Genomic DNA, 571,608 nt, shown 5'->3' on the forward strand with positions numbered 1-571,608 from the left:
AAATTACGAAACCTGAAATATGAACTTTTCCCTTATTAAATATTTCAACTGGAACCTAACTCGACGTTCAGTGATACTACTGCTTCAGTCTACTGATTTCAAACAAAATCCCACCCACGCATCTCTGTCCCCTTCTCTCCCGTTCGTCACTTTTCTGCCCCCGCCCCCCGCGGCCCCAGCCCGGGGACAGTAGTTTCCACTACGCTGAAGGGGGAGGTAGTAACGGACTCCTCTATCTACTTGCCTCGAGGAGGGGGGCATATGGGTCGCCACGTACCAGAGAACCGTAAGAGATCGGCCAAGAGACGCGGATCACGAGGACATCCTAGCCAAGGACGCGGCGTCGGTGCAGGCGGCGAGAGGGGAAGCCCGCAGCCGCCGTGGCGGCGCGCAGCTTTGCCCTCGACCGCGCCTCCCCGCGCATCCCCCCACCAGCCTTCGCGGGATGGCACCGGCGGGAGGGGGCGGGGCCGGGCGCGCGGCTGCCGCCTCTGCCGCCGCCGCCTCCGCTGCGGCCGGAAACAATAGTGGAGGAGCCCGAGCCGCGCGGAACTGCTTCTGCGGCGCGCGGAGCCGACGGTAAAGACCTCGCGCCCGGGTCCCCGACCGGCCCGCGCCTCGGCCCCGCTGTCCCGCGGTCCCGCCGCCTTCGCGCTCCGAGCCCCGCGGCCCTTCGCACTGTCCCGCGCGGGGTGCCCCGACGGACGGAGAGACGGACTCCCGGTCCGCGGCATCCTGCGCGGTGGGCGCGCGCCCCCAACGCCGGATGTGGAGTGGGGGCCTGGCTCCCCAAGGCGCTGAGTCCCGGGCTGACGGGCTGCCTTGGCCCTCGGACGCCTTCTTCCTGGGCTGGAGGAAGTCCGGGGCGAGGGGACCCCAAGGCACCTCCCGGCCCGGCTTGGACACCCCGGCTCCGACCGTGCCGGACCCGCACGGTGGAGCCTCTGCCCGGCCTTCCGTGCGGGTGCTTTAGACGCTGCCGGGACGTCCTCGGGTGTTCGCGCTTCCACGTGTATTTTCCTGCCGCGGATCTCCGATAGGAAGATAACTCGCTTCGTAGAGTTAGCGAAACGCATCTCAGGGTTCCCACAATGAAGTTAGCAAAGCAGTGTCCCGAACAGGTCGTTTTTCCTGTATTTACAGCGTTAAGTAGGTTGAAAGACGCCCCCGGCAGCGCTACTCAGCTCTCTGTGCCTGGGCCGGGGATGGGGCAGAGCAGAACCCCCGTAAACTGCTTTCCTTCAGATCCCCTCCTCAACCGAATGAAATACGGGATCAGAAAAAGGCATTTAGGCATAGTGACACCTATGACAAGGCTTTAAGTTTGACTAGCTTTGTGTCATTACACAGTAAGAGGGATACTGAAGCACAAGTATGGCGATGCTTGTTTGATGAGTCTGTTGCATTAGATAAAGAGCATCCTTCTCGTAGAAGTTCCTAATATTACCATACTGTCAGGTTCTTGAAATTGCATAACTTTCCCTTTCTGTTTCTTAACAGGGGCACTATGAACGAAGAGGAGCAGTTTGTAAACATTGATTTGAACGATGACAACATTTGCAGTGTTTGTAAACTGGGAACAGACAAAGAAACACTCTCCTTCTGCCACGTTTGTTTTGAGCTAAATATTGAGGGTAAGGACACAGTATAGATTGATTTTATGGCATGAACTTTACTTTTGCTGAACTGGTTATAAGGTAAAATAAAATTTCTTGAATGACTGGAAATTGTGCCAAGTATGATGTGTGAAGATCTGTTAAAGATAAGGATTTATGGAAACTGAAGCTGAAGTTCTCACAGCTGTGAACTTAAATCTTTACCTTTTTTTTTTTTTAACTCCCACAGTACTAACCCCATTTTTGCTAATATAAAAAACAAAGTATGAGTATTGGTTAGTAAACATGTTTTCTGGCTTGAGACTTTATTAAGTTGTCAAGTTTAATAGATCTGTGTGTATGCTTTTGTTCTTTAGTTGATGGGCAAATGTAATTTAATTCTTTTGGCCTTCCATGCTGGTACCTGACTGAGGTGAGCTAGAACTTTTCCCTAGTGCTGTCTTATCTGAAAAAACTTAAATTTTTAGATAACCTCTTTTCAGTAATCACACACACTTTCAATAGTTTTTAAAAATTAAAAAGGTTTTTTACATTTCTTAATAGTCTGAAAGCATATGAAAAAGAGTTCTCCAAATATTAAAAAAAAAATGTTATCATGTACTATTTGTTTGGATTGGTATACAGTTAATGTGTGTATAGACATTAATAGTTTGCCCTCAAGAAACATGAAGGATGTGTTTTTTTCTTTAATCTTGATGTTATGGACCCTGAGTTTTAAAAAATATTTTACTCAAACTAAAAAGAATCTTAATATTCTTAAAATAAAAAAGTATAATTATATGATATTCATTTAAGATCATATTGGTTATGATAGTTTTGCCATTTTACTCTGGAAGAATTACAGTTGCTGAACATGATAATTGATGGAAGATCTTGGATTTCTTGTGGGTAAATAGAATACCTGTAACTTTGTCTTTAATAAGTGTAGTCATTATAACTAATTTAAAAGGACTCACTTAAAAATATGGTTCTTGTATAGCATCTGAATTACCATGTCCTTAATAATACTACAGTGAAAGATCTAAATATATGTTCTTTGAAAATAAGAGTTGGCCCTATATGTATTCTTTTACATTGTAGATTTTTTTTTTTTTTTTTTAAGATTTTATTTATTTATTTGACAGAGACACAATGAGAGAGGGAACACAGGCAGGGGAAGTGGGAGAGGGAGAAGCAGCCTTCCTGTTGAGGAGGTTGCCTGATGCAGGGCTCTGTCCCAGGACCCTGGGATCATGACCTGAGCCGAAGGCAGATGCTTAACAACTGAGGCACTCATGCGCCTACATTGTAGATTTTAATTTTGGCTGGGCAAAGGCATTAGAAATGATCCAGCTCAAACCTGTATTTTACATTGAAGGAAACTGAGGGCCAAATAGGACCGTTCAAGGTTGCTCTAGTGGTGATGGCGTCCTGTTGTTAGGGCCAGACTTTGTACTAAGCACCTTACATGAGTTACCCTAGTTAACTCAGAATAGCTCTGGCATGGCTTCTGTTATCCATTTTAAAGGTAATGGAACCTAACCTTTGAGACCTAAGAAGTGCACTTCGAAGTCACACAGCAGTAATTGACATGCTAGTGTTTGAAGCCTGGTGATTGTTTCCAGTATATATGATCTTAATACCGTTGAGCTATTGTCAGTAGTTATTTTAGTTGATAGGGCTAATATTAGAAACCCATTTTCCTGAATCCTAATTAGCTATCCTTGCTACTCGGTCAGCCAACTTTTCCTAACCAGTGCTTCCTACTAAATCATCATTAGTGGGGATCGTGCTGTGATGGACTTTTTCCACAGAAACCTAAACTTCCATAAATTGCTTTTCTTGCCTTTTTAAAATAAGCCTTCTAACTGTTTTTTTGTCATTATATAGAGAATATACAAATACTCCTCAGGTACCACTTTTGTAAATGTTTCATTTCTGATAATATCTTTTTCTTTAAAAGATTTATTTATTTTAGAGAGAGAGCATGTGTTCTGAGAGCATGGGGGGGTGGAGGGCGGGAGAAGCAGAGGAAGAGGGAGAGAGAATCTCAAGCTGACTCCTCACTAAGCATGGGCTCTGTTTCAGGACCATGAGATCATGATCCGAGCCAAAATCGAGTCTGACACTTAACCAACTAAGCCACCCAGGTGCCCCGTGATAACATATTTTTTTTATTTTATTTTATTTTTAAGATTCTATTTGAGAGAGAGCATGAACAGTGGGGGAGGGGCAGTGGGAGAGGCAGACTCCCTGCTGAGCAGGGAGCCCAGTGTAGGGCGATACAGGGCTCCATCCCAGGACCATGAGATCATGACCTGAGCTAAAGGCATACACTTAACGGACTGAACCACCCAGGCGCCCCCGCCCCCTAATAGTATCTATCTTAATATATAAGTCATATGTTGTTGAAATAATAGTTATGTTTAATTTAAAAGACCATTCTCAATTTGAATTAGAACTGTTTCATTTTGTACTCTACATACACTCAGGATTTTATATTTTAAAATGTGAATTAAACCTTCATGAGGAAAAATTATTTTAGAATTAAACTTTTTTATCTCAATTTATTTGATATGAGTTCTCCCAAATATACAGATTTTTATATTTACTGCACTAGTCTATTATAACCATTTTAACTTAATGTCATAAGATTATTATAGGAGAAAACTCTGAATTCTGCAGAATTTTGGTTTTCATATCAGTATACAGGTTTTTAAAAGTCAATGAAAAAAAAAGGTGATAATAAAGTAATCACATACCTGAAAAATAACAAGGTATATTCTTGTCTATGTCAGTAAATCTGTTAAAGTGTTTTAAGGTTTAAAACACTTTAAGCTACAAAGCTGTTAGCACAATGCAAGTCAATGAATGTTAGAATGTAAGAAAAACTTGTAAAACATAACATTTACCTTTACTAGTTTCGTATAACTTTCTGTAGTATGGTAATGTTGATCTTACCTGGCTAGCTAAATTTGCTCTGAAGCATTCTGTTTTCTCTGCTAAGAGACCAGTTAAAAATTTTCTTAAGGAATAATAACAGTTTACCTAATTTTGACTCCACACATTTGTAGTAAACAAAAATATTTTATATGTCTTTGGGATTGCTCATTAGGTCAAATCAAAACTGGTCTAACCAAATGGCCTCTTGTTTAAAAGCTGTGTGCATGCATATATTTATAAAATGAAAATAAAAGAAGAAAAATAACAAAAGACAGTTAAATCTTGTCAGATTTCATATTCTGAGCATGGCTCTAAATTGCCTTTTTTCTGTGACTTTTTGGTAATTAAAAGGAAATAGTACCTACATTTTGTATACTTCCTTGTATACTTCAAGGACCTAAGAAGTGTACTTTGAGAATTCAACTCTTTTGAAATGCTCGTAAGATTGACTTTTCTTCGTACCTATAATTCACCATTAGAATAATTTGCTTATGGATTAGAACACAGATGCATAAACTTACTAATACTCGTGGCCTATATCCATGGCCCTAAAACACTATAAACTTTTTTGTGCATGTATGATCAGATACTCTAATATGCATCGTAGTTCATTATGCTAAAATCTCTACAGTTAGTGATGAAATTATTACCTTTCCCTAAGCTATTGAGGCTGGGAGGAAGTTAGCCCAGGGCAATCAAGAGCCAGTAATGAAACTCAGTTGTAAAAGGTCAGAGTCAGAAATGAAACTAGAGGGGACAAAGATCCAGGACTCTGATCTGTTACTTTATACTATCTGTTTCATTTTGTGCCAAAACACTGTGCAAATAATTCTTAGAGCATCCCTACCTTCCTCTAATAATTGACTTCCTTTCTTTTCTGTGAAAATAATTTTTTTTTCTAAGACTGTATCAGTTCCTCTTATGCCAAGCAAGGTTTTAGTCTAACTTGATGGTTGATTAGTAAGCATCACTAATGCTTACTAGTGCATCTCGGTCTTCTTTCTCCCCCTAATTTGTTGAACTTTCTAAGAACTTTTCTAGAAGCCAATCCAAATTCAGATCCTTGGTAATCTTCCTAGCAAGAAAAATCTATCGGTCTTTTCTCTTGGTTAAAGCACTGGTGAACCCAGTGCTTGCTTTTAATCTCGTTCTTCCTTGATTCTGTGTCTTTGACCAAAACACTGTTCACATGGTTAGTAGTCAGGGAGCAGTTTGAATCTCAATATTAAGTCCTGATTCGGTTTGGATGTCAAGACTGGTTACTTACTATTCAGAGTCTGTCAATAGCTCTTCCACTGTCCTGCTCCTGACATACTAGCATCTTCCCACTTAAGTAAAATGACCCACCCCTTGTGATAGGGAAACTGTATATACAGCTAACTGAATCTGGCATTAGCCTCTTTCTGTTGTTTCACATGATTGCAAACATCATACATTTGTATTAACTAAGAGAGCACTTTAAAATATAAAACTTAATGTAACTTTTGAACTTTAACTTAGTTATCTTTGATATACTTAGAAATACAGACACAAGGTTAATTTTTTTTTTCTTACCTGCCTTTTTGATGCCTTTAAAGTACCTGTGACACTTTAAATAAACTTGAATACTTTTTAAATGGCAGTAACAGTTAAACCTCATTATATGGACAGAAATAGGGAGGGATGGAAGTGGAAAGTGGGTTTGACTGGTGATAAGTTTAAATTCTAGGATATTTTTTAAAAAATAATTGAATCTAGGCTAACAACATCTAGTGAAGACTTGGGACTTAACTGGTAACCCATCTTTGAGGAGCCAGGTTCCACAGTCTTATCCCTGTCATGGTGGCTTCTTTTTAGTTACTCCCAACTTTCCCTCCCTTTTAACTTTGTTAAGTTTTCTAAATCTAAAGTCTAGGATGAATTTAAAACTTAGATTGTACCCAAATTTTGGTTGGGAAGATATATCCATTAAGAATGAGATCTGGCTGTATATAAGAGGATAATAATGGTGAAATAAAATAGAATGGGTATTTTATATCTCCCATATAAAAAGAAGTTGAATCTGGAGTTGGTATGGTAGCTCCATGATCAGAAGGTCTCAAGCTGCTTCTGTTTTTCTGTTCCACCTTCCTTACCACATACGTAACCGTCTTCAAGTTCATCTGTTAGTAATCTCCTGCATCTAAAAAGGAGTTTTTCCTGAATTTCCACCTAATAGTTTCTTACACATTTCATTGCCCTTGAAGAGAAGCTGCTCCAAATAAAATCAGTGTTTTTCAAAGAAAGGGACAAAGGATATTGAGTAGGCAACAAGCAAAATCAGCCACAGAGAGGCCTTTCTAGTAATTAAAGGTTATTCCACGTTGAGGAAAAACTATTTGAGCTCCAGCTAATACCAACAAGTAATGCTCTAATGATTCTTCTAATCCTGGAGTTAGAACTAGAAGGGATTTTAGCAGAATGAAGGTTTATATTCTGAGGATGGACATGCAGCCAGATCACATGTGGACTTGTTGCCAGACAGCTGTAAGAATTTTCAAGTTTCTGACCTGTCTCAGTATATAACATGTAATGATTAATGCTATTGCTCTTAAAGAGAAACCCTCCCCCCCAATATTTTACTCTGTTAGAAACTTGTGTGATGAAGCAAGTTAGAGATTATAATCTTGGAAAAACTCTTCCTACTTTCTCCCTGACTCTGTTCATGACAGACTAACGTGGTAGTTCCGCCTTCCTCATACCTTTACAAGGAAGATTGCTTTTCTACAGCTGGACACATCTGTCACTGCTCCACTTTTGCTCTGCTGATGAAGCATGTGCGCCCTGGACTCAGACCTGGCCTTGCATCTTGACCCTACCACATACTAGTTGGCTTTTCTTAGCAAGATCCCTAAGTTTCTGTGTCATACTGGTTCTCAAATGTAACCAATAAAAGCAGTTTCATATTTGTATTTCTTAATCTTGAAATTACTGTGCCAGAATCTATTTCAGAAGGCCGAACTCCAGTTGTTGCCGTTTGTTCCAAGAAGAGTACTTGGCAGAATAAGCAGTGGAGCTCAGATCTGTTTGTTCTTGATGCTCAGGATGGGGCTGCAGAGTAACCGAAGTGTAGTGATACTGTGCTCCAGAGGTCCAGAAACTCCCGGTTGGGCAGACATACCAGAGCCAGACTGTCGAGATTCAAATTCCCATTTACTAACTGAGAGAACTTGGGCAAGTTACTTATGGGTATTATTATTCTGTCAATTCAGCTAGAGGTATATGCCCATCTAAGTTTTAAATAGGGAAAGATTAATACTTATTTTCTCCCATTTATGACACAGTGTATAGCTAAAATGCCTGTAGAAATGACGAGGCAGGTGGGAAACCCTCATTTGCCACTGATTTTTAAGCAGAATCAAGCATTTATTATAGCTAACAGAGCTCTCCCATCAGGACTAAGAGATAAGTGGTAGTAGTTCATTTATATGTGGTGGAATGAAGGCCCTGAGGTCAAGTAAAGTTGCCTTAAAGTCACCTTGATAGTAAACGGCACAGAAGGGATTCAGATCAGGTCTCTCATGTCAGAGTTGTTGTACCACTGTGGGAAATGAACTTTTCTCTGTTTGACCTTTGTCATATTTTAAGTGCTTAAATTATAGACCAGCACTTGTATAATGATGCCATTCACTCAGTTGTTTTCCTAATGTTTCTGATTAGTCCTGATAATCTTTATAGGTTTTTGTTTTTCTGGTTTTTTACTGTTAGCATACTCTGTCCTAGCCTTTTTATCCTCACTCTTTGGGCTTTCATGACCTTTTATATAATGAAAACTAGCAAATTAACTCCTGCCTCCTTCCCATCTCCCCACCCTCCAAGCTACACATCAATATATGCAACTAATTTTTAGACATCTTTACTTTTATAACGCATAAGTACTTCAAATTACATGTCCAGATCAAAGCTATTATTCCTACCCTCTCCATATCTCTTTTCAGAATGAGTGAGTGAATAAATAAGCGAATTCCCCCTCCATCCCTTTAACTAAAAATACCAGGGTTGGAAGTCAGGTGTGGAGAAGGTATAGACTTATATGCCTAGCTAAAATACATGCAAGGTAGCTCCACAGAGAGAACCACCTGTATCTTAATTCTTAAAAAGTTACTTCTCAAAGCAGCCTTCCCTGCCTTTCACTGCCCCTTCCCCCCCTCCCCCCCCCCCCCCCGCCCCACTCCTCTCCTAATGTTCCTTTCCCCACAGCACCCTTTTCTTCATGGTACTTGTTAAAATAGTTTACTGCAGTTATTTGCTTGCGTGTTTGTTGGATGTGCTTCCCTCCCCCCATTTTTAATTCCGTAAGGGCATGGATTCCTTTTAGAGTCTCTTTTATTTGCTAGTATATAATCAGTAGTAGCACAAGGACTGGCAAGGAGTAATGAATAAATATTTGACTGATGAGTGAATCAATCTAAAGGAGACAAGAGTACTACTTTTCTTTACATGTCCTTTCCTTTAAACTTCCTCACAATGAAACTTTTCTGCTGTTTTTCTGCCCTTTTACAGAATTTCATGAGATCTTTCTGGAGTCTACTAGAGGTTTTATGAATCTTACTAATAGAACTTTGTATCATATTCAAAAAAATAAAATGTAGCCAATAATACTAACTGATAATTGGTTCCTTTTCAGTCAGGAGGATAAAAAACAGTACTTTTCTCCAAACACAGAGCAAGAACTTTTAACAGGGCTATGTTTAAAAAGGGTGTTTCTAGATTCATTTTATTCATTGCATTTCTCTTATTCTGGACACCCCAACAGAGTGATTTGTGCTCATAATGATGACCCCAAGGCATTTGATGATCCTGAGTCCTTTTTAAATCAGTGATAAAAACATATTCCTTAAATCAGTAATTTAAAGTTGAAAACAAGGAAGCAGAATATACAACCCAGAATATCTTAGTAATAGCATCATGATTTTATAATTATATAATTATTTTTATAAAAAGGATTTGTTAGAATATTTAAAAATGGCATTCTGGTTCAACTTCATAGTTATTTCATCCCATTGTGGACAAAGATGAAAAATGTTTTACGAGATACGGAAATAAGTCTAGATTGAAAATCTTTAATATGTAGGTCAAAATTATTCTCAGTAAAGGGATACAAGTTTTGTGATTAAAATAATTTAAAACTGTTACTGGGAAGTTGATAAAGAGAAATCAGCTACCCAGAAATAAAAGGGTAATTTTTCTGTTCCATGCAAAGTAATATTGGCCTGTGAAGAAAGAAGACAAAAGTAGGTTTCTCTGTTCTCTGGAAGAAGTGAAATACCACTCTCAAGTTGGGAGAAGCTAGTTCAACTGTCAGTAAATACTTAAGGCATTTACATTTTTAGATAAGAGACTTATCTAAATTATAGGTATTGTTTGTCAAGTATTATGCACCTTACATGCATTGTTTTTTTTTTTTTTTTTTTAAGATTTATTTATTTTGACAGAGAGACAGCGAGAGAGGGAACACAAGCAGGGGGAGTGGGAGAGAGAGAAGCAGGCTTCCCACCCAGCAGGCTTCCCACCGAGCAGTGGGGCTCGATCCCAGGATTCTGGGATCATGACCTGAGCCGAAGGCAGACCCTTAACAACTGAGCCACCCAGGCGCCTCGCATTGTTTTATTTCTTAATATAACTGTAAAGTACTGTGTTATCGCAATTTGATTAATAAGGAAAGTGAGCAGAGAGTCTAGGTAACTAGTCCAAAACTGCACAGCTTACAAGTCCAGACCCAAGGCCTCTGATTCTAAAAAACCAAGTGCCTAAATCATTTCTGCCTCCAAAGAAAACTACATGAACTATTAAAATTTAGGAGATATTAAGTAACTTTTAGGCAAAGTTAGAGATGAATTATACAAATGTGAATATTGAGGCAAGGAACAAAATCTGGGTCTCAAGAGAGATGTAATTTTTAAAAAATTATTTCTACCCATATTTAATTAATGCATGTTCAGTGGAATATCTGAAAATGTACATTTCTGATGACCTAAGAGAGTGGAATGATGCAGTCTCCATATAGATTGTAATCTCAACAATCTGTCAAGAAAATACAGTTTTTAGAACTCTTAAGTTGGACTGGTAATGATGAGGGAGAAGGGACACACACATGGGACTGTCTTGCCATTCCTGCCCAGAAAGGATAAGCTAGGTGAGAGTAGACTGACATTTGCTACAGAATCATGCAGGTGTCAGCTTGTAATGAGGTAATGGTTCTAACGCTGTTCTCTATCCTCCCAACCATCCAGGTAATGGGAGGCTAACATAGCCTGATCAGTCTTTCTCTCAAGAGGAAATAGGGTTTTGAGTAAGTGGAGGCAATCAGTGCAAACACAAGTGAAAATGTTAGCACCATTCCTGGAATTGCACACCGTGTTCCTTTTGCTCATCGGCCCCAATAAATGCCTGGGGTGCTTTGAGAAAGAGAGAAAGAGTAGTTTGAGGTGAGTTTTCTAGAAAGTTTGAGTTTAGAAGATAATGAGCATTGAACTTAACTACATCAGAACATTTTAGAAATATTTAGGACATATGTAGAAATATTGCACCTCTGTTGATGTTCTAATAAAACTTAAAATTTTCCAGTGTTTATTACTGAATCTAATATGAAGACAACATATCTTTATATTTGTATAGCACTTTGGAAATTGGAAGGTGCTTTTACAGCACCTTAAATTTAATATCCACATCATATAGGAAATTAACATTAAGTGTGAATTTCAAATATAGTAATATATGAAAAATGTGTAAGTGATTGAAACCAAAGTGGCTAACACTGAAAAATTGTCAAAATGTGGTATTAACTATAGTTCTAGTTAGAGTGGATTTAAATTATGCTAATACAATTTGGCACACCATCTGTTAGAATTTTGATAAGGGGAATAAACCCATTAAACACAGCCTTGGATTTATAGTTTGTGATAAGGGAACATTGTTTATTTACAAATAATTTTAAACTAGTGTATCTGTTTCTGGTAGCTTTTTTTTTTTTTTTAAGATTTTATTTATTTATTTGACAGAGGGAAACACAGCGAGAGAGGGAATACAAGCAGGGGGAGTGGGAGAGGGAGAAGCAGGCTTCCCGCCAAGCAGGGAAGCCCGATGCGGGGCCTGATCCCAGGACCATGACCCGAGTCGAAGGCAGACGCTTAATGACTGAGCCACCCAGGTGCTCCGATTTCTGGTAGCTTTTTGCCCTTACTGTCTTCAGTTGTATACCAGAAAGGCAGAATAATGATTTCTGTGTACCCATTAAAATCTAAATCTCATAATTAAAGCTATGTCATTGGGTCCCTAGCAATTTTTTTTAAGCCCAGTTATTCAGTAAAAATTAAGCAACTGCCAGAAATTCTAGTAGCTGAGGATAAGACATTGAACAAAACAAACATAAATCCCCACCATTGCAAAATTTACTTGAGAAGAGGTAAAAGACAATAGAATAAATGAATTACATAGCATGTTAGAAGAGGATACGGGATTATTTGCCTTTATGAAGTATAAATTCAGTCACCAATATATTTTTCCCTGTATTATCTTAAAATTCACACTTATTGTTCATTTCCTATGTAATAACGTGGAGATTAAATGTAATAGACAGTAAAAGCACCTTCCAATGTCTACAGTGTTCTACAAATATACTTAAATGACATTATTAATATCTAAAACTTAGAATAACTGGTGGAATAATACCTACAATGAATTTAAGAAACAAAAATTGCTAGTCTGATTTGAAAACAGCCCATATGTTGAGGAATTTTAGTGGCATTGGGGAGTATTTCAAAATTAACATAAAGTACGTAACGATCTTTAAGTATTGGGGACAGTGTAAAAAATTTTAAAGTTTTTGTGTTCTTTCTACTTCCTCATTAACTCTGTTAATATTTGCCCTGAGAACATTTCTGTTTGTTATTTTTAAAGTATCCTTTATAATCTTGACTTTGTTACTTTGGCTCCTCAGATTATTTTCAGGATATCATCAATTTTCAATTCAATGTCAAGCAACATTTTGGCTATATTTCTACTACAAAGTAGAATAAATACAATATAAATAAAATATAATTCCTACATACTGTATCAGAAAGTTCTCCGGAAAACTCAGTTTTAGGTTACCAGTGTATTTATTAACTGTGTCTGATAAATACCAGCCATAAGTGTCTTGAGAAAGAAATTAAGATCTTAATTAATCCAGTTAAGACTGGATATAGAAAAATTTCATGCTTTTTACGGACTGTCTTTTCTACCACCCACTCTTCTTAATTCATTTATTTACCCTCTCCTCAATTTGTTTTAACTTATGCTTACTCATCATCTTACCTGCCTACAGTTATCATCTCTGTATCCTGCCAGATTGACCAAAAGGTGATTAGAATGGCAGAAATGCTCATGTCTCCCATATTTAAAAGGAAAAATCAAGCAAAAACACTCTTTCCTTTAAACCATAGTTCTTGAAACAGTAGTGTTCATTCATGGTCTCCTCTGTCTGTCCTCCCATCTTACTCTTCAGCGCCCCTATAATTGGTCACCATTTTCAAAATCTGACATTTAATATTTCCCACTTCTTGAAATGGTTGACTCCCTGGGTTCCATGATAAAATACATGTCTTCTTATTTCTATCCAGGTTTCTGTCTTTCCAGGTTCATTGCCTGTTACAGGTCCCTGAAATACTAGTGTTTTCATTGAATTCTGTCCTTGCCTTCTCATATTGCACTCTTCTGTTTCTTTCACCGCAGTGTCTTCAACCATACCTCTGTACTTTACCATAGACACAGTGCCAGGCCAAACCAAATCTTTCTTCTAAGTGCCAGACCTGTATATTCACCTGCTTGCTAGACCCCTCCAGTTAGATATTCTATACATGTCTTGAATTCAAGTTTCTTGAACTAAATGTTATCTCTACTTCCATATACACATGCAATTTATATTTCATTCATCTTTTGTTCACATGAAACTCTGAGCTTCTTATGCAGAGATTTTGGTTCAATATGTCTAGAGTTGAGTCTAGAAATTTGCATGTGAACAAGAATCCCAGCTAATTCTTCAGCAGATGGTTCTCAGGAGCAAACTTTGAAAAAGCACCATTAGTGAATGAACGGTTCCAGGTTCTTCAGGACTTTCCATGTAGAGTTGTGTAGGTGCAGGGATATGTAGAGCAGAAATCTTACCTAGGCTCTGCTGTTCAAGCTGTATGCCCTGGCAGGGATAATTTTCTGATATACAAAGGCGAATTGGCCTATGAGTTAGCTGGTCCTATCTGCTACCCGACGCCTTCCACCCACCCTCTCTTTGCAGTCTGTCCCTGAGTCCTATTGATTCTCTCCCACTTGTTCCCTACTTTTCATTCCCGCTGCTGTACTTTTGTCCAGGCCCTTTTCCCTCCTTACCAATATTTCCTCAAGACCACTTAATCCATTTCATAGATTCAATCCCTTTATCCCCCTCACTGCCCTACACCCCCAGTTCTCCCTCAGTATCAAGAAAGGTCTTTAAAGTACAGCTCTCTTCCTGTCATTCATTGTCATAGAACTAACTGTCCACTGACTCCTTGCCATTTTCTTCAGGTTAAGTTATTAGCTCCCTAGCATGACATTTAAAATGTGTTCATCTGCCACTTTCATCTTCCATTAGTCTTCCAAAGGGGTGCCCCCTCCATCTCTGTCCTTCTCACTCCGGTTCCCTCCCTTTCTTTCTCACCTCCATGTCTTGGTTTGTCTAGGTTTCCTCTGCTCTAAACACCATTTACTTCTCCGTTCTCCTGGTATGCAACAGCTCAACTTTTGGGAGTACATTTAAATAGAGGTGATGATAAATAACATCGTTGCCTGTGTTCATGGGGCAGCTGTGAGGATCACACAGATAATGAATATAGAAGCCCTGTGGTAAATATAGTATGTGATGTGAATGTTAGTATTTAAATTCAAATATAGAAAGATTTTGTTTGCATTTCATCTCAAAAGATGAAATACTGAAAAGATTCCTGCAATTGGTTTGTATATTGAACAGCTTCTCCATTTAATGTTTTATGTACATTGAGGAGGCTTGAATTTATTCCAAGTTTACCTTCGGGGAGCCAGAGGGAGAGAGAAAATCTTAAGTAGGCTTCACGCCCAGCACGGAGCCCATTGGTGCGGCTCAATCTCACGACCCTGAGATACCTGAGCCAAAATCAAGAGTCGGATGCTTAACCTACTGAGCCACCATGGCACCCCTGAGTTTACCTTTCTGTGATTTGATTTCAGTAGGTTTTTCTGCTCTAGCTTTCATCATTTCCCTCATGTAGCAGCTGCTCAGAAAATCCTTTCACCACAGTTTGTTTTTTATCAACAATATAAAACTGTGTTCACTTGTGTCTTTTTCCCTTACTTCCTTTGGATCTTTGGGTCTTCACCGAGGATTGCCAGATAAAACTATAATGTGATTATGATTTTCTTTGGGGCAGGAGAACTGCTTTCATTTGAAGGTAAATATTTTTCCTTGCTCCATACATTGTTAGTCTAAGAAAATTCTCACAGTCTTGGTAAAACTTGAGAATTTTAGGCATGTGTGCCTTTTACCATTTCAGTATCTCAGTCTTTATTGTTTGTTTCACTTAGTCCATTGGAACATACAGTACAATACTTAAAGCATAATTTGTCTTGGACCAAGGAATGCTGTGTTCTTTCCCAAACCAAGATGTATTTCTTCACAAGCATTTTTTAAATGTTTTTCATTGAAAAAGCAAATTATGCCTGTTACAGAAAAATCAAAATACAGAAAGCAGTAAGAATATTAAGATTCAGGGGCGCCTGGGTGGCTCAGTTGTTACATCTGCCTTCGGCTCAGGTCATGATCCCAGAATCCTGGGATCGAGCCCCGCATCCGGCTCCCTGCTCTGCAGGAAGCCTGCTTCTCCCTCTCCCCCTGCTTGTGTTCCCTCTCTCACTGTGTCTCTCTCTGTCAAATAAATAAATAAAATCCTTAAAAAATATATATATATATTAAGATTCATAGTCCCACCTACCTATCTACCATCAATTTCTTGATACTTTTGGTATGTTCTTCTAAATTATTTTCTGCAGTAGATTATGTATGTGTATGTGCACGCACACATGTATAGTAAATTGTGTTTAAAAAATGAAATCAAACTGTATGTACCAACTAATAATCAGTCTTTTCATTTACTATATTAGGAACATCTTTTTCATGTTAGGTAAAATTCTACCACTTTTTCTTTAAGGTTGCATCCCATTGTACCCTAATTTATTTAGCCACTATCCCATTGATGAATGTTTAGCTTCCTTGCAATATACCAGTACTAAAACATCTTTATATGTACATCTTTTATGCATGTCTGATTAAATCCCCATTCCGTTGTAGCTTAAATTCCCAGGGGTAGACTTTTAGATCAGAGGCATGTCCCAATTTGCAGTCCTATCATTTGTTTTAATGGCTTCCATTACTGCTGAATTAATACCATGTAATCTTCCAATTAAAAAAAAAAAAACTATTTGTTTCATGATGGGAAAATTTTATTGTACGTCAGTTCTCCAACCCCTTTGTTTAGTTCTTTCTACTCTAGAATTACTATAATGCAATTTTAACACATAGTCACAATATTTTTTTATTTTAGCATTTTGCAGTATGATTCATCAATTATTACTGCTTTTTTTTAGCTTTAGTTTTTCTTATCAAATGGTTAGTGAATTGTAATGATTGTTTCCCATCAGCCTGAACTTTTACCATTTACTACCTATAGCAGTAAGTGAATTATGCATGCTTTCAAATTCACTAGCTAATATATCTCTACTAGATGGTGCCATTTAGCATTTATTTAAGGAATAGTCAACTAGAATTTCAGGAACTGTGATTCAAATACATGCAGAAGTTTGAAATGCAAAACTGAGGTTTTAAAATAGCTGTGGGGCAGCTTTTCATTTTGTTTTTCTTATTTGTAAGAAAATAAATCATTCAGAACCTTAACCAGGCAGACGGGGTTTCATGAGATAAATAAAGGGCAAAGAATTCATACACCTATCACATTTCTGACTTTTGAACCTGTAATTTTACTTTGTCATAATGATTTGTCCCCATTCATCTGGTGTTACTCTAAAGGTGGTTTTTTTCAGTCTTTCTTTTGTTTAAGTAACATGTATCTTTTTAACTTTATTTTTAGGAAAGTTGGGGGTTTTGGGTTTTTTTCTGCAAATTAGTGTCTCTTTGTGTCACATATAAGTAGATATTTAAAACTGGTAACTCAATCATACTACAGTAAATTTGTGTAGCTTTTTAGGAGTCTTTTATGACAGCTTCGTGTACAAAAACAATTTTAGAATAAACATCAGTACGCTCAGTTAAAGCTCTTTTGGAGAAAATGGAACAAGTAGAGGTTTACTTGGGTCAGTTGGATTATTGACTTAAAACTTTTTATAGTACAACTTCGTGCCACTTAAAAATTATAGTCTAAATTTGACATATTTTAATGTATTAGAAAAACAGATTTAGCTTTTTGTATTGTATGCTGCTGTGAGCTTAGTATCCCATATGAAATCATCAGTAAGAACATGGGTAGCTTCCATCCATGTTCTCATTCTGAGTACCCTTTTGCTTAATTACCTCTGGACAAACTGCCCCTGTCCAATTTGGTAGCCTGACCACAATGTGGTCATTAAACTTAATTAAAATTAGATAAGGTTAAAACTTTAGTTCCTTGGTCATATCAGCTACATTCAAATGCTTAATGGCTACAGGTGGCTGGTGGCTACCGTGTTGGATAGCACAGATAAAGAACCTGTCCATCATCACAGAAAGTTCTGTTGGACCTTGTTAGTTAAAAAACAGGTAGCTAAATTAGGGAATAGAATTGAGTGTGGATTGTTATTTTTTGTATGGTTAGTAATAAACAGTTGTTATGTAGGTGTGTTTCCCCAGTGTTCCAACTGTTAAAATGAAAAAGTAAAATTCACTGAGCGGTTCTCTTTTTAACAAGTCATTTGCAGTTTATATATCTCCTTTCAATACCAGACCTCAGTTCCTTGGTTATTGGAGATTGCAGTTTATCTTTGAACATTATCTCTCTGAACTCTTGCTCACTAAAATTTTCCCTTATAATTCATTTACTGGATTAAGCTGTTTAACTGCTTAATCCTTCTCTTAGCACACATAAAAACTTTAGAATGGAATAAACATCTCTAAGCTGCATTCTGCTGTCTAAAGACCACCTGTTGGCATATCTTTCTTTAGGGCAGTGATTCTCAAAATGTGGAAAAGCAAGTTGCTGAACCCATCTGTATATTGGCTTATTGTGGCTGCCAGCAGTTCCATCTGCTGAATGCAGAGATAAGCAATTACCTATTACTTTTAAACAGTATGTTTGGTACTTGAATAGGACACACTCTTAAGTGACTCCTCAGTTAGCTAAAGGCATGGGGTGGGGGGGAATAGGACACTGTTATAACCACAGTGCTCACTAAGGCACAGGACAACCAAGAAAAATAGAAGCCCAGCCTGTTGTGGGTGGGAGAGGAGGCAGGTGCTCCAGCTGTCTATCCTTGGCCTTTGGTCTGATTTCCTACCTTTAGTCCCATGACACAATAGACGATCTGAGCTTCCTCCACTGTTGAGTGGCTGTGATGGGCAGTAGATAGAGTAGTAATAACTCTTCTTGAATCCTAGCTTGGCTGCTCCTGCTAGCTCATCAGATGGAGAATAGCCTGGTCGAGTTTGGTGTCAAAGCATCACAGGGGAAAAAAAAAAGAAAAGCATCATTGGAACAAGCAGTTTTTATACCAAAGCAGTTCAGACCTTGTATCACTGCATAGTCTTGATGGGTGACAGGTGTCGCTAACCAACACGGCTGCACAGCTTGCTAGGTCACAGGTGCCCTACACACTCATGAAGGAAATGATAAGAATGGTTTTAAATTAAAGAGCACTTGTCCTCTTTTCAGATGTAGCTGCTTCTCATGACTAGCCGGTTGCTGCCAGATCTTCTGATTTGGTTTTTAAGAGAAACCAAATTATAAGTGGATATTTTTTTTTTTCTTTTCAAACACTTATAGGCTAAACAAAACTTGTCTGCAGTATGGTTGTGGGTGTGCTACCTCTGCTGATAGAGCTTTTCCTCTCTTCCTTTGGTCAGAAATGCCTCACAAAGAAGTAACCTCTTAATCCCTTTAGTCTTTCTTAGGACAACAAAAAGTTTAGCTCCCCTCCCGTTTTTACCATGAACACATAAGCTCAGGATTACTTCTTCAGATGCACAGCACATAAACGTGCAGGTACTTGTCCTCCCTCTCTTAGCAACCAAGAGAAGATCATCAAATAAAGAAAAACACCTGAACTCTCGGAAAATTCTTTAAACTGGGCAAAATGTGAGCCTCCATATAAAAGATTTTGAAGCAGTACTGCATGAATCGTTGCACAAATGTTGGTCATATTTGAAGGCAATATGTTTAAAATTTCTTCACAGCATGTTAACAGCCTGGAACTTAAATTCATAACTACATTTTCTTGCCTTATTTAAATATTAAGAAAGAACACGCAAACCCACAGTTTGGAAAACCAGTACTGCCAGTTCTCTGTTTTATGTTTGAAGTAACTGTTTTATGTTTGAAGTAACTCGTGGACGCTCTCTTAGGGCTGTCTAGTCTGCTACTGCTGTGTATTACAGCTTTACATCCAACTACAGGTTGTATTAGACGTGCCCTGCCTGGGGAGCATCAAATTATGGGAAGCCACTTCTTTGATTGGGAAATGAAATAATCAAATTCAAAATGAAGTCTAATTGACAGAGAGTAAGCACGCATAAGGCAGCCAGATGATAGGATTCAAGAATGTGTGAAGCATAAAGCCATGTAGCATCAGTGTAGTCGGCTGAGAAGCGTGCTATTTGACGGGACCAGCTGGTGGACCATTAAGAAAAGATTGCTTAGCTTACATCATTCCCACCAAATCACAGATAAGGTCTTCAAGAGGCTGGGGGTAAAATCCAAGGATGATGGGACATGTAATAGGAGTTGTTAAGCCTTTGGGTTTTGTGCCCATTTTGTAGTGCCATTTAGAGTATCATCTTATTAGGAAAAAAAAAAAGTTACTACAAAAGGCAGATTAAATATAAGCATGGAAGTAATCCTTACTTTAAAAGGGCCACTGTGGTAGGTAGACAAAAAAAAAAAATCTATATTTGAGTGGTTTTTGCTCTTCTGTGGGTTTAACCAAGTTTTCTTAAAAGTAAATTGATCTTAAAGAGGGACTTAAAGAATAGAAATGGGGATAGCATGCCAGATGGGTTAGTGGGAAGTTTTTCAAAGTATGTGAGAATGGTATAACAGAATCAGAGATGAAAGTGGGAAAAGATAAAAAAGAAAGAAAACTATTGAATAGGAACAGCTTAACTTTTTAAAATACCACTGTTCATATAGAAATATACTGCCTATATAAATTTCTAAATGGCCTCTATCCAGAAGAAACTAGTACTTTAATAAAAGCAATTATGGTTGCCAATTAAAGTCTTAGTTCTCTAATAATAATGACCTCATCACAAAAAAAATTTACAAGGACATTTTTGAAGTATGTTTTAAAGAAGTTTTCATAATAGTTAGGATGTCAATTACATTGGCCTTCACCTTCTTTATTAGTAAGGAAGTTGTAATGCAATTTTTGTTGACCTGGTTTGGAAACTCCTTATAACTCAGCTCCTCAAAAATATCAACTCATTTAATTACATTTAGATTCATTCCCGTTCAAAAGCTGCTGAGGAAACAAATTAGTGCTCAGAGCTGTTTATACTTGTAAGTGCAATTAAAATTGAAGTCAGTAGGGAAACTCACTGGGATCTCTGATAATAGCAATGGTTGTTTCTCTTATAATAATTCAAACTGATGAAGTGGAAGAAAACAAAATCGCTTCAAGAGTTTATAAAATGGCACGTATATTGCGGATACAAATTAAGTGGGCTACTCAACATTCTTTGCCAGACTAAAAAGTAATTTGTTCAGATATGTGAACTAGTCAGTGTATTATCCTTTTTGAATTTTTTGTTTCCTCTGCTACTGCGTGGGATATTTTAAACCACGTTTATAAAACATACATTTTCAAATTGAACCTTAAAACTCAGTGAAGTTTCAAATTGTTAGCTTAAAGAAATTAAAGGTATTAATGAGCTACAGTTTGCGTAAAATAGCCTTCTTACATATTCACTGCATGTAAATTCTATTAAAATTATACAACTGAGGAGAAGTTCATGATTTTGCCTGGCAGATTGAATGATGCCACAAGATTGCCATCTCTATATCCGTGCCACTCATGAGTTCTTCAGACTAATGGCCCATTAAACTAAATGCAGGAGTAACTTCACTGGAAGATGGCTTTCTTTCATTAACCTCTGAGTACCCTGGCAAAACTGCACAGCCTGGCTCCCTTGCCTAGGATGGGCAAAAGTTCATTGTAGTAGACCTTGAATGATAATTGGTAATAAGTTTTGTTAGGGTTGTTTTTTTTTTTAATATAATTTAAGTTTTTCCTTTATTCGTTTAACAACTTTTTCTTGAGTACTCACCATGTGCCAGGCATGATGCCAAGGATGCATGTAAAACAGATAACGGTCCCCTTCTCACAGAACTTACGGTCGGAGATAAAGACCAGTGAAGAGGCACTTGTGAAGTCTGGTCTGATCAACTAACCCGGGTATATTGGTTAAAAGAAGCTTCTCAGAGTAAGAACTAGATAGGAGATGGGAGTGACCCGACAGTGTTGGGGGGGGCGGTGATCCAAGGGTGAAGCAGGATTTGGGATACTGTACTGCTAGATTTTATGGCAGAAAAAAATTTTTAAAATGGACAGCAAAACATTTGGGATGGGTAAGGGGAGGAGTTGTCAAGGAGGACCCCTAGGTTTCTTCCTTGAGCACCTGGTGGTGCCAGACTCAGGAGGAGAAGCGGGTTTGGGGTTTGGGTACTGAGAGTGGAGGAAGAGGCATTTCGCTGAGGCAGGGTTTGTTTGAAGAGCCACTTTTTTTCATGTCTTTTATAGGTGACTTTTTCTCCTCTGAGTGTCTCAAAGAATCTGACATTTATGTTACATTTATGTATTTGCACAGCAAATTGAATATTGTAGTTCTCTGATGTGCTGTTTATCTCAAAAGATTATCTATATGCATGTAATCATGTTCTTATCTGGGTTCCTAGCATTCATTGGGGGATTTAAGTAAAAATTAAAAGAAAAATTATTTTTGAAGAAAGAAAAGTTATATTTCACAAATTACTATGAAGGAACATTGGATAAGAAAAATCTTTAACTTCAAAAAGCCCACGTTATTCTTCAAATAGACATCTGTTGACCTGCTGTTGGAGCTCTGGGTATATCACAAAATTCATCGTTTTGTATAATTTTTTATTTTTTATCAATACAGTTTTTGAAGTTTCTAAATAAATACCAAAGCCCACAAAATTAACAGCAAAAAAGTAATTTCTCTAGCATAATTTAGAACCCTTTTTTATATTCCAAAGAACTTCTTTCATATAGACAGAGGAGAAACTTAAAATTTACTACGTTTATTAGATTCAACTAAATCATTGCTCCATGGATTAGAGCTGTGGCAGTGGGCTAACGAGACCGTTGACTGTTTCAGGGATTGGCTGCGGCCATATGTTGGCAGTGAGACCGAAGGGAGGCTGCGGAGTAAGGCAGCTCTTTAACAGATCTTCCAGTTAGTAAAATAAGCAAATTCAAGTTCTCTCTGCCTACCTGTTTATCCAGAGCAGTAGTATTAGAATCAGACAGCAGATTGGAGCTATTTCTTTGGTCTGTAATTTGTACTAGCTACTTTTTATCTTACCTCTGGTCTAAAACATATATAATAAAACTTTAATGTTTTTATTCTAATAAGATTTGTAAACTTCCTTTTGTGTTAATTTACGCACACTATGTCATCAAGTAGAGCTTTGAGAGTTTGCACTTCAAGTACCTTAATTTTGCTCAGAATTTGACCTAATCAGACAATAACTGGTAAAAAACATACACACACACACACACACACACACACACAACTGCAGTACAAGTAGCAAAGGCATAAATAGAATGTGTATGAAAGTCAGTTTAAGTTCAGTTTTAGTGCTCAGTGGAAGACATAAGGCTGAGATATTGTGAGTTTACCTCAGGAGAGCAGCTGTTCCCATATGCTTATTACATTATCACTGCTCAGGAGGTGTACTCACATAGCTTACTTAGGAAGGAACCGATAGCCCATTTAGCACTGGTTTTGGCAAACTCAGCAGGTCCCACTGTTGGCTGATGTTACATCGTTTTAGAACAAATTAATACAAGCACTTTTATACCTGATTTAATACCATTAAAGTGCAAATACTTCATTATCTTACTATTAGGCCCAGATTTGGAGTTTGGTTAATAAAATTGTTAACAGCTTCAATTTTTAAAACAAAGGATGAATGCAGAATATAATTTTTTCTGAGGAGTCAGCTAATTTTTTTTTAACCTAGCACCTGAGTGGCTCTCCACTTACCCTGTTTTCAAAGCTAAGCAGATTTACACTGGTTAATTCTGGCAGGCATTAATTTTCAGCTCCCCATCCCTTATTCACCTTCAGTATAAAAGCACTGCTGTTTGACTTTAATAATACAGCTTGAATTTATGAAAATGTATGAATGTATTCTGTATTAAGAAATGTATTGTGTTTTTGAAAATGTGTTCTATAATCTGTATTTTAAAAAAAACAATTGAAATGACATACTTAAGCTCTGCTTAAAACTTGGGAGATAGAGGGGCGCCTGGGTGACTCAGTCATTTGGGCATCCGACTCTTGATTTTGGCTCAGGTTGTGATCTCAGGGTCATGAGATCGAGCCCTGTGTTGGGCTCTGCGCACAGCGTAGAGTCTGCCTGTCCCTCTCCCACTGCCCCTCTCCACGCTCACGTACTCTCTAAAATAAATAAAATAAATCTTTAAAAAAAAAAAAGTTGGGAGATAGAAAAGTGAAATAAGAATATTTCCGCTACTTGTGGTATATAATAAACATTTGTGAGTTAAAGAATTATACTGGTTATTGTATCTTAGCGGATTGAATTTACTGCTGTATGAAAAATAATTGTGTGTAATGTGTTTCTTCTAGAAGATAAAATTATCTTGATAAAGTTTTAGTAAGCTAAAACAGAAATGTGAAAACATGTTAGATGCTTTCATTTTCTTAATAAAATAAATCTAACCAGTTCATTGACTTTTTGAGGCTATTATTAATGTGTATTTTTCTGATTCTGGTGTATCTTTCCCCAGTGAAACATAACTAATAATTTAAGAACATGATTGACTATGTATTTATTGGGAAAAAAAATTGTCAAGCATTTCTCTTATTGAGCCTTATAATAGAAATTTTTGCAAGTGTGTACTTCAGGAGGATTAGTGAAGAAATCACTATACTGTAAAGGCCAACATTTTGTAAATGTAAATTGCTGGTTTGGTAGTACTTTTTTAAAATTGTATGCAATAACATGCCTCTGGACCAACGTCCTTGGAAAGGCCTTTATTATTTATAAGAACTTAGTTTTACTGAATATATAGTTCAATTAAAGCAGAAATTATTAGACTATATTTTAATATTATTAACACCAATATTCTTTAGCATTTTTCCTCTAATTTACAAACCACCACAGACTGACATCCGCATTTTACTAAGATTTTTGTATACTCTTACTGCAACTTTAAAAAAAAACAGTTTAAGTCTTCTGTTTCTTTTTTTTTTCCTATAGGAGTACCAAAATCGAATCTCTTGCACACCAAATCGTTAAGGGGCCATAAAGACTGCTTTGAAAAATACCATTTGATTGCAAACCAGGATTGTCCTCGATCAAAACTTTCAAAAAGTACTTATGAAGAAGTTAAAACCATTTTGAGTAAGAAGATAAACTGGATTGTGCAGTATGCACAAAATAAGGATCTGGATTCTGATTCCGAATGTTCTAAAAATCCCCAGCATCACTTGTTAAATTTCAGGCATAAGCCAGATAAAAAGTTACTGCCACAGTTTGACTCCCAGGTACCAAAGTATTCTGCAAAGTGGATAGATGGAAGTACAGGCGGTCTCTCGAACTGTTCACAAAGAATATTGGAGCAGAGGGGAAATACAGACTTTGGGCTTGCTATGTTGCAAGATTCAGGTGCCACTTTATGCCACAATAGTGTATTGTGGCCTCACAGTCACAACCAGCCACAGAAAAAAGAAGAGATAATCTCTAATCCAGAGGCTAATGTCCGGGTCCAGCATCCACGTTACAGCAGAGAGGAATGTAAGTAAAATGGGGAGAAAGGTAAAGATTGCAGTTTTGTTGGCTTTGGTTTTTTTACATTTTTTATATATGTGATATGTCAAGAATTTGGCTGTAGAATTATAGATTTTTATAGCACATTTAAACGACTGGATCACCCTAGCAAAAATGAGGTGTCTTGGGGCGCCTGGGTGGCGCAGTTGGTTAAGCATCTGACTCTTGATTTCAGCTCAGGTCATGATCTCAGGGTGTGAGATGGAACCCTGTGTCAGGCCCATGTTGGGCATGGAGCCTGCTTTAAGAGTCTGTCTCTCCATCCCACCCCCCCCCAAAAAGATTCTCTCCCTCTGCCCTTTCCCCTCCTCCCCCCCAAAAAATTTTCCATCAGTTCTCTGAAATACTCATTATGTCGTAAAGCATTCGAATTCTACAGTCCATCATATCTTTTGCCATTTTAAATTTATTAAACTAATGGAATTGACAAACAGAAGGAAGTTCAGAGTTCATATAGTTTAGAAGTACGTCTTCAAGCATTGGCTAACACACACTGTCCCATTGCTCATCCCTACAACACTGATTGACTGGGGGTGGCATTTCAAAAGCCAAAATCTGACATTTCACTAAAGGACAGAGGTAATGTGTGCACTTATTTTAAAGTTGGAAAAAGTGAGCCTTTCAGTTTGCATTTATTTCTGCAAAAACTCACAGAAGCTGAGATAATTTTAATTGACTCTAAGTCAAGTGATTTTAGAGCTCAAAGGGACTATGGGTGTATTTTTATACAACTTCTTGATTCTACATATGAATTATCTAAGGTTACATAACAAGGTAGACAAATCACTTTTTCAAATTATTTGCACAGTACTTTTGTGTCTTTCCCACTGTGCATCATGCACTATGTAGTGCTTAAGTATAATCAACTTAATGAGTAGTGACTTCTAGCACTTTTTAAAAACTGAAACAAAGGGAAATAAGAGAATCCAATGGATGTAATACTAAGTATTCTCTGGCAAAACTTTTGATTCAGGTGGAGGTGTACTGGAAGGTGTACTGGTGTAAAATGTTTCTTACTGTGGGTTGCGGTTAGGATTTGAAAATGTCCTCTACCCTGCAGGAGTTAATGAATGAGTCCTAGAATACTGGTGAATACTATATTGACAGATAAGTGCCAGTGTTTTTTTAAAAATAGAATATTGTTGGGCGCCTGGGTGGCTCAGATGGTTAAGCATCTGCCTTCGGCTCAGGTCATGATCTCAGGGTCCTGGGATCGAGTCCCGCATCGGGCTCCCTGCTCCTTGGGAGCCTGCTTCTCCCTCTGCCTCTCTCTCTCTCTCTGTCTCTCATGAATAAATAAATAAAATCTTTAAAAAAAAAAAAAATAGAATATTGTTTTAGTGATGTAGATGGTTTATTTTCCCATGTTATTGTGGTAATAATTAACATATTTTCACGTTTCAGTGAATTCGATGACTCTTGGTGAGGTAAAGCAACTGAAAGCAAAGCTCCGACAGGAAATACAGGGTAAAGAATCAGTGTCAATGTTTTATGCATGTGAAAATGTTGATATAGAAAATCCCCTGGGACAGGACACTATTAGCTTTATCTGCATTTAAATTTGGAAATGGGATTAGGACCTCTTGGAGTTTCCAGTGCAAAAAGAATAAGAAAACAACTTCTTTATGAAACCAAGAGGAAATAAGTTTTTCTTGTTTCAGTAAAAATGGAGACCTCTACCTCTGAGCTGAACCTCTACCTCATCCTAACAGTTTATTATGCCAGGCACCTGTGCATGCACTCCCTAACAGTTCCACAAGGTTGTATTAGCCCTGTTTTGTGGAGTTTTTTAAATTATAAACAATTTCAAACACAAAAGTAGTGAGAATAGTATAGTGAACCCCTTGACCCATCTTCACCAGCTTCAACTTATTATCAAAAGCATAGCTAATTTTCTCTCATCTCTACTTGCACCCATTCCTTTCACCTCACCCCCACCCCCAGCATGGATTATTCTGAAACAGATTCCAGACAACATATTGTTTGTCCACAAATACTTCAGGGTTTTCTCTAAAACATAACTTTTTTTTAAGGTAATCACAACCTCATTATCACACCTTAAAAAAAAGAAAAGAAAAACAGCTCGTAATTCTTCTGACATCATCAAATAGTATGCTAACACTAACAACAGTTAATGCTCAAATTCCCCAATTGTTTCCTTTTTTTTTTTTTTAAAGTACTTGATTCCCATTTAGGTGAGGAAACACTTCAGAGACATTAAGGTGCTTTCGGAGATCACGCATTCGGTTAATAACAGATTAAGGATTACATAACCCCTTCCTAATTCCACAGCCAGTGTAACAATAATAATAGTAATAGCAGCTTCTATTTATCAAGTGTTTATTCTGTGGAAAGTACTTTACAGGTATGATCTCATTTACTCCTCACAGTAGGCCTGTGAGGTGCTTACTGTCAATATCGAGGTTATACATAAGAGGAAATTAAAATGTAGTTTAAGTTACTTGCCTGAGACTCATAAAAGCGTAGGAACAAGAATTCAGAAATGAAGGTAGTCTGATTCCAAAGCCTCTTAGAGGGGTTTCCAGACCTAGATATTAATGGGCACTTACTGTCCATAAGCCATTGTAGATACTGATTGAACCCATTTATGTATTCAACTACCTTTTAAATCTTTACAGAAGTTTTTGAAGAGTTAACACACCAAGTGCAAGAAAAAGATTCTTTGGCCTCAGAGCTCCACGTCCGCCACGTTGCCATCGAACAGCTTCTCAAGAACTATTCCAAGTTACCATGTCTGCAAGTGGGGCGAACAGGAACGAAGTCACACCTACCCATAAACAATTAAACTAAACTTACACTTACGTCCTTTGCCCTCATGCCCCTACCATTTATTGGTCTGCCAGACATGCCAACTTTGAAGAAGTTGAAGAAAGTTGTGGTCCATTTTTTTATGGTCATTAAATTTGCAAAGCTGAAGGCAGGATCTAGCATCTTCGTCAAATAAAGCAGATCGTTACACTCTAGTCTTCTAGGATTAATCATTTTGGTTCATTTTGGGAATCTTTCTTCCCATAATTACTAAATGGCCCTCCCTAACTTACCACATGTGACTACTGTTCCAGTGTGATTTTATTAAACATATTTTAATGTAATTCACCTGTCAAAACAGTAGAAAATTTAAAAAAACTCCTTAGATTAGTCTGAACTACTAAAGATAATTTTAAGAGGGAAATGGAATTCATAATACACCTCTTATTTATTATGAGCAATATTTTAATATGAAAATTTTATATATAAAAATGCTATTTTAGGTACCTTTCCATTCTCTTTATAAATGTGTATTTGAATGCCTCTGTATATTATATTTACACTTTCCTGTGTGAATATGTTCATCCATATTTCAGATCCCTGCATTTTATTCTCTTAATATGCTCTTTTTACTATTATCTTGTTTTCCAAAGATAAATGTATTTTGGAGTAGATCTCTATCTAGTTGAATTGTTTTGACTTCTAATAACTCTTATGTGAAAGAGGAATTAATAACTTTTTAAAGCAAGTATCCAAGGAAAAAAAAGTACATTATTTTTTTCTAACAAAAGCAGTTCTGAGTTCAGAAAGAAAATGCTAATCTAGTTTTCATATGTCACCTTGTCTCCATAGAAGTAAAAGCCTCTTCTACTTCATTATTATTTTCATTCTAATGACTTTGATGTGTTAGAATTTGGACAGAGTAAGTCAAGCCTCACTTCCAAGTCAAACGTAATATCTGTCAAATTGAATGTGCTGCAAAATTGTTGTCCGATCTTTGAAAAAAGCTTCAAATTCTTCTGTTTGCCGCTTCAGATACTGGTTCAAGAATCCTTAAACTGTCCAAATTCTCTTAGCAGCATCACTGAAATTTGTACCCAAAGAAGGCATTGTGAGGTATTTTTCTAAACTTTAGAATTTAAAGGAGGAAAGAGAAGACTGCTTGACACAGAAAAGTAAGACTCTAGTTCAAAAAAATAAGCCCATTTCGAAAGGATATTCTTGGAAGTTGCCTGTGATGTTGCCAAAGAATTTTGAACTAGTGGGTCATCTCGAATAGCTAGATACGTTTTTTAACAGTGTATTATATAGTAAAATCTATAACCAGTGCAGAATTAAAATGGGCTCTAAATTCTGTTTTTAGTTGGTACTTAGAATGTATTTATGAGGTAAGATCCTTTGCTTGAAAGAATCTGCAGAAAAGCCCATTAGCTTGGCAGCTTCGTGCATAAAGATATGAATGACTTCTATCTTAAATCTGGCAGCCTGCCCCCGCATGGGTCAGATTTGAGTCTTGAACACAAACAGTATTTGACTAAGCAAAGAAATGCCTCTATCTAGTAGAAAACAACTTTTTGTAATGCTAAGATGTGTTAAATTTGCCTGAGAGTATTAATTGATACCGCAGTTGATTTGTTTTCTTTTAAGTATGACATAACTGGTTTTGGAGCTTTTGAAAAATGTTTTCAATTTCTGTCGATTTTTTGAGTCATCCAAAATGAATTTAAAATCCAGGGAGTGGGGATACATTGCCTTAGTTTTGATAAGCTTTAAACTGAATGTGTGCAATATCAAAATCTTTATAAATTTACTTTATAAGTTGAATAAAGACATTTCCTGATGATGCCAGTAAATATCTTAGTAAGTGCTTAGTTGTTAGGTCACATTTTTTAATTTGACTTTGCTCTTTTTTGGCATAATTCATCAAGAATATTACTAGCCAGTGTGTTTGCACACGTTTGTGCTTCTATTTAGATCACTTAGGGACAGTCATAAAAGTTTGGGATGTGTTGCATTTGATATCAGTAGTAGCATATTTCCAGAGTATGAGCCATATGGTGCAGTCCTAAATGCAACAGCGTTAATCCAAAGAAAAGTGTTTGCTTTGTTTCTGGCAAATATGTAGCTTTACTAATTGAGTTTGGAACAATTGGGTGGGATGGTGCATGTACTAAGGTCTTATAATTCGGGATTCTGATTTATTCCATTTAGATATTTCTGCCTAAGCTCTTTAAAGGAAAGGTGCTGTAAAAAAAAAATATCTGTGGTGCTGGTACTCACATTAGTACTTTATTTGGATGAATATTGTAGTAAAAGAATTTTTTCTTGAAGGATTTTGTTACTCTATTTGGTAAACTGATTCCTATGTTAGTTTTCTTGATTGAATATGCAATTATTGTATATGCTAAAATAAGAATAAGGGACAGAATTAAGTTCCATCTTGAGAGAAGATGAAATACTACAAATATTGGTTACCATACTTGGCTGTTCTTCTGTATAGTTGTTAGTACTTTTTGAGGAAGTTTAGAAGAAAATCTCATACATGCCATCAGTTTCAGAAACAGCAAAAGGGAGAAGACTGCCTGTCAGCTGTTACTAACATTTTCAGAGCTTATATGATTAAGGGGAGTGAAATAAGACTAATGTTTTTTCATGTTAGATTTCATAATTAGACAAATTGAGTTTAAAAAGATCAATTTGAAGTCAAAAGCAATTTTGATCACACGAGACTATTCACTTTCAAGATTAAAGTTTTCAAATTTGTTCAGACTTTTAATTAAGCTAAAAATCTATTCTAATTTGAGATTGTCCTCCTTTGATCGTAGCATTTAATATCCAAATTAGTCTTTTTTTTTTCTTTTAAGGAAAAAAATAAGGCATGCACTTAGGACCTAGTAACAGGTGATGCAGAGAGCAGAATAGTGGCGTTTTGTTCCATCATGTAGTTCCTTAGATATTGGAGCAAAGAAATGTTCTTAGTTCTTCAAATTTTATGCTCATTTCACCACAAAGTGCCCATTTTTGTATACACTTGAGAATTATTTTTAAAATAAGTTCATGTTGGAAAGTGATTTCAAAAATATAGTCAAAATATATTCTATTTTGTTGGGATCTCGACAGGCATCTTGAAATTTCTTGGGTTTTTCATCTGATCACATTCTTTACCACTGAAAATGGTTTTAAAGTACTTGTTTTGTTGATACATATTTTTACCTTGGTGTTTACACTGTTGAAGCTTGTCAGTTTTTGCTGGGTTTTTTTAAATTAATTTTTGAAGGTCTATTTGTGTGTGTTGATGTTTACCAGTTTTGGTTTTATTTTGGTTTGTTTTGTTTTAGAAGAAATCTCCTTGTGTTATTAAATATTGTAAAATGCAATTCAAAATGTATATGCTCTAAACTTAAGAACTTTTAAAGAATAAATTATTTGTGTAGCTTAGAAGGAGGTTCAGTTGGTGACCTTAAAATTAGGTTGTGACATGAAAATTTTCAAATGGTACAATGTAAAGTTCTTATAGTGTTTTTTTCTGATTTACTGAGATATTGCTTATGCTAAAGTAAGATATCTTGAGTATTTTTAAGTACTTAATAAAAAGTTTACTACTCTACGAACTTTTTAAAGATCTTTTGTTCAGATGCAGCTGTAAAGCAAGGGCAATTGATTTTCATTTCAGTGTTTAATTGTATTTTTAACTTTGGGTTGGTGGAAATAATTATTTGAGGAAATTTGTGGTGAGAATCAGTAAAAGATAAAACCTTCAACAGGTTATTCTTGCCACATTAAGTTTTGTGGTGGGGGGGTGGGAAAGAGTTTATTTAGCAGAGTAATAAGGTACTAGGGCTCTGGCACAAGCAAAGGGTCCTGGAGGAGGGTCCTCACACTGTGGAATAACGAGGTTTTGTCCTACACGTCGGCGTCTGCATTCACTTCCTCCCTTCCTAATTGCTCTTGTTATAATTTAATCTAACTCCTTTAGCAATTTGGTCACCTTGCTATGAACCAATCATAACAAGTCCCTAGCACTAAGATTTTTTTAGCACCTAGTTTGTAACGTATACATTCCCTATTCTTTTTAGTTTAAAAAGAGTCCAAATTACTAATGCATACTGAATTAGTACACAGTTTTAAGCTTACCAAAGTAAAACCAAAAAATCATGAAGATGAATATTGAGCCCTCACCCCCCAAAAAAGTGTTCGTTGAACATCCCTCAACTGCACACCCCTCCAAAGGAATTTTAGTTAAAGTGTTTTTCTTGAAACATGTAGAATATCTGTTTCCATTCTGCTGTCTCCAAAAGAGTTTAGAAAGTGTTCCATTGTGATTTCTGTTAAATGCCATCATCTCTACTTTTACGGTTTGTATGTGTGTGTTAACCTTGTTTTAAATCTGAGTAGCATATACTGTGGTCATTGAACTTGATCTCTCTTTGCTGTTAGAAATTTACTTTACAGAATTGTGCTAGGGTCTTTGGAAAAAGAAAATGAAAGTGCAGTGGTGAAAAACAAGTTGGTTTTAAAAGAGTTTTAGACATGACTTGGCAATTTTTTCTTTTAAAACTGCAATAATTTATATATTTGTATTCTGCCTTGGAACTGTAACTATGATGCTTGTCTACTATTTTTAATTTTACAACAATAAAATAAATATTTTGTTAGATCTGTTAGCTTCAGTGTATATTTTTAAATGTACTTTTTTTTTTTTTGACCTATAAGAAGCGTCTGGTTTTGCAGGCTTAGGGAAGCTATACTTAACCATCATTATCTAACAGTTTATCTTAATGTTTTGTGAAAGTCTCTCATTGATAGTTACTACCGCCTGTGTCCCAAGAGCCCAGAAACAGGAAATAAGATTCCTGTGGCTGACCAGATAACTGTGCAACTTTTTAAATTGGAGTGTACTTTCCATACAGTAAATACACAGATTTTAAGTGTGGTGTTTGAGTTTTAACAAATGTACATAACTGGCTAACCATCAACCTTTGTGTCCCTTGCCAGAGTCTGCACTCCCCATTTCCCTTCCACTGTTCTGATTTCTAGCCCTGTAACTTGCATTTGGCTGCTTCAGGACTTTACATAAATATTATCATAGAGGATATACTATAGTCACTTGCCTCTGGCTTTTTTCACTCTACTGGATGCTTTGAAATTCTTCCATAGTAACACAAAGATCACTAGTTTGTGCCCTCTTTTTTTTTCTGACGTGTTCATTTATTGTAGGAATGTATTAGAACTTGTTTATCCATTCACCTGTGATGGACATTTGAATTGTTTCCAGTTTGGGGCTAATATGAATAAAACTGTTGCAAATATGTTTAAATTGGCTCTGAAAAGAAAATTAAAAATAGAAGTTAAAGTATGCAAGGTCACTTGTGGTTAGCATCATGAATCCGACTATTTACATTACTATTTTTCCCCACAAATAATTTTTAAAGTAATGTATATGCTTTTGTGATAGCTTAAAACTAGGAAACAAGGACAGTTGTACAAAAGATAAGAGGCTGAATACAAAACAAGGGATGTTGGAGAACTGGAACATTTAATGGGTTGCTAAGAGAACAGTAATCATCCTTGAAGGTCTTTTGAATGTCTAACAGTCTAAGACCACTTTGTTTTCCAGAGGAGGCAATGAAGACCAAGAGAGTCTGGTTTGGAGAAAGTACGAAAGAGCACCAGACCACAAATAACATTGTTCTCCTGTCTAGCTTTAACTACTTTGTGATGTTAAGGGAAATTGGTCACTTCACTTTTCTAAGCCTGAATTCACCGAGCCAAAGCAAAGAGTGGGTAAAATGCAAGCCTACTGCTCCTTTATCACCTTTGTTCCTGCCCAGTTTCCAAGCCTTCATGGGAATTTTCAAACTACTTATAAAATGATTTGTTCTCCCTCATTTTTAAATGTCATTATAGGGGGACACCTGGGTGGCTCAGCCGTTAAGCATCTGCCTTCGGCTCAGGTCATGATCCCAGGGTCCTGGGATCAAGCCCCACGTCTGGCTCCCTGCTCCACGGGAAGCCTGCTTCTCCCTCTCCCCCTGCTTGTGTTCCCTCTCTCGCTGTGTCTCTGTCAAATAAATAAATAAAATCTTTAAAATAAATAAATAAATGTCCTTATAGGGCCTGGAATTCTTTGCAGGTTATCTTAGAGCCTAGCAAGTAGGTGTGCATGTGTAGGATAGAAAGGAGGGAGAGCAGCGTGCAGAATAATGTCCTTTTTATATCACATATATTGGTATTCTGAGTTATTCATAAAAGGTTTTACTTCTGGGATCTGATCTAGATGGCATCTTAAATCACTACGATCTTAAATTACACAACTTGCAAGTTTGTATTAGTGGTTTTCTCTTTTTTTTTTTTTTTTTTTGGTGCTCTGCATCTGAATTCCATTCCTGTGTTCAAATGGCACAAACCACCTTTACCTCTAGAAGCAAACACTTAATCCCAACCTCTCTTGCATCTGAGACACCCTACCTTGATCGGCAAAATAGAGAATCGGGGTAGGGGAGGATCCATCTTGAGAGCAGCGGTGTCCATCAATAGGAGAAACATCCAGTATCCAATATCGAGTAGGGGCAGCAGGTAAGCTCCTGGCACCTGGTATTGAGGAGCCATTGCTCTGTGTAAATCTGCCCATGAATCTTGTAGGTTTTGTTCCTGCTGGTTTTCAAGCCTTCTGGGTGCTGTCTGCCCATTGAATAAATTCCTTTTCAGCCTAAGTCAACTAGTTGCTTTCCCTGGTTTGTAACTGAGAACTCAGTTACTCCTCACTTCATCCACTGGGTCCATGTCCAATGCTCTCTTACTCTGAGATCTTAACAAAATTGGTTCCTAAAAGTGAACTGCTGAGAGCCCTTAGGACCACATGGTCTGCCTGTTGGGTCAACTGAAAATGGGAAAATTCTGAAAAGAAAATAAACCTTTTGGTAATGTGGATGTCTGTTTTCCTGTTGAAACATGTTCATTGTTCAGACTTGGGGTGACATCAGAGAACCTCTCACTGTTCTCCACTAATTACTGAAAGTGCTCACAGTTTGTATCTAGCGGGATCTTGGAAGAGATGATCTTATAGAAACAGTGAAGATCATAACTTTAGCTCAGGGCTTTTGCCCATGTGCTCCCTGTTAATACTAAATGACCTTCAGCCCAGTAAGCATCTGTTGAATGAATATGCGAATGAGACTTCAGAGGCAGCACTAGGATTGCATGTTCTCTAAGAGTAAATCAGTTGTTATCCAAAAAATGCCTAAGGCCTTCATCCAGTGATTGAATACATTTCTCCTGGTATCCCACTCTTCACAACACCTCCATGACCATTTCAGGCCTTTGATAACTCACACTTGTTCTGTTTCTTCTCCAAACCACTGGTTCTTCTGAATTTCATGAGACATAACATCATTTGGCCACACCTCCAGAGTTTCTGAATCAATAGGTCAGGGGTGGGACCTATAAACTTGTATCTAACAAATTCCCAGGTGATGCTGATGCTGATGCTGCTGGTCTACATAGCACTTCGCAAACCACTGCTCTAAACCATCCATTGCCCCAGAGTTTACTTCCCAAATGATGTGATAATATTACTTCCCTGCTCATACTTTTCTAGATGACCACTGTCCATAAAATGAAAATTAATTCTCAGACCTCAGTGTTAAAAGCCTTCACCATTTGGCTCCTATTTCCCATTTAAATTTTTTTTTTTTCATCAAATTGAGACTTGGTTAAGCGCCAGGAACTCTTACAAGCCCTGGAGGCTTTGGGCCAAGGGATACAAAAGCCAACAAGACTTTCTTGGGTCAACTGAAAAGGAGTCCACCCCATGGTTAAGTTAATAAGGGCTGAAAAATGTCCATTGGATTTAGCAACCAAAAATTCAATGAGAACAGTTTTAATGGACCTATAGGAGCAAAAGTAGATCAAAATGAATTGAAGTGTGGGTAAAGAGGATAGTGGACCTGGGGTGTGATCTCTAAGAATTTTAACCATACATGAAGTTGAAGTCTGGATGTGGACCCAAGGTTATGTTTTTAAGTCAAGAAGTACTTGATCATGCGTAAATACTAAGAGGACAGATCTAGTGGAAAGACTACACATGGAGAAGTAGTCATCATAAAAGGAGTAAAGTACTGAAGAGGCAGAACACAATAGCACATCTAGAATGGTTTGTCTTTGAAGAAGTTTAGGATCATCTCAGGCTTTCACATTGGAGAGAAGGCAAAACTGCAGATGAATGTGTTTAAGGGAGTAAGCTGAGAAAGCCCCCACCTGGCTGATTCTATTTTTTTGAGAGAAAAGGAAAAGATGATGGGGTGAGAGGCTCAGAAGTGGTGAAGTGCTAAATAGATGCTTTCTGAGGAGTGAGAGAGAGGTCCTGGCTGCAAGAGACAGGCCTGCCAGACTGTTTAGAAGAGACAGAGATTGGGGTCCATGACTTGCCATTGATTGAATTTCTCCATTTGCATTCAGATTTTGTTGCTGTAAATACAGAGTAGGACTGTTTTTGCAATTGGAGTAAACTAAACTGAAATCACTACTGAAAACCGAAATCTGAAACTCAGATAAATTTGTGGCTCAAAAAGGAAATTCACAAAAACTTTACCCAAGAGATAAAATTTCAAACACAGGAAAAATGAGAAATTTGAAGAGCTACTACAAATAGTGTGTTGCGGGAAAAAATGAATTCTGTAGCTTTAACTCAAGCAAAATTTTCGAGCAATTCTTTTCATTTGAAGAGTGGACTAAGACTGTTGTGAAGGCCAAGCCCTTCTAGGTCAGTTGGTTATCAAGCTTCAGCAGAGGGAAGTGGGACATGTCTAACCCACAAAAAAGCAGCTTATTAGAAGCTAGTCAGTATACAGAATGTGAAGCAAAGCCAAGGCGTAGCTACACACAGTTTCAGATCTGCAACTTCGAAGCAAAGAGAAGGCAATGTAAAAAGAGGGGGGCACTTCTAGGGAAAAGAGGCAACAGAATGGGAAGTGATGGAGGCAGAAGAGGAAGTTCTGAAGAAGAAGGCCATTGCTACACTGCATTCAAGAACTTGGGTTTTAACCCTCCTTGGTCACTGCTGGGCACTGCTCTACCTCTCTTCTCTTCCTCTGTGCTCTCATCTGTGAAGAGTGGCAATGAACTCGGTGCTCTTTAGGGGAACTGCCAGCCCATACCCTAAAAGGATCATAAATTTTAAGAAGCCTGCGAAGGAAAATCTCCCCAGCCCCCGGCATGAACAGCAGAAATGAGCTGAAAAGAACATAAAGGAAGTGTGGTTTCATTTAAGAAGAAACTGTGAGGTGATTTTACAGCAAGATATTTCTATGATCATCTGTGACAAAAAAGAAAAGACAGCAGAATCAACCTGGCTCATAAACAGCTATACGATTCTCTATGTACTGTCTGGAGAAAGGGAAAAAAAAAAAAGACTGTAAGTCTTGACACCTTATTACTCTCCCACAGACTTATATCAGGGAAAATTATTTCTCTTAGGAGTAACAGTGGGATGATTCTGCCACACAATCAGAAGTTGGGTTGCCTGCAGCTCAGGTCCTGATACCTGGCTCGGACATTTGCACCTGTGCATGGAAAATGAAAATGTCAAGCAGTGTGATAATCTGTGTAGTAGAACATCATGTATTCCATCAGCAGAACTGCCATGTATCCTGAGATTATAGCTTTCCTATAATGGGAGTGGAAAATTGTTCTTTCTTTCAAAATGTGATAGCGGCAGTAGATGGTAGTTTTTTTTTTTTATTTATTTGTTTAATTTTGAGTCCTTATTTGGTAAAAAATTAAAGCCACAATCTTATGTTGGTGATTAACTTAGTGTTCTCCAGAAAAACAAAACCAGTATGTTTAATATATATTGTATCTATTCATATTTGTATAAATATGTATATATGTATGTATGTGTATGAATATGTATTATGTATATATATGTACGTACACACACACACACACACAGAAAGGGAGATTGATTGATTTTAGGGAATTGGCTCACACAATTGTGGGTGCTGGCAAGTCCAAAATTTGTAGGGCAGGCTAGAAATTCCAGAAAGACTTAATGTTGCTGTCTTGAACCCAAAGGCAATCTGGAGGCAGAATCCCCTCCACTTCAGCGAACCTCAGTCTTTTCTCTCAAGGCCTTTAACTGATTGGATGAGGCCCACCTACACTATGGAGTCTGCTTTATTCAAAGTCTACTTATTTAAATATTAACCACATCAAAAAATACTTTCACAGCAACACCTAGACTGGTGTTGACCAAACAACTGGGCACCATAGCCTAGTCCAGTTGACACATAAATTCAACCATTGAACCATAGTTGGTCACTATTTTTCATTTTATTTTAATACTCCATGCATTTGATAAGTCTGAAAACCACGGATCTGACATTTACCTCATCCAGGCAGGTGCCGCTAAGCAGCAGTTCCCCCAAAACGGTCAGCTTAGATTGTGATCTCCAGAGAAGGAAATGCACTCAACAAGCTCTTCTATTGCGTATTCCCATGTGTTCTAAGAGGGATTAGAGGAACAACTTTTCATTATTTCTTAAATATCTTTTGAGTAACAAAGACAGTTATCTACCAATATATTTCCTCTTAATCTGGTGTTGGTCTTAAATTATTTGAAAACTGAGTGTTCTACAAAAAGTAAAAGATATATGTAGCCCCTAGTAGACTTAATACCCAATAATGTTAGGTAAATTGTTGAAGGTTTTAGAATATTGAATGTTGGTTTGTACATCTCTTACCATCTTTGCTCTCTCCTACCTCCACCACACAAATCATTCTCTAGACAGTTATTTTGTATCAGAGAAAGATACCACCAAATCTCAACCACCATTACTCCAAAGCAAACATTTTTGAAATAAATTTAGTTAGTCCTGAGGGTAGAAGAGCCCTAGTGCTCCCCACAATTAATGGGGTAAATCACTAAGTTTCTGGTGATCTCCCTGTGGGGAGCTTGTTCCTTTCTGTCCTGATCAGATAGCTCTGAGACTGGAAAATGCAGCATCTGGGCCCCCTGCTGAGTTGCTGCCACACTGCTTTTCAGAAAAGTACCAGGGAAAAATGTGGGGGCCTTGGGCACTGCTGCTGCCCTTCAGAGAGATCGGGGGAGTTTCCCTTAACAGAAAAGGAAATGCAGGGGGAGTAGAGCGACTGACATAGAAAACCATGCTTCCTTTGCTACCTCCCTCTCTTTTCATCTTCATACCTGTATGAACAAAGCGCCAGCAAATAGAAGTTCACATCCTGCTGGGCTACCCTGCTTTTTATCAAAGTATGGAGGGAATTTCGGTCTCGGACGGACACAGCCTGGTCTCATCCCCGGGAACAAAGTGACCCAGCCTGGGGGATACATAAATATCATAGGAAACCACTAAACATGTGGCACTAAGGGGGCCTTCAAGAGTCTCACAGCTTTGATTTGATTTGATTTCATTTTATTGTAGGAGAGCCCTTCAAAACAAAAAGATCCTTGAAGAACATAAATTGTAACATATGAACGTAGAGATGCTGCCACTGTTCTACGTGAAAGACAATGGAGATTCTTGGAGCAAAGCTTCCTTCACATCCTTGTCAGTGACTATGCCGCCGGTTCCCCCGAACTATCACCTGCACCAAAGCTGTAGGTCAGCTCTGACTGACTACAGCCCCGGGGTACCTACAAAGGGCTGTGAGAAACTGCTGATCTAGTCTCACCTCCTAAAGTGGCCTAAAGCACTTAAGAAACTTCCAAACATTCTACAGAGCTTATTAGCCACAAAGGCAAGGACCAAATCCCAAATCTCCTGATTCCATTTCCAGAGTCCTCACCTGTACCTGGGCTCCTAGTTTTTATTTCTATCACACAAGATCTTCTGTCAAGGATATTTCTGTAGGATATTTCTTCACTCTGATGGACCACAGAAAAAACCAGGAGAGGAAAACACAGGGAAAAGAAAAAAATAGGGCAAGTCTTCCCTGCTAAGTAAAGCAAGGTTTTGTCTGAACCAAGACAATGGCTAGTGAATCCAGAGAGTATCTTAGATGTCCTCATTCTGGAAGGCAACCAGGAGAGGCTCCAGGAACAGTTCCTATCAGAACCTGAAGACAGCAAGTGCATTCCTGACATCAAAAAGCCAGTTTCAGCAAAATTCATTCCGAGGAAAAACGAAAGCTTAGAAATTCACATTGCTATTACCTAGAAAAAAAAAAAAAAAAGGAAAACATACCCCATTGCTCCTAACTGGTTCTTCAAAACAGAAGTGCTGAAGTCATATATTACTGTAATAATTGTATGTTCAAGGGACTGTGCACAATGTGGGTGGAATTTCCTCTGTCAAAAGAAGGAAATGATAACAGCATGTCTAAAGTCCAAATGGCCCATATTCTATATATATTATATCATATTATATTAATCTCTTTTGTAGGAGTGACGTATTTCTGAACCACACCCTAGAACCAATGAGAAGGCGGCTAAGGTAGCTGGACCAGCAGATCTCATTAAGCCAAATTCCAATCCCATACCTAAGTGATTTTGAAATGGAAACCTAGTTAGATACAAAGAAACTTTAGAACAAGATCTGAAACTGTTAGGTAAGTCACCCTCTTCTTAATCATTACCACTAACTTAATGCTCATTAGAAGTAAAAGGAGGCCCTATCCAATTACCCACTGCTTGGTTTCCTGTTGTGCTAACGGACAGGAAGAGAAAGAGAGACTACTGCAAAGCATGAACTGGTGTCTGAATGCAGCCCGCAGTTGGCCACATGTCTGGGTGTGCTGAGTTATTCTGATCAGTCAATTTAGGTGAAATCTCATTACTGGAGATGCTAGAAATAGCACGAGCAAAATGCCCTAAGAAAATTCAGGAAGTTTGTGTTGCCTCTTTCCCTTTCCTTCTGGAACAATTTGGTGTAAGAACTACTAAGTGAGACAAATAAGTGAGGTGTCCAGAGGGGGCGGAGGGGGGCCTGATGGTGCGGGTATTAGAGCTGGAGGTGGGGGCTGCTGATGCCGGCTGACGGACCGCCAGAGAGGTAAGGAGGGCACCCACGGGGGCATCAGGAGAGATAAAGACCGGGCTATGGGGTGTCAGAGTCTCAGTGGGCTGAAGAGGGCATCTGGAGGAGGAAGAGCGAGAGATTGATCAAATACATAAATATATTAAGGATAATGGGAGCCTGGTTTCTCATTCCTGAAGAGTTACAAATTGGAAAGGGAGAATCCTAGACTGAACTCTGTGGGCTTGATTGGAATTGAAGATAATAAATTCATAATTTTCAAGGTAGATAATAAGTAGAGGAACAGAGGTGCGAACAGGTGTAAACGCATCTATATGTGCTTGTCCACTGAAAGGGTCTGGGACACTGAGCCTGGACAAAAGCAGCAAGTATTACCTAGAAACCTAGAACCAAACCTTAATTTCTACAAATCATTCTCTACTCAATCGGGCCCCTCGGGGAAATGACTGACTTTAGAGCTAGGGCAGGAAAAGAACATGATGAGTCCTTTTGTTCCAAAAAGTAGGAAAGTGCTCAAAAACTGACGTGGACATGTCAAAAGAACACAGAAGCTACATTAAAGGGACCCCACTGGCAAAATCAGAGACCATTTAAGTATCAAAACAATTTGTGAATCAATTGAGTAAGATGGGAAAATAGGTGTCCATGCTGATTTTAAAAAGTGAATAAATTGAGTTTGTCATGAGAGGTGGAAGAGTTACATAATCTCAAAACATCTCCCCCTAAATAATTATGATTTACAAAGTAGAAACGGGTAACTTTACAGCTTCGCCTTAAGTTAATCAAAGTGATGCTGGAGAGTGGGGGTGAAGGTGGGGCAGGAAGAGGCAAGGGACTATTTTCCATCAGAACATGCAATCTGAGGTTTTTTAAATGATACAAATGTAAAACTGATAAAAATAACAAATTGGAAAACATTTTCCAATTCTTGGCTATTATTCTTATGTCTGATTCACTGAAAGCTAGAAAATAAACAAATTTTATGAATTAAGGCTATCCCATGATAACAAAGCGCTTGAAACAAAAAATAAATGACAAGATTTTTACAAAGAAAAAAAAATCATATAATGGCTCTTCACACAAATCCTGACCCTCAGAATTTCAAATGTTACCAATCTGAAAGAATCAATTCAAAAATGTAGTGAATACTATTATTTGTTATAGCAGGTAATAAAATACTGACATGTAGTGTCTTCCTAAATAGCAAGTGTTGTTCTTCGTGCTTTCTACACCTTATGACATTTAACTTTCAAAATTTCTGTAAGAGGCAGGTATAATTATTACCCCCGCTCTACAGGTCAGAAAACCGAGGTACAGAGAATTTAAGAACCAAGACCCACATCACACAGAGTGAACTTAGGTGAATTTAATCATTACACAGGCAGTTTTAATCCTTAACTCTAACCCTTAGTTCTATCCCCCCTCACATTTAATCGGTCATCTAAGATCTATTAACATTGTGTAGGAGCTCTCTCTTGCCACCGTAACCATCTCAACCTTAATTCTAACCCTGCTATTTAATGCCTTGGTTATTAAGGGGCCTTCTAATTCTGTCATGCCCTCAATGTTGGTGTGCCTCCAGCATTCACGTGTTGAAGACTTAACCCCCAACGTGATGGTGTTAGGAGGTGAGGCCTTTGGGAGGTAATTAGGTTTAGGTGAGGTCATGAGGGAGGGGGCCCACAATGGGATTAGTGTCCTCCCAAGAAGAAAAGAGACTAGAGTGTTCTCCTGCGACACAGACACCCCCTTCCTCCTTCAGCCCCCTCAACCTTGTGAAGACATAGTGAGAAAGCAGACATCTAAAAGCCAGGAAAAGAGCCCTCACCAAGAACCAAATCACTCTCTATCTTGATCTTGGACTTCTCAGCCTCCAGAACCATGAGAAAAAAATATTTGTTGTTTAAACCACCCAGTGTGGTTTTTGTTATAGAGCCTGAGCTGACCAACCTACTTCCCCAATGCCCAGACTCTCCCCATCCTTATCCATAGCCCAGGCTATCTCCCAAGTCAGCTTTCAAAGACATTTATCCAAGTCACATTCTTCTTAAAAATGTGTGATGACATGTTGCCTTAGGGTGGGGTTTAAACCCATCAGGAGGGTATTCAAAACTGTATCGTTGGACCCAATTACTTTTACTAGCTTTATTTCTCACTACACTTTTCAATGAAATGTTCCCTCCAGCTAAGTCCCCAAGCACAGCCCATACAGCCCCTTCTCTCTGCCTCTATATATATATGCTCTCTGGCTGTTTCTGGAATGTCCTGCCCCTATTCTCTCTCCAGAAATTATTTTTACCTTTTGAGACCCACTTTAAGTGTTTAATCTTCTAAAAAGGTTTCTCCAAATTTCTGTGCTTCCTTAACACTTTGCTTACGGCTCTATTTTGGAAAGCATTTATTTAGGATCAGTTTCAGCCAAAGACTAAAAAATGCCCAAAGGGCAAGGACAGTATCTCCTTGTCTTTGTATCCTCAACCCTTGCAGAGACTGGTAGTAAATGCTCATTAAATTAATGTTGAGGGAATGAATTGGATCTATGAATACACTCTTTCCAAATTTTGATAGCCATTAACTTTGGCTGCAGTAGTAATTTTAGTAAGTAGAGGTTTATTTTAGAGATAATCTTGCTTATCTAATTTCCTAACATTGCAAATTTCCTGCAGTTCCACATCCAGTTCACTGATCAACTACCAAACTGAAAGACAGCTTGTCACTACATCTGCAGTGAGTCACTTGCCTGGGGACAAGCGCGTGTCACACATTTACATTTTGCCCTTCAGGTAAAAGCACTTTTTTGTTTTCAGAAATGAGCAAGAGTCTTGAGAACTATAACAGTAAATCCAATGCTGATTGTGGTCAGTGATGAAAACCTAGTATCATTTACAAAATGTACAGTTTTTGGAGGTATGTTCCTGGTTTTGCAACCACTGTGACTACTAATGAGTTGCCAACTCCCAAGTCCCACTCAGATGACTTGTACAAAGAGAGCCTGTAATAAGCTCTCTGGTCCAGACGTTTCTTTAAGAAGGTTTTTCAACTGCTAACTACAAGACTGATGACCTTAAACCTTCCACTAGAAGAAGAGCCTCCACAGCTGTATGAAAGGTCACTCTGGAGGAGGGCGGTGAGAGTGACGGCTAAGGACACATCACTTAGGAAGCTCTTACAATATTCTAGATGGCCTGTCTCCATGGAAGGAGACAGAACATTTCTTTCAAGTACCCTGCTGTACCACGACTGGAAGTATAGACTGCGCGGCGCCTGGGTGGCTCAGTCGGTTAAGCATCTGCCTTCAGCTGGGGTCATGATCCCAGGGTCCTGGGATTGAGCCCCGCACTGGGCTCCCTGCTCCGTGGGGGTCTGCTTCTCCCTCTTCCTCTGTGCTCTCTCTCTCTCAAATAAATAAAATCTTTAAAAAAATAAAAAACTAAGAGGGGGGTACTATGACCCAGTGGATGGGACACTGAGGCACAAGACTGAGTTGACCACATCATGAGGCTGTAAGTGGCGAAGCTGGGATGTGAGACCAGGCATTCCAGCTAACAGGGTCTGGGCTCAGGCGCTAGCTCCACCATTTAGTGATTCTAGCATCTGTGCACAAAATGTACTACTGCTCTTCTCGCTGGTTGTGATTCTTCCTACTTGTTTGGCTTTTTAAGCACCAGCAGATTTGCCTTGCAAACAGCCCTCATGCTGAAGAGTGCCTATGAAAAGGAGATATTATACATTCAATTATATTGTGATATTAATTCATGTGATGTGATATTAATTCAATGGACCAGATCATAGATGATCTTTTAGTTTAAAAACTAGGAGACAACTAATAAAAGATGCTGCTTCTCCAGCCGGCATTCAAATGTCTATTCATCAACTTATCCTGAGGTCATAAAAACTCCCATTTTGTAACAGACACATACACAGGCGTCTCCTATAATTCTACGACCTGCACCCCATCACATCCTGCACTCCCTTTAGCACCCACAAAGTGAAAAATGCTTCTCTTAAAAAAAAAAAAAGACCAGGTTGAAATCACTCTAGATTTAACCCCTCCGGCATGCAAGGGTGTTCTCTGTTTTGAAAAGCTCTGGAAGCACTATTCAGCTCTGTCATCGTTTACAATATTGCATCAGTTGATACTAACAATCAACACAAATAAACGTTCAGAAATGAAACCAAGTGAGAGCAGTGGAGTGTGCTGAATGAAACAGGCCCCCAGGGGGGTTGCAGTGTTTGAGTGTCTAGCAACCTGATCTCAGCAAAAATGTCCGGTAAACTTGATTTGTCTTATCATTTCACAGCTTCTCTGCCACCAAGACTAAACTTCAGGATTTCATCTCTTTACCCAGAGCGGGCACATATCCGACTGTAGCTCTTTCTCTGCCTGCAAGCTTTATGGGGGCAGTGAACTAGAGTATATTGTGTTATTAAACCCTAACCAGGCAGTAAATTACAGGGAGAAAAACAAAAGCGAATTCTGCTGAGGAGGATGGTTTTTGTTTTGCAAGTGAACAGCCCACTCTACCTTACTCTGAGTGAGCGAATTGTGAAACATTTCTTGGGAATTCGTCATCGTGCTTCACCTTTATTTTGTCTTTAGGTTAGCGGTGGAAGCAATATTTAAAAGAAAGTTTCCACACGGGGGAAGGGACGCTGAGGGAACACTCGTGCCCTAGCAGTTGTGACAGTTACCAAGTAAACCCTGTTTCGATAACTCTTAGGATTTTGCTTTTAAATCCATGGATAAATATGCAGGGGGTGCAGGGGAGAGAATCAAACCCGAATTATTTCAACCTTCTCAGCTGTCCTAAACCTGCTGAGTATGGGTAGCAGCATCTTTTGCTCATGGAGTTCAAATTTTGCAGGCAGAGGTGATGGGGAAGGAAGGGGACAGAGCAATGCCACAAAATAGACCAAAACCATTCTTTGCCCCAATTGTGTAAAGACTATGGGGGGCAGAAGGGTGCATGGCAGTTCCCTAGGAGGTTGAGAGTGTCGGCCTCCCATCAAACCTATTTCTCTGAGCTTTTTCAACCAACCCCCACTCCCATTTGGGAGATGAAGGGCGAGGTTATCTTTGCACCAGGGAAGCACAAAACTCAATAGTCTCTGTGCTGCCTTTAATAATCCCTTCTTCCTTCAATAATGACACAAGCACTCACCAAAAGACCCTTATTAAACACTCATGTGTGTCACACTATAAAAACAAATAAAACCCATACATGGGACATCCCCCACCTATCCATGCCCCCTACTCCCATTATTCAAAACAATGTTGAGGGAATAAAACTGAAGCAACATAATCATGCATCATGGAATGGGAGTTAACGCTTTAGTTTAGTAGATAGAGAACCTGAGGTTCTAAGAAGTTGCTGTACTTTTTATTCCCACAAAGCTTCAAAGGTTCCATTGTAGCCATTTTGAGAACACAGAATTGTTGTTCAAGGTTAAAACCGCCCATTGCAGGAACTCTGGGTCTTCAGGAGCCTCCTTTTTTTAAACAAGTTCTTAGACTATAAAGAATCAGAAGGATGAAACTTTATACCCTTTTTCTTTTAAAAAAGGGTCACACTAAAATGTTCCCCCAAATTAATGTAATCATAAAAGTCTTAAGTATTACATGGTTTCTCTGGAAACAGATTATCTTCCACCCTCCGGAGAGAGAGTTAAGCAGTCTGTTTGCATTACAAATGACTACCAGCAAAAAAATTTCATCAGAAGATAAGGGACTCTTACTGGAAATTGCAGAATTCAGAAATGTGTAAAGGTCTATGAGTTTCAAAGATGATTCACCTTTAATTTTGCTGAGAAAACTAATTAGCTCTTCCTCAAGAGGGTTCTGTAAAACAAGGCTTTTTCAAGGATCTTTTAAAAAAGAAAGTGGAGTGAAAAGAATAAAGCAGTATGCGAGGGCGGAGGGTGGTGAGGACAGAAATTATGCTCCTTAATAAAAATATTAAGGACAGTCTGCTCACCACAACAAACAGAGCCATGTGGTCAAAATAGTTCAGTCTTGGAATAGGAGCTAGCTGAGTGCCTGAGAGAAAAAAAGAGGGTCAGTGGAAGTATGTGCTGCTCCCAAACATTTTTAGGCCATCTTTTATGAGCTCTGCATGGAACTTTAGGGATTCTTCCATTTTGACCCACATACTTAGAAGAAGTTTGAGGCCATTTCTGGGGAGCCCATCCACCACTCCTGGAGATACTCCTCAGGTGTACCCTCTTTGTGAAATCTGTCTCAACTCCTTAGGCTGGGGCGGTGGGGGGGGGGGTACATGTCATAATCACACTGTTCTTTCTTTACATGTCCCTGAGCACCAATTGATAAGGTGAGAACTAGTACCTATGTGTATTTGTATGTGTGAAGATCCTCTGTGCTTAGCAAAGCCTGACTCAATAAATGGGTGTTAATTGATTACTCAATTAAAAGACAAATTAATGAATGTGAAAAAGAAGTCCCAGACTTATTAACTGGCTACCCAGATCACACAGTGACTTTGTGTCAAATTAAATCTCAAAGGTCTTAAATTTTTTTACACACATATTCTAGCAAAGGATTTTATTATAACAAGAAAAATTCCATAATAATACTAGCAAAACTTTAGCTCATTAACCAAATGTGTGCCTCAAATTAGCTATTTTCTTTTAAAATATTTAAAATATTTAAACAATGACATTGTGCTAGACACTATGGAGAATATTTGAAGTTTCAGAACAAATGTCAGAAAGAATTCTGTCCAATTTTTCAACATAATTGTACCTCACTTTGTCTGTGGGCCTAGTACTGTACTGGGAACAGGGAACCAAGACGCCTGGGACACGATCCTGGCTCCCAAGGAGCTTGCCAGCTGGTAGGCACTTAATGAAAACCTAGGGATCCTTTTTTTTTTTTTTTAATCAAATACAAGTTTTTGGGACACCTAGGTGGCTCAGTCGGTTAAGTGTCTGCCTTTGGCTCAGGTCATGATCCTGTGGTCCTGGGATTGAGTCCCACATGGGGCTCCCTTCTCAGTGGGGGGCCTGCTTCTCCCTCTCCTTCTGCCACCCCCCCTGCTTGTGCTCTCTCTCTCTCTCTCTCTCTCTGACAAATAAATAAAATCTTTTTTAAAATCCAAGTTTTTTCCAAGAAAAACCTTTTCCACAGAAAAATAATATATGTCATTTAAAAAAAAAAAAAAAAAGGAAGCCCCTGAAGAAAAAGATGCACTAAAGGGGGAGAATGGCATCAACTCTAAGTTCTGGTAGGTTCCTGGGGTGACCTGCTGCTACCAGGCAGCCTGGCACTTCTCAGACTCTTCCCTGCTCTGCGGGGGGGGGGGGGGGGGGGGCAGGTTGGTGGCATCCTTGGCATTCTTTCTTAACCCATCATGGCCCATATATCCCGAGGGACACGCCAACCTTTCACTGCTCTCTATTCTGGGGGTGCGGGGGTGGGGCAGGAGAAGCACAGTAACAAAGTGGAGAGAAAGAAGGGTCAAGAAAGTCAGCTCTAACTCCAGTCTCCTGCTCCCCATCTCCACAGGCGTCATGCAATTCCTCTGCCTCACCCTGTCTCTTCCCCGGGGCATCTGCTTTCTCTTCCAGAAATGGCTGGAAACCCTTGCATGACCACGGTCAGGACGAACTTCACGGACACGTGACCTAAGCAGTCACACCAGCTCTACAAGTGAGAAGGGCCTCGAATGTGCTTTATGCTCTGCTGTTGCCACCTGAAATTCTTCATAATTCTTTATCAAAAGACCCCTCATTTTTATTTTGTGCTAGGTCCCACAAATTATGTTCTTGTGACCCCATTCTTTTAAAAATTTAGGCATCAGGACCACACAGGCTCCGTGTCAGGACAGTGTCTTACCTCTTTGTGGTGTATCCCATCCCAAGCATTATCACAACAGGGCACCAAAGTTTAAATAGTGACTGACCTTCAAGTCTACGGTCCTTCCTCTGGGAGATAGGGGGTGTGGAAAAAGGATTTCTTTGGATTCCCTCACAGGCTCAAGGGAGCAACAATGTCCAAACAATGCCAGCCACGAAGCGTGGTCTGCTCATCAGTCACAGTCCACTGACACACTCACAGGCCAAACTGCTTCTGGAATCTATCAAACATCCTCCTGAGTAAACAGACCAGGGCTAATTGGACAAAAGGGACCGAGGAATAATTATGTCACTAAACTTACATAATTAATAACTTATTTCCGTCGGTCTCAACCTGCAGGTGCCTGAACCAGCCGCAGCAGCAACACCTGGGAATTTGTTAGAAATATCCAATCTCAAACCCACTGAATCAAATTCTGGGGATGGGGCCCAGCATCCTGAGTATTAATAAACTATGCAGGTGATCCTGATGGCATGGAGAACCACTGGTTAATTAGAAATGGAGGAAACGATATCTTCTGGTTGCGTCAATTATAATAAATGTCTTCCACCCATTCAACCTACAAGAAAAAAGTTACACTTTTTCATTCATTCATTTACTTCAATCATAATTGCTTTATGCATATGCTAAATACACTCCCGTGTGTGTGTGTGTGTTTAAACCGTTCAAGTGAGTCAGGCACTGCAATGGACATAAGGATGATGGTTTGTGCCATAAAAGGGCTTAAAATCCAATGCAGGGAAAGATGAGAGGCAAATTCATAAACATGAACAGCTCTGCCCAGAATGCCAGATGAGAAGTATGAGAAAGTGCAGCATGCATTTGGCCAAGAGAGAGATTCCACAGAGCTTGTTGGAGCAGGGTTAGGGAAAATTTAATGAATGCACAGTGCAGCTAGAATTTTGATGTGTCATGAATGGGGAAAAGAATCTTCCAGGCACAAGAAGAACATAAAGACATGAAGTGGAAAAGAATAGAGTATGTTACCAGATGAGCATGTACTTCTGTGTTGAATGAAGATTCCGTGAAAAGGATTAATCTGAGAATGAGTCAGAATAGTGTGAGATTGACTTTGGGAGGGAGAACCCTGAGTTCGGGGCAGAGTTCTGGCTTCTCATAGAGTGAAAAGAGAGGCCGGAGGCCTATAATGGAGGCAGGTAGCACAACCTTCTCCAAATCCTTGCTTTGTTGGCCACATCTCCACTGTAGGATCCCACTGCAAAGCAGGCAAGCTCTCGAGGAGTCTGTTTTCACAAGGAGAAAAGCATATTTGTCCTTTTATTCCACAGATAAAATGAGATGGGCAGAAGCGGGTGTAGAACCATTTGGAGCCAGAGCTACATTGCCAGGCCCAGCCCTGGGAAACTAGGTGTTTCTTCATGACTTCTGCCAACTAGTGCGCAGGACACTGTATATTGCTCTTTTTTTAAAAAAAAAAATTTTATTTATTTATTTGACAGAGAGAGACACAGCGAGAGAGGGAACACAAGCAGGGGGAGAGGAATAGGGAGAAGCAGGCTTCCCGTGGAGCAGGGAGCCTAATGCAGGGCTCGATCCCAGGAGCCTGGGACCACGACCTGAGCCAAAGGCAGACGCTTAACTGACTGAGCCACCCAGGCGCCCCTGTATATTGCTCTTTTATTCTTTCACATCAGAATCCTCCGTGGGAATGGTTTGGAGTTGTGTTTTTTTTTGTTTTTTTTTTTGTTTTTAAGTTAAGAGTAATTTGTAGTTTGGAAAGTTTCCTGAGCAAGGCTATGTTTAAGCGTCCACTTTTAGACACCAGACTTGCAGCTCATCTCTCCCCACCCTCATCTCCCGCAGCCACAGGTCTCTTTAAATCCAGAAGTGGGAGACGTCCAAGAAGTCATGATGGGCCCTGGGGCAAGGGAGGACTACTGTTTGTTAACTACCTTTCTAGCTGTTTCTGCCGGTTTCACATGCTCACTCTTCCCGACTTTTCTAAAGCGACAAAGAAATGTGGGCAAGTAAATTACAAAAAGCTGGACGGTCAATTAAAAAATATGTGCGTACTTAGAAAAAATCCATCTCTTTTGAATGCTAGTTTCTTAAGGGCAAAGACCATCTAAGGTTAATCCTGCACAGCACTTAAATGATTATCAAGTAATTTGATGCGTTGAGGGCCTCATTTAAGAAGTAATACAAAAATAGCTGGGGGAATGTAAATTAGTACCACTTCTATGGACAGCAAGTTGGCAATATCCCTCAAAACTTAAAATACATGTACAAAGTGAGCTGAAAGTTCTACTTCTAGGACTGTGTCTTACAGATCTACTCAAACAGGCAAACTGGTTCTGTACAAGGTTATCCAATAAAATATTGTTTGTACTAATAATTTTTTAAAAGATTAGAAACAACCAAAATGACCATGAATAGAGAAGTGGCTAAATAAAGTATAACCATAAGATCCTTGGCAACTGGAACAAAGAATGGGGAAGCATTCTATGCACGGGTATGGAGATACATCCGTGGTAATATATGCCATTTTTGACAAAAGAGGAAGGCAGCACAGTGTGAAGAGTATATTACCATAAAAAATCAGAAGAAAGAGTTTATATATATTTGTTTGCTTATACAAAAAATATACCCAAAAATATATAGTACAAAAGAAACATAACATTGGCAACTTCCAAGGGAAGGGAACTTGGGGACTGGGACACGGGTTGGGGGAGAGTTTTTATTCCATACTTGTTTGTTCCGTTTGCATTGAGAGCTGCATGGATGTATTAATCAATTTTTAAAAAATGAAGGAAAATAAGACTTCTAAGCATGTTTAAAAAATAAGTAAATTGTTAGCCTGAAAAATAAAGTAGAAATTCCAATTTTTCTTTAAAAAATCATTCTAAAAGACTATCAACTTTGAAGCTCATTCTCTTAAAAGCTCAAACTTCTCCACTCTAAAAAAAAAAAAAAAAGTGGTTTTGTTTGTTTTTTATCCTGCTAAGAAAAACAGGCTGAACCAACTAACCTTCTTTACCCTTAATCCAAAGACACAAAACCAAAGAGATGAGCCAAGGAGGAAAAAGTCACAGGAATAGAGATCATGAAAAAGGAGGACAATATATGGAAGTGTGAATCGGGAAGCGACAGTAAACCAAGGGCTTATTCTGATGTTCTTGTTTCAGATATAGATGTTATCAGACTTAGTAAACTATATGCCACACGAAAGTGCATAAAATAATCCATAATCCATCAAACAAACCAATTGCTCAATAAAAAGTAACCAGTCACTTACTCAATAAATGCAGTTTTGTACTGAAACTGAAGAGAAAACACCATGCCATGAAATGAATAACTGAGTCAACAATAGCTTTATAGTAATCATAATAACTTCACATAGCTATTATTTATAGTATCTTTAAATGTAGGCAGGAGTCATAACAACAAAACATAATTAAATAAAAGCCATGTACAAGGGACCAAAACAATGGAATTCACACAAACAGCCCTGAGAGGATCTGTTTAAGTTAAGGATGGATTGTAGATCATCTGAAGAAAGGAAGGACTGCATATTCTTCAAGCTGTCCTCCATAAATATTACTCTTCTCAGAGGGCTTTTGCTTCATACTAAGTGGCTGTGAATATAATGTTATACTTCCTGACAAATGCCTGGAGACATTCTCTAGTGTTGCCGTAGGACAGAATGATAGGTTTTAATCATCAGCAAAGCTAGAATTGAATTAACATCCTTTAACAAAAGCTGAAGACACTTCCAGTCCCATGTGGAAATAGATCTAGCTACCACTGCATAGAAGTGAGCCTACGAGAGGGTCAAGATTTCCCTTAAGAACATTATAGGCCCATTCCAATATATGCATTAATGGTGGACTGATGCTCAAAATGTGACCAATGTTTAATATTTTTACCTATAAAAGATAAAGGCATGTATTACCAAATAGTCATTTTTAAAAATATTTTATTTACTTATTTGTCAGAGAGAGAGCGTACAAGCAGGGGAAGCAGCAGGCAGAGGGAGAAGCAGGCTCCCCACTGAGCAAGGAGCCCCATGCAGGACTTGATCCCAGGGCCCTAGGATCATGACCTGAGCCGAAGGCAGACACCCAGCCAACTGAGCCACCCAGGCGTCCCCATCTTAGTCATTTTTTAAAGCCAGAAAGGCACCCAGAAGACATTTAAATTTGAACAAATGGCTTCATGGTAAAAGACCAAAAATAAACTGGTCACAAAATGCATGTCTTGGTGACTAAATCAGTTGACTTGCAGTACATGGGTGTAAGCAAAAAAACAGTTAAATGTTAAAGGATGCTTAAATAAGAAAGCTGATTTGGCTTTATTTTATCTGAAGTTATTCTTTCTGGCAGTGTATCAGTTAGAATAACTGATTCAGCCTCATATAACAGAACAACCAAAATAACAGTGGCTGAAACAAGAGCATTTTATTTCTCTCTCACATGAGAGGAATCTAGAGCTAGGCAACTGAGGGCTGGTATGGTGGCCCCATAGTCATCAGACTCCAAGTTTCTCCCTTTTTCCTCAACATCTTAGCCAGCATAAGGGGGGGTTCCATCTTCAAGGTCACCTGCACAGTCCAAGATGGCAGCTGCAGCTGAAGAAGGGGGAGGGGCACACAACTCCCAACTGAATGTGAGGAAATACAACTAAAAACAAAATCTTCTCCCAATCCAGAAATCCTCTCCACAAAGGTAGTAGAGAAAGAAAACAATTTTAATATCGAATAAGCATTAAACCAGAATGTGATACACATCCCAGGGAATCTGATAAGAGATTGCAAAGGCAGAGAGAAATCTCACCCTTCAGCCACATAGTCGGGCAGATACAACCCATTACGTACATGTTCTCAAGATAAACAGTAACTAGTCCTTAAGTCGTAAGACTTAACAGCACCATTTTATTTCACATAGTTCGTCCTAAATTTACCTGGCAATTGAAGTGCCCATCTGTGCTAGTTAACTGACAAAGGAAAAACAAACTTCTCAAATTTTTTTGGGACAGGAGGTAGTTTTACAACTGGGAGCCAGGTCAGCTAAAGTGAGGCTCCTGCCCTCCTACTGAAACTTGGAAATAGGGTGCTATCTTCCTTGGATGTTTACATGGAAAGGACATGGTTCCCAAGTTCTTGAGAAAGGCATTCCTGAGTTGAAAAGCTGACAAAAGGCCTATCTAGTTTCCATAAAAATTTATATGCAGTTCAAAGAGAAGAGAAAGCACTTCTAATTATAAGTTTCTAAAGGAAATGCTCTAAGAAAAAGAGGGGGAGGAAAATCTCTTCCCTTGTTTTCAACAGGGAGAATTAAACCTCTTACTTTTAGTTTGTGTTTGTCCATGTATGTGTCAACAGCTTTGAAGGGATGATCTCGTTTACAGTAGCAACAAAAATGTCAGAACACCTAAGAATTACTTAAGAAATGAACAAAAGCTAAAGGTAGAAAAATTAAAAACCCTCTGAAGAACACAAAAGAACTGATCAAAAGGAAAGGCATACTTTGTTTTAGTACGAGAAAAAACTCAATATTACATAAATGTCAATTATTCATAAGTCTTTTTATCCTTTCAATACAATAAATAAGAACGTTTTTTTAACTAGACAAGATAGTGCTGGTGTACATTTTTTAAAAGGACATAGGGAAAACAGCCAAGAAAAAGAACAATGAAGGGCAATGCAAGAGGATTGGAACTTCTAGATGTTGTCTATTATAAAGCCTTAACAGTTACAGTAGTCTTGTCTGGCTCATGAATAAACAGACCAAGTCACAGAATAAAATGTCTAAAAATAGATCAAAATACATAAGAGGATTAAGGACAGCAATTCAGATCAGTAGTGGAAAAGACAAGCTATTTAATATATGCTGCTGGGACAAGTAGGTAGCCATCGGGGGGGGGGGAGGGAATTAACATAGAACCCAAATTTCACAATGCACACCAGAAAAAATTCTTAATGAATCAAAAAATGAAATAAAAAAAAATAAAACCATAAATGTACAGAAGAAAACAAGGAAAGATCTTTCTGATGAAGACTCCAACATTCAGAAATTTTAAAAGAGGGCGCCTGGGTGGCTCAGTTGGTTAAGCGACTGCCTTCGGCTCAGGTCATGATCCTGGAGTCCCAGGATCGAGTCCCGCATCGGGCTCCCTGCTCAGCAGGGAGTCTGCTTCTCCCTCTGACCCTCCCCCCTCTCATGTGCTCTCTCTCGCTCTCTCTCTCTCTCAAATAAATAAATAAAATCTTTAAAAAAAAAAAAAAAAAAAGAAATTTTAAAAGAAAAACAAAATGGGGGCACCGGGGTGGCTCAGTCTGTTAAACATCTGCCTTCGGCTCAGGTCATGATCTTGGGGTCCTGGGATCGAGCCCTGCATCAGGCTCCCTGCTCAGTGGGGAGCCTGCTTCTCCCTCTCCGTTTGTCCTTCTGACCCCCACCCCCCTTGTGCTCTCTCACTCTGTTCTCTCTCTCAAATAAATAAATAAAATCTTTTAAAAAAAACCAAATTGATAAATTCAACCACATAGTCAAAACTTCTGTGATAAAAACCAGAGAATCAAAAACAGAAAGCCTATAAACAAAATCAAAACAAATGACAAATTAGTAAAGATATTTGAAATGTATTGTAGATAAAGACCTAATATTCCTAAAATATAAAGTGTGTTTCAACAAATAAGAAAAAAGGTAATACAAAATGGATAAAGGATATAAGTAGATAATTCACCAAAAAGGAAATATAAATGGGTCTCAAATATATGAAAATGACGTGCAATATTCCTCAGAATATAAGGAATACAGATTAAACTGTCATTTTTATCTGTTGGATGTATTAAAAAACCAAAAGTTTGATAATACACAGTGTTGATTAAACTGTGGAAAAAGGAGCACTCTCATAAACTGGTGGGACTATAACTTGGTACAACCCCTAATGGAATGTAACTGGACAACATCTACAAGAATAACAAATTCATAACATACTCTTGGAATTAACAACTCCAAATTCTAACTTTTTATTTTACAGAAATACCTGCACATTTGTAAAGTGGTATTTGTACACAGTTACACGCTGATGCAATTTTTTTAACAGCATAAAACTGGAAACAATCCAAAACAATATTGTGCAGCTATAAAAAGAATGAGGAAGCTATTTATGTACTCTTATATAATTATCTGCAAAATATATTAATAAATATGAAAAAAAGATGTAGAACAATTTGTATACTATGCTGCCTGCCATTTATATAAAAAGGGCAGAGAATAACATTTGTATTTACTTATATATCATAAAGTTAATTCTCATTTCTCTCCCTCCCTCTCTTCCCTACAAAAAGTGCAATAAAAATTTCAGGATTAATGAAATAAATGTGGTTACCTTATTGGAATGAGGGTGCCTACTGGGACAACAAGGGAGAATGGGATGGGAAGGATACTTCTCAGTGCACAGAATTTTATAGGTATTTTAATCAAGCAGATCTGTTATTTTTTTTTTCAAATTTTTATTTAAATTCTAGTTAATTAACATGCAGTGCATGTTATTATTTTTTAAATAACAATTAAAAATTTTAAATAGGATCTCTATTAAGCACATGCAAATTAGGCCATAATTAAGTCTGCTTTGAGTCAAAGCTGAAAAAAAGTAAATTAAAATCATAAGTGTCTATATTTTTCTAAAACATTTCTATACCTAATTAGGTAGAAGGCCAGGAGTAGAAGTCCTGGGTCTAAAGCCTTTTTATTTTTATTTTTTTTAAGATTTTTATTTATTTATTTATTTGACAGAGAGAGAGAGAGCGAGAGCAGGAACACAAGCAGGGGGAGTGGGAGAGGGAGAAGCAGGCTTCCTGCCAAGCAGGGAGCCTGATGTGGGACTCGATCCCAGGACCCTGGGATCATGACCTGAGCCGAAGGCAGACGCTTAACGACTGAGCCACCCAGGCGCCCTAAATCCTTTTTATTGAATGTTTATCTGGGAAGCTCAGATTTATAGTGTATCAGGAAGGGAACAGGCATGTGATTTAGATATTTCCATTTAGTTAACATATAATGTAGTAAAATAAATTACTTTCTCAATTCAGTCAGATGGAATTACATTGGTAAAACTGATTTTAAAAAGAAAAAAAAATTTAGTTGGCTAGGATTTGATCACGCCTACTTAGAATCTTCCCAGGGTACCTTCTTTGAGATTTTTAAATTATGTATAAAATACCAGGAAGCATACATGACACCCTGTTGGAAAGCCCTCAGCATCTACAAAGTTATGACGATTGATCTAATTATTATGTTTGGTAAAAGAGAGCCTTCTAAGAACTGAGGTTCTACAGCCTCACTCACATAATTTGTAACTCAGGTAAGTATTTCACAGAATTTGCCCAGATCACTAAATCTAATCATCTTTCCACATAAATTTTTTTAGACCTGAGTTTTTGTTTCCTGAGTCAATGAAAAGCTTCACATGAAAAATATGAATCCAAGGATGCCTGGGTGACTCAGTTGGTTGAGTGTCTGATGGGCTCAGGTCATAGTCCTGCGGTCTTGGGATGGAGCCCCAAGTTAGGCTCTGCACTCAGCAGGGAGTCTGCTTCTCCCTCTCCCTCTGTGCCTGCTCTCTCTCTCTCTCAAATAAATAAATAAATAAATAAATAAATAAATAAATAAATAAATCTTTTTTTAAAAAAATAAAAATAAATAAATAAAAATAAAAAGGAGGTTCTAGGCTTCTATTGAAAGGTAATTGGGTACTAAAGATGCTAATTGAACAGATAAGAGGATGTAGCCATCTGCCCCTAGTTTTGAGGCAGTGATGTGAGTTTGAAAATGTCCTGTGTGAACTTCTGAAATTTTGTTTTTTACATTAGCTTACTGACATCAGCTCACTCAGCTGACTGTGCTTCTTTGTTTCACAGGTAGTGACCAAGGGTCAAACTCAAATGGCTTCAGGTATGAGGCTGGTAAAACAATTGTGTCACAGAATAAGCAAGGCAAACTGAAGGGTGCACCTCCCTTCCAGGGACTCAAAATTCATTGCTTTTTAAAAATCTGAGCTGAGGGGCGCCTGAGTGGCTCAGTCGTTAAGCGACTGCCTTCGGCTCAGGTCATGATCCCAGGGTCCTGGGATCGAGCCCCGCATCGGGCTCCCTGCTCAGCGGGAAGCCTGCTTCTCCCTCTCCCACTCCCCCTGCTTGTGTTCCCTCTCTCGCTGTGTCTCTCTCTGTCAAATAAATAAAATCTTTAAAAAAAATAAAATAAAATAAATAAAAATCTGAGCTGATTAAGCCAAAGAGGGGAAAAAAAAAAGATCGTAAGTCTATAGGCCGAATTCAGCCTCTCAGCTAACACTTTGATACTCTACGACTCACTATACCTAGAACCTGTTTTAATTCATTCAGATCTGTTTCTGCTCCCCCCAAGTCACTATGGAAGACTTTTAAAGGTTCCTATAAAAAAGAGTCAACACTTCACTGAGCCACAACTCAGCTCCAAGTTCTAGGTCCTAAAGACCCAGAGGTGACTAAGACAAGTCCATTCCTCAAGGAAGTCCCAGACCCAGCTTGATATTGTCAGTGTATTAGTTCAGTTTCCTGTCTCCTGTCTCCTCCAATCATCAGGAATACTTCTCTGTAACATTATTGGATAAACCCAATTTATTTTCTTTAAAGCCAGCTTTTGGTGTAATATTTATAAGACTCATTTCTCTTATTGTAAATATTAGAAACCCATTCATAGCATTGCCTGCTCTTGTCTGCCCACATCTCACCTGCTCTGTTCTTCCTGTCAGTGAAGCCCCAGGACACCCACAAACCCAGATTTCAATTGAGTTCTGTTAGCCTGGAATTCTGGTTAATGTTCTTGATCTTCTTCTCTAGGAGTCTCTTAAAATGGACCTGAATCTTTGGACACCAAACCCATTAAACCCAGACCTAGTTTCCTGGACCCTGAACCTTGCCTTCTCTCTCATGTTAAAAGACAAAATTCCACTGAGTAAATTTAAGGATCAAATTGACTTTATTTACTGATTCATGAACGGGGCAGCATCCCATTTTAGCAGATCGGAAGGAGCTCCAAGGAGCTGGACAAAATGGAAGACTCTTAGAGGCAGAAGGAGTCAGAGCAAGGAAGTTACTCTGGCAAAGAGTGGATTGTTTCAGGCAAGGTTACCTCCCTTTGAAGGAAGGCAGGTGTCCATCAGGCAGATTACCTCACTAGTGCTGGCCAGATAATTCCAGACTGACCAGTTAAAGATTATATTCCTGGGAGAGGCTGTTGCAACTGCAATTAGGTCAAGTAGTTAAGTCTTGGTTTGCACACGTGGGGCTTAGTACAAGTGACTCCCTTTGGGGCCTGTTGTCTTTTTTTTTAACACTAGTTTGGCATGACATTTTGACTTTGATTTCCTTTCTGTAAGCAGGGTGCCCTTCACCACATTTTCTACCCCCATAACAGATGTTTTTATACTAAGATGCAATCTCCTTTTTGCACTCTTAGCTCCTCCAGCTCACAGTTTGTCCCGAGACTTCTCAGCCTGTCCCAACCTCTTGTTACTCATAATTCCCCTGATACTTTTGAAAGTATCTTTCTATAAAGCTGCCTTTAGAAAAGCAAAAAATTTATAGAGTGCAAAAATAAAATATTTAAAGATGTAACTCATATACTAGAGACCTCATCTTTAGAGAAAACTTCATTTCCACGATCCGTTAAAAAGGGTAACATCAATAGGAAGACTTTGGCTGAAGAAGAAAAGCCATTCATGTATCTAGCTTGTTTGCCCCACTCTGTTCCCCTATTAGTCCTCAAATTATCTATCTTACTTTCATCAAAGAAAATAACCATATAATTATACAATTATGTGATAGACCATTTTTGGCCACTTAATTCTTGTCTGAGAAGCTGCTCTCTCTTTCCTCTAAAGATTTATTTCCCATATGGTTTCCACTCCAAGTTTTTAATTTTAATTAATGAAATCCATCCCCATTCTTGTAGCCACAGGACCTTTCTAACCTGTACATTCAGCTTCATCAATACAAATACTTCTTTTCTTTCTCACCCATTTATTTCTCACTAATCCCCAAAGGGCACAGTGATTAAGGCTCAATAGACATTTCCTTTAGGAATAATTTTTTTTAAAAACATAAATAACCTAGAATTACTTTATCATACACCTGAAACTAATACAACACTGTATGCTAACATTAAACATTAAACAACATAACACTTCACATTAAAATTAAAAAAAAATTTTTTTTAAGATTTTTATTTATTTTTTGACAGAGAGAGAGACAGCAAGAGAGGGAACTCAAGCAGGGGGAGTAGGAGAGGGAGAAGAAGGCTTCCCTGCTGAGCAAGGAGCCCGATGTGCAGCTCGATCTCAGGACCCTGTGATCATGACCTGAGCCGAAGGCAGACGCTAAATGACTGAGCCACCCAGGCGCCCAAAATTTTTTTAAATAAAATAAAAACCTGTATCTTTAAAAAAAACAAAAAACCATAAATAGAGGCACCCCAATGTTCATAGCAAAAATGTCCACAATAGCCAAACTTGGAAAGAGCCAAGATACCCTTCAACAGACGAATGGATAAAGAAGATGTGGTCCATATATACAATGCAATATTACTCAGCCATTAGAAAGGATGAATACCGGGGTGCCTGGGTGGCTCAGTCAGTTAAGCGTCTGCCTTCAGCTCAGGTCATGATCCCAGGGTCCTGGGATCGAGTCCCGCATTGGGCTCCTTGCTCAGCAGGGAGCCTGCTTCTCCCTCTCCCTCTGCCTGCCACTCTGCCTACTTGTGTTCTCTATCTCTCTGTCAAATAAATAAAATCTTTAAAAAAAAAAAAAAAGAAAGGATGAATACCCAACTTTTACATCAACATGGATGGGACTGGAGGAGATTATGCTAAGTGAAATAAGTCAAGCAGAGAAAGTCAATTATCATATGGTTTCACTTATTTGTGGAACATAAGAAATAGCATGGAGGACATTAGGAGAAGGAGGGGAAAAATGAAGGGGGGGGAATCGGAGGGAGGAGACGAACCATGAGAAACTATGGATTCTGAGAAACAAACTGAAGGTTTTAGAGGGGAGGGGGGTGCGGGGATGGGTTAGCTCGGTGATGGGTATTAAGGAGGGCACGTACTGCATGGAGCACTGGGTGTTATACGAAAACAATGAATCGTGGATCACTACATCAAAAACTAAAGATGTATTGTATGGTGACTAACATAACATAATAAAATAAAATAAATTTTTTTTAAAAATTTTAAAAATTAAAAAAAAACATAAATAGAGGCACCTGGGTGGCTCAGGCAGTTAAATGTCTGACTCTTGATTTTGGCTCAGGTCATGATCTCAGGGTTGTGAGATCAAGCCCAGTATCAGGCTCCGAGCTGGGCATGGAACCTGCTTAAGATTCTCTCTCTTCCTCTCCCTCTCCCTCTCTATAAAACAAAACAAAACAAAACAAACAAACAAAAAAAACCCACACATAAATAACCTAATAAAACACCACATACTTCTAAATCTGCTTCTAAATATACATTAAGTTTTAGGGGCAGGAGTGGTGAAAAAGAAAAGTCAAACTGAAAATTATTCCCAGTCATCTTGATTTCACAGATTTCACATAGTTAATCTTTGTTGAAATTCTAGAATTACAACACTTTGTAAATATGTGATGAAGGCCAGACTCAGACGTCAGTCTTTTAAGCCTTGTTATTCACTTTTGATTTGATTGCTATACCATGCCTATAATAATATATAATAGTCTCCTCTGATTGTTTCAAAACTGCTATATTTCTTAAAATCACAATTCATTTTTTTAAATGCAAACTGCTTTTCTTTCTTTCCCTTTTCTTTCTTTCTTTCTTCCTTCCTTCTTTCCTTTTTCTTTCTTTCTTTCTTTCTTTCTTTCTTTCTTTCTTTCTTTCTTTCTTTCTTTCTTTCTTTTTCTTTCTCTTTCTCTCTCTCTTTCTTTCTTTCTTCTTTCTTGCAGGGAGGGCCAGAAAGACAAGGAAAGAATCTTAAGCAGGTTTCACAACCCTGAGATCATGACCTGAGCCAAAATCAAGAGTCAGACGCTTAACTGACTGAGCCACTGAGGCGCCCCAAATCACAATTCATTTTGATACTAAGTGAACATAAATAGTATAGGAATTTGAATAGTGCTAGAAGCCCAGGCAATTTCAGTTTTCCCCAAATCACCACCAGCCCCACTCCCAAGTCAGTTTTGGTTTTTGGGGGTTTTTTTTAGAGATTTTATTTATTTATTTGTCAGAGAGAGAGAGAGGAAACACAAGCAGGGGGAGTGGGAGAGGGAGAAGCAGACTCCCCACTGAGCAGGGAGCCCGACATGGGGCTCCATCCCAGAACCCTGGGATCATGACCTGAGCCGAAGGCAGACGCTTAACCGACTGAGCCACCCAGGTATACCCCCTAAGTCAGTTTTTAACATACTTTCTACACAACCATTATTATGTGATGATTTGGTCCCAAGGCTGAGGGGAAAACCTATTCAACCCTTTATGGAGGAATTCTACCATGTGAATTCCTAAAGGGAAACAAATTTAGAGTTCCAGTTGAGATTGTACCAAGTACATCATATTCCCAGAATTATGAAACTCAACTGTGCTCTGGCATCAAGAAGAGAGGTGTGACGAGATGGGTTAGTACTGGTAGTTGGGCTGGGAGCGGGGAGCTGGCAGGCGTGCAGGACTCATATGGGTATGAGTGGCCATAGGATTTTGTCAGCTGGAATAAGGAAGTCCCTGACAACAGGGAAAGAAGGGAACTCCATGGCAGCCACAAACCAGAAAGTGCGCATAAAGGATGTTTATAGAATGCATTTTCACAAGCAAGAGAATATATGTTTTATTTGACCTTAAGTGCTTCTTACGAAATACTTGGGAACTTTGCTAAGAAGAAAACTGTAATCACCTGTTATTGCTGGAAACTGCCTCACAGCCTGGCATCATGGGAATTTGCCTGGCGTTTTGTGGCTGCCGCCCAAAACTGGTAAACACTCAGTCAAGTGTAAGCTAAAATCAAATTACTTTCCTTCATTGTTTATGTATTTCTGCTGAATGAGGACATGTTAGCAATGATTTTATATTCATTAGGAGGATGGAATGTCACAGCAAGTCAATCATAGTCATAATGCAAATACCAAGACATTCCTGTATGTTTTCCCACAATCTACTATGTTCAGTTGGAATAAAATACAGAATCTTTAGTGACATAGCCCTATAAATAGATCTAAATGCACTTTTTCTCTCAATGTGAATACACAGAGGACAGAAATTTGTGAGTAGTGTTCAATAGCTTCCAAAGATCAACATCTTTCTAGCTACAAAAGCAAAATTTTCAGAATTAATTTAAAGCTGTTTTTTTATAACTAAAAACTGAAAACTATTCTTCTAGAAATAACCAAGGAAAAATATATATGTTTTCAAAGGGAAAAGAATAATGATCAAACATATCACATTTACCAAAATGGAGGGTGGGGAATATGTTACGTGTAGACATGTTAAAAGCTTGAACACAAGAGTGTTTAGAAGAGAAGAAGTAGATCAGTGATTATGAATCTTTTTAGAATTGCTACCTACAATCCACAATTACACTTTTTGTTTCATGATATATTTCATCGTCTAGAAGCATGCAACCCCTTCCACAGTTGCTATAGTTAACTGTATTTGGGTATCAGTTTAAGAATTTAACTATGTATGCAGACATGTAACAAAACCAAGGCTGTATCAGGTATAGCCAGTGATTTTTTGTGAGTAATCCCAGGCATGCTTAACTCCTTCCATTAAAGTTATAACATGTTCAACTATACTACCCAGTTCCTCCTACTGTGGGCTCTCACTTAGTATGAGAAAAGAGGGTAGAGAAAATTAAATTCTGAGCATACTATCAAGGAGAAATTTTCCCATAGGTTTAGAGTACAATGCAAAACAGTTGTCAATAATATTTATAGAGTAAAGGAAAACTTACACTAAGAAGAAAGAACAGGTATTAGACCCGCTACCATTTATTTGCCATAATTTTGCAAATCTGGTGAATCTTCTACTCCTCTATAATGTGGCCCATGAGGGGTTTGGAATGTATGCTTCTTTGAAATAGTTAAGAAACTTACTTATTTACAAAATATCTAACAAGCCCACAAACAATCACAAAAGAGGATGTTTTATTAAAGAAGTTGAGGGTGCTTTGGGGATGCATAGTAGAGAAACCCAACCTAAACTAGTAGAAGAGGAGGGTCAGGGAGATTCTCCTGCAGGTTGAATGGGGGCTTGGATCCTGAAGGATGAGAGAAAAGGGATGTGGAGAGTGAGTGAAGGTCTGGGGAAGAAAGGGAAAGAGCAGGGCAACTTTCAGGGACTGAAAGAAATGGCTGAAGCATCAACAGTGGGAAGAGATATGAGAAAGACAAGGGGTGATGAGGGGCACGTGGGTGACTCAGTCGGTTAAGCATCTGACTCTTGATTTCAGCTCAAATCTTGATCTCAAGGTTGTGAGTTCAAGCCCTGTGTTGGGCTGCATGCTGGGCGTGGAGCCTACTAAATAAATAAACAAACAAACAAACAAAAATTAAAAAGGAAGAAAAGGGAGGGAGAACAGGAGAGAAATGGGGAATAAGAACAACAAGGTGGAAATGTCAAATTTTGGGCTGGGAAAATATGGGTAGACCAGATCTATTATCAGTGTTTTTCAGGAATTTTGATTTTTTTCCTTGGGGTAGGAGAATGAAGCCACTTAAAAGCCACATGTGGAACTGATACAAAGAGAATCATGTCTCAGAAATATCACTCCAGACAGCTGCACTGGAGATTGTGCATTAGTCCAGAAGAAAAGTGGTAGTAGAAGGGCGCCCAGCTGGCTCAGTCCAAAGAGCATGCGACTCTTGATCTCAGGGCCATGAGTTAGAGCCCCAGGATGGGTGTAGAGATTACATACATACATACATACACAAGCTTTAAAAAAGAAAAAGAAAAGGGGTAGTGGAGTGTCACACCAGAAAACTAGTAGTGTCACACTCAGAGAAAGACATGGATGGAATTGAGATGCATTTAAGAAGCAGACTCAGCAGGATGTGGTAAAAACTGGGATGAGTTTGAAGGAGAAGAGAGTTAGGCAGAGGGGGTACATGGAGATATAGGGAAAAAGTGCTCAACAGGGAGACTAATGGTCAGAGGGAAGCCAGGTATCGACAGAGAAAAGCGGGTATTGACAAAGATCATATACGCCAAGTATTCTCTGAGGTGTTGCCTTTTGAGCCCAGACAAGATTTCCAGAGATGGATCTTAGATGAAAGATAACAGACAGAGCTATCTGTGGGTTGGATTTGATCACTCAGCCAAAAGAGCTTTTTGAAGAATGGACTCTGGAATTTAATCAAAATCAGAACCTTCCCAGTCATAGTTTTTTCTATTTAGATTTCTGAAGTATAGGTGTGTGTGTGTGTGTGTGTGTGTGTGTGTGTGTGTGTGTGTGCGCAAGCTCATGGGAATTTTGTATACTCAAGATTTTATATGCTCAGAAAAGAAGTTACATAGTAAACATTTTTAGGTAATTCTTTTTTTTTTAAGATTTTATTTATTTGTCAGAGAGAGAGAGCACGACCACAAGGAGCGGCAGGCAGAGGGAGAAGCAGGCTCCCCACTGAGCAGGGAGCCCGATGCAGGGCTCGATCCCAGGACCCTGGGATCATGACCTGAGCCGAAGACAGATGCTTAACTGACTGAGCCACCCAGGCAGGCGGCCCATTTTTAGGTAATTCTAATGCTATTCAAGATGGATACCTTTACTTAAAATATTAAAAACAATATTGCCTAGCAGACTCTTGCCCAGGACTTGATCAACTTGAAAAGTAAATACAAAATGAAATATGTAGGTTAATTCTGGTCCCAATAAAACTATTACTTTCTGGGGTACCTGGCTGGCTCAGTCAGAGAAGCATGGGACTCTTGATTTCAGGGTTGTGAGTTAGAGCCCCACATGGGATGTAGAGATTACTTTGAAAAAAAACTTCAAAATATTACTTTCCCTTTATTATGTCGGGGGAGTCAGCCTACAGATCAGCAACCATGGAAAGATTTCAGCCTCCCTGTTCATTGAGGCTTTTCTTCAAGATCCTAAATTCACCAAATTTCATCTTTTTTCTTACCTATAATTGATATTTGCCTTTGTAATGTTCTTCTCTCCCTCTCTTCCTCCACCCTATCCGCCTTCTCTCTCTCCAAAAAAAAAGAGAGAGAGAGAGAAGGCTTCTCAATGTGCTAAGGGTTTGCCAACTAGCTCACTGTGGCTTTGAAGCTGTCAGTGAACAGTTCTGATAAAAAAAAAAAAAAAAATTGACTATTTTCTGTTCCACTGGACAAGATGCCCACCCCACTGGAAACCTATCTGCCATCAAGTTCCAGACTCAAACCTAGTGCTGTTTAGATATTTTCCCAGAATAAATGGAAGGGGCAGTAAGTGGGCAACTTGGGCCAATTCAGAGGTATGAGAGAGAAGAAAGCTGGATACCTTCTTGCCATTCTCAAAGGTACCTTAATAGGCTAATGTACAAAATTCTATTGCGCCACAGGGGCATGCTAACTAGGACAGTAGTTAGAGCTAATTAAGCAATCAAATTTAAATAGAGTGGTTATTCTCAATTGTGTGCTCTCTCTTGGTCTCTCTCTCTCTCTCTTTTCTTTTCTTTTTTTTTTTTTACCCCTCATCTCTTTCTATCCTACAACACCTTTTTTATTAAAAATAAAATCCCCAAGCCATCACCACCATTAAATCATGAAAACAACATCAGAAAAACCCAAATAGGGGCGCCTGGGTGGCTCAGTCGTTAAGCGTCTGCCTTCGGCTCAGGTCGTGATCCCAGAGTCCTGGGATCCAGCCCTACAACTGGCTCCCTGTTCAGTGGGGAGCCTGCTTCTCCCTCTCCCACTCCCCCTGCTTGTGTTCCCTCTCTCGCTGTGTAGCTCTCTGTCAAATAAATAAATAAAATCTTTAAAAAAAGAAAAAGAAAAACCTAAATAGAGGAACCTTCCCCAGAATACCCAGCCAGTACCCCTTAAAACAGTCAGGGTCATAAAAAAGGCGGGGGCGGGGGGGGTGGTGGCCTGTCAAGGTCATGAAAAATAAGGAAAAACAGAAAATCTCCAGACCAGAGGGACCAAGAGATATGGCAACTAATGCAATGTTGTCTCATGGATGGGATCTTGGAAGGGGGAAAAAAAAAGATATTTAGTGGAAAAACTAGTGAAATCCAAATAAAGTCTGGATTTACAGTAATGGACCAATGCTGATTTTTTAGTCTTAAAAAATGTGCCATGGGAATGTAAAATGTTAACATCGGGGTACTGGCTAAGAGCAGACTAGAATTCTGCACGCACTTTGTTAATCTATACTTATTCCAAAATAAAAAGTTCATTTAAAAAAAATAAAAAATAAAACCTTCATTTCATCTTCTTCTCTCAACAGTGATTAACACCCAAACATAAATAATATTTTATATTATACAATGTAGTGTGCTCATCTCTGATTTACATGATTTAATTTAATACTCAGAGCAACTGCTTGCATGGCCAGGATTGGTATTATGGTCCCCACTTTATGGGGGAGGAAACGGAAGCTTTGGGAGGTGGTAACTTGCTCATAGTTCACTGTGTTGGTCAGGGTGCAAACTATTTTTACAAGCTGTTTTTGCAAGACTTCAAAAATATAGGGGCTCAAAAAAGCCTTTTTTTTTTTAATGGAGATATAATTGACATAGAAGTTTAGGATGTACATACTGATTTGGTACATTTTTTTTAAGATTTTATTTATCTGGATAGAGAGAGACACAGCAAGAGAGGGAACACGAGCAGGGGGAGTAGGAGAGGGAGAAGCAGGCTTCCCGCAGAGCCGGGAGCCAGACATGGGACTCGATCCCAGGACCCCGGGATCACGACCTGAGCCGAAGGCAGACGCTTAACGACTGAGCCACCCAGGTACCCCTGATTTGGTACATTTTTATATTGCAATATGATTACCATAATAGCATTAGCTAACACCTCTTAAAAAACAATTTTTTTTAATTATTTATTTCTCTCTCATGTCATAGTCTAGAGACAGCACGGAATTGTCTGAGGACCCAGGCTCCTTCTATCTTGTTGTTCCCTCGGCTTCTGCCCTAGCAGGTGGACACAGGCTCACTAATACTGCATTCTAGCTCAGGGGAAGGAAAGAAAAGGAAAGATGAAAGGGACAAGCAGACCTCTTCTTGAACATTGTAAGAACTGTATAAGGACATTATACAGAATTGCCCACATCATTCTTACCTGCAACCCACTGGCCAAAACTTACGGGAAGACTGGGGAATGTGGTCTAGCTGGGAGGTGATACCTGAGCAACAGGCACTAAACGGAAGAAAACGGGAGGGAATTATGGGGACAATTAACAGAATCTGCCATGATCACCAGGCTCCTTAGAAGTGGAACAGGGTCTCTAATCAAGGTTTTCTGTTTTCGAGTTTGGCACTATTCCTGTTGACTGCTAAATACACATTTGTACTCTCTATTCATCTCTATATAAAAGGAAAACAACCAATGAATTCAGTTAATACTTTGTTTTACCTTTTAACATTTTTTTTATAACTGAATTTACCACTTAATAAAATAATTGACTTATTAGTCATTTCCTTCTGGGTCACGTTCTTTTTTTAAAAAAAAAGATTGTATTTATTTATTTTGGAGAGAGAGCACACATGCACGGGGCGGGGGGCGGGGAGGCAGAGGGAGAGAAAGAATCTCAAGCAGACTCTGCGCCGAGTGCAGAGCCGGATACGGGGTCGATCCCACGACCCTGAGATCATGACCTGAGCCAAAATCAAGAGCCAGACGCTCAAATGACTAAGCAACCCAGGCGCCCCTAAGTCACATTCTTGTGATGTTTATGTTTTTTGTGACATCAATTTAAATGTGTGTGTGTGTCCTGATCACATATCCAAGGTAGTACTGTCTTTTCTCTTAAAGCTAGAGAGAGACCGAAGGAATAGACAGATCACTGAAGAGAACTCTGCTGCTCTGAGCCGTATGGCCTATTTTGTCAGTCGCCATGTGACCTCAGAAAAATTATCTGACCTTTTATGTCCAGGATCAAATCTAGGTTTTGTGGAACCTAAAGATTATATGTGATTTAGAGACCTACTTTAAGAAAAATACACAATTAGAATCTAAAATTAAATATGAAAGCACTTATACAAGAAATGAAATCATAACTGAAACAATTTTAAAGCTGACAAATACCACAAATTCACAAAATCCTGCTTATCAGATATTTTCATGCTGTCTCACATACTGCTGTAATACTTCTCCTCCTACATTTTCAGCTGCATACTCTGGCATAATCTTTTCATATGATGACAGTTTGTAATATTTTTTAAAAGAGAACACAAAGAATGATTAATTGAAATTTTTCTCTTATTGATAGTTGGCATCCACTTTTAAAAAGCAACTTCACATTTAGTTGTACTTGCTCTTTGTATTGGTTTTGCCTTACAAACACAGCAATTATAATAAATTCTGTTTTGTGGGATTTCCATTAAAAAGGAAGAAAAATCGTGTGCCTATAATTATATGTACCACATTATCAAGGATATTCCTGACCAGAAGGAATCTCCACTTTGACTAGGCTCCAAAAACAACTGAATCCTCTCTGCTTACATTTTTTTTTTTTTTTTTGGTAATTTTTGTATTTTTTACTGGGTTTCCAATTTTGTTAAGACATTTTTTTTTTTTAAGATTTTTATTTATTTGTCAGCGAGAAAGAGAGAGCGCACAAGCGGCAGGCAGAGGGAGAAGCAGGCTCTCCGCTGAGCAAGGAACCCTGTGTGAGACTCAATCCCAGGACCCTGAGATCATGACCAGAGCCGAAAGGCAGATGCTTAACCAACTGAGCCACCCAGGCACCCCTTGTTAAGACATTTTTTAGAGCAGTTTAAGATTACAAGAAAATTGAGAGGAAGAGACAGAGATTTACCATTTACCCCCACCCCTACACATACAGAGCTTCCCCTGTTACCAGCATCACTCATCAGAATGCTACATTCTTCATTTCATTTCAAAGATGAATCAACATTTCCACATTATAATCACCAAAAGACCACAGTTTACTTTAGGGTTCACTCTTGGTGGTGTACATTTTATGGGTTTGGACAAATGTATAATGACATCTATCCATCATTATAATATATAGAGTATTTTCACTGCCCTAAAAATCCTCTGTGCAGTCTGACTAATCACTTCTCCCCACTCCCTGCCATTCCCCCCCAACATACACAACCCCTAGGAACTACTGATCTTCTTACTGTCTTTTTACATTTTCCAGAATGTCCTACAGTTGGAATCATACAGTATGTAAACTTTTCAGACTGGCTTCTTTCACTTGGTAATACCCATTCAAGTTTCCCACATGTCTTTTCATGGTCTGCTTACAATCTCACACAACTGATAACTGGAAAACATCCCCCCAAACTAGCTTCTGACACCCTTCATTTCAAGCCTTCTTTCTACTCTACTGTCCACAGAGCCAAGGGCTATCAGAATTGGAGACTGAGTGGGAGCAGAAGGGCACCACAGGGTGTGTCTGGAAAGCTACTCCTACCTGGGAACAGCTAGCAGTAACTTACCCGTTCATGGAAATGACCTAAAAACCCCTAAATATATTCCACTACACCTCATCTAAAAGCATCCTCAACTCAACTTCCCTCAGCCAGTTGCCAAAAATGCTCCAAGGTTACCCAACAGGAGGTGACACATGATGGAGAAGTCAGAAAGGAAAAAGACAGCAGTAATCTGGACTGTGGCTCCTCTTGTAAAGTTTACAGAAATACATGAGCATGTAACCACATTGTTAGGGCCCCTCCTAGCACCTTGGAAGGAGCCTGTGCTAGTGAAGTGCCCAACACCTAAAGCTTTACCTGCTTCACAATAAACCTGCCTCCCTTTTCTCACACGTAAAACCGAGATCATATTGGCCTAGCTTATTGAAAGGACCGAGTGGGGAAGATATGCAGAAACCCTGAAAATGACAGGCTGCTGGGAAAGTAGATGCATGTACACTTGACACGGAAACTCTGTGGAGAATTTGCCTCCAAACCTATCCTCTCAGTGAATGTGACATGATTATCTTTCTGGCTTACTTCCATCTCAGTTTGCTTTCTTTTCCTTTTATCCTCACTTTTACATGTAATTCTGCTATCTCCTTCCCCAACTTTGCTTATATATTTTTCTTCTCCCATGTTTTATTTCCTGTTTTTTCTGCTCCATCTTTTCCCCCTTCAGCTGCTCTTCTCCCCCTCAGCCCACAATTCCTGTCATTTGTATCCACTTACGTAGCTGCTGAGCTGCTCCTTGAGCTTTTTCTAAGCTGCTTTCCATATCTTTAAAACCTACAGAGGCTGGGATAGCCATCAATCTAGAAGAGACAGGCAGCCGTATGATGCTCGACTCTCCAGATGGGGTTTCAGGGTGACCCTGTCTGATGATCAGGCTCAACTTATAAAATACAGCCACTGATGAAATTCATGGCAGGCAAACTCCCCGCACGATGTGGGGCAACAGCATGATGGATGGGCCTGTGATGATGGATAGCTCCTCTCTTACCCTCAGTCCATGAATTTTGGTTCATGAATTTCCTCCAGCAGGGACTGAGCTGTCCCAGGGATAAGATAACAACACTCAGCCAGGAGCTGGGCTCTGGGCTTATTACTTGCCTAGGGATATCACCCTCATTACTCAGTAAAGCAAATTATTACTGACAATATAAGGTTTCAGTCCCTGTTAGTGGTTTTTACATTAAACAGACAGCCTGGCATATGGATCAAGATTCCCAGCACTGTAAAAAATTCTTTTCAAAAGTATGGACAAAACGTGGAACTTAAGTAAAAGGGAAGATTTATATATAGGAGTTTAATAATCCTCCTTGTCATCTGTTCATTCTTTTGGGGAAATTACGATTACAGCTCACTATAATCTTAATCCTTCATAGTTTCTTTTTTTTTTTCCCTTAATACATGACCCTTTTTTTAGTATGAGGAAATGAATCAGAAGTCTGAATACAAAAAAAACTGGGTGACTTTAATATGCCTGCTAACATGATCTCATTAATCCTCATGGTGCTTCTGAAAGATATATGCAATGTATTTTTATCTCCATTTTACAGAATGTGAAACCTAGATATCCCAAAGCTCTTTAACATACTTCAGATCACAGAGGGGCTCAGTAATATAGTCAGAAATAAAAGCCAGCTTTTCTTACAAGAAGGTCTCTGACAATTAATCAGAATCACAGCAAGCCTGCTCTTTCTTTGATGACTAGAAGTTTCATCTGAAGCCGAATGCTGATTTAGCCATGAATAAAGTCATCACAGCTGGTAATTTTATATCTTTAGGAGATTTTCAGTCTAAAAAGACCTGTAATATAACATGTAGCCCCTGCTTAGATTTGGTACATCACAGCAAAGATATCTACTAAAAATTCTTAAAAGGGAGATCTTCTTCTCCCTTACTTCATTTTTTAAAATTCAGAAGACATTCCTCTGGAAAGCAGAATCCATAGCCCCAGTTGAAAAAGAAGTGGTGATGCAGAGTCAAGATTTTGTGCAGAGACAGTCGAGTGTCTTGGAAACTGGGCTCAGTTACCTCCTAGGGATTCTGGTTCCTGGTCCTGGAATGAACACTGTCAAGCATGAGCAACAACAATGGCCACGTCTACATGGAGCTGATGTGGCAAAAATTACCCCCTGGATCCCCAGTCCTTGCCTTAGCCGAATGAGCAAAGTATTTAATGCATAATTATCACCTACAAAGGGGAGGATATGTGAGTAATTGAGGATATTCACATGTACCACTATCACTCTGACCCAACGTATTTCTACCTGCAGACAATCCTAATGTTCCCGGAGTACTTCAAGTCCCTTCCATTACCTAACACTTCTCCAAACAAGGGATCTCTTCCATCAACCTTCCACAAAAAGCATTTCCCATCTCTATGATGTCCAAGATTTTACATTTGGACTGTCATCATGTCACTTTCATTGAACAAATAACAACCAATTCAATGGTGATTCCATTTTATTGAGCGTAATAATCACCTGGGGTGCAATGTTAAACATCCTCAGGGCTCCAGCAATGCTGATTCAGATAGGAGGGCAGGACTCAGCATTTAAACAAGAACCCCAAGGGATTTTGAAACAGGCATTCCAAGGACCACTCTTAGAAAAAAACAAAACAAAACAAAACAAAAAAACCCACCTCTCTATAATGGCCCTATTCCACAAATAAAGAAATGGAGACTCAGGAAAGTTTCTCACCCAAGACCATTCATTCATTCATTCAATCAGTCATTCAGTCAACAAATACTTACTGTGAATACAGATGTTCAGACACTATTGGTTTGTGCAGAACTAGAGCCTGGCCTGGTTCCCAATCCATGGCTATTTCTACTCTGGCTGCTGCCATATGCCATGGAAGTTCCAAATAATACATAAGACTGGCAGGAGGTGGTCAGGAAAGGCTTCGTGGAGCGGGTAGAATTTGGAATTAACTCATGGATAAAATTCCAGCTGTCAAGATGAGGAGAGGGTAACTGGCCCAGCAAAGTTATTAATAATGGTACAAGGGTTTGTGTCCAGCACTGCAGATGAGTGAGACAGAAATGAAAGAACAGTGATATATCTCAGGGCCCCCCACTTGGCATGTTTCAGGAGACCTCAAAGGCTTATCTCCTATATCTCTGGGCAGTGCTTAAAGCTACATTCAAGTTTGTTGGGGTTCCCACTGGAACCAGAGAATCCCACTAGCAGTGACCCGAGCCCTCCCTACCCGAGAACATTCCAGTTTCCAGTGTCAGCAGCCTTGTTCTGGGCACCTCTCTTCCTGTGGGAAAAACTTCTTCCTCACAAATAACTTACAGATTCAGGATAGGGAATGAGATGAAAAGGACTACATGTAAAAACCAGACAAGAAGTATAAGTATGACGTGAGATAAGTCCTCAGGATGCTGGGGCCTTGGGAGGGAGAGGAGAAACATTAATCAAGATGTGTAAGCATGGGGTGCCTTGGTGGTTCAATTGGTAGAGCATGTGACACTTGATCTTGGGGTCATGAGTTCGAGTTCCCGATTAGGTATAGAGCTTACTTTAAAAAAAAAAAAAAAAAGATGTGTAGGCATGGAGTGATTTCTCAGGGCACTTTGGTTCTCAGCCCACATTGCACCTAAGGAGCTTCTGAAAAAAATACCAATGCCTTGGACCCCTACAACCAATGGAATTAGGAGCTGAAGGGTAGATTCCAGGCATTGCTGCATTTTAAAAGCTCTCTGGGTCTTCTACTGTGCATCCTGGGTTGTGAACTACTGATCTAAAAAGGCAGAGATTACAGCATTATTTACAAGAGCCAAGACATGGGAAACACCTAAGCGCCCATTGATGGATGAATGGGTAAAGAAATTGTGATATATATATATGAATATTATTCAGCCATAAAAAAGGAAGAAATCTTTTGCCATTTGAGCCTTGCCATTGGACAGACCTTGAGGCCATTATGCTAAGTGAAATAAGTCAGAGAGAACAAATACTGTACGATCTCACTTAAATATGGAATCTAAAAAACAAGCAAACAAACAAACCAAAAACCCGAACTCATAGAAATAGAGATCAGATCTGTGATTACCAGAGGCAGAGGGTTGGGGTGGTGGGGACTGGATGAATGTCAATGAAAAGGTACAAACTTGTAGTTATAAAATATGTAAGTACTAGGGATGTCATATACAACAAGTGATTATGCTGTATACCTAAAACTCATATGGTGCTATATGTCAATTATACCTCATAAAATGAAAAAATTAAAACAAAATAGCAGAGCTTGAAGATTAAAAAATGCAATATAAATGTGCTAAATCCAATGATTTGAGCTGCAGGTAACTGAGAACAGAGTGATTTCAATCTGTGACTAAGAGATCGAGCAAGAGAGGCTTAAGTAATCCAAGGAACAAGTTAAAGGCATGAGCCAGCACCTGAGGGTGGCCCCTAGGGTTCTTGGCTGTGGAAAATCTAAGTAGTAAGTCAATGTGTGCCAGGCTAGATACACTGATTTTTTTTAATACATACATACATACATACATACATAAAACCTATTATTATCTCCACTTTTCAAATAAGGAAGCTGAGTCATGCAGGGGTAAGGTTGCCCAAAGATCTTAATAGGATGTTTGCTCAAAAATAAATAAATGAATATTAAATCAAACTGATTTTGATACAGGCAATAGAATACATTTGGTTGAATTAGAAAACACTGCCATTTTTGTAGGTTAACAATAGTTTGATACAGGTGATTTTACAGGGCTTATCCTAATACATTCCCATCCAGTCTTGTCTTTAGCTATGTTTCTTATTCAGTTGTTATTGCTCACCCGTTTATACAGAAAATCTAACTGTTTCTTGGCCTGATATTCCTCTGGAGCCTTCTTCTAAATACTATTTCCAACATACCAGAATTGTCTATATTCATATATCAACTTATCTATTTTTCTGTTTGCCTCAGATCAACAATCAGTCCCACTTGATAAAGAGTTTAAACCAAGGGAAGCAGAGTAAATAAATGATTCTCCCTGACAACAAAATCAGACTAATAAACCTTTTAAAAGCTATCAACCCTAGCAGGAAGAACTGAGATTTATGTAACTAGTCAGCTTCCAGGTTTCTGTGAGAACAGAAACAAAGCTGGCAGCAACATAACAGAAACAAAGCCTGTGAACTTAGTCTCTAACTGCTTTAATAAAAAGCCAGAAAGAAGAGCAAACACTTTTCCCCTTCGAAGGTTATCCTAGAGGAAACTATGCTGGCTCTAACATTTGGTTCAATAAGTAAGACTATGCTAAGGAAAGTTTAATATGATTGCCATCCTATGAACTCCCTTCTCTATCACAGGGTATTGTTTTTTATTCAGTCTCACCAGATTGCCTTGAATTTTCCATGAGGCCAAAACCACCTGTCTTATTCAGCTTTTGATTATCAGTGCCTGGCACAGTGCACAGCATGAGGTAAAGTCTGACAAGTATTTGGGGAAGAATAAGTTTATAAAAGGAGTTGATGTAGTCACAATACAAACAATGGCTGGTTTTCTAATCCCATCTTGCCAACAATTGGCTATGTGATATTGGACAAGTTATTTAAGTATTGGGGGAAGAATAAGCTTATAAAAGCAAGGAGTTGATGTAGTCACAATACAAATGTCTGGTTTTCTAATCCTATCTTGCCAACAACTGGCTATGTGATATTAGACAAGTTATTTGAATTCTCTGGGCCTCCTTTTCCTCCTGGGTAAAAGAGGGGATTGGGATTGAATCCCTCTTCAGCTCTGTAATTTCAATGCACAGAGGAGATTGTGATTGGGCCAGTCTTATGAACTAGTTAACTCTCTACAATCTTTCCTTAGTCTGTTCATCAGCCCTCTCTATATTTACCCAAAAGCACACCAGGGAAGGGCAGGAATGCAAAATTATGAACCAAATTACAAAGAATTCTCAGGAAGCTTCTTGAAGTATTTGAGTTTTCTTGGCCACAATAGATTTACAGTAGCAAGGTTCATAGGGACAAAGCCTCAGTATGCAGAAGTTAGGGTCTCTTTGTGCATTGTCTGATTCCATTTAGGAGTAATTTCAGAACCATATTTCCTTCCATGAAGTCGACATTTTCACTGCAATACAGTGAAGATTCTATTCTCTCTCCATTTAAAAACAATTGAAAATTTTCTGTGAAAAGCCAGTTTCTACCATGTGGAAGGAGACCAGATTAACAGCATCTTCTTAGTGAGGTCAAACTCCCGAAGTTCTCTGTTCTTGTGAAGAGACATATCTCCGAACTGGTAAATGGCATATGGTCCACTCCATTATGAAGGAAGAAAAGTGGCCCCAAATACCACCACTCTCAACCCTCTGTTTACCAACCTCTTCATATTCATTTCTACGAGGCTATAGGTGGCATCAAAAGGACTATAATATAAAGGAAAAAGAAAAGAATTGGGGGGAGAAAACAGAGAAAGACGTGGCACTCTCCATATCTACTAGGAAAGCCTTGAACTCTAAACTTACATCCCTATACATGTCTAGACAGGTAACAGAAAGAGGTCTTAGACTCTTAAGTCGCTAACAAAGTTTGAAGAACATATTTAAATTGTTAATAGTTTTTGGAACATTTCATTGTAACGTTTATGAAACAGCTATGATGCAATACCACTCCTGGTCAGAGGCTGAGAAAGCCGCATACCTGATGATCCTGTGATTTACTGCTGTGTAACAGAGCAATTCAAACTCAGGCAGCTCAAAGCAGTACTCATTTTATGATATATAGTGGATGTGGGTGAGCCACCCAGATCACCCTTGAAGACTAAGGCACCATTCCCCCGTCCGTTGGGAGTGTTGGTAACAGATGGAAGGTTCTCAGCTAAGTTCCTCCCCAGCAATCACACTACTCCAAAAAGAGCCACCTTGTCCAATGGGCAGCCCCCATGTAATTACTGGTCCTTCTCATGGGATTGGCTGGTGCCTTTTTGATGACTACAATGCAGTTCAAGCCTTCGTCTATGCAACCTGACCTCCTTTTCTTCCCCATAAGAATTGAGCTCAAGCGCACTCCCCAGTAAGTCTTTGCATACGAAGCTCTATCTCAGAGCTTGTTTCCCAGGAAACTCAATCAAAAATCTAACAGCAATGGGGGTGGCAACAATGGTGGAAGAAGTCTGTGTTTACTTTGGAAGCCCTGGGGGTGACCAGGTGAGACTGAATCAGCCACGTGGGGCACTTGTTAGTTACACTTGCTCCCATCAGGGAAGCCTCAGAATGGCAACCACACAGCCAAGGGAAATGGCTCTGAGTGCTTCCTGGGGTGAGCTTTGTTCTCTATTCCATTCAGCATTGTGCTGGAAAACTGGCTGGGGGGAGAGGGGGGAAGCTCTGATATATAGGCCTTATTGAAATCCATGAAATAGTTTGGCTAGTTTCAAACTATTGATGTTTAACAACTGGCCTCATCAAGTTCCTAAATATTTCACAGTAAGCTCTTGGGGACCAGTAAGAGCCATGTCCAGGGCACCACTGCAGGTGAGCACACAGTGCTGCTCAGACTTGTGGAGCAGCTTGAGCACGACACTTGGTATAAGCAGGAAAATGAGCAGAAAATCCAGTATAAGCCTGTCAGGGGCTTAGGCTTGTTGTGGCATGAGAATCAGAAGATGATCATAGTAACTAAGCACAGCAATCAAATGCTCTCTGTGTGAATCTGAATGCAGGGTATATAGAGAATATGAGCTGCTGACGGGAGAGTATCTACGAACGCAGATGCAGCGATGCTACAAGGACCGAGAAGCAGTGAAAACTATGAGTGAGCAGTTGGTAATGAAAGCTAACCAAATGGTGGCAAGATCAGAAAAGGAAAGATACTCCAAGTGATACAGAGACAGAGTCACTGAGCTGTCTTGGCGCCGGTGCCATCCGCTAGAGAGCAATTGACTTGCACCGTGGGCACGGTGCGTGGAGAGCTGCATTTCACCCCAGACAGCAGCGTGGAGCTGAGTGCGCCGCCTGTCCCGCTGCATCTCCATCTTCCTCATTTTCACATACGTCCTCACAATCAGCCCCTATTATTTGAAGCAATCAGAAAGAATCTCTGTTGCTTGCAAAGACACGAGTTTATTAACCCCAGGTCACTGAACTGAACAGCCACAAGGCAGAAACAAACTCAGTGTCCAAGCGTTGTTGACATCGTCAGAGGTGATCTAAACTAGAAGCAGCAACCAAGGGAGACACAAAGCCATTTTCTTCCGAGGGTTTAAATATCCATCGGGAGGGTGCCTGGGTGGCTCAGTTCGTTAAGCGTCTGCCTTCAGCTCAGGTCATGACCCCAGGGTCCTGGGATTGAGTCCCACATCGGGCTCCCGGCTCAGAGGGCAGCCTGCTTCTCCCTCTGCCCCTCTCCCCTCTCATGCTGTTTCTCTCTCTCGCTCTCTCTCAAATAAATAAGTAAATAAATAAAATCTTTAAAAAAAATAAAAATAAAAAATAAATATCCACCAGGAGCAACGGGATTACATCACTCCTTTACCCTGCTAGTGAAGGGAAGGACTGTTAGGGTCTTGAGTACGACTCAGTCATTCATTCAACAAATAGTGAATGAATGTCTATTCTAAAAGCCAACAGTATATGTTGGGGTCCGGGGGTACAACAGTAATCAGAAACAGACACAGACTCTCCATCATGGAGCCTAGAATTTAGTGGAAGAAATGAATTTTTTTTTTTAAGATTTTTATTTTATTTTATTTTTTTAAAGATTTTATTTATTTTTTTGTCAGAGAGAGAGAGCACAGGCAGGGGGAGCAGCAGGCAGAGCAGGTAGAGGGAGAAGCAGGCTCCCCGCCAAGCAAGGAGCCCGATGCGGGACTCGATCCCAGGACCCTGGGATCATGACCCGAGCTGAAGGCAGACGCTTAACAACTGAGCCACCCAGGCGTCCCGAAATGAATATTTTATAAAAAAAAAAAAAAAAAATACTGTCTGGAGAAAACATAGAACTTGTCTGTGCTAAGTTGCTAAGTGCTAAGAAGGAGAGTGAGAGTTAAATGGTTGGTGAGATTTCACAGTGAGGTTAAGGAAGACTGGCTTCGTTGGGGAGATCAGAGAATTCCCTAAGAGATAAGGTATTGAGATCTGAACAGCATGTTCCAGTGAATAAAGAGGAAGGAGTATTGAGGAAAACTGGAAACAAGGTGTGCCAAAGCATATGCAAAAGGAACATGGGGAATGGCTGACCTTTCGATTCAAAGCAGAGTCCCGGAACAGTGGTATCCATATCACCTGCAAGCTGATTAGAAATGCAGAAATTTCAGGTCCCATCCCAGATCTACCTCATCTACTTCATTCCGCATTTTAACAAGATTCCCAGGTGATCTGTATAAATTTTAGCATTTGGGAGACGAAAAGAAGACTGGTGTGGCTGCGTCTAAGAAAGTGAGGGGTGAGGCGTGGTATGAGCCAAGGCTGGACAGGCGACAGAAAACAAACACCCAGAGCCTCATTGGCCACATTGAGGAGTTTGGCTTTATCCTGAAAGTACTGGGAAGTTATGAAGTGTGGATGTGTTAGGGGGAAGTAGGAGGGAATCGAGCTGCAATGTAGAAGCTTATTAGACAGGAGCAGAATTAAATCTGATTTGCAATTAGACTATTACAATGGTCCAGGCAAGAGAATGTGAAAGTTCAAGCTCTGGAGATTGAGGTGGAGTTGGAAAGAAGTGAATGGATCTGAAAAATAGTCAGGAAATAAAGTTAACAAGACACAATGATGGTTTGGATTTGGGGAGGGGGAGTGATAAAATAGACATGCACAAATGATTTTCATGGGGTTTGCTGACTTTTACTATAATATTCACAGCACCAACAATTATGCCAACAGGGCCCCAATATTTGTTGAATAAATGAAGGACTGAACCGAAAAGAAAGTCTAAGGCATAGTTTTAGGGCGACGATCATAAGTTGGGCTTTGGGATTGTTGGGGGCTAACCTGTGTCCCCCAAAAAGATATGCTGAAGTCCTAACCCCCAGTACCTCTGAATGTGACCTTATTTGGAAATAGGGTCTTTGTAGATGGTAATCAAGTCAAAATGAGGTCATACGGGATTAGGGTGGGCCCTAAATCTAATGACTGGTGTCTTTATAAGGAGAGAGAGATTTGGAGACATGCAAACACACATGCGGAAAGACAGCCACTCAAAGACGGAGGCAAAAATTGAAGTGATGCTTCCACAAGCTATGCATGCTAATTGCAGGCAACCACCAAACCCTAGAAGAGAGGGGCATGGAATAGATTCTCCCTCAGAGCCTCCAGAAAGAACCGACCCTGCTGACACCTTGATTTCAGACTTCTGGGCTCCAGAACCGTGAGAGAATACATTTCTGTTGCCTTAAGCCTCCCAGTTTGTGGTATTTTGTTATAGTGGCCTTAGGAAACTAATACAGGAATGCATTTCTGATATCCAAGAAGAAATATTTTTTTATCAGTGGTTTGAAATTTGGATCTGAAACTGAGCAATTACCCTAATGAAGTCTCTTAGTCAGAATCTACTTTTATTAAGATAAACACCTTTGATTATATCCCTTTTAACCACTGTGCCCTAGGAAATACTGTACCCACCTTTGTTGTAAAGAATGGTCTTTGAGATCCCAAGTACCCCTTTGGCAATCTAAGGATTGAGACAAGAAAGATATAAAAGAAAAGGAAATGGTACAAAAGAAAACAAGATAAGGTAAAGAGCATCAAGACAGTTGTACGGGAGTGCTTCAACTTCTGCTTCAAGGGTCGGAAGATGCTTTTCTTCTGTTTGAGACTGCTGTGTTATCTAATGGCCTGGCTACAGTAGCTGCCCAGAAGGCTTTTGGAGATTTCCTCTAATTTAGTCATCACTTTATTTTTTTAAAGATTTTATTTATTTATTTGACAGAGAGAGACACAGAGAGAGAGGGAACACAAGCAGGGGGAATGGGAGAGGGAGAAGCAGGCTTCCTGAAAAGCAGGGAGCCTGATGCAGGGCTCGATCCCAGGACCCTGGGATCATGACCTGAGCCGAAGGCAGACGCTTAATGACTGAGCCACCCAGGTGCCCCTAGTCATCACTTTTTAAGAAGGGCTGGGAGATAACCTTTCTGGGCCTTTCCTAAGATGTAATCATTATCAATTCCCTCTAAGATTCTAAAGGTCATCCTTATTTATCATAGGCCAGTCTACTTCGCAGGTATCAGATCAAATTGTTGCAACAAGTTCATCATCCATGCTCTTCTATATCCAGCACAGCCTCCAACATAACTGTGCTTGAGTCCCAACTGACTGGGAATTTGGATTATCTGGGAATGGAGAACTCTTTATTCATCTTGCCTGGGTTTCTGTAGGTTTCTGTGCATGACAGGTAGTCCATTCCTCCTTTAGAGCTGGCCAAGAGAGATTACCCTAGGCTGCTCCTAAAGAGTGTATGGCTTTGAGCAGGGCTATGAATTAATATGAGCCACTAAAGGTCAACGAACAACAAAGACATTTCACATACATACAATTTCAAATGACACATGCTTCAAGAGTTCCCATCTAGTTCAGTCATCCAGGGCTTGAAAGCATATCTTCGTAGATAGAATGCATGAGTGGTGCTGAAGGATTCCAAGTTGGTCTACCTAATATAGCCAAACTCACTGAATGTGATTATATCTGATAAATGATTACTGTATGAAACTCTATCCAGAACTCTCTCTTGGAATTCCTGAAACATACAGACCTGACAACCAAATCAAAGGGGCCTCCCTCTTCTCCGCCTGGTCCTACCACTATACACCTGCCTCACAATCAGAAGTAAATATTTCCACAACTCTAAGCCAAATAAAAAAAAATCCTCTAGGCAATACACAGAAATGGATTTGTGCAGTAGACACCTAGAGGTAGTCAGGGAGAAATGGTTAAGGGATTTCTGGCCAGGCCTCTTTCTCCCATTGAAGTCTTACCTCTCCCCTGGGCTCCCCTTACTGCCAACTGCTTAACCAAATAAACCTCTGTGCTACATGGATCCTCTCTGTAGACCTAGCCACTAACCAAAACCTTGTTTTTCCCCTTCCCCAACAATAACAACAACAACCAAAACTAAAATAAAAGAAAGTACAAAAGCATGAGTAAATGCCACTGCCAGAGTTGCCCATGCATTGGGGAACAGACTGATGCTAATACCTAGGAAGCAACTGTCACTCATTTGACAAGTTTACAGCACAGCTGTGCCTTTGCCTTCCTCTTTCCCCAGCTGGAGAGGGTGAAGCTAGTCTTCCTACCTCAGCATTTGCTACTGAATCCATGTGAGCCATGAGTTAGCTCATGCAGACTCACTAAAGCACTAATGTCAGGTGGATTGGAGTGGACAGAAGAGAGAAATAAGTAATTTAAGACTCTGGGGGCGCCTGGGTGGCTCAGTTGGTTAAGCGACTGCCTTCGGCTCAGGTCATGATCCTGGAGTCCCTGGATCGAGTCCCGCATCGGGCTCCCTGCTCGGCGGGGAGCCTGCTTCTCCCTATGACCCTTCCCCCTCTCATGTGCTCTCTCTCTCTCTCTCTCATTCTCTCTGTCTCAAATAAATAAATAAAATCTTTAAAAAAAAAAAAAAGACTCTGATCTCTGCTCTGATAAGAAGTGTTCAGTGTCATCAAGACAAAGGAATGGTGAGAATTTGGGGATTTGGAAGCCAACCCTAGCAATTGGGCTACACTTACTACCTTCTTTCATGTCCTCTTTAGAGGTGCCTGAGGCTCTGCAGCCAGTCTCCTTCCTTATCTCTTAAGATCTGGAATGGGAGGGAAAAGGGAGAGGGCACCTCAAACAGGTTCACACTTGCTCAGTGAGAGCAGTAAGAACATGGATCCCCAGCCTTTAAGATAATCTAGGCCTTTTCTTGGGAGAAGATCAAGTGACCGGAGACTTTTTTTAGCCAGGAGCAGTGGTTCTGTCTTTGAAGGCTCTGCCTGGTTGCAGCTGTTAAGCTCGATTGATCTGGATCAGGGAAGGGATGTGAAGCTGTAGGGAGCTGAGAGTACAAAGATAACAAAAATGTAGAAAAGACAGTCTTAGCTACTCCCTCACTTATTTCCTGTACACAGTGTCCATGAAGATTTAAGAAGAACAAAACCAGCAGAGGGAGAGGGAAAGAATTGCGAGGGTGGGGGTAGGAGGAAAAAAGGAGATGGGGGGGGGAAGGGAGGAAGAAGAGGAGGGGAAAGGAGGATGAAGAGAAGGAAGGAGGATAAAGGGGAGGGAGACAGAAGAGGATGAAGTGATTGAAGAGGAAAATAATGAGGTTTTGAAGCTAATGCTGAACCCCATCTGGCTTCCTCAGCCCCTGGATCTCCTGCTCCCTGCAGCTAAGGCCTCTAATGATTATCTCCCAGGACAAGCTTTTGCCAGTTCCTATTCCATAGTCAGAAAAAGGTGATCCTTACGCATAGCCTTCCTTCGGATATGACTGAGAATTAACTCAAACTCCTAGGACAGGTCCTGGTGACTCAGTAAGAAAAGCTATATCCCATAGTTGCCCCCTGGCCAAGGTTCTTTCGCTACTAAACAAGCCCTGGACTCAGTATCATTTATTTTCTTACCACATATTCCACCTGACTCTCCTCGTTTCTGACTAGTTATTTTCCTAATACTCCAGCATCTTCTTCTAAACCTGCCATCATCCACTCTTAACTAGAGGAATAGAGTCTCTATCCTTCTCCCATCTAGTTCTTGTCTTGCTCCTGTTATCTCTTCTTCTATCTTGGGTCTCAAAAAACATAAGTCCTCTGGTTACCAGAGGGGAGGTGGGTAATGGGCAAAATAGGTGACAGGGATTAAAAAGTACACTTATCGGGGCGCCTGGGTGGCTCAGTTGGTTAAGCATCAGCCTTCGGCTCAGGTCATGATCCCAGAGTCCTGGGATTGAGCCCCACATTGGACTTCTTCTTCAGCGGGGAGCCTGCTTCTCCCTCTGCCTACAGCTCCCCCTGCTTGTGCTCTCTCTCTCTGTCAAATAAATAAATAAAATCTTAAAAATAATAAAATAAATTAAAAGATACACTTAACATGATGAGCGCTGAATAACATATAGAATTGTGGAATCACTACATTGTACACCTGAAGCTAATATAACACTGTATGTTAACTGTACTGGAATTAAAATTAAAAATTTAATTTAAAAAATTTTAATTGTATATATATAGAGAGAAATCTTCAGAATCTTCAACAAAATTCCAATAAACCAAATTCAATAGTACATTAAAAGGACTATACACCATGACAAAGTCAGATTTATCCCTGGGCTGCAAGGATGATTCAACTTTGGAAAATCAATGAATACACCACATTAACATAACAAAGGATAAAAGCACATAATCATCTCAATTAACACATAAAAGGCATTTGACAAAATTCAATACCTTTTCATGATAAAAACATTCAACAAACTAGGAATAGAAGGAAATTACCTCAAATTAATAAAGGCCATATATGAAAAACCCATAGCTAGCATCATATTCAAGAGTGAAAAACTGAAAGTTTTTCCTCTAAGATCAGGAACAAGGTATGGAAGTGTTGGTGAAGATGTGGAGAAATTAGAACCTCTGTGTACTGTTGGTAGTAATGTAAAATGGTACAAATACTATGTAAAACAATACAGAGTTTCCTCAAAAAATTCGAAATAGAATTATCATATGACCCAGCAATCCAACTTCTTGTTATATACACAAAAGAATTGAAAAGAGGATCTCAAAGAGATATTCGCCAACCTGCCTACCCATGTTCACTGCAGCATTAAACACAATAGCCAAAAGGTGGAAGCAACCTAAATGTCTGCCAATGAACAAAAGGATAAAGAAAAAAAAATACACACACACACATGATGGGATATCAGTCAGCCTTTAAAAAGAAGAAAATCCTGTCACATGGATGAACCATGATGACATCATGCTATTTGTGAAATAAATCACTCACAAAAAAGACATATACTACATGATTCCACTTATATGAGGTAGTCAAACTCATAGAAACAGAAAATAAAATGTGGTCACCAAGGGCTGAGGATAAGGGGTAAATGAGTACTTGTTCAATGAGTAGAATTTCAGTTTTTCAAGACAAAAAAGTTCTAGAGAGCTGATGTACAACAATATGTTAGTTGTTAACAACTAGTTAACAATAGTTACTAGTTGTTACTAGTGTTAACAATAGTTAACACTATTGTACTATACAGTTAAAAATGCTTAAGATAGTAAATTTTGTGTTATGTGTTCTTTACTACAATTTTTTAAAATGTCAAATAACCCAAGTGTCCACCAACAGATGAATGGATAAACAAATTGTGACTATATACATAAAGGGAATTCAGCCATAAAAAAGGTACAGAGTACATGCGATAACCTGGATGAACCTCGAAATCACTATGCTAAGTGAAAGAAGCCAGATACAAAAGTTCGCATATCATATGACTCCATTTATAGGAAATATGCAGAATTGGTTTAGTCACATATACAGAAAGCACATTAATGTTTGCTGGGGCTAGGGCAAGGGGAAAATGTGGAATAACTGTTCAGTAGATACAGAATTTTCTTTAGGGATGTTGAACTAGACACAGGTAGTGGGTGCTCAACATTGTGAATGTACTAAATACTACTCAATTGTTCACTTTAAAATAGTTAATTTTAGGGTCGCCTCAGTGGCTCAATCGGTAGAGCATCTGACTCTTGATCTTAGGGTTGAGTTCAAGCCCCACAATGGGTGTGGAGCCTACTTTAAAACATAAATAAATAATGGGGCACCTGGGTGGCGCAGTCACTTAAGTATCCGACTCTTGGTTTCAGCTCAGGTCATGATCTCAGCCTAGTGAGACTGAGATTCATGTTGGGCTCAGCATGGCGGTGGGTCTGCTTGAGATTCTCTCTCCCTCTCCCTTTGCCCCTCCCATTCATGCTCTCTCTCTAAAATAAATAAATCTTTAAAAATAAATAAAATAGTTAATTTTATATTGTGTGAATTTTGCTTCAATAAAAAAAATAATAAACTACTATACATATGCAGAGCTCTTGGACCAACAATCTCTTATTATCTAACTAGATTAAATGAGACAACTGAGCCCACCCACCATAAATTCCCTGTTTTATTTTATTTTATTTTTTTAAATTTTATTTATTTATTTGACAGAGACACAGCGAGAGAGGGAACACAAGCAGGGGGGAGTGGGAGAGGGAGAAGCAGGCTTCCCGCAGAGCAGGGAGCCCGATGGTAGGGCTCGATCCCAGGACACTGGGATCACGACCTGAGCCAAAGGCAGATGCTTAAAGACTGAGCCACCCAGGCGCCCCATAAATTCCCTGTTTTAAATCCTACCATCTTGCATGCAAATGTGTGGACATCCACACTTTACCTCATTACTTACTACCTCATTTCATGCTAAGAAAATAAAGTGTCCTTCTCATTTAAAGTTAACTCTTCCAAATCCCTCCATCCTTCTTTCAGCTCTCGTTCTTCCAACTTTCCCTCTTCTCTTATTCAATTTCTTCCTTTCTATTCTTTTCTCCTCTTAGCCTATAAATAGTACCAAGTCTTCCTGCCCCTCCCCCGCAAAATTCCACTAACCTTGTACTGCTTTCTATAATTTGTCTCCTTCCATTCTCTGCCAAGTTTCTCAAAGAGCAGTCAACACAGAGTGAAGTCACTTCTGCTTCAATTTGTCTCCCCAAGCTCACCAGTGCTTCCATACTATCAAATTTAATGTGTAAGTCTTTATTATAAAAATGATTCCTTTGATTGCTTCCCGTGGTCTTTGGTTGATATTTTCTCCATTCACTCTTAAAATATTCTTGTTCCCAAGGGCCTGTTCTCAACCCACTCATGCTGCACGCTCTCAGTGTAATTTCATCCACTCTTGAGGTTTTAACAACCACCTACATGAAGATGATGAGTCTCTAATCTATACCTCTGACTGAGACTTCTCCCAAAGCTTCAGACACATACCCAGTTTCTTAGTCAACCTTTCCACCTGGAAGCCCCATGGGAACCTCAAGCTCAGCGTGTCTAAAATAGCACATCAACCTTCATACAAAGCTTTCTCCTTCTGTGTCACCCTCAGCCACCCAATTAGCCAAGCCCAAAACCTGAAAGTCACCTTTGAATCTTTTCAATTCCTCATTCCACTCTCTCCCTTAAACGTACTTTAGAAATCACCTAATTCTGCTAATTATACCTCTTAAGTATTTCTCAGAGTTGTAGATCAGATGATGAAATCATGTCATTCCCTCCTTCAAATTCTCCCATGCCTTTTCACCGCACTCAACATAAAATGAAAATTCCAAGGCCCCACATCATCCGCCTTCCCTCCCAAGCCACACCAAGCCTATAGTTTGGCCCCTATTCCTGGCCTCTAGCCACATGTGTCTTTTTCTGTTCCTCAAACACCCAAGTTCATTCATATCTCTAGGTTGTACCACTCAAGGTTTCCTCTTCCTGGAAAGGTTTCCTGCCAGTTCTTTGCACGGTTGGTTCTTTCCTCATATCCACTTCTCAACACAAAAGACATCTCTGAGAGCCCTCATCTTGCCCCACCATCTTCAACAAGCAGACTCTCTCGGACACATCACCACTTTTATTTTCTTCATGGCACTTATCACTATTTGAATCATCTGATCTGTATATTCCCACTGTCTCCTTTACTACGATAAGCACTTATCATTTTGGGAAAATTATATTTGTTTAATTTGGTTTGGGTCCATCTCTCCTGCTAGAATTTAAAATGTATGAGAGCTGAGGCCTTGTATATATCTTATATAGCCCATTCCAGTCTCTCTTCCCACGGATCATGGATTCCCTGGTGTGATATTGCTCCTGGTGTGATATTGCTGGTATCCCAGCATGCTTTATGCCTGGTCTTAATATATATATATATAACATATAATATAACAAATATAACAAAGAAAGAGAAAGACAAAAAATTCCCCCCATTCACTTTCTGAGAGGAGTCTGGAGCTCCTAATTTCTGAGTGGTGCTAAAATTATCTTAGCCCTCACAGTGATAGCACCATGTTCACATAAATACTCCATGACTCAACATTTATTAGGCACCTTCTATGTGCCTTGTACTATATTAAGGGTTATGTAGGTGTGATATTGTGATTTATAATAAGAAATATATATTTGGTCTTTGTGCCAGTTTCTGACACAGAACTCCTAAAACTTTTGTGATTTCCTAAGTGATGAGAGCAATAAAGGCATCTTGTGTTATGTTGGTGAGTAACTTTTAGAAAGCCCCTAGATAACCTAAAGATGGGGCTGATTGCCAGAAAAACCAGCCATGTGATTTGAGGGTTAGAACTTTTAGTCCCACTACCCTGACCTCCTGGAAGGGGAGAGGGACTAAAGAGTGAGTTCAATAATCAGTGGCCACTGATTTAATCAATTGTCTATGTAATTAAGTCTCGATAAAAACCCAAAAGGATGGGGTTTGGAGAGCTTCCAGGTTGCTGCACATGTGGAGATTTGAAGAAGAATGGTATGCATGGAGAGGGCTTGGAGGCTCCATGCCCTTTCCCACATACCTTGACCTATGTTATCTCTTCATCTGGCTATTCGTTCTTATCCTTTAATATCCTTTGTCATAAATTGGTAATCTAGCAAGTAAACAGATTTCCTGAGTTCTGTGAGCCACTCTAGCAAATTAATCAAGACCAAGGACCGGACTGTGGGAACCTCTGGTTTATAGCCAATTGGTCAGAAGTACAGATAACTACCTGGATTTGTGACTGGTATCTGAGGGATTCCAAGGAGGGAATCTTGGAAACCTCCAGTCGGTAGTTGCTTGATCACAGAAGCATGGGTAACAACAAAGGTAACAAGCACAGATTGATATCTGAAGCTGAGGGCAGTCTTGTGGAATGGAGACCTTTTTTTGTAAGGAGGGAAGGGGCAGAGAGAGAATCTTAAGCGGGCTCCCTGTGCAGAGCCTGACTCAGGGCTCAATCTCAGAACCCTGAGATCATGACCTAAGCTGAAATCAGGAGTGAGATGCTTAACTCTCTGAGCCACCCAGGCGCCCCTGGGGTGGAGACCTTAACCTGTGGCATCTGATGCTATCTCCCAGTAGATAGTATCAGAATTGAGTTCAATTGTAGAACACCTGGCTGATGTCAGGGAATTGTTTGGTGCTGTGGGTAAAAAACCCACACATTGGAACCAGGTGCTCAGAAGCATTAGTGGGTTACACTGGGGAATTCAGCACTCTCTCTGACCTTAAAAAGTTCATTTTTATCAGGGAAGCCACAGAAGCAACTGTAACTGTGGTAATCAAATATCTTAGATTATCTGAGATGATTCTGATTGCTGGGTCATATGTCCTGCTTTGTGATTCACAATATCTTGATTTTGTAACTATAAACTTATGAAAGCTATATACAAAGTTCTTTGGGAGTATGAGAGAATTAATTCTGCTGGTACTATCAGGGGAAACTTCACAAAAGATCAGTCAGTTGGATCTCAATGTAAATATAGCATTTTTCCAACTGGAGAAGATGAGAAACAGCATTACAGCAAAGATAAAAATATGAGTAAATGTACAGAAGTGAGTAGGATCATCAAGTTCTGGTGGGGAAAGAGAAAAAGAAAAAAAAACCACAAAGGTGATTGGCTACAGAATGATGGGAATTTTGTGGTTGAAAGTCTTGAATGTCATGGTGAGGAATGTTGATTTTTTTTCCCCCTTGAATTCACTGGTTCCTCACACCTGTGTTCAACTGGCTATATAAGAATTACCTGGGGGCACCTGGGTGGCTCAGTCAGTTAAGCATCCGACTCTTGATTTCATTTTCGGCTCAGGTCACAATCTCAGGGTTGTGAATGGAGCCCCTAGTCAGGCTCCAAGCTCAGCACAGAGTCTGCTTGAAAGTCTCTCTCTCTCTCCCTCTGCCCCTCCCCCTGTGCTATAAATAAATAAACAAACAAATAAATAAATCTTAAAAAAAAGAATTATCTGGACAGCTTGTTTAAAGTACATATTTCTGGGGGCCACACCTGGATAATCTGGATAATGTGATTCAGACCATTTGTAATGGACCCCTGGAATCTTCTTGAGAAATTCATATGATGAGCTCAGGTTGGGAACCATGATTATAGAAAATGGAGGAAGCCCTTCTTAGTCTTGCTTTCCTGGCATTACCAAGATCCAAAACTGGTCAGTTCAGCCTTCTCGGGAGTTCCCAAATAGGCCAAGAAGTGGACTGTCCCACATCTATTGGAGAATGGGCTCTAAATTTAGCCCAGCTGTTACTATCCATTGTCCAGAGTGCTTTGGCACTCAATGTCCATTGGGCCTGCAGCCTTCCCCCACCCTCGCCATGTACCCACTGCATGCAACTGGGCTTCTGTCTCAGTGCCCTCATCAGCAATCAGTTTTCTGCTAGACCTGCAGCTTCTGGAAGAACTACAAGTTACCTGGTTGGGGTCTGACAATCTGCCTAGCCCTGACACTCCTCTCTCTGGGACTGGACTGTGAAGGTTTTACTCTAAAGCAAAGAGAACCCAAGGACATTTGCCTTCACCAGGATCATCAGAGTAGTGTCAAACAAAGGTTTTTAGCAGAAGGATGACATAATTGGGTCTATGTTTCAGGAGGACAGATTACCAAAAAATAGAGGGAAATGCAGGAACACATTTAGAAAGCTGCTCTGGTAGTTTAGAGGGAAAGATATTGAAGAATTTTGCAAAGCAGCGGCCAAGAAAATGCAGCAGAAGGGAGGGGGACCTTGGGCACAGATTAGGGGCCTAAGGAACAAAAGAAAAGATGATGCCAAGGTTTCTAGTTTTATAAAGTGATGTTTTAGCTGAATTACCTATTTGCTTCCATATAACTTGTTACTTATTTTTTAATTTTGCTCCAAGTTTCCATTGTGTGGGCGAGCACCATCATCAAGTGATATCTCAGTATGTCACAGCCCATTTGTAAAAAACACTGTAAATATCACAATGTTGAAAGCCTTTCTCCTGGCCTGAGCTAATTTTCTCCATCACAAATACCAAAAGTGCCTGGAAATGCACAAAGCAATCATTTCAAGCACCAAAAGTAATATCATTATTCTGACCCCAAAGTAATCCCTTCAAATGTTATTTTAGAAAAATAAAAAGCATTAATAGTTTATCTTAACTGAGACTCCTTTTGCATTCAAGATTGCTAACCTAAAAAAAAAAAAAAATGGCAGGCCACTCATCTTTGTCTCCTTTTTTTCCCACATGAATACTTCAGCTTTACTTAACAATTTTACTTCTGAATAATTTGAACTAATTGAACACTCTCTTGAATATTCAAGAGAATATTTATTTCTCTTGAGATTCTGAGAGATGAGCTTAGTTTTAGGGTAGATTTACTTTTGGACCTTACAAGTATATTCACGTTCTAGAGCTATTGTCCTAAAACAAAACAACCCTCTAATGTTCAAATGCTGTCCCATTGTCCTATCTTGATTCCCAAAAGACTACAGCTGCCTCCTTTACTCTGCTTGAAGTGAAGGGGGGGAAATCGGAGGGGGAGATGAACCACGAGAGACTATGGACTCTGAAAAACAAACTGAGGGTTCTAGAGGGAGGGGGGTGGGAGGATGGGTTAGCCTGGTGATGGGTATTAAAGAGGGCACGTGCTGCATGGAGCACTGGGTGTTATACGCAAACAATGAATCATGGAACACTAAAAAAAAAAGAACCGATAGCAAAATTAAGCAGTAAACCTGCTGATGAATGCCTCACTCCTAATTTGGCTAATGTCCAACTCTAAATTAGACCACAACTAAACCCTCAGGTTTTACTTACAAAGAAACTTGATTCAAATGCCGAGCCCACCAACTCCTGAAATGTAAATTTGCCTTTCCGACTTGCCACTGGAGAGGTCACCACGAACCTGTAAACAAAAGCAACTCTTTCTTTAACCAGAATTTTATTTTTCCTGGCTTTCTTCTTTCAACAAAATAAGGAAATGATTACCAAACTCCACTTCTCTTATGTCCCCCAATTACTTTCCTACTGTGGAGAGAGATTTAACAACATGCACTGCACACTTATTTTCTTCTTTGATGAGTTCGTTTCAGTTTCCTGTGTTCAGGAAGGAGGAACAATTCCTTTTCCCAAAGAGTAGATGAATAATTGTTTACAAATAAGAAGCATGCTGCTGGCCCGAGGAAGGGAGTTGCCAACTCCCTCCTTGGTATCATGTCTACCGCCAAGCAACAATTGGTAGGCTGCCCCGTGATTGTCCACACTCCAGATTCAGAGGGAGGAATGTTCTTCTTCGTTCAGATAAACCAGAGGAGAAAATAAAGGAGCAGCAGGTGTGGCCTAATTCCCTGAGGCCTGAACTTCTGACAAGAAAAACCTCCTACACCTGCATGTAAGAACAAAGCTCCACTGTAACAGGAATTTGGAATCTGAGGCCAAGTTACCAACAATGAGTTTGGAACTGCTTTAAACCAAGTTGCAAAGAAAGTCAGCACAAGCTAGGACTTGATGGGACGTTTGAAACCTCGACATCTCCCTTCTTTGTCTTCTCCCTCCCCAGTTGGTGTTTAAGAGTAGAAATGGCATGACCTGAACCCTGAGTTCTCAGGAAATTCAAGAAGAAATGCTTCTATGGAACAAAACTAAACTTACATATCTTCTTAAAAATGCCCTCACTTAGAGTAAAATCCTGTGTACTGGTGATTGGAGCAGAAGGGAGGGGGACCTTGGGCACAGATTAGGGGCCTAAGGAACAAAAGAAAAGATGATGCCAAGGTTTCTAGTTTTATAAAGTGATGTTTTAGCTGAATTAGCTATTTGCTTCCATATAACTTGTTACTTATTTTTTAATTTTACTCCAAGTTTCCATTGTGTGGGGAAGCACCATCATCAAGTGGTATCTCAGTATGTCACAGCTTTTTTTGTTGTTACTTTTTAAAATATGTACAAGTCCTACCACTTATCCCCATGATGAAAGGGGAGAGAGAGGATGTAAATGAGCCAGAGGCATCTATACTCCAAACCTGACAGCCATATCAGATTTTCAACCCTTCCCATAGGGGCAAACATAGGCTCCATGTTACAAGTATTGTGATTGAAGCTTGGAAATGTTTTGCTAGCCTGGCCATTCTCGGGACCCACCTGGGCAGCCATGTCAAAATGCCTGGGCCACAGGCTCAGGTCTCATTTCAGACCTGAGAAACTGTGTTGTTTTTTTTTTTTTAAGAAATCTCCTTGACATTTTTCTGACGCCAGACTTGGAAACCATGTCAGAATATGTCTCCTGAGCTTTTTTCCCCAGCAATTAATTAATTGATTTCGTGAAACTCTTAGCTCATCTCCCGAATCAAAGTATAATGCATCTGTTACTCTAAGGAAATGTATCTGCTCTTTCTATGAACCATGGAAACTATTTTCAACATATCTGAAGTTCCAGCAGTCCTTTAGAAAATGTCCTTGAGTTGTCCATAAGTGCTTCCTTATATTCTGAAAGTCCATTCCTGGGGCTAATTTATCACCCACAATTGTCTTGCTGCAAAACTCTGTAGTTTCCTGCAGGGTTCCAGATTTTCCTTACTTCTTGGTGGCTCACCATGCCAGGGCTACTGATGCTCAGGGCAAACTCCCCATCTCTCAGATATTTTTTATTTACTGCACCCTCAGGGCTTTACTTATTTTAGACGTAGGCCTATGCACATGTTTCAACCAATTTTCTAAAATACACTTCTTCCTAAGACAGCTCTTATTTTGGCTTCTTGCTAAGGACTCTGTTGAGCATCTCTTGGGACCTGAGTGAAGCTTTTTATATCCTTATACTCTTCAGTTAGAGGTCCTTTTTCCCCCCCACCCCCATGTCCAGGTCTCCAAAGCAATTTCTTCTACTCCTTCACCCCTTGTCTGTTAAGGGATCCACAACTAGACTAAAGCAAGGTTCAGCAAATTATGATCCTGGGGCCAAATCTAGCCTGGCACCTGTTTTTTGTAAATAGCATTTTATTGGAACACAACTAGCCCCATTCATTTACCTGTCTATGGCTGCTTTCACGCTACAGAAGCAAAAGTGAGTAGCTCCAAGTAGACAGGGACCATAAGCCTACAAAGCCAGAAGTATTTGCTATCTGGCTCTTTACAGAAAAAGTTTGCCAATCCCTGAACTAAAAGAACATTTCCAGTGAAAATATTTATAAATTTTCCTCTGACAGAGAAACACCACATAAACTTCCAGGGTCACCTCAAGCCACATATGCTATGAGAATTTTGTCGTTTGCCTGTTTTTCTTTATTTTTAATCCATAACCTTAGGGTACAGCATTCATATTCTTTTTGCAATCCCATGTTCAGATTTCAATGGTTATTAAAGAGGCACTATTAGGACCTAACAATGACAGACGGTCTTGTCAATAAAAGCCAGTCTTTAATACGTAATGAGTCACCTCGTTACTTGTGTGAGGGTAACAGGTATGGAGAAGACTATGTGAATATTAATTTGTCATAATTCTCTCCAATTAACCTTTCCTCCATCTACTAAAATGAACCCCAGTTTCAACAATTTGTAATTTGTATTGCTGATAAGAAAAGAGAAACAATTTTTTCTTTTCATTTTCTCCAAGCTGTCTTGATAACAGGCAATGGTACAAAGTATATATCTAATAAAATATTAACCCAGGAAAATACGTTTTTAGGGGGTTAGGAATCTCATTTATTTCTATGAAAATAAAAAACAGTGTGCCTTAAAAACCTCATCACTGTTTTCAAATCCCACAAAAGTTACTTTAAAAATCTTGGGGATTTGGGCGCCTGGGTGGCTCAGTTGGTTAAGCGACTGCCTTCGGCTCAGGTCATGATCCCAGGGTCCTGGGATCGAGTCCCACATCGGGCTCCCGGCTCAGCGGGGAGCCTGCTTCTCCCTCTGACCCTCTCCCCTCTCATGCTGTTTCTCTCCTGCTCACTCTCTAATAAATAAATAAATAAATAAAATTAAAAAAAAATCTTGGGGATTTGATACTTAATGACTGTAGAAGAGCAAGTGGCTTGTAACTGAAATCTGCAGCTTGTCTTTATACTCACGGTCCCTGCCAAGTTATTGAATTTAAAAGTACCAGCGCGCCCCCTAGTGGTGCATTGCAGTTACTGTTCTTTTCTACCCGTCATTTAAAAGTTTGGTAAGAACCCATTAAATTTTATGGAAGTCACTTTACAAGAGACCACTCTATCTTACATTTCATCCGTGATAGATTCCTATGGAACAATAATCAATAATACATGCTCGCAGAATTAACTACTAAAATTACACCAGGCTGTAATGAAATATGATTATCAGTGTTCGACACCCACTGTGAGTTCCCAAGAACAGAAATAAACCTACCACCCATTTTGGTCCATAGACTACTTCGTGGGAGAAAAAAACATAAGGTCTACAACTATCATGTTCTGGCATATCAGGTATTCTAAGGAATTTCTACCTACTCCACTTCCCAATTGGAGGATGTGGCTATATACCTAAGTGTAAATATTTTTATTAAAGGGCACATGAAGATTTCCATATATAGAAAAACAAAAAGGCTTTATGAAAGTCAAATCTACATCCCAGTTTCTGGTCCCCTCCTTTCAAGGGGAGCTTTGGGTACCTGTTCTGGACTCTTGACTATGAATTCATTGGTTTGGGCTACAGTTCAAGCTCCAAGGATCCCCTATGTTATATTTTGACACTGGTGAGATTGACTACCCATAATGTCTCTCTGGACTGCCTGGGCTTTTTTTGTTGTTACTTTTTAAAATATGTACAAGTCCTACCACTTGCCAGAGTAACTGGAAACCCTTGAGCAAGTTACTTTAATGATCTCGGCTTTACTTCCTCATCTGCAAAATGGAGATGTTAATAATGACAGTCTCCTATAGCAGTCATGAGGATGAAACACAAGGATGAAAGTTAAGGTACCTGTCTTAGGGCTGGCACATAAGGAGAGATGCGTAACTGTTACCATCAGTATTACTATTAGGTTTCTGTACATACTTGAATTTATATTTCTTAATATTCCCCTTCTCTTTTTATCACTCTCCACTTTTCCAGTATTTTTTTGGCCTGTTTTACTAAATTTTTTGTTTAAGTTTGCCTTTGCTTACTGCGTGGCAATGGAAACGCTAGATTTAAAAGTGGGGGTTGGGGCACCTGGGTGCCTCAGTCGGTTAAGCATCTGCCTTCGGCTCAGGTCATGATCCCGGAGTCCCTGCTCAGCGAGAAGTCTGCTTCTCCCTTTGCCCCTCACCCTGCTCATGCTCTCTCTCTCTCTCTCAAATAAATAAATAAAATCTTTAAAACAAAAACAAAAACAAACGAACAAATAAATAAAAATGTGGGTTCTTAGGGCACCTGGCTGGCTCAGTCTATAGAGCATGCAACTCTTGATCTTGGAGTCATGAGTTCAAGCCCCATGTTGGGGGTAGAGATTACTTAAAAAAACAAAAAGTGTGAGTCCTTGTTTCAGAACCCTGCATTTCAATTGACTTGTTGCTGTCTCTAACACATTAAGACTACATCACAGGGCCAATACCTAGAAATGTGAATGTTGGAATATCTCGGTGCTACTCAGGTGTGAATCTTTTTGGACACTCTAAAAAGAGTGGAGAGCTGAAATAGACCTTTTGACAAGATGTTTTAAAAGTATGGAGCACAGGGCACCTGGGTGGCTCAGTCATTAAGCGTCTGCCTTCAGCTCAGGTCATGGTCCCAGGGTCCTGGGATCGAGCCCCACATCGGGCTCCCTGCTCCGCGGGGAGCCTGCTTCTCCCTCTCCCACTCCCCCTGCTTGTGTTCCCTCTCTCGCTGTCTCTCTCTCTGTCAAAAAATAAATAAAATCTTGGGCGCCTGGGTGGCTCAGTTGGTTAAGCGACTGCCTTCGGCTCAGGTCATGATCCTGGAGTCCCTGGATCGAGTCCCGCATCGGGCTCCTTGCTCTGCAGGGAGTCTGCTCCTCCCTCTGACCCTCCCCCCTCTCATGTGCTCTCTCTCTCTCATTCTCTCTCTCTCAAATAAATAAATAAATCTTTAAAAAAATAAATAAATAAATAAAATCTTAAAAAAAAAGTATGGAGCACAATATAATGAAGTAATTACTATTTGTCTTTTCAGTGGTCAGGGGATTCTTCTGCATTTATCTGGAAGTTTCGAATGCAAGTTGCTTTTGTGGAAAAAAAAAAATCTCCCTACATCATGGATCTGTCTATATTAGAAGAAGAATAAACATTGAATACGGTACATTACTAGACAACAGATGCTCCAACTATTGAGGGTATTTTTTTGTCCACAGCTTCATTAAACATCAGGAGTGACTTTCTAGGTCAGCTCCAGCTGAAAAGTACTTACTTTAAAGATTTTTATTTATTTATTTGAGAGACAGAGAGAGTGCACTTGCGAGGCAAGGGAAGGGCAGAGGGAGAGGGAGAAGCAGACTCCCCGCCACCCCACCACCCTGAGACCATAACCTGAGCCAAAATCGAGAGTTGGATGCTGAACCCACTGAGCCACCCAGGTGCCCCAAAAAGTACTTATTTTAGAACCCTTATTTTTTGTTTCCCCAGCCATGCTATTCCATCAAGTTAAGGTCCTTACACTCACAATTGGTGCCTAAACATGCTTCTTGAGTCTGCTTTTACAACTTACGTTTGGGAGTATCTCAATCTTCTCATTAGGTGTAGCAAGCTAAAACATGCTGAAAAGAGGGGGAGGGAGCAGGGAAGAGAGAGATGCTTTTCACTTAGGAAACTCCAGATCGTATTTTTTTTTTTAAGATTTTATTTATTTATTTGTCAGAGAGAGAGAAAGAGCACAAGCAGGGGGAGTGGGAGAGGGAGAAACAGCCTCCCCGCTGAGTAGGGAGCCCAATGTAGGACTCCGAAGGCAGAGGGTTAACTGACTGAGCCACCCAGGCGTCCCCAGATAGCATTTAATAAGGCAGATTTTTACCTATGCCCTCCCTGGTATCCACAATTGTTGTCTGTTACCTAGGAATAAAATGTTGAGTTGCAAGGTATGATCACTATAGTAACCAGAAGGGCACTGGAATGGTGAAAACGTGGGTAGATGTTAAATTTAGATCAAAGTGAGTAAATGTCACATTATCAATCCTAGTCCTGCAGGAGCTAATTTTCTTCAACAGATTTTCCTTATACATCACATGAAAGGCCCTTTTTTCTCCTTTGTGCCAATTTTCAAAACCATTTAAATTAGCACATTTTTTTGGTTTGTTTTCAGAAATCACTGGGTTGGGTTTTTCAAACTGTAACTTAAAATAACCATATTCCAATGCTACTTAGCTTTCAGTGGATGATGAATAATACAAATGTCTTGTGTTTTCTGGATAGACACTTTTAAGTAATCCTTTTTTTTCTTTTTTACATCAGAAATGCACCATCTGACCTGCATTGTGACTGTTTGCTGTGAATCATTCGAAGCTGGCATATTGTAGGGTTTTAGTGCTTTTTGCGGTGTTAAATTCCCTACCCACAAACAAAGAGCCTTCAAACTACCCAGATGAGATCAAACAGTTGATGGCATTTATATTTTTCTAGGCATCAGAAAGAAGGATTCAATCCCACAAAATTAAATGCCTTTAGGGGGAAAAAAGTGACTATGTTGATGTTTGACATCAAAGACAGAAATATCTTCAGTCTCTATTCAGTGTTCCCAAACTCCAAGCAGTCTTTTTAATTTTTTTTTTTTTTTTTAAACTTTTTCTCCACTCCCTTTCCCTCCTGGCTCTCTGAATTATAATTAGGAACTTGGAGGGTAGATTTGACCTTCCCTTGTGCTCTTTTTTGATAATATACAAAGTCTAATAGAGGATTGTTCTGCTTCTTCACAAATGATTGATTTCTGTTTCTTTGGTGTTCCCGACACAAATCTGTAGCATATTGGCAACTGTCTTATCAACAGTAAACTCCTGAAGGACTGTGATCCACGTAGTGCAAAAACACATGATGTTAGTTACGTGTCTTCCTTGTCCATCACCTACTGTTGTCCAAAAATAATGGATGCTCATGACCCAGCTTTTTGCTAACACCTTAAGGAAAAGTTGACCTTCCTTGGATCATGTCTCTGGAAGAGCCAGGTGAAGGGTGTATTATGGAAGACTGTATCTTGTTTCTAACTAGACACACACACCCCCAATATAGCAAGCATTTCCCATTGGTCAGGACTGAAGAGCAGGTGCACTGTTTCCATGGTTCAACATGATCAGCTGCATGCAGTTCATAATCAAATATATCCTCCCTTTCTTCTGCCAAAAGTCTGAGAAGGAGGCACAGTTCATTACCAAAGAGAATCCTACTAGTTACTAGTCCAGATACACAAGAAGGCCAAAGGATGTTCGCAGGTGAAATATTAATTTTCCAGTGAGCTGCCTGACAGTCTTTACAGAGTCTTTCTTGAGTGGGAGCCTGGGAATCCCTTTCCTCTGCAATCTCCTTTCTCTCCCCACTTCCCCAGTGATGCCTAACCCCCTCCATGGAGTGCTGGCTACATCTTGAGAGTAAAGTAGGCAGTAAGATTCCTTCAAGTCATGATGACCATTTTTCCTAGACAACTCAATCTCCATCATACCTGCAGTCTCCCTTGTAAGAAGAGGCTTGGGAATTTTCAGAATCTTCTGATTGGGAGCATTTAAAATAAAAGTAGACCCTGGGGCGCCTGGCTGGCTCATTCAGTGGATCATGTGACTCTTAATCTCAGGGTTGTGGGTTCGAGCCCCACATTGGGTGTAGAGATTACTTAAAAATAAAATCTTAAGGAGCACGTGGGTGGCTCAGGCAGTTAAGCATCTGCCTTCGGCTCAGGTCATGATCCCAAAGCCCTGGGATTGAGCCCCACATCAGGCTCCTTGCTCAGCGGGGAGCCTGTTTCTCCCTCTCCCCCTCTGTCTCATCCTCTCTCAAATAAATAAATAAAATCTTTAAAATAAATTAATTAAATAAAATCTTAAAAAATAAAATAAAAATAAACCCTTTTTCTTATGACATTGACTATTACAGCATCACATGTTTAATGTGCTTTAAATTTCATTTGAGTCTCTATTACAAAAATCCCCTCATCAGAGATAAAGAAAGAAGAAATATTATATATATTATATATATATACATATATATATAAGATATATACATACATAATCTCCATTCAAAAAATCCAAACATAAATTAGTGCCTTCTTTGAACCAGGAACTGTAGGGAGTACAGAAATGAATGATTCATAGGCACAATTTCAGTGTCTGTGAATTCAGAAATTAACTGGGGGTGGGGTGGAGGTGGTAAAGAGACATATAAAAAGTTAATGGCAGGGCAGTCCTGTAAGAACTTGCATCTAGAGATGAACAAAGTGTTTACTCCAAGGAAGATCCACTCTGGGTAAGTGGGAGGCAGGTGTAAGAACACAAGAGAAAGCACCATGTACCTTGGTTAGTTTTCCTGGATTTAGTCTTCACAGAGCCCTTTCCAGAGGAAACCTGTGCCATTTTACACAGAGGTTCGCATTCCACACCCAGTGCTTAACTACAACGAAACAGACACAGACACAGAAGGCCAAGAGTAGAGATGTCAAGAGGAATAGGTGACACAGGTTTGAATAAAGTTCAAGGTGCTCAGACCACTGTAGGGTGTCTTAGTTTGCTAGGGCGGCCATAACAAAGTACCACTGAGGGATGGCTTAAACAACAGCAAGTTATTTCCTCCTAGTTCTGGAGGCTGGAAGTCTAAGATCAAGGAGTTGGTGGGGTTGGTTTCTTCTAAAGGCTTTTCTCCTTGGCTTATAGATGGTTGATTTCCTCTGGTGTCTTCGCCTGGTCCTCCCTCCGTGTGTGTGTCTGTCTTTTAACCTCCTCTTCTTAGAAGGACACCACAAATGACCTCATTTTACCTTAATCATCTCTTCAAGGGTTCTATCTCCAATTATCATCACATTCTTAGGTACTGCGGGCGTTAGGATTTGACAAAGATTCTTACCTTGACCAAACTTTGGTCAGGCTCTTCTGAGCTCTCTTTTTCACTAGGCCTGAACTTGGGCTCCCATGTAGACTTCCTTGTAGACTATTTCTAGCAAGAATCCTGCTAAGTCAGTTTAACAAGAAACTCCCATCTTCGATATCTGATCACCCTCAATATCTGATCGGGTTCCTCGTGATCCACCTTCCCCCAGATGATATCTAATCACCCTTGCCTAACTTCAGTAAGAATCCTGTCAGGTTTGTTGAGACAGAATCCTCCCTTACCTATATTTCCTCTTAGCAATTTTCTGTCCACTGATCCCCAACCCTGCTTTGTGGCTATAAATTTCCATTTTTCTTTGTATTTGAAGTTGAGCCCAATCTCTCTCCCCTACTATAGCCCCCTCCCTGGCATTGTCCTGGCCCCTATACCTATAGTGATAGTCCCCTGAATCAATTCTGCCTTAGTGTTTCTTAACAAATGAATGATTTGAATGAATAATGAATGAATAATTTTCTCTTTAACAGACTTCAACATATGAACTTTGGAGGGGACAAAATTTAGCCCATAACATAGGGTCTCAAAACTTTGGGGAATGTATAGTAAGGAAGTTCTAGCTATGAATTCCTCCTTCAGGAATGGGGGGCAGGGCAGAAAGAAGAGAGGCAGAGAGAGGGAGGGGGAGAGGGAGAAAGAAGAGAGGGAGGGAGAAAGAGAGAGAAAGAGAGAAGGTTCTCAGTTTTTTTAGAGTTCTCTAGAAGGACATCAATTGGTGGGGCCAACCTGAAGCTCTGCACTGGGGATAAGGAGGGGAGAATGGGACAAAGTGATTGTCTTCCTGTGGGACCACATTTCTGTGTGGTTTAAGAAAAATAAGCTCAAGGGAAAAACAAAACAGAAATGCTATAACATTCTGCCATGTGTATCTTATAGCAATTTAAACTCCCACTACTATTTCACCACCAAAGAAGCATTTTTATAATTATTACCAGTTATTTACTGCCTACTAGTTTAGCCCCAACAGAGAAGTTAAGGGCAAGAGCCCTAGAGTCAGACAAACTTGCATTTGAGTTCCAGCTCTACCACTTACCATGTGACCTTGAACAATTCAACTTCTCTGTGCTTCATTTTTTCATCTGGAAAATTTGAATAATGACTGTGTCTTCCTCAGACGGCTCTAGTGAGAGTTACATAAAATAGTAAAGATTATTATTATTTATTATTAATATATTTCAGGAATTTTATAGGGTAGGTATTTAATATATTTTATCTATTTTATATCTTCTACAAAAGTCCTATGAGGTATATATATCATCAGCCCCATAGCCTCCTAGTATCTCACCTACCCCTGCTGTCACTGAGGGCAATTTCCATGAGGAGAGTCATGAAAAATTTGTTCCTTAAAACGGATCTTTAAGAGATGCTTCAAGATCAGTTCCTTCCTCTCTTCTTTGGATGGTACCTTCTATTGAGTAGCTGCTCTTCTGGCACAGTTCCTATGACAACCTCTCTCTGGGATATTTTTCTGCTCAGCCATAGTACTTGAGGCCCTTCTTGTTATGAGAAAAAAAAAGAAGAAGAAGAAAGAAAAGAAAAAAATATCCATCAAATAAAGCCTTACATAAAGACCTTTGTTAATGGGGAATCTCATAAAGGAGCCATGATGCTACATCAACTAAGGCAGTAAATTGCTTTAAACTGTTTTTGTTTATATGTTATAAAGCCATATACACTCACTCTCTCCAGCACAATAATTGAGGACACATACAGTTAGATCTCGTAGTTACCAGTACAGAGCAAAGCAGAAGTACAGTTTCACTTTGATGTTGGAGCTTTTAAAAAATCTTTTTCCTGATATTTCTTTTGGTTTTATTGTCTGTTGTAATTTACTTTACAATACTGTAGTATATAAACATTAGGAACTCTGTGTGAGCAATTTAACTCTAATCTACCTACACCCTAGAGATCAATTAGCATATGACGTGGACAAATAGAATTAACATCCTAAGAACTGGCCAGGTCACATTCAAAAGTATTTTTGTCAAAATCAACTTCAGGGGTGCCTGGGTGGCTCAGTTGGTTAAAGGTCTGCCTTTGGCTCAGGTCATGATTTCATGATGTCAGGGTTCTGGGACCAAGCCCCATGTTGGGCTCCCCATTCAGTGGGGATCTGCTTCTCCCTCTTGCTCTCCCCCTGTTTGTGCTCTCTCTCACAAATAAATACATAAAATCTTTAAATAAAAATCAACTTCAAAGTTTTATTATTGAGTGTGTTAGAAAGAATTTCTAGTTGGCAAAATTAGTGGAGTTTAAGTTATGTGATCGTTAGGAGTTGGGCATCTCCATCTTTGCAGGAACAGTGTATATACAAGTATCTATCCAGGTCAGCAGTTCGTATCAGGGGGACAGTTCATACCAGAGGTGCATATGGTGCTGTACCTCTCCCATCAGTGGATGATCCTATCATCTGATCTGACCAAAAGCCCTGACCCTCCCTCCAGCAGAACATGCCTGTCTTCATCTTGGAGACAGCCTTTCATGAAGAGACTGGTCATTGGGTCAAGGGTTGAGACTGATAATATTCCAAGCATACACAGGCTGTATGATTGTTTTGTGTCTGCTTGCCAGCAAATATTTGTTTGCTTAGAATAACGTGGTCTGAAATGTGCTTTTGCTACAACTGCCTGGTAAAAAGGTGGTGGTTTGGAAACCCAGAGCTGACACCCCCCGTAACTACTGGAGAGTTCTGATAAAGTTCAAAATTACCGGACATCTGTGGAACAGAAAACTGGGTTAAGTTGATTCAAATTCTCATATGCTATTCTGCAACACATACCTCATAAGAATCCTGTTTACCTGAATTTCCTCCTGCCACACTGTTATTTGTCTTCATTGATGGGCTCATTGATCTTTATGCAAGTGTAGTCTACTGGTCAGAATATCCAGGCAATGTAGGAATGCGGATTTTTCTTTCCCTTCTAAATAGACTTTATTTTTTAGAGCAGTTTTAGGTTCACAGCAGAAGTGAGTGGATGGTACTCAGATTTCCCTCTCACATACATTACCCTCTCACATAAACACACAGCGTCCCCCACTCAACATCCCCTACCGGACTGGCCCATTTGTTACAACTGGTGAACCTAAATTGACACATCATTATCACCTAAAGTCCATAGTATACATCAGGGTTCACTCCTGGTGTCGTATATTTATAAATATTTTTTAAGTAGGCTCCCCACCCAGCACAGGGCCCAACTCGGGCCTTGAAACTCAGGACTCCTAGATCAAGACCTGGGCTGAGATCACAAGTCAGATGCTTAACTGGGTGTCGTATATTCTATGGATTTTGACAAATGTATAATAACATGTATCTACCATTTCAGTATCATAGAGAGTAGTTTCAATCACCTAAAAATCCTCTGTGTTCTGCCTCTTCATCCCCCTTTCCCTTACTCCCCGGCAACCACTGATCTTTTTTGTCTCGATAGTTTTGCCTTTTCCAAAACATCATATAGTAGGAATTACAGAGTATGTAGCCTTCTCAGATTGGCTTCTTTCACTTACTAGTATGCATTTAAGGTTCTTCCCTGTCTCTTCATAGCTTGGTAACTCGTTCTACTTTACTGCTGAATAATATTCCATTGGCTGGATGGACCACGGTTTCTTTATCCATTCACCTATGAAAAGACATCTTGGTTGCTTCCAAGTTTGGGCAATTATGAAGAAGCTGCTATAAACACTCATGTGCAGGTTTTTGTATAGACATAAATTTTCAACTCCTTTGGGTAAATACTATGAAGTGTTATTGCTGAATCATATGGTAAGGGTATGATTGGTTTTATAAGAAACCACAAAAGTGCCTTCCAAAGTGGCTGTACCATTTTGCATTCCCACCAGCAATGAGTGAGACAGTTCCTATTGCTCCATACCCTCACCAACATTTGTTTGTTGTCAGTGTTCTGGATTTTGGCCATTGTAATATGTGTATAGTTGTAGCTCATTAGTATTTTAATTTACATTTCCCTAATGACACATGAAGTAGAGCATCTTTTCATATGCTTATTTGCTAACTGTGTATCTTCTTTGGCAAGATGTCGTTCAGCTCTTTTTAAATCAGGTTGTTCATGTTCTTATTGCTGAGTTTTAGAAGTTCTTTGTATAGTTCAGGTAACAGTCTTTTTTCAGATATACCTTTTGTAAAGATTTTCCTTTAGTCTATGGTTTGTCTCGACATTCTCTTGACCAGGCTCATTTTTAATGTAGCAAAAACATACATATTTGTTTGTGCACTGGATTTATTCACTCTTTCATTCATTCAACATGTATTTATTAAGCACCTGCTAAGTACGAGGCACTGTGCCAGGCATGCAGAAGGCAGGGGTAACCAACACATAGGCACTGGGTTGCATTTGCCTCTAAGCCATAACATCTCACATTTTAAATCATATAACTTGTATTCCACACTGTGTGATTTATCCTCTGAATTATTGTGGAGCCTGTCCTCTCCTCTTTATTCCCACAGACCACCCTGATTATTCTCCTTATCATGGTAGGTATTCACAACTAACTAGTCTCATTTTTCAGTGAGAAAAATTGCTTCCAATTCCTCCTCTATGTAGGTAATAATTATCCTTCTAAAATTTAAATACAATCAGGTCATATTTTTGGTTAAAAAAGCATGTATGACCTACAGCCGAAATGGGCATCAGTTTTATTTCACAACACTAGAGCGTAAGAAACATCATGTGGTTAACTTCTCTAAAATAGTCAAATTATGCTAGGCTCTCTTCTACTTAGTTGGTGAGAAAGTCAATTTCAGCTTTTTTATCAGGCTCATTCTTTCCACCAAGAAGCTTTTGAAATTTACAAGGATCTCACACACTACATTTAAGAATGGGCCCTCTGGTCTTAGTCTACAATGCTCATTACTGACCTTCAACTTGACTGTATCCAGATGGTCCTATGAAAGTAGGTAATGTTAAGTCTAGCTCTTTAGAGAAAAAGTTTTCACCCAGCAATATAAAAGCCTCTGAAACGGGGGCACCTGGGTGGCTCTGTTGTTTAAGTGTCTGCCTTCAGCTCAGGTCATGATCTCAGGGTGCTGGGATTAAGCCTTCCCCTTTCCCCTCACCCCTGCTCATGCTCTCTCTCTCTCTCTCAAATAAATAAATAAATAAAATCTTCAAAACAAAACAAAAAAACAAACAGAAACAAAACAAAAAATGTTAAAAAGCCTCTGAAACGAGAAAAAACAAAAGTTAATCACCTTCTCTGGTGGGAGAAAATAAAAATACATAAAACAAGAAAAACAAAAACACTAGCTAATATTCCACATTATCCTGCCTCACGGAGAGAGTCCAAACCTATGTCCAAAGTGTTGCCATAAGACATATCTGCACTTCCCAATTTCACCTTCATCCCAAAGTGTGCTGGAGCAGGTTCACATCAGCTTATAAGAATCAAGTGTTAAATTTTCAGGAATGTTGTGAACACAGCTATTATTAAAAATTAAATTATATAAATCTCACTCCCTCTCCCCTCCCACCTCCCTAAAGAGTCCTTTAAAAGTACTTGTATTACAATGAATCTGACATTGTTCCTATCAGCTGTTTTCAGTAAAATATCCCCCAGACTATGAGCTTGTCAATAAGATTTTTTTATTTGTATTTGTCTCCCTTGCTCCTAGTAGAGGGCCTGGCACATGGTAAGAATTCAGTAACTGTTTGGTGAGTGAGTGAGGGAACAACGTGGAGGTTCAACCTGTTCCCTTCCTGATATGATGGGATCAGCCCTCTATCCAGCAGCACTCAGTTTCCTAGATCAAGCCCTGTATGCACAGGAGCCTGAGTCCTTCCAATCTTTAATCAGTCACCACAGGAAAAGATTGGTTTCCCTCCACAAGAGATACGACTTTATTCTTCAAGTCTTTTACTCGGGGGGGGGGGGGGGGGGGGTTAAAATGCAGAGGAAACACAAGTAGTAAAGAAACAAAGAACGTTTAACAGTTCCCTGAGGTACAGAAAGCTGATTAGAAGCACCACATCCATAGCTAAGGCCCTGTGGTCCATGAGCCTTAAGTTGGAAAGTCCATGTGGCTGGTTGGTAAACCAGTGCAGGGCTCTCTTCAGCCCCATCGACATTTTGGAGGCAGGAAATGGATTTGGTAAAAACTATGGGCATGGCTGATGTGGTAGTATTTTTGGGTGGGTCGACAGATGGACAAATGGGTCAGGAGGATTGCTCATTGCATAGGTACACCTGGGAAACATTCCTTTCATCCTTTAGAAAGAGTGTGATGAACATTTTGGAAAATTCATGACAGAAATGTGTCAAAGACCAAAAAAAACAAAGATTGAAAATGATCTCTTTTGATTTTAAACTATGCAACCCCAAGTACAGAACTGCTTGACCTAATTTCTGATTCCATAAACAGCTTTGGGGAAATTGTCATTGCTTTGCCCTAGTCTTCCCAGAACAAGAACCAAACGTCCCTGAGGATACCAAATGACACCCCCGCCCCCCACCACCAAGCTGGCACCGGCAAAGACGTAGGCTATTTGCAGAGAGCGCGCCGCCTCTGCTGTGAGTGGGCAGTAAACTACCAGGGAGACTCATGCTGCCTGCCTGGAGACAGGGTTGCTAGGTGCCTCTGAAGTAGTGAGATCGAGAGGTGTACATTATTTCCCCCACGCTTCTTATTTTACACTGTGACGGTTGTAGCCTGGAAACAGAAGCAAAGAATAGTGTCTATAGCGTTAAGAATAATGGCCAGCCAAGTGCCCTATGGGGCAGAAGGAACAGGGTTAAGGCTTTTATCAGGAGTAGGAGAAATAACGTAATGTGATTTGGTTTCATCATAATTGCTTAAGCAGCCTGGGTGAGAACTAATTGTGAGTTCATCTGGCTCCAGAGAAACCCCACCTCTTCCCTTCTCCAGAATGATACTAAAATATCAGCATTGCATCACCAGAAATCACTCCCATTGGTGGCCTTTCTTAAGGAGACCAGCATGCTCTGTCTCTCCGAAAGCCACTGGAATCTGTATAGACCTAGGAATTTATATCTTTCCAAGACAAATAAAATATTCCTGGCACTCACTTGTCACTTGAAAACTCAGAGTCCTTGCCCATTATTGTATCATAGAGGAAGTGTTGTTTTAAAACTGTGGGAGTGATGAAATGCAGAGAAGGAAATGAAGGGACAAGTTAAAGGCTCTACATCACTACTCAGCCCTGCCATTGTCGGACTCAGGAAGTCCTGGGTTTCAAAACCAGGCTGCTCACTGATAATATCTTGACACTCCTGGGCTCTCTCATAAGGCTCCTGTGGCCCTAAAGAGACAAGTACTTTTGCTCAGAAAGTTGGTCACCTAATTCTCCAAAGAGCAGAGCTAACATTGGAAGTCATCAGCTAGGACTTGAATTTCATCTAGGTTAGCAGTCCGAATTACAAATCTAGATGAAAGCTAAGTAATGCTGCTATCATATGCTTATTTGGATTCTATGTGAAATCTGAGAATGAGGTGAGTTGATATACAGCAGTAGAAAGAATATGGATTCAAATCCTGGGTTCAATCTGGGTTCAAATCCAGACTTTGATGCTTACAAACTGTAGGCAAGTTACTTACTTTCTCTGAGGGTCAGATTCCACTGAGAAATTAGATAAGAACATCAGTTCCCTTGCAAGATCTATGCAGGATGAGAAATAATATGTAAAGTGCCTTCATGGCACTTGGAACAGAGGATGTACAAGACAAACAGTAGCACATGTTACAGTCTGTCTCATGGTAAAAGAGCCTAATCTGAGTGGCACTCAGATTACATGTGACACTGTGGAGGTTACAAAGATATATCAAGCACGACTCTTGTCTTCTGAAATAATAACTATTAACAATTTAGTTAGATGGGGAGGGAACTGGGGGCAAAGGAGGAGTAAGGACCGTCTGAAGCAAGCAGCAACCAAACATGATAGAATTTAATTCTTAACTGTGAGGTACAAAGGCAGAGTAAGAGTTTATGAAAAAGGAAGAACAGTGCTGGTGAGGTAATAGTTTTAAACACGGAACAGAAAAACAAACACAAGTGTGATTTGTCAACCACTAAGATTTACACAGAAATCAAATTGTAGATTTAACAAGAGCAGAAGACCAGTCCACTGAGAAGTTCATTTTAGCACCCAAAGGACATGGTAGCAAAACCAGCCAGCTCTGGTTGCTAATGCCCCAAGGTCACAATCTTGAAGAAGACTGGAGCACTTTGAAAGTTCTAAGCATGGACCTTGACTGGCCTCACCTGTGGTGGATGGGAGATGAGTGACCATCTTTATTTTTCAAGGAAAGTCAGCTTACAGTTAGAAAATGAGGAGCAGAAATAAATCATCGAACTCCATAAAAGGTCCAAACTGAAGTAAAGTTCAAAATGTATGACTTTATATAGTTAAATGAGTAACTCTACCCATGACTCTGCTGATCTCCCTTGTCATATGTTCTTTTAAATATATGTTGGGCTTAGGCCCAATTCCATAAACATGGATAAACAATAAATAGTACTTTATTTTCTGAAAATCATGGTAATCTGAATCTGTACCCCCACAAAAATCTAACCATCATTGTTGACCCACCCCCCCCAGTGTGAGACAAGGAAAGAAAACACAATACTGCTAATGAGGTTATACCCATGCTTCATATTTTATATAGATTTGCCTAAACACCATATGAACTTGAATATAAATGATGCTTTCTCCAAATATTATTCCAAAGAAATAAAAGGAATTGCCTTGTATTTGAGTCTTTACAAAGTCTTTCCTGTTCTAGGAGGCCTATTCAATAATTCAAAAAGCCAACTGCATTTTTCTGAATAGATGGTATAGTTTTTCCCAAATTTTTTCTTAGAGATAAAAATCTACCTAATATTTGAACCTGTACAAAGTCTCCCCTGTTATAGGAGACCTCTTCAGTTATCCTGATTCAGTCTCAATCAGTGGCAGCTTAAAATGCTTGTAGAAGTCAGCTGATGGAGTTGATTTAAGAAAAAAAAGGGGGGAAGCAAAAATATTTCCAAATTTGAAATTATTTCTGGAGGTATGAATTCTAGGTAATCCTTTTCCCTAAATTCATATGTTGACATCCTAACCCTCCAAGTGATGATATTAGGAGGTGGGCATTTTTTTTTTTTTTTAAGATTTTATTTATTTATTTGACAGAGAGAGACAGCGAGAGAGGGAACACAAGTAGGGGGAGTGGGAGAGGAAGAAGCAGGCTTCCCGCCGAGCAGGGAGCCTGATGCGGGGCTCGATCCCAGGACCCTGGGATCATGACCCGAGCCGAAGGCAGCCGCTTAACCGACTGAGCCACCCAGGTGCCCCAGGAGGTGGGCATTTTGAACACCAAATCTGCCAGCACCTTGATCTTGGACTTCCCAACCTCCAGAACCATGAGAAATAAATGTTAGTTGTTTAAGCCAGTCTATAGTACTTTTGTTATAGCAGCCCGAATGGACAAAGATAACCCACATATGAAATACACCAGTTGTGGAGTAGACATCATGACTGAACATACAATTTGTTTATACTTTTCTGAGACCCCACTAAAACATGGTATATAATCTTTTTCTCAAGACATCAAATCATAAGGACAAAGAATGAGGAAAGGCAGGACATCAAAATTTGCAAGTAGGGACAATTAATGAAAGGTAACTTATGTACCAGATCTGAGAGTACTGGGTCCCAAGATGGTGGAAGAAAAGTGGTGAAGCATTGGGGCACCTGGCTGGCTCAGTTGGAAGAGCATGTGACTCTTGATCTTGGGGTTGTGAGTTCGAGCCCCACATGTGGTATAGAGATTACTTAAATAAATACAACTTAAAAAAAAAAAAAGCTGCCAAGCATTGATTACAAACAAGTTTTGGGAACTGATGGCACTGGACAGCTCTGGAAGTAGGACTGGAGGTAGAACAAAAAATAAGATGCAGAGCCTCAAATCCCCTATTCGGGGGTTCCTGGGTGGCACAGTTGGTTAAATGTCTGACTCTTGGTTTTAGCTCAGGTCGTGATCTCAGGGTTGTGAGATCGAGCCCTGCATCGGGCTCGGTGCTCAGCTTGGGGTCTACTTGAGATTCTCTCTCTCTCTTCTTTTGCCCCTCCCCCAACCTGTGCGCATGTGTTCTCCCTCTCAAATAAACAAACAAATCTTTTTTTTTTTTTAATCCCTTATTTACCTCCAAAACAAACACAAAGCCTAGAGGTTTATTTTCTAGCAAAACTAAGCCAGAGAATCCTGGGAGAGTTGGGGGGTTGCAATACTAAATAGAAAATTAAGAACAGGGGGTGCCTGGGTGGCTCAGTCAGTTAAGCATCTGCTTTCGGCTCAGGTCATGATCCCAGGGTCCTGGGATCGAGCCCCGCGTCAGGCTCCCTGCTCAGCGGGAGATCTGCTTCTCCCCCTCCCTCTGCCTGCCTCTCTTCTTGCTTGTGCTCTCTCTCTATCTCTCTGTCAAATAAATAAAGAAAGAAATCTTTTTTTTTTTTTTTTAAGATTTTATTTATTTGCGAGAGAGAGAATGAGAGACAGAGAGCATGAGAGGGAGGAGGGTCAGAGGGAGAAGCAGACTCCCTGCCGAGCAGGGAGCCCGATGTGGGACTCGATCCCGGGACTCCAGGATCATGACCTGAGCCGAAGGCAGTCGCTTAACCAACTGAGCCACCCAGGCGCCCCTAAAGAAAGAAATCTTAAAAAAAATTAAGAACAGGTAGATGTTGGCATACCGGGAATGAAAATTCATCCCTGCCCCTAGTCCTCTATCTCTGCCTGGCTCTCAGAATGGTAGCAATCAAAACTGAACCTTCCAGGAAAAAGTTCAAAGCTCTTTCTCTAATGAATCCAAACCAATTCACTCAGGAAAAAATTGAAAGAGAAACTATAGGCCTGTAATTGTCCAATATAGTAACCACTAGCCACTAAATCCAAACCTGATTTCCAAATACTGTATGAATAAGTATTTGTATCTTGGTGAAATTTTCCAATGATAGCATCAGACTCCAATTCCCCTCACAGCTAAGGTTGCCATCTTTTCTTCAAAGCTTCCTGTAGGTTTCTGTTCTATGTCATGATTCCTGCTTCCAAATTCTTCCATTCAATTTCCCTATGCCTCTCCCCATGTTTGCTTAGAGATATAAACCTAGGACTTCTTGATTGTCCTATATACTTAATCTGCACCTCTAATTATAACAAAATCCCTGGGAACCAGAAGTACATCTTGTGCTTCTTTGAAAACGTAGCACCTGATTCCATTCTTGCAACAGTATGTACACATATAAATATTTCCTGGTGATAATTTATTGAACATAGATGATTTGATATGGTCAGTTTGTACATGTCATCTAATTTAATGCCAGAACAACTCTGCAAAGTGAGTTTAATAATTGCTATCTTACAGATGAAGTGGAGGGAAAATAAAGGGCAGTGAAAAATTTGCCATAACTCGGGGTGTAAGATATCACATTTCTTTATTTTGTTTAAATGCAATCGAGCTGCTTCGAGCACCAATCAGCTGGCAGGAAATTCCATTTCAGTCATTTCTGGACTGACCTCCTCCATTCACATTTCCAGGTGATACAAAGGTTGGGAATGGGGATGTCTTCTGCACTCCAAAATACTGAAAGTAAGGCTATGGTCTCCACTGGTCCCCACTGATATGCTTATTGTTTGGGTCACATGATCTGTCCCTGAGGAAAGCTTTATTCACAACTTGAAGGAGGGTCTCTGTCATCTCAATTCCTGAGGCCACAGCTCCTAGAGTCCCTCCTCCCTAGCATCCTAAAGCAATCAACCCAACTGGGAGTTAACAAGCAGGACCTATGCTACCTTTTTGGGAAACTGCCTAAACCCCCTTCCTCCTGCTGGACTCAAGGAATTGCTTGCCTATATCCAATCCTATTTCCATCCCCAAACCCCCCCCCCCCCCCCCCCCCGCCAAAGCTCTTATCTTTCTTCTTTTCCAGAGAAGAGAATGGGTGCCCACAATGGATCTAGTTTTTCAAAAGAAAACAAAAGAAAACAAAAAAAGAATGAAGCTGTTCTCTGGCAACATCTGCTTTCCATTCAGCAACCCTAAGCCCCTGGGGCAAAGGAACACAATGGTTTGGCTACTTTCTTGGAATGGGAAAGGGAAAAATACCTTTAGCAGTGAAAACAAAGATATATATATTTTTAATTATAGACCAATAAAATAAAAATCCTGCCTCTAATATAAATACACACATACATATACAATAGATATTTATATAATTATATTCATAATATACACAGTTGAATGACTGCCTGGGTGAAAAGATTTTCATTGTAAAAGCAATAACTTTTATTACAATGACCTGTCTTATTCTCCAGTCTTCTACTATTGCCTTTGAACCACATTCCAAACCCAGGGAAAAAACATGTTTATAAAACTGCAAAGGTCAAGGCCAGTAATGGAAATTGATTTTACATGCTCAGCGGAGTGTTTTTAAAAACCATGGAACGGTCTAAGGGAAAAGAAATCTATTTAATTACTCGACAGTCTTTTGTAGTCCATTAAAAAGGCTCCACAATTGTCTACCTCTCCTGAACCAACTTAACATAAATCCTTCCCATTAAAGAAGCACTTCTTAGAAATTGCACAGAATGCACCCTTCTGAAGAGGTGAAAAACTCCAGAGGATGAACTCAAACTGAGAATAATGATTCCTACATGAAGACAAGCTGCTTCCTTTAAATGTTTTTAATGAGGCTGAAATTTCACTCAAAGCTCCTGCCCAATACCTGAGTAGCTGGTCCCTTTGAACTTGTATTTTTCTCCTGTCACTGTCTGTTTGATAAGATGATGGGGAAGAAATCAATAGTCTCTGTTTCAGGAGCAATTATGGTGCATTTTTGCCTTCATTCTTTTGAATTTCAGTCTATCATGGTCAACACTGAAAGTCTTTTTCCTACATTCTAAAGCAAATCCATGGTAATTTGAAATATGATTTTACTATAACAACTGATAACTTTTTAAATTCTTACCATTTAGATAGGAAATAAAGAAGAAAATGGTATATAAATTAGATTCAAGGAGCTGTATATGTGATTGACTACTTGCTTATACAAGCAAGTATGCTTACCCTGATAAGTCAATACTCAAACGAGTCTTCTGGGATAACTGTTCTCCAGCTAGGGAGGTCAGACTGCAAATTCTTCTAAAGATCATTGTGTTCATTAGATCATTAATTGAATTAATTCCATTTAATTAAAGGTCTTGAATAACATAGTCAAGCACTACTGTCTGGAATTTTAGTCTTTCTAGACAAGCCATAATTAATTAATTATGCATTAACTATACAGTGTCTATTTTAGGACAGTAACAAGGAAACCATGATAAATGGCTTGTACTACCACTGCTAGTTTGAAACAAACTATATTTCAGATGCATTTATAGTGCTCTCTCCCTATACTAACATGACTTCACTATGTTATAATTGTTATGTCCGGGTAGGTTCTCAACTAAGTCTTCTTTCACTTCTTGTCTTAATTGAAATTTAGCTTTCTCCTGATTCCAGTGAGGGCTGCTTCCTTCTACTAGTCCTAAACCTACAACAGAGTTGCCATTGTCTTCTTCCAGATTGTAGTTTTCAGCTTAAGAAAACAAAACAAAACAACAGCCTCAATAATTTCTATTATTCTTTTGAAATTCATGTTATTTACTTACACTAGTGAGACCCATCTTAGTCAATTATCCATGACCTTCCATAAGGTTTTGAATTACTAGGTCAGTTTTCTTCTCCATCTATGATAGGCTAACAAATGGAACCACAAAACACAACCATGCCCTCATCCTTGGAACCTGTAAATGCTACCTTATTTGAAAAGGAGTTGATGTGATTAAATTAAGAGTCTTGAGATGAGATTGTCCTGGATTATGTGTATGGGCCCTAAATGCTGTCATATGTGTCTTAGTAAGAGAGAGGCAGAGGGAAACTTGACACACACACAAAGAAGGCAGTGTGAAGATGAAACAGAGAGAGTTGAAGATGCTGGCCTTGAAGACTGGAGTGATGCTGCCACAAGCCAGGAATGACAGTAGCCATCAGAAGCTGGAAGAGAGGGGCACCTGGGTAGCTCAGTTGGTTAAGCATCTGACTTTGGCTCAGGTCATGATCTTGGGGTCCTGGGATCGAGCCCCACATCAGGCTCTGTGCTCAGTGGGGAGTCTGCTTGTCCTTCTGCCCCTCCCCCTGCTCATGCTCTCACTCTTTCTCAAATAAATAAAATCTTTAAAAAAAAAAAAAGAAGAAGAAGAAGCTAGAAGAGAAAAGGAACCTAATGTCCCTTAGAACCTTCAGAGGGAGCACAGCCCTGCCAACATCAACAGCCCAGTGATACTGATTTTGGACTTCTGGCCTCCAAAACTGAAAGAGAATAAATTGTTGTTGTTTTAAGCCAGCAAGTGTATGGCATTTTGTTATAGAATCATAGGATTTTAACATGTTATCCTATTCTTTATTTTCATTCTCTAAGACTTTACCACTTATATTGTACCATGAAGTCATATAGAAAACCAAGAGAGAAGGAATCATAACAGCCCATGAATAGTCTCAAGAACAAGAGAGTGATCAATAGGGGCGCCTGGGTGTCTCAGTCGTTAAGCATCTGCTTCGGCTCAGGTCATGATCCCAGGTCCTGGGATCAAGCCCCGCATCAGGATCCCTGCTCCACGGGAAGCCTGCTTCTCCCTCTCCCTCACTTGTGTTCCCTCTCTCGCTGTGTCTCTCTCTGTCGAATAAATAAATAAAATCTTTAAAAAAAAAAAAGGGTGATCAATATCTTTCAATATTATGAAAAGTTTAAAGATTTTAAACTGTCTGTTAGACTGGGCAATTAGGAAGTCTTCAGTAACAAAAGAAGAATAGTTTCCACTTGGTGATAGGGATGGCAGTCCATATCCAGTATCCAGTAGATTGAGCAGTGAATAGGAATTCAAAAGACAAAATCAATAAGGATAGATCCGATTTTTAAACGTTGTGTTTGCACATAGAAACAGATTTATAAGATGTTTATTTGGAGTAGACTATAAACCCAAAGTTAATTATTCTTAAGGGGGAGACTTGAGGATATTCATAAGAAAGCAACCAATAGAGGCAGAAGACAGAACACACAAGAGCAAAGAAACTTGATAAAAGGAGGTCTCTAAAGAAATGGGAAGGCTAAGAACAGGCTATGTTAAAAGATCAGGCATGAAAAGATATAAGAACACTGCTTCCTCTGAGATGGGAATGAAGCAATAAAAATGGGTAAAGAGGCAACTAATTTTGTATTAGCATGTGGCAGATTACCATTTTCTATTTGTATGCTCTTTAATAATGTGACCATGTAACTCCCCCATCAAAAGATGGTCATTCTTCTACCCTTGAATCTAGGCTGTTTTTAGCAACTTGCTGGACCAGTAGAATGCAATAAACCTGACATTCCAGGACCTCCAAGGCTTATGTCCACATTTTGGAACACTGGATCTTGGGACACTCCCTTTCAGACCTAGCCACCATGCCAGGAGCAGCCACACAGAGCCACTGGAGAGGCCAGGCCCACATAGGTGCTCTGGTCAACAGCCCCAGCCCAGCTCCTAGCTTACAACCAACAACAGTTGTCAGCCTTGCGGAAGAGACATCTTGGGCATTCCGCCAAGTCAAATCTTCAAACTGTTTTTGGGCCAAGTTGACTGTCTTTGGTCAAGCTGCAATCACATGAGACACCCAAAATGAGAACTGACCAGCTGTGCCCACCAACCCACATAACCTTAAGAGAAAAATAATTGTTTCAAGCCACTAAATCTTGGGATGTTTTGTTACCCAGTCAAGGCTAATTGGAATACAGAAGAATGGGAAGTTAAAAGAGAGTTCAAGCTTTATTTTCTCTTAGTTGAGCAGAATGCTAAATGATTTGGAATAGCTAATATGAGGAATGAAACAGATAATTGATCAGGGTCATGTAGAAAAATTATTAAACACTGTTAAGGACCCAATTCATGTGATAGACCTAAATCTGTGATGGCATCAATCCCCTTTATGATTTTTCTCTAGTAGAATACAAAAGATCCATATAGGTTTGAGGTTCAGCAGTGTGGATAAACAGAAAAGCAAGGGGCCAAGAGAGCAGAGGGTGGTGCCGAGAAAGTGGTTAAGCAGTAAATCAGTGCCCAGGAGCAGGGCCGACTGATACCTTAGGCACACAGTCTAGGGTCCACAAAAATGTTTTAATTTCTTTTAGAATCAGAAGAAAAACTTTCAGGCCAAAGAAAATGTTATATTTACTTTTTATAAGTGCAATTGTAAAATATATCATTTTTTCTTCTTTTTTTAATGGAGCAAGGGACCTCTGAAGGCAAAATGCCTAGGGCTCATGAAAGTCATTATGTGTGTCTGCCTAGGAGAGGCAGATAATATGAGAAAAAAAGGAGGAGTTAAGGTTCAGAGGTCTTGAGGAAACTATTATGAATTTGTAGTCAAATTAGGATAGCAAGAAACATGAAAGGACAAGGGATTGTGATGAGGGAGTGGAATGTGAGAGGTTTAAGTTTTCAGAAAAGGAGAAGGGTCTCACAGGGGATGAGAAGCTCCAGGACATGGTGGTGAGAAGTGGGAAGAGAGGTGACTGTTGGAGCAGAGGAGATCAAGGACCAAGGTGGGTGGGAGGTTGAAAAGGTCATTTGTATTGAAGTGATCCAAGATGGTAGCAGGAGTTAGAAAGATTAGGATTTTAGATGGACTAAAACTTTTTATATAAAAATTGAAGTACTGGAAGAAACAATGACATTTTTTTTCTTAGTTGACATTTATTGACAAAATTCACCCTAAGTGGAATTTTGAGAAGCTCCTTAATTTTTATAATACTAAAATATATTTCAAGTATTTTTTCTACCAAAACTAATGTGAATTTCTTTCTTTTTTTTTAAATTGAAGTATAATTGACATAAAACACTACATTGGTTTCAGGTGTACAACATAATAATGATTTGGTATTTTTATATACTGCAAAATGATCACAATGTGTAGTCAATGTCTGTCACCACACATGGTTATGAAGTATTTTGTGTGTGTGATGAGAACAATCAAGATCTACTCTCAACAACTTTCAAATATGCAATATAGTATTATTAACTATAGTCACCATGTAGTACAGAAATGTTTAAAATTAATTTCAAAGTAGGAAAAGTATAGGCATGACATAAAATACAGATAGCAAAATGGAGAGATTAGTAAACAAAGCAAATAAATTTGTTCTGCACAACAAACATCAAAACCCAAATAACCATTCAACAAACTAGGAAAAAATGTATTTCAATTCATATATCAGTAGAGGTCTATTTTCCTTATTATGTAAAAACCTGCAACAGTAAGAAGATAGGTAAGGGTTCTGAACCCCGTTTTAATGTATGGTGTTTTTTTTACCACTCCATTAGCTAGATGTCCTACAATTCAACTCAATTCTACCACCCAGAGATTGCATCAGATTCCACAGGTTAAGGGCTCAGTTCCACAAGACTACCCTCCACTTCAGATACCGATCACAAGTTCAGGTTAACAGTGCTTCTGCCTGATCAGCTATAAATTAGAAGTTCCCACAACCCCCTCCTTGGGGTCGATTAATTTGCCAAAGCAGCTCACAAAACTCATGAAACCCATTTACCCACATGATTACTAGTTTATTACAAGAGATATTAAAGGATACAATCAACAAGCAGATGAAGAGATACATAGGGTGAGGTCCTGAACAAAGGATCTTCTGTCCTAGTGAAGTTTGGGGCCCAGCATGGTAGCACATGCAAGAGTTCTGTCTCACCAACCTGGAGGCTCTCCGAACCAACTCCTTCTGGATTTTTTCGGAGGCTTCATTACATAGGCATGATTGATGAAATCATTGGTTATTGGTGATTGATTCAACCTCTGTCCCCTCTCCCCTCCCCAGAGGTCAGGAGGATGGGACTGAAAGTGCCAACCCTCTAATTACATGGTTGGTTCTCCTAGCAATGAACCCCAAACCTTAGGTGGGGTCCAAAATCACCTCACATGACATAACAAAAGACTGCTCTTCACCACTCTCATTACTTAGGAAACTCCTAAATTCCATAGGTTTAAAAAGCTCTGTGCCAGGAGCACCTGGGTGGCTCAGTCGGTTAAGCGTCTGCCTTCGGCTGGGGTCTGGCTAGGGTCATAGCCCTGGGGTCCTGGGGTCCTGGGATGGGCCCACCCCCGAGTCGAGCTCCCTGATCGATAGGAAGTCTGCTCGTCCCTTTCCCTCTGCCCCTCCTTCCCACTCGTGTTCTCTCTCTCAAATAAATAAATAAAATCTTATAAATAAATAAATAAATAGCTCTGTGCCAGAAATAGGGTTGAAGACCAAAATACGTATTTCTTATTATGAATCACAGTATCAAAATATAGGCAAAGGAGATGGCCAACAAGTCACAGAAAGGGAAGTACAGGGCTACACATTTGAAAAGATGTTCATCCTCTCTCAAAGTAGGAGAATCGCAAATTGAAACTTCAATGAAATATTTTTCAATTATCAAACTGGCAAAGGAAAAAAAAAGAATTAAATATTGTGTTGGCAAGGATAATGAGACACTGATTCTGAAACATCACTGATGGGTGTGTAAATCAGCACACAGCCTATAGAGAGCAATTTTGTCAATATCTACCACAACTTTAAAAAAGCAAATAACTTTTGACCCAGCAATCTCACTTCTAAGAACTGATGCCACAAATAACTTGCAAATATAAAAGATGACATAGGTAAAACGTTATGTATAGTAGCTTCGTTTGCAATGGCAGAAGACTTTTTTTTTAAGAAGGAAAATTTGCATGTACTAATAGGAAAAATTATTTTAAATATTTTGTGAAGCAAAAAAAAGTTTTCAGAACAGTGTCTATAATATCTTATCACCTGTATATTTCTAAGAAATAATTTATACATAAATATGCATACATATACATAATACATATGATTCTATTTTCTCTGGAAAAAAAAAAAAAAAGATATCTCTGGAAGCATATCCAAAAATTGGTGATGATAGTTCCTTCCAGACAGAGGTAGTGGGGAACTGCAAGACATGGGGGTAAGACAATTTTCATTTCACATTCTTTTTGATGAGGAACCACTTGTCATAGTCCTCAGTAATCATGTAAGTGACCAGATTAGTTGAGTTAGGGTAGTGGGTGTTAGAATGGAGTATCATACAACTCAAAGAAAGAGGACATGTTTGGAGAGTCCAGATTTGGAAGTAACAGTGAAAGTCTAAATGAATATCATTTCCTGGCCCAGAGATACAAATGAAGAAAGAATGGCTAGCATCTTTAAAGAAAGCTGCCTGAGAAGTGATGATGTCAAGGAAAAGCCAAGTTTACATTAGAACAAGAATACAGTGAGTTCCACGAAGAGATTTAGGAAACATCCTAAATGTAGAGAATAAAATATTTCCAAAAAGCAGTAGAAAGGGTTGTGAGAGAGGTCAGCAGTGGGAAGCAATGAAAGGATGACTCAGAGAGGAAAAGCACAGAGCAGGATAGAGAAGAAAATAAGAAATAAATGCCTGAAGAGCCTGCATTCTAGAATAAAGGGTGACAGCCATGAAAAGCATGAAAGGAATTAATAGCTAACAAAGTTCTCTGGTTTTATCAGTGTCACTTGAGCTCAGGCCCCAGGTGACCCAATGGTGTTAGCCTGGTCTATAAGTGCTAAGACTGGTATAGGCTAGAACCCATGTGTTATCAACTGTTTGACTATGGCATTTATTCTACAGACTCTTCGTACAGTGGCCTTAATAGAAATTCAGTAAAAAAAATTCTTTTTCTGCCACCACAAAATTCAACACTAGGTAGTGTGGACCACCCACAAGGAGGGCCTGTCTCCAAACCTCATCATCAACTTGAAATTTCACTTTCTGACCTATTTTTCCCACATGCTCTTTCACTCACTATAACTGAACTTGCTTTTGCCTTCACTGAGACCTCTAGTCAAACAGAACAGAGAAGAAATGTTAGAGATCATCTTACCCTAGTGGTTCTCAACTCTGGCTGCTCAACAGAAATCACTTGGCATTCCAATAACATGGATGGACACTGAGGGCATTATGCTAAATGAAATAAGTCAGACAAAGAAAGAAATACTGTATGATCTCACTTGTATGTAGAACCTAAAAACAAATAAATAAAACAAAACAAAAAGGAAAACTCATAGAAACAGAGACTAGATCAGTGGTTGACAGGGGTGGGTAGTGGAGAGAATGGGTGAAGGTGGTTAAAGGTTACAAACTTGACAAACCATGAGAAACTATGGACTAGGGGAAACAAACTGAGGGTTTCGGGGGGGTGGGGGGATGGGTGGGCCTGATGATGGGTATTAAGGAGGGCACGTGTTGCATGGAGCACTGGGTGTTATACGCAAACAATGAATCATGGAACACTACATCAAAAACTAATGGTGGTGGGGCACCTGGGTGGCTCAGTCGTTAAGCGTCTGCCTTTGGCTCAGGTCATGATCCCAGGGTTCTGGGATCGAGCCCCACATCGGGCTCCCTGCTCAGTGGGGAGTCTGCTTCTCCCTCTCCCACTCCCCCTGCTTGTGTTCCTGCTCTCACTATCTCTCTGTCAAATAAATAAAATCTTTTAAAAAAAAACCAAAAATCTAATGATGGTGACTAACATAATGTTAAAAAAAAGGGTACAAACTTCTGGTTATAAGATGACTGGGGAATTTAATGTACAGCATGATAACTATAGCTATGTAGTGCATACTTAAGAGTGGCTAAGAGTAAATCTTAAAAGTTCTCAGTACCAAAAAAGGTAACCAAGATGATAAATGTGTTAACAAACCCTACTGCAGTTACCATTTCACAATATATACATATATCAAATCATCATGTTGTATACTTCAAATTTATATGCCAATTAAATCTCAAAAAAAAAAAAGCTGGAGTAAAAAAGAAATCACCTGACATGCTCTAAAAAAACAAAAACAAAACAAAAAAACAGATATCTAGGTTGCACCTCCCAATCTGATTTAATTGTTCTAAGATAGGGACCAAAAATAATATTTTTTTAAACTTCATCAGGTAATTCTATGTATAGCCAAATTTGAGAGCTGATTTACTTCAACACTTTTGTTACAAAGATGAAGGAACTAAGAGTAATGACCCAAAGTCAACCCTCTGGAAAGTGGAGGGAGGGTTGGAACTCAGGTCTCCTTGCTCTCAGTCTAGTATTCATATCCTCGATTCATATTGCTTTGACCCATGATTCTATCCTTTCCCCTAGCTTCACTTGGCTCTTTACCCAACCTTAAGGCAATTATCAAAAATGCCAAAATGTGGGGTGCCTGGGTGGCTCAGTTGGTTAAGCGCCTGTCTTCAGCTCAGGTCATGATCTCAGGGTCCTGGGATTGAGCCCCAAGCCCGGCTCCCCGCTCACCAGGAATCTGCTTCTCTCTCCCCCTCTGCCCCTTCTCCCTGCTTGTGCACTCTCTCTCTCTCAAATAAATAAATAAAATCTTTAAAAAAAAAATGTGACCAGCATGACCTTCACATGAATCCACATGTCCAGCCATCAACAACTGGACTTCTGTTCTATTGTAGACTGCTGGGCATTGCTTGAAAAGTCACTTAATGGTACCACTTGGCATCACCATATATTCATGCTCTCTAACCTCAGTGAATCCTCATTCTACCCGGCCATCCTTATTTCACCTTTCTTCGTTCCTTGTCACGTTGCCCAGAGAAGCTGCTCCAAATTTTTTCTATGTCCCTTCAGTCATCTGCCTTAGCTATGTTCACCCTCAGCAAACTAATCCATCTGACATTAATGCCATCTATTTCCCTAGCATCTACTCTGCCTGAAATCATCTCTGTATTTAAAGAGGGTAACTCTTACCAAATCTAACTTTTGTCTGTAATTAGATTTAATCCCTCTTGTTTTTCTCTAGAACATGTCCCGTCTGTCCCCCAACTCTTCTTTCTCCAGTCAGTCATCTCTTCTCTACTGCATCTTCCCTCTCAGCTTAAACAAATTTAGGAGTTTTTCCCATCCTGAAGGCAATCTTCCTTTACAATTACTGCCCTATTAAGTTACTAACCACCATCCCTCTTTCTTTCTTAATAAGATACTATTACCCAGCAAGGCAAGTTTAAATGAGTTTTATATTTGTAAAGCTCTTAGAAGAATACCTGGCTCATAACTCATAGTAAGTTTATCTATTTATCTATCTACCTATCATCTATGTTATCTATGATGTTTGCTATCTATCATCTATCTGTTATCTATCTATGATATATCTATGATATATCCATCCATATATCATCTATCTTCCCATCACTGTCCAACAAAGCTATATCCATCTCATGCTCAAATGGCCTCACCTCCTTTCTTGATCAGCGATGACAAGCCAAATTATTGCATGCTTTCTCTCTTCTACCAAATCATTTAGAGCATGGTGAATCAGAGCATTGCTTCTGCAATCCAAGTGCCTGGGTTCCAGGCTTGGTTTTGTCATTTACTTACTACCTACAGGCTGAAGAAGTTTGGGACAGGTCCCACAAAATATGCCACTTTGGCATAAAAATTACTTGGAGTTAAAAGTAATCAAGACCCAGCAGTTTCAGGAAAAGCTCTTTACCTCCCCTATAACTGCTAGAAAAGAATTTAGGTAGAGAAACTGCTCCAGAAAGAGAGCTATCACCATAGATAACTACATTATGATATGAACTAGGTACGGTAGACATGGAGGAACCTTGCAAGGTTTGTTCGATCAAAGTCCTTTCTTCATCCCACTGCTTCTGAGTGGCCCAACAAACATTTGTTTACGAAACATTTACTCTTTTTCATTCTTCTTGAAGATGGCATTCCTTCCCTTTGAAGTCCCAGACCCCTAACCCTTTCTCCTTAATTCAAGATGCCTTGCTGCTTATCTTTGCAAGTTCCATGTCTGTGTTGATTTTCTCCTGCTAATCTGTCTCATGTCAATTTGATTCTTAGTCCAGCTAAAAGGACCTTGAAGGGGACAGGACATTCTTGTTCCTCAACAGGGCCTTCGGCTTCAGTTACTATCAGTAAAATGGCAATGACAATAGTACCTAGCTCACTGGATTACAATGAAATGTCATGCACAGTAGTATACACAGATACATAGCAGTGACCAAACCGATAAGGTTTCTACAGCTATGAAGCTTCATTTCAGAGGGGGAAATAAATAATAAATAAATAATAAATGAGTAAAAATAAATGTTGATATATAATGTTTTAGCTGATCACCTACTTAAAGGCCTTCTAAGAAGGTAAAGAATGATCAGGGGTCCATTCAATGCACAGGAGGAAGAGAGCCCCTGGTGAAGCAAACAGCATGTATAAAGGACTAGAAGAATAAAAGAAGCTGAAATGTTTGCCCAACTGACATGTCCTGTAACAGAAGTACAGCCAACGAAGGGAGAGGAAAATTGGAGAAAGAAACCAGGCTCATAAATCCTGGTAAAAAGATTTTATTGTATTTAAGTTATAATGAGAAGAATTGAAACATTTTAAGAGGACAAACAACATGATCCAGCTTTTGTGTTCAAAAAGAATACTCTAGGGCGCCTGGGTGGCTCAGTCGTTAAGCGTCTGCCTTCGGCTCAGGTCATGATCCCAGGGTCCTGGGATCGAGTCCCACATCGGGCTCCCTGCTCGGCAGGAGGCCTGCTTCTCCCTCTCCCACTCCCCCTGCTTGTGTTCCTGCTCTCGCTATCTCTCTCTCTGTCAAATAAATAAATAAAATCTTTAAAAAAAAAAAGAATACTCTAGAAGAGAAAGAAGGGAAGGAAGGAAAAAGAATGCTTTGGTTGATGTTTGCAGAAATGAAATATTCTGACAAAACTTTTGTAAAAAGCACCATCTCAAGGAGTTATTTACATTAAATATTTTCAGGGGAATTTCTTTTTCTAGTTTGCAATTTCCCTTTTAAAATGTTTGCATTAAATATTTAATTGATGATTCAAACTAAAAAAAAAAAGAAATATTCATGTTCAGACATTAGCATGATGACATATAAGCACTTACTGGCAGATTATATCTTCTAAAGGTAGCACCAATATATCCCATCCCACATGTTCTTCTTACAGTATGAAGATGCTAGGTCCCATCCCCTTCCTTTGAATTGAGGGAAGGCCTATGCCTACAGCAGTAGTGAAACCATATGACTTCCAGGCTAAGTCATAAAAGGCAGTAGAACTTTGCCTTTATCATTAGAACTCAGCCACCATGCTGTGAGGAAGCCAAGCAGTTACATACATAGCAGAGTCACATGAAGGCTTTCCAGTCACTGCCCAGTGGAGGTATAAGGTAACAGCCATAATCCTTCAGATGTGGGACTGAATGAGTGAGCCTTCATATGATTCTAGCCTTCAGCCTTGAGCCACTCCAAATGATGCAGAGTAGAGAAGAGAGAACCTATCCCTGCTGAGCCCTGCCAAAATGCATATTTGTGAGCAAATTAAATGTCATCATTGTTTTAAGAAACTAGATTTTGGGGTGGTTGGTTGCATAGCATTGGATAAATGGAACAGTTGGTGTTAATATTACCTCTGATAATTGCCTATCCAATAGCCTCTCCTTACTTCTTAAAAGCAGAACCTCAATTTTCTTTGGAGCAGAAAAATAACCAGTTATAAAAACCTATTTCCCTAGATGCCTTTCAGCTAGTGGTTGACATATGAGTTGTCTCTGGCTAATGGAATGTAAGTGGACATTTACTATTTAAGGCTTCCAGGAAAGCTACTGTATTCCTAACAAAAAGGGACTGATTCAGTTAGTAGGTATCCTATGCCTCCCCCTTTCCCATCTTATTGCCCAGAATTTAAACATAATATCTAGAGCCACTTGATTTAATTGCTTGCCCACTGAAGTCAGACCACCTGAGTTTGAGTCTGTGTGACATCTCAACCTCAGCTTCCTCATTTGGAAAATTGGAATAATAACAGCCCCTGCATTATAGGGTTGTTTTGAGGAGAAATAAATGAGATTTAAGGGGTTTTATACATATTGTGTGCTGAATAAATATTAGTACAGTGGACTGTTAATGACTCTGGCTAGTCGTAATAATCTATTCCCTCTGAGTTGGTAAGTGTATCCTTATTTCCCTTCAGGGCAGGACCTCTGTCACTCTTAGGCTGTGTGGTTTTTTTGGCTCGGGCCTCACCCCAAATCCAGGTGGTGCACTGGACACAGGTTTGAGCTGTTCAACTCATCACACTTCCCAGGCCAGGCTCATTTATTTAAGGATAGACAAGTGACACAATCTAGGGCAAAAATGCAGCAAGACTTTTGTTGAGACTTCCAAAACAGAGGCAGACACTCTCTTCTAGTGGCCTTAAGACTTAGGAGATGTAAGGTCTGGAACTGCTGTAGCCATTTAGCCATCACAGGAAGAAAGGCTGTCTAAGAATAGTGCCAGAAAGAAGGAGAAGAACAGAGATGCTGGGAGAGAGAAATGGCCCTGACAGCATCACAGGTCCGTGTGCGTGACTTTCAGTTACACAGTCAAATAACCTCCCTTTTTTCCTTCAGCCCATGTGGGGGTTTTTTGCCCAAAGCAAAGAAAGAGTTCTAACTGACTCAGCTATTATTATTATGGGTGAAAATTTTATTGAAAAGATGATATACATCAAGATTGAGAAACATAACTGAGATGCAATATTTTAATTACTCAAAATTATGCCAAGCTGACAATTACTTTTTCAGTTTGCATATTACCTCAGAAAAATAGGAATAGAAGGGAACTTTCTCAACCTAATAAGAGACATATTTGAAAACCCTATAGCTAGTATTATATTAATGGTGAAAAACTAAACACATCACTACTAAAATGGGAAATAAGGTAAGAATGTCCACTCCCACCACTTCTATTCAACACTGTACTGGAGGTTCTAACACCATAATAAGGTGAAGAAAGAAATAAAAGCAAACAGATTGGAAAGGAAGATACAAATCTTTGTTTATTCACAAATGATGTGATCATCTATGTAAAAATCCTAAAGAAACTGCAAATAAGGGGCACCTGGGTGGCTCAGTTGGATAAGCATCTGACTTCAGCTCAGGTCATGATCTCAGGATCATTGGTTTGAGTCCCACATCAGACTCTGTGCTCAGCAAGAAGTCTGCTTGAGATTCTCTCTCCCTCCCTCTGCCTCTCCTTCTGCCCTGCCTGTGCCCCTCTCTCTGTGCCTCCCCCCGATCATGCTCTCTCTTTAATAAATAAATAAATATATTTAAAAAAAAAAAGAAACTGCAAATAAACTATAAGAACTAAAACTGAGTTTAGTAAGATGGCAAAGTCAATATACAAAAACCAATTATATTTCTATAAATTTGTATGAGCAATCAGAAATTGAAATTAAAATTTACCATTTATAATAGCATTAAATCATGAAATAATTAAGAATAAATTTGATAAAAGATGTTTATGACTTATTCACTAAAAACTATAAACACTGCTGAGAAAAATTAAAGAAGACCTAAGTAAATGGAGAGATATACTATGTTCATAGATCAGAACACTCAATATTGTTAAGAAATCACTTCTCTCCAAAATGATCTATAGATTCAAGACATCCTGCCAAAATCTCAGTAGACTACTTTGTAGAAGTGGCAAGCTGATTTTAAAACTTATATGAAAACACAGAAGATCCAGAATAGCCAAAACAACTTTGGGAAAAAAGAACACAGATAACATTTTGAGTTTTTCCTAGGGAGCTGTTTCTAGGAGTATAGTCCTGGATAAAAGCCTGGAAATACCTCTAAGGAAAACCAATCTTTTGGGGTACCTGGGTGGTTCAGTCGTTAAGCGTCTGCCTTCAGCTCAGGTCATGATCCCGGGGTCCTGGGATCAAGCCCCACATCGGGCTCTCTGCTCGGCGGGAAGCCTGCTTCTCCCTCTCCCTTACTTGTGTTCCCTCTCTCGCTGTGTCTCCTTCTGTCAAATAAATAAATAAAATCTTAAAAAAAAAAAAGAAAAACCAATCTTTTGCAGCTCAAAACCCTTTTATGTTTGAAATATTTTAAAAGTATATTAGTAGTTGTCATGAGCTTAAGAAATGCCTGAATAACTATCCTTCAGACATCAGGTGAGACTGAAATGGGATAGGGTGAAGGATGTGGCATGGGATTACCTGCTAGTGAAATATATGATGCACTGGAAGAAAAAAATCTAATTTACTAAATAAATTAAAATAGTTATAAAATTACCAATAAATAAAAAGAAAGATATTCTATTATACAAAAGATATTCTACAAATATTTGATGCTTATAATTATGCCCTAATAGAACAAAGAATAGTAACATCAATTTTTAGAAACTCGAGAATATGTACTAAACCGAGAATCTGTGATCTAAAATTTTAGTACTGGATCTGTCACTACTCAACCTTTGGGCAGGTAAGTTTACCTCTCGAGGTCTTAGTCTTGACATTTTCAAAAAGAGGTTATTGAGGGACATAATTTCTATGATTTTTTAAATATATACATTTTTATTTTGTTATGTTAATCACCATACATTACATCATTAGTTTTTGATGTAGTGTTCCATGATTCATTATTTGCATATAACACCCAGTGCTCCATGCAGAACGTGCCCTCTTTAATACCCATCACCAGGCTAACCCATCCTCCCACGCCCCTCCCCTCTAGAACCCTCAGTTTGTTTTTCAGAGTCCATCAGAGGGACATAATTTCTAAGGGCTCCTCCCAGATCTATACTAAAAATTTTATTTAGACCCGTGTGTGTGTTTGTGTGTGTGTTTCAGCATTACTACACCTTGAGATGACTTCTATTCATTTCTTCTCTATAGAATCCAACTCCTTGTAATTTACGTATCTTTATTAGAGAACATTATTATGGGACTGTGGTTGTTTTGAAGGACTCAGGGGCTATAAAATGGTTTTCTCTTTCATCCAGGACCAGTAAAGAAGGCAGTTAGCATGTCTGTACCAATGATTATGGATATTTCTATTTTTAATTCTTTCTGCAGTCCTCCACAATGTAGTCTTTGACACATCACATGCACGAAATAGGACCATTACTTTTCTCTATTGATTTCCAGAGCAAGTTATAGTATTGGAGGATAGATAAGTAAACTAAGAGGTTCCATGTTCTAAATGGAAATAGTTCAAGTGCACCAACTGATCTTTCTCTAGCTACATCTGAAAAGTTCCCTTCGATATTTTTGTAAGTCTGATTCCTGACTTACTAGAAGAGCTATTGTGCCAGAAGGATTGTAGTCCAAAAAGAGCCCTGTTTAGGCTATCTCTTTTTAGTGCATAAAGACTGAATTCAAGAAGATAAGGAACATGAATGAAATTTTGAAGTCTTAAAAAGCATTTTGTCTTTTAGTGGATAGAATGAGGTACTGCTACCTTATTCTGCCCCAGGCAGGTCCCAGTTAGCAGATCCTCCCATATAAAGCACCACTATTATGTAGAGTTCCAGATGAAATCTCTTTTCTAGAGATCATACTCCTGGGTTCATGATCTTTTGAGATTTTCTTTCTTCTTCTGTTCAACTTTATTCTAGAACTTACCATTGGTCCAAAAGACCTGCTAATCTTTAGTAGTGTATGTGAGGCCATTCTGAGATATAAGCTCCATATGGTTAAAGAACATTCCAAGTGTGGTCTCATGTTATACAATTACCTTAGCATAGGTTTAAAGAATTAGACTTAAACTTTGGGAACATCTTGACCATAGCTCTAGCCAGAATCTAAGTTTGCTCCTTTAAACCTTTCACACCTATCAACACAGGCTTTGACTCAAGTCTATTCCTTTTAGTTTTAATTATAAGTTTACCACTAATGACCACCTGAGTTGCCAACCTGGCTTGTGTCTCCTAAATGTTGCCCTTTGGAAACCTTTACCAGTTTGTCCTAATTTTCTTTTAACTGAGGCTCCATAACAATATGCAACTCTGTTATTCTGCATGCTTTATCTGTTCTTTTTACAGTTTTTCCCATCCTTGATCTTTCCTAAGGCTGTTAACTCACATGTATTCTCTTAAGTTCCCCTCTGAACACTTAAACTTTTTTTTTTGAATGCTTAAACTTTGGATCTCACAGACTTTTTAAACTCAGCCCCCAATTTTAACCTACAGACTATAAAACCCTTTACTCTTGAAAAAAATGTGCGAATTTTGTTAACTTCAAATAGTTCACTCTGTAGCTTTTACTATGTGGCACTGAAACTGGAAATAAGTTATTTATACCCAAATTTTCAATCATGTTTGCTTCCTGTTGAAATTTCCCAAATTCAGACATTTTTTAAATAGTGAGAAATAACTCCCACCTTCCTTTCATTGTCCCCATAATCAAGTGGTGTCGAGTCTACTGTACTTGGGGGTGGTTACGCAACACAAATGTGCCTTTGGCTTCCAGTCTGTCTTAGATGGCAGTAACATGGAGAAACATATAAAATGACAATGACAATCAAAGAAAAATGTATAAAATGGAAAGGGTAACAAGAGTGAATTTTTTTTAAAAGGTAAAATTGCTAATACCATTGTATCAATCACACCAGGTCTCTATGAGAATGAGTATTTGATATATTTGAGTTGTTGCTGGAATCTAAACTGATTACTGTACACTACATTTTCAAAGGTAATTCTGGCAATGTTTTAGTGTATTTGGAATTCATAGGAATTATTTCATTAAAAAAGAATCCAAGTTGACATCTGTAGGTGCTATCTCACACTTGAGTAAAAACAAAGTCAGCTGTTGCCTGACGGCAACAGTACTTTTATTTGACACTTTCAAATGCTTGGCTTAAAACGAAGCAGTGTGCTGGCCAACAAAAAGCAACAGAGCATGAAAAGCGGTGGGGAGATGAAATTGGGTAAGAGCAAGACATTTTCAGTTCAACTGTTTTATTTTATAGTCTAAGATTATAAAAGCAACAAACTGTAAAACTTGACTAAACCATTTACCACTGAATTCTACATAATTCTACAGTAAGTGTCATAATCTATCCTTTCCTCAAGAAAAAATTGCCAGTTCTATATTTAAGCTAAATAACCTACAATGCCAATGTTAACAAAAACCTATTCTGAGGATTTAATACATTTTACTATTCAGATTTCCATCATCCTCTTAATATAATACTGGTCTTTCTACAATTACCCTGAAGTCTACACTTGATGTCTCCATTTTCTCAAGTTTGGTTCACTTCCTTTGGCGGGTGTGAGGGAGCCAGGGAGAGGTCTGCTTCTCTACATCAACTTTCTCTCTATCCATTTCTGCTACCTTTGTCTTCTTGATCTATGCCATCCAATCCACCACCCTCTTGGAAAGCAATATATTTTGGGGTTGCTTTGTTTTCTTCTTACATTCTAGCTCTTAATCTCCTGGCTATATCCAATCCTCAAATGCACATTTATTTCCCACCCAGACTGATGTGGAGATATCCTGGGTTATTCTCACACTGCTCAGAGAGCCTGATATAAATAAATAAAACAACCCGCCCAGGTGTTTTTCTAAACAAAAGTTATTTTTCCTGTAACTTCATTGACTTCCCCTCTCTCCACAGACAGAATTTATCATTCTCCCCTTTTTGTTTGCATAGCACTTTAAAAAATATCTATATTGAAACATTGAAGCTATGATTATTTTTATTTATTTATTTATTTTTTTAAAGCTATGATTATTTTACGTGTCTGTCTTCCCCAGTAAATTGTCAGCTCCTCTAGAAAAGCAACTGTGATGGCTAATTTTGTGTCAACTTGGCTGGGCCACGTGCTGAGCAAATATTTGGTCAAACATTTTTCTGGGGTTCTGTATGAGATTAATATTTAAATCAGTAGACAGAGTAAAGCAGATTGCCTTCTAGCATGTGGGTGGGCTTCCCCTAATTAGTTGAAGGCCTGAGTAGAACAAAAAAGCTGACACTTCCCCAAGCACGAGAGAATTCTTCCTGCCTGACTGCCTTCAAACTGGGACACTATCTTTTGCCTGCCTTCAGACTCACTGTAACTAACATCAGTCCTCCTGAGTTTTGAACCTACTGACCACTGGATTAGAAATCGACTCTCCTGGGTCTCCAGCTTACCAGTTCATCCCACAGATCTTGAGACTTCTTAGCCTCCATAATAACATGAGCCAATTGCTTATAATAAACCTTTTTAATATGTACACATCCTATTGGTTCTGTTACTTTGGAGAAACCATATCTTATGCATTTCGAATGGTCCCAGAACTTGGCACAATGCCAAACAACATGTAGATGCTTCTTTTAATGGTTTGTTGAATTAACTAGTATTTTAATATAGTGTTTTAATGGTCTCCTAAATGTAAGACTTATATTTGATTAGTTAGTTAGTTAGTTAGTTAGCTAGTTAGTTTTGAAAATAGAAAAAGTTAGGTCCTACAATGGTATGAGAAAGAGTGAATTCCTTGCTTTTTTAAAAATTGCAGCTAAAATGTTAGTCAACTAAGAAAAGAAGGAAACTAGGGCACCTGGGTAGCGCAGTTGGCTGAGCGTCCAACTCTTGATTTCAGCTCAGGTGGTGATCTCAGGGTGGAGTCTGCTTAAGTTTCTCTCTCTGTTACCCCGTATCCCTCTCTCCCTGCTCTCTCTTGCTCTAAAATAAATAAATAAATCTTAAAAAAATTTTTTTTTACATTGAAAAAGAAGGAAAGTCCTAAACTAGACTAGAATTAAACTACTTTCCATGTTTTATTGATCCATTCTTTAAATTTGGTCACACATCCATTCTTTTATCAGTTTGGGTCTGAATTTTCTCCTTATGGACCATGAAGCTAACTCCTCCCATTTCTCCCTGGTTCTGGCATTTCATCCCTCTTATCTTTCCCAGTGCCAACTATAGGTTAATATTGTTTTTATCTTATCCCAAAATTTTTAGCAGCTCTCCACTATCTACATCCTTCACCCTAGTATTCAAAACTGCTCACAATCTGATCACAACTTACCTTTTCATCAGACTCTCAAGCAAATCCTCCACCCTTCCTGCTATGTTGGTTAATACACACCTCTTTTATATACATTCAACTAAATTTAGTCCAGTTCTTAAAATGCCTTCCCCCTTACTCTTAGCAAGTCCAAATCTCTCAAGAAATAGTGGAGAAAGCACCAAGTCTGGATTTAGGAAACTTCGGTCTAGTCTTTTCCAAAAACACCATGTTGTGTGACAGGGGGCAACTGAGTCAAATCACTTTTCTGGAACTCAATTTCCTTATCTGTATGATAATGAGGAAAGACAAGAGGATTCTATGTTCTTTTTCAATTAAAAAAAAAAAAAAGTTATGTTTTCTTCATCTACCAGCACAGCTCTGTCATTAATTCAATAGTTCTTGAATATCTCTTATGACCAATGCACACCTGCTCTATGAAACCTGAATAGCCCTCACCCCACCCCTAACAGCTGGACTTGCTGACTCAAGTGCACTTATTTTCTATGCCATTAATTTGCCATGTATTATTTTTAGACCTTATCATCTTAAATATAGTATTGTCTCCTTAGGAGCAGCGGCTTATGCTTCTGCATATATCCTTGACAGAAAAAGTTCTCAAACTTTATAAAACGTATACTTGAGAAACTTATTAACAATGTTGATTTCCAAGCCTCTCATCTATCTCCTTCCAATTCTGATTCCGTAATTGGTAATCGACATTATAAGTATTCCTCCCTATCCCGTGATTCTAATTCAGGTGGTCCAGTGACCAGACTTTGAGAAAAAACTGTTCTGCTGTTTTTTCTTGCCTGCACTTAGCATGGGTTCAAAAACTTTATTTTTTAAAAAAAATGTGTTTTAATTCAGAAGGATAGGTATGCTTGCATTGAGAAAATTCTTTTTTTAAAGATTTATTTATTTATTTGAGAGAGAGAGAGAGAGAGAGAGAGCACATGCGTGCTAGCAGGGGAGGGATAAAGGGAGAGGGGAATCCTTGAACAGACTCCCCGCTGAACCGGGAGCCCAACACAGGGCTCGATGCCAGGACCCTGAGATCATGACCCTAACCAACTGAGCCACCCAGGTGCTCCGAATTGACAAAATTCTTAAATAGAAAATAGCTCAGGAGGGATGGATAACTCTAAAATATTCTGCCGACGTTATCAAAGATAATACCCAGGAGGAAAGTAAAGAGAAACATGCATAGGGAACTAAAGAGACTGCATAAGGTGCTGCTGGATGGATCAGCTACAGATTAACAAAGACCCGGGTTGAAACCCTCAACAATAGTGAAGGGAAGGTTAAATGTCAGGATGAGCTGATACTCCCACAAGGGGCTGTTTAGCTAACTTCAGAGAAAAGTGTTCAGATCTTTTTGTAGTGTAGATGGAGATAGAAAGCAAAATCTTCAAAAATCTCATTTTGTGCTCATTCTTTGCTCCAAGCAAAGCAATTTTAAACAAGAAAGAACAAAACAAACATCATAGGGAGGGGAGTTAAAGAAAAAGAAGGAATGGGGGCGCCTGGGTGGCTCAGTTGGTTAGGCGACTGCCTTCGGCTCAGGTCATGATCCTGGAGTCCCGGGATCGAGTCCCGCATGGGGCTTCCTGCTCAGCAGGGAGTCTGCTTCTCCCTCTGACCCTCCTCCCTCTCATATGCTCTCTCTCTCTCTCATTCTCGCTCTCTCAAATAAATAAATAAAATCTTAAAAAAAAAAAAAAGAAAAAGAAGGAATGGTAACTTTGAGGGGTTTAATATTTCTAATTCTAGAGTCATTTATAGATTAAGGGCTCACTGTCAATAATTTTTGAGGAAATATTTTAAATAAGAGAAATACCAAGAATTTGCAAATGAGATAGATCCTTATTTTGAAAAATGGAAAAAATGAATTCTGAAAATTACAGACTTGAGCTCTTTCAAGTTTTAGAACAGATTATTAAAATGCTTGTCAGCACTTAGAGATGGAAGAGATGAAAACTTTGAGCTAGTTTATGTATGCCAAGGATAGAAATGCCAAACCCTGGGGGGCACCTGAGTGGCTCAGTCAGTTAAGCATCCAACTCTTGATTTCGGCTCAGGTCATGATCTCAGGGTCGTGAGAGCGAGCCCCACATTAGGCTCCTCGCTCAGCAGGGAGTCTGCTCAAGATTCTCTCTCCCTCTGCCCCTCCCTCCCTCTCTAAAATAAATAAATAAGTCTTAAAAAAAAATGCCAAACTGTTTTCTTTTATGATAGATTGGGCATAGATGCTATAGAAGTTGCCACTGATGACTTCAACAAGGTATTGGACAAACTAATAATATTCTTATGAATAACAGTTTTTTTTAAGTTGCTCTATTAGGTCAATTCAGTCTTAGTCGACTCATTTTTCTCAGACATGATTAATGGAGTGAGGGCTCTAGGGCTTTTTGGTGATTTGCATTCTTTCAACAAATATTTATTAAACATTTTACCATATGCCAGGAACTGCTGTAGGTAGTGGGAATCCAATGGTGAATAAATCAAAGTCCCTGATCTCCAGGGATTTTAGTAGAGGGAGACATAATAAACAAGTAAACAAATATATTCTATGTCAGCCAATGGTCAGAGAAAGGAAAAAAAAAAGGGTTAAAGGAAAAATAAAAAAAGCAATGGCAAGTGGGTATTTCTTTTAAAGGCTGGTCAAAGAGGCTGACAGAATCTGGTGATAACTAAGCAGAAACCTGAAAGAAGTGATGGAATGAGCTGTGTAATTATCCAGGGGAAGAATATTCCACATAGCAGGACAGCAAGCATACAGGTCTTAAAATGGAAGCATGCTTGGTCAAGAGACCCAATGGTAGGCAGAATAATAGTACCCCAAAGCTGTCCATGTCCCAATTCCCAGAATTTATGACACTGCTATATTTCAGGCAAAATAACTTTGCAGATGGAATTAAAGTTCCAGACCTTAATAAAGAGATTACCTTGGATTATCAAGGTGGGTCTCACATAATCTCATGAACCTGAAAGGCAGAGAACTTTCTGGCTATAGCAAGGGAGATTTGGCAGAAGAGTAAACCAGAAAGATTCCAAATATGAAAAGAATACTATACATTGTTGCTGGCTCTGAGATGTAAGGTCCCCTGAGCAAGGACCAGAAAGAGACCTCTGGAAGCTAAGGGCAAGCCCTAGCTAACAGCCTGCAAGGAAAAAAGGACCTCAGTCCTACAAACATAGCACAAAATTCTGCCAACAACCAGAGAAAACAGTTAAACCAACCCTAATTCTGACCTGCCGAACTGTGAGATAATAAATTTGTATTGTTTTAAAGTGCTAAATTTGTGGCAATTTGTGGTCATTTGCTTTGACAGCAATAGAAAACTAATATAGACTACACTGGATTGAAACAGGTAGGAAAGGGCGCCTGCGTGGCTCAGTTGGTTGAATGTCCGACTCTTGATCCTGGCTAAGGTCACGATCTCTGGGGTTGTGAGTTTAGGCCCCGCACTGGGCTCCATGCTGGACCTAGAGCCTACTTAAAAGGAATAAAAAAAAGAAAGAAAGAAACAGGTAGGGAGTATAATAGGAGATGAAACAAGAGAGGTAGAAAGGATGGATTGCAGGAAGAAGGTAAGCAAGAGGGTGGCTATTGTGGGGCCTTCTAGACCACTTTAAGGCCTTTGTCTTTAATCACAGATGAAATGGGAGCAAGTGGGGTTTGGGGGTAGGCATAACATGATTACATTGTAAAAGGACCACTTTGAACTACCTTGCATAGAACCCAGCTGAATGAATATTGCAATAATTCACACAACAGTATAAACTAGGGAAATCATAAGGGAGATAAGAATACTCAGATTCTGGGTATGTTAGGTTGAAGCATACAAACTTGCCATTTGAGTGGCTCAAAAACAGTCAAAAAAATCAAAGGATGAGTCAAGAGGATTTGCTCATGGGTGGCCTAAGGGGTGTTGGGGAAATAAAGGAGTCATTGTTGACTCCAAAATCATTGGCCTGAGCCAAGGGTACAAGAGTTGTACTGAGATAAACAGTGCAGGAGAGGGGCAAGTTTAGTGAGGGTTGAGGGGCAAGGGCAAGCAAGGATTCACCTTGGGACATGTTATGTACGAAACACCTATGAGACATCCAAGTAAAGATGTTCATTAAGCTGTTAGTTATATAAGTGTGTCGTCTGAGCTGGAACTATTAATTAGTGAGTCCTCTCACAACAAACGGTGTTCAAAGCCATGAGATCAAGAGTTCAAATACGCAGGAAATGAGTGTAAAAAAAGAAGAGTGGTGCTTCCTGGCTTACTCCTTTTTGAAAGTCTTTCCTAGATCATTTTTTTTTCCCTGACTTGTAAATACAAATAAATGAATAATCTCACAATCTGAAATATTTTCTAAATATTTAGTTATGTATTTTTAATGAATTACCTGCTGAAGGGCCCCAGGCTGCCCCAAAATGTGCCACGATGGCATATTGATTATTTTGAGTTAAAGTTACTTAAGAAATAACCAGTGCAAGAAGAACACTCTGACCCTCCTTTGTCTCCTGAAAGCAGGAAATATATCTCCCAAGTGAAAGGTATGTTCCCTCTACCAGGAGGTAAAGAGACATCCTTATCACCAAAGTAGGGAATTCAGGGCGAAGAAGCCTATATAAACAAACCTTGTTACTTTTACTAATTTACTACCTAGACCGAATTCTGTTTAGAATTCCTTACTAATTGAAGCTTCTGAACATAAATTTACTTTGTCCTGTCAACCCCTCACAGATTTATGTTTCTTTGTCCAAAAAATATAGAAGCTACATGCCTTGGTCATTTCTTTAGGTCTCAGTTTTATTATTGGGCCTCTGTGCACACATTATTAAACTTTTTTTTCTCCTATTAGTCTGTCTCATGTCAATTTAATTCTTAGACCAGCTAGACGAACCTTGAAGGGTAAAGTTAATTTTTCCCTTTCCAACACTGCTTTAAAAATAATAAAATTGAGTAATATCTATACTATTGCAGAAAATTCAAAATAAAGAGCCATCACTTAATTTCAGGTATTCCAAATTAAACACATATCATATAGTTGAAAAACCCTAGTGAAATTAGCATAAACTATACACCCATATCAAAAGACAAATGAATTATATTCCCTCAATAGCTGTTGCTCTGAGACATTTTCACATCCTATAATTATTTACATTTTTATATAACATTTACGCTGAACATCTGGTGAGGAGTATTATTCTTTCAATTCATTTCAGTTCCTCAACACTATGAGAATTCAGTATTTACACGTCTGCAATTAAAAGCAAAAGCAAAATAAAATTACCAACCTAACAACTTTGTTCTACTGTTTGCTTCCTTCCACACCTATTGCCCCCATTGTGTTTTGGTTGTTGCTCATGATATACACAGGTCACAGCTAGTTTATTGTTCTCACCAACTTTTCTTCTGAGAAAAAAAAAAAAAAGTATCTGTGGGCACTTTAGACTAGTATAAAAACACTAATATATATATATATATATATAAAATATATATTACATGCTACCTATATATATTATATATATATAAATTTGTCACAAATCTCTGTCATGAATCTCTCATTCTCTCACTCCTTCTCGCAGAGAGAGATAAAGCTTTTATTTATATATATGAGATTATAAATATTTACATATATGTATTTCATACATATAAAGTTTTTTTAATCACAAAAAATGTTACTGAAACATTCCTACAAGGTAGAGAAAAACCTGACCTGCTGCAATTATCTCCCTAAAGCACTCCTGGGAGCACAATTACAAAGTATTTTTGCCAACCACATCACAAACAATTATTAATGTACTAACTTCAGTTCCATGTTTTGAGCTTCTCCTGGGCCAGGTGTGGAGTGGGAACATGTTCTTTATGGAAACATCTCTTTGGATCATCTGCTGACAAAGCACATTTTTAAAGCGTACCCATAATCACTCTAATTAGGCCATCAAATGTCAGGACTTGCTGTGTGAATTTGATTAATTCTAGCCATCTCTGTGGTGCAACTGAGAAGTGACCCTCCATTGGAAACAATTTCCTTATCCTACGGCCTTTCCCCCCTCTACCTGTCTGTACCGAAAAGTACTAAGGAAAGTTTGCAATGCTGCCCTTATAAGTCTGTGAAACTTCCTTTCAGCTGGGAGCCCAAGCATATCCAAACCCTTTTATATGCCTGCAATACTATTGCCTTTATACCTTTTTGTGACACTGAATTTATAATACAACTTGTAATATGTAAGGTAGATTGTTTACATATCTCTATCTTCCACTAGGTTGTGAGTCACTTATTTGTCCTATTTTGATCCTCTCTAATGGACAGACACAGTATTCTCAATGCTCTAGCACAAATATTTGACAAGGTATGCAGAAGAGGGCATGTGAACACATCCACTCCTCCCTCCCCCACTCTTCCCCATCCCCACCATCAAACAACTGAATGAAAAGAACAAAGAAAAATAAAACAAGCGGATTTGTTTTCTTAATGAAAACATGCCTTATATTGTTCACTAAGGGATTTGTATTTTTAAACTTAATTATCATTGTGCCTTTGAGGAAATACTATTGAATGGAGGTCACTGTGATGGTTAATCTTAGGTGTCAACTTGGCTAGAGCATGGTGCCAGTTGTTTGGTCAAACACTAGACTAGATGTTGCTGTGAGGGGTATTTTGTAGACGTGATTAATATTTACAATCAGTGGACTTTAAGTAAAGGAGATTACCCTTAATAATGTGGGTGGGCCTCAATCAGTTGAAGGCCTTATGAACAAAAATTGTGGTTTCCAGGAGTAGAATAAATACTACTTCCTCAAGATCATAACAGAAATCCTACCAATAGATTTTGGACTCCAGACTGCAACTTCAACTCTTGCCTGAATTTTCAGCCTGCCAACTAGCTGCCCTACAGAATTCAGACTTGCCAGCACCCACTATAGCATGAACCGATTCCTTAAAATAAATCTCTCTCTCCATTTACGCATCCTATTGGTTCTGTTTCTCTGGAGAACCCTGACTAACGCTGCATTTCGAAGTAGTTCTATCTTTTATAATACTTCTGAACCTTTTGCTAATTGAATATACCATATTCTTAATTTTCTTACATGGAGTTGGAGTAGGGGTTTATATACTACTTACTAATAGAAGTCAGTTTCTCTGTTGGTACAAAGAACAAGAGAGCTGTCAAAGGAACGCCGCAACAATGGCACATGTCCTGCCAAGCATGGAAATTTTATACCAGAGGTTTCAAATATGAAGCTCTATTTGAGCCCAGAGTGTGCAGCCTATCTAAATATTATACCCTACTCCCTAAGTTAGGAACATTTTCCTAAGCTGGTTTATACAAATTAACAAATCTTAAGCAATTACCAATAAAGAGTCTGAGTAGTTTGATCAAAACATTTTCTTCTAAAAAAAAATATGCCATATTTGGGGCATGGCTGGGGCAGGGAGGAAGGTTTCAACAATTAATGCAACTCAAAATAGGAGGTTGGTGTGCCCAGTTTCCATTGCCTCATTCATCAAGAGAGTTTGTGTTGTGACTCTTGGAAGTCAGTTTTATTGCATGATGTAATAGAGAAAATAATGAAGATTACAAATTTTCTTTATGCGTATGTGTTTTTAACCACTGCCAGTTTATGGATATTTAAGAAGTTGAAGCAAAAAAAGATTTAGTTTCTTTTAATTTAGCCAAATGGTTAGGTCCTAGAAATTTCTGAAGAAATATATTAAAGTGTTTTTAGAATTAAAGTCTGAGATCCCACTTGGTAGACCTCCAATGGCCCTCAGAGGTTGCACACTTTTCCCTGATGTTACATAACGGAACTCTCTCTGTCCACTATAAAAGCAACGGTTTTGTATTCCGATTTAAACTTGACATGTGGATTGAGAAGATGGTATTTGAAACTGTTCTGTTTACAATGCTGAACTTCTCCGAGCTCAAAGTAGTAACAGATTTTATTTATTTATTTATTTTTTAAAAGATTTTATTTATTTATTTGACAGAGAGACACAGCGAGAGAGGGAACACAAGCAGGGGGAGTGGGAGAGGGAGAAGCAGGCTTCCCGCCGAGCAGGGAGCCTGATGCGGGGCTCGATCCCAGGACCCTGGGATCATGACCTGAGCAGAAGGCAGACACTTAATGACTGAGCCACCCAGGCGCCCCTAAGGAATAACAGATTTTAAAGAGTTACACAGTTATTTAGTGGAAAATAAGTCCTGATTATGAAAGCAATTCATAGATTTTGGTGATTGAGTGAGTGTGAGTCGTGTTCTCTATGACTTTGGGATACCACCGCAAGAGGTGTGTGATTATAGACACTGACCTATTATGGCGGCTCATTTTCAAAACACACACACACACACACACACACACACACACACACACTTGCCTTAAACTTGTTCTAAAACTACCATACCCATTAACACACAGTATTACTGAACATTGGAGTTAACTGCGGAAAGGAATCAACTGTGAAAGGAAAAATACATATTAATGGGTAATTTTATCAGCTCTGCTTCCCTCTTCCAGCCTCCTAAAGAGGATCCTGCCTTGTAGATCAATTCTTTTGGGCTTTTGTCATTCAGAATCAGGAAGAAAGAGAGATGGGGGGAAAGATCTGAAGCACACCTCCAGGGCTGGAGAAGAGTAGGGCACGTTTTGAAAGATAGATGCATACAAGCAGCTATCTTATGTGAGAACAGTGGATGAGAGAAAAAAAGAGAGATGTTTAAGATATGTTGTTACGTATCTGCTTCACAGTGTTTGGACTATGAGAATTTTTTAAGAGTTATTTCAAAATTAGGTTTCAGGTATTTGCCTGTGTATTTTGAATATGGTCCCGCTCTAAGACTGGACTCTGTGGGTCACAGATTTATAAACATCACACAAAATACTAAACTCAAGCTATAGAAATTTCTGGACAAATTCTTAGTAATGTTTGTGGCTACTTAGCTCTTTTATGAAATTGTAGAGATAAACGCCTTTATCAGTAAAATAACCTCAATCAGATTGTTAGAGGAGTTTAGAATGATGAAAACACCCTCCTATCTCCTAGAACAGTCCAGGGTGTAAATATCAACATCCTCTTTAAATCAACCAATAAGTAGCCATAGGTCGAACAGTATAATTTTTTTTCTTAACAAATAAAACTTATTGTACTGGTTTTGGAATTTCCTATTTATTAATGCTAAAAAACATCGCTTTGAATTGTGAGTAAGCTATAATCACCAGAATCAGTAATAAAAATAATACCGTAATTTTAAAAAATTAAAATATTCATAGAACTGGGCTGAAAACATGCTCCTAGGCCTAGAAGGCAGTGAAGAATCTGGTCAATCTACAATTTCAACAATCAGTGCTTGAGCAATTTACATGTTTTAGCTGGAAACAGTGAAAACTGGCTCTCTTTCGCAAATAACTTTTAAAAGAAATATCTTGTATTTTCCTGGTCTGATGTATTAAAGTGCTTTCGCAAAACTAATAACATGGTGCAATTCAATGTAAAAGATTGGAGAGAGATGCTCCTTTTTTCAGAATGTTAAAATGTACCTTTTTCACATCTGTATTTGCTCAAAGATTAAGCTTTGTATCGCGGAAGCCCTGGAGTAGAAACGTCTCAGTAATAGAAAGCTTGGACTCTCAAGGTTTCATTCATTCGGCCAACATCCCTGGAGCCCCTCCTTTGTGCAACACACCTTACTCAGTGCCAGGCCGGAACATCAGTCAACGGGAGGTAGCCCCTGCTCCGAGGAAGCCTCCGGCCTGGCCAGGGAACGGCTCAACTGGGAGTTGTAAACAACCTAAAATATCACAGAGCAGCTACACAGTGGACCTGCCTGAAATTACCACAAAAAGGACGAGGATCCGTCCATAAATGCAAAGTCTCCCCTCCATCTGATATGGGTCGCCACCCCACCTCTCAAGAGCTGGAGCAGAGCTGGGTCTAGAACTCGTAGACGGATGTTGTCAGGGGGCAGGTTGGCAAGGAGAGACCAGAGGGGAAAGCGGAGGCCCAAGCGCGACCCCCGGATGGCGATGCAGCAGGTAGGGCGGGAGGCTGGCGGGGGTCAGCTCAGCCCTCCGCGTGGATCCCCACAGGGGAGCGAAGGCCGAGGTGCTCTGGGCCTAGCCGTCGGACTGGAAGGGTCTACGCGCCGTGCGGCCCGGGTCTCGGGGGCGGGCTCTCGGCGAAGCCCCGCCCCTCCGGCTCCTACCCCTCCCCCCTCCCCCGCCCCCCAAGGCGCGCTAGCCGGTCCCGCGCGGCGCCAACCCTTTCCCGGGTCATCGCCCCTCCTCTCTTCCGGGCTGCGAGCCCCCCGCGCGTCGCCTCAGGGCTGTGCTCGCTCGCTCGCGCGCGCGCGCGCGCTCTCCTGCCCGCCCGCCCTCTCAGCGCGCGCTCGGTCGCCCGACGACGCGGGAGCCACACGCTCCGGACTAGGCTCGCCGCGCTCGCTGCCGCCGAGCGCCGGCCCGCTGAGGCGGCGCCCTCGGTTCCCGGCCCGGAGACGGTCGAGACCGCCAAATCTGCGGCCCCAGGGCGGCGGCGGCGGCGGTGAGGAGACCGGGCCGGGGGGGAGGCGGACATGGTGGAGCTGAGGGCACCGGGAGGAGGGTGGTCCCGACGCCCCTGAGGCCACGTCGAAGGCTCGCGGCAGGCGGCGCGCCGGGGAAGGGGGAGGAGTGTGGGATCGAATCGGGTTGCATCGGCCCCGGCCCGGCGCGAAGAAAGGACTGTGGACGGAGGGGGGGTGGCCCGAGAGGGTTTCCGCGGGACCCTCGGCGGGATGGGGACGGAGGAGACGCCGCCTCGAGGCTCCTGCCACGTTTCCACCGCGCGTTACCCTCCGCTCGGGGTGGGCGACAGCCTTGCGCCTGCCCGCCCCCCTTCCGCGTCCGTGCGTTTTCTGGAGCCGGGGACCGGGCTTGCTGTCTGGGAGGGGGGAGGGTTCGAGCCCGAGGGGAGCCCCGTCCTGGATCCCAGGGCCACCCGGAGACTGGAGTCGGCCCGGTGGCAGCGGACCGGCGGGCGAACGGGAAGGCGCACCCTGCGAGGGAGGCTGTTTGGGGGGGAGGAGGGGGATGGGGCTCCCCGGCCCTTCCCCCTTAACTCGGGGAAAACCGCGATTGCAGAAGTTGGACGCGCTTGCAGGCCGTTCTTTCCAGAGTGGGTGGAGATGTTTGATGCCTACTCACCTAGCACTCTTAAACCCAAGCGTGAGTGCTGAGCAGCAGGTTTTGATGGCTTAAAAAGTCCAAGTCCCGGCCCCGTGGGAAATGCCGTCTCCTCAGCGTCCCGAGAGCCCGCCGTGTAACGCCGCTGAGGCTGGTCAGGGGCTCCTCACCCCCACGGCCAGGATCCCCGCTTCCTCAACCTTGGGAACGTCTGTCAGAAATACTTGTGTCTAGAAACGGTTGCGAATAGTCTTTCGTTAGAACACAGGGAAAAGTACAAAGTTATAAACTCCTGGAAGGTTGGGCTTGGTTTTCCTTTGGGTTTTACGCACGCCACTGTGAGCGGAGGAGCCTGTGGAACAAAGTAGAACTTGAGGAGCCGCCGCCGCGGCGACTACGTCCCAGGATGACGTCACCGTGCGATATTTAAAATGGGAGCTTTTCGCTCCGAGTGTGGGTGGAGGAATTGCGGCTACTTACTCGAGACGCCTAAGGTCTTATTGGCCCAGCTTGCTTCTAGTTTCGCCCTCTCTGACTTTATAACTCCGTCTTTCACCTTTTGGTACTCCCAGAATTCTAACTGGTGGGAGTGGGTTAATTTTTCTGCTATTCCAGGCATCATTCCTTCAAACCGGAAAAAAAAAAGTAATTCCATATGACTCATCTTGTGTTACAAGCAATAGCAACCACTAAGTGGTTCTTTCCTTCCTTTCTTTTATTTTTTGATATGAAACAGAACAAAACAAAAAGGAAAACAAAACCCTAAACTCAGATATGTAGAGCACAGTAGACAAATTTAATGAATGGGGAGAATGATACGGTTAAAGGATTCAGTACTTTTCTTTAGTGTGGTTCCTTGTTTTCTTTGGTGGATGGAAGCTAATGTAGTTCCATCAGCAAGCAACTTTCATCCCAAACCGTATATTAAATTGCAGTGGGTTTTCTTTTCCATTATAACGTGGTAGGATATAAATATAACTTTATAAAGTGGAAATGGCTCAACATTTTTCTTAGGAGGATGCCTCGGCAGTTGTGGAAGACTGGGGTTGTATGTACCTCCGCAGCTCTTATATCCAGTTCCTCTTGTCTGGTAGCTGGCCAGAAAAGGTGGATTTGGCATTCTAGGGTTCCAGTAGGAAGGTTTGGGTGTCTTCCCATCTGAGATCAGGGTGGGTGTGTGCTGGCAGCCATACCCACCCTGATCTGTAGAATTTATTTCACAGTGAGATCCCTTGTTTGAATTTGCACAAGGAGTAAAGGAATCATTCTGAGAGACTTTAAGAGGTTTGAGAAAACAAATGTGTGAGAACACAAACTATCAGCTAGGTTAGTTGGTTTTTATAGTAAACATAGCAGAAGCTGTATGTCTTTGATAATTGGCTCTGAAAGGGGTGATACTGCTTAGTAAATGCAGCATCTGAATAACTCCAAGTTACTTAAAGCAGCCAAATGAATGAGCTCATCACATAAAGACAGAATATACATCGAAACAATACCAGGATAATGTTTTTCCTTTATGGATTAATCAATGGTAAATCAGATCTGCCAAAAAGAGAGTCTTTCTTGAGGCAATTCCACAATGCAGCTAAATCTCTGATTATTTCTTATAGTTTAATTTTTCTGTGGATGACCCTGAATTTCTGTTCTCTTAAATGTTTTGATAGAACCACTGTTTTTGGTCATATCTTTTAGGTAACTATATCTCTGTTCCTGAAAGAATACTTACGGAAACTCAATGCTGGATTTTTTTCTTTATGTGTAACAGCTTTGTTATGCAAATAGGATTCACATAGCATACAATTTACATATTTAAAATCTACAGTTCATTAGTTTTATTATATTCACAAAGTTGTGTAGCCATCACCACAGTTAATTTTGGGATATTTTCCTCACCTTAAAAGGAAACCCTATATTCATTCATTGATGTCTCTCCTTTCCTCCCATCATTCCTGCCCCTAGGCCACTAATCTACTTCCTGTCTATATGGATTTGCCTATTCTGGAAAACTCATACAAATGCAATCATACAATATTTGGTCTTCTGTAACTGGTTTCTTTCCCTTAACACAGTGTGTTCAAGGTTCACCTCTGTTGTAGCATGTATCAGTACATCATTCCTCTTTTTGTTGCTGAAGAATATTCCGTTGCATGTATATACCACATTTATCTGTCCATCAATTGACAAATGTCAGTGTCCATCAGTTGGACATTTAGGTGCTTCTATTTTTTGGCTGTTAAGAATAATGCTGTGGACACTTGTGTACATGTTTTTGTGTAGAAATATGTTTTTGTTTCTTTTGGGTGTATAGCTATGAGGATAGAATTGATTGGTCTTATGGTAACTCTAACTTTTTTTAGGAATTACCGCTGTTTTCTATAGTAGCTATACAATATTGTGTTTTAAAGTTCAAATTATTTCACAGAATTTTAAACTTAAATTATTGTAGCTAAACCTTGACATGTTTAGTAAAAAGTATATAATGGTATCATTGTAGTGCTTCTCTTTGAGTGATATCTCTGATTTTATTTTGACCAACAGGAGCAATTTGGTGTGCTTTCTTTACTGAACTTCACAAAGCTAAGTGATAAGATTCTTAGTATTATAATAAGGTCTTTATGGCCTAACTTAGTGATTATTTGTTCCTTTTTCCAGATATGAGCCAATGAAACACAAGATAAAATTGAAAGAAGGGAGCTGTGAAGGAGGGATATTTTGCAGAGCTTTATCTTCCAGTTTTTGTGTTTTGTTTTTTTTGAGAAAAACTTTTATCTTTCTTTGCAGGGAAAGATGAAGAACGAAATTGCTGCTGTTGTCTTCTTTTTCACAAGGCTAGTTCGAAAACATGACAAGTTGAAAAAAGAGGCAGTTGAGAGGTTTGCTGAGAAATTGACTCTTATACTTCAAGAAAAATATAAAAATCACTGGTATCCAGAAAAACCTTCAAAAGGACAGGCCTACAGGTAAAGGATTAGACTGGACAGTTGGATTGGACTAAGAGGCTGATAGCTCCTGAAATGAGTACAAGGCCAGAGGACTGAAAGGTGTCTAGTTCATTTCTTTCAGTTTAACTGCAAAATACAGAACTCTGGGGTGTCTTTTGGTATTTTCTTTCCTTACGCATTTTAAAATACAGGTATTTGTTGATGGAGTCCCACTACCTGGACTTGGGAGGCCAATACTGTCAGCTCATGGGAGTTAGTCTTGTGGTTGTAGTTTGGCTTCTGACTGAATGCATTTCTTTATGTATCACAGGTACTTGAGGGTTTTCACGATTCTAGAGGACCCCTAAAACTCACCCATAAATGGGCATGGTAAGAGTTAAGAGAAACGAGTCTCTTTGTTTCTACAAATAAATTACATGTTACATGTTTTTGGAAAAAGTAAAAGTTTTATGGCAAACAAGAACTAAGAAAATTAGACCCCTAATGCATTGTTGACACAGAAATAATTTCACTGGGCGCCTGGGTGGCTCAGTCGTTAAGCATCTGCCTTCGGCTCAGGTCATGATCTCCAGGGTCCTGGGATTGGGCCCCACATGGGGCTCCCTGCTCGGCGGGAAGCCTGCTTCTCCCTCCCACTCCCCCTGCTTGTGTTCCTTCTCTCGCTGTCTCTCTCTGTCAAATAAATAAATAAAATCTTAAAAAAAATAATAATAATTTCATTTATACTATGCATAATTCTTTATGGTAGAAGCCACTGTAACTTTTATTGATGAGGGTAACTTATTACAACCTGCAACTGGTAAATATTAGCTCTACGATTTGAACTCAGGTCTAACTGACTCTAAATTCTTATGGGCTTCTGCACAACACAGTTTGACCATTGCCCTGTCTCTGAGAAGGAAAGTAACTCTCACTTGCAGCTGTCTTTTTGTACTCTGGTTTATAAGTTACATTTATAGCTTAGAGTAAAGAAGAGCAAGCTCCTGCAAAACATGTTCTGGCATGCTCATTCCCTAGTATTTATGTGATCACTGTGTTGAGAACCTGGGTTCTGCTAAATAACTCAGCTGTCAAACCGTGCCCCATTTGTGGAGGTGGCCACAAAAAAGTAAAAGTAGAACAGTTGTGACTACAGAAATTCTTTTATTTATGCATATTGCTGCCCCCAAAGTTTCCTTCTCAAATCAGCACTTCTGTGCTTTGATGTTAAAAGGACTTCCTTTCAGTCACTTAGCTCTTAAAAGTGCAAGACTATTCAGGGAGTCTACAAAGGAAGTGGAGATATGATTTGTTTAGTTCTCATTTGCTGAAAGCCACAGGTGAGCATGTTTTCTATTGAAGAGTCAAAGTTTTGATACATTTTCCTCTTCATTTTTATCCCAGGAGGTTTCCTAGTAAATTGGAAAATGTGATAAAGTAGAAACGTGGATGTTCCATATAAAGCAGACTCCAGTTATTTTTTATCTTCTCACTTGATTCTCTTAATTTTTTTCCTGCACATCTTCATTTCTGATAGAGTGAACAACTTTTGTGAGTTAGAGCTGTTGAGGCTTTTTACACTGATGTAATTGACATTGGACAAAGGCTTTTGGAAGTGCCAAACCAACTTTTTACTATTACTGAGAAAAAAGAGACACTGTCAAGTAAATGCTTAAAGGTCAGACAGTATACAGTTTCATTTCCATTAATTCTAAAACTTGAGGAAAAAATTAGCTAAACAGGATTAAATTGGCATATGATCAGAAGTATCATTATTGAGTCATTTTGAAGCTGTCTTTGAAGTAGAAAACTATTAGACTTAATGGTGGGTTGTTACTATTATAAAAATGAATAGAATATAGGATTAGCCAGAGTGAGACTCTTGAATCCATAGAGTAGGTTGGAAGTGTTCTTTTTCTTCTAAAGTGTTTATAAATTAAAATTGTTTCTCCACAATATCTACAACTAAGAGGCTTTTGGAGGGCAATTTGGCAATATTATCAAGATCTGTAAAAATACTCCTATTCTTTGAACAGTAAGTCTCCTAAAAATCTATTCTAGAAGTATAATCAGAAATGCAGATAAATATGTATGAATATGGATGTTTCTTACACTGTATAATTGCAAAAAATTGGAAAGAACTGTCAACATTAAGTAAATGATAGAGTGTTTTTATGCAGCTTTTAAAATCCTGTTTTTGAAGACTGCTTAATGGATAAGTAGTCGCAGTATAGAGTTAAAAAAACAGCACAAAAATATGTAAGATATGCAAATGAAGCAGAGTCTCTAAGCATCTTTATTTACATATATGTTTTTTAAGCTTAGAGCCTACATCACCCTTATTTTAGATAACAAAAACACATACTTCTAAGATCTATCTCCTTACCTATAACTGCTTTTGATCCTGGGGCACATGGGACTTTTGAATCAACCTACACAACACTGGAATTTGTAAACATAGACCATCTTAAAGAAGGGAACAAATAGCATCTTACATGCTGTAAAACAATTTTTTTTACTCTGAATTGCTTACTTGTTAATGGTCATGTTAAGATTAGCACAGACAGAATAGGATATTTAATAAAATCGACTTTGGAGTCCAGTGGTCCAGATAATACCCCCGGATTCACCACTTTCTAGTTGTGAAGTTGGGCAAGTTACTCAACTCTGCCTCCTTTCTTTCTTACAGTGGGGAAATGGTATCTAACTTACAGGATAATTGTGAGAATAAAAAGTTAATACATGTAAAGCACTTAGGAAACTGTCCATTGTGTAGTAAACCTTCAGAAAGAGTTATTATTACTATTTAGAAATCTCTATTAGCTGTTACTTAATGAGAACTTTTTCACTGTTGTAAGTGAAAATTGAAATCAAATAATTTTTTAAAAACTTTAAACAGCATGTTCTATTGATGTCATTGTATTTAGTGGTATAATTACTATTTGTCAGTGAACTTGTATTTTCCATATTTGAGAGCTTTGCATCTGAGGAAGAGGTGAAATGACTTAATCTAAATTCACCTAATAAATAAGTACTAGGACTAGTACTAAAACCTGACATCTCTTGATTGATTTCTTAGTTGTAGAAGCAGTAAATACTTTTATTGTAGCCACCATTTCTGTACATAAGCAAAATGTTTACTTTAACATGTATTTTTGCTTTCATCCTGGGAGCTACCTTTGAGCATTCCATTAGGTAGATGTGATATTTCTTAGGTTTAAAAAATGGAATAGAGGCTCTATTGATTTAGTTTTGGTTTTTTTTGTTTCGTTTGTTTTTTTCTGTTATTTTGACTTTTTTTTTTTTAATGAAAACCCTTTGGTAACAAATAAATGAGATAAGCCAGTAACACTTTGGATTATATTTTAATCATAACTATGTAATATGAATGGTTCTGTGTCCTGGACTGATTATATATTTATAGAACAATTATAGGTGAAGAAAAGGACACCTTTCTTAACACTGTCTGGGATTTATAAGCAGGGAAAGACCAAAACATCACAAGAATTTCAAAATATTTGAAACATTGGTTAAGGTCTATTGTTAGTTGGAGATTTTGTTATATAGTAACCTGACCTGTTAATACTTCTACCTTTAGAGCTCTAAGTAATTTCATGTAGCTTTAATGCTCCTTGGTCTTTTAATGTACATGTGAGATTCAATAGTTTCTGGCTAAAATGATGTAAAACCAGTTCTTATGATTTCCCTGGGCTCGGACGGATGCCCTCCTCTTTTCACCAGGCTGAGTAGTCTTACTGATGATGCTGCCTCTTTGCCTTCAGTTCACATTTATTACCTATTTAGGATAGATATGCTCCTGGTTTCTCCATCAGGGTTGGTTTGTTTTAAATTCACATTGGCAAATACTAATACTATAACAAGGTTTATGATTAATATTCAGTTAAAGTATTAACATTACTCTACTTTCTTGTAGATGCATTCGTGTCAATAAGTTTCAGAGAGTTGATCCTGATGTCCTGAAAGCCTGTGAGAACAGCTGCATCTTGTACAGTGATCTAGGCTTACCAAAGGAACTCACTCTGTGGGTGGATCCGTGTGAGGTGTGCTGTCGGTGAGTTCTTGAGTGTGCCAGCTGAACTGATTACCATGCTGGAACTGATTTTATGAACTTCTCTCAGGTACTGCCTGCTTGTGTGTCTTTTTGGCTGGAAGCTGTTGTTTGGGCTTTCTCAGTTGTGAACTTTGTAATCTGAAGGTGAAAGACTAGTTACATTCCTTTTTTACAGCTAAAGAAACTTAAAAACTTGATTGGGTAGGGTTTTTCTAGGGCTCTGCCAAGAAGTTTATTATATACCAAGAAGCAGAATTTAGACACCTAGACTTCTATAGGTCAGTTATTGTCTTTCATTGGTGGTACACCTGTCTTTCCCCTCTTCAAATTAGGAAAGAAGTTAAGCCCAGGGCGCCTGGGTGGCTCAGTCGTTAAGCGTCTGCCTTCGGCTCAGGTCATGATCCCAGGGTCCTGGGATCGAGTCCCGCATCGGGCTCCCTGCTCGGCAGGGAGTCTGCCTCTCCCTCTACTCCTCCCCCCTGCTCATGATCTCTCTCTCGCTCTCTCTCAAAAAAAAAAAAAAAAAAAAAAAAAAGGAAAGAAGTTAAGCCCAAATAGTAGTGGGTAATAATAACTTTTGCTTCGTTTTTGTTTCTGTTTGTTTCTATTCTTGCCTCCCTCTCCCTTTTTGATTTTTAAGTGACCTAGTATTATTTTCATGGTTTTGTTTTTATAGTGGAAATTATTTCTCATCTAATGAGCAGAATTGTAAAAGGTGAGTGTTAGGTATGTTATCTAATTGAATTCCATTCATTCTAAAAAACATCAGTTGTGGACCAGGCATTCTTAGTTGTGGTTTTTTTTAAGATTTTATTTATTTATTTGACAGAGAGGGAACAGGAGCAGGTGGAGTGGGAGAGGGAGAAGCAGGCCTCCCGTGGAGCAGGGAGTCCTATGTGGAGCTCGATCCCAGGACCCTGGGATCATGACCTGAGCCAAAGGCAGACGCTTAACAGCTGAGCCACCCAGGCACCCCGGTTGTGGGGTTTTAAAAAATGAAAGGACATTCTGCTGTCAGGTTGTTCAAAGTATAATAAGGGAGAAGAAAGAATAAGCAGATTACAACAGTGTGATTTATGCTGTAATAGAAATATGTACAAAATGCAGTGGTTGGTGGCACAAAGAGAAGGTTACTGCCTTTGCTGGGAATTAGAAAAAACTACCAAGTGGGGGATTCTAGAGCTGGGTGGGGAAAGATGCAGTTGACCAAATGACAGGGTGGGAAGGACATTTCCAGGCAGGAAGAATTCGGATGAATAGATGCATGGAATCCCCAGCAAGTGATTTCCTACAGCTGTTCCTTTAGGGTATTTCTTTTTGGTTTTAAGTGCATTTCAACCTATTGACTACAGTAGAGATGCTTTTTGATGCAATCCTAATATATTCCAAAGGTGGTCATAGCCTTTGACCTGATCTCCAACAATAAAAGTAGAGGTGATGACATGTCATGACAAAAATACATGGTAATTCTTCCACTGAATTATTCTGGACCACCATGGAGCTACTTGGTATAAGCTGTTTGTGTAAGCTTCTTGCTTTGGGAAACTTAGGTACTAGATTATCCAGCACTTCTTTCTCAGTTAGAAAAAAGAGCAAGACATCTCAATTTTGGTCCAAGAAGGTAAAACATATTTAGATTCTGGGACTAATTTAGGACTCATCTTAAGCTAAGGTCAGACTTTATAGACGTTGGCCACTGAACCCCTGCTGAAGACCTCAGTATATAAGAACTAGCTATCACAAAGTTACTATATTGAATTGTTTACTTTTTTATTAGGTCTGCACTTAGATCCTGACTCACTTATTTAACACACAGCTTTTCAGCCATAAAAAATTATAAGCAGTGTTTGAAAGGGGCTTTTTCATGTAGTTATAAAGCTACCAAAAGAATATCATATAGTCTTATGTGGAGGCGGGAGCAAAAAAGCTAAAGAGTTGGCAAAATGTATTATCAGCCAGTCAAATAATGAGTATTTAATACGATGATTTTACATCATTAGGGAAATGTTTCTATGTTCAAAGATGCTTAAAAAGTTGGGTAATTATATAAACATTTTGGGCATATTTATTTGAAATGGCTTAAACTAAATCTTGGCACCTGAAGATAAAAGCTTTATATAAATAGACCTTCTGCTTAAGTGGATACTTCATTACTTAATGATTCCAGATAATGAAAAATTATTCTTTCATCTTATTAATATATGAAAATTTAATATATGAAAATCTTTGCATTCAGTAGCCTTTTAATAATTTTACACACAATTAAAATTTTGCCAAAAATTGGCAGTGATGTGATATTTTTTCACAGCTAATAGAAATCACCTTCAGAATGTGGGGTACTCATTCCATGATAATAAAACTCCAAAGAAAGACATGCTAGCGATTGAGTAGAGGTGATTGTAAGTTAATAGAGGAGATTGCAATATTGGTTAGTGCTTTGGGACCAAAACTGTAAAGATAAATATTCTGAAAATTAAAATAAAGCTAATCTAGCAGTTATATAATTGAACAAATATCTGAGAGTCACTAATAATAATAACTCATTGGTACACTAGAGACTAAACTTATAAAAAAATTGAAATGCACTGAAGGGAACATTCTTCATAGTATGACTGAGTTATTCCATCAGGATAAAATATTGGAAGTATACAAAGTGTTATATAGTTAGAAAGGTTATCATTTATGGGGCGCCTGGGTGGCTCAGTCGTTAAGCGTCTGCCTTCGGCTCAGGTCATGATCCCAGGGTCCTGGGATCGAGTCCCACATCGGGCTCCCTGCTCAGCGGGAAGCCTGCTTCTCCCTCTCCCACTCCCCCTGCTTGTGTTCCCTCTCTTGCTGTCTCTGTCAAATAAATAAAATCTTTAAAAAAAAAAAAAAAGGTTATCCTTTAGTGAACTATGTGAGGAGATACAGAATAGATAACAGATCCTTCCTATAAAGAGAATGCCTGAGAATGGCTCATAGCTTTCTTATCTATCCAACATACTGTATACCCTTTTTTTTGTAATTTCTGTAATCCTTTTCCTGATACAACAGAACATTAGATACTATTAATTTGTTTCAAATTAACTAAATTGGACTTAATTTTAGCAGTGTGTGGTTGAAAAATGGAAAGTTTAAAAGTTGTCCATTACTAATTCTAAGACATTAACTGCACACACTAATGTTACAATAATATAGTAAACTGCTTCACTTACCATGAAGAGAATTCTCATACCAAAATCCTAGAAAGGGAAAGATGTGGTACCTAATTGAACTTGCATGTCAAAGAAATCTGAGTTAATAAAGCTAGATGTCTGCCCTTGATTTAGTTTTCTGTTTCTACAAAGGTAAGGGATTTTTCTCAAATTGCCTGCCTTTCTGTTTACTTGAATTTTGACTCCATTAATGGGCAAAACTGAAGGTAGGCCTAAACCCATTGTTAATATTGCTGATATTATTAACATATGAATTAACCTTTGTATTGAAATTTGTTGAGTCTTTAAACCCAGGGCAGGATGGAGAGGTAAATTTCCATTGCTAAAACTTAGCTAAGTAGACTGGAAATTATAGTACAAGAGTTCTGTGTTGTGAAGAACTTGCCAACTGCTCAGGCATCTTATACTAGGAGGAATCGCTAGCTGAAGACCAACCAGTATCCAGCCAGTTCCAGCTTTCTTGCCCAGCAGATCGGAAACTGTGGCCTGGAGACATTAAATGACTTGCCCCTTGTCACAGAGCTAGTTAGTGGGAGAGCCGGAACCAGAAACATGTTCAGTGCTCTTTCCACCATCTGTAGCAACTGCTTTTATGAGATAAACTGAAAAAGAATAGAAAAGGGAGTTATGTCCCATATTTAGGTAGCATTTATGGCCCCATTCAGCCTGTGTGAGAATGGAAGACAGCACAGCTATATAAAGAAGTAGAACTCATCTGTGAGGCTACATGATTTCCATAAAACTTTCAAAGGCTTTATTGCAGCTTGGCCTTTTACTTTATTATACATATCCTGATTCAGAAATAATTTGAGACAAGACTTACCTCAAAATGAAATTGACATAGTTATTATTAACCCTGTTTCTCTCTTTTTTTTTTTTTTAAGATTTTATTTATTTGACAGAGAGCGAGAGAGAGATCACAAATAGGCAGGCAGGCAGAGGGAGAGGGAGAAGCAGGCTTCCCGCTGAGCAGGGAGCCCGATGCGGGGCTCGATCCCAGGACCCCGGGATCATGACCTGAGCCGAAGGCAGACGCTTAACCTACTGAGCCACCCAGGCGCCCCTAACACTGTTTTTCTATCCAGGTTTTTGTTTTTTTAAGCTTAAAATTACCTTGTCTCCCTAACTTTAATTACATATTGTATAAGAACTGCTTAACAATTCATTTTCTTTGTCCCAACACTTATAGAAATTGTTTCATAGTGTTTATGTTGTGCAGTCTTACTCAAATAGATTTGTGGGTTTCTCCTATTCTCCAAATGAAAACTAGTTTTACGGGGCACCTGGGTGGCTCAGTTGGTTAAGCATCCAACTCTTGATTTCAGCTCAGGTCGTGACCTCAGGGGCATGAGATCAAGCCTGCATTGGGCTCAACACTGGGCGTGGATCCTGCTTAAGATTCTCTCTCTCCCTCTCCCCATCCTCCCCTACACCCCTTCACTACTTGGCCACGTGATCTCTCTCTCTCTCTCTCTCTCTCTCTCTCTCTCTCGGGGGAAAAAAAAAAAAACTGCTAGTTTTACTATTAATTATGCTATCTTCCCTCATTGCAGAATTTATTTTCCTTTTTTTTTTTAGTAGCCAACAGCCAAAGTTACATATTCTAACAATTAATTTTCTAGCTCAAGGCTCTAAAAATATTTTGGTATGATTAAAAGTAAAATAAATTTTACTTTTTAAAAAAAAAATTAAGATGAGAAGTGAGTTTTCCTAGGAATCTCCATGAGGTAAGCAATATAATTCAAGAAAAACCCCTTTATTTTCAGGGGTTATTTGTTTTTCAGTTGCCTCAGTTCTCATTTTTGTCAGTGTGGATACAGGCAACCCAGGCCCCTCTTTTATTTAATCATGGTAAAAATAAATCTCAAAGGAAATGTCTAGTTAATTTGTGACTTGAATTACAAGTATCTACATTACAGTGGTTAAAAACACATTAGAAAATTTTGCTGTACAGCCAGTTTAATGGTATATACAAAAATGTAATCAAAACAGTGAATTTCTCTTTAGTGTTTTAAACAATTATTTTTGTTAGTGGCAGTAGGAAAGAAAATTGGGAAGAGAATGGAATCACTTTTATTTGCATTAAATAAGCCAGAGGTAGAAAATGATGGTCTGCCTATTGGCATGGAATTGGGTTACGATATTATATATATATATATTTTTAAGATTTTATTTATTTATTTGACAGAGAGAGAGACAGAGAGGGAGCACAAGCAGGGGGAGTGGGAGAGGGAGAAGCAGGCTTCCCACCAAGCAGACAGTCTGATGTGGGGCTCGATCCCAGGACCCTGGGATCATGACCTGAGCCGAAGGCAGATGCTTAATGACTGAGCCACCTAGGCGCCCCTGGCTTAAGATATTATATTATGTAGGGTTATGTTCTGGGAGGGTTCCTTCTTTGCTTTGGACCAATGGCATATCCAAGCCTGTTTGATTGTTTTTATGGACAATTTCTTGCTTTTGTTGATGGCACTTCAAGGTTTATGAGTTTGTTTGTTTTTTTAATCCTTAGGTATGGAGAGAAAAACAATGCATTCATTGTTGCCAGCTTTGAAAATGAGGATGAGAACAAGGATGAAATCTCCAAGAAAGTTACCAGGGCCCTTGATAAGGTTACCTCTGATTATCATTCAGGATCCTCTTCTTCAGATGAAGAAACAAGTAAGGAAGTAGAAGTGAAACCCAGTTCGGTGACTGCGACCCCAAGCCCTGTGTACCAGGTAACCATGGAATGGCTCTCTAGTAAAGGTTGTGACCTTGCCAGGTCATTCCAGGTAGTCCTGTTCATGTTGCCCAGGGTTTCTGATTTGAGATTTTGAATACCAGTTCTTTTCCACATCAAAGGAAGCTGTTCCTTTGAGATGTAAAGGGGCATCCTGAGTCACTTTATCAAGGGTCTGCTTTTACTACTCAATTAAGTAGGATAAGTACATTTTTTTAATTAATTTATTTATTTATTTATGAGAAATATATTTTAAAAGGTGTGGGAAAGACTAGAAAAAGTCATGGTGATAAAACATTCCTATTTTAAAAATCTTTATTGTATTAAAAAGTAGGTATTCAGTTTTTGTAGTCTTCAACACTTCTGATTCATACCGTTGAGTTTAGCTTTCTTTTCTCCATGATTAAAGAGAAACTTCACTGAAGTATATGAGTTAATTTTTCACTCAAGTCAAAACACTACCTCCTTTACTTCAACAGTTGAAGCAACCATGCATGCACTTACAAATTCGTCCACTTATTTATTATTTATACCCCACATAACCAAAGAATATTTAATATACTTTAAAAAATTCTCAATATGATAATACTCTTCGACAGAAAAGATAAGTCGAAAGAATTTAAAGAAATCTTTTGAGTTGAGCCTTACTCTGTACATGTACTTTTTTCTAATTTTGAGTGTATTTTAAAATATACCTATTTTTATTAATTTGGCCTTAATTAGACATAATGAAACATAACAGGTTCATGGTAGGGTTGGATTGAGTTTCAGTAAGAATTTAGACCTGAGTAAGAGTTTTGAGTATGAGAAACTAAATCTTTCAATTCACCATACATTTATGTAATGAACATGCTTTCAGTATAACTTAATTTTTCATTTCTCTCTTTTTTTTCATTTGTTGAATTATCCTTCTAGGCTTATGAGGAAGACTAGTTCTGAGGATTATCATTTTTAGGGATATATGTATATATGAATATTGTAAGATAACATGCACTTGCTTTAAACAACTTCAAACAGTGTAAAAGAGTGTAATAGTGACCAGGTCTTCCCACACTACCCCAAACCACCAGTCCTGTACCTTTCCATGGAAGTATTCATTACCAGTTATATTTGTATTCTTCCTGAGAGATTCCCTATATAGATAAGTAAACATAATATTTGTATTTCAGGTATCATTTTTAAGACTTTTGTCATAAATTTGGGGCTTTTTTTTTCTCTGCATGACGTATTATATACTCTAAATTACAGTTGTTAAATTGCCTGGAATTCATTCACATGTGGCAATTTTATCTCAGAATTTTATTGTTACTCAACAAAGCAAGAAAGTCAGTCTCAAATTGAATTGATTGCTGCTGATATTTTACAAGTAAATTGACCTTTAATTTTTAGATTTTCCTTTTAAATTGTATTTATTTCCCCCCATGTTGCGAAACTTTTAGGATAAAATTATAACAAAGGCATGGAAATTGAAATGTCTTTTGTATGCTTTTAAAATAAAACATTTTTACTTGACATTATATTCACTAACAAAACATTTCATGACAGAGAAGCATGGCTGTTAAAAGCTATTGTGTAGAAAGCTGGTGCAAGTGGCCCACTTTAATCTTTTCTTCCTATCCACGTTTTCATCTTGAACCTGCTGAAAGGTTTAAAAGGGGGCTTATCAAAGTAAGGATACAAAGTTCCTAGCTTGGGATCTTTGTTCTCTTAGGAGTCTGTTTTTTAAAGGTACCCCCAGAGATTACTCTACTAATTAAGAAGTGAAGATTGTCATTTCTCCCCAGATTGATCCATAGATGCAACTCAGTATCAATCAAAATCCCAACAAGATTTTTCTATAAAGTGATAAATTGATTCTAAAATTTATAAAAAGGAGAATCAATTTAGAGGCCTTACACTTATATAAAGCTATTATGTCTATCAAGACAGTGTGGTAAAGATTTAAAGACACAAATATGTTAATGGAACAATATAGAGAGCCCAGACACAGACTTGAATGTGTACAGTCTTTTTTTTTTTTTTTTAAGGAAAGTGTCAGAGCAGTTCAGTAGGGAAAGTCTTCAAGAACTGGTACTAAACAATTGGGATACTCTATATAGGAAAAAAAAACAAACCTAACTTCTTCCTGACAGCATACACAAAAAATTTAATTTGAGATGGGTCATAGACCTAAACATAAAAGCTAACTCTGACACTTTCAGAAGAAAATATTGAGAGATATCTTTATTATTTGAGATAAAGATTTCTTCCAGGGGATACAAAAAACACAAGAAAAGAACTTGATAAATTTGACTTCATCAGAATTTAAAATCTTTGCTCATCAAAACAAACCATTAAGAAAATGAATGGAATGGGCAAAGCATAGACTGGAACAAAATATTCTCAGTACATACATCAAAGGACTTGTTTCTGGAATATACTTTATAAATCATTCCTATAAATCAATAATAAAAGACAAACGACCCAATTAAAAATAATGGGCAGAAGATGTGAATAGACACTGTACAAAAGAAGTTATATAAATGTCCAGTAAACACATGAAAAGGTGCCTAACCTTATTTGTCATCTGGGAAATGCAAATTAAAACGACAATGAAACACTACTTCTTCCAGAATGGCTAAAATTAAAGTCTGACACCACCGATTGTTGGCAAGGATATGAAGTAGCTGAATTCATAAACTGTTGGTGGGAGTGTAAAATGGTATAACCACTTTGGAAAACTCTGGCATTTGTTAAATATGCATCTACACTATTACCCAACAATTACACTCTTAAGTATTTAACAAGAGAAATGAAAATAAATATCTACAAACTCATGTATTAGAATATTCTGTTTATAGCAGATTTTTTCATAATAGTAAAATGGAAAACAACCAAAATGTCCATTAACAGGTAAATGGGAGAAAAATTGTGAGGTATTCACACAGTAGAATAATAGCAATAAAATAGGATGAACTAATAATAGACACAATATGGAAAGACCTCAAAAACATTTGATTGAGCAAAGAATTTTGCCATACACAAAAGAATACATGCTAAATGATTCTATTTACATGAAGTTCACAAACAGGGAAAACTCAGTCTGGTGACAGAAATCAGAGCAGTGGCTGCTTGTGGGGTGTGAGGATTAACTGGAAAGGGTAACGTAAGCTCCAGAATTTTGTCTTCTTTCTGATAGGGTTGTTTTTTTTTTTTTTAATAAAGATCTTATTTTTAAGTAATCTGTACACCCGAAGTGGGGCTTGAACTCACGACCCCAAGATAAAAAGTCTCATACTTCTCTCACTGAGCCAGGCAGGCACCCCTTCTTTCTGACAGTTTTAAAACCTTTTCAGCATCCCAATATAAAAAGAAATGAAAACATTTCATTTTGCTACCTGTTTGTAGTATAGGTCAATTATTAGTTGGAACTCTAAATTCTTTCTTATTTCTTCATTATTTTGTATAATCAAGAATTAACTATACTAAAGTTACTCATTGAAGCATTATTTTATTTGTTGTGCATTGTTTTGTTTTTTAAAGATTTTATTTATTTATTTGACAGAGAGAGACACAGCAAGAGGGAACATAAGCAGGGGGAGTGGGAGAGGGAGAAGCAGGCTTCCTGTGGAGCAGGGAGCCCGATGCGGGGCTCCATCCCAGGACCCTGGGATTATGACCTAAATCAGAGGCAGATGCTTAACGACTGAGCCACCCAGGCGCCCCTGTGCATTGTTTTTTAATAGTAAAACACTGAAACAGCCTAAATGTTCCATCATTGGGACACTAGTTAATTTTTAAGTTGCGGCATAGTCATTGCATTACATCTAGCTGTAAAATAATGGAAAAGGAATTTATGTATTGATATGAATGTCTCTGAGATGTATTTGTCAAGTGTAAAAAAGAGTAAACAAAATTGTATGTGCATGTTTTTTAAAATGTGTGTATAGATGTACCCCCAAGTACATGCATGAAATATTTCTAAGGGCATACACAAAAAAAAATAATTCGTGTCAGTTGCCTCTGAGAGGGTAACTGGGTAGCTGATAATCAGATAAAGAGGGACTTTGTCCTGTATATGCTTTTATACCTTTTGTATTTTCTATGATATGAATACAATTTTATACAGAACATAAATTTTAAAATACCTGAACATAAATTTTAAAATACTTGTACTAAAAAGAGAAGATTAGAAATCAGAGAATTCGGAAACTCATAGTCACAAGGTATAGCATTCTGAGCAGGGGGTCCAAAACTGTTGATAACTTTTTGAGTAATGTGAACTTGATGTCCCATTTGACTTAGGGGATAATCTAAGACTGTTGTTCGTAAACACAAACTGGCTACATCAGAATCACCTACATTGTGGTCAGAATACCTGGCCTCTGATTCTAAAATTTTGTTATTCTTACTGTTCAGTAGACCAGGGCTAGGGCATGAATATTCTGTGTTTTAAAAGCTTTTTAGGTGACTCCTTATTAACCAGCCAGCTGTGGAAACCACTGTTCTAAAACATGATAGGTCCTTTCAGCCTTCCATTGATTTCTGTTTTGATCTTTTCTGGTTGTTTTATTTATTTTTGTTTATTAGAGTGCTGTTTTGTGTTTATTCATTTTCATTCATTCAGAAAACTAATCAGTCACCTCTTACATAGGAAGTTTTTAACATATTTAGATCTGACCATAGAAATGTCACTTAGACCTACTCTTAAGGGTATGGGTGAGTGATTCTGTTTTTCTTCAGTGGGTAACCTGGAAATTCACCTTGTTTTTACATGTGACTAATTTTTCCTTTGAATTAACTTACTGTTTTCTCTTTCATGCAGATTTCAGAATTGATATTCCCTCCTCTTCCAGTGTGGCACCCTTTGCCCAGAAAAAAGCCAGGAATGTACCGAGGAAATGGTCATCAGAATCACTACCCTCCTCCTATTCCATTTGGTTATCCAAATCAGGGAAGAAAGAATAAGCCGTATCGCCCAATTCCAGTAACATGGGTACCTCCTCCTGGAATGCATTGTGACCGGAATCACTGGATTAATCCTCACATGTTAGCACCTCACTAGCTGCTTTTGATTCTGCTGGTGTCAGTGTTGAGAGAAGGTAGAATAAGCCTGACCACATTAAAAGTTAAAAGTTCATACTCATAGTAGTAAAGTTAGATGGGCCAAACCGTCAAACTTATTTTTATAGAAAAGTTATTGATAATAATCTTTCTTAAAAAATATATATGCACTTTAGATATATTGATATAGTTTGAGAAACTTTATTAAAGTTAGTCAAGTGCCTGAGTTTTTAATATTGGACTTGAGTATTTATATATTGTGCATCAACTCTGTTGGATACGAGAACACTGTAGCAGCAGACGATCTGTTCTAGCACCTTTGAGCATTTACTTTATGGAGAGTATGTAAGTTATTTATACACAAGGAAATCTATTTTATGTCATTGTTTAGAAGAATTGCGTGAGATCATGTAGTTGCAAATAAAAAGTAGTTTGAGGCATGACAATGTGTGCTTCTTTTCTGTGCATAAAAAAAGGGAGAAATAGCAAAGGGGATTATTTCACTTTAATGTGTTTAAATATTTAACAAAGAAAAAACAATGTAAGAATTTAAATGTTTCTTAAAAAAAAATCAACTTTTTATTAAGCATAACTTTCCCCAAGGCAACTGTATCAAAATGTGCATATAAAAGTCTACAGGTTATTAGTAGTACTAATCAAAAATATAAATACAATAAAACATCTTTCAGCCATCAAAGTTGCTATAGATGGGACTTTCCTAACCAAGAATTTAGCCTGTATTCACTTTGATACGGCATCTGACTTACATGCTTAGTGCCACTGCATATAAAGCAGAAATGTTCTTATATCTCTATTCTGGTCCTTTTTTTCAACACATGAAAGTCTTTAATAGATGTCTGAAATAAAGCCAAATAGTACAGTACTTCATTCGGATTCTTCAGTACTTCTTCATATTTATACCACCGTAATGCCATCAGTCTTGTAAGCGTACTTGAACTACAAAAAAGAAAGAGATGTAAGAATTTGGACTTTTTTCCCCAAAATTAAAATTTTTTAAAAAAGATAAATACTTTTTCCCTTTACCCACATCTTTATAGTCATAAATTATTTGACCATCAGAAAAATCACAGCTTGCTAATCATTAGAAGGCCTTGGCTATTCCAAATATTCCTGTTGTCATTTTTTTCTGATAAATTCTATTTAAGTATAGAGTACCAGAGAAGTGCACAAATCATAAGGGTGCATATAGCCCAAACGTTTGAAAACATGTGGAATTTAAATTCTGCAACCTCAACAGGAAACTTGTTTTTTAAACGAGATTTTTCTAGTTTTAATATTATCTTTGATAAACTACATATATCTTTTAATACATTTCTAAACATGATAATCCTTTTTTCCTGAAATATGAATTGCTATTCAAAAGAGCATATTTTTCTAAGGGTAACTGGCATCACAGGAGATTAGTTTTATTTAAGTTTGAAAATGTTTCAGTTTTGTGTGATAATGGCGGTTGTAAAGGTGGCAGGTTTCAAGTATTTTTATCATGGAGTTAGATAGCATTTGTTCTTTTAGTTTGCCCATGTTGTAGTTATAAGCTCGTTGGAAGAATTAGAAGCATAGTAGCTATCCTGTCAAGAAGGGAAGTATTTTTGGCACACATCTAGTAACCAGATTTTTCTTTCCACATTAGATTACTATAAAACCTCAATCTCTTATTCATTAGTGCTGACAGCTAAATGGCTGAGTGCCTTGAAAAAGACTAATTTTGCATTTGACTGTGTATTAGACATACTACCTGTAGAAGATTTTGCCCTTTGATTGACTATCCAGCCTCCCACCTTGTTAGAAAAGTTATTAAAGCAAAAGAAAACTCATCAATATAGCTTTTCCAATCCATTCCTAATGAAAAAATCTTTCTCTCAGTGGTTGGGTCTTAAATTCAGTCTAGTAAGCATGAGGTACAAGTTTGTCAAACTTAATGGTATTTAGGACTCTAGGAGTTGCAACATCTCTAAGTCTGTCTCCCTTAGACAATTTAGGACTGCTCTAATGAAGACTACATTGCTTCATAATTTCAGCTTGAAAGCCTTTTCAGGCTGTTTCAAACAGGATTGTGACACGATAATTTGTTTTAATTTTCCACCTTATATTTGTAGGTGTAACTGCAAAGCTCTGAATTCAGATATTAAACTTGGACATGAAAATTTTAATAGTTAAAAAATACAAATTATTTTGGTAAGTTCTATTATATCAATACTAAAGTGCTTATTTCTGGTTTTTTAGTGTTATCTTAATATATTTCACTTTTAAGCAAACTTACGATTCAATCTAAGATTAATAAAGCATTTATGTTGACTTCTACTCAACTATCACTGTTAAAGTGATTTCTTACTGATTAGGAAGAAGCAAAACTTAAACACTATCATGTGCATTCACCTTGCCAGAGTAGCCGTTCTATCCATTTTATAGATAACATTAAATAAGTTTTAAAATTTTTCATATCTTTGTGCCAATAACTTATTTAATCCTCATAATAACCCCATGAGGTAGGTACCATTATTATCCCAATTTAGGTAAGGACTCTCAGAGAACTTAAAAAATGCCCAAGATAATAGCTGAGAAATGAAGCCCTAACTCAAACCAACCTGGCTTTTGTAAAGCCCATACTTGATGATGGTGATACCTGGGTTCAGTTCATTATTGATAATACTGTGAGAAGTTTCAGTATCAAGCCAAGATTTGAAAAAAAGTAACAGATGAAGCAAGTGATACAAGACATTAAAATATCTGTTGGTTAACAATAAAGCCTTGACGAAGTCCCTTATTTGCTTGAACTATAAATCAAATTGCAATAGGAAATACAGCACACTTGACAGGATTGAGATGACAAAGCAAACTGTACCAATGATAGGTCAGGGGAAAGATCACATGGAGAAGTAGTGGTATTATTAAGGCCCAAGTTTATCATCAAAAGAAGTTTAACTTCCTTTAGTTATCAAGTATTTGGTGAGTTAACATGGTATTCAGTGTTCTCATAATATTCTCTGGAGTTTGTATTGCAGTTGTGAAAGGCAGTAATACTGTGAGATTTGACGGGAAACAATATCACTAAATTACTAATGGAGCATAGGCTTATACTGGGACGTTGTCATGCAAGCGCTAATTCAAGGAAAGGCTTATGTAATTCCTGTTTAAAATGTACACACTTTATTCACCACCACATTTTATGGTCTGTCTCCCAATTTATATAGCATTAGGCACCTTCCAGATTCCTTTGTTCTTTCATGTAATATTTTTTTTAAAGATTTTATTTATTTATTTGAGAGAGAGAATGAGATAGAGAGATCATGAGGGTCAGAGGGAGAAGCAGACTCCCTGCTGAGCAGGGAGCCCGATGCGGGGCTTGATCCCAGGACTCCAGGATCATGACCTGAGCCGAAGGCAGTCGCTTAACCAACTGAGCCACCCAGGTGCCCCTCTTTCATGTAATTTAAAGGATAACATAAAGAATGACATGGAAACCCCATCTAATCCTTGTCAGAAGCAAATTCCCCATTAGTACTTGTAGCAGATACACCACTGCAATTAGCGTGGTTTGATGTTTATTCCTTAAAGCACATGATGAGCACAAATAAAAGTGCTAAACTTTGTTTTTACCCTCAAAGGAGTAACTTGCTACAGAAACGACTCCCATAAGTTACATAATTGGAGCCTTGCTTAAATTTCATAGGTCTTGAAAATACCAAGTATTATGATGTAGACATCCATAACTTGGCTTTTTTAAAACGCCACCATTTTTGAAGGGCAATTAAAATTGTAAATGCGTATCTTTTGACCAAGAAACTACTTCTAGGAATTTGTCTTCAGAAATACTCAAACAAGGGGGCCATTATCTATGTAGAAGTATTTATTGCAAAATTGTGAATGGCAAAAACAACAAAAATCCAAGTAGCCAACAAGTAAACAGTAAAATCTGAACATCTACTAAAGAGAATACTATGGAAAATACCATGTAGCTACAAAAAAAAAAAAAAAAGTTGTAATGACAGGGAATAAAATGTTGTAAATTGGGGAAATACTGCAAGTGGGAGATGAAAAATATTTCTATGATGGTGCCAAAAATTGTCCAGAAAAATAAATACCAAATTGACAGTAGCTAGTGTTCTCAGAGGCAGGGGAAGGGGTCAGATACAAAGAACTTTATTTTTCTAGATTGTACATTTCATTCTTTAGTTATACTGAGCATTATTACTTTGTAACTAGTAGGGCAGAGAGACAAAACATTTTTTATGAGCACTTAATTTAAGACAAGTTTGGGGGCGCCTGGGTGGCTCAGTCATTAAGCGTCTGCCTTCGGCTCAGGTCATGATCCCAGGGTTCTGGAATCAAGCCCCGCATCGGGCTCCCTCCTCGGCGGGAAGCCTGCTTCTCCCTCTCCCACTCCCCCTGCTTGTGTTCCCTCTCTCGCTGTGTCTCTGTCAAATAAATAAAGAAAATCTTAAAAAAAAAAAAAGACCAAGTTTGGTGGACTTATTTTTAACAAATACAAATATATCATTGATAGCCAAATTGCATGTATGTTTCATGGGCAGTCTATTACATTTCTGAATTAAAGGATTGCAATGTGGTTAAAAATTTTGTTTGTTGATCATACTGTGTCTAGAAGAAAATATTCCAAAATAATAAACGCTTATAATAGAGTGATAGTATTATATACTTTTACTCCATTGTTCCCAGTTATATGTAAATATTAATTTCATAAGAAAAATTTTAAATAGTGCTTTATGGGAGAGAACCCCTAATACTAAGAAAGAGTACTAAATACCTGGAAATAAACTAACAACAGAAAGGAGTGAGTCAAATGGAGAAAAATTTATAAAAATTTACAAAAAGAAAAAGAACCAACTAGAAGAATATGCCGTATTTCTAGATTGACTCAACACTGTGGAAACTTCACTTTTCAAGTTAATACGTAAAGTCAATACAAATCATAATTAAAATTCTGATAAAATTGTAATGGAACATGAAACCCTGATTTTAAAAAGTTTACATGGTAGAATAATTCTCAAAAATAACCAAGAATTATTTTTAAAGAACAAAGGACAGGGAGTATTCTTCCTTTTACATGATTTCTCAATATATACTCAAAAGTGTAAAATAGGACTGAACAATGAACAATGAAACAGAATTACAAGTGCACAACCAGAAACAAAAGTTTAATGTATGGTGAATGTGACTTTTCAAATTGAAAATAATTCACTAATAAAAAAATTAATAGTGAACTATTTGAGTATGCATTTTTAATTTTTTTTTGAAGTTAAAGTTTATTTTTTTATTTATTTGAGAGAGAGAGAACACGAGCAGGGCAGAGGGAGAGGGATAAGCAGACTCCTGGCGGGGCAGGGAGCCCAACGCAGGGCTCCATCTTAGGATCCCGGGATCGCGACCTGAGTAACGGCAGACAATTAACCAACTTGAGGGCGCCTGGGTGGCTCAGTTGGTTAAGCGACTGCCTTCGGCTCAGGTCATGATCCTGGAGTCCCTGGATCGAGTCCCGCATCGGGCTCCCTGCTCGGCAGGGAGTCTGCTTCTCCCTCTGACCCTCCCCCCTCTCATGTGCTCTCTCTCTCAAATAAATAAAAATCTTTAAAAAAAAAAAAAAATTAACCAACTTGAGCCGCCCAGGCGTCCCAAAGTTTATTTTTTTAAATAATCTCTACACCCATTATGGGGCTCAAACTCACGACTCCAGGATCAAGAGTCACATGCTTCTCCAACTGAGCCAGACAGGCATCCCTGTATGCATTTTTTTTTTAAATTAAATTCCTACCCTAAGCTATAAAAATATATTCCAGATAGATTAAAGATAAAATGTTAATTATGAAACTAAAAGTACTGATAGAAAATATGAAGGGAGATATTTACTAACTTTAGCTTAGGAAACTTTTCCCAATTTTAACAGGAACATTGGTGGTTTGGAATTAAAAAGTAAGCTGCATATCAAAGGCATCATAAAGTTAAAAGAAACTCCAAAGAGAAAATTTCCACACCATGTTTAAAAGAAAATGAATTACTATTCTGAGAATATGAAAAGTTTCTATATACAATTATTTAGCAGAGCTAAATAAATATAAAAAGATGCAAATGGCTAAAAGCAGAAGTGTGTTAATGGCACATTAATGACAAGGGAAATATAAGTTGAAGCCATGAAATAACCATTTTTCACCTAACAAATTGACAAACATTGGAAAGATCGTGGTTTGCAATCTTTGTAAAAGACAATTTAACAATGTTTTTTAATGCATATATTCTCTTAACCCCATAATTCAAATTCTGTATACCTAGAAGATAACCTATGGAACTACTTTTGCAAATGTATAAAAATGTACAACTGATAAAGCATTATTTGCCATAATAAAAGATAACTCATTCATACTATGTAAGAACATGAGACCAGTAAAAGAATGATTTGAGTCTACTCATGTAAGAAGATGTTCACCATATTGTGGGACAGGTACTACCTTGTAAGTCCCTTTCATTCTAAGATAAACCTATGTATGTTTTACTATTCTCATCTTACACGAGGAAACTCGAGAATATTCAAGTAAGTTGCCCCAGGTGACCTAAATTATCAGGGCTTCAAATCCTGAGTGTTTAACTCCAGGACACATGTTGGGAAGATAGACTAAACTGTTAGGAATAGTAGGTGAGCATTTTTTGTCATTTAGAAAGGAATAGAATAGATATTTTGGTGTTATTCTCTTGATGTAGACGGATTTGAATGAAAAAGAATAAACTACCTTATTAAAATTATTGGCCACAAGAGGGCATCAGATATTCTTTTTCCAACTTAAAAGTGGAAGGCTGTATTTGTAGTTAATCTCCCTTTTCCATGAAAAGCACTAGTGGCTACAGTTTTTATTAAAATTTTTTTTAGTTTTTAAGTTTTTAAAGTTTTTGATTTTTTTTAAGTTAAACCATTGCTTTTCCTATGGATCTACATGTAGAATTGTCATTGGTAATGGGGAATTCTAAGTATGCCATACTTACACATTTCTTTATTAGAATTATTTTTCTGTTAACAAAAGTAATATACATTTAGGAAAAAAAATACCTAAAAGCACAGAGAAAGATCATTAATCACCTCGAGCAGAGATAACCACTGTTAATATTTTATTAGATGGGGATGTTTAAAAGGAGGAGGTTTTGGGGCACCTGGGTGGCTCAGTAGTTAAGCGTCTGCCTTTGGCTCAGGTCATGGTCCCAGGGTCCTGGGATCAAGCCCCACATCAGGCTCCCTGCACGGCGGGAAGCCTGCTTCTCCCTCTCCCACTCCCCCTGCTTGTGTTCCCTCTCTCACTGTGTCTCTCTGTCATATAAATAAATAAAATCTTTAAAAAAAAAAAAGGAGCTTTTACTTTATATGCTCCTATACTGTTGTATTATGAAACATATTCATTTTATGGTCACACAATTTGAAAATGTGAAACATTTTCTTATGTCTATTTTCTTTTTTTCTAAAACATGATTTTTAGCAGTTTCATGGTATTCATATGTATGTGACTCAACCGATCTTTATCATTAAATATTAAGCTACAAATCTCTTTTGGAAATGTCTTCAGTCATATATCTAAATATATACCACCTTTGTTGGAGTGGCATTGGGTGTAGGGAAGTATTCCTTTCTTTTTTTTTTTTTTTTTAAAGATTTTATTTATTTATTTGACAGAGACACAGCGAGAGAAGGAACACAAGCAGAGGGAGTGGGAGAGGGAGAAGCAGGCTCCCATGGAGCAGGGAGCCTGATGCGGGACTCGATCCCAGGACCCTGGGATCATGACCTGAGCCGAAGGCAGACGCTTAACGACTGAGCCACCCAGGTGCCCCTAAATATATACCACCTTTGTTGGAGTGGCATTGGGTGTAGGGGAGTATTCCTTTCAAGTTTAGAAATAAATGGACAAGTTGAAGGGCGCCTGGCTGGCTCAGTTGGATCCTGTGACTCTTGATCTCCGGGTGCTGAGTTCAACCCACCTTGGGCCTAGAGCTTAATTTAGGGGGGGAAAAAAAAAGGACAAGTTGATCATGTACCAGAACTGCCAACTTTTTGAATTCATATAGGAAATGTGTAAATAATTATTTTTTAGAGTTAAATTAATAAGTAATAAGCCAATGTGATTGTTTCACTAAATTCGATAGAAAAAATGTTTTTGCATCTTATAAATCATGAATCAAACACTACTTCTAAAGAAGTGAAATTAAATTTACTGATTAAAATGAAAGTATTTAAAAATTTGAGATTTGTCTAAAATGACTGGAACATGAAAAATGTGAAATTTAGTTTTGTCACCTAAGTGAATCTATTTCATGTTTCCCAATGATAAGAGACTATATTTATTTTTTTTTTTTTTTTTTTTTTTTTTTTTTTTTTTAAAGATTTTATTTATTTATTTGAGAGAGAGAATGAGAGAGAGCGAGTACATGAGAGGGGGGAGGGTCAGAGGGAGAAGCAGACTCCCTGCTGAGCAGGGAGCCCGATGCGGGACTCGATCCCGGGACTCCAGGATCATGACCTGAGCCGAAGGCAGTCGCTTAACCAACTGAGCCACCCAGGCGCCCCAAGAGACTATATTTAAAATCTGATATTGATAGCTAGTAAGATCCTTTGGTAAATAATTTTGAAGATACCATTTGTGATGCTTAACAGACTGTGAAATCTGGGAGGGAATACACAAGAAGTTAAAATACAGGATCTAACAGGGATTTGGCACACAGATTTACAACAAAATCCCTCTCCCCTGACATAATTAGGAGTGCCAATCAAAAAAGTTTTAAGTGGAAAACCATTTAAAATGATGTATCCCTTATATAATTTAAACATTATAAATGTTTAAAATGTATCAATATACTTTCAGTCATTTATGTAGTTAGGAATTTTTCTTAGAATATGGGTCCACTGCGGGGCAGTTAAGCGTCTGCCTTCCACTCAGGTCATGATCCCAGAGTCCTGGGATCAAGGCCCCCCTCAGGCTCCCTGCTGAGTGGGGAGCCTACTTCTCCCTCTGCCTCTGCCCCCCTTCCACCCCCCCCACTCATGCTCTCTCTCCCTCTCTCAAATAAATAAAATTTTAAAAAAATATATGGGTCTATTGCTAGGAGTTGTGTTTTCTTTTTCCCATAACCTACATCCATAATATACTGATCCTAATTTAAAATCTAGTTTCTTTGTAGCTGAATGAAAACATATTTTGGAGCTATGTGCCAGCAGAATCATTTCCTTAAATAAGTTGTCTTCACTGTATCTAGTACAGCTGATATGTACAATTTACTTAAACTATGTAATCAGCAATGTTAACAGCATAAATGGGCTTGGTACCAAACAACATGCACTCTAGTCATAACCCCCAGTGGGAGCATCATTCCATCTGGGAGAAGAGTGAGCTGTCAATGCTCAGGGTGCCCTGGACACTGGTGGCCGTGTTTAGGAAGGGACAGAGAGCCCTCGTTAGGCCAGAGTCGGCTCTTTTCCACTGGCCTTCTGCCTGGTTGGTGTTGCTGCGAGCAGTGAGAGATGAGAGAGAGCCACACACTCTAAATTCCATTTTTCTTTCCTTTCATACGGTTCTCACGGGGCCCAGACTGCCAAGAACTGGAAGTCCTTAGAAAAATACCAGTTCAGGAGTCAGGAACCCTGAATTTTGTTCCCAACTATGTGGCCTGGGGGGGGATTGAAACCTTTCTGAATCTTGATTTTTTCATAAAATGGTACTGAACTAGCCTATGGATATTTTGGGTTGTTTTGTTTTTATAAAACTTAAACTGCCATGTCAATTTTCTTAACTAAATCACAAATCTTTTGCCCATATTGCAAAAAGTTTAAATCAAACCTACATAAACTTGGTAACAGCCCTATTGGCTACCATCCAGTGTATCTTTACCTTGTCCTGGGCATAGCATATAGAATCTTTAAGTTGGCTGAACAGATTACATTCCATGTAATTATTTTACTTCGTGTTCTGTTGTTTCTGTGAACACATAAAAGGTCCCCTCCTTGTTAGATCACAACTAGTGGAGGCTAAACGTCAGAGGACTGTGACTTTCCAACAGGCTCCAACTCAGTCATCTTCTGCATCACACTCTCCTCTTAGAATCGCAAGGTCAGGGGCGCCTGGGTGGCTCAGACTGCTTAAGGGTCGACTCTCGATTTCGGCTCAGGTCGCGAGCTCAGGGTTGAGAGCTCGAGCCCTGCATCGGGCTTCCTGCTCCCTCTACTCTCCCCGCCCTCGTGCCCTCTCTCTCTCAAATGAATAAATCTTAAAAAAAAAAAAAAAAAAATTGCAAGGTCATTCTACCGTTCCCTAGAAATGTTCTCGCTGTTGACAGCTCCGGGACTACGCGAGGGAAGATGTCCTACCTAGCAACATCGAGAGCACGGTGCCCGTAGCCAACATTCAACTTGGAATAGTGTGTGACAGCTGACCTAACAGGGGACCTAGACAACTCTTCTGTCCAAGGGCAAGATAACTCATTTTCTTAACGTAGTTCTGTACTGACTCCAGGCAACTGCTATGAGCCCAAACACCAGCAACCTGAAGAAACCACAGACAACCTGAGAAGAAGCACACTGTGATGGGGTATGTGTGGCTATGACTTGACGTGCAAACAGCCAGAGTGCTGCAATTACCATCAGCAACAGAGACTACTGAGAATCTCTGTGTTGATCATTTGGATGTAAAGATGTCCCACCTTTGAAAGGCCTGACATCTGCTTAAGGAGAGGAGACAAACGTGGAAAGGCAAGTGACATTCAGCTTAGGGAGAAGTCGGGTTGAACCAGGAGGATGGCTTAGGAAGGGTTAGGATTACATGATCAGAAAAGGGTAAGACCATAAACAGTGAAAGAGAAAGGGTAACCTGGAAAAAAAAATTCATTTCATATCACAAAGGGCTAATTTTATTAATATTTAAGAGCTCCTCCGAATTAGCAAAATAGTAATACAGAAGAAAAATGAGCAAAGCGTATGAACACAGTTCTCAAAAGTACAGAGGGCTTTTAAACACAGGAAGATAATCAAGTGAATAAACAGAAATAGAATTTTAACCCATGAGATAATTTTCTTCTCAGAAATCAAGAAAGATCAAAAAGTTGGATTAAGAGTACAGGTGAGGATTTGGGGCGAGATAAGCACTCTGATCCATTGCAAGCATAAGCTGCTGTTAACAAGAAGCTATTTTAATGATAGCTATCAGAATATTCTTTACGCAGCACCTCCTTCTCTAGACATTTACCTTAAGGATATAGTTATACATATGCAGAACAACGTACATGCAAATCTACTGCTTGTAATTTTATTCATTATATCAAAAGGATGGTATCAATTTAAATGGTCCTCAGTTGGAGACTGGTTAAGTTACAGTGTATCACTATGACGCAACATATAGTTTTGAAGACAAAGGTTTTAGGTAGGTAGATAACATGAAAGAGAAGAGATACAGAATAACCTGAGAGGATTTGTTAAATTAAAAATTTCATATAAAACTTTATTTAAAAAACGAAACATGTATATGCAAGTGTAAGCACAGAAGTGTGGTAGCGAAAGGCCAGTTGTGAAAGTCTAAAATCAGGCTGGAGTTTGACCTTTTAAGTTAGAGGTTGTCCTGGAAAGCTTTTGAGCAAGAGAGTGAGCCTAAATGCTTTACGAAAATTAACCTAGAAATGGAGAGTTTTAATCAACTCTTGTCTAGATCATAGGTGATGGTAAAGCAATGGCCATCTATCTGCTTCCACAATCAGGTGGATTTTTTTTTTTTTTTTCTTCCTGAAGTGGTCCATATCACCTCTTCATGTCCTCCTGGGGTTAAAAACTATTTCCCCAGAAAAACAGCTTCATCTTGTCAGCAAGATTCGTAAGACAAGACAAATCCATAACCACATCATCAACTCCTTTTTCACTTGAAAAACAGATATGAGGTTAACAGCACATATGGTCACTCCATATTTGAAATAAAGATAGTACACTTCTGGGGGAGGTGATGGGGGAGACGGACACCATTAAATAACTGTGCTGGCATAGTTATTTAGGGGCTGATATTTTTATTTTCCACTAAAAATTAAGCAAAGAAACCCTCTGGGCATGTGTTCCATGCCAACTTTCACTATTTTATTAGTTCTTCTTCATAATTTCCAATCATCATTACTGACATGGGTTGAATTGTGTGCCCCCAAACCTAGGTTGCAGTCCTAATCCCCAGTACCCCAGAATATAACCTTATTTGGCAAATAGATCCTTGTCATTACAATTAGTTAAAATTCGGTCATCAGGGTGGGCCTGAATCTAGTGGCACTGGTGTCCTTATAAAAAAGCAAAGTTAGGACACAGAAAGAGATACCTGTCAAGGAACGGGGATCTAAAGAGACACAAAGAGAAGACAGCCACCTACAAACCAAGGAGAGCAACCTGGGCAGATCCTCCCCTGACAGCAATCTGAAGGGGCCAATTTTGCCAACACCTAAATCTCAGACATCTAGCATCCAGGACATGAGACAGTAAATTTATTTAAGCCACCCAGTTTGTGGTACTTTGTCATGGCAGCCCTAGCTAACTAATACAATTATACATAGAAATTAATAATAAATGACTAGTCATTTCAGAAGGCTATTTTAAAAGACTTGAAAACAGTTGACTTCTTTTTTTTCGGAAATTAAAATCTTCTAAGAAATGGTATTTTAGTTATCTAAGAAGGTCTCCCTAAATTCTGATAAGAAATATTAGTATACCACAAGTAGGCAATGATATTTAAGCCTGTACGTTTTTTGGCCTCTCTAAAGGTGTACTCAAAATATTTCTGGAAGTTTGTGAAGTCCGAGAAAAAAATATACCACCATTAATGACTTAGCATGGAAACCAGTCATCTGCAAAGGGTTTCCTAACAATTCAGAGGTTCCCATACGTAGTTATCAAAATAACCCTGGAGAGAAAACAGTCACTAACTTCACTCCAGACCACTCAGCAGCATCTCTTCTCAGGAGGGTTTTACAAGTTTACTTCTAAAATGCTTCTACACTTCTCCAGTTTTTTATAATAATTAGGTTTGTTCTTGTGTTTGCTCCTATTCGATCAGGTCACCCCCTTCTGTATTTGTGCAACTTTTTTTTTTTTAAGATTTTATTTCTTAAAGTGTGCGAGTGGGAGAAAAAGAATCTGAAGCAGACTCTGCACGGAGCGCAGAGCTGGACGCAGAGCTGGACACAGGGCTCGATCCCATGACGGCTGTGAGATTATGACCTGAGCCGAAACCAAGAGTCTGACGCTTAACCGACTGAGCCACCCAGGCACCCCTGTGCAAGTTAACCTTTTAAGCCACGTGCACTTTCCTCTCCCCACACATACCCACTCACCCTTTTTCTCTGGACAGTCTTTTTGGAAGCGACCAGGGCAGCTGTCTTGGAGAACATAGGACACATACCAAATCAATGCACACTTGCCCCCAGTGCTCACAGTCTCCTTTCTGAAAACTCACTCAGCATTTACTGAGCAATATGCAAGTCAGAGTTAGGCAGAGGACAGAGGTGAATAAATCCACTTCAAACTTGTAAAAGGGCATATTAAGCAGGTTAAACAATTGGAACGCAAAGGATTTGGGCCCTAAAAGACTTGTACTGGCAATGTTGAGGGCCCAGATGCACCCCTAATCTATCTTGTAAGTGAGGGGAGGGGTGCAAATCAGGAAAAATGACTCAACTTACACTTGCAGGCCAGGTAAGCAAGGCAGGACTGTTCTCTGGCTTAAGAAACTGCACACTCACAAAGGTATGAAACCATGGCCCCTTAGCTATTGAACATGGCTACTGCATAAAGATGCACCTGGAGGTGTGGAGAAAATAAACCGTAGAGACGTGGAATGGACCTGGAAAGCTCTTTTATATCAGGTTAAGATGATCTGGTTTTTAATCTGATCATATTTACATCTTAAGACAACCAATCCACTATCACTTAGTGGATTAGGGGACAAGGACGCAGGGGAAGAGAGTCAAGATCATGATGGTTTCAACTACTTTGTTGGAGACTGGCAATGTTTTTACTTCTAATTTCCTGCATCTTCTCCCCCCTTTCTCAATCTCCATTAGTTAGAATTTTCACAGTTCTGTAGTGAAACGAGAAGCAAACTGATAGATCAAGGACCTTATCTTGAAATTTATTTCTTGGTTCTTCATTAACTCTGGAATTTTTTCCTGCAACAACTTTTTCTATAAATAGTTATCAAATTTAGAAAAATCACTTAAGTAACAAAACAACACATCACACTTGATTTAGATTTCAGAAATACCAGCACGAAAAACTGATTTGGGTTCCTAGGACTGGCTTCATGATCTTTTCACTGTTGCCTTTATTGCATTTAGAAATTACATTTGATTATGCCTTAGGCTTAAAAGCTATAGACCATTTTTATTCAAAAACAAATTACTTTATATTCAATTTTATCTCAGTTTCATCAGTTTTGCCATTTGGTACCTATTAACCAGAAATATGACCTGACCTTTATAAAGAGCTACAAGGTTAAAATATGGTCTAAATTAAAGGCATTAAAGGCATTAAGTTATACTCAGTAGTTTCACTCGGCATATTTTATTGTAATCTTGATTCTTTGAAAATCTGTGTACCACGATCAGCATCCCAGCTCTCAGGGACAAATGCACAGAATTTTCATTATATCAATTCTCTCTTTAGAACCATCCAGCATCCCCCAGGATGTATAATTTTTCTCCCCATTTTAAACACCAGGAAAGTGAAGCTAAGGAAAGCAATTAGTAATAAGCAGAATTTAGACACGTTTGATTATAAGGCCTATCCCTCTTAATCTCTGAGTAGAAAATTTCACCTTAGTATAAATTAGTGGTTCTCAACTGGAGTAATTTTGCCCCCCACCCAGGTGGACATGTGGCAACGTTTGGAGACATTTTTGACTGTCACATCTTGGGGAGGAAGAAAGAGGCCAGGGATGCACTCAACATGCTACAGTGCAGAGGGCAGTCCCTCACAGCAAAGGATTATCCAGCCCAAATGCTGCTAAAAATGCTAAGACTGAAAAACTCGATTCTAACAAAACATTCCTAAAAATGTCTTCTTACAAAAGTATTACGACCTCACTGTTCTTTTCTGAAATCATTGTTTAGAATCAACGAAAACAGCTTTAAACCATAACTAGGTGTTTATGTATTCAATGCTATTCTTCAAGAACTCAGATTTGAGTTTATGCTATAAATTGTGAACTGATCGCAAAACTTTTGGAGGCTTCAACCCCAAATATTATGTTATTTGGTGTCATATAAATGCACAGGAGTGGGGAAATGTATGTATGTCTGACATGTTTTCACTGATGTGTGATAGTTTGATCTTTATTCTGTTTAACAAGGGGTGCAAAGGGGGGGAGGAAAAAAGGAAACCCTGAGGAATAGTATACTGAAGTTTTATTAAGTAGTCATTTTTAAAAAGGCACAATGAAGCCACACCATGAGGCAGAAAACTGCTTTCTTGATTTTATTTCAAAAGTACACAAGGTCACAAAACTAGAGCAAGTTTTTGGTTTTTTTATAAACAAATTTGTTCTTACAAATTTCAAAATCTGCACCATTGGATACGTAAGCCAGAAACTTTAAATACAAAATCATTTTTGAAACTGACACTTATCAATTCTCTACTTGCATATGTGAAGTGTCAAAATATTTTTTCTCAGTAGTACAAGTGTATTTATCACAAAAGTTCACAGTTAGGAATGAGAATAAGTGAATAAATTGTGGTTCTCTTAAAACTTATGTCATTAAATTAGCAGAAAACAGAGTTCTTCCTTGATTGGAGCTTTTAGTGTTCATGACCAAATCCAACCGTTATATACCATACTTTTAAAATTACAAAACAGGGTATTTTTTTAAAACTTGATTTTAAATAATAGTAAGAGACTAGATGACGAAATTATTTGATGTTACCATCTATAAGTTAAACAGAACCACAAGTCACAAGTTTATTTATTATTTTTCCTTACTTCTGTAACATTGTAGAATTTGTGCTCAGTTATGGACCTTTTTTAGTGTCAAAATAGGCAAACGAGTAAAAACTCCACCTGCAGAATGTGTTGCCTCTATTGCAAGACTATCTAAAGGCATTGGAAATATTAAAACTTGCCCAGAACATTTATACTACCAAACACAAGAATATTACAAAGGTATATGTACATATATATAATGTCACAAGCCACTAAAAAGTTAAAGTTGTGCCAACATTTTCTACAAACTACTCCTTAACGTGACACATCAAAGCATTAACCACATAAAATGTTTGTTTTTTCTGTTCACACTGGAATAAGGCATCCGACAGCCCGAAACACTGTGGAGATGATTAGAAATAAACCTTAAACATTCAGAAAACTTCAAATTTACATGCCGCACGCACACAAAAAGACAGAATAGTTATTTTAAGAAGCCATACATTACAGAATTGGATATCCAACTTCATGCAATGAGTTCTTTCTACACTTAATCAAAATGTTTACTTGCCCCTTCACTTGCTCCAAATTTCCAGAACTCAATCTTAAAAATTGTCATTTTAACAAAATCAGGTATTTCTTCATATCCATAAATCTAATTGCATTTCTTCAATGAACTCCTCCCAAGACACACACAGGCTGTGTTTCCATTGTAACCACTCCATGGCATAGTTATTTGCCTGAATAAACTGGTCAGCGTAACTGTGATAAGAAATTTTGGGGGTTCTCGAAGAGGGGAATACTGGTAAGACTGCCAATAAGAAAAAGAACACCAGTGAACTACATATTCCAAGCACAGAACTCATACTCTCCAGTATCATTTCTTTTCAAACGATCCTGTGTAACTCAAAACAAGATGGTGTCAAGTGTCTCAGATGTCAAGTAGAATCAAATGGATTCTCCTCAAAGATGCAGGGCCGTTCTGGAGTGGCCCGGTTTGGCTTTCTCATGGTAAGGATTGAATAACCAGTTTTGGTTGAATTGCTTGATGATTACTAACAGTCATTCTAGAACAAATATTTCTAGTTCAACTGAATTGTCACGGAGAATTACTTGGGAAGTTATCAGTACCTGACTGACCTGACTGCGGGATCAGCTGAAATTTACAATGGGAACAGCTGGAGAAGTAAGTCTAAAACTGAACTCTGTCCTCGAAACTTAATCCCACCCAGCTGGTCTTCTCAGGTCACACAAGTGATGTTTTACGAGCTGCGTTCTCAGGCTGTAAGCGGTATGGAGCTGGAAGCGCTTCTGGGAGAGAGTCTGATTACTCAGAGTCAGATCCTAGACTAGAGAGGAGGAGGACATGTCCACCTTTTACCGTAGTTCCTACTTAGACTGCAGCGTCATCTTCACTGTACGAAAACTAGGGGTGGGAAGGACCAAATGCTTTCATTATTTAAGTTTGTGATCTGTTATTTATTCTTATACTATCTTATAAATTTTATCATATAAAAGAGGCCAAACATCTGGCACTCAAAATTAGCTACTGATATAAAATCATAAACACAGTGCTGGGGATGTTGAAATTTTAAAATCTTTATGAATAACACAATCGGTTAAGTTGCTACCAAAAAGAACAGGGAAGTGGAGGCAAGAGTCAAAGTATGAAAAGAAAAGGTGTCACAGTGATGTGTTTTTAGGAACAGTACCTTCACCTCTAAGCACCTTTCAGGTGATAGCTAGCTCATAGGCACCAGAAATTCATAATAAAAATTAAAATTACCCAAAGGCACAGATGAAAATGTTAACACAAGTATAAAAGCAATATTATATAGGGTTAAAAACCTACTAAAAAACGCTTCCAAATATATAAAACTATACACTAATCCATTACACAGACATTCAGCTTAAGTTCAGCATTAAAAAGTATACACAATACTGTCTAATCTCAAATTCATACGAACATTAATTTATAATGTAGCATTTACCACCACAGCACCCAAAGAGATCAACAGAAACCAACTCCCTACCAAAATCTAGGGAAAAGGTTTTAGAGCTAGTGAAATAATTTATTGCAAACCTTATTTACTATAAAGAAACCGTTGGCTCATTTTACTATATCCACACTCCCTCACAATCTTAAGGGAAATACAATAAACTCACTTTCTTCTACTACAACAGTATTTAACACATTTGGCAGTTAGGAGTATACCTTCTACTCCTTTTCCTTTCATTTCTTCCTTTTTTTTTTTTTTTTTTAAAGAATAAATCACTTCCACAAAACTAAGACTCACTCTTTTCAAAGCTCGTCTTGCTTTTCTGCAACTATACACGGACATGTTGGCCGTACGACAGCAGCTACACATCCTTCCCAAGTCTGAGATACAGAATCGATGGAGGACACCTACTAGCTGAAAATGTATTTCATCATTCGAGTCTATGAAGAAAATATCCTCCAGGAACTGCATTCAAGTGGGTAAATTTAGGATTACATGTTTCTAGAACATATATTATGCAACACCAACACAACCCCCCCCCCCCCAAAACACTGAACCAACTAGGGAAAAATGTTTTTAAATTTGGAACCAATAATCGGGGAATTTCAAACTGTAACTGTCAAATAATAAGTGAATTATAATTTTTCTTACTAGAAAAATATCACCTCAAGGGCTAGTATTTAGTTGGGAACTGCAAAATATTCCATCCTTGTTCTGACTGGTCATTGTTCTGAAGATGGCCATGGGCCTCAAGGCATCAGACCACTCATCAACAAAACCCATATTCACTACTGCACCACTAACTAGTATCATTGCTGTATGTAGCTGGCAGCAAATGTTCTAAATGAATCAGAGAGATGCTCTTTTATTTTAGGATATAAAAGACCTTACTATGTCCCTGTTGCCTATAGCAGTCTATCAATTAAATAGTTAGAAATCATTTCATAGACAAGGTTTATGAATGATTCGGAAGTAAAACTAGTAATTTCTAGAACCCTGTAGTGTTTTCTATGTTATTAGAGAGATTTCAAACTCATATTTAAATGAGCTTCCAAAGAAGCTATAAAAAGAACAAACACAGATGTGTCGTAAGTATTTTTGCCATGAATGTTTCTTTACCAATTTGGAGGGGACACTGGATCATAAATTGAGAAAGACAACCTAAAAATAATGGTAGAAAATAGGGAGTACCACTTTCACATGATTCAAGTATCAACTTAGGGTGCATGTAAGTTCACCAATTTCTTCCCTAGGATTTCATATTCAAAGTGCTCTATCTTAAGTATTGATATTCAGAAATCTATCATATCAATCTCTTAAAGGAAATCTTTTTTCAGTTGGTGAATCTGTCTTTAGTAACTTCAATGCCTTTACTCTTTCAGTAGCCAAACAAAACTTTTTAAAGTATAATTTTTAGTTTCTGGTTAACTTCTTGATATATTTTGAGGCTGGTAGCAGAATTTAGAACGGAACAGTCTTCCTATTTGAAGAGGAGAAAAGAACCACAGAAAGCAGAGGTGAAAGCACGCAGGCTCTATACTATAGACCCGTCCTTGCTCTGTGCTGGAATCATCACAGGCACCGCTCCCATCCTACTCAGATTAGGGGCAGCTACCTTAGCAGGTGGGAGAGTCGGACTCTGAGGAGCACGTTCAAAGTCTTCACTCGGTACTTGGTTATATTGAGTCTTGGAATATCCTTCCATATTGGAAGGAGACATGGAGCCCAGGGATGAGTGATTGCTGCCCATGTAGCTCCTGGCAGTGGATGTACGGCTCTTTGGAGGAGGCACGTCTTCCCTAGAAAGCAAAGATCCCAACACAAGTTCAAAGAACAAGCTTCTAAAAACCTACAATTACGTAAGCTATGAGAAATGGATACGGGTGAGGAAAGATCCTCTGTTTAAATATGTATATAAAAGTGTGTGCGACACACAAAAAAGCAATCGCAATAAGCTACATAATGTCATGAACTGTGTATTCATCCCAAATCTATCATTTACAGAGTGTACACCTTCATACATAATAAAATGTGATTTTTACAAAAATCTGATTCTATAATGTTCTTATAAGGAACAAACTTAAATTTCTTCATACTGTGCTATCACTGATCAAGATAATCTATAGTGACAGTCAGCCAACACATTATAGTGGATAAGGCACTAACACCTATAGAAATATTTCTACCAAAAAAAAAAAAAAGAAAAAAAGAAAAACTTTTTCGTTACGAAAATTACTTCTCTAAGACCTTAGCTGAAAGCTTAGCAGATTTAAATTTGCAAAAGCTGAGAATTCAGGCTTAAGAATTTCCACACCAAGCACTGACAAAGAATATTCACCTGAGTTACCTCTGGTGCAGTTTAAAAAAAGACAAGTGCACAGACCCCAAGCCAGACCTACCAAATGTCAATTTATTTCCTGGATGTTATTTAAGTCATGTTATTTTTTAAAGTTCTATAATGCAACACACACTTCTAGTTAAGATCTACTAGTTTAGAATATTAAAAAATAAAATCACATTACCAACAGTTCTATATAACTGTTGTCATATAACAGTTCTATATATACTGATGTCACTTGATTCTAAACCTCAACATCTGCTCCTTTTTTTTTGAAAACTTCATGCCTATACTTTATTGGGAGAAGGTAGACAGTCTTAAGATAAGCATTTTACAGTAGCTCTTAAAATAGGATTCAAAATCAGGGCTGGAGGCGGGGCACAATGGAGGTTGGTTGATTCCGCACACCTGAAATTGAAAGTAAAAGCTTTCAAATGTATTGAGGGGAAGAGCTACAGCTTTTATCCAGTTCTAATGGGGTAAATGCTTCACATGATTAAGAGAACTAATGCTTTAGAGACATAATACATTTAGTTTATTTTAGTCAACTCTTGTGTCACGTAATTACCTGATATCATGATGAACTTCCTTTTCATATTTTTCTTCTCTGCGCTTTTTACGACAGCAAAAGACGATAAGACCAATGAGCACTAGAGCAAGCAAAATTCCTACAATAGCTCCTGCAATTGTTCCAGCTCTATTTGAAGCTAGAATAAGATGTTAATAAGAAAATAATTAATAGTAAAAGAAAAAAAAATCTGTATCTAGTCATATTGAAGGTTAAGGATACACAGTGATGGACTGATTTCACTGTATATATTAACTTTAAGAGACAAATTAGTTTTTGGTCCAGTGGGAAAATCCACTGTAAAGAATTTTCTTCTGAACTGTATAATCTATTTCAAGCATAAAAATCATGAAACCAGACTAAAACATTTTAATATTCAAAGCTTTCTTGGCTGGCATATAAGAATGTTCTAATGATACAAGAGTCGATTTGACAACTCTTACCTTCTTAATGTCATTACAATAATGAAGTCTTTATTAATATAGTATTTTTTCCCCCTTTCCAGGACTTAGGATAGCTAATAACCAAGCCAGAGTGCTTTGCCAAAGTTAGCATCCCTTTGCCCTCAGTACATACTTGCTGACTGAACCAAAGGAAGCTGTATGAAGACGACGGAAACAGATGTTATCACAACAGACTGAAAGAAGGTACTTACGTGGAACAACATTCAGGTGTAGCTGGCATTGATCGGAGCCTACTCTGTTTGTGACTGTACAACTGTAGGTCCCAGAGTACTCAGTAGAGGCATTTTTTACAGATATAACAGGTGAATTCATGTCTATGGGGAAGAAAAGGGGGAGTATGTGGCAAAACCTATCTTTATAAAATTGTATTGCTAAGTTTTTAGTAAAGGCAAACCCTATTAAACTTGACAATCCAGGTAAAAGTGAGACAAACTGAAGCTGGGTACAGTTCCAAATTTCCAGGGAGACATGTGCTTGTCTCCAGAATGCAGACACAGTTGACTCTTAAATAATGGCAGGGAGTGGGCAGGTGTGTAAGGATTCTGATCCCCTGCACAGTTAAAGATCAGGGTATAACTTTTGACTCCCCCGAAATGTAACTGTAATTTTTTTTAAAGATCTTATTATTTATTTTGAGAGAGACAGTGTGCACATGTGAGTTGGGAGGGCAGAAGGACACAAGGAGAGATAATCTCTAGCTGACTCTGCACTGAGCCTGGAGCCTGAAGCGGGGCTCCATCGCATGACCCTGAGATCTCCACCTGAACTGAAATCAAGAGTCTGACGCTCAACAGACTGAGCCACCCACATGCCCCCGAAATGTATGTACAATAACATAAACAGCCGATTAACACACGTTTTGTATGTTCTATGTATTATATGTTACTAAGGAAATCACTAGGAAAATATATTTACAGTACTCTCTGTAAGAAATCCACGTATCAATGGACCTACATAGTTCAAACCTGTGTTGTTCAAGGACCGACTATAATTGTCCTCCAGGTCATTTGTATCCCAAGTGAGAGTACCCACGACTGCCTTAGCCAGGTACAGTCTCAGCTGAAGCAGAGCCACACTGATTCTAAAAAATAGTGGGGCACCTGGCTGACTCAACTGGTAGAACATGCCAACTCTTGATCTCAGGGTGGTGAGGAGTTTGAGGCCCACACTGTGCACAGAGATTACTTAAAAAGACAAAAACAAAAAATTCCATCCCACAAAGGCTCTTTGGGGAAGCAGGAAGATTTCAAAACCTATTTTATCCCCACAGATGGAAGAAACATACAAAAGTCAGAAGGGGTCATATAGTTTGGCCTCTTAGTTTGAGAAAAGAAAGAGGTGGAGAGAAATCCTACTTCAACATGAATCTAGGCAAAACATTCAAGATCCTACTCTTATTATAACCAAGCCAATATCTATATTATGATCGTATTTTCCATCAGTATTACTATCAATTAAAAAATATACAACAGGGGCGCCTGGGTGGCTCAGTCATTAGGCGTCTGCCTTCGGCTCGGGTCCTGATCCCAGGGTCCTGGGATCGAGCCCCGCATCGGGCTCCCTGCTCCGCGGGAAGCCTGCTTCTCCCTCTCCCACTCCCCCTGCTTGTGTTCCCTCTCTCGCTGTCTCTGTCAAATAAGTAAAATCTTTAAAAAAAAAAAAAAAAAATATATATATATATATATATATACACACACAACAAAGAAACTATAATATCCTAAGCAGTGAAATTATAAAAATATTTTCATTAACATGATTATGATAGTAAGTTGACATTGTAAAACACTGAATAATTCTCATGGATTCTTGATTGTTCTGTACAGAAAAGGGAAGGTATCTGGGAATTTCTCTCTATACACACACACACACAGAGACAGACACGCACAGACACACACACGCAGACACACACGCACACAGACACACACACACACACAGACACACGCACACACACACAGACACACACACACAGACACACACACACACACACACCCCTACTACTAGATCTAAGTCCAAACCAATGGCATATAGTACAACTTGTAATATCACCCGTACCTGGTAACCATAAGGCGGGCAGTTTCTGGGAGCTGGACAATTTCTGCCATTCATATTGTAATGGAAGTGAACCTTCTTTTGGTTCACATTTTAGTTTAAAGTCATTTCCAATTTCTTCTGATCCATCAACGTAACATCTTATACCTGAAGGCTTAACTGAGAAAAGAATAAATTGTAACTTTATACAAGAGAACAGAATTTACGTTTGCCAGGATTAAACACACAGTACATCGCATAACCACTGACTGACTCATTGTCATGTGGTCGGTGACAAGACTGAAAGACTATAATAAGTTATTAGCACCAGTTTACTCAACTTTATGCAACACGAAGCAGGCATGAATGAGCTCGAGTATCTCAGGTGGGAGCTCTGGGCTCCTTCATTTCAAGGGGGCACATCTGAAAAAAGAGGACGGTGCAGGCGGGCCCCACTTCAGACTCAAGGAAGCTTCCATCTCCCTCTAATCCTTACCTCTTCTTCTACTCAGTGCTTGACATGTAGGTAGTGCTCTGGGAGTCTGTGCCATGTCATATGCCTCTGAGTGCTGTTATCTCACTATTCGGGGGATTTATAATAAATAATGCTGATAACAGGAACAATTAACACTCTGCATTACATTAACCCCAAACCATCCAGAGAGCAGGGTTATAAAAAGGTAAACCTGAGGTTATACTCCAGGTCTCTCTGGGAAACTGTTTCGAGCAGCTGCTAAATCCATCCCTTGTCACTCACTCCAAACACTGGCATAACACCTTGGCATTTCGTACTCTTCTGCTGGACTTTATTAAGGCACAGTGAACGTACAATAAAATCAACACAATCGCATCTTGTGGGATGATCATTTTTAACAACTGTGTAAGCACCACCGTTAAGTGTGGCTCGCCTCCTCTTCCAAGCAATTTTCCTCATGTTGAGATCTGATTCCACAACCCTGGTCCCAGGCAGCCACTGATCAAATTTCCATCACACACTAGATTTGTTCCGCTGCTTCTAGAGTCATATAAATGGAATAATACCCATTTACTTTGGCTTTTTGTCTTGCTCCTTTTATTCATGTACGGCTCTTGAGACTGATCCATGCAGTCAGTGGTTCATTCTTTAATGCTCAGCTGTATTCTATCAAGGGACTAGAACACAAATTTGCCTCTCCATTCATCCACCGATGAAACGGTTTCCAGTTTTAGGGCTCGTGTTAAAACTCAATCAGCTAAACTCAACAGGAACAGGTGTGTAGTCTGTCACCATCAGAGGAGGGAATCTGAAGGATTCGGAGCATGGTCTATAGAGCAGCGTGGACCCGTCCTAAAGCAGATGCTGTTTCTGAGGCAGGATTAGGAGAAGCAGGGATTAAATTGGAGATGGGGGCCATTTAGCAACGGAATACCCCAGGAAAAAGATGAGTAGTGCAGAGCGGGGGCACCACAGGGGAAGCAACAGTAGCCTCTAGTTTACTCCTGCTCCACAACCTTGGGAGGAATAGTGCTCCCGCCAGCCTGCTGGCTTTTACTGCACGTCTTCCATTCTGAGAAACAGCAGGACTGCTTTGTTCTTTTTCAGTCGGAGCTGATTTTTGTTCTTTCAAGTCCTGGATGGGCTTTTATTCTTTCACTGCTGTGAAAATGTAAATGGGTTTTGTGTTATTACAAATGCTGCTTGAACACTTTGTAAATATTGATACATGTTTTCCTTTTTCTTGGTAATTCCTGGATCATATTTGGTAAGTGCATGTTTAACTCAGTAAGAAACGTTCAAACTGTTTTCCAAAGTTGACCAAGAGAATTATTGGGGAGCATCTTTAACAAAGGTTGTTAATCATGATCTCACTTCTTCACACATTTCTTGATAAAACTTAAATTTGACTTTATTTCTCCACTTTCTTACTGCCTGTACCTTTTAACAAGGATGAACACATGCATTTAATTACATTGATGATTTTCCTAAGCAAATGTGTTTCTTTTTCAGATTGATCAGTTACCCTGGGGACTACATCAATTAAAAACTTTTAAATCAGTTTTGCAAATTATTTCATCCTGTGAATCTTCAACGAAGTGAACTTTATTCTCCATTTCTTCAAACTACCAAATAAATCCTTCATTACATAAATTAGCAGATATTGCGAGATATTAAAGCAATGCTTCATACATCAAAAATCTATTGGTAAGACAGTGTTCTAACCCTAACCTTCATCTTTTCTAACAAAAATATCCCTTTCCCATAAACCAAACATATCCAATAATGGGCAGTTACTTAAAGTGACTGCTGAGGAAATTCAAGGCCCCACTGAGCTTGAGATACACACCATCTACAGCAGACCAGATGTTACCAACACTGGCTTCTGGGTGTCACTCCAGAGGGGCCCACCTGCTTTCCACTGGGAGGAGAAAGCGCAAGTCTTTCACATGCCAACCCCAACCATTATACCACAGGGAAGATAACTCTTAATGCATTGCACTTGCCTGTATTGAAAGAAAGATAAAAACCACAAAGAACACAGATAAAAGTCTTGTCTTCTAATGTTTCTTTGGCCTGCGGTTCCAGGATACCTGGCCATTGTCCCCAGAACATTTGCTTCCACCATCATTGGCACAGCCAACAGTCCTTCTCAATAGAAGGTGTATGTCCATCAATTTGTACTTGGGCAGCGTCCCACCAGTGTAGTAATGCTGTACTCCATCATCAGCCCTCCAAGCTAATGGCCTGCACCAGTCTACGGGAGAAACACTCGAAATTCCTACACAGGATAGGATATACTTTTATCATCACATCACCCATCCAGGAATGCTATTTTTGCTTGGTGGAAAATACCCTGCTCTCTGGGCTCAGACCTAGTTTGCCGCGACATAGCTGAAGGCATCAAGAAGGTCCAAATCGTGGCTAAGTGTGGGACCTGTTATGGTGCCTCCCTCAGGAAAATGGCGGAAGAAGATTGAAAGAAGCCAGCACGCCAAGTACACGTGCTCCTTCTGTGGCAAAACCAAGATGAAAAAACAAGCTGTGGGGATCTGGCATTGTGGTTCATGAGTGAAAACGGTAGCCAACAGTGCCTGGACCTACAGCACCACCTCTGCCATCACAGTAAAGCCGGCCATGAGAAGACTGAAGGAGTTGAAAGACCAGGAGAAGCTCCACCACTGGAAACACTGCTAGCCTATAATAAATGGGTTAAGTTATGGAATAACAAAAAAATACCTTGTCTCCAGGTGAAATCGTGCACAGAAAACCATGGGCAAAGTTTGAGGGGAAACAAGATATTTGCATAGTCTCAAAGTGGGTCCCAAGATACGTTATTTTTTTTAATTTACAGAGAGGAAAATAGGTTTGTTCTAACAGAGAAACTTTTCTATTTTATTTTGTATTTCAAAATAAAAAAATGGAAAAAAAAAAATGCCCTGCCTTTTACCAATACAAATACAAATACCAATACAAATCCCCCAGGGCCAGCGTTCACCGAGCTACCGCACATGCGACTGCGCGGTATACAACCGGGAAATGATTAATTGTTGTTATACTCTTCAAGACCAGCCAATTTGTTTATATCAAAAGGTCTCAATAATATGCCCTTTCAGAGGTCCAGGGGCAGAAGGTGCTAGTGATGTGTGGCCACATATTAACCCTCAATCAATCCCCTCTGTCACTGAGCTGCATCCACATGAACTTCTGGCATATCTCAAAGAGTAGGGCAGGCTCAGGCAATGGGGAAAACTCTAGTAACACTTCACCTCTCACACCGAGGCAACTAAGTCATCCCAGTTCATGTCCACACAGCACACAGGGCACACTGAACAAACGTCGTTACTCTGTGAACACTTTGGTGGCATCTCCTCCAGATTCCCCATAAGCGAATCAAGGTATTAGGCAGGGCCTCCAAGTGAACTGAGCTCCACTGGACTAACAGTCTGGTCCCTAGAGGGCACTTCATTTTATCTTTCCTCCAGACTATCCAAGCAGATTTCTCAGGTAAAGCTAACAGAAGCTTCCACCCAACAGTCACTTTCAAGAGAAAATTCTGGTAGTTTCTCCCAGCAGCAGCCATGACTCATCTGAAAACATGGAAGAGCGCTACAGTAAATTCTCCGCCAGCTCTGACACAGCTTCTCAAATCAGAGTATTAGTCATCCCCACTCCCCTCAGCAATCACTTCCTTTTCTCCTCTTACCCTCCACTTAACCCCTCCTCCCTCCCTGCTTTGGATTCACAGCTTGCTAGGCCACATTGATCCCCTACAGACGTGACAAAAGGAGTTACTGTGTAAGCGCTTCTCACTTACCCATCCTGACGTATGAGATGCTGGGTGGTGAGGTTTAATGAAAACCGGTCATTTCTCCTGAGTGGCAGTCCTGGCTGCTGTCATGAGCATGCTTAGCCACATGATGTGCCAACCATTATTACTGACTCGGGTTCCTTCTAGGATATGAGCTGCCTTGTGCTATAGGGGTCCCTTCAGTCAGGACCTGCAAATTCAATCCAGAACCTGGTCCCATGGGAACATACACACACCCACAAACACTGTGCTTGTTCACACTGTTTCTGGAAATGTGTGCAACTGCATTCTTCCCAGTGTACCTGCCCACCTCAGGGTCCACAACAAATAATTCTGATAACAGGTAGAGTTTGGTACATTATGGACCAGTTAAAATTCCATCTCTATCTTAACTCAATGCTTCCTGGAGAATGTGTTCAAAGAAGATACACAATCAGAGTTATAATCCGAGGTATGCCTGGGCCTGGGGTAAGAGTTCAGACAAGTTAAACCCGCTTTCACATTTACAAAAAAGAAAGGTAACTCCACATTTACTAAATGTAGACATAGAAAGCTAGAATTCCCAATGTTACCATATTCCCTCTCCTGGTTCCCTGTTTAGGTTCACTGGCTTTCATACCATAGGAAACATTTTGAACTAGGGCCATTTAGGATGAAGTGCCTTTTACCAGGACTCCCTTGTGTGCCCACTCAACAATGCGGCCAGTGGAAGGCAGTCTTACCAACCAAGACAACACCTGAAGTTGCCACTGGAGTGCACAAAAATCCACATTCTTGTTCCCAGTCTCTACCTGCTCTGATATTGATATTCATTCTTTAGAAAAGAGTGATGTTTTAAATGAGTCTGGAATCCAGCACCTCTAAAGTTTTCCACCCCCCCCAACCAATCGGGGTTTCTCTAAAAGAAAAGGAATGAGGTAGAGTTGATGTGGGGGGAGAACTGCCCTGATTAGTTATCTCCAGGGGTACGCTAGGCAGTTCTGGTGATCCAAATTTCCTACACAAAGTGGGTCTCCAAGTGTAACCCAAAACAGAACACCTTAGGTCACAAAACAGGGGAATTTCCTGTCATAAGACAGAGCTAGACAATTGTGTTTTTCTACATGGCAGCCATTGTACTGCTGGGTAAAGTCTATCGCGCTAAGACTTTACATGTATATTTATGAACAATAACCTTTCAGTTTCTCAGTCAGAAGGAGTTAAGAGTGCTTGTGACAAGCACAGAATCTAGAATAAACATGGTAGTCTTTGAGAGTTTACTGATCCCCTTCTTAACTGTCAGAGAGAAAACAAGACATCCTAGTGATCATCTGTCTAATCCCTTTATTTTAAGGATGAAAAACAGTGATGCTCAGGGAGGTTAAATGATTATCTGATGTCTAGTGGCCTTATTATCCCTTTAATATTCCTTCTACTACACTCCATCTTCTCGGTTCTAAATACTCCAATTATTCATCATAGAAATCTCATTTATTAAAGTTATGTAGTGTGGAAAAAGCTTAAAATGCCCATAACAAACACTTCTGAAATGAATGGAACAGGGTAGAGATTTAAGGATAATTAAATTTTTTATGTTCCAAAAAGGTAGGCTGAGGCCCAAGAAATGAAGAGATTCTATTTCTTTTTCAAGGCAAATCTGAGAATAATACCAAAAAAAACAAACCTGGATCTCCTAATGCCCTGTTTAGGGCTCTTTTTTATCACAAAACTCTGTCATTTGCCTTTAAACTCTTTTATGAATTTCATAAAGAAGTCAGTCACTTCTTATATTTTTAATCCAAAAAGTATGCTAGTTTTATGTTTTATGAGGACATTAGAATTACTTCAAATGCTGCTATTACAGAACCGTGTTGTATTACTTTGTAACAAGTAACATTAATACAAACAATTTACCAAGAACTGTCAGCTGAATCTTCTTATTTCCAACACCAGGAGCTTTTTTCACTTTGCACTGGTATGTCCCAATATCCGACAACCGTAAATTTGTTACATTTATTGATGCGTCACCAGATTTGAGGTCACTACTTGTAAAATGTACCCGTCCTTTCAGATCTTGATAGTAGTCATCATAAATTTTGTCTCCAGAATATAAAATAATCTGAAAGAAAACCAAAATAAGACAGGGAAAAAACAAATAAGCAAACCCTCTGTCTCATTAAAGGAGTACCACGGTACTCTCTGTAGGATCCAAAAAAAGAATAAAAACAGTATTATCAGGAAAACTACAATTATTCAAATCACAGATTAAGAGAACAGGACATCACAGGGTGCCTGGCTGGCTCAGTAGGTAGAGCATATGCATAACTCTTGATCTCAGGGTTGTAAGTTTGAACCCCACGTTGGGTATAAAGATTACTTAAAGATAAAATCTTGGAGGGGGGCGGTGCACCTGGGTGGCTCAGTCAGTTAAGCGTCTGCCTTCGGATCAGGTCATAATCCCAGAGTCCTGGAATCGAGTCCTGTGTCAGGCTCTCTGCTCAGTGGGAAGCCTGCTTCTCCCTCTCCCTCTGTCCCCACCCCCCACTTGTGCTCTCTCTCAAATAAATAAATCTTTTAAAAAATAAAATAAAATAAAATCTTGGGGCACCTGGGTTGCTCAAGTCAGTTAAATGTCTGACTCTTGATTTCAGCTCAGGCCATGATCTCAGGGTCGTGAGACTGAGCCTCAAGTCAGGCTCTGCACTGAGTGTGAAACCTGCTTGAGATTCTCTCTCTCTCCCGCTCTGCCCCTCAACCCACTCACTCTCTCTCTCTCTACGGTGCTCAATTTAAAAAATAATAAAATCTTAAAAAAGAGAGAGAGAGAGAGAGAGCACTGGGATCCTTGGGTATGGTCCCACACTTTCATTTTAAATGGAAAACCAGGTGCCACCCACCAGCGGACCTGAAGAGGCTGCTGGCAGCAACAGTAGCAGCTCCAGGAAAAAGAAAAGGCTCCAGAAGTTATCCCAGGAAGATCAGAATGGGCATTTCCCTGGTAGGGCATAACCCACACGACATTTCCCAACCTATCCCTTATATCCCAATAAAAACAAATTCACAAGAAAATGTTAATAAATAAATAGGAAAGCCAAGACCCAACATAAGTAATATAGCCCTACGTCAGAGAGCGGTTTAGTTAGACTGGACAAGAACAAAGACGTGTGAATTCCTGTACATTCTATTTTTCAGCTGTCTCAGAGCTTACAGTATGTCAATCACATGTGTCAACTCAGGTAAATACCACCACCCCTATTCAACAAAAAAGGTTGGTGATAATTTACCTGTGGAATCTAACAACAACAAAAAAGACAACATTTTTTTGTCTTAATACAAAGTCAGAGGCACTTGAGGGTTCTAGACTCTAAAAGATAAAGTCATAAAATAAACCTCTTGAAATACATGTGCCCGGGTTAACGGGACCTTTCAACTAGTCTTCTGAGACCAAAAGCAAAGACCCCTTTCTAATTCCGCTGAGTTTTCTGAGCCACTGTTACAAGCTTTAATGGAGATAACCAAAGGCTAGATTTAGAGGGAAAATAAACTGTGTTAAACTTGGCTTGGAAGAGAATTACAATGGTCATCTCTATCACCCAAATTAACATACTTTATAATTTTTCAACATTTGCTAATGAAATCCTACATTCGGGTCACCTGAGACCCAAGGTTCAAAGAGCAGTGGCACCAAACTCAAGTAATAATCAGAGAACATGACTACAGTCTGTATCCTGCAGATTTTTATCTGAGATGTAATTATGGGCAGTATAATCAGAATCAGTGTCCTCGGCAGGATTTCTTGATGACAGGGACTTGGGTTCTTCTCGGTATCATCACCTCCCCTGCCATGCTTACCCCACTCCTTGTCCACTAGATTTTTAAATTTATATATTTAATGTCTGCACTCAATACGAGTTCGCTAAGTAGATTAAAAAAAGCAGTTGAAAGGTCCACAGCTGACATTCAAATGAGGCTGTCCTAGCTTCCTCTGTATTTAACTACTGACTCCCTTATTCAATCTACGGTACTCAATCCCTCATTTTGCTATAAACACACCTTAGCAGTTTTTTAAGGAGAGTCTGACATGTGTCCTCACTGTGAGTTATTTTGTAAACTCCCTTAGTATTTTCCCAGGAAAACAATACTACAAATGGTGGTCACGCGGCGGCGAACTAACATTTACCAGAAAATTCTGACTCCTCTTCACAACGCTACAGAGACAGTGGCGCCGTGCAGTTGCCCTTGAAGCTGAGGGGAGCAGTGGCTCTCACAGACGAACATGTGCAAAGCCCCAGCTAAGATGCACACCAGATCCATCTGACTCGGTATGCTTCTTGACTTGGTACTGACTTCATTAATTTCTACAGGACTTTTAAGCTTCTACAATCCTTATGTATACAGTATTTCAGTGAATTCTCATTACAACCCTGTCTTTCTCCTATTTTACAGGAGGACAGAGGCAGTATGGGATGGTGCAAGGGATCGCCAAGTGTGGCAGGAGAGCGACCTGAGTCCGAGCCCCAGCCGCATCTGCTGCCAGCTGTGTGACGCTGGGCCTCCATTTCCTCTTCTTCACGCGCATAAAAGTTCTCATTTTAGGGTGTTCTAAGGCTTAAATAACTATGTATAATTAAAACCTATAAAACACTGCCCAGCACATAGTAAGTGCATAGGACACGGTACCTGCTGACTACAGGGATCCCACAGGGACCAAGGATGGCTAACCTCTCCAGCCCGGTCCCCTGCTACAGTCACTCCTAGTTTAACTCAATTAAAATAATGGCTCAGCTAACAGGTAACATAGCTGAAATTCTATATAAGCATCCTCTTCTGCATCATCTTTCCCTATCCCTTTTACCTTTCTTTTCGGTTTGATTTTACCGTATTTTAGGTTGAAGGCTAGGTTTTAACCCAGAAATGGACACTAAAACCCAGTTCCTAGTTTGATACTTGTCTCCGAAGTCCCGTAGGCAATAAAGCTCTGCCTCCCACTCAGCACAGAAGACTCTGGGTCCTCCTGCCACGAACGGACATGCCAGGCTACAGGGCACACTGTGCTTCCTGGTCTCTAGACGAACCTTTTCAGAGGGCTTCACTCAGGAGTCCTAAGCCAGAAGCATTTAAGACCCATGCTCTCCGTTCATTCATCTGAACCACGGAAGTGGTCACGGGCTCTGTGGCCCTGGCACTGCCAGGGGAGGGATATGCAGAACCTCAGGGAGAATAGAAGCCTACGTTCAAGGTGCTGGCGCTGCCAAGGAAAGCAAGCAGGGAGGCACAGGGTATCTGGGCTGAGCAGACAGAGTGGGTCAGGCTCTATCTTGCTTAGAGAAGACAGAAGGAAGTTCCTTCCAGTAGCAGAATCGGGACAGAGGTTAAGTACTTGGAGGAGGTGGCCCTGGTCATTCACAACCTGGGAAGACATTAGTTTTTTCCTTCACAAATACATCAGGGGTAAACTGTCTGAATTTGCAAAAACAGTAATTACCTAACTGCACTGTTTCAGTCATTAAATGGCTTAATAACCTCTTCTTTTCTATGGACCATAAATAAAAATAAATGTTCTCTTCCAAATGTGTGTATTACTACTATATTCCTGTAAATATTTGGACTTATTTTTCTCTCCCTGATCTAATATAATGTGTTATTTTTTAGAACTAAACGTGTCAGATAAAGCTAATATGAAATATTCTAAGTTAAGTGAAATATTTTAGTACTAATAAAGTGTGATACATGTATTTGGAGAGAATAGCAGGCAATTTTCCTCCTTTGTGCCACTTTTGGCTTTCCAGGCTTTCAACACTGGGCTCTTAATACTTTATAATTAGAAAAATTTCTATAACAGTATTTTGCTATTTCATTTTTTAGATTAAATATTTTATAAACTGTTCTGCTATCAAGATTTTGTTTTGCTTTTTAAGAAATCATTATTCAGGATATTTAACTTGAAGGATATGGAAAACAGACTGTTGTAATATGTACTTGCATTACACTGTTACACTCGATGACCCTTATAGTGGTAACAGAATCCTTGTATTAAAAACTGAATTCTCAAAAAAAAATTTAAGAAATAAAACAAAAAACAAAAAAGCTGAATTCTTTCTAATTCTTCACAAAGTCTAGTTTACTTGCTGTCCCCTAACACGTTATGCATGTTCCTACCGTGCTATCATGCCTGCTCCATATACCCCTCCCACCACTCCCTCACGCACATTTCCAACTCCAGGTTTTCAGAACGTTCCTAAGTTCCTCTTCTTCCTTAAAGCCTTCACTAAGAAATCTCAGGCCACTTACCCAGTTCATTCCATTACACATGTGTCCTCACTTTCCATCCAGTGACTGTCTTCCTCACCCAGACCACAAGCCAGAGAAGTCTGGGGCTTTTTACATAGCTCCCCCATCTCCACCCCTGCCTGTGTGATCAGCATAGTGATGGACACCTAAGAAGTTCCACAGACATCTACTAAGTGAGCAAGCACTCAGCAAACTTACCACTTGATCCACTTTCTGATTATCAGCTGGTGATAGCAGCCACTCGATGTCCAGTGGTCCCTGGTCTTCTGGACTAAGGGTAAATTTGCATGGCAAATAAGCAGTTTCCCCCTTGGCCTTTTCAATCATCTGATCAGGAGTAGTGATACTCAAACTTCTGGTGAAATCTGGAGAAAGAAACATGCACATGGACTAAGCATCTGCTGTTAGACTGGCAGCACGCTTAGCGCACCCCAGCTGTTCAGGAGAACAGGATGCGATTTGTGACCAGAGCGATGAGGTTCAAACTCAGTGGTCCCCAGTTTTCAATTTGTGCCTTTGTAGAAATGGAATGCCAATATTAGTATCATCTTATCTGATACAACTTCCTTTAAGAGCATTGCGAATCTCCCAACATCATATGAGATACAAGTTTCTATTGGTAGAGGGTATTCTATGTCCAAGCAGATCTTTCAAAGTGAATTTAGCTAGTCTCTAAAAGGTCAGTTATATCATACTAACTCAGGGCTACATTTATTCCTACTTGCCACAGTGCCATACACAACACTGGTAACTCTTGCTGCTGGGACACATGCTGATGAATTTTGACAGGTTTTCTACCAAGGCTTCTTTAATTCTAAATTTTTATTAAATTAGAGGTGCCTGGCTGGCTCAGTCAGTAGAGCATGTGCTCTTAATCTAGGAGTCATGAGTTCAAGTCCCACATTGGGCATAGAGCTTATGTTAAATAAATATTTATTTATTAAATCAGATTCTGGGGGCGCCTGGGTGGCTCAGTCGTTAAGCGTCTGCCTTCGGCTCAGGTCATGATCCCAGAGTCCTGGGATCGAGCCCCGCATCGGGCTCCCTGCTCGGTGGGAAGCCTGCTTCTCCCTCTCCCACTCCCCCTGCTTGTGTTCCCTCTCTCGCTGTATCTCTCTCTGTCAAATAAATAAATAAAATCTTAAAAATAAATAAATAAATAAATAAATAAATAAATCAGATTCTGTAATTTTTACTGAACGCTTAAAAATACTTTTTTTTGAGAGCGAGCAAGCGGTGGGGAGGGGGAGAGGGAGAGAGAATCTTAAGCAGGCTCCATGCCCAGTTGCCTGATGTGGGGCTCAATCTCCTCAATCTCAGGACCATCTGAGATCATGACCTGAGACGAAATCAAGAGTCAGACACTTAATCAATTGAGCCACCCAGGCACCCCTTAAAAATATTTCTAAGCAATAAATCTGATAACAACTCAAAGAGAAGAAATGCTGTGAATTTATGTATTTTTGAATTTATCAAATAGTTGACCTTAATATTATCTTTAAGACTTCTCTTACTGTTCATTCCTTCCCATTTCTTTTCGGAAAAAGTCCATCATATTATTGTTAAAAAGACATCTTAACATTCCATAACTTATTCTGGAATTTGTATTCTATAAAATTTCCACTTAGATCACAGAGAATTAATGCTGAATGGCAATATCTGAAAAGTATATAAAAACAAAAATAAGATGTCCTGAGGCCCAAACAAAAATTCCAAGACTCTTCTGATTAAGTCTGTTAAAAAGAGATGGTTTAAACCCACTGTATCTTTATGAGAACTAAACAGTAAGTCTCCTCTTTGCTCCTAATGGTTTACTATAACCAAACTAGTATCATTCACATGCAAAAAAAGGTAAAAGTAAACTACAAGCAAAATGGTAGTTTGATACATATCAGAGAAAAAATACTGAGTTTAATCCATTCACATTTTGTTTTTCAAGAGAAAAACAATTTTGTTCATACCAATTCACATATAAAAATAGGTTTGTTCACTACGTATGTCTTGTAAGATCAAAGTTTGAAAAAGTCAACAATTAGATATAAAATGTAAATTTAGTATGTAAATAAACTACCACACAAAACTTACTTTTTAAACTATTTACACTATGAAAGTTTGCATAGCACTAGTTTGTCACATCTGTTTTCCTTGAGATAACCCAACATTTTCTGTATGCAGAACCAAAGTCTCAACTGGTCATTCACTTGGTCCTCCCCATCACCCAACACTGACTTGCAGGGCTGGATGGTGACCTGGAAGAGGCCCTAAACATGAAGACTATGGTACATAGGGCCTGCCTCTCTCCCCTTTCCTTCCCCTGCTGCCACCAAAATACTATCTTACAGCAAAATTAAGAGTAAGTAAATCCAAGTCCTAATTCTCTATAATGATGACTTTGATGTTTTTTTCAAATAATAAACCCCAACAGACCAAACCAAAATGAAGAATTAAATTATCAGCCACCCCACGATCCTTTCCATTATCCCCAAAGAAGCTTAATACATATCAACTGTCACTTGTAATAAAATGTTAATAAAGTTGAAGCCAACAGATTGAGAATGAAAGATGTTACATTTGAACCATTTATATTCAAGCACCATCGTAAGCTTTTAATCACATTTAAGGGCACTCCTCAAATAGCAGATCCAAACTGGACACAAGACTATCTGCTCCCTTAAATCAGAGGCTAGCCTAACTCTGACCAACAGAATAGTCTGAGCGCAGTTCCGAGGCGAGACCTCAAGAGACCCTGCTGCCCCCACCCTCGCCCTCTCAGACCCCTGCCACCGAGTGACCAAGCCACACAGGAGAGAACAAAGGTGTTCAACAGCTGCAAGTGCTCAATATGCGGCCACCTTAGAATTTCCAGCCCCCGTTCCAGACCAGCTGCCTGCAGCCCCATGGGTGACCAGAACTTCCCATCTCAGCCTGGCCTAAACTGGCAATCCACAGGATCACAAAGCAACACATAATTTTTTGTTTTAAGCCTCTGGAGTTTGGGTTGGTTTGTTACAAGTAAAAACTGATGATATACCATCCAAACCCAGTGATTCAGTCCAAATGGACTGTTTAATATCCTAAAAAAGGTCCATTACTATTCCAATCTCCATTTCATGTCCACATTTTTATTTAAAATTATGATTTGGTATTTATGTGTATAATCTCAAGTGTTTCTCCTGAATTAATATTCAATCCTCTCAATAAATACTTTCTACCATTTCTAATAAACTCAGTTCCAATTCCTACCTCATTCACTCAGGCACTCTTCTACCTCTCTAGCCTACAGTGATTTATCTTTCTGTCTTTCTACAAATATTCACAGTACTTTACTTTCTGCTATCTGATTACCCTTTTGGCACTTACTTAGTATTTATACTATCTTGGGGTTTTTTCCTTTATAAGCTTTATTGTGAAGTTGACTTATTAGGTAGCCTCCAAGGTTTTGTCATGTGTTCTAGATGTTGATGAGCTTGTCTTCTTCCCATACCTTGCATCTTTAAGTAAATTTTAAAATTCCATGTCCTGATTTAAATCATTAGCCCCAAAAGGGTTTAAAAATTTTTGTGGATGCCTCTATCTCTTGTTGTAGTTCCTTGCACATTATCAGAAAAGAACTGGTGACTAGATCATAAATCTGATCAGTTTTATAAAGGTTGAAAAAGAGTATTAATCTACCAGAAGTTGTTCCTGCTATTTGAGAATCTCCTTTCTATAGCTACAATTTGTTACCTCCATTTGTCTGAGTATTGATACTTTATGTATTAAGGTAAGAACAATCTGAGTACACTCCAGAATGAAAATTCCATTCCAAAATGAATCAAGACATAGCCCCAAAATATCAAAGCCAGAATATAAAAGAAAACGAACTTTTGTTTAAAAAAAAAAAGTTAAAACTTTCTGGTCCCTCTGTGCTTTTTGAGTTTTTATTTTATAAAAATCAAAAAAGTCAAATGACACCAAACATCTAAATGTGTACATATTCAAATCCTAACCATGCTCTCTGTACTTCTATTGCAGTCATTAGAATAAAATGCAACTCAGTTTTCATGATAGTATCTTTCACTCTTTCTCGTTTGACACATAAAAATTACTTTTATCTTAAAACACTACCTTAGGAAACAGTTACATATGTATAAAAATGACCGCAAAGATATATCCTAAACTGTTAAGAGCAGTTATTTTTTGAGAACTGAGATTTTAAGGTGTTTGCCCATTTCTGCTTTATACTGGTATTTTCTTAATGCGTGCTGCTAAAAAAAATATTAAACAGATTTTTAAATGGCTTTCAGCATTTTTCTAAAAAAAAATGTTTAAAACATTCAACTGCTCTTCAATGTGTTGCACTAGAAATGAATTAAAATCTCAAGATTGTACAAAACAGTCACTGGGTTTCCTAGCAACACTGAAGGGGCTCTCTGCACAGAGGCATAGTTTTTCAAGTGCTGAAGTATGCAACAGTCACAAATTGTAGGAGACAAAAGGCTGACACTAGGTCCCATGCAGTGTCTCTGAAGACTCTTTCGAATAGGTGCTGCCCAATTCTATTTATGCAGCAAATTAAGTGATAATTTAAACTGCAAACTACTTGCAGGTTCACACATGGCCTGAAAACTAAATCAAATAACAAATCTTATAATTTTATTTAAACTGATATTCAGTGTGGTGAAATATGTAGAACATTATGAACTGCAAGTATTTGCAGAATCCAGTTAATAAGTACTCAGCACTGGATTATATAAGTAAACAAACTGAATCACATCCCATTTTGGCAGTGACTGAAATAACATCTCCCAGTTTTCTGCTTGCTTTTTTTTTTAATCTCCAAATTTCAAACACTCGGATCTTCAGAGCTTCTCTTCTGCCCAGTCTGACTTCTACTGGAGCATCAAAATGACACCAGCTCATCACAGTATTTTTTAGCCTTGATGATGTCATCACCTACCAAACATTAGAAGATCTATTTCTGCCCCAAGAATGGAGGAGAAACGAAGATAATGGAAGACTCTATTCCTCTAGCAGGAAGGCAACATTTTGAACCAAGGACCTGCTTTGATTTCTCTAACAGACTTCTTCAAGTTTAAGCTACCCATTGACCTGGATGGTCTTCAGTTATCTTTTTCTTCTTGCAATCTTAAAATCATTGGAAAATGGAAAGTGCCCATGAAACTTTATGGCTGATTTAAAAAGAGAAAGAAGTAAACGTGAAAATTTTCAATTATGTTTTGAGTAAGTCTTAAAATTAAAGAACACCAAAGCTATGAAGGAAAAAAACACAAATTTAACTGTATTAGGTCAGAAAACCAGAAGCTAGCTTTTAATAAATTTGCTGAAAAAAGGAAGGTTTTTTTTATTGTTCTATCACTTGGGAAACAAAACAGAATAGCTTCCAACATATTTTTCATGTTTTTACTTCTATCAACAAGATACTAAATGTTAAGTCTGACCAGTGATGGTGTATGCACGGGGATTTTAAAGATCACGTCTGAGTCCAGGCACATCTTCTAGGAGGCATTCCTTGTGCCCAAACATGGATTGAATTAGATGTCCTGTATGTACACCTTGGGCAACTGATAAGGCCTCCATCATAAGCACTTTTCCGGCTTTACTGAAGTTGCTACTTTACTGTGTGTCCTCCTACTCTGTACCCCCAGTGAACATTTCACATCTGATTTTGAAGTCAAAGACTCAGCTAAAAAAGGACGAAGGAAGGAGAGAAAGAAAAGAAAAAACACAACTCACAGGCACAAGTACCTTCATGTAAGAAAAGGAAAACAGATGAAAGATGGTCCATTTCAAAACAGTGGAGAAAAATTAACAAGTTGTAATGCAGTTAAAAGTAGGTGAAAATCAGGTGCCTGGGTGGCTCTGTCGTTAGGCGTCTGCCTTAGGCTCAGGTCGTGATCCCAGGGTCCTGGGATCGAGCCCCGTGTCGGGCTCCCTGCTCGGCGGGAGGCCTGCTTCTCCCTCTCCCTCTCCCCCTGCTTGTGTTCCCTCTCTCGCTGGGTCTCTCTCTGTCAAATAAATAAATAAAATCTTAAAAAAAAAAAAGTAGGTGAAAATCAGTTAAGACTTTTCTCTATTAAAGACGGAACTATGATAAAGTATCTGGGGCCAATCAAACATAGGAAATCAAAGAAACGAGAGGAAGCACTGAGAAGAAAAAGTAAGTCCTATCTGTGGAGCACTTGTGTTTGTGCATGCTGCCCACTTTCTCCCCTGGCCCACCCTCTCCCACTGAGAGCATCTCTAGCCACTTATCAAAGTACCTCTTACCTGTCACCTCCTTTCTGAAGTTTGCCCCGTTCTTCACAGGCCGTGTTCAATTGCCTCCTCTGTATTACACAACGTGTTCCTCTATTGTTGGGAATTGTTTACGGGGCCCCATCCGAAGCCCATACACTTTCACTCAGTTGACAGTGTCTCAGGGCTTCATCTCTGAAGGGTATGTCCCAAGCCTCATTTAATAAACCCCCGGAGGGGCGCCTGGGTGGCTCAGCTGGTTAATTGTCCGACTCCAAATTTCGGCTCAGGTCCTAAGATGGAGCTCCGTGGCAGGCTCTGGGCTCAGTGGGGAGTCTGCTAGAGATCTTTCTCCCTCCCCCTCTGCCCCTCCCCCTGCTCACACTCTCTTCCACTCTCTCTCCAAAATACGAAATTCAAGGGGCGCCTGGGTGGCTCAGTCGTTGAGTGTCTGCCTTCGGCTCAGGTCATGATCCCCAGAGTCCTGGGATCGAGCCCCGCATCGGGCTCCCTGCTCAGCGGGAAGCCTGCTTCTCCCTTTCCCACTCCCCATGCTTGTGTTCCCTCTCTCACTGTATCTCTCTCTGTCATATAAATAAATAAAATCTTAAAAAATAAAGAAATTCATAAAATCTATAAAAAAAAATAAATAAATAAAACAAAAATACCCCCCCCCCCCCGACCTGGTGTTGGCCAAAACTGCTGAACTTTAAGTAGAGAGCAGGAGCTCAGAGTAGAGGGAAGGTCAAGGAACTGTTTACTGTTTGAAAGAGGAGGTGGGGACGCCTGGATGGCTCAGTCAGTTAAGTGTCTGCCTTCGGCTCAGGTCCTGATGTCCTGGGTTCGAGTCCACATCAGGCTCCCTGCTCTGCGGGGAGCCTGCTTATCCCTCTGCCTGCCACTCCCCCTGCTTGTGCTCTCTCGCTTGCTCTCTGACAAATAAATAAATAAAATCTTTAAAAAAAAAAAAAGAAAGAAAGGAAAGAGGTGGTGATTAATGGGACACAAAACCATCAGTCCTTGGGGGAAAAGTGTAAGAAGGAGGGCCATGGGACACCATGAATCCAGGAAAGCAAAGGAATAGAACAATGATCCCTAGAAAGGAGATAGAGCTCAGAAAAAGCTGAACAAACCTGGTCATGTGCTGATGCTTATTAATTTATAATACTCATATTACAAGAAATATTAGCAAATCTGATAAGAAATTAACAGTATACAACTTTATAGTTCCATTAACATGAGAGAAACTGGACATTAAGAAAAACTTAAAAAAACCCTTCTATTTGTAAATATTCTAAAATCACAACTGTAGCTGAAGAGAAGTTACTTGTCCTATTTTTCAACTATCCTTAGAAAACGAAGCAAAAATAAAAAATACTACATACTGATGCATGGTTTCTCAAAATATCTGGAGTCATTCCAAAGATATTAACAAAAAAGGGGAAAAAAGACTAGAAAAAAAAGAATTTAAATTTACATTCCAAAAGTCTTGCGTATTTCTTTGATTTCTTGGGAAGGGGTACATTATGATGACCTTAACATCGATGGTTATAATTTACTCGATATTAATTTTTTGAAAAATGTCAAAGAATGTCTTAAGAGTTACTATTTTAATGTTAAGAAATAAACTAGGTAAATCAGGAACTGATATGTTTAAGGGACATGTTCATCAGGACAAGTTTAATTCTGTTGTGTGTATCTAATAACAAATACTACAGATGCCTGTGTTAGCAATCAAGTCACTAGGATATTCCAGTATCTGCAAAAATGCAATTCCCGGAGCACCTGGCTGGCTCAGTCAGTAGAGTATGTGACTCTTGATCTCAGAGTCTGAATTTGAGCCTCATATTGCGGGCAGAGTTTACTTAAAAAAAATAAAAATAAAATAGAAATTCTTTTAAAAATGCAACTACCAGGGCGCCTGGTGGCTCAGTCCTTAAGCGTCTGCCTTCCGCTCAGGTCATGATCCCGGGGTCCTGGGATCGAGCCCCGCATCGGGCTCCCTGCTCAGCGGGAAGCCTGCTTCTCCCTCTCCCACTTCCCCTGCTTGTGTCCCTGCTGTCGCTCTCTCTCTGTCAAATAAGTGAATAAAATCTTAAAAAAAAAAAATGCAACTGCCATGCTATTTAGATCATTTCCTTGACCCTCCCTCTAATCTGTGGCAACTTTCCTTTTCACTAGGAAGTTGCTCTGGTATTAGCAATTTATAAAAGCCACCTAAATAGTGAGTCTTTCTAGAAAGGAAAAAGAAAAAAACATTTTAAATATGTTACTATTATAGTTAACTACTCCAACTAGGCCTTTCAATATTGCTGGGGGACAGAAGAAAAACACTTAGAGGAAGGTAGAAATTATGCTCTTTGCTGTCTAGGGGTTTTGCTTGTTTAATTCCCATGTGGGCTACCCAGTACAGTATGTTAATATGTACTCAGAGCTAAAAAAAAATACTTACAGTTAGATAAGTTAATAAGAATGAGAAATGACATTAAGTGGACTTATATGCTTTTCTATGCAGTTTTTAAAATACAAATTTCCAGGGGCGCCTGGGTGGTTCAGCCGTTAAGTGTCTGCCTTCGGCTCAGGTCATGATCCCAGGGTCCTGGGATGGAGCCCCGCATCGGGCTCCCTGCTTGGCAGGGAGCCTGCTTCTCCCTCTCCCTCTACTTGTACCCCTGCTTGTGCTCTCTCGCTCTCTCTGTCAAATAAATAAAATCTTTAAAAAAAATAAATAAAATACAAATTTCCAGCTCCCCGCCCCCATTGAGAAATAAACAAGCAGGTGTCCAGGAAATAAACCGAAATGGAAATGGAGAAATCATTATCTTAACAACAAACAGTAACTAACAGTGACTGGGTGCTTATTATGTGTCATTTCAAAAGTGTACATATATTAACTCTAAATTCTCATAACTCTGAAGGAGGTATGACCATTACCCCATTTTACAGTGAAGAAATAGATACTGAGAGGTATCTAAGCTACTAAGGGGAGCAAGATACAAACCCAGGCAGCCTGGCTGCCAAGCCACATTTATTCTGTAAGTAGTTCACCAGTAAACACACTTGAACACAGAGATCTTGTTTCAAAAATTACTATGGGGATGCCTGGGTGGCTCAGTCGGTTAAGCGGGTGCCTTCAGCTCAGGTCATGATCCCAGGGTCCTGGGATATAGTCCTGCATCGGGCTCCTTGTTCAGCAGGGAGCCTGCTTCTCCCTCTGCCGGCTGCTCCCCCAGCTTGTGCACTCTCTCTCTCTCTGACAAATAAATAAAAATCTTTTAAATAAATAAATACATAAATATCACTATGAATCACCAGTAGCAGGTTTTAGACCCCACTCCAATCACCACGGGTGGAGGAGGGTTTGGAATTCACACTTTTCCTCCGTTATACTAAACTTCTAAGGAGACAGAACTCCTCTGCATACTAAACTTCTAAGGAGACAGAATTTTAGGTAGCACACGGTTCAGGAGTTTGGGTCAATCTTTATTTGTCAGTTTTTGTTTAATTTTATTTTTAAGTAATCTCTACATCCAATATGGGGCTTGAATTTACAACTCCAAGATCAAGAGCCAGACAAGTGCCCCTGGGTGAACTTTTTTTTTAACAGGGAAATAAATACCAGACTAGGAATCTGTTGTCATTTTTCACAAAACAACAACAACAAAACCCACTATCATTATGGACATGTTGTTGCTTCTTTAGGGCTTAAACATAAATTAAGGGTGTTGAACTAAAATATCTATTTCAGATCTAAATATGTCCTAATTTTAGACAATCAATCAACCAAGGAGTCTTCCCCAACATCCATCTCCTCCCCTTCTTCCGCAACTCAAAGGTAGTAAGCGGCAGTTCTCAAGAGCTCACTTAAACGTGCAGACATTTGTGACACATGAGCGTATTGAATTATGGAAGCAGTTCTGTCCATTAATAGCATGGGCTCCAAAAATCTGGGTTCAAATTCATATTGAGCTTACTAAATGCTTGGCTATAGGCAAATTTCCAGCCTTATTAAGTTAGTGTTTTTCTCCTTTAAAATGGGAATTAATAGTAATAATGCCTACTCCATTGTAAGACTTAAAGAATGTATGAAAAGCTTTTAGAACAGTTCCAGCACAACCTGGTATCATCTTTCAATAAACAATATCTAATTTTAGTATATGTGCTGCCGAAGCGAGCACCAATAAACAATATCTAATATGAAAATTCACTGTCATCTTATAAGCCTGTCACTTCTACTAGGACATAAACTCCTATAGTGTTGAGAAGGTATTTTTATCTTTTATCCCTTACACTTAGCAGTGCCTTCCATACAGGAAGAACTCATCAAAATATGTTATGTAAATAAAGGACTCTGAAATGTATCTTCTTTGTTTGAAAAAAGAGCACAACTAGTGACCTAGGCCAAATCTGATTTAGTAATGGCTTTGGGGAGTTGCAATGGGATGTATCTATCTACAGAGTTAAATGTGTTGGTAGGAAGAAAGTGGTAGAGTGTGGTGTGGGGTCAAGGAAGGGTTGTTTTGAAATGAGAAATGTAGAGCATGTTTCTATGAGTCAAAAGGAAAGAGCAAGTAGAATGAAAGAGGTTGGGGCGCCTGGGTGGCTCAGTTGGTTAAGCGACTGCCTTCGGCTCAGGTCATGATCCTGGAGTCCCTGGATCGAGTCCCGCATCGGGCTCCCTGCTCAGCGGGGAGCCTGCTTCTCCCTCTAACCCTCCCCCCTCTCATGTACTCTCTCTCTCTCATTCTCGCTCTCTCAAATAAATAAATAAATCTTTAAAAAAAAAAAAAAAAAACAGAAAGAGGTTTAAAAATACACAAAGCAGAAAACTCAGAGACTGAAGGATCAACACCCCACAAAAGAATGATGCCTAAAAAAAAAAAAAAAAAAAAAAAAAAAAAAAAGAATGATGCCTAGAAAATAGGAAACAAGACACCTTTAAGTAAGAATGGGAGGGGGGTGCCTGGGTGGCTCAGCCAGTTACTTAAGGTCTGACTCTTGATTTGGGCTCAGGTCATGCATGATCTCAGGATTTTGAGATGGAGCCCCACGTGCGACTCCACGCTCAGTGGGGAGTCTGCTTGAGATTCTCTCTCCTTCTCCCTCTGCCCCTCACCCCCCACCCCCGCTCACGCGCTCTCTAAAATAAATAAGTAAATCTTAAAATCAATCAATTAATTAATAGATAAGAATGAAGAAAAGGACATAAGAGGGCTGGTACAACTATGGATAAGCTTACACACTGAGGTATAAGAAATTAAGGGAATGTGTAACTGATCGAATCCAAATGATACAAGTTCATAGTTGATGAAGCTGAGCTTTATCATATCGTTTTTCCTCGTTTTATATATTTGAAAACTTCCATAATTAGGATGTTTAAAAAAATGATATGGCACTATACACCCACCAGAATAGCCAAAATGAAAAAAAGCCATGATGAGGATGTGGAACAACTGAAACTCTCATGCTCTATTGGAGGGAGTGTCACCTGGCACTATTAATTGTGGAAACCTGCTTGGCAATTTCAACTAAAGCTAAACATAGGTATTACCTGTGGGACCCCAGAAACACCATTCACAGGGAGGGAAATGTGTACGCATGCGCACTGAAACACATGAAGGAGAATGACGCAGCATTTTTCACAACAGCAAAAAAAATGGGGGAAAAAGCCCATCAGCAATAAAATGGGTAAATCAATTGTCATACAGTCACATAATAGAATACCACATAGCAACGCAAGTGAATAAACTACAGCTACACAAAATCAGTAATCTTTCTAACGTGGTAAGTGAAAGTTAGACAAAAACAGAGACTGTATAAGTCCATTTATATAAAGTGTTAACACTAATCTACATAGTTACAAATCAGAAGAGAGTGAAGAATTGACTAGGAAAGCTTGCGAAATTGGGATATGTGAGGGGAAACAGAAGTGACTACTGTTTTGAGGAACTTGGCTCTCAAGGGTAGAAGGAAAGTGGTTAAGTGTGATGTGTGGTCAAGGAAGGGTTGTTTTGTTTGTTTAAAGATTTTATTTGACAGAAAGTGTGCACAAGCAGGAGGAGCAGGCAGGCAGAGGGAGGGAGCAGGGAGCCAGATGAGGGGATGTGGGGCTCGATCCCAGGGTCCTGGGATCACGACATGAGCCGAAGGCAGATGCTTAACCAACTGAGCCACCCAGGTGCCCCTGAAGGGTTGTTTTGAAATGAGAAATGTGGGATATATTCTATTTCCTAATCAGGGTGAGATTAAACAGATGGTTCTCCTTTGTGAAAATGCTTGTGTTTTTGTTAAAAATATAGTGTCCCTATGCTTTATAAATGGACTTTACAAAAAAAAAAAAAGAAGTCTAGCCACATTGGGACAATAAAGTCTTCCCAATGTACACAGCTGTGCACCACAGTCCTTGAGCAGGAGCAAAGAAACTGGCCTGTAAGATCAATCCATATCAGAGACAGAACTGAGCTCTGACCAGGGGACCCTGGATTACTGAAGAAATTCTGGTTTTAAAGTAACCAGAAGTGGGGTAGAAGGTGGTAGGGCCCAAAGATCTTAGGGACAGAAGGTCTGATGAAGTTCAGGAAGCTAGGTGACAGCGCCAACAGAGTTCAAGATTTCTTCAGGGAAAGAAGTATAAAGAGAAGGCTGCTTCAGTAAGCTGGAGAGAAAAATCACTGTATTTGAGAGGTCACGTAACTGCTGTGTAAGAATGTTAGAAAAGGGGTGAGTGGGTGGCTCAGTCAGTTAAGCAACTGACATCGGTTCAGGTCATGATCCCAGGGTCCTGGGATGGAGCCCTCTGATGGGCTCCTGGGGGAGTCTGCTTGTCCTTCTCCCTCTGCCCCTCGCCCCGGCTGGTGCTCTGTCTCTCTCTCAAATAATAAACAATAAATAAATAAATGTAAATCCTAACAGACCAAGATAACGCTATGATGGGAGGGGGTGGGACAGGAGTATGAGGCAAGGCATATCTTGGTCATTGTGGAGAAGCAACCAAAAATTTGGTGTAAACAGAGGGCAGGAGTCTCACAGGTTGAAGGGTTGGTACATAAAGTGGAGGGAGCGGAAAGTGGTCAGGAGAACCCAGTGGGGCCGCAAGAGAATAATCAGAAAACCATACATCTTTATATCACATAACATTTCTGCTCTGATCCCCAGCCTGCTCTGCTTCTCTGGCCCCAAGCTTGCTGACAGTATCAGAATGGTGTCTTCCTCATATCTTCTGAAGCATTTATCACAACACCTCACCCATATGTACACATTATGATTTATTGACCCCCAAATGTCTTCCATAGGAATTCAAGTTCTAAATAAGAAATATTTAATATATGTTATAAATCAGGACCAGGGAAAATGTAAATTATAGTGGAAAGCCAGGGGGACCTAAGAATGTAAACATGCAGATATTTTTTCTGTCAGTATTTGTTGAACCGGATTGTGACACACCCTTTCCCTGCCCTCCTGTCTCTCTCTCCCTCACACACACACACACACACAGAAATACTCATCTCAGTAATTTCAAATGCAATCAGAATTAAGTCTCAGCCTTTTGTCAATCCATGCAGTATATTACCTTCCCCACGTTCCTTAATACAGATGCTAATTTCAGAATTCTCTGGCAAAACAAATGCAAGTAGCGTATTTTGCATTATGGGTAAAGCAGATCCACTGCCATGGTGAATATTTCATCATCTTTACAGTATAATATGTATTGCTCTATTTTTAAAAACCTGCCTTTTCCTCCTTGCTCATAAAAACCTCAGGCTCTCTTCCTTTAATTAACATGAAACAGTAAAAGTAACTGAGTACTTGGCAAAAAACAAAGCAAACACACATACACAAAACTCAGGTAAAGTGTCTTATAAAGATGAGATCACAGAAAATTAGAAAGCAAAGAAATAGATATAAGAGCAAAATGAGTAAATATTATCCCCTTATGGAAAATCCTGAAGGTAATAAAGGGTTAATTACAATAAGAAAATCACCCCTGCTGTAAGCATATCTAACTTGATTGCTTCAACTCACAGTAATTCCTTTCTAATATCCCTTTCTAATATCTAATAATTTTAGATATTCAATATCTAAAATTTGAAGTGAATTCAAATTTCCCTAGCAACCATCATCAGGGGCCAGTCTATCCTTATTTTCTACCTTCCCATAAATGCATTTATTTCCCTCACACGCAAGTTAAAAATGTGATTTTTTGTGCATGTATTTCTTTTTTCTCCCTCATACCTAAAATGTAAATGCATCGAATAAGGGCAGCTGATATAATTTTGTGCATAAGTAAATGTTCTGATAATTCCAAGAAACTAAGTAAGAAACAAGAGACTTTATTTAGCTTGTTACCAACAGGAATACTGTGTGATACAAATAATTATAATTATCTCATGAGCACATCACACCCATGATTTTTCAGTTAGTAGGATGTTCGGAGACTAGATATGTTAGAAGGTGACTGGAACTAAAGCTCTGATTTCTAGACTTGGGCTGACCAACAGGGTAGCTGCTACCCACATATGACTACTGAGCACTTCAAACATGGCTACTGCGATTTGAGATGTAGTATGAGATTTCAGACTTAGTATGCGGGAAAAATTTAATCTTATTAATGTTTAATTTGATCACATATGGAAATGATATTTTGTATATACTGGGCTAAACAAAATATATTCTTTTTGAAGAACTGTAATGTCTCACAACTCTTAGACTCAAGTATTTCTACAAGGCACAACCTGCTAGGGCTGAGGAGCCCAAGAGCTCCAATTCCATCTAAATCCCACCACCCCTATAACCTCTGCAGATATGCTTAAGGCAAGCCAGAAAAAAAAAGAACAAAATATATATATTCAAATTAATTTCACCTTTATTTCTTTTTACTTTTAAATGTGGCTACCAGAAAACTAAATTACATATGTGACTTCCATTACATTTCTACTGGACAGCACTGTTTAGACCAATGTCACAATTTATTGGAGTTAATTCCTATAAATGAGAATAATACAAAATGTTCTTCCTACCGGGAGGTTGTCAGCAGAGCAGATTCAAATGAGGCACTTATAAAATTGTCTTAAAAAATAAGTTACATCGGGACACCTGGGTGGCTCAATCGGTTAAGCATCTGACTGTTGGTTTCAGCTCGGGTTATGATCCCAGCAGGGGAGTCAGCTTGTCCCTACCCCACACCTCTCTCTCTCTGGATGTAAGTTACATCGTAACAACTATGCATTTTGGTTCACTGTGATGATCTCGATTTAGTGACTGCAACATGTTTATAGCACTGATTCAAATTCCATCCCTGATGAAGTTATATAAATAATGCATATACTGATACCTTTTATTGCAAAATATAAATTTAAAACTTGTATAATGTTCTCGTGTTTTTTGAAACAAAATATATGTGTATGTTTACGGGGGAAAAAAAGGTACAATCACTTTTCTAGCCCAGAGTTACCAGTTCATTCTGAAAGTATCAGATTTCACATTGTACAACCAAGTAGTTAGAGATTCTTCTCAATTCTTACTGTACAACAACCCAGGGCACAACACACTCAAAAGGTTTTGTCTGGCCCATTAGGGAAAACCCCCATGGGAATTGCTGGTATTCAAGAGTTCAAAGCTCTCTTCACTGGGGAATCCAAGTGACACTGAAAGGGTTAGCTACAGTCACTCTAACAATTCAACAGAGATGTGGCTGAATTTGGTTCACTGTATCTGAATATGTCCTGAGATTCCTTGAGAGCATGGGATCTGTGCAGCCAAACTACCCTTCCTCTGGAGAAACCTATAAAACTCACTCAGAACATACATTTACACTATGGGATGGTGAAAAAGTAACCACACTTAGTTACTTGAAATCTACATACATTTTTATTTCTTGGAAGTAAATGAAATCAAAGTCATTCCCATTCCAACTTGTAAAATACCTTTGAAATAATAAAGGTGATTTAATAGTTTCAAAGGAAATTTGCATTGTCTCAGTTAACCAATTAATACTGGTTAATTTGACTGTAAATCCTTTTTCTCACCAACTATCAAAAGACAAACTAAACCATGCCATTGATCTCACACCTACCCTAAAAATAGACTGTTATTATCTCCCTCCCTTAGCCTACCTTCCCTTTGTCAACAGGACAGACCATAGTCTTTCTCTTCTATAGCACACTGCTAATTAAAATAAATTGCAGAAGCGCCCAGGTGGCTCAGTTGTTAAGCATCTGCCTTCAGCTCAGGTCATGATCCCAGAGTCCTGGGATCGAATCCCACATCCGGCTCCCTGCTCAGTGGGGAGACAGCTTCTCCCTCTCCCACTCCCCCTGCTTGTGTTCCCTCTGCTCCTTCTTTTCTCTCTCTCAAATAAATAAATAAAATCTTAAAATTTACTTAATAAAATAAATTGCAAATACTGCTGAGTAAAGTTAAAGCCTGTAATGCTTAAACTCTAATTGGCTAACTCTTTATTAGAAACCTGGAAGAGTGAGTCAATGAGGTGAGGGAAGAAAGGTGACAGAAAAGGCCTGTGGGAAAGCAAAAAAGAGAAACTGTCTCTTTAAGTCACCATTTCACCACTGAATATAGAAACATTTTCAGCTTCCTTTGCATTTTTACACAGAGACAGTAATGGATTCAATACAGTGAACAAACTACAAAGCAATACCAATGATAAGGCCCCAAGAGATCACCAAACCAAACTATGAACTCGGAACCAGCTTCCTCAACAGATCACTTCATCATGCCAGGGTGACGGTTTCCCAACTCCCTCCCATTCCACCATTTGTCATTTCAGCCCCCCCAAAAAGTTGAGTAGAAAATAAGGTAGGGAACCAGCACCAGAAAAGGTTGCTGGTTTTTACTGATACATAGCACCACGCTCTACAGAAACCAGTCTAATTCCAATACCAATCTAACAATTATTCTAGAATATTAGATTTTTCTTTAAAAAAAAGTTCATTTTACTCAGATAATTTTTAATTTGTCTGGTTTCCTTTATCATTTTAAAGTCCAAATCCATGCCTTGCTGGCCACCAAATGAACCAAATTAAAAGTTCCCAGTATCAATTCTTGCCTTAATTTAATTACACTTGAGAATGATTTGTATATAATAAAGATGGAAACAAGGGGATTGGGAGAACAGGCTGCAACAGGAGATTAAAATGAGACTGAGTGTTCACACAAATTCACTCCATTACTGAATGCAGAGCAAAGCTGATGACAAACACCAAGCTGGCCCGTACAGATATTGAGCCCAGCCCTGCTCACCTCTTCCATGGTGTACCTATTCTTTTTTGTTGTTGTTATGATGTACCTATTCGTGACCTTCAAATGATCTTTCCCTCTAGGTCTTTTTCTCAAGTCGATATACATCAATTCCTGTCTGGAACACTTTCCCCATTTATTTCATTAACAGGCACTGTGCACACACTGGGAACGAATTAGGAACAAACAGATAATCCCTGACATCATGAAATGTACAATCTGTTGAGGAAAAACAATTATAATAAAGGCCCACTTGATAAACGTTAGAACACACTCCAGTAAAGTAATGTACTTGGAGCAGGGGAAAATTCACTTATCGGACACCAACGAAGCTATTTCAACCATCTTAATAGATGCTGGCATAACCTGGACTCTGGTGGCTGGAGGGATACAAGTGACTCAGAAACTGACTGGATGTAAGCAGATGAGAGAATAGGAAGGTAGGGTACCCAGATGTCTGCCACTTAATGGGAGACGGAACAGTGGTTATGTAGACAGGTTCAACTGGAGGTGCCTGTGGAAAGTCTAAGCAGGGGATGTCAAGTGGGGGTTTCAAATGATGGGAAAAAGCCTGGGAGACACTAGAAATTGGAAGCTGTCAAGACATAAATGCTAACTGAAGCCATAAACTGAGGAACTCCAACTCCTGAGCAGGGAGCCCGATGCGGGACTCGATCCCGGGACTCCAGGATCATGACCTGAGCTGAAGGCAGTCGCTTAACCAACTGAGCCACCCAGGTGCACTTCTTGAATGCCTCCACAAGCTTCTTAGTGCCACCACGGAGGGTGGTATAACTTGACAAATGTCAATCATCTTTCGTCTCCTACTAAGCTCTTGGCACAGCCTTAGAGCTTCACCCACCCAGAGTGTGGTCAGCAGTGACATCGTGAGGAACTTGTTAAAAAGCAGAATCTCAGGACTCACAGGACTTTCTTATAAGAACGACTCCGATACACATCAAAAGTTCAAGAAGTGCTGGTTAGATGCTTTAATGAACTGAATTTCTCACCTCCCAAGACACATCATACCCTTTCAGATCTCCAAGCCTTTGCAAAAGCTGTACCATCTGCTGGGAATGTCCTATCAAGACTCTGCACCTTGCAAAGTTCTATACTACTGTAAGGGCACCTAGCACAGGCACAGAACATAGTAGCCAATAAATATTTGAATGATTGGATCATGTAATCAATTAATTAATGGATGAGTTTGGCTCCAGACTTGCAGAATCTGAGACACTCAAGTGCACGCAGGTGGAATGTGAATGTTAGGCAGTTGGACACAGTGGCCCAGAATTCAGAGGAGAGGTGGACTGAGCTGGCACTATTTTTAAGTCACTAGCAACTATTTGGAGGTTATAGTAATGGACAGATGAGGTCACCCACATTTAAGATGGAGAGAAGAGGACTATGGGCTAAATCATGGGGAGGGCTGGGATTTAAGGGACCTACTATGAAGTCGATGAAGAGCAGGTTAGCAGGTGGGAAAGAACCAAAGTAGGTATCAAGGAGCTCCGAAAAGATAAATGGACTTGGCACCCCGTTATTGTTAACCTCTGTCAACTGAAGTGGACTAGAACAATGAAATCAAAGATAAGGCAAGAGCTTAGCACTTCTTTAAACTACCAACTGAATGAGACAAGGCTATTGGAATGACCACTACAAGGACCATCTTTATTTGATGAGAAGGGAGAGAGAGCTGGAACTGATGAGAGCCACCTCATATACACAGGCCTATTGATAAAAAGGCTGCAAACTTTCAGTCACATGACATTTGCTGAACATTTGCTATCTGCCACACACCATAAGCTAACACTGGGACTATAACAAGAACACAAATAATGCCCCTGCCTTGTGACCTATGAGTGCAATGAGATAAACTGAGTAACTGATGGACACCCCACAACAACTAGGGTAAGGAGCCAATATAAAGTGGCTTGCCTCGGAGGAGGGGCAACATTTTTTTAGGTAGTTGGTATAATGGCCAAAATGTAAACAGTAAGAGAGGTATATGGAGGGGAAAAAGTTCACATTTAATCTTCATATTTTTTACGCAAAGGAAGACTCCAGGAAAGCAAAATGATAAAACATTTCACTTTGCTCCGTAATGACTCTGAGATGGTAGGATCCCTATTCTTGACACACAAAGCACTGAGGCACACGGAAAGGACAGAGGCCTGCAGCCATCAAAGGGCTAACAAGTGGTGGGGAGGCAAGTACTTTTTAGCTTCACTCATGTTGACAGTGTGAGAAACAGCAGCACCCCAAACTTTAAGAAGATCCCCAGGTGATGCTGATGGTGGTACATGGGACACATGAGTTTACAACACCCGCCTAAGCCCTGGTTCCTCATGTTTTCCTAATAGTGTCTGAAAGCATTCAACTAAGATCAAGAAATTAAAGGGCTAATAATAAAAGTCTTCAGTATTTGGCACATAGTCAAACCAACAGCAGGTTCTTACTACATGACAGATAACCAGTGATAGAAATTTAGGAGGTCAATTAGAGGTAACCAAAGAGGAAAGTGGCTGCTTTAGAGGCAAAAACAACATAGTGGTAAGAGTAAGGATTAAGGAGGAAATTTGTGACCTTGGCAAATTAAGTTATATAACTATTCTGTGCCTCAGTTTCCTCACATGTACAACAGGGATCATTATAATACATACCCTCCAGGGTTGCTAGGTAGAGGAGTATATGTAAAGCCCTTAACAGGCATTTAATAACTGTTCGATCAAGGCTTTATTTTACTACTACTGCTACAGCTCTACTACTACTGCTACTATTATTACTGGTAGTATGACCTGCTACTGGGTAGGTAATAAAATGCATCAAAAGGACGTCCACTAGCAACCAAAATATATAACAAAACTCTTTACAACCCATATGGAAACAGATCTAGAGAAAAAATAGCACTGCAATTTTTTAATATGTAAGCCTCCTCCGCTGTTTTGCCAAATGTAGAAGCCAGTCATGTTACCGCTCAAATCGAATTCATAGCAATGAATGCCTAGAATGGCAAGAGTTATCTGAAGAAATACTCAAAGCCATACATTAATTACATAGCTTTTTGAGTTGTTCCCTAAGCAGGAAAACTGTACCTAAAAATAGTTGCGTTAAGCTAAAGCTAAGCTAAAGTCTTTTCATGAGAAGTTCACTATCCTAGTACACAGTTTATGAGAATGATTCTGTATGTATCAAAAATATCTTCAGTTGAGATTGTTTCTAACAAAGTGAGGTGTCCAGAAAAAATGAAATCCAGACAATTATCTGGACATCCCCGGGGGGAAAACAAATCCTCTACATGGTCTGTTATTCCACTTTTCTGCTCTAGATGTAGCCTAAAATAATTTTCCCAGAAAGAACATGCGTTTTCCATTTCAACTTCAGTTCAGTCCTTGACAAAACAAAGATGGGAACGTACCGTGTAAACTGGTTACTGACCCTTTATCTTTTCCGGAAGGCTTACTTTGGAAATTTCACCCACGTCTAAAGGATATGTATCAAAAAGGTGGAGGTGGTGCTATACATCGAAGATTAGACTTGTTAATAGAATGCTGATCCCATGAGTAATGCTCACAGATGTGGCATCCAACAATGGAATTAACATTTCAACAGGAAGCAGAGAGCCATCCCAACAAAAAGGGCCACCCGATCCTTTCGAACATAAAAAAAAAAAAACCTTCCGGAGGGTGCACAAAGTGTGCCTCCTGAGGGTCGCACCTATGGATTTTTTTTTTTTTAATTAACCATTTGGTTCTAAACATGACATGTGCTTACCTTGAGAAACGAGATCAGTCAGTTAAAACACTGGTTGAAAACAGATCAGTTTTTTAAAGCGTCAAATGATCATGCCTTCTAATGGTCCACACATTTTTTAAATGCCTTTTTTTCCCTCCCAAGAAAGGCGCAGTCGAAAAATGTACTTAGCGAATCCTTTAGGAATTGCCCTGTACAAGTCATCCCCTCTTATCTTCAAAATGAATTAACTCATCATAAACGCAAACCGAGGTTACGAATTTCTTCTTTGCACTTTGCTCCGAGGCTGCAGAAATCATGACTAAATACAGCAGGAACCTAGTTTGGATTTCCAACCGTCTACTTCGTCGAACTACCTTCTAGTTAACAGCTCGTGCTTGGGCTCGCCTCTTCTACGAGATCAAGAATGCTCAAGCTACTGTTCGTCTCGGGGTTGGCTGGGCTCGCCTCTTCTATGAGACCAAGAATATGCTCAAGCTACTGTTCGTTCAGCGCTTCTTTCCTAGAGGTAGCTTAGATGATCGGAGGCACTGAAAAGCTCAGTGTCTATTTAATCATGGCGTTTGTAATTCAGCCTCCCCGCCTGGACTGCTCAACACCTGGAAACTCGCAGCCCAAGGTTTTTGAAATCTAGTAACCCCAGAAGGACACGACACGGCGGCTAACAAGGGAAAGGGCAAGAGCAAATAAAGCAAAGCTCGCACCCGCAGCAAAGAATGGTCTGGGAAAGACGCCAGGCGCACCCGGCATGCCGCGCCCACCCACCCGCGCCCGGGGAGCCCCTCCACTGCCGCCCCTCATCTCCGGGCTCGGTCCCTACTACCGTCAACTCCCCCCGGCCCCCGACATCTCACGCCCCCGCATGGCTCCCTTCGGAGCCGTTCCACCTTCTCAGCTCGCACGCCTGGCTCCGCAAAACCACACCAGCGCAATACCGCCCGCACGGCCACCACTGCCGCAGCGTCCCCAAATCGCACCCGTCCCCTCCCCCACGCCTCATTGTTCCCGGGTGGCCGCAGGCAGCGAGCGCCCCAGGGCGGTGCCGGCAATAGGAACCCTAGGAACCAAATTGCCCCCCACTCACCCGCGACTCCGCACAAGAAGACGAAGCGCAGCAGAAGCGCCATGGTGGCGGCCCGGCCGTGGGCGGTGACTGAAGGTAGGCGGCTCTCACCCGGGGTCTCAGTCACCCGGTGCCTGCGCGCTCCCGACTGGCTGGCGGCGGCGGCACCTCCGCACCCCCGTCCCACCCCACCCTCGCTTGGCAGGTGAAATACGTCACTTCCGGTAGTGACTGAGCCCCGCGGCGCGCGCCGGCTCCGCCAGGAGCGTGGGGTTGCCATGGCAACCAGCGCGGGCTGCCCTAGGGATCCTCGGGAGTAGGAAGCTCCCGCGCCAGCTGCGCTCCGCGTTGGGGTGAGCGGGCAGCACTTCGCCCCAAGCAAGAGCCGGGGTCCCTGCTTCAGTGCCTTCAGTTAAATCGGGGTTTGTGCACTAGGGTCGGGCCAGCCCCTCTCCCCAGACAACTGAAACTGCGGTCGCGCCCTTGCTTCAGGGTGCGGCACCGGACAATACTCGCCCGCCTGCCCCGGGATCCTGAAGGGCGGCAAATATGGTTGGCCCCGCGGGCACTCACCCCGCCCTCCCCTCAGGGTAGTAGGGAATGGGGGGGTGGTTTCCAGCCACGCGTCCCACCTCTGGAGGTTTGCTGCGAGGTCTCCCACCTAAGGCTCTAGGGAAAGGGAACTGAGCAGCACCTCCCCCCCCCCCAGCATTTCCTCCCATTCATTGAGTCGGTGGGCTGCTGTGGAAGGCTCGAGAAGGTGTTTCCCCATCTCCAGTAATGACTGAACCCCTAGACTGCGGCTTCGGATTTGGGAAATACCTGGGCTGGTTTTTTGACCCTTTGTATTCAAAGGTTATTCTCTCCCTAAAATTGGCCATCAAGGACCAGTGAGCTTTAAAAGTGGGGTTAGGTAGGGGTGGTTAAAGGCTGGAGGAGGTGTTGGGGGGACCGGGGAATTGGAGATTTTGAATCGCCTGGTCAACCTACAGTGTCACTTCCTGGTATCCTCCATACTCATTCTTGTGTCATTTGTGTTCTTATTTGCTCTTTGCAGATAACGTTTATTTATAACTGCTGATAGACTTTGGTGTTCTCGACAGTTCCATTATCAGGAGTGAGTTAGAGGAGAGAAGCAGTGTGGTGCAGTGGGTAAGTTCTTGGGTCCGGGAATGGGACAGTTAACTGGGCAAGTAATTTAAATACACCTAGCTATGAAAATTACATAAGATAATGCATAAAAGAATGTTTGGCCCTGTGCCTGGCACATAGTAAATAGTCAAGTGGTAGCTAATAAAAAATGTTATTGAAAAAATTCTTATTATTTATTGAACCAGCAAAGGAAAGTAAATCAGTTATTAGTAAGACCAGAGTTGCTCAACTGAAATTTAGCCTGGTGGTCTGTTATCCTGACTGCACATTAAAATTATCTAGAGGGGTGCCTGGCTGGCTCAATCAGTGGAGGGTGGGACTGTTGATCTCTGGGTTTGAGTTGGAGCCCCACCTTGGGTGTAGAGATTACTTAAAAATAAAATCTTTTAAAATATTAAAATAAAATTATCTAGAGAACTTCTACAAAATACCAATATCTGAACCCCCACTCCACTGATCCTGATTTAACTTGTCTCCAATGGAATTGTGACTGATCTAAGAAGAGTCCAGAGTAACTGCTAGGGATTTCCTATTAAGGAAACAAAAATTCTCCTGGATATAATTGAAGGTATAAAATATTTGGAACTTAAATTTTTACTCAACACATTATACTTCATGAAATTAGACAAGAGTAAGTATTAAAGTTACATAATCTATTTCATATCTATTTCAGACTGTTATATAAAATTTTTCCTACTATTAATCACTTAAAAGCAGCACAGATTTATTATAAGTGTCTCCTCTAGTAGAAATTAAATTCATCCTTCATGGGTTATCTCAACCACTTACTAGAGGAAATCTTTTGAAATTATCCAAAAGGATTTTTATCTTAATCCCTTCGCTTCTAGTACCTTTTTTTTTTTTTGCAATCCCTACCTTTTGCTTCCTTCTGTGGTACACATTTTCATACCTATTAGTCACTTACCTTACTCTGAATATTTCTGGAAGGCCAAAAAGGCACATTACTCATCTTTGTCACTCTTGGAAACCAGCTTACACTAGGTTCTCTAGTATTTGTTGAACTGAATATATTCAATTCATATATTGATGTATTGACATATGTTAATAAAAAGTATTTAATACGCATACAATAATTCAAATTATATCTTGATATATCTTTTTAGAATATATTTTTAAAAATGTAAATTTTACAAAATTAATGTTTTATACTTCATTAGATTACTGAACACAAATTTTTCCAAGTGTATCATCTCCAAGATTTAAGTAACTTTGGAAGGAGCAATTTATCTTATTCAGGAAACTAATTCTTTATACAATTATATTAAAGCTGGGGAAAAAAAGGAAAAAACTTAAATGGAGTCATCTTTAGACTTTGGTTTGTAACTACATTATTTCATATAAGCAGCAGCTAAAATTATGCAAATATCTGAAACTTATTAATGACACCTTAAAAAGCTTTTGTGACTGTAGTTAGCTTGGAAATTATGTCTCCTGAAAGCTGTAATGAGATAATCTCATTAATTTTGGATCATGCAAGTTGATTGATATTTTCAAACCAAGCTAACAGTAGTGCACAGCCGTTAAATGAATTGTCCTATCTTAGTAAAGCACCAAGCACTCCACATTGTATAGCTTCTAAACCAGCAGACAGGTGATTCTTGGTCTGTCAAGAAGATGGTAATTATGGAGACACAAACAACTATGGTTAATATAGCATTTGTTCTTACAAAGATATCTCAGCAGTAATGGATTTGTCAACACACCAAGAGATGATTAAAATCTTATGATCACATTCAGAGATTGACTTCTTTTTTTTTAAGATTTTATTTATTTATTTGACAGAGAGAACACAAGCAGGGGAGTGGGAGAGGGAGAAGCAAGTTCCCTGCTGAGCAGGGAGCCCCACGTGGGGCTCTGGGGCTCAATCCCAGGACCCCAGGATCATGACCTGAGCCAAAGGCAAATGCTTAACCAATTGAGCCACCCAGGTGTCCCAGAGATTGACTTATTCTTAATTAAAGGATTTTTACCTCTTCAGAGCTGGAATATAAAGGCATGTAAAACAAGAAACTTTCTTTCATAGGTGACACTTGTTATTTTTACTTTCTGGAAAATGATAATGCTTTTCTTAAGAAATGAAGGTTTCTGGGGTGCCTGCCTGGCTCAGTCGGTAGAGCATGTGACTCTTGATCCCAGGGTCATGAGTTCAAGCCCCATGTTGGGTGTGGAGCCTACTTAAAAGTAAAAAAGGAAAAAAAATGAAGGTTTCTCACAGTGTATTACAATACCAAAAGCATGGGCTTCATGGGTTAATACCATCCAAGTCATCTATTTACCCCTGTGCCAATGAATTTATAAATACATATTTAATTTTATGCCATGTGTATAATATTTAGAAATCAACCCTTAGCCAGTGACCTGGAATTTTTTTAGATTCCTAATGTTACAGGATTTTTTTCTCCATCAGTGCCCACAGTTCTTGGTCATGCTGATTCGAAGAATGAAGAGGTAGACCAGACAGAGTGGTGGGCAGCAAAGCAAGGCTTATTGATCGATAGCAAAGTAACAGTACAAGGCTCCAGAGGAGGGAGGGGAACCGAGAAGGTTGCCATTGGGGTTTCTAAGTCTAGGGGTTTTTATGGGTTTGTTGGCGGGCTATTTTAATCTGATTAACCCTCCCTGTGCCTCATCCAATCACGTTTTTGTCATCTATCACATGGAAAAGGGTAGAGGGCTCCTTCCAGGGTGGGTGTAAAATCTTTTTAAGGGTGGTTTCTTCCCGGGGAGGGGGCGGCTTTATCCCAGTCTGCTTTTGTTCCAATTATCCTTCATCACTAATAATGTGAATCCAGCATGAACACACAAAAGTGGTAAGTTTAGGGGTGCCTGGCTGGCTCAGTAGGTGGAGTTTGCGACTCTTGATCTCAGCGTTGTGGGTTCAATCCCCACATTGGGTATAGAAATTACTTAAAAATAAAATCTTTAAAAAAATGAGAAGTTTATACAGACCAAAATTGAAGATTTTATTGATGGCATTTTAACTTTCTTATCCAAGAACAGTCTCTATTTGTTCCGATTGCTTTCTTTGTTTTGGTCTCTGTCACTTCATACTAGTTGCTTTCCTCCAATTTCAGCTAATTCGTTGTTTTCTGCTCAAAGGTTAAAATAGGGCAGAAAAAAAGAAGCATATTGAAAGTTCTGGGTTTGTTGGTGACTGGGTTGATCTGGGGAGATCACCAGTGAAATTGCCCTTCTTTTTAAAGATTTTATTTGAGAGAGAGAGAGGACATGAGTGCACACAAGTGGTTGGGGGGCAGAAGGAGAGGGAGAAGCAGACTCCCCGCTGAGCAGGGAGCCTTTTGCAGGGTTTGATCCTAGGACCCTGAGATCATGACCTGAGCCAAAGTCAGACACTTAACTGACTGAGCCACCCAGGTGCCCCTACTTTTAGAAACAAACAAACAAACAAAAAACCCTGCAATCTAGCACTTGAGTGTAAACACATGGTGGGCCAGCTTTTTTTTTCTTTAAAGCAGGCTACAGTGTGGGGCTTGAACTCACAACCCTGAGATCCAGAGTCGCATGCTCTACTGACTGAGCCAGCCAGGCACCCCGGGCCAGCTTTCTGGAAGGATGGCTGGAATAGCACGGAGGGCATCAACTTTCATGTATAAATCTCTGTATATAGTGTATCTTTTTGATACCCCCTGTCCAAAGACCCACTTTTACCCACCCAGTGTTAGGCCAGCTAGCAGAAGGGGTGAAGGTGGGAATCTCCGTTTCTTAAACTTTTTTTTTAAACTAACTTTGAACCAATCACCCTGTTTTGGTTCACATCATCCCATTCTCAAATGTGCCTGATGCTGTCAAATCCTGAAGCTCTCTGAAGGTTCACTTAGACCACTGCTGGGTTAGAACTCAGCTTTCTTTTTTTTTTCTTTTTAAGATTTTATTTATTTATTTATTTATGTAGGCTCCACACAAATTTTTGTGTTTAATTCCCTATCTTTATGCAAAAATTGTCTTCAATTGAGGTGAAAGTCTTTGTGTGTGTGGTTTTTTTTTTTAAGATTTATTTATTTGAGAGAGAGAGTGAGTGGGCATGCGAGCCAGGGGAGGGGCAGAGGCAGAAGGAGAGAATTCCAGGCAGACTTCTGGCTGAGTGTGCAGTCTGACTGGGGTTTGATCCCAGGACCCTGAGATCATGACCTGAGTTGAAACCAATAATCGGTCATTCAGTCGAGGAAGCCACCCAGGCACGCCTCATATTTTGTGTTTTGTCGTTTATACAGGTTCTTACTTAACATTAGGTTTCTTTTTTCATATGATTATTTTTTATTGCAAGTGGATTTTGTGGAACTTTTTCTGTGTGAAGTATTTGAGGGTTTTAAGTATTTTCCTTGAGAGATGATTTGTATTAGCTTCTGCCAGGATCCAGGGGCGCTACCAATCCAGGAAAACTTTAAAAATAATTTTTGGGATTAAGTTCCCAAATGACACAGTTAATACAAATTTGGATCAGAAACCAGCATGAGAGGAGACTGGTCGTTATAAATTCTCAGATGAGGCTCATCATTCTCAAATCTTCATTAGTCCTTTTAAATAAAACAACATTCCTGTGCTCTGTAGATTGGCTGGCTATATGTAGAAATCACATCTTCCTTTGTTGACAGCCCTCCAGGTTTTTTCATTTAGCTTGCTTCAGTCAGTTAGTTGAATCACTTGAAAAACATTATATATAGTTGCTTCTCCAAGATTCTCTAGTGTCCGGGTGGAATAAATAAATCTTTGTCAAGGATTTCCTCAGCAGATTTTCCTCAAAATATCCAAGTTTCCAGGGCCACATTCTGATCATCAGGGACCCTAGGTACTTCTCTCTTTGTGGGCCCCTTCCACCGCAAAAGATCATTAAAATTGTCTTTTCTACTACACCTGAAACCAATTTTACCATATATGTTAACTAGAATTTAAATAAAAACTTGAAATAAAAAGAAAATTTTAAAAATTAAAATAAAACTGTCTTTTACAACTGTGCTGGTATAAAGACAAATTTAATCTAGGCTGGATTATGACATTATTTCTTCTGATTTAAAAAAAAATGAAAACATTTTCAAAGGCCCTGGATAAAATGACTCTGAGCATTGCTTGTCTCTCCCTCACTCTCAATTCCCCTATTAGAAGTTGTTTTGTACCAATATTAAAGGTTTAATAGGAAAAGGGTGAACTTAGACATTTTCCTCTCATCTCTGTCTCTGTTTCACCTGTTTTGCCGAAAGTCCCTTATGGTGTCTTCCCCTTCACTCCCTTTTCTCTTCTTTTTCTATGCCAAAACAATCCACCAAGTACTAAATTTGTCCTATATTAAAGATAAGAAAGAATACAATATTTACCTAAGGATAAAAGTATGTTGCTTGTTTTATTGAAGCTCTTCCTTCATCTCCATGTTCTGTAGTTTATATTTTGGCTTTGAGGTGTTTGTGTTTGTTTTCTTGTTTGGGTGAAAATAAATAGGACTGGCAGAGTAAACAGGAGTTTATATCCTCTTTCTGGGATTTTACACTAACTTTGCAAGTGACCTTTGGAAAGAAAATTAAACTCTGTGAACTCTATTGTAATCCTCAGGAAGAATTATAATGGCTGGTGTTTATGACATGTACATAGGGCATTTTGAGAACAGATGACTTAATGTTTGCACAGTGCTCTGGGCATTTTAGATCAAAGATGCTGAGCCTACCCAGCATTAAGCCCATTTAATTTATACCCAGATTATATATTTAACTGACAGAAGTGGATGGAGACTCATATACTTTGTATTTTGCCAGTTTCTTTTTGGCTGGAGACAGCTTTCTGTCTGATAGATAATAGCAATGCTTTACATTTATAGACCATATAACATCTTTCATCCAAGGAGTTCAAAGAACTCAGCAATTATGACTCATTGTTCCTTAAAATATCTCTACAAAACTTGAGATGACGTGCATTGAGGTAAACTGATTATTGAGGTAAAGAAACTAGAGTCATGGAGGCATTAAAGTGTTAACAAGGTATTTCAGGAGTCAGAGATAGAATTCAGGTAAGTCCCCCTTTCTTTGATTAGACCTTAACATTCCATCCCCATAAAGGGAAGCTCTACAAGGACTTCAGTTGTATTTATGATAAAGATAATACTTCTCAACTATGAAGATTTTAGCTCTTATTTCTCCAAGCTCATCTCCTTATCCCTGCCCTCCCCAGGTCCTCTCCCATAGCTGCACCCACTCTGCAGATATTGTCACGGTGACCAGAACATCTGACCTATCAAGTGGCTCCTATCATCATTCCCGTATCAGAGAAAGTGTCTCCTCCTAAAAAGATCCCCTGATTAAATCAAATTCCAGAATAATAGTTTCCTAAAGTACCAGGCACCTCCGCTTTAGAGCACTTGCCATAGTTACAATTGTATATTAAGTGTGTAAATTATTTGATTGATTGATTAATGCCTATCCCACTCACCCAACTGTAGACTCCATGAGTGCAAGGAACATGTCTGTTTTTTCTTACTATTTTAGCCCCAACATCTAGTTTAGTGCTTGGTGCTAAATATGGGCTCAAAATATATTTGGTGACTGAATTAATTTAGATTTTAGGAGAAGTGTTCTTTCAGAATTTGAACCCAAATCCTGAAACTTCAGTTTGTAATTATAATCAGTAAGAAAAGAGTTGGCATTCTAAGCTATTATTCTAATATTTGAATAGGAAAATATATAGAATGCCTCAATAACTTAATTCAAACTAAAACCATTAAACTAGTACGATGACAAGAGACCAGTTAGGAAAATGGTGAAAAGGAGGCGCTCATTAAAAATGTGATTAAGGGGAAGTCTGAGATTAGACAGAAAGCCAGTGGAATTTTTCTATAGCAAGAGTCCCCACTTGAACCCAAGAAAATGGACTTCTCTGTTTTTCTTTGGCTTCCAGTCATCTTCACATGCTAATCTGGGTGGTCAGGAGGGGCTTACTATAGATTTTTCTAGGACACCTGAGGAAGAAGACTGATAGAAGACTAGCTGCATTCAAACTGTCTATTCCCTGGCCTTACTGAAGGGCTCACATGTGAGACTCGTGGAGAATTCCTGCCAGCAAAAGCCTGAGATGTACTAACCAGTTGCTTGAGTATAACACGGAGTAGGCAATAATCTCTCTTCCTCTGAAGTTAGATTTTTTAATTTGGCGGGAAGAGCAATCCAAGGGGTGTGTGTGTGTGTTGTTATTTTGTTTTGTTTTAAAGAGGGCCTTTCATAATTCTATCTTTGTTTTGGAAAGAAACTCTAGAGGCAGTACAAGGATAGATCTGAAGAGAGTAGGAAGAAACAAGGGAGGAGATCATTGAAGAAATTATTGTCATAGTTAAAATAAAAGCTGGTGGGGTCTGAACTCCAGTTGTGGTGAAGGAATAGGAGACATTTCGGAAACAGGACTAGCAGGATTTGAGCCCAGTTGGATGTGGGCTGTGAGGAACAGGAAACAAAACCAGTTCAGGTTTCTAGGTTTGGGCCATCAGTGCATAAGGGTGCTATTAACTAAACAGGGAATAGAGGACAAGCAGGTTTAGTGGAGTATAAATGTTAGGTTTTTGGCACCTGGGGGACATCCAAGTGAAGATGCCAGAAAGAGAGACGACCTGGCTGGAGAGCCAGATTTTGGAACCTAGATTACACTCCTTTGAGGAATTTGTTTGTTTTTTGTATTGGTTGCAAATCTCATAGCAGCCATGCTGTAAATGTGAATTTCCCAAGGAAGCTGACAAACACCTATTTAGCCTTGGTCTTCCTGACAGAGCATGATGAAACATCCTTCCTAAGAATGTTTCTCTGGGGACTTGCATTCACAAGGCCAACTCTGCACTCTAGTAAAGCAACTTCTGTCCATCAGACATGGAATTGGGAGCCAACACTTCTTTGCCAAACCTTACTCTTTTCCCAGGAACAATGGAGCATAGAATGTTTGAGGGCAAGTTGTATGTATTTAGGGTATGGGACTAATATTGTTTATGGTTTTAGGGAGAAGGGACTATATTTGCATTTAAATAAGTGAAGGGGAGAATTGGTAGATTATTCAGTGATCCAGCATGGATAGAAGCGGGTGGGGATACAGTGGAAAATTGGAGTAAAGGACCCTGGTTAGAGTTGAAAGAGTGAGTGAATAGCAGGAGCGCTGAATCAACAAGAAAGCAAGCTTGGGACCACAGATCCCAGGCAACTTTGGCAACCTTATTAGTAAGTTTGGGAAGGTATCAGCTGTGATATTGTGGTTTATAAGATACTGTGATATATATTTGGTCATTTAGAAAAAAAATATTTTGGGGGCGCCTGGGTGGCTCAGCCGGTTAAGCAGTTAAGCATCTGCCTTTGGCTCAGGTCATGATCCCACGGTCCTAGGATCAAGCCTGCATAGGATCAAGCCCTGCATTGCATCGGGCTCCCTGCTCAGTGGGAAGCCTGCTTCTCCCTCTCCCTCTGCCTGCTTCCCACCCTGCTTGTGCCTGCTCTCTCTCTCTCTCTGTCTAATAAATAAAAGCTTTAAAAAATATATATTTTGTTCATCTGAATGACCAAATATATATGAGAAGTACTTCTCATATATATTTGATCTATTTGATCTTCACATACAGTTCCTGGCCCATAGCTGCCAAAACTCTTGGAATTTCTAGAGCATTAAGAGCAATGGGAACTTCTTTTGTTATAATCTTTGGTCTCTTATCTTCAGTTCCTGAAAATGCTTCAGAGCCATAAAGATGAAATGGATGTTTTGTTATTCATAACCAGCCCCTTTCCACCACCGCTAGGTTTGTTAATGAGGTGATTTTTGGAAATTCCCTAAGTTTTGGGGGCTGGTTGCCAAGAGGACCAACCTGAAATAGAGGGGTAGAACTTTCAGTCCCACCCTCTGATTTCTGGGGAGGGGAGAAGAGCTGGATGTTGAATCAATCACCAGTGGCCAGTGATTCAATCAGTCATGCCTATGTAATGAAGCCTTCATAAAAATCCAAAAGGTGCGGGTTCAGAGAGCTTCTCTGTTGGTGAACCAGAACACTTCCATGTGCCACCATGCTGGGCCCCCAATTCCACAATGACAGAAACCCCTTTGTTTGCGCCCTTGCCCAGTGTATCTCTCATCTGGCTATTGATCTGTATCCTTTAATATCTTTTGTAATATACTTGTACTCGAGTGGATACATGGGTTTCCTGAGTTCTGTGAGCAGCTCTAGCAAATTAATCAAACCTAAGGAGGGAGTTGTGGGAACCTCTGATCTATAGCTGTTCAGTCAGAAGCACAGATGACAACCCAGACTTGACACCTGGCGTCGGAGGTCCATGCTAGCAAATTATGCCCAAGGAGGGGGTTAATGGAACCCACAATCTATAGCTAGTTGGTCAGAAGCATAGGTGATAAGGTGGGGGAGGGTCCAAATGTAGAACTGAGCCCTCAACCTATGGAATCTGATGCAATCTCTGGGTAGGTAGTGTCAGAATTGGGTTGAATTGTAGGACACCTGGCTGGTGTTGGAGAATTGCTTGGTGGTGTAGAACCGCCCCCCCCATACACACATTTAAATTGGGGAACAGAAGGGGTGCCTGGCTGCCTCAGAACATGTAACTCTTGATCTCAGGATCGTGAGTTCAAGCCCCATATTGGGGGTGGAGATTACGTGAAAAAATTTTAAACTAAAAAGTAAAGAAATCATCTTTAAAAAAATTGGGGAGCGGAACCTTTATCAGCCATGCATTCTGCTAATCAGTGGTGAAGAAGAGGAGGAGGATGAAATTGAGGGGGTGCCCAGGGGAAATGGCAGTGGGCAAGGAAAGGCTATTCTTTGGACCGCCAGGTGACTCCGTTGCTAGGACAGCCTTTCACAGGTACATTGGATGTTTCTAATTTCAGACTGCTAATAGTGAGAACATATCCCAGTTCAAAACTCAAGCTCTAAAGGACTAGGAAACTTGTAAATTTCCAATAAAGGAAAGATTTTACTATTGTATAGATGGACTTGCTATCAAGGTGATCTTACCTGCCCCTACTTTTATATGTTTAAAAGTCCATTACACATTCCTTATTCAAAAGCACTTGAAAGATTGAAGAAGCCCCCTTGTCATTAAAAAGCATTCTTGTCACCACTGAGCATTATGATTTCACTTTTATGAACACTTTACTGCATATAAAAATAAACTTTGGCTGATTTATTCATTTGATTTCCCTTCTGTTGCTATTGCTAAGCAAGAAGGGAATATAGGGAGTATCACTGAAAGGAGATTAATTTCTGTTGTGTTGTTGAATCAGACAAACTTCAGATATGACAAATGCTATATGGGGGTGGGGGTTAGGGTGGAATTTGACCCTTTGTAGAAACTTAAGAAAACTGAAGAAAGAATATTTAAACATATTTAATATGTATTTATTAAAAAGCTATTAGGTGGCTCCAATTCATGGTATTTTAGTTTTTTGTAATCTCTGCTAGAGATTAAGTACATTCCTTCATGACCAAGTAGAATTGCATTCAGTGCGTATGTTGGATTCTGTTAACAGGATAGGAATTTTGCAGACCGTTCTGCCGATGTGTTAGGCCATATCTTTTTTGACTTTTTTATTACAATAGTATATATTTCCTACTTGCTTGATTGAGGAAAGAAATGGACTTCTGGTGAATCGTGCCAGGATATCCCATATGGCTCTCGACAAACGGCTGCTGGTTTCCTGACATTCTTTTAGATGCTCTTTCATGCACTAAAATTGCTTAATGGACAGGAGAAGAATCAAATGGACAAACATTGGCAACTCAAATAGAAACTCAGATGACAATTCAAAATGGATAATTAGGTTTGGTCTGCAGAACTGCAAAAAGCCATCTGCCAAAAGACATGCCTGCAGATTCCAGGGGCTGACTTCTTAGAGTGGTACTAAGATTCCAGTTACTCTCTCAAGGTTGAGAGCCCAGTAAAGACAGCAAGAAGAAGGGTCTCAATTCAAGTCGAAAGACAGATAAACCAAAGTAGATTATAATCTTCAACAGAATAAGGAAATAAACATTTAGCCTCCTGATATCCTAGGTCAGCTCCTTTTCACACCCTTTTATCTTTCCCCTCAGGCCCCAAAGGGCTGCTGAGAATTTTCTTTTCTCCGTGTTTATAGTGCTATGTTTTAGAAGCCTATGCCTAATCCAAGCTTCTTGAGATTTACTCCTACATTTTCTTCTAAGAGTTTTAAGTTTTAACTCTTTCATTTAGATTTATGAGCCAACCTTCTTATTTTGCATATGGATATCCAGTGTGTTAGAACCATTTATTGAAAAGTCAATTTGTCCGTTATATAATTTTTTCGGCACCCTTGTTGAAAATCAGTTGATCATGGACGCCTGGTGGCTCAGTCGGTTAAGTGTCTGCCTTCAGCTCAGGTCATGATCCCAGGGTCCTGGGATCGAGCCCCACATCGGGCTCCCTGCTCCGCCGGCAGTGTGCTTGTCCCTCTTGCTCTGCTGCTCCCCCTGCTTATGCGCTCTCTCTCTCTCTGTCAAATAAATAAATAAAATCTTTAAAAAAATTTTAAAAAAATCAAAAGACCATAAAATGTAAAGGCTTATTTCTGGAATCTCTTTTCTATCCATTGATCTATAAGTCTATCTTTTTAATTTTTTTTAATATAGGTATATCTATGCCAGTATTATACTATCTTATATACTGTAGCTCTAATAAACTTTGAAATCAGGAAGTCTTCTAACATTGTTCTTTTATTCAAGATTGGGTTGGGTATTTTAGGTTCCTTGCATTTCCATATGCATTTTAAAAATTCAGCTTCTCATTTTCTTCTAAAAAACTAGCTGGAATTCTGACAGGGATTACACTGAAACTGTAAATCAGTTTGGGAAATGTTACCATCTTATTATTAAGCCTTTTGGCCCATAAACATGGGGTGTCTTTCCACTTCTTTAGGTATAGTTCTCAGGGTAATAAAAGTCTTAAATTTCTTTGTTAAATTTATTATATTTGATGTTGTTATAAATAGAACTGATTTCTTAATTTCATTTTCTGATTGTTTGAGGAACCAATGGCTCAGAAATGTTAAGTTGCCCAAAGGTCAAAGATGCTAGTATATAGAAATACAACTGATTTTTGTATGTTGATTTTATATCCTGCAACCTTGTTGAACTCATTTATTCTAGTAGTTGCTGTTTTTTGTTTGTTTGTTTGTTTGTTTAGTGGATTCCTTAGGATTTTATATATACAAGATCATGTCATCTGGAAATATAGTTTCATTTCTTCCTTTACAATCTAGGTGTTTTTTACTCCTTTTTCTTCTCTAATTGTCATGGCTAGAACCTCTAGTACAATAGAAGTTGTGAGTAGAAATTATTCTCTTGTTTCTGATGCTAGGGGGTAAGTATTCAGTCTCTTACCATTAAATATAATGTTAGCTATGAGTTTTTCATAGATGTTCTTTATCAGATGAGGATGTTTCCTTCTATCCCAAGTTTTGCGAAGAGTTTTTATCATGAAAGTGTGTTGGATTTTGTCAAATGCTTTTTCTGCATCTGTTGAGATGATCACATGTGGTGTGATGCTGGGCACAGTAGCCTAAGATATTAGGAAGAATATTGTATTTTCTCCATCAGCTACCTCTAGTGTGATATGGAATGTAGTGAGGTTAAATACAAAGTCGGGTTAGGACAAAAGACCCCAATAATTAGACAATACAACTGATAGACAAAATGGGTCCCTCATGTCAAAGGAGGAAAAAACTAAAATTTTTAAACAGGTTGAATGACCATGTGGAACAAAACCAATCAGCACAACCTAAGGTGGCAAGCTTGCACAAAATTCAGCAAAATTTGCAAAAGACCCCTGCAACATATCCTGTCATGCTCTCAAAAGGCTGCCACATCCTGAAAGTGCTACCAGAAATAATGAACTCTATCCTCCTTGCCACTCCACTCATTATACTTGCAGTTTGGGACTTAAGTCTGACCAGTCCCCATAAAGGGCACAGAATTTGCAGTTTTTGTCCATTTAACCCTGAGCCTAATCCTTCCCCTTTGGAGTGTACTTTCAGTTTGCCGCCAAAGGTTGTATTTCCCTGGTTTGGAAGCTGCATGGCAAAAAAGCTTTTCCTTGTCTCTAACAAAATCCTGGCATTCCAGGATGTTTTTTGTTGACAAGGGTCTAATGTAATCATTACAGGGGGATCAGTGAAACACAGCTGGTTTCCAAAGAGGAATATAGAACTTGACCCATTTAGCAAACATTCTGATTTTAGTATTGGTTGGTTAGAGTATAGATGAACCAAGTGATAGCCAAAATGGATGATGTCTATGGGAACCAGGAGAGTCGTGGTTTGACTTGGGTGGACCCTGAGGTACAGATGTGAGTGCAAGTTTTTATTTAGAATATGATTCCAGGAAACACAAGTAAGGAAATGGGGAAGTGAGACAACCATGGAAAAAAGCCAACAGAAGGTATGTTGATGAGCAGAATGACTCTGTGGATAATGGGTCAATCCCAGTGGGAGATCCTGGTAGATTATATAGAGTAAGTCTTGGAGTTGTCCCATCTGAGGAATGAGGAACTGGGGTGTTTATTTACCAACTCCCATCTGTTGATGGCTGGAGACTGTGCCTGGGATATTAACTCCCCAGCATTCTCCATCTGTCCTTTAGGGGTCCAGCACACTCATGCAGTTGGAGAAGGCCCTCAGTCAGTCATTGATTTTTCCCATAGGAAATATGGGAACAGTAAATGCTGAATAAATATAGGCCTGGCACCAAAACATCTGCTACATGGTTCTTAAGTTTTCTGGTTATCAACTAACTACTTGGACAATTTGATTAAAGTTATAGATCGTCACACTAGAAAAAACAATAAGTGCACATATGTATATGATTTTGTATTCAATTTATTGGGATTTAAAAGTTACACCTGAAGTGCCAAAGAGTCACTATCTTTCGGGATCTATGCTGATATATGGAAAATTTTTACCTTGTCCCATTTTGCTGGAAAGTGAATACAGGGTGGTTGAGGCCAGTTAGGGAATTACCAGTCTTAGAGAGCCTTGTGGAAGAAAGTATTATGAAATAGATTCCATAGTTATATTGAAATACAATGTTCTTGATGAAGGAATGGATGACATTATTAGAAGGATTCAGGGATGTGAAGGAGAGAAGTCCAGATGTTCTTGTAGCAGGTGGTATATAAGAGAGGAAGAAGCAGGCTCCCTGGAGCAGGGAGCCTGATGCGGGGCTCGATCCCAGGACCCTGGGATCATGACCTGAGCCAAAGGCAGATGTTTAACCGACTGAGCCACCCAAGCACCCCACCCTAGAGTTCCTTAGTGTCTTCCACCATGTGAGTACACAGTGGGAAGAAGGCTATCCATGAAGCAGGTCCTCACCAGAAACTGAATTTGCCAGTGCCTGGATCTTGGACTTTCCAGTCTCCAGAACTGTGAGAAATGTTTGTTGTTTAAGCCATCCAATCTATGGTATTTTTGTTATAGCAGCTTGAACAGACTAAGATAAGTATCTGCCCTAATTGGGTGAATTATGAACCTTGATCCAATTTTCTGGTAAGGCCATCTAAAATTCAAAACAGTCTATTTTATTTTACATTTTGTTTGTTGAGTGGGTAATGAGATTGTATGGTTTCAGTTTTAGTAAAGGATATAAAAATATTTTTTTTTTCCTTATGGCCTGCCAGTCATCTAGAGTTCCTCCAGAAGCAGTAACTGTTATCAGTTTCTAGCACAGTAGTGTTGATGGTTGTGGGAAAGAGATTCCCAGTACCTAGGAAAATTAACCAGTATTGAAACAGTAGCCATAATTGCTATGATGTCATCATGACCTTGGGACAAAGGCAATATCATAAAACCAGTAAGGATAGTCCCCCATGCCTGCTCCACTTTCAGAAGGAGGCTTTTTGGCATACTGGTTCTGGCTTACTGAGATTTCTGGCATGGCATAGACCTTGTATGTTGTGACCTGCATACTTTCTCTCATTGTGGTGGATTAGGAGTCACTGGATATCTGTTATGACTGGGTTATGTCTTTAAAAATGCCTGGTAACCCACTGGTGGGGATGTAGTGTGAAAGTCTTGGGTTCTGGCCCATGTTGTGGGGCAAGACAGGCAGCGGTCTGGTCTGTTGCCGAGATAGAGCCTTTCTCTTAAAGAGAAGCTGGTCAGTGTAGATACCATAAAACAACTCATAAAGGCCTAAGAATTCTTTTCCTTTGTTTTCCAAGAGGACCTCTTGATATAAAAGAGAGTAAGTGGCGGCAACACCTTTGATCCACATGGTTCCCCTGTGGTGCCTGAATAACTGGGAATGAATAGTGGGGAGTGGGAAGTATGGTTTTTGTGCCAGAAACTCCAGTTTTGGGGTGGCAAGAATATAGGTGTTTCAGAAAATGAAGCGAGAAAGTACTGGGATCATTCCCATTTCTTAACTAATTTAAATAAATAAATGATGGCCCCAAAAAAAGGTGGGGAGGGGGGAGAAGAGGAGGAACTATTGTCCATGATTCAGCTTCTTGCTTATCTGCCAGTGCTTGTACCTGGTGATTTTCCTGGTGATTTTCACCACAGCCCAGCTTCCCCTAAGTCATACTGCCAAGTCTCTAACACCGACTTGGTGACCAACAAATTTTGGTCTTTGGTTCTGTGTGTGTGTGTGTCTGTGTGTGTCTGTGTGTGTCTGTGTGTGTGTCTGTGTCTGTGTATCTGTATGTGTCTGTATTTTTTAACAGGTCTGATCGTTCTGCATGGTCTGAGTCATTTAGGGAGAAATGTGCACACAAGAATGAAAAGATGATTGTGACCTGTGTTAGTTTGTCCTTCAAGAAACAGATGTTAAGACAGGATTAGATATGCATGAAATTTCTTGGGGAAAATGCCTTTTAGGGAAAATGGAGAGAGAGGGAATAGAGGAGACTGAGAGAGCCTCAGGCCACAACACCCTTCTAATACCTGTGAAGGAGAGAGGGAGGGAAGCTAAGGAGGGTGAGAAGAGGCTTAGAATGCAGAGCAGTTCTAAAAGTTTCAGCAAGGCCAATGGGGAGTTCTCAAGCCAACGTCACTAGTGAGGAATGAGCCTGCCTTTGTTTCCTTGCCATACTTGGTCATCTGCTGGGAGCAGCTAGTGGGCAGCTTGACCTGGGAACCCATGTTGTGGTAGATTCAGAGCCCAACACCTGGGGTTGTTCCCCAGGACTCATGTAGACAGGACTGTTTTTGTAATTTTGAAGATATCTGCAAAATTTGTGTGGGAGTTTGGAGTATTTCAAGGTTGTAGGGGAGTGGAGGTGACATTTCAGTGAGAATAATAACAGCCTAAACAACCAACATTTAAATGTGTATCAAGTACTTGCTAAGTGCTATACATGCATTAAATCATGCAATGCTATGATAACGTTGTGAAGTGGTGTAGTAGATAGAACTCGTTCAGTTGGAAATGACAGGCCTAAAATTAACCTGGGTGAAAAAAAAAGAATTTATAGAATAACCAAGATATCTCAGAGTTGGGATTAAAAGGGGACAAGTGAGGTAGGTCATGCAAGTGCACAGTAGGATCCTGTTTTTATTTTAAAAGTCAATATTTTTTTTCAATCATGGATGTTTTTACATTAATTTTGATTTTTAAAAAGTGTGGTTTAAAATACTTTTTTTTTTGATGGCAGTTTTTTTGTGTTTTTTTTTTTACATCCCTTTAATTTTGCTCCTGAGATGAGTGCCTCACTTGCCTCTCCTTAGTTATGACCCATAACTGAATCCAGAGGTTCAAATGACCACAGCATGAGTCAGCTCCTTTGGGTCTGCTTCTTTAATTTTGGTAGGCGCTTTCTACGTGTGGCTTTTAGCACTCACAGTTTTAGAGGGAAGGAGACCTTTTCTATATGTTCTTGAGTCTTTGAAAGGACTCTAATTAAATCTATCTAAAACCTTGGGCATTCTGGAAGAATTTTAAATTATAGCATACACTCTAATCCAGGAAGACATTTTAATTTCTGGATTAATTTGTATTACCTTCTTCTTGGAAAATCAGTCTTCTTTTCTTAAAAATCCTTTATAATTTACAAAATTCTCATTGGAAGGCAGAAACAGTTATAACTAACTTCTATTGATTAGGTAAGAAAACCAAAATGTCTGTCATTGAGATAGCTTTTTATGAAATATTAATATATCTTTCTTCATGAAATAACTGTATCAAGGATATTTTGTTAACTGAAGAAAGCAAGATGTAAAACTGTATCTAGCGTATACCACCATTTGTGTGAAATATGTATGTGTATGCATATGATTATTATTTCTGGAAAGATAAAGGAAAAAACTAATAATAGTTATTGCTTCTGAGGAGGATATTTGGGTGGCTAAGAGAACACAGGAGGAAAACTAAGTTTTTACTGTATATCCTTTTATGTCTTCTGAAAGTTGAATACTTTATGAATGTATTACCTATTCAAAAAATTGATAGATTTTTTGAATCTCTTTTTTTCCAGTGAATGTGTGATAGATACTATTATAGTTATCAGGGACAAATTAGGGAATAAGAGAGGTTTCTGTGCTCCTGGAGTAGATTTAGCCTTGGAGTGAATCAGGCCTTGACTTAGTAGAAAATAAAATTTGATTATAAGATCTCTGGAGTGTAACACAGTCAAAATGGCATGACTGTGTTTGAATGATCGGTATTGATGTGGAAGGCAGTTTTCATTTTTTCACTCCTGACTTCCCTTACTCAAAATGAGATACCAGCAGACGTACAAACCAGGCATGCTAGAATTTTTTTAAATTTGTTTGAGAGAGAGAGAGTGAATGTGAGCAGGGGGAGTGACAGAGGGAAGGGAGAGAATCTTAAGCCGACTCCTTGCTGAGCATGGAGCCTGACATGGGGCTCAATCTCATGACCCTGAGATCATGACCTGAACTGCAATCAAGAGTTGGCACTTAACCAACTGAGCCACCCAGGTTCCCCCAGGCAAATGTCCTGAGATTAAAGAGACAGAAAACAAATAGTTGTTAATGGCAGTCTGTTCCCAATAGTAAATACAAAGTACAATTCATTACTGACCCCTGCCTTTAGCAATGAACATGGGTTGTCTTGTCAATAATGTTAATAGCTCTTATGAGCCTTTAATGAACATTGGTATCCAGAATTCCAGGAGCACTTGGGTGTTGGGTCAAAGGGGATATATACCGATTTCATGAATCCGTGTGTTCTAAAGACCAAAGAATTAAGAGAGTACCTCAGGTTACTCTGGTGTGAGGTGGTCCTCATAATCATGAGGAAACATAGGTGCCTCCATGAATTTACTACTCTAGTTGGCAGTAGGTGGTCATGACAGTGACAGCAGGAGCTAAAGTTTCTAGTACACAGGTACTGGGCTAGGTGATGGCAACATATGCTTCTCCAATGAGGAGACCATGAGAAACATTAGAAAGAATAGTGCTTCAGTAATAATGAATAGAATTACCTTCTGTTGGTTCCTATGCTAAACCTGATTAGGTCCAGTTTGGGGGATTAAAACCTTAAAAAAAAAAGCTTCAGTACCAAAATTTACTCACTGAATGTGTCAATTCCTGAAGAGCTCAAGGGCGAATGCTAATTGACTTCTATGAACATGAAAATGGTAATTCAATTTTGAGCCTGTACCTAACTAGGCCAATGCCTGCAAAGCTTCCAAAATTAATATCAGGAGGTGATGCAGGGATATATGGATGTGCAGGAACCATGGGGCCAAATGGATCTCCCATTACAGAAGGTAGAAGAAGGTACTCAGCTGCTGATGTGGCTAGATTTGCTGCTTCTGGTAATTTCTTCTCTGGACTATTTACAAGTCTGGAAGAAACAGCTTTTCTACCTTCATTTTCATCTTTTTTTTTTTTTTTTTTTTTAATATGTTGAACTTTGCTTGTATGAACACAATTGCCATTAATAGATGGTTATTCACGTCTGTCTGGACTTGTTAGATGAAGTGCCTGGTTGGTATATTTAGATTCAGTGTTTCTCCCTCTTATGGTTTTAAATCACTATTGATTATTATTTAACATTTATGTAACTTCATCATAGGTAGACACAGAGAGAAGCCAAGAGATCAATCCGTCTTACTCATTTTGCAAATGTTAATGCTGAGGTTCAGGGGGGGAAAAGGTATTAATCTATCCATAGTCAAAGGAAAATTATTTTGCTAAAAACCAGTTGACAGTTTGGAAAAATACATTTAGTTCACCTTATAACAACATACCCAAATGGATTAAAAAATGAATAACATAACCAAAAGAATATATGTGTATGTGTGTGTGTGTGTGTGTGTACATATACATATTTAGAGGCTAGAAATGTAATTCAATTCAAAGATCTTTACTTTTGAATTATCTTTGGTAAATTTTATTGAAATATACATACAGAAAAAGTATGCAAATCATAAGTGTGCTGGATGAATTTTCACTGAGTGAACACTCCTGTGTAATTACATAAAGCCAAAGGAAGAAAACATAAGGGAAATGATTGATAAGGTTGACAACATAAATAATTTAAAACATCTGTATGTCAAAAAAATGTCAAACAAAAATTAAAGGGGAAAATGATAAACTGGGAAAATGTTTGCAAATATATGACAAGGATAATTACCTTAACATTTTTTTTCAAAGTAAAAAAAAAATCATTAAGGAATTTGAATTAGTTATAAAGTACACAGGAGGCAATGCAATATATGAGAAAAAAAATATCCTTCTCTAGTAATTAAAGAAATTGGCCCTACTGAAAAACATAACACCCCATGAGAAAAGGTGCTGGAAACAGGCCTTTGCATGCATTTCTAGTGAGTGTATAAGTGAAGTTTAGTGTGACTATGGGGGAGGGGAGGGGATAGTGGCTGTGTGCAATTTGCAGTAGGTATCATGAGCCTGCAACATGTATAGACACTCTTACCCAAAAATTCTACTTCTAGAAATTGCTTGAAGTAAATAATGGTAAAACACAAGAAATAACTTAAAATATCTGAAATAGGAGTTTGGTTAAACAGAGTATAGCTTCTCCAACCATTAAAAAACATCACAAAAGAATACTGAATAACATGAAAAAAATTGCAGTATGGTAAGTGAAGACATCAAATTATAAAATTAAAGGTATGCAAAGAATGCAGTTTTTGAAATAAATGATATACGCATATATGTGTCAAAAAAATGCTGATAGATCTTACATTAAAATGTGAACAGGTTTGGGGCACCTGGCTGGCTCAGTTGGAAGAGCCTGTAACTCTTGATCTTGGGGTCATGAGTTCAAGCTCCATGATGGGTATAGAAATTACTAAAAAAATAAATAAACTTAAAAAAAATGTGAAGAGGTTTATTTATATATATATATTTTAAGATTTTATTTATTTATTTGACAGAGAGAGACATAGCGAGAGAAGGAACACAAGCAGGGGGAGTGGGAGAGGGAGAAACAGGCTTCCCGCGGAGCAGGGAGCCCGATGCGGGGCTTGATCCCAGGACTCTGGGATCATGACCTGAGCTGAAGGCAGACCCTTAATGACTGAGCCACCTAGGCGCCCTAAATGTGAACAGGTTTAAATCTGGCTGAAGAAGTATGGGTGATTAGTTTTCTCTTTGTGTTTTTCTGTATTTTTCAAGTTTTCTGTAGTGAATATTAATTTTCTAGTCAGAAAAAATAAATATAGGTAATAAAAATAATTTTAACTTTTTTTTTAATTTTAAAGTTTTCAATAGTGTGATTTAGAGTCTATATCCTAAGCAGTAAAAATGTCCATTTTACATGTGCTAGCTGCACATAAAAGAAATAAAAATATGGACTCATTTTATCTTCCTTAAAAGCATGAAGATGGGGTGCCTGGGTGGCTCAGATGGTTAAGCGTCTGCCTTCAGCTCAGGTCATGATTTCCAGGTCCTGGGATCGAGCCCCATGTCGGGCTCCCAGCTCAGCAGAGTATGTTTCTCCCTCTCCCTCTCCCCTTGCTTGTGCTCTCTCTGTCTCTCTCTCTCAAATGAATAAATAAAATCTTAAAAAATAATAATAATAAATTTTTTTTTTTTAAAGCATGAAGATATTTTATACTCCTCATGAAAGATGTACACATTATGGTTGCCTTTCTGTGGTGACATTTTGACAAGCATTCAACGTGTAACACCAGGATTAATCAAGAATTACCACTAATAAACTACCAAGGTAATACTCTTGACAAGCAATAGAGATACACATTCTCCTGAAACACCAATAGATAAAAGGTATTAGAATACTAGCGTATCAAATTACTATGATAATTCTCAGCACTGTTTGAAGTGTTTCACTGCATTCCACTGAATTACAAGTATATAAATATTAAGCTTTTATTGACTTGTCTAGTAGGACAATCTGCCAAATTTATGCCCTAGGGGGGATTACATGAATAGTTCCTTTCTTTTCTTATGCAAAAGATGTTGCCATTCTGTCCTTGTATAGATAAAGATGGAAGACCATCTTTGAGCAGATCCTTATACCTTGTGCATCCTAGAAGGCATGGACTATAGGAGAAAGGTAAAAAGAGGCATTTAGTTTAAAGCCGGCTCTTGAACTGAGAAGTTGAAGGAAAACATTTACATCAGGAGCCCAAAGGTCTTCTGGAAAGGGAAACAAATCGCCCCCATCCTTGACCCCCAAGTTTTCTACCTGAGGTTTGGTTTCAGGTAGATTCGTAGATTTGGACTAGGTAGTCCCATCCGAGGCCCAGTGCCAGTTATGCGGCGGGGCCCCTGAAAAGAGACTGTGGGAGCTAGACTCTGGCTTGACCCTAAGTCAAAAGGGGAAGTAGGGCTGGGAGAAGTTGGCCCTGCAAGTCTGTCCTGAACCAGAAGTTCACAGTAGTGAACCTCACTTATGCTGTTTTTCAGTGAAAGAAGAGAGATAATATAAGTCCTGTTTCTAAGCACAATTTACTTCAGATATGCAATATAAAAAAAGAAAAGTGAAACTAAAGGAATTATTGAAATTGGGCATCAGGACAGAGCTCTACACAAGAGGTAATCTTTTTTTTTTTAAGATTTTATTTATTGATTTGAGCATGCGACTCTTGATCTCGGGGTTGTGAGTTTGAGCCCCACGTTGGGTGTAGAGATTACTGAAAAATGAAGTCTTAAAATTCTTTTTAAAAAATTAAAAAGGAATAAAGTAACAGATATTTTCAAAAGTCAGAAACATTAGACAACACAAGGCCCATTAAAAGAACTACTTGTTAAGAAAAATTAGCCAATTAAGAGACTGAAGCAAAGAGCTCAGAAATGAGAAACTGGTGAAGAAAATGACAGTGAATACTGGCTCTGTTAAAATGGAGAAATGACACTAAGTCACTATGGAAATTTTGCTACAGACTGGAAAATAAATGTTAAAAATCATGAAATGTGTAACTATAATAATAATAGTCTAAATAAACAACATTGGGAGGAATTGCAGGAGTGCTAAGGTCCTTGATCTTTTCTTAGCAAGATGTTAACTGCTATCAGTGAAAATGTAAATATTTTAAGAAATAAACACAACTTCAACCTTGTTATATTTTTCATATGTCCTTTGTTAACCGACGAGGAATCTTTCAGAAAATATTACCTCTTGGGGCGTCTGGGTGGCTCAGTCAGTTAAGCATCTGCTCTCAGCTCAGGTCTTGATCCCAGGGTCCTGGGATTGAGCCCCGCATCAGGCTTCCTGCTCAGCTGGGAGTCTGCTTCTCCCTCTCCCGCTGCCCATCGCCCATGCCAGCCAGGTGCCCCTCTGTTACTTTATTCTTGAATACTGTCTTCTCTGAATAGATTATTCTGGGGTCACACTTTATTTCTCTTTTTGAGGATTGTTTTAATTATCTATGGCTGTGTAACAAATCACTCAAAATTTTAGCCATTTACAACACACCTTTGTTAGGGTATGCAGTTTCTGAGGGTCAGGAATCTGAGAGTGGCTCAGCTGTGTGGTTATGGCTCAGATCTGATAACGTGTGCAAGCTGTGTGCTGGGACTGTAGTCATCTCAAGGGCTGACAGGGCCTAGAAGATCTGCTGCCAAGATGGCTCACTCATACGGTTGTTCTTGGGAGGCTCTTCCTCCCTGACTGGTGGCAAAAGACTTCATTTCCTCATTGCCTTGACCTTTGCATAGCAGCTGACCTACCCCAGAATGCGCTACCCAAGAGAGGGTGAGAGTACAACCAGGACGGAAGCTGCAGTGCCTTATTATAACCCAATCTTGGAAGTGACATACCATTACTTCTTCAGGATTCTGTTGGTCACACAGTCCAACCCTGTTAAAGTGAGGGAGCGGACTACACAAGAGTTTGCACACCAGGACGTGGGGATCATGAAAGATCACCTTGGAAGCTGGCTAATACTGCTCTTTTCCTTCTGGTGTTGAGTATTAGAGAAGTTAGAAACCAGCCTAAATTCCTTCCCTTGCTAGTAGCTTACCTATAAAACCTAGATGCCTGGAAAAACACCTTTATTTTTGAAGCTCTTTAGTTTGGGAGTTGAATGTTCCATATCAGATTTTCTTGGGGGTGATTTTTTTCTGCAGTTTCAGTTTTTGTTTCATTTCAGGGATATTTCTTAAATCAGATCTTTGAATAAAACTTTTCTTTCATTTTTGGGTTCTCTTCTTCAAGATCATCAAGTTAAAAAGGGGCAGAGCTATTTACTATATGGAATGCACAGAGATGCATCTTCCCCTTGCTTCTTATCAGTAAAAACAGTATTAGTACATTGCTTAGCTCATGCTATAGACCAAATGCTTATGTCCTCTCAAAATTCATTTGTTGACATCCTACACCCCAATGTGATGGTACTGGAAGGTGGGTCGTTTTGGAGGAGATGAGATCATCAGAGTAGAGCCTCTCATGAAATAGGATTAATGCCCTCCTAAAAGAGACCCCAGAGAGCTCCCTTGCCCTTTCCCCCTTGTGAGGACACAGAGAGAAAATGGCCATCTATGAGCCAGGAAGCAGGCTCTCCCAGACATTGAATCTACCAACACCTTGATCTTGGACTGCACAGCCCCAAGAACTGTGAGACATAATTTTGTGTTGTTTATAAGCCACCCCATCTATGGTGTTCTGTTATAGCAGCCTGAATAGATTAAGACCATTTACAATAAGCACTCAGTAATGTTAACTGAGTGCTTTATATGCACCATGTCACAATTCAATCAGGTAAGGGCTCTTAAAATTCCCATTTGATAAATACACAAACGCACGTTCATATTAATATACCTAGTGAATGGCAGAGTTGCATTTGAAGCCAGGCCATCTGACTTCATAGACCAGACAAGGGGAAACGTTGCCTTCTACATCCAGATATTGGCCCCTCAGCGGCACCTGTCTGCGTGTTCAGCAGCCGTGGCAGCACCTTCAGCAAACGTCGGCATCACGGTTGCCATTCAGCAGATCGGAAGTGACCAGACTCCTATCTAATAACTGCAGTGAGGTGGCGTAGGAGAGGAGAAACATGGTTCCAAGAGCTTGACCAAGTTGCTTATGGAAAAACCGTCTCTCATCCCCCTTAGACCAATTCTGGAGGATATGAGAAAACTGGACTTTGCAAAGAATAAAAGCAGATCTGGGGAAATACAAATTTATGGCTGCTTTTGCCCATAGTTTTACCTTAGGCCTGGCTCACCTAAATGTAAATACATATGTGTACAGAATGTGTAGAATGAAGTTCCTTAGACTATGTATAATCACAAAGAGGTTGACTCAACACTTTCTCAGTAGGATGTTGGAAAAACCTTTAGCTGAAAGTAAGATAAGCAGCTCTCTACTTGTTCTCTTGTTCTGGCTCTGATCCACCTGCTGATCCTTTTGAAACTCTCATACCAGTCTTTCCCCTGGGTTGTATCATACAGTTTCATGCCAGGCTGGGAACTTCCTGGAATGGGGCCAGGGGCAGGGAATAGAAACTGTATAAATCCTCAGTCTGTGTACAACTGTTCAAGGTTCAAACTGAAACACTCAGAGTTTACATCTAGACCTGCTAATTGTTCTAGATATTTGTTTCTATTTGCTACAATCAGCTCTGTGTACATAGTATGATTCTCTTGCTCTCTGCAAATGGTTTCCCTTTGCTTCCACTGCTGTAGTGGGAGGGTTTTCTTGATGGCCTGCTTTTAGAGGCAAGTTCCAGATGGAGTGATTTATGAGGACTCTCCCACTTTTTAGAAGCAATTTACTTCAGTTGTCTGGGGCATTACTCAATGTCGTTGCCTTACCCCCATCCCTACCGCATTATTTATAATTATTACATAGGGCGCCTGGGTGGCTCAGCCGTTAAGCGTCTGCCTTCGGCTCAGGTCATGATCCCAGGGTCCTGGGATCGAGTCCCACATCAGGCTCCCTCCTCGGCGGGAAGCCTGCTCTCCCTCTCCCACTCCCGCTGCTTGTGTTCCTGCTCTCGCTATCTCTGTCTCTGTCAAATAAATAAATAAAATCTTTAAAAATATATATATATCATTATTACATAGCTTGAAGCAAGAAATATATTTGCATATGAAGAGCAAATTGTTAACAATGCAGATTTGAAGTTTAATTGCTTTAGAGTCTAGACCTTGTTCTTCCTAACTGTGTGACCTTGGGCAAAAAACTTAACCTCTCTAATCCTCAGTTTGCTTGGCTGTAAAATGACAATTAAATGACAGCCAGCAACAAATACAAAAAGCAGCCCCTCCCTTTTCTTTGGCAAGTTTTAAATACTTACAAGGAGACAGTTCCTTGCTATTTATTTACTTATTTTTAAAGATCTTTTTGGGGTGGGGAAGTAATGTTAGGAACTAATATTTTTATTTGGGATTGTGAGAAAACTTTAGCTCTCCGAAATTCACAGTTCTTTGTTTACCAACTGCGTCTAACACAATAATTAAAATAGATTTTCTCAGAGATTTCACTGTCTATATCAAGTGGTTTTCAGTCTGCTAATGATTTCCTCAAAGATAGAATTCCTGAATTTCTTGGAGGTTTTTTAATTTAAATAGACAATAATGAGAAATTTATTCAAAAGCAGATGTTGGTGAGTGAAGAACTAATGGCAGGTTTTTTTTTTTTATTGTGGTAAAATATACATAACATTTACCATTTTAACCATTTTTATGTGTACAGTTTGGTGGCAGCAAGTACCATCACCGTGTCATGCAACCATTACTACCATCCGTTTGTACCTTATTCATCTTTCCCAACCGAAACTGCACCGATTAAACAGTAACTCCCCATTCCCCCCTCCCCGCAGCCCCTGGCAACCACCAGGCAGATATCTGTAATAGATATTTTTAAGGAGAAAGGAACAGGATGGGGCTTCCCTAGTGTGTGGCAGGCATTGCATTTCTACTGCAAACCTATGTCATTTCTAAGCTGTTCCACTGAGATGTTAATCTGGTTTCTTGGTATCAGTGGCCCCAGAGGAATGTCCAGTCTGACCTGAGCACCTGACTCTATGGAGGGTGGGGTGGGGACAGCCAGGGCTCATTGTGTGCTGCCTGGGGGACCTGACAGCAGCCTCGTCCCTTCCTGCTGCTTTGAGCAATCAGCCCTAGTCTTGATATCCTGTTCTAGGCCCTGCTCAGCCTCTCATTCTTCCTTTGGAGCCCTGCATTTCAGGCCGGGGACTCCAGCTGGTTTGAGACCCGCCTGCCGATGCCAGCTCAATTTCTACCCCACCAGGAATTTACCATGCAGCAACCCAACCCTGTTTCCTCCCGCCCAAATACCGACCTGGTAAAGGCATGCTAGACCTTGGTGCTTATCTGTAAACTGAAGAGGGTGAATTAGGTAATCTCAAAGGTATAGTGCAGCTTTAAAGTTGTTACTCTCTGTTTAAGACAAACAAGTAGTGGTCCTAATGTAATAGCCTAGATAAGATTCTTCTGTACAAACTCTCTCTCGTACTGGGATCGGTCATTTTTTATGTAAACTGAAAGCATTATGTTTGCTTTTGAAAGTTCAGCTAATGGTCAGCAAAGGGTTAATGCATTTAGGAGAAAAGATAATCTGTTAGTCAGTACAAAGAATTTCATATCCTGAATATAATCCTGAAAAAATTGGAGATCTCTCAGGAGCCTTTGGCTGGACTATATTGTCTTTGCATAAGATGGTTTTGGCTTTCACTCTAATAGAGCTTCAGCCCAGGCAAGGGCTAGTAGCTTGCTATTTGATAGGGCTATTTGCATTTCAAAGCTAATCAGTATTAAATAATCAGCTGGTAAGGAAGAGTAAGAGGGTCATTGTTGTACTTTATTATTGTGTAAACTCGGAAAACAAGCTGAGAGGCGGAGAGCTCACTCATATTCTAGCAGATAAGAAAGTGGTTTAACGTGAAAGGTCTCTTAATGGCTGTGTTACTCATTTCTTTCCACTCGCAGGACTGCTAGGCTTGATAAGGAAGTAAACATAAAATGTGGAGAGAAGAACCACGTTTATTTCCAATACAGACCTTATACTTAAGGTGAAAGCATTTCTTAAATCTTTAGCTTGTATTCCTCTGTAACTAGATGGTTACTTTTTAGGATCTTTAATAGTTTGAATTTATAATTGTAATGTTTTATTGGCTAATTCAGATCAAACTTGATTGTAAGTATGATTTAGTGGTTCTTAACCCCAGAACATTAGAACTGTAGCTGGGACGCAGGGGTGCAAGAGTACCTGGCTCTGGGCAGACCTGGTTCCATCACTTGCCTCTGACAAAATCCAAAGGCAGAGAAACAAGTGGTGGTGAAGCCAGAAAGGGATTTATTTCAGTGAGGCCAACACCAGGAAGACAGCAGACTAGCATCTCAAAGACTGTCTCCGAAGTGCTGGTAACACTTCCAGGTTTATAAGGAAAATGTGTGGCAAAGGTGGGTGGGTACGTGCGGGTAGGCAGTAAAGGCCAAATCTCTCACTTTCTTGGGGTCAATCCATGTGGGTTGTCCTGGCTCAGGGCAGTTCTTACTGCTTGAGGTGGTAGCTTTGGTTCCCATCAGAGGACGCCTTGCCCATTGGGTCTTTCACCTGAGTTGAAAGATAAGCTAGAAAGAAAAACTTAATTAGGAAGTTTGAAGTCAACACGAAGGTAGTTGAAGTCCTTTTCAGAAGCATCAAGGGCAAAGAAAAAATACTGATGTTTGTTCACATCCCAGAGAATGACATGATTGGTTTGGGGTGGGGCCTGGTCATCGTTATAGTTTAGTAATTCCCCGGTGGTTCTCCTGGGTTGAAGGTTGAGAACCACTATTCTAATTTTTATTGAGCATATCTTTATTCACGAAAAAAACTCAGAAAACAAAAACAAAACTTTGTTGACGTTCCCAATGTCAATAGGTGGCCTCAGTTTTTGATTGCACACATCTATTTAAAAAAATTAGAGCACATACCAAAGTTATCTCTGTGTTTGTACTACTTTACTAATATATTATCTGTATCATAAAACAGAGAAGAGTAGACATTTATAAAAATATGAGTAGTAGTAAATAAATATCTTCGGGGCGCCTGGATGGCTCAGTCAGTTGAGCATCTGCCTTCGGCTCAGGTCTTGGTCCCGGAGTCCTGGGATCGAGCCCCACATCGGGCTCCCTGCTCAGTTGAGAGCCTGCTTCTCCCTCTGCCCCTCACCCTGCTCGTGCTGTCTCATGCTCTCTCTCTCTCTCTCTCTCTCTCTCTCTCAAATAAGTAAGCAAATGACTGAATGAATGAATATCTTCTTCCTGTACCCTTAGTATTCTTGTAGCCACTCTGGAAACCAGTGTTCCACAGGATAAAGTCCAGATTCCTTTGCATGGAATTCAAGGTTTTCTCTAAACAGAATTTGATCTCCCTCTGATCATTGTTATATACTATACTGTGTTTGTTTATTGTTATATTTCTTACTGTCTTAGGCCACTTTCCTGGGAAATAGACCCTGAGATGGAAACTTGCATGTAGAAAGTTTATCGAGGAGCAGAGGAAATAGGATTGGGCAGAATATGGAGGATATAAAGTTATAAGAGAGTTCTGGAGCTGGGTGACCCTTCAGAATTGCCCCACCTTGAGGCAAGGCGGTTAGGCCTTCATCCTGCATTAAGTCGTTATCTATGTGAGCTGCCCGTGGGTGAGGTGGTTCTGATAGCAAATCCCCCACAGCCATCACCGACCGACCTGCCCGCTGTTGGGGGAATGAGCATCTCCAGTTCCAAGAGGGGATGCTTACCACAGCAACCACCATGTTCCCTGCAGCATGTCTTAGCACAGTTCTTCCTTACACAGGAATATTTGACCCTATCTGTCCTCAGAAACCAAGCACTCCCTGGTGACTCAATTTAAAATGCCACCACTTCCTCAAAGTTTCTGTGTACTGCTCTGCTAGGAGTAGTACCAGGGGACACTGCACAGAAAGCCGAGACTCTGGAGCACTTGGGTGGCTCAGTTGGTTAAGTTCTGACTCTTGATCTCAGCTCAGGTCTTGATCTGAGGGTTGTGAGTTCAAGCCCTGTGCTGGGCTCCATGCGGGAGTGGAGCCTACTTTGGGAAAAAAAAAAGAAGAAAAAAAAAAGCAGGGACTTTGATGTCACGAATACCTGGGTTTAAGTATTATATTTTAGGGACCTTGATTGGGCAAGTTATTTAACTTCTCTGAGTCTGACTGGAGCTTATTGAGACCTACTCTAAGGATTTTTACAAGGAATATTGAAATAGGGATGCCTGGGTGGCTCAGTTGTTAAGCGTCCGCCTTCAGCTCAGGTCATGATCCCAGGGTCCTGGGATCGAGTCCCGCATTGGGCTCCTTGCTCAGCGGGGAGTCTGCTTCTCCCTCTACCTGCTCTGCCTGCCGCTCCCCCGTTTGTGCTCTCTCTCTCTCTCTCTGACAAATAAATAAATAAAATCTAAAAAAAAAAAAAGAATATTGAAATAATCACTCAAGCCATGATACTATGACCTTTTTTGTTCTAGCTTTTACTTTCTTCCAAATTTACTTTCTTCCAAATTTCATTTACTTAAATGATTTAAATGGCAAAATAAAAAAATTTAAAAATAAATGGCAAAATAAACATAATTAAGAAGCTGTAGTGATTTTTGTCATGTTTATTCAATTTAAAAGTTTATTCTTTATTCTGAGATGTTTCTACTTTATGAAAAATTGATTTTTTTTTCATTATGAAAATCTGATGGCGGAGTAACAGATTTTTCACACAACTTTATGGTGGTATAATTTATGTAACAATGGATTTTTGAAGGAATCTTAATTAGGAAAATAAACTTTTGTCATATATACACACACATATATGCGTTAATTAAAGAAATTATTGGTTCTTGAAATTAAAAATGCAGATATAATCACTACATCTTAACACTGATTCATTATGCTAATATATATTATTCTATATATTTATAATATATAGATTTTTACTTACAATATTTATAAAATAGAATATATATGGTCATTAATTTCTTTTGTTTGTGCTAATTATTTGTTGAGTACCTATAGCATCTATAATATAGAAAACATTTTAATTATTGCTACTAGAGAAACATGAAATGGGATCCCTATTCTGAAGGAGCTCAAAATTATTTAACTGATGAAAAATAATAAATATTTCAAATAACATTTCAAGAAAAAGGAGGCCTGTTGGAAACAGTTTAAATCTTTCATGTAATTGGTACTGACATTTCTTTTTTTTTTTTCTTTTTTTTTTTTTTAAGATTTTATTTATTTATTTGACAGAGAGAGCGATCACAAGCAGGGGGAGTGGCAGAGGGAGAGGGAGAAGCAGGCTCTCTGCTGAGCAGGGAGCTGGATGTCAGACTCGATCCCAGACCCTGGGATCACAACCTGAGCAGAAGGCAGACGCTTAACCGACTGAGCCACCCAGGCTCCCACTACTGACATTTCTGAACATACCATAGAATTTCAGGAGCCAGGCAGGTCTGGAGAAATTCTCTCAAAGGATGGATAGGATTTAGATGAGTTATAAATTCCCTGATTAGTAGTGACCTGATCTGGTATAACTTTGTATCTTACACACTGCTTAATATATGCTAGGCCTTCAGTTTAAAAAAAAAAAAAGTAATTCATGCAAACACACACACATAATTTAAATAAATGCTGAGTATATAAATTGAGTATCTGGAGAAGAATGGGGAAGGATTCCAGCTTTGTGGTAGTATTTATGGGAAACAACCAAGGTGGTAGAGATCCAGACATGCTGGGAGGTCAGAGTGAAAGTCTATTTGGTGGAAGTGAAGTCCTCAGGCAGGAATGGAATGGGCAAGAGGACCAGCAACAGAAGGTATGTCAGGCGAGGTTTTTGTAGACCTTAAGTCATACAGTTTAGATTGTACCCTGTATGGAACAGGAAGAACACATAAAACTGTACTAAGGGAACACAGATCTGAGCATGTTATTTCCAAGTCCCAAGATTTACACGGTTTAAGTCTGACTGCCTCAACCAGACTTCCATTCTTTTTTTTTTTTTTTTTTTTTTAAAGATTTTATTTATTTATTTGACAGAGAGAGTGAGAGCAGGAACACAAGCAGGGGGAGTGGGAGAGGGAGAAGCAGGCTTCCCGCTGAGTAGGGAGCCCGATGCAGGGCTCGATCCCAGGACCCTGGGATCATGACCTGAGCCGAAGGCAGACCCTTAACGACTGAGCCACCCAGGCACCCCACCAGACATCCATTCTTAAATTTCTCAAAACTTTCTCTTCAGTTTCTTTTCATTCTTTTATCTCCTTGTTTTTCTCCTTCCTCTGACATCCCCACGTGGTTGCTATACACACTTTCACATCCCCCATTTGGAGTTAATCTTCCCATATTCTCAAAGCTCTCGGTTTAATTCATGGTTATGGCCCCTGTTAGATTGCATTTTGAGTAGACATGGGTTTCAGGCACCAGAGTATGTGTGTAGAGAGAACAGATAATGTCTTGTTCATCTTTATATTCACCTCCTTCCAGCACTCAGTATAGACCAGTATTGAGTGAAGGTTATTTGAAATAGTGATTTCTTATTATAAACCAGTGAAAATGCTGAATGTCATTTTCTCTTACAAGCTGATATTAATACACATTACAAGTAGGCCCAAAATAAAAAGCTGCTTAATGGATGGTAAAAGGCAAGTCATATAGGGGCACCTGGGTGGCTCAGTTGGTTAAGAGACTGCCTTCAGCTAAGGTCATGATCCTGGAGTCCCAGGATCGAGTCCCACATCGGGCTCCCTGCTCAGTGGGGAGTCTCCTTCTCCCTCTGACCCTCTCCCCTCTCATGTTCTCTCTCTCTGTCTCTCTCTCAAATAAATAAATAAAATCTTTAAAAAAAAAAGGCAAGTCATATAAATTGCTCTGCTTGAAGAATTATTTCTACCTGAGTCACAAGGTATTTTTGATCCAACTAACCTAAGTAGTTACATTAAGTCTTAGAAATGTATGACAGGGGTGAAAAAGAATTATGACAAAGGTCAGTTACTATAAGGAAAAAAAGTTTTCTTACTGAAAGAATTTTTTTTTTTTTTTACAAATGATAACAAATAAACCTCTCATGACTAGATTATGTGACCTTCCTGGCTTGTTTGTATTAAAGAGAAGCGATTTTTCTGTTGTTATAGCTTGATTAAAAAAAAAATAGAAGGAATAGAGATGACAATTAAACTTGACTTTTTGTCATTTATGAAGGTCATGTCATCAGCTGTGTTGGATACAGGGCTGGACTTTATTCCATTGGTTGATAAGAGTTATCAACACTTTACAAGTTAGAAACTTTATGTGAAAGTCAGCATTTTTGTTGCCTAGTGTATAGTTACTTTCAGATCTCTGCCTCTTTTGTGCTTACGTTGATACTGTATGTACTTTCATGTCAGGGATAGATAGAGTGTCTGGACCAAGGAAACCTAAACTTAGACTATTCATTAACAAATGACCAGCTTATATGAATAAATAATGTAATGAATGTACAGTAATCTACTTGTTTTAAAAAAGGTTTATTAATCACTCCTGGAGGGCCTAGGCTAGGTGACTATCTCATGTATACCTCTTTTATCCCCGTCAGTAAATAAATATACAACTGCAGGGAGTGCCCCTTCCCCAAACTCAACTCCAGAGAATATGAGAATAGTGCTGTCTGGAGTTAGGGAGCGCAGCAGCCCTGCACACCATAGAGAGTATTCGATACTGATTCTTTTTTCTTTTTTTTTAAAGATTTTATTTATTTATTTGACAGAGAGATAGAGAGAGAACACAAGTAGGCAGAGAAGCAGGCAGAGGGAGAGGGAGAAGCAGGCTCCCCGCAGAGCAGGGAGCCCGATGCGGGACTCGATCCCAGGACCCTGGGATCATGACCTGAGCTGAAGGCAGCCGCTTAACCGACTGAGCCACTCAGGCGCCCCTCGATACTGATTCTTGAATGAAGGAATGAACAGATTACAGGGTTATCAGAAAGCTAAGGCAGAAGAAAGTTTGACAAAAGCCATTTTTGAAGCCAGTATTATTCTAGTATTAGTCTAAACAGGGTGATACATGAATAAACATGACAGTGCCATATAAGCCATACCAGACATTTAAGAAAATATAACTCTCCAGGAAAATCAGCTAAAAACGAACAATTCCACATAAAATTATTGTAGATGTTTCCTGATGGAAATACCAGGGCCAAATTCAACATCAATATGAAATTTAGAAAATTGTTTCTGCATATTGGGTGCTCTTTTTCACACATTTCCCTCCTCCACTCTTCCATCCCTGGGGCACAAGAGCTGCCCTTTCGTTTGAGTAAGTAAGAAGCATTGGTGAGTCATATTAGCTATTTTTAATACACAGACATGTGAGAGAGCTGTTTGATAGAGGATTTGCTTGCAAGCAGTTGGATTTAAGAAAGTCCAGGCTTCAAGCCAGATTCTGGAGTGAGGCAGAAATAGGGACTAGACAGAAAAGCTTGTAGGCTTTTCAGACTAAAACAGAGAGAATGTGTATGTAAAACTAGGGTTTAATTTGAGTAGTAATTTAGAGTAGGTGTTGATTTAGGAAGATCTGAAAGATATAGAATTAATGGAAAGGTTAATGATGGGCCTCCTGCAATGAGAGAATGATGACAGGTTATGGAATACCCTTAACTCCTAAGCATTATGTAATTTAATGCCTAGGTGCTAAAAAGTGGTAGCTAAAAATAAATAGTGGCACATTTTTAAATAGTGGATTTCTTCCTCTCCCTGAACTTCTAACCTTACTTCATGAATCTGAACCTAATTTTAAAGTAAAGTAGCCTCATACTAAGCAGCAAAGCAGAGAGACTGTATTAATTCTTCAATTTATGAGTAGAGAAGTACTCATTGAGACTGGGGAATTATTATTTGTGTGCTTATTCATGTAATTTATTTGTATATTTGGTGCCTTGTTCCACAGATAATTTAGGCAGAAATGATAGGTAACATAGGACAATACCAAATCAAGACAAAACTCTCCACCCAGCCATCTCACATATCTAGAACCCAGATGGGAAAATAGAATAAACCACCAAGTATCACTGCATATAAATAGATGTTATAAGATTCATGCATTAAGTCAGTATTTTTCAATTATTAACACACACACACACACACACACATACACTCAGGCCCTCACCCATTTATTTACTTTAATTTTAGACATAATAAGCTTGGTTATCTGGGTTTATCTAGTCCACAGGAGACCAGAACAGTAGTACATTGCTGCACATTTCCTTGGCATTAACAATTATACAAAGGGCTTTTGCATGCATTATTAGTTGTTCAAGGCAGACACAGCAATAACATCAAGAAGTGGCAGTTGACTGCCTGACAGCCCCAAGAAGATAGAAGAATTCTATTTTTTTATATTTTAAAAAGATTTTACTTATTTGAGAGCGAGAGAGCATGAGCAGGAGGGAGGGGCAGAGGGCAAGGGAGAAGCAGACTCCCCACTGAGCAGGGAGCCCGATGCAGGACTCAGTCCTAGGCCCCCAGGTCAGGGATCATGATCTGAGCTGAAGGCAGACACTCAAGGCTCCCGATAGAAGAATTCTAAATAATAGGCACATAAACTGCAAGAATACATAGTCTATAGCCATGATGAAGGGGAAAGAGAACGGCATGCATTACTCTTCCTAGAAGGTATCTCCACAGTCCAGACTCAGAACCCTGGATGAATATACAGGTCGTCCAGTCCAGCATCCCAGTCAGCTCATGGTTCATCTCTACCGTTTTTCTCTTAGGTAGCCTCTACTTATGTGTTGTCACTTATGAGATTCTTTCTGAATCTATTGATTTATTTTATGTGTCAGCTTGGCTGGGCCGTGGTGCCTAGATATATGGTCAAATATTCTGGATGTTTCTGTGAGTGTGCTTTTGGATGAATTAACATTTTATTTTATTTTTTTTTAACATTTTTTAAAGAATATTTAGAGAGAGAAAGAGATAGCACAAGCAGGGGGAGGGGCAGAGAGAGAAGGAAAGAGAGAATCCCAAGCCCACTACGCCTTGAGCGCAGAGCCCTGTGTGGGGCTTGATCACATGACCCTGAGATCACGACCTGAGCCAAAACCAATAGTCAGATGCTTAACTGACTGAGCCACCCAGGCACCCTGTGGGTGAATTAACATTTAGTGGATTGCTCTCTATTAATGTGGGTGAGCCTCATCTAATCTGTTGAAGGGCCAGACTAGAACAAAAGACTGACCTCCTCTGAGCGAGAGGAAGTCCGCAGCAGATGACTTTCAGACTTGAACTGCAGCATTGGCTCTTCTTAGAATCTGTAGCCTGCTGGCCCACCCTGCTGATTTTGGATTTGCCAGTCTCCATAATGACATGAGCCAATTTGTTAAAATCTCTCTCTCACTCATTGCTTCTGTTTCTTTGGAGAATCCTAAACACAGAACCTCTTTTAAAATTAGGACATAATATATTGCATAGCTCAGATTGTGTCATTGCATTGCTAAAAATTCTTGATGGAAAATGTTCTTTGCAGCTTTATAATAGCAGTAAGTTGGAATTAACCTAAATATCCATCAATAGTGAACTGAATAAGTGAATTGATATGATAGGATATATCCTGTACAGTAGAATGCTATGATTTCATTGAAAATGATTGAGATAAGTAGGTGAAGGGGATTAAGAGTACACTTATCTTGGTGAGCACTGAGTAATATATGGAACTGCTGAATCACTGTAATGTACCCCTGAAACTAATATAACACTCTATGTTAACTACACTGGAATTCAAGTAAAAAAAGAAAATGATTGAGATAGAGCTATATCTGTATGTGGTGACATAAAATAGTGTCTAATACATATCATTAGCTAAAAGTTGCAAATTGCAGTGAAGTAGACATAATATGACCTCATTTATGCTGAAATAGTTATATGTGGCATAGTCTTGTAGGAAAATAGTATAATAAAAATAGCTAACATTGCTAGCAGTTAACTGAGGGCTTCCTATGTGCCTGCACTGCTCAAGGATCCTTACATGTATTCATTCTATTCAACAGATATGTATTACATACTGTGCTAAGTGATAGACATTCAGCAGCAAATGAAACCAGTGGTTCTTGACTTGGGGTGATTTTGCCCCCCAGGGGATATTTGACTATGTCTGGAAACATTTTTTTTGTCACGAGAATGTATGTATAGGGGGATTGCTACTGGCATCTAGTGGGTAGAAGCCAGGGCGCCACTACTTATCTTACAATGCACAAGACAGCTGCTCACATCAAAGAATTCGTCAACCTAAAATGCCAGTAGTGCAAAGGTTGAGAATTCCTGAACTGGACAAAATCCTTGCCTTCATGGAGTTGGCAATTATTCATTTAATCCCCATAACACCTCTATGAGCAGGTGCTATCATTATGTGTTATTGTAGATGAAGAACCTGAGCCACAAAAAGGTTAAGTAAAGATACAAGCTAAATTGTTTATGTGTACCTCTGGGAACTGGGTTTGATGGTCAGCTTTCACTCTGTATGTACCATATTTTGCTATCTTTGAATTTTTAATAATGAACTTGTTTTATAATTTTTCTAAATAAAATTTGAGTTAAAAAGGATTTTAAAATGCTTTGTCACTCCCAATTGCCTATTTGTTTATTTATTTATTTGAAGATTTATTTGCTAATGTGAGAGAGAGAGAGCGTGCACATGGTGGGGGGGCAGAAGGAAAGGGAGAGAGGGAGGGAGAGAAGCAGACTCCCCACTGAGTATGAAGCCCAACGCAGGACTCAATTTCACGAACCTGAGATCACGACTTGAGCCTAAATCAAGTCTGATGCTTAACTGACTGAGTCATCCAGGCAACCCCTGCAGTTGCCTATTTAAGACAACCTAGTATCCTCAACTTAGCTTTCCAGCTTCCTCCATGTCTGGTTCCATTTACTTTTTCAATTCTCTCTGCTTCCCACATCACATATTCTGTGTTCTAGCTGCAGTAGGCTATTGCCTCCTGTGGGAAGCCTGTACTTAGGTAGCTCATCTTTCTATTACCTGTGAAACTAAATAGGGTCTTTTTTTTTTTTTTTAAGATTTTATTTATTTATTTGACAGAGAGAGACACAGTGAGAGAGGGAACACAAGCAGGGGGAGTGGGAGAGGGAGAAGCAGGCTTCCCGTGGAAAAGGGAGCCCAATGCGGGGCTTGATCCCAGGACCCTGGGATCATGATCTGAGCCGAAGGCAGACTCTTAACGACTGAGCCACCCAGGTGCCCCTAAATAGGATCTTATATATAAATTGTGAACCAAAGCAAATTACAAAGATGAGTTCCTTTTATATTGAACCAAAATATGCTCCCCTGTAATAATTTTTACCCATTGGTCTTGGTTCTCTGATTTAGGTATTTGCAATTTATAGCTAAGGCATCTTCACAAGATAACAATACCAACATTTAAATATTTATCTTTTCTAAGTTTTCTCTTTGTAAGTGAAGCCTCCTCTAATTCTTTCAGTCATTTCTCTGACTAGACCTTGTTTCAAAACCACTCACCATCCTGGCTGCCCTAGAATGCTCTACTTTGCTGATATCCTTCCTAAAGTCGGGCATGCAGTATGGTGCATTCAGTTCAGGGGTAAAATGAGTAGTTTTTAGAAAGCAAACAATCTTTTACTTCTTTTTTTTCTGAACTTTGTATGTATATGTAGGCTTTCCTTGCATTTTCTTCCTTTGGCGGTTGGGTCACACATCATTGAATCACAGCGCACCATGATAAAGAAGGTGTTTACTGTGGTTCTGAGTCATCAATAAAGCATTAAATCATATTCAGCACACACTGCTTAAGAAAGTAGGGAAGCAGGGCACCTGGGTGGCACAGTCAGTTAAGCATCCAACTCTTGGTTTTGGCTCCACTCAAGATCTCAAGAGTTGTGAGATCTAGCTGAGCCCCCATAGGGCTCCGTGCTCAGTGCTGAGTTTGCTTAAGACTCTCTCTCCCTCTCCCTCTGCTCTGCCCCCCCACCCTAAACAAGCTCCTGCTCTCTTTCTCAAATAAATAAATCTTAAAAAAAAAAAAGAAAGCAGAGAAGCAGTGAATGCAACCTATATTTTTATATAAAATAGATACATTTTTTTTTTAAATGGTGTTTCTTAAATGGTCACACAATTATCTGGAGCACTACACTCTACCAAAAAAAAAAAGAAAATTCCCCCAAAGATCTGGGAAAACAACATTTAATTGTATCATGAATCAGAATGAATCAAGAGAAACCTTTTTAGAGCATAGCAAGAATCCTAAAGATTAAAGATAGTCTGTGTGTGCCAGTGATTTCAAAGCTTGTTTTTGAAATACCTAAGATTTAGAATAAAAACAGTTATATGGTTTGCTAGAGGTCACTCAAAAAATCAGTGACACAGTCCCAAGTCCTAGGTCAGGGTCTGAAATGCCCAAAATTAAATGAATTTTAAATATTTTACATCTAGGGGCACCTGGGTGGTTCAGTCGGTTAAGCAAGCATCTGCCTTCAGCTCGGGTAATGATCCCAGGATCCTGGGATCGAGCCCCAAGTAGGGCTCCCTGCTCAGCTGGGAGTCTGTTCCTCCCTCTCCCTCTCCCCCCGCCACACTTGTGCTCTCTCTCTCTCACTCTCTCTCAAATAAATAAAATCTTTAAAAAAATATTTTACATCTAAAAAGTTGTGCATTTGGGAGATAGTGTGTCTGAGAACAAAAGATTGGTGCATACTCAATTGGGTGTTGTCTCCACAAATTCTTCTTTATTCTTTAGTTGACTTATTAATGAAACACTTGGTTTTCCATCTCCTATTAGAAGCTACACTTTTGACAACAATTTGAAATATGTAATAGCTACCGGTGAACAGCTTTAGCAGTTGTTCAAGTGATGAACATTATCATTTACCTTCTCCATCATCAATTCTCTTCCAAGCGACAAGGCTTACCTTCTTGTAGTATTCATGGTAGTATTCTGATCACATTACTGTTCTCCGAAGTCTTCAGTGGCTCCCAAATGTTTTAGAAACTACATGAAGATTTGGAATAGGATTTTGAGACCCTCTTACAAATTGACTTTTTTTTTTTTTTTTTAAATAATCACACAAGGCTTTAATTTTCCTCCCATGTGGTGTTTCCACCACAGGCAGGAGAGACTCCCTGCTTTTCTTCCAAACAAGACTTCACACCCCTGGAGTTTGAGGACATGCTTGCTATGTTAGCTCATGCTTGTAAGAGCTCTCTCTAGGTTTATGAATTTTCTCAAATGGTGTAAGTTTAATAGTTCAAATGGACTCATTTAAGCCACTTCACAAACTAAAAGTGCAGTGGAATCAAGTTTCAGAGAAGATGGCTTGAGGATCCTGCTTAATTAGGAAGGAAGTTCTGAAATGAACACCTGTTTGGTTTTGTTTTGTTTTTTTACTACTCTTTTCAAACTTTCATTTATTACTTAGTTCTTTGTTATGTCCCCCCTTTGAGCCTCTTCATGTAAGACACTGAATAGAGAATATAGGTGAAAACAGTAAAAATAATAGCTAACAATTAATGAGTGCTTCATATATGTCGGGCCTTTTTACCTACTTTATCACAAATCTTCAGAATTTTACAAGGCAGAGGTGGATAAACTTATTTTAAAGGTATAAACTTGGCTGAGAGAAGATGAGTAACTGAGAAGGTCCTACAAGTATCAAATACGTAAAAGGGGAAATAACAAAACAATTTTGCAACTCATTATTAGGTACCATTGTACCTTGTGGGGAGAATGGAAGAGGGAAATTACGGGGGCGGGGGGCAAGATCCAAGAGCTTTCCATGGATTCTGTTAGGAAAAAATGGAGACGTTACGGATTAGGGTGTAAAAGTGAAGGAGTGCATTTTGGGGGTGAGTTTCCCTGACTAACACTGAGTCAGATTTACTTTGAAGTTGGAACCATTTGAACTTTTTAAAACAAACTGATAAGTGGATGGTAGATAGGGGGCTGAAAGTCTCTTATGCCTTTACTTTTTCACGGGTTTACCATGAAGGTTCTGGGATGTCACGTTGGGTGGGGGCTATTTCTGTGTGGCTGACATTTGAATGGGATCTAAAACGGAATTGTAGCTTTGAGATCTGAGTTTGTGAAACACATGGCTCAATAACAAAATATATTGATTTGAATAGTTCATCCAGTTGGCAGTTTTCCATTATGAGAACCTGGATGAGTAACATCTACGGATAATTTCTAAGTCTCAAGCATTAGTTATCCTTCATCCAAATTGCCCCAATATCCATGAGAGCTACTCAAAGGAAACATTTGAGATGCGTTAAAGATTTACTTCTTCGGGTGCCTGGGTGGCGCAGTTGGTTAAGCTATTACCTTCTCCTCAGGTCATGATCCTGGGGTCCCAGGATGGAGTCCTGCATCGGGCTCCCTGCTCAGCAGGGAGTCTGCCTCTCCCTCTGGCCCTCCCCCCCTTTCATGCTCTCTCTCTCATTCTTTTTTTTTTTTTTTTTTTTAAGATTTTATTTATTTATTTGACAGAGAGAGAGAGAGACAGCGAGAAAGGGAACACAAGCAGGGGGCAGTGGGAGAGGGAGAAGCAGGCTTCCCGCTGAGCAGGGAGCCCAATGCGGGGCTCGATCCCAGGATCCTGGGATCATGACCTAAGCCGAAGGCAGACGCTTAATGACTGAACCACCCAGGCGCCCCTCTCTCTCTCATTCTTATAAATAAATAAAATCTTAAAAAAAAAAAAAAAAAAGATTTACTTCTTCTTCCCTTCCAGATCACTCCTGTTTGTCTGATGAAGAAGTAACTGGAAGGAGACAGATATGGAAAGGGTCTTCACAACCTACATATTGACCAGCCAGCCTTTGAAATAACTAGAAGTTACTTTAATATGGTGAAAGTCAAGGTTACAACTTCTCTGTGATATATATAACCTATTTGCTAATAACAGTATTTCAGAGTGTTTTATTTTTCTGTTTGTGATACCTAAATATCGATTTTAACACTAGTTTAGAGCATGACAAGAACCCAAATGGCATTATCCTTCCTGGACTATAGCCACATTTTTTAGTTTCCTGAGTTTCACTAATTTGGGCCATGTATCACATATCCTTAGCCTAAAAATTCAACTTGAAATGAAAAATGGAAATTTATGTGTATGTGTGTATATAAAAACAGGAAGCTAAGGCAAATATTCTGAAAGTTTTTATGAGTCAGAAAATTATATTCCTTGCTATACGATCAGGATCACAAACTGAGATAGGATGACCATATATTAAAAGATTATATGTTTTGGGTCCCTGGGTGGCTCCGTCAGTTTAGTGTCTGCCTTCGGCTCAGGTCATTATCTCAGGAGGCTCCCTGCTCAGTGGCGAGTTGGCCTCTCCCTCTCCCTCTGTGGTCTCTCTTGTTCTCTCTCTCTCAAATAAATAAATTTTAAAATTAAAAAAAGAAAGATTATATGTTTAAAAAGTTGAGAAATAGCATAAAATGATTATGAAAATAAAAGTCAAGTAAATTGGCAAGCAGTTTTTATCCTGGATAGGACTATTTCTTTGAGTCTTGGAACTGAAGGACCATCTGGAAATAGAGTTGATTTGAGGATGGAGATTGGAGCTGCGGTGGGGAAACAAAATGGCACCACATGCTCTCTCTGTCCCTTGCGCCTTTGCCAATAAATATTAATTTGTCTCCTCCATTGACCTTCCTCATTGTCATTCTCAATTTAACTTTTTAAATATTCTAAATCTGGAGGATAAATCCAAGAAAAGTTTGACCTCTCGCACCAATATGATTTCCATTCTCAGTTCCTGTGAACCTGAGAGCCCTCTTTTATTTCTCTGTCAGGGATAAGGCTTGCAGAAAGCTGTAGATACATACCAGCATCAGATTTACACAGATAGGAAATTATAAGTAGATAGAGTTGCTGTATAGTTCAGCTATGTCTGAATTAGAAATAAATCCTGTTTGTATAATCTAGTCTTAGCTAGTTCTGTTTATTCAGCCAAGTTATTTCCTGCACAGAATCTGCCTTTGCCTGGCAGTTGGAATCTTTTTTTTTTTTTTTTTTTTTTTGCTTCAAATTGCTTCTCATTACATTTATTTTGAAGTGCCACCACATGCAGCTTGTACTTGATTTACTTTCAGTCCAGTTAATCTCACCCGTAGTGCTCATCTTAAGTAAGCAGGTTCTTACAAATCTGTTGATTCTTTCTGTAATGAATCATGTAGTGTCATTAGACTTTACAGGGTTTATTTCCTCACCTTTACAGAAATAATTTGTTATGAAGTATGATTTGTTGGAAAGAGAGCTATATTGTATGTTGAGGCACCCTGGTTATTTTCATTGTGTCTCCTTTCTACCCAACCAAGTGACTTTACCTGTCATGTTTGCCTCATCAGCAAAATGAAGGAGTAGGATTATATCCGTTGTTCTCAATTCCGGGTGCATATTGGAAGCATCTGGGGAACTCCAAAAATACTACTGCTTGGCCACCCTAGACCAGCTAAGTTAGATTCCCTTGAGGTAAGACCTAGGCATTGGCATTTTATTAAAAGCTCAACCTGGGTTAGAAACCACTGGATGAATGATTTTCGTGGGTTGTTCCAACTTTATGATTCCCTTATTCTGATACTGACTGACTTGGACTCCTTCTCCTACCTGATCTTCACAGACAGTACAGGAAGAGGAGACCTTGTTGATTTGGTTAACAGTTATGGATATGAGCTCTGCAGCCATTGTGTGACATTTTAACCTCACTGAGTTGTGAAAAGTAAGTGCAGTAGAGAGTTTGTGTCCTGAATCTCCTAAGATTTTCTGAAGATTTTATTTATTTATTTATTTATTTATTAGAGAGTGAGCGAGAGAGAAACAGCATGAGGGGCGAGGGTCAGAGGGAGAAGCAGGCTCCCCGCTGAGCTGGGAGCCCGATGTGGGACTCGATCCCAGGACCCTGAGATCATGACCTGAGCTGAAGGCAGTCGCTTAACCAACTGAGCCACCCACATGCCCCTTAAGATTTTCTAAAAAGAGTTAATTTTTATTTCCATAATTTAAAAAAAAATGCCCTCTATATACTAAATGCTAAATGAACAATTAAGATGCCTTCCATGGTATCTCTCCTGAGGGGGACAGTCAAGAAAACCAGGGATTAAGAGAGGTATGCATGAGGCACAGTGAGAGCCAAGAGAACGCTGCCTGGCCCAGACTGAGGTACAGGACAGGGAAGAATTTGTTTGAATCCTGTGTCTGCACTGTGGGCACAGGTATTTAGAGGAAAAGGGGCTGGATGCTGGAGGATGGGGTAATGGGGAAGATGTGGTGTCTTCTGAGAAGTGCAGGGAGTTCAATGTGATGTGGACAGCTTGGGATGAGAAAGATGGAAAGGTTATGGGGGAGCGTATTGTGAAGACCTTATTTGAACTTTATCCATATAATTAATTATCTGTGCTCACTTCCCTAGAGCTTAATGGAATCACTCAACCTCTCTCCACCACTATGACATTAGTTAGATGTTTTCAGAGATTTATACTATTATATTTAAATAAATTAAAACAATAAACTCCTTGGAAAAGAAAATAATTTGAAACAGGTTTATAGGAAATTTCTGGTTTGGTAATATTTTTATTCACTTTGTAAGATTTTTAAAATTCTTATTCATTCTTCCTTGACCCAGTATCATTATTGTATTAGATTTTATTTCCTTAGCTTACTATAATTCCTCAGTTCTTATTCTAGTAACTATTTGGCTAAATAACAAATTGTTTTTCTTCACAGACATCCTTCTTATAGTGGAACAAGGGTGATTTCCTACACAAATATATTTCAGCCTCAACTGAATAACCCTTAATTACCATGTCTGCTTTCTTTATCACCCTGTAAATTAATTCTCTCCCCCTTCTCCTATCCTCTTCTTTAACTAGAAAAAATAAATCTTTTACGAAGCTGTCCATCATTTTTTTTTTTTTAAGATTTTATTTATTTATTTGACAGAGAGAGACAGCGAGAGAGGGAACACAAGCAGGGGGAGTGGGAGAGGGAGAAGCAGGCTTCCCGCTGAGCAGGGAGCCCGACTCTGGGCTCCATCCCAGGATCCTGGGATCATGACCTGAGCCAAAGGCAGATGCTTAATGACTGAGCCACCCAGGCGCCCCTGTCCATCACTTTTTAAGCTCATATTGATTTCTGCTTCCCCTAGAATTTGTGGTACTTGATTTTTAAAAAATTTTTAAATCAAAGCACCCCAAATTGTTTTGTATTATTTTCTATTTTATTAATTTTTACTATCTACATGATAGCAATATAAATAATGATTAGAATATTGAGCCACATTAGCCTAGAAAAACCTTAGAGAAATAAAGAGACTCATGTCACTAGCTATTATAATGTATCAAAATGCTCAATAAATAAACTTGTATGGTACTGGTATTAGAAATGATGTATAGATCAGTAAAATAGAAGTAACAACCCATGAACATGTCTAAGCATATTTTTCCCCATTTTTAAACATTTTTAAATTTAAATTCAATTAATTAAAATATAATGTACTATTGGTTTCAGAGGTACAGGTCTGTGATTCATCAGTTGCTTGGAACACCCAGTGCTCATTACATCACGTGCCCTCTTTAATGTCCATCACCCAATTACTTCATCCCTCCACCCCCCTGCCTTCCAGCAACCCTCAGTTTGTTTCCTATGATTAAGACTCTCTTATGGTTTGTCTCTCCCTCTGGTTTCATCTTGTATTTTTTCCTCTCTTCAGCTATGATCCTGTTTTATTTCTCAAATTCCACATATCAGTGAGATCATATGATAAATGCTTTCTCTGATTGACTTATTTCGCTTAGCATAATACCCTCTAGTTCCATCCATGTCATTGCAAATGGCTGTCTAAACATACTTAATGATAATTCCAGTTTAGTGTGGATCAATGAACTGGTATCTAAAAGGCCTTTGACAAATCCTGTACTCGTATCTTAAAAATTCTGACAAATCTAACATTCTTTTTCTTTTTTAAGATTTTATTTATTTATTTGTCAGAGAGAGAGCGAGAGAGAGACAGAGACTGAGCACGAGCAGGGGGAGTGGCAGGCAGAGGGAGAAGCAGGCTCCCTTCTGAGCAGGGAGCCCAATGCAGGACTCGATCCCAGTTTCCTGGGATCATGACCTGAGCTGAAGGTGGATGCTTAACTGAGTAAGCCACCCAGGTGTCCCCCCCCTTTTTTTTTAAGATTTTATTATTAGAGAGAGAGAGATAGTGAGCGAGAGACAGAGCACAAGCTGGAGGAGAGACAGAAGGAGAGAGAAACAGGCTCCCCGCTGAGCAAATTCCACATATCAGTGAGATCATATGATAATTGTCTTTCTCTGATTGACTTATTTCGCTTAGCATAATACCCTCTACTTCCATCCACGTCATTGCAAATAAGCCAGCATCATTTTTAATGGAAGCTTTATAAGTTTTTGTCATGACAGATGAAGAACCCTATCATCACTACTAGTACTCCCTGTATAGAAGTACTAATATAATTAGACATGAGAAAGTACTGAGAGGTATGGATATTTGAAAGAAGGTGACACAATAATCATTACTGGAAGATGATAATATATTAAGAGAAACAGATAAGAAGTAAGAGAATATTATTACAAACAATGAGATAGATTAGTAAGGTGGTTGATTTCACACACAAAAATGTATCCAAATCAATCATTTTCCTATATATAAAGAATAGTTGGTTAGATAATGTGGTGGTGGGAAATTACCAATTGTAGTAGCAACCAAAGAAGATACTTAGAAATGAAACTGACAAAAAATTTGCAGAAACTAGTTGAAGAAAAGTTAATACTGTTGAGAGATTCAGCAGAAAAAGACTGGAAGAAATACTCTGATAAACTGCTGGAGTTGGGCAAGACGTGATATCCCCAAAGGGCGTTTTCAAAATGAGATGATTGCTCAACTGTCTTCTAAGGAGGGAGATTTTTGGTAACTGGAGGGCCCTTTGTTTGACTGAGCATCAAGACAAGTTGAGGAAGCAAGTTGAGATGAACTGGGTTGTTTGCAAGCCCTTCCCTATTACAGCCCCAAATAGAGCTGATAATGAATAAGAACAGACATGTCCACTAGGGATTTTCCTCTAAGGTGTGTTTTGCAGAACCTGTTTTCCATCTAACCTATAGTTATGTTCAGTAAGGTCTTTGCATGAAAAGATTTTTTTAGAGTAGGAGAGACATGCTGAGCTCATGTATCCTGGTAGTCTGAGGCATCGAACAAATACAAAGACAGCTATTTGGACACTGTGTCTCATTCCCCCTGCCCCCCTCCCCTACCAAATTAGGGGACATCTGAAATCTGGGTTACCTTGGGAAAATATTTGCAATATTTTTGGCAAAGTTCTAGTAACATATAATAAGAGTGGTCTTCCAATTCAGTTAGGAAGAGACAAACCAAAAAAGGGTAAAAGCAATTCAAATAATAAAAGATACAAGTGGTCAATAAGCATATAGAAAGCATGCAACTTTACTCATAAAGTAAAACACATTGAGAATAATGGAAATGCAAATTATCACCAATCAGATTGGAAATACCTATATATATGTATTTTTCATTTTTCTGAAAATAATTTCCATATGATAGCAAACTTGTGAGAAAAAGAGATATCATCTACTGATGGTGGGATATGAATTGGCACTCTTCTTCTACAGGGTAATTTAGAATTTTATTTAAAAACTAATAAGGATAGGTAGGTAGATGAAAGATAGATAGACAGATAAACAAATATTACTTTTGACCTGTCAATCATTCTGAGAATTTAGGGACACCTGGGTGGCTCAGTCGGTTAAGTGTCTGCCTTCGGCTCAGGTCATGATCCCAGGGTCCTGGGATCGAGTGCCGCATCAGTCTCCTTGCTCAGCAAGGAGCCTGCTTCTCCCTCTGCTTGCCGCTCCCCCTGCTTGTGCTTGCTCTTTCTGACAAATAAATAAATAAAATCTTAAAAAAAAAAATTATGAGAATTTACCCTAAAATTTAATCCGACACATACAGAAAAATACATGTGGAAGGATGTTCATGTAGAATTGCTTATGATTATAAAAGTCAGAAAAAAATTCAGTTAACCATAGGGTATTTGCTAAATAACTTATGGTATAACCATGTTAAAGAATACTATGCACCCATTACAATGATATAGTAGATATTTATTTACTGACCAGTGAGATATTTATAATTTTTTGTTAAGTAATAAAGGCAATTTGTACAACAAAATATAATTTATGATATCATTTGGCTAAGAAAGATTTCTCTATATGTCTGTACCAGAATCCATATGTATGTATGTGTGTACAAACACACATAGTCTAAATGTTTACCTGTTTAGGAAGTGAAATTGTGATTTCTCTGTGTTTCCTATTTTTATGTGAAGTAAACATAATTAACTTGTATGATGATGACCAAGAAAGATTCATGGCCCCATCAGATCTTTTAATATTTTACTATTCCCTGAAAAATATTTTTTATGTTCTTTCTTCACTCTAGTTCATAACTTTAAACCCTATTCTTTCAAAATGAAGCAATAGGGGTGCCTGGGTGGCTCAGTCGTTAAGCATCTGCCTTCGGCTCAGGTCATGATCCCAGGGTCCTAGGATGGAGCCCCGCATCGGGCTCCCTGCTCAGTAGGGAGCCTGCTTCTCCCTCTCCCTCTGCCCCCCAGCTCGTGCTCTCTTTCTCTCTCTCTATCTCAAATAAATAAATAAAATCTTTAAAAAAAATAAAATGAAGCAATAGCTTCTTTCCATCTCCCTCAGGGAGCTTCGTCCCTCCCTGTACTTTTTGGCAGAGAATGGCTGGCAGGAGGGTGTGTCAGTGTGTCTGGTGTTTAGAGGTAAGAACATTACTGTTTTGGCATCTGTTCCAATATGAACCAAGAACTTTGCCAGTGTGTGCCTGTGTTTAAGATTCCAAGAAGTGAGCTTGGAATAAAAGAAGTGGTAGATGACAGCTTCTGGGAATATGTGTTTATGCACTTTCAGACAGAATATCTGAAACCAAGCCAGTGCACAGACTACACGGACAATCAGACCATTTTTCTTGCTATTCTTCTATGTAATTTATAAGCCATACCAGTGTTTGTAGATACTCTTGCATTTAAATCCACATAAGTTACTTTTTTAAAAAGTTTATTTATTTATTTTAGAGAGTCGGGGAGGGGCAGAGGGAGAGGGAGAGAGAATCTTGAACAGACTCCCCACTGAGCAGGGAGCCCAATGGGGTGGGGGTTCTAACCCCATGACCTCGAGATCATGACCTGAGCTGAAATCAAGAGTTGGATGCCACCCAGGCATCCCCCCAAGTAAGATACTTTTAAGATACCTTTTAAGGTGCCTGTTGAAAAGAAGAAATGCTGTTTGGAATATGAGGATTGAGAAAGGCAGAGCACTTGGGTCAGTTAGGCCAGTTCTCCAGTCATCTAATTTGATGCTTTAAATGTTAATGCCTTTTTTAATCAACAAAGAAATTATGGGGTAGCCTAGAAAGAGGAATCACTCAAACCTTAAATGTAGGAGACAGAGAGGAGGAAAGAATCTCATCAGTGAAATATCTTAGCAGCATCTTTGTCTTTTGAGGAACTATTAGTATATAGTAGAATTCACACTATAAAAGGATGTAACTTGCAATAAATTGTTCTCCCATGAATGCAAACTTGTGCAGATGATGATGGAATAAGGGTATGTTTGCTCCAATATGTGTTCCTTTCAAGCAGACTGTTTTTGGTAACATTAACCCTAAACTGCTAAGGAGCCTCACCACTTTCCAAATTTGCTAGTAAATTATTGGGCAAAAATTTATTTTTTAAAAAAGTCTAGGGGGCGCCTGGGTGGCTCATTCGGTTAAGCGTCTGACTCTTGATTTTGGCTCAGGTCATGATCTCAGGGTTGTGGTATCAAGCCCCACATCGGGCACCCTGCTCAGTGGGGAGTCTGCTTGAGATTCTCTCTCTCCCTCTCCCTCGGCCCCTCCCCCTGCTCACTCTCTCTATCAAATAAATAAAACCTTTTAAAAAAATCTTTTAAAAAAAATCTAAAGAAAGTTAGCTAATAAACTATTTGAGTAGACCCAGCAGATCAAATAATTTGCCACATTGACTGGTTACTAGGTTCAGAGTAGGAATTCTAGAGAGGAGCTTATTAAGGAGGTAGGAATGCTTTCTACCTCCACAGAAAAAATGCTGGTTGCTACAAAAGTGTCTGGATATTTTAATATTTTTCTGCAAGTTTTATATTACTTATCACTTATGTACCCCCATTTCCTAAAGAGGAAGGAAGGGATCTGAGTGATAAACTAGACAACGGGAGTGGTTTAGTAGGCCATAGTGTCTTCCCTTTGTGTTTCCAGCATTTGCCTACTGCTAAGGAAATCACATTACACTGTGTATAAATAGGGCACAGGATTCATTACTCAGCACTTCAGTCAACAAATCATCATTACTGGCATCTCTGCGGTGGCTGTTAGGAAACTCCAGAGGATTTATTGTGAATGAGACGAGCTGGATGCACTGTCTCCTAGCTGGATTTTACCAGTTTGTCCACATTCTGAGAACCAGCCAAATGATTTTTTAAGATGCTCCCAGACCATCCCCATTTTCATAATGACTCTTGTTGTCTACAACTAGCTAAATTTATTTCATTATGATATGTCAAAGGTTAACTAGGAGGAGTAGCTGGAAACTAAGAGAGTAGGTATAAAATGAAAGAGGAAAAAAAATCATATATTTTGAATGGGTATAATTGGTGGCCTAAGTAGGAGGCAAAATGGCTCCAGAGTGGAATAGAAAAGAATAAAAATAGGAACACAGTTGGGTAGAGTAGAAAAAAACATGCACAGTTAAAACAGATCAATGTGAATATGGCTCTTGAGCCCATTATGTTTCTAAAATTGAGAGCAATAAACATATTGAATGTTGTTTATTCTAGGGACCTTTTTTCAAAAGAATTCTGATTCTCAAGGAGTGAACTGTCTTTAAAGTCTGTCACAGTCTTTTTCACACAGTGTCAGAAGAAGGATGCATCAAAAGTTGATAGAAGTGCCGTAATTCCCTACACGGAGGTAGTAAAGTTCAGTCCTGCTGACTAGAGCAGTTCCCTTCCAGAGGACTCAGATACTCTCCTAAAACAGCTGACATTGCCTGAAAGGGAGGCACTGTTGGTAGGTAAGCCAACATCCTAGGGGCTGGGGCTCTGCCAGCATCTCATATAACAAACATGCTGCTGATCCACTTCTGTTTATTTTCCCAGACAAAAATGATTGCAACACACTTCAGGGCCAACACAGAAACTTTGCCTTTGTAATGTATTAACTTGCCCTCAACCTTCAGATGTTCAAAATTGCTAAACTAAACGACAATATCCAACTTAAAGAAAATATGAAAATCTAGCTAAAAACTCAGTTGGCCAAGAGGTTATTTGTATATTACATTTGTAAAGTGATCACTGGTTTTGTTTTTTGGGGGCATGCTTTTTTGGGGTGTTGCCAAAGAAGAAAAAATATCCGTATTTCTGTAAAATATATATACATATTTATAGAATATAATTTTCCTTTCATCAGGCAGCTCTGATTTAGTGGGACACATACTAGATTAAATTTCAAAACACTTGGATGCTAACTGTGCTACTTTGAGTAAGTCATTTAATCTCCTTGAACTTTAGTTCATTCATTTGTAAAATGAGGATAGCAATGCTTCCACTAACTACTACACAGTATGATTAAAATAATTCAGTGAGATATCATACATGAAAGCAGTTATCACCTGCAAGGTGTGATGCTAATGTGGGGACCATAGGGGTTGTCTTTGTTGTCCTTGCAACAGATGCTGGTCCTGACTCACTGGGGAAGTAGAAGAGACTATCCCAGTTCTATCTTCATTTCTCTAGGACTGAGAGGCTAGAAGAAGAAAAGGGAGTGGCTCCTGAGTTGGCAACTCCCATTTCTTCATTAACATTCAGAGAAAAATAAATTTCAGGCTTTCCCCACCAATGAAATAAGAGTCCTTTCCTCAAAATGTTGAAAAAACTCATCAAGTGTTTAGGCTTTTCCTTTGTTCTGCTTCTTTATTTAGCCCTGTGTTGTTGTCCTGTCCAACACAGTAGCCACTAGTGATTTGTGATTACTGAACTCATGCCAGAGTTTGAAGACAATAGTACAAAAAGAAAGAAAAAAGTAAAACATCTTGTTTATATATTTTTACACTGATTACATGTTATTATAATAATATTTTCAGTTATTGGGCTAAATAAAATGTGTTAACATAAATTTTATCTCTTTTGATTGTAAAATGTGGCTACTATAAAATTTTATAGTTATATATATGGCTCATTTTTGTATTTCTATTGGATAATATCACTCTAGGCAATCAGAGGGAAGGAGAGATGTATTTCCTAATGGTCTTATTTACATGCCTCTTGCATTTCTCAATCTCTGTCCACCCTAAGTACAGAGCTCGTTTTCATTATCAGACCAGTTCTCAGGCAGCCAGTTCATTTGAGAAGTACATGAAGAAACCAAAGAAAGATGAATAGGGAGGCCATTCCATCACCCTTACAGCACATGGCACAAAGTAAGCAGTCAGTTTCATTCATTTCTTCATTCATCCATTCACGCACTCAGTGAGAATGGAGACATTTGGCAGTATCGTATCCTGAAGGGACAGAACAGAAAGAAATGATTTCTCTCTTTTCACTCTTACGAGTTCTGAAAAGGAAGAAATACTCTGATTGAGCTTTATACTGTATGTGTTTAAGTCACTTATTATAATCTTATTCTATAAGATTGTTATTTGCATGAATTTTTTAATCTCCCTTCTGAAGGTCTAGATGCTTTGAAGTCAGGGAAAGTATTTTACATTACCTTGCTTTGTACCTAACAGGTGCTCAGTAAATGTCATAGAATTTTATGGGTAAAAGAAATGATCAGTTTATTAATTTATCTTTCTGACCAAAAGTAAAATTTGAACCTCAAATGCCATGTAATTGATTTGATGTTGGTGATATACAGAGTTTTTTAAATGTGGCTTGTGGTGCAAGATACATTGTGTTGCCTTTTATCTGTTTAAAAAAAAAAGTCTGATTTTTTAAATCACCTACGGAAGTACTTTATTTGAGAGTGGATAAATACTTCCCAGATTAAGTCCTAGCTGATGAGAAAACATTTATTCCTAAAATGCAATCCCCACCCACTTTGATCATCTCAGCAACAAACTAAAAATTATCCCAGGAACAAACTGATGAAGCCTGTATGAAATACAAAAAAACAAAAAACAAAAAACAAAAAAACAACAACAACAGTAAGAGAAGAACAATAATCCCATTAACCTGGCAGATCTGGAATGAAAACTCAGCAGGGGAATGGAGCAGGTTGGAAGTGGGAACAGTCACACAGCATAGTGAACACTCAGCGGGCTCCCAGCCCGGCAAACCCCCAGGGTCTGAACGGCCTCAACCAGTCTCGAAGGGAGGGCTTGGGGGAAGGGCCCAGCTCAGCTGCAGGGATCAAAGAGAAGCAGGGGAAACAGCCAGAGCAGTGTCTGCTCTTTGAGCAAAGATAATGGAATTCTCTCAGGGTGAAGAGAATGAACACACAGAGAGATTTAAAAACACAACAAACCCAGAGCTGATCTGATTCCTTTATTCCATACCTCAAACTCATCAGGCTTGTCCTCAATTCAAAATCACACCATATTGAATTACAGGGTTAGAAAAAAATAAAAGGGCATCCTGTTGAGTGTTTTTTCAACCGTGTGTTGCAACTCTTTAGTGTGGGAAATCAATTACGTGGGTGGAGATTTGCATTTTAAAAAAATGAAATAAAATAGAGGATTTGCACATACTAGGGATAAATATTGTTCGTGAAAGTTTTGGGGTTTGTGTGTGTTTGTACAGATAAAACGTATTTCTTATTATGGGTCTCAGTCAAGCAAACTGAGACTCAGTGAAAACTGATGTTGTCTATCCCCTGTCTAATTGAGGTATACAAAATCAATTCTAGAAAATTAGGTCTTTAGGAATAGCGATTTCATAAACCCTAAGACTAATCCTCACTTGAGGTATTCTTCCTGTATTCTACAAATGTAGAAAATGTCACAGACTCAGTGCAGCCCTTCAACAAAAACAGTCAGTTCTTCAGAAAAGAGGTCCAGGATCAGGCATTTCATTCTGATGAAGCTAATGATGTTTGTCAGAAACTGTGGGCAACCTTCCTTTAAAGCCCCTAATTAAGGAGTGGGAATGGGAAAAAAAAAATGGTAATAGCATGTCTCAAACGTGAAGCTGCCGCTTGACTCCTATTCATTAGAGAGCCCACAAAGTGTGGGCTCTATTTAAGGAAGGTCTGGGATGGTTTGAGGAAAAAATAAAACAATCCCTCAAATGTTTCTCTTTAGTCCAATTCTGCTCTCGGCTTACTTATCTCTCCTTGACTTACTTCTTGAAATTTTAGTCAAATTTGGTTTACAATCTGCTTTATGATTTAAAGGCAGACCAGAATGAATAGAGAAAGGACCAGGCAGAGAAGAGAGCAGAAACTGTATAAAAGATTCTGGCAAAATGTGAAGGCTCTCCCTGACCCACTGGAGACAACCACCAGTGACCAAGCGAAGTGATCGATTTCTAACTCTCCAGGAACTAAGCAACAAATTCAAGGCTGACTAAATGAAGGAAGGACCGTTAACAACAGACTTCAGTATTTTATGCAAAGCATAAAAGACAAGAAGAGAATTGGGGGGGGCGGGAATCCCTAAAAGAAGTCTGAGTAAAGTTGTGTAACAATAATAAGGCAGATCTCTTCCCACCCAGACACAAAGGAAAGTACTGAAGGTTTTACAGTGGTGTGGCCACTAAAAATACCATTTAAAGATGGGCAAACTTCTTTATCACCCCAAGAAATCAAAGTAAACCATCTGAAACCCCAGCTGTAGGAAATCCTGCTGCTCAGATAAAGGACCCAATGAGACCCTGAAACAGCGAGCACTATCACTTTCAGACAGGAGGCTGCCTGGCTTAACCTCGAGCGAAACCTTTCCTTGGCGCTCAGTTCAGTGAAACAGACATTCTCTCAACTGTATCAGAGACATGGATTTTAGCTGTAATTATGGTCTGCTAATCTGGTGTAGCCTTAGTTAAACAAACAGAATCAGCACATTATCATTAGGGTGGCAATCTAGCTTCTCTCTTGCACAGGGCATTGGTCAGGGAGTGAAGACTATTATTGCCAACTTTGATTCTTATCTAACCTTTTAAGAGCCCAAAATGAAGTTTCTTCTAGTTTCTCTAGATGAAGAAATATGTGCCACCCTCCCATCTCACAGAGTTGCTGAAAAAAAAAAAAAAAACACCAAAAGGCAGTATTTAAACATGTCATAACTGGGCACTGAATTGCCATGGGTGAGTCTGCATCAGTCCAGCCTCTCTCTCCCACCCACCCTGGGAAACTGGTACAGAATGGGTCTCATTCTCTGTTGTCCTGTCCTTTCTTCCCAGGCCCTTCCCTCCTCTCAGTTTACCTAGTCTGAAGCCTTGGGAATGTGCTGTCATATTTTAGATGCAGAGGAGTATTTCAGGTTAAATGGTTACTTTCTCCTAATACTGAACCTCTTATGGTGGGTTTCCCAGTGCATATAAAATTTGTTTATACTATACTGGGGTCTACTAAGTGTGCAATATCATTTTGTCTCAAAAATTTGCATATCTTAATTAAAAAATACTTTATTGCTAAAAACCCCTAAAAATCAGCTGGGTTTTCACCAAGTCGTAATCTTTTTGCTGGCGGAGGGTCTTGCTTCGATGCAGATGGCTGCTGACTGATCAGGATGGCGGTTGCTGAAAGTTGGGGTAGTTGTGGCAATTTATTTAAATAAGATAAAATTGAAGCTTGCCGCATCCATTGACTCCCTTTCACAAGTGATTTCTCTGTACAGGTAATGCTGTTTGATAGCACTTAACCAAGAGTCGAACTTCTTTTAAAATTGGAGTCAATCCTCTCAAACCCTGCTGCTGCTACTTTATCAACTATGTTTATGTAATATTCTTTTTTGTCATTTCAACCATCTCTACAGCATCTTCACCAGAAGTAAATTCTATCTCAAAAAACCACTTTACTCATCCACAAGAAGCAACTCTTCATTCATTGAAGTTTGATCATGAGATGGCAGCAATTCAGTCCCATCTTCAGGCTCCACTTCTCATTCTAGTTCTCTTGCTATTTCCACCACGTCTGCAGTTACTTCCTCCAGTTAAGTCATGAACCCCCTCAAAGTCATCCATGAGAGTTGGGATCAACTTCTAAACTCCTGTCAATGGTGGTATCTTGATCTCTTCCCATGAATGACAGATATTCTTAATGGGTTCTAAAATGGTAAATCCTTTCCAGAAAGTTTTCAATTCACTTTGCCCAGATCCATCAGAAGAAATCACTATCTATGGTAGATATTGCCTTATGAAATTTATTTTTTCAATTAAAAGACTTGAAAGTCAAAATTGCTCCTCAACCCATGAGCTACAGAATGGATAGTGTGTTAGCAGGTGTATAGCGACATTCATTTCATTGTACATCTCCATCAGAACCCTTGGGTGACCAGATGCATTGTCAATGAGCAGTAATATTTTGAAAGGAATTTCTTTTCTGAGCAGTAGTTCTCAACAGTGGGCTTAAAATACTCAGTAAACAGATATGCTGTCATTCAGGCTTTATTGTTCCATTTGTAGAGGACAGGCAGAGTAGATTTAGCACAATTCTTATGGCAGGATTTTTGTAATTGTAAGTGATCACTGGCTTCAACTTGAAGTCACCAGCTAGCTGTCTTTGCCCCTAGTAAGAGTCATCCTATCCTTTGAAGCTTTGAAGCCAGGGATTGACTTTCTAGCTATAAAAGGAAAATCCTAGATGGTATCTTCTTCCAACAGAAGGTTGTTTTGTCTACATTGAAACTCTGTTGTTTACTGTAGCCACCTTCATGAATTACCTTAGCTAAATGTTCTGGATGACTTGCTACAGCTTCTGCATCAGCACCTGCTGCTTCACCTGGCACTTTGATGTTATGGAGACAACTTCTTTCCTTAAACCTCATGAACCAACCTCTGCTAGCTTCCAACTTTTATTCTGTAGCATCCTTACCTCTTTCAGACTTCACAGAATTGAAGAGAGGGAGGGCCTTGCTCTGGATTCGGCTTTGGCTTAAGGGAATGTTGTGGCTGGACTGATCTATACAGACCACTCAAACTTTCTCCATATCAGCAATAAAGCTATTCCAGTTTCTTATCATTTGTGTGTTCATGGAGTAGCACTTTTCATTTCCTTCAAGAACTTTTCCTTTGCATTCTCAACTTGGCTAATATTTGGTGCAAGAGGCTTAGCTTTTGGCGTATCTCAACTTTCGACATGCCTTCCTCACTAAGCTTAATCATTTCTAGTTTTTGATTTAAAGTGAGAGATGTGTGGCTCTTCCTTTCACTTGAGCACTTAGAGGCCATTATAGGTTACTAATTGGCCCAATTTTATTATTGTTGTGTCTCAGAGAATAGGAAGGCCTGAGGAGAGGGACAGAGATGGAGGAACGGGTCGTCAGTAGAGCAGTCAGAACACACACATTTATAAATTAAGTTTGTCATTTTATATAGGTGCAGTTTGTTGCACCCCAAAACAGTTACAATAGTAACATGAAAGATGACTGATCACAGATCACCATAACAAAAATAATAATAATAAAAAGCCTTGAAATACTGTAAGAATTACCAAAATGGGTTGCAGAGACATGAAGTAAGCAAATGCTGTTGGGAAAATGACACCAATAGATTTGCTCAGTGCAAGGCTTATAATAATGGATTATCTGTGAAACACAATAAAGCAAAGCACAGTAAAATGAGATATGCCTGTATGTCTTTTGCAAATATTTTCTCCCAGTCTATGGTTTGTCTTTTAATTCTCTTGCTATTGTCTTTTGCAGAGCAGCAGAAGTTTTTAATTTTAATCAAGTCCAGTTAATCAATTACTTCTTTTATGGTTTGTGTCTTTGGTGTTATATCTAAAGTCATCACCATACTGAAGGTCACTTAGGTTTCCTCCTATGTTATATTCCAGAAGTTTTACAGTTTTGTGTTTTACATCTAGGTGTATTATCTATTTTGAGTTAATTTTTGTGGAGGGTGTAAGGTCTGCGTCTAGGGTTATTTATTTTTTGCATGTGGATGTCCAGTTGTTCCAGCACCATTTGTTAAAAAGACTATCTTTGCTCCATTGTATTTCCTTTGCTCATTTGTCAAAGATCAGTTGTCTATATTTATGAGCTTCTACTACTGGGTTCTGTATTCTGTTCAATTGATCTATTTGTGTATTCTTTCACCAATAATACACTGTCATGATTCCTATAGCTCTATAATAAATTTTGGTAGCAGGTAGTGTCAGTCCTCCAACTTTGCTCTCCTTAAATATTGTGTTGGTTATTCTGGTCTTTTGCCTCTGCACATAAACTTTAGAATCATTTTGTCAATATCTATACAATAACTTGTTGGGATTTTGATTTGGATTGCATTGAATCTACAGATGAAGTTGGGAAGAACTGACAACAATGTTGAGTCTTCCTATTCATGAACATGGGATATCTCTCCATTTATTTAGCCCTATGATTTTGTTTATCAGAGCTTTGCAGTTTTCCTCATATAGATCTTGTACATAGTTTGTTAGATTTATACCTATGTATTTCAGTTTTGGGGGTGCTAATATAAATCGTATTATGTTTTTTTTTATTTTTTTATTTTTTAAAGATTTTATTTATTTATTTGACAGAGAGAGAGACGAGGAGAGACGGAGCACAAGCAGCAGGAGTGGGAGAGGGAGAAGCAGGCTTCCCGCTGAGCAGGGAGCCAGATGTGGGGCTCGATCCCAGGACCCTGGGATCATGACCTGAGCCGAAGGCAGACGCTTAATGACTGAGCCACCCAGGTGCCCAATCGTATTATGTTTTTAATTTCAAATTCCATTTGTATCTTGTTGGGTTTTATATATTAACCTTGTGTCCTGCATCTGCCTTTCCTCTTCATCAAATATTTTTGAATGTCTACCATGTGCTAGGCAGCACAATTCCTCCTCTAGAAACTCAAGAGTTTAGTGAGCAAGGTAGATATATAAATGTAAAAATTTAAAACATATATTATTATAAGGGATGTATGAAAGAGGTCCTTTCAGAACGGCTTTGGTGGGCCAGAACAGACTTTTTGGAGGGGTATGAAGTGAGTCTTAAATGATGAGCCTTACATCAAGTCAAGAAGCAAGGGCATTGTAGACAGAAGATGACAGAAGGAGACTGGATGAGAAACAAGATGGTTTTCCAAGGATCTGTGTGTGACTGAGTAGCAAGAGATAGGGCTGAAGGGATAAGTGGGGCCATGCTATTGCACCCCTTATTAGGGACCTTCCTTTTTATTCTACAGATCAGTGATTTTTTAAAAAAAATTTTTTCAAGTGATTTTAGCAGCAGAATTTTTTTAGTTAAATCTTGTATGGTATGCCAATATAAAAATTAGGTTAAAAAGACAATTAGTATGCATTTATTTTATAAATTAAAACAATATAAATATGGACATTTGTTTGAATACAAAATTGATGGAGATTATAGATGACAGTTATGTCTTATATCAGCCTCAGCTTTGTAATTCTTTTATGTCTGAGTTTTGTTTGTTGTACCATGGCAAGATAATTTTGATTCACAGAGATAAACAGTTGGAAGTGGTGACAGTTTTAAAATGTTATCTGGGAATCTCAGGATACTGTTCTATATAAAGAGATGGAAGAGAAGGTTTGGTTTTTAGGTCTATACAAAACTGAAATTCTAGTTTGGGTCACTATGAGGATTATGATACCAACAACTAAAACTGAATATGCCAGGGCGCCTGGGTGGCTCAGTTGGTTAGGCGACTGCCTTCGGCTCAGGTCATGATCCTGGAGTCCCTGGATCGAGTCCCGCATCGGGCTCCCTGCTCAGCAGGGAGCCTGCTTCTCCCTCTGACCCTCCCCCCTCTCATGTGCTCTCTCTCTCTCATTCTCTCTGTCTCAAATAAATAAATAAAAAATCTTAAAAAATAAAAAAAAAATAAAATAAAACTGAATATGCCAGAGGGTAATTTTCAGGGGAAAAAAATGAGTTCACTTTTTGACATTTTGTGTTTGAGGATTTTTTATTAAAAAACAGGAAGCTTCTATAAACATGGAAATTATTGGTTCATCAGAAATTGAACATGAGCAATATATTATTTCAGAGTTATGTAATCTCATTTTTCTCTGACCTCCTCTGGACTGCTTTTGATAAAATTTTAATGGTTCATTTAAGAAACTCTTCACTTTTGTAAATTCACACAGCTGCTCAGCCTGTGGTTCAGAATTCTGCTGCTTCATCATTTCGGATTTCTTGACTTGGCTACAGATTCATTCAGACCAATGTCATTTTATATTTAGCAAAGTTGGAATAGTTCACAGAGATTCTTGTGTCCTTTCTGATTGCAACACATATTGCAGCTAGGTCATGCTACCACTCTTTTCCCTCAGTCAAGCTGACTTAAAATGTACTTATTTAGTGAATGGCTTGTTATAGAGCAAAATGTTCTTAATATTTCTCAGCACTGTCGTACCATCACCATCCATTTATTCATTTACTTAGTTATTCCTCTGGTGGAAATAGATGCTAGGTTCTTCCGTGATTTTGAAAATAAATTATTGTGTTAATTTACTAGAGCTGCCCTAACAAAGTACCACAGACTGGGTAGCCAAAAAAGCAGAAATTCATTTCTTACAGTTCTGGAGGTTTGTGGTCCAAGATCAAGGTGTCTTGGATCAAGGTGAAGGTTTTGTTTCCTTTGAGGCCTCTCTCCTTGTCTTGCAGATGGCTGCCCCCTTGCTGCCTCTTCATGTGTTTTTTTCTCTGTGAGTTCACCTCTCTGGTGTCTCTTTGTGTGTCCAAATTTTGTCTCCTTATAAGAACACCAGTCAGATTGGACTAGGGCCCACACTAATGGCCTCATTATAACTTAGTCATCTCTTTAAAGATCTTATCTCCAGACACTGTCACATTCTGAGGCACTGGGAGTTAGGGCTTTAACATATGAATTTTGGGAGACGCAGTTCAGTCCATACCAATGGTTAACTATTCTGCCTTGGGTCTTATAAAAAAGACAAAACTGACCTCAAAAGATTCAGGTTTTCTCTTTAGCTTCATGACTTCTGTTTTCATTTGTATTTTGATGGAAGTAGGAACCAGTCTTTCCCTCCCTCATGGGAAAAAGGGAGACAAGTCTTCTCTTGCAAGGCATCATAGATAATGCAATATTTCTCAGCCTTTTCACTGTCTGAACACATAAGACGGATGTCACACATCCACAACTAATGAATGGCTTACTAAGAGCTTGAGCTGTTGAATCCCTTCTTCAAAAGCTGTATGACTTGCCCAAGTCTTATCTTCCCTAAGGATACTGTCTCTACTTTAACAGAAATCCCAACGATACCATTTCTTAAGAAGGGAGAAGTTTGTTTTTCTGTTCTGTAACAGCCCACAGTGAAGTAGTACAGGGTGGATGGAAGCTCAGTTCATCCTCAAAATACAGCTTCTATCTCTGGGTTCATGATCTGGGTTCTATCTCTTGCCATCACATCTGCATCTCATCCATAGGAACAGAAAAAGGAACAAAAAAAATGCAATCCTATTTCTTGTTGAGATCTGGCTTGGCATATAAGATCACGTATATCGCATTGAGAAAAAATCATACAGACATACCTAGTTGCAAGGATAGTAGGGAATGTAATCTATAACTAAGTAGCCATGGGCACAGCTAAAATACGGGATTTAATTATTAAAGGAAGAAAGGATAACTACTCTTTTATGCCTTAGTTTGGGTTTCTGCAAACGCAGAGCCCAAGGCAAGGACTTGGATGTAGGTAGTTCATCTTCATTTACCTAATGGCTGATGTTAGGACCCTAGGAAGCAGAGGTGAGGGAGTGAAAAGAGTGAGACAAGGAAAGGAGAAAGCCAATAAAGTGTATGCTACCCAGATGAAAACAAAGGCCCATTCACTCTGGAGCTCATCCGTAGAACCATATAGAACATGCCTCAGAATTATCCCAGTGAAGGACAAGGAAGCTGGGAAACTTATCCACTCCCACCCCCATCATTTATTAACACCTCTGCACTTCCATGCTGTGGCCCTGCTCTGACTATGTAAGTTTCCATGGTGTTGGAGGATGCCCCAGGGGACACTACATTACCCGCTGGAGGCAGAACACTTGCAACATGCATGAAACTGTCCATTAGTGACACTAATGTCAGATGAGCAGAGGAGATGCAGCACAGGACATCTTAGGCATCTATTCCTGTGTGGAACTTGCCCTCCCAGCCCTTGTCCTAGATTGTTTAGCAATAGGTGGTCCTAAATGAGGAGAGAAACACTGGCTCAGGTTACTTGGGGAGCAGAAAACCTGCTTTGGTCTCCTAGAGGTAAGGATACGACAGAAGAGACTTTGATGACTAGGGAGGAGATTTTGTGCTGGGAAATTGTGGGGGCGAAAGTGCTGGTATGAGTTATTTGGGACCAGTCCTGAAGAACCTTGAGTGCCCCCCTGAGAAATTTATACCAAATATGATAAACAAGTGTAAGGTGCTGAATTTGTAATGTGTATGTGTAGGGTGATTGGGAGAACCTAGAGGCAGAACACCAGTTTTGAGGTGATTGTAGTGATCTAAGCATGAAATAATGAAAGCTGGCACTAAGGTAGCATTAGTGTGGAGAAGGCAGGAAGGGAAGGGTCAAAAAGAGATAGAGAAGGACATGGGGGAGAAAGGGAAGTAGGAGGCCAGAGAGGGTAAAAAGGAGGAAGCAGAATGACAAAGGGTCGGGGGGGGAGGAATGGAGATTGGTGTGAGAGGCAATAACTACTGCTGACATTTGTTTCCATGACATCTGCTTTAAAGTATAAAAAATTAAAATGTAAAAAAATCAAGTAATATGAAATTTTTAACCAGAAAACATCCTTGGATAAGCTAGGAAAGAGATTGAGTGTGGTGGCAATTCAGATCATCATGCAGACAAGATAGAATGTCAGGAAGGTACCAAAATCAAATTTTGACATTTTGCTCAAGATATGCTTTAGAGTTGGTTATTAGCCTTTTGATTTGTTCTCTTGAATCTCTTTATTTGACCAAAATCACTCTACTTGACAATAAGTATAGGACTTAAATACAGAAAATTGTTAGTAGTGTTTTAACCTAAATTAGTCAAATCCAGTTCCTTCCTGAAAATATAATATGCACAACATATTTATGCTAGTATTTGGTTTTAAAAGCACCGAGAAGGAAAGGTTAATAATTTTCATTATTAAATGAAAAAAATTTAATCTCTTCTTTCAATTTTAAGATACTGAAACAATCCATTTTAGGTTGAGTCATATATAAATAATTGTTCCTTGTAATCACTTTAGAAAAACTTTCATATACAATGGAATATTACTCAGCCATAAAAAAGAATGAAATCTTGCCATTTGCAGCAACATGGATGGAGCTAGAGTATAATGTTAAGTGAAATAAGTCAGTCAGAAAAAGATAAATACCATGTGTTTTCACTCATATGTGGAATTTAAGAAAGAAAACAAATGAGCAAAGGAAGAAGAGAGAGACAAATCAAGAAACAGACTCTTAACTCTAAAGAATAAACTGATGGTTACCTGAGGGGAGATGGGTGGGGGATGGGTGAAGTAGGTGATGGGGATTATAGAGTACACTTACTGTGATGAGCTTTGAGTAATGTAGAGAATTGTTGAATCACGATACTGTACACCTGAAACTAATATAACACTGTATGTTAACTATACTGGAATTAAGATAAAAAACTTAAATAATTTGAAACTCAAATGTGTTACAAGAAAATCAGTGTACCTTTTATCCAGATTTACAAATTAACAATTTGCCACATATACCTTATCACCCATTTATTTATTATATGTATTATTATTAAAGAGTTAGTTGCATATACTATATCCCTTAAATACTTAAATGTGTATTTCCTAAGAAAAAGGACATTCTCTTACATAGTTATAGCACAGTGGTCATACTCAGGAAGTTTAATATTATGATCTAATATACTGTCCTTCAAATTCTGCCATTTTTTCAATAATGTCCTCTATTATCCACCCGACCCCCATTCTCCAATATCCAATGCAGGGCCACACATTGCATTTAGTTGTCATGTCTCTTTTAGTCTTTGTATTAGTTACCTATTGCTGCATAAGAATTACTCCAAAACTTTATCTTAAAATAACGAACATTTATTGTCTCATAGTTTCTGCTGGACAGGAATCCAGGTGCAGTTTACTTGGGTGTTTCTGCCTTAAGATCCTTCACAAGGCTGCAATTAAGGTGCCAGGCAGGGCTACAGTCTCAATTGAAGGCTTGACTGGGAAAGGATTCCAAGATCCAAGGACTTCCAGGATCGCTCATATGATCTTTTGGAGCATGTAGTTGTTCCTGGCTTGTTGGACTGAGAGTCTCAGTTTTTCACTGGCTGTGGGCTGAAGGTCTCTCTCTGTTCCTTGCTGTATGGACCTCTTCATAGAGTAGCTTGTGTTGTGAGCAGCTGGCTCATGGCTGTTGGCTTCCACCAGACCAACTGAGACAGTAAGAGACTGAGCAAGACACAAATGGTCTTCTTGTAAACTAATATTGGAAGTGGCATCCATCACTTTTGCTGTTTTCAGTTCAGTAGAATTGAATCAGTAGGTCTAGCCCACCCTCCAGGGGAGGGGACTACAAAAGGGTATGAATATCAAGAGGCAGGGATCATTTGAGGCCATTTTAGAGACTGTCTACCACGGTCGTCTTTAATCTGAAATAATTTTTCTTTGTCTTTCATTTTGTTGGAGAGTACAGATCAGTTATTTTATAGAATACAAATATGGGTTTGTCTTGTGTTTCCTCACAATTTAAATTTAGCTTATGCATTTTTGGCAGAAATATTATGAAATTACTGTGTGTCCTCAGTGTGTCTTATCAGAAGTCACATGATACCAGTTTGCCCCATTATTGGTGATGTAAAATTTGATTACTTGATTCAGATGTTGGACATCAAGTATCTCAACAGCAAGTTTACCATTTTTTTCTCTTTGTAATTTCAGATACTGTGTTTTTCAGTTGTATAATTTTCACTTGGATTTAAAAAATACTATCTCTCTGCTGCGATTTCCTTTTGTTTACTTCACTAAGCATAGTTAAAATAGCTCTTTAAAGTCTTCTTTACTTTATTGAATGTAGTTCTAATAGCTCCTTAAAGTCTTTGACTGATAATTCCCACATCTGGGTCATTTTAGCATTGAAGCTGTTGATTACTTTCCCCTTGAGAATTTCCCTCATCACATTTTCCTGGTTTTTCATATGCCAAGTAATTTTGAAGTACATGTGGACATTGTGATGGTTATATTGTAAAGATTTTAGACCTGGTTTTGTTCATTTGAAGAGTGCTGATGTTTTTATTTTATAGAATATTAATTTGATTAGACTTAAAGTGCAAATTCTGCCTCACCTGTGGAGATTGGAAGTTAAAATCTTGACAGTAAAAAATTTTTCTTCTTATTGTTTTATTATTACTATTATTATTTTATTTTTAGCTTGAGCCACAAGCTTTTTGGAGTCTCAGCCATGTATAGATGGTTTTGAGGTCAGCCATAAATTTGAATAAGGTTATTAACAGAGTCAGGGTGCCACATCCCTGGCTCTCACCCTTCTCTGAATTCCCTCTCACTCTCTGTGGGCTCCAGTTACCCTGGCCTTCACTCTTGGATCCACAGGCCAGAAATACCATCTGTTGGGAGGTAATTTGAAATGACGTAAATAATCTCTTTCTTTTCAAATTCTACTCAAAATTCTTACCCATTGATAATCTCTTAGTCTCCATTGATGATTCTTGCGTGAATCAATTATTGTGATGATCATAAAAGAGTTATTTTCTATCTTTATTATTTCTTCAATATTTATTAGTTATCCTTCAGGTTAAGGAAGGGCTTCCCGACGCTTCACCCCCCATTTATTTATCTGTGTTTATTATCAATCAGCATTCATGGATTCAACTGTATGTTGAGTGATTTTGTTCATTAAACTATCTTGTTCTGTAATTTTGACATCTTCATTGAATTTACTTAGTTTTGTAACCTCTCTTAAATGATTTTTAAGAGGTGGAAGAATTAATTATGTAATCTAAGTTTCTTAATGTTATAACAATAAAAATCAATAATGTTTACATTTTTAAAATTTTTTTCTTATTCTCTGCATTTGTTATTGAATGATTGGCAGTCCCCACAAAATAAAAATAAATTCTCATGACTTGTCTACTGAGTCATGATGTTACTGAGCAAATTTTATCTGTAACAGTTATGCTTTTGAATTAAGAATTTATTCTGAGGGGTGCCTGGGTGGCTCAGTCAGTTGTGTCTGCCTTCGGCTCAGGTCATGATCTCAGGGTCCAGGGATGAGGCCCCGTGTTGGGCTGCACACTCAGCGGGGAATCTGCTTCTCCGTCTCCCTCTCCTGCCCCTCCCCCCGCTCATGCTCTCTCTCACTCTCTCTCTCTCAATTAAGTAATTAAATTTAAAATTTAGGGCGCCTGGGTGGCTCAGTTGGTTAAGCTACTGCCTTCGGCTCAGGTCATGATCCTGGAGTCCCGGGATCGAGTCCCACATCGGGCTCCCTGCTCAGCTGGGGGTCTGCTTCTCCCTCTGACCCTCTTCCCTTTCATGCTCTCTGTCTCTCATTCTCTCTCTCTCTCAAATAAATAAATAAAATCTTTAAAAAAATAAATAAATAAATAAATAAATTTAAAATTTAAAATTCTTGGGTGCCTGGGTGGCTCAGTCGTTAAGCGTCTGCCTTTGGCTCAGGTCATGATCCCAGAGTCCTGGGACTGAGTCCCACATCGGGCTCCCTGCTCGGCAGGAGGCCTGCTTCTCCCTCTCCCACTCCCCCTGCTTGTGTTCTGCTCTCGCTATCTCTCTCTCTGTCAGATGAATAAATAAATAAATAAAATAAAATAAAATTTAAAATTCTTAAAGAATTTATTCTGAGAGTTGATGATCTTAATGTTGAACAGTAAGATAACATAATATATAATAAGAGAATCATGTGGTTTATCTAGTTTTTTATTGTATATACTCACTAAAATGGTCTTTGGCGAAAGTAATTATGAACTACTGTTTTCTAAGTAGCATTTACTAATATTGATCACAGTATACATGATTTATAAACCACAAACTGTGTAGTTTCTAAGATATTTTTTTAATTCTTTTTTTTTTTTTAAGATTTTATTTATTTATTTGACAGAGAGAGAGACACAGCGAGAGCGGCAACACAAGCAGGGGGAGTGGGAGAGTCTGGAGAAGCAGGCTTCCCGTGGAGCAGGGAGCCCGATGCGGGGCTTGATCCCAGGACCCTGGGATCATGACCTGAGCTGAAGGCAGACGCTCAACGACTGAGCCACCCAAGTGCCCCTAAGATATTTTTCTAAAAGGATCACAATTCAATTCTGTAGTCATGCACACACATATTTGGGTGTGATTTAAAGAAAGGGGCCTTTTCTCTTGTATAGCTACTAAAGTATATATAGAAGCAATCTTAGAAAATGTTTTAAGGAAGCTCATTATTAGGACAAATATATAGCTTCTGTGACAAGACAGTTTTTGAGATAGTAACTTATGATTTGTTCTTGTTGCTGCAGTTATTTTATCCCCCAACCTTCTAAGATGGTAACCCAACTGGTATTTGCATTGCTAGGTCAGTAGTCAAAGTTCTCTGCTATCTAGAAGAACAATTCCCTTCGAGGCTTGTTTGTTGAAAGTTGAGTTTGGGGCTGGATTGTGCCAGTGGTGGAGTTGTTTTAGGGTTAGGAGAGGTGGAGATGAGCTGATCTAGGGAGGTGTTGGAAATTTGGCTGATTCTGATTCTTTGATTCTGTGAGTTCCCATTTGGTGTTCCTAGGTGGTGGCAAGACCACTGATAGTGGTGGGCTGGTGCTTCAGGGAGGCTGGACCTTAAGTGAGGCTCTCAGGCTTATACTACAGGGTTGCTCACCTCCAAGGGACTGGGTGGACTTAGACAATGGCCACATCAACTGTGACAACAGAAATCTAAAGATGAGAAAAATGTTTTCTGAATGTTCTGGAATACACAAGATGCTTGGGATTTTTACAGAACTCAAAGGATAATAGAGACTTTTGAACACAAGATAAGGGATTAGATTTTACAAGATTAGAAAAAAAAATAGTATGCTACAATCTTATACCTGAGGGCTTTGTGGTAAAATTATTAATTGTTATACCTTCATGACAGGTATATGGAAGTTATAACAGACACTTATTTGCACCTGTTATTTAAGACTAATCCTTAAAGTTCTGAGGCCCATGACATTGTGGTATAAAAAGAAATTTGGTATGTCATTGATGTGGTAAGACTTGCTCTGTTTGCCTGCAGCTTCAAGTCTACTGATTAGCTGAGATTGCTGTAATTTGTAATCACAGGTAACCTTGGTTAATTGGGTTAGTAAATCCTTCCCTAGTAGGCAGGAAACTTCAGTTAACTGGGAAGCTTTAGTCTTGGGAAGCCTTGAAATGACTTATGGAAACATTTAAGGGATTGAAAACCATTGTATTAATATTTTGTATTAAAAAGGAATCTAACATCTGTTATTTTTTTAATTATGTATTTGTAACATTTAAGAGAACTTGAGACTCACACTATTAATAAGCTTATTATGTGAGTAAGTATACCAATAAATAGTTAGGAAGATTTTGTGTGTTAAGTCAGACTATTGAGATATTTAAAAAGCATAGAGAATATATATATATATTTTTTTTAATTTTTTTAAAGTTTTATTTGAGTAATCTCTACACCCAACATGGAGCTCGAACTCACAACCCCGAGATTAAGAGTCTTATGCTTCTCTAACTGAGCCAGCCAGGTGTCCCAAAAAGCATAGAGAATATATTAATTAATGCAGTTTACCGTGTTTGGAGCTCTTTATTTATTCAAGAGTATATGTGGTATCAAACATAATTCAAAGGACTCTTAAAAGTTTCTGTTAAAATTTACTACACTTATAAATGAGAAAACTATTTGCAAGTTGAACTTAAAAGCCTTATAAAGAAGGGGACTTTCTGAATTTATGGCTTTAATAGATTGAACTAATTTCAGTAAACAACCATTTAGACATTTTTTTTTTTTTAATATACAAAAATCACTCTTGAGGATACCGAAAGCCTGAAATCAACACAGAGGAAGAGTTCTGGAAGGCTGGTTGCTAGGTGAATATATTCAGTCTGTGGAAGAGAAAGCGCGGCTTAATGACTAGTTTTTCTGTCATTATCGGCACTACGCTTTGAAATTCATCCATAAACATGATACTATCTTTGGAAACATCGATAAGCAAGATAATTAAAATAGACCAAGTAATATTCTTCCAAACTTGGAAGTTTTCTGAATCATACTCCTATTTTCTCCACCTGTCAGAATAATTTTTCAAGCTCACACTCTCTCTCTATATATGTATATGCATCCTTATGTTTGCTAGCAGCAATAATGTATAATCATGCTAGGTAATAGACACAGAAGTGCCTTTTGTAGAAGATTGGGAGGCTCCCGAAATCTGTCCTTGCCCCTTAGGGCTTTCAGCATTTGCTGGTATTTCCTCTGTACCTTCATCTCCTGGTCTGTCCCAGCTGTGTCATTTGCTTATGGAAATCCTAGGCAACCACTTGATCCCTATCATCTGAGTGAGATGCAGTGGCCTTTCATTAGCCCTTGACTTTACTCCTAAGTTATTCCTCTTTGAGGGAGGATAGTTCTGGCTTCTCATGAACAATGCAGGACTTCGAAGGATAAAGTATTTATGTTTTAAATCAATAGACATTGTGCTAGTTCAGAGTTTCCTAAACTGTTTTGGTTTATGATACCGTCCTTAGTATCTTGATAATTTTTCTACAACACCCGTGGGCCAAAAGAAATACCTAATAGTTCCATTTATTAAGTTATCAGATTCAAACACCTTAATAAATATTTGTGTTTTAACAACCAAGTAGCTATTTGTAAAGCCAGTACATATCCACAAAGAAAAAGTAATACTAGTTTCATTCTTGAACTAAAAAGATTATCAATGCATAGGCCTGTTAGGACTGCCTCCCTTTACCAATCTTGAAATCAGTCTGGACACTGCCACTCTCATTTCCTGTTCTACATTGATTTTCATGTGGTATTTGCTTTTTATTACAGCAACCGCTGAAAGCCCAGCTTTGCCAAAAAAGAAATGTCACCAAAAAGAATGTAGTGTGATCTAATGAAATTGTGAATCACCCTGAGGTAGTCGTGGTGTCCAACAGATGATTCTGTGCTGTCCTTGAAATTTTACTTAAAACTCTCTGAGTTCTCTCTGACACCTTAGGGTACAGTTTAGGACCTACAGTGCTAAGGGAAGGAAGACGAAAAACACATATTCATGTCAGGAGCCTAAGTATAGTAGAGCATATAGATATGTGATCAATTTATTCCATAAGACAGAGTACTGCAATGAAGATGCAGGTGTTTTTGTCTGTTTAGTATCTGAATCCCGTTCCTACATTAAAACACACACACACACACACACACACACACACACACACACACACAAAATCTATACTATATAGTTCCTAGGTGGCTGAGCTCATCTCCTCTACAGAATCTGAATAGACCCGAAACCTCCTTTCCAACCTCCCTGAATGAAGGCCTTGGTTCTTAGGCTCAGCAATCAGACCTGCGTATCTTGGATTTTGAGTCAGAAGCTGCTGATGCAAACAAAGGGTCAGGAACATTAGGGAAATCTTTCTGGCCGTGTGGTATTAGTGTGCACACTGGGAACCAAGGTAGTTCTGGGGCCAGTGTTAGTGCTGACAGTGTGGTTGTTCTCGGCAGTGGCCCTGAAATGTGGGTGTGTTCTCGCTGGACTGGTTCTGCGGCATGGTGGGGTAACCTCCCTTTTTATTTATTCATTCTGAGCGTAGTTCTCTAGACTTCCTGAAGATATGGACAACCAGATATCCTTTCAATAAATTTCTTTCTCTGTTTACTACTACACATCTGTTCACACTACATTCTTTTTGGTGACATTTCTTTTTTGGCAAAGCTGGGCTTTCAGCGGTTGCTGTAATAAAAAGCAAATACCACATGAAAATCAATGTAGAACAGGAAATGAGAGTGACAGTGTCCAGACTGATTTCAAGATTGGTAAAGGGAGGCAGTCCTAACAGGCCTATGCACTGATAATCTTTTTAGTTCAAGAATGAAACTAGTATTACTTTTTCTTTGTGGATATGTGCTGGCTTTACAAATAATTACCAGAGGAGAGGCAAGATTATAGAGAGCATATTGCATTGACTTCACCAGTTGGAACAAAGATCTAAGAAACTATTGAGGTGTGCCTTCTGAAAGCTCTGGATAGTAAATAATAACTGTTGGTTATTATTTAGCCTTCATCTCTTAATGGCTAAAAAAGCTATATACAAGGAGGGCATAGATAATTTGGATAGATTTGAGAGAGGGAAAGACTTGGAAACTTAGCACAGAATGCATCAGGCCCTATGAGGTGAGTTTTTTGTTTTGTTTTTTTTATTAGGTGAGTTTTATTTTTTTTTTTAAAGGTGTTTTTTTTGCTTTTTTGTTTTTTTTTTAAAGATTTTATTTATTTATTTGACAGAGAGAGACACAGCGAGAGAGGGAACACAAGCAGGGGGAGTGGGAGAGGGAGAGGCAGGCTTCCCACTGAGCAGGGAGCCCGATGTGGGGCTCTATCCCAGGACCCTGGGATCATGACCTGAGCCGAAGGCAGACGCTTAACGACTGAGCCACCCAGGCGCCCCTATTAGGTGAGTTTTAAAGTGACCCACTTGTGGTGAGAGTTTGTGAAGTCCATGTCATTAGACATTATACCCAGAAAAGGTAGGATGATACACATGACTGAGAGCTAGCCAGGGCAAAAATAAATAAAAATCAACTCTGTGATACATGTTGGGCTGATGAGAGGATGAATTTTAGGTAGAATTATCCAAGCAGGATGGACAAGATTTACTTGGATGATGATGAATGCTTTTGGCAAACTCAAAAGTCATTAAATTTATATTTCTCACTGGCAGACACTCCATAAAGTCAAATCTAGGAGTGTATTAGGAAGCTAAATATCTGGCTCAGAAAGCAAAGGGAAAGGAACGCAGAGTCTACCTGCATGTAATGTTTGAAATTCAGGTATGTCTGCCTGAAAGAGGAAAGAAATAATATCAGGAAATAGAATCCTATAGCATATCCATGACTGAAGAAAAAGTTGTAGCAGAAAGAATTGTTCTGCTTTTGAAGTAACACAAGTTCTTTAAGATAAACAAAAACAAAAACAAAAAAACAGCTTGGGAGGTGCACCAAGCGGAAGACTTTTCTTGCCTCAGTAGAACACAATAAGATATGCATTTTTAGCCTATGAACTCTCTGTAAAATAAACTGAATTCATTCTTTTTTTTTTTTTTAATTGACAAGTTGTTTGACTTTCATGAGTTGAAGCAATGTCAAGTGTGACTCATTTTATCGCTTGGTAAGTGAAATCATGATGTCATGTACACTTGCCAATGTTAGGTACACACAGGCTCAGTGGACTTCCATGCTCTTAGGAAAGCTATGTCGTGGGAGTATTTGGCACAAGAGCCTCTCAAATATTAGGCAACACTATAATTTATATCACTTATTCAAAAATAATTACTGATTATAGCAGTATTCTTAAAGGCACGTGAATATCCTTAATGTGAAATCTCATATCATTTCTCAAAACTCAATTTAAAAACAATTGCCTAAGTTGTTTTAATTATGCTTCAGTGTTCTAACCTATCCACCCATCTTGTTGACCTGTGTGCTCCAGGTCAGCTGTCCTGGGTGTGTTTTTTAAATCAAGTTCTTGTGCACTAACTCTTTCTGTCTATCATGGGAAGAAGATAGTTTCATCAACCAGAAGAGAAAAGTCTTACCTTGTTGAAATACTAAGGGGATGTAATACTGTTGAAATTATTGCTTGTGAGTTTGGATCAAGATTCAATTATTAGACTTGTTTTTCCTTCCATAATGGTCAAAGACAGAGAAAGAAGCCAGAAGTTTGGAAAAGAGCCCCTAGAATTAAAGTGATAGGAGATGTATACTGATGCCATGGGTCTGCCAACACATATGAGTTTTCCTCCGGGTACTTGGCATAAAATGTTTAAGAGAATCATCCTTATCCCTTTTGCAAATGGATGTGAGTAGAACCCTTCACATCTGATAACAATCTGCATTTCCAATATTATATTCTACTGTTTCTTCCACAGACTCTAAACAAACCCCTACCCTTTCATGATTCTCTTTCCACAGTGGAACCTTTTGTGACTTTGTCCTTTGCTCCTGCTTTGTTTCCTTAAATATCCTTAGTCCTCTTCCTCTTGAGTGCAGAGGTATTTGTTCTGTCATTTGTGCCCCCACAGCACTTGGTTCATAGCTCTGTAAGCATAGGGTCTGTTTTTATTATACTATTTCTGTTTCTGTCTTTACCTTCACTATTTGCTGAGATTCTTAAGGGCAGGGACTATTGCTTAGTCATATTTGTTCCTGCCACATTGTGGGGAAACTCAAAACGCTCTCAGAATGTCCATTTGCATTCTATGCATTTGTGTGTGTGTATGCTCAAACTCATTATCTAGAATGTTTTAAGCTTGAATGCAGATATTTGTCTTGGTTTTCACTTCTATAGCAATGTGTTGTGTGAGATAGTCACTTAAATATGCTGGATGTTTTGTCTCATTTATTAAAAGTTGCATTTTTCTAGGTGGCTTCTAAGATGCCTTACATCCTTACATCCTAAGGGCATCTTACATCCTAAATTTGTAATGCAGGCCTTTCAATGTGCCCTCTGGGTTACTTAATTAATCTCTTTGTTAAATGAAGAAAACACTTCCAAATTCAGATGGTGGTTGTGAGGATTCAATGAGACAACATCTGGAATGGATTTAGATTGGTTCAGCAAATACATGTTCATTGAGCATCTGCCTAGGTGCCAGGAACTGTGCTGGTACTGGGATGACCCAGACACCGTCTGCTCAGGGGAAAGTTACAATCGAGAAGCCTTGCCTGGTACATAATATGAACTCAGTAACTGTTCATTTCCTTCTTCCTTTCTCTCCCTGGCCTATCAGTAATTCAATGCTGGAATTTGGAATGGAATAGGGGAGACAGCTTTAAATTTTATGTTTATTTCTCAAATGATATTTACATCCAGAGACGAACCTTACTTTGAGAGCTAAAGTTAAAGCTCATGTCATTCTTTAGTAGTAAAAGGAATGACATAATTTGGCAATAACAAGGCCAGACAAGAACAGTCCTAGATCAGATGGGAGCTGTGTGCTCTCAGAAGTATGTTGTGGGAGTAACTAGTCCAATGTTCTTTCAGCCTGGGAACAGCATTTAAGATTTCCTTATCTTATAAAGGAAAAAAAAAAAACGTATCTGTTTAATTAGCAGAACAGAGTAAACACAGTGACTACTTTTCCTAATGCAGTGGTTTTATGTATGTTTTACATACAACAAGAATAATTATGTAAGAAGGGAATGCTGTTATTTTCAAAACAAGCCACCCAGTGGGTTTGCCCTCCAGGAAAACTGCCTACACATTTTTAAAATGTACTCTGGCCATCAGTTTTGACACTTCATCCTGCCCTACTGGTTTGCTTTACTTCACCTCATTTAGAGCCAGGTCTCTGTGCCAGGCATCTACATAGAGCTAAAGCTGTGTCTGCAGGACACGAAACCCCTGGCTGAAAGTGAACAATCCAGCAATTTATTCACAAAGATGTGCTTAACAACTCAACAATTTTTTAACTACCAGGATAAGAGGGGTGCCTGGGTAGCTCAGTCGGTTAAGCCACCAACTCTTGATTTGGGCTCAGGTCATGATCTCAGGGTCGTGAGATCAAGCCCTAAGTCCCTATCAGGCTCTGCACTCAGTGGGGGATCTGCTTGAGATCCTCTCCCTCTCCCTCTCCTTCTCCCCCTCCCCACCTCTCATAAATAAATAAATAAATAAATAAATAAATAAATAAATAAATAAAATCCTTAAAAGAATAAAATAAAATACCAAGATAAGAAAGTCAGAAAATACTGGCTGGACTTTTCTTTCCAAACATCAGCGATTTGGCTGTTGTGGAGTTTAGCTAGGTATGTTAATATAGTGAACTATATCAATAATAAATGATGGACAATTAACTCTCAAAGTAGAGGAAGGAATTCTTGGTAGAGGACAAAGAATCTTCAAAAGCATAGAAATGAAAGGGCGTGTTCAGCAATGTCAAGGTGGGCAACGAAGCCGGACGATTGGCTGTGCCTGCAGGCAAAGTCTTTGCGCAGTTGTGAAAGGTGGGACAGTGTTCTGTGTGGGAGCCACTGAGTGTTTCCAGGCAGGATGCTCTAAGTCTTGCCTTTCTGTTGGCATGGCATGGCCCGCTCACCTGTCTCTCCCCCCGCAGGGCCTCGTGCCTGCTGCAGGTGTCTGTAGGACTTTCTACCACTTCCCCCATTCATGGTCTCCAGGATCAGCATGTGGGAGGTAGAGGCCAAACTCTGGAGCAACATGACCTTTAGGATGCAGAGCTGGAGGAGAATCTCCGGAGTCTTAGTGGAAAGAGCGTAAGAAGGGGTCCTGGCGTCTCAGCACGAGACCACGAGGTGGGCGCACTGCGCTATGCTTGTTGCTACAGCTGTCAGAGTGCGGTGTGCTTGTGGCACTCACCTTCATCTGCCGTTGTGGGAGGTGTGTGCCTATGCAAATGTTATGAATTGAATAGTGTGTCAGCTGATACCAACGTAACCTTGATTATTTAATAGAAAGTCAAAGTTTGGTTTATTCAGGGAATTGAAGTTATCCATTACCCCTTCTAGACCTACCACATTAAGGGAAGAAGCTGAAGAAACTGTTGTCACAGATGTACATGAGTAATGGAGATTAGGGAGGGCTCCTCAAGAACTGCCCTTACTCGGGGCACCTGGGTGGCTCAGATGGTTAAGCGTCTGCCTTCAGCTCCAGTCATGATCTCTAGGTCCTGGGATCGAGCCCTGCATCGGGCTCCCGGCTCAGCAGGTAGTCTGCTTCTCCCTCTCCCTCTACCTCTCCCCCTGCTCATGCTCTCTCTCTCTCTCTGTATCTCTCTGTCTCAAATGAATAAATAAAATCTTAAAAAAACAAGAACTGCTCTTACTCTGAGAGGTAACAGTGCAATAAGGGGAGTTGGGCATGTCTTATCTAGAGGAAGTTCTTTCTTCTCTTGCTGGCGATTGGTTTAAAAATTGGTAAAGTCAATGAGATACAAGAAGAGGTTTCCTGGAGGCATTTTGGAAAGTTCTGTCCTCTTTTTAAAAGTGCTGATGAGTCACCAGTCTCTCTATCTCCTGATGTGAGCAGAAAGCACTTAGCTCTGATTGGTACTGGAAACCATCTTCAGACTTCAAAGTTAAGTTAGGTTAAAGCTCTGGGCTGAGAACAAAAACAGAAAGAACCAAGGTCTGGATGCCATGAGTGAGCCTTTGAAACCCATTCAACCTTGAAACCCATTTGACCTCTGGCTTTCCAGTTAAGATCATTAAAACATTTCTTTAAACTAAAAGGGTTTAAATATATATACATATCTACTTCATTGTGTTAGGTCACCCCTCCTTTTAGAATCATCCGTGTCAGCTCTGCTGCTTTCTTCTCAGTCATCCCCTTGAGTCTTAGGTCATTGCCTATACCCACTTAGAAGACTGACACCTGACTGATGCATGTCTTCTTCACTCAAATCCCGCCATTTCCCTTGGTAACTTCAATATCCTTGGAATGTCATGTCCAGTGTCCTTATGTCAGGGACAGTGAGTTCCTACCTTAATGACCTTTACCCATTTCTCCTCAGCCCTCATTTCCAAAGTCACATTATCTTTAAAATCTATTCCATTTTATGAGCACAAAGCCCTATCCCTGTCACTTTTCCCACCTATCCTAAACCTGTTTGTTTGTTTGCTTGCTTGTTTGTTTGCTTGTTGGTTTGTTTGTTGAACCTTATCACACCCTCCCAGCTCTGGCTTGCTTTCTTGTCTCTCATTCGTTCAGTGCCTTCCTAGTTTCACTTCCCTCCCTAAACTAGCCCAGAACCTATGTTACCACATTCCTATTATCCTCTTTTTTTTTTTATTATGTTATGTTAATCCCATTCCTCTTATCAACACCTCCCTTCTCTTCTCCTTTGGCCTTTTACTAACTTTCAATAGTCCTTAGCTCTTGAGTGATCTGACGTTTATTTTTACAGCTAGTACTTCTGGGTGAGGTGTTACTAGAGAAAAAGCACATCATTAGCTTGAACCCATTTAAGTGTGTTATTTTCAATTCATCTGGACCCAAGTACCATTCAATGTTCTTTTATTCCTACTTTTCCCTGATACTGATCATTCAAAACTTTTACCTACTCTTCAAACCTCTATCCATTCTTTCCCTCCTTCTCAGCAGATATCCTAGCTTCCTGTTTCATATAGAAAATAGAAAATAAAAGCCACCAGTTTAACTTGCCTCACCTTCTTATCTCCAACCTTGCTTCCCTTTCCCCTTATCTTTCCAAGATCTGCCTCTGTCACTAAGGAAGGAGCACTGCCCCACTTAGTGTAGAAGGACCCTTCCATGGATACTCTTGATGTTACTAAGTTTTGCCTGTTCTAGAGTTTTTAACCACTGATTAGTCAGATCCACGTGTGTTCCCTGCATTTACAACCTCTCAGTCCCTGCTTGCTGTGGTTCTGTTCTCAGGGAGACTGGCGCCTGCCAGCTTAGTGCTAGCATATTCAGTAGCAGCCATCTCCTGAGATGCACTTTACCAGAGCAGGGGGTACACACACAGAGGTCCCCATTCTCACCAACTGAAGGCAAGGGACTGAGCCGAGCTGTTGAAGGGTTAGTCTTTAGCTGCCTAAGGAGAGCCCCCAGCAGTCTGCCCACTGACCTTTATTTTCCCTTACCTCTGTGACTGAACTTTTACCTCACATTCCTTAGCTCCCTGATCCCTGCTAGGATTAGAATTTTTGCAGAATTTTGCCTGCTTGGCTGGTGTTATCAGTTAGGTTGCCTTTTATTGCCAAACTCCTTTTGTAGTAATCCTGAGCAAAAAGAAATCTTGTTAGAAGGATGTTGAGTGCTCCAACAATCCGTGAGAAACTGTAGGAAAAGTTTGGCAAAATGACCAGAAGCAGGGCAATAAGCAGTTCTATAGCGTCAAAGGAAAGCAGCACAACAGACATTAGGTTAGGAAGCTGTGGTTCTGCTATAAACACTGTCACAACTACTGTAACTGAGAACAGATTCGGGCTGTCCTGTTTTCTTTGTGTTATTCAAAATTCAAAGTCTTGAGCAAGAGTATCAGTTTGTCTGAACCTGACTGAGTCACTTGCTTGTGTCATGACTGCCCAGGTGGGAGTGAAGATGATGGCTCGGAGAGATGGATCAATTTCCTTCATGTTCCACAGCAGGAGGTGGGATACCTCATCCAATCAATAGCTGCCCTTTCAGGTTTCCAACATCTATGCACGTCCTTCTTCCCATACTTAGAGTTATGAAAAAGCAGTTCCTGCTGGGGCGCCTGGGTGGCTCAGTCGTTAAGCGTCTGCCTTCGGCTCAGGTCATGATCCCAGGGTCCTGGGATCGAGTCCCACATCGGGCTCCCTGCTCGGCAGGAAGCCTGCTTCTCCCTCTCCCACTCCCCCTGCTTGTGTTCCTGCTCTCGCTATCTCTCTCTCTGTCAAATAAATAAATAAAATCTTAAAAAAAAAAAAAAAGCAGTTCCTGCTAATAAAATACCTGAAAATGAACTCATCGTCTCCCTAATGGGACAAGAATCCTGACTTGCTTCATTTGGTTACAAATTCAGTGGTTTGATTTTTCACTTCATTTACTTGGAAAGGGAAGTGCTACCATTTTATTTACAACACAGGTAACATTTTACATCTTAAAATGGTAACATCTCCATTACCTCAGAAAATGAGCTTAAGGGATTTAGAACCATTACAGTAAATAAGCGGCAGCAGCATATTTACTTAATAATATGATAAAGTACCTCTGACCTAATTTCCAATTAATCTTCATCTTTTTATTTCACCAAGCTTTTGGGGAGCTCAATGTTGAGGGAAGAACATTTCCTCTGTTAAACCATGCAATAACCCAAGGATTAGTATATTTCTATGAATATGAATAGGGAAGCACCAGGCCACCAGCAAACACATACCAGTTCTCCCAATTTCCTCCACTATTGACTTCCTTTAAGTGTTGACAGCTTTTAATCTACTCTTAAATGTGAATCCTAAACAGCACAATTATGGTATTAAAAACACCATGAGAGGATAAAATATTTCAGAGAAACCTTCTAAGTGGTAGATGTGAATGCCTGCCTTTTTCTCCTTTGCTTCTAGTAAAGGGGATAGGAACACCTGGAAGCATTGTTAGAACTACTTATTTCTTCACATTCTAAGATCATCACCATTAAATCACATGGAATTGGGTTGGTAGCTTGTTTACCTTCTGTTACAGTCTGGCATACTCAAATTAACTGCCCTTAATTAATACTCGCATTGCTGTAGACAGTTGAGACTCTAGGCCCGGGCACCAATAAAGACTAACATCCCCACTTGCTAGAATTTTCTCTATCATCTTGCTAATCAGTGTTAAAAGATAAAGCCAGGTACTTTTGTTTGTTTGTTTTTAGTTTTTTGTTTTTTTGTTTTTTTAGTTTTTATTTAAATTCCAGTTAGTTAACATACAGTGTAATATTAGTTTCATAAAGCCAAATACTTTATCAGAAGTGCTCAACAGGCTTCTTAGAGCTTTAGGAATTGAAATTGCCTAGTTTATTAGCTGTTACTCTCAGGTAGACCTCAGTGGATATGAAATCTTGTTTCCCTAGTCTTTAATGTAGAATAATAGCACTCTATAGCATTTCATAAATATTGGAGGATTTACTGATTAGAGTGATCATAAAACTTTATTAGTCTATTAATTATTTATATGAACATCATAAGTTAGTGATTTTGCAATTCAAATTATTTTAGGTCTTATTTATTTGCACTGCCATGTTGGAATTTTCACAGTTTATATTCCCTTTAGTAGATGCAGCAGCCATGGAAACGTACTGCTCAGATCTCCTGCTGTGAGATGTGTAATTGGTGGATAGCCCCAGATACCGACCCCTCCATCTATCGTTACATTTCCCCAAAGGCCACACTTTCCACCAGTTGCTCTCAGCACATGACTGAGCATGGCAAGGACACGAAGGCACGTCAATTCCTGCAAGAAGCACGTTTTCCCCTGCAGGGAAACTTTGGTTTGAGGACTCCCCATTGGCCTAGCCAAAGCTTCTCAGAATGGTCCTGCAGTCCTGAGACTTTACTTATCCAATTCTTCATTTCCTCTCTCTTTCACACAGACCTGCATTGTGGTCTGAGGGCTTGCTCCAACACTTTTATCTCCCTACCATTTCTTCTCTGGTAGGTGTCTCCAATACATCTCTTGCATGTTCAGTCCCACCTTGGCGTCTACTTTTGGAGGGCCTGAAGTAATGCGTGTGACACTGATCTAAGAAAGCAGTGGTATCATAATGTTGAGTGGTACACTGCTTACCTATGGCTTTCTTGTCATATGAGATAATGAAATCCCTTTGTTATTTTTTTTTTAATTTTTATTTTGAGTTATGCATATGGGGATATGCAGAAAGTAAAATTGTACAGTGTAATTATCATTAAGTAAATGCTCATGAAACCACCAGCAAGGTCATGAAGTAAGACATTTCTAGAACCTAGAAGGTCTGCTAATGTTTCCTCCTAAACAGTACTTTCTCGTTCAATGAAGGAAACTACTAGCTTATGGTAACATTTTCCTTATGTTTGTTTATAATTTTATATTCTTCGTGGAATTAGTTTCATTATGATTGCTTAGATAGGCGTAACTAAGATGAGTAGTCACTTTATCATGAAACCCCAGAAATATTCCCACAATTATAAAGATTGCCATAAACAAAATGAAAGAGAAGAGCAGGAGCCAGCTGTGGAGTCTCCTGTTTTCAGGATCGTCCCCCATACTTGGACTTTGTCAAACAGCATGAGTAGCTTGGCTCGTGCCAATTCACTTTTAAAATGTATAATTTGAAAATAAGGTGGATCCACAGGAAGTTTTAAAAGTATACATTAACTACTGAAAGAATGGGATCTCTCATCAAAACAGGGTTCGGGCTTTGGAATGGAAGTGATGAGGTTTTGTTTATAGTTTGTGAGAGTTGATAAAATATTGAAGAGAATCTTACTAATGTGAATCACGCCATTGTAGTAACATAAGCAATTAGGTCGCCTCTGTGCCCTGATTTATATTACCATCAAGTAGATCTTTTTACCTCAGTCATTGCTATGGCCACCAGCAGTGGCAGGTGAAACTAGACTGTGCCTCATCTTAGCTGCACCGTGAAGCTGTTGCTTTCTGTCCTGGCCTCTTTGTCACAGCTCTGGGGAGATGCCTGTGGGAACCTGTTCAGCCATTCTGCTGCATGGACGAAACCAAAAGGGAGAAAATTCTGACATCTCAATGGGCAACCCTTGACCAGTGGAGGATGGGCGACTGACAAATCATCTACTCTTTCTTTCATCCCCAGGTGAACAACTCTGACTTATATTCTACACGGCATCTCAGAGTCTCCAGTAGGATCAAGGTCCACTTGCCCAGTAATGACCAGTGGGATAATAGACCCTTGTTTTATCTTTCTCTTCCTGGTTGTACTCTACCAAGACCCTTACTCTTATTCCTTAGGATTGCTGCCCCCAGATTACTTTCACCTTGTCACAGGCTCTTCTTTTTTGGGAGGAAACACAGGCTAAGACAACCACCAATATATCTTAGAACAGTTGGTAAAAGAGGCCTAACTTCCCTGAAGAGGAGTTTCAACTTTATCAACTAATTCACAAATCTTATTTAGAAACATATGTCTGTGAGGAAAAAAGTCACCCAATTCAGGAGTAGGGCATTTAGGCTCCTTGAAGAGATCTCCAGAAGGACAACTTCAATTCTTGTGGAGGAATCATTAAGTAACAACTGCCAAGGAGGGTTAAATTAATAGGAAGAAGTAGGGAGGTGGACTGGTGCCCCAAAGCCAAAAAGAAAGGGAACTTAGGACTTCAAAAGAAGCTACATGTTATTCTTCCATATTTTGAGCTCTATATTCTCAACTGCCCTCTTCTTCTTTTTTTTTTTTTTTTAACTGAAAATAATGCATTTTGGCATGGTTTAAAAGGTATGCTATCACTACGTGGATCCAATTAATAACTGACTCAAGATTCTGGTATCTGGTGTGCAGGGTAGATGACTAAGAAATCCAGAATGCTACTTCGATAAAGCCCATTTTTCTTCGACAGATAAACCAGCATGTGACGGTAGACACTCAGGAAGTCGAGGCCAGAAGGAATAACATGTTCCCTACACACTTTAATCCTGGTTGTGTTCTCTGCCTTGACAAAATTGCTGAAAGTGCATTATCTCCATAAGTTGAGGAGTTTTTTGTGTGTCCCTTTCCCGTGGCTCTGATAAGCCCTACTCATATTAGAGGATACTGGTTTGACTTTCAGCCACAACCTTTTCAGGAGTTATGCCTAAGGGAGGTCGAACAGGCACTTATGAAACAGAAATCTTGTCTATCTCTTAAGTAAGCATTTATCAGATGGACTGCTGTATACATTTCTCATATCAGGAAGAGTCAACCTTAATATCAAACATGACTTCTTCCAAGCATAAACAGATTGTTATGTAAATACTAGGTGGCAGTGAAAACAATGAGAACAGCAAATTATCAAGAATTTACTTGTGCTGATCTAGATACTGTGACTGGGTACTTTCCACACACCATTTCTGGTCCTCAGAACAGCCTTGCAAGGTAAATATTATTCTCCTTATTTTCCAGTGGAAAAAATTGAAACTCAGAATTCTTCTCCCAAGGATATATAACTGATAATGGCAGTGCCTGGATTAAAATACTAATCATCAGGATCATAGTCATTAAGATTGCTGGCATTTATGTGTACATACTGATGATCACATCTGGGATGAGTACCTTCCATATGTTATTTATTCCAGTAATAACTCCTTGAGTTAGTCATATCATGCGCATTCTATATATGAAGAAAGTGAAAGTGAATTTTTTTTTTTTAAGATTTTATTTATTTATTTGACAGAGAGAGATAGCAAGAGAGGGAACACAAGCAGGGGGAGGGGGAGGGAGAAGCAGGCTTCCCACCGAGCAGGGTGCCCAATGCAGGGCTCAATCCCAGGACCCTGGGATCATGACCTGAGCTGAAGGCAGACGCTTAACAACTAGCCACCCAGGTGCCCCAAAAGTGAATTTTTTAAAAAAAGATATATTTGTGAGAGAGGGAGGGGGGTGGGGGGCAGGGCATGGGGCAGAGGTAGAGAGTCTCAAGCAGACACTGCGCTCAGCATGGAGCCCAACACGGGGCTCAGTCTCCTGAACCTGAGATCACAACCTGAGCTGAAACTAAGAGTCAGATGCTTAACCAACCATGGCACCCAGGCTCCCCAAGGAAGTGAATTTTGAAGGTTAAATGACTCCAACAAAGTCATACAGTGGGTACGTAGCAGCTCTGGAATTTTAACTGGGGATATGAAAGAACGTTTCTAATGCCTTCACCCATTCCACTAAAGCTCCAAAAACAGATTTCTTATGTCCGGCCCTATGCCTGTCTCAACTGACATGTTTCTGTCAAGCATGTGCCAGGGAAAGTTCCATATCCCACTGTTGCCCCCAAGGGTCTGACTAATGCTGCTATCTTCAAGGAACTGCTAACATCGCTAGTTTCAGCAATGTGCAAAATAACTGACGTGAATAAAATCTCTTCCCCCAAGGCCTCTCTTATTCACGGTTCATTTTCTGGACTAACAAGACCAAGAGGTGGCCCTGCAGGGCCAACCCCTGAAATGTTGGTAAGTTCAGTGCTTCAGTGAAGCCACAAGCAAGATTTAATGGAAAATAGGCACATTTTATGGTAAATCAGTTTCGTTTCTGAGATTTCTTCACACAGTATCTAAGGAGCAATGACAAGCTAGAAAACTAGATTGACAATTGATTCAGATGTCTACCGTTATAGTCTCCTTCTTTCTGACACAACATGTTTCTTTCTTAAATAGCAGAATTATAGATCCTCAGGATTAAAGGTAGAGAGAAATAATTTCATATGTAGGTTGCATAGCAACTTCCTGGGTTTTAGCAAGATATCTTTGACATTTTTGCATTCAGAGAAGAACCCAAGAACAATATGAAGGAGGGAGGAAACAGTCTCATTTTTATTTCTAGAGTTAGCAACAAGGTGGCAGACAATTTCCTTATTTTCTATTTGGATTCTCAAAATGCCTAGCTTTTCATTTTATACTCACCCCTTAAACTGTCTCACCTAGGGACGCCGGGATGGCTCAGTCGGTTGGGCATCTGTCTTCAGCTCGGGTCATGATCCCAGGGTGCTGGGATCGAGCCCTGCATCAGGCTCCTTGCTCAGCAGAGAGCCTGCTTCTCCCTCTCCCTCTGCTGCTCCCCCTGCTTGTGCTTTCTCTCTCTCTTTCTCTCTCTGACAAATGAATAAATAGATCTTTAAGAAAAACAAAACAAAACACTCTCTCACCTAAATAGAAAGTATGATTTTGCTGAGAGTTCCTTAAAATAAATCTAAAGCCTATTAGCTAATTCCTAAATAGCACAACAATGCAGTGACATAACTGTACAACACACAAAAAAACAGTTTTTATATGCACTTGTATACATGAACTAAAGAAGTGCATGGATAGAAATGGGATCCATTACTAATTAATGGTCAAGGCTCTGGCCTCTGTGAACAACTTCTACATCTGCACATTGCGGTTATCTATTTTAAGGATCTCTAATATTTTTCCAGTTCCTAAGATTTTTGTGTATTCCACACAAACATAAGATCATATTATAGATGATACCCAAGGAGAAAAGATGAGGAATTCCTCATTATAAGCTGCTAACTTATGAAAGATTTTTTATCCCCACCTCTTTCTGTGTTTCTTATGGTTTGGGCTTTTTCTCCACTACCTTTCCTCCTAACTTCCTGAAAAGGGAGGACAATGAGTTACGTTATCAAGCCATCTTTATTAAGAGACCCTTTCTCAAGGGGGCAATCCAGCTGGCCCTGGCTAGCCTTTGATTTGACAATGTCCCTAGAAAAAAAAAATCTCTGTCAATGATTTAAGGAAGTCCAGACTCAAGAGTGAAAGAGCAGAACCCAGGGGGTTGATCTGATTTTCCAAATCCTCTAACAAGAATTGAATACAAGCTCACAAGGAGGTCTTTCATAGGCTAATTTCTTCATTTCCTTCTTGAATCCCGAATAAGAGGAGGGAGTGTGGAACCTTCTCATGTAAAAGGAAAAGTAGGCAGGAAGCCTGCATACTCTTTTCCCATTCTTCAAGAAATTAGAGGAAAGGGAACACTTGTATTTGATGAATGTCTTCCTTAAGAAAGTACTTCTTATGGTAGAGCCTATGTAAAGAAGGCCTTACCTTCTTTATTTTCCCTATAAAGAGACTAGGTTCAAAGTGGTTAAATATCTCAAAAATAGTTAGATACTTATGGAATGAGTCAGTTCTAGTCTATCCTTTTCCTGTCCTACTGTGTTGGTTCCACTGTGCTAATAGAAGCAGGGGTTGGCTCTCGGAGGGGCTCATAGCCTACAGCAGTTGACATTAAGTTAGGTTGTTTTCCTAGTTTCGAGTTCAAGGGTTTGAGTTGAATTAGTTAAGAGTTTTAAAGAGTTAAGAGTTTTATAATGAAATCCTATTAAAAATAGTGCTATAGACATCCTTATTAGGAATTGGTGCCCATTGCGTTTCATTGCACCTATCAATTTTTCATGGCTTTATAAGTTAAATGCACTTGGAGAAGTTGAGAAAGTGTGTATCTATAACAAGAAGGTTTTGGGGCCCCAGGAATATGCATCCTCGAGGAAGCAGCCTCTGATAATAGCCTCCATACAGGGCATAAAATGCATCATTGGTAGAAATGAAAACATGGCCTTTCCCTGAGCTCCTGAGGGAGCTAAGTCAGTGATGACAAGGTGTCATCTACACCACATTTTCTTTGGTTCGAATCAGAACATGTTGGTTAATATTCCTGAAATTCAAATTATAATCGGGCAGTTGTTGTCTTGATAAAAGCCAATATTTGTTAAAGTGAAGTAGTAGCAACCATAAGAACATAGTAATGGAAGAAAAGGTGTGGGTAGACTTTTTTTTCCCCCTTTATTTTCACAATTTCTGTTTCCAGATTGCTCAATAACATCTGCTGGTAACTGAAAACTCCACTAAGAAAATAAAAAACCCACTAGTCATGGCTTTGGAAACATACTGTGAATAACTCCTTCCTGAACATGTATTTCCAAGGCATGTCAGAACATCCTCTGAGTTTGCCTCATTTCCCTATTCCTGTAAATATTAAGGAGTATTCTTTCTTTTTTAGGGGTTGCCTGTCCCTTTACCTGCAACCTACCAAGACAAAATAAGTATACCTTGGGAAATCCTATCAGTTTGGATTTGACATTTCTATTAATATTTTCAGTTATACCAGATGAAAAGTAGACATGTTGCTCTCTCCCTTCTTCCTCTCTTCCAACTTTCCCTTATTTCTTTTTTTTTTTAAAGATTTTATTTATTATTTGTCAGAGAGAGAGAGCACAAGCAGGGGGAGCGGCAGGCAGAGGGAGAAGCAGGCTCCCTGCTGAGCAAGGAGCCCGGTTCAGGATTTGATCCCAGGACCCTGGGATCATGACCTGAGCCAAAGGCAGCTGCTTAACCGACTGAGCCACCCAGGCGTCCCTCAACTTCCCCTTATTTCTTAAAAAAAAAACCAAAAAAACACAACTTTTTACTTACATCAAAGACATAAATGTATAAAACTTCAGGAGGCAAATAATAACGAAAAACACCAATTCTTTGTCATTTCTGCCCATCTTCTTTTCCCCAAGGAAACTACATTCACCAATTATTTAGCCACTGAATTTTATGTTTACCTTTACAGCTCTAGATGACATGTTTATTGATTTTTCCATTTTATGCATTATCTATCAGGTTCTCACTGTAGAAAGTGAGTATTTAGTTCTCTTTCTCCCTCATTCCCACCACACCTGTGTACCCTCATCCACACACCCATCTTTCCACTCTGGTTATTTTATCATTTTGTTTGGGTTAGTATTCAGTGTTCATATTATTATAGGGAATATGCACAGGTTTGCCATGTAGTAAATTACGATTACTTTTTCTTTCATGCATATTCTTTTGTTCGTACTACTTGACCATCAGCCTGTTTATGCCTGCTGGTCTGAGGTAATAAATAATCATACCCCACCTCAGAAACACCCGATTCAACACAAAGTCTTTGCCAGCTATTAGGGCATTTTCTAGCCATTTTATTGTACCTAGGGAAATTTCTTCCCAGTCCTTTTGACTACTCTAGTTGGAACTGGTTGTCTATGCCCATTGCATAGCTGTCATTCTGGGATCCCTATTTATGTCATCTGGTGGAGTCCCTCAGCTCTTTCTATATTGATCTCCTTTACCTGCATTATGCCTTCCTCTTTCTTTTTCTTAAAGATTTATTTATTTATTTATTTATTTGAAAGAGAGAGAATGTGCATGCAAGTGGGAGGAGGGGAAGAGGGAGAGGAAGGAAAGAAGCAGACTCCCTACTGAGCAGGGACACCCCCCCCCCCCCCGCCAATGTAGGGCTCAATCTCATGACCATGAGATCATGACCTGAGCCAAAATCAAGAGTTGGACGCTCAGCCAACTGAGCCACCCAGGTGCCCTGCCTTCCTCTTTCTTGATTCCCTCCTATTAATGGGCATGGGCACTCCTACTTTCTGCTATATATACTTTCATAACTTTTTTTTTTTTTTTAAATAGTAACTTCCTTCTCCTTTTTATTTATTTTTGAGAGAGAGAGCAAGTGAGCAGTAGGGGGAGGGGGGAAGAGGCAGAGAGAATCTTAAGCAGTCTCCATGCCCAGTGCAGAGCCCAATAGGGGGCTGGATCTCAAGACCCTGAGACCATGACCTGAGCTAAAATCAAGAGTCAGATGCTTAATCAGCTGAGCCCCCCCGGTGCCCTGATTTTGTTTTTTTAAGTGCAGTAAACCTATACATGGAAGAAGAGATTAAATGAGACAACACTTGGCTTTTTATAAAATCCCAATACTACCTTTTTTCTACCTTCACCCACCCCTGCTCCCATCCATATTTTTTGTCATAGATGGGCTCCTGATAGTTAACAGGAGAAATATGTCTTAGAGGTAATACCCCATACAACACTTTATTCTCCTTTTTAAAAAATAATACACTTTTACTTCTCTTTCTTGATTTGCTAGTTTAGATTTTATCTAATCATTTCCTACTATAGAATGTTAGGATTTACTGTCTTTTATGTGATCCCACCTTTCTCAACTCACTCTTCCCATTCTTCCCCATTCCCAATATAGTTAAGTCATAATTTTTGGTCAATATCTAGAGTTTACTCTATTATGGTTATGTAGTTATTTTTGGAAGTAGGTCCCATAGTGGATGGGATACAATTCCCCATGGCTTTTTTGCATTTCTGCACATTTTATGATTAGAGACAGTAACAGCTTTGTTCCAGACTACCATTTCAAGAATATGTATAGTCAGCAGCTTTGGAAGACAGTGATGGTGTCTCCCTCCAGGGCAGGGGACAGGTTTGTTTACTGTCCAGTATGTTGAAGATGATGTCTCCCTCTGAGGCGAAGGTCGTGCAGGCTTGCTTTCAGCCCGTCATAAAAGACTGGGGTTCCCTAAGCTCAGGGGTCCTCAGCTGTGATACAATTCCACAGCATGTGAAGTATCCACCTGGGCCGTTCTTTGTCACCCCCATGGGACATGGAGGGCAAGGGGAGTCAGAGCAACCATGAGGTTCACACTGCTTGCTATTCTGTGAGTAATAAAATTCTTCCCTTCTGGTCCAGGAGTCTCCAGTCATTTGCCAGCATCCATGGAACTCTGGCAGGCCAATTTGTTGGCTTGCAAGTAGGGTAAAGTCTCAGACTCCTTCTAGTTCTTTACAATAGTAAACTCTGGCTTCATTTTTTTTCCTGTACTTTTTAGAAATTTCTCATACTTAGTACTTGCTTTTTGTTTTGTTTTGTTTTGTTTGTTTATTTTTTGTTTTTTTGCTAACTTTGAAACCCCTGATGAGATGCACTGAGAAAATCATGCCATGATTTCCACGGTATTCCTGTCAAGGATGCATAACCTGCATCTGGCCCTGACATACACTGTGAGGTCATCCAATAGAATGTAAAGCTTATACTTTTATTTTATTTATTTATTTATTTATTTATTTATTTATTTATTTATTTATTTATCTATCTATCTATTTAAGAGAGAGAGAGCACAAGTGAGAAGCAGAGGGAGAAGCAGACTCCCCACTGAGCAGGGAGCCTGATGAGGGGCTTGATCCCAGGACTCCGGGATCATGACCTGAGCTGAAGGCAGATGCTTAACTGACTGAGCCACCCAGGGACCCCCAAAGCTTGCTTTTCAATTGCGATTCAAAATACAACTGATGATAATGAGTATATGAGCACCTACACACACATGCATGTGTGCACACACAGACACACACACGGGGCGGGGAGAGAAAGAAAGAGGATGTTGGTGGGGCGCCTGGGTGGCTCAGTCGTTAAGCGTCTGCCTTCGGCTCAAGTCATGATCCCAGGGTCCTGGGATCGAGCCCCGCATTGGGCTCCCTGCTCCGCGGGAAGCCTGCTTCTCCCTCTCCCACTCCCCCTGCTTGTGTTCCGTCTCTCGCTGTGTCTCTCTCTGTCAAATAAATAAATAAAGTCTTTAAAAAAAAAAAAAAAGAAAGAGGATGTTGGTGATCATGTATATTCAGGAAATGCTCATGTTTGGAAAATTTGAACAAAAAGGATACAGGAGATCTTTGTTCTTTTTTTTTTTTTTTTTTTCTAATTTTAAGTAATCTCTATACCCAACATGGGGCTTGAACCTACAACCATGAAATTAAGAGTCGCACGCTCCACTGACTGAGCCAGCCAGGAGCCGCAGGAGTACTTTGTTTTGATCTGGAAATTTTTATATAAGTTACTTCATAATAAAAAAGTGGATCGCTAAAATGCTGGTTGGAAGCCCTGTGTTCACAGGAAGCTTATCAAGTGTCATGGTTTCATTGTGGAGCGGTCAGGAAGGAGCTGGGCTGGCAGTCTTGCTGTGGGACTCCTGGCTGTCCATATCTATAGGGCTAGACAGTTTCCCCAGAAGACTTTCTCTACTATTTCACATGACGGAGTGTAATCCTGACAGTCAGCCTTCTCAAGGCCCAGAGTGGAAGGGGACTAGGGAGCTCCCTGAGAGTAGACTCATTCAACATCTCAGTTATCAGTAGGTATATACTATCTTCCTTTTTTTTTTTTTTAAGATTTACTTATTTTAGAGAGAGAGAGCACGAGCAGGAGGGGCAGAGGGAGAGCGAGAGAGAGTCTCAAGCTGACTCCACACTGAGCATGGAGCCTGATGCAGGGCTCGATCTCACAACCCTGAGATCAGGACCTGAGCTGAAACCAAGAGTCCGATGGTTAACTGACTGCGCCACCTAGGTGCTCTGGAATCTACCATCTTCTGTGATACATAGTCATGTGCCTGCATGGACTAAAGAGCCATGCCAGTCTCCTTATTAAGACTTTTAACAAATTCTCATTGTTTTCAGCCCTACTTGAAAACCTAGTGCCTTCAGAAGCCCGTGGTTCCTTTACTGATGGATATGTTCTGAGTTTCTGTGGCATGACTCAACTTGCTTAGCGATGGGATTTTCATCTTCAGGTACTTAGCCAAACAGAGAAAGCTAAAACCTATGTCATTTACCACTAGGTTATCAGCTTTCCGTCTTCCAGTGTTTTGTGGACTATAATCATCTGCTGTCATCACCTCTTCCTTCTCTGTTTTTGTGGGATTATGCCTGCAATAATTTTTTTGTTATTTTAGTGGGATTTCAGGAAAAAGCAAAGAGAAATATGTTTTTTGTTTCGTTTTGTTTTTCTATCTGCTATAATTAACAGGAAGACCTTTCATTACCTGAGCTTGCTTTCTATTGAAGACTAACTTCCTACAAGTGAGGAAAGAGATGGTCTGTGTAATCGTTTGGCACAGACTCCCGGCCAACACTAAAATACCATTATATTAGGAAAGGAGAATTTTTAAAAGGTGGTTTTGTTTTGTTTGTTTGTTTTGTTTGTTTAATAAAAAGGAAGGAATTATTTTCTGGATATTGATTTTTTTTATGAGTGAACTTTTTTAATGTTGTGTTTCCTATTCTTGTACTGCTTTTTCTTCATATCCAGCTGACATTTGGCTAAAATGGGCAGAGGAAAAATGTTCTGCTCATAGAATACTTTTAAATTCCACATGCGTTCATAACAAGATAAAACTTTTATTCTATTTCAAGACCATGGCTAGAAATAGCCTCCCCAGTTTTCTCTTATAATTTGTTTGAAATACAAATAGTGGGGTGCCTGGGTGGCTCAGTCAGTTAAGCGTCTGCCTTCGGCTCAGGTCATGATCCTGGGGTCCTGGGATCGAGCCCCGCATTAGGCTCCCTGCTCAGTGGGAAGTCTGCTTTTCCCTCTCCCACTCCCCCTGCTTGTGTTCCCTCTCTTGCTCTCTCTCTCTCTGGCAAATAAAAAAATAAAATCTTAAAAAAAAAAAAAAAAAGAAATACAAATAGAGAAACTATTGACATGTTTAGAAGGGCTTTTTAAAACATACATTCAACCTTAATTTTCACCTCTGAGAAAAAGGTTATTAAGTCTAATTGTGCACTGGGGGAGTCTGATGGGGCTGCAGTGAACTCACAGGGGCCAAATGACATATTTAAAACTTTCAAGGGAAGCACATCTGTTGGCTGCTAAGTGAACTATGATTGTCAGGTAGCCTACAATTTCAACCTTGGATTGTGCTACATTGCTTTTATAACAGACATATCTTTGTGAAGCTGAGAGTTCAGTGGTTGCTATGATAAAAAGCAGATAGCACATGAAAGTCAATGTGGAACAGGAAACGAGGGTCCCGTTTCTAATCTGATTCCAAAGTTTGAGTGTATAGGGCCTATATTAGTCAAGTTCTCCAGAGAAACAGATCCAGTAGGATATACAAAAATACATACATACATACACACACACATACATAGATACATGGATATAGAGCAAGAGATAAATATGAGGGATTGGCTCATGTGATTATGGAGGCTGAGGAGTTCCATGATCTGCTGGTCTGTTAGCTGGAAGCCCAGGAAAGCTGGTGTTGTAGACTGAATCCAAACCTGAAGGCCTGAGAATGAGGGGAGCTGATGGTGTAAATCACACTTTGAATCTGAAGGCCCAAGAACCCGAAGGCAGGAGAAGATAGATATCCCAGCTCAGGCAGAGAACAGAGAGCACATTTGCCCTTCCTCTGCCTTTTTGTTCTATTCAGGCCCTCAACAGATTGGATGATGCCCACCTGAATTGGAGAGGGCAATCTTCTTTACTCAGTCTACAGATTCAAATGCTAATCTCTTCCAGAAATGCTGTCAGAGACACACCCAGAAACAATGTGTTACCAGCTCTCTTGGCATCCTTTAGCCCTGTCAAGATGACACGGAAGTTAACCCGTACAGTGCCCGACAGGTGCCTGGACCTCATTAGTAAGTGTAGTGATTATAAAATGTGTCCAAAATTATTTGATAATTTTTCTTCTAAGAGACAGAGCCTAATTTTTCTTATCTTGAATATGGGCTGAACTTAGTAACTAGCTTCTAAAAAGTCAAACATGGCAGAAGTGACTGTGTAGCTTCCAAGTCTGTTTCATTTAAAAGGCATTGAAGCAACTCCTTGCTTTCCCCCTTGGATTGCTCATTTTTGAGCAAGCCAGCTGCCATGTTGTGAAGACACTCAGGCAGCCCTACGGAGGTGCCCATGTGAAAGGAACTGAGCCTGTTTTCCAACAGCCAACAGGAAACTGAAGCTTTCTGCCAATAGTCACATGAATGAGCCATCTTGGAAGTGGGCCTTCCGGCCCTCCTTGACATCTTGACTGCAACCTCAGGAGAGATTCCGAGACACAGACACCCAGTTAAGCCCCTCCCAAATTCCTGATCCACAGAAGAGATGATAAATACAGCTGACTCTTGAACAACTCAGGTTTGAACGGCATGGGTCCACTTGTACATGGGGTTTTTTTTTTTCGATACAGTACAGCACTATAAATGTATTTTCTCTTCCTTATGACTTTTTTTCTTTTCTTTTCTTTCTTTTTTTTTTTTTTTTTTTTTAAGTAGGTGCCAGCCCAGCATGGAGCCCAATTCAGGGCTTGAACTCACGACCTTGAGATCGAGACCTGAACTGAGATCAAGAGTCGGATGCTTAACTGAGCCACCCCAGGCGCCCCTATTTATGACTTTTTTTTTTTTTTTAAGATTTTATTTATTTATCTGACACAGAGAGAGAGAAAGAGAGCGAAAGCAGGGGAAGGGGCAGAGGGAGAGGGAGAAGCAGACTCCCTGCTGAGCAGGGAGCCAGACATGGGGCTCGAGCCCAGGACCCTGGGATCATGACCTGAGCTGAAGGCAGATGCTTAACTGACTGAGCCACCCAGGCGCCCCTACTTATGGCTTTCTTAATAACATTTTCTTTTCTCTAGCTTACTTTACTGTAAGAATACAGTATATATTTCATATAATGTATAGAAGTAAGTAAATAAATAACATATAATAAACTATGTTATCTGTTATCTGTAAGGCTTCTGGTCAGCAGTAGGCTATTAGTAGCTAAGTTTTGAAGGGGTTAGGGGTACCACATATTAACTTTTAACTCCTCCAAAACTTAACTACTAATAGTAGTACTAATAGTACTAATAGTACTAATTGTTCAAGGGTCAACTCTATTTGTTTCTTAAGCCATTAAATTTTGGGGGTAATTTGTTAAACAACAATTGATAATAGGTTAGTGTGGAATGATGAAATAAAATACTATTTTTTCTTTCTGTTTATGTGTATTTTCTTTCAAATAGCTGTGAAGTTGTTAGAAACTACTTTTTTTTAGAAGCTCAATACTTTTTTTTTTTTTTTAAAGATTTTATTTATTTATTTGAGAGAGAGAGAATGAGAGAGAGCACATGAGAGGGGTTAGGGTCAGAGAGAGAAGCAGACTCCCTGCCGAGCAGGGAGCCCGATGCGGGACTCGATCCAGAGACTCCAGGATCATGACCTGAGCTGAAGGCAGTCGCTTAACGAACTGAGCTACCCAGGTTCCCAGAAGCTCAATACTTCCTAAGTTGATAAATCTAACTACTTAATGAACAGACCTTTGGGTATTATTTTGGCCTGGAACATCATGAAAAAATTGCTGAGACACTAAATGGGCTATTCACTGACAAAGTTTGAGAAACTCATCATTAAATTAAAGATAGTTGCTAAATCTTTTTTTCCTTTAATTTCTTTAGGCAAATACATAATTGTTACCTATTTTTGGAATGGAAAAGTTTAGTATTTTTGATTCTGAATACGTTTTTTATTTATCATGTCTGTAGAGCCATGAAAATGGAGAAAAAATTACATGTGGAGTTAATGTCCCTCAAGAAAAGTGATCATTTGAGAGTAAATTGATGACTATTCAATAAATATAAATGAAATTATTATTTTATAGATATCAATATATCTATATTTGGGCTAAGATAAAATTTAGGGATAAATTAACTTGCACATACAATGAAGCATGTAAATGCTAGCTTATGGGTATAGCAATATATGCTTTCAGTGTAGCGGTCTGATTACTGTGAATAAGAAGATATGAAGCTCCCCCTAGTGGTACTTGTTGATATAATTCATGGCAGAAAAAACATACAAGTTCCTTCCTTTACCTTGGGACAGTTGTAAGGTACTTACCTGTTTGTTTTGTTTTGTTTTATTTCATTAATAGTATTAAATCCTTGGTTATGACTTTGGATTTGAAGGTTTTTAAAGGCAAGCAGAGCACCCTTTTTTTTTTTTTTTAGCCAAAGTCAACAGCATCGGGTAGCTTTATTTTATATAAGAAAAACAAAATCTTTTCATGTTAATACATTGTAAAACAAAATTCAAACTTGATGCTGTATGAATTTTTTTCAAAGCAGATTACATCAGCGTTATGCAAGCAACTTACAAGCATAAGGTGCTCTTCACATTTGAATTGAATTGGTCGTAATATAGCATCTGCCAACTTTCTTGTCCATGTAGTAAACAGATATTTAAAACATTTTGTGCTAAATGTTTATGCAGAGGGTTGTGGGAAGAAGAAGCGAGAGATTCCGAAAAGCAAACAGGTGTGGTGTGGTTCTGCAGATGACGGGGGTTCTGCGGATGCCATAGGAGCCCATGCAAAGCACCTCGCCTGGCCCAAGGAAACAGACAAAGCCTCCAAAGGAAGAAGCATATAAAGGCTGTGAGCAAGAACTGACCTGGTAAAGTTGTTTTGCTCTTTTGATTTATCCTAGTTTTACAAAATGACAGTTTTGATAAACTGTTACTTGGACTCAGTATAAATTGCTCTAACAAAAGGATAACAACCATGCGTTGTGAATTTGCTAATTCCTTCTATTTGTACTTGTAATGGGAATATCTGTTCTATTTGTTTCTGAGAACGATGACATTATCACCTCTCAGAACCAAGAGTCATTTTTCATTAGGAAGACTTCTCCGAGTGTTTACTTAACCTTGTCTTCAGAATTGCCACCCATCTATTCTCCAAGGGTGATTAATCATTTATGCCATGTGAATAGATGATGATTAATTTAGTCCACAATGCCTTTAACAGAGAGCCTAATTTTAAAAATGCAAAATGATCTCAGTGTATTTTTAACAAGAATTAATAAGAATTAGTTTACACTTTTATAGATAAGTATAGTTTGTAGACACATATGAACTTGGTGTAATTTTAGGACCCAACAGCATGCTGTTTAGAATACCAATCTAGTTCTACAAATGTCTGTTCCCTGCAACAGACTGGATCTGTATTGTACCCCTTGTCCTGGTTCCAGAGGTTATAGTTACCCATAGAGAAGTTAATAGGAAACACAGGAAGCTAGCAGATTAGAAATAAAATTTTTAAATGAATACCATATTTTTACTCAATTGATCAAAGAGAAGCCTTAAAAGTATTATGTTAGTTTTACTTAGATAATTTAATATAACAGAAAAATAAGTGAATTTCAAACATGTAACTTGTAATTTGGCAATTGTATATTTGTTCCTAGTTATTTCTTTTAATCTTGAGTCAGAATTCAAAATTCTCTGGGGCGCCTGAGTGGCTCAGTTGGTTAAGCGACTGCCTTCGGCTCAGGTCATGGTCCTGAAGTCCTTGGATCGAGTCCCGCATCGGGCTCCCTGCTCGGCAGGGAGTCTGCTTCTCCCTCTGACGCTAACCTCTCTCATGTGCTCTCTCTCATTCTCTCTCTCTCAAATAAATAAATAAAATCTTTAAAAAAAAAAAAAAGAATTCAAAATTCTTTAAGGTAGGTGGGTTGCAAAGGTAGCAAATAAGGACCAGCCTTGTGTTCGGGACAGCGTGGGCACTGTCAGATCTAAAGAAAGTTTATATTCTAAGTATTCTTTTGGTTGCAAGTGAAGAAATCTGATCCAGCCTTACTTAAACAAAAGGTAGATTTATTGGCCTGTGTGACAAGTGAGGAGGAACTGGCGTCAGGTACAACTAGCTGGAAGAAGAAACAAAATGGTCATTCCTTCTCTTTCCATCTCTGCTCAGCCACCCCTGGGCTTTCTATGTGTTGACTGACCTGGTTTGGTTAGAGTGCACAACCCTAGGCCCTGTGGACACATCTAGGTCCTTGCTACACCCAGTGTTGTCCACAGATCAGCAGCAGAGCCTTCCTCTGGGAGCTTCTTAGAAATGCAGATTCTCAGGCCCTCATCCTGCTGAATCAGAATCTGCATATTAAAAGATCCCTAGTTGATTGGTGTGCATATTGAAGTTTGAGAGTGTCCCTATCAGACCACTGTGGCTAGAAAAAGGGGTTTTTAAACCTGGCTGGGCCTGGGTCCTATTAGCATTAAAAGGAATAGGGGTGGGGCACCGGGATGGCTCAGTCGCTTAAACATCCTCCTCTTGATTTAGGCTCAGGTTATGATCTCAGGGTGAGATTGAGGACCCCCTTCCACTCCCTCCACCGCCCTCCCCCTGATGCTCTCTAGTGAGCTCTTCTCTCTGTCACTCTTTAAAAAAAAAAAAAAAAAGGAATGGGGGTATGGGAGGGCAGCTCAGCTCCACCAGAATCACATGACTGGGCTGAGAGAATGTAATCCAGAAGTGTATGGATGGACAGTGAAAAACAGTGCATTATCAGTGCAACAGAAAAGTGATGATTTTGGCCGGAAGAAGGGAATGGTTTAAGATCAATCTTAATTTTGAAAAAAAGTTGGGGACTTCTAAGATGGTTTCTGATGGAAAGAAGCTGGAAAGAAGAGAGTGGCTGTGTATGTGTTTTATATGTTGTACATACGTGTTACTATCAGGGTCTTCTTTACGAGATAAACTTACAAGTCTCAGAGGAAAACAAGTAGGCCAAACTTTATAACTTTGATTATCTGCCTGAGAAAAATATCTTCTTTCTATAATGGACTTCTGTCATCTTTATTGGCTGCCTAGCACCTGACCCCTCCTTATGTTTTGGGAATTCCCTATTTTATGTGACCTTCTGGGAGGCAGGGGTCACCTTCTGCTGTATGAGGGAGATGCCACTCAGGTGGTTCTGAACTTAGAACTGTCCTGCCCTCGGCTTACTGTTCAGCCGCCACTGTTCTGAAATTCCCAGGAAAAGTTTAACAAAGAGACCTGCGTTTTTCTTTTGTCATGGGTCTCACAAATTGTGTGGCTGATCTGCTTGGACCTAATAATGCTGACTGATAATGCTGCTTTTTCTAAAACACAAGTTAGTCAGATCACTTTGTTCCTAATATCTTCTTAGCCCGTGTAGGCATCTTGATCTGACTAACTTGTCTTCTAGAAAGAGAAGTGTCAGCATTGTTCCCGTATACTACTTTTGGGGCAGTTATAATCTTCCCATGTGCTGTAATTATTTGTGAATCCATATTATGTCTTATATTACGTTGGAAATTTCTGGAGTACAAATCGTGTTCCTGCAGCATGATATCCTTCTCCGTCATCTATGTATGTATGTTTTCATCTATCTATGTATCTACCTATTTATAGTTGAGCAGCATGTTTTTAATAACATAGTCTCATTCAGTCCTCATCTAAGCCTGTAAGTATTGCTGCTTTTGCTGTCGCTGTTTATTATTATTGTTGCTGTTGTTGTTGTTATATACTTATTATTGCTGAAGGACTGTGGTTTCGGAGGCATCTTAGGTCCAAGTCTTTCACTGTAATGACGTTAGGGTTGAAACCCAGGGGTGATGTGAATAGTTCCTCTCTATATATGCATTACATTTTCTAAGGTGCTTCCATAATCATTTCAAGAATGAAAACTTCCATTACACAGATGAAAAAACAGATTTTGACAGACCGCTCAAAGAATAGACATAATAATTAGTAGGTTCAAAGTTTGATGTGAGCCTGACTGCGTGAATGTGGCTGTAGTGGTTGTAAAAAATGAAAAAAAAAAAGAGCTACGTATATAATCAAATGGTTGTAGTTTACATTCCTACAGGTTTTCAAAAATGGCATATTTAAACTAATAAATGTTTTTGTTTTTTTTTTTAAGATTTTAATTATTTATTTGACAGAGAGAGCACAAGCAGGGGGAGCTGCAGAGGGAGAGGGAGAAACAGACTCCCTGCTGAGCAGGGAGCCTGATGTGGGACTCGATCCCAGGCCCCTGGGACATGACCTGAGCCGAAGGCAGATGCTTAACGACTGAGCCACCCAGGCGCCCCCTAACAAATGTTCTTAAGACAGGAGGGAGGACTAGAAGATACTACCTGCTTCATTTTATCTTTATCACTTTATTTATTTTGAAAATGTTTCTTCATGTGCATTTTGGCTGCCACAAAATCTCTACAAACATAGTTAAAATAGTTTCAGCTAATCTGATAATATAAATATTTTTGAAAACATAACCACCAGGAATGCTCAGTATCTTTGAGAGTTCATGGCAATGAAAATTATTATAGGAGTTATATACACAAGCCAGGTTATTCAAGTATTTAAACAAATATTTAATTATCTCATTAGCTCTAAAGCAAATATTTCCAACTAATAATTTAAAAGATTTTCTATTTGGAAAAACACTATTTTTTTTTTTTTTTTTGGTAAGAAAGTGAGATTTATGTTGGAAGAAAATACCCTGATAAAATGTCAATTTTCTGAAATTAAATATAATTTGAAACCTGCTATGTAATGTTTATAGAATAGGACTTGTGACTCATTTAACCTCTACATGGATATAGGAAATTGGCTAGTCTCAAAATTGTTTCACAGAAACACCTCCCCCCCTGCCCCCCCCCAGAGCCTCATGAAGATGTTCTCTAATCTCTTAAAATGAAATAATTTTGTGTTGTTAAAGATGTGATCTCTGTTTTAAGAAATGCAGTCACATTTTAAGCTCATAATTTATCTGCTTTTCCTGTGGAACAATTTGGCCAAAGACTTAGGGATAATAAGCAAGACTTGCTCACAAATAAAAATCAAAACCCTCCTTTACAGAAAGGAAAGAGTGATGGTCTCACTCAGCTACAAAATCAAGAGGTGGAAAGCTGCCTGTGATCACAGGGAACTGACTCACCACCTGATTCTCTTCTTCCTCATGGAGAGAGGTTTTGGTTAGAAACAGCAGAGTGAATTGGAAATTCGGTTTGTGGGCAGTCAGGCTGATGGCAACACAGGTCTATAGAATCATTCCTCCTTCAACTGTTGACCAAGGCATGTGACCTTTGAGTCTCCTAAGGTCCCAGACTCAGGAGAACCTCATGCTTGTGCTTGTTTCAGCACTGCGCTATTGTTGTCTTGAGATTCTTAACAAGTTTTGGACAGGGAACCCTGCTTTTCATTTCACATGGGGCCCTACCCCATGGAGCCACGAGCCACGGGCCTGGTCCTGCCTCAGATGCTGCTAAACCTGTCCAGCAGCCTCTCAGTGCGAACTCCAAACTGTCAGCTCCCCAAACACTCCCGACTTTTCACACCCAGCACCGGTTTTCTTCCTGCTTCATCAGCTGTGAATCACCTCAGTTTCCAACATGTTGCTAAAAAGTCACCTGCATCTTTACTTGTCCTTTCTCCTGGTGAAAGGTAGGAAGGTCTGTGGAAGTCCCAATCTGTCCCCGCTCCTCCAGAACCCGTTCCGGCAATTCTTTTTTTTAAATTAACATATCATGTATTATTTGTTTCGGGGTACAGGGGTACTGTGATTCATCAGTCTTACACAATTCACAGTGCTCACCATAGCACTTACCCTCCCCAATGTCTATCACCCAACCACCCCACCCCTCCCAGCCCCCACCACTCCAGCAACCCTCAGTTTGTTTCCTGAGATTAAGAGTCTCTTATGGTTTGTCTCCCTGTCTGGTTTTGTCCTGTTTCATTTTTCCCTCCCTTCGCCTATGATCCTCTGTCTTGTTTCTCAAATTCCTCATATCAGTGAGATCATATGATACTTATCTTTCTCTGATTGACTTATTTCACTTAGCAAAATACCCTCTAGTTCAATCCACATCGTTGCAAATGGCAAGATTTCATTTTTCTGATGGCTGCATAATATTCCATTGTATATATATATACCACATCTTCTTTATCCATTCATCTGTTGATGGACATCTAGGCTCTTTCCATAATTTGGCTATTATGGACATTGCTGCTATAAACATTGGATGCATGTGCCCCTTCGGATCACTACATTTGTATCTTTGGGGTCAATACCCAGTAGTGCAACTGCTGGGTTGTAGGGTAGCTCTATTTTCAACTTTTTGAGGAACCTCCATATTGTTTTCCAGAGTCCGTCCCGGCAATTCTAATTCTCCCCTAGGTCATCAGCTTTCTCTCTTCATTGGTTCCTCTTCCAAAACCTATGAACATATGCTTTGTGAGCAGTCCTCTCCCTTGGCACTGGTAAATGTGTTTAACTCCCAGACAACTTCCACGGTGTCCATCCGTCCGATGGAAACAAGTCCTTGCTGGGCCCAGGAGTGTGCGTGCAGCGACTCCTCAGCTCTGGTTGAGTGTTGACGCTGGAGCCCAGATGGTTCTCCCGATTCCAGCTCTGCTGTTTACCTGCTGTGTGGCCGGGAGCAAGTTTCTTAACTTCTCTAGGCCACTGTTTGCTTATGATGATAATTTCTTGTCTTAAGATAATAATAGTACCTACTTCAGAGGGCTGGGAGGAGAAGAAAATTAAATGAGCGTAGCACTGTTTGTGGCCTACAGGAAGCACTCTCTGAATGTTTCTGATTATTACCCTGTCCTCCTCTAGCTCCACTCTCTCTCCTGCCTCTTCCTTCACATGAGCCAAGTGTCAGAATACTGTTCAGCTTGTCAAAGAAATGGTTAGCCATTTGGTAATAAGTAGAAAAGACGGGCGTGTGTGTCCTTTCAGTATCGGACCTATTGTGTTCAGCTGTGGTCTTGAGTTGTCAACTCTGGGAAACAGGAAAGATAGCACTTAGCATCCTGCATCCTCCTCCTACAGCTTATTACTGAATGAAAGCCAAAACATTCTGTTAAGGGCTTAACCTATCAGTTTGTAGCATCTTCTGCAGGTGTCTGGGAATTGCTTTATCTGTGTATCACTGAAGGGATATCTCTGTCCTCTTGCCTGCCCAAAAAAGAGACTATGAAGGTAATGAATTTTTAGCATCAAAACTTGAAAATGCCAGCATCTTCCAAATTCCTGTTCCCCCAGCAAATAAAGTTCAGATGCATCAGATATGTTGTGAAAGTAGTACTTATTTATTTATTTATTTATTTTTGAGAAACATCTTGTTCCCTGGGTGAAATCTTCTGGAACATTGTCTGGTACAGTTTAGTGTGATCAAAATTGGTCCAGTAGCCCAAGCCAGAGAGCTGGAGCATATCTACATTCTACATGCATCCCTGAACATCGCCTCTTTATCATCCGTTCTATCACCACGTGGTTTTTACCTCTGAGCTGTAACACCTACCCCCCTCTCCTAATTCTAGTTTAAAGACTTTCCTATCTCAGTGGCTCTCAACTTCAGAAGTACATTAGAATCTTTCTGAACCTAAAAATACGTGAAGATTTCTGGGCTCACCCCAACAGATGGGTTAAACTCTGAGCTTCTTAGGTTGGCAAACAGAATCCTTCATGATGCTCTCAAAGCCACCCTCACTAGTCCATCAATAGCCCAGTATACTGTTGCATCAAAATGCTCTAGTTTCCCTCAGCACCAAGGTTTCAAGTTTCTAGTCCTTTTTATTTTGTTTCCTCTGCCTGGAATGTCCGGAGTGTTGGTTCTTATTTTAGGAGTTACACCCTCTATAAATGCATCTCTTATTCCCTCAGATTTTCTTAGGCACTCCTCCTCTCATGCTATCACTTCTTTGTACATACATTTCCAAACCTCTGCTTACATTGCATAGCAAGGTCAACACTGATGAGAACTGATGAATGCTCCTGTTCTAATCTGCCTTTCTATATGATTTGCCGCTCCTTAAGAATTGTTATTCATCTCTAAATGTACCACACACATAAGGATACTCAAGTTTTTTTTAATAATAAATGTGCATAGAGTTACATCAGAAATAGAGCGTGAAAGAAGATAATTATGGGAATGGGGAGGACGAGAGTGAGTATCCAGAGCTTCTCGTTTCTTCTTTGGTTCACTATTCTAAGTTAGCGTGAAACTCAGGGAGCCAAGCAGAGCTGTAAACATGCACTAAAGCTACACTAGGTGAAAGATGTAAGCCTTCAGTGAATCTCAAGTGACCTCAAGGAGGAATCAAAAACAAGAACTGGAAAACCAGTTCGGCAGAGGCATGCAAGCAATATTTTTAAACAATCAGAAATGATAGATACATAATGTACTAAGATGGCCTAAGGGTCTTTCTCATGTCTATGTGGAAATCAGTAATCCTTAATTTTTACAACCGTAACAAATTATACCTTGTGACATGCAAAAATTTGGAGAATTGCTTAGAATCACTTATACTCCTTCCCCTTTTTGTATATATAACCTCCTGTAGCTGACAAGCTTTGGAGTTCTTCAGAGCAATCTGAAATACTGTTTCCTGGGCTGTAGTTCTCAGTAAGACAATGAATAAAGCATTTACTAACCTATTTTGAGGTTGGTTTTCTTTCAGTTGACATAAAGGATACTTTGACACCAGCTAAGGGGAATGGTAAACATACAGGTGGAGTCAGCTTTCAGATGGCGTAGTACAAGGGCGCCTGGGTGGCTCAGCTGGTTAAGCATCTGACTCTTGATTTTGGCTCAGGTTGCCATCTCAGTGTTGTGGAATTGAAACCCCGCGTGGGGCTCCTTGCTCAGTGGGAAGCCTGCTGGAGATTTTCTCTCTCTCTCTCTGCCCCTCCTCCTGCTCTCTCTCTCTCTCTCTAAAGTAAATAAAGAAATCTTAAAAAAAAACAAACAAACAGGTGATGTAGGGCTAGTACCTCTCCGCTTTTCCCTCCAGATGCCTCCACCAGGGTGATGTCACATCCATTCAAACAACGGCAACCACATTGACCACGTGCCTAGGTTGTCCTGGACAGTCGCAGTTTACATCTGTTTTCTGACATAATTACTAACAGTGCCCCCCTTTTACTCTCAAAAGTGTCTTAGTTTTGGGGACAAATTTTATATGCACTCTAATTCAAATTTAGTCCATTGACAAGAAATTTCTTATGTTGATTGACTCATTTGATGTGAATGAGTACAAATATAAATATTGTGAATACACATACATTAGCCTTCCACCTAAAATAGAAAATGAGTCGTTTCCATGTAAGCTGAATGTTCTTTTTCTCTTTGTGTGTGTGTTTTTTTTTTAAGATTTTATTTTTATTTATTTATTTGACAGAGACAGAGACAGCGAGAGCAGGAACACAAGCAGGGGGAGTGGGAGAGGGAGAAGCAGACTTCCTGCCGAGCAGGGAGCCTGATGTGGGACTCGATCCCAGGACCCTGGGACCATGACCTGAGCCGAAGGCAGACGCTTAATGACTGAGCCACCCAGGCGCCCCTCTCTTTGTGGTTTTTCATGGTGACAATGATGGTGGTGTTCAGGAACGTACTGTCAGAGGGAAACCTCAAAGGGGCGCCTGGGGGCTCTGATGGTTAGGCATCTCCCTTCAGCTTAGGTCATGATGTCAGAGTCCCGGGATTGAGCCCCACATTGGGCTCCCTGCTCAGCGGGGAGTCTGCTTCTCCCTCTGCCTCTGCCTCTCCCCCTGCTTGTGCTCTCTCTCTCTCAAATGAATAAATAAAATCTTTAAAAAAAAAAGAAGAAAACCTCATGAAAATTAGAAATTAATTCCCTCTATTTTTCTCAGTTTCTCACTTTCTAAGTGCCTTTTTCTTTAAAGTAGGTTCCATGCCCAACGTGGGGCTTGAACTTATGACCCTGAGTTTGAGAGTTGCATGCTCTACCGAATGAGTCAGCCAGGTGCCCCCTAAGTGCTTTTAGACTGGTAATAAGTCATGTCTAGGCATGTTCAACATTTTGATTTATATTTCCTATTATATTTTATCTCTAATTTGTAACAAAATTTATTAAGTGTAAGAAAGGTACTGAAACAGGGACTGTTTAAAACACCCATCATGATTTATCAAAATGTGAATACTAGAATATATATTTTTAATTATGTAATGGTCAGGAAGAAATGCTTGTGTATAAAGATCAGCTGAGAATAAGCTGGTTAAAAGACATACTTAGGACAAGAAAGAAGAAATGTAATTGTATCTTAAGGATTTGGTTTACTAAAGCAAAAACATTATTGGTTTTAGTATTTATTATAGTTTACTGAAGCCTCGTTTCGTTATTTTAATAAAGAGATTTTTTTTTTCTTCTTTTTGGAATGGAATTGGGGGGAATTAGTAGTTAGGGTTAAATCTGGGTGAGCCCAGGATAGAGCTACCATTTTCAGCCCCAGGCCAACCTCATTCTTTGAAGTTCAGAGTGAGTGGCCACGGCAAAATGCAGTCATCTGGTGGCAGGAAATTACAGGGACATCTTTTTAAATTACAGAGATAGTTTTTGGATGATTCAGTGGTGAAACTGCAAAAACAAACAGCAGGAGTTGGAATAGCAGTAGTAATTGGAGCCAATACTTATTACGTGCTAACCTTGCGTCAGACATGGGGCTCAGTATTTTACATGAAATATTTCACTTAATCCTCACAACAGTCTTATGAGATGACCTATCCTTAATTTCATTTTACAAATGAACCTGGAATTGGCCAGTGGTAGAGCCTGGAAAGAAATACCCTCAGACTGACTTTAGCATTTAAGCTTTTAATTAACACACTGAGCTTCACCTCTAACAATACAGCATCTGTCATAATAGTTGCCACTCACTGAGTACTTACTATGTGCTGAGTGCTTTAAAATTATTTTTAATCCTCCTGGTATAAATATATTACTTCAATTTTCCCACAAGGAAGCTAAGGCTCAGAAACGGATTGGTTTTCCGTTGTACAAATTCCCACAATTTTAGTCATTAAAAAAACACAAATGTATTACAGTTCTGGAGGTCAGAAGTTTGACAGTCAAGGTTGCAGCAGGTCTGTGTTCCTCCAGTCTCTGCTTCCATCATCACAGCTCTGACTCTGACCTTCCTACCTTCCTCTTATAAGGGCCTTTGTAATTACACTGGGCCCACCAGGTTAATCGTAGATAATCTCTCCATCTCCAGATCCTTAATTTAATCACATCTGTCCCTTTTGCCATGTAAGGTGACATATTCACAGGTCCCCATGACTAGGACGTGGATATCTTTGGAGGGACCATGATTCAGCCTAACTAATTTCCCCCAGGTCACAGAGTTGGTAAGTATTAGAGATTAAAATTGAATCTAGATGTTTTTAGGCTCCAAAGTTCACACTATTTCTGCTCTACCACATTAGTGATGATCCCATCAGCCATTCAAAGAAACATTGACTGAGATTATAAGAGGAGCCATACAGTGCCTGTGGTAGGTACTGGAAAAATATGAAATGCTTTATAAGTTAGAGTCGTCTTTGTGCAGGTGTTCTATTAATCTCTGTAATTTTCCAAAAGTTCAGGAGATTAAAGATTAATATACTTAAATAATAAATAAGATAAAATACCTTTCAGAATAGGTATTATTAAGCTCCACTTTTTTACATTACAATATTTCTTTACTTATTTCTATCTTCCAGAGATTAACACTAGGTAAATGTTTCAGGTAGGGTACCTTTTTTTTAAAAAAAGATTTATTTATTTTAGAGAGAGAGCAAGCACATGTGAGGCAGGGAGAGGGGCAGAGGGAGAGGCTCTTAAGCAGACCCTGTGCTCAGCACAGAGCCTGACACCAGGCTGGATCTCATGACCCTGAGAGCATGACCCGAGCTGAAATCAAGAGTTGGACGCTCAACCAACCGAACCACCCAGGCACCCCTAGGGTACTTTTTGATATATTTTTTTTTTCTCAGATCTGTGAAATGGAAATCTTTCCTAGATGGAGTATAGATATGAACAAAACATCTGGTTCTGTTTTTCAGTATTTGTGAGATTTGTTTCCTTTACTACCAAAAAAAGCAGCACAATGCTGGGTGGTCTTCTTTGTAATTTGGAAGGGGCATATACATTTACTCCAGACCTTTAACTGAGTGGCCTAAAAGGCTGCCTTCCAGCTTGGAGTGGGTTTCAGAGCAAGAGAGGTCTCTTTAGCTGGGCCAGCAGATCTGCTGTATATCTTTTAAGACTGAAGGGATCCAGTGGTGCCTGGTGGCTCAGTTGGTTAAGCATCTGACTCTTGATTTTGGCTCAGGTCACAATCTCAGGATCATGAGATCGAGCCCCACGTCAGACACTGGGTGTGGAGACTGCTTAAGATTCTCTCTCACTCTGCCTCCACCCCCAACTCACACTCTCTCTCTCAAAACAAAGACCCAAGGGGGGTGCCTGGGTGGCTCTGATGGTTAAACGTCTGCCTTTGGCTCAGATCATGATCCCAGGGTCCTGGGATCGAGCCCCACCTCGGGCTCCCTGCTTGGCAGGGAACCTGCTTCTCCCTCTCTCTCAACGGTTCCGCCTGCTTGTGCTCTCTCGCTCTCTCTGTCAAATAAATAAATAAAATCTTAAAAACAACAACAACAACAACAAAAAACAAAGACCCAAGGGATCTAAATATCCATGGCAGATCTGCATGATTGAAGGCTATGGCAGTCCCTACTAAGGAAATTGCAATGCTGTCTTTGACAGATAACTATTCTTTTTGAGAAGCAGCTCTTAGTTTTCTTCTCGCTCCTTATAGAGATTAAATTTTTGGTCATGGCACCCTAAGTGTTCCTAGGACCTGCACTGTACATCAAGGACTAGATGATATCTGAACCTAAGCCATACATTTAGGTGGCGTAGCAGCACCCCCCCTTCTTTTTTAAAGATTTTATTTATTTGACAGAGAGAGACACAGTGAGAGAGGGAACACAAGCAGTGAGAGTGGGAGAGGGAGAAGCAGGCCTCCCGCGGAGCAGGGAGCCCGATGCAGGACTCAATCCCAGGACCCTGGGATCATGACCTGAGCTGAAGGCAGACTCTTAACTACTGAGCCACCCAGGTGCCCCTGCATAGCAGCCCTTTAACATTAAGTTGAAATGCTGGATTTCAGTCAAAAGACCAAATTAAATTGAAAAAGCAAGTGATTTATGCTCCCAATAAGCTTCCTTTTGCTGCATGACCACATGTCCCCTTAATTCTTGCTTCTGATTGTACAAGGAATCTCTCTAAGATGGGTTGATTGGGGGAAAAAGAAAAAGCTTGTTTACTGGTGGCTATGCACCATCCAGAACTGAATTCTGGTCCAATTATAGACTTATAGGTGGTCTTGAAGGAAAGTGGGGAAGAGAAATCCTCTCCGTTGGCAAAGCTTGGATCAGAACATTTCATTACCTAATTTGCCTGGAAAGAGAGATGGCCTGAGGAAATGGATCTATATGCAGAATATTTTCAGAGAATTGTATGGAATAATATGGGGGTTTTGGTAACAAGGACACTTGAGGTAGGTGGATGCATCTTTTGGGATGTGAGAATATGTATGCCTTATGTATATGCCCATGAGAGGTGACCCACTGCAGAGAGGATGTCAAAGATCAAGTAGACAAGAGGACTTGTCATTCTAGTTTTTTTTTTTTCTAGTTACTGTAGTACTTGCTTAATGGGTTCATAAACAAGGTAGCATAATGACTATAACCAACACTCAGATTATGTACAGCTTCAACAAATTAGACTTTCTCTTATCATCACTGACATTGGTAAAAATTAATGGTAGACTGCTGTAATTCCATATACTCAGGCACTAAGCCCTCTGATCCATTAGGAATAACAGTTTGGGTCATTTCACTAGGTAGAAAGCCCCAAATAGCTGAGCTGCTGACTTAGAACAAAGGAACATGGAAGATGTGGTGGAAGAAGTAAGTCTTGTCAACTATGGTCTTATGACCACTTGCAGAACTGTATTATCTATTTCTTTTTTTTTTTTTTTTTAAGATTTTATTTATTTGTCAGAGAGAGAGAGAGAGCACAAGCAGGAGGAGTGGCAGGCAGAGGGAGAGGGAGAAGCGGGCTCCCCTCGGAGCAAGGAGCCTGATGTAGGGCTCAATCCCAGGACCCTGAGATTATGTCTTCAGCCGAAGGCAGACACTCAACCAACTGAGCCACCCAGGCATCACTGTATTATCTATTTCTGTTTTCACCCTTGCTCTCTCAATTATTTATTTTAACAAATATTCTGTCCTTATATAGAGAGTGTACTGGTAGTGTTTAACTTTACAACTTAGTCCACAGATTATAAAATGGCATGATGGTGACACTTTTATGAAATAGATCTAAGGGTAATATCTATAGGTCATGGATATTATAGATAGGTCATGGTTTATATTATTATAAAATATTATAATAAGTTATAATATAAATTATAATATGTTAGATTATATTATAGATCATGGTTTGTTACTGCTGTTTGCAAATTTAAATATAGAAGGGGATGTTTGTTGATTTTGTGATTTTGTGGAGTGGACCCTTTTAGTCTTTGTAATTGTCCAGCATCTTTGGAATACCATACTTTAGTTTGGGAAATTTTCCATATTGGGAAGTTATCTTCCCCAAGATAGAAATCAGAAATCAATTTTGTCAGTCTCCTTTTGTATTTAGGGCATAGACATTGGTTTTACCAGTGAAGTGCTTAGGATTTTGATATGGAAGAGTCAACTTGAGGATCATGTGCCATACAGAATCCATTCTTTTCTGGCAAGGAAAATATGGCTTTTAGGGGAATCACTGGTGCAGATTGTGTTTTTTAATGTTTAGTATCAGTGATTTGAACTACAGTGTGTGTTCCCAATAATGTCATCTGAGATATCTCCCCGGAGACAGTCCTACTAGTTTGGGTGCTGTTTTTGCCGGCAGAATCCTCACGACTGACCATCTGGTCCTCCTGGAGATTATGGGAGCCACGTAATATAGTTTTACACTTTTTTTTTTTTTTTGTATTTGCTCTCTCTCAGATCACTTACACTGGGCCAACTTCCATGTTATTGTGCAGAAAGGACCACATGGCATAGATTTGAGGCTTCTGGCTAACAGATATATGAGTGATGAATGAGCTTGGAAGTGAATACACCAGCCCCAGTCAAGCCTTCAAATGACTGCAGGTCTGGCCAACATCTTGATTAAAAGCCACATGAGTGATCCTATACCAGAATCATCTGATTAAGCTGCTCCCAAATTCCTGACCCACAGACACTGAGATAATGAATGCTTGTTGTTTTAAGAAATTAAATTTTCAGGTAATTTGTTTTACAGCAATAGATAATAAATACAAGCAGATATAATGAAATGAGAAATTCCAGGATAATTAAGGAGGCATGGTTGAAAAGATTGCTAGAATGGCTGAATTCCCAAGTTCATGTGGTGCCTGATTTACTACTTATGTATATCTCCTTTCTGCTGCCTCGATTCAATGCCAGCACCAGGGAAGCAGAATCCATGAAGTTGGTTGTATGTATATGCTTCCCTAGGGAGCTCAGAGGCAGAGCAGCTGTGTATGCTGCACTCTAGCAAGGCAGTCTACTCTGACATTGCATATGCTGGACCCTCAGGCACTACTACATGCCTGGAAGCCTATAGAGCTTGTGGTATACAAGGAACTTAAAACACCATCAAGAGCAAAGGTGTTGGGGTGCCTGAGTGGCTCAGTTGCTTAAGCATCCAAGTCTTGAATTCAGCTGAGGTCATGATCTCAGGGTCATGAGACGAAGCCCCATGTCAGGCTCATGCTGAACGTGGAGCCTGCTTAAGATTCTCTCTCTCCCTCTGCCCCTCCTGCCTGATTGTATACTCTCTCAAAAAAAAAAAAAAAAAAAAACAACAAAGGTGTTGTTACATGTTTTTGTAAAGCTAAGGGTATTGAGCATTTGCCCAGGACATGGAAGCCTCAATGGCAACAGACTGCCTTGTGAACTAAGTCCTATCTCAGGAGGTGGAAAGTGGAGGTATCATCTTTATGCCTTGAAAACATCCACTGATGGATGCATTCTCTGTTCCCCACACCCCATTTCTTTCCATCTTTTGCCAAATAGTCCAGAAAACAGACTCCCTCATATACTGTTTTGGCACCTTAAATTGTCGTTACCTTTAGAAGAGCCATTAGCCAATTTACCAATGACCTTGTCTCAGTTCTCTTTCACCTTGAGTTGTGTGTAGAATTCAGCCCTGGTGAATGAGTTGGTTCACTTTCCAATACCACATGATCAAATTCCTCATCTCTGTTGATTTCTGAGACATTCCACCAGCAAGTTCTTGTCCTGCCTTCTTTGTGTCCTCCATCTTCAACTCTTTAAGTACAATAATTATAATCATAGTAAAATTGATGACTAATGTTTTCGATATTTTGAGTTAATAAGGAGTGTTAGGGGCGCCTGGGTGGTGCAGTCGGTTTAAGCGTCCAACTCTTGGTTCTGCTCAGGTTGTGATCTCAGGGTTGTGAGATCTAGCCCCATGTCAGGCTCTGCGCTCAGTGCAGAGTATGCTTGGGACTCTTTCTCCCTCTTCCTCTGCCCTTCTCCCCCATGCTTGTGTGCATGCTCTCTCTCTCTCAAATAAATAAATCTTTAGAAAAAAATAAGGGGTGTTCAAATACAGCTTTGTTAGGAATGGGAAAATGGGCCATTGGATAGTCTGGCAATACAGACTTGAGATTTATCTGCATAGACATGATATGTGAAGCTGATTGTGTATAAGATCATGGGGAAGAAGGATGGAAAGAAAAAAAGGCACAGAGAATTAGACTTAGCACACCTTTTCAGGGAGTTGAAGAAAAAGCTAGAAAAAAGTAGGTAAGTTTCATTTCATTATAATTATAACCGAATATCTGTCCTTTACCAGAGCTACTAAAAAAGAATTACAATAATTGCAATTGATTTTCAATTGTACTTCTTATTTCTTCTTACCTTTCTAATATAGAAGCTAAGTTGCTAAGTACTGACAGAGAAAAAGAGAACTAGAGATTTGTATAATGTATTTGCTGGGCAATTGGTCATTGGAAAAATGTCAGTTTATGTTAATTAAGCAGTATTTTGAGTGTTTTAATAAGGGTGAGTAGGAGTTAGATCCTTATTTAAAAGCTAACTAGCCATTGTTCAAAGATGGAATAATCTCTGGTAAAACTGAAAATTTTAATTTCCTTATATAGAAAAAAGCACGAGTGATCCTTGTTCCTCAGGAAATCTGTCTGCTGTGAAAGCATAATTTCAGCATTCAAGAAGAGACAAGGCAGGGACGCCTGGGTGGCTTAGCCATTAAGTGTCTGCCTTTGGCTCAGGTCATGATCCTAGGGTCCTGGTATCAAGCCCCGCATAGGGCTCCCTGCTCCACGGGAGGCCTGCTTCTCCCTCTCCCACTCCCCCTGCTTGTGTTCCCTCTCTCGCTGTGTCTCTCTCTGTCAAATAAATAAAATCTTAAAAAAAAAAAAAAAAAAAGAAGAGACAAGACTGTCCTAAATCCCTTTCAGATTAAATTAAGTCAGGGAGTGGGTTGTATGATGAAATGAAAACAAGGCCAACAGAACTTGTCAAATGTGTTGTTCATGAAAATGGTTTAGAAAAATTAATACAGGGGCACCTGGGTGGCTCAGTCATTAAGCATCTGCCTTCGGCTCAGGTCATGATCCCAGAATCCCGGGTTCGAGTCCTGCGTCGGGCTCCCTGCTTCGTGGGAAGCCTGCTTCTCCCTCTGCCTGCTGTTCCCCCTGCTTGTGCTCTCTCTCTCTCTGACAAATAAATAAATAAAATAGTAAAGAAAAAGAAAAATTAATATAAATGAAATTTTTGTATAAATTCATTTGAGGGGCACTTGGGTAACTCCGTTGGTTAACCATCTGATTCTTGATTTCAGCTTAGGTCATAATCTCAGGATCGTGCAATCAAGCCCCGCTTTGTGCTCCATGCTCAGTGCGGTGTCTGCTTGAGATTTTTCTCTTTCCCTCTCCCTCTGCCCCTTCCCCCACTTGTGTGCTCTCTCTTTCTCTAAATAAATAAGTAAATAAGTAAAATAAAAAAAAAACCCCACTAAATTCATTTGATAAATTTTATGGGCAGAGGACAAGGTTTTTGGTGGAAGAAAAATTAAAAAATTCAAAATGAAGAAAAATGTTTAAACTATTTTTGTTTATTCTAATGAAGCAAATGAATATGAGTTTAAATTACTGTAAAGGTCTATGAGGTTAAAAATTACAGTGATTTGGCAGCTGTGGTAGGTAGAATCTTAGCTCCCCCCCGCCTCCAAATATGCCCATGCTCTAATGCCTGGAATATGTTACTTTACTTGGCAAAAGGGACTTTGTAGATGGGATTAAAGGAACAGACCTTCAAATGGGGAGATCATCCTGGATCACTTGTGTGCACTTAATCTAAAGATGAAAGTAGAGAGACTTTCCTGGCTGGGTCAAAGAGAAGAGAAAGAAGAAAGAGGAGAGATTTGAAGTGAGGGAAGGACTTGACCCCCAATTGCCAAGTTTGAAGATGGAGGAAGGGGACCAAGAGCCGAGAAATACAATGGTTTCTAGAAGCTGGAAATAGCCCTCAGCTGACAGCCAGTAAGGACATGGAGACTTCAGTCCTACAACTATAGGGAACTGAATTCTGCTAACAACCTGAATGAGCAAGGAAATGGATCCTGCCCTCAAGACTCCAGAAAGAAACATAGCATTTGAATTTAGGCCAGTGAGAACCTTGTCAGACTTCTGACCTACAGAACTGTAAGATAGTACATTTGTGGTATTTTTTTTTTTTTAAGATTTTATTTATTTATTTGACAGAGAGAGACAGTGAGAGAGGGAACACAAGCAGGCAGAGTGGGAGAGGGAGAAGCAGGCTCCCCGCTGAGCAGAGAGCCCGACGCGGGGCTCGATCCCAGGACCCTGGGATCATGACCTGAGCCGAAGGCAGACGCTTAATGACTGAGCCACCCAGGCGCCCCCATTTGTGGTGTTTTAAGCCACTAGATATATAGTAATTTGTTAGAGCAGCAATGGAAAACTAACACAACAACTTTATTGGAAATATGCATAAATATTAAACAAATGTCCTTCAGGGGCACCTGGGTGGCTCAGTCGTTAAGCGTCTGCCTTCAGCTCAGGTCATGGTCCCAGGGTCCTGGGATCGAGCCCTGCATCGGGCTCCCTGCTCCACGGGAAGCCTGCTTCTCCATCTCCCACTCCCCCTGCTTGTGTTCCCTCTCTCTCTGCCTCTCTCTCTGTCAAATAAATAAATAAAATCTTTAAAAAAAAAAAACAAATGTCCTTCAGTAAATTACCCAGTCTAGACAAGTTGTACTAAAGCCCTCTATATACCTTTTAGTGGAGCTGACTTTTAGCTTCCAATTAAAACAAAATACAATCCATTTCCTAAAATGTCTATCATTGTTTTGAATTATAGTTTAACTAAAGAAGATAATGTTGAAATCATGTTTTCAGTTATTATTACAAATCATTAATGATTACAAATCAGTTTTCTTCTCTAAATTTCTCATACCTACTACAATATATTTGTGAAAGGAAAAATTCACTCTGTAAGAATTTCTGTAAAATGATGATATAGATGGACACTATGTTGGTAATACATGCATATCTGATAGTTTTCTTGACTGTGCTAAGAAGTCTGATACCTAAGATCACTATATATTCCCTTCAACCAGAGAATAGGAATTCAGCTTAACTCAATAATTTTTAATGCATGCAGTATGGTACCATAGAATGAGCATTGCTCCTGGAATCAGAAGTCATTGGTTGAATCCCACCTTCACCATATAATGTGACAGACAAGTCAGTGAATCTCTCTGAATTACAGTTTCCCAATTTGTGATATGGGAATAGTATCTACCTTAAAAGTTTGTTCTTGAAATAGAATGAAATTTCTCTTTAAATCTTGTACTGTCATTATAATGTATAGTATTATATGCAAACACTGAGTACTGATGTGATATTTTGGGACTTACCACCAGGGACTGGAGAAAATGGTACCAAAAATATCGAAAAAAAAAAGTTGGGTGGAGTCAGGGAAGCATGGTGGAGGTAGTAGGAATGTTTCTCATTAAATTGGAAAACTGACCAGAGCAGCAGAAGAAATGCTGGTGGGCCAGGAGATTAAGATCAAAATAAAGAGGGAATTTCAAGTTCTACCAGACTAGCATCAAATTTCCTGAGATAACTAGAGGAGAGGGACTCATGATTTGAGTCCTTTGGACAGTGCTGGTTTTCAGTGTCAGCTTGGGAAGCTTCTGTCAAGGGCTTATTCAGACTCCAAGGTATCTAAATTCAATTTAGAGGGTAAGGACTCCTGACGTGCCTGGTCTGCATCTTATTGATTCCAGAGATGGGAGAGCTGAGCCATGTTGGTAGCAGTTATCATCAGAGCCTCCAGGGCAGGACTGAGGGGGGCAGAATGGGACAGTAACTGAGGGAAACACAAATGAACCCTCAACTTCTATGTATCAAGGGCCATTATGTGGAATTTCTTTACCTGTGCCCTCACCTGAATAATGCAGGACCTTTCTGCAGCTTTAACTCTTTAGGTTGAAAAAATAGATCTAATTTAAGCAAAAAGAGGGATTTTGTTTGCAGAAACTGGAATGGCACACAAAACCTCAGGATGGGATAATAGGGTCTCAGGATGAAGGTCTAACAATGGAGTGAGGGCATGAAGGTATCTGCTTTTGCCTTTTTAGGTGGTTTCTTCTTTCCTTTCTCTCTGCACACTTAATTCCATCACTTCTCTATTCTGGCAGAAAAAATTGGCTTCTCAGAAAGTCTCCTATTACCAGTTCAAAAATCCCTGGGGCGAGAGCTGCTGATAGCCAAAGCTAGAATAATTTGAGCAACCAAGAATGTAGTGCTGAATTATAACTCAAAGTACTAATATAAATAAATGATGAAAGAAAGAAAGAAAGATCTCCTCTGTAGAAAAATTTCAAATAATTTATGTAGATACTTAAGTAGCTGGAACATAACTCCTTATTCCTTAAGTGTGGATTTTGCATAGCAATTTCTTTTTAAATACTACAGGATGGAAAAGGGGGAAAAGAGTAACTTAGCAGTGGAGAAAACTGACAAATCAGTTTTCAGTGATCAAGATTAATATCAACAATGGTGATAAGTAATGCTGATAGTAAGATAGACACCCTTGACTTGATATGATAGGGATGACAATTTATTTCTGTAGTCTTTCTCCTCAAAACCCATAACCCAAATCATATCATGAAAAAAATAGATCAATTTCAATTGAGGGACATTTTACAAAATACCTGACCAGTAGTCCTCAAAACTGTCAAGGTCATCAAAAATAAAGTAAGTCTTATTGTAACATATCAATATCGGTACATTATTTGTAAAAAAATGTACCATACTAATGTAAGGTGTTAACAATAGGGGAAACGGAGTGTGGGTGTGGGGTACACTATCTTCAGAACTCTTCTGTAAATATAAAACTTTTCTAAAATAAAAAGTTTGTTTAAAAAAGTCCTTGGAAAAAATAAAATAAAAAAATTCTTGGAGAAGAGACTGATGAACTCCTCTTGGCTCTGATATCCAACTTGAACCAGTCAACTATGCTTAACAGTGATGAAAGCCAAACTCCAGAATGTGGCAACTTATTGTAGCCATAGTCAAGTTGAGGTGTATGAGTGTGTGTGTGTGTGTGTATGTGTGTAGGGGAGCTGGGATGTTAGTGGAAAAATCCCAGATAACAATGCTGGGCAGATAATTTAATAGATGTCCCATAAATTTGATTTTCTTCCTTACACATTGTACTTTGCCTGGTTATTTTGGAAGTCTGTGGGAATCTCTTTTGATTTCACAAACAGTCTTTTAATTTTCAATTCCAGCTCCCTCTTTTCTCCCACACTAGATTGATGTCTGTTGTTCTTACTATGCCAATGTAAGAACATGATATCACTGCCAAGGGAATTGTCCAAGGCACTGACCCCAAGGGTACTAAAATACTGCTAGAAAAAAACTTCATAGAAACTTTGGAAGATAAAGATAAGAAATCAAACAGAAAATAGAACAAAGCTAAAAAAAAAAAATGCATATTTTGAGAGACAAAAGGTAAGAGACCTGAAATTCCAGAAAGAAAGAACAAAGAAAATGGAACAAAAAACATTGTCAAATAAAAAACACAAAGTGATTTCTCAGTACTAAAACTTGCAGTTAAAGATTGCACTGAGAGGCAGGAAGATGGCAACGGAGTAGAAGGACCTTAGGCTTGCCTCATCCCATGAACACAAGTAGATAACTATCGAATCATCCTAAATACCCCAGAAATTGACCTGAAGACTGACAGAACAAACTCCACAACTAAAGGGACAGAAGGGGCCACATTTAAGAAGGCAGGGAGTGTGGAGATGTGGTTTAGGAGAGAAACAGATCGTGGGTGTTGCAAAGAGAAGGGAGCCATTGTCATGGAGAAGGATGAGGGAGAGAGGAATACACAGGGGAATGCACAAGGAGGTTTCCCCAAAGACCTTGGCTTGGAAAACAAGAAGGGCTGAATTTCATGAGTCCTTGCAACCAGTGGCACTTAAAGCCTGGAGTTTTAAAGGTCAGTGGGCTTGGCTGGGATAGAGCCAGGAGGGTTCTGTGCTACTGCTGGAGAGAAGGCAAGCAAACAACCCCGGGGGGAGACAGCATGGAAACAGTGATCTGAAAAATGCCTGGGGCACACAGAGGGGAGATTATTTGCTCTTTTTGAAGCGCATCCCTGAGAGACAGCCTTCACAGAGATGCCTCTCTGGGAAGAAAGGAGCTGGCCATTGCCCATTTCCCTCCCCTACCCCTCAGCATAAACACAGAGCCACCTGAGGGAAACAGTTCAGTGTGGACGCTGGCTACCTAACTTGCTTACACCAAGCCCACCCCCCTGTGCTCTGGTGGAACTGCCTTTCTCAGTTACACTTGCCTCAGTCCCAGTGTAGTGGGCCCTCTCCCAGAAGACCTTCACAAACCCCTGCCTACACCATGTCTCCCAACCAGAGAGTTTTGTAGGGCCTCAGTTCTGGTGGAAGTGGTGACAGGTCTCATTTCACAAGCAGACCAAAACACACCTAGTTAAAACTTGCCACATTTGGGCCATGGATCAAACACTGCCCCCAGCAGGCAAGGAGAGCCTCTGCAGATGACTGGCCTGAAGGATAAGCAGCCACAACACAACAGCAGAGCACAAGTGGCACACACAAGAGACACTCCCTGAAGCACCAGGCCCTGGGCACTTCATGACCTCTTCTTCATAAGACCACTACTTTCAGGAGCAGGAGACATAACTAGCTTTTCTAACAAACAGAAGAAAGCACAGACTTAGACAAAAAGCCAAGATGGAGGAATTTATCCCAAATGAAAGAACAAGATAAGGCTACAGCCAGAGATCTAAGTGAAACAGATATAAGTAACATGCCTGCTGGAGAATTTAAAGCAATGATCATAAGGATAGTCACTGAGCTTGAGAAAAGAATAGAAGACATCAGTGAGACCCTTACCACAGAGATAAAAGAGCTAAAAAAGAATCAGAGATGAACAGTGCAATAAATGAGATTAGAAACACACTTGATACAATGAACAACAGGCTGGAAGAAGCAGAAGAATGAATTAATGACCTAGAAAACAAAGTAATGGCGAGCAATGAAGCTGATCAAGGAGAGGAAAAAGAATTATTATGCAAAGTATGAATAGACTTAGGGAACTCAGTGACTCCATCAAAAGTTAAAACATTTTCATTATAGGAGTCCTAAAAGAAGAAGAAAGAGAAAATGAGGCAAAAAATTTATTTGAAGAAATAATAGCTGAACACTTCCCTAAGCTGGGGAAGGAAACAGATAACCAGATCTGGGAGGCATGGAGAACTCCCATCAAAATCAACAAAGGTAGGCCAACACCATGACATACTGTAATTAAATTTGCAAAATACGGTGATAAATAAAAAAAATTTTAAAGCAAGACAAAAGAAGTCATTAACTTACAAGGAAAGTCCCATAAGGCTAGCTGGAGATTTTTCAACAGAAACTTGACAAGTCAGAAGAGAGTGGCATGATATATTCAAAGTGCTGAATGGGAAAAATCTGCAACCAAGAATACTCTATCCAGAAAGGCTACCTTTCAGAATAGAAGCAGAGATAGTGGAAGCAGAGTTTGTTTCCCAGACAAACAAAAAATAAAGGAGTTCATGACCACTAAGCCAGCCCTGCAAGAAATATTAAAGGGGACTCTTTGAGTGGAAAGGAGAGACCAAAAGTGACAGTATAAAGGCAGGAAACACAAAAACAGAGAAAGTCAGCCACCAGAAAAAATCTGGAAAGACCACAAATACATGGAGGTTAACCAACATGCTGCTAAACAATGAATATTCAACCAGGAAATCAAAGAAGAAATGAAAAATACATGGAAACAAATGAAAATGAAAACACAATGGTCCAAAACCTTTGGGATGCAGCAAAAGCAGTCCTAAGAGGGAAGTCTGTAGCAATACAGGCCTACCTAAAAAAGCAAGAAAAATCTCAAATAAAAAACCTAACCTTACACCTACAAGAGCTAGGAAAAGAACAACAAACAAAGCCTAAGGCCAGAAGAACGAAGGACATAATAAAGATTATAGCAGAAATAAATGACATAGAAACTAAAAAAAATAAAAATAGAATGGATCAATAAACTAGTAGCTGGTTCTTTGAAAAAAAATAATAAAATTGATAAACCTCTAGCCATTTCTAGAAGAAATGGATAGATTTCTAGAAACAAAAATTACCAAAACTGAAACAGGAAGAAATAGAAAACTTGAACAGACTGATTACCAGTAAAGAAATTAAATCAATAATCAAAAAACTCCCCAAAACAAAAGTCTAGAACCAAGTGGCTTCACAGGAGAATCCTACCAAACATTTAAAGAGAAGTTAATACCTATTCTTCTCAAACTATTCCAAAAAATAGAAGAGGAAGGAAAGCTTCCAAATTTATTCTACAAGGCTAGCATTACTCTGATACCAAAACCAGTTAAAGACACCACAAAAAAAAGAGAACTATAGGCCAATATCTCTCATGAACATAGATGCAAAAATCCTTGATAAAATAGTAGCAAACTGAATCCAATAATACATTTAAAAAAATCACTCAACACGATCAAGTGGGATTTATTCCTTGGTTGCAAGGGTGGTTCAGTATTCTCAAATCAATCCACGTGATACATCACATTAATAAAAGAAAGGATAAGAACCATATGATCATTTCGATAGGTGCAGAAAAAGCATTTGACAAAGTACAACATCCATTCATGATAAAAACCCTCAACAAAGTAGGTTTAGAGGGAACATACCTCAACATAATAAAGGCCATATATAAAAACCCACAGCTAACATCATACTCAAAGGTAAAAAACTGAGAGATTTTCTTCTAAGATCAGGAACAAGACAAGGATGTCCGCTCTCACCACTTTTACTTTAACATAGTACTGGAAGTCCTAGCCACAGCAATCAGACAACAGAAAGAAATAAAAGGCATCCAAATTGGCAAGGAGGAAGTAAAACATTCTCTACTGGCAGATTATATAATACTCTATATAGAAAGACTCCCCCCCCAAAACTGCTAGGACTGATAAACAAATTCAGTAAAGTTGCATTATACCAAATCAACATACAAAAATCTCTTGCATTTGTATACACCAATAATGAAGTAGCAGAAAAAGAAATCAAGCTGTCAATCCATTTATAATTGCACCAAAAACAGTAAGATACCCAGGAATAAACCTAACCAAAGAGGTGAAAGACCTGTACTCTGAAAACTATAAAATACTAATGAAAGAAATTAAAGATGACACAAAGAAATGGAAAGACATTGATTGGAAGAACAAATATTGTTAAAATGTCTATACTACCCAAAGCAATCTACACATGTAATGCAATCCCTATCAAAATACCAACAGCATTTTTCACAGAGCTAGAACAAACAAACCTAAAATTTGTATGGAACCACAAAAAACCCCGAATAGCCAAAGCAACCTTGAAAAAGAAAAACAAAGCTGGAGGCATCACAATTCCGGACTTCAATTTATATTACAAAGCTGTAGTTATCAAGATGGTATGGTTCTAGCACAAAAACAGACACTTAGATCCATGGAATAGAAAAGAAAACCCAGAAATGAACCCACATCTATAAGCTCAATTAATCTTCAACAAAGCAGGAAATAATATGCAATGGGAAAAAGACAATCTCTTCAACAAATGCTGCTGAGAAAACAGGACGGCAACAAGCAAAAGAATGAAACTGGATCACTTTCTTTTTTTTTTTTTTTAAGATTTATTTATTTGAAAGAGAGAGAATGAGAGAGAGAGAGCACATGAGAGGGGCGAGGGTCAAAGGGAGAAGCAGACTCCCTGCTGAGCAAGGAGCCCGATGCGGGACTCAATCCCTGGACTCCAGGGTCATGACCTGAGCCGAAGGCAGTCGCTTAACCAACTGAGCCACCCAGGCGCCCCTGGATCACTTTCTTATACCATATATGAAAATAAATTCAAAATGGATTAAAGACCTAAATGTGAAACCTGAAACCATAAAAATCCTAGCAAAGAACGCAGTAACTTCTTTGACATCAGCCATAGCAATTTCTTTCTAGATATGTCTCCTGAGGCAAGGGAAACAAAAGCAAAAATAAACTATTGGGACTGCATCAAAATAAAACACTCTGCACAACAAAGGAAACAATCACCAAAACAAAAAGACAACCTGCAGAATGGGAGAAGATATTTGCAAATGACATATCTGATAAAATATCCAAGATATATAAAGAACTAATAAAACTCAACACCCAAAAAATGAATAATCCAATTAAAAATGGGCAGAAAACACGAATAGGTGTTTTTCCAAAGAAGACATACAGATGGCCAACAGACACATGAACAACATCATTTATCAGGGAAATGCAAATCCAAACTACAATGAGGTATCACCTCACACCTGTCAGAATGGCTAAAATCAACAACACAAAAAACAACAGGTTTTGGCAAGCATGTGGAGAAAAAGGAACCTTCTTGCACTGTTGGTGGGAATGCAAACTGGTGCAGTCACTGTGGAAAACAGTATGGAGATTCCTCAAAAAGTTAAAAATAGAACTACCCTACAATTCAGCAACTGCAGTACTAGGTATTTACCCAAAGAATACAAAAATACTAATTGAAAGGGATATATGCATCTCGATGATTATAGCAGTGTTATCTACAATAGCTAGATTATGAAAACAGCCCAAGTGTCCATCGACTGATGAGTGGATAAAGAAGTGGTATATTTATTTATTTTTTATTTTTATTTTTTAAAGATTTTCTTTATTTATTTGACAGAGACACAGCGAGAGAGGGAACACAAGCAGGGGGAGTGGGAGAGGGAGAAGCAGGCTTCCCGCTGAGCAGGGAGCCTGATGGTGGGGCTCGATCCCAGGACCCTGGGATCACGACCTGAGCCGAAGGCAGACGCTGAACAACTGAGCCACCCAGGCGCCCCAAGAAGAGGTATATTTATACAATGGAATATTACTCAACCATAAAAGGAGTGAAATCTTGCCATTGCAGTAACATGGATGGAGGTAGAGAGTATTAATGCTAAATGAAGTCAGTCAGTCAGAGAAAGACAAGTATCATATGATTTCATTCATATGTGGAATTTAAGAAACAAAACAAATGAGCAAAGGGGAAAAAAAAGAGAGAGGTAAGCCAAGAAACAGACTCTTATCTATGGAGAACAAACTGATGGTTACCAGAGGGGAGGTGGGTGGGGGTGTGTGGGTTACATGATGATGGAGGTGAAGGAGTGCACTTGTGATGAGCACCGGGCGATGTATGGAAATGCTGAATCACTATATTGTACACCTGAAACTAATATTACACTGTATGGTAACTAACTGGAATTTAAATAAAATCTTAAAAAAAAATAAAGATTGCACTGAGTTCTCGGCACATGAATGAGGACACATCCCTAGACACATCACTGTGAAAATTCAAATTACTAAGGATAAAGAGAAGACTCTAAAATTTTTCTTGAGAAAAAAAAAAAAATGACCTACAGAAAAATGACAAGTCTGGTATCACACTGACAATGTTGAATGTTACCAGACAGTGAGGAGATAGCTTTAAAGTTCAAATGAATAATGTCACAAGATTCATAAAATACTTCCTATACCTGAAAGGAAAGTTATTTGAATTTGGATTATATCCAAACAAGGAAGAAAATTAAGACAAAAACTGTCTTGGCATCCTTTGAAATAGTGGAGCCAATCTGTCTCTAGAAGAGCAGGGAAGGGAAACCCCAGCACGGCAGAAGCAGCAGGCCTGGAGTTCAGCCGGTCCAAACCGAGGCAGCAGGAAGGATGGTGATTCAATAGAACATTTATAATTTTATACACATTGGTGCTGAGATAAAGGCAAGAAAAATTCACTACAATTAGAAAATTGAAGACAAAGGCTGTTGAAAACATAACACAATAATCAATCGACACTGCTTGGATCCGTAGGAAACCGTATTTGTATTCGTAATACTCTTATTGACTTTCATCTTTTATATCCACCTACAGATAAAGCATGGAAGAATTAATCATATGTAAATACTATTAATCTTAACATTGCAAAAGTTGTTGTGCAGGGGACAGAAGACACAGGTGAAAAGAACGGAGTAATGCTGAAATGAAAACTATGGTCATTAATATCATTTTAAAAACTGGGCGGAAAAATTATGGATGCAGCATGTTTGGGTTTGCCTTGGTATTTGGCCAAAGTATGCATTTGGTTTATTGCTATAAAATATACCGTTCACAGCTGGTGAAATAAGGAATGGAGATACTACTAATTTTACGAAAGATACAGTGTAGCTACATGAGGAACAAAAAATAGAAATATAACAACTGGTTGGAAGGGGGTCGGTGGTAAGCCAGCTCATTCCTCATTTATTATAATAGATTATATCTAAAATTTATAAATCAGGAAATAGAATGAGAGGCATATTATTAAAAGATATGGGAGGAAAAAGCAAAAATGATATAAGGGTAGAATAATTGTTTCTGGGAAATGGGGCTTATAGATTGGAAAAGATGGAACAGTGTGTGTATTAAATTAATGAAGGGGAAACATCTTTAAAGAGACGATGAAATAGCAAAAATATTTGGTGGAGGTGAAAGAATTATATTAATAGATCTTACTATAATTCATCTGGGAGAGGAAACTATTTAGAAAACTTGATAAATTGCTTAGAGCTGAAGTTCCTTTTGGCTTCTAGTAATTGTGCGTACTATTTACATCCATCTAATATTTCACTTTATTTTAATTTTAAAAATATTATGCAAAAAAAAAATATTATGCAAGTGAAATGTGCCCCTTGTGATCAGTCTGGGTCTCAATAAGAACAGTACATTCAATAGGAAATTCAAGGAGGGTTTATTTACAAAGATGCAGGAAGGGAAATCATAAGGAATGGTTCATTGACCTGGAGCTTAGTAGCAACCAACATGTCATCACCCCCCTAGGTCTAAAGCAACAAGGAGAGAGAATGGGTTTTAGAACTTGGAAGGAAAAAGTTGTATGGAGTATCACAACAATTGGGGTATTGACTTTCTGATGGAGGATATGGCCAGCTGAGGGTGACCTTGCAAGGAGACATTTCGAGGAATAAATATACTAGGTTTTATTCTCTTGCCTCCATAAACTCTCCTATCAAGGATTTCCATTGGTAGAAGCCAACTAGAAGAGAGAAGGCATGGGAATCTTGATATAGTTCAGCTCCCTGGGACAGAGAGAGGAGTGGGGGAATAGATCTACAGGGGAAAATGGAGGATTTTGGTATAGTGCAATCCTTCCCTCCCTCCCTTCCCTCCCTCCTTCTCTCCTTCCTTCCTTCCTCCCTCCCTCCCTCCCTCCTTCTCCTTCCTCCCTCCTTCCCTCCTTCCCTCCTTCCTTCCTTCCTTCCTTCCTTCCTTCCTTCCTTCCTTCCTTCCTCTCACTCTCTTTCATCTGAGTGGTAAGCTTGTTTCTAACTTAAGGGAACAAATAGACACACATTCCACATTATAAAAATATAGTCATTATTTGAGGTGGTTCAAGATACAGCAAAAAATGCATTTCATCTGTTCATTAATGTTTTCTTTTTTAGTGTTAAGTTTGTGAGACTAAAAAATTCTAACCAAGATTGTCACTTAGAAATTAGAATTAGAAACCATAGAAACCATAAATAAAGCCTATAAGACTGCTGCAATATAATATTGAATAAGAATTAGTCTTTATTTTCAATAGTCAGAACTAATTATTTTTTGATCATTTATTGCTTAAATTAAAGCTTGTGTTAGGAATAGAGATGAGAAATTGATGTTTTTTTAAACTTTAAAAGAAGAAATAGTGAAAAAAAAAAATAAAAGAAGAAATAGTGTAGTGTAGATTTCCTCAAACTGGCCCCCTTAGAACACTGTAGCATTTCCTGAAGAATAAGTTCTAGGGTTCACAAGAAATTTGTATAGACACAGGATTTGGCATCAGGTACCTTTGTCATTTTTTGTCTGTTCACTTTTGAGTGAGTCATTTCAGCACCGTTTACTCTCATATTTTATAATTTCTAAAATGACACCAGTTAAAATTTCACATGCCTACAAAATCCAGGCAGCATACTTAGCTGAGTAGAGCATGTGGCGACAGCCAACCCAGCTTGGTGAGACCTATGGCAAAGTGGAGGACACACGCCCTGTCCACAGACGTCAGCAGCATCTGGGCTCCAGCCCGTCACGGCTACGTGGGAACAGCCAGGCTAGTGTGGCCAGATCTTTAATATGGATGTGCAGTCTCTACCTTTTAAAATGTGGCAAATAATTAGAAAGGTTTAAAAAGATTGCATTGCTAAACAACACATCTCTGTAAACCAGATTCACCCCAGAGAGGAACAATTTGTAACCCTTGGATTAGCTGACTTTTGACCAAACCTCAATTACTGATATTTTTTGATTCTATAGGACTGGGTAAGAATTAAGAATAGCAAGTCAGAGCCACCTACCAATAACTCTATATTGTTGCTGCCTGAATAACATATTGTGGAATTTTAGTGCAGAATGGAAGTTAGTCATTTTCTGTTTTTGCATTATCATTAAGGTATAACAACTATTTTCAGTTACTGAGAAACAGAAAAAGCTTTGAAGACTCTAGTCTCTGTATGAGAAAGCTTTTTAGGAGCCCCGTAAGTAGAGCTTTTATGAAATGTTAATGCACACGTGTGGTAGATGGCTGAAGATCAACAGGATAAACCCCAGTAGGGTCGTAACTCTGGACTAGATTTATGGGACTCCACTCAATCACGAAGTGTATTACTAAAAGGATGGTAAAAGCCTATGTAAGGATCCAGCTATCAGTCACATGACCTGATCTAGGGAGGAGATAAAAGCTTATATGTATCTCATGGAAGCCTGCCAATACCTGTCCCCATAATATATGATAAAACTCTGACAGCAAACTCCTCCCGGGAGTTTGGTATTAAATTAGAGAGACAGCAGCTCTCCTTTCTGCTGTTGTCAGATATCCAGGCATTGCTTTCTAATATACTGCTAATTTAGAAGCCGGAGGATTAAGGTTTGATTTTAACATTTCTCCAACACCTCATCTTTTCTCTCTCTGCTGTAACATAGTTCAGAGGTATGGAAATACTAATGGGTGATAGGTCCTATTCATTATGCTACAGCTTTCTTAGGATAATATCACACATGCGTAGATTAAAGACTGTCTTCAGAAAGATCATCTCACTCTTTCTGGAAAGTATGTATGTAAGCAATTGTGCTTTAGTCAGAGATAATTTTTGTCCCCCCAAAATCAGAGATTCCATCGGTCTAATGTATGTTTAATGAGACAATTTTATTTTTCAAATAGCAATCGCCAGGATAATTTTTGCATAGAAGTATATTTAGAAAAATAATGATCTTTGTGCTAGAGGAGGTGGAACTTGGTATGCCCAGGGCAATGGGAGGAGAGGGCGGAGGGGAGAAGACCGCTTTTGCATAATGTGAATCCTCCTTCAAGCCTCCCCAAATCTTTAATGAAGACCACTAAACTCACAATTTTTAGAACTTTATTTTTAAAAATTGCAGTAAAATATACATAACATAAAATTTACCATTTTAGCCATTTTAAAGCATATAGTTCAGTGGCATTAAGTACATTCACGTTGTTGAGCAACCATCACCATCGTTCATCTCCCCGAATGTTTTCATCATTCCAAACTGAAAGTCTGTGCTCATTAAACACTAAATCCTCATTCCCTTTTTCCCCCCAGTCCTTGGCAACCACCATTTTACTTTCTACCGGTATGAATTTGATTACTCAGGTACCTCAAATAAGTGGAATAATGCAATATTTGTTCTTTTGTGAGTAATTCTTCTTGAGATTGTTTGTGCTGTGGAAATCAGTGAAAGGGGTGACTTGCACATGAAGGACAAGATGGTCAGGTCAGAGCATTCTGAAGAAAGCACAGGAGGCCCGAGGCAGAGGTGTCTTCAGGAATGTGACAGATGTTGAAACTACAGCCCCAAGGCTGGATCGGCACAAAACTGTGATTAGTCTGCAGAGTACTTCAAAATATTTTAATTATATGACATCACTTAAAATTAGGGAGATTTTAATAGAGATCCAGGTATCTTACCCATCTTGTAAAATTTGGCAATAATGGGCATGCATTTCCTTAGCTACAATCAGATAGGCAGCATATGCATACTCTAGTTTTTCCTTATACTTGTAATGCTTTATTTAATTCATCCTTAATGTATTCACAGGATGGATAATATTCATAGTAATCTGAGTATTCACAGCGATTTTGGAATAGGTGTTTGGCTCTCCATATGTATAGAGATGGATCCAAGTTTATCCAGATCTTGAGTGTCAGGGAAACTTCCTATGACATCTGGGCTATAAACCAAAAAGAGGCATTTATTGGGGGGATATAGAGTTGTCTTGTGGACCCCAAGGGAGGAAGATCAGCAGAACCTTGAAACTGGAGAGAAGTCAGGCTGCAAAGCAGACCCCTTGTCTAGCTCCATTTGTCTGGGGAAGCATGCTCTCTGCTCTTTGCAACTTCTGTATGTCTGCTTTATTCTGCTTTATTCATATTCATGTTACTGTCTGTCTGCTATGTTTCTTCAGGACAAAATCATGCTCCTAATTTGGCTCTTGTAGGTGCCTACAATTCCTGCCTGTTGGTTTGTCACCAACCAACTGGTGATAGATCCTGAATCCCAATTCCATGTCATCTCAATTCCATGTCCCCTGGAGGGAGAATCTGGTGGCCTAGTCATGTCCTCTCAGCCATAGCTCTGATTTAACTGTCACTGGAGCAGAGAGTTCCGGGCAGGCTTCCACTCACTTCAGGTTAACAGTTACGGATCTTTGCTTTTTGCCCTGGAACTCCTCTGATGCTAGTAATGCCCCTGAGAGCTCACTTTGTCTATATACATTGGCTTGTTAAGTGTGAGGAAGTCAACATCTCTGGGAGTTAACATCCCCTCAAATTAGGAGGAATCAGAGGTGATGCATAAATGCTCTTGCTTTCCATCCTTCTGGCACATGATTCTGGGAAGCGTTCTGTACCCTTTTCTGGAAGTTCAAGCAGAATCAAGCTGCTTGTGTCCACAGTGGCAACCTCGGTAATGTATACTTAGATTGGCTTTTCCTCCTTACCTGTCTCACTCTTCTCGTCTCCTTAGTCCTGGTCACTGGGATCGCTTCCTGAAAAAAAGCCATCCCTTCTGATATACTTCATCCAACCTGCTCACAAATCTTGTCCTAGGCTCTGCTTTTTGGGGAAGCCATGCCGAAGCAGATTTGTTTTTGTCAGGGTTTCACCCATTTGTTATGGGTAGAATTGTGTCCCCCTAAAAGCTATGTTGAACCTAACCCTCGATACCTCATACTGTGAGTTTATTTGGAAATAAGGCTGTTGTAGATGCAAGTAAAGATGAGGTCATACTGTGGTAGGGTGGGGTCTGCTTTGTGCCTGACTTCTCTCTTGTTTTAAGGTTCTTACAGAACCCACTGACCCACCTCTCTTGGAGTCCACAGTACAACTCTTTATCCTCCCAATAAATGTCTCCTTTGTGTTATAACCCAGATGTCACATGAAGCCTCCCTGCCACTCAGGATCTGGATAAACTTGGATCCTTCTCTATATATGTGAAGATCTAAACACCTATTCCAAAATTACTATGACTATTACTCATCCTGTAAATAAATTAAGGATGAATAAATAAATCATAATGGGTACAAGGAAAAAAATTGGAAAAAAAATGCGTATGCTGCCTATCTGATTGTAGCTAGGGAAAATGCATGCCCACCATTGCCACATTTTACAAGATGGGCAAGATATCTGGGTCTTTATTAAAATCTCCCCAATTTTATTTTATTATTATTATTTTATCTTAATTTTTTTAAATAGGCTCGATGCCCAATGCAGGGCTCAAACTCACGACCCTGAGAACAAAAGTTGCATGCCCCACCAACTGAGCCAGCCAAGTGCCCCTTATTTCTTTAAGTTTTTAAATTTTAATTCCAGTATAGTCAACATACAGTGTTATATTAGTTTCAGGGGTACAATATAGTGATCCCCAATTTTAAATGAAACACTTATGTAGAGAGGATAGCATAGCTTTGCTCCAAAAATCCTAAAGGTCACTGTGCTGTGGTTTACCTATAGGATTTGCCGAAGTCCCCATATAGCAGCCTTATCCACTGCTGACACTTACAGTACCATCACATGTCCTAGATGTGCCCAAGTGGCACAACAGCTTGCAGAAAAGTCTGGACTTGTGATAGGGCTTTCTTTTATTCTTGGCATCTTTTAATACTGGGAGTTTTTCAAGTCACTTGGTAAATGGATAAGAATAACCCACCTGAAAACAGTATATGTCACTTCTGAAGTCCTAAAGAGGCTTATTAGGCATTGCACCTCTTTCTTCATGGTAGAAGGGGAAAAATGCAGAAACTTGACCTTAGGCAAGAGATGCTATCTGGAGGTACCTCACACACCGGACCTCTAGAAATTTCACTGTTCAGCTCACTGAATTTTGTGGGATATTTCTCCCACCCTCCGGCAGGTATCCTAGTAAGGTGTCTGTCATTTCCTCATCACCTTATCCAATCAGCATACTATCATTAATGTAATGATTCAGTGTGATTCTCCATGGAATGGAGAGGTGATCAAGTCCCTGCAGACTAGATTATGACATAGGCTGGAGAGCTGAAATAGCCCTCAGAAAAGACAGTGAAGGTGCATTGCTACTCTGTCAGCCAAAAGCAAACTAGTTCTGATGGTCTTTAATAATAGGTGTAGAGAAATAATCATTTGCCATTTGCATACTGGGTGTCAGGATATGGGTTGATTTGTTCCAGCAAGAAACCATATTTGGAACAGTAGCAGCAACTGAAATCACCACCTGATTAAGTTTGTGATAATCACTGTCAGCGAAGTTGTGTATATTGAGATTAGGCTTAAGCGGGTAGTAAAGACAAAGGTAAACTGCATATGCAAATGGCTCAGATGGCCATGGCCCAAATTCCTCTTACATTCCTTCCTTCTTCTCAGTCTGTGTTGATGATCTAATGGGAATTTTCCCATGACCAGTTAGCTGATGAAAACAGTTTTTCATGTTATGCTGACACCACCCAAATGTGGAAGGCTACAGACTATAACCCACTTTGGGGTGGCCTTGAATGTCAATGGAGTTGGAAAATATTCCAAGTTGGCAGATCTTCAAGCAGTTCTGTGGACCTTGTTCATTGTGCCTAGAGAGATTATTGGAGGTACAAGTCTATATTTCATGGAAAGCTAATAACTTGGCTTGATGGGGTTAGAGGCTTGGAAGGCACACGATTGGAAAATCAGTAACACAAACATTAGGGGAAAAAAGTATATCAATAGATCTCTTAGAATGGGCAAAAATGTTTATATCTATGTCCCATGTGAATGATCAGCAAAGAGCAATTTTTGCAGAGAAAAACTATAATATTTTTTTTTTTTAAGATTTTTATTTATTTATTTGTCAGAGAGAGAGAGAGAGAGAGCACAAGCAGGGGGAGCAGCAGAGGGAGAGGGAGAAGCAGGCTCCTCACTGAGCAAGGAGCCCGATGTGGGACTCGATCCCAGGACCCTGGGATCATAACCTGAGCCGAAGGCAGACGCTTAATGACTGAGCCACCCAGGCGTCTGAGAAAAACTATAATAATGGGTGGACAAGATGACCTGCTCTCTGGATATAAGTCAGCCTCTTAAACCAAACACCCTGTTCTTATTCAATGAGCTCATGGACAAAGTTACTTTGGTGACCTGAGTAGAGATTATTCATGGGCTCAGCAACACTGATTTCCACTCACTAAGGCCCATCTGGCTTCAGACACCATTGAGTATCCAACTTGCCAATAACAGTTACCTGGCTGCAGGTTGGATTACATAGAACCATTTGTATCATGGAAGAGGTAGGGTTGTTCTCATTGGAATAGACCTTTACGGTGGACATCAATTTAACTTTTTCCTGCAATACTTTTGCCAAAACTACCATCTATGAACTTACTGAATATCTTGTTAATAGTCATGGCATTCCATACAATATTGCTCCTGGACATTACAATTAAGATTGTAATAATTAAGTTATTTTTTTCTTAATTTTGATATGAATATGCTATGTGTATATATTAACCATTTTAAACTTACTTCACAGCAAATGAAGTTCAGTGATGGACTCATGCTCATGTAGTTTACTATTCTTACCAAATTCCCCTTATCCTGAAGCAGTTGGCTTGACAGAAGAGTGGATTTTTCAAGCTCTGTTATGGTACCAGCTAGGTGGCAATACCTTGCAGGTCTATGATAATTTTCTCTAGGAGGCAGTATATGTTCTAAATTAGACCAATATAGGGTGTTATTTCTCCCACAGCCAGTATTCAGAGTTCTGGGAATCAAAGGGTAGAAATGGGAGTAGAACCTCACACTGTTAACTGTAGAAATGGACTAGCAATATTTTTTGTTTCTCTTTCCCATGATTTGAAGCTCTACTGGTCTACAAGTTTTAGTTACCAAGGGAAGGACACCTTTGCCAGTGAATACAGGAATGGTTCCACTAAATTGGAAGTTGAGCCTGCCACTTGATTACTCTTCAGGCCAGTAAATCAATAAACAAAGAAAAGCATCAGTCTACTGGCTGGGGTGATTGATCCTGACTAAAAAGAGGTAATTAGGTTGCTTCTATCTAATGGGGTAAGGATGAGTGTCTCTGGAATGCAGGAGATCCCTAGAGGTGCCACTTATCCTCTCTTATCCTCTGATTTAAGTCAGTGGGAAACTACAACCTAAAATGATCCAGATCCCTTAGGATTTGGGTCACCTTTCCAGGCAAAGAACCACTACCAGTTGAGGAGCTTACTGAAGGCAAAGGGGCTATGGAATGGGTAGTAGAAGAAGGCAGTTAGTTATGAATACTAACTTTGACCACATCAACAGTTTCAAAAACAAAGATTGTGATAGTTAATTTTTTCCTTAATTTTGATATAAATATTTTATGGGTATATATTAACCATTTTTTTCTTTCCCTAAATTCAGAGGAAAGCATAGCATGCAAATAGGAAAAAAAACCAGGATTAGCTATTTGAAGTGTCTTTCATTGTATAAATAGACAGCTTGGGATATCCTCTATTTACAATTTGAAGCTGACTAACTTAATGAGGAAGATGTAAATACCAACACTCCTGTAGTTATTGTATGAGAACAGAACCTCATGGAACAGGATAGAATTCTTCTTTCAACAAATTGCAGATATGGGGGACTTTGCTGCTTTTCCTGTTTCTAGCAGTAAAAACAGTTACTTTTTCCATTGGAGGAAAAAGAGAACAAGAGGATGAATGTGTCCATCATTCAATAAAAGGAAAGAATAAAATATTATAATGGGATAGATAGATAGCTCTATACTACATAGAGCTGCTATAACTGATTATAGTAACATAATTTTTAAAAAGAAATACTCAGAAGAATTTTCATTTTCCTCTTTTATAGAATTTCCTGCAAGACATTGTTCTAAACAAGACAATTTTGATCAATGATCCACTTGTTATTTTAATTTGAAGGAGCCTATCATACAATAGGCAAACTACCAGGAATAATTTGACTATATGGTATCCATCCATAGTAAACAATATAGCCTTTAAAAGAACTTGTAGTATCATAGTCCCAGATTTCAAGATATACTACAAAGCTGTAGTAATCAAAACAGTATGATACTGGCACAAAGATGACACAGAGATCAATGTGAACAGAAAAAAGAGCCTAGAAATAAAGTCAAAATTATATGGTCAAATAATCTATGGCAAAGGAGGCAAGAATATACAGTGGTGTAGTGACAGTCTCTTCAACAAATGGTGCTGGGAAAACTGGACAGCTACATGTAAAAGAATGAAACTGGACCACTTTCTTACACCATACATGAAAATAAATTTAAAATGGATTAAAGACCTAAATGTGAGACCTAAAACCATAAAACTCCTAGAAGAAAACATAGGCAGTAAATTCTTTGATATTGGCCATAGAAACATTTTTCTACATATGTTTCTTCAATCAAGGGAAACAAAAGCAAAATTAAACTATTGAGACTATACCAAAATAAAAAGCTTTTGCACAGCAAAGAAAACCATCAACAAAACAAAAAGACAACATAATGAATGGGGAAAGATATTTGCAAATGATATATCTGATAAGAGGTTAATACCTAATATATATAAAGAACTTGTACAGTTCAGCACCAAAAAGCCAATAATCTGATTGACAAATAGGCAGAGGGCCTGAATAGACATTTTTCCAAAGAAGACATTCAGATGACCAACAGACACATGAAAAGATGCTCAACATCACTCATCATCAGGGAAATGCAAATCAAAACCCTAATGAGATATCACCTTACACCTGTCAGAATGGCAAAAATAAAAAACACAAGAAATAACAAGTGTTGACAAGGATGTGGAGAAAAAGGAACCCTTGTGCACTGTTGGTGGGAATGCAAACTGGTTCAGCCACTGTGGAAAACAATATGGAGGTTCCTCGAAAAATTAAAAATAGAATTACCATATGATCCAGTAATTCCACTACTGGGTATATATCCAAAGAAAATAGAAAACATTAATTTGAAAAGATATATGCACCCCTATGTTTATTGAAGCATTATTTACAATCGTCAAGGTATGGAAGCAACCCAAGTGTCTATCGACTGATGAATGGATAAAGAAGAAGTGGTATATACATATATATATATATATATATACAATGGAATATTACTCAGCCATAGAAATGAATGAGATCTTGTCATTTGCAACAACATGGATGGACCTAGAGAGTATAATGCTATGTGAAATAAATCAGTCAAAGAAAGACAAATACCTTATGATTTCACTCATATGTGGAATTTAAGAAACAAAACAGATGAACAAAGAAAGATCAAAACAACAAAAAAACCCAGATTCTTAAATATAGAGAACAAACAGGTAGTTGTCAGAGGGGTGGTGGGTGGGTGGGGAATAAAGTGGATCAAGAGTACATTTATCTTTTTTTTTTTAAGATTTTATTTTTTTATTTGAGAGAGAGTGAGAGCTAGAGAGAGAGCAGACACAGAGGGAGACAGAGAGGGAGAGGGATAAGCAGACTCCCCGCTGAGCAGGGAGCCTGACGTGGCGCACGATCTCAGGACCCTGGGATCATGACCTGAGCCAAAGGCAGACATTTAACCTCCTGAGCCACCCAACTGCCCCAAGAGTACATTTATCTTAATGAGCACTGAATAATGTATAGAATTGTTGGAGTCATTATATTGTATACCTGAAACTAATTTAATTCTGTATGTTAATTATACTTCAATAAAAAAAAAAAGAACTTCTACAAATGATCTTTGAAGTTATATGTATCATGGATATCTTTTAAAATTTAAAGATAGACTAGTTTCCAACTTGTAACTAGCTGTGGGTTAACTAGAGATGCTTCATATTTAATCTTGTTTTAGTGATTAGCCCCAAATGAAATAGTCAACTAGTTATTGGACAAGAGGACTGCAATGGGTTACAAAGATCTATCTAATTTCATTTTAAGAATTGAGAGCTAACAAGGGAAAAACTCAAACATGTTTTAGGTAGCACAAGAGTATATCTAAAGTATTTCATATTGGAATGTAGATCAGGGACTCAGTCCAGAAATCAAGTCCAGAAATGTTAGATTCTGTCCTTTTCTTCTCCATAGCTGGTTTTGAAGATTTGGTTGGAATAAACATTTTCCCCAAGTTGGCTTTGACCCCATGATAAAATGTGGGGGTAGCTAAGTGGAAGTAAGAAGTTTCTTGTTTTGTTTTGGTAGGCCTACTATGCTATCATAATCAGAAACTCCTGGATAGGATAGTAATGGCCTAGAGAGTTTTCACAAGTATAAAGTGCTCTCTGAAGTTTCCATACATTGAAGGGAATGGAAGAATAGATAGGAAAATAAATATATTTAAAACATTTTATAACCTCCAAATGAATCCAAATTAAATTTGAGCTTGCCATAAATTACTCAGATGATAGCACAATAACATCCTTTCATTCACTCAACAAATATATATTTAGTTTTGACTATGGGATAGATTCTCAATAAGCCCTGGGAATTTAGTGATGAACAGAGTCCCAAGTTTCTTTGTTTACATTTTAATGGTAAAAAGAAGTAAATGAGCCCTTACTCATTTGTGGAGAAGTGCTAGGGGATATGAAAGTACTTTGGTGGATATATGATTTGGGATGGCAGGATGATTGGGGGAAGCTGGGGGAGAGTGAGTTCAGAGCTGAGACCTAACTGATGAATAGACATTGGCTAGATGACGAAAGGGAGAAGTATTCAAGTGATAAGAATGCTGCATGCAATAGTCTAGATGCAAGAAAGAATGCGGTGCATTTAGGGAACTGAAAGAATTTCAGCATACCTGGAGCTGAGCATTGCATTTATATGTGTGTGTGTTTATGAGATCATGGTAGAAGAAATTAGAATGAGCCAGACTATAAAGGGATTTGTACACCACATGAAGAGATTTTAATATTATCTTAAGGTTAACGAGGAGTTGCTGATGAATTTTGGGCAGAGGACTGGAGAGACCTCCATTTTTGCATGGATCATTTTGGCTTTATTGGGAAGGATGGATTGGCTGGATGATAAAACTCAGCCTGGAAAGAAGGTCAAGGATTCATGCAGGGTAAGAGAATATGAGGTGATAGGTGATGATAAAGAGGATGGGGAATTGATTTTATAGCCAAATGGTGGGCTGTAACCAATGTAATGGCCAAATTGCATGAACCTCAAGGCAGTAGTGTTTTTGTTCTGTTATAGACAAAAGAGATGGAAAAGGAATGGTGTAAAAACAGGAGGGAAAAGTGAGGAGCTTGTTGGCTTCACCTCCTAATACTGAATAAGCAACCTTGGTTTAAGAGGCTTATAGAAGTATGGTCTTAAGAAAGTTGGGACTTTCATTCAAATCACAGAAATGAAGAGAACTTTCATCCAGAGGTACAAAATGTTCAAGTAGTTACATAGGTTTCAGAGGAGATAGAGTTAGAGAGAGATCAAGCCCTGCATAGGGGCTCCATGCTAGGCATGGAGCCTGCTTAAGATTCTCTCTCTCCTTCTCCCTCTGCCCCTCCCCCAGCTTGCATTCTCTTTCTCTCTAAAAAGATTATGCAAGATAGTCTAGTCCAGTGGTTCTCATCTGGAAGTTATTTTGCCTGACAGGAACATTTGGCAATGTTTGGAGATATTTTTGGTTGTCACAATTGGGGTGGGGGTGAGGTAGGGTAGAGTGTGAGTAGGTTGCTAGTGGCATCTAGTGGGTAGAGGTCTGGGATGCTTCCACACATCTTACAGTACACAAGCCAGTGCCCCACCACAAAGGTTTTTCTGGGCTAGAAATTCCAAGTGCCAAGGTTGAGAAACTGCCATAGATTTAAACAAAAGCTGAGTAGTCACTGGTTTTATAATGTATTACATAGCAGTTCCCCAATATTTTTTTTGCACCAGTTAAGCATTTTTAAATATGAATTTAATATTTTCTACCATTTAGCAATTTGTCTCTAGAGTAAGAATGGAAAAATATCAATTTGAACTAAATATATATCTAGTAAAATAAAATACCAATCTTTAGAGTTTTCAAATGCCGTAATCTTTAAACTGAAGTATGCACAGTCCTGGAGTCTGTAAAGGTTTTCTAGAGGATCTGTCATTGTGGATCATTGTAAGGAAATTAATTGTTGTATCTACAACTTCCATAAACACTCTTATGCAATTAATCTGCCCGAGAGCCTCTCTGTGGTCTTACAGTTGCTTTCTTACTTCCTTCTCACGGTCTTCTTTCTTTCACCTTATAACAGAATGAGAGACCTCTCATTCTTTTAAAGTTGTATTAGAGTGAATTACAGTTGTAGAAGCCTCTGGACACCATTTTTTAAAAAAGATTTTATCTATTTATTTGAGAGAGAGAGAGAGCAGGAGAGAGAATCTGAAGCAGACTCCACACTGAATACAGAGCCCGACGTGGGTCTCGAGCCCAAGACTGCTAGATCACGACCTGAGCTAAAACCAAGAGTCAGATGCTCAACCCACTGAGCCACCTAGGCGCCCCTACCTCTGAACACCATTAATGGAATTGTTTGAGAATGTATACCTCCTGAGGGAGAACAAAGCAAAAAGTTTCAATATGAAATATTGAAGGCAGTGGTGGTGACATATTTAATTTTGGATCCAAACCCAAGACACAGTTCTTTGCCTCTGCTTATCTCTTTTCCTGTCTGTCCAGTTTTTTTTTTTTTTTTTAAGATTTTATTTATTTATTTGACAGAGAGAGACACAGCGAGAGCAGGAACACAAGCAGGGGGAGTGGGAGAGGGAGAAGCAGGCTTCATGTTGAGCAGGGAGCCCGATGAGGGCCTCAATCCCAGGACCCTGGAATAATGACCTGAGCAGAAGGCAGATGCTTAATGACTGAGCCACCCAGGCGCCCCCGTCTGTCCACTTTAAAAAGTAATTTAGAAGTGAAAAGGTTGGGGCACCTGGGTGACTTAGTTAAGCGTCTGCCTTCGGCTCAGGTCATAATCCCAGGGTTCTGGGATCAAGCCCCGCATCGGGGCTCCCTGCTTCTCCCTCTCCCCCTGCCACTCCCCCTACTTGGGCTCTCTTGCTCTCTCTGTCAAATAAATGAATAAAATCTTTAAAAAAAAGTGAGAAAGTTGTCATATAAATGCATATTAATTATTTGAATTTTTAAAATTGTTAGATTTTGGGGGGATTTATGCATTATGAAATCCAATTATTGTACTGTTCTGAAATGCAAGGATGCCACCAAGGACAAATAAATTGAAGAAGATAGTATTTTTTATACCTGAACTAAATAACCACAGAGGGTCGCACTTTAAGTTTTAATTTTTATTTATTTATTTATTTTAAAAAAAAGGTTTTATTAATTTATTTGACAGAGAAAGTATGAGTGGCAGGGAGGGGCAGAGGGAGAGGGAGAAGCAGGCTCCCCATTGAGCAGGGAGCCCTATCTGGGGCTCTATCCCAGGACCCCAAGATCATGGCCTGAGCCGAAGGCAGACACTTAACTGACTGAGCCACCCAGGTGCCCTGGGATCGCACTTTTAAAGATCATGTACAGGCTTCCTTATTTTCTCTTCCATTTATCAATTGTCATTTTTGTTCTCTGGGTTCCCATATATCATAGTAATCATCGTCAGTTTTCTTCTTAATCAAGAAATGGCTGGGAATTAAGATTTGTTAGAATTCTAGAGAAAAAAAATGAGTCAATTTTTATATCAGAGTCCATGGAGTCCTTTATTTATTATTTTTATTGTTATGTTAATCGCCATACATTACATCATTAGTTTTTGATGTAGTGTTCCATGATTCATTGCTTGTGTATAACACCCAGTGCTCCATGCAATACATGCCTTTAAATAAAATTTATGATATTTAGCATACGGATTTTCCAGTGCTGTATTTTTAACTTTATTGAAGCTTACTTACTCTAAAGTTCACCAATTGTAAATGTAAACTTTAATGATTTTTAGTAAGTTTATAGAGATTTCCCACAATATTCACAATCGTTTACACCATTTCCACTACCTCAAAAAGTCCTTGTGTTCTTTTGGAGCCAAGCTCTACCTTCACTGTCAACCCCAGGCAACCACTGTTCTCCTTCTATTCTATTGATTTGTTTTTTCTGGGCATTTTTTTTTTTAATTTTATTTTTCTTAGATTGAGAGGACGCATGCACATGCGCGAGCGGGAGAGAGCAGTTGCAGAGGGAGAGAGAGAATCTTAGGTAGGTACTGTGCCCAGTGTGGAGCCTGAAGCAGGCTCCATCTCTCGACCCTGAGATCATGAGCTGAGCTGAAATCAGGAGTCCAGCGCTTAACCGACTGAGCCACCCAGGCGCCCCTTTTCTGGGCATTTTAAATAAATTGAACCACAGAGTATCCTTTATTTTTTTGTCTCTGGCTTCTTTCATTTAGCATAACACTTTTAAGGCTTATTCTTGTTATAGCATATTTTTTTAAGGTTTTTTTTTTTTTTTTTTATTTATTTGACAGAGAGAGAGCATAAGCACAAGTAGGGGAGGGGCAGAGGAAGATGGAGAAGCAGGCTCCCTGCTCAGGGGCTCCATCCCAGGACCTTGGGATCATGACCTGAGCCAAAGGCAGCCGCTTAACTGACTAAGCCACCCAGGCACCCCTGTTATAGCATATTTTATTAGTTTATTCTTTTGATTGCTGAATAGTATTCCGTTTTATTTAGTCACCAGTAAATGGTCATTAGACTGTTTCTAGTTTTTGGCTACTACAAATAATGCTGCTATGAACTTTCACATATAAGTCTTTGGACGTTTTTCCTCTTTCTTGGGTAATTTCCTAAAAGTGAAATTGCTGGGTTGTATAATATGTTTATATTTAAATTTTTAAAGAAATGGCCAAAATCTTTTCAAAGTGGCTGTACCATTTTATATTCCCACCAGCAGTAAATGAGGTTTCCAATATCTCTATATTCTTACCAATATTTGTTATTGTCCGTCTTTTTTGTTATAAATCATCTAGTGGGTGTGAAGTAGTATCTTGTTTTGGTTTTAATTTGTACTTTCGTAATGGAAATAATGTTGAGCATCTTTTCATCTGCCTATTTGTCATTCATATATCTTCTTCGGTTTAGTGTTTGTTCAAATCCTTTGCCCATCAAAAAAAATTTTTTTTGGTCTTCTTACTGAGTTATGTTCTTTGTATGTTTTGTATATATTCCTGTATCAGATATATGATTGGCAAATATTATCTCCTTGTCTGTGACTTGTCTTTTCATTGTTTTTAAAAATGGTGACTTTGAAGTGCAAATTTTTTAACTTGGATGTAGTCCAGTTTATTACTTTTTTCCTCTTATGTAGATTGTGCTTTTGGAATTGTATCTAAGAACTTTTGCCTGATCCAAGATCATAAAGATATTCTCATATGCTTTTTTCTAGAAGTTTTATAGCTTTCACTCTTACATTTAAGTGTGTATTCCATTTTTAAAATGTTGTATGAGGTAAGAATCTAAATTAATCTTTTTGCATATGGATATTCAATTTTCCCAGCATCATTTCTTTAAAAGACTGTTTTTTTTTTTAAGATTATTTATTTATTTATTTATTTGAGAGAGAGAGAGAGAGAGAGAGTGAGAAACAGCATGAGAGGGGAGAGGGTCAGAGGGAGAAGCAGGCTCCCCGCTGAGCTGGGAGCCCAATGTGGGACTCGATCCCAGGACTCCAGGATCATGACCTGAACCGAAGGCAGTCGCTTAACCAGCTGAGCCACCCAGACACCTAGAAAGAATGTCTTTAACCCATGGAATTGCCATGGTATCTTTGTAAAAAATCAATTGACCATAAATGTAAGGTTTATTCTGCATTCTAACTTCACCTCTTGGGGTCAGAGAAGATACTTTGTGTGATAACTATCTTTTAAATTTTTTTTTTTTTTTAAGATTTTATCTATTTATTTGAGACAGAGAGAGAGAGCATGAGGTAGGGAGGCAAGGGGAGAAGGAAAAGCAGGCTCCCTGCCGAGCAGGGAGCCCAAGGAGGGCAGACCCCAGGACCCTGAGATCATGACCTGAGCTGAAGGCAGATGTTCAACCAACTGAGCCACCCTGGCTCCCCTTTTCAAATCTTTTGAGACTTGATTTGTGACTCAACATATGTCTTATCCTGAAGAATGCTCCATGTGTACTTGAGAAGAATGTGTGTTCTGTTGTTGGGTAGAGTGTTCTGCTCATGTCTTCCAGATCTGGTTGGTTTATTATGTTCTTCAAGTCCTCCATTCCTTACTTATCTTTTGTCTGGTCGTTTTAACCATTACCAAGGAGTGGGGTACTAAAGTCTCCAACTGTCATTGTAAAACTGTCAATTTCTTAATTTCGGCCAATGTTTGCTTCATATATTTTGATGGTCTGTTATTATATATGTAAATGTATATAATTGTTGTATCTTGCTATATTGAATCTTTTATTAATATGTAATGTGCTCCCTTTGCTTTTTTGTAAACTTTTTTGATTTAAAGTCTATTTTGTCTGATATTTGTATGCCACCCCTGCTCTCTTTTGGTTACTATTTGCATGGGCTGTCTTTTCCCATCCTTTTGATTTTAGTCTATTTTTATCTTTTAATCTAAAGTGAGTGTCTTCTGGACAGCATGTAGTTGGATCATGTGTTTTTAATTTGCTCTTCCAATTTCTTTCTTTTGATTGGAGAGTTTAATCCATTTATATTTAAAGTAATTATTGAAAAGAGGGACCCACTTCTGTCATTTTCTTCTGGAAATTGCTTCCGCAGGAGGATGAGGGACTTGCAACAGTAGGGAGCGGGTGCAACAATGGCTGCCCACCTCTGGGTCTGCACTCTTAGGATTAGAAGCAGCAATCAGTGATCGAAGCACCAATGCCTGATATTTGCAGGACAAAATCCTTATTGTCCATCCTGGTTCTCTCAAGCTGCTTGCAAGCTGCTCCAAACTGCCATGGGGCTGAGGGGTGGAAGATGGGTAGCTGCTATTGTGTTAAGAGCTGAAATCGACTGAAATTAACTGTGATTTACCCCGTTCCCTGGAAGTTAGAAGTCTCCAATACTCTCCAGAGCTCCAAAACAGTTACATGAGAGAGATTCTGCCCAAACACTGCTAGTGTTGTGTAGGTGGTAAGATAGATTCCTGGTGTTTCCTGTTCTGCAATCTTCCCAGAATTCTAAGAAAGGCAGTTTTATAAAGATTGTTTTATGCAGTCTTACTTTTTTGGATCATCTGAGAGAAGAAATGAAGAAAATATACATTCTCTTATAATTTCCACACATTTATCTTTTTTGGTACTCTTCAATTTTTTTGTGTGGATTCAAGTGTTACTGAATAATATTGTATTTCAGCTTGAAGGACTTTCTTATTTGTTCTGTGTCAGGTCTGCTAGTAGCACACTGGCTTAATTTTTTTTTTTTTTAAGTCTGGGAATATCTTTATTTCAACTTTATTTTTGAAGGATTATTTTTCTGGATATAGGCCCATCTTTGTTTGTTTGTTTGTTTGTTTTTTCTCTTTCTTTCAGTACTTTAAGTATAGCATCCCACTGTCTTTTGGCTTTTTCTGTTTCTTATGAGATGTTAGCTGTAAATTTGTACATGAATATTTGAATTTTTCTTGCTGATTTCAAAACTTCGTTTTTGTCTTTTGGCATTCAACATTTTGACTATGATGTGCCTAACTATGGGTCACTTTTTATTTATTTTACTTGAAGTGCACTGAACTTTTATCTGTATACTAATATTTTTCATTAAAATCATGAATTTTTTGGCTATCATTTCTTCAAATATTTTTCTGACCCTTTCTCACCTTTTCTTCTGGGACTCTAATCATGCATATGTTTAGAGTCTTGATGATGTCCCACAGGTCTCTGAAGCTCTGTTCATTTTCTTTATCTTTTTTACCCTCAGTTCTTTGGATTAGATCATTTCTATTGATCTATTTTCAAGTTCTCTAATTATTTTTGCTGTCATCTCAAATCTACTGTTGAATCACTTTAATGAATTTCTCACTCTAGTTATTGTACTTTTTAACTCCACGATTTCTATGTGGTTTGTTTTTATAATTGCAATTTTTTAATTTGAGACTCTACTTTTTTTTTTTTTTTGAGAGAGAGAGCGCATGGTCCCATGCATGTGTGGGGGTGAGGAGAGGCAGAGGGAGAGGGGGAGGGAGAGAGAGAATCTGAAATCCAGTCGGACACTTAACCCACTGAGCCACCCAGGTGCCCCGAGAGTCTATTTTAGATAACTCATTGTTAGCATGTTTTCCTATAGTTCCTTAAACATGTAAATATCATATCTTGATATTTTTGTTGTTACTGATAACTAATCATTTTAGATAATATATTGTAGCAACTCTGAATTCCGAGGTCTTCCCCTGTGGACTATTGTTGTTGGTGGTGGTGGTAGTGATGTGTGTGTGTGTTGTGTCTGTGTGTCTGTTTAGCAACTTGCCTGGACTAAATATATGGAATCTGTTTTCTTTTTCTTTTTTTTATCTTAAAGATTTTATTTATTTTTTTGAGAGCGAGAGCAGGGGTAGGGGTGGGGAAGGAGAGGCAGAGCGAGAGGGAGAAGCAGACTCCCCACTGAGCAGAGAGCCCAACGCGGGGCTCGATCCCAAGACCCTGAGATCATGACCTGAGCTGAAGGCAGCTGCTTAACTGACTGAGCCACCCAGCTATCCTGGAATCTGTTTTCTTCTACAGTATGCACAATTAAGAAAAATTCTTGTTCATATTCTTAATCCTGGCCTCCTTCCTATGTGGCCCTGTGATAACATAGCTTAGTGGTCAGCCAGTGATTGTTTAGAAATTGTGTTCAAACACCTTGACCCAGTAAGACCCGAACTTGCTTCACATCGATCTGTGTGTTCAGAAACATATCAAAATTCAGGCAGTTTACAAGTCTGTTCCCAGCTTTTGCTTTCTTCCAGGCCCTCTCAGTTCTCTCAGGTGCATGCACAAGGCCTCACGTTCAGCCAGGAGTGAGTGGATAGCTCGGGTCCTTTCTGGTCTCACTTGTAGAGGCTGTGCTTCCACAGGCTTCCAAATTTCCAGAGACTTGTCTGAATTTATCAATCTCACTTGAATGAGACTGTGGGACTATGGTTGTCTCATCCCTCAATTTCTTGTTGTTGTTATTATTTTAGCTAGTTTGCCATTTTTTGCTTGCTCTGACCAGGACTACCATCTCAGGACAGCTTTGTCATTGGCCTTCCTGTTTGTTTGCTACAGAGATGGCTACTATTTTGGACAATTCCCACAGGCGTGGGATTGATCAGTGTTCTACTCCAAACCAAGTGAGCCCCCTCCAACAACAAAGCAGCTGTTTCTCACAGCTCGCATGCCCTTGTATGTCTACCATGACAACTAAGCTGGAGGACACTGAGGAAGGGGGCAGCCCAGACAAAAGTGATATAGACGCCCACTGTTCTTTCTGGAGGTTTTTCCTGAATAAATGCATCTCAATGTGTTGAATGCCTTTGGCTAATTTCCAGAGTCCTAAAATAGTTGTTTTGTTTTGGTTGGTTTGTTTGTTTTTACAATTTTCTTTAGTTGTATCCCTGTCTTTTTGGGGGGAGAACATTTGCTTATTCTGCCATTTTGGAAGTCACTTGCTCTAAAATATTCAACGATTGATAAGCATATTTGCTTCCTTTCTAGTTTTCAGTCATGTAGCAGATAGTTGTGATGCCTGGATAATAAGCAAGTGTGTTTTACCTACGACTCCATAAATATTACATCCTGATTTTTAGAAATACATGTGTCAGTGGAGCTATACGTGAACAGGGCTAATTTTCTTCATGTTTTAGAATGAATGTTATCTATTTATTTTTGAATGCTTTACCTATCTCAACTCTAAGATGGAGGATGAGGGAACAGAAGATAAAATTGAAAGTCTAGGATGGATAGTTATGATGTCTTTTCTACTCTCTTTCTTGATGACATTTTAGTAGTATGAAGTAAAGGGGAGTCAGCCATTAATAGTAGAACATGTACCACCTATTTGAAACCAAGTCTTTGAAGTATCCCAAGAGCTGACTTGACAAGATCTTGCAGGTCAAAACCACAGCAATCATTTAACAAGAAGAATCTGACACTTTACATTAAACCATGATGGCATTGCCCCTAATTTGATAGCTTCAAGGGGGTTGTACAGATATTCTGAAAAGAAATTATGATTTCTAATTTTAGAAGTTTATTACAAAATTATTATTATTATTTTTTATCTGTGGTGAGTTTGGGGAAGAAACATATCAGCTTAAGAAAAAACGTCTAAACACAGCCCCTCTATTTGGGTAAAATGGAATTTCACTAAAACAATGGAATTTAAAATTTAAATATCTTCAAAGCAGTTGTAGTTATAATTGTTTCCACTAAGGTGTGCTAGATCTCCAAATATTATTCATGCTCTCCTTGTGTGAGCAAATGCACTATACTGAATTTAGCAGTGTTCACTGCCTTTCTCCAGGCTGCCAAGCCCTCTGCCACACAGGAGGTTTTTGAGCTTGGAACAACAATGTGCTGTGCACGAATTCAGCGAAAACACAAAGAGACCAAGAAACCGTTTTTAAATTGTAAATGAGAAGGACAAATAGTTGCATTTTGAGTTGGTGATTTTTATAAACAGACTTGGATATTGGCTTTGATTTTGTAGAATAATTTGATTTGTCTGAGAAATTCTAGAAGGTTAACCTGACAGAAGGGAGTTTTTCGGGCAATTTTTCTTCTAATAAAACTCTTTAATATCCTATTATTATTTATAACTAGTGTTATAAATGTAAGTTATTTTTGCTTTAATAGCATATCCATCTGCCTCTATTATTATTCATGATGATTTAAATCCCTATTGGTTTCTGAGATCATCTAGTGAAATTTGAAAAAAAAAAAAAATTAACACAAAAGAGCAGTTCCAAATAAGTATTTTAGACAGGAAGTGGCACAGATTCGGAAGTATAGCAAAAACTTTTTTGGGGTAGAAAGAAAAAAATGATTCCTTTTATTTGCAGTACTGAGCTTAATTTTTTCCAAGTCTTAAAATTGCTAATCAGAAATTTAGCTATCTTGTTAAGGCCTTCCATATAGCTGTTAATTTAATGGTAGTCTCTGGAGTTTGGTCAGGAGAATATGCCAATTTTTCCCATAAACCAATTATGTATGGGTTCTACATGGAAGGTTCTACACCTTAATCTGGAAGCACTTTTATATATGCAAAGAACTTCTTTTGGTCGTATACTTCTGTTTGGAATGTGCTTTGGAGCTGTTTTGTTTTATCTTACAGCGGTTTCAGTTAAAAAGGCAATTTGTACTTTCTCAATTCCAAACCAGTGTTATTGTTAGCTTCAGCAGCTTATCGACTTCCGTCATTTAGTTTTATAATTTAGATTATATTGACTGATCATTGTGATCAATGGCCATTTTAATAATGATTTTAGAATGTCAGCTCTAAACTTAAAGAAAATTTCACATGCTATAGCAATTAATCTTAAATATTTGGCGTGGTTTATTTGTGTAGGCAAAGAGTACTTTATATTCAGTTAATCAGCTGGGAATCAATTGATAACTAACTGCTTAGTTGTAGGTTGTTTTAAAAATAACAACTTTTTTTGGACCGAACTGAAAGCTTTGCACCAAAATAATATCTCTTCGTAGATAAAAACTATGGTTCTAACTCCACAGTTCATGTTATTATAAAATGTTGCCTTCTATACCCAGACCAAATTTCATAGTATTTAAAAAATCTTTTTGAAAATAAAAAAGTCTTTTTGGCTATAGTAAGTCTTCTTTTGTTTTGATGAATTTTCAAAATAATGGTAAAATGCAGACTCAAGTAAGTAAATTTTTAGGTGTATAGAAGAGTTTCTAAAAATTTTCATGTGAGTATTAGAGAAAATGACATTGTTTTGTCATTCTACTGCTTTCTCATCTGGTTATTAAATTAATGAGTTGGATAAATGTAAAATGACATCTGTACTTAAGCCGAGATACATTGTTTAAATAATTAATAGTAGAATAATCAGGAAACAATTCAGGACTATAAAGTTTTTACAACGTTAACCCAGAAAACCCTTTCATCTGTGAGATCTTTTGTGTTGATTTATTGAAATAATTGTCTCCATAATTATTAACTGCTAAATCATGGTGATTAATTACTATTTCCTAAAACTTTAAATAAGGGAATAAGATTTATTGAGCCCATTTTGAATATATCTAGAGATAGAGAGGAGTAGTATGTTTCCCAACATAGAAACTTAGAGAAATTATTCTTCAATGTAACAAATATAAAACAAATAGAACTCTTTAGGCTGATGTTAACTTCAAGTTATTTAAAAATACTTTCTAAAAACAAAGAGGAACGACCTTTGAATACCACAGAGCCAAAAGCTAATGAGAGAAAATTAGGATGGTGCAGAAAAGGTATCTGAACACACTAATTACTTGTTAAAATGATACAAAGGGCAAAATGAAAATCTTCAGCATGTGGAATAGTAGTAACTGCTGGCTGAATGGAAGGCACGGTGCAGCCTGAGGGTGGATTGACTCAAAATGTAGGAAGGCATGTCAGTGGTGCTTGGCTCCTTAAGATGAGGCATTTCATCTGCTTTGGTTTAGATTTGGGGCATTAATACCTGTGTTTTCTGAGAAGTGAGGCCTGTTCGGAATTTAATTAGAGGGGCAGAAACTCTGCCAGGAATATTTAGACCAATTAATGCCCTACATTTAATATGAAAAAACATTTTCTTAAAACCACCATATTTCCTATTTGACAAGAAATGAGACTAGAATGTTCCCTCAACATGCTTTCCGAGAAATAAGCACAAATGATGTGAATTCTATACATAATGCTTTTTGAGAAATATGTGCATGTATTAAAGTAAATTTTATATATATATATACATACATATATATATATATTTTTTTGCTTGAATTAATGAAATAAGGGTGCAAACCCCATGTAAATTAGGAAACACTAGCCATCTGCATTCAAGGAGAAATTGGGCTTCGTTCAATGCCAAGGTCATACTGAGAGACCAACACTAGCTACATAAAGCCACTTCAGGCTTTGCTACAAAGCTATTATTGACATGAACAATTCCAAACAAGTTTTGGAGCAGGAATGGAGAAGTTGGGTGAAATGAAGGCAGTGGAGCTGAGGGAGGGCAGAGATTGAGTAGAGGCTTAAGGTCTTTATGGCGGGGGTCCTGGAAGCCCAACACCAGGAAGACTCTAAGGAAGATAGAGGCAAAGACAGATCTTCCTTCACAATTTTATGAGAGTCAAATTAATTCATTAATTCTGAATTAATTTTTCTTTAAGTTGGAGAAGAACAATATTGCATATCTGGAAGCTTAAGCATGGAAAGTGGAGAGCTGAAACGAGGAAGCTTTCACATGGCATGCGGGCTGTGGGCTTGGGTGACGGTGATGGTGGGGACCAATCTTGAAAGACACAAGTGATACTGCACGTAGCTATTCCCTGGAGAGCAAGGCAGTTTATAAAAGCGTAGGACCAGAGAAAATAAAAATTGTAATAGAAGATCAGGAATGGGAAATACATAGGCCTAGGATCTGAAAAAATTAATAAAGGTGGTCTGTAAATTTGGCTCTATATATCTTGGTACTCAAAGCAAATCATTTTCATTATCCACAGAGAAATTATACCAGTTTCTCAAGAGAAGCAAATAATTTTCTCTTATTGTGTTCTAAAAGAATACAGAAGAGGATTTTCTTATTAACAGTTTATTGCTTTGCATTAATTTTTTTGTCCTTTTAAAATGCAAACACCCAAGGAGAATATATGCTGTATAAAATCACTAATACCTGCAAATTACAAATAATTTTCTTATGTCCTGTGGTAGGAGGATGGGCTTAACTTTGGCAAGGGTGATTCATGGAATCAGTAAAGAATGGCTTATAATTTAATTTCCCTTCCCCAGATTTTTCATTCCAATTCTCTGAGTTCAAGTTTACCTACATTTGAAAAGAAATGGAACATTTGATGATCTGTATAGAAAATTATTTAATGAAGCTACTAAATGATACATAGATTACAATTTTTGGTATTAGGCATCCTGCAGCATCTTTATGGTTGCTGGCTTACCCCATACGATCCATTTTGTCAGTAAACCCTCACTTTTTTAACAAGCAAATATTGTGGATAATTTTTGAGAACATACTTCCTAACCACTAACTAGATCATGGTCACTATTAGCTGATTCAGGGAAACCATTTTCTAAGAGAAGTATCCTCAAAGCAGTTTCCAATCTGTCCTTAGGCTGACTCAGGGTGAGGGGGTAATTGACGTTTATCTGAGGTATGTGCTATACTACACCTGCAGTGAATAATCTTTAGTTTTGGTAATGAGTGCTCAGTATTTGACATTGACAGGTCACATCATTCTATTTTTTTAACCTTCTTTCCTCATGTTTATTGTCTCATATTCTTGAAAATGTTTCTTGTCCACTTTATTAACATTTTAATCATTGGGGCAGAGAAAGCATTGTATCTCAGAATATTTCTTCATGTCTGTTGGTTTTCTTTTGGTTTTTAATAATTAATGTGCAAATAAAGAAAGAATAAATTGCATTTGAAAAGCCAGATAAACTCCATAACTCAACAGTAAATTAAAGGGTGAGTCTGAGAGATAGTGAGCTCTGAAAACACCAAAATCATGAGTCCAAATATAATCCATATTCATTTTTTGCTGTAAATATTGCTTTTATAATTAATTTTTAACATTGGGGTCATGTGACATATATCAAGGAAGGGAAATGACAGCTTTAATTGGCTATACATTTTGTAGGCTTTTTTTTTCTTTCCTGAAGTGGGTTTGAGATAGTTGAATATATAGCTTTTATCGTGATCTCAAAGGGAAAAATTGCTAGTTCCTCCCTAAGATGCCCAAATATTCCAAAAGTACACAAAGCATATCAGTGTGTTTCTTCTGTCTGGTCTTTGGTAGGGGGCCATTTAATGTCCCTGAGAAGCCTTGAAGATGCTCATCAGTGTATCTCTATTTTTTTTTTTTCTAAGTAGATTTTACTTTTTTTTTTATTATTATGTTATGTTAATCACCATACATAACATCATTAGTTTTTGATGTAGTGTTCCATGATTCATTATTTGCGTATAACACCCAGTGCTCTATGCAGAACGTGCCCTCTTTAATACCCATCACCTGGGTAACCCATCCTCCCACCCCCCCAGTGTATCTCTATTTTAACCTCAGCTCAAAAATCCTTTGTTGTGACTATCCTCCAGTTAAAGAAGAGAAGATGGGGTTTTTTATTTTACTTGGTCAATGGGGAACTACCTGACAGATGACAAATCTTCTCTTTCACTATTGAACACAATATTTTGCTTTCCTGTATTTTCTGTCCTCACAGTCTGGAGTATATGTTTGATCTAGGACACAGCAGTAAGAAGGAGCTTCTAATAGTCTACTGGACAGGACATTGATTTAATTTGTATTAATTTTTCCAGCTCTCATCTTTGGAACTCGAAAACCCCAGACTAACCTCTCAAACTTGAATAGGAAATACTGCATGTGCATAAAATATTTCTGCCTCTAAAAATCTTTCTCCAAAATAATTGCAAAAGTAAGAAAATGGGAGAGAGAGCACAGAGTACATGGAATGGAAAGGTCTAGAAGCCTACTACATGAGGAGAAATGATATCATGGGGTGCCAACATGATAATTCACTTTAGTTAATAAAGAAGAAACCAAAATTTCATTTTATATGCAACAGAGAGACTGGTCCCTCTCAGATGAATGTATTTTAGTATGTAAGTCAGTTAACCTGTATTTACTTAGAATAGACAACACAATATTAGCTATCTGTTCCTTGTATTGTTTTCTAGGCAGAAAATTTTCCACTGATATGTTGTCAATTATGTAATATATGACAACAGGGTTTTCCTCTTATTAAAAAGTCCCAAGCATGAATATCTGCTGTTTCTAGACTTTAATATGAAATTAAATGTAAGATTTTTATAGTTCATGTAAATAAATTCCTACATCTGGTAGCAACTGCTAATATTAGTAATTGAAAAAAGTTAAACTTATATTCTAACAGAAAAACATATATAAGTCAAGTTTTAGCCCGGTAGGTTTAATAAACTCTCATTCATGACTATAACATTCAAAGTCAATTTAAAATAGACATTTTTTTTTTTTAGTAGAAGATTAATTATTTTAGGCTTTAGTATATTTTTGGTAACTACATGTATATTTAAAAAACATTTTCTCATTTGTTTCTTTTCTTCCTCAATGGTAAAACTCTCTTTTAAGTTTTCTGAGTTTTATTTCTGGAGGAAATATACTTCTCAATTTTTCCCTATGCAGATACGAATTATAATGTTTATCCTCAATTCATTCTCAACTGGAAAAGAGAAAGTCACCCAGACAAATGCACAAGAAACAAAAGGCTGCTCTTTTTCCCCAAGACTGTAAAGGATTTCTGTCAGATAGTAAAAACCTAAAGTTAGAATTTATTGGACAGGTGATGGAGGGCAATCTGTGGTTATGTTGGGATTTTCACAATTTTTCTATTTAAAATTGACCACAGATTTTATGTGGCATTTATAAAGGAAAATATCATCCTCACTGTATGAAGTCATGAATACTATTTTATAGAGTGTTTTAAGGGGAATCGTGGCTTGAATTTTGAATTAATGCAGAAAAACTAAGGAAACTAAGGAAACCAACATAAAACAGTCTTATGTTTATACAGACTTATTTAGTCAAAATACGGCATTTATCTGAGGTAATATTTACCCAGGACAGGCAGTCAGGAGAAAATTTCTTTTCCGTAGGATCATCATAAAATAGTGTCCTAAGAGACAACTATTAAACCATGTATAAGTGCTGTTTACTTTTAACTTTCTTCCTTCTTAAACTCACTCCTTAACACCGCTTATACTCCAGAGAAGGTCAGAAAATATTTTGCTCTATTTTCATTTAGATTATTATAAACAATATATTTATAGAAGTGAGTAATTCATTCTTTAACTCTTTTTAGTGTGTAAGTCTGGTCATAACTTTCAGGAACTTAGAAAGTTGATTTTACATAAGACCACTAAATAAATGATATTCTATACTCTTTATTAGCTATCTGGTAGATGGAAGAAAATGGCCCGAATGTTTGTTATGAATGACTTTAGGACTCTCTATTTAGTGAAAGTTTAAATACATGAAATAAATATAAAAATTCCAAAGGCTTAAATGCAATAAAAGCATGAGCTGTATGCTCCCCTGAAGTTATGTGTCACACTGTTTGAAAACCTTAAAGTTCAGAGGCAGTATAAAAAGTCAGGTGAAATTATAGTTGCTAGGGTGGTTATAGATTTTTAAAATGATAAAATGACACAGGCCAATAGAAATCGGCAAAATGCAGGCTTCACGGTGATCCAACAGTAGTAACCATAAAAGTACAAGCATTTTGTAAATTAATGTCTTTTGAAAGGAAGATATTGGATATAGATAAATGGAAGTTGTAGGCATGTAACCCAGCACTTTTCTTACGCTCACAAATGATCTGTATCATATTATAAAAACTAGTGCAGTCATTAGTTATTATTGTATGAATAATTCTATAAAATTATTTTTATTATTTACTTTATGAGCAACAGTTCTGCTTTATGCAAATTCCTCAAAATAGTCACCAAAGCCCATCATTGTAGATAGCAAACAGCCACTAAAAATGGGGTTATTGTTGAAAAACACCTACAGGGCAACATGTACTTAAAAGTAATAAAATTGTATGTTTGAAACTACGACGATCTTTGCTTTACAACATAAAACGTTGAAACTATGGGTTAAGACACTGGTCTTACACGCAGATTAATTTAGTTTTGAAAGAAATACCATACTGTCTTTTTAGTTTAGGTATTTAGAAGCTCATAAAATAGAAATGTTAACATTGTCCTTAAGCACTTTCAAAGGATCTTAGGAGAAGAAAAGATTCAGATATTAAGTGAGTAATCAATTAAAATTCAGCAATGCTGCCTAATTTGGATTTGTTTAAATTCATGGATAGTTTACAGGCTTTAAAAGTTTTATTATTTTTATGTGCACAGCCAGGCAAACCAAATAAACCAAATGTTGCCTTTTTAAAGTTACTTTAATTACTAGCTAAGAATCATGTGTAATTAGTCGAGTGTACAAACAATACTTGCCCTTGCTTATATAGCAGTTACTTACATGAAAATAGAGACTTGTAAATTTGAAAAATAATGTTTTTCTTTAAGAAGAAAATTATTTTTTTTGGAATTAACTTATGAGACTTCTTTGTCTATAAATAGTACAGAAGTAATTTCACCCAACTTCAGACTGAATTACAATAAATTCTATATAAATCAGTTTTGAACTAATGAACCGTAGAACAAGTGCATTTTCAAAGAAGAGCAACTTATGTATTGCTTATCTAATATTTTCTTTTGAGAGCATTTTATTTCTTCATGCTTCTACTTCTGTGATTTCTAGATTGACCTTATTTTATATAATCTGAAATCCACGTATGAGAATTTCCCATTGACACCTAAGGTAAATTGGAGATAATTTATTTTAGAAGAAATTCTTCACTTTATGAAAATATTCACAACAGAATTACTTTGAATAATAAGATACTCTTGATGTCATTTAAACACACACATTTTAACTCCTACATTTTTAAGATTAGAAGCTATTTCCAAGATCATCTAAAATAGTCCTTTTCAAACTTTAACGCATATACACATTATCTGGGGATATTGTTAAAATGCAGAAGTGTTTCAGTACGCTGGGATGGGGCCTGAGATCCTGCATTTCTAACAAGCCCCCAGGGCCAATCCAAGGACCACACTTGGAGTTTTAAGGATCTAAAACATCTTTCTAAATGCAGTGATTCTTGGGATGATCTGCTTGCTTTATGAGGTTCTTTATTGCATCAAGATACACGCTGTGTGACTACGCTAGCCGATTCTTTTCTACATTAATATTTCCTGAAAGGCTCAGCAGAAGGAAACCAACTCTATTAATAACTGGATTTAAACTGAATTAGTGTTCACAGACTCAGCCTACTTCTGTCTTTTAAAACAAATTTGTCCTGATTTGTGAACTTGGTTGAGACATTTTAAATCTCTGGGTTTGAGTTTTCTCATCTGTGAAAGGAAGGTGTGGGATAAGAGGCTGAGCCTCAAGCAGGTATGCAAAGATATTTACTGTAGGAATAGAAGAATGAGTTCCAGCTTGATGTTTTGTGATTTTATAAATCAAGGGTGGGGTGTTTTCCTTGAAAAAAATGAAATTTAGGTCTGGATATTATTAATAAAAAGTAATTAATTGTATTTGGGTTTAAAAACCACTAGGTTGAGCTTGCAGACAGCAGATGAAGAGAAACAATTTGGGTGGTAAAGCATTAAAACTATTTTCAAGTGACAGCGCTGTCTCAGCAACTCAGTCCCCAAAGTTCTGAGGAGTGACCACACATATACTGGCTTTGTCTAAACTGACTTACCTCACGAACAATATATATTCTCTTTGTGTGACCTACTTGAGGGACAAAGTTGCTAAAAGCTGAAAGATGGTCTCCAAGCCCTTTATTTCAATTAATCTTCCCTGATTAATTTACAAAGCACAAAGGAAGTATCTTAACCCATTAGATACCAGATTTCTCTACTCCTCATGTTTTTATTTCTTATATTTGGCTTAAACAAGAGCATTAAGTACTTTTATGCTTTATGTAAGGTTTATCATATGCACTGTAGTGACTAAACAAAAAAGTGGTGAACATATAAAAAAATGGCACAAGCTATTTGAAATGATAGTATCCAGGATGTATGTTCATGCTTACCATAACTAAAAATAAATTATTCTTCATTTCCATACCAACTCTATACTGTATCTGTGTATCTCTATACCTTCAACTTAGGTTTATAAGAAATTTCTGAGTTATTAAACTCGAGAGCTTCTGAGGACAAATTCTCTGGCTTTTTCTGTGTGGATGCATTCACAGGGTGAACAGTGAGGGAGGGAAAAGCATTTGGGAAGGCAAAGTAATCAGCAATGGAAATTAACACCATGCAGCTCGCTCCAGTCTCCTGTCTCTAACTGGCCAGAGCTGAGCCATGGACTATGGATACTCCATCTTTAGTCGGCTTAGCCAGACAATTAGAGAAGAGCATATGAAGAGCTTTTCTTGTGTTTTAACAAAAAAGAATTGGGATTTAGGAGAAATAATTTTTATTTTTTATTTTATTTATTTATTTTTACTTTTAATTCCAGTATAGTTAACATACAATGTTGTATTTTTTTTTTATTTTTTTTTTAAAGATTTTATTTATTTATTTGAGAGAGAGAATGAGATAGAGAGAGAGAGCATGAGAGGGGGGAGGGTCAGAGAGAGAAGCAGACTCCCTGCTGAGCAGGGAGCCCGACGCGGGACTCGATCCCAGGACTCCAGGATCATGACCTGAGCCGAAGGCAGTCGCTTAACCAACTGAGCCACCCAGGCGCCCACATACAATGTTGTATTAGTTTCAGGTGTACAATATAGCAATTCAACAATTCTATACAAGAGAAATCATTTTTTTTAAAGAGTTTATTTATTTATTTGACAGAGAGAGACACAGCGAGAGAGGGAACACAAGCAGGGGGAGTGGGAGAGGGAGAAGCAGGCTTCCCGTGGAGCAGGGAGCCCGACACGGGGCTTGATCCCAGGACCCTGGGACCACGACCCGAGCCAAAGGCAGAAGTCCAACGACTGAGCCACCCAGGCGCCTCCAAGAGAAATAATTTTTAAAGGAAAAGTTTGCTCAGGGTGGAAATTCAGGTAGTAGGAAGCCATTTGACCACACTAGTTGTTAAAAAAAAAAAAGTACTGAAATACTTCCCTTCTCTCCATTATTGAATGGCCATCTTTCGAGTCCTGCTTTTCTTTGTCCGTGACTGCCTTGGCTTCTTTCCCAGGTCCTCGTTATTTAACTAATATTTTTAAATATACCTTTGAATTTTCTCAATTTAAATAACATCTGTCTTTATATTTTAGAAAAAAAACCCCAGTGTCTGAGAACAGAAACGATGGTTGAGCACTTTCAAAGAAGAAAATATAATGCATATATAAAAGCAAATGTAAGTTAGCTGGCTATGTCCATGATGGTAATGTGTTTTTTGTTTGTTTTTAAGGTTTTATTTATTTGTGAGAGAGGGAGAGAAAAAGCATGAGCCAGGGCGAGGGGCAGAGGGGGAGGGAGAAGCAAACTCCCTGCTGAGCAGGGAGCCTGATCCAGGGCTCCATCCAGGGCTTGATCCCAGGACACTGGGATCATGACCTGAGCCAAAGGCAAACACTTAACTGAGCCACCCAGGCACCCCAATGGCAAGGTTTCTTTTTGACTGCCACCATCAATGAAAGTAAACCAGTAGAAAACAGTGGCCACAGAAATTTCCTTGTGTGTCTCAAATGAAAAGCTCTTTGAAATGCAAAGGGAAAAGACTTGGAGAAACTACTCCCCCACCTTCCGGATCTTTGATGCCCTCTTGAGAGAGGTGATCTGGGGACTGAAGTAATAGTAGCCTGGTATGGCTTTAAAAAATTCACAGAATAATCTCAATCAAACCTGTCCGCTTATAATGTCAGTTTCAGGGTAAGTTAAATTAGAGGTTGCCTACATGATGTCATTGAAGGGGTGCTTCTCCCTATATCTCCTCAAATGTCATGATCTTTCGAAACTTATATTCCCTTTGATTCTTATTTTCTTTTCTGGTTGGTTGGAATGTTCAGTGAAAATGCTCCTCAGAACATTAGCAGCTATGACCCACAACTCTGGCTCTCACCCATTTCTCCAACTGTTCCGGGGCATTAAGTGGCTAAAGCTGAAGAACAGGGCAGAGAAGGAGCCTTCCTGCTCTGAGACCACTGACATCTGTTTGGAAATGATGGCTAGGAGAGGGTGTGTAATTCTGATGGCAAAAGGAGGCATCACCTCTGGAAATAACTGCAAATCCTTGCTTAGTACAAGGAGAAACTCAACTCAGACAAGGTCAGAGACATCATTCTTAGGGGTATGTTCCTTCTCAAATTTGAAGAGAGAATTAAAATATAATTATTAGTTTGAAAATTAATTAATGCTGGTAGTTCTTATTAGGAGTAACATGCTCTGTATTCCCAAGATTAACAATACTGAGTGATTTTGGAAATGATTTATTTCCAAAATCTCTGTGGCATTTGACAGAGTTGATCACACTCTTCATAATGAGAACTTTTTCTCTTCTGATTTTTTTGATATTATCCTGGCTCTCTGGCTATCTCTGAATACTAATGTTGTGTTTACTGTTTTGCTGTCTGCCCTTGCTGGGTCTTTTTCTTCTTCTTACAGTACCAAATTTCTTTCCTCACACCATCCCCCATACACAATTTGTTTTTATCCAATTCTCACCATTCAAGATTGTAGCAGCTTTTTATTGCTTCATGTAAATCACTCCCAGTCCTACCGCCCTGCTCCCTGACTTTGCTACAAAACTCTAGCTACACATTTCCAGCTGCCTGCTAGACATCATTATTTGCATGTTCTACAGTTTCTGTAAACTAAAAATTTCTCAGACCAGATTTATCACCTTTCTCCACAAAACAACTCATTGTTACTAAATTTCCAATTTCTGCCAATTATACTACTTTTCCCGCATTGACTCAGCCGGAAAAATATGAAGTTTCATTGGAGTCCTTCATCTCTGTCTAGTCAGACATCTCCTTCTTCCTTCTCATTTTTTAATTTGTCTGAATTGTAGCAGAATGTGCCACTCTGAAATATGGCTCTTTGATGTAAGAATTATTTTGAATTGATTATTTTTGAGAAGAAGCAGACACAGGAGAAGTTCTACAGATTAGAATTTATCCGTTTGTAAGGGAAATTAACATTTTTAAGAGAAATCCCCATTTGTAAGGGTAGCTCCCTCTCAGTACCAGGAAGAGGAGGATGACTAAATCACAAGAAACTCTTCATCAATGGAGAAGGCACTGGCTTAAATCTGCAGCACAACCTAACCCTTGTCACCTTTGTTACTGTGCTTCTCCTGGTACCTTCACATTGAGGGGGCTTCTGTCCACTCAATCCCCAACATCTTTTTTGTCTTTAGCTGAAGATGGTATTTAAGGTGGTGGCTTGGGCCATTTTGAGGTTGGTTTTTGTTTTTTGTTTTTTGTTTTTTTTAGAGAGTGAGAGAGGGTACATATGCTAGTGGAGTGGGGGGAGGGGCAGAGGGAGAGGGAGAGTGAGAATCTTAAGCTCAGCGTGGACCCCGACACAGGGCTTGATCTCACAACCCTGAGATCATGACTTGAGCCGAAATCAAGAGTCTGAAGCAACCGAATGAGTCCTCCAGGCACCCTAGAACATTTTGATGCTATCTCCCTTGTATACAGGAGGCATCCATGTTATTAAACTTCCATTTGTTTTTTTTTTTCCTTGTTATTCTTTATTACAAAAAGTCTCAGCCAAGAACAATGATGAGTAGAATGAAATATATTTTTTCTCCTCTACACTGCCTATCATTGCTTTAGTTTACAGCTTCATATTCCTTCCCCACTTGAGTTCAGATGTTATTTTAAGGTCCACTTGTACACTTAATTTACCCACATCAGGAGATTTAGAACCTATTGTTAAAAAGTAAAACTGCCAGTGATTTTACTAGCAAGAGGTGGGTTTATTCAGGAATAAGAAAATTGCAATCTGAGACAAATAAACTACAGAAAAATGTAGGCAGGTCCAGGAACAAAGGAGAGGTACACTTTTTTTAAAGAGAAAATGGGTAAGTTGGGAAGGCTTTTATGATCTAAAAGTGCTTTGGAGTAAACTGGGAGTCCATAGTATGGTGGCTTTTCATTGGCTGAGCTGTTTGGGCATGGGGGGAAGAGGAAGAAAGTGTCTCTTCCCTTGCCCGGAGTAGAAGAGTAGTATCCATGCAAGGTCAAGTCTGCATAAGGTCCAGTCTGTCTCTTCCTATTGGGTCTGCGAATGACTACAAGTGGTAAGTTGCGAGAGCTCCTCCTGCTGAAATGTCCTGCTCCATTTTAGGGGGGTTTCCCAATTAAGAATTTTCACACTACACCGTAAGAGTTTTGACTTCTTGTTTTTTAAGCTTGGGGCACAATAGGATAGTGTCTTAAGCCTAGTAGATACTCACCAAGATATTTATTTAATTAATTATTTTATTATTATGAACTCTGTATTATAGAATTAATAAAAAAAAAAAATAAAACATGACAATAACACCCAAACTTGGTCCTGAGAACAAAGCATCAAAAAACAAATATTAGTTTATGGGTTTGATATGGGAATGAGCCTTGGCTGGTCAATGTAAGTTCAAATTTACATTGGAATTTCTTTAAATTACTTGCCTACAGTGTGACAAATCCTGTCTCACAAGATTGACTTTAATAATTTAAATGTTTCTTTGGATTTTAGACTTGAAAGCTAAGTGTATGTGGGTGGAAAAGGATGATTCTGACTTGAATTGATAGGATTAAGAAACAACCCAGCTGAGTAAGCTTTTGTGGCTCCAATCCACTTAAAATGCAAAGGGTAGATAGTTGTATAACTAAAGCTAGAGACAGAGAATAATTTTAAATATAGGAGAGGGATTTAGACTACTAAATAGCACCTTGCTTTTATGCAGTCAGAAATAATTTCACTTTTCTTCTAAACAAGAATTGGAAATGGCATTAGCTTTAAAACAGCCAATAAAACTAGTACAGTGATCAAGTATCTTTACTCTCCATCTAAATAAAAATCATATGACAAAACTGGGATGGAAAAAAAAATGGATGGAAAGGCTGTGGGTATTCAAACTGCCAAGACATGGGCTTCTTAATATTCTGGTCAGCTTTTGCATCTGGCAGTAGCTTACTGTCAGCCCTTCCCCAGGATTGATCATCTAAAGTCAGAGTGGGTTCCAACACCTTCAGGTCCAGCGTTATCCAGTTTTGGAGTCAATTCTAGACTAGGCTGGCTGAACCTCTATGACTCATAATCATCCATAGGTGGGAATTACTTAAGCCCAGCTGTCTTGTGTCACTTTCCTAGTCATTATCTGTCTCTAGTCTTCACTTTTCTTCCTCTCCAGCTTAGATTCCATGTATTAATAATTGTTTAAAATATTTTTTCTGCCTCTGGGCTAAATGGAGATGGAGAGTAGAATCAAGTTTGGTGAGAGAAGAATAGAATGTTATATCACTTTTCACAAATAACCTACCTATACCAATTTTAATACTTCTCTAAAGAGAGCAGAATTACCTTGTTCTTCCTTTTGTCATCCCATCTTTCTGACAATGCACCAACTCTGCATCAGCCCAAATATCAGCTTTCTCTATGTGAACGCATAAGTGAGCGCTACTAAAGAATATCATGGCTTCAGCAGATTGCTCCCCACATAAACTCATCAGTTCCTTACTTGGACTCTAAGACTGCCCAGCAAGCCTGCTATATTTCACTGGCCAACTCTCTTTCACGCAGGACAGAAATGATTTCAAAACTTTTCTACTCTCCTTAAACTTCTGGATGCAACTTTGTTACATTTTTTCATAGAATATATAGAAACCAGTAGATGAATTTCCTCACCTTTTTATCATTGAATTTATGTACTTACCCATACACTGACACATCTGTATTCATTCTCTCTTCATGGTCTCCCCTAAGAGGATAAATTGTCCCTTCCTAGCTGAGGTTCAGACCTCCACCTCTTGGTTTCTAATCATATTCCTACTAGCCTTTTGTATTAGTCAGAGTTCTCCAGAGAAACAGAATATATACATAAAAGGGGATTTATTATAAGGAATTGGCTTACCCTGCCGTCTCTACTTGACCCTTCCCATCTACATTTAAATGGGCTTAAGTGTCTCTGATCTTAAAATAGCAATGACAAAAACTATATAATATTTAAATTTTCTTTCTTTTTTTTTTAAGATTTTATTTAATTGACAGAGAGAGAGTGCTCAGGGAAAGGGACACAGGGGGGTGGGGGAAGGGACTTCTCCTACTGAGCAAGGAGCCCAATATGGGGCTCTATCCCAGGACCCTGGGATCAGGACCTGAGCTGAAGACAATGCTTGACCCACTGAGCCACCCAGGTGTCCCTCTTTTTTTTTTTTTTTAATGTGGGGTTTGAACTCATGACTCCAAGATCAAATGTCACATGCTCTACCAACTGAGCCGGCTAGGCACCCCTACATTATTTTTCTTATTAAATGTCTTTTTCTTATCTTTTTTTTTTTTTTTACCTTTTGTGTTCTTGGACATGAACTCAAATTTTCTTTTAGATCATCTGATATTCATCCCATACCCATTTTATTCCTAGTACCTCAAACAGCAGAACTAGTAGAAACTTAATGAATGAGTTAATTAAACTGGGAATTTACTCTATGTCCGTATTTGGAAACGTAGTGCATGGAAAAATGCTCATAGGTTGTATTACTAGAATTAAATATTCATTGACTAAGTGCCTATTACATGCCAGGCATTGTTATTGGAGCTGGAGATAACACTGGTGAATAGAACAGGCAAGCTCTCTTTTCTTATAAACTTAAATTCTCTGGAGTAAGTAGAGGGAGGGGAAAATAAATAAATAAATAAATAAATACTAAATATGTACCAACATGCATGCATATATTGAAAAATAGATGTATGAAAAAATAATTGAATAAGTAAGTAAGAAAGCATCGTGCTGTGCAGAGAATTAAAATAACAGTGATGTGCTGGAGATTGGTTAGGCAGACACTTTAGCCTGGGTTGTTAGGTATGTCAATTTGAAGGTGACATTTAAGTTGAAATTTAAATGGATAAGCAGAGAAAGAGTATTTGAGGCATATGTAACAACTTTGGCAAACAACTTGCGTCTTTGGAACAGAAAGAAAACCAGAGTGGTTGAAGTGTGGTATGCAAGAAAGTGGTACAATTGAGATCAGAAATATAGGCAAATGCCTAGCGCTTTGTAAGCTGTGGAAGGAATTTAGCTTTTTTCCCAAGTAGGATGAAAACCCACTGGGGGATTTTAAGGAGGGTAGTGGGGCAATCTGATGTGTGTTTTAGGATGATTGCTCCAGTTGCTTCATGAAGAATGGGTTGTAGCGGTGCCAGAGTGGAAGTAGGGGACTCAGTAAGAAGGTTGCTGGAATAGTTGGGGCAAGACATGATGGCAGCTTTGATCAGTGCTAATAGGAGCGAGACTGCTGGGTCAATGTGTATGTGGTTTTTTCCATTTTGCAAGTTCCCCAAAAAGATTTTTACTAATTTACACTCCTCACATGGTGTGTGAGAGTGTATTATAATAATGTAAAGCTCGACGTTGTTTAGAGATCCACAATTCAGTTTCACATAAGATGAAAACCAGACCCACTCATCTGACATGCATTTGTTCAAAATGACATGTTTCTTTCCTAGGAAGGAACCCTAGGCATCTGCCAGGTTATGGTAAACTATTAGAGACCACAGTGTTTCTCAGCATTTCTCTTCTCTACTCTGTATGTTCTTTTGTCTGACACTTCTCTGCAGTACCTCTCCATGTATGTATGCGTGTTATGTATTCTATTTCTTCTTTTAGATGATGGACTCTGAGGGCAGGTAGAACCTGTCAACCTATGTTGCAGTGCTCAGCAAGACTGGTGCTTATGACTTACCCACAATCACATGATCAAATCACTGAAAAAAAGAAATCAATCATTCATTACGTTTATTTTTATACTACAATTTGTGGTCACTGAGAGTAGTGAATCCCAACAGTTTTACTGTGATTATTCACAGATACTATTAGGGAGAGAATCCAAAGAATACCTTCCATCTATATATATAGTGGAAAAGATTTGGAATTCAGATTCAGAGACCTTGGATTCAAGTTTTGGCTTTTTCCTTTCTCATAGTGTGACCCTGGGCCTTTGTTGCTTCGACTGTAGATCAGACTAATAATAGGTACTTGTCTTACCTACGTCACAAGACTTCGTGAGATTCTGTATGTTATATGTGAAAAGAACTTGTGAACTCTAAAGTACACTTAAGTGCTACTATTTAATAAAAGCTATAGTTGATTGAGCTCTTAACTGTGCTTCAGATAACTGTTAAAGTTGCACATGGATGGACTTATTCCTCATGACACTCTTGTGAGGCCAGGGCTATTACTTCAGATGAAAAAATGGAGGAGAGATTAAATAACTTGTTGAAGGTCACACACCCACTAAATGACAGAGCCAGGATAATTTGACTATATAGTCCCTGCTTTTAATCACTATGCTCTGTGAGTACTCTGTAAAGTTGACATTATTAAAATATTCAAAGTACATGTATTGATACAAAATGTATGCCAGGCATTGTGTTAAACACAGAGGGTACAGTAAGGAAAAGGCAGGGTCAGTCATAGATTTTTAAATATCTGTCCAAGTGAAGAATTGTTTTTCTTTAAAATAAAAAACACCCCTCCTCTTGGAACAATAATAATGGTCCTTTACCTAGTTAGTATGTATAAATTAATAGATAAGAAGTCAACATAGACTAGCACACACTTTTTAACATAATCCTCCCACTAGTAAATATACTTTATTAACTAGACCATATTGTTTTTTCAGAAAATATCTTTGTCTTAACATTCCAGAGAGGCTAATTTTATTTCAAATAGATAAACAATTGTTTTAGTTTTCTTTCTTAGTATTTGTGGATTTTCAAATACATTCAAGACTTCAGTCATATTTGAAGACCTCAGCTAATGCGATACCACTTTCATTTTCAATTTAGTGGTCAGAATGACTTTTATTAAAGAATGCTAAAATAAACAGGTGCAGGTGGGTTTACTAAATATGTATTTTTATAACTATAGTGCTATGGAAACTGGATTTTTACAGCTTGATAGAAGATCTCATTTTAACTGCTTAATGGAGGTATGATTTTTTAGAATATTTAAAAGAGTTTTCTTCAGTTTATGTCATACAAATTCAATCTTTTCTTGCACAGATTTTTCTGTGCTACAACAGATGATTATGCAAGGCCATTTATGTAAGTGAATTGCTCAGTGATATTATCAGCCAAAATTGTAGGTTGAGGTCAAGTGATGTCAAGTCATTATTTAAAGAAACAAAGGCAAAGGGAAAAAGACAGATTGTAGAGGAGAAATTTAATACATTTTGGCAACATAAGTAGGAAGGTCAGTAAAGGATACAAAGCTAGAGTGATGTCATTATAATTGGCTATAGTTCAGAAGTGGCAGGGTGGCAGTTAGCCAAAAAGGCACTTTGATGTTGTTTGTTTATATATTGCTATTTAGCTATCCATATCCAGAAGTGGAAATTACGTATATAATTTTATGGTGGATGATGAATATCGTGGTTACTGCCTTATTTTAAACTTTGTTTCTAAAATGCAATGACTATATCTTATTTAGAGTTTTCATTTCTAAGATGCATTTCCTCCATACATGCAGATCTGTAGGATCCTCTATAATCTAGACAGGTCAAACTGCTGCAGAGATATTTGTTGAAGTGATATGGATACAGATTTTGAGTTCAGACAAAGCATTTTGGGAAGACTTCCATGATGTTTTAAAATTATGAAATAATCAGATCTCTGCAGTATTCTATCCTAGTTTCATGGGTGGTATTTATGCCATGCCTATAAAGAGGGAGGAAGAAGTCAGCTGGAAGGATATTTTCCTTTTTCAGTTTTGCATTAGATTATGCTTTTCCCCCTGAACACCATGGCTACCTAACTAACTCTTACTCTATTGGCTAAATTATATGTATTTAGCAACTGATGGCTTCCTATTGGTAAGATATTTTAGATGCAATTTTTGTTGCCTAAGCAAACCTGTCAAACAGAAACATAATGCAAGCCACAAATATGAGTCACGTTATCTTAAATTTTCAAGTAGCCACCTTAAAAAAGTTTAAAATTAATGAAATATATCCAAAGTATTGTCATTTTTTTTCAACATGGGGCTCAAACGCACAATCCTGAGATCATGCTCTACTGACTGAGCCAGATAGGTACCCCAAAGTATTATTATTTAAATATGTAATCAAAAACAGCCCCAATGCTGCAGCTGGTCTTGAGACTACAACTGGTACTTATTGTTCTACTCTTCTTCTACCCATTCTAGATTCTCTTCACCCTTGGTGAAACACTTTTTGCTAGTCTAGATTGTTTATCTAATGGGTGATCCTGACTACATCCTTCTTAGGACATGCAGCAACCTAAATCCCTACTGTGAAATCTGGACAGAGGCATCCACTTGGTCTTTCCCACTGACTCTTACGTCCAAAGTCCAAGCCACCAACCTGGGGTAGGGGTAGAGGTGTTTGCTAAATACCAAGTATGTCTATTCCAATATAAAATGAGGGATAGAGGAAATGATTATTGGGTTGCTTGAGGGTCCCGTTGTACCCATTGTAAACTGCACCTAGTGAATTTATTTATTACCATGTGCACTCACTCTAACATGGAGTCTTGGATGAATTTGCATTCCTGAATAATAAATATTACCTTGACATTTCCAGGAATTCTCTTTCTCCAATGTATAATTACCTGAGAAAATGGGCATAGGTTTCTGTGAAGAACTGGTTGAATTATTACCATATACTGTTGCCATTGTATTGCATGGTGATTTCTCATAGATTCTTGACCTCCTCTTCAGTTACTGGAGGCCCAAAGGGCATTTGGGGTAGATCTTGAGAGGGATATGTATGGTCTTGAAAGGCAGAAGTCTCTGAATTGTCTTCAAGTAAGGGGGTGAGGGGAATGCTTCTTTTTAGCAAGGAGAAATGGATCACTTCTGATGGGCTCCAAAGAGTCAAGAGAATCTAAGTATTCAAGATTTTTGAGTGCAAAGACCTAGATATTCCCATTCCGGGTTTACTAATCCAGGTCATGATCTTGGCATTGTTGAATTGCCTATTTTAGAATTTAACCTTCTCTGGAGTTCTGCTAACTTTATAATTCAGTTCTGGGAAAAAACCCTCAGCTTTCTTTCCCTTTGAGCTACAGTAGAGCAGAGATTCTTTATGTGCTGCCAAGGAATCCCTCTGGCTTTCACACTTTACCTTAAATTGGTGATTAATTATCCCGAGTTTTCATTGTTTTTCTCAGGTGAATTGATAGCCCTCAGCAACAGCCACTCCTTCCACAGTCCCTATAATTACTACTTCCCCCAAATCTCTCAAATGCTTGAGATGTTGCCTGCAGCCAGCGCTTTCTCTTCCATTCGGTTCACCCCAGGTGAAAGTCTTTTTTTTTTTTTTAAAGATTTTTTATTTATTTATTTGAGAGAGACAGAATGCGAGAGAGCAAGCACATGAGAGGGGGGAGGGTCAGAGGGAGAAGCAGACTCCCTGCCGAGCAGGGAGCCCGATGCGGGACTTGATCCAGGGACTCCAGGATCATGACCTGAGCTGAAGGCAGTCGCTTAACCAACTGAGCCACCCAGGCGCCCCCCAGGTGAAAGTCTTAACAATTGCATTGCTACAGTATGCCTGGAGCTGTTAGCACACCACCTACCCACCAGTGATGGAGTGTTCACTGCTAGCCATCAGCAGGTGATCCAGCATCTAAGTCCCATTTTCTTTCTTTTCTTTCTTTTCTTTTTTTTTCTTTTCTTTTCTTTTCTTCTCTTTCCTTTCTTTTTCTTTTTTCTTTTTCTCTTTCTTTTTTTCTTTCTTCCTTCCTTCCTCTTTTTCCTCCTTCCTTCCTTCCTTTTTCTTTCTTTCTTTCTTTTTTTTCTTTCTTTTTCTTTCTTTCTCCTTCCTTCCTTCCTTCCTTCCTTCCTTCCTTCCTTCCTTCCTTCCTTCCTTCCTTAGAGAGAGAGACAGGGGGAGTGGGATCACAAGCAGGAGGAGTGGGAGAGGGAGAATCAGGCTTCCCGCTGAGCAGGGAGCCTGACACACGGCTCGATCCCAGGACCCCGGGATCATGACCTGAGCCGAAGGCAGATGCTTAACGACTGAGCCACCCAGGCACCCCAAAGTCCCATTTTAGAATCTCCTTCTAGGGCCCCTCCTGACTTCTGCTTTAGGTCAATATTCCCGGAAACAGACTTTGAGATGTAGATTTGCATGTGAGAATTTCACTGGTGAATGCTGTCAAATCCAATACTGCTGAAGTGGATTTGAAGGCATTGAAAGAGGTAGGATTAGGCAGGAGAGATTGACAAGGCCTTGTAGTTGCAGTACAGCAACTCTGGAGTTTATATGGCTCTTAGGATTGTCCCTAATTAAGGCACGAGGGACTGGCCCTTTTATTCCCCCCCCCGCCCCCATCCCAGTTAACTAGTCATTGGGTGTCCACTGCACTGCCCCTGGGGAGAGGCGCAACCTTGGGTTATGTGGCTCTGATTCCAGGAGAGGATCTCAGCTATGGGCTGTTAGTACCCTATCGTCCTGGAAGCTGGGGTGTGAGTGGCTTTGTCAAGAAGGCTGCTTGTGGGTGGCACACCCCACATCTACTCCATTAGATCCTAGGCACAGGGTGATCAGCTTCTATGTAAAACACCAATACATAAAACTTTAGAGTGCCAGAAAGACACTCAGCCCTTGTTCTCAAGGTAGGGGGCAGGAAACTCCTATTGGAGGCAACATCTGTAAAGTTAAGATCCAGGCTTTGCATCTTGCACCCCTTTCCTCAACCTGGATGTTAAGAGTGAAATTCCCTAATAATTACTAAAATTCTCTTCTAATCACAGGGGAAGTTATGTTTCTGCAAATTTGCACTTTCATGACCTGAAGGCCCTTTCTTCTCATTACCATACTTGAAGGCTGGCAGAGTTCATGCTGAGCATGTGGGCAGTCACTGACATATTTCTGTAAATAAATGGTGAAAATATCTCAGTGGAGACTAAGTATTCAAACATATGTGCAAAATTTACAGTGGGGTCATCACCCTGAAAATAGAAATCTTAGACAAGACATCCCATTCATTAACAGTTGTACATAAAGGACTTAATCAAACATGTAGTGAATTTACAGAAATAGATAACCTTGCATGCCCATTAGACTACCCCTGCAAACACACTACCTCGGTATACAAATGATTAACTCCTTAAGTTCAAAGAAAAATTAGATCATGGGCTAGGTCATATATGAGACCAAATGATTCCATTTATTGTATGATTAATATTGCTGTCTCATTTTGTGATATGCTTAGCTGTAATCGTCTGTTATAGACTTTAGTCATTTATATAACTTAAGCACAATTTCTTTTGGGCATGAAGCCATATTAACCATAAAGTTTTGAAATTTCTGATGAAGTTTTACTGACAGTAAGAAATTTCAGTATTACAAACAAGTAATTATTTGATATAAAATCTCAGTACCAAAGTGTTTCATTTTTTTTTCCACATCAGTTTCTTCTCTCCTTTCTTGCTGTCTCATTTATTGAGAGCAAATAGATATTGGAGAGCATGGACTTGTGTACAATCAACTATAACACAAACAGGCACTGTCCTATTTGTAACTTTTTCATAAAAGTGAAGAAATGAACACTGAAGAGCCATGCATTTAAACCCAGATAGAGGGGTGCCTGGGTGGGTCAGTTGGTTAAGTGTCTGACTCCTGATTTCCACTCAGGTTATGATTTCAGGGTCATGATCTCAGGGTCGTGAGATTGAACCCTGCATCGGGTTCTGCACTGAGTGTGGAGCCTGCTTGGGATTCTCTCTCTCTCCCTCTGCCCCTCCCCCTGCTCGCATGCTCTTTGTCTCTCTCTCAAAAAACAAAAAACAAAAAACTCAGAGATAGTTCTGTTCATAAAATGCTAATGTTAACATACTATATAGCTGTCCCATATTTTTTAATAGCTGAATAAATACATTTGATGTTATTCAGAATATGCATAACATAGAATAACCTCTATATTAAGTTCCTAGGATGTTAGACACACTTATCTCCTTAGCCAGTATTAGGCAAGGTCCAAGTCATTCACAGCACAACAGACTTGTTGATTTAGGACTTTTCCCCTCCCTCCCTCCCTCCCTCCCTCTTTCCTTCCCTCCTTCCCCTTTAGGGAAAATACTCTAATGGCCTCTTTTCTGTCTTTATCCTCTCTGTATTCCTCTGAAGAACTTTGGAGTGTTGATTGTTCTCTTTAGAATGAGTTCCTTTTCTCTTAGTTTTCCTGGTCTCAGGATTACTTTCCAATCTGTTTGTTCCTTCTGTGTTTCTTCTAGTAATTTCTCCTCCTGTATTTAAATATGGATCTTACCCATGGTTCTGCCTTTTCCTTCTAGGTTATTCTCCACTTTCTGTCTTTTCTGCTTCATCTATGTCCATTACTCCAGCATGACCTATATGCCAATGACTTCCAAATCTCTCTTTAGACATAGAGGGCCAACTTCACAAAGATGTCCTACACGCTTATATTCGACCTCAAATTGAATCACTGTGCACATGGTGAAGTTCAACTTGAACAGTCACAAACTGGGAAGCAGAAATGTAACTTTATGTTCTACAATATCTCATGTCCCCCCCAAGTGATAGCATATTTATTTGGAAGACAGTAGTTTCAAAATTATCTCCCAAACTCAGAATCTATGGGCCATGGTACACACCCTAAGTACATGAGTGAGATCTTCATTAATTGTTCATTTATTAAATAAATTTTAAGTTAACTGATTTTGTAATGTTTTCCCACATTTTTGTGATAAGAATCATTTAGAGAACTGGAGATTAATTAATTCCACTAATTAAAACGGCCTGGTATGGGCCAGTAACTTGGAAATTTTTATATTTACAAATATCCCCAGATGATTATCATGATCCAAGAAAATTTGGGAAATGCTGACTTGAAACATGCTTTTCAGCTTCCTTTAGATTTTAAGTCTTGAACTACTAATCCCTGAATGACCCATGGAAAAGTCTTATCCAGTCCACTTTAGGAAAGGAAAGCAAGTTTTCAGAACATTTGGTTTGATAAATTCTCTTTGGAAGCATCACAAATACTTTATTCTGGTTGTTTCCTAGAAGATACTGTTTCTCATTTCCATTTCTAGCCCATTGTCTTCTAGATCACATTTTCCTTGGCGATCCATCTTCCTTGAGTTGAGACATAGCAATCCAATTAAATCACTGTTAAAAATTGGTTGCTTATTAAAGGACTGTCACCTCAAGTAACCTTTGCTTCCTTCTGTCTTCTCCCTTCGCTCCTAAAACTTAGGAAGTTAGGGTGCTTTGTATGGACTCAATATTTTGGCCTTTCCACCTTAAATCTCATATTACCAACCCCGTTTATGTCGGCCTGTATTTCAATTTTTTTTTTTTTTTTTAAACAGGTCCCATTCCTTGGGCGTCCTGGTCCAGATAATGCCTCCTTCTTGCATGTAGAGGATCGGAAAAATCATGGAGGATTTCATACCTCCTGCCTGAGTTTGCCATTGACCTTCGGCCAGAGCTTCGGGTTGTGAGGGCCAGGGATCTTCTCTTTGGGCACAAATGAGCTGATGGGGCTGAAAACCGTGAAGCTCATGGCCAGGGCCAGGTCAGCCCCTTCTTGCACTCGTCCTGCACATTGCTGGTGGTCATATCCATGGCAAAGCTGGCCACATAGTCTGTGGCTGTGGCCCCTGGGAAGACGCAGCCACGCTTGCCCACGACCACACCAGCTCGAGCTCCAGCGGCAGGCTGAGGCTGTAGGCGGGCTGGAGGATGGCCAAGCCCTCGCGGGCGTAGGTGGTGGACAGCTTCGGGAAGAGCACCCGCCCGGCTCCGAACTGCTCTCTGCAGCTCCACGGTGTGGTTCACGTAGTACCTGCCCACAGACGCTGTATTCTTCCCCAACTCCTGGAAGCTGGACAGCTGCCCACAGGCTGCCAGGGCTCTAGCCCGTCGCCCTGAAGTCAGCGGATTTTGCCAGGCCGGGTCACGTGACACGAACGCCTACGGCGACCCAGAGAGGACGAACTACCTTAGGACGTCTCGCGTGGCGTTCCGTGGGCGAGTAGCGTCGCGGCGCTCGGCCTTCTAGGAGCCACGCTCCAGCGGCCTCATCACTCCCGCCTGATACCTGGAGAGAGGGAAGGCTTGGGTTCCATAGTATCTCCGTTTGTTCTCAGGTTTGAGGATGGATGGTCTTATTTTTTTTTTTTTTTTTCTGGTAATTTCCCAATCTCTCAAATTTTCCTCCTGCTCTTAATGATTCTCCTTTCTCTCTACTCCTTCCCAAGAGGGCACTTGGGTGCAGAAGGAAGCTTTTATATCCTGGGGGCAGTGGGGAAGGGGCATCCGGACCATAGCTCTTCTCCACTCATCGCACTGATGTCCAGCCTGCTACCACGTCTGTGGTGCCAGTCTCTGTCCTTCCCCCCCCCTTTTTTAATGATTTTATTTATTCATTTGAGAGAGAGGGACAGAGAGAGCACAAGCAGGGGGAGAGGGAGAGGGAGAAGCAGACTCCCCCGTGAGCTGGGAGCCTGACGTGGGGCTCGAACCCAGGACCTTGGAGATCATGACCTGAGTGGAAGGCAGAAGCTTAACCATCTGGGCCACCCAGGCGCCCTGCCAGTCTCTGTCTTTGCAGGTAGACTGGCTCACCTGGTTTATCAACTGTCCTGGGCCGGTCTCCACTGAGGTGTGAATTGTCCCACTATGTGTGTGTGTGTGTGTGTGTGTGTTTAAAGATTTTATTTATTTGACAGAGAGACACAGCGAGAGAAGGAACATAAGCAGGGGGAGTGGGAGAGGGAGAAGCAGACTCCCGCTGAGCAGAGAGCCCGACGCGGGGTTCGATCCCAGGACCCTGGGATCATGACCTGAGCCGAAGGCAGACGCTTAACGACTGAGCCACCCAGGTGCCCCCCACTGTGGTTTTGAGGAGTGTTCTCTTGATGATTTCTTTCCTCACCACTGCCTCTAACGGTGCGGTTGCTCTTGGCAAAACTCCTGGCCTCTTCTGTAGCCCAGCCTTTCTGTACCTGTCAGACGGAGGCGTAGTCACCTTGTATGAATGCCCTCAGGCTTTCCTGCTTAGGTATCTCCCTCACTAATTGCTGTTTTGCTATACTCAGGCCATGCTGGATATTGTACTACTCTCTATTGAGTTTCTTTAACTGACTGATGATTCCCCAGACTAGGCCCAGGGAAGAATCAGCTTCAAGATTTTTAGATCTATCCTTTCCTTCCCTCCAATGTGCCCAAGTGTGTTTCTATCACGTCTGCTCCCCCTGGAGGTCTTAACTCCAGGACACTTCAGTCTCAGTGTGTCAGTCAGGGTATTGGAAGACCTAGAGATGGCATACTGAAATTGGGCAATTTCAGAAGAGTTTAATAGAGGGACTATTTCCTAGGGTGTGAGGAAACCACAGACAGTGCAGGACTCAGGCTAGAAACAGCAGGATGGCCAGGCAGAAGTTGGGGATCCTTGGTGGATGAAGACAGCCTGTGTCAATCCCACATGGAAGGAGATAGTAAGTATCCTAACTACCTTTTCTCCTCCTGATCTTTTCTAGATGCTCCTCATTGGCTGAATTCAGTAAGAAGCCAGAGGGAGGAGAGCCTGTTAATGCAGCCCATCCCTTGATAGAATCCAGCCAGTCTCCTGGGCCATGGAGCAGGTGGAGAATGGATCTGAAAGGGCAAGTGGAATATACCCAGCTGACTCAGCTTCCTGGAGGTACAGAGAAAATTCTATGTGTGTTTGTGTGTGTTTGTGTGTGTGTGTGTGTGAGAGAGAGAGAGAGAGAGAGAGGAGTAGAGGAATGCTCACAGAAATTATTGACTGTAAAGAAATGTTACTGATGGAGCACTTGTTTTACATGTAAGTTATACATTGTAAGAACGAAAAGTCTGAGGCCATTACACAGGATCGTATAGCGGTGTGGGACTATAGCTTGTCCTTTGTAGTTCTTTTTCTCACCACCAGTCCTGGTAGCTAGCACAGAGGAAATATTCAGTAAGTATTTATTAATGTCTTTTTGTACTAGGGAAACAAATCCAAGGTCAGGATGTGTTTACACAGTGTGATGGTTAATTTTATGTGTCATCCTGATTGGCTAAAGGATGTCCAGATACCTGGTGAAACATTTCTAGCTGTGTCTGTGTTTTTGGAAGAGATTAGCATTTGAATCAGTAGACTGAGTAAAGATCTGCCCTCACGCACTAATGGTGAGGACCCATTCTGTTGAGGGCAGAGAGGGGCAGAAGGGTGAAATCTCTCTCTTCTTGAGCTGAGACTTCCATCTCCTGCCCACTGACATGGGAGCTCCTGGTTCTTAGACCTTCTGGCGATGGGACTTACACCAGCATCTCTCCTCCTGCCCCTCAGGCCTTTGGCCTTGGACTGCATTATATTCACTTTCTTGCTTCTCCAGCTTAAGGATGGCAGATCATGGGACTTCTAGACTTTCATAATTGTCCCTGTTAATTGCTGTAATAAATCTCCTCGTATGTATATCTCTTTGTATCCTATTGGTACTATTTCTGTGGAGAAGTCCAATGCACAGTTTAGTTAGTTGAGTGTTCTCTAAATTGGACTGATGGCTATTAGAACTCCTCTTTCGGCAGTGATTATCCTTGCTCAAATAACCTGATTGCTTATTTAGTCAAAGAAGAGTGTCTTCAGAATGTTGCCTAAAATGTGCCTTTTCTTTGTTCTTTCTTTAGCAGAATTTGTCTATTTACAACTCTTTTTTTTTTTACAAAAAAAAATTGTTTTGTTTTGTTTTAAAATTTTTCCTCCCCTCCTGTTTCCAGAGCTCTGCCCAGCTAACTTAAATGAACAGTGATGCTGCCTCTGCTCATCTTTTTCTGTCTTTAGAAACAGCCACATGAATGGTTCTCTAGTCATCCTTGGAGATAATCTCCATGATCAGGCTTTGTCTTCTAACCTCTGCTGATCTTGGCGGCCATCCTGGGAACCCTCTTCACATTTTCGATGTCAGCCTGTTTCTGGTCTAGATGGGTATTAAGGATGTGGGATGATTATACACTCTACTGCCTATTACATAGCTACCGTATTATAGAGCTTGCTTTTAAAATCTATCATGGGATATTATTTCTAACATATTTTTCTCATTTCTTTCCTTACCTAAGTGTAGAAATCTTTTTTTTTTTTTTTTTTAAGGATTTTATTTATTTATTTGACAAAGAGAGAGAGTTAGTGAGAGCAGGAACACAAGCGGGGGAGTGGGAGAGGGAGAAGCAGGCTTCCCGCCGAGCGGGGAGCCCGATGCGGGGCTCGATCCCAGGACCCTGGGATCATGACCTGAGCCGAAGGCAGACGCTTAACGACTGAGCCACCCAGGCGCCCCAGTGTAGAAATCTTTAAAAAATTTCTATTAAAGTACATTTTATTTCAATCTGTGTGTACCACTTATTTTAGACCTGTAAACATAATATTATTTCTCATGTAAAATGTAGTCCAGGAGCAGCAAACTCAGTTACTGTGAGGGTCAGTCAGGTAACAGTAGTGTGTGAAGCTGCCAGATTGGAGAAAATAGAGTGATGTTGGGATTCTGGAAAGAGGAGTGCATGCTTTACCTAAAGGTATTAAAATTTAACTTAAAGACAAAAATGTTTTTCTGGCAAAAATCAATTTAAAAGTTGTCTGCAGGCCTGACTCAGTCCCTGACTTAAATCACTAACAAAAACATTAATAACATGGAGGCTTTATTGACATTCTTGCTCATTTATTCATTTAACAAACATTTATTGGATGCTGCAGAGTTCCAGGCATCCATTTAGGTATTGCTCCTCTAAATAGAAATACTTATACTAACATTAATACTGATACTAAGAATGTGTCTTTTGATTCTCAGGTTCTCTGGCTCTAGTAAAACAGGTGGAAAAATGAATGTCTAATTATAGAACTATGTGGTGGGTTTCCAGAGAGCTTGGGAACCTAAAAGAGGGGGTGGGTGACACTTGAGGACTTAATGCTTAACAGAAGAGCTAATCTCTTGCTTAAATCTCAAAAAATACATTTATGGACTTGGGAATGTGGGAAAGAGAAGTTTGAGAAAGGTAGACAGGAAACAGATTTCGAAAATCAGCAAGTCAAACAGTAATATTTTTCAAGAGATTTACATGTTTAGAAATGTTTGTTACATCTGTTAGGGTTGGTAAAATTTTAAAAAGTATTTCTTATAATGCTGGGGATAGTTCATTCTAGGTTACATTATTCTAAGGTTTTTTTTTAATTGCTCATTAAAAAAAATATTTATTTATTTGAGAGGGAGGGAGAGAGAGAGAATGAGCGGTGGGGTGGGGCAGAGGGAGAGAGAAGCAGACTCCCTGCTGAGCAGGAAGCCCACCACGAGGCTTGATCCCAGGACCCGGAGGGAGATCATGACCTGAACTGAAGGCAGACGCTTAACTGACTGAGCCACCCAGGCGCCCCTCTAAGGTTTTTTTTTTTTTTAAAGAATTTTTGTTCTATAACTATTCATAATTAAGGTTATATACTGGTCTTTCTGGAATATCAGGAAATGCTAACTAGCGGGCTAAGGGAAAAAAAGTGAAGTGATGCATCCTGTGTACTATTACCTTTTTGGAGTTTTATAATGTACACACTAAATGCCCTTTTGCCCCCTTTTTTGTTCCAAACCTGTTAACATTTTGTGAACAGTGTTCTGTGGAACAGCAATTTATAAGATGCTGATCTGCCTTATAACAATATAATTATTGAAAAATGAAAAGGTATTGTCACCCAGGGATATTTGGGCTACCCTGCTCCCAACAATAGTCAACTTTTAATTCTTCTGCTAGTAGCAAAAACTTACTGAGTACTTTACCAGTTCATTCTTCCACTGAATTAACTTTTTATGAAAGAAGTTTGAGTAGTTGTTTTCAATACAATAACAGATGGTGATATAGCACCATCTGTTAAATAAAGCCAAATGAAAGGTATTTGCAATGATTATATAATAGTTTTGTAATAATGATTAATTGTGCCCCAGTGTTACCAGAGGCAGGTTTAGGTAATATCTTACTAGATGACTGCTATTGCAAAAAAGTATAAATAAAGAAGAGAGATATTGTTGAGTATTGCAGAGTATCCACTTAATAAAATGAAAATCGGGTCTCTGCCTCCCAAGTGAAAATGTGCATAAGGGCTATGGAATCACTAAGAAGATAATGTGTGGATCTTCAGGCTAGTAGGGCTTTTGAAACAGAGCTAAATGACATTTTAAGAAGTATAATGAAAAGTGACTACTTTCTTTTAACTTTGGTAAGCACTGTTCAGTTTCTTTGCCTTTTTATTTGTTTTAACATTGTATAGATAATTGGGGTTGGAAGTTAACCTGTAAAGAGTCTGTTTTCAGTAAGAACAGTATCTAAGCCACGGGACACTTGCTTACCCATATTGTTCTTAAATCTCTGCAGAAAAAAGCGAGGGGATTCTCCCTAGAGATTTTTTCTTTTGCAAATGACCTGCTGATCTGTGCAGGAGTAGGAGACAGCGAACACCAAGGTCTTTTTAACACTCAGGTATGAGCAGCCAGGATGGACAAGAATCAGAGCAAAAGAAACCAAAACTCACTTGAAGAAGTTGCATTCAGCTTTGTTTGAATATCAAAAAGTGAAAAACACCTGAAAGCCCATTGATAGAACACTGGTTAAATGTATTAATGCATAGACAAGAAATAACTGAGCATTAAAATGAATGAGGTAGATCTTCACATACTGAAGAAAAATATTGGATTTATTAGGGAAAAAAGAAAAAGAAAACAGGTACAGATCAAAGTGTCAAATATGTTCTTCATTTTGTCTTTTTTTTTTTTTTTCATTTTGTCTTTAAAAAGATGTAGAAGAATACATGGGCCTGGGATATTTCTGAAAATATGCATTGAAATGTCGATGATAGTTATCCATGAGGAATGAGACATGTGTCTGAGTTGAGAATAAAACTCACTTTTAAATGTATAAACTTTCGGGACGCCTGGGTGGCTCAGTTGGTTAAGCGACTGCCTTCGGCTCAGGTCATGATCCTGGAGTCCCGGGATCGAGTCCCGCATCAGGCTCCCTGCTCGGCAGGGAGTCTGCTTCTCCCTCTGACCCTCCTTCCTCTCATGCTCTCTGTCTCTCATTCTCTCTCTCTCAAATAAATAAATAAAAAAAAAATCTTTAAAAAATAATAATAATAAAAAATAAATAAATAAATGTATAAACCTTTCTTGTGTGTGTGTGTGTGTGTGTGTGTGTGTGTGTACACATTTTATGGAGTTACTATTTTGTAAAAAAATAAAAGCCAGGTAGACCATGAATAAGTGAATTTGGTGGTGGTGTTGAGCTAGGCATCAGGAAGAGGTTTTCAGCTGTGTACACTGGATGTCCATTCCCATAAACTTCGTGAGCATTCCTAGGAGAGGCTATTGAGAGCAATAGAGAGTGAATGAATGGATTGTGGAATCAGGTAGATTCCAAGTAGAATAGGTTTGAATCTTGACTTTTATAAGCAGTAATAAACAACATGGCTGAACCTTGACTTCCTCATCTGTAAAATGGAAATAGTAATTCGTGCTTTGTGTGGTATTATGAAGAAAGTGTCTAGTACAACGCCTGCTGTTACGGTTTCTTTGTAACGGATTACCATCTTGCTTTTAACTATTTTAAATTTTATTATAGTGCTCTCATGCAATATGCCATTTTTTTTTCTTTTCTGGATATCTGGAACAGGGTAGTATATAGTATCTGGTAAACTTTTTTTTTTTTTTTTAAAGATTTTATTTATTTATTTGAGAGAGAGAGAGAGAGTACAAGCAGTGGGGAGGGGCAGAGGGTGAGGGAGAAGCAGGCTTCCCGCTGAGCAGGGAGCCTGATGTGGGGCTTGATCCCAGGACCCTGAGATCACGACCTGAGCCGAAGGCAGATGCTCAACCACCTGAGCCACCCAGGTGCCCCTATCTGGTAAACTCTTAACATATAATATTTTCTCTACATTTTTTTTTTCAAGTGGAGAATAAGTCTATTATCTTTGTTATACTTTGTCCCTGGATTATGCATCTTTGCCCAAGAATATCTTTCGATAGCTAGCCATCCAAAACTATGAGTCCTAGGACAGATCTTTCCTTCTTTACCTCTTTTCTCTCTTCCTTCCTTGCTTTTATATCTTTCTAACCTCTGCTTTGGCAGAAATGCTACCTGGAAATCCATTTTCATTTGAGATTTCTGCCCTGAGAAACTATGTGAAAATAATCTATTCCTGAGATACATTTTTATTAATTTTTACATTATAGAAAAACCATCCCAATACCTTGGGAAATCACATTTTCCAAGAATACACCCATAGGTTTCTCGCTCTCTTTTTTTTCCTGTATGTGCCTCTATCTGACATCCTGAAAAATGGATTGATCACATTAAGCATTTTACTAAGATCTTATAGGATGCATGTGATGGTCTGTTTTATGTGTCAGCTTGGCTAGGCAATGGTACCCGGTTATTCAATCAAATATTAATCTAGATGTTGCTGTGAAGATATTTTGTAGATGTAGTTAATATCTACAATCAGTTGACTTTAAGTAAAGGAGATTATCCTGTATAATATGGGTGGGTCTCATCGCATCAGTTGAAAGACCTTAAGAGCAAAACTAGAGTTTCTCTGAGGAAAAAGAAATTCTGTCTGTGGATGCAGCCTCAGCTCCTGCCTTAGAGTTTCTGGCCACTGTCATGCCCCATGTCTGTAGACTCCAGATCCCAACAAGACTTGTTCAGCCAGATCCTACAATTGCAGAAGCTAATTCCTTGAAATAAATCTCTTAATAAGAGGTGTGTGTGTGTGTGTGTGTGTGTGTGTGTGTATTTATTGGTTCTGTTTTTCTGGTGTAAACTTGACTCATATAGATGATTTTGGTACTGAGAGTAGAGTCTTCTGTAGCAAATACCTAAAAATGTGGAAGTGGCTTTGGCATTGGATAATGGGTAGAGGTGGAACGCATTTTGAGGTGCATGATAGAAAAAGTCCAGATTTCTTTGAAGAGACTGTTGATGGAAATGTATAAGCTTATTTGGAAATAGGGTCTTTGCAGATATAATTAAGTTAAGGACTTTAGGATGAGATTACTCTGGATTTAGAGTAGACCCTAAATCCAATGACTAGTGCCCTCACAACAGAAAGGAGAGGAAGATTTGAGACACAGAGGAGAACACACAAAGAGCAAGGCCATGTGAAACTGGAGGCAAAACTTGGAGTAATGTTTGTACAAGCCAAGGAATGTCAAGGACTCTGACAGCCACCCGAAGCTATAAGAAGCTATAAGCTGAAATAGATTCTCTCTCCAAGCCTCTAGAAGGAACCAACCAGCTGATACCTTGATTTCTGACTTCTGGCCTCCAAAATTGTGTGAGAATAAATTTCTGTTCTTTTAAGTCAGTTTGTGGTATTTGTTATGCAACCCTGGAAAACTAATACAGTGTATATTCCAAAAAGCTAAAATACTTATATTTTGCTCCCAAGGTATATATTGTTATTTTTAAAGTTTTTAATTCCAGTGTAGTTAACATACAGTGTTATATTAGTTTCAGGTGTCCAATATAGTGAGTCAGCAATTCTGTACAATACTCAGGGCTCATCATGATAAGCGTGTTCTTGATCCTCATCACTTATTCCACCCATCCCCCACCCACCTCCCTTCTAGTAACCATCAGTTTGTTCTCTATAGTTAAGAGTCTGTCTTTAGGTTTTTTTCTCTTTTTCCCCCTTGTTCATTTGTTTGGTTTCCTAAATTACACATATGAGTGAAATCATATGGTATTTGTCTCTTTCTAATGGACTTATTTTAGTTAGCATAATACTCTCTAGCTCCATCCATGTCATTGCAAATGGCAAGATTTCATTCTTTTTGATGGCTGAGTAATATTCCATGTGTGTGTGGTGTGTTTATACACTACATTTTCTTTAGTCATCTATTGATGGACATTTGGGCTGCTTTCATAATTTGGCTATTGTAAATAATGCTACAGTAAACAGAGGGGTGCATGTGTCCCTTCAAATTAGTGGTTTTGTATTCTTTGGGTAAATGCCCAGTAGTGCAATTACTGGATCATAGAGTAGTTCTAGTTTTAATTTTTTGAGGAACCTCTGTATTATACTGGCTGTACCAGTTTGCATTCCTACCAACCATGCATGAGGGTTCCTTTTTCTCCACATCCTCACAAACACTTGTTTCTTGTGTTGTTGATTTTAGCTATTCTGGCAGGTGTGAGGCGCTATCTCATTGTAGTTTCTTTTTCTTTTCTTTTTTTTTTTTGATTTATTTATTCATTTTAGAGAGAGAGCAGGAAGAGGGGCAGAGAGAGAGGGAGAAAAATCTCAAGCAGACTCCCTGCCGAGCGCAGAGCCTGACACAGGGCTTGATCCCATGACCCCAAGACCATGGCCTGAGCCAAACTAAGAGTCAGATGCTTAACTGACTGTGCCACACAAGCACCCCTCATTGTAGTTTTGATTTGCATTTCCCTGATGGTGAGTGATATTGAGTGTCTTTTCATGTGTCTGTTGGCCATCTGTATGTTTTCTATACTGTTATATTTTTGAGTTGATGTGACAGGTAGGTTAAGAATGGAATTAAAATACTGCTTTATTTGACCAAGAGTGCTATACTTCCCATATTAGAAGAAATATAAGAAATTAAGGAGTTGTGAATGGGGACAGAGATGATGTAATCCAGTGATCCCCAACATTTTCTCCACTGGAACAGACATCAAGGATGATTTTTTTTTTTAAAGATTTTATTTAATTTATTTGAGAGAGAGAGAGAGAGTGAAAGAGAGAGCACAAGAGGGGGTAGGGTCAGAGGGAGAAGCAGACTCCCCACCGAGCAGGGAGCCTGATGCGGGACTCGATCCCGGGACTCCGGGATCATGACCTGAGCCGAAGGCAGCCGCCCAACGAACTGAGCCACCCAGGCGCCCCAAGGATGATTATTTTTGTACTCAGAACATGGTCATCAACATACTCTGATTTGAGAAATACCAGAGAATTTTGCAGGAAAGTAAAGCATATAGAGCTACAGACTTTTTTTTAAACCTCAACTACCTTTATCTTTTTCCTTTTAAAAACATGTACATAGATAAAGTCACTAAGAAATTTTCAGTTAGTAAATTATAATTTATGAGAATTACAATAATTCATAATCACCCAACTCTTAAGGGTAAATAAAGGCTATTATATGATATAAAGTAGACTGCAAGTTATGAGCAATTTCATCTTTGTTGTTTGAAACTACTTCTTTTACTCCACCTTAAAAGTGCCAGTGACTGGAGTACCTGGGTGGCTCAGTTGGTTAAGCGTCTGCCTTTGGCTCAGGTCATGATCCCATGGTCCTGGGATCAAGCCCCATGTCGGGCTCCCTGCTCAGCAGGGAGTCTGCTTCTTCCTCTCACCCTCCCTCTGTGCTCTCCCTCTCTCAAATAAATAAATAAAAAAAATCTTAAAATTTGCCATTAAAAAAAAAAAGTGCCAGTAACTGATTTTGATGTTATAATGGGGACAACCTTGGAACAGCTATTCAGTTTTAAAACAAAATTATCTGTAAATCTTGGTAATTTAATTATTATTAGATTGAACTACTTGTGACACATGGCCCAAGTTGCTCATGATATAACAGTGTCATGACGTTGGGGTTGTGAATTGTTGCACTAGTTCAGCTCTGTCTTTTTTCTGAGGTTAAAACTGAGACCTAAAGAGTAACTTACTTAAGACCTCATGGTGCACTAATAATAAAACTGGGGCTGGGGATGGGCAGGGGGGAAGTAAGTCAATATAGAGTGCATACTATGGACCTGGTATTGTTCTAGGCATTTTCTACACATTCTCCTCACTTTTCACAACTCTTCAAGGTAGATGTTAATTTTTTCACTGTACAGAGGAGATGATAGATTCTCAGACAGTTTAACAGCTTGTTTAATAACATACAGCAGGATAAGTCACCCAGCAGGGATTTAACACAGGTCTAAATCTCCTGTTACTCTGCTGTGCTTACAAATAGAACCCATGCCTCTTAACTTCAGTTCTATGCTATAAACTGCATTACATTTTCTCTCTAATAAAAAAAAGGTTATAAAAAGGCAAATCTGTGCACTATTCTGGTATTATCAGGATGTTTTTCTACTCACATAGACTTATATTTGTCTCCATAATTTGTTACATATTTTGCTGATTATTTTCAGTTCAAAGTAGCACTCCCCCTATGTGTTTGAGTCAACTATTGGCAGCTGTTGACAAAAAATACTTGGACTGATCAAAAAGGATCAGGAATGCTAGCAAAATTACTGAAAATGATTGATGATTTCTCCAAACACACCTAGTTGACAATTTTTTTTTCTTTAATACTAGTTGAACTTCATTGTTATTTTGGCGCTTTGTTGTATTGACCTTAATTTAATCATTAAAAAACTGATTATTGAGATAATTTAGGTAAAATTGCCTCTAGTGAATGGCATGAGGTTTAAGTGAAATCTTAAAAAAACTAATATTTTACCTACATTGGTATAGTCAATCAATTACTCAATTATACACATTATTTTGTCTATATAGCCTTAAAATACATGTGAATTATAACTGCAGTGATAATAGATTTCTTTTTTCTCCTGTTGTATCTCCATATAAACGGCCATTAAATAATTTATTTTGGAAGATGAATGGCAAGCTATGACATTTCTAGTTCAAAAGTTGTGTTCAATTACATTGTTTTTACAATAACACGAGTTACGGTCAGAGGTGTTAGAATAACTTTAATTGTGCTTATTTCATTTATGAACTTTCTTTTGTGCTATTAGCATCCAATTTTTTTAAACCATAAATAGTTATATTATTTTATAAAGGATTCATCTTTCATCTAGGAGTCTGAATTTATTTAGTTGTTTTTATCATCTGAATCAACCATTTATTTTTCATGAATGTGTTACGTCTATCATTTATTTATCCATCCATCCATCTTTTCTATAAACATATCTGTAAATAGTAGTTGATTTGTTGAAACAATCCAAGTTTTACTCTTTAAAATTCACTTCAGACAGTTTAGTGAATTTGAAATCATAAGAGACTTCAGTGTATCTCCATATAAAATAGAGAAGTTACATTCTAATAGAAAGTTCAGATTTTCCTTAGGGATTAGGTTGATACTATTGAATTAACAGAAACTTTTAAAGCAAAATTATGAGTCCAGCTGTGATAGGCCATGTCAATTATAGATTAAAATGTTTCGCATGATCCAAACTAAATACAATTTATATTTTTTCTTCCGAATAAAATTATAAGTAATTAAAGTGAACATTGTTGTAAGGAAGGAAAAACATATGGCTGACAGTTACTGAGTTTTCCTATATGGCATACTGCAGCTGCCTTGAATCCTTTGTGGATTTGTCTAATTAAAAGGAAGAAGGGAACGTAGGAAGGAATGGAAAAATTCATGAATATGCTATAGTAAACTTCTTCACAGAGGGCCTTGATAGTCCATAGGAGTGCTTTCAAAAACTCTGTGGAGGTGTGAAGGAAGCAGGATTAGGAGAGGGAGAAGTTGAACTGGGAGGCACTTGCAATAGAGATCTCAGCTCTCCTAGGGGGAGATCTAGAAATGTAAAGATTTCTAATTGAGTCAAAGGGCTGTGTCTTTCTACCACTACATCATTCATTGATTGTAGGCTGCCCCTGAGGAAGGGGCCTGACATAGGGCCTTTGGCTAAGGACAGTTTCTGGAGAGGGACTCATGGGCAAGCTGTCTACAATCCACATTCCCAGGAGCTAAGGGAGTGAGTGGGTGCTTAGAGTCAGATTTGGGCAGCACACAATATTATCGACTAGAATGGAAGACTCTGTTGACATAAGTGAGCCTTGGCTTTTTAAAATACTCTTTTTTTTTTTTTTTAAGATTTTATTTATTTATTTGACAGACACAGCGAGAGAGGGAACTCACGTACGGGGAGTGGGAGAGGGAGAAGCAGGCTTCCCACCGAGCAGAGAGCCCGATGTGGGGCTTGATCCCAGGACCCTGGGATCATGACCTGAGCCGAAGGCAGATGCTTAATGACTGAGCCACCCAGGCACCCCTAAAATACTCTTTAATATAAACATCCTATTAGAGATAGTAATTCCCATGGCCTTCTCTACAGTGAGAGCCCTATCTAAATTGCTGTTGGATGTATTGGCTACGAACCTGTTTAGATCTTTTGGGTCTCTGCCCCAGGCCAGTTGTTTCCACCTCTCCTTATAGGATGCTGGCTGGTCCTGCTTAACATGGAACAGTATCTGGCAATGTTTGCTCACCTGACTTGCAGTCGTCGTCAGTGTCTGTCTCTGTGTACTCCTGGATACCCTGCTACTGGGTCCCCCTCACCCTGTGAATGGGTACATCAGTTGAGTATGAAAGGGACAGGAGATGAGATACGCTCATGCTTTCAATACCGTGCCAGGCCTCTGACTGCCTGCTTCACTGTCGGCTGGTTGTTCACCAGCGCTGGCCCTGCTACAGTGAGCTTTTTCTTTGGGAACTTAGTTTACTCCCCAGTCTAAAGCAGTATTCAGACTAATTCTGACTTAGCCCTAGACTTTCTCCACAACATTAAAACAATGGGAATATCCTGTGTCCTAATCTTACTATTCATCTGTAATGTCAAATTGCAAGAATTTGGCAAGGCAAATTTTGAGCAGTGGAAAATTTATGTGTCATATATAAAATTGAATGAAATTTTCTAAGTTTTTTAACAGTTAAAATCTAGTGCAGCTTTAGCCAAACTGAACTTAGTAGAGGTTGGAACTTTTATTTCTAAATCCCATACTGTACACAATTAATTTTGTATACTTTGAGAGTTTATAGCTATATGGAAAATGAATGGTTTGTTAAATTTAACACACTATGATTCTAGATCAAAACAAAAGAACTATTTTGATTCATTAAATAACTCTGCTTATTACTGTCTTGATTTCTGTCTTGATTCAGCCACATCATTCACAGAAAAGGAGGAAGGAGATGTGTTAGTTTGTTGATTCTCTTTATTTTATTCCCAGATCAATTGTTTATACCTCTCTCTCTTTTTTTAAATTCTAGGCTTAGACTCAGTCTACCACTTGAAGGGCAATAAGTTCAAGACAAAAGACAATGCCCATATTTCCCATTCAGATGACCAATAATGGGAAAAAATAATCTCCATAATAAAGGTATACTTTGGAGGAACAAAACCATATTCTATGTGTAAAATAATAATTACTTGGTTGAATTTACATAACAAAGCTGGGATTCCACCCAAAAGCATTTTCTTTTAGTGATAGATGGTGAGACTTTAAATACTTGAAGTATATAAAAATTTTGATCAAACTAGCTTGAGTACAAAAACAAAGCCAAATTATCAAAGTCTTGAAATCTGAAGTCTCAAATACATGAGTATACTTTGCCAGAATTATACCCTAAATTTATTCACACAACAAATGTTTAACACACATCCAGTATCGATACACCATCAACTTCGAAGTGGTGTGTTTCTGAGAGGCACACCAGCAGCATGGCTGAATAAGATGTTTCTAATCATGTTCTCCCCTCAGCAAAAAGAATTTGGTATCCATCCATGGACAAAAGCGCCTTTGTGGGAGCTTTGGCATCCACTATCATGTGCCAAGGGACCTGGGAGGAGTCTTGCCCACCTATGCATTGGGTATTAGGCACACAGACCTCCGTCCCAGCAGTGGACCGTGCAGTAGCCTGTGACCTGCCTTCAGCACCTCTTGGCAGTGGTCCTGTAGCCCTTGGAAAACACTTCTAGGACAGTCACCCACAGATGAGAAAAATGAAAGAAAGGGACTTTTGCCCTTTATGTGATTTGCTTCTCTTTATTAATTTTTTAAACACAAATTCGATAATCTCTGTAGCTTCTGTCAAAACTTTACTAAGCCTTGAAAATTCCTTGCCATGTTGCTGTTGTGTGATACAAAAAGAATTCTTTTATTTTGTCTCTTTTATTCTCCTTCCTGACTTTCCCCTTCTCCTTCACAGTTTTCTTCTTTTTTTAATCTCCTTATTCTTCTTCATAAGCTTACCTTTATTTTATGTTCCATTTTCATAATCTATTTTTCATTTTTTCATATTTTCTTTTCTTTTTCTTCCATCATTTTTTCTTTATTGAGCATGTATCATATGTAGGACACTGTTGTGTAATGATAAAAAAAGATTATTTAAAGATGATAAAGATGATAAAAAAGGGTTATTGCCCTCAACCAACTCATATTCTTGAATGGTAACATTTCTTATCAATAGCTTTCCTTGGAATTAAGAAAAATAGAATTAAGTCAAGAGAAAATTCCAGACAACAAATACAAGATATTATTTTGAATAATACCACTTTTTAGAAAAGCAAAACCATTTGTGTTCATTTTTAATATCATTATCTACGCATGAAAATGGTTTAAATTCATTTTAAAAACTGAATTATGGAACTATTTGACATTCTGTGGACTGCTTAAAATCAAATATCCAATTCCACTAAAAGTTAAGTTTAATGGATTTTTGTCAATTCCATTTTCTATTTTGTTCTTTCATATAAAAGAACCACCTCAGAGTATTATTCACACATTGTTATCTAGAAATCCTTTATTTCTACTCTCTAATATAATAGTCAAGAACTCTGACAATTCTAAGATTTTACCCTGTTTGTAAGATAAGAAGTTAGCCTACCGCAGTTTTGTGGACGCTGTCAGAAGATGCGAGACTCCCGGGTCAAAGTTTATTATTCACAGAGATAGCAGAAATAGCAGTACCAGAGGATCATCAACATCCCATACCAGAATCATTTCTGTGAAACTAGGTTAAACTGGTGGGAAGGCTACCCTTATCTGAATCTTACAGAAGGAAAAGTTTCAGTGGCCATTACTGATGGCCAGCTTGCTGAAAAGACCACTGAAATAATAAGCAAAGTTAAGCTAAGCAAAATGAAGTTTATTATTCTCCAGTAAAGGAGGGCACCTTCTTGACAGAATCTTAGAGTATCTTAGAGGAGAGATTAAGGACAGATTTTTGTAAGAATTTGGGGTCTGGAGGGCACCTGGGTGTCTCAGTCGGTTAAGCGGCTGCCTTCAGCTCAGGTCATGATCCCAGGGTCCTGGGATCGAGCCCCGCACCGGGCTCCCTGCTCAGCACAGAGACTGCTTCTCCCTCTGCCTGCTGCTCCCCTTGCTTGTGCGCTCTCTCTGTCAAATGAATAAATAAATAAAATCTTTAAAAAATACTAAAAAAAAAGAATTTGGGGTTTGGTTTTAGGAGGTCTTTCAATGATGGGGCTAGTTGGGATTGAACAGTCCTCATGACATAATAATTTAAGATTAGTGAGCACAGCAAGGTGAGGGTTTTGAAGTAAGTTTTGATTCATAAAGAATCATTTAATAACCTTTTGAGTTATGTGTTGTTTGTAGGAGGAGCTATTTATTCTGATGAGCAATCAATTGTTTTGAGAGGGGGCTAGTTGAATAGTTGGCTATTTGAATAAATGGATTTTCAGGATTTCTACAAGAAATTTACTGTACAAGAATTTCCTGCTATAGTAAAGTCATGTTCATATGCACAATCTTAGTTCTTGATCCTATTAAGAAATTAGTTGTAGGCAGTTTGTTCTGTCAAGGCATTAATTCATTAGTCCAAGGAGATTGTTTAATTGATTAACTGGAAGAAAATTCATGGGCAGGAGAGTTGAAGATGTAATCTGGAAAAAGAGCTACAGGCCAAGCTGAGAGCTGGAGGCAAGTGTGTGATGGTGGAATGACTGGTCTATTTGGTGAATCATAAGGTGTCGAGCAAATGGAGTGAGCCTTAAAATCAAAATAGGTAGGATAGGATAGTTCAGGGCATTGAACCCTAGACAATAGGAAATGTGAGAGTAGCCCATGTGGCTACTCAAAGGCACCAGAACCAGCTAGGCATGTGTGGTATAATAAAAAAAATCGTCTGATTGTTGTCCTGTGTTCCTGGCATGGAACTCCTAAAACCCCTTGGAATCTCCTGAGTGATAGGACTATCTTTATTATGCTAAGATGTGACTCATGCTGGGCCCCTAAATAGCTTCAGGATGCAGGCTGGTCACCAGAAAAACCAACCATATGATTAGAAGGTTGTAACTTTGGGTCAGCCTGATCTCAGGGGAGGAGAGAATAGCTGGAGATTGGGTTCAGTCATGTCACCAATATTTAATCAGTCATGCCTGTGTGAAGAAACCCCAATAAAAGCTCTGGATATTGAAGCCCAGTGGAGTTTCTTGGTTGGTGAACATGTGGATGTGCCAGGAGGGTGATATGCCCAGACTCCATGAGAGATAGACCTTGCTCCATGAATCTCATTTGTCTGGTCCTCGTATGTGTAATCATAAGTATAGCACTTTCCTAAGTTCTGTGAGTTGTTCTAGTGAATTATTAAAGAGGAAGGGGATAATGGGGACCTCCTGAATTGGTAGCCAGTTGATCAAAAGTGCAGGGGCCTGGGGGACCCTCTGAGACTTGCAGCTGACCTCTGAAGTGAGAGCAGACTTGTGGAAAACTGAGCCCTTAAACTGTGAGTCTGATGCTAATGTGGTGTCATAAATGAGTTGCCATACATCCAATTGGTGTTAGACCATTTGAGGTGAAACAGAATAGAGTACTACTGAATAGTTTCCTTAGATTAAAGTGGGAGGAAATTTTCAGCTGTCTTGGGTATAGGAAGCAGAAACTGAGAAACATCTTCTTAGTAAAAGTAGGAAAAATAGGGGCGCCTGGGTGACTCAGTCGTTAAGCGTCTGCCTTCGGCTCAGGTCATGATCCCAGGGTCCTGGGATCGAGCCCCGCATCAGGCTTACTGCTCAGCGGGGAGCCTGCTTCTCCCTCTCCCACTCACCCTGCTTGTGTTTCCTCTCTCGCTCTTGCTCTCTCTCTGTCAAATAAATAAATAAATAATCTTAAAGAAAAAGTAGGAAATATAGAAGTATAAATCTTTTTTCTTTTTTTATAGTTTCTTTTAAAAAATCATTAAAGTCTACTTCATTTCCTTAAGAGTTATCACATTACTTTCAAATCAGAAATATGTAATATGACCTTTTTTTTGTGGTTTTGCTTCTCTGATTGTTTCAACCTTTTAATAATGACTAATACAACTTTCTAGTTTATTATTATTTTTTTAAACTAAGGATGTATTCTAAGTATAACAAAACAGTTCATGATTAACTTGATTTCCCCAGGTATTTTGATGCTTAAAAGGAAGGAGGGAAAGGAGAGATGCAGAAGATGTATATTCAAAATTCCTATCAGGATACTGGCAGCAGCCTCAATCACTGGAGGCATTTCACTCCTTTTTACACCTGCAGCTATATAAAGCAGTAGTTCCCTAGCTAATTGAAATAAAATAATACTGAAATTGCTAGAGGTGAAACATTCAAATTGCATGCTTTGCTGCTAAAAACATATCAGTAACATTTGAGATTTCTTTCTATTTTATTTTTATTTCTATAGTAAAGAGAATGTCAGCTATCACAGATAGCAAGAAAAATGGAAAACAAACATATAACCCTGTCTCTTTGCTTCAGTCTCACCTCATAAAACATGTGGAAATTGAAGAACATTTTATATGCAGTCTTGTCATCATCACAAAAATCTTAAAAAACATTGTAAAAAAGCATCCTTCTTTATTGATTCTTGGGAATATGCATCTCTATTGTTTGTGAAAATGACTTGAAACAGATCTAAGTTATTTTTCAGACTAGATCAGGACTTGTAAATAACCTCTATTCTATTGCCAGAATTTTTCATTTGTATCAAAGTCTTCCCTAGAGAATGCTACCATGACTTTGTAGTTCACCATGCCTTTATCAAAACTGCTGCCCATTACAAGAGAAGTTCACCAGGTTGAGTTTTGCAAAGAAACTGGGTGAGAAATAACAGCAAACTTAAAATTATTAGGCTAAGAATGCTAGTAGATTTAATAAAATGTGAAATATAAAAAATGTATAAAAGAGTATAAACCATGTTTTAGAATCAATTGCTGATTTACACCTGATTAAATTATAATATTGGTTTGCAAATGATCATTTTTCTGATTGTCAAATTTATTTTATATTTTTAATCTGGCATTCTTCTCTAAATTTTCTTTCTCTCTCCTTTTTAGATGAACTCACATATTTAAAAAAATTCAATGTATTGCAATATATTACTACCATTATTGTGGTGCTCACATTTTCACCAGTTTGTGTCTAAGTCCTGCTAATCGCATCATCGAGATATAATTGACATATAGTACACTGCACTTTTTTTATTGGAGTATTATTGACATACAGTATCCTGTTAGTTTCAGGTGTACATTATAGTGATTCAGTATTGTTATACATTATGAGAGGATTTTATGATAAATCTGGTTACCATCTGTCACCTACAAAATTATTGCAGTATTATTGACTATATTCCCTATGCTATACGTTACATTCCCATAAATTATTTATTTTATAACTGGAAGTTTGTACCTCTTAATCCCCTTCACCTATTTCTCCCATTTCCCCAACGCCTTCCACCTCTGGTAACCAATAGTTTCTTATATCTATTAGTCTGTTTTTGTCTTGTTTGTTCATTTGTTTTGTTTTTTAGATTCCACATATAAGTGAAATCATGTGGTAGTCATCTTTCTCTGACTTATTTCAATTACCATAATACCCTCTAGGTCTATCCATGTTGTCGCAAATGGCAGGATTTCATTCTTTTTATGGCTAAGTAATATGCCTTAGGTTGCTTCTACATCTTGGCTACTGCAAATAATGCTGCAGTGATCATAAGGGTGCATATATGTCTTCAAATTAGTGTTTTTATTTTCTTCAGATATTTACCCAGAAGTGGAATTGCTGTATTGTACACTAGTTCTATTTTTAATTTTTTTGAGGAATCCCTATACTATTTTCCATAGTGGCTGTACCGATTTACATTCCCACCAACAGTGTAGGAGGGTTCCCTTTATTCCACATCCTCACCAACACTTATTATTATTTTTTATCTTTTTGTAATAGCCAGTCTGACAGGTATGAAGTGATGCCTCCTTGTGGTTTTGATTTGCATTTCCCTGATGATTAGTGACCTTGAGCATTCTTTCATGTGCCTGTTTGCCACTTCTATGTCTTGTTCAGAAAAATGTCTATTCAAGTCCTGTGGCCATTCTTTTTAAATTCTACTTTGAATTCTTAAAAAAAATTTTTTTTATTCTTAAGTTCCATTATGGTTAACATGCAGTGTTACATTAGTTTCAGGTGTACAGCATAGTGATTCAGGAATTTTACGCATTACTCAGTGCTCATCATGGTAAGTGTATTCTTAATACCCTTCACCTAGTTTACCCATGGCTCCACCCACCTTGCCTCTGGTAACCACCAGTTTGTTCTCTATATTTAAGACTCTTTTTTTTGTTTGTCTCTTTTCCCTTTGTTTTGTTTCTTAAATTCCACATATGAATGAAATCATATGGTATTTGTCTTTCTCTGACTGATTTATTTCCCTTAGCATTATAATTTCTAGCTCCATATTGTTGCAAATGGCAAGATTTCATTCTTTTTTATGGCTAAATTATATATATTAATATATTACATATTAATATATATATTATACATGAAATATTATATATTTATATGTATATATCCCACATCTTCCTTATCCATTCATCTATCAGTGAATACTTGGACTGCTTCCATAATTTGGCTATTGTAAATAATGCTGCTATAAACATAGGGGTGCATATATCTTTTTGAATAAATGTTTTCATTTTCTTTTCTTTTTTTTTTTTTAGTGTTTTCATTTTCTTTGGGTAAATATGCAGTAGTGGAATTACTGGATCATATGGTAATTCTATTTTTAATTTTTTGAGGAACCTCCATATTGTCTTCCATATTGTTTTCTACAGTGGCTGAATCAGTTTGCATTCCCACCAAAAGTGCACGACAGTTCCTTTTTCTCCCTATTCAAGTCCTCTGCCCATTTTTAATCAGATTATTTGCTTTTTGGTGTTGAGTTGTGTAAGTTCCTTATATATTTTGGATATTAACCCCTTATTGGATATATTATTTGCAAATATCTTCTCCCATTCCGTATGTTCTCTGTTGTTGTTGGTTTCCTTTATTGTGCAAAAGCTTTTTATTTTGGTGTGGTCCCAATAGTTTAATTTTACTTTTGTTTCCCTTGTCTTCGGAGACACATCTAGGAAACTGTTACTTTGTATGTCTGATGTCAGAGAAATTACTGCCTGTGTTCTCCTCTAGGATTTTTATGGTTTCATGTCTCATGTTTAAGTCTTTAACACATTTTGAATTTATTCTTGTGTATGGTGTTATAAAGTAGTCTGGTTCTATTCTTTTTTGTGTAGCTGTCCAATTTTCCCAGCACCATTTATTGAAAAGACAGTCATTTCTCCTTTGTATATTCTGCCTCCTTTGTCATAGATTAATTGACCATATAATTGTGGGTTTATTTTGGGGGTGTCTATTCTGTTACATTGATCTATGTGTCTATTTTTGTGCCAATACCATGGTATTTTGATTATTACAGCTTTGTAGTATATCTTGAAATCCAGAATTGTGATACCTCCAGTTTTGTTTTTATTTTTCAAGATTGCTTTGGCTATTCAAGATCTTCTGTGGTTCCATATACATTTTAGTATCATATGTTCTAGTTCTGTGAAAAATGCTGTTGGGATTTTGATGGGATTGGATTGAATCCATGGATTGCTTTGGTAATGTGGATATTTTGACAATATTAATTTTTCACTTTGTGTCATCTTCAATTTCTTTAATCAGTGTTTTATAGTTTTCACAGTACAGGTCTTTTACCTCTTGGTTAAGTTTATTCCTTGGCATTTTGTTTTTTTGGCGCAATTATAAATTGTATTGTTTTCTCAATTTATCTTTCTGTGACTTTGTTGTTAGTGTATACAAATGCTACTGATTTCTGGGTATTAATTTTGTATACTGACTTCATTTATTACTTTTAGTAGTTTTTTGGTGGAGTCTTTAGGATTTTCTATGTATAGTATCATGTTGTTTACAAATAGGGACAGTTTAACTTCTTCTTTACCAATATGGATGCCTCTTTTTTTCTTTTTCTTGTCTAGTTGCTGTGGCTAGGATTTCCAGTATTATGTTGAATAAAAATGGCAAAAGTGGATGTCCTTGTCTTGTTCCCTAGAGGGAAAGCTTAGTTTTTCACTAAGAAAAATGTATGATGGTAGCTGTGGGTTTTTCACGTAAGGCCTTTATTATATTGAGGTATGTTCCTTCGAACCCCACTTTGTTGAGAGTTTCTACAATGAATGGATGTTAAATCTTGCCAAATGCTTTTTCTTTTCTTTTTTTTTTTTTTTAAAGATTTTATTTATTTATTTATTTGATGGAGAGAGAGACAGCGAAAGAGGGAACACAAGCAGGGGGAGTGGTAGAGGGAGAAGCAGGCTCTCCGCCAAGCAGGGAGCCCGATGCGGGGCTCGATCCCAGGACGCTGGGATCATGACCTGAGCCGAAGGCAGCCGCTTAACGACTGAGCCACCCAGGTGCCCCCCAAATGCTTTTTCTGTATCTATTGAAATGATCAAATATTTTTATGCTTTGTTTTGTTGAAGTGGTGTATGATATTGATTGATTTGTGAATATTGAACCATCCTTGTATCCCAGGAATAAATCCCACCTGATCATGGTGAATGATCTTTTTATTTCCTTGAATCCATGAGTATGGAATGTCTTCCCATTTATTTGTGCTTTTTCCACAATTTCGTTCATTAGTATCTTATACTTTTCAGTGTGCGGGTCTTTTACCTCCTTGATTAAATTTATTGCTAGGTATTTTATTCTTTTACATGTAGTTGTAAATGGGATTGTTTTCTTACTTTCCTTTTTGATAGTTTCTTTTTCATATATAGAAATGCAACATAGTTTGTATATTGGTTTTATATCCTGCAACTTTATTGCATTTATTTATTCTGTTTCTTGGTGGAGTCTTTAGAAATTTCTATATATAAAATCATGTCATCTACAAATAGTGACAACTTTACTTCTTCCTTTCCAATTTGGATGCCTGGTATTTCTTTTTCTTGCCTAATTGCTGTGGTTAGGAGTTCCAGTCCTGTGTTGAATAAAAGTGGCAAGAGTGGTCATTTCTCTCTTGTTTATGATTTTAGAGGAAGAGCTTACAGCTTTTCACCATTGAGTATGATGTTAGTTCTCATATTTGGTCTTTATTATGTTGAGAGTTTTTATCATAAGTGGATGTTGAGTTTTGCCAAATGCTTTTCTGCATCTGTTAAGATGATCATATGGCTTTTATCCTTTATTTTGTTAATGTGATGTATCACGTTTTTTGATATGTATATGTCGAACCAAACTTGCATCCCTGGAATAAATCCCACTTGATTGTGGTGTATGATCCTTTTAATATATTTTTGCATTTAGTTTGCTAGTTTTTTGTTGAACATTTTTGCATTTGTGTTCATCAGAGATATTGGCCTGTAATTTTCTTTTCTTGTGGAGTCCTTGATTTTGGTATCAGGATAATTAATGCTAGTCTTGTAAAATAAGTTCAGGAACTTTTCCTTGTCTTTAGTTTTTTAGAAAGATTTTAAGAGAGATTTATATTAATTCTTTTTGAGTGATTGGGAGAATTCACTAGTGAAGCTGTCTGGTTGTAGACTTGTTTATTGAGAAGTTTTTGATTACCAGTTCAGTCTCCTTACTAGTAATTGGTATATTCAAATTTTCTGTTTTTTTTATGGCTCAATCTTGGAAGGTTGTATGTTTCTAGGAATTTATTTCTTCTAGGTTGTCCAAATATGTTGGTGTATAATTGTTCATAGTAGTCTCTTATGATCCTTTATATTTCTTTTGTATCAGTTGTAACATTTTCTTTTTCATTTCTGATTTTATATATTCAAGCCCTCTTTTTTCTAAAAGATTTTATTTATTAGAGAGAGAGAAAGAGAGAGAGAGAATGTGTGTGGGGAAGAGCAGAGGGAGAGGGATAAGCAGACTCTTTGCTGAGCACGGAGCCCGAGGCAGGGCTCAGTCTCAGGACCCTAAGATCATGACCTGAGCCATAAACCAAGAGTTGAAAGCTCAACCGACTGAGCCACCCAGGCACCCCCCCCCTTTTTTTTCCTTCATGGGTCTATCTAAAGTTCTGCCAATTTTATTTATCTTTCAGGGAACCAGCTGTTGGTTTCATTAATCCTTTCTCTTGTCTTTTTAAGCTATATTTATTTCTCCTTTGATCTTTGTTATTTCCTTCCTTCTAATAACTTTGGGCATTGTTCTTTCTCTAGTTCCTTGGGGTGTACAGTTAGAGTATTTGAGATTTTTTCTTCTTTCTTGAGGTAGACCTATATTGCGCTGAACTTCTCTCTTGGAACTGCTTTTGCTATATCCCATAAATTTTGGTATATTGTGTTTATTTCCATTTTTGCTTTTCTCAGGATATTTTTTGATTTCTCCTTTCATTTCTTCACTGTTCAGTAGCATGTTGGTCAAATCCCTACATATTTGTGATATTTCCAATGTTTTTCTTAAAATTGATTTACTGTATATTTACTTTTTACCAGTGTGATTTATATTTTCACAGATTTTCTTGTTACTAATTAAAACCTGTTTTCCTTTTAAAGAAGTTCCTTTAACATTTCTTGTAAGACTGGTTTAGTCATGATGAACTTCTTTAATGCTTGCTTGTCGAGAAAACTTTATCTCCCCTTCAATTCTAAATGATAATTTTGCTCAGCAAGTATTCTTGGTTGGAACTTTTTCATTTCAGTGCTTTGAATATATCATGCCACTTTCTTCTGGCCTGCAGAATTTCTGCTGAAAATCTGATAGTCTTCTGAGAGTTACCTTATAACTAACACATTGTTTTTTCTCTCACTGCTTTTAAGATTCTCTCTTTATCTTTAACTTAGACATTTTAATTATAATGTGTCATTATAATTGTGTAGATTTCTTTGGGTTCATCTTATTTGGAACTTTCTGGACTTCCTAGAGTGTTTGATTCCTCCCCCGGGTTGGAGAAGTTTTCAGCCATTATTTCTTCAAATAAATTTTCTGTCTCTTTCTCTTTTCCTTCTGGGACCCTAATAATGTGAATGTTATTTTGCTTGATTTTGATCCCCTTAGTCCCTTAAGCTATCATTATTTTTTTTTTTTAAGATTTTATTCATTTATTCGAGAGGGAGAGAGAGGGAGCACTAGTGGGGTACGGGGCAGAGAGAGAAGCCGACTCCCCACCGAGCAGGGTGCCCAACGCAGGGCCTGATCCCAAGACCCGGGGATCACGACCCAAGCCGAAGGCAGATGCTCAACTGACTGAGTCACCGAGGCGCCCCATCATTACTTTTTTTTTTTATTATGTTCTATTAGTCACCATACAGTACATCATTAGTTTTTGATGTAGTGTTCCATGATTCATTGTTTCTGTATAACACCCAGTGCTCCATTCAGTACATGCCCTCTTTAATACCCATCACCAGGCTAACCCATCCCCCAACCCCCCTCCCCTCTAGAACCCTCAGTTTGTTTCTCAGAGTCCATAGTCTTTCATGGTTCGTCTCCCTCTCTGATTTCCCACCCTTCATTTTTCCCTTCCTGCTATCTTGTTCTTCTTCTTCTTTTTTTTTTTTTTAACATATAATGTATTATTTGTTTCAGAAGTACAGGTTTGTGATTCAACAGTCTTACACAATTCACAGTGCTCACCATAGCACATACCCTACCCAGTGTCTATCACCCAGCCACCCCATCCCTCCCACCCCCCACCATTCTAGCAACCCTCAGTTTGTTTCCTGAGATTAAGAATTCTTCATATCAGTGAGATCATATGATACATGTCTTTCTCTGATTGACTTATTTCATTCAGCATAATACCCTCCAGTTCCAGCCACGTCATTGCACATGGCAAGATTTCATTCCTTTTGATGGCTGCATAATATTCCATTGTGAATATGTACCACATCTTCTTTATCCATTCATCTGTCGATGGACTTCTTGGCTCTTTCCATAGTTTGGCTATTGTGGACGTTGCTGCTATAAACATCAGGGTGCACATACCCCTTTGGATCCCTACATTTGTGTCTTTGGGGTCAATACCCAGTAGTGCAATTGCTAGGTCATAGGGTAGCTCTATTTTCAACTTTTTGAGGAACGTCCATACTGTTTTCCACATTGGCTACACCAGCTTGCATTCCCACCAACAGCGTAGGAGAGTTCCCCTTTCTCCACATCCCCACCAACATCTGTCATTTCCTGACTTGTTAATTTTAGCCCTTCTGACTGGTGTGAGGTGGTATCTCACTGAGGTTTTGATTTGGATTTCCCTGATGCCGAGCGATGTGGAGCACTTTTTCATGTGTCTGTTGGCCATTTGGATGTCTTCTTTGGAAAAATGTCTGTTCATGTCTTCTGCCCATTTCTTGATTGGATCATTTGTTCTTTGGGTGTTGAGTTGATAAGTTCTTCATAGATTTTGGATACTAGCCCTTTATCTGATAGGTCATTTGCAAATATCTTCTCCCATTCTGTCGGTTGTCTTTTGGTTTTGTTGAGTGTTTCTTTTGCTGTGCAAAAGCTTTTTATCTTGATGAAGTCCCAATAGTTCATTTTTGCCATTGTTTCCCTTGCCTTTGGTGGTGTTTCTAGGAAGAAGTTGCTGCAGCTGAGGTCGAAGAGGTTGCTGCCGGTGTTCTCCTTTAGGATTTTGATGGACTCCTGTCTCACATTTAGGTCTTTCAGCCATTTTGAGTCTATTTTCGTGTGTGGTGTAAGGAAATGGTCCAGTTTCATTGTTCTGCATGTGGCTGTCCAATTTTCCCAACACCATTTGTTGAAGAGACTGTCTTTTTTCATTGGATGTTCTTTCCTGCTTTGTCAAAGATTAGTTGACCATAGAGGTGAGGGTCCATTTCTGGGCTCTCTACTCTGTTCCATTGATCTATGTGTCTGTTTTTGTGCCAGTACCATACTGTCTTGATGATGACAGCTTTGTAATAGAGCTTGAAGTCCGGAATTGTGATGCCACCAGCTTTGCTTTTCTTTTTCAATATTCCTCTGGCTATTCGGGGTCTTTTCTGGTTCCATACAAATTTTAGGATTATTTGTTCCATTTCTTTGAAAAAAGTGGATGGTATTTTGATAGGGATTGCATTGAATGTGTAGATTGCTCTAGGTAGCATTGACATCTTCACAATACTTGTTCTTCCATTCCATGAGCATGGAACGTTTTTCCATTTCTTTGTGTCTTCCTCAATTTCTTTCATGAGTATTTTATAGCTTTCTGAGTACAGATTCTTTGCGTCTTTGGTTAGATTCATTCCTAGGTATCTTATGGTTTTGGGTGCAATTGTAAATGGGATCGATTCCTTAATTTCTCTTTCTTCTGTCTTGTTGTTGGTGTATAGGAATGCCACTGATTTCTGTGCATTGAATTTATATCTTGCCACTTTACTGAATTCCTGTATGAGTTCTAGCAGTTTTGGGGTGGAGTCTTTTGTGTTTTCCACATAAAGTATCCTATCATCTGCAAAGAGTGAGAGTTTGACTTCTTCTTTGCCAATTCGGATGCCTTTTGTTTCTTTTTGTTGTCTGATTGCTGTGGCTAGGACTTCTAATACTATGTTGAATAGCAGTGGTGATAGTGGACATCCCTGTCATGTTCCTGACCTTAGGGGGAAAGCTCTCAGTGTCTCCCCATTGAGAATGATATTTGCTGTGGGCTTTTCATAGATGGCTTTTATGATATTGAGGTATGTGCCCTCTTTCTCTATACTCTGAAGAGTTTTGATCAAGAAAGGATGCTGTACTTTGTCAAATGCTTTTTCTGCATCTATTGAGAGGGTCATATGGTTCTTGTTCTTTCTTTTATTAATGTATTATATCACATTGATTGGCTTGCCGATGATGAACCAACCTTGCAGCCCAGGGATAAATCCCACTTGGTCGTGGTGAATAATCCTTTTAAGGTACTGTTGGATCCTATTGGCTAGTATTTTGGTGAGAATTTTTGCATCCATGTTCATCAAGGATATTGGTCTGTAATTCTCCTTTTTGATGGGGTCTTTGGTTTTGGGATTAAGGTAATGGTGGCCTCATAAAACGAGTTTGGAAGTTTTCCTTCCATTTCTATTTTTTGGAACAGTTTCAGAAGAATAGGTATTAATTCTTCTTTAAATGTTTGGTAAAATTCCCCTAGGAAGCCATCTAGCCCTGGGCTCTTGTTGGGAGATTTTTGATGACTGCTTCAATTTCCTTAGTGGTCATAGGACTTCAGATTTTCTATTTCTTCCTGTTTCAGTTTTGGTAGTTGATACATCTCTAGAAATGCATCCATTTCTTCCAGATTATCTAATTTGCTGGCATATAGTTGCTCATAATATGTTCTTGTAATTGTTTGTATTTCTTTGGTGTTGGTTGTGATCTCTCCTCTTTCATTCATGATTTTATTTATTTGGGTCATTTCTCTTTTCTTTTTGATAAGTCTGGCTAGGGGTTTATCAATCTTATTAATTCTTTCAAAGAACCACCTCCTAGTTTCGTTGGTGTGTTCTACTGTTCTTTTGGATTCTATTTCATTGATTTCTGCTCTGATCTTTATTATTTCTCTTCTCCAGCTGGGTTTAGGCTTTGTTTGCTGTTCTTTCTCCAGCTCCTTTAGGTGTAGGGTTAGGTTGTATATTTGAGACCTTTCTTGTTTCTTGAGAAAGGCTTGTATTGCTATATACTTTCTTCTTAGGACTGCCTTTGCTGCATCCCAAAGATTTTAAACAGTTGTGTTTTCATTTTCATTTGTTTCCATGAATTTTTTTAATTCTTCTTTAATTTCCTGGTTGACCCATTCATTCTTTAGTAGGATGCTCTTTAGCCTCCATGTATTTGAGTTCTTTTCGACTTTCCTCTTGTGATTGAGTTCTAGTTTCAAAGCACTGTGGTCTGAAAATATGCAGGGAATGATCCCAATCTTTTGGTACCGGTTGAGACCTGATTTGTGAGCTAGGATGTGATCTATTCTGGAGAATGTTCCATGGGCACCAGAGAAGAATGTGTATTCTGTTGCTTTGGGATGGAATGTTCTGAATAGATCTGTGAATTCCATTTGGTCCAGTGTGTCATTTAAAGTCTTTATTTCCTTGTTGATCTTTTGCTTAGATGATCTGTCCATTTCAGTGAGGGGGTTGTTAAAGTCCCCCACTATTATTGTATTGCTGTCGATGTGTTTCTTTGCTTTTGTTATTAATTGGCTTATATAATTGGTTGTTCCCATGTTTAGGGGCATAGATATTTACAATTGTTAGATCTTCTTGTTGGATAGACACTTTAAGTAGGACATAGTGTCCTTCCTCATCTCTTATTATAGTCTTTGGTTTAAAATCTAATTTGTCCCGGGGCGCCTGGGTGGCTCAGTCATTAAGCATCTGCCTTCGGCTCGGGTCGTGATCCTGGGGTCCTGGGATCAAGCCCCGCATCGGGCTCCCTGCTCAGTGGGAGGCCTGCCTCTTCCTCTGCTCCTGCTTGTGTTCCCTCTCTTGCTGTCTCTCTCTCTCTGTCAAATAAATAAATAAAATCTTTAAAAAAAATAAAAAAAATAAAATCTAATTTGTCTGATATACGGATTGCCACCTCAGCTTTCTTTTGGTGTCCATTGGAATGGCAAATGGTTTTCCACCCCCTCGCTTTCAATCTGGGGGTGTCTTTGCATCTAAAAGGAGTCTTGCAGACAGCGTATCAGTGGGTCTTGTTTTTTTTATCCAATCTGTTCGCCTGTGTCTTTTGATTGGGACATTTAGCCAAATTACATTCAGGGTAACTATTGAAAGATATGAATTTAGTGCCATTGTATTGCCTGTAAGCTGACTGTTACTGTATGTTGTCTCTGTTCCTTTCTGGTCTATGTTACTTTTAGGCTCTCTCTTTGGTTAGAGGACCCCTTTCAATATTTCTTGTAGGGCTGGTTTCGTGTTTGCAAATTCCTTTAGTTTTTATTTGTCCTGGAAGCTTTTTATCTCTCCTTCTATTTTCAATGACAGCCTAGCTGTATATAGTATTCTTGGCTGCATATTTTTCTCGTTTAGTGCTCTGAATATATCATGCCAGTCCTTTCTGGCCTGCCAGGTCTCTGTGAATAGGTCTGTTGCCAATCTAATGTTTCTACCATTGTAGGTTACAGATCTCTTATCCTGAGCTGCTTTCAGGATTTTCTCTTTGTCTCTGAGACTCCTAAGTTTTATTATTAGATGTCGGGGTCTTGACCTATTTTTATTGATTTTGAGGGGAGTTCTCTGTGCCTCCTGGATTTTGATGCCTGTTTCCTTCCCCAAATTAGGGAAGTTCTCTGCTATAATTTGCTCCAATATACCTTCTGCCCCTCTCTCTCTTTCTTCTTCTCAGATCCCAGTTATTCTAATACTGTTTCGTCTTATGGTATCACTTATCTCTAGAATTCTCTCCTTGTGATCCAGTAGTTGTTTATCTCTCTTTTTCTCAGTTTCTTTATTTTCCATCATTTGGTCTTCTATATCACTGATTCTCTCTTCTGCCTCATTTATCCTAGCAGTTAGAGCCTCCATTTTTTATTGCACCTCATTAATAGCCTTTTTGATTTCGACTTGGTTAGATTTTAGTTCTTTTATTTCTCCAGAAAGGGTTTCTCTAATATCTTCCATGTTTTTTTCAAGCCCAGCTAGTATCTTTAAAATCGTCATTCTGAACTCTAGTTCTGACATCTTACTAATGTCTGTATTGATTAGGTCCCTGGGAGTCAGTACTGCCTCTTGTTCTTTTTGTTGAGGTGATTTTTTCCATCTTGTCATTTTGTCCGGAGGAGAATAGATGAATGAGAGAACAAAATGCTAACAGGGTAACAACGTCCCCGGAGAAATACACACTAAACAAATCAGGAGAGACCTGAAACCGGTGGAAAAGAAAGGGAAAGAAATAAAAAAGAAAAAAAAAAGAAAAGAAAAAGATAAAAACAAACAAAAAAACAGAATATGATCAAATATGATCAGGCTGGTGCATAGATCAGTGCCACACACTAGATTTTGGGCGTATTTTGGTGTGTTAGAGAAAGTGCCTCCCAAAATTTTAAAGAGAGAAAAACTTATATATGTATAAAAATAAGGGTAAATATGATGAAGGGATGGAATATGACTGTAAAGGTGAAAATTATAGAAGATTTTATAAACGGAATTGATAAGAAGTTGGTTGAAAAAATAAAGAAGAGGATTTAAAAAAAAAAAGAGAATGTGATCAGGCAGGAGACTAGAACAAATCCATACACTAGAGATTTAGGGTATATTTTGGTCTGTTAGAAGAATCTGTATCCCAAAATTTTAAAGAGAGAACAACTTATATATATATACCAAAAATATATATATTGGTATATATATATATATATATATATATATACCAAAAATAAGGTTAACTACAATGAAGGGATAGAATATGACTCTAAAAATGAAAAACAAAAACGATTTTTTAAAAAAGGGATTGATAAGATGTTGGTTGAAAAAGGGAAAAAGAGAAATTAAAAAAAAAGTTTTTTTTTAAATTAACTTTGAAAGAATAAAGAATCAGGGGGAAAAAAGCCATGAATTCTATGTGCAGTATTGCTCTAGTGCTGGCGTTCTGCCCTTCTCATTGATCAGTAAACTTGGTCTTGGCTGGCTGTTCTTGCTGACCTCCTGGGGGGCGGGGCCTGTCGCAGTGGTTCTCAAATGTCTTTGCCGGAGGTGGAATTGCCCCACCCTGGCCGGGGCGGCCTAAGTGATCTCCAGTTTGCTCTCGGGAGCTTTTGTTCCCTGCAAACTTTCTGTACGGCTTTGGAGGACGAGAGTGAAAATGGCAGCCTCTCAGTCTCCTCCCCGGAAGAGCCGAGAACTCAGGGCCCCACTCCTCAGTGCGCCCCCAGAGCAAAGCAGTCAATCACTCCTGTCTCCCTGGTCTCTGGCCACACTCCGTGCTCACCCGGCCTGTGACTGAGCATTTCTGTCTCTGGCACCTGACCCCATGTGGAGTCTCCAAACCCAGCAGATCTCTGCGGTGCACTCCCACGCCATTCCTCCCAGGGGTGGAAGGGGAGTCTCCCCGGATCTGCCACTTGTTGGGTCCCTGCTGGAAGAGCAGTGGCCCGACTGTGCCCCGGATCACGGTTTATGGCAACCCCGAGCTGAGAGCCCGCGCCTCGGCTCCGTCTCTGCAGCTGGCTTCCCTGCTCTGATACCTGGGAGCTCTGTTGCACTCAGGCACGCCCGGTCTTTTTGTGACCCCGAGGGTCCTGAGACCACACTGTGCCAGTGAGAGCCCCCCCCCCCCCCCAGTTTAGCCACTGGAGCAACATCCCTCAGCGGAGCAGACCTCTAATAAAAGTTCCGATTTTGTGCTCCGCGGCTCTATCACTTGCCAGAAGCGGCCGAGGGAGGTCCCCTCCCCCCGCCGTCTATCTTCCAGAATATCGCCTCAGATTCACTTCTCCGCGTGTCCTACCTTCCAGAAAGTGGTTGCTTTTCTGTTCAGAGAGTTGCTGCTATTCTTTTCTTTGATCTCCTGTTGAGTTTGTAGGTGTTCAGAATGGTTTGATCCCTATCTAGCTGAATTCTTGGGACCAGACGAAATTTAGGTCTCCTACTCCTCCGCCATCTTGCTCCTCCCTATCATTACTTTTTAAAAATTATTTTTTTCTCTGCTTGGATGAGTTCCACTGTCCTGTTTTTGAGATTACTGATCCTTTCTTCTGCTTCATCTAATGTCCTGTTGAATCTCTTGTGTATTTTTCAATTCAGTTATTATATTCTTCAGTTCAATGAGTTCTTTTTAATATATTCTTATATTTTCTATCTTTTTGTTGAAGTTCTCACTGTGTTTATCCATTCTTCTTCCAAGTTTGGTGAGCATCTTTATGACTGTTACTTTGAACTCTTTTTTAGGTGAATTACTTATCCATATTTCATTAAGGTTTTTTCCAGAGGTTTTCTCTTATTCTTTTGTTTAGAACATATTTCTCTGTTTCTTCATTTTACTTGACTCTTTTTTATTTTATTTTTTTCTATGTATTAGGTGAAACAGCTATTTTTCCTAGTCTTTCAAGAGTGCACTCCTTTAGAACATGAACCGTATTATTTAACCTTGCCCTAACTTTTGGATATTTCTTGAACCTTTGTCATTGTCTAAGCAGCCTGATTTATTTTTAATAGCTTCAGTTGTTGAGGATGTACCAGCATCTAGTTTCAGGTCAATTAGAGGCCAGACCCTTACTTAGGCAGCAGCTTTTAAAATATGTAATATATACAGTCCTGTGGTTCTGTCATTGTAGATCCTGCTGGCTTCGAGATTAGGAGATCAGGTTCTGTCCCCTTTGCAACCCTTGCAAAAATTGGGCTCCAGAGAAGTGTATAGGCCCCTTTCTGGGAGGTACAGGTGAGCTATAGTAAGGCAGAAAGAGAGTGTAAAGATGATGTCTCCTGGTCTATATTTCCTGAGAGTACCTCTCTAGCCTCAAGGCAAACTTGAAGCCTAGCTCTCAGGCTGAAGCTCCAGGACAAGATAAATGGACCTCTTTCAGAGAAAGTCTGGGAGTGTGTTTTAGTCTGCTGGCTGTGTAGCACTCTGGGAGTGGTGGCCTGCCAAGAACGTCTCTCTGACTGTTATAGTCCCATGGGACCTAGGACATCAAGCTGTCTTGGCCACCAGAATCAGGTGATCAAGGAGCATCTCCTGTATGGCAGCCTCAAATACTAGGGTACCAGATGTAAAAACTGGGACACCAGACACAAATAAGAGCTCCCTTCCAAGAGATATTGGTGCTCTGAAATGTGATAGAGGGAGAACATAAAGATAGTGCCTGCCTCTCTGGATCTCTTGAAAGGTTTATAGTCAACTCTTAGATAGGTATTTAATTTGAAGCCTAATTTTTAGGCTGCAGCTACGATGATAAGCTTATATGTATTTTTTCACAGAGAGACTCAGCTCCTAGTCTATTGCTTCTTGCTGTGCCCTGAGGGCAGTAGCTCTTTGCAAACTCTTACTTGGTTGGTTATAATCTTGTGGGATGCACAAATGTAAGGCCTGCTCTCCTTCAGAGCCAGATGACAAGAGGTGTTCTCTGGCAGCAAAATCAAGGTGCCAGACAGGAGTATAAGCTCCTTCCTGGGATACTGGTAAGCTGGAGTGAGGCAGAGGAAGAGTACAAAGGCTGCATCCATTGGCCTCCTTTCCCTGAGAGTACCTATGTAGGCCTCTAGGAGTATGCTAGACCAGGACCCTGCTCATCAGGCCAGTGCTCCTGGGGAGGCAAATAGGTCTCCTTCTCAGAAAGATGGGGTGTTTCAGTTATTGATCTGTACAGTGCCCCGGGGGTGTTAGTCTGCCAAGAACTGTCTCTGATTGTTACAGTCCCTTGGGACTCAAGAATGCAAGCCCCTGTAGCCTCTAGAACCAAGTGCTCAGGAGGCATCTCCTGGGATCCACTCTAAAAACTGGGTTACAAGACACTGGCACTGTGCCACTTTTTTTTAAAGATTTTATTTATTTATTTGACAGAGAGAGAGAGACAGTGAGAGAGGGAACACAAGCAGGGGGAGTGGGAGAGGGAGAAGCAGGCTTCCTGCTGAGCAGGGAGCCCAGCGCAGGGTTCGATCCCAGGACCCTGGGATTATGACCCAAGCTGAAAGCAGATGCTTAATGACTGAACCACCCAGGCACCCCTCACTGTGCCACTTTTAGTGAGGCAGGGGAGAGCACAGGGATGGCATATGCCTACTGGCTATGGCAAGGTAGAGGGAGAGTGCAAAAATGGTGCACACCAGTGTCTCCATCCTTGGAGAGAATCCCAACAGGTCTCTGCCCTTGCAGTTGAAGCTTTAAGATTAGTAAACGAATCTCCTTTACATATAGTCTGGGTACTTTCCAAACTGCTGCCTTTGTAATGGGCCCTGGGTCAAGTGAGTCTCTAGATGAGTCCTTAAAGAGCAGTCTCTCAGTTTGCTACAGATCCCCAGGTCTGAGAATTGTCTCTCAGATACAGGTCTTAAGAGTTGGAGTGCTTGATGTAGATTACAAATCTTCATTCCTCTAGGAGAAGCTCGGTTTGTGAGATCCCTCCCGATTATGGGTTCATATGCCAGGGCAGTAAATTTTTAGCAAGACAGTGTCTTAGCCTCTCCTATCCACCTTGATACGGCCCTTTTCTCATTTGATGTGAACCAAATGTTCAGCTAGTTCTCAGGTCTTTTTCAGAGGCAATTGTTCTACATGTGGTTGTGGATTCAGTGTGTTCATGGGAAGGAATGAGTTCAGGGTCTTTCTACACCACCATCTTCTGTTTCAAAGGATTTTCTAAACAGTTACATTGTCTGTGAATAAAGACAGTTTTCTTTCCTCCTTTCTAATCTGATGGCTTTTATTTCTCTTTCTTCCCTTATTGCCATGACTAGAAACTCTAACACAATATTGAATAAAAGAGGTGGGAGTGGACAACCTTGTCTTCTCCCTAATTTGGGGCTATAGCATTCAGTTTGTCATAATTAAGTATGATGTTAGCTTGGATTTTTCATAGATTCTCTTTTTCAGGTTGAGGAAGTTTCCTTCTATTATTTGTTTTCTGCAAGTTTTTATTAGCAGTAGAAAGTGATCTATTCAAATGATTTTTCTGCATGTATTGAATTGAACATATACTTTCCCTTTTGTAGTTTGTTAATATGATCATTACATTGATTGGTTTTCAGATGTTAAGCTAATCCTTCATTTCTGGGATGAATCCTTCTTAATCATATTGCATTATCCTTTTTATATAGTGACAGATATTTTTTCCTAAAACTTAATTAGAATTTAAAAAAACATATTAATGGGGGATATTGGGTAGTTTTATTTTCTTGCAATGTCTTTGTGTGTTTTTCTTTTTTTTTTTTTTAAAGAAGTAGCATGGTTTTATTGAAATGTTTTAGTACAGTGTTGGACGATCTTAAAACCTTATATTCTAAACCAATACAAGCACTGCAAATAATATATTCCTAATCTAGTTGACATCTAAAAAAGAAAGTTGTAATATGAATATCTATAAGTTGATTAATATTATTTAAGTTGGAGAATGAGCAGCTTTGGTATATTTGTATGTCTCTGGCTCCCCTTTTTGGTGGGTACGTGAGTCCATCTCCATTCAGCAGAGTTAGATGGGACCAATATATTTGGTGTTTCATTTAATTATTCCCACACAATCAGCAAGGGATATGCAAGTTCTAGGATTGGGCTACTCCCGAGGCTGCCTTCTTCATCTTTTTTAAAACTGAAACCATCACAGGGTGATGGATGTTGAGGAGGGCATGTGCCGTGATGAGCACTGGGTGTTGTTCTTGCCTGATGAATCATTGAACATTGCATCAGGAGCTGATTATGTACTATACAGTGGCTAACTGAACATAAAAAAAAAAAAAAATCTTTGAAATTAAAAAAAAAATAAAACTGAAACCATCAAATAGTTAAGGTCTACATTGCCTCTGTATATGGCCAAGTCTAGTCTAATTAGTTAATATATCAGAAATCCTTGAAAATAAAAAGTGAGGTTAAATGATAGAAACAGTTAATTCTTAATTCAGACAATGACAATGTAGATTTTTCTATTTTTTTTTTAATCTGAAGATTATCTTAAAACTAGCTCCATATCTTAGGTTCAATCTTAACATGAAATGTTTACCTCTAAATAAACTTTTTTCAGTCATGTGAACATGTATGCCAAGGCTGTCTACCTCTTCATGTTTATAACTACATTTTCATTTGTCTGTGCATAGAAATCCCAAGAGATAGATATCAATCATTTATCAAAACTAAAAATTATGTAATTTAACTAAATAGGCTCTTTACATACTCATGTCGACTCTTTCTAGATATAGTCTCTGTATTGCATAGCTGACTCTACCAGGCTACAATACCATTTTTTTTTTTCAAAAACAATTTTAAGGTACAGCAAAGTGCTCATTTTTACAATGATGAAAGTGATACTTTTTAACTTAAATCTCTGCTGTAGTGAAGTTTGAAACCTTAAAGATTGCTGTTCAAATTTGTTAGTGACTTAAAGATTTGATTTTTCTGCCCACAGAATTTAGATCAGAGAATTTCCTCTATTCAAGTTTTAAGATTCAGCAGAAACTAGAGATTGTTAATATTCCAAGGCTTTGTGCAGGCAAATTCTCTTCTTTGGGCGCTGAAGAATTCAGAGCCAATGTGGATATGACAAAACTCACAGGGAGTCAGTGCTTGCCTTCGGCCACAGGCAGGTAGGCACCTCACTGAGGAGGATGTTGTCAAGGGCCATCTTGTTAATAAAGCAATCTTCGCCTCCATGGTTACTCTTGGCCATCATTTGAACATTATCTTGATGGAGGAAAAATTAGCGCTTACTAATCTGTACTTTTTTTTGGAGGCCTTTCTTACCCACATTTTTCATGTAACAGTTTTAAAACATTAATCAGTTGCCTAGGAGACTTGGTACTTCTGATTACAAGAGGCAAAAGAGTATTAAATCAAAACTAAGGAAGTAATGTTTAAAAAAGAATTTGGGGGCACTCACAAAAATTCACTTTTTTATTATGTCAGAAACAAAATAATGATCAGACTAGTAAATTGAGGGGACTTAGGGGAGTCTTTGTTTTCGTGGAAATCCACAACATGAAATTACTGGAAAAAGAGCACAGTAAAAGCTAGAGCTAAAAATAGGTGGTAAAGCAAGATGGCAGGACAGGAGGAGCTGCTCAAAGAACTGTCTGCTTGGGATGGCGGAGCACAGTGTGCGTGCAACCAGTGGGCCTGCAGAGTCTGTCTCCAAATACTTTCTCAGTCAGATATATTGCTGAACATAATTTTGGAATTTTAGAACATGATATTTCAGGTAAGTGATAATTATAACATATTTTTTAGAAGTGGCAATAAAAAATACTGAACTGCATTGCCTCTGATGTGTCTAATTTTTATCAGAAAGTAAACGTGTCAGTGACCATCTTAAGCTATATAAAATTTGGTCAAATTAAGCACAACAACAATGGTTTATTTGAAACCTGCTTCCTAAAAAAAAAAAAAAAATCAAAATTCAGGGTATTATTGGTTTTCTAAGGTTCTCTCAGAAGTAAAGGCTAATTCTGTATACAGGGTTTTACCCAAATGTCCTTTGGCATTATCATTATTTACACAGAAGGCTTTAATCTGAAGTCACCTTTGGCACCCTCAAAATATATAAACTATGAACTTCTGCAATGGAATTATATACTTGAAAGTTGGGGCCTCAAAGTACTGACAGACCAAAGAAAAAGGTCACTTATCAGAACAAGTCAGGATGATGAATTATTCTCACTAATGAAAGATCAAATAACCACTACCCTCTCCACAAACTGGAAATAAATGCTCTTGAGCTTGAGAAGGGGGAAACAATGGATTCTGGAGTATACAAAGATCAGATGCTTTTGCCTTATCCTACAGTTGCTGAGTCCTAAAACTAAAAAGTCAGATAAACACATGTAATTCAGAAGCCAGTGAAGGCTTGCTCCACACTTCACATCTGGGATCTATAGCAGGATGTAACCAAACAGGTAAAACACAGATTTATCGTTGTGTATCCTTGGGATTGCCTCTGCCAAGATCATAGAGATATCAGTAACCTGAATCTTGGAACAATGTCTCATTTTGTCCCCTTGTGGAATGGTGTTTGTGACAACAGCTTCAAAGGCAGCATTATTTATGCTGGAAATAGCTGGCCTAGAGAAGATCCCATGGGTAAAAATGGCATAAACTTTGGTGGCTCCTGAGAGTAGCTTGTCAGCAGCATGGCAGCTACATGTGTCAGCCATGTCCTCCATGAGGACAGCCATGCAGTCCTTCACGTGGCCCACCAGAACCATCTGGTCCATTTCATTTGCTTTCTGACTCTCTTTGTGAATCAAGGGAAATTCCACATTCACCCACATTCACTGCAATTGATACATCCATTTTAGCTCCCCTGGCATCAGGTAAATGATAATACAGTTCCTCCACTTGGCAATGTTCTCCCAAATCCACTGCAGGACTGCAGGCTCCATGGACAGATTATCCACTGGAATCTCAAAGAATCCCTGGATCTGAGAGACATGCAGGTCCACGGTGATGATGTGATCTGCCCTAGCAAGAGCATAGTGGCCACAAGTTTCACAGAAATCGGAGCACAACTTTTGTCCTTTTTATTTTGTCAAGAGTATGGAAAATGGGATCACAGCAGTCACCCTGGATGATGACAAGATCTTGTAGGCGTTGATCATGACAAGGAGTTCCATCAGGTTGTTGTCGATTTCTCCACAGCTACTCTGGATGTTCTAGACATCTTCGCCCTTCCTGCTTTCACTGATCTCATCGTTGGTCTCCTGGCTGCTGAACTTCTTAGTGACCACCTTGCCCAGCTCCAGGCCCAGCCAGTCAGCCACGTGCTGGGACAGGTCCTGGTGCAAGCTGCTGCTGAAGAGCATGATGTTGGGCATGGCAGAGGTGGCGGGCACCGGAGGCTGCCATGCGAGCAGGCTGTCCCTGTCTGGTTATGATGTCATGGTGATTCTGGCATTATAGAATTATTTGTGAATTATTTCTTTCTTTTCAATTTTTTTTGGAAGCATATGTGTAGAATTGGTATTATTTTTTCCTTGAATTTTGGGAGAAATGGTCTGTCAAACTATTTGTACCTGGATTTTTTCTGTGTTTGGGAAAGTTAACTACAATTAAATATTTTTCATAGATAGTATTTTATTTCTTATGTAGGCATTAGTAGTTGTATCTTTCAAGGAATTTATCCATTATCTAAGTTGCTGAATTTATTGCCATAAATATGTTTACAGTGTTCCCTTACTATCTTTTAAATATTCATAGAATCTATAGTTCTGTTACTTCCCTCATTCCTGAGTTTGGTAACTAGTGTCACCTCTCTTTTATTTAAATTTTTTTCTAGTAGTCTAGCTAGAATGTATGTCAATTTTATTGATGTTATTAAAGAACCATTTTTTGGTTTCATTTTTTTTTAATTTTCTGAATTCTAGATAATTTATGCTCTGATATTTATTTTATTTCCTCTTTCTACTTTGGAAACTGATGTCATTGACTTGAGTTGATTCTTATTTTCCAGTGTAAGTATTAAGTGCTTTAAATTTCTCCCTAAGTACTGTTTTTTAGTGGCATCCCACGTGTTTTGATATGTTTTATTAGTTTTATAGGACTGTCGTACCAAAGTGTTATAAACTGGGTGGCTTTATACAATAGAAATTTTATTCTCTCACAGTTCTAGAGGCCAGAAGTCTGGAATCAAGGTGTCAGCAAGGCCATGCTCCCTCTGGGACTCTCGGTACAATCTTCCTTGACCCTTCCTGGCTTTTCATGGTAGCAGTAATTCTTGGTGCTTGAAGGTGCATTGTACTCATCTCTGTGTCTCTCATCATGTGATGTTCTTTCTGTGTGTGTCTCTTCTTGTAAGGGCACCAGTCATTTTAGATTACGGCTCACCTTATCCAGTATTACCTCATCTTCTTGAGTTAACTAATTATACCTATAATGACTCTATTTTCAAATAAGGTCACATATGTTCTGAGATCCTGGGGGTTTAGAAGTTGAACATAATTTTTTGGGGGGTACAGTCTAACCCATAATAATTGTGTTTGTATTTTCATTCTGTTCAAAATACATTCTAATTTCTTTTTCTACTTTTTTCTTTTTTAGAGCCATGGATTATTTAAAAGTATTTCTTAGTTTTTAAATATTAGAGTTTTTCAATGTAATTTTTTGTGAGTATGTTGATGATAAATTTTTGTTGCTATTATATGTCTGAAAAATATTTTGACTTCATTTTTCAAAGATGTTTTCTCTAGGTATAAAATTCTGCAGTTTAAAAAAAATATTTAATTATTTGAAAGAGAGAGAGAGAGCACAAGCAGGGGTGGGTAGAGACAGAGGGAGAAGCAGACTCCCTTCTGAGCAGGGTGCTCAGTCCCAGGACCCTGGAATCATGACCTGAGCTGATGCAGATGCTTAACCAACTGAGCCACTCAGGTGCCCCTACTGTTTTGTTTGTTTGTTTGTTTGTTTGGCATTTTTTTTTTCCTCTTAGTACTTTAGACATATTGCTCCATTGTGTTCCTTCTTGCATTGCATCCAACTAGAAATCTGTTGTCATTTTCACATCTTTTTGTCTGTATATTACACGTTTATTTTTAGGGGGCTGCTTTTAAGACTTTGTCTTTATCACTGATTTTAAGCAATTTTATTATGATATACCCTGGCATGGTTTTTTCTTTCTTTCTTTCTCTTTCTTTCTTTCTCTTTCTTTCTTTCTTTCTTTCTTTCTTTCTTTCTTTCTTTCTTTCTTTCTTTCTTTCTTTCTTTCTTTTTCTTTCTTTCTTTCTTTTTTCCTTCCTTCCTTCCTTCTTTCCTTCCTTTCAAGATTTTATTTATTTATCTGAGAGAGAGAGAGAAAGCATACAAGTGTCAGGGGGGGAGGGGCAGAGGGAGAGGGAGAAGCAGATTCCCTGCTCAGCGGCGAGCCTGACATGGGCTCGATCCCAGGACCCTGAGATCATGACCTGAGCTGAAGGCAGACACTTAACCTACTGAGCCACCTGGGTGCCCCTCTTTGTTTCTTGTGCTTAGAGTTCACTGAGTTCTTTGGACTGGAGATTTATAGTTCTCATCACATTTGGAAAGTTTTGGAGGTTATTTCTTCACATATTTTTTTGCTTTCCCTTCTTGTTCTTTTCTCCATGGAAGACTCTAAATGCACATATCTTGGGTTGCTTGAAGTTGTCTCATAGTTCACAATGATGCTATATATTCATTTTTTTGGCGGGGGGAAGTTATTTCATTTTTCTATCCATGTTTCATTTTGGATAGTTTCTGTTATTTTCTCTTTAAGTTCACTACTCTTTTTCTCCTGCAGTGCCTAATTACCATTAATCTTATTCAGAGATTTTTTCACCTTGGACAACGTAGTTTTTATCTTTAAAGTTTGATTTGGGTTTAAAAAAAAGATCTTCCATGTCTTAACTTTTGGACATGTGGAAGATATTTATTTATTTATTTAATTTTTTAAAAAAGATTTTATTTATTTATTTATTTGAGAGAGAGAATGAGAGAGAGAGAGCATGAGAGGGGGAGGGTCAGAGGGAGAAGCAGACTCCCTGCTGAGCAGGGAGCCCAATGTGGGACTCGATCCCGGGACTCCAGGATCATGACCTGAGCCGAAGGCAGTCGCTTAACCAACTGAGCCACCCAGGTGCCCCTGGAATATATTTATAGTAACATTTCTAATGCACTTATCTGCTAATTGTAACACTCGTAGCAGCTCTGGTTCAGTTTATATTGATTGATTGATTTTCTCATTCTGAGTCATATTTTCCTGGTTTTTGAATGTGTGATATATATTTTTTCAGTTTTATAGAGGTATTATTAACTTATACTATACATATTTAAGATATCCAATGTGATTTGATATATGTATATACTGTGAAATGATTACTATAATCAAACAAATTAACATATCCAACACCTCGTACAGTTACCTCCCCCTTTTTGGATAAGAAATTTTGGAAATTTCAAATATACATTATCACTAACTGTAGTCTCCATGCTGTACATTAGATTTCCAGAACTTATTCGTCTTATAGCTGAGAGTTTGTACCCTTTGACCAACATCTCCCCATTTCCCCCACATCCCCAACCCCTGATAACTACCATTTTATTCTCTGCTTCTATGAGTTTGACTATTTTCGATTCCACATATAAGTGAGATCATACAGTATTTGTCTTTCTCTCTCTGGCTTATTCCACTTAGCATTATGTCCTTAAGGTTCATCCATGTTGTCACAAATGGCAGGATTTCCTTCTGTTTTAAGGCAGAATAATATACACCGTGTAAACATATCACATTTTCTTTATCCATTCATCAATTAATGGCTACATAGGTTGCTTCCATAGGTCTACTGTGAATAATGCTGCAAAAAACATGGGAGTGTAGATATCTTGAGATAGTGATTTTATTTCATTTGATTATACACACAGAAATAGGATTGATGGATCATATGGTAGTTCATTTTTTCATTTTTCTGAGGAAACTTTCATACTGTTTTCCATAAAGGCTATACCAATTTATATAACCATCAGCCGTGTACAAGAGTTCCCTTTCACCACATCCTTACCAACACTTGTTATCTTTTGTGATTTTGATAATAACCATACATCTGGGTATGAGATGATATCTCATTAAGTCTTCTTATCATACACATACACAAATAAATAAGTAGGGTGGGAGGAAACTTTTGGAGTTGATGATATGTTTATGAGATTGATTATGGTGATGAGTTCATAGTTATATATGCTTGTCTTCAAACTCATAAGGTAGTATACACTAAATATGTGCAGCTTTTTGTATGTCAATTATAACTCAAAGTATTTTTAAAAAAAATGCTTTACTAAAAAATACTTTACTATAGTTTTAGTGGGGTTTCAGAAAATATTGTAATTAGATACATGTGCTCAATCTACCATATTGAAACAGAGTCAATGTTAGTCACTATTAACTATTAGCATTCTTCTAAATATTCTCAGGATAAAAAGATATCTTCAACATGTACAGTTGTAAAACTTCAAATTCAAAGTTATTTTAGTTACTTTTTGTTCCTTTCTCAATTGAAAATAAGGAAAATAAGGAAAAGTGGGGGTGCCTGGGTGGCTCAGTCTGTTAAGCATATGCCTTTGGCTCAGGTTATTATCCTGAGGTCCCAGGATCGAGTCCCACAACAGGCTCTCTGCTCAGTAGGGAGCCTGCTTCTCCCACTCCGCTTGCTCCTCCCCTCTGCTCATGCTCTCTCTCTCTCTCTGTCAAATAAATAAAATATTAAAAAAAAAAAGAAAATAAAGAAAAGTCATCATCATTGAAAATAGGTTTCTCACTTTCTGGAGAAACCTAATTCTCACATTCTTATGGAACAGAGGCACATTCAAAGAGGACTGATTATTTGGGGGGTTTCTTGTACATTATCATTTTGAAGATGGTTTGGGTTATGGAGTTCTTCTCTAAGTTATTCAAGAACTCAAAAAATATAAGGAGAATGTTGAAAATAAGGAGTGTAGTTCTTTAAACATTAATCTCTAATACCTGGACTTACTCCTTTGTAGGCTCAAATCCCTGCTCAATCAGCTTAGCCTTATTTTGTTCCAGGATAGATACACTAAATACTATGAAGTTGATCTCTGCCAGTGACCTTTCTAGTGTGAACTTGAGATGCTCCCTTCTTTTGTACATCAGTTTCCATGGAATTTTTCACTTAAAAGCAAGGCTTATCTATTTGAGCTAACTGGATAAAATGTTCTCATCATTATTTGGTAGTGTTGTTTACTTTTTCCAGTACCAGTCCGATCAAGTGTACAAAGTTTTGGTATTCTTTTTAGAGAAAACCGCTTAATAAACAAAACCAGTGTTGTATTACAAACTCTGCATTTTAAATATCCCCTTTCTTTCTTCTGACTGAACTGCAATCAAGCAAAATAAGATTGCTCTTAAGAGTTAGAGAGATTAGAATGGTGGAAATTTGTAACTCTTAAAAGTTGTATCAATTGTAGTTTAGTTTTGATTGATCTTATAGGAAGGTGCTCAAGCTTTTCCTTTGATGCAAAGTTTCATTTGGAAAGTCAAGACATGCACCAGTGAGCCTAGATGAATTTGCTACTTTGTTGTCTGGCAACAGTTTGGCTATTTTTGTTGAAATAATGTTGCCTTTTTAAAATCCTTGTGGATAGTTTTACTATGTGTTGCCAAGTACCAAAAAGATAGGCACTTTCAAAGTCCATGATAATAAATGCTCACTGTACGGATGGTTTTTTCCTCCTAATCTTTACCCTAATTCAGGGGACTAAAACCTCATTTGTTAAGTCATTATTGGGAGAAATAACTTCTCCATTCTTTGTAAGCCTGCTTTAGGGAAAAAGACTTTTTATTTCTCCCTTTAATTAAAATATACAACTGACTTTTCAAATATGAATCTAATATAATTTTCTAATCAAAAGGAGGAGTTGCAAGGGAGATTTTACATATGGTTTCTAAAACTGTACTTAAAAATAAAAAGCAAATACTATCTCCTTTGGGCACTTTGTGAGTTTAAAAGAGTAAAGAATCAGAACAAATTAAAAAATAAATGTGGGGTGGAGTTATTTTTTGAAGCACTGCCATGAGTTTCCTGGCTCAACTGGTGGGAGATGTCAAACAAGAAACTGAAATAAATGAACACAAAAACCAAATAAGAACCATAACTTACACAAGGATGTGTTTTAAGTTTGGGAGAAATAGTTGTTGCTTTGGCTGACAAGGCCCGGTTGTTCAGTTTTATTTCTTAAATCAGAGCAAATATATTGACATGCGCTTCAACATACATACAGAGTTTTTCAAAGTGACTCTTCCTTAGTATTGGAAATTCTTGGCCACTTTCCAGTCTAAGGAGAGGTTAGCCAAAGACTAAGGCTTTATTAAGACCACCCGAGATATCAGACGCCAGCCCTCCTCTCCTCTGAATCTGTGCCGCTGTAATACAAATGGAGAAATCTTAAAGGGATGGAGGGTGAAGTGGAGGGCAGATGGAGAGAGGAAGGGAAAAGGGAAGCAAAGAAAATGCAATTTTTCATCAGATGAAACTAAATTCCCCTTTCTTTCTGCTTTCTGAATAGATGAAGACACAAAACCATTACATCAATTCCTTATTAGCATAGATATTTTGTGTTTGTTGTATGTAGCCAGAAGAACACATTGTGATTTTCTATAATGCTCATATGTTGCCAACTGCAATGAGTATTTTGGGTATTGCTCAGATTTTGTTTTAAAGCATATATAATATTTTTAGAATGTCTGTCCTAGAAGATTAGTTCTATTAGCTCTAAATTTGTACTACGATATTTTGCATGGCAGGCAACTATAGAAATTCATTGCATGGCATCTTGAAATCTGGCTGAACAAAATTGCTTTAAAAGATTCTCACAGAGGCACCTGGGTGGCTCAGTCGTTAAGCGTCTTCCTTCAACTCAGGTCATGATCCCAGGGTCCTGGGATCGAGTACCACGTCGGGCTCCCTGCTCAGCAGGAAGTCTGCTTCTCCCTCTCCCACTCCCCCTGCTTGTGTTCCCTCTCTCGCTGTCTCTCTCTCTCTCTCTCAAATAAATAAAATCTTAAAAAAATAAAAGATTCCCACAAATGTTTGTTAGAATCAGTCAAGTGGTTATATACTTATCAGCAAAACATTCTTAACTGTCCTCCCCAAAGTTGTATCAGTTCCTTTCCTGAGTGTCTCCTAATTTTTTTTTTTTAAAGTTAAATGTGAGAGCACACTGAACAGAAAATGGTAATTAGTTTCAAGTGCTATGAGGGAACTCAGTTATTTTTTTAACTAGCCATGAAATGGACATGAAATGGAGAAATGCATCAAAAAATATTCCAGGAGATCAAGGCAGATCAAATTTAAGAGAAAGAGATTAAAGGAAGCAGTTAACGGCGTGGGTGGCTCAGTCTTTTAAGTGGCTGCCTTCAGCTCAGGTTATGATCCCAGGGTCCTGGGATCGAGTCCTGCATCGGGCTCTCTGCTCAGCGAGAGTCTGCTTCTCCCTCTGCCTTTCCCCATGGCTGTGCTCTCTCTCTCACTCACTCTCTCTCTTTCTCAAATAAATAAATAAAATCTTAAAAAAAAAAAAAAGAAGCAGTTAAATAAGAGACAATGTGAAGAAAGTATGATGGGGCATCAAAAAGAACAGTGAAGGGAGGACAGGTATGAAGTGTGAAGATTTGGACAAGAGAACTGGATAACTGTGTGCTCCGGAAGATGTGTGAGATCCACTGTTAGTTGAAGAGGGATGGGTAGAAGTGGACTAATGACAAGAAGAAAGAGATTGAACAAAATGATTGTGTCTTGCACATGGTTCTCTTATAACTCTCCATGTGTGTTCCTAGGCCTTTACACTGCAACATGCAGTGCAGAGAACTGGTTTATTCACTCCTGTGACTGTTGCTCATTTCATATAAACACTCCCCTAGTGGTTTAAACATTTCTGGAAGCAATTAGGTTTCTTAGAAGTAACTCTGTGCTTTCCAATTGAGATGCTATGAAAAATGTTGCCAGTCTTAAAAGTCAGACATTTTTTATTACTGTAAGGATCTTTAAAATTCTCATGAAGAAATTGTTGTCCATGGACCCAGGATTTTGGAAACTTCTGCATGTATGCATCTAAATATCTATCTATCTGAACAAATAAGTACAGGAGTTTTTAGATGCTCCTATTCTGTTATGAATATATACATACTTACAAAGACTGGCCTATAGTGCTCTTCATAAATTCATATTTCAACCTTCTGAACTTGGGAAGAAAATTAAGAAAAGTTTTATTATTTTTTTCAAGCAAAGTTGGATTGGGTTAGAATATTCTGCAAACACTTCAAATTTCCATTTCTCAAAATGAAAAGAAAAAAATTCATTACTTCAAAGATCTATCACTTTAAATTGTACATCTTATAACTACACAGTTAAGTTCAAAATTTTAATCCTCAATTCATTGACAATGCAAATTATTTGCCAGCATTTGGAAGTCAAACAGGGTGAGAGGGGAGAGCCTTTACATATTCCAGGTTTAATATCTAAGCACCAGATGGAAACAATTCTACAATGAAAGAAAGAAATCTGTTAGGATATTTTGGAGATCTGTTCAGTTCAGCAGCACGTCACTGGTTGTGGAGGCCAATTTCTCAGAGGACTTATTTGAATTGCAGATACTGAAGTAGTGCACTAATTTAACCCAGAAAATGCTGAATTTTGGATTTATTTAAATTTTAATAGTTCTTAGGTCAGAAAAGTACCCATTTTTCTTTCAGTAATGACTCTTGTATACCTGAGACAATTTTGAGGCAGATAAGCAGGAAGAGAAGGAGTGATTTTTGTTGAAATTGTGATAATAATAAAATTGGAATAATAAAAAGTTTTACTGTTAATATCTACAACTATTACCATTTTAAGGGAATTATAAAATCATCTATATTTATTTTCTGCTATGAAAATCTTTATCCAGAACAGTTTATGGCATTTATTATTGAAGGATTTGAAACAACAACAATTAAAAATAGCCTATGGATCTTTCAAAGGGTGATTTTTAAGCAAATCTGAGCAGAAACAAAGGGCAAAAAAATCTGCTTGGAAAATAATGGATGGCTGAGCTTTGACAGTGAAAGACTGGGGAACTAGTGGGATATTAAGCAGTAAATCTCTGAGGGGGCCTCTTTCATATTCATACCTGTGTTTTCTGGCAAAATAAGTGTCAAAATTTGCGGCCATATGACAGCAAAATTATGCATTACATGGTGAATTATAGATTTTGGATGAAATCCAACTCAAATACTTTCATAAGAACTTGACATGATAAACAAAACACATTGCTTTTCCAAACTGCAGCTTGTTTAAAATTAAAAAAAAAAACAAAATATTACTATTATAATAGATGATCAGAATGTCAATGCTCTTCACCCCCATTGCTAGATTTTTATTTTATGAAAAGTTGTGAGAGGACTGTATTTATATACAGTGAACTAGGAGCTTAAAATCAATGATTGAACTAATGGAAAGCTGGCAGTGACTGAGAAACTTGTTCACATACTTTGGGTGGGGAGAATAGAGAGAGTCTTTGCGGGGAGCAAAGGGAATATTCAGTCTGATTTGGTCCTACTCTCTCTGCTATATACTTGGACTTTTTGAGCAGAGAGGTGGAAATAAGGCAAGGGGAAAGGGAAAGGAGTTTAAAAACAACAAAGAGGAACAGAAGAGAAATGCATGAGGGAATAATGGTGAAGAAACTCTTATTCTCTTGAATCATCTACAACGTTGAGTTCTTGGTTTTAGGTAAAGGACATTACTCAGTGTTCATCTTCCAATGAGTCATGTCTTTGAGACAGTTAACCTACTTTCCTAGTATTACATTTAGAGAATGATCTGAGACTAACAGGAAAACATTTCGTGGTGCTGGGGTTGTATTGGAGCAATTTAGAGGGTCAAGAGGAGTAATTTAAACTTCCTCATCTGGACTGTACTTATAGTTTGCATACTTGTGGTTGTTAAAAAAAGGACACATTTCTCAAACAATTCACAGTTGCTCTGAAGCCATGGGAACTAAAACTGCAAGAGGACAACTGGTCCACGAATCAAGAAACATGCATTCAAGTTGCACATCTGCCACAAAACGTGTGAGCTAGTCATATCTGTTTTCTTCTTAGCCCTGCACTTTTCTAGCCCGGAAAATATGGAGGTTGGTTTGGATGATTTCTAAGGTCTCTTCAGACTCTGAAAATTATTGTTTCTGTGTTTGCTTCATTCTAAGAACTGAAACACCTGTGCTTTTCAGTATACTGAATCTAATAAATATGGAATAAATATCTTGCAGAGGCCTGCGAATATTTGAATGTCCTTCCCCTCTTACCAGCTTTTCGTATTTCTGTGTTCTGTTCTATAGAATTATAGAAATCTGTGCCTTACAAATTTTACATTTGGAAAATATTAATTGGACAACTCAGTTTATACTACTTGACCTGTTGATTGGCTTGATTATTGAACATAATCAGTTTTTCTGGAATCATGGAAATATTTTTATAAGGAAGATTGTAGAAGTGTTTGATGGGGTAGGGAATTTTGTTTGCAAAGGCTGATAGTATGTGGAATGTTGAAAAGTAGGGTACTGGTGATTAAGGTAGGGGTAGAGGAGCTAGGTCAATAGTGGCCAGTCTTACATATTGGAGGGATTTGTTTCCGGGAGAGGAGAGGTATTTTCTTTTAAGCTGAGAACTACTCGCCAATGTGTTCTGGAGGCATGATCCTCATACTATGAGTTCAGAGTTAGCTCTTAATTCTGATTTTACTTGAAAGTCACTGGGATCTGTTCTTCCTAGTACCCACTTTGTTCTGAATCAGTAGGGTATAAACCTACACAGCCTCTCTGCAATAAACCATAGAATTGAGGAATTTTAGGGATGGAGTACATCTTATTGGTGATCTTTTCCAATTTACTACTTAGAGATGCCTATAGCATAGTAAAGTGGTTATTAGGCTTTAGAATAAAAATATTGTATTTCCCAGCTTCTTTGCCTTTTAGCTGATGACTTTGGGCATTTATTTTTTTGGAAATCCAGCTGTCTTTTTATTTATTAAAAACTTTAAAAATAATACTTTGTTGAGGTAAATTCACATGTAAAACCTACCCTTTAAAGTGTATATTCACACAGTTGTGCAAGCATCATCACCATCTAATTTTAAAGTATTTTCATCACTGCAAAGAGAAAGCCCATGCCTACTGGCAGTTCTCTCCATTTTCCCCTACCCTGCAGACTTTCTTTCATGTAGCATCAGGTTTTCAAGTTCATCCACGTTGTAATGTGTGTCAGTATTTCACTCCTTTTTGTTACTGAATAATATTCCCTTATTTGTATATGGCCCATTTCATTTATCCATTGATCAGCTGATGGGCATTTTGGATTGTTTCAACTTTCTGGTTATCATGAATCACTGCTGTGACATTCCTGTGCAAGTTTTTGTTGACTTGGTTATATATTTAATAGTGTAATTGCTGGATGAAATGGTAACTTTATGTCTAGTTTTGAGGAATTTCTTAACCATTTTCCAAAGTGACTGTGTAATTTTTTCTTTCTACCAGTGTTGTATGAGGGTTCTAATTATTCCACACCCTCACTATCACTTGTTGTCTGTCTTTTTTATTATAGCCATCCTAGTGTATGTGTGAACTGATACCGTGTTGTGGTTTTGATTTGCATTTCTCTAATGGCTGGTGATGTTGTGTATCTTTTCCTGTACTTATTTGGCTATTTGTATAAATGCAGAAATATTTTTGAAATATTTTGTTTATTTTTAAATTGGGTTGATTATATTTTTGTGGTTGACTTGTAAGGATTCTTTAAATATTCTGAGTACAAGTCCCTTATGACATAAATGATTTGCAAATATTTCTCTCATTCAGTGTATTTTTTCATTTTTCTTGCACTTTGAAGCACAAAATGTTTTAATTTTGATTAAGTATAATTTATCAATTTTTTGTTGCTTGTGCTTTTGATGTCACATCTAGGAAATCATTGTCTAATCCAAGGTCATTAAGTTTTACTTCTATGTTTATTTCTAAGAGTCTTATTGTTACAGATTTTACATTCAATTCTGTGATCCATTTTGAGTTAATGTTTATATATAGTATGAGATAGGGTCAAAGTGCATTCTTATGCATGTAGATATCCAGTTGGCTCAGAATTCTTTTTTAAAAAGACTATTTTTGGGGCGCCTGTGTGGCTCAGTCCATTGAGCATCTGACTCTTGATATTTGGCTCAGGTGGTGATCTCAGGGTCATGGAATCCAGCCCCGTGTCTGGCTCTGTGCTCACAGAGTCTGCTTGTCCCTCTCCCTCCACTCCTCCCCCTGCTCACGCTCTCTGTCTCTCTCAAATAAATACATAAATAAATCCTTTTTTTTAAAAAGCCTTTTTTTTTTTTTTTTGGCCAGTTGAATTGCTTTGACACCCTTATGAAAATCAATTGACTATAAATGGAAAGTATATGTCTGGATTTACAATTCCATTCAATTGATCTATATGTCTGTCCTTGTGCTAGTACCACAATGATTAATCACTGGAACTTTGTAGTAAACTTTTGAAATCATAAGTGTGAGTCTTCCAACTTTATCCTTCCTTTTAGAGATTGTTTTGACTATTCTGTGTCCCTTGAAGCCATATGAATTTTAAAATCATCTCACCAATTTTTGCAAAAAGGGCAGCTGACATTGAGGTAAGAATTGCACTGAATCTAGATTAATTTGGGAAGTATTACTATATTAATAATAAGTCTTTCAGTTCAGGAACAACATATGATGTCTTCCCATTTATTTATTTTTTCTTTAATTTTTTTCAATGATGTTTTGTAGTTTTCAGTGTATAAGTCTTATACATTCTTGTTAAATCTATTCCTGAGTATTTTATTCTTTGTCGCTGTTGTAATAGAGTTGCTTTCTTAACTTTTTTCAGATTATGTATTGTTGGTGTATAGAAACATAACTGATTCTGTATATTAAACTTGTATCCTGTAACCTTGCTATACTTCTTTTTTGTGTGTGGATTTTTTAGGATTTTCTAAATATAAGATTGCTATCTGTGAATGGAGGTCATTTAACTTCTTTCATTTTAATCTGAATGCCTTTTATTTCTTTTTCTTGCCTAATTGCCATAGCTAGAACCTCCACTACAGTATAGAATAGAAGTGTGAATGGACGTCTTTATCTTGTTCCTGTTCTTAGAAGGAAAACATTTAGTCTGTCATGATTAAGCATGATATTAACTGTTTACATTTTGTAGATGGCCTTTATCCAGTTAAGGAACCTCCCTTCTGTTTCAAGTTTGTTGTGTTTTTATCATGAAAAGGTATTGAATTGTGTCATGTACTTTTTCTTCATCTGTCGAGATGATCACGTGCTTTTTGTTCTTTATTGTGTTAATGTGATATATCATATTGATTGATTTTCATTTGTGGAACCAACTTTTCACTCCTGTGATAAATACTACTTAATCATGGTATATAATCTTTTTCTTTTCTTTTTTTATGTTACTCAATTTGGTTTGCTGCTATTTTGTTGAGGATTTTACATTTATATTCATAAAGGTCATTCTTTTGTCACAATTTCTTTGGTTTTGGTATCATGGTAATGTGGTCAAATAAAATGTATTGGGAAGTGTTTCATCATCTTCTGTTATTTGGAAGAGTTTGTGAAGGATTGATATTAATTCTTCTTAAAACAGTTTAACAAGTAATCTTTGACAAAGCAGGAAAAAAACATGCAATGGAAAAAAGACAGTATCTCCAATAAATGGTGCTGGGAAAATTGGACAGCCACATGCAGAAGAATGAAGCTCAACCATTCTCTAACACCATACACAAAGATAAACCCAAAATGGATGAAAGACCTCAATGTGAAACAGGAATCCATCAAAATCCTAGAGGAGAACATAGGCAGTAACCTCTTTGACATGGGCCACAGCAACTTCTTTCAAGATGCATCTCCAAAAGCTAGTGAAACAAAAGCAAAAATGAACTTTTGGGACTTCATCAAGATAAAAAGCTTCTGCACAGCAAAGGAAACAGTCAACAAAACAAAGAGGCAACCCACAGAATGGGAGAAGATATTTGCAAATGACACTACAGATAAAGGGCTGGTATCCAAGATCTATAAAGAACTTCTTAAACTCAACACCCAAAAAACAAATAAGTCAAAAAATGGGAAGAAGATATGAAAAGACACTTCTCTGAAGAAGACATACAAATGGCTAACAGACACATGAAAAAATGTTCATCATCATTAGCCATCAGGGAAATTCAAATCAAAACCACATTGAGATACCACCTTATACCAGTTAGAATGGCAAAAATGGACAGGGAAAGAAACAACAAATGTTGGAGATGTTGTGGAGAAAGGGGAACCCTCTTACTCTGTTGGTGGGAATGCAAGTTGGTACAGCCACTTTGGAAAACAGTGTGGAGGTGCCTCAAAAATTTAAAAATAGAGCTACCCTGTGATCCAGCAATTGCACTCCTGGGTCTTTACCCCAAAGGCACAGATGTAGTGAAAAGAAGGGCCACATGCACCCCAATGTTCATAGCAGCAATGTCCGCAATAGCCAAACTGTGGAAAGAGCCGAGATGCCCTTCAACAGATGAATGGATAAAGAAGATGTGGTCCATATATACAATGGAATATTACTCAGCCATCAGAAAGGATGAATACCCAACATTTACATCAACATGGATGGGACTGGAGGAGATTATGCTAAGTGCAATAAGTCAAGCAGAGAAAGTCAATTATCATATGGTTTCATTTATTTGTGGAACATAAGGAATAGCATGGAGAACATTAGGAGAAGGAAGGGAAAAATGAAGGGGGGTAGAATCGGAGGGAGAGATGAACCTGAAAGACTATGGGCTCTGAGAAACAAACAGGATTTTAGAGGGGAGGGGAGAGGGGGGATTGGTTAGCCTGGTGATGGGTATTAAGGAGGGCACATACTGCATGGAGCACTGGGTGTTATACGAAAACAATGGATCATGGATCACCACATCAAAAACTAATGATGTATTGTATGGTGACTAACATAACATAATAAAATTTAAAAAAAAATCTAAAAAAATAAAAACAAAAACAGATTAACAAGTGAAGCCATCTGAGTCTGGTCTTTTCTCTATGGGACTATTTAAGTCCTTTTTGCTTGTTACAGGTCTATCATGGTTTTCTGGTTTTTCCTGGAGTCAGTTTTCATAGTTTATATCTTCCCAGGAATTTGTTCATTTCCTCTAGGTTATCAAATTTGTAAGCGTACTGTTGTTTGTAGCATTCCCTTTTAATCCCCTTTTAAAAAATTTGTAAGTTTGGAAATGATGTCCCTTTTATTCCATATCTTAATAATTTAATCTCACTTTTTGCTTGGTCAGTTTAGCTAACAGCTTGATGTTTTCAAGTAAATTTGGTTTTATTGATTTTTTTCTATTGCTTTTTTTCCTATTTTCTATTTCATTTATTTCTTCTCTATTCTTTATTATTTCCTTGCTTCCACTTGCTTTGGTTTTAGTTTGCTCTTCTTTTTCTAGCTTCTTAAGGTGAAAGTCTGCTATTATTTATTTGAAAACTTTTTTTTAAAGATTTTATTTATTTATTTAACAGAGAGAGATAGCGAGAACAGGAACACAAGCAGGGGAAGTGGGAGAGGGAGAAGCAGGCTTCCCACGGAGCAGGGAGCCTGATGTGGGGCTCGATCCCAGGACCCTGGGATCATGACCTGAGCCAAAGGCAGATGCATAACAACTGACCACTCAGGCGCCCCTGAAAACTTTTTTTTTAACATAGGCATTTATATCTGTAGCTTTTCCTTTAGGCACTTTGTTAGTGGCATCTGCAAATATTAGTAATGTTTTGTTTATTTTTTCATTCACTTCAAAGTATTTTCTAATTTGCCTTGTGATTTCTTTTTTGTCCTGCTATTTTTTTAGGAGGGTGTTTAATTCTATGTATTTGCAAGTTTCCAAAATTTCCTCTTGTAACTGATTGCTAATTTTATTCCATCATAGTTGAGAAGCATACTTTGTATGATTTAAATTCTTTTAAATTTATTGAGACTTGATTATGGTCTAACATATGGTGTGTTTTGGAGAATGTTCCATGTATACTTGAGTGGAATGTGTATTCTGCTACTGTTGAGAGGTATTTTATAGGTTACTTAGCTCTAATTGTTTTATAGTGTTGCACAGTTTTCTGTTTTCTTCCTGATACTCTACCTACTTGTTCTATTCATCATTGAAAAGTGGGGTACTGGAGACGGTTTTGTTGAAGTGTCCATTGCTCCATTCAATACTGTTATTTTTGGAGTTATTAAGTATAATCTCTGATGCAACAAATAACAAAATAACTCAAAAATACAATAAAAGAAGCAATAAGGAAATTAAAATGATATACTAGAAAATGTCTATTTTGAAAAAGAATGTAGTAATAGAGAAATAGAGGAATAAAATAAAACATAAGATGTAAAGAAAACAAATACCAACATGGTAGACCTAAATCTAACTTTACCATTAATGACATTAAATACAAAAGCAGTACACAGTCTAATCAAAAGACACAAATTGGCAAAATAAATAAAAAGAAAAATGATTCAACTATGTATTTCTACAGGAGACACACTTTAAATTCAAAGACACAAATCAAAAGAGAGAATGAAAAAAGATATAGCATGCAAATGTAAACAAGAGAGCTGAAATGACCATATTAATATGAGACAAAATGCTTAAGAGAAAAAATGAAACTAGAGACCAGGAAAGACATAAGGATAAAGAAAGCAATTAATTAGGAAGACATACAATTATAAACTTACATTCCCTTAACAAATGAGCTCCAAAATAACAGTATTGAATTCTAAAATTCTTGTCTGGATTAATATCAATTTGATTTCAATATTATACAGAAACTTTGCACTATTGTAATTCCTTCCATTCCTTCACTCCTTTGTGTTAATATTGTCAAAAAAGTTATAAAAATATTTTTTAATATTTTCCTTACCTGGAAAAATAGATGTAACAGTAGTTTTGATCTTAAAGTGTTATTGTTAGTACTAAATGACACTATTCATATGATGCTAACATAGCACAGTTCCTGGTCCATACTCAACAAAAGTGTTTTCTAAATTTGGTGAGGTATGTACCACTTTTTAAAATTCCCTAAGTGAAGGGCCACTTGGTTGTACACTTTTTAAAGTACTTTAAGTGAAGGGTGTTTCCCCACCTAAGAGAGAGTTTTTTCTCCATTGCCTTGTTTTCAGATCCTTATTCAGATCCTTGTATTTTCTACATGTTAATTCTCAACTAATCTCCTGGAATAATATAAATGAAGTTTTCCTGCCCCTGCTACCTGGCAATGCTTTGTTTGTCTTCTCGAAACTAAAAATATTCAGTTTATCAACTCTTCCACAATGGACATAGTCCTTAGACTTCTCCCTCTCCTGATTATTTGCTTCTATGTTAATAAAAATTGTCAATGTCTCCTATAAATATGAAGCTTAAAACTAGTTCTATTATTAAATGGTTTAAACAGGGGCACTCAAAAGGTGTTTATGAGATTTCTTGCTCCCAATCCCATTGACAACTATAAAAATAGACACTTGATAGAGCATGCATCTTCTGTAACCCTTGAAACTCCATGCACTTGCTCTTTCTCTGTCTTCATTTTATGCTTTCAGTTAAAAAAAAGAAAGAAGACCCAAAAGACCTCAGAGATTATTGAAAATGTGTTCTGAGAACCTTGAGAGAAACTCATATCCTAGACATCCATAGTAAAATAAGGGAGTACATGTTTCATGGAGGCGTAAAATTTATTAGTCATTCCCCCCTCACAGATATAACTCATATTTATCCTACTTGAAAGTTATTACTTTTCTCTCTCATAATTTTTTTATACACACAATATATGTCTATAATTTTCTTTTTAGCCTTGGAAAGCTACACTGAAAGGTACCGAATACCCTCCCCTTTACAAATGGAAAAGGCATTTATATTCAGTTTTATATATTAAAAGTCAAAATTCATAGAACTTTACCTATAAGTGGAATTTCACATCCTACTCTCTACTTATACTTTCTCTACCACACGTTCTTCATGGTTTATGGGAACCCTGGAATCCTGCAAATTCAACCAATTTTGGTGAATTTCCTCACCTGGTCCCCCAACTCTCAGTGACTCCAGTGGTCTCATGGATTTATGAAAATGAAAGTGGATGCTTCTAACAATTACACACACTCCGACAATAGTGAAGGAAACCTGTATTTTAGTTTTACCAGATAGTGAATATTTTCACCAAATTCTAAAATCATTGAGACTAGGGACCATCTTTGAGACTCCAGAGGTTAGACAAATGTCTGGCACAGAAAGGATATTTAAAAAATTATTGTTGACAAAACCAAGAATGGAAGACTGTGAGTAAAAAGCCTAAAACCAATGACACAAAAATAAAGTCTACTGCAGCAGTTAGAATTGGCTGAGAATAAGGGAAGGGATATAAGACACAATATAATATTTGTAAGATTGCAAGACAATCTTTTAATGATCCTTGCTTAATTAAATAGAGGTGGTGTGGAATGAAGAAACGAATACAGTCTTTTTTGTGAAAAAGTCCTTAAATTTCAGCCTTGCCATTTTCTAGCTATTTGAACATGGACATAGTAACACACTCAGTAAGGAGTAGCGATTATTATGAATAAAAAGGAATAATGACCATTTTCTAGACAAGTACTGGTAGTCCTTGATTTTTAAAATTCTATATAAGAGTTTCACATTTATTTCTTAAGTGGAGTTCACTGGAGTTCTGTGTCATAATATATCACTTTTTTTTTTAAATAATTACAAGGCTGGCATTTCAAGTTAATACAGAGCTTCGTGGCCAGCAGACAGAATGTAGTAACCAACATGGCATTAGACACTAAACCAAGCTAAAACAATTATAAATATATAATCGATAAGGTAAGACTCCTAATATATTTTGTTGCAGGAAGAGTTCATAGTGAGATCTAGATTCATCTCACTCCGTATTTGACAAGTGCTTTAGAGGCCTTTGATTTCATGACATGTACTGTATAGACAGAAATAAAACCGATAGAGCAGTACTGTGTACCTGGTGCTGATTTTTTTATGGTTTGCTTACTCTGGGCACTAACCTTGAATTAACCATTAGAAGGTATATGGATCCCATTCAAGGTAGGTATCTGATTATACTTATAGTAGCTACAGGTTTCCTTAATTTGTGCCTTTTTGAAGATGGCAAAAGAGATCCTGTATTATGTGATGGGATGAAGGCTGATTGTAAACAACAACTATAATTAGTATATCTTAGGGTTCTGATAGAATTTCTAATTTATTTTAAGAGACATGAAAGCCATTTTCTAAAAATTTGATTCTGGTCTTGTTCGAATACCTTTTTGTTCTCTTGATTTCATTTAGCCTCTGAAGTGGTTTTATTCTACTCCCTCCTATACTGTGATGTCACAGTTTTTTTTACCTGGGCTCTAATTTTCAGTCTCTACAATGGACGTACTCAAAGTGCACCCTTTATCACTTTTGTGAATTGTTAGAGATGATTGCTTTCTTCTCTAAGTTTGCTAGAATTCTCACTTCTAGTGTATATACTCGCATAGCATCCTCTTGTTCTCTGCCCTGACCAATGTGGGCTTTTTATGTGCTGTGTTCTTTGCTGTACTATACTTGGGAGGGGTGTTTTGAACATTTGATTGGGAAAATAGCTTCCTGATTGGGGTCCAAGCTGCAAAAGCACTCCTTTCTTTTTCTCAGAATTACTTCTTTTGTTAATGCCATTACACATCTTATATCCCAAATACAGCAGATCAGAGAGGTGGCTTCTGTGAAAAATTTTTTCTAATTAGTATTTTGAAAGTTGTACTCACTATGAGTGAACCACCATAGGCTAGATTATACTGCATTGCAAACAGATCTCAGTGGATTAAAATAATAAATGCTGTACATCCATTCTTGTTGACCAGGGGCTCTGCTCATTCTAGTTACTTAGAGTTACAGGCTGACGGGGGCACCGTTTCAATATACGCTTTCATTATTGCCAAGTTCAGAAGGAAATGTGGTAGATTGCATGCTGACACTTAAAATTTCTGCTCCAAAGTATTGCATACACTTCTATTCATATTTTGCTGGTCAAAACCAGTCACCTGGCCACACTTCATACAAAGGGGCAGGAAAGGTAGGGTGTACTAGGTGTTCAGAAGTGGAGAGAACCAGGCACAGCAAAAATTACAACTTTAATAGCAAATAAGAGATCTAAAGCCTAGTGAGGGTAAGCAATATATTCAAGATCATCCAACTGTATCAATTATCTCAGCAACAATGACAAGACAAGATCTTGAATGAAAATTTATCATGGTGCACAACTCATGTACTTCTAGATTGAAATGGGTCTGATAAAGGATTAAGACCAAACAGTCACATGCTTCTTAAGTGGTGAGCTGAAGGAGAACAATAGCAACCCAAAACAATAGTTCAAGGATGCAGTGATGTTCAGTAACATAATCAAATAACATGCTGTAACTGTGGCTTGCTGGGAAACAAGCAGCAGATAGGCTAGTTTGTACACAGTATCCAAAAATGAGTAGATATTTCTCAGCAAAACTTTGAACCGTCCATAGTACCCATAGGGAGAGGCCAAAACACAACATGTGATACAAAAAGCAGGTGCAGCGGGCTATCACAGAATCATTCTTCTATGAGTACTAAATATGGAGTGACTCTTTGTTATGCCTCTTTTCTCCGTGGCCCCACTGGTCCCTCCATAGTAATCAGGAACAGTGGCATTTTCCCTGAGGAAGAAGGATCACAATTTAGAGAGACTGTCTTTAACATGTTGCCAGGAGCACACATTCCTCATAACAATAAAGCATTAGAAAATATAATGTAAGATGAGTGTAACCTTAATTAAAATATTTCCTGTTGTTAATTCTATAGTCAAAATGCAAAACTAATAGCATTTTTTCCCTGTCACTTTTAATGATCTTTGGAATCTTTCCAAACTTTCTTTTTTTTTTTTTTTTTGGTACTCACTGATGATGATGAATCAGATTAGACTTGCTAAAGTAGAAATGTTTACATTTCCTAAGAAGCCGTATGTTTCCCTCAATATTGGATGCGACATACTTGCCCTGTAATATATTCAGGTGGAATTGAATTCAAACTTGAAATGTGTTTACTTTATTATTCGTTACACAAGCTTTGAAGAAGTTTGGCATCCATCAGAGTGCATTTTCATCTCACTAGATGGAGAAAAAGTATTTCTAAAAAATGTTACCTCCTCTGCTTGATTTGAAATCACACCTTTCAGAAGTTCAGTTTAAGTTCATATTATCAGTGGATCTTTTTAAAAAATCGCCAGTTGAATTTGCTAAGAATTAAGTATTTTTAATTTAGTTACTTACTGATTACTATTTTTACATGAACTTAAGTGTTTAATTTTTAAGTGTTTATAGAAACTGGAGTTTTTTTTTAATGGTACAAAGATAATTTAGATAAAAGAGACATTTAAAGTTGTAATATAATCAAGCATATCATTTGTATCACACTTATTCATGTTTAAAATGCTCTGACATCTTGCTGATTTTTCTAACAAAGTTAAACTGAATAATATTTATATCCATACATTCAAGTTTAGACAAGAAATAGTGGGAGGTCTGCTTTCTTTTTGTCTGAAAACTTCTGTGCTTATTATATGTTAATACAATATGTACTTTACTATGGATGAAGCAATTTTGTAATAGTTTTTTGTAAAATGATTCCAGTTGTTCTATTTCGGAGTACACAGCATCAGTTTTCTCTGTTTTTTCAAGATCAGTTTTGAGCACTCTTTTAGTTATATATTGCTATGCTATAAACTACCCTAAAACTTAGTGGCTTAAAACAACAAACATTTTATTATTTATGATTCTGTGGGTCAGGAATTCAGGCAGAACCCAATGGGGATGGTTTGTTTCTGTTTCACCTGGTGTTGGCTGGGGTGGTTTAGCTTGGGCTATAGAATCCAAGATGGCCTCACGCGTGTATCTGGGACCTTGGTTCTGAATGTTGGCAGGGCATCTCGATTCTCTTTTTGTGTGGTCTCTCATCTTTAGTTGTTTCGTCTGAGTTTCTTTACATGAAAGGTGAATTCTGAAGGAACAAAAGCAGGAGTTGCAAGATCTTTTAAGACTTAAGCTCCTAACTGCACAGGGTCACTTGCACCATATTAGACTGGTCAAACAAATCATGAAGATATCCTAAATTCAAAGGGGAGTAGAAATAGACTCCACTCTTTGATGGGAGGAGTGGCACAGCCACATTGCAAAGGGGCACATGGGAAAGGAGCAGTTGTAGCCATTTTGGGAAACAATATACCACAAACACAAATGAGTGAGTTACATTTTTAAGGTCAACACTGTATACTCCTTTGCCCAAATTATAACCTGGCAGTTCACTGTATGAAAGTCTATATCCTTGTATTTCTGTTTGGGACTTATTGAATGTCTCATGTCTCAGTAAATTGAAGTGAACACTTCATCATCCTCTCTTTCAAATCTTTGGCAGTTTGATGTGATTTGGAGAATGCTTTATAAAATGGATGAATGCAGGGACATGATTAGCAGTATCAGAGACATTCATTCACCAGGTATATCTTGAGTACTCTTTGTGGGTTAAGTACAATTCCAGACAATGTATGTATAAGTAAAGGTGAGTAAGAGTTGGTTTTTATTCCATGGTATTTGACTTATTAGTCACTTTTCACTCCCTTGAATTGATTCTGTGCATTCAGAGCCTTGTCTAGAGGTGAGAGGGGTGGAATGTATTTCCCTGACTCTGAATTTGAGTCTGTCCGTGGCTTGCTTTTGGTAAAAGGAAGAAAGTAGTAGCACAAAATGTGCTTGTCTAGGGCTTGACTTAACTTATTTCTCTTCCATCACTATGAGTAGAAACTGGGCCTCAGAAGTAATACACATATAGACCTAAGCAATCCATGGCTTGAAGCAGAACTGGGCAGTAGAGTAAGTCTCCATCAGCCAACCACCAGCTGACCCACAGATCTGTGAGAAATATGGTTATTGTCGTATGCCTTTGAGATTTTGTGGTTTTTCTATATACAAAAGCTGCTTGAAACAAATAATATGCTATCTTGTAGGGAAGAAAGACATGTAAACAGAGAAGTGTACTACAATGCAGTACCTGCACAACAGAGATCTCTATTAGAAGGGCTCCGCCTCCGTTTTCTCTGGGAATGTGTGTGTGTGTGTGTTAGTGGGGCATGAGGACGGTGTCCTAGAAAGAGGTGACACAAAGCTGAGTCTTAAAGAATAAAAGAAGGGATATGTAAGAGTTCACCAAGGAGGAGAAAATATTGCAGGCCGAAATTCAGTGTGAGCAGAGGGATAGGGGTAAGCTCTAACATGGTGAGAAGAAAACTATAAAAACAGGCATTGTAACTATAAGTTTATTTACAACCCTACTTACCAAGAAACTCAAATCCTTAAATTGGCTTTGCAATGGATTCTAATTCTAAGAGATTTATAAACTGCTAATAACTAGGATTGACATGAACTTTGTTATTCTGGCTAAACATTTTAGAGTACATGCTCTACTAAAATTAATATGAGTACAGTTTCATTGTTGCTGCCTTTACAAATAACGAAATTACATTTCAGTCAAGTATTTCAAATGCACAGTCAAAAGAGGCACAGATGGTAACAGTAGGCATGACTTAAAAAAGGAAAATGGTCAATTGAATATTAACAAGAAGTAACATTACTGCTGGTATTTTATATAAAAATTATAGACCTTCCTTTCAAATGGTTGCTTTAAAAAATGTTTATAAATAATTATATTGCATATCATTATAAGTTATACCAACAGGGAACAATTTTTAGACCTATAGGTAATGTGTTTGTTTCATAGGTAAAATTTTCATATGATGCTTTTTTTAAGCCAGTCTTACTTTACGCAGAGCTAAATTTGGCAAATGATCTAATTTTAGAACTGAAGGGGCCTTTGAACATCTTCTGTTGCTAATTTAGACCCTAATTTTCTGGCCCTGCTGTTTACTAGCTATGAGAACTTGGGCAAATTTCTAACCCTCTCTGTACTTGAGTGTCCTCATCAGTAAAATGGGGAAACAGTTCTTACCGGATGTAGAGCCCTTGCAGTAGCTAAATGAGATCTTACAGCATGCTCTGTGACCTATGACAGGCACCCAATAAATGTTAGCTATGTTATTTTTATAATCACAGTAATAACACAATTAATAATTACTGTTGTTAGTTAATCTTGTGGCTGAAGAAACAAGAGGCCTGGAGAGTTTACAGGACTTGCACAAAGATGTATGCTTAGCAGCTTCAGAACCTGAAAGAGATTTTGGTCACTGACTTCCATGTAGTGCTTTTCCCTGAAGGAGGCTGCCCCTCACACCAAGTATTCAAGAAGTTCGTAGTAAAGGTGAGGAGTGATTTGGAAAACCACCACCCTGGTGAAACTGCGTCTAAAATGAAAAGACATGAATGACTAAATGTAGATATCCAAAGGATTGGTAATTGTCCCCAAATGTATATATGTAATCAAACACAAACACACTAATTCAAATAATTGAATTATAATTAAACTTTTCTTTCTGGGAATTCTCCATTTATAATAAGCAATTTCACTTGCAGTTTCAAAGCTTTTGGTCAAATTCCAACAATCCCACATCGGGCTCCCTGCTCAGCAGGGAGTCTGCTTCTCCCTCTGACCCTCCCCCTCTCATGCTCTCTCTCTGTCTCATTCTTTCTCTCTCAAATAAATAAATAAAATAAAATCTTAAAAAAAAAATTCCAACAAAAGAGGTAGAAAATTTTCACATAAGATTATTGGACCCCTTACTAAAGTTAAACAAAAAAGGCTGCTATTTAGTTTAAAGAATGTAGCTGTTGGCACTTTCAATTTTATCCAAATGACTGCACACAGCCCTACTTCAATTTCGTTATAAAAGTAAAATTAGAAAAGCTAAACATTAAATCTTACAAAGAAATATAATTTGATTCAATGTCATTAGAAGCCAGTGTAAAATAGAGGAGAATGTGGAGCTGGCTTAACTACTTCCATGCTGAATAAAACATCAGCCCTTAAACCATTCACCTACACGCTCCCAGCTGTACCTGTTGAGACTCACTTTTACTCATTAGCTCAGTCATTTCATGGTATACTATTTTAAGGATACATATGTTTCCTATTAGCAATAATGAAATAATGGGGAATGTGTGGTAATATGATAGCAAAATTCAGTAAAAATTCTATTTGAACTTAATTCTGTGGGATATGAACATAACCCACAGAGGAGTACTCTGATCTACAGTGAAGAATAATTTGCCTACCGCTCTGGTTCGCAATTAATGAAAAGTCCTCAGGAAATCCCAATTTCTGATTAAAGAGAGTTGATTATGATTAATGTATCCAAATTAACTGCCAAAAAGGAAGCCACCTCATAATTATCTACATTGTTCCTTCAATTTTAAATTCCTAAGGCTACTCATATCTGTGCTTTTTTTCTTTAAACCTTAAAGATGTATATTTGGTTTTTAAATTTGATTAGCAAGACAACAATTGCCCTTTGTTTCTGCTTGTAGAAAATATTCAAGGTCTTATGAATTTTCTTTTCTCTCCTTTCCATCCTTCTCTAAAAAATAGTATAACTGTTGCCATAACCCAGGATGTCCACTTCAAATGTACTTGGTCTAACCTTACAAGCACTGCCTCACTTGCAAGTACTTACTCAGCCATTACCCTGTGCTGCTTTCCTGATGCCTGGTTGAACTTTGGTGGAACTAAAGACATATTTTCAGGCAGATATGGCACGGAGGGCTACTATTTCATTTTTCCATCTATCTCCCTAAGTAAATTTTCGCAGACCAGATTTTTGTAGCATTATGTTTTTGCATTTTTCAGGGTACTTGCAGATATTTATGTGGGAAATTTAGAAATGTTGCATTAAGGTCTGTTAAGTGGATGCTCTTTTAAGCTGGAAGCCTTCCAAGTATAGTATTTACATTAGAAAGTGTCTGCTTCTATTGAAATCGCGTATTTATTTTAAAAGCAGTAAGAGGGTATTAGAATTTGTAAGCTATAGAAGTTACAGTAGGAGTTAGTCAAAAGAATTAATATTTATTTCTCCAAATAATTAAGTGGGCTTACAGAATATTTTTCTTCTACAGGAACTTCTTTCAATACTTCAGATAAATTTTTGTATTAATATATTTCATGAGTCCAGGATTACAGTAGAAAATTTAAAAATGCAGTTAAACAAAAAGAAAATCCAATCAAAATCTCATTATCTCGGTACAAGTATCATTAACATTTTGGTATTTTGTCACATACACTTTAATATTTAAAAAAGTATTCATATATCATTTATTCTAAAATAAGATTGTATTATAATAAATATTGCTTTATAGACTACATTTAAAAATTTTATGGTATCGGATTTTTCATAGCAATTAAAATATATATATTTATTTTAGTGGGTGTATAATATTTTCTTGCATAAAAGTACCATTATTTAGGTTGATCCATTGTTTTTGCAATCATAAGTAGATTGTAAGGGACACCAATGCAGCTAAATTGTCATGTAATTAAGTAATTATTTCCCTAGAAAATGTTTAAAAAATTGAATTTCCAGGTCACAAGATGGGCTTTCAAAATATTTGTAATGGAAAAATGCTTCTGAAAAAGCATGTCCCAGTGTGTACTGCCAACAGTAGAATGTGAGTCTCCATTTCTTAATAGCCTTACTAATAATGGTAATTATTTCAAGCATTGGACAGTTTTATAGGTTTGACATCTCATTGTTGCTTTAATTATTATTCATTTGATTATAGGTTTTAAAAAAGTACATTGATTATTTCTATTTCTTCTGTGAATTTCCTTTTAGTGTCCTTTAACTTTACTTTTCTACTGTAATGTTATTCTCTTATTAGTTTGCAACAGATCTTTACTTTCCTCTTGTCTTTTATAATATTGTAAATGCCTTTTCAGTTTGATGTTTATTTTTAATTTTTGTTTCTATTGTTTTCTGCCATCAGTATTTATAAATGCTCCCATATTCAAGATGACCAGCTATTCCCAGTCATCTTCACATTCCATTATTTCCAACTGTACTTCCAAACTCAATTTTATCTGCTTCATTCCAAAATGCAGTCTGAACCATGGTGTAGAGTATGCAACTTGCAAATGTAGGTAACCAGAAAGATGGTGCCCCTCAGAGGTACAAAGACGTGGTACAGATGAGCAAGTGTACAAGGGAAAGGTGTCATTTCTTTGTAATTGCATGAACACATTTCAGGGATAGGAAATCTTAGAAGTTTAACATTAGTCAGTAGATGATAACTATAGACTTAAATGTAAACTCTAAGCATTCATAATTAGAGAAACTCAAAATGTTACTCACTTGAATTAGAAGCTCTGATACCAGAAAGTGATCATTACAATGGAAATGGCAGGCAGTGGGGCAGAGCAAGGAAGACTATTTGATGAAGAAACCAGATCTGAACACGAGCAGGATAGAAACATCATACTTAACTGTTCTTGCTAAGTTTTTCACTGTTCCCTGAATGGAACCTGGGTAAAAAATGAGCCACAGGCTTAAAGTATATGTTAAATCTACTGTATTTACAATAATTTTTATATTTACTAGTTCATAAATGATACCATTTTTGTCCAAGATATCCAGTATCCAGTATTTTATTCCAAATGTCCAATGAGTCGTAACAAATTATTTTATCTTGATTAAGCCTGTCTTAAAGGATGCCCCTTACTGTTGTTACATTATAAATATCTAGGAGGACCTTACCTGTTACTAGAACCTGGATTTTGGTGCCCAGAGTTTGTGAAATCAGTAAAAAGCACCAATTCTAGAAAAGTGACTTGAAGTATATTTCTGCCAGGTTGTGCTGTCTGTGGCACAAGCACAGAGTTAAGTACCAGAGGAAGAAATGTCAGCAATGTTTAATGCATGCTTATTCACTTTTTTATTCCCCATAGTATGATTTGGAGATGTGTCATCCACATATCTGTAAAATGCTGAAGACTGTCAGAAGCAGCTAATGTATACCCTGAAGATGTGACTTTGTCACCCAACAAGGTGCTTGCTGTTCTTGTCCCCAGAATTGCCATTATTTCTAAAATTTTAGAAATCAATCTGGTATTGATGATTACTTCTCAAAAAATATGGATAGTCATAAATAATTCTACTACTAGAATTAATTGTATGATAATGAATAATAGGTAATTTCAAAGTCTACCTTGTAATGTATTCACTGAATCAGTGTTACATCTGTTACCAAAACAGGCTAGAAATATCTACCTAATGTTGCCACCTATTTTTCCCCTGTTTTTCTCTTGTTTTATTTGGAGAGGGAAAACGTCAATGAATAAGCATCTGTAGCCTCATTAACAAGTCACTGTCACCAGAACTTATTGAAGAGGAAATGCAGGAACCTTTCTTTGCCTTAGTTTCTTCATGTGTAAAAATGGGAATAGTAATACCCACCTTATAGGATTATAATAAGGATGAAAGTGCTTGTAATTTTGATAGACACTTAGCAAATATCAACAATATTAGTTATTATTGTCTTTATAATCATCATCATCATCATCATCATCACGGCTTTTATCTGAGTTCTTCATAAAGCAGACCTGAAACAAAGGGTTAAGAGCAAGCACTTAATTGGGGTGTGTGACGCCAGAGATACAGGTGAGAATGACAGGGAAAGGAAGAAGAAAGAAGAAAGAGGTAGTGCAAGGATATCTCATCAAGTTCACCACTGCTATAGGTGATCGGTTTCTTTTTGTGGAGATCCAGATCTTCTTACATCTCAGGCTGGTTTCGCGGGTGCTCAGAGTGGTCTGGTAGATATCCAGCTCAATTCCGGGGACCAGCTGAAATAGGGTCCCCTACTCCTCCGCCATCTTCCCCCCCCCCAGGTGATCAGTTTCTTGATCCTACAGGACCACCTGGGAAGCAGTATAGACCATGCCTTAGGATTTTCTGTAGGCAGGGGAGGGTAGAGAGAGCATATATATATGTATCTACTTGATTGGTTAATGTGTGCCCTGATTGAGTGTTAACCCCCATATACTTCCACATTGTATGAATATGGGCAACAAGCAGATTTCAGTAGATCCCACCAAGCAAAGCCCTTGGGTAAGGAGGGAGGAAACATACAGTGTAGACCTGAGACAAGGTGCTCTTAGGAGGCACCTACAGGAAGCTAAACAGGGCTTATGCAGGACTGTCGCTGCCCAGGGACTGGAATAAGAGCCAGGCAAGGCCAAGAGAATTCTCTGTGATGCCTGGGAAATAGTTATAAAATTATCATCATCATCATCATCATCATCATCATATATAGCCATCCCCTACTTCTAATTACCAGAATTTACCATTATTTACAAAAAAATCACAGTGGATAAAAGACCAAATTGGCTTAGGTCAGTTTTTAATTCTCATTTGAACAAAACAAATTGCTTTCGATGACATACTCTTCTTTGCTCTTAAAACAGCTGGAGAGTCCTGTCCATTCTTGCTTCTTAAGTTGCCTTCCTTATCTGTCTTCTTTCTCAGAGCCACCATTTTGGTGCCAGAATTTATTATGCTGTATCTCAGACATTTTTATCCTTCCTGAGTTCTCTCTGCCCACGGTGCCTCTTGTAGTCAGTTCTATATATACTGTCACTCAGTGTGTTTCCTAAAATACAGATTTCATCCTGTTAGTTCACTGCTTCAAATTCCACTTCCAATTAAACAAAATTTAGTTGACCCTTGAACAACATGGGTGTTGGGAGCGCTGATCCCCATGCAGTTGAAAAGCCACATACAACTTTTGATTCTCCCAAAAGTTAGCTACTGTTGACTAGAAGGCTTACTGATAAAACAATTAACACATATTTTGTATGTTATATGTATTATATACTGTATTCTTACAATAAAGTAAGCTAAAGAACAGGAAATGTTATTAAGAAAATCATAAGGAAGGAGCGCCTTGTGGCTCAGTCAGTTAAGCCCCTGACTCTTGATTTCAGCTCAGGTCATGATCTCAAGGTTGTGAGATTGAGCCCCGTGTGGGGCCCCATGCTCAGTGGTTCTGCTTCTCTCTCTCTCTCTCTCTCTCTCTCTCTCTCTCTCCCCCATCTCCCTCTCCCTCTGCCAGTCCCCCTGCCCACGCTGTCTCTCTCTAAAATAAATAAATCAATCTTAAGAAAGTCATAAGGAAAAGAAAATACATTTATAGTACTGTAATATAAAAAATCCACTTATAAGTGGATCTATGCAGTTTAGACCCATGTTGTTCAAGGATTATTTGAGACTATCCACAACCTGGCCTTAAACTGCTTACTAGCCTTGTTAGTTTTTCCAGTTAAACAATGGAGTATACCCTTTGTTCTCTGGAAAACTTTTGTATTTTCCCAAAATAAAGCCTTGGTGTATGCTGTTCCATCTGTCACATAACTTATGGTTCTGTGAGGAGATAAGTTCTAACCTACCTCTTCCGAAAACACCTTGGATCTTGCCTTGTCCACAAAATATCTAGTTTTTCCTAGGCCAACTTTTGCTCTCCAATCTGTAAAAATCTATAAACTGCTTACAGCATTTATCATTGGTATCATTTATTTAGCAATCACAGACATATTGATTTATGACACATCTTCTGTAATTATTAGGCTATTATTTTAATAGCCATGCTTATATTGAAAGGTAATGGATTTAGTCTTCTTCATGGACAGGGCCTGTGACTTACTTTTCTTAGTGACTCCCACAACATAACACAGTGCCTCTGTGTAAAATTTAGTATTTCTGATGTTAGTGGGTTTCAGAGTTTCTCAACCTTGACACTATTGATATTTTGTTCTGGATAATTCTTTATTGTAGAAGGCTGTTCTGTGCATTATAGGATGTTTTGCAACATCCCTGGCCTCTGGGTATGAGATCTAGGGGCATCCCCCCAGTTTATGACAGCCAAAAATATTTCCAGACATTGCCAAATGCTCTTGGGGGGATTCACCCCTCATTGATAACAAGTGGGCTACATGAAAAATTAGTGAAATTCAGCATAATGAGGGTTTGGTCCAAGAGGAGCAGTGTTTATTCCCATTTAGACATTAGTTGATTGTACTTCTCTTATTAAGATTTAATCAGAGTGCAAGTGCCTTTTCTGTCTTTAATCTTCTATACAAAATCAAATGGTTGTCATTTCTATTCTTTCCCAGGTTCTCTTCCTTCCTAGATCACCTAAGTTTTCTTCATCAAGCTGTTTCATCCTAATTAAAACTGCCTATCACCTATACCAAGCTATTCCCTAGCAGCTATTGTTAGAAATAGATTAGAAGGGAGTATAAAACCAATGTCTAATAATGTGTGTTAGATTATTTGTCATCCCTCACATCTAATCAGTCACTAAGTTCTAGCAGTTTTATTTCCTAAATATCTTTCAAATCTTTAACTTAACTCCATTCTTATCAAATTGCTCTATTTCAGTCCACCATCATGTCTCACTGAGATCGTTGCCCTACTTTTTGGCTCTGGTACTTCTGTATGGGAACAATAATCAGGTGCGATCTGTCAGGAAGAAAAGAAATATCTGGGGGGCTCGTCTTAAAGCTATATTTTCTTAAATTATTATTTATATTTCAAATTAGAGATAAAAAAATTGAGATTTTTCCAAAGAGGTTTTTACTAAAAATTTAGTAGGAAAATATCAATTGTCTATATAAAAGATTATTATTAGTAGTATTTGTAATACTAGTAATAACAGATAATAGTTGTAATATCTAGAAAATAGCTAGATAATAGTTGAAGTAGCTTTATTTGAGGTGGATAGTGGGAACGAATGGTTGATGGAATCAGCTACTCCTTGGTGTCACCATGGCTGCCTTTCAACTGCCATTTGAGTGTCCACGTCCACCCTCAGCATTCACTCTTCATTTCTCAGTTCTGGGCCTGTTAAGCGTTTAGGGGAGATTGGAGTAAGAAGGCCATTTTGCCCAGGAGACACACACATGTATGTGCACACATACAAACATGAAAGTAGATAGTCTGTGTCTTATTACCAGATGCAATGACCTATGGTGCTCTGTGAATTTTTGAGTTTTATAATATACTTTGAATAGCACTATTTTATGCAGTTGATCTTTTTGTATGTGTGTTAAAATATTGATATTTTTGATGGAAATATTTATTTATTTTATTGAAGTGTAGTTGACACACAATGTTACATTAGTTTCAGATGTACAACATAGTGATTTGACAACTCTATATCTTATGCTGTGCTCACCACAAGAGTATCTACCATCTGTCACCATACAGAGCTATTACAATACCATTGACTGTATTCTCTATGCTGTGCCTTTTATCCCCATGACCTAGATTCATACCATAACTGGAAGCCTGTATCTCCCACTCCTCTTCACCCATTTTGTCCATCTTTCCATCTCCTTTCCCTCTGGCAACTATCAATTTGTTCTCTGTGTTTATGGGTTTCTGCTTTTTGTTTGTTTATTCATTTGTTGTGTCTTTTAGATTCCAAACATAAGTGAAACCATATGGTATTTGTATTTCTTTTCTGACTTATTTCACTTAGCATAGTATCATCTAGGCCCATCCATGGTGTTGCAAATGACAAGATCTCATTCCTTTTGTATGGCCAAGCAATACTCCGTGTGTGTGTGTGTGTGTGTGTGTGTGTGTGTGTGTGTGTATGTATGTGTACACACACCACATCTTCTTTATCTTCAGTGGAAATATTTAAAAGGATGCCCACCTTTTCTAAAAATGTTTGACATTCAAAAAAATATTCATTCATAGACTATTAGCGTGAGATGTGCCTTATAGGACATGGATGCTGTAAATGTTAGAGGTATTTTTCCATAAAGATACATTATTGCCTGATACAGTGGTGATGGTTCTCATCTTTTCACATCTCTGAAATCATGATGGGCTTCCATCTCTATTTTCTTCCATCTGATCATCCTATAGTTTTTGGTCAACCCATCCAGGCTGTTTTAGCTATGGTGCCCCCCAAAGCAGAGCTTCACATGAGAGCTTGTATATAGGCAGTTTATTTTGAGAAATGATCCCAAGAAACAGCCCTAAGGACTGGAAAGAGTGAAACAGGGGAAGAAAGAAAGTCTATCCAAGCAAGCATGCTTCGCTGATCTAATCACCTCTTTGGGCAACTGGAGCTAAGTCCTACTGGAGACCTTTAGAAGCTGTGTCAGATGACCCTCAGACCTGGTCAGCTGAGACATGACAGAGGGGAGTGTTGGTGAGTGTTTATCCACTAGTTCCCTCCTTTCCTCATTGGTCAGGGGATTGCCCTTGTAGTGTTAGCTCCCTCATACCTCACACCTTTGTGCATGAGTCAGATGGCTTAGAGAGTTCCTAATGGAGTCCCATGAGGCGGCAGCGGTAATGTGCCAGGGACAGAAATGAGAGATACAAGAAGTAGCTGAATCATTGGCTGTCACGTTACAAATGCTTGCAGCTGATTGTATAGGATTGGCTAGAGTAAAAGGATGGGTTGTGAGAATGTAAGATGGGGCCCTTTGGGTGGTATCCATTACACAGGCTTTAGCAATGTTCATGATCTTCATAACAACAAAAAAGTAAACAGATTGACCATTGTCACTCACACTTGGAAAGCACTTACTTTACTGTAACTTGTTGATGGATCCTTAAAGAGAAAAACATTAACTACATCATTTGTCTACAGTAATGGATTTGTAAATGTATGTAAATTTATAACTTAATATGAAATGTTTGTCAGTAATCAAGGCTGTAATTGTTTGGAGTTTTACTAAAGGAAGAATGCAATATAAGGAACCCTCCCAAACAGAAGAAAATAAAGTAGAGAGTTCTACTCTCAGCTTGCAGTAGACCAGGAAAGACCATTGCTCTTGTTGTCATAATGGGACAACACTGACTACACTAAAAAGTCATATTTTTTCCTTAAAACTGTCAAAGAGTTGTGGAAGCAAAAATGTCTAAATGTGATAAAGTACAGAGAAGGCTGACCCCTTCTTAAGTGAGCAGAGGATGTAAGCTACTTTCACCCTTAGCATATTTATTACATCTGGGTACCCAGGCAGTCAGAGGAACATGCTTGACATAGCTATGCAGAGAAACTTTGCTGGGAGAAGAAAAATCTAGTTAGGTTTTTATTAGGTGCACATGGGCTGGCATGTGGCTTGGAATGTGGAAGAGCCCCAGGCTCGGGGACCCCCAGACACAGGAAGAATCCCTGAAAAATGGTGATATGATTATGTTTTTTTTTTTCTCTGCTTAAAATGCTTCAACCTAAACTTCCAATGCTATATTATAATGTCCTTTTATATTTGACCTCTTCTTAGTTTTCCATGTCCACATTCACATTTCTCACCCCAACTATAATGAACTAAGTCTAGAAGGGATATGTCCTATCCTACATGTACTGTGGAGTGCACAGCTCAGGGAAGGGCCACATGGGCTATGATGTCACAGGTTCTTGCCAAAGAGGCAATATGGAAGCCCTGACTTTAGATTTATAAACCCATCCCTTTTTGATCTGTATGGTGTCAGTGACTTCATCTGGAGCTTATCACCCTTCTGTGCCTGGCCAATTCTTACTCATATTTTAGGGTGACTTATAAATCCCTTCTTCCAGGAAATTTTTAATGCTTAAAAGCTGGATTAAATATTTCATTATGTGTTTCTACACACCCCAAATGTCCCTATCATAGTCCTTGGAATATCGTTTGTATAAATGTTTGCCCTTCTGTCTTCCATCATTCCCTAAGCTCTGTGAATATAGAATAGATATCTTTCTAATCACTGTTGTAGGTGAAGAACTTAGCACAGTACCTGACAAATCCTAGGGGATCAATAAATACCTCCTAAATAAATGTACGAATGAATCTTATAATCACCTTTGGTACACTGCAGTTCATAGATGAAAAATATAATACATTACAGAGACATGCCATACAAGTTTTCCCAATAGTCACATTTCAAATTAATATGAAATAATATAGATCATAGACAATTAGAGCTAAGGATTTGGAAATCAGTGAGGACAACATTAGGATTCTACAGAGGGGGAACCCCCCTTTCCAAAATTAATGCATTGTTAAGGTTATTGACAGAAATAGTTCTAGAGCTTAAATTTCCTGGTTCCTAGTTTAATGGTTTGAACTATGATTTGTATCAGGTAGTATAATTTATAGTTCCCAGGACAAGTAGGACCCACAGTGGCTTGTTGCCTCCTTTTTCAGATCAGAGACTACATAGAACTGGAGGCAGAAGAACAAACATGGCAGAAAATATGAGGATAGCAATTTTATTCTTTTCATTTTCATACTAGAGAAAAATTGTTTTAATAGTATTTTGCACCTGAATTTCCTGGAGTGTCTCCAGCCAAAGGAACAAAAAAAAGGTGGTTTCCCAAAGTTAGGAAGATTTCAAAACACTATATTAACCACTAAAATCTTTTCTTTTTGTTGTTCCTAGTTAAGGGTAAAGCACTAGCCTTTACTCCCCCACTGTTTCTACTTCTTCTTCCAGACATCCTCTTCCCTCCCTCCCTCCCTCCCTCCCTCACCCTTTCTTCCCTCCCTCCTTCCTCCCTCCCTTCCTTCCTTCCTTCCCTCCTTCTTTCCTTCCATCCATCCATCCATCCATCCATCCTCATTTTTATCATAGTTAGGTTTACCTATTTTAAGTATCACTAAATTAGATCCAGGGGTCATTTTCTTTTTCTTTTTTTTAAGATTTTATTTATTTATTTGAGAGAGTGAGAAAGAGAGAGAGAGCACACGAGAGGGGGAAGGGTCAGAGGGAGAAGCAGACTCCCTGCTGAGCAGGGAGCCCAATGTGGGACTCGACAGTGGTCATTTTCTAGTTTTTAAATTGTTACTATAGTTTTTGTTAAAAGACTTTATTCTGTGGACTCTTGTTATCCTAAGCAGCTGCTAGTAGTGTGTCTTCTAGAGAGAAGGTAACCTAATGTAAAATTTCCCATATTTAAATCTGTTTTCCAAAATTTTTGTATCCTGAAATATAAATATATTTATTTATAAGTTAATAAAATGTACCTTGTAAGTCTAAATATTAAATGTTATTAATAAAGCTTGGTCACTCACTTTTGGATAAGTATTAGAAGTTCTAATACATTGTTCACATACCTCCATGGCCTCTCTTGTATATCCTCTGGGGTGTGTGTGCCCCACTTGGAGCCCACTGGCGGGAGAACAACTCTGATTTATAAGCTGGTGTACTTTCCCTGCCAACAGTTTAGTTGTTAATTTTTCTTCCAAGAATACTATGTCTAGAATGATGAGATTCCTATGTCCTTTTTTCACTTCTTTATTGCCTATTAAAATAATTGATATAACTTATCAGATGATTCTAGCATTGAGGTGAAATTACATAGAGGGTTTGGGTAAAATCTCATCATTCTGAGTTGCTTCAAAATCAAATCAAGATTTTTCCTTTCCTTTCCATTCCATTCCATTCCATTCCATTAAATTCAGTCAGCCAGCATATAGTACATCATTGTTAGTTTTTGATGTAGTGTTCAATGATTTATCAGTTGCATATAACACCCAGTGCTCATCACAACACGTGCCCTCCTTAATACCCATCACCCTGTTGCCCCATCCCCCACCCCTCCCCTCTGAAACCCTCAGTTTGTTTCCTGGTGTCCTGAGTCTCTCATGGTTTGTCTCCCTCTCTCATTTCTTCCCCTTCAATTTTCCCTCCCTTCCCCTATGGTCCTCCGTGCTATTCCTTATGTTCTAAGAAACAATTAGAAATGGCAGAACTTTTTAAATGCTCATAACACTATTTTAGAACCTCTGCTTCTATTAATACCGTTAGGGAGTTGCGGCAATGTACAGCCTGTTTGATAGACACATTTTTTGTGGCTGGGAGGGCTGGAAATATTCCAGCATAATGATTTTCAGATCTGTAGCATCCATCACTCAAGAATTAAAAAAAAAAAAAAAAAAGAGACATACAAAAGGATAATTATTACAACATGTGCTTCAGATTTTAAAGACAATTAGCTGGAGACCTCAGACTTTCCTTTCTCATTCAGCACACACAATTTAAAAATAATGCTTCATATTGGGTAAGCATTTTATACTTTATGAAGAACATGAATATTCATTGTTTCATTTGATGTTTACACCAATTCTGTGAAGTAGCCAGGAATCATTATCTAAATTTTTCACTTGAAAGAATTGATAAAGAGGAGATAAATGACTTCAAGTTTATCCAGCAGATCTAGGTGGAACATACACTCTAGTGCTCTGAGCTTTCGTTTTTTAAAAAAAGTTTTTTGCTTGGTGGACTTTTAATGATTTATTTGCCTATTTATGTAAGTAAGATTTTCATAATGTTAATTATAATCATGAAATTGTTAGCATACAAACTACTCTGTGTAACACAGGTGGAATAAATATCTGTATGTCTGGGTCTCTGCAGATTCTCCATTCTGAGGACCAAAGTGTTAAAGGGAAACTCATACTACTGTTTCTTTAAGTTCTGACATAGTTATACCTTTTTGTCTATCCACCTCTTAAAACTCTCTTGGGTTGAAAGCCCCATGCAGCTTTGCTCAATAATCTTTATGTATTTTATAGCAATACAATGTAATTTAAATGTAGCATTTTGGCAAAAATTCTTCAATAGAACGACATTATAATATGTAACAAATAATATTAGAGTGTGAAATTGAATAGGAAAGTCTTATATCACCAAAAACTCAAGATAGTGTTCTAGGTGATATTCTAACTTGCCTGCTTTTGCAAAGGTAGAAGCTTCTCCAGAATAAAATTCCTAATTCATGGTCTACCTCAAACACAGTTGCAAGTGCATTTGAGCACTAGAAAAATAATTTACTACCATGCATTTAGAATTGCTTTAATCCTTAAGGAAGCCTTTTAATCTTCAGTAATAACCTCTTTATTATTTTCTACATCATCATCCAGAATATGTATTCACTTATATGTGTTTTCCTTTATTAGGTAGATCAGATAATTTAAATTGTTTCTTCAGTACTTATTACAAGAATTAAAATAACATTGGATCTTTTTTTTCAGGATGCATAAAATATGTCTGTCAGTTCTTTTAATGAACTTTATTTATTAGTCAGTGATAGTGATTGGAATATACAGTAAGTGCTGGTCCAGTTTATAGGTATGAGAATTATGTTAAAGGGAGAGTCTTCTAGTAAAGTGATCTGGGAAGAAGCTGAATTTCAGTAGAACCTTGAAAGGTTGTCAGCATTTTAAGTCAAAATTTGATGAGTACCAGCTTTAGGCTAAAGCGTGAAGATGAGAAACAGCAGGTGAATTAGGGATAATAAGTAGTGTCTTTTTCTCTTTTAAATAATATTTTAAACTTCTTAAAATAGGCCTATCCAACTTAGTTTTTAACCACACTTTCACAGAGTTCCTTTGTATTATCTTTACAAACTGTTCATTATGTGAACTATCACTCTTAATCCTGAAGGGAGGAAAATATGACTTGTCCCTATTATTAGGGACAATTGTGGAGCTGATACAAAGCCCCACAACTCTGTGTTCCTATGTGAACCTGGGAACTGAAAAAAGATGTCAGTTTTTAATCCCCTTCAGCATTGATGCCATGACTTTTTGAACTGCCTGGTCATTTGGTTACAAATACTGGCTTAAATGTTTTCAGATATCATTCTTATAAGCTAAGGGCCATGTTACATTTTATGAGCTAAATTTTCTATATAGTATCATATTATTATGTTAAAGTTCTGCAATTATTTCTTTTGACAAAGGATCCTAAAGCTGTTGAATACTATGTATTATACTTCCTTTGACAAAAATTATTTTTTTTACCACTAACACATTTCCACTATTAAAAATATAAAAGGGACCACATTTATTGTCTGGATTTTATTGGGGAAATAGGAAAACAGCAGTTTTATAGTGTGCTGGTTCGTGGGGTAGATAGTACATTCCTGAGAGTAATTGTTATCTGACCTCAAAATGGGGATCCTCAGGATACTGCCAGATTACTGCGTGGTCATGGGGTGCCCTTGAGAGGTGGGAGCCTTCCTAGCTGAGGCTTCAATCAGCAGAGTTAGCAGTTAGTTAAGAGTTTGAAGTTCTATATTTTTTGAATTTAGGTAACATTAGGGTAGATGAGGGTGAGAGAATTTCTGAAAGACAGATGGATAGGTCTTCACTATATTTGAAAGGGGCCTTAAGAATACTGAGCATGAAGCCCTGAGAGAGCCCAGCCCAAGGAAGCATTTTTCTCTTTCCTCAATGTGTGGCTTCTTCATAGTCAGGTCCCTGAGATGTCATGTGAAATGTGGTTTGTTAGTATCACTAATTTGCATGACTGTGATATGGATTAAGCAGAAAGAATATATGCAATCTTTGGTAAACTGTACATAGCACTGGTTTTCCATGAATGGAAAGCATCCTCATTTGGGTTCATCCATATTAGTCTATTTTACTGTTGCTTTATGACTACCTTGAGAACTGATGCCCAGGTAAGGAGGATGGTGAGGAGAAAATGAGAGTTTTGATTCTACTTTTTGGGCCCAAACCTGTAGAACAAGAAAAGTTTTGGTAATTGTGGTCCACTTTCCTTTTGGTTTGGAGTCCAGATCTCCAGTGGATCTTTGTGGTATTCATTCGGGTCCGGGTGACCTTGTTCTCAGATGGCATCTCACATACTACATTTGACACTGTGTCCTGTATTTAGCCGTTTTTCACCTGCCAAGAAAAGCTCTGCCTTCCTATCAAGGAGAACCTTGAGTTTCAAACCAAGGAGATGACAGTGGGCAGCTGCTCTATAGACAAGCCAATTGTCTGCTTTGCAGAAGCTTGTCAAAAACTCTGGTGACTAAGGACTGCTCTGGAAGCAACTAGCATTGGCCATAGGCTGATTATAGGAATCACATCTTTGGAGGATTTCAATGACTTTGAAGTTCCCCACAGGCATGATTTTTCCTTCAACAGAGCAAAGCAAGTCAAAAGATATCAGCAAGGCACATGTGATTAATACTCAGAAAGCAAAACAGGTTAATGTGTAAAACACTCCTGGAAAAAAACCCAAAACTCTTTATCTTTAATAGCACATAAAAACATTTTCCACTTGGCAAATTGTGTTTCTTTAAAAATAGCATGGAATCATGTGGTTTAAAATTAGAAAAGAAAGAGAAAAGTACTCTAGCATGCTTTCAGAAAGTTATGAATTGAATTTTGCCTGTATGCTGAATCTGAAAATAGTTGTTTTTTACTAATGAAAAGGCATTATAATTGTTTGTCCTAACAATTTTTTTTTTTGAATAAAAAAACTATCCCAGAACGCCTGAGTGGCTCAGTCGGTTGGCTCTCCAGCTCTTGGTTTCGGCTGGGGTCTTGATCTCATGGGTTGTCGGATGGAGCCCCAAGTTGGGCTCTGCAATCAACACCTGGGGGGAGGAAAGGGGTGGGGAGGGGGTGTCTGCTTGAGGAGTCTCTCCCTCTGCTCCTCCCCCCACTTGCCCACGTATGTGTGTGCGTGTGGGCCTGCGCTTTGTCTCTCAAATAAATAAATAAATCTTAAAAAAACCCCAAACTATCCCTAAAAGAAATTCAAACAAAATTTTGGCAAGGAGCAGTTTCTCCAGTTTATTGTTCTATTTCTCAGAATGTATTGTTTTTCTATTAGAATAATATCAACAAAAATACTTCTAGTACTTTAAGTCAGTCCTTTCCTGCCATTTCTGTAACAATTTGTTTTCACTGCCCTTTTTAGTTATCATGATACTAAATCTTTTTAAAAAGATTTTATTTATTTATTTATTTATTTATTTATTTATTTGACAGATAGATAGAGAGAGAGAGCACAAGCAGGGAGAGTGGGAGATGGAGAAACAGGCTTCCCAATGAGCAGAGGGCCCGGTGTGGGGCCATGACCTGAGCCAAAGGCGGATGCTTAACCAACTAAACCACTCAGGTGCCCCTCAGGATACTAAATCTTAACAGTGTTAAAAAGTTTTTTATTATGGGAAATGTTAAACATAAAAATAAAGAAGGCAGTAGAATGAATCTCCATCACCCCCCTTCAGAGTTCTCCATTCATGATCAACCTGTTTGCATCTGAAGTCAGCCCTTCTACCTCTATTGGATTATTGGATTATTTTGAAATAATCACCAGGTATAATATTATTTACTTTGTATTTATTTCAGTGTATGTATTCATAGAAGATACAGACTATTTAAAAATCTAACCACAATATAATTATCACACCTTAAATATTAATTTTAAATACAAAATATCCATTCAATGTGTACACTTCCCCACTTGTTTTATAATTTTTAAATTGGTGTTTGAATCAGTATCCATACGAGATCCACACATTGTATTTGTGGAGACACACATTGCTATGTCCCTTAAATCTTTTCATCTTTAGGTTTGCTTGCTCTGTATCTTTCTTTTTCTTTTAGACTTCATTTTTGAAGATACTGAATTGCTTTGTCCCTTGGAGTTTGCCACGTTCTAGATAATGTTAATTGTATTCCTGTTGGGTCTGTCTCCTGTAATTCCTGAAAATGTGTAGATTATGTCTAGAGCCTTATTTTGATTCAGGTTTGATTTCCTGACAAGAATACTTCAGAGGTGGTATAGTTTACTTACATTATATAAAGGAGGCATGTAATTCTGATGGTTTGCTTTTGCATTATTAGCAGCCATTTATTCATTTCTTAGACTCATTATAAATCGGTTATCTTCTAATTTTATCAATTCCTCTAAGTTTTTGGATATGTATTGAAGATAGACATGGCAACATTTCCAATTGTTTGGGTGTGTGAGGTCGGAGAAAAAATAGGAATTAATGATGACTTCAAAGATTGGGCCTGAGGAACTAGAAGAATAGGGTTGCCATCAACCAAGATGGGAAAGGTTGCAGGTTGAGCAAGTTTTGTGGAGAGTGAGAGTGGAATCTGGACTTTAGTTTTGGATTTGTTGACTTGGAGATGCCTGTTAGACGTCTGTGTCATTTAGGGGTCAAGCAGGAAAGCAGAAACCATGTGTGTGTGTGTGTGTGTGTGTGTGTATTCACATATTTATATATATAAATATATATTCAAATCTATCTAACAAATCCCTTTATTTTATTTTATTATTTTATTTTTTTTAGTTTAAATTTTAATTAATGTACAGTACAATATTGTTTTCTGGAATAGAATTCAGTGACTCATCACTTACATATAATACCCAGTGCTGTGCTCATCACAACAAGTGCCCTCTTTAATAACCATCCCCAGCCCACCTCCCTCCATCAACCTTCAGTTTGTTCTCTATCATTAAGAGTCACTTATGGCTTATTTCCTTTTCTCCGTTTTTTTCTTTCCCCCCTTCCCATATGTTTATCTGCTTTCTTACTTCCACATGAGTGAGATCATATGGTATTTGTCTTTCTCTGACTGATTTATTTCACTTAGCATAATACACTCTAGCTCTATCCATGTCATTGCAAATGTCAAGATTTCATTTTTCTTGATGCTGAATAATATTCCATTGTATATCTATACCACGTCTTCTTTATCCATTCATCCTTTGATGGACATCTGGGCTCTCTCCATAGTTTGGCTATTGTTCATTATGTTGCTGTAAACATCGTGGTGCATGTACCCCTTCAAATCTGTATTTTTGTATCCTTTGGGTAAATACCTAGTAGTGCAGTTGCTGGATTGTAGGGTCGTTCTATTTTTAACTTTTGGAGGAACCTCAAAACTGTTAACCAGAGTGGCTGCACCAGTTTGCATTCCCACCAACAGTGCAAGAATGTTCCCCTTTGAAAGCATCTTTCAACTAACATCTTCTTTCATGAAGATAGAAGTCTAACAAGTCCCTTTATATAATCTATCTGTGTATATACCAGATATTTGTCGAATAATGAGATACTTGAAGGGATTTGTATATCTCTATATACATACTGGATATATATCCAGTAAATGAGATATATTATACTTCATTTCTGGATATGTATCAAAAGTAGACACATAAGCCAGAGATATACAAGGTAGAGATATACAGATCCCTTCATATATCTCATTATACTGGATATATATCTAGTATATATGGAGATAGATAGAAAGAAATATATGAAGGGACTTGTTAGATTTGACATTACACAGTTGTAGGTGCTGTTTAAACAGTCTCTGTATGGCTGTTGTCTCTGTGTCCGATACTGAATCCTGAAGTCCACAGGGCAGGCAGTTTGGAAGTAAGGAAGGATGCAAGGTCAGAGAGTACAAAGAATAGCATATACTGGAATATATAAGCAAGGTCAGTTTATGGTACCTTTGACCTTGGTGGTATGGTCTCCTGAAGAAAGTCAGGGAGGTAAACATAGAGACGCTTGGCCCTGGGATCTAAAAAGCTAAAAGATATTTCAGGAGAAAGTGGAGTAATTGCAAGTGTGACCTCTGCCTCACACCAACATGGAGAACCAGCAGATAAATGGAAACAAGTGGGAATTAGAAAAAGGCTGCTGCTTCACATTGGCCCTCCAAATCTTTCACAGGAATCTGTCTTGAGACCCAGCCTAATAGAAATATATAGAAAAGGAATTCTGGGAAATAGAGTTTAGTCTAGCCAAATCGATACATGATAAAACCACCACAACACCCAAATAGAAATGTTCAGTAGGTAGTTGAATATATGAGTCTGGAGTTTGGGATGAATAAATGTGGAAGTTGCTAATATATAGATGGTTTTTAAAGGCTTGAGACTGAATGCACCCAGCAAGGGAATAAGAGTAGGAAAGAAGGGAATAGGTCCAAGGACTTAGGGCCGGTGCTCTCCAATTTTAGGAGATTGAGAAGAGGAAGTGTGAGAATAAGCACTGAAAAACATGATGAGTGGGAGTGGTCTAGTAGGGAAATTAGGAGAGTAGGGTATCCTGGAAGCTTTGTGAAGAAATATGTCAAGGAGGAGGGAGAGACTAATTGCATCAAATCCTGCTGATAGAACAATAGGATGGAGACTGAGCATTGGCTTTTTGATGACCTAAGGAGAGTATATAGAGAGATCCAGGACTGCTCAAGTGAATCCAAGTGGTCACTTCCACATTAAGAGGTTGAGTAGAAGAGGAAGAAGCCTGGGAAGTCATGGCAAGTGAGGTAAGAGGAAAACCAGATGTATAGTGTCAGAAAAGTCAAGAGAAGAAAGTGATTTAAGAAATGGCAGTGAAGAAATATATACAATGTGGTGTGCTGGCTTTGATTCCCCTGAACAAAGAGCCCAAGATAAGAACCTGGATGCAGGTAGGTTATTTTTAGGAGGTGATCCCAGGAAGCTGGATCGATGGATGAGGAGAAAGTCAGGGAAAGAGTAAAAGTCAATAAAATGCGCATTATTGAACTGGTTATTATTCCAGGGCTCCATATAAAAGATTCTTTAGAATTTTTCCTCCAAAGAAATGGAGACTATATGCAGTATTGCCCTGGTTAGGTAAGAATTGTTACCAGATGGTGTATCATAACAAAGTACCACAGACTGGATGGCTTAACCAACAGAAATGTACTTTTTTTTTTTTTTTTTTTTTACAGTTTTGGAGGCTAGAAGGCTGAGATCAAAGTGCTGGAAGCATTCATTCCTTTTGAGGATCGTGAAGGGAGGATCTGTTTCAGGCCTCTCTCCTTGGCTTGTAGATGGCCACCTTCTCTCTGTGTCCTCACATCATCTTCCTTTTGCACACGTCTGTATCCATATTACCTCTTCTTATAAGGGCACCAGTCATACTGGATTAGGGCCCATCCTAATGAACTTATTTTAACTTAATTATCTCTGTAAAGGTCCTATATCCAAACATGGTCACATTCTGAGGTACTGAGGGTTAGGACTTCAACATATGAGTTTTGGGTGGACACAATTCAGCCCATAACCACTGGCGTTAACCTTTCCGTCCTTCTAGGATACCTTATGCTAGGGTTGAATTAGTGAAAGACTGGTTGAAGAATATCCAAATGACTCAATCAGGGCTTGGGGTGGAATTCTGTGAGAGTGTGGAGAATTGCTCACCACAACTGCAGCTGAATTAGAAGTTAGCCAAGGGGATATGGTGCAGGGTGCCCAGAATCTCTATCTGATGTACCGGCATCATCCTAAGCCATGATCCTAACCTGCAGTGGTCTTGCTGCCTGGCAAAGTTGCCTAGTAATTGTACATTTTCTTATCAAGTCACTTTCTGCCACTGCTGAGAACCTATTTCATTTCTTCTCTCCTCTAACTTCTGGAACTTCTTTCTTCACCTTTAATCCCAGTTGATAAACGTGCTGTCAATTTCACTGAGAAAGTCAAGCAATTCAAAAAGGACTTTCACAGGTCCATCCACCCCTGTCAAAATGTCCACATACTCTAACTTCTTTCCTGTTATGTGGATGTCTGTGCTGCTAGCTGAGGGCTGCCCATCCACTATCTCTCATCATCTCTTCTTTAGATCCAATTTAACTGAAATCTTAAAAGAACATGTGGCTTTTGCAGTATAAAAGTATAAAAAATGAGAAGTGAAAATTTGGAGATCTTTGATGTAAAGAAATATGGAAATGCAAATTTTTATTTAAGAGCACCGGGGGATGATAGGTAATAAAGTATGAAGTATCCAGTATTTGCACAGGTTGCATTTTACCCTCAGATTATGATCTTTTAAAAATATTGTTAATGGATTAATGATCTTTTTTCTCAGTTGGCACTGATTTGGATAACACTAATCAAAATGTCCCAAAGCATGCTATGGGAATATCTCCAAGTCAGAGTTTAGACTGTCAGTATCCTGTGATTTGGGAAGGAATGTATGGCCATTGTAGGGTCTAGAATTTTCAAAGAAGTAGAAGAAAAAAGAAGTAGAAGGAAAAAGAAATGTAAAACACTTTTGATTTGTTGACATGAGTTGGATATATAATATTGGGCTGATTAGAATACTACCCTTGGGGGTGTCAGCAGTTGGAAAGCAGGAGCTTTAATCTTGAATATCCTGTATCAGAAGCCTTGGATGGATCTGCATCCCTGAAGTATGGATGCTTGTTAGCGACTGCTGGGAGCTCTGCAAGGCTATAGTAAAAGAGATCATCAAATGCCTTGAAAAGTGAGTATGTTAAACAGACCAATAAATTTAATTTTCCAACTGCTTTGTCAATAGTTAGGGACTTCCTAAAGTTAATTCCCACATTTATTCCATATAACCTACATGATTTGACAGCATCTAATACCTGGGGTGTAGCGTAATTACATGGGATGTTTGGATTGGAATTGCAGGGCTTTGCAAATTATTTTTCTATCTTAAGTGCTAAAACAATATAGGTTTAGATTAGTAAACTAAATATATAGTAAATTTATAATCAATTAAAGGTAAGTATGATGCTATTCCACTAAACTGACAGGTAGAAAAGGTAGAATATGGACACTAACTTAATATTACAGGTTATGCTCTTGTGGGCCCCTTTAGTGCAGGGGGCAGATGGCCTGCAATGTACAGTGTTTCCTGGGGTATCAATATGTCATATTTCATTCCAATGATTCTAGTATTAAGATAAATAGTCTCCATTTAAGAACAAAGGAGTATAAAATGCATAATTTTAATTGGTCTCTCAGTGGTGATCTTATAAGAAATAATTGCTAAAAGAAGAAATTTTTTATTTTTTTTTAATTTATTTTACTTTTGTTTTATTTTTATATTTTAGAAAATTCTTCATGTTTTCTTTATCTTTGATGCCTTTTGTCTTAAAAAGATCAGATTATTCTGTGACGTGATGGGGACAGTTTTGTTATTTGCTGTGTTTTCCTTTAAACCTCAGAATGGTTAAACAAAAGCTTACACAGGAGTCTAGTTCATTACATGGAGCTGCTATGTCTGAGCAGTGGTGTAGGAAAGAGGTTTGGAGTCCTGTTCAACTGGTATCCTTGATCCACTGCTTTTTTTAGGCCCTGATGCAACTCTGGAGATCCCTGGGCTCCAGGAGAAGCCAGTTTTCACCATTAATTTCAAGTATAAAGCAACACAGCTTTGCTCTCAGAAGTAAATCCATATATTGTCCCTCCCACCATCAACACTTTGAAAAATAGCTCCACTAAAACACTGCAGGCTTATAAACTGGTCGTCAGCTTTCAGGAGTTTACCATTTCTACCAAGGAAATGTTTGAATTTCAACATTTCCATTAAAATGATTAAGCTATCACATTTTCATAGGGAACATCTGTTGGAATTAAATTTAACATGGTCTTACCTGTAATTAAGGCCACAAAAGATTTATTCAGACACTTGCACACAGGGTTCAGCGTGCAACACACACCAGCCTCTTGTTTTAATGCAAGAGGGTAATCTTCATCTTGGTAACATGGAACCAAAGGTTACAGAGTCCAGTAACACGAGGAATAGAGGACATGATATTTTATGTATGGAAAGAGGCAGATTACCTAGAGTTTTAAGGCAGAACAAAGAAAGCTTTGAGACTTGCAGAATGCAGTTCTTACAGGAAGCAGTGAATGTGTAGAATTAAGCTGTGTTCAGGAGAAGACAGCAGAAATGTGATTGAATTCCTTCAAGGTTTTGATCTTCAGGCAACCAATTCTGGATCAGTTATTTTATGCTCAAAGCCCCGCTCAGAGGTGTGCAGGGCCATACATAATTTGTCATAATTAAAAGCCTGCTTCCTGGCTTCTAGATGGCCATTTTCTCTCTGTGTCCTCGTATGGTAGAAGGGGCAAGGGAGCTCTCTGGCCTCTTTCATAAGGGCACTGATTCTATCCTGGAGGCCTCTACCCTCATGACCTGATCACCTCTCAAAGGCCCCACCTCCCAATACCATCACCTTGGATATTAGGATTTCAACTCCCAAAGTGAATTTTTGGGGGACATGAACATTCAGACCATAGCAGTGATAGACTTCCCCCACTTTGGATTGGCTATGTCCTCAAACACTTTTCATGATAAGTCTATCCATGCCTTCTGTTTCTTTTCTGCTCAGCACTATCTATTTTGTTACCATGTCCAGTGTTTCTCATCCTCACTGATTTACTGGTCAAAGAAGAAAATGGAGTCAATGGGAAGTGGTAGATGCAGTTTGCTTAGAAATACTTCTCTTCCTCCTCCTCATCTTAGATTGCTTTTTGTGAATCTTGCCACTTGGCATATTTATGTCTTTCCATCCTCTTTAGAGTTTTTCCATGACCTAGAGAACTATTAGTTGTGATTAAGCTTTTTTGTTTTCTCAGGATTGTAGATTTTAATATTCTTTGGATTAACCTCTTACAGTAGGCTGAATAATAGTCCCCTCAAAGATGCTCATGCTCTGATCCCTGGAACCTGTGAATGTGTTACTTTACATGGTGAAAAGGACTTTGTAATATTCAAATTAAGGATCTTGACAATGGGGAAATTATCCTGGATTATCTGGGTGGGACCACTGTAACCCCAAGGGTCCTTATGAAAGGGAGACAGCAGTATCAGAGTGAGAGAATGAGAAAAGAAAAGATGGAAACAGGTTGGAGAAGAGGGAAAACACTACCCTGCTGATTGTGAAAATGAAGGAAGGAGACATGAGCCAAAGAATGTAGTTGCATTTGAAGCTGGGAAGGACAATGAGACAGATTCTCTCCTAGAGTCTCCAGAAGGAAACAGCCCTGCTGATATCTTGATTTTAGCCAATGAAACTGATATTGGACTTCTGACCTCTAGAACTGTAATATAGTATATTTGTGTGTGTGTTTTTAAGCCACTAAATTTGGAAACTAAAACAACTCTCTTCTTGATAATTTTGGTAATTAAAATATTTTACCTTGGGCGCCTGGGTGGCTCAGCTGGTTAAGTGTCTGCCTTCAGCTCAGGTCATGATCCCAGGGTCCTGGGATTGAGTCCCGCATCAGGTTCCCTGCTCAGCAGAGGAGGCTGCTTCTCTCTCTCCCTCTCCCTCTACCTGCTGCTTCCCCTGCTTGTGTGCATGCTCTCTCTCTCAAATAAATAAAAATCTTTAAAAAAATAAAAAAATAAAATATTTTCCTTCAATAGATGGATTATTTTTACTTAATAAATTTAAGTGTTATGATACAGGAAAATTTTGATCTTAGTATAAGTTGAGTATCTCTAGAAGGGTCTGAAGATTCTTCTTTATTATCCTAGTCTAATGGAATTGTATGAAATAAGATCAGTTTCACTAAATACTTAAAAAAATTGCAGAACACAGTTGATGAAAATAAGGAATTCTTTTAGTTTGTTACCTAATGTTAACATATTAGAATATAAACTATGACCAAGAAGATGTATATGATATAAAGAGAAATACTTGACCTCATGGAATTTTTAATCTACTAGTAAATTAAAACAATACACAAATAACTGCAATACAAGTCAAAATATAAATGCCTATGGGAGAGATATAATATGATATTGGAACTTAATGGAGGAAAATAATATGTTCTGGATGACAGAATGGGAATGTTATCAGACTGGACACCATGGTATAGTTCTTACTTGCAATGAAATTTTAGGTAATGAGTAGGGATTTATTAGGTGGAGATGGAAGGAGTAGGAGAGAAAAGGATGTTTCAGGTGAGAAGAGTGATGTGAACTAAAAGATGGAAGTAAAATAAAACAGGTCTTATTTAGGAACAGAGTAAGAATAGACTATTCCAGATGAGAAATAGGTGAGTTTGTTTGGAATGTGGTATGTGTAAAAGGGCCTACAGGAGCTAGTGTGGAAAGGTGCATAGTAGTGAGTTCAGAAGACACTGAACCTGTGTTTAGAAGTTTTGGACTTGGGTTCTAAAGGCAAAGCAGTTTGATGAGTTTGTAGAGCCAAAGGGCATCATAGCAGAGATTTTTCAGTGGGGATTAAGTGTGTGTGCCTGAAGAGTAGGATACAAGAGAGACTTAGAGTCACAAACCTGAATTTTATTTCTGTCAAACTTAGATAAATAGTCAAACTTAGATAAATCTTTTCTTGGTTTGTTCATTTGTAAAGCTTTTATTTTGAAGTGGATTGTGGATGAGATTACGTATAGGTTTTACAATCTGTGGCTCTTTGATGCTGGGATTAATTTTGGGGTCATGCAGTGATGTCATCGTTTAAATTGTGGGAATAATTGAGGCTGTAAAGGGAGTAGGTGTAGAAATTAAAGGGAAGAGCTCCAAGGATAGAACATCATGGAATATATAGACATATGGGAAGTACAGGAAGTAGAACCAGAGAAAATGAGCTGTCAGGGAAGCAAGAGGAGAATTTAGGGTCAAGGAAGTCATTAGAGAGGAGGATGCCAAAAAGACAAGGGTATGGAAGTTTTAGCTTGTTTATGAGTTGAAAGAAGGGTATAATTTAAATTAAAAAAAAGGACTGGGGAAGATTTCAGATGGGGCAGGATTTTCCAAAGAAATGGAAGAAATAAAACCAAGGGTGCTGTGGCAAAGTTATAGAAAGAAGGATGTACACTTCCTTCTTATGGAAGAGGAGAAAGAGACAAGGTAAGGATTTAGAGACACATTCAGAGGGAGCCTGGGAAAGTAAAGAGTTTCAGGGTGAACAACTTACATGTTATTAACAATGCTGAGGTGATTGAATATGCTGAGAATGAAAAAAGTTATTGAATGATAGAGGGTTTGAAGGAAGACGGAAAGTGAACCATCACTGCTCTAAGTCCAAGGAGTTAATAAAATTAAAACTAATTTTAATTAAGATTAAAGTAGTATAATTAAATTACAAGCAATAACACTTTAAAAAGTGGTTTGCAAAGAAGAATAATGAGGTAAAATGTGTTTGATTAAATATTAAAACACATAACAAGTTTGCAATAATTAAAGCCTCATGGATTTACAACATAACCAGGCTGACTGATACGTGGATCAAAATACACAGCCTAGAAGTAGATTTGAGTAAATGTAACAAGTTAGGTTATGATAAGGAAGATATTAAGAATCAGCAGAAGGAGGGATGGATTTTTCAATGTATAATGTTCGATCAATCTTATCAAATAGTTAGCATTTTATAATTGTTAAAAACCAGGCTAGCCTTGTAAAAAAAAATGAAGTCTAATTTTTCCTTACTCTACATGCCTCAAATTGTAAATGACCCAGGATTAAAGCATAAAAACAAAATTATAAAAATGAAGGAAATAAAAATGAATATCTGAATAACTCTTGAAGGTAGGTGGTTCTTTATAAGCATGAAAACAAATTCAAAATTTAATGGAAAGATTGATAGATTTGATTCTCTCAAAATATTTTTTAAAAGGTGGAGAGTGAGAATCATAAATACAGAAAACAAACTGGTGCTTGCCAGAAGGGAGGGGAGTGGGCAGATAGGCAGCAGAATGGTGAAGGAGATTAAGACATAGAAACTTCCAATAATAAAATAAGTAAGTCATGGGGAATATAGTCAATAATATTGTCATAACATTGTATAGTGACAGATGATAAACTACATTTATCATGGTGAGCACAACTTAATGTATAGAATCGTCTAATCATTGTATTGTATATCTGAAACTAGTATAATGCTGTACATCAACTATACTTCAGTAAAAAAAGAAAAGAAGTGGAGGGTGAGAGAGATGGAAGAGCATTAATCAAAATGTTAATAATGATTTTCTCTGACTTGGGGTTTTGGGTCTTTTTTACTCACATTTGTATACTTTTCTGTATTTTCTCCAGAAAAGGAATTCTTATTAGTCAAGTAATGTTTAATCTTGATAAAAGATAAATTAAAAGGTGTTCATTACTTGGAGGTGTTTGGAATGTAAGAATTGGAGGTGAAATGAGTCATTATTTGGTACTGTTTTGGCAGTCTATACGTTAAAATGGGAAAATAAGCTGTGAAATATTCCAGATGTTAGGGATGAATAAAGTTAGTAGGTATATGGGCTTTTAAGATGCTGGTGAGGAACCGATTATAGGGGCAGAGTAGGAGAGAAAGCAGTGCAGAGACAGATTGACTAGGGGGGCCTGGGGAGTGGAGGAAGTAGAGCCTGTGAGGACAAAGGACCAGAGATTCATTGGGATGGACCTGATAGTAGGATAGGGAGATTCTGAGCTGTGGATTTCTGAAATGAAAAAATTCAGAGCGATGGTAAGTTATAAGGAATAAATATTTCTTGTAAGGAGTTGAAGTCAGTTGGAAATGAATTTCATTTGAGTTGGCTGGGGCGAACAATTGTCACCCAACATTTTCATAGAAAGGAAGGATTCTCTGAAGAAAAAAATGAAGGTTGCTCTTAAAAGTATAAAGTATTGGAACACCATGTTTTATATATTATTTGTTAATATCAATGATCTAATTTTAAAAAGGCAATGGCATTAATACAGTTTAAACCATTGCACAAACTCTGAATTTAAACAATTCAATCTGTAAACTATCCTTTAATCTTGCATTGTACTATACTATCTTCTCCCCATTTCCTGTTTCTTAGGCTGCATTTAACATTACTTCTCGACTCCTTTGCCAGTATTGCTTTCTTTGCAGAAACATCTGTGCAGTTCATAAAAAAAATTAAGTTATGCAGTCTTGACACGTGTACGATGTATTTTAAATTGATTAATTTTAATGTGATCTGCACTACCCCTTTTATTAGGTGACCTCTATGATTTAGATTAGTTGAAATACCGTTGTATGATTTAATAAAGGATCCACTGAAAGGAATCTGAATTGAATGATTGAATTTGTTTATACATCTATAGTAGAGAAGAGTATAAGTGAATCTTGCAAAAATTAACAACCTTTCTCTGCTGATGGTTCACCATTCCTGCCAACCCCTCATAAAACTCAATTTTTATATCTTAGGGATCTTCATCTTCTGAAGTTGGCTTTCATTACATTTTATATGATTGCCTATTTACTACGCACTTTCAAATATCCCCTGTTAAAGGTGAAAAGTCAGTCTTATTATCTTCTTTTATGTACATAATGAAATTGAAGCTCGGTGAGGTTCACTGATTAGTACAGGGATACACAAAAATTATAAATAGTTATGTGCTTAGAGTTAAAAGTGTAACATAGGTTCCATCCACAGAACCACATTTTGTAAATGCTTCACACATAAATGTAAATCTAGTTTTTCCTAATTCTGTTGAGTTAAGATGCTTAATGAAAGGTCAAGTGAAGAATAAGCCACAGACCTCTAAAGGCAAATAATTTTATTGACATAATTTCTTCAGTTTGATGAGGAGTAAATTCTAATTCTTAATATCAGATAGTTTTTACATGGAATTTCCCTGTCTTTTAAATTTAGTGATAATTAAGACAGCATATTCTGCAAAAACTTGAAACATTTAATTGTAGCAATATAGGCAATGTCCTAATTTTTCTATTCAAAGCTTTGTATTAGAACTTTAAAATAAGCATGAATCAAAGATTTTTTCTATAGTTACAAAATTTTTTCATACTTAAGACTCTTTTTTTAAAAAGATTTTATTTATTTATTTGACACAGGGAGAGAGACAGCTAGAGAGGGAACACAAGCAGGGGGAGAAAGAGAGAGAGAAGCAGGCTCCTGGCCGAGCAGGGAGCCCCATGTGGGGCTCGATCCCAGGACCCTGGGATCATGACCTTAGCCTAAGGCAGACGCTTAATGACTGAGCCACCCAGGCGCCCCACTTAAGACTCTTTAAATGCCACTGTTGGGAAACAAGAATACCTGTCTTCTTCAAGGTCCTTTTAGCCAGACTAAGAATAAAATTGACTTGAAGAAAATCAAATTTAATTTCATACACATGGGGAATATACACAGACATACAAATTCCAAAGACAGTAAGGCAAAATGATGTATGTATGTCATTCTGAACTAAGGAAGAGTAGGGCTTCAAAGGACTTCAAAGGGAAGGAATGCAAGTCATAGGAAGATGAAAAACGGTAAATGTTTGGTAAACAAATGTTTGCTGGGCCACTCAGAAATAATGGGGAAAAGAGAGGACTTTGATCAAACAGGTCTTGCTAGGTTCCTCCCTGTCTACTATATTAGTTCATAGTATAATATAGTTATCTATGGTGTTAGCTCTCTCCCTGAGCATGTCTTCTATCTAAATTTTTTTTAGGCAGTTGTCGGGAGGGGAAGAGTTTTCCCTGAATCTGCTGGATTTTGATTGCTTTTTAACTCACAATAATCTTCATGCCAAAGTGGCCCATCTTGGGGCAGCCTGCCCTTGGCCGCTACACACATGTAGGTTTCACTGTATTGTTCCTCTTACTTTTGCTTGCAAATAATTTTCAGCTTGTAAATCTGAACTGCTAAGATACCCTGACAGGCCTGCAGTGATAATCACTTTTATGGACTGATTTTTGTCCACAATTCATATGTCCCAATTTCATATGTTGAAGTCTGAATTCCCAGCACCTGAGGCTGTAACTGCATGTAGATGTAGGACCTTTCTAGAGGTACTTAAAGTTAAGTGAGGTCAGAGGGGTAGACCCTAATCTGTGTGACTGTGTTTGGATATTGGGCCTTTAAAGAGGTGATTAAGTTAAAATGAGGCCAGTAGGGTGGGGCCATTATCCAATATGACTGGTGTCCTTGTATGAAGAGAAAGAGGTACTAGGTATGCATACACACAGAGAAAAGACCACATGAAGACACCGGGAGAGGAGAGAGCCTTCAGGAGAAACCAAACCTGCTGACACCTTGATATTGGACTTCCAGGCTTCAAAACAATGAGAAATAAATTTACGGTTGTTTAAGTCACCTGATCTGTGGAATTTTGTTACAGCAGCCCTAGTGGACTAATATGTTCACTAACAGATGACTTTTTTCCAGATCGTTGCGCAAGATTGAAACTTCAGGTTCTGTAAATGAATCAGTGCTTTACTATAGCTGTTCTGAGGCAAATGGAAAATTGAATTTCCTGGATCCCTTGTGGTTGGAGGGCCTGTGTTACTAGTTTTGGAGGATTTAATTGTTGGTGCAAGAATCTCCAGAATTCCCTCTGCCCAGGTGAATGTGGAAACATGAGGTAGGATTGCTCCCTGACTGACTTTAGTTTATATAAACTTTTGTGAAGTATTGAGAAGGGTGGGGTCACTGATTGTTACCACACATTTATCCTTTATCCTTTGTGATATAGCTGTGTGTTATATTTGTTAAAAAATGAGTGACAGCTAACTAGTATTTTCCTGCAATTAAAGAAGACAAAGCAAAACAAAACAAAAAAAATCAAGTATCAGCTTGTGGAAACATGACCAGCAAAAACATTCCAATACCTTGTTTATGCAAATTATTGAATCCACAGATAATTTGATCATTCCTATTCATCTCCATAGTACAAGGTTAAAAATACTTTATCCATATCAGGGGAAGAATATTTGGGAGATTAAAAGCCTAGAGCTGGCAAATGTGATTCTTCACTGTTTATAGAACAGTGTTGGCAAGATTCCTAAGCATCACCATTTATAAAATCATAAAAACCCCCTATTCAACATGAAACAAAGCCAAAGTTCATTTGCACAGTTTTGCTGCTGTAATTGAAACCACTTAGGGCTGTTTATTGTTCTAAGACCAGAAACAATAAAGATAGCATAAACAAGAAACTGGACCCAGTATGATGCTATCGGATGAATCAAAGAAAAACAACTAAGTTTTTACATACACAGTTGAGCTCATTCTCTTCCTGACTGTGGTTAACATGCCAGCGCCATGCTTCATATTGTCTTTTTTTTTGAAATTGGGGATGAGGGAAGGAGCAATCCTGCAGTGGTTGTAAAGATAGCTCTGTCTCAGTATGTTTCTCTTCTCTTCTTTTTAATTTATATACTGTAACATAAATCTGACTAGGGAGAAAATAAAGCTAATATTTCAGTGCAGCCAGTCATTCTGTACTTCATAAAGAAAAGACAAAATGTTTATCTCTTTATTTAAGAAGTTTGGTTAAGGAGTTCAATGGACCCTACATCAAGACAATAAATATTAAGAAATATAACAAAGACCAAAGGTTAAAGTGAACTGATTCCCAAATGTTCAAACTACTAGCAAAGTGGAACAGAGCTCATAAATTGAGAAGGCAATGGGGGGGCGGGGGGGCAACTGAGTGGTTTTTCGTCTTCCAAAGAAGACACTGGGCCATTACTTCTGCTTTGTTTTCAGTGTTTGTGTTGGTAAAATTTCAAAGTCAATTCTTTTGATATGTGTGACTAGGACTTAGGTAAGAGAAACAGGATGGCGGGAGGAGAAAGTGGTTTTAGGGTAACCTGCTCTAAAAGGTTACAGAGGGTACCCATCTAGACATCCAGATGCCCCTGAATGTGTTACTTGGATAAAGTCATCAGCTGAATTCATCAAGAGGCAACATTTGAAAGGCTATTAATGAGGTGCAATAAAAAATGGAGGCTCTAACTGCTAGGATAAATGAGGCAGAAGAGAGAATCAGTGATATAGAAGACCAAATAAAGAAGCTGAGAAAAAGAGAGATAAACAACTACTGGATCATGAGGGCAGAATTAGAGAGATAAGCAATACCATAAAATGAAACAATATTAGAATAATTGCGATCCCAGAAGAAGAAAGAGAGAGAGGGGCAGAAGGTATATTGGAGCAAATTATAGCAGAGAACTTCCCTAATTTGGGGAAGGAAACAGGCATTAAAATCCAGGAGGCACAGAGAACCCCCTTCAAAATCAATAAAAATAAGTCAAGACCCTGACATCTAATAATAAAACTTAGGAGTCTCAGAGACAAAGAGAAAATCCTGAAAGCAGCTCGGGATAAGAGATCTGTAACCTACAATGGTAGAAGCATTAGATTGGCAGCAGACCTATCCACAGAGACCTGGCAGGCCAGAAAGGACTGGCATGATATATTCAGAGCACTAAACGAGAAAAATATGCAGCCAGGAATACTATATCCAGCTAGGCTGTCATTGAAAATAGAAGGAGAGATAAAAAGCTTCCAGGAAAAACAAAAACTAAAGGAATTTGCAAACACGAAACCAGCCCTACAAGAAATATTGAAAGGGGTCCTCTAAGCAAAGAGAGAGCCTAAAAGTAACATAGACCAGAAAGGAAAACAGTCAGCTTACAGGCAATACAATGGCACTAAATTCCTATCTTTCAATAGTTACCCTGAATGTAAATGGGCTAAATGCCCCAATCAAAAGACACAGGGTATCATATTGGATAAAAAAACAAGACCCATCGATATGCTGTCTTCAAGAGACTCATTTGAGACCTAAAGACTCTCCCAGGTTGAAAGTGAGGGGGTAGAAAACCATTTACCATGCTAATGGACACCAGAAGAAAGCTGGGATAGCAATCCTTATATCAGACAAATTAGATTTTAAACCAAAGACTATAATAAGAGATGAGGAAGGACACTATACCCTACTTAAAGTGTCTATCCAACAAGAAGATCTAACAATTGTAAATATCTATGCCCCTAACATGGGAACAGCCAATTATATAAGCCAATTAATAACAAAAGTAAAGAAACACATCGACAACAATACAATAATAGTGGGGGACTTTAACACCCCCCTCACTGAAATGGACAGATCATCTAAGCAAAAGATCAACAAGGAAATAAAGACTTTAAATGACACACTGGATCAAATGGAATTCACAGATCTATTCAGAACATTCCATCCCAAAGCAACAGAATACACATTCTTCTCTAGTGCCCATGGAACATTCTCCAGAATAGATCACATCCTAGCTCACAAATCAGGTCTCAACTGGTACTAAACGATTGGCATCATTCCCTGCATATTTTCAGACCACAATGCTTTGAAACTAGAACTCAATCACAAGAGGAAAGTCGGAAAGAACTCAAATACATGGAGGCTAAAGAGCATCCTACTAAAGAATGAATGGGTCAACCAGGAAATTAAAGAAGAATTAAAAAAATTCATGGAAACAAATGAAAATGAAGACACAACTGTTCAAAATCTTTGGGATGCAGCAAAGGCAGTCCTGAGAAGAAAGTATATAGCAATACAAGCCTTTCTCAAGAAACAAGAAAGGTCTCAAATACACAACGTAACCCTACACCTAAAGGAGCTGGAGAAAGAACAGCAAATAAAGCCTAAACCCAGCAGGAGAAGAGAAATAATAAAGATCAGAGCAGAAGTCAATGAATAGAATCCAAAAGAACAGTAGAACAGATCAATGAGACTAGGAGGTGGTTCTTTGAAAGAATTAATAAGATTGATAAGCCCCTGGCCAGACTTATCAAAAAGAAAAGAGAAAGGACCCAAATAAATAAAATCATGAATGGAAGAGGAGAGATCACAACCAACACCAAAGAAATACAAACAATTATAAGAACATATTATGAGCAACTATATGCCAGCAAATTAGATAATCTGGAAGAAATAGATGCATTTCTAGAGATGTATCAACTACTAAAACTGAACCAGGAAGAAATAGAAAACCTGAACAGACTTATAACCGCTAAGGAAATTGAAGCAGTCATCAAAAATCTCCCAACAAACAAAAGCCCAGGGCCAGATGGCTTCCCAGGGGAATTCTACCAAACATTTAAAGAAGAATTAATACCTATTCTTCTGAAACTGTTCCAAAAATAGAAATGGAAGGAAAACTTCCAAACTCGTTTCACGAGGCCACCATTACCTTGATCCCCAAACCAGACAAAGACCCCATCAAAAAGGAGAATTACAGACCAATATCCTTGATGAACATGGATGCAAAAATTCTCACCAAAATACTAGCCAATAGGATCCAACAGTACATTTAAAGGATTATACACCACGATGAACTGGGATTTATCCCTGGGCTGCAAGGTTGGTTCAACATCCGCAAATCAATCAATGTGATATAATACATTAATAAAAGAAAGAACAAGAACCATATGATCCTCTCAATAGATGCAGAAAAAGCATTTGACAAAGTACAGCATCCTTTCTTGATCAAAACTCTTCAGAGTATAGGGATAGAGGGTACATACCTCAATATCATAAAAGTCATCTATGAAAAACCCAATTAATAACAAAAGCAAAGAAACACATCGACAACAATACAATAATAGTGGGGGACTTTAACACCCCCCTCACTGAAATGGACAGATCATCTAAGCAAAAGATCAACAAGGAAATAAAGATTTTAAATGACACACTGGACCAAATGGACTTCACAGATCTATTCTCATTCTTCTCAGTGGGGAAAAACTGAGAGCTTTCCCCCTAAGGTCAGGAACATGACAGGGATGTCCACTATCACCACTGCTATTCAACATAGTGCTAGAAGTCCTAGCCATAGCAATCAGACAACAAAAAGAAATAAAAGGCATCTGAATTGGCAAAGAAGTCAAACTCTCACTCTTTGCAGATGATAGGATACTTTATGTGGAAAACCCAAAAGACTCCACCCCAAAACTGCTAGAACTCATACAGGAATTCAGTAAAGTGGCAGGATATAAAATCAATGCACAGAAATCAGTGGCATTCCTATACACCAACAACAAGACAGAAGAAAGAGAAATTAAGGAGTCAATCCCATTTACAATTGCACCCAAAACCGTAAGATACCTAGGAATAAATCTAACCAAAGAGGCAAAGAATCTGTACTCAGAAAGCTATAAAATACTCATGAAAGAAATTGAGGAAGACACAAAGAAATGGAAAAACGTTCCATGCTCATGCATTGGAAGAACAAGTATTGTGAAGATGTCAATGCTACCTGGAGCAATCTACACGTTTAAAGCAATCCCTATCAAAATACCATCCACTTTTTTCAAAGAAATCGAACAAATAATCCTAAAATTTGTATGGAACCAGAAAAGACCCCGAATAGCCAGAGGAATTTGAAAAAGAAAAGCAAAGCCGGTGGCATCACAATTCCGGACTTCAAGCTCTATTACAAAGCTGTCATCATCAAGACAGTATGGTACTGGCACAAAAACAGACACATAGATCAAAGGAACAGAACAGAGAGCCCAGAAATGGACCCTCAACTCTATGGTCAACTAATCTTTGGCAAAGCAGGAAAGAATGTCCAATGGAAAAAAGTCTCTTCAACAAATGGTGTTGGGAGAATTGGACAGCCACATGCAGAACAATGAAACTGGACCATTTCCCTACACCACACACAAAAATAGACTCAAAATGGATGAAAGACCCAATGTGAGACAGGAATCCATCAGAATCCTTGAGGAGAACACAGGCAGCAACCTCTTCGACCTCAGCCACAGCAACTTCTTCCTAGAAACATCGCCAAAGACAAGGGAAGCAAGGGCTAAAATGAACTATTGGGACTTCATCAAGGTAAAAAGCTTTTGCACAGCAAAGGAAACAGTCAACAAAACCAAAAGACAACCGACAGAATGGGAGAAGATATTTGCAAATGACATATCAGATAAAGGGCTAGTATCTAAAATCTATAAAGAACTTATCCAACTCAACACCCAAAGAACAAATAATTCAATCAAAAAATGGCCAGAAGACGTGAACAGACATTTTTCCAAAGAACACATCCAAATGGCCAACAGACACATGAAACAGTGCTCAACATTGCTCGGCATCAGGGAAATCCAAATCAAAACCTCAATGAGATACCACCTCACACCAGTCAGAAGGGCTAAAATTAACAAGTCAGGAAACGACAGATGTTGGCGGGGATGCGAAGAAAAGGGAGCCCTCCTACACTGTTGGTGGGAATGCAAGCTGGTGCAGCCACTCTGGAAAACGGTATGGACGTTCCTCAAAAAGTTGAAAATAGAGCTACCCTATGACCCAGCAATTGCACTACTGGATATTGACCCCAAAGACACAAATGTAGTGATCCGAAGGGGTACATGCGCCCCGATGTTTATAGCAGCAATGTCCACAATAGCCAAACTATGGAAAGAGCCAAGATGTCCATGGACAGATGAATGGATAAAGAAGATGTCGTGTATATATATAATGGAATATTATGCAGCCATCAAAAGGAATGACATCTTGCCATTTGCAATGACATGGAGGGAACTGGAGGGTATTATGCTGAGTGAAATAAGTCAATCAGAGGAAGACATGTATCATATGATCTCATTGATATGAGGAATTCTTAATCTCAGGAAACAAACTGAGGGTTGCTGGAGTGGTGTGGGATGAGAGGAATGGGGTGGCTGTGTGATAGACATTGGGGAGGGTATGTGCTATGGTGAGCACTGTGAATTGTGTAAGACTGTTGAATCACAGACCTGTATCTCTGAAACAAGTAATACATTATATGTTAAAAAAAAGAAGATAGTAGGAAGGGAGAAATGAAGGGGGGAAATTGGAGGGGGAGACGAACCATGAGAGACTATGGACTATGAGAAACAAACTGAGGGTTCTAGACGGGACGGGGTGGGGGGATGGGTTAGCCTGGTGATGGGTATTAAAGAGGGCATGTACTGCATGGAGCACTGGGTGTTATACGCAAACAATGAATCATGGAACACTACATCAAAAACTAATGATGTAATGTATGGTGACTAACATAACATAATAAAATTAAAAAAAAAAAGAGGCAACATTTGATATTAGATGTGAGGACACCTGTAGTTAGATTCAGGAGAGAGGAGACCAGGGATTCTACTTGCTACCGCCTCAGATGGGGAGGTAGCCAGCTGTCTAGGGCCCTGACCAGAGCAGCACCCAGTGTCAGACAACAGTAAAGGCCTGGGGGACAATGAATGGGCCCTTCCTCCATTTGGGCATACTATTTGTTTGGTTTGTTTTTGTTTGATGTTTTTAGAGTAAGGTTGGGGAAATTACTGAAAGTCTAGAATTTAGAGTCTGGGTTTATCTGAAAGAGAATGTTTCATAAGGGAAGAGAGTAAGATAATTATTGTTACTCTTATTATTATGTAATTTCCCCTGATACCCACTGAAAGGTGGGCTCACGGATGATAGGTTCAGATCCATTATATAAACAAAGAAGCAACAAACTTTTGCACAAGTAGAGCTTGTGCACAATACACAATACAAAGAGTATTGTGTATATTTTGCTCCTTCTAAAAATATGTGTTAATATTTGCTATAACTAAGGTTCTGGGCTAGTCATGTTAACTAAGAAATTTTTGTTAACTTTTTCAATATACTACTATGGCTGTCCTTTTTACTGCTCTATTATAAATATATACATTTACACAGGTTTAATTTAAGATTAAAAAAATAATTTGCCATCTCTGTTAGGGAATATGTCCTATCTTGAGTGGTTTTTATCAGTGTTACGTGTTTTCAATTCTTTTCTTTTTTTTCAATTCTTGTTTATCTCCATTACTATATGCTCCCAGGCAGAATATCTATTTGACATTCCCACCCCCCAAAAATATCACACCTATGTTAATGCCAACAATTTCATGGGTGTCCCATAAATATTTGATGAGTGAATGAGTGAATATATAATTTTTTAGACTAGGTTCAATGTGAGAAAAGATTGCAGATACTGTATAACCCAGGACAATTCAGGGTAGTCTCTTTAAAAAATAAATATTTTTGATGACCAACTCATAAATGTTAATTGTAGAAAACTAGAAAGTACAAGTGTCCACTTTCAGACAAGCAAAATATATGTAAGTGTCCAGTTTGTGTTGCTGCCAACACACTATTCACATTTTCACTTGTACTTTTTATTGTAATAAGATATACATATAATAATAGCTGAAAATAACTAAGACATAACTCTCTCTGGGAATATTTATACTGTAAAAGGCAATTTTTGGAGTCTAGATATCTCCAAGAGCCCATGAAATGACAGTGGGACAAAAAGGCAGGCTGTTTGACTTATATTTTGAGATGGAATTAAGTAGTTAGAGGAGAAGACAGGAGTGTGTACTCAATTGTATTGTCACAGCACTTAAAAATAGTCTTCCGACTGATTTAAGTTTTGTGTTGCATAAATATGCCATATTGTGAATAAAGGAAATAATAGCTCAAATTTAATCTAGGAGACCAGCTCTTACTGAGTGACAGTGAGGTATAGTGAGTGGTTCTCTAGAACCAGAAGGCCTGAATTCCAATCCTAGTTCTGCTGCTTACTGGATGAATAATACTAGGCAAATCAGGAAAATTGCTCAAATGCTAGACTTGGCCTCATAGAGCTATTGTGAGGATTGAGTGGGTGAATTAATGTAAAGAGTTTAGAATAGTGAGCTAATATTAGGACATCTAATCCCTTTAGATTTGGAAACAATCTTGGAGGAGAAGGATTTGGAGAAGAGCAATTGAAATAATTTACAAAATAAAAGAATTAATCTTAAGAGGGAAAATAATGGGTATAAAATTGCATTGCCTGGCAAAAGGACAAAGAGGGGAGGGAACATAATAACCACCTACTCATCATTGAAAGATTCAAGTAGCAAAAGGAGAATTATTTAACACAGCACAAAGGAATGAAACTGTAATTAATAAGCCTAAGTCTAGAAAGAAAAACATTTTGACTAAACATCAGGAAAGTGAAAAAGAGATACTTCTTCAGGAAGAGAACAATGGAATTGTGGGCAGCCTCCCAAGAAAGGTGAGTGAAGGGTTGCTGGAGTGAAGGGGGCTGGGAGGGATGGGGTGGCTGGGTGATGGACATTAGGGAGGGTATGTGCTATGGTGAGCACTGTGAGTTGTGTGAGACTGATGAGTCACAGACCTGTACCCCTGAAACAAATAATACATTATATGTTAATTAAAAAAATTAAAAAAAAAGAAAGAAAGGTGAGTGAAGCCTTGCTGGTGAAAGCCTTTTGACACTCGAGTGCGTGTGATAATGTAGGAGGTTACTGGCCTGTTCCATTTGGAAGAAGAACCACAGCAGTTCTCAATATGCCAAATATAAACCCAGTCTTCCTTCTTTCTCCTATGTCAGAGAGGAAATAGTTCATCAGTAGGAATTTCAGACTTTTGTGATATTTATTATATCTGCAGGACCCAAATGTGTAGTTCATGGCAGGAGTAGACATGGTTAAATAAACTAACAGATGAAAATGCATTTCCTTACTAGACAAATACAATAATAACTCCAGTCTCATAGGCCACAAGTAAGGGAGATCACCATCCTTTGTTCTTGAGTGTTGTTGCAAGTCTCATCCGTCTGGGCCAGCTGGCATCCTGACTTACCTTCACAGAGATAGGACATGTGTTGGCCTGTCTTCGTCTGGCCCAGCCTATCAAAGTTTGCGTTTAACGTGTATAATGGGAGAGGCCAAGCTTTCTTCTTGGATACTTGCTGTTCTTTTATATTGTTACAAAAGGTGAAGCTAAATTTCTATGTCACATAAGAAAATTCAATAAGCAAAATCAGAGATCCAAGTCAATATATATGGTTTCTAGAAAATGAGAACAATGGGAAACATACTTCCAACATATAATGTATCAGGTGAAAAAGCAAAATAAAAAGCAAAGAGCAGACCAGAACTGAAAATGAAATAGAGCACACATTACCTGCTATAATAATATTTTAAGGTAATTTGACTACTTCTTTGGAAGTATCCATAAAGATTTTCTTTTAAGACTCAGAAAAATATTTTAGGTTTGCTTTTCTTCCTACAGTTGACTATGTATAGATTCTAACAAAGGCAATGTAGTAAGCCACTGGTCAGCTTGGAACCAGGAAAAGGAAAACCTGGATGACAGATAGTTAATCTTCAGATGGTTTAGTTTAATGCAGCTGAGTAATAATAATATCTTACATGCTTACAGCCTTTTTAATTTTCAAGTGGTTTCATATATGTTTTTTCATTTGATTAGTTTTGATTTATTATTTGGGAGCTCAATCATAAGAGGTCAATCCATGGTTAAGAAATAGATAGACTGCTTTGTTTCTACATGAATACATTATACAGAGATTTCTGTGTTTAAAAAAATCAGAAAAATTTCCAGGGAAGAATATTAGCAATTGCATTTGTTTTAATGCTTGTATTCCCAAAGCTAATTCAGTAAGTGATTTAGCCATTTGAAAGTGGAGGACAAAAAATACTATTTTATATTTATAAATCTTGACTTCACACTGTAAGAGTTCTCAAATATTTATATGTGCTAAAATCTCATCAGAGACAGAGCCTTAATTATACATGATTAATAAAAACCATCCAATAACTTCAAAAAATACAATCACTTATATTGAAATTGATTTTACTTATATCATGGTTTTATGTATAAAAAAATCTTAATCAAAAATAACTGAATCTAGTCCAGGTGAAATTGTACTTGATAAATAAAAATAAACTTGTTACCTTAAGTATTATTGCTAATATTGAGGGTAAGACATTATTTCACCCAAATAATTGCTTAAGCAGAATATATGCATTTTAAATAGAATTAGCAGTTATTGCTAATTTTAGTTATTGCTAATTTTGGTCTTTGGGAAGACCAAATTTGCTAATTGGTCTTCCCTGCTACAGCTGTTTGGCTTATAGTTACATTACACATGGACGATGCAAGTTACTAAAAAGTGGTTCTGCAGCATTGGAACCCTCTTCTTGCCTCTCACGCTGGAGTTAACCTCTTAATTTTACCTCTTAAACAAAGGGATCCCTGGGCACTAAGATTTCCTGTTTGAACACAGGGGAGTTGTGCTTCACTGAAATAGTTTATTGAATGCCAAACCAGAATAGCTTTGTTCTTTTTTCTCAAGCACTTCCGTGTTATAATCCCTCCTACGACCAGCCACTTAACAGTACAGATACTGCCTCATGCTACAATAACTGAGGGCAGTGAAAGGTGTGATAGCAGTGTACAGCAAGGAGGGATTTACTCCTGTGATCTGGCCTGTGGCAGGAGTCAGAGAAGCTTTACAGGAGGGTGACATTTTGTCTGTGTCTTGAAGGAAGAGGAGAACTTAGCTCTGCAGGAGGACAAAGAGGGAAAGGAGCGTTCATACAAGGCATAAAGATGTCTATGCGGGAAAGAGCAGAGTGTTTGGGGTCTTGCATTGCCAAATAAGTAATTGCATGAGCTCTAGGTACAAGTTGTGGGTCCATATGGTATGTAGACTTGCGCAGGCTTGTAAGGTCAGTGGGTCACAGCAGAGTAGCAGTCTATTAGAATTCAGAATTTAAGTGTGTGTGTGTTTGTGTGTGTGTGTGTGATTTCTGTATGTAATAGGCATTATACTGGGCACTGGGGACACAGAGAAGAATAAGAGAGCATGACTCCCAAGAATCCCACAGTCCACTAGCCACACACTGCCTCCCCTACACATTAAGTCCCTCGGCGTGTCCTGACAGATTGGAAGAGAGCATTCAGAAAAGAAAAGCAACAGGAGTTGGTACAAAACCATCCTGAATTTGGAGAAATCAAATAACAAATATCCTATTCTGATGGCTGACCAGCAGCATCAACTTTTTATATGAACAGCAGTTCAGTAGAGCTAAGTAACTAGTTTATGAAATAACCATAAAGAAATTCCTTTAAGCTTGACCCAAGTCTGTGTGTTTTAATTTTTTTTTCCCTTGGAGCAGCTTCTATCAGATATTGTGGTTCTTGTCCAGCACAGTGTTATAGAAGGGCACTGTACAATTCTGATTCTGTTACTTTCTAGATGTCTGCACATAAGGTCACTGAATTCCATGTCTCCAATTGGTAACAGCAACATCCCTCTTTTCTCCTGACTTAGACTTGTGAGGATAAAATAAGATGATTGATATAAAGGATTACGTAAATTCCAAAGGAAAAAAAAAAAAAAACCCAAAAAACCAAAAAACAAAACCCCCAAACAAAAAATTCACACCAAACTATAAAGATATAATGAATTAGGGTACAGCTCAGAGGTAGGGTATTTGCTGCAAAAAGTGGTAGTTAACTGCAGTTTCTGCCTTCACTATGGTGGACAGACATTTAAAAACTGAGCCTAGCAGTGACTTGTATAACTCCATCATGTCATTGAGAAAACAGCCTGCACTAAGTATAAAAGTATCCAGATTATGAAGAAATACTATGTTTTAATAAGTTATCTTTCTTCAAGTATTTAGATAACATTTTGAGAGCCTTCTGTTTTATTAACCTTCTCAGTGGATAAAGAATTGAGAATTACATTCCTGTATTGTACGAGGAATTTCGCTTTATCAACATCTGACATGACTTTGGATAATGCTGATGGTTCTGAAACAATTTGTTGCTCAGTATGTCTCCCATCACTAAAAGCATTAGAGACCCTTATCAAATAAGAATTGATTAAACTTACAGCTTCCCAGAAAGGCTATTAATGCAGATTAATGAGTTTCTGAGAGATTAGAGTTACGGAGTTTTGATATTAAACATGTACCAATATTAGTAGAATGCCATGTCAAGGAAGAACAAAGGAAAAATGACATTTAAAACTTTCTATCTGATCATCTAGTCTTCATGTAGTGTGCAGCTATAGGTATGCATACTTTAAAAAATGATGATGTTTAAAATATCATTAACACTGTCTTAAAAACTAATTTTCTAATGAGTGTAGACCTATAATTTTATCCTTCAAGATAAGAAACTTTGGTTATCTTCTAAATAAGTTGAACTCTATATATTGAGGATTGCTATGAGAAACCACAGCCTGCAAATACCAAACTTAAATTTGTTTCAACATCTGTCTTTTATTGCACTTTTTTAAAGAAGTTACATAACCAGCAACTCAAAAAGCATAGGGTAAGATTCCCCAACTTGTATTTCACTAAAAACTTTAGAGTCTGATGAACAAACTCCTCAAATACTGACGATTTTTAAAGTTGGATTATTTAAAATTTATTGGTAACTTTAAGAAAGAATCAGTAAATCTTACAATATGAAGTAAATGTATCCACGAATATAAAATATCTTTTCATTAATTTAGGTTTTCTTTTAGACCATTTAAGAGTGTTTAACATTTTCTCTTAAATTAAGTCTCAGTTGTAAATGTCTTATTAATCTCTAGATACTTCACCTTTTGTTTTGGTGTTGTAAATGGTACCTTATTTATTTATTTTTTTTATTATGTTCTGTTAGTCACCATACAGTACATCATTAGTTTTTGATGTAGTGTTCCATGATTCATTGTTTGCATATAACACCCAGTGCTCCATGCAATACATGCCCTCCTTAATACCATCACCTGGGCTAACCCATCCTCCCGCCCCCTCCTCTCTAAAACCCTGTTTGTTTCTTGGAGTCCATAGTCTCTCATGGTTCGTCTCCCTCTTCGATTTCCCTGCCTTCATTTTTCCCTTCCTTCTACTATTGTCCTCCATGCTATTCTTTATGTTCCACAAATAAATGAAACCATATGATAGTTGACTTTCTCTGCTTGACTTATTTCACTTAGCATGATCTCCTCCAGTCCCATCCATGTTGATGCAAAAGTTGGGTATTCATCCTTTCTGATGGCTGAGTAATAGTCCATTGTATATGTGGACCACATCTTCTTTATCCATTCATCTGTTGATGGACATCTAGGCTCTTTCCACAGTTTGGCTATTGTGGACATTGCTGCTATAAACATTGGGGTGCATGTACCCCTTTGGATCACTGCATTTGTATCTTTGGGGTCAATACCCAGTAGTGCAATTGCTGGGTCATAGGGTAGCTCTATTTTCAACTCTTTGAGAAACATCCATACTGTTTTCCAGAGTGGCTACACCAGCTTGCATTCCCACCAACAGTGTAGGAGGGTTTCCCTTTCTCTGCATCCTTGCCAACATCTGTCATTTCCTGACTTGTTAATTTTAGCCCTTCTGACTGGTGTGAGGTGGTATCTCATTGAGGTTTTGATTTGGATTTCCCTGATGCCCAGTGATGTGGAGCACTTTTTCATGTGTCTGTTGGCCATTTGGATGTCTTCTTTGCAGAAATGTCTGTCCATGTCTTCTGCCTATTTCTTGATTGGATTATTTGTTCTTTGGGTGTTGAGTTGGATAAGTTCTTTATAGATTTTGGATACTAGCCCTTTATCTGATATGTCATTTGCAAATATCTTCTCCCATTCTGTCGATTGTCTTTTGGTTTTGTTGAGTGTTTCCTTTGCTGTGCAAAAGCTTTTTATCTTGATGAAGTCCCAATAGTTCATTTTTGCCCTTGCCTCCCTTGTCTTTGGCGATGTTTCTAGGAAGAAGTTGCTGCGGCTGAGGTCGAAGAGGTTGCTGCCTGTGTTCTCCTCAAGGATTCTGATGGATTCCTGTCTCACATTGAGGTCTTTCATCCATTTTGAGTCTATTTTTGTGTGTGGTATAAGGAAATGGTCCAGTTTCATTGTTCTGCATGTGGCTGTCCAATTTTCCCAACACCATTTGTTGAAGAGACTTTTTTCCATTGGACATTCTTTCCTGCTTTGCCAAAGATTAGTTGACCATAGAGTTGAGGGTCCATTTCTGGGCTCTCTGTTCTGTTCCTTTGATCTATGTGTCTGTTTTTGTGCCAGTACCATACTGTCTTGATGATGACAGCTTTGTAATAGAGCTTGAAGTCCGGAATTGTGATGCCATCAGCTTTGCTTTTCTTTTTCAAATTCCTCTGGCTGTTCGGGGTCTTTTCTGGTTCCATACAAATTTTAGGATTATTTGTTCCATTTCTTTGAAAAAAGTGAATGGTATTTTGATAGGGATTGCATTAAATGTGTAAATTGCTCTAGGTAGCATAGACATTTTCACAATATTTGTCCTTCCAATCCATGAGCATGGAACGTTTTTCCATTTCTTTGTGTCTTCCCCAGTTTCTTTCCTGAGTATTCTATAGTTTTCTGAGTACAGATCCTTTGCCTCTTTGGTTAGATTTATTCCTAGGTTTTGGGTACAATTGTAAATGGGATCGACTCCTTAGTTTCTCTTTCTTCTGTCTGGTGGTTGGTGCATAGAAATGCCACTGATTTCTGTGCATTGATTTTAGATCCTGCCACTTTACCAAATTCCTGTGTGAGTTCTAGCAGTTTTGGGGTGGAGTCTTTTGGGTTTTCCACATCAAGTATCATATCATCTGCAAAAAGTGAGAGTTTCACTTCTTTGCTGATTTGGATGACTTTTATTTCTTTTTGTTGTCTGATTGCTGGGCTCTCTCTGTCTCTTGACTCTACTTTGTTCTCTGTGATAGCTTAGGTCTCAAACAGAAGCTCTCCAAACTGACATGATGGCCGTTGGCACCCCAAGGTTAGAGGACCCTCGGTGCTTGTGATTTCAGGGGAGAGGTTTCCCTAGAGGGACAGGATTGCCCTTTAGGATAGGAGCCCTGCACAGGGTAAGTGGGAACAGTACATGTGCACAGGGTCTGCTCCCACCCTCCCAGCATTGAGTTTCTGGGCTCCAGAAAGCTAACTGCACAACTTTGCCTTGCTCACCCAGACTAGGCTGTTTTGTGCCCCGTGTTTTGCCTGTGTGGTGCTTTCTGCCAGAAATGCTTTTGCCCCCTCCAACTGCCCCCACTCCTATCCCATCATCCTCTAAGGATCCCTGTCGGGTCTCAGCATAGACAACAGCACATGGGGGCGGTGCAGGGTCTCAGCTCCACAACTTGAGGAATCTGAATCGTTCTGTGACAAGGTCTCCAAGAGATTCATATGCTCTTTAAAGTGTGAAAGCACCATCGGTAATTCCTGCTCATCTGTCAGTATTCAGCTCAGAGGCCTCCTCCTCCGGAGAGCCCCCCTGCCCTGCCACCCCGCCTCAGCCTGCAGCAGGGACAGTTAGAGAGCCAGGGTGGCCCAGCAATGAGGGCACATGCCACCTTCAGGAGCACTTCCTGTCCCCGAGCCTCTCTCTCCTGCTGCCTGTGACTCTGTGGGAGGACACGTAGTATTTGTCGAGGTTCCCACCGGTTGCAGCATCAGCTCCATCAGGTAGGACATGCGCCCCATTGGAAATCCTCCCCCTGCACTCCAGCCCCTCCCAAAGTGGCCCTTGAGGTCCCTGTTGTGGGAGCAGCTGGGAGGTGAGACCACCCTGCTCAGGAGGGCCTTCAGGGATGGTGGAAACCTGGCGGGAGCCCAAATGGACAGGCCTACTCCACGCTCCACTCCTCAGAAAGTGGGCTCTCTACTGCGTGCAATGGGTCTATGCCTGGATGACTCTCCTCAGGGCCCCATGCAGAGATTTTTCTAAGGGTTACTTGAGGACGCCCAGACAACACACAGAGATCTTACAAAAGGTGGGAGTTTTTCTTCCTGCCTCTCCTCTGACCCCCCAACTGCCCAAACACAGCCCCAATCTGTCCTCCTCCATCTCCATGATGACCACCCCAGGGCCAGACCCCAGTGCTCCGTGCAGACCTTGTGAGCCCCCTCCCAGAATCCAGCCCTGTCTCCCCAACCCCTCATTCCCTTGTCCCCACAGCCATGCAGATCTGTGCAGAACGCACATCACACCCATGCCCAGCCACCACCCCCTGTCTCCAGGTCTACACCCGCCCCGGGTGTCTCTACCCTGCACGAGGGAGAGCTCTGTGCAGGGGCCCTGCTGCCTGCCCCCTTCCCTGTCACCTGTGCCCTGTTTGCCCAGCCCCGGGAGCACCGCCCTGCCTCGGCCTTTATTCTCCTGTGCTCCCTGCCCGGAACATTCTGCCCCCTGCCTTCCCAGACTACCTCCTGTGACCTTCATCTCAGCCTAAACATCACCTGTGGGTGTGGCCCCTGACCCCATTAGCCATCACCCTATTGGAATTCTCTGCAGAGCAGAGATTGCTATTCCTTGTCCCCTTGTTCTTGATTCCCTGGCCTTGCCCTTCACTAGGATGGAAGCCCTGGGGGTCCATGGGCCTCATCCCACGTGGCAGGACAGCGCCAAAGACATCATAGAAGCTGCAGAGATATTTACTACATATGCGGGTGCGAATGAAGGCAGTAACACACACAGGCACACTTTGGATCAAATAGAATCACGAGTGCGGGTCCTTCTCCAAATTGCTCCCGGACCCTCTTCTGCCTGCTCTGTGCCCGAGGCTGACTCTCCTGTCTGCTCTCCAGGCCCTCTGGGGGGCTGCCTTGCACCAGCAGTCCATGGAGGCCTGGATGGCAGAGGGGGGCAGTTGACCCAGTTCCTGGGATAGCCCCGCACTGGGCTCAGCAGATGCCACTTCCCTGTCCTCCCTTCAGGCCCAGGGGTGGGACCGCCTCCCCCTGTGGCTGGAGGCTGGGAGCCACCTCCTTGGTCCTGCCCTCCTCCCTGCTGCAGCTGGGGACTGCCCCGACCTCCTCCTCCACCGCACCGTGTGGGAGAAGCGCACCTGCCTGGGATCTTCCCTGGTCCATCAGGGCCCTCTGCTCTCTGTGCAGAAGATCAAGGAGCCTGTTCTCTCTTTACACATTGCATACACACGTTTTTTCCTTTCAGTAATTTATTTATAAGCAATTTTTAAAATTTTCAACTCTAGTTTTACATTTTCAGGTACTCACAAAACAACTTCCAATAGTCTAGATTCTGCATCATGGGGTGTGTGTGTGTGCACGTGCCCACGTGCATGAGAGTGTGTGTTTGTCATCGGGAGGAAAGCTTTGTATTTTGACTGCATAAAATTCAGAAATGTTCAACAACAAACAGTATCTTAAACAAAACAACAAAGATTGAGAAAAAAAATTATAGAGCAAGGAAGAAATGGTTGCAAATTCTTAAGTTTTCCTATCTATAAATTTAAGACTAAGCTAATCCTATGAATTTAGGACTAAGATTTGAATTTAGGACTAAAATTTGAATTTAGGCTAAAATTTGACTTTAGGACTAAAATATGAATTAGGACTAAACTTTAATTTAGGACTACACTAACTATTTTATACAGTTTGAGTGAGATGTTGTTTTAAGGTTTTTTTCTCTCTTTTTTTAAAGCAGTCACATTTTATTCACATAAATATTGAGTTATTTCTGCAGATTTGTAACCCTAGTCCCAGTGCACAGAAATGGTCGTTTTGAACATCTCTATCCATGTCCATAATAGAGGATGTCTTCAGTCATAGGAGCATTAATTTCAATCCAAATACCATACCTACAGCATAGAGTTCTAAAGCGTCTGATGGGGAATCTCTGTATTCATGACAATGTTAACGAAGCTCTATTTATACGACCAGCGATGGTGTTATACTGCTAAGAGTAACTGTGGCATCAATTTGGAAATAGTAGCAGTTTCACTAGAGAGAGCCATCAGACCTTCTTCACAGAGCTCCGCGCAGATGCTGAGCCGGGGTCTGGCTGTTCAGGGCCCAGCTGCCCTGAGCCCAGTCACTCCTGCAGGCGACCCCGGATCCCAGTACCCTCACAGTGGGACTTCCCTCCTCCCTGGGGGCCTGATGTGCCCCGGGGCCCCCCAGACACTTCCCGGCCTCTGTGGGCTGTGGGCGGAACAGCAGGAGCAAGAGGGTCCCTCAGGAAAATGACCAGCATCCAGCCAGCATCTGCCTCATGTGATCATTTTCTCTCCTTAGCTCCTGGACGCAGCTCCCACCCAGCTTTTTGTGGCTCTGTCCTGATGGAAGAGGACCACCTTGCGATAGTGGGAGGTGTTTCTCTCCAGCTCTTTGCCCGGGTCTTGGGCCATCTTCTTGTAGAGGTTGTGAATCTGGCACGTGAAGTTCATGTCTCTATACACGCTGGCCAGTTTGTTCTCCATTTCCAAGCCCCTTCTGTGCCTTTTTCAGAAAGTTGACCGTGTCCCAAAGTACCAACCTGTTGAGGTCTGTATTCAGTGCTGACAAGCACAAGGCTTTTAACAGGGGAGGACTGGCCACCACCCCGGGCGGCCATTTTCTTGGCATTTTCTGAAGAAACAAATTTGGGGGAACGCCTCTTACGTTAATCTGTTTTTCAATTCAGGTGAATCCAAAAGGAAGATATATTTTGTTTGTTTTGTTTTTGCTTTTTAATATTAATTAATTTGAGATACAGTTGATATATAACTATTAGTTTTTGAAGAGAACTTGTTTCTCAAGTTACTAATTTTTACCTCTGATGCTGGGAAAAGGGATTTATATACCTTCATGTGTATTAATATATTATCTTAATACTCAGCATCTTCTAGTCTTCTCTTTTCTTTGACCTTCCTGCACATTAAAACAGGTGATTCGACTGAAATTCAGGGGAAACACAGGGATTTATTCTTGTTCTCTGTCCTATAGTTAAGTCCTATGACAAACTTGAATTCTTTCAGGTGAAGAAATTACTTATAAAATGAGTCTATTTTAAAAATAGAACTATGGATGATGTCAGTTCAACTTTATCATTGTAGAGGGGTAGGGACTGAGTCCTAGGGAGGTAGTTATTTTTCTAAAATCATCAGTTTTGTTGGTGGCAGATTTCGTCTTGGAGCCCAGGTCTGCATTGATTGCATCTGAAATGGTGGGCATCACGTTTATGTGCTTTGGAGTTGTGTTTAATTGCTGTATATGTTGGGTAAAACTCTTCATAATGTAGTACAGAGATTATATCACTAAAGATGAAAATATTTTAAACTGACTCATGCTCATAACCTTTCCTTCTACTGAAAAAGTTCCCTTTGATGGCTTTAACATTGACTTTCTTTCTCTTTTCTACATTAGCTACCCTAAGGGAAAAACAGGTAAATGAAATAGCAGTGCTTTTTAAATTTTTTTTAACATTCCCAAGCCAAGGATGCTAGTATTTAAATATATTTGCTCCTTTAATATTGTTATTTTATAACAATAATTTTGATAGAATATTCTAAGATAGGTTTATACTTAGAACTTAAACTTTTTCTATACATTTTAATTTGGTTTCTAGACTGTTTCTTTTATTCTGTTCAGCTCTTTAGCATTAAGCCATATGATCAAACTTGTTCAAAACCTCACAGTGGTCTCTCTGTAAGTTGTTTCTTAGAATGAGTGGCACCCCATCCTTGAAACGATAGTGTCGGGCGCCTGGGTGGCTCAGTTGGTTAAGCGACTGCCTTCGGCTCAGGTCATGATCCTGGAGTCTCGGGATCGAGTCCCACATCAGGCTCCCTGCTCAACAGGGAGTCTGCTTCTCCCTCTGACCCTCCTCCCTCTCATGCTCTCTGTCTCTCATTGTCTCTCTCACAAATAAATAAAATCTTAAAAAAAAAAAAAATTTAAAAAAAGAAACGATAGTGTCCTGTATATCTTTTGAAAGGTACCATACTATTAAGCACTTTTAACCACATATACATGCAAAGACATAGTCATTATTTTAGTAGAGCAAAGTATTCCTTAGAGCATAACTATAAGAATGTAAGTATTCTGATACTTACAAATTCAGCGGATTAGCACACTTTCCCCCAAGTCTTTGAGACTTACAATCTTATTTGTTCTCCTCCCTTAGTGGTTTAATCTTTTACTAAGTATTGATTATTTTTTTCTCAGAGGTCCCCACCATGTATTGTAAAAACAATGCTGTCATATAGAAACTGATCCTCTCCCCGCCCTGTCTCAAGGCTCTTGCCTTGTTGATCTAGTCTACTTATATTTACTAGAAAGTCTGCCTCATATATTATTTCAGTCATGTCACATCCCTGATAAATAATCTGTATAGTTTTAATTTGCCAATTGCTTCAACATCTTCAATCTGGCCTTCAGGACCCTTAAGAAATTCTCTCTGATTTTTTTTTAAATGTATGTCAATTTGAATTTTCTGTTTCACTCGTGAGCTCACATACAAGGTCTTGTTGCCTGCCTTCCTTCCTTTATGCCTTATGCATGGTATTTATCTTCAGAAGGCTCATCTTAAATGCCTAACATGTTGAACTTTCTTTCTTTCTTTTCTTTTTTTTTTTTTTTTACTTTTTGTAGTTAAAAATGTTTTAACAACAGCAAGGTGAGCTCTGCAGATTGCTTTTTAACTCTGGAAATTTTTTTATGTTTTATTTTAAAGTATTCCTTTGTGTTTTAAGATTACCTGTTATTTATGTATTGGTTATTCATTCTATGGTTCCCAGTTCTATCATTTTCTCATTTGTATTTCTATCCCTTTATTTTATATTTTCATATTTGGAATAGCTTCACAAATTTTTATTTTCTGCAACATAAGGTATACTCTCACAGTATCCAGTGAGAGAAGATTATATTCTTGGCACTTTTTGTGAAATTTGTATGTGTCTTCCATATATCCTCTATCTTGGTTTCCCCTCATCTATTTCATCTCCATCTTTCCTTGGTCTTTTCTCTTGACTTTGGGTGTCTGATTCTCAGACAATATGTTTACTTTCACGCGTTCCAGAATGACAGTTTTTTGAAATTTTCCAGCTACTTAATTAAATTATATTCGGAAAATGCACTTTTCCTTTTAATATTCTGGGTGCTGTTCCCTTTCTCTTATTCTGAAGTACCTCCCTTGGTGAGCCAAATGCCTTTTTTAAAAAATCTTTTAGTTTGCCTCTAATTAAGATGAGTTCTGTTTCAACTTCTGGTTTGCCTCTGGAGTGATTGCATTTCAGTCCAGTTGCAGCAGCTGAACCACAGCCTCAGATACCCAGTGGACGCTGCTGGAGATGCTGCATGCTCAGCACCGTTCCCGATTTCGATGGAGCTTTTACCAAGCAGAATTGTATTACTTTGCTGTTGTTACAGGAAGACACCATAAAAAACAGCCACAAAATCATAGCGGCCATGTAGCAACAAGCATTGCCTTCTCCGTTGGGGTAGTCTGAGCCGTAGCATTGATGTCATCGGGGTTTGTGCCCACATCCGGATGTAGACGTGGACTCAGCCGTGTTCCGCATGTCTCGCATCTATTGATACCAGTGTGAGAGCCAGGGATTTTCCTCTCATGGCAGTGACAGAAGCCAGAGTGAGTAGAAAACAGACATCCTGACACATTCACCTCATCTAATTGGCTAAAGCAAGTCCCATGTTCAAATCCAAGACCAAAAGGCAGTAAAATACACTTTTCTCCTTCAATAAGGGAAACTAAGAAGCCACATGACAAAGGTAAATATGAAGGGGAGGATGAAGAATAAAGACCAATGTAATTTACCACATTTGTTTTTCCATTACTTACAATATCCAGTCTTGCCTGGCTGAGCTAACGCAGTAAAAGAGTAACTCCAGCTACCACAGTGGACTTTTTTCAGGAGTGCAGCTGTCTCTGCTAACACAGTGTTTAACCTAAACCAGTTATTTACAATATTTTATTGCATTATTTCACTATTACTGTAAGCAGTTTTACAGATGAGACATTCCATTCAATTTATCAAATATTTAAGAAATACCTACTCTTTTTGGGCACTATTTTGGACATGGGGATTACAACAGTGAACAAATAGACAAGGTCCCTGTTTACACCTTGTTGCAAATTAAGAAGATAATTTCCAAAAGGATATGTGTTTCTTTTTTCTTTTTTTTCTTTTTTAAAGCTTTTTATTTAAATTCCAGTTAGTTAACATACAGTGTAATACTCGTTTCAGGTGTACAATATAGTGATTCATCACTTCCATACGACACCCGGTGTTCATCACAACAAGTGCCCTCCCGAATCCCCATCACCTAATTCACCCATCCCCCCACCCATCTCCCCACTGGTAACCATCAGTTTGTTCTCTAGAGTTAAGACTCTGTTTCTTGGTTTGCCTCTCTCTTTTTCCTTTGTTCATTTGTTTTGTTTCTTAAATTTCACATATGAGTGAACTCATATGGTATTTGTCTTCTCTGACTGCCTTACTCCACTTAGCATAATAGTCTCTGGCTCCATCCATGTTATTGCAAATAGTGAGATTTCATTCTTTTTTATGGCTGAATAATATTCCATTATACACACACACACACACCACATTTTCTTTATCCATGTATCAGTTGGTGGACACTTGGACTGATTGCACAATTTGACTATTGTAGATAATGCTGCTATAAACATTGGGGTGCATATATCCCTTTGAATTGTATTTTTATATTCTTTGGGTAAATACCCAGTAGTGCAATTGATGGAACTTAGGGTAGTTTTCTTTTCAACTTTTTGAGGAACCTCCATACTGTTTTCTAGAGTGGCTGCACCAGTTTGCATTCCCACTGACAGTGAAGAGGGTTCCTTTTTCTCCACATTCTCACCAACACTTGTTGTTTCTTGTGTTGTTGATTTTGGCCATTCTGATGGTGTGAGGTGATATCTCATTGCAGTTTTGATTTGTATTTCCCTGATGCTGAGTGATGTTGAGCACTTTTTCATGTGTCTGTTGGCCATCTGTATGTCTTTTGAAAAATGTCTATTAATGTCTTCTGCCGATTTTTAATTGAATTATTCCTTTTTGGGGCATTGAGTTTTATGGTTTTTTTAAAATATATTTTAGATACTAACCCTTTATCAGATATGTCATTTGTAAATATCTTCTCCCATTCCATAGGTTGCCTTTTAGTTTTGTTGAATGTTTCCTTTGCTGTGCAGAGCTTTTTATTTTGATGAAGTCCCAATGGTTTATTTTTGCTTTTGTTTCCCTTGCCAAAGAAAAGACTAGCTCTTTTCTTTTTTTGAAGAAGTCCTATCATTTTATTTTATTTATTTATTTTTTTATTAACATATAATGTATTATTTGTTTCAGGGGTACAGGTCTGTGATTCATCAGTCTTACACAATTCACAGCACTCACCATAGCACATACCCTCCCCAATGTCCACACCCCAGCCACCCCATCCCTCCGACCCCCCTCCACTCTAGCAACCCTCAGTTTGTTTCCTGAGATTGAGTCTCTTATGGTCTGTCTCCCTGTCTGGTTTAATCTTGTTTCATTTTTCCCTCCCTTCCCCTATGATCCTCTGTCTTGTTTCTCAAATTCCTCATATCCGTGAGATCATATGATACTTGTCTTTCTCTGATTGACTTGTTTCACTTAGCATAATACCCTCTAGTTCCATCCACGTCATTGCAAATGGCAAGATTTCATTTTTTGATGGCTGCATAATATTCCATTGTGTGTGTGTGTGTGTGTGTGTGTGTGTGTGTGTGTGTGTATATGTATGTATATATGTATATCTGTCTATCTATATATATATATATTTACCACATCTTCTTTGTCCATTCATTTATTGATGGATGTCTAGGCTTTTCCCATAGTTTGGCTATTGTGGACATTGCTGCTATAAACATTGGGGTGCATGTGCCCCTTCAGATTACTACATTTGTATCTTTGGGGTCAATATCCAGTAGTGCAATTGCTGGGTCATTGGGTAACTCTATTTTCAACTTTTTGAGGAACGTCCATACTGTTTTCCAGAGTGGCTGCACCACCCACCAACAGTGTAGGAGGGTTCCCCTTTCTCCACATCCTCACCAACATCTGTTGTTTCCTGACTTGTTAATTTTAGCCCTTCTGACTGGTGTGAGGTGGTATCTCACTGAGGTTTTGATTTGGATTTCCCTGATGCCCAGTGATGTGGAGCACTTTTTCATGTGTCTGTTGGCCATTTGGATGTCTTCTTTGGGAAAATGTCTGTTCATGTCTTCTGCCCATTTCTTGATTGGATTATTTGTTGTTTGGGTGTTGAGTTGGATAAGTTCTTTATAGATTTTGGATACTAGCCCTTTATCTGATATGTCATTTGCAGATATCTTCTCCCATTCTGTCGATTGTTTTTTGGTTTTGTTGAGTGTTTCCTTTGCTGTGCAAAAGCTTTTTATCTTGATGAAGTCCCAATAGTTCATTTTTGCCCTTGGTTTCCCTTGCCTTCGGCGATGTTTCTAGGAGGAAGTTGCTGCGGCTGAGGTCGAAGAGGTTGCTGCCTGTGTTCTCCTCAAGGATTTTGATGGATTGAAAAGACTAGCTCTTGATCAGTTTCTGGGAGATAACCTTTAAGCATTTGGAATATACTTCTGAGAGAAGTGTCTTTGTATACCTGGGGCTTTAGGCCATATCAGATAGTTCATGCTAACTCTGACTTATGGTAGGTGTCTGCTTTTGTCTGGCCCTAGGCCAGTATGTATCACTTTCACTTCTGGAGGGGCTGGAGATTGACTAATTGAGGTCAGTCATGTGGACACTCTATACATATGTGACTGTCCCCTACTCATAACCCTGGATGACAAGGCTTGGGGAAATTTTCTGTTCGGCAGTATTTCGTAGATGTCATCAAACATTTTGAGAATGGGGATGGTAATTTCATCTAGCTTTTATGGGTTGTTATAATGATTAAATGAGATAATATGTGTGATATGCTTAGAATAGTGACTGATACTGTTCTAATAATAAAAGCCATGTAAGGTCTTGTTAAATAACACTAAGTGGTGTGTCCAGGAGAGCCAGAGCTTAGAACCTGAAAATAGATATCAAACATCATATTTGGGGGATAAGGCTAGGGCAAACAACCAAGGGGTCAAGAGGCAGGAAGATCTGGAGCAAAAATACACACACACATGCACACACACACACACACGTATGAAGTAGGTTGAGGGAAATTGGTTTGGCTCAAAATATAAACCCTTATCTAAGCAAAAGTTCTAGAACTCCATCTTGTTGGGTTCTGACCTGTAGAAAAGTAGGATTAAAAATATACAGCCTGGAATATAAATTACTTCTACCTCTTCCTTGCACTTCATTTTGCAAAAAAAAAATTTATGAAGCAGGGGTATTGTCAGTGATGACTTTGGTGAAGAGTGTTGTCCTTCTCTGCAAAGCCATGTTAAATGCCTATGATTTTTATGTAAATACATTGATCTAATACAATGTAAATACAGTAATACAAAATCAGCTTCAGAAGAAGCTCCCTATTTTTCTGCCCTCTAATCATCTTTCCCACCCCAATCCTCCCCATATATAATTTCTGGAGCTTCTACCATTTTTGAACATAGTATGATGAGACATGATGGTCCATAAATTTGTTGTGGAGTTCATTTTGTCATTAAGACTTACTAATGCTGAAGCGGAAGCAGTTTCATAATTTAAGGAAAGCATGGATTTTTTTTTGCATAACAATTGAGATAGGCAACTCTGCATGTCTCAATTCATTCAACGTGTCTAAGAAATTGCTAGACATTAAATTTTTTTCTGGTCCATGGGTATCATTATCTTATCGGGTAGCAAGGTAAACTATGTATCTACCTGATCATTGGCTCCTTTCCTACCTTATTGGATATGTGTTCATCCTTTTTACTTGCTAAATATTTATAATAATATATATGCATTAGCTCCTGATTCCTCTGGTCTATGTCTTTTGGTCTGTCATTTCCTCCAGGTGGTTAAATCACAGTTCTTCCAAAATCCCTGGGTCTTTTCTGTGAGTAGGAGAGGAAAAAAAGGAGTAAGTTCAAAGTAAAACTGACAGTTACCTCTATTCAGCTACCAAAAGTAGAGAAAAGAGAGCGTAGAATATTTTAACACTTCATCTGATAGTAAGAGTAAGAACAGAGGCTGTGTCTTTTGTGTGTTCTGTTTGTGTCCTTCATAACCATCAAGTGATCTGAAACTGTTTCTGCATGGAAAGTATTTACTCTCTCAAGACCAGGAAAGGGACACAAAGGCCCACAGTCTAGTAAAGTACAGGAACTGAGCAGATGGAAATTTCTTTCATTTAATTGGATTCACAGGCTCTGAGGGGAGGCAGAAAAAGTAATTTGAAGGAGGTCAACCTGGAGGAAATCAGTTTCATGGTTAGCGGGAATGAATTTACCATGTAAGAAACATCATAAATATAAGAAATATACCCTAAGAAATACTATCTAGTGTCAGTAATATCAGTTATGTCTCACAGCATTCAAGAGGAACAAAAAGTCCCTTGAATTCAGGAAATCTTTGTTTGAGATTCTATTCTTTAAATCTATGAAGTTATGATTCAGATGGGATCTGTGGTAGCCATAAAGTGTGTACCACATAAGGAGGTATCTACTTAGGATGATAGATTATGATGTTGAGCTTGAAGAGAATGGCTTCTGCAATTCTATAGCCAATCTCTCTCTTATAGATCTGCTTATGGAAATCAAATTATAGGGAAAAAAAAAAGAAAACCGTATGTCTTGGAATGGCAGATGTAAAGATTATGAGTTAGAGTCCCGTTCCTTAAAAATAAATTGCTCTGTGCCTTTGGACAGGCTGCTTGTTAATTCCCTCCAATTTCTCATCTATAAAATTTGAGATCCAAATTCCTCCTGTATAATATATCTTAGAAATCTAATGATGAAATGGTCCTTGCAGTGCTATTGAAGTATGGGATGAGAATCACTAACTTGTTGTCATGGAAATCACTAAAAATTATAAAGGTGGATAAATAAGAATTAAATTCTAGACTCTAAATGTACTAGTACCTACTACCTTCATTGGGTTATTTTTAGGGTTTCCCTCCAGGGCAGTTTTGGTTCTAGGTGGTAATGCAATATTATTTCCCTAATCCATTCCCTTGGTATTTTAATTTTAAAAGTTGGATTTTCTAGTGAAAATACTTGACATGCAGTTTAAAAATGTTTTCTGAGGAATGCTTAAAATAACAATCTTGCAAAACAAAGTAGGTTAAATGTTTATAATGCCACTTTAAGAGATGGTTAAAAGTACATAAAATCTTTAATCCATCATTGGTTGAAAACATTTTTAAGGGGCACCTGGGTGGCTCAGTCAGTTGGGTGTCTGCCTTTGGCTCAGATCATGATCCCAGGATCCTGGGATCAAGCCCCATGTCGGGCTCCCTGCTCAGCAGGAGTCTGCTTCTCCCTCTCCTCCCGACTTATGCTCTCTTCTCTCTATCTCTGTCTCTCTCTCAAATGAATAAATAAAATCCTTAAAAAAAAGTTTAAAAAAACATTATTTTTAAGATAATTGAAGCTATTGTCTTTAAATTTTTAAGTGTATCTCATCTAAATTATTTTAAAACAAAATATTTTTGAAATGAATAGCATTCCCTACATTCTCTGTTGAAGTACATTGAGAATTACCTAATTTCTTCTTGATGACTTGTAGTTATTGCTATGAACCTAAGTTATTTCCGTGCTCTAATGCAGAGATACTCTGAGACTTCTGGAAGATTTCTTGATCTTATTTATATAAATGGCCAGGTCCCTAAGCTCATTGCCTTAAGTCTGCTTTTTGTCATTTTTTTTTGTCTCCCCCCCTTACTGTTGGTCATTATCATTAGATGTTACTTCTTATTGCTGTAGTGTACCTTCTTGTACTCTCCATTCCTTTCCAATTTATTGCTTTTAAAGTTTGATAGCCCAGGAATCCCAAAGATAATGAAACTAGTTGAATAAGACCAGCTTTTACAAAAATTTTGGACATTCAAGATGAGAAAAATGAACATGAAGGAGTGTACCAGAATGAAATGGATTCTGAGGCATAGAAATAAAGAGGAGCATGCTGCTCAAAAGTGGTGATAGTGTGTAAGTCAGGGGTAAAGAAGCTTTCCCAAATAATAGGCTAAGTTGCCACTTCAAGGGCAGTGTACACATAGCCAAAAGGCAAAATAGTTTGCATTTGAAGAACACAATAGATGCACTCAAATTGCATAGTTTCTGCAACTTGAGTCACATGATTTATTGTTTATCACTTTCAGAAATTAAAAAGATAACTAGAACTAGATGCTGTTCTGTGTAAGTAGCCCAGAATCCTCCAAATACAAACAAATACAGAAGTAATGAGGAGGAGCTGAGGTGAATTCAACATTCACTCATCGACAATAATTTGCTTAGTGTCTGCTGTGGATGAGGCACAATGCTAAGCCTTAGGGATACAGCAGGGAATAAGGCAGATCTATTCCCTGCCCTCCCGAAACTTACTGCCTTCTGCACTTTGAACAATGTCTATGAATGTTAACATCAGGGGGAGTTAAGTGAGGAATATATGGAAAACCTGAACTATTTTTGAAGCTTTTATGGAAGTCTAAAATTTTTTCAAAAGAAAAAAAATTAAAATTAGTGTAAGGAATGGGCCTGTGGTGGGAGACAGCACTGGTGTGTGGGTGAAACTGAATGACATTCAGGGTGGCCAGACCATGGGGATTGAGGGCTGAAGATATGGTCTACTTGGCCATCCCCATCATTGGTCAATGCTCTAATGACAAGGCTGGTGACAAGGTTTTTGGAAAATCAGAGCTGTTAATTCTTAACATGTAATTTTGGTCTGATCCTTTTTCCTTTCCTTTCCTTTCCAATTATGTATTGAGTTATTGATGCAAAGCAACTGCCAAGCCAAGGTTTACATTACAGTTCACCCACTTCCCTTCTCATAGAGCTAATAACTAGGTTTTGCCAAGAGAATGTGAGGCTATAAGGGAATTGGAGCCACAAGATAGAAGAAGCCTAAGTCTCTAAATTACCACATGGAAGATACGTTTTTATCAACAAGGAACACTTGCATTAAATTTTGACTTGTTAAGCCATTAACCTTTTGCATTTATTTATTACAGTAGCTACAGTTGCCTTAACCACCAAACATATTAAGACAGAGATACTTAAGACTTCCTAGGGGTTAGTGTTGATTGTGAAGTTTCCAGATCATTAAACAACCCTGCCATATGGATCTTGGCCCTTACTCCTTCAGGCATGCTTTATCCTTTGTTTTAACTTAACAATCGTTAATTATCAACTCTTAAGTAAGACAGGCAACATAGCAAAGAAGAAAGAACCCTGATTTAGGGATGGGATGAGCAGCATTCAGAGCCTTTCACTTACTACTAGATGAGTGGTACTAGATACCATACTTATCCTGAACCCCAGTTTCTCTTGGTACATTATGAATGGTAAGTAGACTCAGTATAGTTCTTTAGGTTTCTTCAAATATTTGTTTACATTATTCCATTTCTTTAAAAGAACTGCTTACTTGATATTATTATCACCCACTATCTTCTTTCACTGTCACTGTTTTATAGATAAGGAAGCTCAGATTGGTGATATCAGGCAAAATGTTGCTAAAGTTATAGGGCCAGGATCTTAATATAGGTTTTCTGACTCAAAATCCCATGCTTATTCTTCTTCCTCATCTTATCACCTACAGAATGTGAAAATAACATCAGGCAGAAAAAAAATTATATGAAAAATGACCTGATAGTCATTATTTTCTTTTCTGAGTTTTTAGCCTCAGTTTCTGTTGGCCTTCACCTCATATAATCATGCTTAAAAACAAATGTGTACTTAAGCCTCTTGATGTGCCTATAATTTATAGGAAATGCAGTTGCTAGAGAGACAAGAAGCTGGGTGGTGGGCACGTGATGTTCATTATACTGGTCTCTACTTACTGCATGATGGAGAACTTCATAATAGAAAGTTAGGAAAAAGACAAATACGAAGGGTAACAGAACCTTTGTCCATGCCACAGATTTATCTCTGTCCTTTACTTCTCAGCTAAACTTTTTGCAAGCACAACTGTATCACTTCCTCATTTTCCACTCTCTGTGCACACATCTACAGCCTGTCTCCTACCTCCACTAGACCTTGGAAACTGCAAAGAGATCATCAATCAACTCCATAGTAACAGGAATACAAGATGAGTTAAGTTCCAGAGATCTGCTGTACAACCTAGTGCCTTACAGTTAACAACAGGTATCATGCACTTGAAAATAGGGTGGATCTCACGTTTTAAGTGTTCTTCCTGTAAGCAACAACAACTACAACAGCAACAACAACAACAAGCAACAGAAGGACACAAGGAAACTTTTGGAGGTGGTAGATATTTTTATTACCTTGGTTATGGTGATAGTAACATGAATGTATACGTATTTCCAAATTTACCAAGTTGTGTATATTAATTATGTGCAGTTTTTTGTGTGTGTGTGTGTGTGTGTAACAATTGTACTTCAGTAAAGCTGGAAGAAAAAAGAGAAAGTGCATGGAGATTAAGTAAGGATAAAATATATTATAAAAAGAGTTTAGAGGAGCTTTTCATTTTTATTTTGAGGGAGAGAAAGAAGTGGTAGTAAGCAGTTGCCATGAGATGTGGGACTTTAGGGAGAAAATGAAATAAGAGGAATTTTAGGAAGGCTCTGCATGTACTGTACAATGTGACTTCTCCTTTGCTGTTTCCTCATGAGATGTGTTCTCACACATCTTACTTGAAAAAAAATTCAGGTATAACCCTAAATCCTTACTTTATTTGATATTTTCTTGGCATTTTTTTATTGTTGCCCAGTGTCAAGGCATATGATCTTTTCTGAATAAATAAAAATTTTTTCTTGGATTTTGTGACAGGAAATGAAAAATATTCTGTTTTGTTCTTCTTAGCCCCACTGTCTGGCTCTTTCACTGTTTCTGCCTTTAAGGTAGATATCCTCCAAACATCTACATATTCCCCTCTTTTCTTCTCCACCTTCACACAGAATGATTTCTTTCTTATCCACTCTTTCCATCATAGCCTCCAGTTTACAAATAGCTGATAGTTCCCAAATGTGCATTTCCTTTTTTTTTTTTTTTATTAACATATAATGTATTATTTGTTTCAGGGGTACAGGTGTGTGATTCATCAGTTCTACACAATACACAGTGCTCACCACAACACATACCCTCCCCAGTGTCCATCACCCAGCCACTGGAACCACCCCATCCTCTTACCCCCCTCCCCTCCAGCAACCCTCAGTTTGTTTCCTGAGATTAAGAGTCTCTTATGGTTTGTCTCATCTTGTTTCATTTTTCCCTCCCTTCCCCTATGATCCTCTGTCTTGTTTCTCAAATTCCTCATATCAGTGAGATCATATGATACTTGTCTTTCTCTGATTGACTTATTTCACTTAGCATAATGCCCTCTAGTTCTTTTTTTTTTTTTTTAAAGATTTTATTTTATTTATTTGACAGAGACACAGCGAGAGAGGGAACACAAGCAGGGGGAGTGGGAGAGCAGGCTCCCCGCAGAGCGGGGAGCCCAATGTGGGACTCGATCCCAGGACCCTGGGATCATGACCTGAGCCGAAGGCAGTCGTTTAACCGACTGAGCCACCCAGGCGCCCAATGCCCTCTAGTTCTATCCACATCGTTGCAAATGGCAAGATTTCATTTTTTGATGGCTGAGTAATATTCCATTGTATATATATACCACATCTTCTTTATATATTCATCTGTTGACTGACATCTAGGCTTTTTCCATAGTTTGGCTATTGTGGACATTGCTGCTATAAGCATTGGGGTGCATGTGCCCCTTCGGATCACTGCATTTGTATCTTTGGGGTCAATATCCAGTAGTGCAATTGCTGGGTCATAGGGTAGCTCTATTTTCAACTTTTTGAGGAACATCCATACTGTTTTCCAGAGTGGCTGCACCAGCTTGCATTCCCACCAACAGTGTAAGAGGGTTCCCCTTTCTCCACATCCTCGCCAACATCTGTCATTTCCTGACTTGTTAATTTTAGCCCTTCTGACTGGTGTGAGGTGGTATCTCATTGAGGTTTTGATTTGGATTTCCCTGATGCCAAGTGATGTGGAGCACTTTTTCAGGTGTCTGTTGGCCATTTGGATGTCTTCTTTGGGAAAATGTCTGTTCATGTCTTCTGCCCATTTCTTGATTGGATTATTTGTTCTTTGGGTGTTGAGTTGCATAAGTTCTTTATAGATTTTGGATACTAGCCCTTTATCTGATATGTCATTTGCAAATATCTTCTCCCATTCTGTCGGTTGTCTTTTGGTTTTGTTGAGTGTTTCCTTTGCTGTGCAAAAGCTTTTTACCTTGATGAAGTCCCAATAGTTCATTTTTGCCCTTGGTTTCACTTGCCTTTGATGATGTGTCTAGGAAGAAGTTGCTGTGGCCGAGGTCGAAGAGGTTGCTGCCTGTGTTCTCCTCAAGGATTTTGATGGATTCCTATCTCACATTGAGGTCTTTCATCCATTTTGAGTCCCCAAATGTGCATTTCTAGATCAAAAGTCTGAACTTTAGACTAGCTACTGGGTATTTCCCTCTGTCTTTCCCTCAAGAAAATGAAACTCAGCATGTCTGTGATGGTTTTAAAATGTGTCCATACTTTCTTCGGTATTCCTCCTTTCTGGATTTGGAGCTTCATTCCCTGCCCATTGAGTTGGGTTGGACTTAGTAATTCACTTCTAATGAATAGAGTGTGGCAGAAAGGATACCGAGGACTTCTGAAATTAGGTCACAACAGGTATAGCCACTTCCTTTTTGCTCTCTCATATCACTTGCTTTGGGGCAGCCTAACCATCTTATTGTCAGGACAGTCAACCCCATGGAGAGGGCCATGAAATGAGGAGCTCAGGCCTCTTGCTCATAGCCATCTGAGTGAGTTTGAAAGTGATCCTTCAGTCCCAGTCAGTTCTTCAGATGCCTATAGCCCAGGCCAGAATTTTGATTGCCGTCTCATGAGAGGCTCTGAGCCAGAATCACTCTGCAAAGCACCTCTGAATTCCTGACCCCCAGAAACCATGAGATGATAAAAAATTACTATCTCAAGTCACTGTGTTTTGAGCTAATTTGTACTAAAACAATAGATAACTAGAAGATGTCTGAAACTGAACTCATTGTTTCTACATCACACACCTCTTTTTCTTGATTTTTACACCCCAAATCCAGAAACATCCATTTTCTCACTTTCCATGGGCAGCCAGTAAATCTTGCCAGTTTAACATCCATATTATGGATGCTTCTTCCCTGCTTCTACGACTTAATACCATATTCCAGGCCCTTGTCACCCACTATTTGTCATGTAGACCTTTTCAGCATTGGTCTCTTCACTGTTGATCTTCTTACTCCTTACTGAAATAGTTTGGTCTCTGAAGATTTTTGGCTAAGATATAAAGTAGATTTGCTACTTCCCTGCTTACAGTCCTTTAGTAATTGCCCCCATTTTCATCACTTATAATAATGGTTCCCAAATATTGTGAACAAATGGCACAAGAAAATTTGAGATATTGTGGTGAGATTTATTCTAAAATCTAAATTCAGCATGAAGGATCATCTTTTAAAAGGATATAATCTCAGAATATATTTTTAGTAGCCTAAGAAATAGAAGAATAGTTGTTCATTGTTTTTATTGGTGCTGTTTTCAGTGACCTTACATAGCAATATGAAGGATAGCTCCAATTTAAGAAAGCAAATTTTGGTTCATGATATCCAGTGAAATTAAATTGTGTACCTGATCTTTCACCACTCCCACAAATGATCGCTGTGGAGTAGAGAAGAAAAACAGTTCTAATCTCTAAATATAAGGAGCTATTCCATGCCTCCATGCCTTTGAATGCTTTAGTTCTTCTACCTAGAATGGTTTTGCCCTGGATTACTTGGAAAAGTATTATACCTCAAGACCCAGCCCCATTGACCTCTCCTCTGTGATACTCTTGCTGTTCTATCCAACTGGAATTGATTACTCTCTGTGTGATTATATCTAACATATTTCTATTACGACAATTATTTTGTTCTTTTAATATTTGTTTACAGACCTATCTCTCATCCTGGACCAGTGGTTTTTTAATAGGCAGACTCATGTGCATGTGCAGTATTAAAACATTATGAAGAAAATAAGGTTGAATAAGACATGTCTCTTTGTTCAGGGAAATATCACTTCTTAAGGAAGATAAAATATGTATTTAAATAGCTATAACACAAATGAATATCATGTTGGTGGAACAAGCCATATAATTCAGAGAGAGAATTTTCAGCTAAGATGATTGGGGAAGGCTTTTCATGTAGAAGTTATTTATGAACTGGATGTAGAAGAGTATTCAGGATTTTTGAGATCAGGGAAGATATTCCGTGTTGGTAGAAAGGACCAAATGTTGGTAGAAAGGAGTCTGAAAGAATGTTGAGTCTTCTTTTGAAGAGTGTTGGTACTATAGAACAGTGAGAGACAACAGTTTAGAAATATATATGGGGCCAAGTGTGGAAAGTTTTAATGCTAGGCTGAGAATTCAGTTGAGAATGGGGAGCTGTAGAAAACTTTGTGCAGAAGGAGATGATCTGATCAGAGCTGCGAGATAAAAAGATTAATTTGGAGGCAGTAGTGGGATGTGGAGAGCAAATCTGGGTGTGAAGAAATTATGGCGGGGCATATTAAAGCAGCCCAGGGAAGAGACAGGTTGGTCTGAGATACAGTGAAAGCAGTGGGAATAGAAATGAGGCAAGGATGCTGAAGACAGAAGAAATTGGCAACTAATCTGATATGGAAAATGAAGAAGAAAAAGAAAGAGGGAAATCATATTTGGAGGTTCTGAAACTGTACTCTTTGAAGAGATAGAGAAAAATCATGAGGTATTGTGAGGGTAAAGGTGTCCATTCATCTGACCTTATATATCTTGCATAATTACAAAAAAGAAAGCTGTTGAGCAACAGTAAGATGAAATGTCTCATTTAAAAATATATTAAACTATAATCTATAATGGTGTAAGCTTTAAATTGATAATGGATTTTCTTTTTGTTTCTAAAATGTCTATCACATCCTTCCCAATCACCCTAGTTTCAGCATGAATTATTATTGTTTTTTTGCTAAATGGTAAAACATGTGGATGAGACCCTCTGAGACTAGGGAGCCCATAGATGACCTTGCAAATGCCACAGATACATGGTCACACCCAGTCCAATGATTGAAATCTGGCCCAGACCGGCAAGGACCCATTAGAAATGTGGGCTAACTCAAATTGATCTATAAAATAAACGTGGTCCCTATCAAAATCCTAGTAGGCTTTTTTTTTTTTTTTGGTAGAATTTGACAGGTTGGTCCTAATTTTATATAGAAGTGCAAAAGCCAGTCCTGATCTATGCAATGGAATACTATTCAGCAATAAAAAGTCCCATGGTCTGAGGGTTTGTGCTCTCCCCACCCCCCGCCGTTCATTTGTTAAAATCCTAATGCACAGTGTGATGGTATTAGGATATGGGGTCCTTGGGAGTGCTTAGGTCATGAGAGTGGAACGCTCATGAGTGGGAATAGTGGTCTTTGAAAAGAGACCTCACAGAGCTCCCTAACCCCTTCCAGCATGTGAGGACACAAGAAGTTGGCAGTCTATAGCCTGGAAGAGGGCTCTCACCAGAACCCAACCATGCTGGCACTCTGATCCTGGACTCAAACCTTCCAGAACTGTGAGAAGTAGATTTCTATTGTTTATTAAAAAAAAAAAAATGTTGGCTCACTAACTGGTTGTTGTTTAAAGAACTAAGTACTGCAATAGGTAACTGATACAGTCATCTTATTTCCTATAGTACTGTAAGACTTGCTTAATTTTATCCACGAGATTGCCCCGAGGACAAGGATTGTCTTTTCTCAGTCTTTGTCGAAATGTGACAGATGGCTGACAGACACTGACTGACACTTTTTGTCACCTAATGTTTTCAAAAAGATTCCCATTTGTCCGAATTTGAGCATATATATTTTCCCATTTCAAAATCATATCTCAACTCCTAGTCTAATTTTGTACAGATTTACCTTTTGGCTCTCATGTAAAGTAAAAGTTTTCTAAAAGGCACAGCATTATATCTAATAGCTACTGCTAGGCAGAGGCAACCAGAGCATTACTGAAATCAAATTAATTGGCCAGAAGGGACTGAGCCTGGAAGCATTTTGGATTAAAACTGTTCTTTTCGCTGCTGTCTGGGACAATATATCTCAAATAAAACTGCTTTACATAAAAGTTCTGTTGCAATTCAATTCTAGAGAGATTTTTCCCTTCTCACAAAACATCTAGAGTATTTTTTCAATAAAAAACTGTGAGTTGGGATTCTGTTTTATCTTCTTTCACATTAACTTTACATATTTCCCATGATAAAATTAAAAATAGCTCACCTGCTTTATGCATTGTGTTAGAGTGCCTTTATTTAAGTACATTATAAGGGTTTATAGGTACATATGTGCATATATATGAGCCTGTAGCTACTAGGGCATTTGTAAGATGAGAGATAGTCTTAAATAGCAAAGAAAGAAAAATCTTGGAGGATATACATACTTGTTAAAATTTACTTGAGTTCTACTGAAGTATTATTGTGTCAGAAAATGCACTAGATAATGCAGATCTTCACTTTTGAAATAATTGAAAACTTGAAATTGAGAGAGGGTGTTTTGAAGATTGCATGCATATCTAGGTAGTGGACCTTATCAATATGTATATATGATTTTGTTGTATTTTGTCAGTAGGAATTATAATGAAGCCTGTAAATGTAGAAAATGAGAGACGCATTTCTTAAATGACTGTACTGAAGCTCTTTAGAAAGTGAGAGTAGAGAAGGTTACCACTTCTTTTTAAACCAGGCATGAAAGTGTTTCTTTAGGTCCTACTAGTCACCTTGAGATATGTCTGTATTCTCAACTTCCCTGTTCCCCTAATCCTTCTGAAGATGGTTAATACAGAACTTTAATTTTACTTTTCATTCTCTTCAAAACAGGTTTGATAAGTGACCCTGATGGAATGAGGTAATGAGAAAGGAAAAAATACTGCTCAGAGAAGGGAAGTTAAAGCAAAGTTGTTTTAATGATTTTTTTTTATGCCAAGTTAGTTAGAGGCCTCCCCTTCTCCTCAGCCAGTGGAAGTAGTCTCTTTAAATTCAAAATATGTCGAAAGGAAACATTTAGAGAAAATTACGAGGGTTGAGATTTCATTTTGAAAGTTGTAGGAATTGGTCAGGGTGAAAATGACTATTAAAAAAAAAAAAAAGATCCAGAACAGAGTCATGGAGATTAGTTAAAGTTAGTGTGGTATTGTATGTATTTTCTCTTAAAAAATCATTTTGCTTTTAATACTAAAAAGAAAAGGTTGGTGTGAGGAAGGTTGTAATTAGAATTCAAAATAGTTAAATTTTACGAACATAGACCTTATTAATAGGGGATTTTGCAGAAATTGAATCAGGACTTGAGTTAAACTTTAGAATTTCTTTCTATGTTATTTTGAAAAAAATGAAACCAATAGAACAATTGAAAGTATAATGTTATATATACCCGTCTAACCCTTCTTTGATTCACCAGTTAACATTTTGCCACATCTCTCTCTTCATGTGCTTTTTAAAAAAGAACTTTTGGAAGTACATTGGTAATGTCACAACATGTCATGTGACCTTTATTTCAGCAGGTAACTCCAATATAATCATGACTGCATTACACACTCAAGAAATTTAATATTGCTACAATAATAATATGTAATATTATGTACTCATATTTACCATTTTTGTATTTACCCAAATAAATCCAAAATGTCCTTTTTAGCTTTTTAATTTTCAATTCAGGGTCTGGTTAACAATATTACAGAGTATTTGTTTGTCATATTTCTTTAGAGTCTTTTGATTGAGGACAGTCCCCTCACAGTTTTGTTTTTCATGATTGTGATAATTTTGAAGAATTCAGGCTAATGGTCTCATAAACTATCTCACAGTCTGGATTTGTCCAGTTTCTTCCTTAGCATTAGATCGAGTTAAATATTTTGTCAAGAATAATACATAGATGATGCTTTGTACTTACCATTGCATAAAACGAAAAGGTTAATGATGTCTGGTTTTTTTTCTCTTATTGGGGGTATTAAGTTTGATCATTTGGGTAGGTTGGTATCTTCAAGATCTCCTTGTTTTAAAGGTGTTTTTTTCCCTTGATAATTAATGTGCACACTACACGTTGATACCTTGAAATTGTGTGAATATCCTGATCCTCAACAAGTTTTCAGCCAATAGTTTTAGCAACTCTTGATAACTAAATCATTACACTGATGTTTGAAAATGATCTTTTAATTCTGTCATTCTACATTAATTAACTGGCATTATTCTACAAAGAAGAGCTTCTGCCCACTTACCTTTTTAGTATAGCTTTGGACTCTTGGATTCTTTTTTATTCAATACCTTAAAACATATTATCATTATTATTCTTTTTGATATTTACTTTAGCCCCAAATCAGCCAGTGGGATATCTCCTAGCCTGGTCCCAGGGTCCTTTGACATGTCTCCACTGGGACTTAATCCTTTAGTAATGGATGCTAACCTCTAACACTCAGATCCCCACATTAGGATTAATGGATTTATCACCAGTTATTCCAAAGATTGAGGGCTGACTCAGCTGACCACTCTCTCTGGGCATTGTTCTTGACTGAACATAGCTGCCTTATTTAAGATCACACTCCCTTTCTGGAGAAGGGTGTGTGTGTGTGTGTGTGTGTGTGTGTGTGAGCTGGGAATCTGTATCCAGTGACTAAGTCAATGGAGGTATAAAAAAGCCTTGCCCTTTCTCTTCAATTCAGGACAATTCTGAAGAGCCATGTTAGCTTCAGAGCTCCCTGTGAATTTGGGATGGGGCTTGTTGTGACTCCAACACAGACCAAATTCTCTCTCTACCCAAATTTGCTTTTGTTCCCTTCTCCCACATTTATTGGTTCCAAGAGCATTCCTTAATGAACTTTCAATTTGCTAATTTTCATCTCAGAGTCTGTTTCCTGCACAATCAACCTGTTATAGTTGATCTGACAATGGTCTGAGAAAACAAATACTAAAATGGGATTTTGGAGCTAGATCACCCACTGCTTGCTTAGTGAGCAATGAGATGGAGTACAAAAATCCCCTGGTACAGGGTGGCAGTTACAAAGCGTTCGCCATAGGTAAAATGAGGTGCTGTATTGGGGAAAGAAAACTCAATAGTGGGTGCACTATGGTAAGCTTTTGAGATACGTGTGAGAAATAGTGATTACAAGGGCAATGGTATTGAATAGTGCTTCCTGGGGGCAATTGATTGATGTTTTAGGAAGAGAGAATGAAAGACTGAAAATTAACCATCGATAAAGGCTAAATGGGAAAGCCAGAAGGCCTCCTTGGAAACACGTGAAGAGATTCTCATCTCCTGCAGCATGAGGGCAGAAAAAGCTGAGGAACAGGCTCAGGACTTAAGGATAGCAGATCTCTAGAGAAAGTTAAATTCCCCAACCAGTTAGGTCTGCCATGACAATATTCCAGCTCTGATTGGCAAAGATTGGGACCCAAAGATATCAGATGACAACCCTTGCTTGTTGCATTTGAAAATCTTGAATCATCAGATTCCCTAGGACCCTCTGAGCCTGCAGAAATAGCCCACCACTCTTGTAGAGACAAAGATATTTCCTCTAAAAATAGGGTGTGGCTTATCAATAGTAAATGAAAAGCTAACTTTGAAATGTAAAAATTGGCTTTGATATATTAATAGCTATGATATTGATGGGTGGGAACAGGTAACGTATTATTGATTCAAACATTTAGAACAATGTAAAAACAGAAAATTTAAGTAGAATTTCTATAATTCTCATGAGATAATAACTTGCTTGGGGTAGGAAAGTGAAGATGTTGCAAAGCATCAAAGAATTTATTGGCATTGGGTTTTTTAAAGTATTTGTGTGTGGGGGGGGAGGGAGGAGCAAGATGGCAGAGGAGTAGGAGACCTAAATTTCGTCTGGTCCCAGGAATTCAGCTAGGTAGGGATCAGACCATTCTGAACACCTACAAACTCAAAAGGAGATCGAAGAAAATAATAGCAGCAACTCTCTAAACAGAAAAGCGACCACTTTCTGGAAGGTAGGACGTGCGGAGAAGTGAATCCGAGGAGATATTCAGGAAGATAGATGGCGGGGGAGGGGGCCTCCATCAGCAGGCTACCGGCAAGTGATAGAACAGTGGAACACAAAATTGGAATTTTTAGAAGTCTGCTTCGCTGAGGGACGTCGCTCCAGTGGCTAAGCGGGGGGTGGAGCCCTTGCTGGGACAGTGTGGTCTCAGGATCCTCGGGGTCACAGAAAGACAGGGGGTGCCTGAGTGCAGCAGAGCTCCCAGGTATTGGAGCAGGGAAGCCGGCTGCAGAGACGGAGCTGAGGAGTGGGCTCTCAGCTTGGGGTTACCATAAACCATGATCCGCGGCACAGTCGGGCCACTGCTCTCCCAGCAGGGACCCAATAAGCGGCAGATCCGGGGAGATTCCCCTTCCTCCCCTGGGAGGAGCGGCATGGGAGCACACCTCAGGGATCTGCTGGGTTTGGAGACTCCACACGGGGTCATGTGCCAGAGATAGAAATGCTTGGTCACAGGCCGGGTGAGCTCGGAGTATGGCCGGAGACCAGGGAGACGGGAGTGATTGACTGCTTTTCTCTGGGGGCTCACTGAGGAGTGGGGCCCCAAGTTCTCAGCTCCTCTGGGGCGGAGATTGGGAGGCCACCATTTTCACTCTCATCCTCCAAAGCTGTATGGAAAGCTTGCAGGGAACAAAAGCTCCGGAGAGCAAACCCGAGCAGATTATTTAGCCCGGACTGGCAAGGGCAGGGCAATTCTGCCTCCAGCAAAGACATTTGGGAACCACGGCAACAGGGCCCTCCCCCAGAAGATCAGCAAGAACAGCCAGCCAAGACCAACTTTACCTATCAGTGAGAACCAGCAGAACTCCAGCACTAGGGGAATACAGCACATAGAATTCATGGCTTTTGTCCCCCTGATTCTTTAGTCTTTCAAGTTAATTTTTAAAATTTTCTTTATTTTTTTTCTTTTTCTATTTTTTTTTGAATTTTTCTTTTTCCCCTTTTCAACCAACATCTTATCAGTCCCTTTTTAAAAAATCTTTTTTATTTTTCATTTTTAGAGTCATATTCTATCCCTTCATTGTAGTTAACCTTATTTTTGGTATATATATATAAGTTGTTCTCTCTTTAAAATTTTGGGATACAGTTTCTTCTTACAGACCAAGATATATCCTAAATCTCTAGTGTATGGTTTTGTTCTAGTCTCCTGCCTGATCACATTATCTCACCCTTTTTTTTTTTTTAATATCTCTTCTTTCTTTTTTCAACCAACTTCTTATCAATTCCTTTTATAAAATCTTTTATAATATTCATCTTTATAGTCATATTCTACCCCTTCATTGTATTTACCCTTATTTTTGAACATATATAAGTTTTTCTTTCTTTAATATTTTGGAAGGCAGTTTCTTCTAACAGACCAAAATACGCCCAAAATCTAGTGTGTGGCAGTGATCTATGCACCAGCCTGATCATATTTGATCATATTCTTTTTTTTTTTTCTTTTCTTTTCTCTTTCTTTTCCTTTCTTTTCCCCCTGTTTCAGGTCTATTCTGATTTGTTTAGTGTATATTTTTCTGGGGTTGTTGTTACCCTGTTAGCATTTTCTTCTTTCATTCATCTGTTCTCTGGACAAAATGACAAGATGGAAAAACTCACCTCAAAAAACAGAACAAGAGGCAGTACCGACTGCCAGGGACCTAATCAATACGGACATTAGTAAGATGTTGGAACTAGAGGTCAGAATGATGATTTTAAAGATACTAGCTAGGCTTGAAAAAAGCATGGAAGATTCTAGAGAAACCCTTTCTGGAGAAATAAAAGAACTAAAATCTAACCAAGTCGAAATCAAAAAGGCTATTAGTGAGGTGCAATAAAAAATGGAGGCTCTAACTGCTAGGATAAATGAAGCAGAAGAGAGAATTAGGGATATAGAAGACCAAATGATGGAAAATAAAGAAGCTGAGAAAAAGAGAGATAAACAACTACTGGATCATGAGGGCAGAATTCGAGAGTTAAGCGATACCATAAGATGAAACAACATTAGAATAATTGGGATCCCAGAAGAAGAAGAAAGAGAGAGAGGGGTAGAAGGTATATTGGAGCAAATTATAGCAGAGAACTTCCCTAATTTGGGGAAGGAAACAGGCATCAAAATCCAGGAGGCACAGAGAACTGCCCTCAAAATCAATAAAAATAGGTCAACACCCCGACATCTAATAGTAAAACTTACCAGTCTCAGAGACAAAGAGAAATCCTGAAAGCAGCTTGGGACAAGAGGTCTGTAACCTACAATGGTAGAAGCATTAGATTGGCAGCAGACCTATCCACAGAGACCTGGCAGGCCAGAAAGGACAGGCATGATATATTTAGAGCACTAAACGAGAAAAATATGCAGCCAGGAATACTATATCCAACTAGGCTGTCATTGAAAATAGAAGGAGAGATAAAAAGCTTCCAGGACAAACAAAACTAAAGGAATTTGCAAACATGAAACCAACCCTACAAGAAATATTGAAAGGGGTCCTCTAAGCAAAGAGAGAGCATAAAGGAACATAGACCAGAAAGGAACAGAGACAACATACAGTAACAGTCACCTTACAGGCAATACAATGGCACTAAATTCATATCTTTCAATAGTTATCCTGAATGTAAATGGGCTAAATGCCCCAATCAAAAGACACAGGATATCATATTGGATAAAAAAACAAGACCCATCGATATGCTGTCTTCAAGAGACTCATTTTAGACGCAAAGACACCCCCAGATTGAAAGGGGGTGGAAAACCATTTACCATGCTAATGGACACGAAAAGAAAGCTGGAGTGGCAATCCTTGTATCAGACAAATTAGATTTTAAACCAAAGACTATACTAAGAGATGAGGAAGGACACTATATCCTACTTAAAGTGTCTATCCAACAAGAAGATCTAACAATTGTAAATATCTATGCCCCTAACATGGGAACAGCCAATTATATAAGCCAATTAATAACAAAAGCAAAGAAACACATCGACAGCAATACAATAATAGTAGGGGATTTTAACACCCCCTTACTGAAATGGACAGATCATCTAAACAAAAGATCAACAAGGAAATAAAGACTTTAAATGACACATTGGACCAAATGGACTTCAGAGATCTATTCAGAACATTCCACACCAAAGCAACAGAATACACATTCTTCTCTAGTGCTCATGGAACATTCTCCAGAATAGATCACATCCTAGCTCACAAATCAGGTCTCAGCCAGTACCAAACGATTGGGATCATTCCGGGCATATTTTCAGACCACAATGCTTTGAAACTAGAACTCAATCACAAGAGGAAAGTCGAAAAGAACTCAAATACATGGAGGCTAAAGAGCATCCTACTAAAGAATGAATGGGTCAACCAGGAAATTAAAGAAGAATTCATGAACAAATGAAAATGAAAACACAACTGTTTAAAATCTTTGGGATGCAGCAAAGGCGGTCCTAAGAGGAAAGTATATAGCAATACAAGCCTTTCTCAAGAAACAAGAAAGGTCTCAAATACACAACCTAACCCTACACCTAAAGGAGCTGGAGAAAGAACAGCAAATAAAGCCTAAACCCAGCAGGAGAAGAGAAATAGTAAAGATCAGAGTAGAAATCAATGAACTAGAAACCAAACGAGTAGTAGAAGAGATCAACAAAACTAGGAGGTGGTTCTTTGAAAGAATTAATAAGATTGATAGACCCCTGGCCAGACTTATCAAAAAGAAAAGAGAAAGGACCCAAATAAAATCATGAATGAAAGAGGAGAGATCACAACCAACACCAAAGAAATACAAACAATTATAAGAACATATTATGAGCAACTATATGCCAGCAAATTAGATAATCTGGAAGAAATGGATGCATTCCTAGAGATGTATCAACTACCAAAACTGAACCAGGAAGAAATAGAAAACCTGAACAAACCCATAACCAGTAAGGAAATTGAAGCAGTCCTCAAAAATCTCCCAACAAACAAAAGCCCAGGGGAATTCTACCAAACATTTAAAGAAGACTTAATACCTATTCTTCTGAAACTGTTCCAAAAAATAGAAGTGGAAGGAAAACTTCCAAACTCATTTTATGAAGCCAGCATTACCTTGATCCCAAAAATCAGACAAAGACCCTATCAAAAAGGAGAATTACAGACCAAGATCCTTGATGAATGTGATGCAAAAATTCTCACCAAAATACTAGCCAATAGGATCCAACAGTACATTAAAAGGATTATTCACACAACCAAGTGGGATTTATTCTTGGGCTGCAAGTTTGGTTCAACATCCGCAAATCAACCAATGTGATACAATACATTAATAAAAGAAAGAACAAGAACCATATGATCCTCTCAATAGATGCAGAAAAAGCATTTGACAAAGTACAGCATCCTTTCTTGATTAAAATTCCTCAGAGTGTAGGGATAGAGGGTACATACCTCACTATCATAAAAGTCATCTATGAAAAACCCACAGCAAATATCATTCTCAATGGGGAAAAACTGAGAGCTTTCCCCCTAAGGTCAGGAACATGGCAGGGCTGTCCACTATCACCATTGCTATTCAACATAGTACTGGAAGTCCTAGTCTCAGCAATCAGAAAACAAAAAGAAATAAAAAGCATCCAAATCAGCAAAGAAGAAGTCAAACTGTCACTCTTTGCAGAGGATATGATACTTTATGTGGAAAACCCAAAAGACTCCACCCCAAAACTGCTAGAACTCATACAGGAATTCAGTAAAGTGTCAGGATATAAAATCAATGCACAGAAATCAGTGGCATTCCTATACACCAACAACAAGACAGAAGAAAGAGAAATTAAGAAGTCGATCCCATTGACAATTGCACCCAGAACCATAAGATACCTAGGAATAAATCTAACCAAAGAGGCAAAGAATCTGTACTCAGAAAGCTATAAAATACTCATGAAAGAAATTGAGGAAGACACAAAGAAATGGAAAAACGTTCCATGCTCATGCATTGGAAGAACAAGTATTGTGAAGATGTCAATGCTACCTAGAGCAATCTACACGTTTAAAGCAATCCCTATCAAAATACCATCCACTTTTTTCAAAGAAATGGAACAAATAATTCTAAAATTTGTATGGAACCAGAAAAGACCCCGAATAGCCAGAGGAATTTGAAAAAGAAAAGCAAAGCTGGTGGCATCACAATTCCGGACTTCAAGCTCTATTACAAAGCTGTCATCATCAAGACAGTATGGTTATTGGCACAAAAACAAATACATAGATCAATGGAACAGAATAGAGAGCCCAGAAATGGACCCTCACCTCTATGGTCAACTAATCTTCGACAAAGCAGGAGAGAATGTCCAATGGAAAAAAGACAGTCTCTTCAACAAATGGTGTTAGGAAAATTGGACAGCCACATGCAGAACAATGAAACTGGACCATTTCCTTACACTACACACAGAAATAGACTCAAAATGGATTAAAGACCTAAATGTGAGACAGGAAGCCATCAAAATCCTAGAGGAGAACACAGGCAGCAACCTCTTCGACCTCAGCCGCAGCAACTTCTTCCTAGAAATATTGCCAAAGACCAGGGAAGCAAGGGCAAAAATGAACTATTGGGACTTCATCAAGATAAAAAGCTTTTGCACAACAAAGGAAGCACTCAACAAAACCAAAAGACAATCGACAGAATGGGAGAAGATATTGGCAAATGACATATCAGATAAAGGGCTACTATCCAAAATCTATAAAGAACTTATCAAACTCAACACCAAAGAACAAATGATCCAATCAAGAAATGGGCAGAAGACATGAACAGACATTTTCCCAAAGAAGACATCCAAATGGCCAACAGACACCTGAAAAAAGTGCTCAACCTTGCTCGACATCAGGGAAATCCAAATCAAAACCTCAATGAGATACCACTTCACACCAATCAGAAGGGCTAAAATTAACAAGTCAGGAAATGACAGATGTTGGTGAAGATGCGGAGAAAGGGGAACCCTCTTACACTGTTGGTGGGAATGCAAGCTGGTGCATCTACTCTGGAAAACAGTATGGAGATTCCTCAAAAAGTTGAAAATCGAGCTACCCTATGACCCAGCAATTGCACTACTGGGTATTGACTCCAAAGATACAAATGTAGTGATCCGAAGGGATACGTGCACCCCAATGTTTATAGCAGCAATGCCCACAATAGCCAAACTATGGAAAGAGCCAAGATGTCCATCAACAGATGAATGGATAAAGAAGATGTGGTATATATATACACAATGGAATATTATACAGCCAAAAAAAAAAAAGGAATCTTGCCATTTGCAACCATGTAGATGGAACTAGAGGCTATTATGCTGAGTGAAATAAGTCAATCAGAGAAAGACATGTATCATATTATCTCACTGATATGAGGAATTCTTAATCTCAGGAAACAAACTGAGGGTTGCTGGAGTGGTGGGGCGTGGGAGGGATGGGGTGGCTGGGTGATAGACACTGGGGAGGGTATGTGCTTTGATGAGCGCTGTGAATTGTGTAAGACTGATGAATCACAGACTTGTACCTCTGAAACAAATAATACATTATATGTTAAAAAAAAAAGTAGGAAGGGAAAAATGAAAGGGGGGAATCAGAGGGGGAGATGAACCATGAGAGACTATGGACTCTGAGAAACAAACTGGGGGTTCTAGAGGGGAGGGGATGGGTGGATGGGTTAGCCTGGTGATGGGTATTAAAGAGGGCACATATTGAATGGAGCACTGGGTGTTATACACAAACAATGAATCATGGAACACTACATCAAAAACTAATGATGTAATGTATGGTGATTAGCATAACATAATAAAATAAAATTAAAAAAATAAATTTGGGGAAGGCTTGCTTTGACATTTAAGTTTAGACAAACCTCTATTTATTACTAAAGCAGACAAGTACTCCAACCTATAGAAGAATCATAAAGGAAGTTGAAAATATTTTATGTAAAGAAAAGATATACAAGTTACTTATAAATACATTTTTTGGGGGAAATAATAATATGTATTGATCATTTTGTAATGCTCAGCTTTCATTGGCAGGCGTTTGGCCTTCACTGAAAAATAAGAAAAAAGTCAAGTGAGAAGTTTTGTATATCTGTCTCACTGCCTGGCTAGATTAAACCAGGCACAGTATTATAAGGCTATTGGCTCTAAACCTGAATTTTTCAAGATTAAGGTTGATGGTTTTTTTATATCCAGCCAAAATTCATTATCTCTAGAAACAATATGTATGTCTTCTTCAATTATGGAAATTCACCAAGATCCTGGATATAGTATTTCATAGAAAGAGCTAAGTTCATTTGTTAATCATTTACCCTGATGTGGCAAACTGATTAAGAAGTAAAGAGCTTCTCTGCTAACTTAAAAGGGGTACCAGTAGACAGCTGATCCCCTGTGCAAAAGCACAGAAACTTAAAAAAGCAAATATTTTGACTTATGACCAAGTGCACTACCAGCCCACAGTTGCATCTAAATGAGAGCCCCCCAGTTAGAGTTTCCACTAGATAGCCACCCCATGTAGAGACAGGACACTCCCCAACTCATATACCTGCTCATGCACACTGCCCTCCCTTCCCTTCAAGCCAGTGTGGGTGGGATCTGAAGCAGACACATGGACCTAGGCTGGCCCGAATTCTCTTGTATGAGCTTGAATAGCTGGGGTGATCATTTTCTCTCAGGAATTTAAATAAAGAAGGAGAGAGAAAATTTGACTGTTACTTTCCATATTTCCTTGAAAGTAGTGTAAGATTTCAGTTTGGGGAGAACAGAATCATTCTTCACAAGAGAAATTGTGGAATCAAAGGTAGAGAGCTTGGCGTGAGTATAGCAATTGAGGGCAAAGGGAGGAGGAAAGAAAAGAAGGGATACAAAAAGGCTGACTTGACTGGAGCAGAGAATTGTATGTGGCGCTGAGTGAAAAATAAGGCCTTGTAGAACATATGGGATCAGATGATTGCCCACTGAGGAGTATGAATTCTGCCCAGTAAGCAATAACTGAAGATCTCTCTAAACCATAAAGCAAGAGAATGGCATCTTCAGGGCAGGAGGCATGAAGTCTAAGGTAGCACTGACATGCAGGAAAGCTGAGGACAGAGGTACCTGCAGGAAGACCAGCCTGGGGGTGGAGGTGGATGAGCATTTGGCCAGGAAAACTGCCCTATAAAGCAGAACTTTAATTCGACACTTTTATTGTTACCTTCTCATTATTTCATTCCTTTGCTCCTTTATTTTTTTTTAAGATTTATTTATTTATTTGGGAGAGAGAGAGAGAGCATGTGTACATGAGTGCGAGGAGGGGCAAGGGGAGAGGGAGAAAGAGAGAAGCAGACTCCATGAGCACTGGAGCCCGAGAGCAGGGCTCTATTCCACGACCCTGAGATCATGACCCAAGCCGAAACCAAGAGTCAGAGGTTTAACCCACTGAGCCCCCAGGTGCTCCTCCTTCACTCCTACTTCTTGACTTCATTCTACTCTTCTGTGTTCTCTATCTCCTATCCTACTGTACTTCTTAAGACTGCTACTTTGTGGTCATGTTGTAAGCAATATCCACTGCTGTAAAATTTATTGAGTAATGACTCTCCTCTCCTGAATTGCTCTTTCTAACTTCACTAGATGGGTTTTCTGAAAAAATTTTCTGCAATTTTTTTTTTTGCATAAGAATACATACTACTATAAAATATGGGAGGTTAGTATTTTTTCTTGGATATAGAAATTTCATCAATTTTCAAAAATCATTAGGCTGTAAAAAAGTCAGTTCGATTTTCCGAGCTTATTTTGGCCCTGCTTATATTTTCTCATCTATAAACATGCTTATCAGCTTTGCTGCTTCATGTGTCACTAGACTGAAGAATTTGAAAAATATATAAGCATCTGCTTTTAATAAGTATGAACTAATACTAGAGAAGTCCAACCATAAAGAAGATAAAAAATTAATAATAAAATAAGGGCATGAAAAACAAAGATATGTTTAACTCCTAGAAAGCTCACTCTTTGATGTGTATATAAGTGAGTCTTAGCATTATGGAGGGATTGCTCTGATGAATCCTCTCCAGGAGGCCAATTGAAAAATAATATGAAAAGAAAATCACTGGTATGTTAATGAAAGTAAACTGGAAATACAGAAATGATTTACCAAAAATTCTGTTTCTTCATAACTTGTTAGCACTTTTTTTGGGTGAGTTCAAGAACAAACTTTATATTCATTTAATTTATCTACTGTGCAGACCTGTTTCATTTTCTTGGTTTGTGGTGCATGTGGATGAGGCTGATTTTTATGATGGGGTGGTGAGTGGAGGGATTTTTTTTTTTGTGGAATTAAGGGAAAGTTATTTATCATTCTCAGTTCATCTAATCCTAGTTAGTAGTTATGAGCTTGCTTTTCGCAATGATCTCACCAGTAAACTACAATTAAGGGACAGAGTGTTGTTAGCTGGTGCCTTACCAGTCAGAGAGCTCCAGTCATTTTGACTCCCACCGCACCCCACTTCCTTTATAACTCTGGAGACCTTCGACTCTGTCTCCAAGTGGGCCTCCCCTGTGAAACTGTACATGGGTCTTTGATTTCAGGAGTGGTGGTGGAGGGATTACATTTGGCAGAGATATTACCAGATCCATACCCAAAGGACCACTCTAAAAACTTGAAACCTTATCAACACATTGTGATGTTGACTTTATGCCCTTTACATTTTTTTCTTCTTTGTGCCCTATGATTTTGTCTTAGCACTTTTAAGACATGCAATTAATATTTTTTTAAACAACACCTATTTCCTTTTTAAAAAAAATATTTATTTGAAAGAGAGAGTGAGAGCAAGAGAGTGAGAGGGCACACACGTGCAAGCCGGGGAAGGGGAAGGGAATCTCAAGTAGACTCTGCACTGAGCGCTGAGCACAGAGCCTGTTGCGGGGCTCGATCTCACGAGCCTGAGATCAGGACCTGAGCCAAAGCCAAGAGTTGGACGCTTAACCAACTGGGCCACCCAGGCACCCCAAGACATGCAGTTAAAATTGAATATTATTTTCTTATCTGTGCATTTTTAAATTTTGTACACTAATCCTATCCTTCCTCTTTGTCAAAACTCATCTCAAAATTCATCTCTTATAAGAAGTTATTTATAGTTATCCTCATTTGATATTCTTGGTAACTTTATTGCTATAATATTTAGAAATGAATTTTGAGCGCTATTAAGCTATCTTAAATTCACTTACATGTTATCCTCTCATGTATACCTAAGTTACTGTTTTAGTGTAGTTCCTATGTGTATAAAAAGTTTGATCAAGAGTCCCTGAAGTCAAGGACTTTGCCATAGATTGATTATACCTTCTTGTGTCTCTGTAATGTCCTTTTCTCAATAAAGAAACATTGCCTGGGACCAGAACACCCCAGCCTCTTTATAGAAATGACTTTTAATAAGATAAAAGTGCTTCAGAGAACAGAGATTTGCTTGGGATTCCCCTAGATGTCTCCTCCAGTCCTGTTCTTGTTTCTCCTGAATGCCACACTAGATGCTTGCCTGATTCTGTCCACTGCCAGCCATTGAGGATATCCTGGAAATTCTGAGCTCGGATTGTTTTGCTTTCCCTGCCTTTGCTTCAGTAGCAGAGCTCACACACTGCCAACGATTTCCATAATATGACAGTTTGTGAATGTTAATATTACTCTAATTAAAATGCCTGTCTGCTTTTTTGTGCCTAATCCTCACTGATCCCCTGCAGAGTCCAACAACTGGGCTGTGAAAAGTCCCCCAAATTGTGCAGCTGTTTAATGGCTCTCACTTATTCACTTCAGCATTCATAAATGACAGATCACAGAAAAGCAGAAACTCAGATGTCAAAACAGACATTGAGAATTCCATGAAAATCCAAAGGGCCAGAACCTTCCTGACTTCTGTTCTCTTAACTGCATCATTGAAGAGACAGCATGATTTACCTGGGCCACCACCAAAATGCAAATGAGCATGCATTTGAAAATCCTCATGAGAGTTTTTCTGAAACTGGCTACTGAGAATAGTAGGGGAGACTGTGAGCATGAGTCAAATCCTTCTTGATCATCTATTGCTATGCGCCAGGCACTGTACAAGGCACTTTCATAGAATTATCTGATTTTGTTAAATCAATTCTCTGTATATCTGAAACTTGTATTTCCAACTTCCTATCTGGGCCTCATCTTTTCCTGAGGGAGTAACCAGAGAAGTTTGTTGAGGAGAAATGCTTTAGGATCCTCAAAGGAAGTTCATGTAGAAATACAATTGAGAATAACAGTGTAGAAATACAATTGAGAATAATAGTGACTTAAAACAACCCTCAAGATACAGTTAATGAGTGACAATTAAGAGGAAAGATACCAGACATTATAACCTTTTGAGAGATTCCTGCTTCATAAATGACATATTTTATGTATATGATTTATTTTTTTAAAAATTCTCTTTATTACAAAAGTAAGCAGCAAATTTGTAAAGAATATGAAGTAAGAGTAAGAAATTAAACAGGGATTGGACACAGTGACAGCCCTGCTCAGCAATGTATAGGCAGCTATGGCTGCATAACATACACTCTACAAGTGGGAGGTTTAAACTAAGAATCATTTACATTCACTCATAGGCCCATCAGCTAGCTTGGAGTGAAATGATCTAGGCGGGACCTGGCTGCGTTCCAAGCGTCAGATCTGGGGGCTGGGTGGGTGGCGCTCCTCTACCTGTCTTTCGTCTTCCTTGGATTGGTGGAAAAGTCAGGGCATGATCTCAATGTGTGCTGGCAGAGGTGCAAGAGAGCAAGTGGCCAGCAGGCAAGCCCATTTCAAGTCTTTCCTTGAGTCACTTCTAACATCCTATAGGTCGAAGTTAATCATACGGCCAATTCTGAAATCAGCGGAAGAGCGAAATATACTGTGATCATAGTGGGGAGGCGCAGGGAAGGGAAGATTTTCTGAACAGTAACCCAAGGTATTTTCTTCTTATCGGCTCTTCTCGGTTTTACAGATAATACAAATTTTATAATGCAGACTGTTTTCTTGGATTTGGTGATTTAGTTAAATGCATATTCTAGGCTCCTGCCCTTTCCTCTGTAGTTCCCTCTGCCTGACTCAATTCTACTTATATTTCAAAATTTCCTCAGTATCATTTTCTCTAGGAAGATTAAACTAAGTGCCTCTCCTATTTTTAATGTGGCTCTTAGCATATTATTTTGAAATGCTCTAATTACATATTTGTCTCCCATAATTGACAGGAAGCTTCTCCAGGGCAAGTTTCAGATCTTAATTCTAGATACTTAGTTTTTTTGTGAATCGAGATGAAAGTGTATGTTCTCTCCTTGTTCTGTTGTCACCTGTAACTATTTTCCAAGTGGTATAGGGAACATACACGCAATATTCCAGTAATGATAAAGATAATACCTCCCAAATTCGTAGGGCTTTGGAGTTTATAAGGTACATCTAAAGTCACATAATTTGAGCCAAGAAGCCTCTCTCTGTTCTCAGTTCCCATAATTTACTCCTCTCTATCATTTTCCTCTATTAAATCTTTTTTTAAACTTTGTTGTGTCTGTTTTCTATTTTCGTCTTTGATTCTAGTATTGACAAGTGATGCTGGAAAAATTGCAGAACCATGAGCACTCTAGATTTTTAATCATAGTTGGATTCTGAAAATCATTTGACAGTCTTTTATCTCATCAACAGTCTCTTCCAGTGTTCTTAGCTGCTGCTATAATTCTTTATAGCAATTTTAGTCCGCTAACTCATATCCTAACCCATTTTCTTTTTCCAAACTATTAGTAGCTGCTTGTAGGAAAAAAATTGTAGGAATTACCTATGTTGTCCTTATTAGAAGAATGTATGCAGTTGCTCAGACACACCATTTCTTCTTTTCCCTGATGCTTTGGCACTTTATCTTCCTAGTCTTCACGTTGTTATGCTGATCTTCTCTCTCAGATATTCTTTATCTACAACTCATTCATCCTCTTTTCCTTCTAAATATATACTTTAAAAACACTCATGTCAATGCATTATGATCACTTCTTCATGTGTTACCCATTGGAAAATGAGTACCTGGGTGTGATCATCTTAGGACATGCAGTACCTGTTATACTAGTTTTATGTCCATCCCACAGCAGTGGTCTCTTTTGTCCCAATCAGGATGAGGTCTGGAGTGAGATGGAGTGATAATCCCTTCCTCAGCATTGGGTACATGGCCAGAGGATGAGCAGATGATAAACAGCAAGAGCAGAAATAGAGAAATATGTCTATTCGGTCTTTGAAAGCAGAGATGCCTATGGTAAAGTTCAGATCAACGGATCAATAGTTTGCAAAGGACAGATACAAAGCATGATAGGGTAGGGTGCACTGGATTATCAGGCTGGTGGTTGGTGAATGTTTGAGGGCCATTACCCATGTGTGGGGTACTAGGTGTTTCTTTTATCAGCGTGTATGCAGGCATTGCACTTACCATTACAAGATAAGGCTCAGTTAGAATGTACAATGAGTAGTGCATAATACGTACTTTGACTGACTGACTGTGTGAATTGGTAGGACAGGTATTATTTCTTTTTTAAAAAATGAATAAATTAGCACTTTATTTTATTCTTTTTAAAGATTTTATTTATTGACAGAGAGAGACAGCAAGAGCAGACGCACAAGCAGGGGGAGTGGGAGAGGGAGAAGCAGGCTTCCCGCTGAGCAGGGAGCCTGATTCGGGGCTCAATCCCAGGACCCTGGGACCATGACCTGAGCTGAAGACAGACACTTAATGACTGAGCCACCCAGGTGCCCCAAATTAGCACTTTATTAAGGAACTCAAAACCAGGATATGGAAGGGCATGATCTTCTCCAACCCAAGTGTTTATTCAAGCTAGTTCTTTCCATATCATTTGGGACTAAGTTTTGGATTTATTCCAGAGAAAACTCTTGGTTAGATGCAATTCTCTATCATCCTCTGTTCTCACTTCATACTCTTTCCACAAGTATTTCATTATCTTCTTAAATATACCATGGTAGGCACATCTCAGGAATGGTAAGATGTGTTTATGAAAAATCCCAGTCTTACAAAAATTTCACAATAGACACATAAGTATAAAGACACACATTCTGACCTGGAGCCATCTTGCATTAGAATGAATTTTGAACTATTTCCCATTGGCCGATACAGATATACAATTTCAAAGCCAAGTTGCTTTTGTTTTGTCTACTTGATTTTTCTAAAAGGACTGTTTCTTTCCCATCTGCTTTATTTCTCTTTTATTTTGTTGACTTTAATTCTTTTTTAGTTCTAAGTATCTCCACTAGGAGTGCTTTTTAATTCACTCTGCCCATTTTTTGGAAAAGATGTAGTGATATAATATGACTTACATTAAATTTTAAGAAAGGGAAATTAAACTCCATGTTATTTGCTCAAACTTTTCCTTTTGCCTGAAATGCTGTGCCAATCTGAGACATTTCACAAAATTTCATTCAATTTTTATTCAAATGATTTCTCCTCTTTCCCATTCAAGTAATCTCTACTCCTTTTGTCCAAACCACCAGTTCAGTAGTTTTTACATTGCATTCCGCTAAATCATATATTTATCTGTTTCCCATGTAGACTGTGCTTTCCTTCAAAACATTGTGTCATGGCTTTGTATAGCCGGCACTTACTACATTTGTGTTACTTAAATGGATGAGGGTAGCAGTCTCAAGGTATTATTATGAATATAGGTGCAAGAAGGAGGATCATTGATGAAAACCAACTAACATCCACAGTGAATTTGTAGGCCATATACAATCACAAGCCATCATTGTTGGGGGCCTGGGAAAAATAAGAAGAACCTGAATGAACACATTGGCTTTCTTCCTGAAGTGATCACCTGCTGATTGCACCATTCTGGAAAAATGAGTTAAAAAAAATCAATTTTGAGTTAATGTGTTGAGGATAGGGGTGGAGAACAATGTTCATTTTAGTCACTAAGGCTGATTGAGGGTGTGATCAGTGCTCACTGCAGAAAATTACTTCAAATTACCTGAAAACTTATTATTATCCAAGCCCAAAATAAGGCCTAGTTTAATGCAATAGGAAGGAAGTACATTTCAAATAGATTCGTTTATCTATCCATCTGCCTCAATCTAATTTATAATTTGCAATTATAAGCATTTCATTAATCAGTTAACAAGGCATATTTATAAGGCACATTAATTCATAGGTTACAACAGTAAACTGACTTATTTTAAAGCCACCCTTGGTATTTTAGCAAGGAAAAGCTAATGCTGTTTATTCCAGTGCTTGGTTTTATATTAAAGTGTTAGATTGGGAATTAGGTTTAAGATGTAAATCAACCATTATGTTAATAAATGCTTTAGTTTATCATTAATAGTTTAAAGAGGTGAGTTGTTGATTGAGCCTGGATAATATATGATAGATGCAACATGAATATCAACATTTCAAAAATACAGGCAAGAGAAAAACATGATTAAAGAACTAATCTTTCATGTGGCATGTTGTCTTCCTGTCTTTGTTATCTCTGTGAAATGTGATCACAGTTCCTTGTTATTTCTGAGAGTCAAGTTTTAAAACACATAATCAGGAGAAGTGATACAATTTTTAAGTTCTCAGAGGCATTTATGGTCAGCTATTCTGTAATATTTAAGTTACTGAATAAGTATTTTGGAAAACATAATGGAATTCTGGTTTCCTGCACTTTTGAATTATAGGTCTAAAGTATGTGACTGAAGGTGAATAATTATCCCAAGCAAATGTATACTTTTTCAATTTAATAACATATAAGCTTTCTTTTCTTGGTCTGAAGGTCTGCTGATAGAATAATTTTGAATCTCTGTATTAGTATACAAGTTTCCTCTTCAAGTTCTCATTTGTTAAATTGAGCCAAAAGCCAGATTTTAATCTCTTGGATGATTTCTATTGTTTCACCTTTCTGAGCCAAAATAGAGTTCTCAGTTACTCTTTTACCTAACCTGACATTGACCATCTTATTATGTGTGAAAAATATTATCAGAGGCATAATCAATGTTTGCTGAAACTCCCATGTCCTAACAGCTAATCCAAAACCTCATGGTTCAGTGGCAAATCTTATCTGATAATTTTAACCCTACTATATTTTAAAGGGGGCCAGAAACATGTAAATCTGATTTTATATTTTCCATCCATCAGTGTTGCATACGATTAGCTTCTTGTGCCTGAAGCTTTAACAAAAAGTATTGATTAGCTTTCAAATAATGCTACTGGTAGTAAAATGTTGAATTTTGCTGCAGGTAAAAAGTGTCCTGTCAAATAATAATCAACAGCAAATTCATGTGTGTATTTGAGAAGAGAATTCACATTTGGCAGGTCATAAACAGACATAGACACTAATATTGATTTGAGTATTCTTACTAGTTTTTGAAAACTTACCACACACATTCTGAGAAACACATTGGCTTTGGATATTTATTCACATTAATATTACTATATGCATTCCTTCAATTAAAAGCTGCACTAAAGACAGTTATCGTATTCATTCTGTTCAATTCCCCACCTATGGAAAATGGTCATGTTTTAAAAGCATACTGCACATATTATCAGGTCCATATGGCATCTATGGAAGAATGTGAAGACATTGTGTCAGAGGCCACAGTTTCAGTGGGAGGTCACTGGGAAAAAACCCTCACCTGAATCTGGGTTCAAACGATGGAACAGACTGGGAATTGCAGGGATGTCACTTTGCCTCTCTGGGTTTCAGTCCCTACAAAGCGAGGAGTCTGACTAGATTATCTCCAAAGTCATTTCCAGTTCCAGGAAAAAAAAAATTTCAAAACCAATACATTCTAGTTTTCAAGCCATTAGACTCCTCCTCACCTTTTTCTTTTAAATTATCTGGTATGTTTTAGGAACTGCAATGTAATTAGTTGTTTTATTTTTATTTTTATTTATTTTATTTTATTATGTTATGTAATTAGTTGTTAAAGTGATTACTATACTCCCTGGTTGACTTGATTCTGACAATCTATTTCTTTGTGACTTTTCCTTCCTAACATAAGCAAAACATAAGCAGATTCTATGTGTTACAAAAGGGAATGAATATGTGAATAAACTGAACAAAAAGTATCTAGTGCTCATGATTAAGACCTCTTCTAAGAAAGGCAAAGTTGTGCCTTAAGGCTCTGGATAATCCAGAAATGTGGAGAGTGACGGATAGAGGAAGTATTCAGATAGCTACACAATTAATTCACGTATGATAACCAAGTGGGAACCTTCATTTTTCAAAAAGCTTTGGGGTAAAGGTCTGAATTGCTACCATTTTACCTCTAGAGAACAGAATACTTTCTTAATATTATAAGCTATTTCATTAAATAGCACTTAATACCTACAATGAACTATATTGCAAATGGCTAAAGAAAGAATATAGATTTAGGGCAACTTATGACCTTGTCATTATCAGGTACAAAGGAAGAAAGCAATTTCTTTGTGTATAATTGCATTTAAATTTTATGCCATAACAGTTGAAATGAGACTTGTTAGTCATTTAAAGATTAATTTAATGACACATACTTTGTCTCTTTAAAGAGGCCTAAAGAATATTAAAAAGGAGTTTTATTTGGAAAAATCCCTCACTTCTTTGCAGCCCATCTCAGAATCTATTACTTTAGCCTTGTACTGGATGGATGGTTTGTGTGAGTGGCAGTGGGGGAGAGGTGGGAGCTGGCTTTTACCCAGAGGCCTTTCCATTTTCAAAAAGTGAAAATCCTCTCAGTCACATAAGTTTAATTTAAATAATTTAGTATCAGATATCTAAAAACAATAACTACATTGAAAGGGGAAAAAAGCAAAGTGAGAGTAAGAAAAAGGGGCAAGGGCTGGAAATCCCTCCTAAAACAAATAAACAAAAACCAATTGAAATCATAAAGCTCTTAAGGCAGTGTGTTAGTAATTTAGGTTGTTATTCATGCACCAGCCAAATCCAAATTATAAGGTGCACTTGGACAGCACCCCGCCTTAGGGTTATGGAACCAGATCTCTTCCCTTTGGTTCTGCTGCTAACTTTCTGAGAAACCTGGAACACACTTCAAGGAAATTTAAAAGGAAGACAATTGGTGGGGTTGGTAAGATGAGGGGGGAAAAAGAAAGATGGGAGGTTGTAGAAGGTTGGGGGTAAGGGAAAATTTGCATAGTGCAGAGAAGACCTAAAAGGGGAGAGAGAGAAATTGAGAAGTGTGGCATAATTGAGAACAAGGAAAAGTGATTCATATGTTTTTAGGTTCTTGACATCTGTACATTCCAGAAAATTTAGAAAAGAAAGCAACAGTAGGAGTATATGAGTTAAGCAATTTCTTCCCAGAGAGAATTTACCAGTCTTAGAAATCAGGAAATTAGGCTTACTTGGAGTCATCATTATTATTTTGCTGGCAATGTGAGACCCTACTATGACTTGTTTATGGTGTGTAAATTCTGTTTTCAATATCACAGGTTTTGACTACTTCCATGTAGTGAAAACTGCATTATTAGGACATTGTAAACTATAAAGGATTTGAAATGAAATACTTTATCATTTCAATGGGAGTTTAATACTGTTCGTGTCTTATTAAATATCCAACCTCAATATCTGAATTTAACACTCTGAATTAATTATCATGGTTTGTTTTAAAACAATGTAGTAATAGAACATTCACCATCTATTGACTTTGAATTGGTAAAATATGAATAATCTGGGCTCAAGTTTACCTTTGCAAAGCAAATCCTTTCTTTGTAAGTATTACTAATTCAGTAGGACAAAATTTTTGGTAAGGAAAATTATTATATGCTAACACATTTTTTTTTTTTTTCAGAAGCATCAGAGCACTTCACAGGTACTCACTCCACTAAAAACAATCATTATGCTAGTTAGAGAGAATTTAAATTTATTCTTCAGATAAGTTTCTAAGGGTCTTACTAGATCCTCTATTAGCCTAGTTGAGGTGGGGTATATTACAGTAAGGAATAATTTAGCTATTCTTTAAATAGGTCACTGTGGCAAATACTGTTATTTGCTTACTTGATACCTATTGTTCTCTTCTTACTGTTAACAAAACATGAGTTTCATTTGATGCAGCATTAACTCTAGGTGTATATTCTCTTCCCAGTTTCCTTTGCAGCTAGGTTTGGCCATGTAACGTAGTTCTAATGAAAGGTTAAAATCTAACCAATGAGATCAAAGTGAATGTCTACAGGGGTTTCTGGGAAAGCTCTTTTCTTTCTTGATGAAAGGGCAAAACATCTGGTACTACTGTTCATATTTTCTTTTCTTTTAGAGTGTTGATGTGATGTTTGGGGTTCCAGCATGAGCTGGAGCTTGTAACTAAGAGGTAACAAGCAAGAAGATGAAAGTCAAAACCATTCAAATGGTAGGGGAGGAGAACGGGAAGAGCCTGGGTCCCTGATGGTGTTTTAGAATTGCTTAACTAATGTTAGGAAATGCCTACCTTTGGCATTATTATTTAAGAAAAATAAGTTTTATTATTTAAAAAAAATAAGTTTTATTTATTTAAGTCATTCTTAGACATTTTGTCACTTGTCAAATACACTCTTAGGTGATACATTAAATATTAAGAAGTGCGTAATTGTGTACATGAATATATATATATTAGTTTGTCCTTTCATTTATGATGAATATGAGGTTTATTTCAATTGATAAATGTGGATTTCTTATGTTCACCTACCTTTCCATTAAGGGAAAAAGTAGAGAAAGAAAAGGCAAAAAAGAAAGGGGAAAGATAGAAAAGAAAGAGCTTGTGGGAAAGGAACATAGGAAAGGTTATCTTGAAAGAAAAATTAGGGGTAAATTTCAAAAAGAAACAAATTAAAAATACAATAGTGAACTTGAAAATGTAATCTAAATATTTGCATTAGTCTCTGTGTACCTTATTTTATTCAAAAATATTTTTATTTTTATTTTTATTTTTTTTTAAGATTTTATTTATTTATTTGACAGAGAGAGAGAGACACAGCGAGAGAGGGAACACAAGCAGGGGGAGTGGGAGAGGGAGAAGCAGGCTTCCCGAGGAGCAGGGAGCCCGATGCGGGGCTCGATCCCAGGACACTGGGATCATGACCTGAGCCGAAGGCAGACGCTTAACGACTGAGCCACCCAGGCGCCCCTCAAAAATATTTTTAAATGATACATTGTTTTGCAAAGATGTGGACATTTGCTTTAGGAAGAAAATGATGAGGTTCAGAGGCGTGAAGTCACATCTGATGACTAGGAGTATGCATGTTTCCACAGGATGGGGCTGCCCACTCTGTGGAAGAGGCTCTCTTGAGAATTCTCAGCCAAATCATATTTTTCTCCAACTTGTTAAAGTGAATTGTGTATGTAAAAGAAGAATAGTCCCTGAGGTGAGCATGGTGATACATGGGGCCTCAAAAACTCTGATGATACCAGCATGAAAGATGGAGCTGTGTGGGATGTACTACACAGACTCGCAGAACAGTCTCTTCCTTCCATGGTACCAGGTTGGGACAGGCCTGGTAGCCAACGTGTACCCACCTCTTAAAAGAAAAAGACAACTGAATTGTACATTTATTGTCAGTGAAAATTAGTTTTTATTCATACAACATTTATAAATCTAAGAGATTTAAATAGTACTTGAGGGGCACCTGGGTGGCTCAGTTGCTTAAGTGGCTGCCTTTGACTCAGGTCATGATTTTAGGGTCCTGGGATCAAGTCCCGTGACAGGCTCCCTGCTCAGCGAGGAGTGTGCTTCTCCCTCTGCCCCTGCCCCCCACTCAAGCTCTCTCTCTCTCAAATAAATAAATAAAATCTTAAAAAAAATTGCACTTGAAAAGACCTTAACACAATCTTGTAACTCCCTTTCAGAAAAAATATGATTCCCCCTAATTCCTTCCCTCCCATATATCCCCACTCTTACACCTCTAGGCAGAGTGTACTCTGAATACTATTTCAATGGATATATACATAATATACATATTTATTGCCCAAAACACAGAAATTTATTTTTAAAATGTTTGTTACCTATCCTCTCACTATCCAGAGGAATACGCTGGAGATATTTTGGCCTATTTCCTTACAATCAGTTATCTATGTGTCTATTTATCTATCTTTGCTCATCCTCACAAAATCACATCCTACTGTAATTATGGATTTGTGTCAGGGCTTATTTCTTGTAACTTTGCATCATGATCATAAGCTTAGAGAAGTATATTTTCATAGGTTCAGGAGAATTTTCTGGGAAATGAAGTAATGAAGAGCCCACCACACCCCAGTGAATAAATAGAAGGAGGAAGCAGGCATACAGAAGGGCTCATGTTAAATGTAGAAACCACAAATAATTGAATGATGTTGGTAATAAACAAGGTTAGAAGTCAGTGGTCTAGATTAGGACTTGCAAACTGATGGCTGTTAGCATATTTTTGGTTTAGTTTATGGAGTTGTTGTTTTTTTTTTAAATTGACTTATGGCCAACATTTTAAATGGGTAGATTTCACATACAAAATCTGATAATACATTTTTGAAAAGCCAAAATTGACAAATCAAGGGCCACATTTCTTGTTTTTTTTTCTTTTAAGATTTTTTTTTTATTTATTTGAGAAAGAGAGAGAGAGAGAGAGTACATGGCAGGGGTGGGTGGGGGAGAGGGAGAAGCAGACTCCCTGCTGAGCAGGGAGTCAAGGGCCACATTTCTAAGAATATTGTGTAGAGTTAGTAGTGGATACTTAGCAAGTTGGAGCATGTGCTCTCTTCTCTACTTGTTGCCTCACAGTCAACCTGGTTTCTACAGGCCTTTAGATTTGCAATACTAGCGGCCAGTCTAGATAACTCCTTCATAATTGTTTATTAATTATCATTATTTTTGTGTGCGTGAGAGCATAATTTCTCACTTAGCTCATCTAGGTAAGGCAGAGCAGGGATCATAGTTTTTCTTTTATATGGCTATCATGTCTTGTTGACTTAGATAAGATTCTCAGTAGATATTTGAAAATTGGCCATAGTTTTTGATGGACAGAAAATTTTAGTCTAATTTTGGCATAGGATATGGTAAATTAAAAATATATCTAAAAATATCATATTCACAGATGAGCAACATAATAGCAGAATAGGCCATAGCTTCCATCAAGTTTCCATATTCATTAATTGAACTAACAAGAGGCCTCATTGAAAATAATTTTCATTTAAACAAAAACTTAAGTGTTTTATATTCAAACTGCCAGAAGAACAGGTCTTTTCATGCTAGGCAAATATGGGTGATGGGGATAAAGAGTAGGGCAGAAGGGCTATTAAAAATTATAATTTGTAAGCAGTATAGCAGTGGTGACCTTTGTATCAAATGTTACAAAGTCCTTCTGAGATGAGGATCATATTCCCAAGTAAATAAAGCTGTTCATCAGAATGAACTATAGAGTTTTTGTACTGTTATAGAACATCCAAACAGAGGAGGAATATAGGATATAAGACCAAATAATGCCCTATGGAGTCTTAGAAATGAAAAACAATCTCATAGGAGTAATGGTTCTTAAAATCCACATATGGATAATGATTTGAAATAGTTGAAAACTTTCTCATGTCTTATGGCCCTCTTGACTCATTCTAAAGTTTCATGCCCTCATTGTGGTGGAAGAGCAACTGAGGGAGAAAGGGATTTTCTTTATATTCAAATCATCCATTTTAAATGCATACAATATGTTTTCCATTTCCCATTTCATGAAATATACCTTTTTTTTTTTTTTCTTTTCAGCTGCCTTTTTCTTGTAAGGAGAATCATCAAGGGGCTTCCTTTGGGACCACTGACCTTGACTTACTGGTTATCTAGGTCTTTGCTAAGTACCATTTGTATTTTACTCTGACCAATGCAGACATTAGAATTTAATGGGAGCATGGAGATAAGGGTTCAGAGGACAGGAGATGAGAGGATAAGAGAGAAGTACTGAGGTGGTGGAAATAGGCTGGAAGTTACATCTTCTTAAGACAGCATTGGACTCAGGAGCTTTTCCTTCATTCCTATGTTGATAAGAAGGGTTTGGATCTGAAGGCCAGACCTTTAGGAGTTTGTTAATTTCTCCAAAGCACTTTGCCAAATTTAATGTTTTTCACTACATCAGTAACCTTAGCAGTTCTATATTCCTCAAATGCAGGATATTGTGATGAGGCTAAACACAAACTATCCAGCATAACAATGATATATTTTTGACAAAATACATAAAAACCTCTTATTAAAATTATAATGGAGTACTTATTAACCCCAAATTATCTATACATAGATCTATATCTTGGAAGAAAATACCATCATAAGCAAGATTTCAAGATACACTGTATGGGCATGAATTGATGTCTTTTTCTATGTTTTATCTCAGTGTTTTAATTTAAGATTGATTTCTTCTCCACAAAGTTTATTTTCAAAGCTAAATTATGATGGCTTAAAATCGCTCTCAATTTGATGTTTAGAAGCTTTCAGCTGCTTACAATCAGATGTCTTCATGAGCACATGTACAACTCTAAGCAACCTCAGTACTTTTTTGAACAAAAGAATAACTTGAAATGATTTCTTTTTTAAAAAAAACATTTATCTACTTATTCGAGAGAGAGGGAGAGAAAGATAGAGCCGGGGCAGAAGGAGAGCGTGAATCTCAAGTAGGCTCCCCGCTGAGTGTGGAGCCAGATGTGGGTTTCAATCTCACAACCCCGAAGTCATGACCTGAGCTGAAATCAAGAGTCAGATGCTCAGCCAACTGAGCCACCCAGGTGCCCCAACTTGAAATGATTTCAAAATTAGTTTCTCAGCCAACACTATTCCAACCAGCTGACTCCAACCTTTGGATATCCCAGGCAACAAACTTGTTCATCAGTGAGCTTTATCAGAAAGAGGAGACTTAAACTTCTTCATCAGGGAGGTCTTTCTGTCATCCTACCTTATGGTAAACTTCTAAATTAAACAACAATTGTTTTTAAAAAAAATCAAGACATAATTGTCTGGGTCCCATGTATTTATGTACCACAAATGCTTATCAAGGTTTTGTAAAATCACCAGATAGGAAAATAGATGGAGTCTTCCACTCTGGCCTCAGTGCTGGTTAGGAGATGGAAGCTGGGGTAGAGTTGGGAGGTGGGCAGCAGAAGGCAGAGAGAAAGGAGAGAGACAGAGAGAGATGAACTGGGAGGGAATTGGGAATCAAGATTGCCTCTGAGGTTTGGGGTTCCTCAGGTAAATATTTTTGCAGACACCTGTCTATATTTTTATTACAAATGTATTACAAAATTCATGGCCCCATGTGAAGAGCAGTGATTGTGAATGATGATTTAAAAAAATAGAGTTGGGAAGAGGTACTTAGTTATTTGTTTATTGTTCAGTTGGTACACGTGAAGATTCATTATAGAATCCAAGCACCATCTCTTTAAATTCAGATCTAGGAACCATCTCTTTATGTTCTTGGTGGTCAAATACATCATTCTTGGATAATTTCATTTCTCCCACCATGAGAAAAGGATAGCAATGCTGTTATTACTCACAGTATCATGGCTCTTTGGAATGTGTTTGTATTGAAGTGATGCCCTCATGCCACTTCTTTGCTGTGGAGTATGTCATCACTTATGGTGCTGCCTCATCCATCATGCTGCCCATAAATACTAGCTTCCATTGCCTCTTTCAAAAGTTTTACTGTGCTTTGTTGATGATGACCACAAGTGCAAGTCTTGCTCAGAGAATTCAGGGAACTGTGAATGATTATTTGTTTTCTGGTCACACTATGAATGCCATTTACATTTAATCATGGATCAACCTTTCTTTCAATCATGTCTTCTCTTGAACTCTTTAATCCATAATCACTGCATTTCTAGACTGTGATCTCTTTCAGTGTTGACTCCACCCTTGCTTTTCACACTGCTACTAGCAAAGGGGATAGGCATAGGATCTCTGGTTAGAGTAATAAGAATAATCTCATTTATACAAGGAATGCCCATTCCTTGTCAGGCATGTGTCAAGGCCGATCTAGGAGAGCATGGCATCACTACATTTAGCAAAAGCAAAAGAGGACAGCAATGGACCATTAGTATTAAGGAGAAAATAGTCTCAAAGTCCTTAAAGCACATGAGTGGCACCTCCTGGAGGACTACCTGGTATGAAGTGTGGAGCCTTAGAGGGGTTGGGGTGACAGTGGTGGGGGGGACAAAGAATGCCTGCTATCACCCTGCTAGCTGTGGGTGCTGTAGACTAGAGGCTGCACTATAGGCAGAATTTAGATGTTCACGAGTTATCACACTGGCCCACCTGTGGCTCAAGGCCAAGGGTTAGCAGTGAACATTGGAAGCTCTGAACCCTGAACTCTTCCTGTGCCTGACAACATAAGTGATGGTTACTCAAACTCTGTGTGTTAACACTATTCTGTCTGTCCAATTTCAGGCAACTATGCAAACAACAACAACACAGTCCCACCACTCTGGTTACTAGGAGTGATCCACGTGTCATGCTGCATTCCTGGCACTGTGGCCTGGATTGGCCTGGGGACAGACTTAAGCCAACAAGCCCTAGAGCTCCTTGTGACATTGATCTACTCCACTAGAAGGTTGGAAAGTGCTCCCAAGAGGAGTTCAGGCTCAGGTGCCCCACTTAAAAAGCACTGCAATCCCATGCACAGGAGGGAGACTTAGACAATTTCAAGGATGGCACTCCAAAACATAGAACTTCCTTAGTCTCAGGCTGAGGCAGGGTCCTGGCTTGCCTGGGTGACAAACTCTGCAGGTGATTCTTATGCAGTTGAAACCACTGATCCACAGTGGAAATGGAAACAAAATCTTAGAGACTTGTTTAAAGAGAAATAATAAATATCTAAGCATTAGTCTTATAATGATGTTGACAATGAGGAACACAATTTAAAATGTATACCTTTCTGTAACTTGAGGTGTACCCTCTTCATTTCTTTGTGGTCTCTATGTTTTCTTTCAAGCACAAATTTTTCCTGGCTACAACTTCCAATGCCACAAAAATCCAGATGACATCCAGATTTAACTAGATTTAATTCCTTATCCAATGCTTCTTTGTATTTTGTAACAAGAAAAAGAGTCTTCACATGTATTCATGTTTTGATTATTGTGAGACAAACCCTTCTCTGTCTTGGTGATCTCTTTAGTGTCACTTGAAATATAGAGCAAGGACTCCCAGGGGAGAGATGACCCAACTCAGTCAGGATAAAGGCTACTTTGCAGCATCAATGAATAGATATGATTATTTAAAATTATTTTTAATTATATGGAATTGCTTTATTTTTCTATTTCCTTTAAAAAAGAAAATATATCAGAAACAACTTGCTGATTTTCATGATCCTCTGCTCTCTGGAACCTGGTATTTTGTTATATTCTTACCTTATCCTGCCAAAGAGGGTCTCCCATCCTCTTAAGTCTGTTGCTTTAACAGTCAGATTTCACTTCTCTTTTCACTCTTAGGTCTTTATTTTGTGTTGGTTTGTAGTGCTCTGGCTCTGTTGATGATTAAACAACACAAATCTTTTTAGGTACCTACAGCAACACTTGTCTATGACTAATAGCTGAGGTCCATTCAGTGTTAAATTAAAAATTGCCCAGTGATGGCTGTTTAGGAGGTTTCAAAATCTGATAAATGCTGAGAAATATGGTGTTCTTAATACTTTTACTACTGTCAGGCTGCTGTGCACAGGTGCCATGTGGCACATTTGTAGGTTCTGAACCCACATGTCAGTCAGTAGTCAGAGGAAAATTTTCAGAAAACAAGGACTTGTGTGCATCGAATTCAATTTTTGCTTGGGGAAATCAGTGTAATTTATATTCATATAGTGCACAATCTAATTATATATAAAGTAATAGGATCTTCTTGAAAATATTCAAAGAAGGAAAATATTCAAAGAAAGAAAGAACTCAGAAGAGTCTTAAGGAATAGTTTGGTGGGGAAGAAAAAAAGAGCCCAAACTTTATAACATGTATGAATATTTAAATACTTATTAAAATATTATTATGTTATAAAAAATTATGTTATAAAAAATTATTTTTTATTTTTTAAAAGATTTATTTATTTGAGAGAGTGAGCAGGGAGTGGAGCAGAGGGAGAGGGACAAGCAGACTCCGTGATTCATTGAGCACAGAGCTGGATGCAGTCCTAATCTCACGATCCTGAGATCATGACCTGAGCTGAAATCAAGAGTTGGATGCTTAACCGACTGAGCCATCCAGGTGCCCCTAAAATATTATTCTGATACATTCCATTCCATCCATTCCATTCCATCCCATCCCATTCTTTGGTTTCTAAAATGCTTGTCAAAATTAGTTTTATGGTTCACTAATAGTTTTTTTTACCTACAATATAAAATACACTGTTCTAAAGACTAAAGATTCCACAGAGAAATCGTGGGACATAATACTGGAGCCCTCATTAGAAGGAGATCAAGGAAGGCCTTAAAAGGCAGGCAAAGGGCATCTTTAAAAAGCAGTCTAAGTTATTATTAGGCAAATGTTAAGCAATAATTTAGGAGTCACTATAGGTTTTTGAGTTGATGTAACATTACTACTGCTTAGTTTTAGAAAGACAGAAATGGCAGCAAATGTGTAGACAGTGTTGGAGAGTTTGTTAGCGTGTTATAGTAACAGTATAGGTAAGAAATCTCCATTAGAGTAGATGTGGAGAGCAGGGAAAAGTGTCACAGTAGAATTTATACAAAACGTATTTGAATGGAAAGAGGAAGAGAAAGAAAGGAGCCAGAAAGACTTTGAGTTTGGGGTAATTAGAATTTTGTGGTAGTTACGGGCTTGATTGTATTCTCCCAAAATTCATATGCTAAGCTCCCCCCAGTACTTCAGACTATCACTGTATTTGGAGATAGGGCCTTTAAAAAGGTAATTAATTAAACTGCAGCCATTTGGGTGGGACCTAATCCAATACAATTTGTGTCCTACAAGAAAAGGAGATTAGGACAGAGAGAGAGAGGGAACTATATATAAAGAGAGAAAATCAATGCCCATTCAGACATAAGCAGCCATGGAAACTTTGACTACAGGCCTGAGCTGAAGATTGTATAAAATGTGGAAGACAAAGCTAAGACACAAAATGTATTCAAAATAACTGTTGTGGGATGGCTAGGTGGCTCAATCAGTTGTCTGCCTTCAGCTCAGGTCATGATCCCAGGGTCCTGGGATTGAGTCCCGCATGGGGCTCCTTGCTCAGCAGGCAGCCTGCTTCGCCCTCTGCCTGCCGCTCCCCCTGCTTGTGCACTCTCTCTCTCTCTTTCTCTCTGACAAATAAATAAATAAATAAAATCTTAAAAAAAAAAAAATGTTGTGAGTAATAAAGTTTACCTAAGGCATTCATTTCTTTAGAGGTTGCTCAGAAAATACATTTTTTCTTGTTTTTTATTTTTTATTTTTTCCTCCAAATTTGAAAATACATTTTTAAAAATGGTGGTTTAAAAATTTTTCTTCAAGTCTGCCAGTTTTGAACATTCATACTCAAATGAGGAGCACCTAGCCACCACCATATAGAACCTTAAGGAAAGCAAGTATAATGACTCAAGGTTTTTTCTATGGCTGTAGCAATCATAATACTTATTGTCATAGTATCCAAATCTGAGTAAATATACCTAATGGGGTACTTCTTTATGTGCTGAACTTTAAAAAATTATGTTATAAAAATTACAGTGAATGTCACAAGTGATATAACCAGAGCATAAATTGAATAGATAAATACATTTTAGAAAATTAGATATTCTAAATGACAGCTTCTCAAACTCAACACCCAAAAAACAAATAATCAAGTCAAAAAATGGGCAGAAGACATGAACAGACACTACTCCAAAGAAGACATAAAAATGGCTAACAGACACATGAAAAAATGTTCATCATCATTAGCCATCAAGGAAATTCAAATCAAAACCACACTGAGATACCACCTTACACTAGTTAGAATGGCAAAAATTGACAAGGCAAGAAACAACAAATGCTGGAGAGGTTATGGAGAAAGGGGAACCCTCTTACACTGTTGGTGGGAATGCAAGTTGGTACAGCCACTTTGGAAAACAGTGTGAAGCTTCCTCAAAAAAATTAAGAATAGAGCTACCCTGTGACCCAGCAATTGCACTACTGGGTATTTACCCCAAAGACACAGATGTAGTGAAAAGAAGGGCCATATGTACACCAATGTTCATAGCAGCAATGTCCACAATAGCCAAACTGTGGAAGGGCCGAGATGCCCTTCAATAGACGAATGGATAAAGAAGATGTGGTCCATATATACAATGGAATATTACTCAGCCATCAGAAAAGATGAATACCCAACTTTTACATCAACACGGATGGAACTGGAGGAGATTATGCTAAGTGAAATAAGTCAAGCAGAGAAAGTCAATTATCATATGGTTTCACTTATTTGTGGAACATAAGGAATAACATGGAGGACATTAGGAGAAGGAAGGGAAAAATGGGGAGGGGGAATTGGAGGGAGAGATGAACCATGAGAGACTATGGACTCCGAGGAACAAACTGAGGGTTTTAGAGGGTTGGGAGTGGGGGGACGGGTTAGCCCGACGATGGGTATTAAGGAGAGCACGTACTGCATGGAGCACTGGCTGTTACACGCAAACAATCATGGAACACTACATCAAAAAGTAATGCTGCTCTGTATGGTGACTAACATAACATAATAACATAAAAGTTAAAAAAAAGAAAATTAGGTATTATATCCAGTTCAAAGATTTATTTATTTATTTGAGAGAGTGAGAGAGATAGAGAGAGAGTGAGTGAGTGTGAGGAGGGGCAAAGGGAGAGGGAGAGAGAGAATCCCAAGCAGGCTCCATGCTGAGCAAGGAGCCCGATACCGGGCTCCATCTCATGACCCGGAGATCACGACCTGAGCCACAACCAAGTGTCAGATGCTCAACTGACTGAGCCACCCAGGCACCCCAGGTTTTATATCCATAAGTCAAGAATGAGTAGATTCTAAAACTTATCTACAAAAGGTACATTTCATAAACACCAAGTGAAAATTTCTCACTAAAAACTTAGGTATTTCTACAATGACTTCCATACAAGTCTGTACACATGCTTTAAATTATTTTACAAAACCAATGGAAATATAGAAAGGAAGTTAGGTGGAGTGTATTTGTATTGAGTAAAAACACAATCAAACAAGTAAACACACACAAAACCCCACCCTCTGAGAATATTAAGTTAAATAAACTATAGAAAAAAGCACAAGACTCAAAACAGTTCTAAGATTAAAATTTAATTGAATTTGAGAATTAAAGGAGTAAATAGAAAACACTTAAGCAAATTCTCATTTTTTATAAATTTAAATGAACAGGTAGGCCTGTTTTCTAAAATTAGGAATGGTTAGTCTTTGGAGATCATAAACCTAATAATAGGTTTTATTTCATGATACTTAATGTTCTTTATTTAAGACGAACCAGCTGAAAGGTTTAGATGTTTCCACCTGTGGCTACCTAATATAATTTTTCCCATAAAATTTTGCATCTGTGTTGTTTAGTTCAGTGGGTACATTAGGCAAGGGAACAAGTTACTACAGGCTTCTATGAAATCACTATTTCCATAAACTTTGGCGTTCAGTTTACCCAGTGAATGGGCCTTTAGATTTTAAAGATGCTTAGATTGTTTTAACGTAATTGGTGCTTGACTCTGCATAGAAATTCAAATAATTATTCAGTGCTAGGAGAACAGCTCAACTCTAGTTCCTGAGGCAGAAATGAGTTTGCTCTAATTCCTTTCTATGTATTAACTGCCTATACAAAGTCTGAGGACTAAAAATAAACAAATGAACTGTGTCTCTTATAATTTATTTAAATATAGGAAGTTATTAAATAATTTAATATCATTAATCTGTCAAGTACTGTCTTCTTCATTAAAGAGAGCACTATTTGTAACAACAACTTTATGGTTTAAAAGCAATTATATGCACAAATGGCTGCAGGAAAAGAGAGATAATGAGAAAATGTGGAACTCCTGGAAGTAAATCAAAAAAAGAATTAAAAAAGAGAGATATGCCAAGTTATCTCACATCTTTCAGAAATTAGTTCAATAGCTTGATATTATGTGTAAAGAGAGGTGGTCAAGTATGTTCGAATCCACTCTTTTAATCTAGACATATTACCTGTCACAAGGTGAACAAAGGATTAGGGACTTATTTTTCTTACCCCTGGTCTACTCATTCACCATACAAGTATTTTTTGAGCACTTGTTATGAGAATTTCCTTTGCTTATTATTATGTAACACGTGGGAGATAAAAAAGAAAAGCTGGATCATAATTCTGGACTCATGAGGTTTTTGATGATGTTGAACATGTGGTAGGCCAAATTAGACGGAAAAAGGTGGGGGATTTGCAACAACCTGGTGATTTGGATCTTTAGAGCTAGATTATCTAAAATATTTGAGACAAAAATTAAGCAAAGTTGTTTCTTAACCCAACTACTTTGTGAATAATCTAAGTGGAGATGACATCATTGAAGGAAGATGGAATGGTAGAATTTCAGATTTGATAAAATATTAACAACCATTTCTTCTTTGATTGTATCTTCATTTACAAAAAAATTCAGTAATGAGTAATATAATAGACTTTAGAGTAGAAGTCAAGAGAAACTCTATTACTTTAATTGCGTTAACACTGACTTTATCATTAATGTTATTTTGGTGCCTATTTCTTTGTAACATAAGACATGATAATTATACATTTTAAAAGTAAAATATTTACTAGTAGTTTTTTGTAGGATTTTTATTTAAGTATAACCAAAAGAAAAAATAAAGCATTTTGAAACTATTTGGTCACTGTTGCTTTTGAATGAAGAAAGCTGATTTGGAGAAGACACTGTATGTATCTTTGACTCTGTAAGTCTTTCACGCCATATTTTTGTTTTTCTCTCCTGTACATACTGTACATAAACATGGCAGAATATCTTTGATCTCACCCCTATTATTCTATATATTTTGCTGCTACTAATATTCAAAGTTTCCTAATCTATTCTATGTCTGTTCCTTGAAGCTTTGAAATCTTCCTAGACTGTCCAATTGTCAAGTCTAAAGGCTGCTTGAGCCAGGGGTTCATTCTGGCTTGTATTGCTATTTATACATCCCATATTGAATTTGCAGTCATAGCCCCATGATATGTACTGGTTAATTCCACTGTTATCCTTCAGTTGCTGACAGTTCCTTCCTTCACCATTCTCTGACTGCTTCCAAACTATTATTATCAAACTTGAGTCCTTTGATGTCTTAGAATTTTGGTCCTGTACATTCATGTGTAGTTCAAACATGGTATTAGGTGATTAACATGACTATTGCAACCTAAAGCAATAATACTGTCTTGGAAAATCCTTACTTTAAACCTGGGATACAGTGGGTATTCTTTATGAATTTTTCATACACACAGAAACCAAGTCTATTTCTAAAAAAATGTATTAGAATTAAAAGCTCTAAGCAAGCAGTAACTCATTCCAGAGAGGTGTTTTTCTTTTTCTTTTTTTTAAACTTCTAAGTATAAAATCCTTTTAGGGTATTTTTCTGAGTTATTGTAACCATCCATCTATATTTTCATCAGTCAATATATCAAATATTGTCTGAATGTCAGTCATTGTCCTAGATATTCTTGAGAAGAGTTAATAAATAATACAGATATTTATTACCTCTGGGGAGCTTGGAGTTTAACAAGCAGTATGGATAAGTAATGAGGGAATTTAAAATTGTATGTGTGTATGTTAAGGGTTTGAGAGCAGAAGTAAAAGGCTCTGTGGCAATATATATGAGAGGCAACTATCTGGGATTTGAGGATTCAGAGAAGACTTCTTTTTTTTTTTTTTTTTAAAGATTTTATTTATTTATCTGAGAGAGAGAATGAGATAGAGCATGAGAGGGGGGGAGGGTCAGAGGGAGAAGCAGACTCCCCGCCGAGCAGGGAGCCCAATGCGGGACTCGATCCCGGGACTCCAGGATCATGACCTGAGCCGAAGACAGTCGCTTAACCAACTGAGCCACCCAGGCGCCCCAGAGAAGACTTCTTGAAAAGACCATCTAAGCTGAACTCCGAATTCAGAGTGACAGTGAGAGTAGGGTAGAGTAATGATGTATGCAGAGTGAGCAGCATATACATTTGCAGTTTAGCATGGTGTGAGGCAGAAGTAGGGAAGTGGAGAAAGAAGTAAGAGTGTAGACTGCAGTATTAAGCAGGGCCCTAATTATGAACTACAGGCAAAATTAAATCATTTGGATCTCAAACTAACAACAAAGGGGAAACAGTAAAGTGTCTTGAATTAGGGAATGATGAGATAGAGTGGAGAATGGACTGGAGGGAGGAAGCATGGAGATGTGGGGCACCTGTAAGGGGCAATTTTAGAAATCTAGGTAGGAGATGATAGTGTTTTGAACTAGAATGGTAGTTCTACGGATGGACAGAATTTGATGGATGTGAGAAATTTTTTAGAAGGTATGCTGAGAATTAAGGAATGATTTAACATTTGAAGTGAGAATGAAATTGATTATAATGACTATTGCCTTGAGTAGACAGTGGGGATACCATGTATAGAGATAGAGAATATAGAGTATAAGGAGTTTGGGGAAGAGGACATGGTAGATTATTCTGGGGCATTTTGACTTTGAAATGTGAGTAGAGCTGCAAAGTAGAAATACCAGTGTAAGTAGTATAATATTTGATTTGGTATACATCAACATGTAGTAGTTACTAAAGCCATGGAAGTTAAGGTACTCACATAGAGTAACATTATACGCAACTAATGAATTGTTGAACACTACATCAAAAATGAATGATGTACTGTGTGTGGGCTAACTGAACATAATAAAAAAGTTTAAAAAAGTGAAAATGATTTGCTTAACTGAACTTTAAGGACAATATCACTTAAGGACAGGATAAGAATCTCACATAAACACATACACACACACACATCAAGAAGATGCAAGAGAGGTGGGAAGAAAACCAAGAAAATGAAAGGTGATGAATGCAAAGGAAGAAAGTGTTTTAAAAAGGAAGGAATGGATAATGTGTCAGATACTTCCAAAAAATGAAGTAAAATAATAGGTGAGTCCCTACTGGTTTAGGGAGACCACCATTGACTTTGGAAGAGTAATTGGGCAGAACCAAATTACTGTGAACAATGAGTGGAAAATAAGGAGGTAGAAACAATGAACATAGCTGTGAATTTAAATTAGCTGTGAATGGGAATAAAGAGTTAGGATAGTGTCTGGATTAGGTTGTAAAACTATGGAGGAGACTTGAGTACAGTTGACTCTTGAACAATATAAGGGTTAGAGGTGCCAATCCCTACACAAAAATCTGCATATAACTTTTGACTCCAGCAAAGCTTAACTACTAATAGCCTACTGTTGACTGGAAGCCTTACTGGTGACATAAACAGTCGATTAACACATATTTTTATGTTATATATAATATACTGTACTTTTACAATAAGCTAAAGAAAACATGTTAAGAAGATCATAAGAGAAAATACATTTACAGTATTGTACTGTATTTATCGAAAAATCTACATAAGTGAACCTATGCAGTTCAAACCTGTGTTGTTCAAGGATCAGCTATAGTTTATATTCTGATAAGAATTGGTTTCATAGGTAATTGTAGTATTATAATTTTCATAATAAATGAGTAAGGATGGCAAGTTTCTTCAGACTGGAATTTCTTGGCACTGCATTTTAGTGGGCATTGACAAGGCCCATGGTCTGGTTATTAGTGATGTTCCAAAAATTAATCTTACTTATATTAAAGTATGTGTCAATAGCTTAGTCAGAATATTAATTAATTAGCTAATTAATTAATAGAATTACTAGACTACTTTTAGAAAAGTTTCAAATTTATAGAAAGATTGAGTGGATAGTACAGAGAATTCCTATACATCCTTTTCCCACAGCAACCCCACACACAGTTTCCCCTATAGTTAATATCTTACATGAGCATAGTCTGTTTGTTACAATTAATGAACCAACATTGGTACATTATTATTAACTAAGGTCCATAATTTTTTCAGACTTCCTTAGCTTTTACCTAATGCCTTCTTTCTGTTCTGGGATCATGTCTCCTAGTTTCTTCTAGGTTTTGATAATTTCCAAGACTTTCCTTGTTTTTGATGACCTGACAATTTTGGGGAGTACTCGTCAGTATTGTAGGATGACCATCTACTGGAATTGGATGTTTTTCTCACCATTAGACAGGTGTTATGTGTTTTGGGGAGGAAGGTCGCAGAGGTAAAGTGTGTCATTTTTATCAAATCATATCAAGGGCACATACAATCTACATGATTTGTGACCACTGATGTTGACCTTGGTGAACAGGCAGAAGTAATGTTTTTCTGGGTTCTTCACTGTTACTTTCTCCCTTGTATTTTCATACTATACTCTTTGGAAGGAAGTCACCATGTGCAGCTTACATTTAAGAATGGGGAGTTATTTTCCTCAACCTTTAGGATGGAGTATCTAAATAATTTATGTGGAACTCTTCTGCATGGGAGATTTGTCTCTTCTTTCTCATTTGTTAACTTATTTAATCATTTATTTATATCAGTATGGACTCATGGATACTTATTTTAGCCTTTGGGTTACAATCCAGGACTACTTTATTTTATTGCTCCAGTTGTTCCAGCTTTAACATTTGGGAGGTCTTTTAGTTGGCTCCTGTGTCCCTTTGACCTTCTTCAGCATGTCTTTTAAATTAAAAATTTTAAAATTTGAGCACTGTAGTTCATCTCTTCATTCCTCTCACCCTCACCCTGAGCCCTGGCAACCACTCATTTTTTATGTGTCTCTAGTTTTATCTTTTCCAGAATGTGATGTAATTGGAGTCATGCACTATGTAGCATTATTCAGGCTAACTTCTTTCACTTACAATATGCATTTAAGGTTCCTCCATGTCTTTTGTGGTTTGATAGATCATTTTTTTTTATCCTTGAATAACATTCCATTGCTTGGATGGACTACAGTTTATCGTTTTTTGAATATCTTGGTTGCTTCCAATTTGGGGTAATTATAAGTAAAGCAGCTATAAACATTTGAATGCAGATATTTTTATGGACATGTTTTTTACTCGGTCAGGTAAATACCTAAAAGCACGATTGCTGAAATGTATGGTAATACTATGTTTAGCTTTGTAAGAAAGTACCAAACGGTCTTCCAAAGTGGCTGTACCTTCTTGTACATTTCCACCAGCAATGAACAGGAGTTCCTGTTGCTGCACTTGGTTGTCAGCATTTGTTATTGTCAGCTTTTTTGATTTCAGTCATTCTAATAATGATATCTCATTATTATTTTAATTTGAAGCTCCCCAATGAAAAATGTTGTTGAGAATCTTTTATATACTTATTTGTCTTCTGTACATCTTCTTTGATGAGGTGTATGTTCAGATCGTTTTACCATTTTTTTGTTGAGTTGTTTTCTTATTATTGAGCTTTAGGAATTGTTTGCATATGTTAGATACAAATCTTTTGTCAGATACGTGTTTTGCAAATATTTTCTCATAGTATGTGTCTTTAATTCTCTTAAGGTTGTCTTTCACAGAGCAAAAGTTTTCAATTTTAATGATGCCAACTTACTAATTTTTTTTTCTGTGATCATCATGCTTTTGGTGTTGTATCTAAAAACTCATCCTCACACCAAGGTCACCTAGATTGTCTCCTGTGCTATCTTCTAGAAATTTTATAGTTTTTCATTTTACATTTAGGTTGTGATCTATTAGAGTTAATTGGTTGAAAGGGGTAAGTCCCAAATCTAGATTTATTTTGCATATGGATATTCAATTATTCCAGTACCATTTGTTGAAAAGACGATCTTGTTTCCATTTAATTGCCTTTGCTCCTTTGTCAAAGATCAGTTGGCTTTATTTGTGTGGGTTTATTTCTGGGTCTTACGTTTTGTTTCATTGATCTATGTGTCTGTTCTTTTGCCAAAACCATGTTCTTTTGGTTACTGTAGCTTTATATTAAGTCTTGAAGTCAGACAGTCTCATTTTCTAACTTGTTTTACATCTTTAATATAGTGTTGACTATTCTGAATCTTTCATCTTCCCATATAAACTTTGGAATGACTTTATTTATATCCATCCACAAAATAACTTCCTGGAATCTTGATTTGGATTACCTTGAAACTATAGATCAAGTTGGTAAGAATTGATGTCTTAACAATATTGCATCTTCCTGTCCATGAGCATGGAATATCTCTCCATGTATTTAGATATTCCTTAATTTCTTCTATCAGATTTTTGTAGTTATTATCATATAAATGCTGTACATATTTTGTGGATTTATATCTGATTATTACATTATTTTCTTGTTCTTTTTTTTTTTTTATATGGAACGCTTCACAAACTTGCATGTCATCCTTGAGCAGGGACAATGCTAATCTCTGTATTGTTCCAATTTTGGTATATGTTCTGCCAAAGAGAGCAGTATTACATTATTTTTGGTCCTAATGTAAATAGTATTGTGTTTTAAATTCAAATTCCAATTTTTCATCATTGGTATATAGGAAAACAATTGGCTTTTGTATATTAACCTGTATTTTGCACTTTTGCTATGATCACTTATTTATTCCAGGAGGTTTTTTTTTGTGATCCTTTGGGATTTTCTACATAGACAATCATGTCATCTCTAAACAAGGACAATTTTATTTCTTACTTCAAAGATGATATACACTTTATTTCCATTTTTTTTTTTTTTTTGGTATTAATGTGTTAGTTAGGACTTGTAGGATAATGTTGAATAGGAGTTATGAGAGGGAATATCCTGCCTTTGTTTTCAGTCTAAGTGGTAAAGATTTGGTTTCTCACCTTGAGTATGATGTTAACTATACGTTCTTTACAGATGTTCTTTATCAAATTGACTGAGTTCCCCTTCATTCCTAGTTTGTTGAGAGTTTTTATCATGGATTAGTGTAGGGGTGTGTCAAATATTTTTTTAACATCAATTGATATGATAATGTAAATTTTCTTCTTTAGCCTGTTTATATGATTGATTACATTAATTGATTAACATTTGTTGAACCAGTCTTATGTATCTGGAATAAATCCCACTTAGTCATGGTATATAATTCTTTTTATATATTGTTGGATTTGATAATATTGTATTGAGGATTTTTGCATCTATGTTTATGAGAGCTATTGGCCTGAAGTTTTCCTTTCTTGTAATTAATGTCTTCATTTGGTTTCAGTATTAATTTTTAATGGAGATATTCCTGGTTTTTGGTTAGGATTTTTAGCAATGCAATAACACCTATTTTATGCCTTTTAATTAAATTAAATTTGATTTATTTCAATTTGATTCAATTAATTCGATTCAGTACCATCATTAAATAATGTATAAGGCACTCTGCGATGTATTGAACTAGATGATAGATAAAACAGATTCCAACTTCTTGAGGCTGACAATCAATGAATATGTTCCCTTAAGAGAACAAATCTAGGTCATATTAGTGATAGGAAAAGGAAGTTCTTTGAAAACTGTTTAACAAAGCTTTGGTAGACAAATGAATTTATGTATCTATCTTAGAATATTTGCTTCTGAGGAGCATGGATTTTACCTATTTTTGTTTCCATTGTATCCTTAGGGCTTAGGACAGCTTCTGAAATAGAATAAATATTAAAGAGATTTTTATTGAATAAAGAAATAATTTGTTGGTATATTTCTGAATGATGATCTGCAACTGGTATTCTAAACCTAGAATAGGTATTCTTCAACTGTCCTAGCAATGTTTTTAAGTACTTAATATAAGTGCTGTCCTTGACAATTTTTAAATAATTTTCATAATAACATTTTATTTTCTTGTCAGAATATCTTAACATCATTGCAGTTGCCAATTATAAAAATATTTTAAATTATGTTTTGATATATTTTTGATTGATCACTTAGGAGGATATAAAGAAAATAATTTTATTCTAAAATTAACCCATTTCCAAAATCACATAAATGAATTAATTCTTATTTTAATGAGATTTTCACTTCACCACACACATAGTGCTTGTGGTCCTCTTTCCCCTTCTCAGTCAAGTTACCTGTCGTGTTCAATATAATCATAATGTTCATTACTGTGGGTCAAAAAGAGTGTCCCTTCATTGACCCATGCACAATTTTTTATTTTAGTCTTATACCTCTACTTTTCTCTTAGTTCTTGTGCTGTATGATATGGTATACTGATCACATGTGCTTACTGAGCATTGAATGTGGCTAGTGCCACAAGATGAAATTATATTTTCGATATATTGGGTTAAATAAAATATATTAATAAATGGATTTTACCTGTTTTTTTAATGTATCTACTTGGGGATTTAAAATTACATATGTTTATCATATTATATTTCTGTTGCACAATTTGGAGACTGTTAAGGATATGTAGGATTGCTATTTATTTGTCACGGGGAATAAACTAATTGTGATTTTTAAATTGTTTATCATGCATCTACTGATTTTTTAGATGCCCAGAGAAAAGCACAAGCAACTTGCCACCGAAACATTGATGTTTCCAACAGGCTTTTCCAGTGGTGAGAAGTTGGTAACCAATTGGTTGAGTCCAATATTTATGAAAGAAGATGACCCCAATGGGCCAAATTCTATATCTAGATAATCTAGAAAACATGATTAGGCAGTTTTATTTTCCTTGACATGAGTATTAATACTGTATTAGGGTTTATTCCTGAGTCTTTACGTGGTTTGGATTCCTAGACCACATTCAAATTAGTGTTGTTTCTCTGCTACTTTTCCATCAGGGGAGGCAGCTTCTGTTTTACTCTGAACATTCTCATTATCTGTACTACTAGCTTTTGAATAACACTACGTTATTTCTCTAGCCTTGAGGTCTGTGCCTTTCACATTCTGCAGACCATCACACAATTTCCCCCATTTTTTTTTCCTAGCAAATTTGTCTTGGGTAATTTATGCATTTATATTTCCACATGAATAAAACAATCTAACTCATTCATCATTTTGATTGCTATCCTTTGGAACATTTCCTATATTTAAACTATTCTGGATTAGAGAAACCTCAGTACTTTTCCTTCCTGAAAATAAGTGCAATCTCCATTTCATGAACAAGTTGTGTTCCAAAAGGGTAGGAATCATGTCACAGCTGGAGTTTCAGTCCCAAGGCTAGCTCACCAATCACATTGTATACCAAAAGTATTGTGTCAATAATGCTGTGAAATTTAACACTGCATACTTAAATGTCTCTATGAAAACCATACATTTTCAGTTTGGGATGGCAATAGTGCATCTTCTTTTACTGTGATGGAATTATAGAATTCTCCCTGACAATCCTGTCTTTTAGCAAGAAGAAGGGGGAATCTTTTAAAATTAATTTTTGTGGGTACCACTGGGGCCAGTTTAGTGATTTAAGTAGCTGAGGTGTTGGGGAGAAAACTCACTTTTTGGCACTGGATTCTGACCTTTATTTATTTATTTATTTATTTATTTATTTATTTATTTATCTATCTCTTTTCTTTTCTTTCTTTCTTTCTTCTTTCTTTCTTTTTCTTCTTTCTCTCTTTCCTCCCTCCCTCTCTCTCTTTTCCCTTCCCTTTCCTTCCCTTTCCTCTCTCTTTTTCTTTCTTTCTTTCTTTCTTCTTTCTCTTTCCTTTCCCTTTTTTCTTTCTTTTCTTCCCTCCCTCCCTCCCTTCCTCCCTTCCATCCTTTCTTCCTTCCTCCCTCCCTCCCTCTCTTCCTTTCTTCCTTCCTTCCTTCCTTCCTTCCTCCCTCTTTGTTCCCCTACTTTATTTCATAGCACCATCTATGGCTTAGAAGTAAAGTTTCTATTCATCATGATCTAATATAGAAGAAAAATAGTGTTTTTTTCCTCTCCTTTTCTAAAACAAATTTTCTTTCTCATTATTTATTTGCCATTTGTAGAAATAAGGCAATAACAGTTTTTTTCTATGTGACATTACCCTTCTTCTTTCACTTAGTGATTTTATTTTATTTTTTTAAATTAATTAATTTTTTTTTTGCTTAATGATTTAGAGGTGCATATGGATGGTGGAAGATAATCTCTATACAAAAAGGGTTTAAAGAACATCAGTCCACATTTCAGTGGAAAACCAATCATAGGCCACGCTGGAGCTTCACCAAGGGTACTAGCTCTGGGATGGGAGAAGCTCTTATTATGGAATCTGGGATGAGAGCTGATAAGGACAGAGCAATGGGAATGACCAGGTCTAGGAGAGGAGTAGGGTGGAGGTGTGGCAGCTTACTGAGATTGTAGCACTTCTTTCTTTAGATTTTTTTTCTCTTCTGACCTTAACTAAGGGAAAGGCTGAGAGGTGGAGAGAAGATGGATCAATAGGACAAAATCTTAGTTAGGCTGAAGCCAAGGAGAAAATGGAGGCAGAAGAATTTTCAAGATATTTCCCTATTTTGAATGTATGTTTGCTCATCTCACATTTGTTTTCCTTGGAGAGCTTTGAATATCCTTTGTATCATCAACAGCTTCCCTCCTCCTTTAAAAGATACCTTACACATGTCATGGTTTGTACTCAGTTGACTCTGTGTTTGTGGAATTCAACTTTAAATTCATGGAAATGATATCCATTGAGTGGTTATGTATAGTAGGTGCCATTTCAGAACCTGTAAGTAGGTTTAAACTGGGGTCCTTGGAGTTCATGAACTTGCAAACCATATTAAAAAGCATGCTCCTTGGAACATTCACTTCAGGTGGGAAAAAAAAAAAGTGACCTGAGGTCACTTGTGATGCATGTGAATAAGCAAAGTTAAATAAATTTATTTTGCTGCAGAATTTTACTGATATCTTAACATGAGACACATACTGTAACTCTCCAAAAGAGAGATGCAGTGTTCATCATTCGAAGATATTATTAGAGAATTCTTTTTAAAACACTACTTCCAAGAACTAGGATGGTTTGGAACACAATATGTGAAATGCTGAAATATATTTCATTTTAATATCATTTTTCCACATGTTTTAAGTCTAGGCCTTTTCTAAAACATAAATCTAAGAGCTCAAGGAAAAAAGTCTTTATTTTTTGGTATTTGTCATGCTGCAGTTTTATCAGCATTACTTATTTGAAATCAGTTGGAGAATTTATTTGGAAAAAAGGAGTTCTATAACAAAACAAAATATGATAACCACTAATCTAGCCAAGTGCCTCATTTTTGTAAGTTAGAAAACTTGGGGTCAGACATTTCTTGAAGTGATTTATTATAGATCTTATAACAAGCTAAGGCTCAGAACCCTAGTCCAGTATTCTTTTGTATTCCCCAAACTACAGTGAATATGTCCAGTAAAGCTCAGATATAGTAAAAATGGGCTATGTAATACAGACCCTACTCAGTGACAACAAAATTTAGTTCTTCTCAACCTATTCCTCAAGAGTATTTGCTTATTTATTTCATGCATATATTTTTTTCTCAAGTTAAATTAAGGTACTTCACTGATGTTTTATTCTTATACAAATTGTACTTCATTGGACTAAAAGATATGCAATAGTATTTTATTAAATTCTGTAATATTTTTCTTTCTCAATTAAAGTGATTACACTAATATATGTTAAATAACCCTTTTGCTGCATATTCCTATTGTTCTTTATTTCTTATGGCTCCATTTTTTCATTCTTGGCTTAAAATTCTCAGCTGCCAGTCATTGTGATGAAGGAACATGATTATGGGCTTTGGAGTGAATCACAACTGTTCTTGAATTCCAACTCCATTTACTAGCTGTGTGACCTTGGGCAGATCACAAAACTTCTATAAGCCTACATTTTCTCAACAGAAATATGGTGTGAGTCAGCTTCATTGGTTACCACGAAGTTCACAGATTTTTCTATTCAGACCTTAGACAAAGTCTTAAACCCTAGGTATGTTCTTTTTGCTTTTTTTTTACCCCCCTCCTTCCCTTCCTTCCTCTCTCCCTTCATTCTTCCCTGTCCACCTCCCCCCTACCATGTAGCAAACAAAACCTAACATATCCATTGGTGGTAGTGTTGGGTTGCTTTAGGGGATGTCTTTCCCCAGCCTGTGTTGAATTAGACACAGGTTCTCCAACTGTTAACCTATTTTATAATTTAAAGGACAAGACCTTTTTTTTTTTTTTTTTGCTTTAAAGCAAATCACTGTATAAAAGTAGATGAGAAAGCACAAACAAAGCAGGTCGTAGGAAAATCGGAAAGCTTAAAAATGTTATTTTGTTGTAGTTTTCGTGCCTCTTCTAGAGATCCCATTTCCTTTCTTGCTGTCTTGAAGTCCATTTTAGATTTCTGTTTTCAACTTTCATTTCTAAAGGTAGGATTCATCAGATTGCACCGCCTTCCTTAATTTTACTCCAGGAATGAAACAGACATTCTAACCCATCATATTTGATATATCGAGGTAAATCATCAGTCACTTCTCACCTCTGATGGGGAACAGGCATTCTTGAGAATCTCTGCACCTCAACAGACTACTCCGAAGCATCCTTACCCTTCATCATCATGAGGATTGAAGAAGACAGAATGGTGTCTATATGGCATCTTGCCAGTTTCATAGTACGTCATCAGAAAATGTTAGTTTCCCTTTTCTCCTTTTTCCTTCAAGGAGTTATTTCAAAGTGGGAAGGAGAACAGAGGCTGTCACCCATTCCATGTAAACAAAATTATTAGTGACTAATTCCATTAACTGATTTATATCATAATTTAATTTAGCTTTCTTACCACTTTTCCAGGTGCTTCTGACTGCTCTGAGTTAGGTTTTTCTACCTCTACTTTTTGGGAAGCTCACTGCTAGTACCTTCCCTTACATGCAGTTCTTTATTCATTTTTTTTTCTTCTCAATATTTTTTTTCTGTTTAAACTTGTCACTTGACTATGCCTTTTACTCTCTTGTCTATACAGTCTTCCAAGATGCCACTTTACCAAAAATGTTGATTTTGTGGTTTGCCAATCCACAGTCCTTATGCATGTAGTGTATAAGTTCTCCATGATTTTCTATCCTCATCTCAATACAGTCGCTCTTGGGTTTTATAAGCCAGGAACAGCTGAACCACATCAACCCATGTGAACCTCAGGGGTTGCTTTATCAACTTTCCTTCGTAGATTCTCCCACAACTGGCCCACAATGCTATATGCCAAGCAGGTAGAGTGATAGAGCCCTAACAAGAGTAATTATACCCACATCTTTCAAAACTAAACAGCTGTGTTATATTCAAACTCCACTTCATATAAATGAGAAAGCTTGAATTTGGACACTTGTCTGTGTTTTGCTTCCAGGGAATTATCTAGATACTTTGCTCATTTATGAAGACATTCTGCCTTTAAAAACATTTAGATAGGAAAATTTTGCTGCAGCTATTACAAAAGTTGAAATTGAAGCCAAAACATTCAAGCCAACATTCATGCAAGTATATCGTTTGCTGTACAGTTAGAATTTGGAATAATTACGTCACTCATGAAAGATAGTTTAGTGTGTTTCAAATAGCACTGTTTAAATTTCCATTTGCTATTGTGTAGAATCAGCTAAATGATATAGTTAAAATTGAGCAAGTAAGCAAAATTAAGAACAGGGTCACTATAACATTTTAAAGCATTTTGGCATTTTAAAAACTAAATTTTCATGTTCCCCTAGCAGCAGAGGTCACTGGCATTGTAACATTTTCTTTTGTCCCCTTGGGTTGTTGCTGCCATCAAAATTACATCATTTTAAAGAGTCCTAACTAGTTGAGAAGATCAACAAATAACCTGCAGCTTCTTCCACTGTTATTACATGTTGAAGTAGAAATTAGTTCTTTGTGTCAAATTTTCCAGTATGAGAAGAAGAAAAAATTTATCTTTTGTCAAAGTAACTAAGAAAATCACTAAAGAGCCTATATAGCTTTAGTCTTACTAGACACTCATTTTGTTATCTTTAGTGAGATTCTGAGAGAAAGTAACAGAAAATGTTAAGAACCAATTTATATAGACTCTGGTCCCTCAGAGGGAGGTTGGCACTTTATATTAGGAAGAAAAGTCTGGCTATCACTTTATGTGTTCTTAGAAACTTAAAAATGTAGGACAGGACTACTGAAAGAGTCTTTGACATTTTATAATTTGGATAGTGAAAGAAAGTATATCTGTGAAGGATCTGGGATTCTTCCATGTTCAAAAAGTGCTGTAAGGACTAGTGATGAAGAGAGAGCAGTAAAGATTCAGTGGAGTCTACAGCATTCTGGAATTTCTATTCTTTTATTATTATTATTATTTTAAATTTTTTTTTAAAGATTTTATTTATTTGCAAGAGAGAGAATGAGAGACAGAGAGCATGAGAGGGAGGAGGGTCAGAGAGAGAAGCAGACTCCCTGCTGAGCAGGGAGCCCGATGTGGGACTCGATCCCGGGACTCCAGGATCATGACCTGAGCCGAAGGCTGTCGCTTAACCAACTGAGCCACCCAGGCGCCGTGGAATTTCTGTTCTTAAGCATGCTGCATTTCTCTATATTCCTTCACCTGTTCTTCAGTGCTTCCATTATCAGATTTTTGTACTACAGGTTAAGCACTAGAATCCTACAAAAATTTAAGCTATCCTAGGTCAAATCTTTTTTTTCATAATAAAACTAAGATATTTAAGCTGAGCATGATAACTGACCTTTTAATATAGATATAAAAGGCTCAGTACTGCAACTAAATTTTATAAACCTATTTTACCTACCTCTGTTGCTTGCAGTTATCTTTAAGGTAATAATCCACATTCATCCAGAGCACAGGATATTTTCCACTTCTTGGAGTCATGAATATCAGAGATTTACTACACACTTTGAAAAATATTTCTTCCTTTTGTTAACTATCTTTTATTAATCCTGCTCCCTTCAAATATCAAGTGACATTTAAGTCCAGTATTTTAAGACTTTCTGCATTCTTTAAGTAATTTTTTAATTTCAGCTCCCTTTTAAAAATAAATTTACATTTTCAGATAAAGTTACCTAAATTTTCTATCCTTAAATAGAAGTAAGTTCATCATTTGTTCATTGTGAATGCCTTTCTATGAACACACCTAACTTGGCTTTCCTAAAGTATAGATTCCAGAACTGCCAAAGTCAAGGACTTATGTTGTTACGCAAGCAAAGCAACTTAAAAAAAATACCCTTCCTTATTAGATTATCTTCTAGGAGCAGTCTGTATGATCTGTGATTTATGATAATCACAAATAGAGTATCTTTCATTTTTCAAAAGTGAAGCTCAACTACCACTTTTCTACCCTCTCATTGAGCTTACTAAGATTTTCTTTTTTGCAACTTGTGATTTTTTTTTATAAGAAAGCTTATTGTTAACTGAAAATTGGGAGGTTTCTCAGTGTCTCCCCTCTTTCTTGTCACCTAAAACTATATTTCCTAATGCCTTGCATCATTGATACCTGGGAAAGAAAATCTATTGTGATTCATTTCTATCTATTAAGGCTACTTATGAGACAAAAACAAACATGGTTTTACATTTATACAAAACTTGTAATAGAAAATGTAAAAGTAGTGACACCAACAGTAAACCTCCCATGAACCTATTTTTAGCCCGCCCATGAATCTTAAAATTAGGATGTACCTCTGCCATGATGAGTACTGGGTAATATATAGAACTGTTGAATCACTATATTGTACACCTGAAACTAATATACCACTGTATGTTAACTATGCTGGAATTAAAGTAAAAAAAACTTAATGAAATTAAAAAAAAAAAAAGATGTACCCTCTTCCCCTTCCCCAGTGCCTAATCGTGGGAACTTTCTAGTCACAAAGACTAGCAAAATGAATTTGTTCATGATCCCTTCTTGGTGGTACTGTATAAACTAAACCTGTAAGTCTTTTGAAGTTTCCTTTTTTTTTTTTAAGTTGTTGGTTTGGAGTTTTGACAGTTGGTGTGAAAATTCCCAAACTACATGTGAATACTTGATAGATAATGACTATATATACTACAAGAACAGACATAAAGTATGATCCCATCTAAATCTGTCAACTTAGATCATAATTAGTATAATTCTATATTGTTTTAGTTGCATTACATCATTTGGTTTTAAAGCAAACAAATATTTCATCAGAAGAAAAATGTGTAAATGTCGAGTCAGCAGAGCCTAGAGCAATTTCCTGTGCTTTAACATCAAGGAAATCTTGCAGAGACAAGTGTTTTAGAAATTTCTGAAATAAAGCTAAAATAACAAGGGCAAATGTCACATTGTTTCATTCAATTGAAATAAAAGTGAAGAGCCCTTGTTATAAAGATTGTAGCAAAAAAGAGACATCATGGTAAGAGGTATATTATATTTCAATGAATGTCTATAGCATGCTAGACATATTTGGGCTGTGCAACATGTAGCATCAAAGAAGTGGTTAGAAACTGTAGGACTTTGGCTTTTTGGATTACTTTGCTGTGCTTTTCCTTTCAAAAAAGAAACAGACAATGTGTTTCCAGGGAATTCCTGTCTCTCTTGGATAGTAGTTGGTGTGGATCCTCAAGTATGTCATCACTATCCCTTGATAAAGAAGTATGTCTTTTAAAGCAAAGGGCAACCTTCTACAGCCAGATAATCATATATTTTTCTTTGAAAACTGGGTGCAAGGATGGCCACTTTATCCTCTGGGAATGGC

The 571,608-nt window shown here is 38.5% G+C and overlaps 3 protein-coding genes, 2 long non-coding RNA genes, 1 other non-coding gene and 3 pseudogenes across 12 annotated transcripts; 4 read left to right on the forward strand and 5 right to left on the reverse strand.

The window, feature by feature from the left end:
- The first annotated feature begins 445 nt into the window (after positions 1 to 445).
- Positions 446 to 32,269, forward strand: C1H21orf91 (chromosome 1 C21orf91 homolog). Of its 4 annotated transcripts, none has more exons than XM_036091695.2 (5): positions 446 to 579; positions 1,501 to 1,634; positions 24,272 to 24,808; positions 26,246 to 26,308; positions 27,481 to 32,269. In XM_036091695.2, the coding sequence occupies exons 1-5, from the start codon at positions 446 to 448 to the stop codon at positions 27,645 to 27,647; spliced, it is 1,035 nt and encodes a 344-aa protein (XP_035947588.2). In that variant the 3' UTR covers positions 27,648 to 32,269. The 4 variants fall into 4 exon arrangements, with proteins under 4 accessions (XP_035947588.2, XP_077913319.1, XP_035947590.1 ...); XM_036091697.2 differs by lacking the exon at positions 446 to 579 and adding an exon at positions 619 to 1,149; XM_036091696.2 differs by lacking the exon at positions 446 to 579 and adding an exon at positions 619 to 1,121.
- A 5,722-nt stretch (positions 32,270 to 37,991) lies between these two features.
- LOC144379359 (uncharacterized) lies at positions 37,992 to 144,508 on the reverse strand. Its single transcript, XR_013442202.1, has 5 exons — positions 144,181 to 144,508; positions 102,369 to 102,575; positions 102,113 to 102,199; positions 91,871 to 91,958; positions 37,992 to 38,111 (listed from the first exon to the last, which is right to left on the reverse strand). It is a non-coding gene; the product is annotated as an uncharacterized LOC144379359 (long non-coding RNA).
- BTG3 (BTG anti-proliferation factor 3) lies at positions 143,248 to 162,554 on the forward strand. The gene is made up of 5 exons (XM_036091698.2): positions 143,248 to 143,539; positions 146,941 to 147,119; positions 151,015 to 151,152; positions 156,862 to 157,069; positions 161,876 to 162,554. The coding sequence occupies exons 2-5, from the start codon at positions 146,947 to 146,949 to the stop codon at positions 162,113 to 162,115; spliced, it is 759 nt and encodes a 252-aa protein (XP_035947591.2). The 5' UTR covers positions 143,248 to 143,539; positions 146,941 to 146,946; the 3' UTR covers positions 162,116 to 162,554.
- A 119-nt stretch (positions 162,555 to 162,673) lies between these two features.
- Positions 162,674 to 218,513, reverse strand: CXADR (CXADR cell adhesion molecule). Of its 3 annotated transcripts, none has more exons than XM_036091694.2 (8): positions 218,337 to 218,513; positions 196,208 to 196,374; positions 191,633 to 191,837; positions 185,478 to 185,633; positions 183,617 to 183,739; positions 182,962 to 183,100; positions 181,671 to 181,854; positions 162,674 to 163,071 (listed from the first exon to the last, which is right to left on the reverse strand). In XM_036091694.2, the coding sequence occupies exons 1-8, from the start codon at positions 218,377 to 218,379 to the stop codon at positions 163,030 to 163,032; spliced, it is 1,059 nt and encodes a 352-aa protein (XP_035947587.2). In that variant the 5' UTR covers positions 218,380 to 218,513; the 3' UTR covers positions 162,674 to 163,029. The 3 variants fall into 3 exon arrangements, with proteins under 3 accessions (XP_035947587.2, XP_077913427.1, XP_035947586.2); XM_078057301.1 differs by lacking the exon at positions 162,674 to 163,071 and adding an exon at positions 177,601 to 179,481; XM_036091693.2 differs by lacking the exon at positions 162,674 to 163,071 and having other exon boundaries at positions 177,601 to 181,854.
- On the forward strand, positions 186,753 to 191,594 carry LOC144380148 (large ribosomal subunit protein eL43 pseudogene; annotated as a pseudogene).
- A 19-nt stretch (positions 218,514 to 218,532) lies between the features above and the next one.
- LOC118535358 (uncharacterized) lies at positions 218,533 to 262,626 on the forward strand. 2 transcript variants are annotated; one of them, XR_013442204.1, is made up of 5 exons: positions 218,533 to 218,668; positions 219,373 to 219,467; positions 240,502 to 240,630; positions 241,332 to 241,460; positions 260,605 to 262,626. It is a non-coding gene; the product is annotated as an uncharacterized LOC118535358 (long non-coding RNA). The 2 variants fall into 2 exon arrangements; XR_013442209.1 differs by lacking the exon at positions 218,533 to 218,668 and adding an exon at positions 218,681 to 218,905.
- Positions 262,627 to 389,069: 126,443 nt separating this feature from the next.
- LOC118527844 (oxaloacetate tautomerase FAHD1, mitochondrial-like) lies at positions 389,070 to 390,135 on the reverse strand (annotated as a pseudogene).
- Positions 390,136 to 428,194: 38,059 nt separating this feature from the next.
- Positions 428,195 to 429,297, reverse strand: LOC118527843 (ribose-phosphate pyrophosphokinase 2 pseudogene; annotated as a pseudogene).
- Positions 429,298 to 561,372: 132,075 nt separating this feature from the next.
- LOC118532687 (U6 spliceosomal RNA) lies at positions 561,373 to 561,474 on the reverse strand. The gene has a single exon (XR_004915856.1). It is a non-coding gene; the product is annotated as a U6 spliceosomal RNA (small nuclear RNA).
- Between the last annotated feature and the right edge of the window lie 10,134 nt (positions 561,475 to 571,608).

This window comes from Halichoerus grypus, chromosome 1 (assembly GCF_964656455.1).
Source record: "Halichoerus grypus chromosome 1, mHalGry1.hap1.1, whole genome shotgun sequence".
Classification (NCBI taxonomy): domain Eukaryota; kingdom Metazoa; phylum Chordata; class Mammalia; order Carnivora; family Phocidae; genus Halichoerus; species Halichoerus grypus.

Bases quoted from the DNA above. Each gene is read 5' to 3' on its own strand.
- CXADR (XM_036091693.2), bottom strand. From the start codon at position 218,379: ATGGCGCTTCTGCTGCGCTTCGTCTTCTTGTGCGGAGTCGCGG. The intron at 196,375-218,336 runs GTGAGTGGGGGG...TTCTTTCTCCAG, and splicing joins CTTCTTGTGCGGAGTCGCGG to ATTTCACCAGAAGTTTGAGT. The intron at 183,740-185,477 runs GTACGGGTGATA...TCTTCCCCATAG, and splicing joins GCCCGCCTTATGGTTACCAG to ACATGAATTCACCTGTTATA.
- C1H21orf91 (XM_036091695.2), top strand. From the start codon at position 446: ATGGCACCGGCGGGAGGGGGCGGGGCCGGGCGCGCGGCTGCCGCCTCT. The intron at 24,809-26,245 runs GTAAGTAAAATG...TTCACGTTTCAG, and splicing joins ACGTTACAGCAGAGAGGAAT to TGAATTCGATGACTCTTGGT. The intron at 26,309-27,480 runs GTAAAGAATCAG...AAATCTTTACAG, and splicing joins GCTCCGACAGGAAATACAGG to AAGTTTTTGAAGAGTTAACA.
- BTG3 (XM_036091698.2), top strand. From the start codon at position 146,947: ATGAAGAACGAAATTGCTGCTGTTGTCTTCTTTTTCACAAGGCTAGTT. The intron at 147,120-151,014 runs GTAAAGGATTAG...ACTTTCTTGTAG, and splicing joins TCAAAAGGACAGGCCTACAG to ATGCATTCGTGTCAATAAGT. The intron at 157,070-161,875 runs GTAACCATGGAA...TCTTTCATGCAG, and splicing joins CCCCAAGCCCTGTGTACCAG to ATTTCAGAATTGATATTCCC.